Source organism: Anopheles funestus, chromosome 2RL (genome assembly GCF_943734845.2).
Source record: "Anopheles funestus chromosome 2RL, idAnoFuneDA-416_04, whole genome shotgun sequence".
NCBI classification, from domain to species: domain Eukaryota; kingdom Metazoa; phylum Arthropoda; class Insecta; order Diptera; family Culicidae; genus Anopheles; species Anopheles funestus.
Window position 1 is genome coordinate 81,642,587 of NC_064598.1, and position 487,587 is coordinate 82,130,173.

Consider the following 487,587-nt stretch of genomic DNA (forward strand, 5'->3'; position numbering starts at 1 on the left):
ATTTTTGGTGAAAATGAATACCATTTCGGCTACGGGAAAGCTGGTGGTTACTTGCGTTCACCGCAGCACACTTCCTTTTTTTTGGTTGTTTTTCTTTGCTTCTTTGCTTCGTGCTGAAGCGTGCGTTTGAAGGCGCGCCAGGCTGGTAAGGTGGAAAATTAGGTCTCCCTCGATCGTTAACACCGGTTTTGGCGGTCTACCACAGAGCGTAACCCAACGTTTCATCCGGCTTTTGTCGAGGAACCAAAAAAAAAAGGAAACTCCGTCCCCGTGGTGGGTGATGGCAGATTTTGAGAGTTGCAAAGTTTTTCGGGAAGATGTGTTCGCGACAAAACGGGTACTTGGGGACGGATGCACCCGGGTGCGTATCCGGTGCGGTTGACGGGATCAGTAGGGAAGCTCGAGTGGGGAGTAAGTTCCGACCGTTCTGATTAGTTGCTGATGCGCGTGAATGGCTCAAGTTTGCCACCGCATACCATCGTTTGCCGGAGACAGTTTTGTGGGGCGCGTCTTTTAATGAAGAAAAACGATGGCACAACCCGGCGGCCAATCGATGGGCACGAGATGAAAGTGGTTGCGAATGAACGTGTGATGTTGTTTATGGGTTTTTGGTCGTTGAGTGGAAAAAATTACCTGGATATTAGTTCTGCAAAGTACCAGCTTCGAGGCTGCGCGAGAAAGTAAATGATGTGAGCCTATTTGGCTGTGTTTCAGGTGGCAAGTTAATTAAAATGCTATCTGAACTATTTGTAAATAAGAAAATTACTTACTTCGCTTAATGTCACAAATATTTGCCATTTAATTAAATTAAAAGATTATCAAAATACGTGTAATAAGTTTCCCACTACTATTGAATTTTCAGTATAAATAAATTACAAAGTCAACAATTTTCGAGACAACAGAGTATCTCAAGAATTTTTAAAGGATACTCAGATATTTTTGAATTTGTCCCCAGGTTTCAAATGATTTGGAAAAGTTTTTCGATATTCGTCAAAAAACTTTTTTCGTAAGGAATTTTCTACCAACGTTTTTTTATGAAACGGATCATCTCTGATTGTTTCTGTATAATTATCATGTTCGGTTTGGTTTCATAGACCGATAAAGTAAGTTTTAAGACGAATTTAACGAATTGGGGATGACGTCTTTCTGTATTACAAATTACAAAGATCGCTTCTTCCAGACTATTCACCATTTAAATGTTCCTTTCGTAACTCACTCTACGCTTTATTAGTCAAATTGCGTAGGAGTCTTAATTTCAACTCGAAACAAATTCATAAGAAATCTAAATATGGCACAATAAAATTCTGTTTCATGCGAATTATTAAGTTTTCGCTTTTCCGGCTGGCGACCAAATTTCTGGAGGTTTCTCGGCCCACTTCACTCCCCCTTACTCACTGAATACCTGCCCATAAATGGGGATTCCTTATTTCTCAAACATCACCAGCTCGAAACACACATCTACGTACAAAAGCACGCGGCGAACGAATTTTCCTCACTATACTTCTCGATCACGGGCGTGTTTTGTTTTCGGTTGTCGGTTTTTAGGAAAAACTCACCATAACAGCCAGTTTTATGATGATTATCGATTTACGGAAGATTTTCTAATTAAATCCCCTTCCCCCGAGACACCCGTGGACGGTCAATAAAATTTTTATTTCTAATTAAGAAAACCTCTCCCACGCGCTGCAGCATCCACGCTGGTGCACCCGATCGGAAAGTATGGTGGCACACTGGATACTGGGTTTTTGCAGGGGGCCAGTTTGTATGACGCTCAACCGCCCGATACGCCACTCGTGCCGGTAAGGATGAAGTTTTCCTGAGCACCGAAACAAATGACAGTTTGCTAATAAAATTATAAATGAGTCCAAATTAGCTCGACCATAAAATCGCCCAATTCGGTGGGGGACGGCGTGGGGGGGAGGGAGGAGGACTTCCGTCACCATTTTCGGGTTGGAAAATCGGGAAAGCACCCAACGCCCAACAAACGTAAGCTTTGTGCCTTGACGTTTGCAAAACGGTGGCGGTGTGGCTAAACTAATCAAAGCAAAAACCATTCCGTACCGGCCATGTTTTGACGGTCGGGCGTGAAAATGTCGCCTAAAATTATGTGCCTTTTGCTTTGATTTTTCGTGCCGTTAAATTTAGCACAGCCAGAGACACGTGAGATGTGGTTTCCTTTTTTTCCGTTTGTTTCGGAAGGAAATTGAAAAAAAAACGTCTCTTCATACGGTGACAGCTACATATGAAACGTTTCGAAATTATTTCTAGAATTTTTGAGAAGAAAATCCCATTTATATATGGGAAAGTGACACACGCAACCCACACACGCTTTCGTGGATGGGTTCGCATCCCATGGCCACTTGCAAGGATCAGTTCCGAGAAATGGTTATCGTTTACGTTGCCCTTCTACTTAGCTTGTACTCAGCTTATAGGACGACCTACTAAAAAAATATCCCTAAACGTAAAAAGAGGGAGTTTTTTTTTATCCTCCATTATCCTCCAGCTGCTTCTCTACTATGCTCGAGCCTATCTACTCGGCGTGGTTCAATAGGGTGCTCGTTGTTACTCCGGCATTTTTCACACGTCGTTGCGCCCGAGAAACAGCAAAAATCGCTTAAAAATTTAACAGCTTGACTCCCGGGTGCGGGTGAAGCGAAAACCGTCCGGACCAAACCCAACCGTGACCCGGGCAGCTTTCCTTTATTTCTCCAATTTTTCCCTTTCTCTTTCTCACTCTTTCTCTCTTCGCTGAAAACTCGCTTGGGTTATGCTTTCCTGGTACACTTTTCTAATTCGTCGGTAGCTTCAAAGCAGCAGCTCCCAGTGTGTGTGTGTGTTCGAGCCATATCAAGAAGCGGGGGAAAAAGGTAGAATTGCTTCCGTTTTGCTTTGCGCCCTAGCATCAGGATTGATGTGTGGTTACCGAGCTGAAAATGTTGAACCATATGGTAAAAGACACTGCACTAGAAAAGGCAAAACGGGGTTTTCTACCTATTTGCTGATAAGTAGTGTTTTTAAAAAAATAGTTTAAACATTATAACACGTGCGTTTGGTTTGGGAATTTTCCCCCGACAGGGGAAATTTCACTCAACGAACGAACAGTTTTTGGTCGGATACGAGATTCGTTTTCCACATCACCTGCTTACGGAAGTGGAAATTAATTAAAATAAATAATAGATGCCTGTTTAGGATATCGAGCCATCGGTTTCTGGAGATCTTCACATCAGGCTTTTCCGAGTTCCCGGAAAGCACACCCGGTTGCTCGTTCAGGAATGAGCGAACATAAAAAAAACAACAACCAAAAAAAGCGTTGGAAGAAACCATCGTTTGACCCAAAATGGCTTAAACGATCGGAATTTCGCGGTAGCTTCTTTATTGCTTCTACAAGATTTTATTCATCTCAATCATCAACCCTGCGTACCCGTTTAAACTGTTGCTGGATGATTGATGCTGCTGCTCTTGGCGGACATTGTGTGCTTGATGGTTTAGCTTCATTTTGATGCCTTACCGCTGTACTTACTGTACGCCTCATAAAGGCTCCATTTTCATTTATGAAGCACGAACACGCCTTGTTGGGTATTTTGTCTGTTTTTTCGCCCCTGCTACTTATCGCAATACAAAATCGATTGCTTAAGTCTCCAGCAGCAAAGCAAATATAAAAAAGCTCGTATAAAAAAGAAACCCACCTCCGAGCGACAATCACTTGCAATCCCGGGGCTAACTGGTCCCCGGGAATGTTTCCTGATCCTCGTGCCGGCTAACCGCGTAGGCTTTGAGAAACCATCGGTAATCAATCTTCGTGTAATTGGACGCTACGGTCGATGTCGCGGGCGGTGGAAATAGCGAGCTGCATCCTTCGGGTGACGGGATTTATGTTGCCGCTCCGAAGCTTGATGCTTGTGTGGCCCGATTCGTGAGAGCGAGTGGCCTACATAACGCCTTCAGTAAGGAGAGTTCCCCCCACATTGGATGGGGATCGAACAGGACCATGAGCCTGTGAGTATGGATATTCGACTAATTGGAAAGATAATTAATTAACAGCGAAGAAGCGTGAACACCGGAATCGAGTTCCAGTGGCCTCTTGCAGTTGGGTAAAGCGGAAGCAAAAGCCTCCGCCTTCCCAACTTTGCGTGGAAAAAGCGGGGTAGAATTCGTCGGGCAGGCTATTTACCATCCAGCACGGGTGTTAATTGTTGTTGTGCTGACTGCAATTATTGCTCAAGATGGTTCGGGTGATCGCGCTTTCGCATGGTATGCAGTTTTTGCACACGCGCGCTCTTGAGGTCTTTTTGTTTTGTTCTATTTCTACTGGTAACCTACTTTCTGCCTAAGATATAGAAGAAGGACTTCATTTTTTCCTTTTTTTTGTTGAGTAGATTAGCTCCGATCGTACACAAGCTGTCGTGGGTGTCGCATGGGTATTCCATACTAATTGGAGCTTATTCGCTTGGTTGGGTTTTGGGGTTGGAAGCAGGCAGCAAATCGGAAAAAGTACTCTAATCACCTTTGAATAACAAAGCGTGTCAATGGATCGAAAGGTAAGCGCTGATAAAGCATAAGCCATTAAAGATCACCTATTGAGTATTTGATATGTGCTGATAGTGAAGCGATTGCTTACGATTAATAATAGTTGTTAAAATTATTTCAATAAAAATATATTAAGAAAGAAGATGAAAGTGTTTTTAAAAATGGTATATATTTGTTGATATTATTGAGCAATATTAAAAAAATGTTTTTTTCATTTATATCTTTAAACAACTTATATGAATAGATAATCAAATAAATTAATTATATAAAAAAAATTAGTAATGTTATGTTTTAACAAACAGTTATTAATAGAATCTTTAATAATAATCACCTTAAATATTTGAGTAAATTAAAATAATAGAAATTCTGTGCAAAGTTTTGCAAAATATTTTCAAACATTATATAATTTTTTTAACATTTTCCAAACCCATTTCCAAATCGCAGTGATTGTGGAGATTAAAACGGTCTAAACAACCGCATGCTTAAAACTTCCATCGTCAGCCCTTATCTGTCGGTTGCCAAACGATTATATAATACACCTTCGCCGTGTTACGCATAATCTGCCCACCACGGTGGGCCACGGGTATTTCAATCAATTTTCTCCCCAAAGCCAGCACCAGTAGCGGCGGCTTCGGACTTATAATCACCTTTTTTTTTTGGTCACCACTGGTCGGTAGGATGTGTGTGGTCAGCGTGTGTGTGGGGGTTTGCCATCCGATCGCACAGGAACACAGGCGTTCGCGAGTGTTATGGTGGCGTGTCCACTCTCGGGCTAAAAGTTTGTCTCTTGTTGAAGCAATACGAATACACGCGGTACATGTGTGTGGCGACTCTCTAATACTCGAAATCACTTGCACTAACTCACACCAATCACACACACTTACACACTCCGGGAGCAGCAAGGATGACTAACGTTTTGACATTTCATGGTAGGAATGGAATAAAAAAACACCTTTTCTTTTGCTTTTATCTGGAAAGTCTTCTCCACCGAATGATTTAGCTGGTTAGAAACGGGGAAAACCCCTTTTTGGGAGATGTGGATCCTAAGTGGCTTTGTAGTTGTGTGCAAGGATGAGAGTGTTTAAAGCAATTGACACGCGGTTTGGGAGCAAAGTTAACCTTATGATACCTTTCCTTGGTGTAAAAAAAGAAACTCATTATAAAGAGATTTCTCAAGCGGAGAACAATCTCATTTAGCTGCGTGTAAGCTCTGCTGCTCTTCGATATTGTTCTCAATTTTAATCGAAAATGTTAACGTAATCTTTCACAACACAATAGCACTAGCTACCAGCTGTCAGTGTTAATTATTTCTTCTTAACAAAATTCCTCATATACATTTAAGAAAATCTAACCTTATCGCTTATGCTGCTATAACAACTTCTTTTTGGATTTCGGAAAAATATTTAACTCGCTAAAAAACAACACCAAAAATTTTCCGGAACCATTATCCTTCTCTAACATCCGCTTAAAGTTCCCACTAATCTCAAACACTAGCATCGTTGCACGCTTCTAAGCATCTGATAAAAAAGTCATCTAATTCCTCTCATTGCTGCATCACACAACCTGATTGCACTGTTGCACCACTCAAATGCACCGGTCGCATCATTAATTGTTCTGTCCAGTGTTGCATGCGATGCACGCACGCAATTGTTACGCATGATGATGCAGTTAATGCACGAACGCATACGATGCACTTTCCGATGCACTAAGCTGCAGCTGCAATTGCAGTAAATGTTTCTAACTAAGCACACACACACGCACACGCACTTACACAGCCTCACATACGCACGTACCCAAAAAGGTACGCCGTGAAAGCGATGCTCCCTGAACTTCAAAAACATACAATACGGACACAAGCGGACGCTTGGAATGCTTTCGAACGAACGTCACACGGACGACTTTCGCAGGAAAGATTTTTTCCGGCGCTTTTATACCCCGGGACCCCCTCCTTCGTGTCGGTCGCTGGAAACCGTCTGGTCGGTCCTTTCGCTCGGACGTACATCCAGCATCCGAGTCACCATTTCCATTTCAACTTTTGCCTAACCCCACTGTACGTTTGTGCCGCCAAGCCCAAGAAATCGGTTCTTCTCCAGCGGACGGTTATCCTTTCCGGCGATGCGCGATGTGTTTCTTTTGTCTGTGTGTGCGATGCTGGGAGAGTGAGATGGTTGTGTTGGTATTTGCCGGGAGAGAATCATCCAAACCCCACCGTTTGTGGATGTGTTTGTTCGAGATTTTCCTTCTGCGAGATGCTGCAGGTTGTGCTTTTCTAAAGGGAAACATTTTCCCCTGCAAATGGAGAAAACTTATATTCTTCTCATGAGGTAAAGTAAGTACACTGTGTGTCTTAAAAGTAAAAATTTATCAATTTTATTTTTACCCAATTAGAAATTTTCTTTCGACATAATATGCAACTTTCATCTTTACAAAACAATATGAAGAAGTGAGTAATGGAAATGTAATATTTCATAAAAATAAAAAAAGAATAAGAGGAATGTCCCATGAACTTATGCTCAGGATTTCTCAAAAATTCCTGAAATTCGATACACATTATTATCATTATTAATTAACAAATTAACTGGGGTCAAAAACTAGCTAGATAGTAAAAAAGAAATTGTGATGCATTAGTTCACAGGCATGCTTTTGAAGTTCGTTAAGTCTAAAACATCAAGATGAGCTAGAACACACATGCAAAAAATAGATATATAAATAACTATACAATAAAATTATATGGGTAAAGACATCCCTGTACATGAAAAAACATTGAAAACAAAAACCAAAAACAATAAAATAAATAAAATAAAAATAAAACATAAATAATGAACAAGTAATAAGACTTTTTAATTCAAATTACGAATGACAAATTGAAATAAAAACATATGAAACTAATAAAAAAAGCAAAAGAAGAAAAGAAAACATGAGAAGCGACATAAAATTTGCTGAGAATATATAAAATAAGTAAAAAATACAAATTTACTTTTCCATTTCTTAAATATAAACAAAAAAGAAAGTTTAAAGTAAATTATTTTCTTTATCACAGTTTTAAACAAAATAACTATTAAATAGCAAATATGCAGGAACGTTAATGAGCACCCTGTACAAAATCTTTCTCACACAGCCCTTGTGCCCTTCTGTACACATGTGTTCACCCATTCCAAGAAGGCCCCATTTTCATTGCATCAGTTTTCTGCGCAGCATCATAAGCGTAAATTTCCCCTTCGAACGAAATCAGTTCGGATGTACGATTTTCCGAAGGACGATTCAAAATTGGTCGTTTTCCTTCGGCAAAAAATTATCCGACCCGACGGGCTCGTGGTTCGTCTCGCGAAACGAAGTCTCGTGTAAGGCCAAATCCGAAGTCTCGCGATGATGCGCAACAACTTGGCGCAAACGGTAACGCATGCACGAACCTATTTCACATCATCAGCCCACGGTCATATAAAAGTTCCACCTCGTGCAGATTGTTAGTAGGCGAGTGAGTCTTCCGGTGGTTGTAACAAACCAAACCGTGAGTAGCCAATTTCTATGCCGACCAGCGCTCTGTGATGATGGTCGAAAAGGATGAGCCTCGCATCATCAAACGGCAATTACTTTTGCCTCCTGTTCCGTTCCTTCGCATGCCATCGCTAGCGCAAAAAAAGACCAGTGAATGTTGATGACTTTTTGCAAGCTAAACACCGTACACCTGCATGTCCACACTGGCCATGTGGATGGGCCGATATGGCCGTAGATTGTTGCACTTTATGAGCTGCGGTGTGTGAACATAACATCCGTACACTTCAGAACCTGCAAACAAACCAAGAACAAAAAAAAACACGTAAGAAAACGTGAGACCACGAGTAGGGATTCTCTCGTTGTTGAACGTGATCTTTGGGATGACTTCACACTTTCGCGGGGGCAAGACGAAAAAAAGAGCCGCAACATCCGTCGGAAGTGTGGCTCGTTTCGGTGAAGAAAAGGCAACTCACAAAAACGGTAAACTTACTCCACCACAACGAGAAGATATGGATACGGTACCTGCACAACCACTAAAGGATAACAACTGGGGGGGCAAAAGTGCCGGTGGATGGGTGAGAAGGGGGAATGGGTTTACCACCTTCCTTTGAAGCGTTCACGCGTTAAGCTCCCCAACACAAGAGAAGCACTATTGAAGTGGGCAAAGTTCATTTTTCAGCTAGATTATGATTATTGCCTTATTTTCAATCCCTAATCTACCTTTAACAAGAGTGAAGAACTAGAGTGAGGAAAATTATCAACGGGTGGGACGGGTTGGTAAGAAGAAAGGAAAGTTGTGAATAACCTTTCCATTTACGTTTCTCCTCAGAACCTCAGAGCAGCCTTTTTCGTAACGTTTTATAGAGGTTAGAAAAAAAAGGTATATTTGTTCCTGTTACTGGCTAGTTTGTGTATCCCGGGAAGTATCGGGAAGAGTCTTTAAAAAATCGTCAATTTTAAAGTGCGTCGATGATGTGAAGTGCTTTTTGATTGAGATGGACGATGAATTTGAAGGCGTAAAATTAAACGAATGATACAAACTTACGTCGTTCGTGCTGGACGCGAGGGTGTATCGAGGGTGAAATGTTTTCTAAACTATCATAACGATTGCGATAGTAGAGTAAACGTGATCATTTCTTAGCACGAAGTTATGTTTTTCCTTCAATGTCCAAAATACGCACAAAGTATCGTGTCATAATAATTAACAATTTTATGAGCTATTTTGATTAACGATGTGTAAACCAATTTTCAATATTAGCTTCCAATTATGTGTCCAAAGTTATGTGCTTTATGAAAATTAAACCTATCAAAATAATTCAACCTTTCCTACGAATGTCCCTGATCTTACGGCTCTGTCGTTTAACATCTCTCTTACGGAATATTCCACCTATTACATCAACCCTGGTCCCCTGTTCCAGCAGTTTATCGAGTGGGAAAGTTTTATGTGACTCCTCGGTTGTTAAGTAGATTGTAAAGTCTACAAAATTACAAAACATCCACATCATCTCGCATAAAATGGGATGGCTTCGTAAAATACACAGGGATAAACAGGGACTCGTACCACGAACAGGCTCTTCCGACTGTCTTCAATCCATTGTTTTTCTACACTTCTTTCACTCAAGACACGTGAACTCGTCTCGTACACCGGGAAAACATAAGAATCCTTGTATTTGCATCATCGGGAACAACAGAAGCAACATCAACAGGCGGCTGTAAAGCCTTACACAATCGCAGCGGACGGTCGGGGCAAAAACTTTTGCACAGTAATAAATCCAACAAGCATCGAAATGAAACGAACAGACGGCACGGCACCCCTCTATCGAAAGGGGTGGAAATCAGTACTTGAGTATAGATTTTCTATCGTCCCTTTTTTGGGCCGTTATTGGTAAGAGAAGGGAAGCACCTCGCTGGCTGGTTGGACGGTCACACTGTCATAGGAAATCCTTTGCTTCATTTATGGCAAGACATAAACGAAGACATCTTATGCCTCTGATGTGTGTATGTTTTAAGGGATTTGTTGGAAAAACAGACGTGGAAGAAATGCAATTTGTTTGGGATTGTAAAGTCTTGCAAACAATGCAAAAATAAAATTTAAGTACTAGTTCATGACTATTTACAATGCAATTCAAAATAATAAAAAAATGTATTACAATACGCGAATTCACCGTTTGGTACAGTACATTCAGCCGTTAAATGATTTTCTTTAATTCGACTATTTACTCATCTAAAATCTTTCATTAAAATATCAAAGTTGTAGTATTTATTTATTATTAGTTAAACTTCTTTATAATATCGATTTAATAGAGTAAATAACAGGCAAAAAAGAGTTGATACTGAAATCTGTAAAGTAGTCAAAGGGCCGTTGCTTAAAAGGCCAAAGATCACAGAACAGGTTGAAAACAGAAATTATAATACAATGAAGAGTTGTATATCTCGCGAGTATTGGTGTCAAGAATTGGTTGTTGGAACCAAAACAGGAGACAAGCACACAAAATAATATATGAACCAATAGTCAAGAGTCAATGTATATTAGTTGTTTGTATACTGTCCCCAACAGTATATTAGCTGTTGCAAATACGATCGTATGATCGGTTGTCGACTGAAGACAGATCTTTCAAACGTATGTCCTAGCACCTATTGATGGTAATGCACAGGGCTACCATGGTTGCGAATGGGGAATCAGCGATCAATTATGGAGAGGGAGCTTGAAAAATGGCTCCCAAAAAAGGAACCAGGCAAGATTCTGGTACTTCTGGAGATGGAAGAATGTAACGTTTGGAAGCATCGTTTAAGCAATAAGAAAAACCCACAGAAGTTTTGAACGGAATAATAATATTAGTATGAGCACGGCCTCTCCTTATCAAGATGCAAGAAACGATGGATGATTGATTCAACATGGCGACTAAGGAACAAGAAAATATACTTAAATTTTGTGGAAAGTGTTAGAAATATTTTATTTAATGTTTTTGATTCCCAAAGCACAAAATCCTATCGGATGTAAAATCAGTTGTAGTGTAAGCATAAGTAATTACAGATTTAATAATCTTTTCTCCATCAGCGTCAAATATTTTCCAATTTCCTGAGTTGTATGTACGAAGTTGTTCGTCTAACATTAGTGACATCGCGAATACCTTGGCGGACTATACACGATCAAATTATTAAAGCATTCTACGATACTCTAGGATAAGTTAATGATTATTATTTCTGAATTTTAATTTTTGAATACGTCATCGTTTACAAACAGAATTAAATAGCTATGTTAGCTCTTCAGGCCTTCACCCGAAACGACACTATGAAAACGGATTATATCATATAATAGGCTTCACGGCACAACATCATACAAACGACACTCACCAAAAACCGGTCAACTATGGATCTCTATTGCGAAAGGTAGTGTACACTGTAGTCTCTACTTCATACATCTGCTGCATTCCGAGTGCTTGCTTTAATCCCACAAACTCAACCAAAAAAAAAGGTACTTCTAGCGGCTCAAAAACAATGTTACTCCGAAAAACAAGAGTACCAAAACCTAAACGAAAATAAAAAAAAAGCAACATACACCCATTCATCCGTTTCGCACCGTACTGCGAAGGTATACTAAGAGCCACCCCTAAGTCTTAGCCGAAAGTCGCAAAAGGACGCCACGCCAGGATGGGTGACAAAACCGCGCCATAACTCACGCTCGGGGCGCGCAACAAGAGGATAAACATAAAACCCTAAGCCCTGACCACAATCTCCGGCCACGCTCGCTGGTTTTCCCTACCAATCCTCCCGCCACCGGTATGGCTCGCGTCAAAGACAAGGCGCCTCCATCGTGGAACAGCAGAGTCAACCCAGCGAACACGACGGTTCCCAGCGAAGGCCCCACGAGAAGGATAAATAAGAGTTAGTAGGCATCTTGAGCATCGTTTATGTATTTCTCCGTTTGTGTGTATGTGTACGTGTTTGTGAAAATCTTGGCGTGCGTTCCACACACCCCGGAAGATAGTCAAGTTGGGTTTTGATGTTGTTTTTTTTTTGTTCTGCGTATCCTCCCATCCGTTACCATGTGCGCTCTTTTATTTTACCTTTCCTAGGAACATTCCACCGGTTATTCTACCCCTAGCTAGGTGCGATCATTTTCGGCGTAGGGATAAGTTTTGTAATCTCCGAATTAGAAGGGTATTTTGCCTCTGTACCAACTTGCCGGCCAAGATATAATACCAAACCAAACGTACAAAAGACGGATAAAGGTACGCCGTTTGTCATGCCGCTGGCTTTGTTACGGGGCAGGGACTATTCGTTTTGCTGCCCCCCCAAAAATGGACCCCAACCGGTGAGAATCAGTCAAACGTGATTATAAACTTTTAAATCTATTATTCTCACCCATTTCAAATCTTGTCTGCTGCTGGGTGGATTTGGTATAAGCAAACAAGGGTTAAGAAGGAAGGGAAAAGATCATAGCAAAAGCGCAGAAGGGAGGGAATAAAACAAATTCCATCACCTGTTTTTTTTTTTGGTCTTGCACGTTTCTCTGTGCCTAGAAACGGAATTCCCTAACCCTCAATGGAGTCACATTATTTTATTGCGCGGTGTACTTTATGTCTTATTGATAAGTTCCGAACGGAGGGGAGGAAAAAAAAACTACACGACCATCGGTAGTGAAATCGAATGACATATTTGATTGGACTGGTTGGTGATGGGATCATCATATGCGTGACGCACGTTCACCGCATCAAGAACTAGCTGATGCTCTATCTAGTGAAGAAAGCTATCCATCTTTTTATTCTATCACCAAAATGGATACAGTCGCAAACAAGAAAAAAACTGGATAGCACACGAAACGACCAAAAAGCAATCTGTGTGAGACAAATAAGAACGAAAAAAGCGGAAACCTTACCGAACAAAATTTTCCAAACGATGAGTTATGGTTCTTTTCCTCCATTTTGTTTTTTGTTTGGCGCGAACTTGCTGCTACAGAACGAAAACTTTTTTGTTTCTCAATAAAAAATTGCCATATAATCGGCATTAAATCGATCCCCACTTAGCTGCCGACGATCGCATTGTCAAACGCAAGCAGTTTGCTTTGCTTTGGCAGCAACAAGTTTTTCTTTCACTACCCCCAAAAAACTTATTGTTTCCATTCGATTGGTTCGATTATTTAGTGAAATGTTTGAAACCGGTTGGCTGGTGCGCTAGCCAAAATGAAGTTGCAACAATGACTGGACTTTTGGCTGTTGGAAAGTGCAACACGTTCGAGATTTGATTTGAACAACAGCAACATTCCTTTTTCCTTTCTCCAGATCTGAAACTATTTGGAAATTTTGATTTGCTTCAGCTATTTCGCCTCCTTTCCCTTCGAATCTTTAACCTCCCAATGTCTAAGCTTACTGTAGCGGACTATAACCGGTCCCATGTGCAGGTGAAAATATTTGTGCTATTTCATGTTTCAATTAGAATTCCCGATCAGAATTCGCGCGCTAATGGATAATCGTATTGCTTCCGATTGCCCATTGCCCGATACAAGCAATTGCAGCGAAGAATGCGCACCCAGGACGCCCCAGATCGATCGGAACGGAATGAGTAAAGCTTGTTCGCGCCTTTCGAGTGCGTACGCGTGGTTTTTCACATCCCTTTCGGTTCGCCAACACATCTTAATTCACGGAACACGGAACACCTAAGGCACGCAAGTTGTAGTTGATGCGTTTTACACTTATCGGTGCTAAAACCACCATCCCCCGGGTGGTAGATGATCGTCAGTATCGGGCTAGTCTGCTGTCGATGCGTTTGGGTCGTGCGCTCCAACATTCATTTAAAACAATTCGCCGTTTCATGCGCATTTATGTCACATCTTTCCACCCACCTTCTTCATTCGTCATTCTCTTGCCGTGGAATGTGGAGTTGTGCCCGCATCCAGCAAAAGACGGATGTACAACGCGTAGCAATGTATATGGTCAGTGGCGCGATCATCACATCCGAAGCTTCGTTCGTGTTTTTCTAGCGTTGTTGCGAACTGTCGCTTCACTCTGACAACCATGCAGCCCTTCCACGGTACCAGTTGAAACAGTTACATCGCTCCAGTGTGTTTGGTCTGCTTGATGGCATCACCATCAGCGTCACCGTACACCATAATGTACACGTGTGTCTCTGTGTTTGTCCTGTCTGTGGAATGGGGGGGTTTTTTGAATGAAATCATATCAGTTCTACTGATTGTTCGGCTACCAAACAACCGCTCTCCCTATCCCTGTGTTGTGTTGTGCACTTATGCACTATTTACATACACTTCCGCTTCTCGTCAACCACCATCCGCTTACGGCGGTACACTTGCCATTCCCTTCTAACCCTTTCGGTTGTCTCCCTGGCTTTCGGCATCATCCTTCCCCATTATCGTCATGTGCTGTTGCTTCTTCATCATCATGTGGCAGCTTCTGCTACCATGCGTCTACCGCTTCCACCATGAATCTGCTTCCGGTTAATATCCCGGCACATTAATTGAACGCAGAAGCTTGATGTGTAATTAATATTTTCAGTGCTACAGTGCCACGGGGCCATTTTTTCTCTTTATCATTCTCTCTCTCTTTCTCTCTTCCTGCACGATCTTCTATTCGTGTTTTAGTATGTTTTTAATTTTTGCATCCCATAATCATGGCATCGTGGCTGTTTGCCTACGGGAGCAGAAAACTAATTCCACCTAAGCGTTGCAAGGACGACCGATGTTAGAGACATGATGAGAGACATGAGTGATATATTAGGGAAGCAAAAAAAAAATACGAGGCTGGTGTGTGAGAAAAAAAATTAAAAATAATTTTGCATGCTTTTAAACGCAATTTCCAGACACAAAGAACTTTTATTAGAATCTTTTCTAGCATTAGAAAACTTATGAATAAACAATTGATTTAATTTTTGTTCTGCGTTTCAAACTAAAAGTAAATTATTAGTTCAAATTTTAATAATCAAACAAAAAATCCTAAATCTTTTTACATTATGGATAGATTTTTCCACTTGTAATCCAAGTTTCTGGATGAAATCTTCAACTCTAATTGACTTTATTTTTTATCTTCTTTCATGTTTTGTTCGTAAATTATTTAACTAATGGTAATATTTTAATTTGAATTGAATTTGAAAATGATTCTTTGTCATAATATCTTCATTGTTATCATTTTATCGTTTGGAAATTTGTTCTATATATATTTATTTTGTTTTTCTAAGTTTTAGATCTAGTACTTTAATGATGTTTGATATCTTAATTATTTTAATCTTTTTATAATTGTTTGATAAAAAAGCCTTGTTTTATGGTAGTTGAAATTTATACATCCCAAAAGCATTACACACCAGTCACTTGCATTTGAAAGAGACTCTGTTCCACACCAGAGGCATCTGTTCTAGGCAATAGGAATGGAGTTTCCGTTCCGGCTATTCCTCGCAATCCTCTCACTTCCACTACCCCTGCATACAACCATTCTTAAATACCACTCGAGAGTAGTGCCGTAGGCTGGCATTTCATTTTCCATACACAGCCAGTTCCCGCTGTAGGCACACTGTTTCACCCAAAACCTCCCACAGTTCCCTCCGTTTTCGGTGGATTTGCAGCGTTGCAACGTGCTGACGAAGGTATGCAAAGAAACCTGGTCCGGGTTCGGGCAATGCTACACAATGCGCCACTACTTGACGGCTCGTGTGAAAGCGCCTCGGTGCTGATAATATAAATGCCAAAATGTTTCCTGGACATGATATTTCCGATCTTTGCGCGCTGAATGCTGGCGGACCCTTATTCTCACCTACTCCCGCCCCATACGTACATACGTGTGTTACGGATCACGGTGGGTTTGGTGTCGCTTTTGGGAGGAAACGAAAATGTCTCGCTATTGCTGCAATGAAAAGGTGTGTTCACATTTTACACCAATGAATAGAAGAAGGGAATTTTTATGTTTTATTTCCAACGCGCTTCAGTCGCGTTTTTAAATGCAAAATAGCACCTAAAGTAACGGGTGTCAAAAATTGTAATGTTCGTTTGTTTGGAATCGAGCGAATGAAAGAAAAAGGACAACCTATTAATGATTGATTCAGATTCGTATTTATTAAATCTTAACATTCAACTGCAAAAACGCACTCCGGGTTCGCATCGACAATCGAAACGTGACGACTCAGCCAAATAATGACATCAAGTGCCACCGGTTCGGGTTTGCTGGTGCGGCGGGAGCACGTAAAAGGAAAAAGTAATAATCTTTGCCCTTTCGTAACGAGAACTATTTAAGGGCTGACGGTTGCAAAACCGGTGCAGTTTTGTTTGTAATGCTCGGTTCGGTTTTATATCCTTCAGCCTTGAGGTTATCCTCGCCCCCTCCATTTATATTTCCACCCGAGCACTTACCGTTGTGCGGTTCGCTTAAATGCACGATGCACGGAGGCTTTTACTCGTCGGCGGTTTTTATTGAATTTTTTCTGCTACAATCAGCAAAAGACAATCCCAATCAGGCGGAGGCAAGATAGGCGCCACAGTAGAATGGCTGCCTTTTTATCAAGCGAATACAACCGAGATACAACCAGTTGCGGGTGGAAAATCGTGAAAACGCCGATACAAGAACAGCCGTTACCAACTGTTGGCCAGTACAGCAATAAGGGAAAAAACGGATAAAACTGCCAACACAAATCGTCGCCAGCGTAGAACCGTTTTCGTCATCGTTTGTGTTTGCTGAGCGCGAGTAATCCATCGTTAATTATTTGTGTTTTTCACCGTAGTGCTTATCTCTTTTTTTTCAATCTCGGTGTTACGATACAGGGTTTTCGAGTCATCTGGTAAAATTGCAGTCATTTTAGGATTTTGTTGAAGATCACCTAGAATTTATCAAATTAGATCTGAAGATCAAGTGTGAAGGATCACTTGCTGATTCTGTTTAAACCTGACTCATTTTAAACGAAAGCTTTCAGTGTTTCAATCTAGAGAGCTTTAAACAGACTCGACAAATAAATAATCTTAAGGATTTTTATAAACTTTTTTTGCAAAAAAACAGTCGTTTAAAATGCTTTTGTTGAGCAGCTAGATTCAATAAAGTAAAATTAAAATCACTGACTTAATAATACAGTTTGTATGGAAACGCTAGCAGCGTTTAAGTCTCCAAACGTCAAACGGCAACTTAATAATCTACTTGAAAGTGTCATAGACCTTTTTGCCAGGTGAACTTGAAAACCCTGTAATCATCGTTTCCGGTTGCGGTGTTCGCTGTTACACGCTTGTGATGAAATTTAAAACATCCATCCCATTTTCTGCCAGCTTCCGAGAGAAATTTGCTTGGACGCGGTTATGATGGCGGTGGAAAATCTATCACATTCAATCGGAAAGTCATGAGTAAACTGTCATGTTTACATTTCCCGTGTCGTACCGTGGAAACAAGGGAAGGTGTGGAAAAATCCTTCCACTTCGCAAACAAGTAAACTCTCAACACACACACACACACACACGGGCACAGGAACTGCAGTTTTGTGTGGGCTGAAGGAAGAAAAAAAAACCGACTCGTGCATCATGGAGCGTGCAATAGCACGAGCGACACGGTACGTGAGGAGAATTTGTGAGAAAAAAATGAGCCTCCAGCTCACGTTCTTTTCGCTTCGAATGAAAGAAATATTCTTTAACCGTGAGGACACCTGCAGAGAGAGAAAAAAAGAAGAAAATTTGGCAAGATACAAAAAGCACACGAATATTTTCCACCCCTTGAATGCCTTCCGATGGTGAATTGAACCGCATCGCAGCCGTCACGAGAAGCCGCTAGATTTACGATGAATATTAATGAAATAATCACACGGTGTTACATTACCGAAGTGGAAAATAGGCACTATATGGCACGATTCCAATCACATTACCGTACATCAGACGAATCGGTTGCCAAACACGGTGTAACCACCGGTAACGCAGTCCAACCCGTGAAAGCTTCCACCCCGTGTAGAGCGTATGAAGGAAATATATTTTATTCGGTGGCATTTTCAACTACTTTTTTCTCGCCTCCTCAATTGGCCCGGTACCGTCATGTACCGTGTGCGTGGTACACACGGGAAGCCGGAAATGGATGTAACGGAAATCGTATCACACGGTACGATCGCACGAGGAAACGCGACTCATTCACTTGTGTTCCCGAAAAGCCCGGAAGCGAAATTGGCAGCTTACCCCCGGACACCGCAAGCGTTTTGGGATGATCGGGGCCCGAGTTTGGAGAATGGTAGAATCGATGGTTGGCCGGAACCGGAAACCTTACGAGATGTCCGTGTGCTGGCGAGATGAGTGGCTGCGGTTATCACATCATCGGCTTGGTTGGCAAAGTTGAAAACTCTCCACCGGAACACGCGTGCTTTGCATACACACACACACACACACACTCTGGTGGAACTCGCGTGAATTTGGTTCACACTCTCACACCGGGATAAACCCGTGATGTAGATTAGACGAAATTGATTTTTCATGTAAACGCGAGAAGGCCGATTTGCATTTTTACACACCCCAATGTGTTGATGTGGTGCTATGTTTTGGGGCCGGGGAAGGAAGGGAAGTTGAGGGAAAGGAAATGGATGTTTAAGTGATGCTATTTTAGATGCTAGATGCTCCGATTAGATCACAATAAACGGTTCCCAGAGTGTTGTTAGGTGATTTTGTCTTTGTGGAGTAAGCATTTTTTAGGATGAGGTTTTGTTTTGTTACGAGAAATTGTTCGGACAAAAACAGGAACCTTTAAGAGTCGTAAGTTGAGAGTGGAATTTCTATTTAGCATAAAGAGGTGTCCTCTTTAACGGAACAAGTAAAACAATAGTTTGATAATGTTACTTTAAAGTTGTTATCGTTGACAATCCTTTGGCTTTGGAATTAGGATCTTTGTTTGAGTGGAATGAGTAAAAGGTTACTATAAGTTAACAAGAGTTACTATTTAAACGTTACTATCTCTGATTCTTCTCGAACAACAGTTTGGCCAAGAATCGGTGAATAGCAAAAATGCAGTGCTTCAAATTTAATGTCTATTTAAAATTCCAAATAAAAGCCAGTGTTACGACTATTGACTGGTGAACATATATAGAAAGCCCACTTTTATATCATCTTTATTTAGTATCATTTTTAATATCATCATAATAATATCACAAACTAGTTCTGTTTTCGATTAATAGTCTTTAAGAATAGAAATTGGAACAAGAATAGCTAAAAGGTTTCAAATAGGCCAATTTAGATTGAGGATCAATTCGACGAAGACAACGCTTGCCGGATGCTTTGACTGTGACATAGTCAACCAGGGAAGCAAAGTATCGTTTTATTTCGACGAACTCGAAGTAGCTTAGACGTAGTCGCATATTACGAGCTCCATAAACTTGCAAGATTTAGATGACTTCTTCAAGAAACAAAATAAATGTATAAATGCTCTGAGTCTTGGACAATAATGGCGAAGAACGCCAAAACTTTCATCATTTTCGAGCGACGATACTTCCTTTGGCGGTCGTTGACAACATGAAGTGGAGATCCAGACCTATAAGAGATCGGATATAGTCGTGGGCAGAAACGACTATCCTTAAATCAAGTTTCCAGGAAACAAATGGATGATATAGCCATCAAGAAGAAGAATTGATTAGAATAAGATTCAAAACGGAGATCCTCATCTACAAATAATAAATATATCTAAACCAGTAGAGCTAAGTAGAATATTGATCTAAAATAATTGTAAACTTTTAACACAATCTAAGACCATATTACGAAAATCCATAATTATGGTATCCTTTACTGAAGTATTCTATTCAAAATACTTGAAGTTCATGAAGGCTTGATGTTCTAAATTTTACATCTTTTAAAATGGCTAATGAGTAGTGCACAAACTGCTCGGTAGTAGAAAGAGAATAAAGTCCCCAAAATTTGTGCTAAATTTTCAGTCTGAGTCCCATCAATAAACAATTAAAACACACTCGCTACAAAAGAAGTAATTAATTGTGCATTATATTTTTCCACCAATTATAAGCTGCTTTTTATCGAGTGTCAAACAGTGGCAAAAACTTGGCAAATCGTACCATAAAACACATTATTTATCATTTCGATGCGTTTTTTTCCTTCGTAGTAGGAAACCACCCTTGGGTGTAACTTTGCTCAGCATACCTTCTACTTGCTTTCTTAATTTAGCGTGGCAGCGTTAGGTGTACGAGGAGGTTTGGCTCTTAGTTTTGCTTCCTCGTTTGACTTATGGTCGGAAAGGGAAAATCCGAAAGTGAGATCGATACATCGTTACACAAGCAAAGCGAAAGAAAATACCTTTCTTCCTTTTATATTGTAACCTTTCACAGTGCTGCTACTTCGCTACTTGGAACCTTTTTTGCCAATGACGATCGGTGTGTATGTAGGGTGTTACCTTTAGCACCATGCTTCACTCATCTCCGTTAAGAACTTTGTGTCGGGGTAGCTCCATCATAAGTGAATCGAAGTGATGACGGGGCCACGAAGGGGTACATATAAATAATAATCCCGAAATAAAATATTTTATAAAATTTTATTTCCTTTCCGCAAAATTTATGGTGTATAAACATTTTTACACCCGTGCCAATACACAGACATACCGAGACCGAGGGACTATAGTCGATCGCTTGGCTACCGAGCGGAACGTGTCCCATCCGGTGCTGTAAGCGGCCGACGGTGTGTGTTGTTTTGTGGGGGAAGGTTTGTGGAGGACATGGCAACTGGGTAGAGGAAACAACCGCATACATCCGGAACGGAAGCACATTTTTTAACACCGCGCTGCCATTTTGCTTCTCTCGTTGTCCGTGCCTCGTTGACGGTGGTCGATTTATTCACTCTCTATATCTTTCTCTCCTTTTCCCTCCCTCTCTCTATCTCTCTGTCTTTATCCATCACCACCCTGATGGCACTGCAGTCATCAATGGGGAAATGAGCGGAAAGGGTACAACAACACATATCATTCACTTATTGAAGTGCCGTCCCGGCTGTGTGGCCGAGGTGCGGAATCCATTCGAAGGATGTGGAGCATTGAAATGGGCGGAAGACGGGAATGCTTATACTGGTTGTTCGTGATGCTGGTTGATGTTGTTGGGTGTTGTACATCAAGATTATTGCCACTTCGGTGTGCCTCCTCACCTTTTTTCTCCACATTACTCTCCCCCCCCCCCCCCCCCCCCTGCCTGCCGCCACCCTTTTCACCGGTGTTCCCGCTTATCGTTCGAATCGTTTAGGGATGTATCCATCGCTATCTGGTCGTTTAGGTGCCTTGCACGAAGAGATAGGAGGAATAATGCTGGGTGGTTGGCCTGATCGGGGTCAGCTCGATGAGGGTTCATCTCGTTTGACGCATTCCAATGGAAGCACGGTTGAGCCGTTGTTGATTAGATGAAAAAAGTGGCCCCCAAACCGATGGTGGTGAATGAGGGAGTGACCTAGAGACCATTACTGTACGGCGGTGAAGAATTGTAGCATATTTCGATTGGGTTTTCGCTGTTTTTGCATAGATGCCGCTCACGTGCGTGGTCTGTAGGATGGTGAAATGAACGCCATCATCGCACACGCACACACTAAGGATTATGAAAATATTTCTTTCAAAAGATTTATTTTTCTTGAAAAATCGCTTTTAAAATAATACAGTTTCCTTTTTTTAATCAACCGGGTGTTTCTTGTTTTGTTTTGTCATGTTTCATGCAGAACACTAATTCCATTTCACGTATATCACGTGACTTTTGGGTGATATCTAAGTGATTTTTTTTGACACACGTTCGTGTGCGTAAAACGCGAAAGTATGCAAAAAAAGCTTACTTCTATGCCCAACGTGTCAGTGCTCATATGGTCACGGATACATATTTCGCGGATGAAAGTGCTCCGGTTTCGGGCATCACCGATCGATGGGTGTCAAGGTGCATGGTGCTCTTCTCCCGCCTGATGCATCCTTTTCCTTCGTCCGTTTCCCAAAACGATATGCACAGAACATATTTTTTTTTGTTTGGTTCTGTGTTTAAGTCGGCTTAAGCACGATGTCAAACGGTGTGTAGTACAACAACCGCGCGTATGTGGTTTCGTGTCGTTGTGCAATCATTTGAAGTGTCGCAATAAAAAGGCAATTTAATTTTTATCCCTCCCCAAGTGTCGCGGCTACTTTTGCCGCGTGATGGTTATGATGATGGTTGATGGTTAGGGATGACATTTTTTTTTTGTTGAAGATTTTATTGTTGCTTGTTTCTTTCTAAGAAATAGAAGAATTTAGGAAGCAGGCATGAGAGAAGAGAGTGAGGTTAGTATTTAATTTTTATGAACGTTTTTTAGTGTCCGGTATGGTGGATTAAAAGATTACTATATAAGCAATGTTTGCTTCGTACAAGTTAATGTCGGAATGTTTTAGTTTAGTATTATTTCTGTACTAGCAGAAGGAATTACATGTATAGAAAACAACTCATTTTGTCGAAAAATTTATATAAAATACAGCTGACACAAAAGAAAGAATATTTTTTCAACAATTTGTTCCAAGTAGTTCTGTTGTTCAAGAAGTAATATGTTAAGCACGTCATAAGAAAGAGAAATTTTTTTCATTAAATACTAATAAAGAAAAATTGAAGTAGAGCTTAATAAATTAACAACAATTAGTGACAAATATAGCAAGGACTGACTATCCGGCTACGTGGTAAAATAAGTGTAGTAAACCAGAAATGGCCGGCGTGACATGTAAGGTCGTAAAAAGCCAAGAAGAGAGAGAGTGACAAAAATATGAAAATGAAAGAAAAAAAAATTCGACTAAAAAAATGAAAAAAAAAATGCTACAAAAATGGCAAAAAATTAAAAAAAATATTTGTTTAGTTATCCCTTTTGTTTGACGTTTGTAAAATTGATAAAGCATTTGGGCATCCGTTTTTTTTTTTATAAAAATGTTTATTAAAAAAGAAAAGAAAGAGAAAATTTAACTTATGTACTAGCTTACAATAGAAATAGGTGGAACAAAAAAGAAGGGGAAAAAAACAAAAACACAGGTTACAATGAACATTTAAGGACTTCTTCATCTATCACAGCATTATTGTTTCCAATAATGTGGATGATGTAGTTTGCAAACAAACTTAGGATTTGGATCCGCTTACTTTTACTAATATTCGTTAGTACAGGGAAGCGGAGGGACAGGAATGTAGGAGTAAGGGCGGGATCGACGTGTTGGATTGCTTGCAGCAGAGTATTCCAGGCCGATGACACTCTGGAACACAACGTGAATTTGTGTTCCAGTGTATCCACCTGGGAACACTCTGTGCAAGTTGATGAACCTCGGTTCATCCTCGCCATGAGCTCTCCATGAGCTATCTTGTTGTGGACCAACAGGTACAAAACGGATCTCTGTGCCGATCCGTTTGACTTCAACCACTACGTATTGAAGAATAAGTTTTTTTTAGAGGAAATGTGTTTTTTTTTACAAAAAAATTACAGGTGAAGGCAGCCATAAAAGGCTCAAAACCGCTATAATTTCAATAAAAAAATAAAAAAAAATCACAAAAAAATTAGTAATTGTGTTGATCATGTTATTCTTCCAAGTGTTTTATATTATTGTTGTTCTACTCGGTTTCTTCACGCATTTTTGCTATGCCAATGAATCATTTTGATATCATGTAGTTATAATTGAGTATTTATTAACGTGCCCTACATCATAAAATTTAAATCAAACAACATCAAAACTTTTAGCACTTGGTTAAACGTCCTGTTTTTTCTCGTTATTTTCATTTCTCATATGCCTTCCACCAGATTGACAAAATATTTTCCTTCTACACATGAGCCGTAAGTACATGAACCACCGAAACTACCAAACCGATTGACATTCACGTCAAACGCAGCCCTTCCACAATCAACAACCGTACCAACAGCAGCACAAAACACATCATTCCATCCCCCCCGTTTTTGCTGCGCTGTTGAGCCAGTCTGCAGCCCGCAAAACGAAATCTTACCACCGTTTGGCGGCGCAGCATCGAACAAATAATGCAAGGGCGAATCAATTGAACCTGACCGAACGTTGCCAATGACCGAACGGAACCATTTTACGACCAGCGTCGTCCGGTGCAGAGTCAGTAATTCATCAATTTTGTGCCTCATTGCGTTGGTTTTTGATTATAAACGGTAGACAGAGTGGTGTGGAACGTGGAGAGAGCGGAAAAGCGGGCGGAAAATGTAAGGATGTCCGATCGGATAGACGCCACGTTACGGTTGGTGAAGGAACCATTCCTTGTAGGAATATTTGCCTTAGGAATGTTCCTCAGGGATGTGAAGCGTGTGAAGCAACAGTATGCATATAACGGAGTAATTTTCATTAGCATTCTTAATCGAAACGATCCAAAGTGTAAAATGTAAATGTGTAGAAGCAGTTAAAGAATTTTGATTGTATTGGCACTAATCGATTGAGACACCATCGGCCACAACAAGACGGTATGCAGGCCGTCTTTAGCATGGGTAAGAAATATAATCTCAACTCTGGTTTTCCGTCCCACTCACTACCACAGCATCCTTCCACCGGCAACCGAAGGAAACCCTTGACCGGTACTATTGAACCACGGCAAATGATGGAATTGATCCGTACGTACGCATTCACGTAAGGAAAATGGATCGTCCGGTACAGCAGAAGGATATGATTTATCGCTCGCACTGTTCCTGACATCCGCAAACAATCGTACTACCACCCACACCCTTGCAATACGAAGTATTCCTTCTAAGTGGAATTTTTCAAACCAATGGCACATTGTGGCTCCAACGACCGATGCGGCAGGATAAGGTTTTATCGGTTCACATCAGGATGCTGTTGTTTTTTTTTCGTTCCGTTCCGTTCCGTTCCTGTTTTCATACATTCACTTTCTTGCAAGGTACAATTTTATTTTCTCTAAGTTTGCGTTTGCGATTCCGATCAAATGGTCGGTTGATTTCCCTTCATACGGTTTTTGGGTTTTCCGAGTTGAGTTTTTTTCTATTCTATGTTTTTTTGGATTGTTATGCCTGCAATGAAATTCAATTTTGGAAAACAGAAAACGTTTATCCGTACCTTCAAATACTGTTATGGTGGAGGATTCATATTTTAGGGAGTTAACGATTTTCGATTTCAAAATAATAACACCTTTTTTTGTTCTTTTTTATACCTGCTTGTGTTTTAGTTTATAGCAGATATATTTTTTTTATTGAAGCAGATTTCCAAAAAAAAGTATGCGACTATTGAATTTCATAATGTAAAAGCTTAAAATCGTATGTTAAATTTGTTGAACCCTCTAACGCAAATGTAATTTTGTTGTTAAACATTAAGACCTTCGTCAGCAATACGCTCAGGCCGTTCTATATGAATAAAAAAATTAAACCTTCATCGATAAAAATTATCCCTAAGTATAGGTGAATTAAATCATCTACTTTTCTAACACACGAAACACGTGTTACGTAGAATCCATATCCTTCTATAATAGCGTAATTCCGCGGTGCTAGTAGTTTAGATTAGACTTAGTTTCACTTGAAGGTATGCAATCAATTGTGTTTTTATCAATTTTCAGTAGTTTAAGCCATCCAATGTAGAAAAGGAAATAATAACTCACTAAGGTCTAACTAATATTAATGCAGGATGCATACTAATGCAAAAAGTCATAATTTATTTGTAAATCATCAGCAAGAAACGTGAATATTGGATATTACTTTTTGATCATGATAGAAATTATTCTTTCTTAAGTGATATAACTATGAGTGATTTATGAGTGAATCATTAGTAGCTTCAACAATTCATAACTAAAGTGTGAAATGATCCAATTAAAAGTTATTTATTTCAAGAGTATATAACTCTTTCATAAGTGTTACGTTTATTGTTCAACAGGTGTTTTGAGTGTGAGCGGGGTGATGCGAACACTAAAACTCGTCCTGTCTCCTCGGTGGTTGGATGGAAAAGAGGCCGATCGCTTGACGCAGCGCACGCACATTTCATTAACCGGATGCGTGTCCTGACGTTTTATCATCCAACGCACGTTTACAGGCGTAGGTGCAAGCGTTAGCGCCAACAATAAGTGAGCCACGAAGAGTCAAGGCTCTTTCAAGAATGAGATAACTCTTTCATACGTAATTTAGAGTTTTCATTATTTCAATATCTGCGAATGAGTTCCATCGCCAAGAATTATAATATACCTTTGCAGATATACAAATTGACTCACTCTTAACATAAGCTTTATCGCTCAGTTGTCTGGATGAAATAGTCACCTTTCTTAGTAAGGTCAGACTGTCCAACGACGTGCTAAAACCAAGTTTTGTAAGCCATTTTGTAGCAGGAAAATTATCTCAGCAGGTTTTTGAATAAAATATTAAAACAAAGTTACAACGTTAGGATGACTGCTTCTGCAAACATAAGAGTCGTATTCATAAAAATTCCTAAAGCTATTTTTTTTAATTTGTAAATATTTTGACCACGATTCAAAACTTGGAACAATCTAGTGTTAAATTTTCAGTTGTCCTCTATTGTTTCTCTTAAGGCAACATCACCTTTACGATTCCACAGTTAAATTGCTGCTAAAGTACGCCTTAGATTAACTATGATCAATTGAATACTTTGCATTCCCAGCGGCACACCACTCACATAAAGACGGTGACCGAGTCCGGGAATAAATCAATAGGCAATACAAAATCAATCCGCTTGGTTTCGAAACTGGATGCTCGAAACAACCCGCGCCACGCTTACCCACGCATTCCCGGAAAGGTAAAGCGTACGAACGAATCCATGTCATACCCTTAGGAGTTAACCTTAATTCGATTGCCCGCTACCGGTCGGTTCTCCACGGTTTGTTCCTCCCGAGACCGTCACCGGACCAGAAACTCCCGGAGGGCCGGCAAGATCATTAATCTTTCGGGCTAAGCTACGTCAGGGTTGTAGCAGTAGCAAGCATCTCTCCGTCGTACTTCCGGGTAGCCCGGCTATGGACGTGAACGTATTTGCCTCTATTTGCACACCTACAGAGAAGCGGATGGTTGTTCCGCCTGCTCAGTAGATAGTCATTTTCATCAACTAATTGATGGATGGTACCTTAACGAATGGTTCCTCGTATCTGCATGAGTGGGGTGCAACGATACTGACCATAGACCCGCAGCAAAAAAAAAAAACCTACATTCCTGAAGGAACCGTTTTTCACGTATGCTTTATGCATCGTTTTTTTCTCTCCTCACAAATCACTCCTCAATATCACAGATCATTTCTTAAAAGCCATATAGCTGCCTTCGGCCACAACATTTGGTGAAGAATGAAGTGAGAAAAGGTAGAAAAAAAGAACAAAAAAAACTCCGAAGAAAATACGCCGACAGGTAAACGGTTGACTTATTAAATTTGTCACCGAATCCGGTCAGTACCGTTGCACACCGGCGCTAATTGAAGCCGAGGGGCCGATACCGGCAGTCGCTCCTAGATCGGTCAGAGTTCGTTAGGGTGAGATTGAGATCGGGATCGATTAATTTTATTTGATCCCGCTCCAGCCAGCTTCATGGAAAGTCGTGTGACACCCGCAGCACGGGTATCGGTCGATTCTCGTGGGTGCTCGTAAAGTGAATTTTAGGACGGGTGATAAGTGAATTTGATGAATGGTTTAAGAATTTGTTGTTACCTTTCGGTACGTGTGTATGTGTGTGGAGGCCAGCAAAATTAAATCACCTTCCATATCGATTGGGTGCACAGAAAGAATTTAATATTTCTTTTACTTTGGTGAAAAAGTCTAATTTTCCTGTGAAACAAATCTCCCTTTATACTGTCTGAAAGAAACAGGACAAAAAGGCAAAATAAAAATGACCTAACTGACAAAAAAGGACAAATATTGCTGTCGACAAAGTGTTTCAAAACATTTGCTTATCATCAATAAGGGTTGCTTTAAGATGTCCCAACGCCCTCCCCCTTCACGGATTTCATGGAAGGTTTTCCCAACTGCTTGTCAGGAATCAAATTAGAAGCTCATCCTTTACCTCCAAACAAAAAACACAACACAATGGCCGAATGGTTCTCTGCCGGCATACACCTGCAGTCCCATTATCAGATCATTGCCGTTCGGAGTTGTCTGCAATTTTCTTATCAGCATCACCGTCATCACAGTGCTTATTGTTTGGGTCCTATCCTGTTCTTCTACTTCCGTTCCACTCACGCTAGAAGAACTCTTGCCAAAATTATACGATGCCTGAATGAAGTTGCTACTACCTACTGGTAAGATGTGCAGTAATTTTCCTCCGAGAGAGAGATATCGCCCAACTCTGGCCATTGTTATGGGATTCCAGCGCCGAAGGAGACGTCCGGTTCTGTTGCAATTTAGTGCTCCCCGTTGGCAGTCAGGTATGGGTTGAGAGTAAATGAACAAAAAAAAAATCCCTTCAAGCCACAGTGGCTCAGCTCGGTAAGCTCAGCCTTGATGTCTAACAACTCGGTTCCTTTTCTATTCAATTTTACAGATTTACCTCTGCCATTGAGACTCCTATTTGAATGTTGTTTTATTTTTTTAGTTATTTTCTGCTCCGTTTGCTGTAATCAGCAAGAACTTGACTTTTTATTTTACTTGCGTTCGAGTTCAATTGAATATATTTTTGTTGGTAGTTGGGAGTTGTAGAGGTTTCAAAGTTCAATTATTGCTGTATTTTAGTCCATTATTTCTGTATAAAATTCTTTATAAGGTCTCTTTGAAATTGTTTCAGAGCGAATATAATTACCTTAGAGGTATCATCTATTCTCTACCGCAGGAGGGCAAAAGCCCGTCAAGACAAATAATTTGACTGTAATACAACTACAGTTAGACTCTATTGCTCTTGATGTAACCAATTTCAAAGAATATTAATTAGTAAAATTGTGTTAAAACCCTGTAAAGCGCAATATTTAAAATTTTACCAATAAATACTAGAACTAGAATCGTGATTAATCGCATTGGTGATTAATTTGTAAATAATTTCGAAAAGCTGGATAATAACAACATGTTTTTCTCAGTTCATTCTATATAATAAATATGTTAAAAGTAATGCAAAAACTGTCTTAGAAATATTTAACCCGAAAAACTAATTTAATAAAACTGAAGCGTTCCAGTCAAAATGACTGGTTCAGTTGCTCTGGTGTTGAAATTATTTTTTTTAAAGTCTTCGTAAAATACGTTAACTTCAACATATGAAAACTTAAATCTTCTCCCAAAAAAAAAGCTTCACCAGTTATTAAATTGTTCACTATTTTTGTACAATATTATATTCGCCAATCTCATTACGGCAGCATCCACATAATTTGTGTGCCATTCCTTCAGCGTCTTAATTTGAAACTAATGCTTCATAACTCGTTGCTCGCCGTTTCACATTAAGTCTGAAGACTTCCTCTTAAAGTACTTGCAGCAGAGCGACGGGTTTTCTGCTCTTCCCAAGCGCTATGGAAAAATCATCAAATATTCACCGTTTTTAATGCAGCCCCAAAATGTAATCTATACTTACGTTCCTACCAACGCCGAACGTTTAAAACCACTGTACACAGTGTCTAGCCTAAAAAAAAGAAAGAAGAAGACAGCAAAATCCCTCCAACCAGGCATACCAGGCCCTCACAAAAACCTTCATCACGTTGTGCAAAAGTGCAAAGTGTATCCGAGATGAGTGCGAAAATGACACTTCCTATTAAACCTGGTAGCATGCAAGAAGCATCTGCACAAAACTTTCGTTCGAGCCAAATTCCATTCCCCCGACTGTGTGTGTGTGTGTATTGAGGTGAGAAACGGCTTTGAAAGATGCTTTTCTTTTAAGAGCTGCTGTCCACCAGAATTGCAGTGCCAGTACCGTGCGGAAACGCGCATATGTGTGCAGCCTTTGGGGGTGTGAAAGTAAGTGCATTATGTGAAGTAATAACACAACGGTTTTTTTGATACGGTGGCATGACAGTAATGCGAGCAACATAGCAGACCAGCAGGCATGAAAGTAATTCTAATTAGAAGTTTGTTGAAGGCATGTTTTAAGTTCGATTTAAATATTTTCTTTTTTACGAATTTTTAAGTTTTACGAAGGACATTATATATTCTTTCCATCAACATCATACACTAAAATCATATGTTAACTATTTGAATTTCTTGAACAAAATTATATTGATATGGGAATATTCAACTTTGCACATGCTTCAATATTTAAAAAATATATTACAATCCATCCTTTATCTATCGTGTGATGTATTTTTATTGTAAATAATCCTTTATTTCATATATAAACAAACGGTATCCTTTTTAAAACGGTTCTTCACCCACTAAACCAACCCACAGTAATTATCTTCATAATTTCCACCCATTATCCATTCCTCCAAGTAGCGCACCAAAACGACCACATTAAGCCTGACTTCGAATGCCAAACCTACCAAAAACAAGTCATGGCAAATGGGTCTTTTTGTCCGCTTTTGCAATAGGATATGAGCTGCATCCCGATGCAATGAAATATGATAAATATCCTCATTTAAGTGTGTGTCTCATCGGGACTGCTGGCGGGAAAATTGTAAAAGCAACATCGCTTCTGCACCTGGTAAAAGGTGCACGGGTTGCACCTTCGGGGATCTTGGGTCCGTTCTTTTTTGTTTGGTAAGAATAAAATTCTTCACAATCCACCTAGCGGGAAAAGGTTGGTTTGATTGTTTGTTAACAAACCATTGCCTTATAGAAAGCATTTCTTCTTTCATAATATTTTGGTAAATATTTTTTTAAAGAAAAGAAAAGGATTTCACAACACAAATATAATTGAATCAAGATGGGAATGTTGGTGTATGGTGTGGGAAAAATTTTTGGAGTAAAACTAGAAAAGTTTTCCTACTTATTCGGATCGCGGTCGCATCAGTAAATGAAGTCTTTCCCAGCCGAACGAAGCAGGGCTCATTTGAAACGCGAGCATCAGGTGGCCAAAACAGAAACATTTATACACTTTCCCAAAGCTGGATATCAATTTCTCCGTTTTCTTTTCCGGTGTAGTGGAAAACCGTTTTCCTTGCACGTTGGCTCCGTGGCTGGTGGCTGGCCCTGGGAAAGGTGAAGCGCGATGCGAGCACGGGGAGGGCAATTTCGCGGCCAGGCAGCCGCCTGTTTAAGTGGGATACGAATCGAAGCGGCAAGCGGCCCGGGACGTGCAAAGAGGGACCAACGATCGTCCCGCTGGGAATTGACATTTTCCCATCGCCTTAAAGCGTAAAAGTGGCAGCCCTTAGGTAGGTAGGTAGGTGTTTGCTGGCCGAAAGACGTGTTCGCGCCGTTAAAACTCTGCGTATTTGAAGAAAATAATAAAAATAATGTAATATGTTGTCGTTATTAATTTTACATTCTTTCGGGTCGGTTCGTATCGACCGACCGCACGGGAAGCGTATGGATAAGCGTGCCCGTGCTGAGGCGAAAGAGATATCATTTTTTATTATAATTCTTTAGCGATTAAGTTTTTTTCCCCAAAAAACACAAACGAATTTTCTTTCCTCACACAGTGGGCACGTTCCGTGGTTTTGCCCCTGTGAACTGTGTGTATTTTCGTGTTCACTTCCGGTGCGCCGTCGGCACGCTGCATTGACAGCAGATTTCCTTTTTTCCTTCCAATGCAGAACCATGCAGTAGTAACAGGGGCAGGGGAGGGATTGGAGTTTGTAAATCGTGGTTGTAAAAGTTGAAAGCCCATACCATCAGGGAGAATTGGGATGGAGTAAATTAAATTAGATTTACTTCCACTTTCACTACCCGTGGTTCGCGGCACAATGATTGGCTGAAATGGACGATCGTTTGTATAACCTTCCGCTTAAAAATGCCCCCCAGAGAGTTCATTATTTTGTGTTTGTTTTTTTTTTATGTCCGTGTTTTGTGTTGCTTTGTTTGTGGCACACGAAGCCACAGAGAATCACAGTTGTTATCATGCGGGCGGCCCTCTGTGCAGTGAGTACATTCTGAGACAACAGAACAGTAGTGACGGCAACTTGAACGAGAAAAGTGAAAACAGCATTTAATTATAAGATTAACGTAATACGCCAATAACGCGACACGGTTACGTGGCGTTGGCGTTGACTAAATACAGTGTGGGGAAATGTGAGAAACTGCAATGGAAAAGCATGGATATTCTACTATTCCACTTTTCCTTTGCGTCGGTAACGAGAATCTGGTGGTTGGTGAGAGCTTTATAGTAAGATGAATTTTTGGTACGTCTGAAGAGAAATCTTCTCATTCTCCCGGTGAACGTGAATTTGCACCGCAGCAGGTGAACGTTACGAATGCACGTCCCGAACGTCCAATGCATACTCGTTGCATGGCGATGGTGTGATGGGTGAAATTGATAAAAATTGGTGCATTTTGTCGCTGAGCAGGATTTACGAAGATCTTTGAATTATTACCCAGCCGGGAGACATTGTTTCTTGCATTGAAAAGGTTTGCCACACGCTGCAAGGTACAAAGTGCAAGAGACTTGGATCAACAACGAATTTTCACCAAAAAAGTCTGTGATTTTCGAGATGGAAATTCAAATTTAAAAACTAGAAAATTCAAGTTTTGATCAAAATGGTTATGCTTTGAAGATGCTTAAAATGAAAGGCTTATGATGTTAAAATTGGCTGGTTCTTATCGCTAAAGAGTTCTCTACTATTTGTAATAGATCGATCCTGGTCGCGGCACCAAATGTTTTTTTCGCGCGCTCTTTTGGAACGATGGAAAAGCTCCTGGTTACAGGTATAATTAGTTCATAATATACATTTAATATAATATTATTATAATAAATTTCTCTTTCTTAAATGATAACATTAAAACCCATTTAGATATTCTTGAATCTTTGTCTTCTTTTGGTTACCATTTCTGTTTACCATTTCTGGCATTCCTTGATGATATTTACCAGTAGTTGGAATATTACTTCCTATGACCTACCTTTTGACCTGTGGAAGATTCAATTCTTCAACTCCAGTAAATATTAAAAAAAAACCCAGCTTTTCATCTATCAACTTCACATTTTTGTGGAAAATCTCAAGTAGAGTCCTGAATATTTTTTGGGTAATTTATACTTATATTTATTCTATTTCAGTTCTTACAAATAAAGAGTTCGATTCAGCTTCAATTCCAACTCAACCCTTTTGTGGTATATTACACTAAACTAACAGCAATAATGAACAACTACTGCTTCCAGATTAATATTAACGGCTGGAGTGGTAATCTTCGCTGAATACAAGTGAACCTTTTAAATTACACTTTAATCTTTTCACGGCATTCAAGCCTCTCTTTAATGCTGTTATTTGTGAAAAAGCCTATCGTTACCATTAGACGGGTCTTATTTTGCTCTCCAAACAATGCCCACCTCGAACCCATCCCCCTTTTACCAGCCCAGGCCGGGGCAATCGAAATCTTGCCCGAAAATTGCCAAACAAAAAGCCATGAATGAAATTACGATTGGTCTACACGCAACCAAAACAAAGCAATACAATACCGGAGGGCCCATTTTACCCCCCCTACGCGGATATACGCAGACGTAATTGAAATTAAGCATAACGGCGTGTTAAACTTGCCTTTTGAAATCCTAAAATAACACATTTTTTCAAATTACTCCTTAGTGCAAGCTTAAGCATAGAAATGTACGTAAACCTTCTCTTTGTGCTACAAAAGGGGTTGAATAAAAGTAAAAACAAAAAAAGAGTGTATCTTTTCCTTTTCACGCCTGTTTTCCTTTTTCCACTGTACTTTCTTCGCAGGGAAGTTATGCTTTAATTTCGTGCTGTTTTTCATCGGTATCTTCGTTGAACGGTGTTCAAATTATCATTTTTTTTTCCTGCCATATTATCTTGTACAAGATGCTGAAGCTCTGGTTGTTGCTTTTTTGCTGGTTAGCTTTGGTGTATCGTTTGGCTGGGAAATAGTACGCCGGCCCGAACGGCACGCATACCACGTGTCCTTCTGGGACATGTGAAAGACCATCGAAAAATACTCCCCCAACAACGGATGAACTTGCCGAGCCGAATCGAAACGGCCCCAAAAGATACGATTACGATCTGATTTTTATTCAATTTGCTTCGTGTTGCTTTGGGTACGGTCTGTGGCGGATATTACCACTGGCTCCATGTAAGGACTGCACATGGCAAGATCATAATGCTCATAGTTCTCCCTTCCACAGGCTTACTACACCAGTCCGTGGTAACAAAACTTTGGTTCTTTCACCGCTTCACCATATGCGGAAAGCGAAGAAATGCAATGGAAGGTTTGGTACGAAAAATTTGTGACCAGGATTACAATTGGCCGAGATTTGCTTTCCTCATTTGCCGTTTGGGTTGTAATTTTGGCACTACTTGAGCCTAGTGGCTATCTTCATCTTTTCTTTTCCTTGCCCTTGTGGTATGACCGGAGGTAACACACAACACGGCACATCCGGGAGTGTCTTCGATTTGCCATTATCATATCATAGTTATCCTTGTTATTATACCACATTATCATCTTGTTACTACTGGCACGCCTTCGTGAGCATCGTCTCAACCAGACCGGAAGGGAAAATTACCTGGATTTGACTGTTTTTCCATTTGCTGCAGCCGGTAAAAGATACGTACCCTTTCGTACGAGCGCAACAACAACTCGTTGTCCGTTTTCGCTAGCGCTCCGGCTGCCAGGGTTTGTGTGATTGGGAAGGATTCGTTATCGGTTTTCAATTTATGTTAATAATAGATCTTTTTATGACCAGCTACTTGGTTGTGGTGGTCCTGTTTTGGGGTGGAAGGCTGCTTATAAAACTCTAGAGGATTGTTATTTGTATGGTTGAATCGGATGGAACAATAGCGTAGTTCAAGTTTCTTATATTTGTTGGAGAATTCATGTTTTCGTTTAATGTTTTCATTCACTTCACAAATTTACAGATCATACTCATATTTGTTTTTAGTTAACTTTGTTTTTTTTAAATATCTAAAGACTCATTTGTTAAATTTTTCAAATTATAATTTGGTTTGTTTTAGCTTTTTTAATTGCATTTTAATTGTAATTTAAATTTATAATTTTAATTAATTTGATTTATTGTTATAATTGTTATCGCTAACAAAAACAATATGCCATACCTAACGTAAATTTTCCTTTTTCATTATTTTTAAAAATGCATTAATAGCAATAACATTATTATGAAATATTCTCGTATGAAGGAAAAATATTGTCTGTATTTGTTGTGTCGAAATATGTTCTGAAGATGGTAAGGTATTTTATGTCGTTGTTTCTAATCCAAATTTATTTTATTTATTATGATATTAAATTTATTATACTTAAAGTATGTATCTATTTCAAAAAATATTCATAACACCTTGTACAAGTTGCTTAATTGGTAAAATTAGAATATAAATAAAATATTCAATAAATTAACAAAACGCCAATAAATAAAAAAACTAAAGAAAGAGTTCTCCTTCGAAATTATTCAAACTTCCCACACCCAATCAATGATTCGTCTCATTAAAAAAATCCCACTTCCTCAATTAGGATAACAACCAATTACCTGAGCCTTGCGTTTTCCCACAAGTACCGTCATACAGTTACCATTGAGTGCAGGTTTAATTTTCCGGCCATAATCATGCAGCCGCCATATTGCATCGCAATCCCTCCACCCGGGATGAATTGATTTTCGCCAATAATCTTCAGGCGACAGACCAAATGCCTCGTTACAAATGAAGGGTGACTTTAGCTTAGTGTTATTATTTTTTACCACGCTTTACGCTCGCAAACACGCTATTCATCCTTAACGATGCAGCTAACGGTTTTGCCCGAAACTCATTTTTCCTTCCTTAACAAATGAGCGCTGCACTCGATACCAGTTCCGGCACCAGTGCACAATTGGTGGAAGTTTTGCATCTGCAATTCACCCCGCGACGGCTAAAGACGAATGGTGAATTGACTCATTTAAGCTAACGGCGCCTCAAAAGGGTGTGGGGCGTCCCCCATTTAGTGGAGTTTGTTTATTTCGAGCGCAACCTTCGAACGAAATCGGCAAGTGATTATTCTCTATTTTCCGAACGTCCGTTCGTTCCACCCTTATTAACTGTGAGTACGATTTTTCAATAATCCCACTAATGGAACAATGATTGATGGTGATTGTGTCTGCGGGTCTTGCGTCACGTTGGGGAGGTGTAGAAGAACAACTTTGGCTCGGCGACTAAATCGCTATTACGCCACACCATTTTGCTGCCCAGAGAAAGGAAAGAAAATCAGCCACAACCACCAACAAGCGGCTCGTGAGATGAGGTACAGAGACGGTCGACAGGAACCGGAATTGCAAGCGATGCGCAAAATGGAAAGATAAATATTCTCCGTTACTCAATTATCAATCTTAGAGACTTCCGTCTTTCCCGCCAAAAAAGCGAAAAAAGCTGCTGGTTTTGGTTTCCCAACTGAAGAAGTTTTTTTTTCTTATTGTTGTTTGTATTGAAATGGAAGACGGAATGGGGAGCTGTATTGGAATCATATTCAAAGCAGGCTTCTGCGTTCCTTGACCACTTTTGTTGTTCAACTAACATAAAGCTAGGCGGTGGTGGCACCATTTCCACCCCAACACTTGCGTAGGCTTACCGTGATCGAAATCGATCCGATTTGGAAACCTTTTTACGGTGACATCGTTGATCATTGCTCTGGTAAACATAAAAATATTACTTCCTGTCATGTAAACAAGTGGAAAAATCTACCGCGAAGACAAATGTTTACCATATTGTGTTTAACGAAACGAACGAACAACAACATCAAAGCCATCACGGGCGAGGTAAGAAAATGTTCATGTTGGATTGATTTGTTTTTCCTTTATCGAACGTGTCATGCGAGGGTGAATGATTCGGCGGTGAAACAAACAAAGTGAAATATGCTACAGATGCACCGAATGGTAAGTGGTAATCGAATCATGTTCAATTGAGCCCGAGGCTTTTCGGTAGCTTATTGGAAGCAATAATGCAACAAAGGGGAGTAAAGTGAATTTACTTGCACATATTTCATTGAGAAACTTTTCTTTTTCATATATGTATACCTAAAAAAGTGCAAGCTAAATTTAGTTACTTTAAATTAGTATTGAAAAAAATATTTAAAATAATATTCACATATTTAAAACACTGACTTAGAGTTTAAGAAAATATTGTTTTTTTTTTTAATAAATTAAATAATAATTTAAAATAAATAAAAATATAAATTCATGCTAGCTTAAATGGTTAGATTATGAAGCAGTATCCTGATATCCTTTAGCAAATTTAGATAATAGTCAATAATTAAGATGTTGATTAGAAGGTGATAAAATCAAGTACTATTCCAAACTTTATTTTTTTATTTTTTTATATTTTTTTAAATTTATTTATTCGATCGCTATGAGATCGGACGGTAGTGTGGCCTGAACTAAAGCCTGTCGTAAAAACTAATTGGAACCTAAAGTTGCAGTAACTCTTTTTCAAAATGATGCATGAGCTGAAGTTTTTTTTTATTTCCATTAGGACATGATTGGGCCGAAGATAAAATATTCAAGGAGTTGTTGAATTCTCCCTTCATTACTTACAAAGTTTCTTACGTACTTATGGTTATATTATCGCCTCGATAGTTTGTCGATTTGTAATAATTCTTTCAGAAGCAAAACTATTTAATCTGAACAGCAAATTAGGGACGACAATTTCTCGAGTTAAAACTTTTCCTATGAATACACATTGTAGTTTTTCACATTTCAGCCTTTTTTTCAATTGTTAACGTACCAAGAAAATACCGAAATGTATCAAATATTGTTTGAACAATTTCAACATGAATGGATTTATATAACATATAAAAAAACTAATATCAACTAAAGGAACCAAAAATAAGTTTAAAACAATCATTTGTTTCTATTTGGACAGGTAAAAAGTCCTTTACTCGCCTCATATATACACCAAACATTGACATGGGAGGAAAAAACGAAGAAAAATTAACGATCACAAAGAATCCTTCCCCCGCGCACAAGGACACGATGATGGACAGCAGTGCTAGGGCGACTGAAAAGCCGGACGGATGATGGCAGAGAGCTATCGTTAATGAAAGAGTTGTTTTTAGAAGTGGACGAAGCCTGTTGTCTCCTGTTGCTTCAACACAACAATCCGTACCGCCCTCGTAGCCTGTCGTTTCGTTTCGTCCCTTCCTAGTAGTTGATTGTCATCCATCCAACATACCACTCGTCGCGCCCCATACCCTGAACATGCCTTCCCCTGCCAGTCTATACGGATCCCTCGGAGGGAAATAGAACAACAACAAAAAATAAACATTCAGCCCTGCTCTTTTCATATTCGGAACCCCTTGTTTTCCCGCTCGGGATCCGGAAAGCCACCGGAAATGCGTTTGGTTTCGTGCAGAATGTGAGTGAATATTTGTACGCCCATTCTCTCGCACCGTTTTCCTTTTTTTTCTCCATAGCCTAAGGCGTTTTGTATGCTTTTTTTTCGTTCCATTGTTTTCGGTGTTGTCCGTTGTTTAGTATTACTGTACCGCTTAATAGCACCACAGTGACAGTTTTTTGAGTGATTAAATGCTCCAGCTGAGGGAAAGTGCAGCGTCCGCGTTTTGTACTCTCTTGTACACACTCTTAGTTTTACCCTGTCCAGGGTATCATCCAGTTGCGGGGGTTGTAGTTGATGAGTCGTTGATGGCCGGAAGGATAGTTAACAGACCAGTACCAGGGATCCCCGAAGATCAGAGAAGAGAAAGGCACACAGCAAGGTGACACTGAATGGAAAGAAGTGGGAAAAAAAGTTTTCTTTTTACATCTTGTTAGGTAGAGTAAGGTTTCAAAGTTAAAAAAAAATTTAAAGTAGCCTCATCGTGACAAAACTTTCCCCCCTGTTTTGGCATGGTTGAAAGCGTCTCATGGTCAGATGGAAATTTTTCCTCGTCCAGAACTCACCAAAACCCTTTCACCCTCACGGTACCCCACCCTACTCATCGGGCGAATGGTCGAATGGTTTTTTTTGTTATGGCCTTCTTCTACGGATCAGCTTTGTGCGCATTGTGTGCCTTTGTTGTGATTACCTGCAAGGAAGGGTGCACCTTGCCGGAAGTTATGCTTTTAAGATGATTGATATAAAAATACACAGTGCTCATTGTACCGGGCCTACCCAATGCCTGCCCACAGCGAGTGCAGCGCCACAACAAAAAGAAACTGTGGAAATCTTGTTTCGCAGAAAAATCAAAAGCTTGTCACATTTTAAACCTGGTTTCAGTCCGTCAGGTACGGTCTGTTTCGGTGGTTGTTCTATTATTTTCGACCCACCGGTACCTCAAAATGAGGAGATCATTGCTATATCTCCACCGCCCTTTCTTTGGGGCTGAGTTTCATTTGTCACGGATAATAGCGGGAAAACATATTTATCCTCGTCGAGCTTGAGTTCACCAACTGGAATAGATTGTTTCTTGGTTGGATGGTTTCTCGAATCTCAAATAACAATCCCAATATGCCGTAGTTTTGTCGCGTATTGCAAGCTTTTGGAATCGAAAGCAGCGCCCACAAATTTACCTACCCTTTGGTTTGTTCGCGTTTATGATGCTTTAAGGTTACCCTTGGTGGTGCTGTAGTACGATGAGCTCTTGTTGATGTGTTCCTCAGAAATCATGAATTGTTATTGATCTGCTACCAAAAAACGCAAAACGGAACGTTGCAGGACGAACACAATCAGTTGGTGGAATTGAGATTCAAAATGTTTTTGGGGGCTTCCCTTTCCCATGTGGCTTACCTTACCGTTCAGTTTGGTTATGATTTACTGCGACAAACAGCAAAACCACCCTACGATTTACTTCTTTTATTTTGCTTCTAGTTCATTTCCTAATCTCGTACTCCTTTTGCATTTTCCCTTGCAAAATATGGTTTGAAATAAAATCAAGGGTAAAATGAACTCGTGTATCGAGAGCACCATCAGCGTGGTACGACAGGAGCTGGATCGTTATTATTGTTAGTATTATTGTTAATACAATGATACGCTTCTTACTTACCTTCACGATGAGCAGGACCCACTCCCATTCCTCGGTGCACCTGCTCAGCCCGTTCAGCACATAACGAGCAGCCCGTACAGCATTCAGCTTCGATTCAGCACTTCCCCCTTTTGCATAAACCATTCCAAAAGAGGTAAAAAAAATGGGTAAAGCAAGACAAAACTGCACAAGCTGGGATAGTATCAGCAGCAGCAGAAGACGAACCATCTCGCGTGAGCAAACAGAGCGAAAGAAAATAATGCACCCGAGTGCATCGTAGTGCAGCAGGATTATGATGATCATGCTGGAGGCTCAATGATAACTCTCCGATCCGGAAGAGAAGAAAAAAACAAGAAAGGACATAAAGCGAAAGTTTTTCTTTTTTTTTCATGTTGTTGCTACAGGAGAAAAATACACAAGGAAATGTCGTTGGCGATGGTTGTTCCTGATGGGTGGAATTTTTTTTTGCTCACTCTCCTTTATATTGTTTGATGGAAAACTGTCGCAATTCAAACAACGCAAAACGTTAGAAATTCGTTCGTACAAAGAATGCCACCTGGCACAACTTTAGTAGTTACTGGCTTTTGATTTTCTTCTTGTGAGCAGCAAATGATATACGTACCGCTTAGTTATTTTTTTTAATTGTTGTTTATTTTATTTTTTTTATAATTATTTGTTTTTAAACCTCCTTTTGCTTTACAATTTGTTCTTTTGTTATTTTTTCTTGCCTCTTTCTTGAAGCAGGACGATCCAGGTGAGTTTTCATCTCACTTGGATTAACTGGTTTGTTGTCTGATTTTTCCATGAAATGTATTTATTAGAAATTTTATATCAAAAATATCAACCAAGAGTGGGGAAACGAATAAAAATTCTTGATGTTAAAAAAGTAATGTTATAATATATCAAAAATGTGTCTTTAAATGTGTCTCTTCTTTATCAAAAATTAAACGAATAAACCAGGAGTAAGCATTAAAACAAAAACATTATTCGTGTAAACTTCATTCAAATTTCTTATCATTTTTCTTTTCTATACAAAATCTTTTAAATTGTCAACTATTCAATAAATTTTTTTCTAAACAACATTTACATTTACAGTTTTTTCTTCTGAATGTACCATGAGATGTGAATTGAACCTAAAATTTTACCTCATACGATCAAATTAAAAAAAAAACATCAACAACAGCTACAAACTAAAATCCGTACCTCAGTGATGATTATTCCACTGTCCAATTTGTTGTTTGGCTTAGCCTTTTATTTAGCTCCTGTTTTTTTGCAGTATGATGATATGGCAAAATAAAACCAACACACTGCCATAGCGGAAGCAACGAACCGTACGGCAAGCAGTAATCAAATGTTTTGTTACAAAAGCTCAACATAAGTAAAACCATAACCATACATGTAGGTAGCAAAACTGGTCAGCTTATCTCGGTTTCACTTTCCTGTGAAGGGCCTGGGTCGGGAAATATGTGGAATGGTGGATTTTAATAATACGCCAAACGTAACACTGCGAAACAATGTGTTGATGGGATGAAAGGAGTTTTGTTTTATGTTTAGTTCCACACAAACACACACCGGACACAGGGAACTGAATGCGATGAGATCTGAAATAAAAATATTAACCATGACCATACGGTAGGTGGTTTTCTTTAAAGAACACATTTCCTTCGAAGGTGGGTAAAATTGAGAGGGTGGTTTGCTGTCTGTAGGGATGGATTGTGAACCAGAAAGGGCTAACAAAAACAAGGATGAATTTTCCATTGCACAAACTATGAATCAAACGAAGCCGTATGAGAAATATGGGGTGGAATACGCCTCAGGTGAGACAGCCGGGATGTGTCACCGGGCTGATTCGGGTTCATCTATCAAATCGCCTTTACAACGATCACAGGTAAATGATTTTCCTGCCAGATGTGTTTCTTGTTGCAAATGTTTTATTACTTTCCAACCAATCAGACTTATGCTTAAGCTCAAAAACCAAACTGAGTCGAATGTCAAACCACATCCAGCACAGACATTTCCCATTCCCTGCATGTGAACTGGACATTTTTGGACGATGAAAAGCAAGCTTTACGGAATTGATTACACGTTTCTGATATCCTGTTTCTCTTTTACTTCACTTTTCTTCTTCTTTTATTTCATTTCATTTGTGGTACCTAATAAAAATGTAACCTTAAAATTTAATCATGCAGTAAATATGCTTCTTCAAGTTGCGGGAACAATACACACAACAATACATTGGCCGTGAGACAAACCAATGGCTCAAACCAGTAGAGATGGATCTTTACGAATTCTATTTCATATCAATGGAACTGTAGAATTCGTCGAAGGATCACTACAGCTACGATACGACTGTTGTCGGCAAAAGGTGGATATAAAAATTTCAGAATCTCATCAGTGAAAGACTTGAAGCATTGCCGTGAGAGGTGAACAAACGTGTTAATCAAATCCACCTAAAAGATGTTCGTTCGGCAAGCTTTTTATGAAAAACAATCTGAGAAATATAATAATAAATAATGTCATAGATAAATTAATTTATTCAAATGAATAAACATATAACATAAACATTAAAGTATTAATAAATAAGTATTAATATAAGAGAAAAAGTAAAGTAAAACATTATTAAACATTATTTAAACATTATTAAAAACATTATTTAAAAAAAAAACAATTGAATAAAATTTATAAGTAAATAAGTTCATTTATAAAGGGTTAAGTAAAATATTGGATAAAATTGAAAAGAAGCAAAAACAAATGAGCAAAGAAGGAAAACATGAAAGCACAAAGAAAAACATAAAACTTCAAACCAAAACTAACAGAAAAAATTAGAATTACAAAAAAAACATTTGAATATTTAACAGGCCAAAAAACAACAAAATCCCTAAAAAGGGTATTTAATCTCAAAATCCCAAAAATCCCAAATTAAAAAGGGTAATAAAAATAGAAAAATAAAAAAAAAATTAAGTGTACCACAGACGTAATAATTTATTTGAAAATAATATTCGTTAAGTGGAGAAAAGTTAACATTAACATCTACAAACAGCTCTAAGTTTGTTCGCAGTGATGAAAACAATCTCATCCTTGCTCATTGCTGAAATTTGCCGAAAAATAATCAACAAAGATTTTTCAATACTCGTGAACGAACATCCCGTGGTCATTGGAGGCGAAAATAAAAACCCATCCTTCCTCTTTCGTCCAATACCACCCTCAAGTTTTTAGTGTCTCCATTCTGTCACAAGACACAAAACATGAGCACATAAAAAAACAACGAACAAAAACCCCAAACAAACAAAACAAACTATTGGCAAGTAAGTAAGGCAGGCTAGCAGCATGAAACAAAATTGGAAGCGAAGCATAACACGCCAAAAACGGAGCTGCATTTTATAGCGAGCGCAGCATCGGAAAGCACCAACAATAACCCAACATTCAAGGACGAAGTGTTGTGGATGGTGGTTGGGTGCCGTTTGCCCGGTTGCGCCGGTTGCTTACATCGAATCCATCCCTAGATTGCACAAAACCCGGGGCTTGTTTACCGGACAACGCTAACAAGCCACCCGAATCCGGACGGAATTCACCTTCGGATACCGGTGAGAAGGTGCAAGGATTTTCATACAAACACACCCACACAAGACTTCCTTCAACTGGGGGGGAAGGGGGAGGGGGGATGGTAAGTGTGGTGTGGTGCCTGGATCTCGATTCTATCTGCACCAACCACCACAAATGGGCATTTACTAGCTTCATCTATAAACAGCACGCTATCTCACCGGCGGGAGGTTATGGTTTTGTTTGTATGGAGGAATTGGAAAAAGCAGCAAAAAAAAACACCCACCCCAAAAACCAACCCCCTGAAAACAATCTCCAGTGGTAAAGCAGGGTTTCGTTTTCGATTTGTCTTACCCGGTGGATGTGTGGATGCTGACAAATAAAACACTCCTCCACCCTGCTCCAACACAGAATTTCAAGATGGCCAAAGAATGCAACGAAAATGCAGCGTCTTCCAATACCTCCTCCATCGCTGGCCGCTAACAGGTGCGCTCACAAAGTGAGAAGTCAAAAGGTATCCGCAAAATAAACATAAAACAACTACCGTGTACCGACATCGAACCGGATTGTACACGAGTAAATTTGTTTCCTTCCGGTCCTTTCCTTCCATCCCTTCCCTTTCAACGTAAAAACCCTGTACCAATCCCTGTACCAATACCCTGAAGCGCATCCCAGTACGGTGCATCCATAAAATGGAATAAAAAATAACCGTTGAATATTTAAAAATATTTTTAAATTCAACACGATACGGAACACCTTTGCGCGGATGCACGAGATCTTTCAAGATCCTTCTTCGGATCCTTCTTAAGATGTGTATGGCCGCGATACAAACTACAGCACTACAGGACACACCGTTTAACGCTGTCTGCAATGGCACGAAACACAACGAACGAAGGGCAAGAGTTTAATGGACCCTCGTGTGGTGGTACAAACGTACATATGCCCGGTGGATGGCGTACCCCCGGCCCCATACAACCATTGGATGCAACCGTTACGATCAATTCGAACGAATGGCTTTCCGTTGGTGAGTTTTATCGTGAGTCGGGTGGAATTATTTTACCGCCATCGAATGACCTTCTGATGGTCGGTGCCGTAAAACACATGTTAATTCATACCCATTTGTTTGTCGTATGGACGATTAGGTTAAGTTTACGATCGTGCAGCAGCGGACGGTTAGGAGGAATGCTTTAAAATAGAAATTAAATTAAACTATTATCTAGTTTTATAAGTGACTTCAAGTTAGGAAAAAAGTACTGCTAACAGTAACTAAAACACATTTCAAGGAAAATTTTATCTGAGGTCATTTTACGTTTCGTTTTTAATTTATTTCAACAAAATAAACAAGAACAAGAAGTGGAAAATCATGATTTCTAATCTTATAAGTTAAATAAAATTAATTAAAGATAATTAAAATTTATTTATTTATTTATAATTAATTATTACGGCTTCGGCCGTAATTAAAATTTATTATCAGTTAAGTTAATTAGATACATATTTGTGTTTAATATTTTTTTACATTTACTTGAAATGATTTTTTACTTTCGAACGCTTTTTTTCGCAACTTGTTTTTACTTTAATTTTCTTTTTTGGTTTGTCTTGATTTAAATGATTTCTGGCTTCACTTTCAATTTTTTTAACTTCTTCATTATTTAAAATATTTTAATAAATCATTCGTATTTTTTTTCTCTACCCTAAGCTGTTTTACTTATTATTTTATCACTTTTGTTACTAATTTGTTACAAACAAATTAAACAATTAAAATACCAGCAAAGCCAGAAGTCCAGCAGCACCTTTGGGTTGTGATTTCACGAAAGAGTTATAGAATTTATACATGGTATTTATTACTTAGAAATCAATTTATTAATGTTCTTTTCATTCTACCATTAAACATAAACTTCAATATCAATCGATCAATCAATACATTTCAAAATTAAATCTAAATTAAGCCCTTTCTGCATCAGTAAAAACTTTTGGTTTTCTATGCAAAATCTGGTACGATTCAACCAAACGGTTTCAATAGAAACTTTTTTTTAACAAAATAAAAAAAACCTTCTACGGAATGCCGTCGTCGAGCAGCAGCACAAAAAATGCAATAGGATGAAACCAGCAAAGTGCAAAACAGTTCGTACATAAATAATGGGCCCAAAATGTTTAAACCCATAACTTTCAACCGGTTCAGTATTTCTTCTCACGTCTCGTACCAAAAACCATTCTAAACGTCTGGACCATTTTGGCTAGGATGCATTAGACGTGTTTCGTGAAGATGTAAAACTTAATACAGAAGTACTATAATGCTGTTAAACTTAAAGAACATTCTTACAAAATTACCTTAAGAGAGGAAAATATTTTCTAACAAAATAGTTTTTTGACCACTTGTACTAGAGAAAGTTATGCGATTGTTTTTTTTAATATTTAAAAGCAGCATCACAAACTTCTTTCACGAAAAACAAACATCAACACACACACAGATCACCCTGCAACAGACAACTCGGAAGCACCGTTTAGGGGTGGAAATGAAAGAACACGTAAATTTCAAATAAAAATGTTTATGATCACCGTCGTCCACCAAGCACCAACGGTCTGTTCATCTCTGTGGGGTGGAGTGTGCATTTGTCCCGGCGAACCATAATGTACTCCCATTCGTGCGATGCGACTACAAGTGATTATGCTGCCACCCATTAGAAAGGACCATTTTCTCACAAGCCGAACCGAGGGACAAATGCCACACTGTGAACGGATGTGTGTGACTTCTCTTGAGGCGACTCTATTAAATCTGCCAACAAGAAGAAAAAAAAAAGAAGTGCACGACAACGAAAAAAAAAACCGTCCCACCAGAATGAGGCAGCTTCGTGATTAAAAGTCATCCAAGGTTTTTCTTGGCAACGCGAGTAGCAATCGCTTCGTGCTCGGAATTGGAACCGCGTGAAAATTTAAACGCAATGGGCACATATGCCTCTTGTGAGGAAGGAAAAAACATGTTTCACCAAAACAAACAAAAAAAACCAAAAAGCATACCAGGCTAGTTTTCTTCTAAAACAATTATTTCCACCACTCACGGTAGGCAAGCGAAGATGAAGCTTTTATGCAGTGCACATTACACACCCAACCCGTCCCGTCCAACCAACGAGAGGAGGCAACAAATATTTGATAGACGTACAGCACAGCAAAAAAAAAGCTAGAACAACTATAAACAACCAAACACAAACTTGCATTCTACCGGTGGCTGCAGATGGCACCAGTGTGACTGCTTACGTGACGCGCCATTGCAAAGAAAGCTATTAGATGACAAGGAACGGAAAATTGCGGAAGCAAAGTGAAAACCAACATCGTTTTGCCGCCGTTTTTTTCAGAAGCATAGCTGGAGTGCAATTTGAATAATTTTTCTTGTGAGATCGCTTTTTTTTCGCCCTGTACTTTTTTCGAAAGCATTTCATACATTTCTTATCGCATGCATGAGTTTAATGAGGAAGTTTTTTGTCTTGTCGGTGCAATGGAATGTGGAGTGCAGGCGAATGGCGCTCTGGGTTGCTCACGTACCGCTTAAACATGTGTATTGTTTTATTTTTTTTCGTTTATTTCTTTTATTGTGAAGATGAGAATATTTCTTATTTAAAGTTCGTTTCAACTATTAAATTTTTTTTTTGCTTCGATTTGAATTGATTAGGCCAGTCAGTCACATGGGGAAGAGGGGAGGTTCAACTTAAAAAACTCAAACCTTAAATTAATGTCCTTTAAATCGTTTTCATTTATAATTCATGCGTGAATAAATACAATTTATTTGTATCGACAATTACGAAGAGCGTCCGACAAGGGCTCCTACTTTTACCTCGATCTTTCAGTAATGTCGAAGAAAAGACATCGTAATGCACTTATATCCCTTATATATAGCTGATTTTGCATTTTGCTAAATTACTCCAGGCTATTTCATATTTATAGATTCCTTTAAATTTGTGTATTATTATTTATTCTTCGTTTTATTTAAAGCATTATTTGAGTGAACTTATTTCAACAGATTCACATTAAAATACATCAACTTATAAAATTTTGCTAAATTATAGTCAGTTTCTATAGCCTTAGTTTATAGCAATAGGAAATTTTCAGGTTTTTAGAATTTTTTTATTATTTTTTATTCTTTTTTTTAAATTAAAGCATTATTTGAGTGAAAAGAAACTTATTGCAACAAATCCGCATTAAAAGATAACACATTAAAAAATTTTGCTGAATTGCTCAAAAATGAGGAAAATTTTACATTTTCTCGAACAGGGTATGGAACTTGGTTCCTCGAATAACTTCTGGCACAGACATCTGAGGGCATGGCCGTCCAAGAAGAAAATGTAGCCATTAGTGCCATCTATCGACCACAGGTTAAAGATTGGCGATCCGTTGGATACCGACCAAGTTATAGGCAAAACTTGGTGCAAAAATGAGGAAAATTTTACATTTTCTCAAACAGGGTAAGGAACTTGATTCCTCGCATAACTTCTGGCATAGACATCTGAGGGCATGGCCGTCCAAGAAGAAAATGTAGCCATTGGTGCCATCTATCGACCACAGGTTAAAGATTGGCGATCCGTTGGATACCGACCGAGTTATAGGCAAAACTTGGCGCAAAAATGAGCCTTATGAAATTTTCTAATTTTTATATTTTTTTAATTTTTTTATAATTTTTTATTCTTTTTTTTCGTTTAAAGCATTATTTGAGTGAAAAGAAACTTATTGCAACCAATTGGCATTAAAATAAATCAATTTTATTTTTTTTGCAAAATTTCTCAAAAAAAACGTAAGGGGTACCCCTTATGAAATTTTCGAGTGGAAAATTTTTTTTATATTTTTTTCTGATTTTTTATTCTTTTTTTAATTTAAAGCATTATTTGAGTGAAAAGAAACTTATTGCAACAAATCCGCATTAAAATATATCACATTTAAAAATTTTGCTGAATTGCTCAAAAATGAGGAAAATTTTACATTTTCTCGAACAGGGTATGGCACTTGGTTCCTCGAATAACTTCTGGCACAGACATCTGAGGGCATGGCCGTCCAAGAAGAAAATGTAGCCATAGGTGCCATCTATCGACCACAGGTTAAAGATTGGAGATCCGTTGGATACCGACCGAGTTATAGGCAAAACTTGGTGCAAAAATGAGCCTTATGAAATTTTCTAATTTTTATATTTTTTTAATTTTTTATAATTTTTTATTCTTTTTTTTCGTTTAAAGCATTATTTGAGTGAAAAAAAACTTATTGCAACCAATTGGCATTAAAATAAATCAATTTTATTTTTTTTGCAAAATTTCCCCAAAAAAACGTAAGGGGTACCCCTTATGAAATTATCGAGTGGAAATTTTTTTTATATTTTTTTCTGATTTTTTATTCTTTTTTTAATTTAAAGCATTATTTGAGTGAAAAGAAACTTATTGCAACAAATCCGCATTAAAATATATCACATTTAAAAATTTTGCTGAATTGCTCAAAAATGAGGAAAATTTTACATTTTCTCAAACAGGGTAAGGAACTTGATTCCTCGCATAACTTCTGGCACAGACATCTGAGGGCATGGCCGTCGAAGAAGAAAATGTAGCCATTGGTGCCATCTATCGACCACAGGTTAAAGATTGGCGATCCGTTGGATACCGACCAAGTTATAGGCAAAAATTGGTGCAAAAATGAGGAAAATTTTACATTTTCTCAAACAGGGTAAGGAACTTGATTCCTCGCATAACTTCTGGCACAGACATCTGAGGGCATGGCCGTCCAAGAAGAAAATGTAGCCATTGGTGCCATCTATCGACCACAGGTTAAATATTGGCGATCCGTCGGATACCGACCGAGTTATAGGCAAAACTTGGTGCAAAAATGAGCCTTATGAAATTTTCTAATTTTTATATTTTTTTAATTTTTTTATAATTTTTTATTCTTTTTTTTCGTTTAAAGCATTATTTGAGTGAAAAGAAACTTATTGCAACCAATTGGCATTAAAATAAATCAAATTAATTTTTTTTGCAAAATTTCCCCAAAAAAACGTAAGGGGTACCCCTTATGAAATTTTCGAGTGGAAAATTTTTTTTATATTTTTTTCTGATTTTTTATTCTTTTTTTAATTTAAAGCATTATTTGAGTGAAAAGAAACTTATTGCAACAAATTCGCATTAAAATATAACACATTAAAAAATTTTGCTGAATTGCTCAAAAATGAGGAAAATTTTACATTTTCTCGAACAGGGTATGGAACTTGGTTCCTCGAATAACTTCTGACACAGACATCTGAGGGCATGGCCGTCCAAGAAGAAAATGTAGCCATTGGTGTCATCTATCGACCGCAGGTTAAAGATTGGCGATCCGTTGGATACCGACCGAGTTATAGGCAAAACTTGGTGCAAAAATGAGCCTTATGAAATTTTCTAATTTTTATATTTTTTTAATGTTTTTATAATTTTTTATTCTATTTTTTCGTTTAAAACATTATTTGAGTGAAAAGAAAGCTATTGCAACCAATTGGCATTAAAATACATCAATTTAAATTTTTTTGTTAAATTACTTAATTAAAGCTAAGGCTAAAAAAGCTCATATTTAAAGAAATATTTTTTTTTTTTTGTTTAGAGTATTATTTGATTGAAAAGAAACTTATTTAAAACAAATTCGCATAAAATTTTTGTAAACTACTCAAAAAAAGCTTTGGCTATAGCCTTACGAGCAGTGGCGGTTCAAGCTTCGCGGAGACCCATTTATTTTGCATTGATCCACTATTTAAAAATTTTGACCACGTGGTTGGGGGGGGGGGGGGGGGGGGGGAGTCATTTTTGGAGGCCCTAACTGAGAATCTCCGAAATGAGTCGTTAAACGAGCAGATTCCTAATAAGGACTCATTCACTCTGAGTTCACTCACTAAAAAGAGTTGCTATTCTCATCTCTAGTAAGAAGAGCGGTAGAGTTTAAGCTATCATAGAAAATAGTCTAATCAGCAATATGCACCTCTGCTAATTCATACGTGGCAGATCTTATACCACACCTCAACATTTCTTCAATTACTCTCAAGCACTCAGGTTCACGGCAAAAACTGTGTGGTTCGTAAAACAAGTTCCTCAACGAACTCTACTCACTTCTTCCGCCTGACCTTTCGACTATGGAATTGAGAAATACAACCCTTACGTCTATTCCCCGTTCCATCCGCACGTTTGCTGATGTTCTCCGCCAGTGGTTCTTAAATTCCATGTTTATTGTCTACTTTACAACATCGCCCACAGCGACCAGCGAAATGACGGGGAGGCTTTCTTCAAATGACTGTCCTCCCCGGCAAGCAAACATTAAACCTCGTGAGACCACTTCCGAAAGTGACACCAGCAGTCGGTAACTTCCAGCAGCAAAACGGGCAGACGGGCAACCGAATCCTAATAGCATTGATGATGAAAATTATTTACACCTCACCCGTTCGGGCTGCAATCATCAACGCATCCCATCCCCCCCACCGGTGCCTGGTTCATCGAGTGCGGAAATATACGATCGTGTATGACACCGATGTCGTCGTCGTCGATGATGATGATGAGAGTATCTAGAAAGATATTGCTTCACTTTGACCCCCGGTACCGCTGAAGATAAACATTGTGGACGGGGAAAAAGCTTACGATAAAAACAATGAAATTTTGCTCCCCCTCTCTCTCTCTCTCTCTCTCTCACACCCCCAAAAAGGCCCCAGGATCGAATCCCGACAACCCGAATGGACACACAAAGAACGTTTCCATTCGGTCCATCGGGAAGGAGTGCTAAATTTTGTGCTGGGAACTAAAATCGGAAAATTGCATCTTTCACTGTGATCAGCGTGTATGTGGTGGAAGTGGTAACTAGCCCATCCGTAACTGAACCCGTGTTTTCCCGGGAGTTTTCACACGTCACGAAACGGACAACGAACGACAGATGCATTCGAAAATCGGAAACGAAGTAACCGTGGTATGGGACGGTTCCAGCAAGGGAGTTGAAGAAAATAAAGAGATGGAAAGGAATAAGGGCAAAGGGAGAGATCGGAAGGGAAATATTTTTACGGTCAAGTTTTACTCGTCAGGTAGCCATAAAGTAACGAAATTTACGAGCATGAGCATCAGTTTCTTCTGTTTTCTAGTCATTTGTGGTGTTGCGGGTTTTCTTTTCGGCCCCACTGTGGTTGTTTCGATGGCGAAGAAAACTGGAGAGAAAACTGGTATGGGAAAACAGTTGTCATCGATATTGATTTCGTTGTGTAATGGTACAAAAGAAGACGAGCGAGTGTAAGATAACGTGCACTGCAAGTATAATTACGAATTCGACGGTTTCTTGACATTTGTGATACCGTTGTTATATCAATATAAATAATCTATGAAATTAATATTTAATTTTGAATAATTGATGTCTCACGAGATCAGGAACATGAGGAAAATAATTGTATAGAAATACTAACGATCGTCAAGATTGATCGCGCTTTGATGGAGTCCAGTCAAGAGGAAGTCTTTCTGCTGTGATTGTATACTTTTAGGCGTTACATATCCAAACATATTTCGTAAGTTTGAGAACACTATTTTAGAGCATGGAACGTCAAAGTGATTATACATTTTTTGATTAAAGTTCCTTTAAAATACACGTTTCTTAGTATAGAGTGGTTAAACTATAATTTTACTGAGTCAGGATATTGCTACGTCAATTCTTTTTCTTTTCATGTAGCACTACAACCTCAATGGGGGATATTAGCCTGTTTTCCTAGACTTCATTCGGGCTTTCCTTGACTTCATTAGCCCGTAGCAGGATAGTCAGTCCACTTAGACATATTTTGATATTTAGTCTTTTCGTTAATTCTGCGTCTCATGAGAGTAGTATAATTAGTAATACGGCCGTCCTAATGGAAAATAATGTTTTAAAACAGTCTCTAATTGAACATTCTTTAACCAACGATTGCTTAGTATGGAGTATGAAATCTATCGTGGTAGGATTTCCGACTGAGAAAAAGTAAAATGGTCTGATTTTTAATTTCCTGTTAATATTTTACGCCAAAAAAAATATTATTAGTAAACCACTTATCATTATTCCTACCATTCAAAAGTGTTGTAAAATCTCAAATCCAATATTTCATAAATTAAATAACAATCTGGAGCATAAAATTAACTCCTCATCTATGCTTGCTAGCATTAGCCCGATTCCGCTCGACTATATTACAGCTTCCCATTAAATGCGCACTTAATTAAATTACCTGTATTGTTTCACTCATTACAGCAATGGCACCTCGGGGCCGCCTCGGCTCTAATTGCCAGCATCATTCAAATGCGATTTGTACTAATCCCAACCTGCGCTACCAACCACACCAAACCACCCACCCCACCGTGCAAGAAACATTCCCGCTTTCATTGATTTTCTCCAAGTTCCTGTCGCGCCACAAACTTTGCGGGCGTACATTTGCACACTGCTTCACGCGCGTAAAAACACGCGCACTCGCGACGGAACCAGCAATGCTTCACGCGGGATGAATGATGGATAAATTAATAATAACAATAAAAGCTAAACTACTCACGGCCGCAATAATACACAGCGACACAATTTTCTCCTTTCCTGCCGCTTTCCCCACCCGGGGGTAACTGGCAGAAGCTAGAAGCGGACTTGTGAAACCCGTCTTCTTGCGTACCGTAAACTGCCAACGTTTCCAACGCCCTACCCAAAAACACACCGTCACGATCGACGACGATGCCTGCCTGATGCTACGTGTCGGGACACAGGTGAGAAAATTTATACCCTCCCGTGCACTGATTTATTCCGATATAAAAATAAATCACTCCGGAAAGTGGAAAAGTAGGAACGACTTTCTTCGTGACTGCGTTCTTCATCCAGCCCCTTCTTCATCCCCGCCGGTTCGGTGTAAAGGACGATTGGAGAAAGTTTGTCCTATGTCCCGCAGGGTATGCAGGATTTGTACGCTTCATGGGCAGGGGGGGAAACCAGAGCCGCCAGAAAGGTGGAGTGGAGACGTTTCATATTTTCCTTGCGGGTCACCACAGTTGGCGCGTTTGACAATGTGGCGCGTGCGGTATTGAATGAAATGGACGCTTTAATTAAAAAGCCATGACTTAAGGGCTGTATCAGAGGTTTTGAACCAAAGTTATGGTGCGTATCGCTTGCGTGAGTGGTGGTTGTGTTGAGTTGGAATCGGTATGAAATGGTTGTGGTTTCGGTAGGCAATCATGAAGCACAACCTGTTGAAACATTTTCATTCGATTAAAATATTTATTATGTAAATAGGAAAGAGTACTTTTAAACATCTCCTTTTTGTTCAAAAATAGCATTTCAATAAATGTGATACAGTTTTTTTTTAATATTTGACATTCTTCCAAAATTCTAAAAATTGTAAACAAAAATTAAGTTAAGTTACTATAAAAGAAAACAAAAAAATGAATCATTTAAAATATTGTTCAAATATTCTTACCAAACTTAAACAAATTGCTAGAATATTTATTTCCTATCCTTCTTTCCTAACACAATGCTTAACACCACACATACCTACTTGGAAAATTTTCATTAAGCAATCGGCTGCAAGACTGTTGCATTACTGCTCAAGAAAACAAAAACCCGATCCCGGCAGCTGCTTTTCTATAGCATTAAAAAGAGCAACAGTCTTAATTTCCTGTGGCTTTTCAATTGTATCGGAAACTTAATTTCCATCGCTCAACTTCTGATCGTAACCAATGAACTGTACGGGTTCCTCGCTTGGTCGCATTCGTCAGACAATCGAGCAGCAACACGGCGTACGGTGCGGTACGTGTAAGTAAGCGATAGGCTTATCTCAGCTCCCTTGCTATAATAGTTTTTCGCCCTCGAAATGGGCGCGTTAATTTAAGCACCTCTCAACAAGGGCTGACGAACAAGGATCGGGTACGTTTGCCACTTTATGGGAGATTATGAATGGCTGCTCGTAAACGATGACTGCCAGAACGTCGTCAGAGTTGTGTCGCTTTTGACTCCGCTTTTGACAATATAATGCACCTGGGAAAGTGTCGTACCACACCCGGTAACTAGCTGCCTCATTGGATAGAAATACACATTGTACTGCGTTTGGGCATTGTGTTTTAATCATTGGCAAGAAAGTGAACAGACATTAAGCATAGTGGTACGTACTGGTTTTGCTTCTGCCTACCCAGTCTCTAGACTGGTCCTATCGCTCTTCTTTGAAAACCGAATCACTGCTAGAAGTTTCACTAAATCGCAACAAAACACACGATGCTACCCAGAAGCAGAAAAAAAAGTCGTCGGAAGTCGTGTCGGAATAGAGTCACAAGTTAGGTTCTGGGACGGAGAGAGGGCGAAAAAAAGGCGAAAAGTTGTTCGTCGCTTGTTCAAGATTTTAACACCACTTTTTATACCAAAGATAGAGACGACAGCTTAGACAACCATGGGAGACCCCAATTGGGGAGGGAGGTATGGATGGATGTTTAAGTGAAGATGAAGTTGGAAGAAAGTAGTATCATGTAGTGTGTCGTTCGTGTAGCAAGCGCGGATAACACGGCGAGAACACAACTACCCCGAAAGTTCGTCGAAAGTTATTCAAATGAAAAACAAATTGATTATTGTGTTCGGCCCTGGTACCGGGGGGTTTGGTCTGTGCTCGCTTACCAGCTGATCTTGGGCACTTCCTCTATCTAGCTATTCCGAAACCATTGTTTATCTCAGTTTATGGGTTTATGCGGGTGACGACGAACAGCGCCAACCAGCAACAGTGTTATCCACTCCGACTACTATTTCTGACTCACATACAAATGGAAGGATGTTTTCTTTTTCTTGGCGTACCAACCGACACACGTGAGAAAGAGAAGAAGTTTCAAATACGAGTATTAATGTGAATATTATGGAAGTATTGAAATAGTCTTGTTATAGATGTTTAAACCATTTGTTTATGTACGTTACATGACGTACTATATACACTGAGCTGAGTGTATAGTATTCTAAAATAAACACAATAGTGATCAAGTCTGTATCTTGACAACTTTCAAAACTTTAACTATAAAAAATAACAAAAATTCGAATAGTTGATTCAGTTTTATAAAAATTCCCCAATTCTAAATAGCATAACTTTAACGAACGCGTGTTCTAAAAAGAATAAGTTTAAAGTTAATATTATATAAAAAATCATGTTAAAAACAATTACACCAGCGTTCATTTTTCATTAATTTTTATGAAAAACTTCAATACAAAAAATTTAATGTCTAAAGCACTCCATATACACATAATATATGTGAAAGACAGTGGTTCTTAAATATAAATTTATATCAAAATAATCAACCTTTTATGACAGATACTAATGTTCAAAAGTTTAAATATGATGAAATTTGATAAATAATAATTAAACTGCTATGTTAATACAAATAATCAGTTGATTAAAAAGATTGTTAGAAAATAAAAACAAATAAAATAATTGAAATATTTCTTGATATCTTGATATCTTGATAAATAGTGAAACATAAGTAACCTGACATCGGTTGTTGAACTTTAAGAGAAAAATAAGTTTACTTTAATGAACAACTATCAATTACAGAAAATTCATATTGATAATGTACTTAATGATAAAAATGTAAAAAATCCTATGATATGTGTAGAAAGCCGATCACTTAGTTTAATAGCTAATGATGCAAAACAACTTCATAATTATCATCACCTCTTTCCACATAATTCAACCTGTTAATTTCTCTGATATAAGACCACGATTCCACAATCGTACCGCAAAACATAACGATTACCAGATTGTGATCAATAGTTTACAAAAGCATCCTTAAAATACCATTCACCATTACCAAGCACCAATTGATTATCACAACAAAACTCCATAAACTTCCGTACTCCACTCAACAAAGCTAACAAACGGAAGTTGAAAACGTATTCAGCGTCTCATATCGTCCTGCCAGCATGAATTCCGCGACTGGACACGTTTCGTTCTAGAAGTTGCTTCCGCTGGGGGAATGTGTTGCTGCATGCTGAAAATCCCGAAATCCCCTAGCCTTCTCCCTACGCACGCCCTGTAGCACACCGAACGCCGGAACGGATTCGGCACCAAGTACTAAATCACAGCGGAAAATTGTTCCGGAGCTAAACTCCATCGAGAGATGAAACGATCCTCACCATCTCGAAGGAGTACCAGAAGTGGGAAGAAGATTTCATAAGGCGGATGAGTTGGAGTAGGTACTAAAGCTGACCAGTTCGCAATGGTTCGCCGACGAAGGACGAATGTGAAATTAAGCTTCGTTTTGGAAAGTGCAACCACTAGCGCGTGCTGCCCCCATTGTATGGTGTTGCGGGGTTAAGGAAGCTAGCAGATGCCACCAAGGAAAAACCCAAACCCACCTGCTTCCATGTGAGTGTTTTGTTACCGGTGTGCTGGTGAAATCCGGAGTTCCCTGCCACAGCACGATACAAAGCACAAGTTGTGTGGTTTCGCAAGACAACCCTCCCCCTTTCCTGCCCAATTTCGACAATCGGATGGTATTGTTTGGCAGTGGAAGAAATTGGAGGAAAACCCGTTGGAAAAGGAACAGATTGTAAATTATTTCATTACTTCAACACCTGTTGCAGTTTGGGAAATATATTTTCGCCTCCGTTCTGGTCGGTGGAGTCTCGCTAGAGAATTTGAGCACATAGGAGAAATGAATCTTTCATCCGCTTTCTATTTCGATTGGTCTGGAATAGGGATGTAAACAGTGATGGAAAGAGCTAGTCGGGTGGGAAAATCAATTACGCGTATGGTTTTCATCATAAAGTAATAGTGGAGCGATATAAAATGGCTTTAAACATGAAAAGAAAAGAAAAAGAAAAGAAAAGAAAAGAAAAAAAAAGAAAAGAAAGAAAATAAAAGAAATTAATATTCATTATCTAATTAAGGCTCAACGATGTAAAAAAAAGACTAGTGAAAATTATGTTTAACTCAACTACGAAAAAAACATATTAATTTAAAATATTTTGATTAAATTTTAAAAAATGAGTGTTTTTATTGTCAATTTAAAAAAACTAGTAAATAAAATGATTTCAATTAAGTTTGTGTATGAATAATCTTAATTTTGTTGGTAAATTTCTTTACGTCTTCATAAACATTCGATGCAAGGTACATACTAGCGTTCCCGGTCTCTAAAGCAAACTGCACACTCACTAACCTTCATAGTATTTTACTTCTTTTTTAATGCAGTTTCTCTTGCTTAAAGTTCATTGAACTGTACCTTACCTACAGTACTATCTCACACACACAAACCAATCTGAAATCTTCTTCCACTTAAGCAATCGTTCCACAGTCCAGTACAACATGAATGAAACGTGTCGGTACGCATCAGTTAGCTGGTACGTTGGCGTTGGTTTGGAGTTTGAGAGGTTTTTGGTGAAACGGCTTATGCCCCCCTCGGGAGGAATATTGGCGCCATCGGTTACGAGACCATCGATACACCAATGCAAATAGTGCTCTTCACTGTCAAGCTCGACAGCCACTAATCGATCTCAAGTGTGATGAATTGCGTTGACGAATGCACTCCAAACTTCGTTACGCTGCCGGAGTTCCGTTGCTCCGTGTTGTGTGCTTTATAAGGATTTTTTTTGGTTTTATATTTCAATTTCTTTTCCAATATAATTGTTTTCTTATATCGGAAACCCTCAAACACGCCGCAAAAATTACTTACAAATTCTAGAAAAATCCACCCACGATCGGTTACACCGGCGATCGACACTGAAAAGTTGTTACATAACGACACATTCATTTGAACCACTCTCACCTTCCATTGTGTCACACGTCGGTTCATTCTGTTTCGTTTATTTTTTATCGCCATTATTTACTCTTGCCACACCTCCAACAACCACTAAAAACCGATCAACCCTTCCCAGCGTCTCTTACTTCCGTAACAACACCCTCACCAAAAAAAACGGTTAAGTAAAGTGACACATTCACGATGATGTCAACATTATGGACTTTTTTTTTGTTTCTATTTGCCGTGCTGTTTGCGCGTGCAGAATTGCAAGAAAGTACCATGGAACGGAACGGAATATTGCGGTTGCTGCACGATTGCAAAAAGTGTGGGAAATTTTGCTGCCTAAATATCCTTGAAGTTGTTTACCGCTGTTGTAGCTTTCGGTGTGTTTTATTCATCAATCCGTCAGAAGGGGAGGGTGAAAAAAATGTGCTGTAGCTAGCATTAAGCCTATTTACTTGGCTTTTTTTTACCTCAAAATTACATTGATTGTATATTGCTTATTCTTAGCTTATACTTTTGCTGCTTATCTTATGATATTCCACCCATATGATCGATGACGTCAATGTGCAAAATACCCACCCTTTTTGGCAAACGATCCACACCGGTTAATCCCACCTCGGTACGCGTAATGGTTTATTCATATCGATTGGAATTCGCACCGTAAGTGAACACTCGATCGATCCCATGTTGGCAACGTGACGTCGTGTTAAAGGGGCGAACACACCACGGCCTCGTTTGTGACCAGCATTAGGAAACAGTTACTCAATATGTTTACCCTGCCCGGGAGTAGTAGTGATCCGGTCTTGTTTGTTGTTGTTGTTTTTGTTTTCCTTGCTCACTTTATCCTAGTGTTCGGTTGTTTGTTTGCCGCTGTTGGCACGTATCCATGGTCACCAGTGTGGATGGCCATAGGCGACGTTTAAACTGTGCCATAACCCATTGACAGACGACGTCAGTAGTACAGTGTGATGGATTTCCCAAAAAAAAAAAAAAACAACAACGGAACCAAACGATTCGATCACTGATCGCTGTGTGTATTGGGAGAGAAAATTCCGGCGCTTTCTATTTTCCACATTTCCGCAAAACATTTTGCAAACGTGACCATTCGCACGGTTGGTCAGCTTCACCGACAGCAAAAGCTGCCAACCACAAATCGATACACTGATGCTGAAGCAATCACCTTACGCCGCAGCACCGCTTTCGTTTGAATGTCAACATTTACAGCAAACAACATAAAATGCTCCCCGAAAAACCGAAAGCGCATAAAATGATTCACTTCACGCTTACCGGCGTGGCGTGTTTCTAGACCCCCGGTCAACGGCCGGTGACCGTGCAGCATATCATGTCAGCATACTTACCTTTCCTTGCAACCTCCCCCAAAACAAATGCCAAACAAAGTCCTCGCGCCCTGCTCACCATTCGTTTGCTTCTGCGCCCGTGCACGGCGTTCGTCGCTTGATGCAACGTTGCGATCGTGCGTTGCAGTCACGCTAATCCGCTCTACCGGTCGAGGTTTATACCGGTTTTTCATAGTGTGCGTTGTTGTTCACTGTCGTCATCAAATGTTGCTTTTTTTCTTCCTCCGATGTTTTGTCGTACCCCGTTATACACCGCCTCAGCATCCGTGACGTGACGCGACTGAATGGACGCGATCGAAAACAAATATAAGATCGCACGACGAAAAGACGCGAAGTCAGTTGCAAATGTGAATTGTACCTGAGTGGATCGAAGTGAAGAACAAAGAGAATAAGTGTTTGTTTTTGGTTGAAAAAAAGTTGCTAATTAATTACGAGTGTGTCCATTGAATAAGTGTTGTATTTGAGAGTATTTTGTCGTGAACATTATTTCAACAACAAATAACAAAGAAATGTTTTATCGAAAAAGAAACAGTAACCAAACCGTATCATTCACAATGGTCAGCATTCTGCTTGTGGGAAGTGTAGTGCTCGTCTCCCTGCTGTCGACACCGGTTTCCGCCCAGCCGATCGATATGCTCGATCAAATCGGCACGGAAAGTAGACGAATGTTCTACAAAATGCTCGAATATCTTGGCGACTACGACGAGCTGGAGGATGAAGGTCCGCACGAGCGCGAGGAAAAGGTTGGCTCGCTGCCGCTGCAGACGAGCAATCGGGTCGAGGTGGCCGGCCGTGATGAACAGTGCAAGTTGCCCCCGAGACGTGGTGTGTGCCGTGCGCTACTTCCCCGTTACAGGTAAGGATCGCGCAAGTACTTCCCTACGTTTTCCTTTGCAAACGGTGTTGCTTTCTCTGCGTGTGTAGTTTTCAAACACGCATCAAGACAAACAGTTATAGAGGCCCCCCTTAGCAGGGTTGTAGATGATCAGGCGCCAAACGGTGGCACCGATGGGGAAATGAACGCCAGTGAAAGTTGTGCTTGAATTGTCCGTTGTCCACCACTGTCGCCTTTTTCCACCACTTTTGGTACCAATTACACCACCGTCGAAACGGCTCCCTCTCTCGGTCGGTCCCCGAACCATGTGTTACGTGGTTGCCGTTGATTGGAGCTAATTGATTGGATTTGTTTACCCGATCGATCATCACATCCGATCAATCGATCGGTGATAAAATGAGATAAACGTCGCGGGTGAAAGATGTTATCACGCTTTTGCACCGGAGAGATTTATTATTTAATCGTTTTCAAACTCTATCGTAATATGATTACGATACATTAAGAATTAAGAGCGCGATGGCTGTTCGCTACATTTTTTTGTAAAGAAAAAACAGTTTGATTAATAATTTTTTTTTTGTTTTTATTTTCACCCCAAAAAACAGATACGACCCGGCTCAGAAGGAATGCATCGAGTTTAAGTTCGGTGGCTGCGACGGAAATGCGAACAACTTCATGTCCTACAAACAGTGCATGGAAGCCTGTAAAGGTGTCTAAACGACCATCAATTAGACGTCGTTTTTTCCCAATCGTCCACCACCCCCCACCAAGTGATATGTAGTGTGTTAAGAACCAGCTGAACCGGGCTAAATCTCCCAAAAACGCTTCCCAAACGGAGGGAAAGAACGTAGTAGAGCGATATGCTTCACTCAGCACAATCTTCCTATTGTTAGTATTTATTCAGTTCAACCTGTTCGAACCGTTACATTGTGGTAATAAATGTCGAACGTGGGTTCTTTTTTTTTACATGAATGTTTTATTTTGCACTGTTTGCAACAAAGTTACCCCCGTCATCATGTTTAGTCGATAGAAAGAAAACCGAAATCATAAAACACACCGCTAGTAGGTACCGCAAAGCTTATTCGCTTTGCGCATTTTGTGGTTAATAGTTTATCATTTGTGGTTTGTAAATTTATAACGTTTAACTTTCATGTTGCATCATCATCGTCAAACCGTTTTTTAGCGTTTTTCTTAGGTACGGGGACCTCGCATACCGCATGATTCCGCATTGTTCATTCCAATAGAAACACTTCCCAAACAATCAAGCTGCTGTTTGAATGTGTTTTTTTGCTAGCTTTCCCTCTTTTTTATGCCTTTTTAGTATATTGTTTCATCCTGCTAATACGACCTAATTCATCCTTCATTCATACGGTTCGTACGAATGGAATAAAATCAATAATCTACACTAGAGCAATTGTTTGCCATTGTATAACTTCCCTAATGGTATTCGTTCCCGTCCGCAACCGAAATCAAATGGTCAACGGCCTCCCCGTATCACGCACAGTATGTATCATTATTCACATCCTTCTTTAGATATAGAGCCGGCGTTGAATGCGCTACATATTTTAGAACCATTTGTGTGGCTATATGTGTGTGTCTGTGTATTTTTTTGTTTCAATACACTCACTTACTGTTATTATTGCCTGTTTTTCGTAGCTAATCGCTTTTAAGTCTTCCACCAATATCATTCTGCAAATTTATAATTGATAAATGAAGCTTGCTACTATCAAACTGATTGCTTGCGAAACCAAAAACCGTTTGTGAAAACTAAAAGCGAAAAGCGTAAGTAAATACGAATTTTTCAAAACAAAAACTACAACATAGAAAAATATAGCATCATTCAATCGGAATGCATTCTTCGAAAAATATTACAAAACAGATATAGTTTCACAGTATACTACCAACTGAAACTGATTTAACATACAATAAAAATGTTCAGTAAAGCGTTCCATAAATTAAGTAAATAAAAACTATTATAGCAACATATAATGCTCCCCCGCTCTCATATTGTCCCTTGTTAAACTGCTAATAATTTTGTGCCGCGAAGAGGTTAAGCCACGAAGGAAGAAGCGATCGTGTTTGCTGTTGCAACTACCGGAAAACGATTGACAGGGTTGGGAACAACAAACGGTAATGTTAACAAACGATCTCAGCACTAACGCCCTTTATCGTTTCGGAACTAAAATGTACACAGCCAGCCTTGCATACGAGCGTCCACACGTAAGGGATGAAGAATTCTTCCGGTGCATCCTCCTCGACGTATTTGAATTTAAGGTCGGGAAATTTCTGGTAAAAGAAGAATATGATTTAGTCGATTACTTTCTATTCAAAGCATGTGATTAACGTACCCGCAAACGATCACTTGACCATTGGCTAGCACCTTTCGAAATCACTTCCAGCACTTCAGTAACTCCAAGCTCTCCGCGCTGCTCTTGGACTCGTTGCAGTCGGGAGGAAAAGAATCCCACCACCTAAAGATATTATAATGATTAATATTTTTCGCTCTGTTACACACTGAAACATTCCATCCTTACCATGTCTATATTCTGTATGATATCCTGAAATGCCGAATGACTTCGGAAGGCCTCGAAGACGTTGCGTTTGTACAGCAAAGTGTAAACCAGATTAGGACAGTACACTAATTGATGCGACAAACAGGAATTTAGAATTTCCAGCACCATACGCAGCACCTCCTCTAACACGGACAAGTCCTGCAGCTATAACAGGGAAGAGCATTACTTATTACAACATCAATATTTAATCGACTCATACCAGTCCCCCTTACCATGTCTTCGGACGTTAATCCTCCACCGATTGGTATGGACACATCCGGCTCACCGTTTGGATCATTCGGCTGTTTCAGCTGCTGGTCTAGTCGTGCATGCTTCTTTGCTAAGGTTTCGAACAGGCTCACCAATCGCTGAGCTACGTACGGATGGAGCGATTGAAACTGGCCGGACATATTGGCCAACGCTGCGAGACAGTTTGTGTGCAAGTATTTATCCCTCATCTTTAACATGTTATACTGAATCGTTCTGATGACGACCAGTATCAGTAAACCACCGAGAGAGATCTCGCTAATTGAACGCTCCGTGTACCAGGTAATGTTTTTTAACATCTACAAAAAAATGTTAATATCATTCGAAACACATATTGATAAAAGATACTGATTTTGGCACTTACAATCTGATGTACGCTCTTGTTAAAGTTGTCATCTTCGCTAAGAATTAGCAAAACTATTAGAGACATGTAAATGTGATGTGAAGTACTATCGGGTGCGTTGTAAAGGGTTTGCAGGATAGGAATTACCTAAAATCAATGAAACATGAAACAAATATTTGCGTTGAAAAAGGAACTAACTTAACAACCAACATTGTATCACTTACAAGCTGCTGAAGGTTCTGTTGTGCCATCACATACTTTTGGAATCTTTGGTTTCGGTAGAGCAGCAGATAGAGCAGCAAGGTTGCCTGATCGATAGTCACTATTCGGCACAGGGTGTTGTACAGGGAGGAAAAGTCTATCTTGAATGTAGCCGGATCCTCTTTGGGAGAATCTAAATAGAACGGAAAGCAAAAACATTAGCGATTGACCGCACATAAATGAATTGTTCATACGTTTTACCTTGCGAATCGGAACATCCAAACAAACTAATCCGATACGGATTATCCTTTGTTGCGTGATGGTTGGTAAGGATTAGAATCAGCAACAAGCTTTGATTTGCCAGCGGGTAATGCTCCCGGAAAGCCGTCGGAAGATCGTGTGCAGTCAGTATGTCCGGTTGTTTGCGGGCGAAAGTTAATATTGACCAAAGCGATTCGGCGATACCGAACACAAACGAACCGCCCGTACCAAAACCAAACATTGTCTGGGGCGCTTGGCTCATGCGGCTAAGAAAATGCAACAGCGCACTCATAAGAGTGTTTCCATGCTGGCAACGGTAGATCGTTCGGTAGATGGTTGATTTCTCCATCGTTTGCTGCGAAAATAGGCTCACCGAGAGCAAAATAATCATGCAGTTTACCGCCTCCAGATGAAGGTGATATGTGAATTCTCTGAAAACAGACAAGCAGTGTAAGAATTGGTTCGTACGGAATCGCAAAGCCAGTGTGGAATAACATACTTCACCGGTATCACGACAATGATGTTAACCAGTGCCTCAAGAAACGTTTCAAATTTCGTGCCATCGACCAGCTTTGCAACGGCTGCTTTCGTTTCCTCTACTGCACTAACATCTATCGGAATGGCCGTACTCGTGCCAGCGGAATCTGTTTCGTTCGATGTTGAATCAATGTCTGCCGCTTGGACCGGCAATGCTTCAAAGTGCTGCAATAGCTGATACTCCGATCCCGTTTCGATCATGTACTTGACCAAGCATCGAATGATGAACAGCGCGTTAAAGGCGTGCCATATGTGAACGTTACTAAAAGATTAGCAGAATGAATTTACTGTTCGCACACCCAAAGCAAAAGTTGCATCGCTGTATTTACTCACCTTTCAGTATCGGAAAGTGTAAGCAGCTCAGACACCTTTAGCAGAAACACATTTATCAACGAACCAAAGTTGCCGGTGTGTAGATTGTGGCTGATAAAGCTTTGACAAAGCGATTCCAGCCGTGAATCGAGGCTTAACTGCTCCTGGCTGAAAATCACAATATAACGATGACATGCAGGCATATTTGAAGGTTCACAAATGATATATTTACCTGTTTGTAGGTAGATTGATGTGATATTGAAGAAAGTTGTTCCAAAAATCGTCATCGTATGCTGGAACGTGCGTTTTGCCGACGAACCGCTGCAGATACTCGTTCTCTGTTAGGTCCACCTGGCGACTCACGTTCATGCCCATCCTGCTGTACGTGCAAATTTGTTCCGGCTAGCACGTTTCACTCTTCCCAATGCAATTAAACACTGCACAGTCGTATGATGCTACTTTTACAAGCAGAAAAAACCCTTATTTCGTCTACAAGCACATCGAAAAGTGCCACCGAAGAAAGTTGCTAGTAAATAAGTTGTCTATTTATTGCATCCACAAAAGTGACACGACGAAGATTTTCATCTGACAGCTGTTAACGTCAACAATGCCGAATGACAGTACAGCATCAAGAACACATTGGAAAGGTTAGCTCATTGTGTCGAACGTTGCGCGTTGATGAAATTTTATTGCTAAATTCTGTACCAAGTTCATCCCAAATTTTATTACAAAAAACTGTTAAAACAATGGCATCCAAGCTTCCGAACCGTAGAAAAACAAAGAACATGTCTAGAAACAAAATTAAAAGCAATCGAAAGCAAAATCGTGCCCAGTACATGAATCTTTGGAAAAATATGAGCCGAGCAGAGAAGAAACTATTCCTTACCAGCTGGAAACAACCGTACGGAAAGCCACTGAACAAGGAATCTCGAGACCGAATGCTTATGTTTATCTGGGCTCTTCATGCGCATATTGCATGCTGAATTAAAATAAAAGACCGTTGAAAAAAATATGTTGCAATTTTGACACATGCCGTTCGTTCATAACATAAACAAACCCTTCGGTGTCCAAGTTTGTCACATTGTTTACCGGTAAACAGCTGTTCGCGTATAGGAAAACTTATGCGATAGTTCCGCAAACTAAATGGCCGGAAAAACTCGTGAAGTGTGTCGTCTGTGCCTCAGCGGATCCTCGTTGTTAGACGTATTTTGTGAAACCGATCTAAATTGCTTAATATCAACATTGCTTTCAATCACGGTATGTTTTACTCTTCCTCCTAAACAACCGATCAAATTGTTACTGATATTATTTTTGCAGATAGCAAAATCCGATCACCACTCAACAAAAGTATGTCAAGAATGCTATACAACGCTGTGTGATTTCAGCAGCTTTCGAGAACGATGCCTGGAAGTATAGCATTTTTTCAACAACCTATCCCAAGATCCATTGCAGGATGTATCCACAGTGGAGGCAGCTTGTCCGCCAAACTCGCAACAGAGTACTGTGGAAGACTCTTCAGCTCTTACAGCAGCAAAAGAAGATTCCAATCATGTGCCAATCGGCTCATCGAAAAGATTTCAAGCAATTGTAACATCCGCCAAGGGTAAAAAACGATACATTTACGACTGTAAGCAAACGTATCAGAAACAGCTTGTCGAATGCGATATTTGTCACAAAAGCTTACCCAAAACGCGCCTGGAAGGCCACCGAAATGTTCACCTTGGACTAAGGCCTCTGAAATGTGAACGTGGATGTGACCAGAGTTTTCACTGCAAGCAGCTTCTGTTGCACCATTATCGAAATGTGCACAATGGTGAAACACACTGTTGCGATGAATGTGGAAAGGTGTTTCGCTCGAAACGCAGCCTCGGATACCATAAGAAGGACAGCCATGGCGAGAAGAAGCATCCCTGCAGTTTTTGCGACCAGTTGTTTGTTTCCAAGTAAGTGGGGAGAACATTCTATTTTTACCTGTGCTAATCTGGTTGATTGTTTCTTCTTAGTTCTCGTCTGAATCAACATCTAAAGTATCATCGAGGGGAGCGCAAATTTCCTTGCAAGCTATGCGAATATTCGTTCTATTCGAGCAATGATCTGAAAAAGCACTTAACTACACATCGCTCACGCTTGTAGTTTAGGGGAAAACTCGTGCACAAGGTAAATTATTCGATCCTTGCAGGTTTGTGATGATTAGAGAGAAAAAACGTCACTCATATTCTTATTCGTCTTGATAGGAGAAGCGTTATGAACATAATTTCTAAACAAACCTTCCCTTCTCCTTGCCTCCTCGTGCAGAGAATTTTGCACTGTGGACAGTAAAAGCAACACCGTAAGTAGCAGTTTTAGAAACATTATCGATTGCATCAACCACAACTGGCGACAACCATACTCACTGGTGCTCTAATCACAGGAACATATTCATCTTCGAACCGATTAGAGCGTCGTTAGTCATTTTGTTGACCTATATAAACAAATACCGGTCGTAGGTCGTGTGATAAGCATAGCCCTTAGAAACCCTGACCGAACATAAAGCACTCGAAACACTATCGATGTTGAATGCCATTGAATTTTTTCGGTACTAAACCGTTCCTGTCGAATTCCGAACATCCTGGTGACAGCAATTGTTATTTGTACGTTAATTCTGTTCACTTGATTGCTATTATGACGCCATTGCTTGTGGGTATCGCGCTCAATCTTGTGTGTTTTATTGTTTCCTTTCTACTGGAAGCGGAAATAGACACGGAATCGTTATCACCAGCATTGCTTATCCCTAGCTCTTTGCAATTGTTACGTTCTTTTTGCCAAAAAAAAGAAAGATCACATTAATCATCGTGATTATAACGGAAATAATGTTCATAACCGATTAATTTGATGATCATAAGGTTGAAGTTTAAATTTATGTGCACTGCCACCAGCCTGAGGTTTGGGTTATAATTTTATACCTATGTTAATTTTATCCTTACACAGAATTACTTAATATTTATATTATAACTATGTTCTGCTTACCGTGTATCAATCACAATGTTTCGATCACCCGAACACTACTGATCCTCAACTCTTGGAACGCGAACAAAGATTACTCAATTTAGCTCAACATAGCCTTTCCGTCATGGCCAGAAACCCTATCGTTCGAATAAAAAAAGCAATTAAGATTACAGGAAAAAACAAGGGTTGAGGGCATGTCTCGTTGCGCTCATCGACAATTTCGTAATCCCCAAAAACCGACCGATAACCAATCTGGTGACGGTTGACTAAACATTGGTCAAATGGTCAAGTGGGATGCTGTTTTTTGTGGTTGTTGCTTCGTTTACACTATTTTTCTCCCGAGCAAAGATTGATTTTGTTCGTTTTCTGTCCGAATGCTGATTAGCATTCTTTCGGGGCGAAATTTCCCCACTGCCCAGAAGCTTCCCGTCGATGCTAAATTGTCGCGTACGAAGTTGCGTTTTAAGTAATTGATCGCCAAGACTGCTCAGTAACGAATTAGAGGTCGTAGCACGATCACACATTCTTCTGAACTCGAGGCAAGTGGTTTGGTTTTGTTCTGGCGGGTGCACTATTCCGTTAGTGAGATTCTGGAAATGGGGCAACTTTCGAATGCCTTTTCCAGGCGACTGCCTTTGTCGGTGATTTTGTGTTCTTGGTGTCTGGTTTTGTTGGGGTTTGGGTTGATAGTTCCATCAGTAGTCGCCGTTGAAAAGTTGTGCTATGAAGAGGAAAAGTATGTGATTGGATCGATTTGTTCGTAAACGTGTTCTGTGTTTTTACGGTTTGTTTCATTTGCCTGTTCCAGAGTGCCTAAGCTGATGGAAAATAAAAGTCAAATCATTGAGTACGGTCAAGGAACGTACTACTGCATGTTTAGCGAGCACACTATGCGCATTCCGATCATGGTGGATGCTTTGAGTTGTTCGGTGAGTTCGAATGTTGTCGAATGCCAGGGAAAAGCGTTCTCATTGAACAAATTCCGTCTCCTTGCAGATAGATTACGATGTACGCCAAAAACGAGCTTGTTGCGAAGGTTACCATGCAGTCGGGGACGAGTGTTTGCCATCCTGTCGATTGAAGTGCATCTTTGGAGAGTGTGTTGCACCGGATAGGTGTGATTGCTACAGTGGCTATAAGAAGGTGAACGATCAACGGTAATGTGAACATCATTAAAGCGTACTCATAACTCCGATTATAACGCATTTGTCTATTGCTTTCTAATTGATTTACAGCTGTGAACCAGTGTGTGAAGTAGGGTGTGAAAACGGTCAATGTGTTGCCCCGAACGTGTGCCTTTGCGATGTGGGTTTCGAGCGAGATGCATCGAGTGGATCCTGTCAACGAAAGTGCGATCGTACGTGTCGATTTGGACGATGTATTGATGATGTTTGCCAGTGTGACGAAGGTTATCGGCCTGATCCGAATGATGGAAATGGTTGTGTTGCACACTGTACCGAAGTGTGCCAGCATGGCGTTTGCGTACTGCCCAACATATGTCAGTGTGAGGCAGGTTAGTGTTGCTGGGAAGATCGCCAAGGAAATCACACTACGCCTAACGATCACTTCACGTTTTCTTTTCCAGGATATACACTTTCAACGCATTCAAATTTCACTTGTGAACCGGTTTGTCCGGAAGGATGTGCCAATGGAAACTGTATTGGACCTCACCAGTGTGCCTGCCATGAAGGATACGAACTAGACGATAGCAATCACTGTGTTCCGGTTTGTTTAAAACCCTGCCAGGGTGGTCAATGTGTAGCTCCGGGTAAATGTAGCTGTGGCGAAGGATACAGCCCTACTGACCACGATGAATCGGTGTGCATGCCAAGCTGTTCCGACCCGTGCGTCAATGGAGACTGTGTGGCACCAAACACTTGTCTATGCCATAGGAACTTTCGTCCTCGGGACGACCAAACGCCTAACGTTTGTGTTCCCGAATGTCGCAACGGATGTGTGAACGGCGTCTGTATCGGGGCTGGAGTTTGTCAATGTGCCGAAGGGTTCCTGTACAATGAAACGATAGGTTTTTGTGAACCGTTTTGCAATCAGCCCTGCGAGAATGGTGTCTGCATTGGTGGGAATCAATGTCAATGTCGGGAAGGTTATCAGCTGGATCAAAAGTCGGGCAGAAATTGTGTACCACACTGTTCGAAGCCATGTGTGCATGGAATGTGCGTTGCCCCGGATGTTTGTGATTGTAAGAAAGGTACGTAACAGTTAAGATTAAAATTCATTTAATTTAGAAATTTATATTTGTACCATTTTTCTAAATACTACATTCTCCAGGCTACGTAAAGAGTGAGAATAGTAGGAATGTCTGTGAACCTAAATGTTCGAAGGGCTGCTCGAATGGACGTTGCGTTGCTCCAGATCACTGTGAATGTCTGAAAGGTTATATTGCAACTACAAGCTGTAAGTAGCTCGATGGTTATCATGTCCAGCGCGTATGTCCTTTCAAGATATTAATATCGATAATTCTATTTACCCTACAGCAATAACTTCCAAATCTTCCATCTGTACACCGTACTGCAAGAACAAATGTGTTAACGCTTACTGCATCCGGCCGAACGTGTGCCAATGTCTGGCTGGGCATCGTTTTGTAGAGAACAGTACGAGTGTATGCGAACCGATCTGCGAGGAGAGTTTGGTGGACTGCTCTAATGGTCGCTGTACGCAGCCCAACGTTTGTGAGTGTAACGAGGGTTACACGCTTGCCATCCGTAACGATCGTATGTTGTGTGAACCGGTTACCTGTCGGGAACATTGCGTCAATGGTTACTGTGTGGAGGAGGGTCGTTGCGAATGCCATCCGGGCTATCGTCCCTCGCAACAACTGCATTCGATCTGTGAACCTACGTGTGACGGTGGTTGTGAGAATGGTGCCTGCATAGCACCGAACACCTGCGTGTGTAATGCGGGATTCGTACGACTTCCCGGCAGTGATCGATGTGAGGCAAACTGCGATCTGAATGTGGTTGATTGCTATAATGGAGTTTGTCTGGGTTCGAATCAATGCCAATGCCTGGAGGGATATTATTTGCGTGTTCCCATGAACGGTAGAGCAGCGGAATGTGTTCCGGTGTGTAGTAATGGATGTTCTAATGGTCGGTGCCTAGCACCGAATGAATGTCTCTGCAACGATGGTTACGAGTATCGGGTGGAGTCGGATCAATGTGAGCCGGTGTGTGTGCCTGGTTGTGTGAATGGCTTATGTATTGCACCGAACGTGTGCCAATGTTTCGAAGGATATGCCCCATTGGAGGACCCTGCATCACTGGAGGAGTCACGTTTCGAGTGTGCCCCATACTGTGATCCCATCGTAGTGAATTGCACATTCGGGATTTGTGGTGGTCCTAATGTTTGTCGATGCTTTGATGATTTTTACTCCACCACTGATGGACTCGGCAGACAGACGTGCGAACTTATCCCAGAACCGATCGAGTGTGGGAAGGATGTCATTATTTATGAGGTGGAAAATGTTTCGAATGGATGTGTTTGCGAGGAGCCAAAAGATTGTCCTGCTTTGAGATGTCCTGAGATTGTTGAATCTCCTGTTTGCAATGTCACATGTCCTACGGCTCCACCAACTCCAACTCCATGCCCAAAGGTGGTATGTCCAACGGTTCCGCCAACTAAACCAACGACCAAAGCACCAGCAATCCTTCCGGCAACTTGTCCACCGGTACAGTCTTGTCCAGATGTAAATTGTCCAACTGTAACCCCTCCAGAGTGTCCCACAACTCCAGCTACAGAGCCAATCTGTGACGAACTGTACGTCCAATGTGGGCACGGTGATTGTATTGAGAACAATGTTTGCTCTTGCCACAAGGGCTACCAGTTGGCGGTTGGTCCCGAATCGATAGTGTTCTGTAAGCCTGTCTGTAGTGGCGATTGTACCAACGGAATCTGCACCGAACCGGATGTATGCGTCTGTCTACCAGGATACGTCGAAACGCTCGAAGGCCAGTGTGAACCGTACTGTGAGGAATCGTGTGGGCAGGGATCGTACTGTGCACAGCCCAACGTTTGCGCATGCCAGCAAGGATTAATTCCCGATGACCATGGCAACTGTGAGCATCCGTGCAAGCCTGGGTGTGTGAATGGAGAGTGTATTGATGGACGTTGCTTCTGCGATGTGGGAGCCATTCTTCGAAATGGACACATCTGCGTTGAGGCACAGGCAGATATGGAGGATCTTTTCATTCAAAGCCGCTTTGATGACGAAGATGATGAGGACGAAGAAGACGATGACGAACGGGACGAGCTTACAGAAGAACCTTTAAACTGTCCAGACGGATTCCGATCGGTACCGGCAACGGGTGAATGTATCTGCGATTCTGGAACTATTGATGCGGATGGAACTTGTATCAATTTGAATGCGGTTAACGAAGTAAAGCTGCTTGATCTGGCCATGGAGCGTATGGTAGTGGAGCGGGAACAGTTGACCGAGCTTAGCACTGAAAACACCACACAACCAGAATCGATTCAACCGTCCGAGTCCAGCCTGTTATCAGCAATTGATCGTGATCAATGGATCATCATAGCAGCAGTTATCGGTGTAACAATTCTGATCGTCACAGCATCTGTTTTGCTATGTAAATGCATTGGAAAGAGGAACTCAATAGAAACAGACATACATTAGCAGCTGACCGGTGTTACGATCAGGTACGAAAGGAAACATTAGAGAACAATCGTTTCGATTAATCAATTTCATTTATTTGCAGTATTCATCCCATCATCACTCGCCATTGGATCGCTGTATAGTGTGCAAATCTAGGATTATTTATTAAAGTTGCTACAAAAAAGCAGAATAAAAGCAGTTTTGTTCGTGTTTTTTATGAATTTTTTTTATGAAATTCTTATTATTTGAAGCGAATTTATTATCGAATATCATGAAATTGAGAAAAACGTCCACAATCTAGAAGAAAATGTCAAAGTATGTACGGGACAAATTTCAATTTAATCAATCAAATTTTTATTTACGTAATTAAATCGAAATCTTTTGCTAAATTTCTACTAACTAACAAACTAAACTACGAGGTTGTAGTCACTTCCTAAGAAGCAACATTGGTACACATATTTACAGAGGCAAAAATGGAAAACCGATGCGTGTCTCGCCTATCCAAGGTAGGAGGTTCCCTCCTTCACTGTAGGAGCGTGTGCGAATTTCGTGCAAGCTAACCGTACGTTGGTTCGCTTGTATTTTTTTTTTTTCAAGATCCCCAAGCCGGTGTTTCAGATGGTTTCAATTTCGAGATTCAATTTTGTAAGCTCGTTCGTCTTGGAGTCCGGTTTCGGCATGAAGTAGACACAGTTTTCCTTGCTCTCTGTAGGGAAGAGAACGACCAGATTGTAATCATTATAATCGGTGGTACGGTTGGCAGTGTCACGCTTGCTGGCCCTGCTACTCGATGACTTTCGACGCCGAGCTTGTACATTACCGAGCTTGCCGACGTGATAGTCCTTCTGGCGGTTCCGCACGATCATCTTCACAACTAGGACGGCTACGATCAGTGCTACGGCTGCGATCACCGGGATGAAATAATGTATGTAGGACATCTTGTAATAATCGCTTCCGGAGTTACTGTGGAATAGAGGATGCATTTGGTTTGGCTCATGAGTATGAGTAGCGGTAGAACTCGCAAGATTGCATACCTTTGTTCATGCATCTGTTGAATAACGCTTAGCTCGCGGTGACACAGTAGAGGATCGTCCTGATCCTGATAATACCCATCCAGGCAGCTACATTCGTTTGGTCCTACACAAACACCATTAGTGCAGCCGTCCTCACCACACACCGGTTCGCACACATTGCTCGATCCGTTCACCATTTCGTAACCATCGTGACAGCGACAGAGATCTGGCGCTGCACAGTATCCTCGAACACAATCCTCGCTACAGATGGGACCACATACGAACGGTTCGACGAGTTCGTGTCGTACGAGACATTCGCAGGTATCGTTACCGATACAGCGTCCCATTTCGCACGGTCGCTCACAGTATGGTTCGCACCGGAACGTGTTATCGTTTTCGTGATAGAAACCTTCCACACAACGACACTCGCCCTGTTCACACCAACCATTCGAGCATTCCCGTTCGCATGCTAGCTGACGTAGACGAGCTGATCGTTCCTCTGGAGTTTCCTCCTTTACACAGATGCTGTTACTATCCTCGGCCAGAATATATCCTGCACGGCATGCACACAGTTCCGGACCGATGCAATCCCCATTGATACAAGCAGCCGCACAGATCGGGTTACAACTATGATTATCCTCGGAATTCATTTCATAACCCTCCCAACAGTGACACCGATCGTTTCCGGCGCACGTTCCATTAATGCAGGGTCGCTCACAAACTGGCTGACAATCGTACGGATCGAGATCGGTTGCCTTATACCCTAGCATGCAGAAACACTGTTCACCATGGCAATCGCCATTCCGACACCGACCTGTACACCGTTCGTACGCTTCTCGCAATAGTTCTTCCTCCGATCGACAGTGGCTTTGGCTACCTTCAACAAACACAAACCCGGACTTACATTCACACTGATCTGGCCGAACACAGGTTCCGTTACGGCACGGTTCCATACACACCGGTTTGCAGTTGAGCGTGTTCCCTTCCGGATGGCCATATCCTTCATTACACCGACACTCACCCGCCCGACACTTTCCATGCCGACAGCTTCGACGACACTCGGCCATCCGTTCCTGCGCTAAACGTTGGCGTGTGAGTTCTTCCACCGATTCGCACCGTGTCTGGTTGGTATCCACAAACTCATAGCCTTCATCACACTGGCACACATTCGGCCGAATGCACCGTCCATTAATGCAACCAACACTGCTGTAATCGTAATCCTCACCACAGATTGGTTCACACACGGACACATTGTCCAGCGATAGACGATAACCATCGTGGCAGAAACATTCGCCACCGCTGCAATCTCCGTACGTGCAACCGTTGGGGCAAGTTTTCTCACAATGGCCATCGGTAGGATGCTTAATGTAGCCCTCATCACAGATACATTCGGCGCCGTGGCATTGCCCATTGGTACACTTCATGCGGCACAAATCATCCGGATGGATGCACGTATTTTCCTCATCCGTTACGTATCCTGGGGAAGAGGAAGAAAATTTGACAAAAATTAAAGTTTATCGCACTTCAAAGAAATTTAATTTAAATTATAACCAAGTACTCTTCTTCACAAATTCCCTCAGGTAGAGAGAAAGCCTGACATCCTCTAGAGTTAACATAACTAGAAAATCAATTCTGTAAAGGACGGAAAATACAGCTCCGGATGGGATTTTGAACCGATCCGGCTATGTCAAAGCCAGCGCCACTACCAACTAAACCACCAAGTCACTCTTTAAGATGGAAGTTAACTTTCAATATAAATAACACATTTACGCAACTCACTAACTTACTCAGCATATTTACACTGATCATGCAACTAATTCACAGCAAGTCATGCATTAATGACCATCTTTAAGAAAATATCAATCAATACCATCATCCACATTAACTCACCTTCATTGCATTCACACTTTTCCGGTTCCACACAGCGCCCATTGATGCATTCCATCTCACAAACCGGCAAACAATCGAAGAGTGCATTAATATCGGTATAATTGTACCCCGGCAGACAGGTGCAAGCGTTCGGTCCGGTACAGATCGCATTAATACATTCCGTCTCGCAGATCGGTTCACAATCACCATCAATCAGCCGGTAGCCACGGTCGCACACGCACACATTCGGTTGTACACAGTGTCCCAGGGTGCATCGTTCACACAGCGGTATACACTCATCCCCGATCTTCCCATACTGGGCGTGACAGATACAGACACCCGGCGCTATGCAATCCCCATTGGCACAACTTCCATTACACACCGGTTCACATACGAATGGGGAGCTGGAGTTATCGTTCGAATAGCCCGGAAAACATTCACACTGGTCCGGTCCAACGCAGGTTCCATTTTGGCACGGTTCGGAACATACCGGACGACACCCGTCGATATCCTCAACATATCCTTCCGGACAGCGAGGTGCAGGTGTGGTCGGAAGAACACACGCTCCGTACGGTGAAAGGGTAAAGCCAACCCCACACAAACACTCATCCGGAGCGACACATTGCCCATTCAGACAGCCTCCTTCACAGAGTGGCCTACAAGAACGTTGCCCATTGAGTTCCTGCAGTTCGTAACCATCGTAACATTGGCAGGCATCTGGTAGCGTACAGTACCCATTCGCACAGTTGTTACATTCGGCCACACACGTCCCATTGTCGGCTCGGGTATACCCGGTATGACACTGGCAATAGCCAGGCCTTGTGCAGATCCCATTATCACAATCGCTGCAGTGCGGAATGCATCTGTTGGTGTAGTGAAGCAGAGAGTGCGAACTGACGATAAGAAATTATGCATACAGCAAAGGAAGCAAGTGCAAAATGTCTCAACACCACTTCCGTCACTTCCGCTTCCAGTTGGATGATCGATGCGTCTGTTACTTACCGATGGTTGGACAGCTTCTCGTAACCATCGTTGCAGGTGCAGACATCCGGTGCTGTACATTTAGCATTCTCGCACGGTAGAGAACAGATCGGCAGACAGCGTAACTTTACCCGCTTGTATCCCTTGCAGCACGGTTGATCGATCACCGTCACCCGTTTTCCATTCTTAATCTCCGTCCTCGTTTTCCTGTGGGTGGCATCAGAGAGTGAGCTGTTACTTATCACACTTGATGTGTGGTTTGGAGCGTTACTCCACAGACACTTACACGTTCGTTTTGGAGCATGCGGCATTAACGGTTGCGGTGGATAGGATTGCCAGGAGCAGTACAGCACCCGTCACAATGATCTTCAGATAAAGCATCGTTACTATGCGGTTCGATGTCTTGCGTACACTTTAAATCACACAAACACTCTTGAGAATCTCTTAAACCCGTAAGAGAGACAGAGGTTTAAGAATGAAGAAGCCACTGAAGAATGCGTCCTGTGCGGTTCCTGCTCGTCAACTGACTGAGGATCTCGACGATCGGTATCGTACCCGGTACGGTGGTCTCGGTTTTTGGAACCGTTTCCTTCACCCTCCGGGATGTTTGTCCACCACTCCTGTCGCCTTTCTCCCGCACGTTTCAATCGATGGATGGCACTCGATCGAAGTCGTCGAAATTTGTCACCCAATGTCCGAAATGATTTATTCCGTTGCGCGCGGCCTACCGACGGGCAATGCAACGAGAACCCTTTTGCTACCGGACGTCACCGAAATGGCGAAGGGAACAGTGTGTGAATGGACAAGAAACTTATCAGAATGCTGAAGTCGTTTGCCGCCTTCCGATGCCGTAGTTTGCGCCGTTTCTTCTTCCGCACAGGGCACAGAATAATGAACACACAGGCATACGAGCGAGAGAAGAGCAGAAACTAAAAATATAATCTTTCTCGAACGCGGTTTGTTCGTTTTGTTCGTTCCTTCTCGTACGGGATCGCAAGACCGATCGTTGCGCATATGGAGAAAGATCTTGCCGTGGCTGGAGTGCGTTTCTGCGTACCGCGTGCCCGCGCGGAGAGAAACAAAACAAATATGTTGCCCCGGCTGATCCGTTCCATTCTGCTGCCTCTATTCCTTCCGCAAACACACCGCCGCACGCAAGTGCGGATTGCAATTGTAAATGCAACGCACGCACTGTGCAATGCGGACCGAGCTGGGTGCGATCGTTTCCCGTGATGGAGAGTGTCACTGGCAGCGCCATTACCATCAAAGGAACAATCGAACCGTTCTGGCAAATGCGGGAACTGGCAATTGTACTTAATGGTTGTTCTAATGGCTGTTTTTGGGCGAATTGTGGCTGTGGAGGGTGGATGAAAAGGGGAGAGAAAAAGGAAAGTTCAACACTCAAAAGGGTGTCCCCACCAAAAAAAAAATGGGGAGATGCAAAGGGTAAGGGTGCTATTGTGTGCGTAATGTTATGTATGTTGTGCATTAGAGAGAGAGTATTTGTATGTAAATATTGCGAGAAAGACCCGAAACGCAATGTGGTTCTGTGGTGAGATTCAGGCATGTTAATCCGAATCTCCCCTCGGTGTAATGGATGTTTGAAGGGAACACCATTTTAACCGCATCAACCCGCATGTGGTCGTTTCTTACACCATTCCGATAAGAAATCTCACACTTCTGGAAAGCTGTGGCTCTAACACTTTGCGTTATGAATCATTAGCTCGTATGTTCAATATGAGCTGGTTGAGTGTTGATGTTTATAAATTGTGGATTTATGTTGGAGTTGAAGATGAGGCAAACAACAGTGAATATGAAGATCGTTCCAGTATCGGCAGGCTCGAGTGGAGAAGCCATCTGGTAAGCGCAATGGAATTTAAATCCATTAGACGAATCGTTTGTCTCGTAATATGTGCATTTTGGAGAACATTTTAATTGCTTTAGTAAGTAGTTTTAAGATTTAAAAAACAAAAAAATATTTAAGTTGACAAGACATCCAAAATTAATAAAATTACGCAAAGTTTTCAACATCAGATAAATTTATCTAATTCAAACTCATTACTTCTCCCAGCATTTAAGTTCTTTCTTGTTTACACACAATCGTTATAAATAATGATTAAAAACGCATAACAATTCAATTCAATTGCCTTTCATTAATTAAGCATACATTTACTTTTCATCGTTACATACAATCATGTTTATGGTTTGTTTGTTTTTTGCATTTTTACACTACTAACTGTTTTGCGATAAGCGCTATCAAATAATGGCGCAGTGCAGCGCAAAATCGTCGACTCCGGGTTGAGGAATTCCGTTTGCAAACGAACCTATATATGGCGTACGTTATCTGTATTCGCGGTACTGTTTTGTTCAGCATGTTTTTCTTATGATTTGACTCCATCGAAGCGTTTGATGCATGCTTGGTTTCCCTTCAGCGAACGATCCTTAACGTATCCTGCATTGCAGAGGCACATGTTCGGTCCGGAGCAGACACCATTTGGGCAACCGTTCGGGCAGTGAGGAATGCAACTAGAAGGAGTATAGGAGAGAGAAAGAGTCGATAAGAGATTGCACAATGTGTAGTAGAATTTCTTACAACTCGAAAAACTCACTGGAATGGGTTGGCCAAATCGAGGATAAAACCTTGTTTACAGCTGCACACATTCGGCCCAGTACATTCCCCATTGAGACAGGGATGATCGCAGGTAGCGGTGCACTGATCGCCAACCTTCTGATATCCTGGCTTGCAGGAGCACGTATTCGGTGCGGTACAAACACCGTGGAAGCAACCACTAGATAAAATTATGCAGTAATAAATACACTTCAATCTTCCTTTTTTCCTGCAAATCGCTACTCACTTGGTGCAAACTGGTTCACAGCCAGTTTCCGACATCTCATAACCCGCTTCACATTGGCATACACCTGGTGCAACGCATCGCCCATTCTGACAACCTCCGTCACAGTGTGGAGCACATTTGAGCTTCGGATCGAACGAATATCCCTCGCTGCACACGCAACGCTCCACGTCCACACAGCGTCCCTCATCACCACAGCCTCCGGTACATTTGGGGACACAGGTCTTACCGCTGGTGCGATCCAACTCGTAACCCTCGTGGCAGCGACATTCACCCGTCCCGACCACACAGTCTCCATGATCACATCCGATCGGACACGTCGGAACGCAACGTCCCTGACCATTCCGTACAAAGTCTGGATAGCATTCGCAAGTGTTCGGACCGATGCAAAGCCCATTTAGACATGGTTCCTCGCATACGGGTTCACATTTCCAGAAGTTGTGAACATTACGCTCATATCCGGGACAGCAAACCCGGATGCGGCTTAGAGAAGGATTTGACTAGAAAAAATAAATACAGAGAGAAATACAAATCACCAAAAAATAAACTCTAATGTCGTCAAAAAGTCAACTTACCCCATTGCCTTGCGGTACATCTCCCCGGTGGTTGTACTTCAACAGCGACACTGTGGGTACCTCCTCAAAACACACACCAGCTGGAATTTGTCCCATGGTTTTGTTCATGAACCGATCGAATGCGCTAACTGACTCGTTCGATCGGTGCAGATTCATTATGGTTGCGTTCGGACGGGAAGGTTCCATCTGGATGAAACTCTCGTTCACGAACGTAGGATAGTGGGAAGCAACCTGTACGTCACCACCTTTGCGCCATGTTTTCACACCTTCCTGACCGGGAGCGAGCCCAAACTGGCATATCAAAGCCAAACCGACCAGCAGGCACCACTTCGCAGCTTCCATGGTTGTTACGTTACCACACAGCAAACACTCTTTAGAATCTGTCCAGAGCACCAACTCAACTCTTACCGCACGGAAGGTTCCGGGAGGATTAAAGCGACTGGCGAGAATTCAGCGATTTCTAATGACGCTATTACGCGAGATGATATCGTCCCGGAGGCATTGTTGAGTGTGGGCGACATTGTGGATGATGTGATTGGCTGCGCGATTCTAAGGTCCGATCTTCGTGGAATTTCAAGTGGTCGTGCGAGTCTAAGCTGCACATATACACTCTTTCAGACGAGTTTGACGCATTTGTGACATGATGACACGTTTAATGCAAGAGGTGAAGCAATTCCATATGGGACGTGTGAAGCGGTACAGTAAAAAGGGTTGATTAATGGATCGTATAGAAATTCATATTTCATATGCCTATTGAAGCAATTCTAAAGAATACATCAGTAGCGGTAAACGTGCTCATGAAGATGTCGCGCGCAACAAGCAAGTAGCATCTCATAAAGAAATGAGTCAAGCGTTACAAAGTCAAAACAAAGTTTATTACTTTAATAAAATAACCCAAACTAAATGCTAAAGCTACGTGAGAACTACTGGTTTCGAATAGCTGCCATCCTTCTCATCCAGCTGAACCGTCGGCTTATCTGGCTGGGTCGTTCCATTCGCCACTTCCGCTAACGGTGGATACTGAATTTCGTCATAGATATGCTCGAGGCTATACTTTCTGGGTGGTTGCTTTTGATTGATGGAAAAGTTGTAATTGTATGGTGAAGGTTTAGCCCGATGAATGAAGCTGTTGTTCGCCGGTACGTCGTAGTGTTCTGTAAAGAATTAAATGTGTGACTCTTGATGATGTTCGCATCCAGCCAGCTGTAACTCACCAATATCTCCATTTCTTTGTAATTTTGGCTTCACTCTTGTGTACGTTACATGTGGAAGATCTGGTAACGGATCAGACGAACGATTCGATTCGCACCCCGTTTGAACACTCTCGTCCACAATCTTTACTGGCGCTGGAGTGCTGGGTGCAGGTTTGACAAGAGTCTTCCTATTCAAACGCTTCATATAGAAAACCACCGACAGGAGCAGTGCTAGTGTGATCAGCAAACAGGAGATCGTCACGAACGCCTGTCGATCATTGGCTTCACTTTGTGCCGCACCTTCCCCGGAGATGTCCACCAGTACGGGATGGTTTTCCGATTCCAAGTATACGAGCTGTGTGTCCGTTTCGTTCATGGTGTCGTTCGCGGTGGAAGGTAATTCATCTTCCTCTTGCGATGTATTGTTGATCGTGGAGCGATCTTCAATTTTCTTCACCGCCGTATCGATGAAGGTGATCTCGACGCGTGAAGTGGTCGTAACTAGCTCGTACATAGTTTCGTTGCTGGCCGTGCGCGAGTGACCTTTTGTGAGGACCATGCTCATTTCGGTGTTGTTCGGCAGGTACTCGTGGTAAGATTCGGCGTAGGTCGCATTCGGTAGCATCTGTCCAGCAGCTTCCGTTGTGGATGAGGTGGGTAGTTCCGATGAAGTGCTAGAAGTGCTAGAAGTAGTATTGGCAATGTCGTCGATACCGATGGTAGTAGTGTGGGTCGTCGAATGTGTTACATTATCGACTTTGATCCACTGCTCAGCCGATATTCGCTCAGTACTTTCGGAGGAAAAGCTGTTCTCTATCGCTCGTGTAATGTTATCAAACATTACTATCTCATCATCTGGCATACAAATTCCTGTCTGGGGATGACAGAAGCGTGTGCTGCAATTACACTTACTGACGCACATCGTTCCAAAGAACCCTGGCGGACAAGGAGTTTCACAGCTGAAAAGGATACAATTAAAATTTCAGAATATATTGTATTTTGCTTCTATTGGTCCAATACTCAACTATTTCCCCATCCATCCCTCATTGCATCGACAGTGTCCAGTTTTGGTGTCGCAATGTGCATAATTCTGACAGTGGCATCGATTCCGACAATTTACACCCCACGTTCCGTTGCGGCATCCTGAAAATAGTCACTCAAACCGCTTCATTAACTACCGCAACACGGCAGACGAATGATCAACTTCAAAAAAGGAACCTACTCTGCAGACAATATTTGCCCCCGAATCCAGCCTCACAAGTGCACACGTTCGGCGCTATACACTCGCCATGGATGCATCCACCGCGGCATATTGGACGACACTCGCCGCTGGTTCCATTTCCGGTGCGCCGTTCCTGATACCCTTCGCAGCAGAACTCCACCCGTCGCGTCTTGGTGACGTTCTGGAAGGTTATTTTAAGCGATCGAAGTTCATAAAAGTGTCCTACCGTTATTGCCAACTTCTGCGCACAATCGTAAGGTGAATGTTAATACCCTGTACTTCTACACCGCGCCATGATCATATGACATGTGCGTAAGTTAATGGTTCATAGTGACAGTAAGGGAATGGTTTTATTGAAATTCAGAACCACCACGACGTGATGATGTTTACGATGACCGGAAACCAAGTTCCGAACATGGTGTGACGCAATAAATATGATCAATGTGTGTATGATACGGTGGTTTGGATTTATGATGCTAAAATGGCGAAAGTGTACTAAACAGAGGTTAGGTGTGATGATGAAACAATACATTAAAAATCCATGTTTTATGAATCAATTGAAGGCGAAGGCATTCCAAGGAATTCTTCAACATGTAATTTCTATTTATGTAAAAGGAAAACCCTATTCATAACATGTCCATTCCAAAGCGTTTTCGGAAACGTTTTAGAACATTTAAATTACCCGTTTGTTTAATAATAAGCTTCCACCTTCATTCATTTACAGTCGGAAGTTGAAATAGTATCTCCGTGAAGGTGTTTCTGTCTCTCCTGCTGCTTCTTCTTATGAGCACATCCCTGCAGCATTAGCATTTTCATTTCCCAGGCTCGCCATAATACACATGCTCATGTTCGGCTGGCCGATCAGTACAAGTCCCGGATCACCACTTCAAACCCATTAAAACACATCTCCAAACCCGGGCACGATCGGATCGGCTGGCTGATTAAATTAAAGCCCACCAGTCCGCGTTCTGCACCTCCCCTCCCCACCCGGGGGGGGGGGGGGGGGGGGGGGGGGGGGGGTGAAAAACAAAAGGCGGACGTAGCCCCGAAACTTACCGCAACTCCGAAACCGAATACTAACTAAGCAGTGAAGAGGATTCTCTCACAAAGGGAAAGATAGCAACCGGCAGATAGCTTGTCTTGCACGATGATGGGCTTTTGTTTTCTCGCTCGTTTACTTTCAATCGGGCGCGGCATTCTGACAGATAGTGAGAATGTTCAAGTCGTCCGCTTCCTGTTCTTGAAGCAAGGGTGCGGGTTCTGTCTTCGCCTGGTACGTTTATCGGCCTTCCACCTCGCGTGCAATCTGCGTTCGCGGCGGGAGTTTTGATACCCGGTAGAAGATGAGTAGAAGACAAAGAAACGCCCGAAGCGTACTGAAACTCTGGTGCACTTGCCTGGGGCGGAAGTGACAATATGAAATAATGGATGAGACATTTTATGTTCGGGCTGAAGGGGAGCTTGTCCGGCCACCCTTATCGTCCCGTAGCTCCCGTGGCTGCTAAATCTAATAGCGGTAATTGATGTTTACGATCTGTTATGGGCGCCCGACTCCTTTTTCGGGGTGGCGCGATCATTTTGGGTTGTGTATGTTTTTTGGCGCGCAAAAGCAGCATAATTTGGTGTTTGAATGGCAATTCATGGCGGCACATTTGCCTGTTGTAGCAAACGTCATTTTTATGGCATCTTGATGGGTCAGTTAAGGCTGGGAAGGTAACGGGCTATTAGCTTAGATTGTAGAATGATGACTCAGATTAGTCTGCTGAAGGAGGAACACTGGGTGTCACAAGCTGGGAGTTGGTTTTCGTGATTTAAATGAGATATAAAACATGTGCTTACTAATGAGAGTGTACTAATTATTCTTACCTGTTTAACAAACACTTCCTTAATTTCTGTTCGATACGAGGTGCATCTTGGCGGGATCTCCAGACACCACTGTCTCGTTAGCACCTGCACTGTTTGATTGCGTGGTATGGTTTCCGTTTCGGTATAGCTGCAATGTTGAAAACATGCGTAAAAAAACACTTAAAAATATCATTAGCCTAATAGCAACTCTTTGCCCTTTTTAACAGTCTATTAGCGTTGTGCCAATTAATTTGAAAATTGTTTCTTGCACATGCTCACCACCAACAACACTTATTTCAACTTTAACCCGATTCCATTAAAAAAAACAAAATCATAGAAAGTCATTACAATACAAAGCCTCTTCATACAGTGGAGAGCGATATTTTTTTTCTTCACATCAATTTTATTCAAATGCCATAACGAGATCGGTCCCAAGTTTGCCAGACCAGAACAAAGTCCCGATCGCTTCCCGTGTAGTGCCACTGTACCACACGCCATCGCCACTCGATTGCATCACTCACGATGTTCACATTTAGTTGCTCTCCCACCCGATACGTTCGTCAGCCCCGTTGGCCCACATTCGGTGGATTTGGTGAATTTGCTTTTGCTCTGCCTTTTAATTGCCCGTCAGCATCGCCAGCACCCTGGGCCAACGTTGGGAGATAAAAATGCGTTCGTGTTAAGATTTTTAGCTGGCAGTTTCACTAAACAGCCTCACTTTATGTATATTGCGCACACTGACTGATTGGACAAGTATGGGTTTTTTTGGGGGGGAGGTTGTTTAAAGTGTGCTGGGAAACATTTTTCGTTGCCCATTTCGCATGCGATCATACGAACGGGAGATTCGTGAAGAGGCATAGCGTGCACGGTGTTACGATAACAAAAAAAGTTCTGAGTGAAATTTGACAGTGAATGCAAGTGATTAACACATCTCTTGATGTTCAGTTTACATTGTCATAATTTCTTTATATTTTGCAAATTATTAGCTCATATTATCATGACTAATTTCTTGAGATATAATGGCAAATTGATATAACAGAAAAGTAAAATTCGCAATTAAGCTTGTCAGTCTATTTTAATTTGTATATTGTTTGATTCTGGTAATAAGACGTAGAAAATTAATTTTATAATACCATAACAATATCATTCACTTCTGTCACCTCTCATGACATCTTCCATATGACAATAATTGGGGGGGTAATAGAGCATTTTATAGTGTGTTTTACTTTTTTAATAAAAAATTGATGATTCAAGAACTACATAGCTTTAACCTAGTTGCGTTACATGGAAGATATCGTGGAAAGAAATTGCATTCTAAAAACACGTTTTTGTTGATTTAATTTTTGACCAAATATGTAGGAGCGTTCCATTAATTAAACAGACCAGAAAATACTACCAATAATCTCATTACCTTCATATACATTTTTATTCTGAATTTTCCTAGTACAGATGAATTCAGTGTAAAAATTAAATAACAAAAATAATGAACGATACTAAAGTATGAAAATTTTATTCTCGTTTATTTTAATTTATCTTTAGAGCTCTTTCATTGATATAGTTGTTTATTTTAACAGAGTTAAAAAACTAAAAAACAAATAAAATAAAACTGTCAGCAAAGTATTAGCAATATATTAATTATCTTAATCATCCTCGTCTGAATCACTGCTCACAACAATGTCTAATGAATTACCAAGGTAATTGAATTTCGGTTGGCTTAAGTACAAATAATCTGCGCAACTGCCACAATGAAACTGTTTGTCATTGGCGCAATTGAGGCTGATTTATGTCCCCGCGTGCAACAGCCGCTTAATCACATTCACGTTATGCAAGTGCTCACTAACTCCACTACTCCTTAACCACGCTAGGTGGCTGATCCGAAAACTGTAACACGCATCATCTCGTCCGATGTAGTGTAGTCAACCTTCCTCTGTACACTCTTCTGGACCGGCATCAAAATTTGTGACCGATTTTCGACACCATTTAGCAGCGAAACCCATTCAACCTCATCGATATAACGTGCGTCCTTTCTACGCTCGTTAGTGTCCGTCACCGTGCGTGGTTCCCGTTTGGATGCGTTCCACTGTGTTCTCATCAATCATAGTGATTGGAAAAATGACACTCACCTTCGACAGGTGACTGTGAGAAAAGTGAGATGAAAAGCAGCTCAGCTCAAGCTGTTATGCAACGAACAGCGACAAGCGAAAGCACAGGCGGGAAAATCCGCATCTACTTTCGTGCCAAAGAACGGTAAAAATGCGGAAGCATCCCATCGGGAGCACACCCCAGGTTTTTGGAAGCGACTAGCAACGAACTTAGCTGCTATTATCGTTGCTTCGTTACTTAAGGGCTTGACTATTAGTGAAAAAGAGGCAGCAGAAAAAAAAGCACAACCGTACCTACAACAGCCTCCAGAGTTTGGCGTTGATTACGGGGATGTAGAAAAAAAATCGACTGCCTCCTTCCCGACGGGAGCGTCGTAACGGACAGTAACACAGCTGACGGTCAGTGATGTTGTAGTTATTTTGTAGCAAAGCACAACAAACTACTGCCTCGCCTGTTTCTTTCCTTCCACCTCCGTAGCCTAAACGAACCAATTGTTCGACTTAGGGAGGTCGGCAGAGAAAATGCAACGCCGTACTGCAGCGTGTCAACTACAGCCGGGCGAAGGTCCAACAACACAAGACCAAAATCGTTACGTTTTGCCCAAGGCAAAAGGTGTTATTTTATTGCCATTCCTTCGAGGGTAGGTGGTATACTTTTTCCACGCCCCGCCACGTGGGGCACGTGGAGAGGACTAAGTGTAGTTCTCACAGCGAATTACGATCCATTACATTATCCAATTAATAAGGCGGCTATTGACACCTGGCAGGGAAATTGACAGTGAACCTTTGGTGTCGCGGGGCGTCCGGTGCTTTTGTTCATCGGAAAAGACATAATAGCGTCGTTTAATGAATTCTCGATTAAAGATTATGAACCACTTTGGTGTGCACTTAATAATAGTCCATATCGCATGTTCCTAGTATCTTCACAAAACCTTGGAAGAGGAGGTAATAAGTGTAACACTTGCGATTAGATTACCTCTCATATCGATAGCACACATTGTCACCTTGCAAAGAACACACTTGGGATGTGATCAGTAGCACCAAGAATACTGAAACGGCTCCAAACTGCACTGGACTGTAATTCTGGAGGTAATTCTTCATGATTTCTTCTTCACGTCCACGTCTAAATCAACACAATTAAGCACCAAACACCATTACGGAACGTTATTTCAGAGTCCGTTTTAACTCAACTGATGTGTTTGCAATTTTCCAACAAAAAAGTTCACTAATATTTTCCTTTCACTTCCCGTATAACAAGAGCACACTAAAGACGACCCGTTCTTAGCCCGTTTCGCATCGGTCAGAAGTCAACGGAACACTGATAGCATTGCGGACAGATCCGGCCGATGATTCCGATTGCTCACCGCTTCCTCGAATCGTCAACAATCTCGAGGATCATCAACATCTTGCCTCGGAAATGTAACGAGATGAAGCACGATCAAATTCAATTTAGCGCTCCCTGCTCGGTGTACGGCCGGCCCTTCGAACCCATGCGTCTCGGACGCATTTGGGTTTGCATTTGTCACACATAAGGCGCGCGAGCGCGAGCATATGCACTTGATCTTGGCCGCTGTCCGTTGCACTGACCGTTAAAGGGATGTTGCTCCAGTGCTGGGTCGATGTCACGCACGCAGGTCAGCATGCGTGTGTGTGTTAGCATTTGCCGTCCAAAGTGGGCAAGAGAAGTCCGTGTAGTGGCCTTTGGAAGTCTATATTTATCAAAGCGGACGAGTTTGGAGTAAAGTACTTGTATCTGTGATAGGTATTTGATTTTAATTAGAAGATACAGTTTTTTTTTTAAATTTTGAAATAAAAGTAGTTGAAATTATATTTATGTTCTATCTGAGTTAGTCGTCTTAGAAGTAACATGTGATGTGAGTGCACCAAAAATATTCCCTCTTTAGCATTCGTTTAAAGTGGTCGAAATGAATTAATGTCTCGTAGAAATCCGACTGTCATGCTTCTTCTGCCGATGCTCACTCTTTCTCTCTCCCAGCAGCATACATCACACTTAAGGAAACCACCGCAAGCAACACATCGACCGAAAACAAAACATAAAACTCAGCTCAATTGAGGCAAATTGTTTTTTCCCCTTTCGCCAACCGGCACACCGCCCCATTCCAAAGTTGACTGGCCCTGTAAGTTCCGATTTCCTGGATGCAGCGACCGTACGACAATGAACTTGACGAGTCATTTTGGATCGAGTTTTATGCAGGAAAGCAGGATGTTTTATTATTTCACTAACTTACGTCTAACACTAACACGCCTCCAACATCTTGACGTATTGCGCCAAACACTAGAATCGTCCCACGGACTGTTTCCTCATCGGGTGCATAAGGTGTAACTGGTGTCACCCGTTATTGTACCGCCTGACAGTCTATCGTAACTGATGATGGTGCACTAGCGCACCGATCAGGCAGGAAATCGTAAGCACCAGCCAGCTGGTTAGCTGCAGCTCGACCGCAACATTGTAGAACCCTCCGAACACTTGCAGATTGGCCGTCTCGATACTGTGCTTGCAGTAGTCACCATCGTAGATCCAACCGACGTACTCGTTGTTGCGCAGATTTTCATTCCGCAGCCATTCCTCGAGCGGTCGGAAAAATTCACGCAACGCTGAACCATCCAGCCGTCCTTCACCGATTACCTCCTGCAGGATCTGCTGCCACGGTTGTGAAGCACCACGTTCCATCAGCTTTCTGTATTTTGTTGTGCCGAGGTGAATGGAGAGCAAAAGCGAGAAACGAAAAAAGAACCGATCAACGATCGTTAAATAGTGGCTGAGATTCATTGGATGATAGTGTGGTGAGTGTGGACCTGCAAATTAAATTTGCAACGTTGCGTGTACGTTGCGGCCAACTGGACAAAAGGGCCTCTATCTAAAAGCCACTCACTAATGCAAGGATAAAAGCTGTCGAAAATGGTGTTCATTAAGATGAAGCGTGTAAATAGACGCCGTTCTGTACGATCTGTACCCACTATTTCGCCCAGCCACCACTACTTACGATCATTCTACGTGCCGCTCAATATCTTATCCCATCTCCCCCTTTTTTTGCAACACGAACACCTGCAGCGATGCACATGCATCGTACGGTGTGGTGAGTTAAGTGACCAGAAGCAGACGTACGGCAGTGGCTTGCATCTTTGGTCTGGTGACGGTACGCATTACGCAACCGGCGCACAACGGTTTGCTGGCTGGTTGGCTGATGCTTAGGTCCCTGCGTTCCCAGCGGGCTGCAAACGCCAAACGTCAGCAAAACCACGCAATTACCCCGCAATACCCGATGGATCATCGGCGAGACTGCTTTCGCTTTCTATGTCAAGTGTTTCACTTGACACGAAGAATTATAGGCCAATTCTTGAGTGAATAGCCTTCATAGTTAAAAGGCCCTAGCTAGTGGGTGGCTTAAGAGATTCTTGAGAAGTTGCGTTTTTTTTGTTGAAATTTAAATAAAATATTTAAAACAAATAAATAAAACTGCTATGAAACATAATGCTTCGTGGAGTACATAATGCTTCGAAACCCGCCTCGCGTTTATATCGTTGCCTAATCAATATCTTATCTTCATACAACTTAAGCACACGGCAAATGCCACTTGCCCAACCGGGATTAACGCTTACTTCCCGGTTAGCTTGACCTTATTATCGTTGAGCCGATTCGACTTACCAAAAAAAAAAAGAAAACTAGACCGATTGCTCGAATGTCGCATGACAACATGACGGGCGAATGGATAGTAGGCTAACACATGTCCCTCGTCAAACGCCTCTAACCAGCTTCTTTTTTTTTCGGCCAGTTGATGTAACGATCAGATGCATGGAACTTTCGATGATATTTAGTTTACTCCATGCGTAGAAGAAAGATTGATGTAATAAGTGAACCAAAACATTAGCGCGATCTTTAACGAGGCCAGCAGGAACTAGTTTCAAATTCTTCAAACCTCAGCCTGTGTAATCAGTGACATTTCCACCAAAAACCCCTAACGTTATGATTACGTTTTTATTTTTGGAAGAAAAGTTGTCCATTTAATGTTAATCCCTTCTATCGATGTCCAGAAGCGCCAGTGCGGATGAGGGAAAGTGATGAATTAGTGCAACTCACTTGAGAATGTTACCGGCCGCCGGTTGGCGATAGATGTCACACTTATGCAACGGTTTGGTGGGATCCTGCGGTACGTACTGACCCGAGGCGGTGCACAGGGCACGATAGATTTGGAACTGCAGCACGTTGGAGAAGAAATATCTGGAAGTGGGAAAAAGCAAACGGAGGGAATAATAATTAGTCATATTACATGGAACCCAAATCACCCCGTATGACATGAGACCACGCGTAGATTGCATTCATGTTGGTGATCTTGGCCGATGATAAGTAGCTACAGTGTAACAGTTTCACTGTTGTCGACTGTGTTTTTTTCTCCCTTTAAACGTGTTTCTTTTTTCGTGCACGTTACACACATTGTGTGTTACAATGGCCGACCGAAAACTCGATACCACGAATCGATCCTTCATGATTGGGCCTGGATGAATAGTGGCGCAAAAAGGCAAACAAGATAAAATAAAGCTACAGCCACAACCCATCAGACACATAAGGCAAATAATGTTTCGTCCCAAATAAAAAAGCACTACGAACATACAAAAAAATATGGTGCACATTCACTGGACTGGTGAAGTTCGGAGCATTGCACAATGCTGCATGCTATGCTGGAGTGCATCGAAAGGTGCCGTGTAGGCCGCTTATTGTATACGGTGGATTGTTTCGAGGGTTTTTAAGATCTTCAACATGTTTTTTTCTGTACACGGATACCTAAAACAGCACGCGTACGACTGGAGCTCACATTCCTGCAGTACCGAACCGGGAAAAGGGGTGAACGAAAAAACACTTTTCAATGGCCTACATTAGGTACAGGTTGAAATTGAACCGCTTGTTGAAATCGGTCCCAAGTGTCGACAACAAAAAGAGTCAATAATTTAATTACTATGCGAATAAAGTGATAATGTTGCTTATTAGCTTGCTCCAGCATTTAAACCCATAGTTATGGAACCCTTTATTCGTCGCGTAATTATTAATTAATTCTTTCGGAAGGTTCGTTGCTTTGCGATCGTTCAACTCTTTCGATCGGTTGCTTCATTTACTATTGACTAATCTGTCGCACGTTTTGATCGATTAGTGATGATTGATTGCGGTTCACCACACATTCTTTCGATGCCTTGAACTGTGACTTAATGCACCAGTTGACCCTTCTGCCCCGATTCCCTGACGTGCTGATGCTAATGGGCACTCGTACGGGTGTTAAGATCCTTTCATCGACCACCGAACGAGTGAGGCTTTTGCTGATTAATAATTCTGATCAATCAATTCCATGCTGCTGAATCAGTGTATGATAGCCTTGATTGATAGATGCCGGTAGAGTTGCAGCAAAAGCCCGGTAGCACCAGCACTATGGTCGGTTACGGTTTCAATCTGAAACAGTAATAGGCCGGCTTTTCTCGCCCCGTCCATCACGCTTGCCGCTTTTCACCGAGTGCTGATTTTTGTGTAGGATTATTTTCTCATTCAGATTAAGCACCAGAGATTGGGATTGGAAAAATAAGGAATACCTTGCATAGACGATAGAATGCGGCAAAATAATAACAGACATCGTGGATAGTTCACTTTTACATAATAAATGCTTGCCACTGCTCGCTGTCTGCTATCGTTCCCGGGGTTCGCTGTCCTGGCGATAGAAATCACTGGATCATGCTGATCATGAGCATAACGTTATTGCAGGAGAAAGAAGTATCAGTGGCACAGTTTATTATACCGTATCGTATAAAGACTTAAAACCGAACCATTAAATCACACCCCCGTTTAAGGGGTGTACTTATCTTGACGGGCAGCAAATGAGGTACTGGCCCTTTTCTTTACATTGCTGGTGAAAATAAAATGGCCCTATCGTTTGAATAAAGGTTGAATAATATCGCGTTGTTTTTGCGCATATCGAAACATATTCTCTTTTTTGGTAGCATTTATTTTATTCCAAATCCTACCTGATCCGATTGGTAAAAAAGGGTATACCAGTAAAAGAGGTCAACTAACGATCAAAAGCCTTAAAAGCGGCACGACGGGCGGTTTAACCGGGCTCGTCCATCTGGCTGGTGAGCATCGTGCATCCCGGGTAACCTTGAGTTCGATTCGCAAATGTGATGAAAAGAAATGTCATAAGCGGGCACGATGCATCTCCACTGTTCGTGATTTGCTATTCATTGGATTATGGATTGTGACGATCATCAATTGTGCTGTGTCAACACCGTTGATTGGCTTTTGTTTTTTTTTTTATTTGCTTTTTGTATTTTTTTTTAATGTAAATACCCAAACAAAATATTAAAAAAATAACCTAAAAAACAGAAAAATTAAATTAAATTAATTTTTATTTGCCTTAAGATGCACATCACAACAGGTTCACGAGTCGGCAAAACTATAAATATCAAGGCCGTGAATGACGAATATATTCACATTCACTCCAACCCACATTATTCTTAAAAAAAATATCAAATTAGTTCATCTCTTCAAAAACCTTAGCTTCAAAATGTCGAACTGAACAAACTCAAAGCAATTATGCGAATTGTACTTCTCAATTGTAATGCTGAACGATGAAGTTTGTGAAGATGTCTGTTACACTCATCCAGAGAGTGGATTGGCAAACCTTTTGTTACTCTTTGTGGGCAAGAAATCAAATCTAGGGAAAGGAAAAAAAACGCGTACAAATCAACTCGATGGTGTATAGAAAAGTTTGATTTGACAGTGACATTTTGCGGTAATTGCTTCGGTTGCGCCAAGTATATGTGCATCGCGCAGACACACGTGCTCCTTAGAACTGTCATCGTCAAGACATGTGGGCAATGCTGAACGATACGCCGTAACGCGTGCCCGGCTGCATTAAAAAGCCTTTCGCTATGCGCCTTTCTGCCCGCGGTTGATTGACAATTTGTCATGAAGAATTTTGTCGTAATGCGTGCAACCGTATGCATCGGTCATGCGTCAATGAGGCGAGTGCTTGGACGGGGAGGTTTTTTTTTTGCTGTGCAAATGACGACACGATATGTCCTCCGTTCCGTTCAATAGTAACATCATCATCATCATCATCATCATCGTGATGGTTTGATGCTTAATTAGCCGGTGCGCTAAACTATGGTCCGAATTTACGTAATTTTCTTTGTCCCGTTCGAATGCGGCTACGATTGAATTCGTCCCTTTGCCAACTTTTGTGGTTGTTTCGATTTGTCATCGCTTCTGGGTTGACCCACATTACCATGCTCATCGCTTTTGTCCGTCCGCATCAGTAGGGTCCGCCGGCCGAGTGCCCTTCATTTATGCACTGCACACCTGAGGATTGCCGAACTTGTAACGTGGCGTGTGATGTGTCACGTACCGTAACGATCAATACGCATTTTTTAAGGTTTTCAAAAGACCTTCCTTTTTTGTGCAATCTTCATATCGGAATGGTTGTGCTTAATAAAAAAAAATGGGAAAACCGAATAAATGGAAGGAGCATAACAACAGTTCAAGGCCGTGTCCCTGTTTTAACTGTTTCCCTATTAACCGGTGGCCTGATTTTCGGTTCCCTCCAACAGTCTTACATTTTGTCTTGGTATTATGCTTTGGCCGTCTTTCAACAGCCAAGGGCTTTCACTTCGTACCGGGTGAATCGTGCTTTTCCGCTCACCGGACGGTGTTGGAATTATATGTCCGGTACGGAGATCGGACACGAATAGCCGGTTCCATCGATTACTTCATCGAGTTTCGTACTCGATCGATCCAATCGATCGATTGTTGTCTTAGCAACGATCACAAGCGGGAGCTCTATTTGTGGTCCAGAGTCTGCTTTTAGTATGCTCGAACAATTGATGGTCCGTATAGGGCACGAGAAGTTTCAAAATTCTTCAAGAACAGTGGATCACCACTGTACTCCTTGAAAATGTACGATAATAATCATCTGATCATAAATTCTCCACAGTTTTTCATGCCTTTCTGAGCGATGGTTGCCGTATAATTTCATGGTCAACGCTGATCCGTTGCTGATACAATCTATCCGATTTGACAGACGAGAAGTGTGAGATTCCATACTTGCGCTTTGAGAATAGACATCAGCAGAGATTACAAATAAACGTGAAAAAAAAACGATTAGAATAATGTAATTTAGATTACTTAAACTTTAAAATACGCCAACTAACTGAAATCTATTCGAAAGGAAAGAAAAAAAAAACACTGATTCAAACGAAGAATACTTTCACACTCACTTTCGAAAGAGCGTCGTGAGGATGCACTTAGACATCTGCAGACCTTGAATTAATGTAGAAATGCACTTGTGCTACAAACCATTCCAGATTGACCAACGAAGGCATGGTTTGGTTCGGGTTCGTTTTTCCTTTCCTTGTTCGATTAGCTTACTGGTGAGTGGCTTACGGCTTGATGACATGTTAAGAAGTGAGTGAGGACCTTCAAGCTAAGCATTGTTGCAGCAATAATTTGAACGCAGTCGCATTTAAAATTTTATATTTATAGGTTTCGAGTCACTTTCCTATAAACACAAGTAGTTCCATTTATGTAACAAAGTAAATGAAATTTTTGTTTAGAAAAAATGCATCCTTTATAAATCTTAAACTCAATCGACCTCGTCCGTACTGGCCTACAAATCTCTTTCGCCTCAATTCATTCACTCGGCGGTTGATGAAATCGTCTAATGTACGGTTTCATGCCAACCACGATTTATGCCCGTTAATAAACAAGCGATCCTTAATCATATCACACCTCTGGCGGAGCAGAGTAGCCGATGCTACTAGCCTCCCCCAGCCCTGTAACGATTGCTCTCGGCGAGATCGGCGGTGCGGGATTGAATATTGGTGATCAATTTATTACACCTGGCGCCACCACCCATGGCACCGATTATCGGGTCTCTCTGCACTGGAACAACCATAGCAATCGCATAATTGTTGCATCGTGCCGAAAGCGAGAGCTCTTTACAGCGGTCCCGCATGAACGGCGGGTTCGTCGCTTATTGGTACGAGGTATTTCTTTAACGAAATCGTTTGATTTATTGTTTATTTGCTTGGTGCCTTTCAGCAAGGTGCCCGATCGAAACGCGGGTGATCAATGGGTATTATAACGTCCGCACACTTAGGATGCTCCCCGTTCGGGGAGTTGAACATTGAACAAGTGATTATAAAAGAGTAAGGTAGCAAAAAAACAACGAGCGGGAAATCGGGACACAAAGACTTATGAGAAGCTTTCGTAAAGGCATCTACATGAAATTCAGTGAAGGTAGTCGCTGTAGTTTTACAAACGATTGCGAAAATATTTGCCAAAAACCATTGCAGCTCACTCAAATAACGATCTTTAGGCTTTTGCTGCTGAGCCACTAGGATGGTGGATGCTGAGGAGCAGCTCACCAACAGTACACCCAAGTACGCGGTCTTCATTTCGCTCCATGTCATTAGTGCGGTAAACTTGAGCGCTTCAAAATGAGCGGATTTTAAATGACCGGATGGTTGGATCGTTCGCTCAAGGAAATGACCCTACGGCGTGCGTGTGACTGAGTAGTAGCGTAGAACGTGCGAGTAAGGAAGCAAAAGTAAAAATGTGTACTTCACACACAAACTCATGAAAGAACGCGGGCAGCCTCGGTTGGCATGTCGTGTGTCCTAAATGGATTCTGTCAGCTCGTGTGTGTGTGCTGAAAAAAATGGCTCCTCATACACGCGCCTTGATCAGGTAGGACAAGCAAGAGCGCTACGAGGTAATTAAATCTCTCAACGCGCGATCGACGCACGATCCGTGGGGAGGAGGTACAGATCACGGAGGGTCCGTTATATGTGTGTATCTTTTTTTTCTTTCTCTCCACACGGTCAGCTAGGTTGCATTCGGGTTGAAAAATGGTGCGCTTTTTCCATCGCCAACCCTCAGCAATAAAACTTCACTGCGCGTAGGACATGGAAAAGTCGGTTGACAATGTCGTTAAATTTCTTTACCTTCGCGAACCTCTTGAGACTGGCAAAGTGCTAAGAATGTTGGCCCGTTTAGGTTCAAGTACGTTCGATGGTCGACATATGGTTTTGCACTAGTAGCGGGGGAAGATTGTGGAGATGTAAAAAAAAAACATCCGCGTTAGCAAATATTTGCCAACAGCAGAGTAATGCCGCGAGACACTATAGTCTCGAACCAGCGGCATGCGTAAGACGTTTAGAAATGAAGCAAGAAGAGATGCCGATTTTCAATTGCAAAGAACACAGAACCGTTGTGCGGGGTCTTTGGTTGCGATGACAGGCCCTAACTTAACCAATCGATCAGACGCGTTTTCTGTTTGCTGCGGGTGACAAACACTCGCTGAACATGGCATTTAAGTGTGCGCAGCTATGCACGACGACCGCCGCGTCTTATTTGGTATCAATCATATTTTATGTGCTCTGTTAAAGCCTGGTAATTATAAGGAATGGTAAACAAACGGTCGCTCGATCGTTGCACGCCGGAGGTTGTGTAATTGAAATTAGTTCTTACGAATTGCTCGTCGATCATTTCTTACCGGTAAATAGTGATGGTTAGCGTTTTGCGGAAAGAATCTTGCAAGATTTAACATTAGGTTGATGGTGCCGTTTATTATTACCCACAGACTACGGTTTTAGTGTATGATGTTGTAGCTTGTTTTGGAACTAAACACATAATTCCTTTCTCCTGCATTGGTAGTTGCTCCACAATAATTAGGTAATGTATGTTCCCTGTTATTTTTTTTTCCTTGTACGTTGCGTCATAAAACATGACATTAGCGTTACGCTTCAACTAACTGCACTAAATACCTTTCAGTTAGTAGTGTATTTGTGGGTTGAAAAAAAAGTTAAAGTGCAAAAGAGCGTTTGAGAGTAAGACTGTTTCCGAAACAATAAACAACTAGCAAAAAAAACAGCATCTTTTCATCAAATAAAATGCAAATCCTCGGCTGTGATCGTCTGACCATTGCTAAAATGTTGTGCCCAAGGCTACCACGAAGCTCACGAAAAACTGAAAAACGTATCGTACTCACAATACTGAAGCTAGAGCCCACTACTTCCTACTAGCGCACTGGATGCAATGCTTCTCTTTGTACAATATTTCGTAAAACATTTTCATCATATATTGAGCCCTCTAGCTACAATCCGGTAGCCGGTGTAGCGGTGCACCCGGACGATATTGATGCCGAAATAACTGTAGCCTCTGCTACAGGAAAAACAAGTACAGCCCGGTAGCATCATCTTGTGATGTGATGTTGTTGCCTCTTTTTTAATATTTCGCTTCACTTCTATCGCCATCGTGACTGACCGTGATCCTATCGTGGTGAAGTGTGTTTCGACGTTTTTTTTTACGTTCGCGAATAAACTTGTAAAACTCGTGGTCAATCGAAGTCTCTCTTGGGATAGAAACGATGCTCCTAGCTCTAGCCATTGCCGGTGCTTTAGCATGATTTTCCCAGCACCTACTGGTTTTGCCCACTCCTTGACTCCTTGCGCTACTTGCGCCTGATGCTGGTACCATGATCCGCGTAACAACGCGTAAGCCATCATAACCTATTTTTTGCTTTCTATCACCACCCCAAAGCAGGTCCGTTGGTGGTTCCCGAAGATTTTGCTTTGAAAACTTCCAGCTAGAGCCGAGTTCCAGGTGGAGCTCATTACGTAATACATACTCCCTTTTACGACCAGTCTGTACCGGGTTCAATGTATGTTCATTATTAAAACAAACGCCCTACCTTCCAGTATGCATATCTGACCGTTTGATGTTGGATAGCTTACGTTGGATTATTGCCCGCTGCACAAGAGAATGAAAAATTCGATCGTTTTGTACCTTTGAGCTGATTGAATTACTGCAGTTTCATTACAATCCACAGTCATCTGTTTCACAAGGGGGACTGTTTTGGGAGAAAAAAAAGGTTGAATCTAAAACCACAAGGCACCCATTTGCCAATAAGGTCTCCCCCCGGACGAATGCGAAACAAACAATTGATTGTTTGTCCTTTCGAACCTTTTTCATAATCCATTTTGCTGGCTGTGCGAAGGGAAAACTATTTAGCAATGTCGGATTGCCCCTATCACGATCATTATCTGTAATGTACGATCAGTGTTGCGCTTTGTGACAACTGTAAGGTTCCCTTTTTTGCCAGATGAAAGAGCAAAACAAAAGTGTCTCGAGATGTATGATTTGTGGTGCCGAGCAAAATAGACAAAATGGTTGTGATTTCAGTCCACCCGCATGCACACCTGATCGGTTCGGGCGCAGGATCTGAACGGACAATTGCCAACGTTGTCCTTTTTGGGGGGGTATTTTTTTCCAAACCCCATTTTTATTGGACATTCCCTACCCAATATCAAGCATACAAAAAAAAGGCGAGTGTATAAATAATTCGCGTGCAAATTCACCCACAAGAAATATATACCCATCCATCGTTGATCGTTGAACGGTGAAGAAAACTGTGTCATTTCTGTTATGCAATCTGCGCGTGGTGCTTGTTGACCACGCGGTGAAACATGTGGTGGAACATGTGTGTGAGAGTTTACCGACAAGCCTTGCCCACGTTCGTAAATTGATATTGTGTGAGATTTATTGCACTTCCGTGGATGTTTTTATCGCTTTGGTGTACCTGACTGCAAAATAGCTGACCACGGCGGAGTATACGATGGATTGCCGTTTATTGATTTTTTTTTACCTTCTTACAATTAATTCTATTTTTGGTGAATAAATAATACGTTTTGGCATCAAAAGAATATATTCGGAAAAGGAAAAGGGTATTGCTTTATGGAAACTATTTTGTTTAAAGTATGTCAGCACCGGTGATAACTGTGATAAAGCTATCTTACAGCGTTTTTTTCTGTTATTACTCCGGTCACTTCCAAGTGGGAAGGCTACACCGACCGGAGATGCATAAATAATCAATCATGTACATTGCCTGGATGGAATATTAAAATGTGTATGCATATATATGAATCTGCCCGCTTTCATCCACTAGTGGTGAGTGGATTTATTTTTTCGTTTCCTCCACATCTGACCCAGTGAGCGCCGGGAATGAATTCGGCAAACCGGCACGAATCGAAAGGAAGTTGACATTCTCGGAAGGCGTTGAAGACATTCCATTCGATAGTACTGGTGCGGTGCAGCGATACCTCACGAATGTGACAAGCGCAACAACAAAAAAACCCCCCCGCGAGGGTTCGTCGCTTGCCGGTGGTGAAATCTTTCGGTTGAAACTTGATTATAATTTACTTACCGCGAAACCGTACCGATTCCGTACTGGCGGGAACCGAACAGTTGGCAGATGATGCAATGTGCATCGGTACGATGACAGTGCCAGTTGCCAGTAGTATTATATTATGGTACCCTCTGTACAAGGCATGTATGGTGGCACAGTCGTACACACGCTTGTGTGTTTGGCTTGTAGAAGCGAAATGAGATGGAATGGTTTGTGGCGGGTTTAGTTTCGACCCAAAGTTCGATTGAATGCATCGGATAAATGTAGAGTGTGGTGCAGTAAAAGAATGCAATTTATTTCACCAACAACTTCTCGCGACGATCGCAACAATTCCATCGGCGACTGGTTGGAAGCTCCCGACCTCGCTTTGAGGAACAAACCGTTTTGTATCATCATTATTCAAACAAGTAAAACTAACGACAACGATAAAATTTACCCAAAAAACAAAACGTCTCCAAAAAGGCCGACAAAAAAACCGGTCTCGTTACACAAACGCTTTGCACCCGACCCACTTTAATCGCGACTTCACCCGAGTGACCTATGATGGGTTAAATGAAGCAACAAATAATTAGCAACAAACTAAGCGGCAAGACTTCTATTCCACTGGGTGAAATCTCACATTTGCATTTTCATCTGCATTATTTTGTCTTCCCTGTCACAATCCACCGAAAGCATATTATTATGTACAAAGCGTTTGGATGAACCGATCGGTTCGGTGGTAAACGGCAGCATAGGTCGATGAAACAAATAAATCGGTATGCCTGTAAATACGTACATTCGCACGAAAGCCCGGCGTTGTTCGGTGGTAAAGAAATGGCTTCGAAACGTACATCGTACTACCAATCAATTCGGTTCGTTTCACGCCCGTGAGATTCTACGTCGGTTTTGCAAAACCGTTCGTTTGTTCATTCATACATGTGTGCGAGGGTTGAGAACACGCGCGAAGATGTTTGCGAAGCTGAAATGCAGATTAAATCATCTTTAGCTTATGGTTCGTGCTGTGATGCCTTCTTACCGGGTTTTGCATCGTTCCATGCGAGTACATCGTAAATCATTGACGTGAATCTCGCCCCAAACGCTCATTATCTCGTCCCCAAAAAGGTAGATGATGGATGAACTTATCATTGGTAGTAAATTGTAGCAAAATGACGGTTGAGGAGATGAGATGTTTTATGTTGTATAGTTTGATTCGATGATAAGTGTGAAGATGTTTTTTTTTTGTTAAACGTGTTTTAAACATTTTTTTTTTATTTTTAAGGTAAACTTTAAAAAACTAAATACTTCTTTCAAATAATTATTTTGTAATGGAAGTCGGAAAAATCGAATATACAGCCCCATTTTAATGAGCATTTTTATCTTGGTTTTTCCCAAAAGAGCTAACATTGTAGGCAAATTAAATCCACTCCAGTCCAAGTCAAACTTCGAGTTACATCGAGGCTCGTGTATCATTTCTTGCGTGCTCCAGCTCACCTACACACATCTTGGCGGCTCGTTTCGTTTGTAGATTTTATGTTTTTTTTTGCGAAAAACGCATCCAAACTCGCTCAACGGCTCAAGTCACGCCGCTCGATGCCGCGATGTGCGTGAGCCGAATGGATGAGAAAAGCACACTGTTGTGTGCCACCGGTGACGCATAATATCGTTCGCATAAGCACTGCATCTGCCAGTCGGAAGGATGGCAAAAGCATGGCGCACCAAAAAGCGGGGTGATGTGCATCGATCGGAAAAAAGTGAGTGCTGTCATTTTCGATTATGCTTTCGTCGACCACCAGGCGGCCAGTGACGGATGACCGTTGTTTTCTTGGTTGCTTGAATTGGTGGAAGTCATCCCGGAAGGGGGAATCCCGGAAAAGGGGAGAGCGGTGACACACACCGGTGACATCATCGGGTTGAGGCGGTTTTGAGCAATGCCTCAATTGTGGGCCACTTGTGACATGCGAATCGTCTGTGCTGATAATGTGGCAAAACGATGCGTGGTCGTGATGAGGTCTTCTTGAGACAAGTTGTCCAGACGGGGACGGACTGGTTCAGTAATCAAGTCGTAAATTTCAGAATATCAATTCATCCATGAGATGGACGGATGAGCATTAGGAATTAAGAAATAGGGTGACTATAACGAGGAGTTTGTATAGTTTTATTTAAATATTTTCGCCTTCAATAAAATTGAAATTAAAATTAAAGAAGTTTTAATAATTGCATGTAATTAAAATTAACATTTAATGTCAATCAATCAACCGATCAATCATGATAGCAAGTAACCTTTCCGAAATCATGTACTAATTTGTAGCAGGAAAAGCAAACATGCAAATACAAACAAGTACCGACCAAAAAAACCACACCTTCTCGTGTAAGATCTCTCCATACAGCACGGCCATACATTAACGACTCCGCACGTTTAACCAGGGGTTTCTTGTTTTGTTTGCCAATTCTCCTTCTTATGCTTCTGTTTACATACGACACCACCGTTGTGAGTCATGAGCCAACAAAAGACAATTATCTCACCATTTAATTTATACCAAACAACACCTTGTTTTTTTTTCTTTTTCGCCATTCCTCGACCCGGTACTGGAGGTGTATGCATTTATCGTTGCTAAAATGGAGCGCACCGGTAAAACCATGATCTGATTCCGGAGCAGAGATAACATTGAGACCTCCGGGGACAACACTGCCAAGGTACCACCGTGCACCATTTAATGCATGCTTACTGTAGCACGAAGAACTTCGCAGCATGTGCCACGATCGGTAGCGATCACCGGTCATGAAAAGCATGATGAAGAATGCGAAAGGGTTTCCGTGGTTCTTCTCGGGGGGTCACACCAATGGTCACAGATCATGTGAAACATATGCCTTTTTTGCCGAGTCGTATTATCAACTCCACATAGTATGGAAACGCACGAGAAGGTTCTCTGATGTATGCTGCTGTACGTTCATTTTATGTTGAGCAACGATCGTCCCCAGCGTTCTTTTTGCGGGGGGGAAGGCGAACACTTTGCCAAATCCGCTTCTGACCTAAGACCTGCCGGGATAGGCCCGCATGATTTTCAATATTGTTTTGCTATTAGCCTGCAAAAGGTCGCACACGGTGACCGACTTCTCAGCGTAAACAGGCAACCGATCTCCGTGGTTATGTTGCGCTGAATTTATTCCACTGTAAGGAGAAGCCACTGTTAAGCCCAACACACGCATTTGTTCCACAAACAAATATTGCACACCACGCACCAAGCAAGTGGTGCGGAATTACGCGATCGCACGGAACAGTTCGCCGCGGCTGGCACGTGGGTTAATTAATTTATGAATGGTCATTGCGGTCCAGTGTTTAAGATTATGCTTCGAGCGATGGAGGCAGCAAACCAGCCAGCGGGCCCGGGGACCATCAAATCATATCGCAATCGTGCTCTTAATCTTTGAAGCTAATTATGTATCGCCACAGTGTGGGTGCATCACATTGTCACGATGCTGCTCGTGAGGCGATCACAGTTCAAGGCTGAGAAATTGGACGAATGGGTCGGTCTTTTCACGCTCGCACGATGCTTGATTTATGCTGTGCAGTTGGGATCATTTCACGCCTGTCATCGTTTGGAGCTTTTGGTTGAGATTGTTTTAACGCGCGTTATGTTTTGCTACACGGTTTGATGCACTGAAGCATGCAAGAGATGACATCAAGGGCACATTTAAGCTCCCGCTAACCTTGAGAGACCTTGCTGCTGTATGGGAAAATTTGTAGTGATGAACAAACTAAAAGCTTATTGAATGTTGATTTGTTGAACTTTAAAAAAATAGAAGAAACTTCTTACCAAACGTCACGAAATCATTTATAGTAGGAAAATTTATGAGTCCAATGCACTAATCAAGCAAACGGGGCAATCTATCTGCAACTCTTCCCATATAATTCGTCGTAGAAAAATGGCCCGATTACCTATTGTTTTGTAACGAGTTTCAAGATGTGTTTATGAAGGCTATCGTTGAGCATTGAAGAGTTTTGCTGAAGGTATGTCACATTGTAGATGATTTCTTACGGATGACACTGACACTGATGTGTTTTGAATGAAGACCCTCGCTACTTAAGGTCAGCCCACTTTGAGCCTCAATCAATCTGTACCAATTAATGAGCTATGTTCGGAATTTGCTTAGCCTGAAAGGTGTTGCAGTTCACACAACGGCAAGGACAAGTCCTTCCGAAAAACTACACCATTACTAAGTGTCACCTGTCAACGGAACTAATTGCGAAAAATCAAAGCGAAAAAAAATCTGCAACATCCTTCACCATTTAGGTGGAAGCAATTTGCTTGACGAGCATACAATTAAGCTGTTTTTTTTGTGTGTTAAAGTGTATGTTTGGTAAAACTGGGTCGTCGGAAAGCGTTGCTACTGAACGCACTAGTTTGTGGAGAAGTTGAAGTTTTGCAAAACTAAGTTTTCTGAGCTCTGACTTCTGAGAACAAATACGATCACTCACACGCCGGATGAATGATCGTAAACAAAACACTTACGGACGCAATAACACAAGTATCACATTCACCAAACAGAACTGCAACTTTAGCGGAAGTATACTTCCTCAACCGACGGCCATTGACTAGACGAATTCCATCTTGCAACACCAATTCGATCCCACGTACAGCTGCGATCGAAACTGTCAGGACTAGTTCCGCACGCAAGAGCGCTCAATTAACTAAACCAACATGGCTGCAAGCGACGCGTTTCGCACTATTGTGTGCACTATTGGTTCAAGGTTTGCTCTCATGCAAAATTCCACCAGCAACAATCGCCCAGAAACGGGGCGGTGTCCATGTTATGGAGCGAATTATTAAAAGTACCATGGAAAGCAGAAAAATCGTCAAGGGTGTGTTTGGAAAATGATCACTGCTATGGCTACTTCCTGTAAATTGTGGAGAAGGAGCAAAAAAAAGCCGCCTGCAGAATGAAAAGAATTAAGTCATCAGTGTGCAGATATCTGCTCCACTACCGCCTTAAGATTGTTCCAGTTTCCGTTGCAATTGCTCCGGAACAAGACAATGTCGCGCGCCCCCCGGTAGATATTGGGTGGGGTTATGTGGAACACACTGGTTACGGTGGAACCGGGTCAATTTTCCATCTCTCTTCAGGGAAAAAAACCACACTCAGTCTTGTAAGGAGTGTGGGGTTTTGAGCATATTTTCGTTCGATCCCCTACGAACTAAGTCATATGCACGTAGACATGAGTTCCATGATCCATTCATTCGTGTCTGCCAGAGTAACTCATTTAGGTATGAAGTCGCTCACAAGTCTTCACGGGTTGGGGGTGACCTACCCCAAGCGGTTCGGAACACTAAGCGTCACTCGTTCGTGAGAGTCACCAAGCTATATTCACGCACGCGTGAGTGGTGCAAGCGAATTTTCTCAGACGACGAACCGGAGCTTTCGGTTTCGTTTGGCGGGGACGCGACACCCGTTGGCGGGGAGTACGACCAAGGCACAGAATCGGATGAAAGTGAATTTCGTAGTTTTAAGTAGTATAAAAGCGGCGACTTAGCACAAATCAGCATCCAGTTCAGTGTCTGGAACCGCACGGTTGCGCATCGTGGTTTCGCTAACCAGTCCGTCGCTGAGTCGCAATGAAGTTTTTTGTGAGTACAGACGGCGACAAGTGTTACAGTTTTTGTTGCTTGGAACACGGAAATATATAGCATTGAAGCGTTCGGTGAATGTTCTTCAAGTGAAAAGTTCTAGTTGCATTGGTTATCGTTTTGAAGTTTCTTGTGGTGGAAAAACAAATCGTTTCGTGAATAGGAACTGAACAACATGTTGTACGGTGTATTACAATTAAAACATTAACAGTTTGTCAGAAACAAATTATAAAAAAATGATGAAAATTTTGGTTTTTTAATTAAAGTGATTTGTTATAATATAGTTCTAAAATTGTTCTCTAAATTTAGTAACCAAACATCTGAACCTTCACGTCATTCACTCAGTGCGCTCAGTGTATCATCCCTTTTTAAAGATTCTACCCCAGTAGATCAGGATCGTCCATACTTACTGAACGTTTTTTTTTCTTTTGTTCGGCTCTTTTATTTCCGTCCTAAACAGATCTGTTTGTCGGCGCTTTTGTTGGTTTCGGCAAATGCCGAATCAGAGCAGAAGAAGTCCGCTGCCGATAGTAAGGCCGCCGTCCCGCTCGAGAAGAAGTTGGACAAACGGGGCCTGCTAAGTCTCGGTTACGGTTACGGCATTAACGGGCTTGATGTGGGTTACATCGGTGGTGGCCATCTTGGTGGCGCGTATCATGAGGGACACGATCACCATTACGGGCACGGTGTGTACCTGGGCGGACACACGGACGTCACCAAGACGGTAACGCTGGTCAAGGGTGTCCCGGTACCGTACACGGTCGAGAAGCATGTACCGTACACGGTGGAGAAGCATGTGCCGTACCCGGTCAAGGTACCGGTCCCGCAGCCCTACGAAGTAGTTAAGCATGTCCCCGTACACGTCAAGGAGTACGTTAAGGTGCCAGTTCATGTTCCGCAACCGTACCCGGTAGAGAAGAAGGTACCGTATCCGGTGCATGTCCCGGTCGATCGTCCTTATCCCGTGAAGGTGTTTGTACCGCAGCCATATGAGGTGACGAAGCATGTTCCGTACCCGGTTAAGGTGCCAGTTCCGCAACCCTACGAAGTTACCAAGCACGTACCGGTACCGGTGAAGGTAGAAGTCCCCGTTCCGGTGCCGTACACCGTTGAGAAGAAGGTCCCAGTTCCCGTGAAGGTCCCCGTCGATCGTCCTTACCCTGTCCATGTGCCAGCTCCATACCCGGTTGAGGTGGAGAAACCTGTCCCGTACACGGTGGAGAAGCCTGTCCCGTATGAGGTGAAGGTTCCCGTCGATCGTCCCTATCCAGTGCCAGTGGAGAAGCCTGTCCCGTACCCGGTTAAGGTGCCCGTCCCGAAACCGTACTACGTCGAGAAGCACATTCCGTACACGGTCGAACGGCCCGTTCCAGTCCCGGTTAAGGTACCGATCGATCGTCCGTATCCCGTCACGGTTGAGAAGCACATCCCCGTAGAGAAACCGGTACCGGTTCCGGTGAAGGTACCAGTTGCTGTCCCTGTTCCAGTACATCACGATCATCACCATCATCATCTGGAGCATTTGCATGAACCACATCATCATCATCATCATGATGTGAGCTATACGAGCTTCAGCGGCTACGGACATGACTACAGCTACCACCATTAAAGCATACAATCGACGACATTAACGGTGGAAGGAGTTTGTAACATAAAGTAGATGGACACGGGTACGATACCCACGTTCTAATTGCACTTCCGTACAGAACGTTATGGAGCACCAACCAACTCTCGGAACAAAACCCCTCCCAAAACGCTTGGGTCTGTTTCGCCTTAATAGCTATTATCACCATCGAAAGTCACGTATCTTATCACACGAACGCATCAATCACACGATCACTCTTTCCTAACAAATATTCTTAATTTTTATACTCAAATGATCTTATCTTCACACGACAAACAAAACCAAACACATTCGATCCCAATTTCGGACGGATCGAACGTTGTGCACCGTGATGTGATAATTGTAAACGTACATGCACTGCCCTCTTTATTTCTTTTTCGTTTTGCTGTTCCTTGGCGAAACGGAACAGTTGCGACGCACTGTAACAAAAAAAACGGGGCACCACAGCCCGTTCAGCCTTTTGTCAAATGCACACTTGTATGGGCTGTCGGCTTCACCAATACCGCACGATGGAGGCGCCTAATTGCTGCAGGAAAATGTGCTGCTGTAGCGTGAGATCGCTCACTAGAGATCGTTTGGATGGGCTTCTCGAACCAAAATTAGCTTAATTTTGGCTCGCCTTATCTTCCCACGACCGATGGTGAAGAAACCTTGAAAACAACGCTTTTTTGACATTTTTGTGAGAAAAAATAGCCAAAAAAACATGATTTTAGAAAAAAGTATAATAACCTAAACACGGTCCTCCAACGATCAGCACGGCCAGTGTTTGATGTGCGGATACAAGTGTGCATTTGCACGACGCTGACACCGTGCACCGGGCACGGATGTACTTTTTTTATATTATATTTTATTGTAAATAAGACGAAAAATAAAACGAAACAAAGATTGTTGTACAAAAAAAAATCTCAACTCTCTCACCAGCTCTTGCTTTTCCTTCCGGATTCTTGTTTGTGTTCTTTATGGCAGGTTTTGGTTCGCGGAAAAAAGCGAGTTTCATTTTCAATGGCCGAGAATCGTGTTTTTGTTTTCGTTCACACAGTTCAAGGATTTTCCCATCGCAAAACTCACACACACACCGATTGTATGAAAACCGTCAACCAACCGGCACCGTCGCAAGATGACCACTCAAGGGCTCAGAATGACAGATTAAATGGTCGTAAAGCTTCGTACATCATTCTTCTCCGCTTGGGGCATGAGAGAAAAAAACAACAGAACATAAAGCAGGTATAAAAATATGGGCCCGTCCGAGACATTCGTTATGGAAGCATCGACGGTTTTCGATGGCAGAGGTTTGTCGCTTGCTGTACGGTTGATGTCTTTTCTCAGTGACATACATGATTTTGTTCTTAAAACGTTACAGCGCGTTGTGTGGGTGTTTGGAGGCCGGGAAAGGTGTGTTTTGTGGCTTCCCCCGTTGCTAGATGACGTCCGTAAAGCATTCGCGGCTGGCTTGCATAACCAATTGTGCATCGTGCACACATGCATAATACTGCGCGACCAGAGCTCGCGGTAAAAATTGCGCGCCTGTTGGTTAGCTGTTTTAGCGTGCTCTTGTGAACAATCCACCAGCTGGTGGAATGTGTAGCTCACGCGCCAGAACAGAGCGCATCTTCCCATCGCATCGGTACCGCAGAACGGGGTTTGAAGATGCTGCACAACCGATCGTTACCAGCGCACCGAACAAGGCACACCAAGGCATGGCATGCGTTTCAGTCGTAAGCTTCTTAAACCGCAGCGGTACGTATTTGGCCACGTCTGGTATTTGTTTTTGTACCATCGCACCTCAAAACCGATTGAACATTTGTTCCACAGAAAGAGGTCTTAGAAAATAGGGGGGAAGAAAAAGAGATCCCACCGATCGTAACCGTCTGTAACTGTAGTTGAGAAAGGTACGCTACGGCAACTGCGATGGGTGCCACGTGCGATGCGGTAATGAGGATCGATCTTGCCAGTTTTTACCAGCGATCGTACACCGTACCGATGGCGTTAATGTTTTGCCCGGTACAAAATGCCGACAAAGGTCAAGTGATAGTTTTTGTTTTTTTTTCGGGGGTGAGGTGTGCTACAATGCTTGGCACCGAAACAAAGAGCAGGGAAACAGGGGTGTTATTTGGGTTTCGATTTTTCCGGCTCTTTTCCTTTTCGCCCGTTCCCATCGGGTACATGTTTCATTGTTGTTTGGCGAGCGAAATGAGCTGGTTTCTCAATTGTAAATTGTATGGCATAATCATTTATTGGCCACGATGAAGCGTGGGGACGGGGTGGGTGGCGGTTTTTTCTTCTATTTCTTTTGTCAGGTGGTTCATACCGTAGCACCATAACGCAAAAGTGTGTTTGGGACCGCGTAAAAGGTGAGGCATATTGATCTTTACCCGAACGATAAGGAAGTGTAGTTTACCGTCACAAAATGTGACGGTGACGTATAATTTTGCCCATCAAATGGAGCTAATCATTTGATTTGAATGGAAATTTATCAATTACGGTGTATTGATGGCAAACCGTTTCAAAAGTTGCATAAATGATTGGTGTGAAGTTTCATTTTGTTTCTTGATCTTTTCATAGTTTAATTTAATGATAGATGATTGAACAAAAATGTTAAATTAAATATGTGTTTAAAATTTTATTTTCCACCATAAAATCATCCCAGCATGAAATCGTCCACATTACGAAGCTCAATCAGATAATCCATCATCACCAAACGACAATGTTTCACTAACCCACCGAATAGATGTTTCGCACCTGAAACGTCACCATCGCTAAACCGATCGTTATATCCATTGGCCATTGTTTTTTCTTTATTGTGTCTCATTAATATTAATGTCCAATACCCAGTACCCACCCACCCGTTGTGGGGGGGTTCCATCTAACCCGCCCACCCAAGTCCTGTTACACAAACGAGAAAAGACTAAAACAGCCCAGCGTTTGTACCAGGAAAACGTTGTTGCTGGTCAACTTTTACTTTCATCTATCCGGGTGTAGCGTGCACCAATGGTAAATGGTGCCACACAGCCCCGACTTGGGACGGTTAAGTTTGCTCACGATCAACCATCGAGAGGACCTTGCACGCCATATACTCATCTAAGAACGTATCTCGTACCTGTTAACCATCCACCAACCGTCGCATGGCCTGTCGCATCCAGTCAGCGGGTTAGAATCCTGTTTTAATTGCCGCCACCATCGTACGTACGGATCCGCATTGCGATCAATTATTACATATATCTAGGGCATCTAGGGTCTCGGTATGGATGCTTTGTTGCCTCGGTCGGCCAAACACCACTTAACAGATCGTGCTGCGGTACGATTGCGATTAAGAATATGCATTTGCTGCCTTGGTCAAGGTCGCATCCAGGTCGCACGTTTGGCGCGGGCGCCATACCGAACGGTTGGAAGGATGCCGTAACACCAGAACAGGTAACGAGCCGGTGTCGTGGTTCCGTTTGAGAAAATAATCCATACCGGACGGATATAATTGGAAGGCCAAATAATCATGTTTGGCCGCTTCCCATTCTTCCCTCATCCATTCGCCCATCGACCAATTTAAACTACCGAGGGAAATTAGCTCCATTTAGGTGCATTTTCATGCTTCCGTCTTTACGTTTACGTTCAGTCACACAGTTTTCTTCATCGCCACCACATCAGCATTACGTGACGTGACCTTCCGCGTACGCGTTTTATGATTCGCGCTTGGCACTTGAGCACTTGGCTTTAACAGCAAACAACACACCGCGAAGGCTTGACTTTGACCCACGAAGTACCGGAATCGTACCAGAAACGGCGCACTACAGTTGGAGTCTGCATCGATCGTATACGGTCCGGTACGAAAGTGGCCTTGAAGTGAATTGGAAAACACCAAACAACCTTTCTTTTTTTTAATTTCGGCCTGTATTTGCCTTTATTTCGGTGTAAAGTATTCATTTCAATGCGCACCTGTCGGGAATGGGCGACGTGCATTCGGGCACCCAATTACGTTACGTCACAATGATCGTACTTTTTTTTGTGCGTGTTACGATCGAACCCATTCACAAAATTGGGCACTAAGTGACCTTGGCCAGCATGGAAAGCATCACATTTGTTCAGGCACACAATTATTACCCTCACGCCCTTAACGTCTTAATTAATCTAACCGATTTTGTCGTTTGTCAACGAAATGAAATTAGTGCCGTTGTTTTGTTGTGCCGTTTCCACTCAACGGAATAAAATAGTGCCACAAATGCCACACATTGATTGCTTTCCGTTCCATTTTTGTTTCGCAGATTCATGCTTCCTCACTCACTCTCGGTTTTTTTTGGGCTGTTCTTTGCACGATTGCTTTATTAGTTACTGATTATTAGTGCTGCGCGCTACCTCGTTTCAAATGCCCTCCGGGGCCAGCTGTCATTGGTAGCGCCGGTAGATAATCAACTTTGATTGCCCGACCGCACACTGCAATCGGTAGTAATAATTTTACACACATTTGCAAACTAGACTCCGATCTCGGGCAGGATGATCAGAATTGGTGACAGCGATCGTTGATTAGATATATTTATGGATCTGTTTTTTCTTCTTCTGTATTTGTCTCTGGAAACCGGAATGCGTTACGGCATGTGTAACGTGTTGCGTTAGATGTCGTTACCTATTTTCAGCCTAAAAAATACAATTATGTGACAAAGGTGACACTCTCAATTTTTTTACTAATTAGTGAACGTCTCGTTGATGAAATTAGATTGTCCATGAAAAATTATTAATCATTAAAAAATGAGCAAAACGACGAACGCAAAACTTAATTTAACAGAAAAGGTAAACAAAACGCCATCGATACAGCCCTAAAATATCTTCTATCGGATGCTTAAAAAGGCAAATGATTAGCCATGTTCAATGTGTCAATCAAACAAAAGCCTGTCACCATTTCTTCCCCATTAACAAATCACCGGTTTATTGAAACTAACCATTATTTGACCTGTTCGATTGAGATCAATCTGGTGAACAAAATGGGTGTAGAAAAAAAAAAACACACAGCTAAACGTAATGAGCTCCCATTTCGTCCAAACCCTGATCCATAACACCCGAACGGTTTTGTTTTCTCGCACCGAAACAAGCAAATGAAACAGAAGACTTGCGCGAGCTATCAGCACACGAACCCGTTATTAGGTCGATCGGGTTGTTGGCTTCTGCACGAGCACGGGACGGGCTGAGCGTCGCTTTTTTCTTTTGCGATTACATAAATTCTTTACAAACAGTTTCACTTCCAGCCCGGGATCGGTGCAATTCACGTCACGTTCCTTTGCATCCCCAGGTCTTACGGGAGGGATGGGCCGAACCAACCTGATTTGAATACAGTGGAGTGGTCAATAAAATGTGCGAAAAAAAAACCCACGTCATGCGTCAAATACGCGCCATTGCATTCGATGAATTGACGTTTTGCACGTTTACGGCTTAATCCTCTAACAGCTGACACAAGCCGAAGAATCGAATGGCGCATGATCCCTGAGGCGCGAGCTAGGAACGGTTTACCGGTCATAGAAGTAACGTACGCGAAATTATCTAATACATATTTCCAACAGAACAAGTTTAGTTGCTTGAGCGCGGTACTACCCAGTTTAGTGCAGTTTACCCAGATTGCATGATTATGTTTTACCGGCCGGCATCGGTCTGCTGCTGCTCGTGCGAAATGCCGCTCGTGGTCCATTTCGTACGCTAGCGCTCGTTAATTTTCCAAACCTTCCAAGCACATTTTGAAACTCCCGGAGCCACAGAACTGGGAAGCGGGCCGTATGAAGCACATTTATTTAAACGAGTACAGCTGTAATGCTTCCTTGTTTTGCGTTCGGTTGCTCCCTGCTGGTTGGTTGTCTGCCGATAAATACCCGGTTCGGTGGATAACAAAAAATCAAGCACACAGAAGCAGGATAAGAAAGCATTTTGTGCAAGCTGGGACATACTGATACGTGTGGGGGAAAGGTGTGTTTTGCTTTTCCCCAGTTTGTTGTTCAAATTTTCTCCCTTCTGTTACACAAGCAACACATGTGCGTAATGGAGGTGCTCTGGTAAAGTAAATCAGTTCACCAGGAATAGTGTAAGTGACGGTGCGTATGTCGCTTTAAATCTGGATAAACTAACCGTTCGTTGCGTAACTCGTGGGAAAAAGGACGTGAGTAAACAATTGTCCATTGACGCGAGAGATTGTCTTTAATGACAGTAAGGCACTAGTTTTGTTTGGAGGAAAGAAATTATGTTGCAAATTTACAACAGCAAGGAAGCACTCCTTTTCCACATATTAAAATATGAAGTAATTATTTTCATATGCACCAAGCTGTCAGCTTTTACAATGAAGTCATCACAAATACACACGCACCCATTTATAAATGCATAACAGCAAATGGTTTTTAATCATTCTGTCCACCACCAGTTCCCTTTTCGGCTAGACCAACAAATAATTTGTTTTCTTCGGCATTATCGCATACCTCTTTGCCACCGTAATAAGCGGCACGACCCGTGGCGATAAAGATGCAAGTTACATAAAACATACTCACACACACACACACACACACAAAGTGCTGATCTGAAAGATCAAACCAATTATCGGTTGATTGAGGAGGCTTCAGTCCATTCACTGAAGCGTACGCTCAAGGAAGGAATTCGCAATTCGCAAACACCATCTGATTGTGAGTGTTTTTTTTTTGTGCTGTTCAAGTGAAACAAAAAATGAATGAGATAAGATACAAAGTGTGTAAGCATTAATGTACACGTTATGTTTGATTTATGAGGTGTTTTGGAGGAAAAAAAAATCAATAACCAGAGACCAATTAACGATGAAGTGTTTTTAATTATTCTTACAGATTTTAGTTTAATTTATCTTGAAAAAATTTTTGTTTATTTTTTTTCAATATTCCTTCTAAAGAAAAATTAACTACAACTGTTATGCAAAAGTAAATCGAAGTAAAGTATGTAATGACCCAACCAGTTATACCGCAAACGGTATAACTAAAATGGTTAAAAGCGCAATCATTTCCTCTCCTGCGTGCCTACGGTCTAGTGTTTTGCTAATTAACATTTTCAAATAAACTTCATCCGTCGCTCAAAACCAAGCAAAAGCGTTCATCAAACCGAACGCACGATGGAACGCAGTTTGTGCCCACCAGAAGGAAAGAAGGGCAAAAAAAACGCCACATACATTTTCACTGCTACGCGACACACGATGCGGAATTATGTATGTTGGCAAACGGGTAATTACTGAGATTGATTTCGTTTGAAACGTTCTGCCATCAGCCCTTGCTGATGCTCGCTACTGCCACCATATGTGTGTGTGTGTGGGAAGGGGAGGGATATATATCCAACCGGGTGCCTTCATTTGGTAGCTGAAGGTCTCCGTAAGGTGGCACAATACTACAGCGATCGAGCAATGTGCGGTGCTTGTGAATGAGCGCACGATGCAATCTTCTACCATTCGACCCGACGATCTTCGGGACGGGGTTCGTTAATCATAACTCGGTCGCGCCGGCCACGGTCGGAATGGGCATAAGACATTATGTATAATAACAGTCACATTAAACGAAAGCAAATTAATTTATTGCAACATACGGGGTCGATCGGGTTGCCCGGGTCCGGGGTGACAGATCGTGCCAGAGTGACAGCAGAGTGAGCGATTCGGTAGCAGACTGACTGACAAACGGACTTACTGGCTTACTTACTAACTTGTCTGTCGACATGAAACATGCAGTCATTTATGGAAAATGAAGAAATGAATTAAAAAGCTACTGCCTTTGCATATTGAACAGTTTGTATGGAAACAGGACTAAGATCTATAATTATTTTGCAAAAAACTGATACAAAGTTGCAACTGCTCACGGTTAGCTTTCGAAAAAAAAAACCAATAGAAACGCGTTTGTTTGAAACATTTCAATGCGTACCGCTCATTGTTTGAAACATTTCAAACGCCATCGTTGTAACATTGCCTACCTGCAAGGGCAAACTTTCAATCGTTGTTGGCGAAAAATCACCACTCAGACTTTAGGTCGATCAAAATAGCAAAACACAATCCCAACATCGCTTATCACAAAGCTTCACTCACTCTCACACAGCTCTCTCTCTCTCTCTCGTTTTGCCCCACCCGAAATCGATGCCTCGTTGGAGATTTTCCACGAGTGACCAACACCTTCCAACCAAGCACTCTTTTCCATGTTGAGTGTTCTCACAATGGATTTTTGCCAAACCCCTTTCTACGTGAAGCCCCGATCAACAGCCATTGTGTGCAGTACGGTACCGATCAGCTGCTCGTGAAGGAGCTGGTCTTGCTAAGTACCAAGCTGCGGTCAAATCACATCCATCGATCATCGGGGACTCGTGTGGGCTTACATAAGCCAAGTACGGTCAGCAACACTACTAACATAGTTATTTTCCCTTTTTTTCCACGTTCTTTTCATTCTCGTTACGCCGTTATACACTCCGGGCTCGCTGGGGTCTGACAGGTTCGTTCACTTTCCTTGGCCGAGTGTGTACAGAAAGCTCGTTTTCCCGCCTGCGCAGAAGTTGTGGCAGTAAACGAGTTTTACGCTTTGTTCTTCCCGTTCCCCGTGTGCCCGAGCATTTAAATCACCAAACGGCCCATCATCGGCAGCGTCGAGTAAAAGGATTCAGATGTCCGCTAGTGTGTCTCGAGTTGGTGGATCTTTTCCTTTAAGTTGTTTGCCCTTTTACAACACCTTTCCAAGTGCGGTTTATTGGATCATTTCTACCAGGGCAAATTGTTATTACGTCCCGAGGATGTGTTTTTTTTTGTTGCTGTTTTGCTAGCTACTCTTGGCAGCAAATCACGTATTTTTATTCGTCTTCGTGTGAAGCCGGTTTTTGTTGTGGCCGCCGTTGCAATTGATTATTTATTGAACTCACGCGTAACGGTTTGATGTTTTTTTGGGGTGGGTACAGTAGTACTGCTGATAGCAGTTAGTTCGCTAAGGCTTTTCCTGACAAAACTAGTTCGTCGTTCGTACCCCAAGGCCATCGTGAACGCCTGTCAGACGCGGACAGTGAAAGCAACAAAAACCTTCCTGCATGTTTTCGGCGTTGAACTTTGCGGTTGTTCATGGTGATCCTTTTAGAAAGGGTGGATTTATATTTAGTTTTGTTGACATTTTGTCGCATTATCTGCATCCACTTATCACGAAAATATTCGTTCATACCATTTTATTTTATTTTTGTTTATTTATTTTGCAGAAAGAAGTAAATCAATAAACAACAAAAATAAAATAATATAAATAAACAATTAAAAAATATGAAACAAAATATTTTTTTTGTATAATACATGGTAGTGTTTAAAAAAAGCAATGTTTTGCATAAGAAAGTTACAGCTTCTGGTATTGAAACTTCGTCCATACTCCGAAACACTCTATGTTTCGACTTTTTAGAGTAATTAACTGTCTTCAATATATTCAAAGTCTGACAGTTTTTGGTATCTGGTATTTTCACTTTATTTAAAAAATAATTACACTGGTTGTGTTCGACATTAAAATTCTTGAATTTCCTTGTTTTTAATTTTTTTTTATTTTGCTGTTGGCCTTATTGATGTAGTCCTCTGTAAAAAGCCTATTTTTTACGATATTTTCAGTTTTTTTGTTGTTTAAAGTCTTAAATTTCTGCTTTCTTATACTCACATATCATTGGTTTTTGTTTTTTTTTTATTAATATTTTTCTAATGTTATCATCTGATCAGCTCAAGCAATACGGCCAGGCCGTTCTTTATGAATAATAAAAAAAAATCTAATCAGCTCTGTTCAGATTTAAGATTTATATGGGGAGTGGGTAAAAAAATTCTTATGCCTACAGTGTACAAGTAGCTAATAAGAATAAATTTTAGACCAAACACATAATTAACCGTTGCCATACAAGTTCCTTATTATTTGTACACCTCTATTATTTGTACACCTCCAATCGTAACACCCAACACGCACCCACGCTTCGTGTTGAGATGGCTGCCGTACTGTAACGTCATGTGCTATTAACTACCCACCTGCACAAATGCCAAATACAAAGGAACCCGCGTTTGAGACACATTTTGCAAACGAAACGAAAACACCCATAAACCTCCGTGGATTGCGAATTTATTACAAAAAGTGAAAAAAGGCTCCGGAAGAAGACAACAACAAAAGTTCCACCCCCAATCGTGATGCGTACATATGTGTGCGTTTGTATGAATGCACAGGAGGGAGTAATAAAATGCCAATAAATTAATTTAACCACTGCCGCGGTCAAAGTAGTTTCCGTCGCGACGGAAAAAGATGATCGACGAACTATGGTCCACAGTGGTGGAATGGTTGTGCGATCGTATGGGATGGCGATCGCATATACAATGTTTGTCTCATTAGCTAACAAGTTGTGCGTCAAGGGTGTTGTGCGAATAATATTTCGTCGAACCGTGTGGCTCTATTAGCTTTTCAATTTTTCACATCTGATCCGTGAAGGCAGAACGGACCACTTTCCATGTGGCGCTCTTTTTCCTTTCGCTATATCCGATGGACTGCCTCGAGACGGTTTTTTGAAAACACCGGACGTATTGCCATTACAATGCTTCCGTTTTCCGGCATGGCATCGTAGCCTTCGTACGGTGGAAGAGAAAAGATCGCATCCTTCTGTTTGGAGTGGCCTCCAGTGGATTTGGGGAGAAAAAAAACATTTCTCACCCATCGGTCAATAGGAAAAATATAAATAAATAAAAAATTATATCAGATCGACACACTGCGGATGATCGTCGTGAACAAACACTTGAAATTATCGAGGGATGATGAGCCAACAGTGAGGAGAGAGAAAAAAACAACTCACAAAATAACAACCTTTAATTGGATTAATAGACATTATGTGTAAAATGTGCATGAAATTAGCTCACGCGGACCGATCTCCGATGGCACAATATAATACAAACGGCACGAGTCAGTGAATCACATAAACTAATGACTAACGAACTCAAACACACGGTGGCAACAAACAAAAAAAAACCTGTGGCAATCGGCCCAGTGCAGCCACAAACGGGCCGCATTTATGTGGTGGCACCAAAACCACCTCAAAACAGATGCCGAATGCTCCCATTTTATGTTGGCAAAGTACCGTCCATATGCATATGTGTACATCTGCTTTGTCGGTTACCCGAGGACAGGTTGGGAGTAGGGTGGAGAAAGGGAGTGGGGGCGGGGGGGTTTCGCATAAAATCTGCCTGCACACCTGTAAGGTCGCCACAATGTACTTTTCCCTTGTACGGAAAAGGTTTTCACCCGTCTCACATCTGGAGCGTTTACTAAGCGATTGAAGCGATTGTTTGTGTGCGTTCGTTTTTCTTTTTCACCTACGCACACGCTCTGCATTCCGATCGATGCAACCGATGCAGACGAAACCCAGCAAAAGATCGAATGTAACTGCAGCAACCTAGAGTGGGGTTTGCTCTTGCGAAGGGAACGATTGAATACTCGCATCTGGTAACATGGACACACTTACGAGATGTTACGATTTTGTAGCACTGATGCTGCTACTATGTGCCGTTCTGCACAACAAAACAAACAACAAAAAACGCAGCTGCATAGAAAGGAATGTACGGGGGGGAAAAGCGGGGCAAAAGAAAAAAAAAATATAACTTAAAAAGCAACTGACTTCAAAACAAAAGTGAAGTAATAGGAGCACCCGACCGGCAATGGGATTGGCTCCCGCAGGGTACGCACGCACGGGTGGACACGCACGCGGTTTGGGGGGTTGGGTCTCGCAAAGCGAGAGCGAAAGTTATGTTGCGTCGTTACCCGATGCAGCGTACCGCGTGTCGCGTACGTGCAACGACGTACCGTCAACGTCATCGAACGGTTGGCGGTTGCCTAATGGAAGAGGCCGAGAGACGCCAAGGTTAGCGGACGCGGCTTTGGTCGGATGGATCCAATTGGGCGCAACTAATATGTCGCGTTGCTGATCGAATGTCAGGTGCTTTCGCTTAGATGGTATGCTGTTTGACCGATCGATCGTTTCTTTGTCTTCGTTCTGTTGTTGTTTTTTTATTGGGGTTTACAAACATGGTTTGTTTTTAATTTTGACCTATATTCTTAAGAGTAAAACATTTGTACAATGAGTCCTAAAAGTAAATATTTTATAAATTAGTAAAATTTTAATAATCGTGATTTTTTTATCTAGTCCAATTATCCGTCTAAACACGTGTAAAATGTGAGAAATTATTATAATTGAATTTATAAATTGTTTGAATTTTAATGCCTTTTAGCACCCCATTAATCATTAAGGATATTCCTTCACTCATCGAAAGAGAATATTTAATATCGAAGCGATTATGCATTTAATACTTTCAAAATTATTTCTTCCTATAAATAAATGGAAAATGTTGTTAGATGTTAAATCTCAACTTCCATCTTTTCCTGGGTTCTGAAGTGAAGAAGATTAGTTCAAGAAAGATTTTAATAGAATTAAATGCGTTTAGAGCAAGATCTGGAAAGTGCGAAATATTACACATACAACGAAAATGGGAAAATTATTCCACATATGGTGTGGTCTGGCGGTGTATGTTAAAAACGGTGCTGGTTCCACACTACAGGACCCGATATCAAATCCCTTCCGTACCGCCCAAGGACTGACTATCCGTCTACGTGCTAAAAGTATGTCTAGTTTGCCAGAAATGGCCGACATGACCTTAAAGGTCGTTAAGCCAAGAAGGGAGAGAGAGAGAGATACCTCAACGCATTCTATTTCAACAAGAAAAGAATCTAAAAATGGTTCCATCCATTACATTCGAAATCGAAAACGCTGTATTGGCACTTTGCAGATAAATAATCAAACTGTGTTACGGGAATTGATCCAGCTGAGCATAAATTTACGATCTTTTGTGTGTTATAGTGAACCAGGATGTAATAGCTCAGATGATATAAATTTTATCCTTTTTATTTTGCTTTTTAAATCTTATAAAATGTTTTTCACGAAAGCTTAAACACAATAACAGGACACAGATGTATGTTTTGTCATCAAATATATTACTTTTTAGGAACAAAAAAAACTTTTCAAAATCTTACGTACAATGAAGCCTTATACAAAACCAATTGTCAAAGCACGCGAATCAGATCTTGTCTGACCACGAGGAATCATTACCTTAATTGGTAGGTGTAAAAACATAATTCTCAAAACCCCAAACTACCCTGCCTGAAACACCATTCCAAGTTGTCGATTATTGTCGCGCACGCATTTCCTCACCAAAAAAAACAAACAACCTTACCGTCGTCAGTCAAGTGCATTGCAGCAATTAAACTTAAAATCGTTTCTTCATTTAAACGATGTCGCGTCGACCTCATCGAAAAACCGCGTCAACCCGCACACTATCCTTTCGCTTGTAATCGAGTTGTAACCCCGTTCCCGTTCATCCCAAACCGCGACAGCAAAACACCCTCCCGACCTAAGGTATGTTAGGTAATTGAAAATGCAGATTTTATGCGCTCGCGCGAGTCCTTGAGCTGCATCGCAAAAAGAGAGGACAGTGAGCGAGCAGGCAAAAAAAAGAAAAGAAAAATAGAGTAATGCGGCTTTCATCTTACGATTCACAACCGGACACGAACACAAGATGGCGCGGTAAGCGTAAATAAGCGATCCCCCCCAGCATATAGTGATTGAATTAGACGACAGAAAACGTTACGAAAGTTCGCATCTTGGCTTGTTCTGGATTTGATTAAAACCAGAAAATGACCCATTCATTCGCACACTTCACGATTTGTGAACTAGGACTAGGTGCAGATGCAAGAAAGGTCAACGATGCAGTTTGTTTTCCTCTTGACAAACGCTTCCATTCATCGTAGAAAAGTGATGCTGTTGTGTGCTGGAGTCGTGCCAATGGAAAGAGAATGCGATTCGTTTTATGTAATGAAAAACCCTCTTGTCAAGTCCGCCCTGATGTGTATCGCATTGTCCAGCGACGATCGTTTGGTACCACTTTTCTCGACCTCCTAGCGATCGGATGACGACGACGACGATGGTTAAGGGGTAGGTTATGCCCAGGTCCTAATAAATATGTTTTACAGATCAACATTAGGTGGGAAACAAATGTTAAATAAGCTATAAAGCGAATCGTTTTAAGCGGTGTACTATAATTAAGTCACCGGCGATAGTGAAGAAAGGCAGGCTAACCTGGATGCTATCTGGTAATGGGTTTACTTCTTTAACACGCAGTTGAAAGATGATAGTTTTGGTGTGAGAAATATACCGGCATAATATTCAATAAGTCGTTTAAACTAATTTCCGACATTAAAAATGCACTTCCTGCCGTTCATAATAGCAAAGAGAGCAAAAATCCGTTCGATCGATTGATGCAAAAGCTGCCAACTAAAGACAATGACTCTATCCGCCCAAAACAGTTAAACATGTTTAATGCAAGTATTGAATGTAAAATTCATAGAGCGTAGAACAAGCGTTCAACGGTGTTACTTCACCAGTAGCCTTAAAGCCGAAAATTAAATCAACATGTAACAGAAAACGACTTCCTTATGTCAGCGCAGGGACGTTTCATTTACTTTTGTTTCTTCTGCTAACGGATGTGGTTGATGGATGGTACACCGAGATTAGGCATACTTTAGGGTAGGGTTTTTTTTTACGATTCCAAGACAAGACGATGGCCATGAAAACGTTCTCAGCGAACCATGAACGAAATTCCAACCGGTAACCATGTCTTCCTATTTGCTTTGTTTTGCTGCAAAGTTCTATGAGTCTTTGAGAGTGAGTAAATATTAAATTACAATAAGCTATTAACAAACTGTATGAAGAGTTTTTTTTCCGGACGTGAAGCTTTAATTCTTCCAATTTCTTGTTTAAACAAATTAAATTCCACCACCATGGTTAGTAAATAAATCATTTTCATCGAACATCCCTCTTTCACAAAGTAATCGTTCAATACTGCTCAACCGTGTCCATTAGATGATGAACACCAACGGCTCAATTAGTAATCATGACACAATTTTCACTCACATCGTTTGTTTCATTGTTGTTGTTTTTTTTTCTTCGTCAATGGATCCCTATGTCCTCCCTTGCCCTTCCGTCACCGTTTGAGGAAATCTGGGCCGATGTGAAAGGAAAAGTAAGCCGCCAATGCGCTTTGGATTAATTTAATCCGCCACCGTTGAAGGCTTCCCTTAAGGAGCCGTACCTTTATTTTTTGCAAAACGGAATGCAACGCGATGCAACGATGCAAATGTACCCGCCACTCGCTTCGCATTGCACACATTCGTCAGCAGTAGGGAGTCCCTCTTTCGGGTAATTAGTTCGACTTTACCGTGACCGTCATCGTGCAGGAAGGTGCACGGAATGGTTGATCATGAGGAAAAATATTGCACCTGCCGATGCACGGATACGACCACGGTCCGAGTGGACGCAAAAGCTACGATTATGTCATCCCGCGCACCGGTACCGCTTCAATCCGACGAAACTGGTTGGCCATATGTGCGAGCAGGACAGACCGATAGCACCCTTTGATTAGCTGACGATCAGTAAAGACGATCAGAGACGAGGGTGTGTTTGTGTGCGGTGAGAGTGAAATGGTTGGAAAAATGGTTGGAAAATCAATGAAATTAACACTGTTCAACTTGGAATGGTTCGTAAAACTGAGGCAACGAAATACAGGAAAAAAAAACAAACGCAAAAAAGCCATGCGCCGATGGTGCTGATGGCGATGACGATATGCAGGATGATTGATGGGGCGCGCACTCGGCAAGTTTATTTATTTATTTCGTTTTTCCTTCATTTTTCCTCCTGCCATCCCATATTTTCCCGCTCCCCGCTACCTTTCTACGTCCATTTATGCGGTGGACTTTTCATTCGTCATCGGAACGTGCCAACGATTGCGCATTGGTCAGGTTGAGTTTGAACAAAAAAACACACAACATTTCCAGTGGAAATTAAACCACTCGGTGCGAGAAATCAATTTGAAGATGTTTGCCTAATTTATGCAACACGGCTAGAGTGGATTTTTAGTTTTGTTGCTTTTCGACTGATCAACTATTGAGACACGCATTCGGAAAAAATACTATTTTTACGTTGAGATCGATAATAAAAAAACACACACTTTTAGCTACTAAAGATGTAATAAGCATCTGAAATATGGATAAAAAGTCCTTGCAACCAATATTACCGACCATCGTTATAATATCGACATGCTTGCCACCTTGACACATGCCATTTTTTAGCCCAGTAACTATCTTAACTGTGCTGACCCACTTTGAGCCAGGCTTGAGTTCGTGCTTGTGCGATCGATTGAATCTTCCATCACCATCATCCAAAAAGCATCCGTGATGCGATCGTCACGATCGCATTTGTGTGGCAAATGGAGCAGCGGCACAGAACAAAACAAGACCCTTCCGCTCAGGTCCATGACGATCGCAAAACTACGAGTGACAATTTCCCAAGCCATTTAGGATGAAACACGGCTAGTGTGGTTGTGTGCACTTATGCAGACGGGTTCAATTCGTCGGTGACAGTAAGCGAAAGTGCGAGCCATAAAGTGTGCTACAACAAGTGCCAGTTGCAAGAGCAAGTCTCTGATGTGTACCCGCGGCCTTGGTGAATCATTTACAAGCCTCCCTCCCCCAGACGGACGGCTTTTAGGGTTGAAATTTATTTTCTTTACTTATATTACGCACCTTACCGTTCGGTACCTTTATCGGTAGTTGATAATTGAATTGAATTTTATTGAAATCCACTATACTGTTTACTGTAGAAAGCGGTTGGCTGCGGCAGCTCGCCGGCCCACTCGTGGTGACCAATCGTAAAAGTGGGCACGACCGTACCGTAGGATACTTTCTTATCGTTTTCGGTGGTACTTGGTAAAGCAAAACAACAAAAAAAAGCTCCCTCATTTACGCGAAGTCGGAAGAAAATTGGCTCCGATTACCCGATCCGTCGACGCTGGGGCAAGGTTCGTCGCTTCTGCAACTTCGCCCAAGTCTAGTGATACACACTCTCGGCAGCGGTTCCTATCCGTTGGGTTCGAATGCGAGCGACGCTGTTGAGGAAATTGTACGCACCGTACGCGTAACGAGTGACCAATGCCGGTATGTGTGAAACGTACCGGGTGTGTTGTTGTTTTTCCTCGCACGGTTTGTTTTTCTACCACTACCGTCAAAAGTGCTCTGGATGGTTATGTGGCATTTTGGGTAGCACCATATGGCACTTTGCACGCGATGTTCCACTACTGGCCGGTAGTGGTGGTGGAATTTTTTACGCGCTTTTCGTGACGGGCCGTTTTTCCTTGGTGAGAAAATTTTCCCACCCAAAAACCCGAGTACGTCACCCATTCGTGGGGGTTTTGGTGTGGTATAGCAGTGGTCACGATACCATTCCGGGTTGGTGATCGTTGGTCATCCGCTAGCGTAACCCGGTTATTACAAATGACCGTACGTACAATGTGCCGCGACGTAAATTTACCAATTATGAGGTACTTTGGAGGCTTTTTTACCGTTTCTTTCGGATGGGCATGCTTTCCGGCTGAATTGCTACAAACAAGAAGGATAAAGCAATCCACGCTCTGAAGCTTTACATAAATTCAGAACATTAAATAAACAGCTTTAAAATTGTGAACGACAGAATAGTGATTTTTAGAACAAATTCAAATTACAGAAGTGGCTTTATCCACCGTTCTATTACGACCCCGAAACAGGTTCTCAGGTTTACTTCCTCTTCCGCTTGCTGAAACAATAGTGAGCAGAGATTAAAGCCACCGGTGGGTGGAATTAATTTACCCGCTTTATGTCTAACCTGCAGCGTCTTGAGGCGATACATTTTAAACGAACCCAAATTGAGCTAAGACAACAAAAACAGAGAGCCCCAAAACTGGAATTCTGGAATTTATTCCTTTTTTTTTGTTTAATTCAACCATTTTTCACACACTAAAATTTTGTTTGGTGTGATCTTAAGGTTTTGATACATTTTAACAGCGCATTGTTGGTGCCTAAACACGACAGATGGGATGATGCAATCGATCATTGCGGTTGAAGCTTTAGAAAAAAATATTGAAGCAAAGCTTAAAGTAACTATGCGCCTTGGACGACACCTGATCCCATCCTGATGTCACTTTCATATGAAATACGGTAATCGAAGCTCCCTTAAAAATTGAGTTTTAATTTTTACATTTACGATGGGATGATTATTGTGCATCGAAATGTTTTGCGCAATATATAAGAAATTTAATAGAGACGACGTGTTAACTCAATTGCTAGACCGATTAAATCACACCTAAACAATTATTAACCACAGCTCGAACCAACATTCAGCGAGTCAGGTCTCGCAAATGCAAATGGTAAAGTAAGCCAAACATTTTATTTTCTATTTTCGAAGTCGTTTCGGATGATGACCAAAGCTAAAGCTTCTCCTTGTAACTCACATCCAAACGGCCGAAGGTCATTATGCGTTTTCTTCTTGGTTGCCTTCATGGTTGCCCAAAAACCCTCTATTCCGAGGTGAGCATTAGTGTGCAAACCGACAAACAGGGATATGTCGCAACTACCATCTCGTTTCTAACCACTGTTTTGACCATTCCCGTTTGGCTAGACTTTTTTTTCGTTGTGTTTTTGTGTCCACACGCGTCTAGAGCATTATTCGTGCTACCGTGTCGAGTGTACCTTCTGCGTCCTCCATCTGCGTTACGCTCCATCCTCCACGCAGGATTATGCTTCTCCGTCCCTCCTAAACCTCCTTCCCGAGGGGGGCGGCATACAAAATACGTGCAGCGAAGGAAAATCGAGAGCTAACGGATGGCGCCTTGTGACCTTGTGCTGGGTGGTGGATCAGATGTTTTTTTCGGTAGCACGATCACGATGGTGACGCGCATTGATGGCGCTTTTCCTACCGCACACACGGACGCACAACGCTAGCTGGAAGTACGGCCGAAGTGACATGAAAACACGATGCTTTGGAGGAGGACGTGATTTCTAATTTTCCAACACCTCCAATCGTATTCCGTACGTATGACGACCGGCAATAATGCAAGCGCGCTAGAGAGTGTAAAAAAAAAACACTTTTGATGGAAATGTGAACCGAAAGTCATGCCTCATGTCGGCGAGCGTCCAACTGAGCGAAATTGGCAACGCACTATCTTAAAAAAACACGGCCAAACATCTGCGGTTAGCTAATGAGTGCCAGATTATCGGCACTGCGTAACATTAACAGCGAATGTGTCGTGCACTTGTACGACATGTCAGTGTCGGGAATCGTCACAGCGGTTACGCTCATGGCTACGTGATGGTCGTTTATCAGGCCGTACCGATTGCAGCATGGCGATACCAGCTGAGGCCAGGCGGGTAACGTTTGTCAAGGATTTTTAATTAGCCTTTTTGAGACGGTTCACGATGTAACAATTTCAATGAGGAGTTGGGAATAAACCAGGGAAGCATTAAAGTGCATTTGATCCTTAGACAACTGAAACAACTGCAATAGCCTGGAGACAATTTAGCTTTAATATTTTTTTTTCGGTTGTTTTTCTAGCATTTCCAATATTGGGAAATGTTTTTAAGTTTTCTTACTGAAGAAACAATATTTTAAAATGTTGAACAAGCAACTTGATTTGTAAACAACGAATTCTTGCGAGGTTTCAAATTCATTCATCTTTTTACACGATACGCGGACCATGAAGCAGTCTTCCGCTATTTGTAAGCTTCCGCCCCAAGAAACCTCATCGTGCAATAAAGAAATTAGCAATAACAAAACCAAGTTTGCATGGAAACAAATTTTGCAACATGAGAACTAAGAACGACACAGGCTGCCTCACATAATTTTTCCAACCTTGGAATGATTTCCGAAAAATCACATCGCCCTAGCAAACGGTTCAACGAACGTTCACAAAGACAAGGGAAGTACACTGAAGCGTACCGGGGCATTCTAACTCTTGGTGGATATACCGATCTGAAAGCTCATCGTGCGTATGTTTTTGGGGTGACTATGGCTTCCAAAACATGACTACTATTTACCACTCACACCACTCACAAAATGCCCTACCACAATTGGGCTGAGTAACCGGTGCACTAGGGCATATGAAAAAGCGTTGAGGTCTCTCGCAACTTACCACTCGCAACACTTTAGCACATCGTGCGGAGTTACCCTCTGAAAGGGGTGGGATAGACCGGGGCCCGGTCGAGCGAATCGCAATGAATGAGGTTGCTGGAGGGGACCGAAGAGACAGCGCGTGTGAGAGAGAGTGAAAAGTGTATCATAAAGTGGGCTTTTGTATAAAAGACGTTTGCGACCCGCCAACATCATCCAGTATCTCTTTGGACTCTGGTATTCCAGTATCCACCGTACAGTGAAGTACAGTTTGTAAGCGTATCACAATGAAGTCTCTGGTACGTGAAGATGAATTGGTTTGGGTTAATGGTAACAGTGGTTTCATCCTTGCAGAGACAATCAAACATAGCAAAAAACCAAAAATAGTGTGCATTGTGATCGTGCCCAGTTTGGTGATCAGGACATTGGAAAACGAACATTCAGTGAAGCTCGAACGATCGATCGAAACGACGGATGTGTTTGAAGTTTATTATCCGTAACTACCGTGTGGTTCGTGCACCAGAAACTTCGCCCACAAATTGTGCGTTGGAAGTTTATGCGTTCATTTGCATGCAAAACTGCATAACTGGACGAGTTGGCACGGGTTCCGCGACAGGGCTTGGTGAAACGTGTTTTTTTGTCTCCTACCAGGACAGGTGCAACATCTCCTGCGCCTATTGCTTACGTTAGACGATCATCACTTTCGCACCATTCCAGTGGTGTGGTCCATTTTTTGTTGTTGCTGTTGTTGTGCGAATTGCATCGTGACAAGTGAAAACGAGTCCACGCCAGGGAAAACATGAGACAGGTGGTTTGATCACTTCCGTCTTCGTTAATCGATGGGAAGTTAATGGAAATGATAACGGTCAGATGGAAATTAATACATCGTTCCGATCCGATCCCTGCAGAACCGTTGGGGCTACCACGTGGGGAAACCACTTTCGATGAAACTGCTATTCCCTGACATGAAGCGTTCCGTCAAAGACGTAATATGTAATGTATGAGTTTTCGTTTCCCTTCCAGGTGTTGTTGGGTTTGACCACCCTACTGGTCTTGAGTTCAGCGGCCGAACAGAAGCAGCAGGCAGCGGCCGAAGAAGCGAAACCAGCGGAGCAAGGTGAAAAGCGCCATGATAAGCGTGGTCTGTTCGAGCATGACTTTGGCGGACATGACTTTGGTGGACATCATTTCGAGTCGTACGACCATGGACACCATCATGTGGATCTGCATCCACACCACGAGAAGACGCTGACCGTCATCAAGAAGGTCCCCGTCCCGTACCCAGTGGAGAAGCACATCCCGGTGCCAGTGGAGAAACACATCCCAGTCCCGGTGAAGGTTGGAGTGCCAAAGCCCTACCCAGTCTACAAGACCGTCCACTACCCAGTCAAGGAGATCGTCAAGGTGCCAGTGCACGTCCCGGCTCCGTACCCAGTGGAGAAGAAGGTCCCATACCCAGTCCATGTGCCGTACGATCGTCCCGTCCCGGTGAAGGTGTACGTGCCCGCTCCTTACCCAGTCGAGAAGAAGGTCCCAGTCCCGGTGAAGGTCCATGTTCCGGCTCCTTACCCAGTGGAGAAGAAGATCCATGTCCCGGTGAAGGTTCCGGTCCATGTTGAGAAGCCATACCCGGTTGAGAAGGTCGTCCACTACCCAGTCCATGTTCCAGTCGATCGTCCAGTGCCGGTCCATGTCGAGAAGCCAGTGCCAGTCCCAGTGGAGAAGCCAGTGCCGTACGAGGTCATCAAGAAGGTCCCATACCCAGTGCATGTCCCGTACGATCGTCCAGTGCCGGTGCATGTCGAGAAGCCAGTGCCAGTCCCGGTGAAGGTCCCAGTCCCACAGCCCTACCCCGTGTACAAGCACATCCCGTACCCGGTCGAGAAACACGTCCCATACCCCGTGAAGGTCCCGGTCGAACGTCCCGTTCCATACACCGTGGAGAAGCACGTCCCTTATGAGGTCGAGAAACCAGTGCCGTACCCGGTCAAGGTTCCGGTCCATGTCCCAGTGCACCATCATCACGAAGAGTACCACCACGATCATGTTGAGCTTGACCTGCACCACCACCATCACTAGAGATAAACGTATTAGCATTGTGATAACCATAGGAATACCCTATACCCTTCCTTCCTTACGACATGAAATCTTCTCCCTAACCCCCACAAAAACGACTCCCATTACCTCCGGTAATAATGCCCGTTATGTAATAGCTAAGTGAATCATCGGAATCTACACAAGTACCAACGCCACATTGACACCACACCGTAACACAAAACGCGCACACAGACACGGTAGGTGCATAACGACATAAACCGAACAATAATTTAACTCACTCGATGAGTGGTATCGATCGTCGATTTCAGCTCGATTGATAAGCATAATGTTTAGTGGTATAGCAAAACGCAACAATCGCATGCGCCAAACGCAAACAGCATGCGGCAAAGATAAGCCGGCCAGGAGAGAAAGCTTGATGGAAACATTTCATAATTTCTTCCCCATCACATAAAACTTTAGCTGCGAAACTGCAAAACCAGAGCAAAAACGCGGTCAAAACGAAACGAACCAACAATCGAAACCACGACCGCTTGCTTTTGCTCCCAAAAAATTGTTAGGATTATTGCCGGTTGAAGAGCGAAGAGAGTGTTGAACTATGGTCGAAAAGACTTAACTAATATGAAACTTACGATGAAAGCGGAAGAAACACAAAAGAAAAGTTGAACAACAACAAAAAAACAAGAAAATAAAATCATTGTTGAAACCAAATAATCGTTCACGTTTTGTTTTGTGATTTTAATATTTTTGACCGAAAATTATGCTAATGTTTGAAATAGGGTAATGTGTGTCTCTTTCTTTATGATTGGTGTTATGTGACATGGTATTGTGAGATAACATTTTGAATATTTCATATATCATGTTATTGCATATATAATTCAGGCATAGCGAGCTACAATTGATCCATTAGGCAAGAATGTTATAAACACTTAAAATCGTCCAACACACGGTCTCCTACCCAATACCGATCGAGAGGACTTCCCCCGGAGACTTGATCCTTACACTCGCAATTGTTTCACCATTTAGCTCCACTTAAAAGTATGATCGACCGATTGCATGCATGATCCAGTGGTAGAAGAAAATGTTGAGCAATCCTAACCCACAGACCTTGCACCATTCGACCGCAAAGCGACGGAACGAGATCACCCCCCCAACAGCCGCATGCAGAAAAACATACGTTCTACGTACGGTTTTTCGATCCAGTTTCCTTCGATCTCCACCAACGATCGCAATTAAGCGTCTGCTAGCCTGGTTGCGCTAGCATTTCCTTTCCGTTCGCCATATGCAACCGCGGTTGCTAGAACCATGCTCGATCAGCACACGAGTGTGTCGTAAGACATTCCCTACACAACCTCCGGTTCGCTGCGGTAAGGGCCAGGTGCCATTTCAGGTCCGGCTGGCTTCGGCCCAACATATGTACTTTGTCTCACGATTCTGGGGTACTGTTGAAATATGGCTTCCTGGCGATCGAAGTTACCTGCACGGTATGCTCACCGCACGATTCACATCGCTCGACCAAAGCAGCATGACACATCACAGAACACCAGCAAGCCTTCAAAACTAGCTCCCGCGTGCTTCCCACAACCCTGGAGTGGACGACGATCGATTCCTTTCGATTTCATCCGAAAGGGAAAACAATGTCTATTCTTAGCAGTGTACTCTTGGAGGTACATCGAACAGCTTTGGTGCTCCAGTTTGAGACGGCCACGTTCGAGAGGCAAATATTAGAATGTGACTCTATCGCTGCTGGACGATCTTTCAATGAAGCGATGGAAGAAGCAGAAGAAAACACGAATATAAAGTGAAGTAGCAATGTTGCCTTGATGAGAAACTGGTTCATCTTGTTCTGTCTGACTACCGCCACACATTACATACACGGTGAAGATTAATTAATGCTTCAAAGACGTAGTGCTGCTAGAAGCTTAGCATTAGTTTAATTTATATGTAACCGTTTTCAAAGCGATATAAATTAAAAATCCATGATAGCGATTGCGATATTCGCTTATTGTACATACAACCCCTCCTAACAGCCTAAAATATATTAAATTCCTTTATCATTTTTCCAAATTAGAAATATCATTTTTCTAACATACTTCTTCATGCCAATTTCTTTCTCAACATCATCGTTTGATCTACCTTAAATTCAGATGTCTTTAACTGGTCTCGATCTCCACGTGTTCGTATTTAAACTCTGCAAACTTGTTGAAATATTTCAAAAGAATCAATTTGGAATGTTTCAAATTCTGAACCTCATTTTGCATACTTTCAGGCTGAATAACGAAACACGTGTTTAGTACACTGAACAGTGCCGTGCATATGTTTAGTACCGCTTTTTGAGTTCATGTGTTTGAGTAGTTAATATTTAGTTATTATTAAATTTAGTTATAAACTAAAACAAAAAAAATATTAATAGTAAGCAAAAAATTAGTTTATAACAAAGTTCTTCTCTTCATGGTTTTACGACCTCTAAGGTCACGCCGACCATTTCTGGCTTACTCTGGATTACCACGTAATCGGATAGTCAGTCCTTCCTACTGGGGAATTTTTATTAAATTTTTAATTTTTTTTTAAATATTAAACGATATTTTCATTTGACATTCATTAAAATATTTTCACGTTAATCTTCATTTTCTCATGCAAGATATTTACAGTGTTTTTTAAGATAGCTAACAGTTCTTATTAAAAAAGAATATGATCAATGGTGCTTAGTTGTTCTTTAAGCTTAAATGTTATTTGATTGTAAATAAAACATTAAATTATAACAAAATTTTGCCTGCCATACTTATGCCTAATTCCTCTATTTATACACCGTTTTGCCCACATTAAAAAGTAGAGAGCAATGCTGCCGTGCGAACAGGCAGGAAGCAAAGAAGGAGACATGCATATCAATGTTGAAGAAAATTCCCAATCTCACGCTCCCCGTCACAACACCGTGCAGTTCCAGTGCAGCATGCGATCATATTTACTTATGATCGCTCGATGGTAATTGCATAATTTATGAACACAGCCGCAAGATTGTATGCGCTGGCGCGCCATCTGTGTGCTAGATGACTCGATGCGGAATGGGGGCGATTGATTGATGCGAGTTATTTAGAGGATCGGTGTCATTATTACGGATACCACATTACCTTGAAGCCGACGGGAAGCGTACGGTTTGGAGGGAAAAGCGTTTTTCTTAAGGGCCCTGTTTGATCGATTGCTCTCAATCGATCGGATCTGCATGTGAATAAGGGTTTACGCGGGATTGTAGCACTTGTCTGTGTACAAGGGAGTGTGTTTTTATCTGTGCTACTGTCTCACCGTTTCATACTCGCGATGAAAAATAATATCGTAGATTCGAGGGAAAAACTTAACTGGAACCGCAAACGGGATGAAAGTGAATGAACGGGAGAAAGATCCCCATGCCGAGCATTACCTCGCACACATGCAACCGGTGCAGTGGGGCGCAGAGCGTTTTGTTGGTGGTTGTAATAGTAGTTGCATTCGCACATAAAACAAAAAAACCCAGAGCGCCATCAACCCCGACATTCTACTTCACCCTTGATCACCACCCCCGACCGAAACGATCGACCAATGCGCATAGGAGCGGTTTGGCGGATGATATAATCGAACATTTAGAAGAGCGCACATAATTGTCTATATCTCGCAGCCAGTTTGCCAGCCCGAAGCTTCGCAGATTGGGCGTCACTAATCGATACGAGCCGGTGCGCTGTGTTTGCACCCAGAAAAGGATTACGAACTGTGCCGCATACGCCAAACGGGAGCCTGGTCGGGCCAAAAACGGTCTATGCTACCAGTTCACATTTTCACCTCATTTTTGTTTTTGTTTCACGCCAATCGTTCTGTGCGAATCGAGGTCGATCTGTGCGGTTAAGATTCCCGGCGAGAAGTAATCGATGGTATGGCGCTGCCTTTCCCGGTGCATTGTGTACTGCATGTGTCGCAATGTGGGACCGCCTTGTGCAGCGAAGAAAGCAAATGGAACGAACCGAGAACGGTTACGGTTGTAAAAATTTCCTTTTGCCATTAAGAATCTTGTTTGTGCGATTACACTCTCGCTTGCTCCCATGCTGCAGTAAACGGCGTCCGACGTCACTGGACGGGTTCAATCGGGTGGGCTTTATGGGTTAAATTTGTGCAGCAGCACAAGAAATGGCCACCCGGGACGGGTTCGCAGTTCGCGAATCGTTAGATAATTTTGTGTATGATCTCCGGGCTGCCGGTGTTCGTCTTATGTAACGTTGCTCCTGCACGAGTGCACAAGTACAGGCCCGATGTGTATGCATGTACCCGCCGTTTGATGCACACTCGAGCGTAAATGACGTGCGGTAAAGTGGTTTGAGAAGAAAAAATAAAGGACACAACATGGATGCGTGAGAAAACGGTATACAATGTCATTCGAGACGATGGCGGGGACAAGGATTGTGAAACATTCGTGAACTCGTTCATTAATTGGATGGTGAAAAACAAATAGCTCTGTCAACAGGTTTTAACCAGATCTTTCATGGATTGTATTCCTGTTGCTTAGAAAAGACCAAAACATAAATAAAAAAACACATTTAAGAATACAGTTCAAAACATAAACGTAAGACTGTTTTTTTAAAATAAAATTAATAAAATTATAGAAATAAATAAGAAATGAAATATCAGGACAAAAATTACTCCGTGCAACGTTTCTATAAAGCTAATTATAAAATGTTGTTTTCGTTTAAAAAAAATTTAAAATACGTTTAATAGTAAAAGCTGTTTCATTATACAACTAATTCTTTCGATACATCGTATATTAAAATAATTTTGTTTTTTTTTATGATTTTTTTACAGTTGGAGGCTTCTACCAACTCACCTTTTTCCACATTTTTTCTATATTTTGTGTTTTTTTTTCGTTTTATTCCCAAATCATAACTAGCTTTATAGTTATGTTAGCGACTGTAGAACGTGTCCATACAAATTTATAAATTTCGAAACTGCAACGCAACTGTTCAACAAAACTGCAAATTTATTATGCAATCATCGTTCTTTTTTTTTACATATGTGCCACATAATGTTTGATAAGCAACACAGATCCACAGCAGGAAATTTGAAAATGTGCGAAAAGCCCCACCCATTCATCATTACGTGCACTGCAGGCTGCGCGCCATTCGCATTTCGTTCGATCGTGCATCGTGGCCTCATTTCGACCATCAACGGGCGCTGCGTTCGATTGAAAGCCAATACATTTTCCTGTCGGCTGCCGGTTATACTAACGATCGAAATGCCACCTGACGTCGTATTATTTTCCCTAACACATTCACCTACTGCTGATTGATGTGACCGACGGTTTTCCTTAGTTTGAAAAATGTTTCTACCTTACTAAAAAGTTTTCCCGAACCGTTTTGCCCATAAAGCGGGTAATGAATTCGATCAGCGAGCGGTGAATTTCACCAAAAGTTTCATTGCAAGAGAGAAATAAAACCACCAATAGACATCGATTTCCTGTCAGTTTTGCACCATCCTCGTTACGCACAAGCGGCCCGAAATAATATTGCATCGTTTGGAATGTTTCGATGTTTCGTACGCTTTTCTTTCGGTTTCGAGCGTTTGGTTAAATTTATAACACCCTTGAAGCACCCCCTGCGATTAAAAGAAAAAATGGGTGGTCGATACAATGCTCATTTTTCCTATCATAAAGTCAGCCACTAAAGCGAAAATCGGTCTTAGTACTAGGCCCCGCAAAGTGATGATGTTCATCCGGCGAACCATCTTCTTCGGTTTATCCGTTCGAATGGGGTACAGGAAAAAAAAACAATAAAAAGTTACACCGTCACCGGTGGAGAAGGCCCCAGAAGAAGGCAAACTAATAAATTTAATTGACTTACGTTGCGTGGCAAGGTGCTTACATCGGTACGAAAAGTGCTTCGACAATTTGTGCGATACAATCACAGTGTCGATGCCGGAGGTGATATCAAATAAGCAAAAGAAAGACTAGGGAAAAATACATTAAAATCGAGAAAATGCACACAACGGGGTAGGCAGGGAAGCAAAATGGGTTTCTTTTTGGTCCGTATGGCAAGGGATGTCCATGCACAAGCCAAAAGGCCGTACGCGAGAAGAGTCACTAATTTATGCGGACAATCAATGCAATGTCCGTGGTGTACCGATGAATCTTGAAGCATCTAACAGCGCAGCCAGCAGCAAAATCGCTCAACCGTAGCAAGTGAAATTTTCGAATGACCTCGCACAAGGAGAGACTTTTGATTGACCTATAATCTACCGGTTAGTTTTTCGAGGATATACGATTTTTTTCTTTCTCACTTTACCATCGATTAGTAACCAATAATAGCTACACGTATTTTTCGCAACACTTCAATAAAAATAGGCAAACAAAAATGATTGAAATAAAACTCTTCTAGAGCCCTGTATTGCGAAGGTTTAAAAATTATACTTCCATACCTTAATGGTATGAAGATCAGTTTGTATTTTGCTGCGATGCCGCCACCATCTCAGCTGTGACTGAAGGGGAGGTTTTTTTTTACCACCCTCCCCCGGGTCATTGTTTTATGTAATGATAGAGGTAGAAATTCGGTCGCTCTATGCCGGTATAGATGGAAAATGAAACTGAGCGGAAACCACATTACCCAATCATACAGCACTGCGCACGTGTGGTGCGATTTGAAATGTATGAAATGCATCCGCCAAACAAGGGACAGTGGGCTTGAAAAACAGAAGTGCTACATTTCACTCATCGATCAGATGTCCGCTCAAGGCCTTTTGCTTCGAAACAAAGCAAAACAAATCGACATCTCCTAAGATGGGGTTTTTTTTGGCGTACAAACAAAAGCCTGTCGATGAGCTGCTGCGAAGGAATTAAATGCTAAGCGGACATTCAAACCGCTAAGCCGGCTGCACATTCTATGCTGGTTTAGTTGCAAAACTGTTTACGTCCCAAAAAAAAACACACACAAAAACGCTGTCAATCATCGACGCCACGCCACGATGCTACAACCTTTAATCCCGTTTGTTTACGTAAGCCCTAATAATAGTAAACATTGGCCAGCCCGTTCCAACGATCGAAAGACTTCAATGAACGCGGCTGCAACACATCCTAAAGCGACGAACCCCGCCCCGAATACATCCACCGTGTGCCAAACGAAATGGTTCCATTTCATGCCATTGCTCCAAATACCGATCGACCTAGTTTTTCTTTTCTATCTCATCAGCAAGCCCTCTAAATGTCTCTCCCATTCCACCGGAGGGGGTAAGGGAGCCTAGGAGGAGTTTTATACAGAGACAAGGTGCCGAACTTTGCAAACCCCTTCCCAGGCTCTTGGCGACGTTTGTTATGGCGGTTGTTTTTAATGTTGCAGACTAGCCCACTAGCTCCTAACGCCATGACTCTGCTGACCGTTTCAAATCTGCCTCCCAAGGTGGGGTGGGGCGGCAGGGGCTGCCTAAAGGCTTAGCAGCATCTCCCACAGTTTAAACGATGCCTGTGAAACATGGGTTCAGTTTCATCGGGCTTGGAAAGGTGGGCGATCAGTTGCGTCCCGGTCCCTTCCGGTCCCTACATCGTGTGACATGATTCGAACTTCAGGTTGATGGGCTTTAGGGACTGCAAAGCCAAAGGGCAAATGGGAAAAACACGATAAAAAAAATCTTCAACAGTAGAACTAATAAATTTATTTACGTCTAAACATTTGAAAACATAAAGCGAGGGTCTCCTTTTTGCTCCATGGTTTATATGCGTAATTTTTACTTTTTTTTCCTGGCCTACCATGAAAAGTGAAAGCATAGCAGGTCAACGCCATTTGGCCAAGTTACCTAGTGTCCGGCACGGTAGTACGCGTGCCCTGCCACTTTGGCGCATGTTCATTATGACTTCATGGTGCGACTCGTCGCGTTTCTGCACGAGCGTTAGTACCCTACCCGTCAGTTGACCTACGGCCACGGCGGTAGCATAATGTGTGCCATCGTGTTTAATTTTTTTTTGCATTATTTTCTCCTCCATATTGGTCCATCAACCTCGCGCAAAACAGAAATGATCTTCATGATACGACTTTGGGTGGGCTCGAAAGGGGAAGAGGAGCGTTGAAGAGAGCAGCAGCAGTACAAAATAACAAAATAATGCAAGAAGTAACCACACGCCACTACGACGATTGCGGCCTATTGGCTACATGCTGCGTGCCCTCCAGGATGGATGGGAAAGGTAAAACCCATTAGGCACAGCTAGTGTTTGGCTGCGTGGGCAAAGCAGCCCGTTTGAAAGAAGAGGAAAAGTGTAGAAGCAAAAACGCAATAATGGCAAACCAACCAACAAAAAAAACCGATGCAGCAGCGCTGAAGAGAAAGAAAAATGAAAAGGAAAAACGCTTCGGCGCATTGTTGCGTAATAAAAATCTATCATCAAGACCGTATAACCTATATCTTGCTAATTAATCGTACAGGGAGACGAGTACTGTCTGTGTGAGTGTGCCCATAGGAGTAGATGCATAAGATAAAGCCAAAGTCGAAACAAAAATTGGCTGTCCAATGTGTATGTGTGCGCAAGTAATCATGGTAAATTGGTAAATTTTTGTAGCTACACAAATAAGCAAACGGACGCAGCGAACACTCCGTACTTCATTAGACCGATCGCAGAGCGCATCTTTCCGTAACCAAAAAAAAAAAAATAGCACCAATTTTATCTCCCCATTAGGTCGGCTTTACACCTTCAATTGTTGGCGATGATATGGGAATGGTTTATTCGTGCAGCTATTGTTCTGCAATGCAATCGGCTGTGCATCGGGGAGGTTTTTAATTCCTCACTTTAGCTGTCATCATATGCAACTAATTGGGGGAAGATTTCGACGCCGATTTGACAACTCATCGTACGATGTTGCATTAGGGTGTGTACCCTAAACTCACAAAACCATGCAAACCACCCTGGTTACGCCTGTTCGTGTTCTGCTTGCTGTAATTTTCGATGAGTACATGGACGAAAAATAGTAATTACACTAGTGAAGCAATTTTTAGGTACAATGAAAAGTTACTGCAATACGACGAGATATACGATAATAAAATTGAAAAAAAAAACATGAAAAAGAAAAAAATAAATAAACTTTTAAAAATTTTCAAAAAAAAGTTTTTTTTTGTTTCATAACAAGAATCAGGAGAATATGACTCGTCATATGACAATATGACATATATTTTTTAAATAATTTATTCTGGTCCTGTGACAGGATTTTTAAATAAATCGTCCAAACATTTTACCTTGCTTCTGAAAATAACCTACAAGTATCTTCATTTTCTATAATAATTTAAAAAAAATAAATTGAATAAAAAAATTAAAAGGTTCATTGCTCGGACATTGATTTAGTCATTAAAATAAAAAATTACTCTTTAATAAACGTTCACTATTTTATAGCTTTCAATGAAAAAACTAGTCCAAAAACCCACAAATGTTCTTAAAAACCTAACACAAGAGCAGAAAAAAACTACCAACTCAGTACCAACCATTTCTCGAATATTGCATTCATTTGTGTTCAGTCATGTTAAATCTGACCATAATCTACCCTACGTGAAGGCCTTTCACGGCAGCGGTGGAATTTTCCTTCACGCGCCTACCAACCACGAGCCAGCAGCGAAACACAATAGTAATTATGATGATTTATGTGACACCTCTGATGGGCAGCTGAAGTAGTGTGCCGTGTCATGTTTGGTACGGTTTCGTGCACTTATGTGCTTGGTGCAGCAAACCAAACATGAATGTGTCTCCGCACCGGGAGCATCGGTGAGGTAATCGAATCAATTAAACATTTCCTCCTACTCGGCATCTCGGTTTGTAGATGCAAAAACTTACCGAACTGTAACACCGAAAAAAAAATTAATTTTAAGCAAAGCTTAAATATTATGAGGTTTAAAGATATCAATCGACACCCACAAAATCCTGCTTCCTTACGGATTTTGGTCTGCATTCGGTTGAACGTGAGTTGTATCACCTCGATGGTTAACATCGTGTTGCGCGATAATGTTACCAACCGATTTGGATCGGTGAATTACGTGACGATGCTTATGGTAAATCGCACATCAACCTCAACAGCCAGTATTACCGGGTCAGCACATAAAACGTGTGCTCACTCAAAAATTGCACACCTTCCAGCCCAGGAATCAATCAACACCCTTTTTGGTGCTTCATACACTTAGCAATAATGCACGTTCGCGAACTAGATCATTACTAAACTTCCGCGACGATTTAGCCATCCCGTGTACTAGCAACGCGGGTTCGGTTCGTTGACATGGGGCCAGGGGGAGGAAAAAAAATAAATCCACCCCACGCCAACAAACGCAGCAAAGCTACGCATACACACAACGGTGGCGGAAAAATTGTTGGCAGTTTGCCAATTTTTAGTATTTTTTTTTTGGTGTGTTCGCCATCTTCCTTTTCATACAGTGAATTTACCACCACTACCTTTGAGCTGTTTCCTATTTACTAGCCTTTTTTGGTTGTTTTGTTTCGGTTTGCTTCATAAGACGTTTGCCTCAACCAAGCTTATGTACCGAAAGGCTCGATCGACAAATCGATTGCATATACAGACAGGCTGCTTTCGGTCGCATCAGTACCGCGTGCGGTACGAGCATTTGTGCTTTTCTTTTCATTGTTGTACCCTTTTGCTGGACCTCCATCGTAGAGAGAGACAGAGAAAGAGCTAAACAGAAATTACGTTTACTTCGCCCTTACTTCATTGTCCAGCAACAACGATAGATTTCCAACTATCTGCCCCTTGTGTTTTTTTCATCACTCCCGTCACATCGTACAATTGATTCTTCTTTATTTATTTTGCAAAACCCCACCTGGGGGGGGGTGGGCTAAATTTTTCCCCATTAATTTATATTTTTTAACAACGGCCACTACATTTCCATTTGCTTCGTTCTTTTCCGGTGTTCTTTTTCACGGATTTCCCAACGTCTAATTACCGGTTCGGTTTGGTAAGCACATAAGTCACCATGCCGTATCGCCGTCGTTTCGTTTTGCTGGCAAAACTCCCGAAATGTGTTCGTTTTTTTTCGAGCCCAAAAACTGCGTTTCCCCCGTGCCGAGACGATCTTGATCGAAAGCTCCGATTGCATTAAACGCACTGCTACACTTTTCACGTGGTCGCGTTGATGGTTGGGGTAAGGGCTTGTGTTTTTTTTTCTTTTCTTTCTCAACCAGCTCGAATCGGTTTCGGAAGGCCGTTGGCTTAACTTTGCAATCTCATCACTTAGGAAAGCAATAGAATCCATAATCCGGATGCGCTCGTCCGAGGCAAACGAAAGAAGACCGAATGGAGAGAAAATAAAAAGAGGATCAGAGAAAGAAAACTGCTTGACGCAACCATTAATGCTTAAATGTGATCAATGTCCGGGAGGGGTGGAAAAAGAAGATTTTCTACCCCTTCAAAAAAGAAAATGGTTTGATTAAAAACCAACCAAAATGAAATGCACTGCAAACTGCTTTTAATTGACTAAACATCGTTTCATACAATTTTATTGCGCATTTCTCATCGTAACTTCTGGTTAATGTTTTTTTTTTATAGCAAAATGATTAATTGTGGTTTGCCCGGAAAAAATAAAATAATCACAAAATGCTGTTTATCTACATTTGTTTTTTGCTATTAATCTTTTCCAGCTTATTTTAGCGCAATGGAAATAAATATTGAAAATTTGAGAATTTTTTTTATCTGCTCCATCTATTAGACAATTATAATTGTGGATCGAATTAACTGCAACCAAATCATTGGCAATTAATTATACCGGTAGATTGCAAGGGGAATTTTTCCCTGCAGGAAGACAACTTGCCTAGGCTCAATTCACCCATAGAGTGCAAAAATCACTACACTCAACCATTACCATTACCTTGCAAACTGTTACACCTGTAAAAATGCACAGTGCCGTCACAATGGTCCGGCACGAGCCTTACGCGACCGCTCTATTGGATCGGAAAACTTTATGCATCACAGCTGGTTACGACTGGTGCTGCATTTGTGGGTAGTTACGACGGTACGTTGTTCAGTTTTACGTATATGTTTTGGTTTTTTTCTCTCTCTCGGCAAGCTTTCATAGGTACAGGCCGTAGTGGTCAGCTACGGATCATATGTTTCTGTCTTCTTTCTCGAAGGCTCCAAGGCTTTTTTGCTTTCCTGCACCCGTTCCACTCGACACTTTGTTCCATGCACCTTCCCCCATCAATACCGAATAGACCGACCCGGGTGGTTGAGATCATCAAATTTTACACCCCATGACCGATCACACGGGGGAGGTGAACGGGGGTGATTCTCTAGTGGAACCTACCTTCCAACGTGGTGCGTTAGTATTGCTGCCGTAGAATCAGCACACTGCCCCAAACTGAAAAGTACAACCTGTCCTGTCCCTTCGTTTCAGTGTTGCTCTCAGCCCACCATAGCTCACCAACCTAGAGGCTTCACGGGTAGAAGGAAAAGCGAAACCGAAGCGAACGAGATGGCCAAACGAAAAGAAACAACATCGAAAAAAAAATCACTCACTCACACAGCCAACGATTTGCCCGAGGAAAAGAAGTCGTCACCAGGTGCCGGTGCGCTTTTGGGGTGCGCTTACTGCTGCTGAACGGTAAGGCGGGCAAAGAAAATGGCCATGGGTAATGGGCTGGAAATGGCCGCTACGGAAAGGGGGCCAACTCGTATGGGGACGAGTGAAAGAGAGCGTGAGCGAGAGGACGACACGAGGGTGGCGTGAAAATGGCGCTATTCACTCTCTTTCTATCGGCGTCCGGATCGAAGTGTATAATCCACCCCTCCCCGTTTTTCCTCCCCTCCCCTTCACCCCCGCGGCCTGGCTCGGGAAGCGTAACGCTGGCCGGGTCCTCCCTCCACCCGCCGCGGCGAAGGCTCGATCCGAACGATCGGCACCAAAGCGTACCGAAACCGGGAGAAACGAGACGGGGGCGGGTGATGGTGATGCGTCCGGGATTGGAGTGATGCCGGAGGAGAAACCTGTCTGTATAAAAACCATCGGCAGCGCCAAACTCACCATCAGTTGTCTACTTGCTTGTTTTACAGAACACATTTCGCTCGGATTAAATATGAAATTGTTGGTAAGCAAACAATCGGTTTGGTGTTTGTTGTTTTGGAGGTGCAGTTTCGTGAATCCATACAGTTCACTGAGTGTGACGGCAAGGACTTGTGATAGGTTGCCATTGTGCAATGATTGTGATCCAAAGAATAAGAACGAATATAAGCATGAGTATTATCGTGACATTACATGGTGATCCAAGTGTTTCAAGTCACAGTGAAGTTACAAGAGTGCCCATGAATATCCCGACTTGGAAGTGCGAATCTCCAACTGCTCGTTCTGCTCGAGCGATGATCGTTCCTTAGCTCTTGGTTAATTTTCCCCCAAAAAAACGATGGAAATCATTTGACACGCCCGAGTAGCTTTTAAAGTACAAGATTAAATCTCCAACTAAAACCAAAGCAACTGATCTTCTTCTACCTCACCGGGCTTGCCGGGCTGTTTGCAGTGTGTTTTTGCTTCCAAAACTTTCGAAACGAAATGCACGAGAGCTCCAAAATTGGCGCCCGTTTCCCTTTCACGCTTCCGCGCTTCGTTCGGTTTGCAAACCAAATCAACTTTCGTTTCATTTGGAACGGAAACATTCCTTTCCATTTAATTAACTGGTTATTCTCGCTCTCTTGCTGTACCTTTTTTTCTGCTCCGTTTGGTACTTGTGTTCATCTTCTTTGAGTACGCACAATACAATTCCCCTTGGGTGAATGTAATTACGGTACGATCGTTGTAAACATTACCCATCCCGACAAGGTCGTTGAGCTTCCGGGAGCTTTGGAAGACGAATGAATCCATTCGTGGAGCTAAATTTAATACAATGTATAGCCTCAGATCTGGCCCCAGGTCTTAAGGCATCGAATGTCTTGGGGTGATCATTAGTAGCAACGTTCGGATCGTTCGGGAAACACGCATTCCAGAAATCATTCACATGTCCCGTGAAACAACCATCTTCAATTTCCCATTCTTTCTCTTTCTAACCCCGTTTTGCTACAGGGCGTTGTCTGCCTACTTGCCCTGGTGCTTTTCGCATCGGCCGAAGATGAAAAGAAACCAGTGGCGGAGGCCAAAGTAGATGACAGCAAGGCAGCCGAAACTCAGGCGCTCGATGACAAGAAACAGGACAAGCGTGGACTGCACGGCTGGACCGGTAGCTTCGGTGGATACGAGGAACATCATGAGGTGCCACACTTCGAGACACACGAGGAAAAGACGCTGACCGTCGTCAAGAAGGTCCCCGTCCCGTACCCAGTGGAGAAGCACATCCCAGTGCCAGTGGAGAAGCACGTACCCGTCCCGGTGAAGGTTGGAGTGCCAAAGCCCTACCCAGTCTACAAGACCGTCCACTACCCAGTCAAGGAGATCGTCAAGGTGCCAGTGCACGTCCCGGCTCCGTACCCAGTGGAGAAGAAGGTCCCATACCCAGTCCATGTGCCGTACGATCGTCCCGTCCCGGTGAAGGTGTACGTGCCCGCTCCTTACCCAGTCGAGAAGAAGGTCCCAGTCCCGGTGAAGGTCCATGTTCCGGCTCCTTACCCAGTGGAGAAGAAGATCCATGTCCCGGTTAAGGTTCCGGTCCATGTTGAGAAGCCATACCCGGTTGAGAAGGTCGTCCACTACCCAGTCCATGTTCCAGTCGATCGTCCAGTGCCGGTCCATGTCGAGAAGCCAGTGCCAGTCCCAGTGGAGAAGCCAGTGCCGTACGAGGTCATCAAGAAGGTCCCATACCCAGTGCATGTCCCGTACGATCGTCCAGTGCCGGTGCATGTCGAGAAGCCAGTGCCAGTCCCGGTGAAGGTCCCAGTCCCACAGCCCTACCCGGTTGAGAAGCACATCCCGTACCCGGTCGAGAAGCACGTCCCATACCCCGTGAAGGTCCCGGTCGAGCGTCCAGTCCCAGTGGAAATTGAGAAGCACGTCCCTTATGAGGTCGAGAAACCAGTGCCGTACCCGGTCAAGGTTCCGGTCCATGTCCCGGTGCACCATCACGAGGAGGAACACCACCACGAGGAGGTCCACTCCGAGGGTCTGAGCGAACATCACGACTTCGGTTCTCATCACTAAGCCAAGAAGAGCTCCCATCATTTCATTATTTATATCGCAAAACTTGTGATCTTAGTTGCTAGCATACCCAAACAGCGCTCCACCATCCACAAACACCCACGTTCATCTGCCGTCATCTGCCGTAAGATCGATACAACTGACAACTAGCTCAAGATTCATTCCAGTACTCGCTCGGTAAAAAAAAACATAAGAACGAAGAAAAAGCAAGCCAACGCTCTGTAAAGTAATGTCGAAAAACTGATCAAACCGACCATCTACGAACAAAAACACCGGATGAACGTGTCTGGGCGAGGCATGGCGAAAGCAGGAAAGCTCAATTCTCTGGAGCGTTTCAGCGCAATCGGGGTCAGCTTGTCACCTCGATTTGGCGGGAAACGAGCGTCACACCGGTCGCTGTCGTCCGGTTGACCCACCAGAGTACTCACCCGTTTGCCACGCTTTTAGCCACGTCAACCTTCGGCAGCCTCCAGCCTATCGGAGCGTTCTATCCTACGAAGCGAGAGAAACAGGCACAGGGCTTTAGTCTGGTCCCAAAATGGCCTACACCCCTAGGAAACCCACCGCCGGAAAGCGACCGCCCAAGCCAGTGTGTCCCAAAAATCACGTTCCTACCATCTGCTGCGGTTGGGACCGCAAACATAGGGTGGCCGGTTTCCGGTGGGTGGGTTCCCATCATTTGGACAGAGAAAGCCCCATGTCTCGTCCCAAATTTCCTGGCTACTTCCAGGTAAGCGAATCTCTCTCTCTTACACTAGACGAATGTTGCGGAAGCGGAAAACAAGCAGCAATATAATATCAGCAACTTCTCATTGCATAGATGCACACAACTTCATCTCGTCCATCTTCATGCGTTCTTGGCGCGTGTGTGAGGTTCGAGGAGGAGGAAGAAAAAAAAACATCATTGTTTTCTTGTTATATAGATTTTTAAAAATGCCGCGCAGTCAAAAGCCCCCCAGAAAAAAAACAACAGCAGAAATCCGGCTAAGCAAAAGAATACTACCAAAATGCAAATGTAGGTATTAGTGCGCAAAACGGAAGGGAAAACAACGAGTGATAAATGGGGAGGGGGTGTGTGTCTTGGGATGAGGAAAGTTGTGCGCCCGGTGCGCTAATAGTTCCTGTCCCAATCCTCCTCTTCCCAAATTCCCTTTTCTGGGTGCCACCACCAACGTTTTGTTGTTTTCTCCCGCACAGGGGTGGCAGAAGAAGTGCTGTAAATATCGAAGTGCCGAACATTTCAAGATTTTTTTGTTTTTATTCTCGCTCCCGGTTATAAGAAGCCAAGTTGAAAAAGAAAATCATACCAAAACGCCGCTTTAGCTACAGCAGACAGCTGCGACGGAAAAGCAGTAAAAGTTATAGAAAAACGCATTCCAAAAAAAAACCCTCCCAGAGGCCAGCTCAATTGTAACTGAACATGGTTTTTCTTAGCTTTGCGCTCGTTCTCATATGCATTGATTGTTGTTTATTTTTTGTTTTTTTAAATGTTTTTCTTTGCTCTGTTTACGATGTAAAAAAGAAAGGAAAAAATGAAATAAAAAAAATGTGATTGTAAAAAAAAACCATCCCCACACGTGCAGCACTCTTTCAAGCGTTACCCTCAAAACCGTGATGTCATTGGGATCCGAACATACTAGAAATAATAAAACACGCGGTTGCTCATGCCTTGGCCAGCTTCCGTATGCACAAAAGGAAAACAGTGGCGCAGCATATTAGCTTTAAAAAACAAAATAAATAAAAGCGAATGTATGCCTTCGAGAGCACCCGCATCTGATTGCGCAAGGTCGCTTGTCCGTACCGTTCGCGAAGAAGCATCCAAGAGTAACGAAACCGACACGAAATTATGCGCATTATGATTACACCACACCTCGGTGTGGTTTTCTTTTCTACACTTATCTCTGTTCGATGCTTCATTTTTAATCCGGAACGGCTTCATCAGCCTAAAAACAAATCCAAAATTGCAGCCACTTCAGACCAGACGGTGAAGTAATCGAAACCGGCGCACCAGGCCAGGCAACTTCCTATCAATTTTAACCCTCCCAGCTAGGATTACGATTTACCGCGCACCGGTCAGCCTGGGCGAAATGTTGAAATTTTTGGCCAACCATCCACACACGCACACCGATCAGCCCTCGATCACCTTAACACCGGTAAGCCTTTTGCGCAAGATAATGAGCAATGTGTCAGTTGGCGGTGGTTGCGCGAATTCGAGATGCCCGGTAGCGATCGGGGTTTTGTAACGCCTTGTATGATGAGAAAGTGCATATGCAACGCAACGGTCCGGACTGTTGCAACCAAGTTCGCAACCAGACGTTCCAGACACGAGCGAACCGATGCGCATCGTACACGGTAATAACCCGTTTAGCCAGACAGTAATGGGAAATCCTTTCGGTGGCTGCCCCCCCCCCCCCCCCTTTGCGTGGAAAAGCTTTCGCAAAGAGCCGCCTGCCAGTCGCTAAACGGCGGAGCATTTCATGATCGTCTCATATGCCTGCCAATCGGAGGCAAAATGATCTTTTTTGACAAGCGGTTCGTTTGTGCTGCTTCGATGACGATGTTGAATCGTTTCGAAATGAGATCGAGTTTCACTGCGGATTAAGCTAGTGTCTGCCATTACAAAACAATTTTCCTTTCGTGCGTTGTGTATGTATACGGGCGTTCGTTTGGTTTGTAATGTATCGAAGAATTTTCACGCTAATTTTTACAGCCAAGGGCTTATCTCAGGCTTTCTGTCTGGGAACATAAAATTTGAAACAACCTGAGTGAGAGTTCTAAACGTCTATCGAAACGACCTTTAAATGACCTTCAAGATATTAAAGAGTTAAAGATGACTGAATGACAATGCTCAGGAGGACCTTGAGAAATTCAACTTAACGGAACTCAAGAGCACACACCAATTCCCAACACAATTCAATAAAGTGGAGAAGAAATACAGACAACACGCGATCTATTTTTAAATCTTCGTCATCAATACATGAAACTAACCGTCAAGTTCGTTCTCAAGTATTTTTTAAATTGCTATATACGAAAAGGTAACATAAACCACAAGCATTTAATATAAAATCAAATTAAAGTCACAAAAACATGCATGTACTCACTTGATGTAAGGGATGTTCGCTGCCACGTGGTACTTTGCACCAGGGTCAAAGTCAAGTTCGGACCGAAGCACCGGTGGTTTAACACCGCCATACTCCTCCCTGCACATGGAGATGATTGGAGAAGAAAATAGAGAGCAACTATAGCCATGACTTTGCTACCGGAAAAAAAAGGTCGCCACTTCCACCACAATTTCCTGCAATGGTGCTGGTTTTCCAATCTACAAATAGCCGACATACCAACTAATTCCACCCATACCTTACCTTAACAACCACCAGTGGCAGTTGTACTGCTCCTTACGGACGCGCTTGCTGAAGACGTCATACCGCCAGGCTTCAAGGGCGAGGGCAAATGGTAGAAAAACTACCTTTTCCATCGCCAGTGAAAACAGGAAATTAATGTCGTGCGCCGTATCATCGACGGACTTCTGGACCAGGCCCAGATTTTGCAGATGCTTGGGCGAAGCGACGGAAAGCGAGATTGCATCACCGATCGCTTCATGGAAACCTGCACAAACAGGTGGAACGGAAATGTTAAAAGAAAGTTAATTGAACTGACTGACGTCGTTGGAAGGAAGAGTGCATATATGTACTCCGTTCCCCATACCCGGATTTGCTCCATCTCGGAACACTTTCGGATTGTTGCGATAGTTCAGGAAGTACTGTATGTGCGCCAGCTCGTGATGCACGGTAATGAAATCCTTGTGCGTAACTTGCGTACACATCTTGACGCGATAATCCTTCCCGGTACAGAAGTCCCAGGAAGATGGTTGACAGAGGATCGGTCTATTTGGTGGTTGCGTTAGTATTGACGAGGCCCAGAAGTCGGGCGGCATGGCAGACATGTTCATGGAGACGAAAAATTCTTCCGCAATCTGGAACATTACCAGTGGATTATATCCCTGCTTCTGCATTTCCGGCGTAACCTCCAGGAAGCTACGGCCCGGGTACGGGATGACGATGTCCAGTATGTTCTGCCAGCTCTGCCCGTACATGTCACCGAGTATGTGATCCGGAAGGGGTGCATTTTTGTTGATCTTATCCGGACCATAGAATTCGCGCAACTTGCGACGCACGTACGCATGAATCATCTCGTAGAGGGGCAGTATTTCACGCCACACTTGTTCCATTTCTTCGCGGAAATTGCGCGACTCGTACGGAAATGTCCAATAGGCAGCAGCGTCCGTAAAGTCTGCGAATCAAACCAAAACCAACACATGATCTACATTGTAAAGTATTCTTATTGAAGGCTAAATTTAAGCGTGATACGTACTATTAACACGCCCTGCATCGTTTGTAAGATCAACCAACTGTTCGAACAGATCTCGCATATTTCGACCAGATTTACGACGCCACTCGAGCCAAGTATACTGCAGCTCGTTCCAATCTCGACTCTTCGCCATTATCTACGTGAGGCGGTAAAAAAAAACAGAATGGTAAACATTCCAATTCTCACCAAAAACCATCCGATCAAAACGCTTTGTTTCACTTACATCTTTCAGGTGGGGTTGCAGCCGTAAACCGCACTCGAACGGTTGCTCGTACGCACAGATGGCGGCACCGTTAAAGATGGCCAACATATCATTTACGATTCTATTGTACTGTGTGTGTTTGTGGGAATAGATTGTTAGCACGCGAAAATAGATGGACAAATTAAGTAGCTTCTTACCCTGTCGAGTTGATCTGGTGGCAGTGCACTTGGGCCGATTATTGACATGAGCCGCACCTGGCGATAAAGTTTGTCGTCGAATATTTTCGTCTGGTCAATGCGACGCATTTGATCCCACAACAAGCGCTGGAAATCGTTGTACCTTTGTTGAGCGGCAAGCTACGAACAGAATGATCATAAAGAAACCACAAACCAAATTAATTATAATTAAATCAATGCAAACTTGAATGCTTCCTGTGATTTTGTTTTTTTTCCATTAAAATTAATTTTTCGACAAGCTTTTTGCTGCGTTTTTTAATTATGATTCTGTTTCTGTAATTGACTGATATATCTTTCACGAAGCCTCATAAAAAATAAAGCTGCAGAATGGTTTTAAAAACAAACATTTATCTTTCCTTCCTACTAATGAATGCAAAAATTCCTATTTTTGCTAAAGGTGACTCCGGACAAACGAATTTACATTGCCGTTCAAGCTCAACTTCTTGCGTTGCTTTTGTCGGAGTACATTCCAACACTGTCCAAACCCTCAATGCACACTAGGGAAAAAAACAATGCTAACTTCTGCATCTCAAAATTTCTCAGCCTTTCTGGTTAATGCATAAATTAACCGCAAGCCAGTTCACCACTTGTTGGTTCGGTGAACTACCTCCCTAGATGTCACTAATCTGTGCTCTATGTCAATGTCAAATCCCGTGCGGCACTATTTTCCCACTAGCTAATTTCGCATTTTCCACCGTAGCGAATGGAACTGTATTTGTTTTTTTTTTGCAGCACGATCATTACCAACTCATAAACAGCTATCTTTCCGTGAAACATGTAGGCGCAACCATTTAAAAGGTACCGTTCGTTGGGTTATGTGTGACCTTAGAACTTTTTTCTCTTAGCACCAAGCTATTATGGCTTACCGCTTCGACCTGCGTTGCATCGTTGATGTTTGTCTCAAAGTTCCACTGTGCCGCCACATTCAGCGAACACTCGAGCGAGCTTTTCCGATCGATCTCGGAAAGGAACGAGCGCAACTTTTCCGTTTCCGCCCGAAACCGACGCTCGTTCTCGATGCGGAACCGTTCCTCTTCCGGGCTGCGATAAGGGTCACGATAGTTAGGATCGTCTGAAAACCGGTTACGATCGCGATAGGCTGGATCATCGTTCGGGAAACGTTGATTTGGATCCCGAAAGCCTTGATCGCGATAGTTGGGATCCTGGCGAAAACCTGGTTCACGGTTGTTGGGGTCGGAAGTGCGTCCTCCGAAACCAGGATCGTTGGGATTGTATGGGCGTGCGTTGGGATTGTACCGATTACGATCGTTTTCATCATCACGGTTCGGATTGTACGGTGTACGATCGCGATAGAGTAGTGGATTTTCTACATCCGACACGTAGCTGTTCCGATTGCGATCACCACCATCCCGATACAGCAATGGATTGTCTACATCGGACACGGCTGGATTAGGGCTCCGATCGCCCGGATACCTTTCTCGGTTGAAATTACGCGATGGGTCAAAGTCACGTCCACCGCCGTACCTGTTGCGATCATTATAGGAATAGGGCTAACGGCAAAAGATCAGTAAAAGAAACAAACACTCCATGATCATCATCAGTCATCGTTTATTAGCACGTTTTTCTTTTCAATATCCGATCACTTACCGAATCTGGTCCGGTTCTTCTATCGTAGTCACTATTCGCACGACCTTGCTGTTGGGCCGGATAGTTCGGTCGTTCGTCCTCCTCCTCATCGTCACCATCGTAAGGTGGACCGAACCGTTCGCTTCTACTACGATCGTACACACTACTTCCATCGCCACTCACCACACCATTGACACCCAGGGGGACACGCGTTGGAGATCCATCCCCGTTCGGAAACGTCACTGGACGACGCCCTTCAAGGCCCGGCGGTGCCAAAGGTGGCAGATTAAGCTGTGGATCTGCCTCACAATGAATCGATTGTAGCACGAACACTGCACCGATGGTGCACTTTATCAGCAGCTCTAGCATTGCGCAACGTTGTTATCGTACATGTGCTGGAGTAATTTTGACAAAAGTTTTATTTTTTCGACGGATTATGCTAATCGTATGTGGGTATTTGTTTAGGCTTTAGGGTATTGTTACGTATTCACTTTCACTTAGTTTAAATGTATTCCACTGCTCGCATGAACTGTAACACTGTGAACACACATCCCAAACAATGTATAGGTCGTATTCCGTAAGCAAATGCAAATAAATATTTTATTGTACATTTGTTTTAGTTTGTCACTTTCGTTAAACTTCGCATATCCACAATACTTGCTGCAGTATTTTGCTTAGGCTTTTTCTATTTATTTAACTGTTAGAAACTTTACCTTTTCGAATTTTTTCTCCAATTTTTGAGATATTTCAAAAATACCTAAGGAAATGAGGATTTTAATTAAGTACTAAATTTTTTCAATAGAATCACTTCAGAATTATTCTTGGATTTTTTTTTATATCAGAATTTCCACAATACTATTATACTAAAGTAAGCATAAGAACACCATATAGAACCAATTGCACACCTTATCAGGTTGATCGATACTGGTTTGTCACCTCATCTGTTCACCAACGACACCTAAACTTCCGTCACCGAAAGGGATTCTTACGAAATTGTCCATCCGCGACGAGCAACCGAACGAAACTGAAAGCTCCCGGTGCGCAATCCTATCGGTCCCGTCAAACCGTGCGGGCTTCAGCTAACTACACCTGGCCCCAGTCGGAAGTCAGCAGGTCCCGCAGCAATCAAACCAATTGTGTGTGCTGCATACTGTTTACAGCGGGAAATTTTGTTTTCCATTCCTCACAAAACCCTTTACCTTCCTCGACGGGGAGGACCTTCGGTTTTCTTCCTACTGCTTAGCAACGTTCCTCTAATGGTATTCAAATTAAGTGTCAAAGTGAAACGGCATTAGGTACTGGCCGACTACCTACCTCCACGGTCATTTGGTGTTTTCTCACTTGCGCAGGGAAAACAATTACTCTGCCAACCGTACATTCAGCACACTGATAGACACTGATACGACACGGGAGATGGCAACTTCTAGCCGTCATTCTTACGGCCCATGTGTGAGTAGTTGTGCACCGTCAGAAGCACACGGGTGACTCAGTTGTCGAGTGCGCCCTGGCCCGGGAAGGCGCACACTTACGCACCGTCGGTTACTAGCAGCGTGTACCCAACATTTAGTCTTCGTCCCCTTCCAATTCTCCATAGATGAGATAAGAATAGAAGCATTCACATATGGAGAGCGCATGTTAATGAAAATTAAACCTAACTGCTCCGCGCATGACTCCAAAAAAAAGGGGGAGCAAAATGGCAGCCCCAATACAAGCAGCCCCAACAATGCAACCCCAGACTATACCCTATCAGGCCGTAGATACAGGTCATGTACGCTCGAGGGTACGGTACGGGGGCTCACGTCGTGGGAAAACCCTTTGGGAACCCGGCCGGTGTGCGATACGTGATAGCAAACAACCTGCCGCCTGGTGCCTGGTGGAACAATAAGATTCTTTCTATCGTTACGACCGCAACCGCAAGCATCATGCGCCCAGGTGAGGTCTCGCGTGAGCCACAACAAAAACTGTCAACCAATTTTTATGACCCCGGTGGCATGTTTCGTATGTGCAGGCGGTGACCACAGGAACATTCTTCCGAATGACCGTGAAACGAGTCACACTGACCACCGCGCGTGCCACGGGCACAAGGGGAAATAGGGTTGCAAACGTAATTTACAGCATTACCGGTGGCCTGACACATCTACGAAATGTGTTTTATGCAAAGTTGAAACGAGATGCCGATCGTGCAAAGTTGAAGCTGTCAATGATTCACGCTATTTATAGGTTAGGTAAATATTAAATGGCATGAAAGGATCGTTTATTTCCACACATTCGATGAGCTGTTTTTTTTGGCGCACCATTGTTGTCGAGGCAGGTGAGTTGCATCGCAAATAATGGACATAGTTGCCATCCTAAGGTATGATACTAAAACAGAGCGATGTAACAGAGGCTTCCGAGAGGCATATAAACCAACATGGAAACCCTTGGATAATGTCACGTCAAAGTTTAGCTAACATGAACAAAGCATCTCGCGTAAGGCTTCTGTTCCTTTTCCTACCGTATGGACTAACGGCGGGCAACCTACTCAACTCCTGCTGTTACGCAATCGTCAACAACAAAACGCATGAATTTCTAGTGCCGAGCGACATCGTCGATCAGGGCGAAAACGACAGCCAGTATGCGGTGGCATCGAAGAGTAGTGGTTTTGCAAGCACCTGGAGGCTTTCACAGCGCCAGGTGAACGGAGAACTGCTGGTCACTTTTCAGAACCTTCAAAGCAAACAGTTCCTGTTCACCGGGGCACACAACCTTCTCTACACCAGCGATGTACCCAACGGTGTTAGCTCGTACTACTTGCTTCCGAAAGGTGTAACGGGGGGTTTGATTTGCCAGCGTAATAGCTACGGTGGTTATTATGAGTATATCCGTACGGAAAAGTATCCCGGTTACAGTCATGGGTTTGTGAAACATGGAAAGCTGATTGAAAGAAGCCATTGGACGTTTGTTCATAGACCGTGTATTTGTTAGTTTTTGATGGCTTGGTTTACATTTGATGATCTACAATCTTCTTCTAAGTTCGTCTAAACGATTAAAGAAAGGTTTATGTTGAACATTGAGACATCAGTTATTCTGCGATGAGACACACTCTGAAATAAAAAAAAGTTTAGCAATAATTAACACAACATTCCCAGAAACTGTGTCCGCTGTATGACTTACTTTTAGTTTCTTCCCATCCGACATGTGCTCCAATGCGTTCGTTTTCTACCACCAACCAATCGTACAGCGGTTGGAAATACTCAAGCAGAGCATCAGCACTCATACGCCGTACTCCAGTGAGAACCTCCATTGCATCTGGCCACGGTTTCGATGATCCCAGCTCCAACATTGCCTTGAGAGCATTACCCGCCTCAGCACTCTCGTAGATGTCACAATCGTTCAGTGTCTTCACCGGATCACCCTTTACATATTCTCCAGCCTTTTCACAAGCAGACCGGTGGAACTGGAACTGAATAATGAACGAAACGAAGTATCGCAGATACTCAACATCGGCTGACACGTGGTATTTAGCTGGTGCATCCAAATCATCTTCCGAACGAACTACCGGAGGCTCTACACCGGAGTACTTCGAGCGCATTTCCCAGAATTTGCAGTTGTATTCTTCAGGCTTAATTTCCCCGCGGAATATGCCCCAACGGTATTTATCCAGCGTGTAGGCAAAGGGTAGAAATACCAACTTGTTCAACGCAGATCCATAGAATTGGTTGAGCTTAGATTCCTCGTCCAGCACAAAGTCCTTCAGCAGGCCAATCTTCTCCAAATGCTTCGGAGTGGAAACCGACAAGGAAAGAACATCACCGACTGCCTCATGGAATCCAGGATTCGCTCCATCACGATACATGCTTGGTAGATGCTGATACTGCAAGAAGTACTGCACATGGCCCAGCTCGTGATGAGCCGTAAAGAATTGATCCATCGTCACTCGGGTACATTGCTTAATGCGCACGTCATCAGTTTTAGAGAACTCCCAAGCACTGGCATGACAAACCAATTCTCTACCATCGTCCGGTTTCTCGAGGATACTCTTCTCCCAGAAGGAACTGTAAAATTCGTGAATAATTTAGGAAACAACCTACATCCAATCCGGCGATCAATACTTACGCCGGTACCTTGGTCATGTTCAGCGATTGGAAGAACTCATCGCCCATCTCGAACATCTGTATCGGCGTGTATCCTTGACGGCCCATCTCTTCGGTTACATCCAGCAGCTGACGGTCAGGGTACGGACTGGTAATGTCGGCCACACCAGCCCAATCCTGTGCCCACATGTTGCCGAGTAAATGCATCGGAATTGGTCCCTTCTCCGATACCACTTCGTTACCGTAATACTTCCGCAGCTGATGTCGCACATTAGCATGAATCTGCTCGTAAAGTGGACGCAGCTCCTCAATAACGGCATCCACCTGTTCCTCGAACGTGTCGTCCTCGTACGCACTCAACCAATATTCCGCACCAGACGCATAATCTGCAATTTCATTTTAACGCAAACAGATTAGCTCCCTGCTACCATGGATGACATGATGACATAACGGTCAGTATTAACTCAACTGTTCATCCTTGCCGCTTCTCCGTTAAGGTCAACGTATTTTTGGAAATCTTCTCTCGTTGGTGCACCAGCAGCATCATACCACTGCTTCCAGTAGTACTTCAGCTCCTCAGGGTCACGGCTGTTAGCAATGATCTCCGTCAGCTCCGGTTCCAATGCCAAATCACATTTGCTACCATTGCGGTAATCACACACCTTTACCTTAGCGTAGTTGTCCTGCATTCGATTGATAGCATCCAGCATTTCGGCAAATGTGTCCTCCGGCAGTACGGAGTATCCTAGCTTGGTAAGTTTTCGGATTTTACGTTTCAGATCCTCATCGCTGAAGTTTTCGTAGTCGTACTTTTTCAGTGTATTCGCTACTTCCTATAAACGGTAACGAACGTATCGTTATCAGTTACGCAACACTCTCTCATTATGGTCACGCGTATCACTTACTTTCATAAAAACAGCATTCGCTGCCGCAATGTCATTTTTTACCAACAAATTGTCCTCGTTGATGTTAGACTCGTAAGCCCATTCGGCTTCTGTGCCGACATTCCGACGGGATAAAATTTCTTCATCGATCTGCTCTACGTATTGCCGAGCCTCGAGCTCCTTCTCGCTGGCAGACCGTGACGTCTGGAGTTTAGCACCGAAAACAGCACACACTAGACCAAAAACTAGCAACACCACCGGAATGATCCTCATCTTGGTGAGGCTTGTTTAGTACGAAGATCGACACTGATCCAAGAGCAGCGTTTTGCATCCGCTTTTATAGGCTCCATGTTATCGTATCTCGTTGATGGTCAAAGTTGTTCTTTACGACAATGGACTTGTTGTAGATGGTTGGAACGTATGAAACGTTGGTTTCGAAATATAATCTCATGTTATCGAGCATTGGTGGAGAAGAGTGATTGACATCCAAAGATTTCATTTCATACATAAATGAATGAACGACAGCTTATTATCTCGCAAAAAAATACTCTCGAGGTGGTAATCAAAAGATAGCCGAACAGAATGTCAAAGAGGAGAAAGAAATTTTTATTTTTATACACCGAACATTGTACCACGTAAGGTAACTCCACAGATACATTATCTATTAGCTCAATCTATAATTTCTTTTTACAAACTGCAGACAGAAAGTTAATCGTCCGTATAATGTAGTATGCGAATCTTTCATTCCATGTCCTTCTTAATTTCCGGTTTCCTAACTGTTCTCGATAGCTTAAAGTAAACCAGTTGTCTTATAATCTGTGTCAAACTGGATCCAATGAAGTGTTATCATGTTCTCTCGGCGGACTGAAGAAAGATCATAGGATCAAAAGTATTAACTTGTATTTGGTTTCGTTTTGCAGATTATTTCTCTTTACATTCTTTTATATTCTAGGTTTTCTGGAATAAAGAACACCAACCAATAGAAGTGCTTATATTTAAATTCAAATTTATTGCATGAAAAAAACATCAACTCTATCGTTTAATTCGACACACACTCTGAAAGTAGAGAGTCAGAGAAAGATATTAGCGTAATTGACAGGGCAAAATTCAAGTTTAAACTTACTGTCAGTTTCTTCCCATCCGACAAATGCTCCAATACGTTCGTTTTCTACCACCAACCAATCGTACAGCGGTTGGAAATACTCAATCAAAGCATCAGCACTCATACGCCGTACTCCAGTGAGAACCTCCATTGCTTCTGGCCACGGTTTCGATGACCCCAGCTCCAACATTGCCTTAATAGCATTACCCGCCTCAGCACTCTCGTAGATGTCACAATCGTTCAGTGTCTTCACCGGATCACCCTTTACATATTCTCCAGCCTTTTCACAAGCAGATCGATGGAACTGGAACTGAATAATGTACGACACAAAATAGCGCAGATATTCAACATCGGCTGACACGTGGTACTTAGCAGGAGCATCGAAATCAGCTTCCGAACGAACTACCGGAGGCTCTACACCGGAGTACTTCGAGCGCATTTCCCAGAACTTGCAGTTGTACTCCTCAGGCTTAATATCACCACGGAAGATGCCCCATCGGTACTTGTCGATGGTGTAAGCGAACGGCAAAAATGCTAGCTTTGTCAACGCAGAGCGGTAGAATTGATTGAGCTTAGATTCCTCGTCCAGCACAAAGTCCTTCAGCAGACCAATCTTCTCGAGATGTTTTGGAGTGGAAACGGACAAGGAAAGAACATCACCAACGGCTTCATGGAAGCCCGGATTAGCTCCCGAGCGGTAGACACTGGGCAAGTGTTGATATTGCAAATAATACTGAATATGGCCCAGCTCGTGATGAACCGTGAAGAACTGCTCCATCGTCACTCGGGTACACTGCTTAATGCGCACGTCATCCGGTTTCGAGAAATCCCATGCACTGGCATGACAAATTAGATCCCGTCCATCGTCCGGTTTCTCGAGGATACTTTTCTCCCAGAAAGTTCTGTAAAGTAAATGTAATTTAATTTCATCTGCTCTCAATCTGTAGTGTAACCGATTCATTCTTACTGAGGCAGTTTAGTCATGTTCAGTGACTGGAAAAAGAGATCGCCCATCTCGAACATCTGGATAGGGTTGTATCCCTGGCGCACCATCTCTTCTGTTACGTCGAGCAACTGACGGTCACCAAATGGACTAGTGATATCGGCAATGTTTCCCCATCCTTGAGCCCACATATTACCGAGCAAATGCATCGGAATCGGTCCCTTCTCCGACACCACATCTTCGCCATAGTACTCTCGCAGCTTGTACCGAACGTATCCATGGATCTGCTCATAGAATGGTCTCAGTTCCTCAATCACCGCATCGACTTGTTGCTCGAACGTATCGTCCTCGTAAGCGCTCAGCCAAGATTCAGCTCCAGATTCATAGTCTGTTCATTAAATAATGAAACCTCTCAAAACTAACGCAAACAAATAGCATGATATTGACTCAACTGTTCAGCAAGGCCGCTTCTCCATTGAGATCAACGTATGTTTGGAAGTCTTCTCTCGTTGGTGCCCCAGCAGCATCGTACCATTGCTGCCAGTAATATTTTAGTTCCTCCGAATCCCGGCTGTTAGCCATGATTTCCGTCAGCTCCGGTTCCAATGCCAAATCACATTTGCTACGATCGTGATAGTCACACACCTTAATTTTAGCATAATTTTCCTTCATGTTGTTAATTGCATCCAGCATCGTGGTGAACTTTTGCTCCGGCAGCGCCGAATAGCCCAAACCGACCAGTTTCTTCACTCGACGCTTCAAATTCTCATCCTCAAAGCTCTCGTAATCGAACTGGGCGAGGTATTCCGAAATTTTCTAAACAAGTATCCGAGAAAAAATATTCTCCTTATAGAATGCACCTTTTGAATATCACGCTTCGCTTCTTACCTTGAAGAAGGCGGCATTTTCAGTTGCAACTTCATTTTTAACATCCAAGTTGTCGTCCGTAATGTTCGAATCGTACGCCCAGTTGGCCTCACTGGCTGCGTTACGCCGGGCTAAAATTTCGGCCTCAATATCCTCCAAGTACTGCAACACTTCCTGCTCTTGGAACTGCGAAACCAGACGAGGGATTCGGCTGGCACTCACGTGACACACGAGGCCAATGGCCAACGAAAATAACAAAACGTACTTCATCTTGGATCACCAATCGTTCGAAAAGTGATACTGTGTCGTCTTACTCCATTTGCATACGTATTTATTTACGTTGCTTATCATCCACCGCTGGACAGGTGAGCTGATAAGCAGGAGCACTTAATTATTTGTGTTCAATTTGTTATGCAAGCTGATTTAGCTGAAAGCTACACCGATAACAGTTGACAATAAACAATCAATGATATCGATAGTACTCCCCGGCGATAAGATGAACTTGAGTTATAAGTTGGTAGCTTGGGAAACATAAACGATTCTTCTCATTTTAGCTCAATAAAAAAAAGTAAACAACAATTAATGTGTGTCTTGCTTTATTAAGAAGTTCAACGATAACGTTCTACTCCAGAAGATTAGCAATATCATGGCATCGATATGTGTCAATGTCTTATAATGGTCTGGAGATCATAAACGAGTGATGCGTTATTGTAGGTAAAATACTCCCAATGTTTTACGATGATTTACATTCTATAGAAAAGAAAATCAAACACATTAGCGAACGGAATATCATACAGCCTAAAACGGATCATTGATACTCACTTGACTTTTCCTCCCATCCAACAAATGCGCCAAGAGCCTTATTCTCCTTTACCAACCAATCGTACAGCGGTTGGAAGTATTCGATCAACGCATCAGCACTCATCTTACGCTGCCCGGTCAGCACCTCCATTGCATCTGGCCACGGTTTCGATGATCCCATTGCCAACATAGCTTTCAGTGCATTACCAGCCTCAGCACTCTGGTAGATATCGCAGTTGTTAAGCGTCTTCTCCGGATCACCCTTCACGTACTGGCCCGCCTTTTCGCAAGCAGATCGATGGAACTGGAACTGTACAATGTACGAGACAAAGTAGCGCAGATACTCAACATCCGCCGACACGTGGTATTTAGCTGGGGCATCAAAATCACTCTCACTCCTCTCTACTGGTGGCTCCACACCGGAGTACTTCGAGCGCATCTCCCAGAACTTGCAGTTGTAATGTTCCGGCTTAACATCACCACGGAATATTTCCCACCGATACTTGTCCAGCGTGTAAGCGAACGGCAAAAACACCAGCTTCGACAGACTCGCCTGATAGAACTGGTTTAGTTTTGATTCCTCGTCCAGCACAAAGTTCTTCAGCAAGCCAATCTTCTCCAAATGCTTCGGAGTGGAAACGGACAAGGAAAGGACATCACCAACTGCCTCATGGAAGCCAGGGTTGGCTCCCTCGCGATACACGCTTGGCAGGTGCTGATACTGAAGATAATACTGGATGTGTCCCAGCTCATGGTGTACCGTGAAGAAGTCCTCCATATTAATGCGCGTGCACTGCTTAATGCGTACGTCATCCTTCTTGTAGAAATCCCAAGCACTGGCATGACACACCAGCTCACGACCATCATTCGGTTTTTCCAAAATACTCTTCTCCCAGAATGTGCTGAAAAAGAAAAAATCCTATCAGTGCTGTTTGGTTTCTTCTCGTGAGTTTTTCACTTACGGTGGCAGCTTGGTCATGTTCAGTGACTGGAAGAACTCATCCCCCATCTGGAACATCTTTATTGCAGTGTAACCCTGGCGCACCATCTCTTCGGTTACATCAAGCAGCTTCTTGTTCGGAAATGGAGTCGTAATATCGGCAATGTTATCCCACGTCTGTCCCCACATGTTGCCCAACAGATGAATCGGTATCGGACCCTTCTCAGATACAATCTCATTGCCGTAGTGCTTCCTTAGCTTGTACCGAACGTAACCATGGATTTGTTCGTATAGCGGACGGATCTGCTCGATCGCTGCGTCAACCTGCTGCTCGAACGTATCATCCTCGTAAGCATCCAACCAATACTCAGCTCCGGAGGTGAAATCTACAAATGAGAACGTCGTCATATTAGGCTGCATAACTTCATCAAAAACCATATCTTCATAAACAGTTTACTCACTGTTAAGTTGAGCTGCCTCTCGGTTCAACGTCACATACTCGTCAAAGTCCTTTCGTACTGGCTTACCAGCGACCGCGTGCCACTGCAACCAATAGTACTTAAGCTCCTCAGGATCGCGGCTCTTCGCCAGCGTTTCCGTCAGCTCCGGTTCCAGCCCGTAGTTACAGTTCGATTCGTTCCGATACTGACAAACCTTCGCGGTAGCATAGTTCTCCTGCATGCGCGAAATGGCATCAATGAGCTGAGAGAACTTAGTTTCATCAAGTGCCGCATATCCCAGATCGGTAAGCTTCTTGATACGACGCTTCAGATCGGCATCCTTAAAGCTGTTAAAATCGTACAGCCGTAGCTCACGGGCCACTTCCTGCAAAAAAAAAGAATAAATAGAATAAGGTGATTATTTGCATTTGTTGCTCAAACACTGTTTGAACCACTTTATGCCACACAATTGCAACTCTTCCCATCATTTAGCACCAATGTTTAGCACCTTCCAAAATGCCGCATTGTCCAGTGCCACCTTCATCGAAATTTCTGCCGTATAATCGGTAATGTTCGATTCGTAATCCCACGAGGCAATGGTTTCATCGTACGTGTGTTGCAAAACTGTCGATTCTATCGAACCCAGATATGTCCAAACCGATCGCTCGTCGCTTTGTACACGATTTCGGCAAACAACCACACTTCCGTTCACCAGCAACGCTAGACAGCACCAGAAAATCTGCCTCATCATAATGGGCCCGGACTTTTGATGACAAATACCAGCGAGAAGCAAGGTTCGTGCTCCACTCTCATCGTACACCGCACGATGAATGAATTGTGTTCAAGCGCTCGACCATAACTGTCCGATCAAAATCATTCTGAACGATCACGTGCGTTACGAAAATGGGATGAAGATGGTTGAACACAGTAAGCGAAAAAAAACGCTATGAAAAATATACTCCCTTCCTCAGTGTTATTTCGAACGACCTTGGTGAACTGCTCGCACTGAATGCTTTATCGCTGGGAAACAAAGTAGTTACTAGATTTGTTTTTTAAGCCCTCCTAAAGCTGTACTTGACCGTGTGGAAGAGTCCATGCCAGGAATAGCGCACGAAAGTATTCAAGTTGATAGACGTCGAAAGGAAGTCATTAGACTTTGTTGGCGCCGGTCGTTTTTTGTTGTTGCGTTTTCTCTCGCGCAGTGACTAATATGCTCATGTATCGGATGTCAATGATCACAGATGACACGATCTTCCGTTTGATGATCATCGTTTTGAGCAAGTTATGCGGTGATTGTTATCACAAACGCACACGGGATGGAAGCTATAAATATCCGACAGTTCCCGCCGATTCAACCGGTTCGTAGTGGTTGATGCCGGTCGAGATGAGATTTAAAAGTGACCAAAAATAGCCATCTTTAGCTGATAATGGTCGTAAGCACCCTTACAGTAGCAAACCGCGCGTGTTGGAATTTAAGTAGAGAGACTTTAAGAGATCCACTCTACAACCATCGATAAATGGCGTTGAAGGTCTTCAGGGAAGACCTTGCCGATGCTATCAAACGCACTGATGATACGAGGATGACCCGAGGAACACTCTTCCTCTCGATTCTTTCCCCCGCCCGTCACACTGAGCGGTGTTCATACACTGAGGCAAAACTTGCGAACTCGCTAATGACATGCATACAAACTAAGCACCGTTTACGAGACACAATTTGTGGCGTTCCGCCCACACACCAGTTCTGAGCGGCCCCATCTCAGAACGGCCCTGCATGCGCACCTTGAAAAAGTTCGCATTTCGCGATGCGGCCTCATTGCGCTGCTTCAATGCCTCCTCGGTGATGTTTGATTCGTAGGCCCACGAAAGCTCGGTCGCGTTGTTGTTGCGCGCCAGTATCTCCACCTCCAGGTCGGTAACATAGCGCTGGGCGGCCAGCTCACTGCGTTCTAACTCTGGATCCGTCGCACCGACCGATGCCCCGAAGGCAATCAACAGTAACAGTGGGTTCGTTCTGGCGATTAGTCGGACCATTGGTTTCACGTAACCAACCCTGCTGGCGGTCGGGTGACAACTGAACTAATCGTACCGCGGCGAAAGCTCTCTTATAGGTCCCGCAACGTTACACGCCCGCTTTAATTCAGCTCGCGTGCATCAAAACAATAGAAGAAGAACGGGTTCGTCAAGAAGGAGAACCGGCACCGGTGCTGAGCGATCCGGCCACTCTCGATGGCAAACTGGATTGGAACGATTTGTGTATACAATTATGTTGAATTAAAAAGGGCATTGCTCCTATATTATCCCGTCCGATATGTATTGGGTGTTGGTTGCCTGTTGTGTTGTTAGCCGATGAATTGGAGCGTTGCAATTTCGACCATCAGGAACTACCCACATCGTCCAATCATTATCAATTCTTGGTCAAAACACCATGGAGTTGCAAAATTTGGTACAGGCTTGTGTTCAAAAAATGGATCCACTTTCTTTTGGATGCTTCCTTCAATCCAGCACTGGAAAAGACTTAAAAGCTTAAAACCCATAATCGTTAAGAAACTAAAAAAAAGTTCTCCAGTGCAATGAAATATCCGGTTTTAAGACCCGACAGCTGACGGCGATCTTCGGTGCACGACCAGCAAATGGAAACATTAGCCCGGCTAAAGTACTTTATTCCGAAACTTGTTTTCCACACGAAGAAGATCAAGATCAGAGAGGACACAACACGAAAGCCCCAAAACGAGTCTAACCAGTTCAACGAAAGTGATGCAAAATGTGGACCACACCATCGTCCACCAAGCATGCCCCGCAATTCGAAGGATAGTCGTCGCGTTCGAGTGAGGTGACAAATTAGAAAAAGCCTATATTCTATCTGATTCGATCAATCCTAGAACTGGTCGTTTGTTTTGGAACCTTACGTTAATCCGCACTCCCGTTAGTTCTAGACACATTATGATGTAACCGTCGATGTGATTCTAATGCTATTCTACCTTTAGGAACCGCGACTGATCGTCAACGGCGTCGTTACGCATATCGAGCGTATCGTCGGTAATATTCGTTTCGTAGTTCCAGGACTGTAGCGTTGTATTGTAGTTGATCTCCAAAATATCGTCCTCCAGCTCGTTAAGAAAGCTGCGTGCCATCGATTCACTCACTTCCACCTCACTTAAACCATTCGCCGCCAGTGTTAGTACGCTCGACCTCATATCAATTAACACCAGCACCACGATCACTTCCTTCACCCCGAACATTGCCATGGTACCGCGTATGGAACGTTCCCTTCCACGGGTTGATCGTTTCCAAATGATCCGTTGGTTCACCAGATATGTACGTATTCTTCACCGAATTCCGAGTTACTCTGACAAGGATTGTGTCGTCGTTACCGTTTTTATAGCGCTCGTATTTACGTTGATCGATTGTTGAGTGATGGTGACGTATGTTAGAGGAAAAAAAAACAGATGACAATCTAGATGATATTTATCACATCACGAGATGTTTATCTGCTTCCACGTACTGTGTTCGCATCAGTGATATATGTCCGATCGAATGCTTTGTCTCCCCTTTAATGTGTATCGATAATCGTTTCGCAGCACTGCGAAGAGATTTCAACGATACATTCTGCTACAAACGTTTATACCATAAAAATTTGTTTTTCTTTAAATTGTGCATAAAATTAAATATTCTCTTTTCGTATACAACAGCGCTAATATTTGTACCCAAAATCACAACAAAACAAAAAGAAAAAAAATCATTCGCACGTTATCGCTTACTTCGTATTATTTTCACATATTGTCCTACCGGCCATTAAACGGAATGACGCAAGTAAAGAAGAGTTTCGTGCGAACATTGAGAATTTAGAAACACGAGCGGTAACCGGTTCCTATCAATGGTCAATAGAGGTTTGGTTTGCTTTTCTGGAGTCTACTCAATGTGGACTACAGAATTCCTGGGGCTGTAATAAATGAATATAAGTTTCATTTTTGTTGAAAATATTGTCTCTCGTTATTAAGGTGCAACTAGATGAGCGCTGCGACATGTCGCAATTGCGACTTAACTGTTAATCGATTGTCAAATAGAAAATTTGAACTGTCAAAAAAGTCGCAAGTGGTTTTGTCGCGCTGTTTTGCTCGAGTGGAGCAAAACAGCGCGACTTTTCATTTGCGACAATTTTGTTTACATTTTGAGTGTTACCGCTTTTTTAAGAGGACGCTATCTTCCAATTGTTCTAGCAGAAAGGTGCTGGTAAGTGTATGTTGCAGAAATAAACAGTGTTGTGAATGATTACAGCCACAGAGAGATCATAAAATGTAGGTCTGTTTTCTAGCTATTTATTGTCGGTGTAGTTAGAAAAGGGAAGATCACAAATTAGTTTCGTTCTCTACTGTCGCGCTTAAAAGAGGCCGAAGGCGCGTCCTTCGGCCCTATTTATCGGGTTTTCCTTCGTCGCCATCCTAACTGCTGCTATAATGATGGTGGGCACTGTCCCACCATCGCCCCCATCGCGAAACCCTACAACGATATCGCTGTTGTAAGGCCCTGCTGCTATACTACAACGTAAACAAACGAGTTGCGATATACGCTTCGCAACATTCTCCCCACCAGTGTAACGCTCCGGGCGTTACACTCAACTAACGTTTGTTTCTCCTATCGATCTGTCAAAACCCACGCGGTACACTTAACTGCTCCCTACAATATCTAGCACCGCTAATTTCGTTGCCGGTCTTTCTAAAATCCCGCTTGCCGTTCGCACTTTCGCTCGCCTAACCTGGCCGTCCTTCGCACGGGTCACTTCTAATACACGTCCCATCGGCCAAGTGTTCCGAGGCAGGTTCCCATCCACGACCACCACCACGTCTCCCTCTTTAATCGGTGGCACCGGGTGGAACCATTTCGTCCTGCGGGTGAGCGTTGGTAGGTAGTCTGCAATCCACCGCTTCCAGAATATATCCGCGTTCACTTGCAGGGCACCCCACGACGTCCGTATCGCTGTTGGTGAGTCGTCCAAACAAACGGCTTGTTTGCTCCCGTCAGGGCTTCTTAGTAGCAGGTGGTTCGGCGTTATTGGACAGCCCCAATGGATTCCGGATCTCCACAGGTCCTGCAAGAGTATCTTAAGGAACATTAAGAAATGGCCAATAAATCCTAGAGGGTCGTAAATCATCATCAGGATGCTCAACACTTCGCGTCTTGTCGGGAGTCTACCACCCGTTAGCAGCTTCTCATTGATGCGCGGATTTATACGGAAGGTAAACACATCACTCTCGGTATTCCACCACATACCCAGAACCTTCTCGGTACCTTGTCCTGCACTCATGTCCACACACATTTTGTTGTTAGCTCCCCACCGGAGCTTATGCACGACCTCCTTGGCATTAGAGAGCCAGTTCCGGATCTCGAACCCGCCCTGCGAATGGACGTATCGTACGTCTTCCGCCAGGGTAACTGCCTCCTCCACGGTTTCGACGCTGGCCAGCATATCGTCCACATAATGCTCGAATTTGATGCATTCCGCTGCTCGTGGAAAACGGTCAGCGAACCTCTCCGCATTCAGGTTCTTAACGAAGTGTGCCCCAGCAGGCGAGCAAGCTGCACCAAAGGTCATCACAGAAACGGCGTACACGCTAGGTTCACCATTCCGCTTGCTGCCATCATCCCAGAACACCAGTTGACTTCGTTGGTCCGCGGGGTTCATTCTTACCTGGAAGAACATTTCGCGGATGTCTCCCGTTACGGCGATTCGATTCTCCCGGAACTTATATAACACCTGTACCAGCCCCACTAGTTGGTCCGGACCGGCTAGTAGGAACGTATTCAGGCTCACCCCGTGTACCTGTGCAGCAGCGTCAAACACCATACGCAGCTTTCCGGGCTTGTTCGGGTTGTAAACTGGGAAAATTGGTAAATACCAGTCCCTTTCCTTCCTTTCTACGATCTCCTCTTCCGGTACACGTCGAATGTACCCCTTGTTTGCGTACTCACGCATCTTTTCGCTAATTGCCTTAGCTAATCCCGGGTCCTTATCGCATTTCCTTTTCAGGCACATGTGACGTTTGAGTGCCATCTCGCGGTTGCATGGAAGACGCACATCGTCATACTTCCACAGCAAACAGGTCTCGTACCGATCTCCCAGTAGGCGCGTTCCGGTTTTCAACATTGTGTTCGCTCGTTCTTCCTCTTTCGGCATAAGTTTACGCGGAGCGCTGACCCCGATGGACTCCAAAGAGAAGTATTCCGTAAGCGCCATGTTTAGGTTCTGATCACTTTTATCATTACAGACACATAGGTGAAAGTTATGATATGTCGTGGCGCTCGAGGATGTCGGTATGCGGCATGGACCAAACACTGTCCATCCCAGTCTGGTCTTGGCGGCGATTGGTTCGTTGAAATTACCTTCCACACATCGTAACGGCTTACCCAGGTGAATATTGTTGATGCCGATCAGAACACGCGGTACCACATTAGTATAGGATGTAATGGGGAGTCCTTTTAGGTACGGATAAAGCTCCACCAACTTCGCGATCGGTAGCGTCTGCGCCGGTAACGTCAGGTCCTGCAAGGTGTGCGCCTTTCGTATGTTAAACACCACTGCTCCCTGATGCGCGCCTGATATCCGCAGCTGGACCTCTCTTGAATCGGACTCGTTCCGTACGGTATCGTCCGTCCACTTCAAACATAAGGGGTTTGACTTGCTTTCAATGCCCAATTCCTCAATCAGTCTACAATCAATGAAGGTGGCCGAGGATCCCTCATCTATAAACGCGAACGTCTTTATGTCGGTTTTCTCGCCGTGCAGTACAACTGGAACGTATCGAAAAAGTGTGTTATTATCGTTACCAATGTGAGAGTTCAGTGAGTGCGTGTTCCTGTGTGGTTTTTGTTCCGTGTTGTGCAACAATCTGTGATGCGTCTCCCGGCAACCGTCAGTCCCACAGCGCGTTCTGACGAAACAAGTGCCCCTATGTGCTCCTAAACACGTATCGCATAGTCTACGCCCCTGAATGTGCGATCGCCTCTCCGGCACCGACAGCTCCATAAAACGTGCGCAATCAGCCAACGTGCGGCAGAAGTCGTGGCACAAGGCACAGGGCGTTCTTTTCGTAGTGCTGTGAACGTTTACGTGCGCGGGAGCCTTCCTCACTCCATTCACAAACGGTAGTGATCGGGACACGTCGGGTCGTGTCGGTCGCTCAATGGTTTTCGAGGCGGCACTCGCAGCCACCGCAATCTCATAAAACCATTTGTCGAATTCCTTAATTGTTTCCCGCGACAATTTGATCTTATAACGAGCCCATTCCAAACTCCGTTCAGCAGGAAGCTTCGCTACCAACTCTCTTAGTAGCGTCACGTTGCAGTCGTAATCATGCAACCCGGAAGCCTCTATCGTCGCACACATTTTTCGCACCATTTTGCCAAACGTGGCAAGCGTCTCCAAACGATCGTTACGAACCGGTGGTAGCCTCCTAATTTTCTCCACTAAACTATCCACTATGAGATCCGGCCGACCATATTCTGTTCGCAGAATCTCGATCACACCGGCCAAACCATCCGGTAACAGCATGAGATGGTCCACCGATTCTAACGCTGGTCCCCGAAGCGCCCGTTGAAGACGTATGAGGTTCTCATCGTCACTAAACCCACACAGGATCGTAGATCGCTCGTACGTCGCGATAAACAACGGCCACTGCTCAACGTTTCCGGAAAACACCGGAAGCTCCTTCGGGATAGCCTTGCGCGCTGCTTCTTGACTTGGTGTCAACGGCATCACGCGGCCCTTCATTACTGGTTTCGACTCCATTGTCGAATTGGCAGCCGTCTTCTCTTCAAGCTTGTAAAGCTGCCCAAGCTTGTTTTCACGGTGGACCCTTATGGAATCCTCCACCGCACGCCTCCACTCAGCATACTCACGTTCTTGTGCGGCTGCTTGGTCCGCAGCCCACGTACGATCGTACTCCGGTGGAAAGCGGGTTGTTGCAGGGGTCAAGGGTTGATGACCTTTAGCGTCTTCCGCCATCCTGCCATCGTACCGCAGCGGCGCTGGGGCAATGCGTGATGCCCACGCACCCGCGGTCGCGGTTGGGGTCGAAGGTGGGTGACCCGCACCGCCATTTCGATGATTGTCGCCATGGTAACGAGCCGGTGGCGTCGTTCCGAAGCGACTCGTATCTCGCAACCAAGCTTCGGATTTTGCTACGTAAGCACTCACCTGGCTGCTTGCGTCGGAAATATCTTCTTCGAGCTCGATCTCACGCAGCTCGATCTCCAGCTCCTTCCGAGCCCTTTCAAGCTCATACTCCTTCCGAGAGTTTTCCAGCTTGAGCTCCTTCTTTTGAAGCTCGATACGCTTCCTTCTTACCTCCAGGTAGGAAGGCAACCTCCGAGGCAATACCGGTGACACTTCCCCGTCCTTTGGTGGTTCTTCCACGACGCTCACGCGCCTTTCAGGGAATGCGCCCGACGTTGTCGCTTGCTGCTCCTGCAGCTCTGCAACTTCCTCGCAACTATTGTCCAATGCTCTTTCCATCTCACAACTAACACTTTTCTTCACTCGCGAATTAACACTACTCCCTGGTGGCGAGATTTACATGCGGAATATCGCGCGCGTTTCGTTGCCCGTACCGTTTTACTGGCTACACGTACTACTCGCGTTTAGATTTACGTACGCGTTTACGAACTAACGAACGTTGTGAAGTGATAACTAATTTGTGAAATGTTGTGAATGATTACAGCCACAGAGAGATCATAAAATGTAGGTCTGTTTTCTAGCTATTTATTGTCGGTGTAGTTAGAAAAGGGAAGATCACAAATTAGTTTCGTTCTCTACTGTCGCGCTTAAAAGAGGCCGAAGGCGCGTCCTTCGGCCCTATTTATCGGGTTTTCCTTCGTCGCCATCCTAACTGCTGCTATAATGATGGTGGGCACTGTCCCACCATCGCCCCCATCGCGAAACCCTACAACGATATCGCTGTTGTAAGGCCCTGCTGCTATACTACAACGTAAACAAACGAGTTGCGATATACGCTTCGCAACAAACAGTGTTTTATGAAATATTCTACAATTTAATTCCTGCGAAATTTAACGTGAAATTACACGACAATTTCCAAATTTGACAGTTTCGACAATTGGAATTTGCGACAAATCGCAATTGCGACATGTCGCAGCGCTCATCTAGTTGCACCTTTAGACTGTTTTTTAAATTAAAAATACAAACATTATTTATTTGCCCTACACAGTCAGTATATTTTTTTTTTATTCAATGTCCATGTATAAAATCAAGTTAAAATTGTATTATTATTTAGTAGTGCTCGGTTTCGTTCAAGGCAACCCCGATCAAGACTCCAAGAAATCAATCGGTTTAGTAGTGGTGGTAGGAGTAGTAGTAGAGACGCATTCTGTAACAAAAAAACAGAATTTTGTTTATAAAATCGAATAGAAAAACAATAAAACAGACACCTACTGTGGGAGTCGGTCCAGCCAACGTGCGCTCCGACACGAGCATTCTCCTCCAGCAACCACCGGTACAGTGGATCAAAGTATTCCAAAATAGCATCGGCACTCATCTTACGCTCACCGGTCAGCACCTCCATCGCATCTGGCCATGGTTTCGATGAACCGAGTGCAAGCATTTCCCTGCAAATATCACCAACATTTAGCACACTCCCTTCTCATGCCATCTTCCTATACGATTTAGCTACTTACTTCAGCTTATTACCAGCAACCGTGCTTTGATAAATGTCACAATTGTTGAGCGTTTTCTCCGGATCACCCTTCACGTACTCACCGGCCAGTGCACATGCTGCCCGGTGAAACTGGAACTGTATGACGTACGATACGAAGTATCGCAAATATTCCACATCGGCCGACACATGATATTTGGCCGGCGGATCAAAGTCCTGCTCCGTGCGTACTACCGGTGGTTCAACGCCCGAATAGCGCGATCGCATCTCCCAGAACTTGCAGTTGTAATCCTTGGGCTTGATCTCGCCCCGGAACACTCCCCAACGGTATTTGTCCAGCGTGTAAGCGAACGGTAGAAATACAAGCTTCGTCACACCGGCACGGTAAAACTGGTTAATCTTAACCTGTTCGTCCTCTACGTAATCCTTCAGCAAGCCCACCTTCTTCAGATGCTTCGGAGTGGAAACGGACAAGGAAAGCACATCACCGACGGCTTCATGGAATCCGGGATTTGCTCCACCACGAAACTCCACAGGTTGATGCTGATACTGCAGATAGTACTGGATGTGTCCTAGCTCATGATGTACCACGAAAAACTCGCGCATATTCACACGCGTGCACTGTTTGATCCGCACATCGTTAATCGAGAAAAAGTCCCAAGCACTGGCGTGACATACTAGTTCGCGCCCGTCGGCCGGTTTCTCAAGAATGCTCTTTTCCCAAAACGATCTGTTTGTGGGTTGCAAAACCAAAAAAAAAAACGTTAGCAAAAGTGTTAATAATTACCAGTTCTCTAGCTCTTTTACGCACTGAGGAAGCTTTGTCATGTTGAGCGAGGTAAAGAAATCGTCCCCCATCTGGAACATCCTGATCGGCGTATATCCCTGGCGGATCATTTCATCCGTAACGTCCAGCAGCTTTTTCTCCGGGAACGGTGTGGTAAAGTCGGCGATCTTAAAATAAATTCATGTACGATCGATCCGTTACGTATGATAGGGACTTTCAAGAAAGGATACCTACATTATCCCACGTCTGTGCCCACAGGTTACCGAGAAGATGCATCGGGATGGGACCCGTTGGGGACACCAGCTTATCGCCATACTTCTGTCGCAGCTTGTACCGCACGTAAGCGTGCAGCTGTTCGTACAGAGGTCGTATTTGCTCGATCACGTCATCGACCTGCTGCTCGAACGTGCTATCATCGTACTCGCTTAACCAAACTTCCGCACCAGAGCTGAAATCTGGAGGACACATAAATTTGTGGTGACTTCTATTAAAAACCACCAGCAAAAGCGTTTCCGTGCCTACTTACTATTCCGAAGGGCCGCTTGTCTGTTCAGCTCAACGTACTGCTGGAAGGACTCACGGACCGGTGCACCGGTTGCATTGTACCACTGTACCCAGTAGTACTTGAGTTCCTCCGAATCGCGATGGTTGGCAAAAATTTCTGTCAGCTCCGGATCGAGCGATAGGTCACACTTGGTCTCATCCCCGTAAGCACAAAACTTTGCCTTTGCATAGTTCGATTCCATGTTGGCGATCGCACCAAGCAGCTCGGTAAACTGATCCGCGGGCAGTACGGCATACTTTAGTTTGGAAAGTTTATTAATACGACGCCTCAGATTATCATCCGTCAGCTGATCGGTCGGTAATTGGCGAAGCTCTTGAGCGATTTCCTGTCGAGGGGGAAATTAATTCACATATCGTTCAATACAACTCACAATCGAAAATGGCCGTACCACCATTTTATAGTTCACCTACCTTTGCCACTTCAGCAAACTCGGCAGCAGCTTTCGTCTTCTTTGACAGGTTAATCTGTGTTAAGTTTGACCCGTAACCCCATGCCGCTAGCGTTTGTAGTGCTTTCGCTTGCTGATAACGTTGCTCGATCGTTTCCAGCGTTTGGCGAACTTCGGTCTCGGAGAGCGTATTTTCATTGCCAGAAGATTGAAGCGGTACGGGACCAGAAGCGATGGCGGCCACTAACAGTAGCACCAGCCATACGGTAGACCATCTGGCGCTGTGCGTCATGTTGAACCTTGCACGGCAAAAGCACGTAATGAAATTATTGAAAGAGTCACATACAAAACGCAAAGTAATTACTTTTTATACTGCGTATATGAAACCACTTAGAAACCATCCAATGCCATTTAATTGTCTTCGTTGAACCGTAATCAGTACTATCGGCAGGAACACTTGTAGAACGATGCTGCTGACGCTATCACCGCCACTCACATACTGATCCGAATGCAGGGAGTGATGAACCTAGCGTTGATTTCAATTGGATTGAATCTTTTGACCTAGTCGGATGAGATTAGAGGATGCTGGAGCCTTGTGCATCGTTTAGTAGTTTTAGTTATGAGTAGTTTATGATTTACTTGATTTGTCGATAAATTTCTTTCCTTGGTGATTTTTTTTTTGAAAATATTTTAAAAAGCAGTACATATAGTTAAATATTTTTTTTAACAAATAAAAAACTACACAAAATATTTTAAACAAAATATTAACAAAATATTTCACTTCAATCACAACTAATAATATTTTTAAGTTTGTCAAATGTTTTTTTTTATTGGTGATTTTTTGTTTATTTTAAGGACGGGAAATAAGTTTACTTGATCCGAATTCTTCGAGCTGGACATATTGATTTTTTTTGCGTATTATCTGTGTGTACGTACGACTCAATACTTAAGTATCACCACTACTACCGGCACGGATTTGCCGTGAGATCAAAACGTTTTCGATTGATTAGAGATTAACGTGGCCTTCAAATACCTGCGTTGCGGTTGATTTGTGTACTCTCATTTGCGTATGCCATTTAAAAAATCTAGACAACAAAATTGTACTACCGATAAAAGTATTAGTAAAACTGCTAATAGTGTTAATCCCTTAACTGCACGTCCCGCTCCTATGACGGGTTTGAATCGGCTTGAAATATATTCACCTGTTTCTGCTTGCTAACCAATCCATTTCCATTCCTTCTTAAAGTTATTAGCTCCTGGGAGATCATCCCAGGGGTTTTGTTTCTTCTTCGATTCCTGATTTGGTTCGTGTTCAGCTTTTCCTTAAAGTTTAGCAACGAATTGCAGCTAGCGCACTGGCAATAAGAATAGTCTTCTGCGTTACAGCTGTGGCCCTGTGTGTGGTTGAGGTTCCTCCGCCCGAAGGAACCATGAAAGTGTGCAAAGTAGCATTTGCCAATCCGATGATAATGAAACGAATGTGTCCTAAAATATCTTCCAACCATTTACCATATTAGCACGTAAGTCTTTTGGTTGTCAAAGTAGTATCTTTATAAACTTCATACTTGGGGCTAAATGCCGCTAATGCTTTCTACCTCGTAAGATCAATTTGAAACAACACAAAAAAACGCAAGCCACCGCTTTTTCTATTACACTAACACCACTGATTGCATTAAATTTCTACCTACATCGTGCACCTGGAGTATTTGATTGAAAAAACTGGGAAAAATCGGCATTCGGAACGAAGCACCGACATCACTGAGTTGGAGCTCGTCGACGGGTATTTCCAAGACATCCGGCCCGGCTAAGTAGATGCCGCTTCCAGCCACCGTCCAGTGGAAGTAGCACATCATCGTGACACAGTGGACATCGGGCTGCCCCTGTCGTAAGCTCTGGAATGATAAATATCAAATCAAAGATTATTTCTTCCTTCTTCTGTGCGAATAAGCTTTTTCGAAACTCACCTCTGCAAAAGTCCTCCATTAGGTGGTACTCGTAGAGATCCTTGTGGACCGATTCCGTGCACCGTTCACAGGACAAATAGCTGGTTTTGGCCTCACATTCATCTGCAAGTACAGTTCGTTTCCATAAGAAAAAAAAACTTCTCAAGCTTATGAAGCTCACGATCTCAAAGCTTACGAATCAAGTGTCCGGAGAGTGCGGCCACTTCAAGAATTTGGCTACACTGTGGACATTTAGTCAGCACCGGACACGCCTTCCAGTAGTGCTTATCCAGCTGGGTGGGATCTCCATGGCAAATCCAATCACAGAACGGACATCGGCTAGAAGGACACCCGAAACTTCAACACAACATCCAGAACATTAAAAACCGCTTCCATTACTCACATTTCATTCTCAATACCATCGAACGAGTCTGAATTGGAACTCTTGCGTGATCCGCTTCCATTCTCAGGCCCTGTCGTACCAGGCAGAAATCCGATCGTACTATCGTACATGGCCGTCTTGTGTTGGGACAGTTTCGGACGATCCTTTCCATTGCAGTGACCACCGACCGGATCCAGTTTGTCGTAGTACGCACCACCATTACTGTCCCGAGCGCTCTCCAGGTCTACGGTCGCACTCGTAATCGGTGCGTCCGCCATTGTCCATGGGGTGTGATGTCCGATAGCGTGTCCACTTTTGCTCTTGATAATGCCAGCCGTTGTCGCATCCAGCCGCCGTACCGGGCTCGAGTGGGTATCCTGCAATTTCATGGAACTGAAACTAGACTGCCAACTACCGGTCTGTGTGTCGGAGAAACTGACGATTGTGCGGCCATCGTAGCGATTCTTGTTGCGGATCTCCACCGGTGGGGAACTCTTCGAGCTGCTAGACATCGGTGGCGAACAGATACCGGCGAACGAAACTGGCCCACAGAACTGTTTGTTTTCCAGCATTTCCTTCTTGCGCTGTCGCGTTGGATGAGATCATAAACCATCAATTATTTAATGTGCTTTGAATGTACGCCCTAGCCATGGCGACAATTCTTACACCAAGTACCTACCTGCAGATCGATCTTATCGAACTCAGCGAACAGCTGCCGGTAGAGCAGATTCCGTCGCGTGATGTCATCATCCGGTGGAAGCTGTTTGCGCACCAACCGCGGGTTCACCTTGTACACCAGCAGCAGCACCCGTTCGGCGACCTTTCGCACCGACTCGGCCGGATGGTGGATGCCGGAGCAGCCGGCCTCCGAGAGCGTTCGACAGGCGAGCCCACTCTGTTTGTCGTTCGAGATACCCTGGCTCAGCACGAGCTGCTCCAGCATCTGCATGCGACTCAGCGCCAGGCGGGGATGTGTCCCGTTGCCTACCGGGCGTGATAGGGCCGGTGCGATGAGGTGTTGCTCGCGCACCTCCGGACAAGCCGCGATGCTAAGGATCGTGTGCTGTGCAAGTGTGTGAACGCGCGCGGACGGATCGCCACTCTTCGACAGCAGCTCCGGCAACAGTCGATCAACTGATCGTGCTACCTCACTCGGTGATACACTGGGGAGAAGATTGTATTGAGTATATTGTATTTGTGTGTGTGATTAATTTCCACTTCACACTTACCGATTGGGAACGAACTCCATAAATAAACTTCGCACCGTTTCGGTCGCTTGACTAAACACAGAAAACACCGCATCACGGACACCGCGGTGTAACAGTAGTGTCGCTCCACGACATATCTTGTTCGGTCCAGCCTGAGCCGCTTGAATCTGTGGTTCTGGTTCGATTTCTTGCTTCAGAATACCTCTCAATCTTATCAATCCTTCCTCACGGTCAGTATACTGGCGCGAGTAAATCAACTCAACTAGCTCCATTCCGAAGATCATTATCGGTAGCGCCGCTTGGCGACGTTCACGATCGTTTAGCTTGCAGCGAATCTTCCCACCTTCCTGTTCGATCATGGCCGTATTTTGACACTCGCGCAAGAAATCATTCGTGTGCGTACTGTAAAAGAGATTCTACCATTAGCATTCGCACCCCACTCACCCGAGACATCATCAGTACACTTTACCTGAGTGTGGGAATTGCCCGTTCGTCGTAATCCTCGTAACTGTTACGTGGTGCACTCTTGTTCCGACGGCGCAACGAACCGGTATTTGTTGGTGACCGCATTGGACTGCGTCCTTTGTGACTTAGCAGAGGTGAGCTCTGAGCTAACTCCTCCGGGCGGGTAAGACTTTGCTGAGATATTCGTCCGTCCGCCTTCACCGTGGTGCTGCCAGCACTCGACGCGGACGCAGTAGTAGTAGTTGTGGAGTTACTGGTGGTAGAGTCCGTCGCATCACCCGTCGGTAGTTTCGTACCGTCTTGACCAACCTGTGTGTGTAGGTGATGGGCATGGGGTAGCGTCGAGTCGCCCGATAACGCACTGGCCACATCCTGCAAGCTGGGCGGTGAAGGCAACGTTGGCTTAGAAGCGTACAGCTCCGAACAGGAATCGTTACTCGTGACGCTCTTGTCACTCCGTAGCAGTAACTCCACCCGCAACTGATCAAACACAGCCTTCCGGTACATCTCGATCTGTTCCTTGCGTAACCGCGCGGTGGTAAAATCCTCTGCCTGTACAGCCTGTCGCTTGGCCAGCGCGTACCGTCCCAGCCGTTCACCGGCCGTACGAAGGGCGCCCATACACAGCTTCAGCTTTCGTGCATACTCGAAACGTTCGTCTACAAAACATAGAAGAAAAGTTTAAAAAGAATCTGTGCTGCAATTTTAAAGGACTTACCTTGGACAGCTTGCACCTTCAGAAGCTCCATCTTGCGCACAACCTCACAGATACTCTCCTCCACATACATGGAGTAGGACAGATCGTCACAAGCCGACGCTAGCGAACTGTTCAGTGTGTCGATGTTCGCTGGTACCGCATTCAGAAGCGCGGTTACATTACCCTGCGAGGCAGCCAGCTCTTCGGCCGTTAGTTCCTCGCCCAGTATGTTGATTGCAAGCAGCGCCACCTGATTATCCTTGTTGAATTGGTTCGGATGTGCTGGACCGAGGCGTAGCTTCAGATGGGATCCAACCTTTGGTGCGACGGACACACTTTGTAGCTCTCGCGAGGTATAGTTGGTGCTGGCATTGTCCGACAATGCCACAAAGCCCATGTACTCGAAGCTTTGGCTGGAGGGCGTACTGGGAGCACTTTTGCTCGAGTAATGTATCCATAGTTCGATGCGTTCAGCTAAAATCGAAATAAAACGTTACAAATGGGGCGAATAGTTTAGTGTTTGATCAATCACAATGAATTGTTGAGTCTTATAGCTAGGAATAGTGGTTTGAGAATAATCAATAAAATTTGGAATTTTTATTCTTCTTCTTCTTGGCTTAACGACCTTACAGGTCACGCCGGCCATTTCTGGCTTACTAGACTCATTTTACCACGTAGCCGGATAGTCGGTCCTTGCTACGGGGGAACGGTCCGGATGGGATTTGAACCCGGTCCGGCCGTGTGGACTGGCGCCGTTTATCACATGCACCACCGGACCGCCTGGAATTTTTATTATTGAGGTCAAATTCTGATCCCCTTCATCGTTCGGCTATTAGCCAAACCATTAAATTTTCCACACCATTTATCACTTAATCCCTGTTTATCAAAAATGTCTTTAGCTAGCCATCGACAAACGGCGAAAAACCCGGAAACGGCCGGCAGTCACAAACACTCTCACGTGCGCCGGACATAAACAGCAATAAAATCTACGCCACGTGTTTACCACGGCGAGCGAGAGACAGGGGAGTGAATGTTTTACTATACGCGAGCGAACACAAGTTCATTGGGGAAAACAACAACATTTCGCGCGTGTTCATCGCGATGAACATCGCATGAACATTCGATGGCTCCCGTTTTGCTTCACAACTTCCCCCCCGCCCCCGCATTTCCGGTGCTGCGTAGTCCTTGCCTATTTCCGGGCACTGAAGATGATACTTACGGATGTAATACTGGTGTGCCAGCACCTGTATCCGTACGATGCGAGCTGGATGGAAGAACCGCAGTACGATTTCTTTCGGACTGACGGAACTGTCGGCATTAGAGCGCCAACCGTGCACGGTTGGGCTGTGACTGTTTAGCTCGCTTGCCGGATAGTCGGAATCTTCGTCTGAAAAAGGAAAAACGAACGAAACTTAATCGCTAACACTGGTCCGGTCATGTACCCCTCGTTGTAAGGGGGGTGCTTTTGATACAATTTTAATGCCACCATACCTGAAGCAAACACTACTTTGAACGGAATTTTGCGAGCCATGGTCGGCACTGGATCATCAATCGCGGGGCGGTATTATTGGGAGGGCGCAGGAAACTTTAACCGTTGCTTTGCATATTAAGCGAGCACGAGAAGAATTAGTTTTTGCAACTTTAATTAAACAACGTTATATAATATTCTTCCACTGTTTCGGGCTGGAGGACGATGGGTCTGCAGTTACTGGACGCGAGCAGACGGGTCGTACGGTCGTAATACCTCCCTGAGGGAAGTCGCTATTGCAGGGTATCCTCACATACTTGTTGGTGGTGATTTGTAGCTCCTTAAATTACGTATGCACCAGTTCGCCTGTCCATTATCGATTCAGAGTTGGTCGAAGAGTGTAGCAATTTACATACTGATCGATAGAAATGCAACGATTCACCACCGCCGACATCGTCATAATTGACCGATTAGGTTAGACACTGTGTTTTTTTTATTGCTGAATACCCCCTAAGCAAATGCTGCACATCCTTTTCATGTGCAAAAGAAAAAAAGGTGCTCAATAAAGCAAACGCAAGGTAGCACGTACGCACGCACGGGAAAACTTTTGTAGAAGGCAACTGTAGGAATAAGGAGCAGTTGGGAAGCAACTTTTGTAGCTCCGTCTCTAACCGATTGTCCGATGGGATAGAATTGGCCACTTGGAAGGCGACGGAATGTCGCCTATGCGACTTGGAGTAAAAATTTTCACTTCTACTCCTCGTTGAACCGTGTCTGGGTAAGATCTAAGCTATGGATGGAAAATGGTGGAAATGAACTGCGAAGGAAAACTGTTTCCCGTGTCATGCGCACATGGTACGGGTTTTTTGGTGCGTGCAGTTTGATTGTCAATTGTTCGAAAGGATTCATCCCTGGCAGCACGTTGATGATAAGCTGTTGAAACAGTTTCACCAGGTAAACATCTGGGTAAAGGCAATGAAACGCTTTATCGCTGAGGTAAGCCAAAACTTGTAATGCATGTGGTACTTATTTAAAAGGAAGTAGCATAAACGTTTTTGTAGTGATGATTTCATTTTCTTTCAATTCGGTTATATATCATTTTCATAAGGTAATTTTTTCAAAAATCCTTTTTTTTTATTTTATATACTCTATTCTTTCCAACATCGCTCCATGGAATCCAACCATGTGATAAACATTTTCAACTATTTGTTGTGGGAAATTGACTCAAAAACATCACTTTTCACTCATGGAAAATGTTTTTGTTGTATAAAATAGTTAACATTAAATAAATTTTAAAATATATATTTAAAAAATTCAAATTGCTTTTTTTAATTTAAAAAACCATATCGCTTTTGTACGTTCGTTATCCATAGTGCACAATCAAGCAAAAAAAGCAAGGTAAAACAATTTCAAGCAACTAAGAAACTCAGCCATTTGACAGCATTTTCCCAACGAACTGTTGAATTGCAGGTTCTTGAAATAAAAATAAACGTAAGGAAAATTGATTATCAGACAAATTTATTTAACTGAATAACACATTAAAACTTAAATACTTTATCAAAAAAGTGCGATGAAAGAAATACATAATTTAACCACAAACATTTCTCAGTTGTACATCGATAAAATGACAGCATTTGCGACGTTGCGCATCAATGCGCAACCACTGCAGAAGCTGTCAGAAAAAAATTGCTACTTGGGTAACATAGCGTTTGTTTTGTTTTGAAATTGGCGATCAAATCGATGAAGTGTTTTTTCTGCTGTCAAAGTGTTCGATTTTTTTCTTTCTCTCTTCGCCACAAATCTGTCCCCACGACTCTCCCGTGCAGTGGTAGGGCTGTGTGAATTGTGAACGTGCAAAAAAAGCGTGTTTATTCGTGTGATTTGTGTGAAAACGTGACATATTCGTGTGCCAGAGCAAGTGTCGTGTAGCAGGCGCTTTCAGCTTATGTCGACAATAGCCCAAACGTACGCTTCCTCATCGTCAGGTAAGTCAAGGTGGCATAAACCACCTTACGAAGTCGTGCGTATTCCATCCAGCCCCCATTGTAAGCCTGCCGCGTACGTTTCATTTCGGTTCGGTTGAGATTCCATGTGTATGGTGTGAAATGTGAATGGTGTGTAGTAGAGAATTAAATCTTGGTGCGATTGTAAAGGATTCATCTAAAAACGGTGTGCAATATGTGTTTCGAAATAAACTTTACAGTGGACAGTGATTTGTTGTGCCGCTAAAAATCGGTGTGGACGTCTCTGTGTGGTATTTTGGTGCATGCGTACAACCCCACACGAAACCATCCTCGAAGTAATCGCGGTTACTGTTTTTTTTCCCTTCATCTAATCTGGAAGCAATAGAGCAAAAAGGACGAACCCGGAAGGATTCTTTTTCCGTAAGTGCGTTCTGTCCGTTTAGTGAGAAAAAGGCAAGATAAAGAAGGTCGGGCGTGTGCGTGTGCGTTCTTTTGTTATGTAAACAAGCGTGAGCTTATGGCATCGTGAAGCATAATTATGTATCTCCGGGGTTGACACTGTATGCGTAGCTCTCGTTGCGCGCGCGTGTGTGTGCGTGCTCATGTGTGAAGGAGAGTATGGTCCACAAGACAACAAAACGCACGCAGTACTGCATCTTTCCCTGCGGAAAGGAAATGAATGCAACGCTTTAAAGCATCGCACTGTCACATGCATCGTGTGCATGCTATCGTTCGCTTTTGTTTTGCTCGTGGAGTTCTCTCGGCTTTTTTTTTAATAAGCAACCACCACGATTGTCAAGTTCAATTGTAATCAGCAGCCTACTCTAATTGTCGTCACCATCATCATACTGAGTGTTGTTTTCACATTTGCAGCATTAGCAGCCAGCGCTCTTAGTAGGCTGTTGTTGCGATCACCAGCACGATCGAAGAGGAAAGAGCATGGAAGATCATTACGAACGGATCGTAGGAATGGGTTTTCTGGCCGAGCGAACCAAAGCTATGTTTAGATACTCCACTAACTGTTTGGAGTGGGAGTAAACATAAGCGCTGACCCGGTTTACGTGTTCCTCTCGATGGACGACTTTGTAGCACCTTTGGCTAGCTGTGGTCGCGATCGCGAAGAGGTCACTCGCTCGCGGATTATGGAAACTCTCGAGTTAAACGCTCTGGCTCTATTGAGAAGGCCGTTTTGCAGCAGTACTATAGCGAGCAGTCGAAGGGAATCTGGCTGGCTATCGATGAAGAAGGCGCGGAATGTCTTCCCCGGGAATGTCGACCCCTTTTTGCTTGTGTGTGCGAGCGCGCACCCTCTGTTGTCCACGTAGCCGGGGTCTACAACAAAACCAGACATTGCCAGGTTCCCTTGGTCCCGGGTTCGTCCATCCAACACGTCCAGCCAGGCCAACAAGCAGGAGTAGGACAGCGGCGAACAAAAAGTAGAAATGACAGAGAGGGAACAGCACAGAATCAAGTCACGATTTTTCCGTGGCCCCAGCGGATACCCTTCGCCGTGTTTTGGGGAGCGGTTTGGCGCTAAGCGCAGGCTATGCTTTCGATGCTCCGAGGGCGCGATCAACATTGCACGAGATGATGATCCTCAAAAGGGGGAGGCGATAGGGTGGACGGGTCGCTCAGGGAAGGGGCAGCAGCATATAGCATACTGGCTGAAGCATAAAGCAGAAACCGAGCCTGGCTGGCCTATACCACTCTCAGGGTATATGGTCACGATGGAAGATGCAGACAGTTTCATCACCTTTTCGGGGCACAAGAGCAAAAAGTAAAGTATGAGAAAACAAACCTCCAGTACCCACACTAACGAAACAACAAGGCACCCAACGAGCACAATCGGTTCGGATCACTTCGCCTTCGGGAAGCTGGCAAAGCATAATTTCCTTACCTACCATACCGAGCATAATTCGAACAAGGGGTTGAACAAAAGCGAATGAAATGGAATTTTCATTTGCTCTTTTTCAAACCGAATCACCTTTCCCGACAATGGTGCCTTATGTTTGTATGAGCGTTTTTTTGTGTATGGGTGGTGTGGTAAAAAAGGTAAAATTTGGCGCCACGCCACGTTATGTCAGTGACCCTGATAAACTGCTTGGACGCTAATCTATAACCGCCGCGATTCGGTCGTTTTGATCATGGCCATGGGTACGTCAATACATTCGTTTCGGTTTTTGTCACCAGCTTGGGAACTGGGTTTGGTTGCTTACGACGACGAGTTTATTAAAACGCTAAATGTCGAAAGGCTTCTTGTTGCCATCTTAGTACAGTTTGTGCTATCGTTTGCAAGCTGATCGTACAATGATAATTTCGACAACGTTTTCAGTGGAATTGAAGGGGAGTCTAAAGCATCGTCGGCCTTTATCACTGTGCGTGAAGCATTGATAATCCGATAGGTTTTTTTTTATTTATTTGCCGCCTTTTTAAAGGAAATATTTAAACACGTTGTTTACGAATTCTGTTGTGAAGATCACTGTCATAATTTTCATAGGAAATTTAAGTAATAAATAATTATTATTTTCAGCAATAAATACTGAAGAGATAATCTGCAATAAGCTATAATATATTCTATTGCAAAATGATCCTATTTTCAAACATGTTTTTCATGTAATTTGTTACTAGTGCTAAAATTGGTGAAAAATGGATGAGAAAACCAATTGTTCTCGTTCTCGAAACACATTTGGTTTGCTTTGAAAGTTTAAATGAGACGCTAAACTTTATTTGTTTTCCTTTTAGACTCAGTTAGCCGATTGAAATTCAGCTTAAGGTAATGGAATAACCGCTTCATACGATACTTTATTGGCCAATCAGTTATCCCTCAAATGTATTTTTTTAAAAAGATTATTGTTTTACTCGAAATTCAAAAAAGAGGACTAAAATTATTGTACTTTTTCGTTTATTTAGAATTTTTTAATACTTAATGGATATTTTCAAGACATTTTTTATAAATATTGTTTGTATAAATTATCGGCACGAGGTTCAATTCTAAGCTAGATCGTATTTTAATCAGTCCCAATAACGATTATATTTATGTTCAACGGTCCAGTGCTCATTAGAGGTTAATTCCTTGGAAAGTTTTAAGATAACATGCAGAATTATGAAACAATTGGTTTAGTAGATCTTCTTGAAATTTCAAAACACAAAGAATTTGAAATTTGCTTTGAATAATCTTAAAAAAAGTAGCTCTTCCATGTAAATCTAATCTGTCCAGAGATTATTCTACTGCGTAATTTACAAATGTTTTAAATTATTTAAACGATTTTTGAAAAAAAAAAAAACATTATAAACTAACCTGTCTAATCCAGTACACATTACGCTCATCATCAGCAGCATCAGCTGACGAGAAGATCAGCTCCTCATCATCGTCATTTGCACAATGACAAAGTAGCAATGCAATTACACCCTTTGCTGCCATTTCAACTATCGATGGACGGTCACTACATAACGCAAACAACGCTTTGCAACCTATTTTTAGCGACACAATTTAAAATCATCCCTCAGCTCTCTAGCCCTCGAAGGGAAACATCTTCATAATGTGTTTTGTTTTTCTGTGGATAATTTTAGTCGCCATACACCTGGGCACAACTTGCTAAGTTTCGATGCCCGGTAGAAAGACGGAGAGTACTGTTTTTTTACGATCATTGGCTTAGAATAATACATCGGGTGCGAGGAAAACAACGCTGTCAATAGCTATTGGGCTTATTATATTTATGATTTACGCTTCATTAAAATGGTGCTGCTGCTTAACCTCTAGGCGTGCGGGGATAGAAATGAGTAAATCAAGCAGCAAAATTCTAATTGTTTTGGGATGGGCTGGCAGTGTGGTAGCGTACGTTTGAAAATGAAAATATCTCGTGCCTGGTGGAAAACGGGGAACAGCTTTAATCAAATTATTTTCCTTTGCTAATGTGCACTGGTTGTAGATAAGGTGCTACGTTGAAACTACCTTTCACATGCGTCTATCTGTACACTAGTGCGAACATTTGCGACAGAAGGCACATAAATAAAATGTTTTATTCACACTTTCATTGAGATGGGCTTTCGCTGATGATGAACGAAGCGGCGTTCCCTTTAGTCGAGAGGGGTATGGTAATGAAGCATGATAAGGACCGTATAACCACCACACGCCGGTGAGCATTAAATGTCACCGGGACAAAAGCTTTCCACACACTGGAAGAAATGGTACGGTTCGTTCCCTATCTCTTAGATCCATCTGTCCGACCGGAGTGGCCCCGAAAACATTGCGATAATTCAAGATTTACTATTGCCATAACTATTTCCAAAACGCAAACGCGCTCGCTCGTGACATCGGTGAGTTTGGACACTTTAGAAATTAAAAAACACAAAAACCGTATTCATATATTGCCGCGGGTTTTTTTTTTTATGAAGCGAATCCTCTTCGTTGGTTTTTGGTTTGGACTTTCCGAAAGGACATTCTACGTGTGTTTTTTTTTAGTTGGCAAACAAACACCGTCTGCTTACATTACATGTTCCCCATAGGTGAATGTATAAGTTTTTTTTATTCTCTCTCTCTCTCTCTCTCTCTCTCTCATGGAAACCGTATTTTGACAAACTAATTCATTTCTTACCTAATTTATTAGCATATATGCACCCTTCGGACGGTTGGAAGCACGGCGAATGGAACGCGCACCGTTCGGTCGCGCCGCTTCGGTTGACTTCAATTTTGTTAATTAATCCTAATTTTATGAACTTTTATTATTCCTCAACCATGTTTTTTTTCTGTCTCTCTCTCATTCTCTCTATCCCCCCTTCCGTTTGGTGGCATCTCAATCTGTGGTTGGATGGATGGTTTTTTGCCGGTTGGTGGTTAGTGGGTCTTCATTTTATCGCTTCGTTCTGTTTGTTTGCGCATATGTCATTTTTTTTTGTTTGGTTCTTTTTATGATTATCATGTGTGCATTTTTTGCTGGAAATTTTTATGTCACGTGTTGTGTTTGGTTTGGTAACACCTTTCCGCCGGGGGTAAGCGAAATGGAAGGCACGTGAATGATTTCTTTAAGAACTATTTTATTACGGTTGTATACTTTACTATTTATTAGTATTTATTAGAATTACCCAATATGTTGTGCGGTACGTTCAAAAGCTCAAAACAAGGTTTTTTTAAATAACAATAGTTTAAAAGAAGATAATGAAATCTAATGAAGTTATCTTACTTATCATCTTATCATCGTTGGATGACAAATACTCATTATTTTACCTTAAAAATTAAGCGAAAACAATTAACAAATAAAAGCTCACTCTCTCCCTTCTTGGCGTAAGGACCTCTAATTAATAATTTGTTATGAGCTTTAATGCTATAAAATATATATGTCAAAATTATGCTTCAACTAGGGTACATTTATTAAGTTCTATAAAAATAGTATGATCGGAAGAAACAGAAACAGTCAAAATGGTTGTTGTAGAAGTTCTAGTGTTAGTAGTTTTGTATTTATAAATTCTTGTGGGTTTTTTCTTTTAAAATGCTTTTAAGTTATTTGTAATGTAAATTCAATTTCATAATTATTATGACTTTCAAAGTTTATATTATTTACCAAAATACAGCAAAACCTTTCAAATAGTCAACCTGTCGAGAAGTGTACTACGTTTATACCCAAATGTTGGACTTGCCATTCCAATGTTTTTGCTTTCTCGTCTTCATCCTTTTTTAAGGGGTCTCTTTGACCCGATAAACAAGGGCAGTAATAAATTAAAAGTGTCAGTTTCGGCTCGCTATCGAAATAATTGATCTCCAAAAACCGAGGACTGCTACACGTCCACCACACCATTTCTTCCCTTCTATTGGTGGAACAAGTCTTGGAATAGTTTTCGCATCGCCACAAACGTACGTACCTCAACACTCCCGGGAACGGAGTTCTTATCCGGGGTGTTTTCGATCGATTTGGAAGTAATATCGTACGGTATCACCTGCTCCGGGGTCTGCAGACGAAAAAGTGTCGCATTGAGTGGTTCTGTTGCAGTTGCCGAACAGAGGTCGTCCAATAGTTGGAAGGAAGGTAGTCATGATCTTACGGTGGAGAAGGGTGATTATGATAAGTCGTGTTTCTCGGGGCTTCTTGGGTCCGTTTCCCTTTTTTGCAGGTTTAATACGGCAGGGCAAAATGGGGGGCAATCGTGACGCATGCAGTTGAAACTTCATCCAACCAAGCAGACAGTAGGTTCCCTTTTATTATTTCATTTTAATTTCCGAAGTGGAAATTCATTTTTTATTATTTATGAGACATATGATACACACCGAGTATTGCCGAATGAAGGAAGGTGTCGGAAGGTTGCAGTGTTTTTTTGCTGCTGCTTTCATTGTGGAATTCAATTTATCTGTCCCCTCTTAATCGCGGAACTCCGCACCGAAAGAGCATCGGGCCAGACCCGATGGTCTGTTGATGATCGGACTTCCTACGGTGTGCGGCATAATCGGTTGTCGATGAGAACAAAACCCATTGCCACGTGTCTACCACCAGGAGGTTGGTCTCTAGTGGGTTGGAATGAAAGGTATTAAAACTGAAAATGAAGGAGGCAAAAAAAGTCCATATACAAGAATTAATTTTTTTTGTTGCGCAGGAAGATTATTTGCTAGAATGCCTTTTTAACGTATTTATGAGCTTGTTAAACACGGGTATATTATTAGTAGAGTTGTATTTCTTTTTTTCCTTCCCTTTACAATTCTGCATCAATAAAAAGGACTCGTTTTGTGAGGTGATAATGGCCGGTTAGTGCAAAAGCATTCCCCACACATTTCCAGATGCTTTTTTTTCATCTGCTGTCTTGTTTTTTGTTACAGGTCTCAGTGTTCCACATTTTATTGAATATTCATTCGCAAACGAATGTGTTGGGTTTTTACAATTTCATTTTTTTTAATTTTGTGCGCAGATCACTCTATTGGCGGTTCCATTACCATTCGCAGCGGATCGCGATCGGTTGCGATCTTTAATTAAGATATTAAATGTTATATCATTCCTAGCACGGGAAATGCCAAGTGCGATCGTTTGAAATGTAGAAAATAAATTAAAAAATGAAGTACAGTTTTTTTCTGTTCCATTCGTCCAACGTTTCATGGACTCCTTTCGTGTGGGCTATTGATAGAGCAAAAAAAAAACAGCAAAATAACGAGTGTATAATCCGAATTGCGGGATATACTGATAAATAATGAAGCAGTTAGCAAGTCCAAAGTACCACCGATCCATCGTCTCATGTAAGAAAGGGCGATTGTGGTCGGGGCCGTTTTTTTTATTCCCCATTTTACTTACCCTTTTCGCAGGCACTGCGCAAGGCATTCCCTATCGAGGTGTCCGACTCTTCGGGCGAATGTATTAAATAATAATTATAAATTATGGAACAGCGAATAAAAAATGAGCCACATAAAAACCGACAACTCTCACTCGATTCCGACTCGATGCCGGAGTCAGGAAATATTTTTTAAAACCGTTTCGAACCGGCTACTGGCCGCAGAGTTGGAAGACGTCCACCGGCCGGCTACGGAAAGAAAGTGAATCGATGCGCAGCGAGAGGATGAAAAATTCGCTAAACGTTTCATTACGCACATTCTTTTCATATTTCATCGCTACCCACTCTGGCGGCGCTTGTTGTTTGCTTGGGCTTGGATGGAAGATAAAATGATAAGAATGAGAAGGGGGATAAGGAACAAAAAGGTACTTGTGTACACACACATACACCTTACTGGTCGACATTCTTGGCGGATGCGAATTGATGTGCGTCGTCGGAGGAAAGCGGAGAATGCAAAATTGGTATGTTCGTGTTAATGTGCCAGCGAACGGGCGGACATCGACGGAAGGTGACGATGATGAAATATGTTTCCGATCTCTTCGGCTATCGAATATCGTCAATTGTTGGAGAGGCTGTGTATGTGTGTGTGGGGCGTGGTAGTGAGACAGGATAATTCGTACCAATGATCGTACGATTATCCATCCACGTGGTAGCAGCTTGTGACCGCTGGTATGGTTGCAATCGATTAAATGCTCGCTGGTGTGCATGTGGATTAACCGGTGTTGGTACGCTTTATTTAAATTGGTTTCGGGTTTTTTTTGCAAATTATTTATGACACAGCTGCAAGTATACATACATTTTTATGTGCAGCTCTTTTGTCTTCTGAACATATTTAGCATATAATTTTTAATTAATAGTGTCGAAGTTATGCAAAATGTGTTAAAGTTAGGCAACCTTTCTTAACAGTTATAATCGCATTCGAATGTTTTGTTTCAGATCTCAAAATAATCTCCTTAACTATTCCCCTTTATAGTTAAAATTTAAAATTAGCCTAAAACTAAGATATTTGTCGAGAGTGATATTTGGACGAGAAGATGGAGTTTACTGAGATTTCTTATGTTTGAGGAGGACCTATCACGCGTATCCTGATGATGTAAATGATCGTTATCATTTAGTTAAAATCGGAGATTACTCCGGAGTTAACATTGGATGCAGCGCCGTTGTTAACTCCGGAGTAATCTGGAGTCATCTCCGTAGTAATCTTCGGTGTTACTCCGGTGTAATTGCTCAGGAGTTACTCCGGATTAGACCGGAGTAATCACTTCGGAGTATACTCCAGTTTTTATACATCGGAGTCGGAGTAAATTCATGAATCCACTCCGTAGTTCCCACCACTATCCTGTATTTCTTCTTCTTGGCTTAACGACAAGGAGAAAAAGGTACCAACTCAAAGTTAGTCATTTTAGCGGGTTCTTGATAGATTTTTAAGTCCTATGAACTGCCTACATTCAAGCTCCCTCATCTACCAGTAACTCATCAATGCAAGACTTCACATCAATTAAGATCTACCTAAATTAGCCTTCTCTGTTCATTGGGACGGGCTGAAAACCTTTTACAAGTTGAGTTGTAGCGTATCATTTCGAAGATATTAAGTGACATTTTGATTATGAAAACTGGTAAAGATATGGATAACCTGGTTAATTCAGGCAGAACAGGTAGATTCAGTAGAGTGCAACCACATACGGCAAAGACTTCAAAAATCCTTCTCCAATTTTTCCTCTCGATTGCGGCATCTCATACGAACTATTTCCTTTCTAATATCCTTTGAGAATCCGTTATACAGAAGCATGCGATCTACTGCTTTTTTCGTCTTGTTCTTGGCTACAAGTACTGCAACTACAAGCTCTGGAAATCTTGATCAATTCCGTTTTCTGAAAGCGACTCTATGAATAAAAACTGTGGTAATGACATATTATCCACATTATAACATACACAAACACGACTGTGCTGGAAAATTTATAAAAAGTACAAATATCTGAAGATAGTTTTGAGCAATCTATACAAAATCCATCAAGCGGATACCCTGAATATTCCGTTTTTAATCGTTCATCGCACGACCGTGTCTTTGTGTCTTTTGCACATAGCGGTTTTCTATGTTCCATTTCATCGCGCTTGAAGTAGGTTGAAATCTAAGTCCTACACCACTTAAAAGTCCCGAACGAACCACCATCCCCCGCTCCGTGCATGAATAAAGATTGGCATGCACTTTCGCTTTCAAACATTGGCAACACGTCATCGATTGAGTCCGTGCGGGTAGCGTGTGTTTTTGCACCAGGTCAACATACCGTTTGCCAGGTTCTCACCGATATTGACATATCTTTTTTTTTTTCGTTGTTGGTCGTATTCGTATTTCTCCAATGACCCACTGTAACAATCTGGTGAAGCGTGAGCTGAAAAATCTCACCCGGAAGAGAGAAGCACCGGGCAACGTGTCCAATGACACACGGGATGGGATCACCCGCGCCGCCTTCTACCGCATGCCGTGCGCGGCTAATGACGGGCACAATGGTGACACGAATGTCACACGAATGTCTCGGATGTGTATTTTGTCGACCTTTTCGTGGTTCGTGTTCCGTCGTTCTCGGTGGGGTGTAGGAAAACATGTGCGACGAGAAAGGAAGGTATGGATGAAACCTGCTTGTGGCCACAAAAATTGTGAATGAACCGTCACGAACCGGGGTGGTTCGTCCGTGTTTTCCGTCTTTTAATCCCAGTCTACCGAACCGCCAATTGAATGAGCCACTGTGGTGCTAGCCGGACCCCCCTCCCGGCGGGGGGAAGGGCTGTGTGGGGGATAGACACGTAGTAGTTGTTCGTAGTATACGGTGTGATGAAAAGATCCGACCTTGAACCATATTTCGTTTCATCGACTGGGTGCGAAGGGTGTGTGAGAGGGACAGAGATTTTGCAGGGAGTCTGTCTGGAGGCGAGGGTGATCCCGGTATGGTGCAAGGGTATGATTGGCCGTTTTCGTGCCGAACGTGCGCCATCGCGGTTTTGCTCGTGTTGAGTGTGTCCTGGTGGAACCACCAGCACCAGCCATCACCCAAAACGTTCGACACCTCAACGACACAACTTTCATCCGTAATGGGGTAGGATGGCATGTCCAGACGGAAGGTACTTTTTAGCTGCGGGGGGGGGGGGAGGGGGGGGGGGGTGATGCATGCGGAAGTGATGCCGTACGTGAACGTGCTGGAAAGCTGGGCGGAAGAGAACACGAGAGAAAACAGCAATGGAAAACGGGCAATGTTCCGTTTTTGCGTTCCTGTTCAGAAATTTAATGAAATCGATGATTCGCCACCCGGAGCGGCCATCCGGAGCGGTTTGAGATAATGTCCGGTAAACGAACAGGGACGAACAGGGGGACGAACACATCCACCAAACGGAGATAGCATCCATGGATCGTGCCTACCGTTGTTTCTTATTGTGGTTTGATCCGTGTTCTGCATATAACATATGTGTGTGGACCCAGGCAGACAGGAACGCTCGAAGTCCTTTTCGTTGGATTGCTGGGTGCGTGAACTGGTTCGACAAACCGGTGGGAGACATATTTCAAGGACACACGCAGTTCTGGTTTGTTGAAAAAAAAAACACACACACACACACAGCGAAGGTTGACCCACCGTTACCTGACGAGTAAACGCTCCGTATCCTTGACCGTACATTCCCGTTCGCTGTGCTGGCGGGGAGAGGGCACGAAAAGTATAATGCATGCTGCCGCACATATTAACTAAGAAAAGCTAAGAAACACCACCACACCACCATGCCTGCTGTCTCCCACACTATCCCCCACGAATGGATGGAGGCGCGTGTTCCGTGATTTGGGTTGCGTTACGTTTCTTCAGTTTTTTTTTCAATCGTTGTTACCATTCCCATTCCGTATAGTATTTTTTGCACCATGTTGGCCGTGGTCGTGGCCAGTTGTCAGTTGTTGCCCCCCATACCCACCAGCCACACGTTTGCTACGGGCAACAAAACGGTTTTTGGGACGTGAAAGACATTCATTCGCCTGACGCCCCGTGATGATGTCCTGTCTGGGGGTTTTTGTGTGTGTGTGTGTGTGCAAGGGGTATACGCTCGCAAGGGTTGGTTGGGTATGGTGCTCTGTCGATATGACGGCATGACGGTTGCATCCTAATTTTTGTTATAATTCCAATCATGCGCCACGGGTCGCGTGAGCCACACGCTCCACGATCACGTTTGCTGGCGGAAGTAGAACGTGCCGTGTGTATGTGAATCTGTGTGTATGTTTGGATGGACTTGGGGTATTTTTTTTGGGTGTGGAACAGGTTCCTTTCCGAGCATTCGAGTAGCTCCTCCAATGCAGCTGAAGATGGGAGCAAGGGCCTTGAAATGATGGGTGTACGTGTAATTATTGGGCGATCGGTCTGTGCACGTGCACGGACATGTTTCGGTATTTTCTCGAGCGAAGACCTGACTTAGACGTAGCATCAGGAAGGGATGACTAACTTTCAGTTGAGATATATGGTGAAAACCACGTGATCAGCTGAGTTCCAATAGAAATAATACCTCAAAATAATAAATCTTATTCTCATTTTAGGATTAATTAAAATACAACATAGTACACGAGAAATAAGCTCCATGAAGGTATATTTTTCTGCTCTACAACATCTGCAAAAGTGTGCAATTAAATGCACAGTGTTTGTTGTACATGACATCTACAGTGCTGAAAATAGAGAAAAACAAGAAAACTCAAAAGAGACCTACCTTAAAGGACTATCAACTGCATTCGGCAACACACAGTGCTCATCTTCGACCGTACTAAAGGTTGTTACACCATCCGCTTCTGCACTGTGTTCCCGTATACTGCTCAAAACCCCATCCCCGTCCATATCCGAGCGGGGAGCATCCCGTATTCTTCAAAGTAAAGGGCATCAGTTTTAGTATGGTTGCGACAGGAAGTTTTACGTCCCCGTGACCGGGTAGAACACGTGAGACACGGGTATATACTGTGCATATCGTGGTTTGCATACTAATGGACCTAATCTAATCAAGCTGCGCTTCACCACAGCTCACTCTGCCCCTCTCCCCGACAACTCTCCGTCCCCACTGTTGGGTATGTTGGAAGATTGGCAAAATACGATTGGGGTGTCAAAAGCGGTACTCACCGTGCAGCATGCTAGCATACCTGACGGGGGCCAGGTAAAGTTGAGATATCCTTCGCCCATCCCCTTACCCGTGCCGGTTTGGAACATCATCCTTACGATGCCGTTTGAATGACTCCCGGCATTGCTTGCCTTGGTTTGCGTTGTTATCACGAAACGGTACAGGTCATGCGCATTTCCCGAGAACCGATAAATGGACAGCAGCGTGTGCTCGGTAGGTTGAATGGTGCCCACACACACCGGTTCTATGCTGCTGTGTGGAACACTCTTTTAGGTTCTCCTTGTTTTTTTTTCTTTCTCGATGGGTGAAGCATTAAGGGGTGAGCCATTTGCACACCGTTGCATTTTCCACAAAAACTAAGTGAGTGTCTTAGTTCGTCTTGTCCCTTAGAAAGGGGAAAAAGTGTTGCTTTCGGAGAGAGCGAGCATCTTCCTAGCTACGGACCAGAGATGATACTGCTCTGGGAGCGAAACTTTGGGAAAGAAGTTTTTTTTCTTCCTTGTTATCAACGTCCGATTCGGTTGTGTGTGTGTGTGTGTGACTATGCAGGACGTATCGTAGTCGTTTTTCCTGCATTCTTCGTCAGCTTACTCAAACTCATCATACTCTAGCGTCCTTTTACGCTGAACGGGAAACGCTTTGTGATTGTGTCTTGCAAGCAAAACAAAAGTGCGCTCGTCTAGTCTCGGTGTACGTAGTGGTGGCGTGTGGCTGTTGATTGGCGATATCGATGGTTGGATTTTAATTAGCCCAGAAGTGCTGTTGCGGGTTACCTTAAACCGACCGTGCGATTGAGTACTGTACGCGCGATCTAAGCAATTAAGGGATTTCGTTTTGTGGCTATTCTTGAAAATTCTTCTCCGCCAAGATAGGAAGTTGTAATACAGCAATAGACAGGACAATTGTTTTCGCTTGTTACACACAGGACAGGTGGTTGCAAAACGAGTGAAAATAATTGAAAGAAAAAAAGTCAAATTGGCAGAATTTTCGCACTCCCTCAAAGCCATTCCAATCGCACCATTCATTCGCTGTCAGTTTGGCGCTAACCGATTTAGTGGATAGTTGTTTCTCCTCTTCGCAAACGGACAACATAACCGCACGATGTGGGGCTACGGAGTTTATGGCTTTGATATGGCATATGCCGGCACCACCGGTAAGTGTGTGTCTGTACCGAACGGTTGTCCATTGAAAATGAGCATCCAGAAAGTGTGCCGGTCTCGGGTGCTTTTGATGTGACAGTTGTTTCGTGGCGTGTGAAAATGATTTCGATTTGTTTACCTATCAAGAAGGATTCGATTGGTGTTCGGAAACAAGGCGGGGGGTGGTTGTTACTGATTTGCATGTTCTCAAGTGGGTTTTTAATTTTCGTCTATTTATTTTGCCCTTTCTTTCCTTCTTTTCTTTTCCAGTAGCAGACCCCAATCAAGTGGTCGCGCAGCAGAAGCGTCGAGTCGAAGGGACTAGCGCGGGGTAAGTGAATAACATTCGATTGGCTTATCATTATTCACAACATTAAATAGACGTTATGAAAAAAAAAATCGGAAAGTATTAATCCCAAGAGAATATTTAAAAACATGTTAAAATAGGCCATTAAAAGAGCATTCAATAGGAATGCGGTCCTTTAGTTTTGAATCAACAGGAAGATCAATTTCATTGAAATTTGTATTAGAAATTCAAAAAAAAAAATGTTCAGATGTCTTTTTGAACGTCACCGCATTATCCCGTCGAGGGGTTGTGATAATCGTTCCCCGAGTTCACATCTGCTGACCCCGGATTACAGCACAGCCGACAATTTGGAGGCATCCGATGTGTAAATAAAATCAATAAAAATTTAAATAGAATTCAATAGCATCCACTCCTCACTGTGTCCACTGTTCGATTGAACCAAGGGAAGACATTCATGCATTCTCCCGAGGGATCGTAAACCGGCAGTCGAACAACACACACACACACACAGGCTAGACACCTTGGTGGAAATCGTACCGAAAAGTGTGTGTGAGGCAGCATTGGTGATTTCCATTTTCTTGCATATTTTCCCAACCCTGGTATGGGGGTTTTTCGAATTGCTTACCTTTGGAATTTATCCGCAACGTTTGGTAACCGTGCCGGTTCGGTGTGGCTTTCCTGGTCCGGTGTGTGAAACGATATTTCTTCTTGGTTCTTTTCGACTATTCGCTATGTTGCGGTACACATAAAAATGTTCCGTCATGGTGGGTGTAATTTTATTTCTCATAATAATAGTGAAATGTTTGATTTTTTTGTTGCTTAAATTGAATTCTTAATATTCTAATGCTATAAAAATAATGTACGATATTTTGTACGATAAATTTGTCTTAAAGGGATCTAGTTTAATGATTTAAGTTAATAATATTTTTTTACCCAAAAATAATGATTACTTAAAAAAGTTAGAATTAGACCAGGCGTCTCCATATGTATTGAAGTTTGTAGCTTTTTATTTCTGTACGCCCTCACAATCACCCAGAACTGCACACTGACTTGCCGAATGCCCTTTGGGTGTCACATCTTGCAGCAGTGGATCGAACCCCCCGGATCGATTCAATCCCGATTTCATTCCCTGTTTCTTTTTTTTACGATCAACGTATTGCCTGAAGGAACCATTTCCGAGTGTATCTCACCGGTTCCACATTCCCACATTACCTTCATTTCATAAGTGCTTACTTGTGCAGTTCCAGCTGGTTCGGGATGTGTGTGTGCACTTTGGTGGTTGCACTTCGAAGAATTCGATTACGGGTGTCTTCTACCCATTTCGACTGTAGTGTTACTTTTTTTTTGTCGATTTTATTTTTCATGCCCACAACCTGTGAAGCAACCGAAGCATAAAGTACATGGTGGAAAAATTAGAAAACTTTCAACACCTGCACCAAAATAGTGCTTTTCCAGTGGTTTGATATTCGATGCAACATATCGTTCTATCGTTAAAGTGGTTTGAGTAGTTTCATGAACGAACCTAAAATTGGACGCCTCAGCTGACCTCGGCAGGGGTGGGTTTGATTTTGAAGCTGCCGTGAAGCAAACTGTGCTACTGAAATCGTAAACCAGAGTATCCTAAACGGTTGTCTCAAGGCAAAGCGAGAACAGTAAGTTACAGTCAACGCCGCAATCCACCATGATGTGGAATTAAATCGAATTGAACTGGAGTTCTTGGGGGGTTTTTTTGTTGTGTACTTTTCTTGTTATTATGGAATGGCTTCTCTCGGAAGTGAAAATAGCAAGGTAGCAATCTCGATTTGGCGGGGGAAGGAAAAGAAGCAAGAGACAATATCCTGCTGCTAGCACAATACATAGTTTTGGACCATTTTCCTTGGATGTTTCCCATCAACAGGCGGCGGCCCCCAGCAAAATCGGCCCCCGATGGTAGTAACGACTATTGCCACATCTTGATCTGTGTTTTCCATTCCTTGTCATTTCCAATCCAAGTCACTGTTGGCGAGTTCCGACCATCCGCTCCAATCCGCTCATCGTGGGTGATAATACCATAGTTTACCGCTTGCTCTGCCAGCAAGCTCGTCGGCCAAAAAGCTGTGTTGAGTCCGCTAGCTGGTGGTAACGGGTGTACCGAACAGTATGGAAACGGTATATACGTCCTTGGCGTTCGGCATTTGGTGTGTTTGAGCTATTACTTCAAACCCCAACAGCACTGTGTCGTTGGCACCATTACCGTTCTGTTTTGTCGTTGTTTTTATTTCGGGCAATAACGATTCTTTGTCTTTATGTGCATTTTTTTTTCTTCCTCCGTTCGTTTTGCTTGTGCTCCGTATCATCATTCCGTTGTACCCATCCGGAGCACTCGCCTTTTTGGACATCTCAGTAGAAAAAAACAGAATGGTTAAGTGCACCGACACCCATGCTGTCATATCGCACTTTTACCGAACCGGTTTGATGAGAAAGGGCGTCGGGAAATTATGGGGAAAGGACATCTAGTTGGGATCTCTGGTTGTATTTTTTTCACCTCCACTCCGTTCCTCACTCAACTCCACCAATTCTGGAGAAGATATTGGAGAAGGGAATCCTTGTGGAGGAGGTTTGCGTCGACGATGATGATGATGATGGTGACGATAACTGTTTCTGCGTATTTGTTCAAGATTCCGTACTCTGGCCGTTTGTATGGCTTTTTCAAGTATTTCACCTTGCGTCTTGGGCGTTTTGTTTTGTTTGCCAAGCAAACAACTCCCGAGTAGGAAGAATATACGAAAGCGGATGTAAGTATGATGTCCGGGTGGATGTTTTCATGTGTCCAGATCTTCAGGATATATAGCTTTGAAGTATTTTTAAAAGTGAGAGGAATGTATTACGAATTGCTTTTTGGATCTTTTTCAAAGATCTTTATTGACTTTAATATTGCTAGCAATTGTTAATGTCAAATTCATTATGATCGTGTTAAAGCATCCAGGAGAATCATTATCTTCCAAGTGTCCAAGTTAGGTGCTGCATCTGTGGTACACAAAGTTCTCCGAAATTACCCATTCGGTGTGTGGTACCTGTACTGTTGTTTTTCCTGTCTTATTTTCCCTTGTTTCCCCACCAAGGTTGCTCACTTTGCACCAACTGGTAGCTACCAACAAGTCCCTCCAGTGGAACAAACAAACGGGGCTTAAACCTGGGGAGGGAGGGGAGCCCTTGTGGCGCTTAACGTTTAGATGGTGACGCTGTAAAGCGAGGTTTTCAGGGAAGGCTAAAAAATTTCCATAACACCATGCCACATGTTACGGACATCGTCCTTTACGGTACTGGGGTACTGCGCATGTTCCCGAGAGTCCGATGTGGAAACCGTATGCTCTCCGTCACTGAGCAGCAGTTCATTCTCACCTTTTTTTTGGCCCGGTTTTTCATCGACAATTTTCTTTTCACCTTTCTCCAATTTGCTACCGTTGGCATTAGGACAAAGAAAAGGATGAGAGGAACGTGAAATAGCAAGATAACAGAGTGTGTTTGAGTGACAGAGAGAGATAGGAAGAGAGAGAGATGGACCTCTTTTTTGGGTGGAAAATTCGTGAGAGTGAAAATGTGTAACTCACCCGAAGGGGAACATCGTCAGCGTGTATTATTATTATTGGAATTGCAAACAAAAAATACATATTTTCCAACTCGTCACTATCGCCCCTTTTCGATCTGTACGATCCTTGCCTTGCCGTGGTTTTGTGATGAAGGGATGAGAGGTCGTCACCGGAAGAAGGGTAAGTCGCAGTAGACAATCGTACACACCCACACCCGTACGAACAGTTTTACACCCAGGACCTAGTTCGGATGGATGCTTAAGGGTGAGTTTACTAACATCAGCCACTAGCGGATGGTACATCACACGACGCGGGGGGTTTCTGTTTGGTGTTTGTGCAGTGGATGCAGTGAGACTTGCAGGGATGACTTGTAGAAGAGAGAGAGAGAGAGAGAGAGAGAGAGAGAAAAGTGTAGATGCAGCTGAAGAAGAAAAGTAAAACAAGGATAATGTGTTTGGGAAGGGTATGATAGTATAAGCTTTACCTTAACCAGATGCTTTAACTCCCTGTTACCGTAAGGATGCGTTCATCAGCATGTGTGGAGGGTGTCTGTATGCCTGTCTGAATAAATGCATACGGTTGAAGACCCCTTTTTTCAACGCCAGCTAATGGTTCATCCTTTATCCTGCTTGTTATGTTTCAAAAATTAAAAAAAAGGCAAAATAATAAGCACATTTTAGTAACAATTACAATATTTTTATTTAAATTTAATTCGAAAGCAATAAATATGGTCATTAGAGTCAATAGAGTCTGAATTTGTTACAAATGTTTATTATATTTTAAAAACTCAACCCAATTAATGGTTGTATTTTTGAGATATTAAATTACTTATTTTTATTTATGTTTACAATATGCTTCTAAGAAAGCTATAAACAATCGAGACAATTATATCGCTACTGATAAACATAATATGATAAGAATTTATTCAAACAGAGGATTACAGATTTGTGTACAGATAGTGAAGGACATTGTAACACTGCAGGAAGTAGGTCGCTGAGCCCGCTCGAACTGTACGGCATTCAGCATCCCGTAAACATGCATGCCACCATGCTAACATTCTTACAACAGCGTGAGGCCAATTATGGACGGCTGCTTTCCCCGAGTTTTGTTTTCCACACTTCTCCCGGAAACCTGAGTGACACGTGGTTCGTTTCGCTGCATAACGGCGCCTAGACATCAATCCCACCCGACCCCGGTGTCGCGTTAGTACACGCGCCTGTGGGCCTGGGGCGTCAATGCGAGATGCGGTCTTTCAACGCACTAAAGATGGGAAGGATCGATAGGTATTTCACATTCATACCATGCAAAGCATCGTAAACTGTCATCCGCTTTTGCGAGATTGAGTTGATCTTCCCGGCACATTAAATCTACACACCAGCCACATACACACACACACACACACACGCTAATACTTGCAAAAATGCTGCATAAAACTGGAATGTTTTTAGATTTGTTCGGATCCTTTCGTTTGCGTTCACTCTTTCGTCAATGTGTGTAGGGTTCACATTTTCTTGGTTGGCGCGTGGAAATTTCCAGCGTTTTGGCTGATTAGTATAATTTTCTGCCAACGAGTTTTACTCGAGGAAGACAAAGAGAATCGAAAGAAACACATGCGAGTGAGCTTCGTGATGGAAATTTATTGTACCAAGTGTGTTGAATATGCAAAAGTTCCGTACAGACACACACAGCGCAGTATATTGGTTGGTGCCAGTTGGTACACTCTATTCTAGTGGTTTTTACATCCGTTTTAATCCGTACTTTTCACTTGCTGGCGTATGATTTTACAGCGTTTGTTTTTTTTTTGTAGTGTTTTTTGGTGATTTTATTTGCACTTGACATTCATGTTCTTCCGTTTGCAGCCAGATACTTGAAAAGTGGTTTTATTTTCTGACGCATTTTTCGCGTAGAACTAAATAATTTCTTTGCGTAGACTTAAAGACGCCTGGTTTGGGGGGAAAAAAAGAAATCTTCACTGCGGTAGTAATAAAAACAAAGAAATGTATAACATGAAATGAAAATGCAGAACGAGATGAGATTTTATTGAGATGAAGTGAGCTTTAATATGGGTGTGAGTGTATTGAAATTGAATTTACCAATTAGGAACGATATAATGGATCTTTCTTCGAACACAATTTGTACGCATGTATCATGCGTTTAATGCTGCCATAGGGAAGTAAATATGTGGCCCGCTTTGTGACCATTAATTATGTTCTTGATTGAAGGCGCTTACGTTAGGGGTGGAATGAATTCTCGTCAAGTTTAGTGCCGGCTTCGGTGATATGTTACAAACACTATGGTGCTGTCTGGCCAAGAGTTCCAAACAAACTGGATCATCCATTCTGTGTGTGTGTGTTTTTTTTTCAAACCTCCCCAAACAAATCAATCATCACGGCTGTCAGTGGCGTTGCGTTTGGCTTCGCACGGGCGTCTGTGATACGTTACGTTGAGCTTTATAATCATTCCGTTCATCCATCAATATTCGAACGAATGCGCTCGGGGTAGATAGGTTATACCTGGCATATACACGGTTACCATATGTGTAGAGCGTGGTGCCTCCGATAGTTCCATTGTTAACCTCCTGCCACAGCACTTGGTTGTTGGTGTCACTGAGACGGCTTGTGCGAAGGTATCGTCAACATAATGGTGCCGGTTGTAAGCATTTAGCTGTAATCTTAACAAGCAATCAAGCGCCATGTTACATGGGTTTTGAGGGCATGCACACATTCGCTAACAGGGGGGGGTACACATTGGAAGCTAATTGCCGAGAGAAACGAATAAACCGTGTGGTTCTTTGTCGGTGGGTAATGAGAGTACTCGGGGTATTATAGATATTGGGATCTGAATGGGTATTGGGTTTTCCATTCTTTTTTCCAATTCTAGATCCTTCCCCTATGCCGAGACCTCTGGGTAATGAAGACCTCTCGGGCAGTAAGAGTTCGACAGGCCGGAATGAAACGTACACAAAGTACTGTTTACGTCCGCTCACAACACGTATCCCCAACGACATGGTCCCGGAACCATGTTCGATAGGTTAGTTATGAGTAGAGGCCTAGAATTTTGAAGAGAGACAGAGCGGATACCAATCAATTAATCATTTTCTTTACCCAAAAAAAAAACAATCTCCTCGAATGTAATGAAAACGGATCGGGAAGTGTGTGTAGTGCCATTCCATTCCAAACGGTACATTGTCGCGAGTTCTCCCCCAAAAAGCGCTAGAATACACCCACCCCTTGGAAGGATACACCTCCGCACATTCGAAAGCATTAAACGGTGTAATCGATTGTTATTAATGAACCATAACAATCCGAAGCGTCCGAAACGGGACTAGGGAACTCTTGGGAATTTCTTGGGGAGTTTGATTGGTTCGTTTCGGTTAGTGTTGACTGTTTTGTTTTTTAGTTTACAGCTACAGAGGCCTGTTTGTCTAGATGGAATTCCTCCTCCATCAAAGGATCGTGTCCATTTTTCTAGCACAAATGAATAGCTGGATGCTTTTGGGCGAACATTGCTGTGTGAGGAGGCTCAATGTTTGAGACTTGTTTTTATTTTTGGTCTCCTCATTTTTCGATGCCATTTGCCTCGATGGTCCTTCCGATGATTGATAGAGTTCTGGATGGGTTCGTTCGAGGTATGGTACCATTGGTACCAGAAGTCTCCAGAAGGAAGGCACCCTTTGTGTGTTCGATCGCATTTTCTTTCCCTCCACCCCCACCCGAGGTCTGGTTGAGAAGCTCGTCCTAGAAGAAAAAGGAAGCTAGTTTTCTTGCGCGGGTTTTTTTAACGAAAAAGGCAATAGAGGATCTGTGTGTTTGTGTGTGTGTGTGTAGATTGCGAGAAACGGGAGGGTTTTCTTTCCACTTCTGCCAAGGGCCAGACGATTTATGCGTACAACAATGCCGCTCCGTTTCACATCGTGCGGAAGTTCTCATCGTTCCGGTGTGGCAAAAAGGAACAGGTCTTCAATTCACAGTGCCCCAAGAATTGCGTATGGTGTCAAAATGGCTGAAAATAGCTGCATAATTAAGTTGCGTATAAATTGCGTATACGGGCAACGTTTTGTTACGGCTCGATGCTTTCGACGTGGTGCGTAAGCGCTTCCCCATCCCGATACGTACGGTACTAAAGGAGGTCATGTGGGTACCAACTGGCGCTGGCGTACGGATGTGTATTTAGTAGGTTTTGGGTTTGGGTGTGTGTGTATGTGTGTATATGTATTGCTAAGCAAATGATTGAACGATAACCGTTTGCCGATTGTGGAACGGAAACTTGTTAGAAACCTTCGATGAGTAGTGCGTTCCAAGATTTCCAAAAACCACCGGAATCCTTATCCAAAACGGATTTTCTACACAACACCCCGGGGGGTTATCTCTGTACGCGATCCCCAGCCCAGACGAGACGGGCCTAAACCGTAATCGAACAGCAAGTGTGCAGTTGATAGGTTTGAGTGATTGATAATTTCTTGCTCGTTTCGGTAGCTGTTGTCTAATCCGCAATCCCTTCGTCTAATTGATTGGTGTCCGGTATGCCGATCCCGGGAGTCAATCATTGCTAAGCTATCGAAAGAAAAATCCCTGCGTTTGACGACTGTTGACCAATAAATTATACTCAGCACCATATGGTGTTTGCGTACTCTACGTTATGTATGGGCCCTGTATCCTTTCGGAAATTACTCGGAAATGAAAAATTCTTTTATTCACACCGATATATTAGATTCTTTTTCTCCATTTTATCCCACGCTATTTATTCCCCTGTGTGCATCGAACGGATGTAGTGAAGCTGCGTAATTAGCTGGCAATTGGGAAACAACTTCACTTCGTGGGAAGAATTTCCTTCTTTTGGTTCTTGTTTCCTCTGAAATGACATTTTCAGGCTGCTGCAAATTATTATCCTGTGATTGAAGCAAGAATTGATTAAACTTACCGTAAAAAAAGTAAAAAAGCAAAATTTATACTCGAGAGATAAATTACAACCGGCGTTATCTGTAATATGATCCTTCCATGCATGTGGAACTCGGATACGGGTTGACACGTTTAAGACCGCGCCAGCCTATCGGATACATACGCACACATTAAAGATCCGGCATAATTACGATCTATGTGTGAGGATTTTTGTCCTTTTTTTTGTTGGTTCATACTCGTTTTTGTCGCTTTTTTTCGCACCCAATTTACATCTCATCACATCGACGCTGCCTATGCTTCATGGAGGTAAAAGTTCTGTTCCAATTACAACGCTTCTGTTTCGTGGAACGCCACGAGATGGGGGAAAAAATATGCGTTCCTATCGACTACGGGCACCCGTTCAAACCGGAGACGGAACGCTTCCCTCCACAGGATGTTGTGGAAAAGTAAACAATCGACCAATAATCACTTCCCACACCGGATCAGCGGAATGATCGAAGGTGAGCGGCACGACAAAAAAAAATTGGAAATATCACCATATATGTGTTGCCAGAACGGCGACCCAAATGAATATCCGCTCGGATATATGGTTCCTCCGATTTTGCAGGATCCTGGTCCAGGTCTGCCACTGATGTGTCTGGGTGTGGGTTTACGTTCCGAGAACTGTTGATTGTTCCAATTCGGATTTAGGCTCTGTTCCACTTCCCAGCGGGTTTTATGGCGGGGAGATGATACGCAATTTATGGATGATTTTTTTTGTGTGTGCCATCCTCGGGTTAAAACCTCAACCCAACAAGTGTCCAGAGGGTGACACTGTGCTTATTTTGTGCTACAGCACAGCTTCCGTTGTGCTCTCGCTAGGCTTTTCCGGTTCCGGTGTGCGAGTGGCGTATGGGAAAATGATTTGCGATGCTGTGTCGATGTGAAACGGTGGAACTTTTGAATCGATGTGTTTCACACGCCACTGTTTCGGATGTTGTCCTTTTGTTTTGTTTGTTCTTGTTGTGGCAAATCCTTTCCCACCCTGTGGGGGGGCGTTGAGAGATATGGTGTTGTATTGGCCGGTATAGGAAGGAAACAGGAAATTGAGTTTTGCATGAGAGAAACAATAGTGGGTTTAATTTTTGGAAACAGAACTTCCCGGGGGGGTATGTAAGGTGGCAAAGAAATTGTCTCCAAACCCTGTACGTCCAAAGAGCGTACATTGCGAACATGAAATGTACCTTCTAACTGAAGCGAACGGACGATTTTACGACGACACATGGCTAAAAACTACTCTCCCGATCAAAAGAACGTTAGTTGTTGATGTTTTGTTTCCTCTTTTTTCTTCCTCGATAGTACGATTTTACTGGAAGAAGACGCATCGGAGTTTTGTTGGGTGATATGCCAGTGAGTGGCAAAGGGGCAGCAGCACCCAACGGAGGTGACACACACACTGCAGAGTACTGTCGGTCCCCGGTCGGTAGGGAAAATGGGCCGAAAAATGGTTTACGATGTGCGTGTTAGTGGTTTTATATTTTTGGGGTTTTTATTTTACTTTATTTTATGACATTTTACTCGAATGAAGAAATTTTGCTCTGGTGCGCACATTTGTAGTTTTTTGGTTTTGTTTTTGGTGAAAGTTAACTTTTACTTGCCGTTTTTGGTAGGTTTTTATATTCTTCCCGTTCTGTAGAACACTATTTTCCCTGGTTCATCTTTCGGCTTCGTATAGCAAATGGGGTTTCATACACATACTCTTCTTCATTTAACCGTGCAAAGGAAATGCTCTAAAGCTAGGGAAGTACGTCAGGTCTGTTTCACCGACAGTGTTCTCGGAGAAAGTGCTCTGGGCCCGGTATGGGGGTAAGAAACTAAACACGAACTGTTTCCCCAAAAAACAACGACGAGGACGACGATGGTGAAAGTAAGTAATCCGTCGTCCTTAACGTCGTCCCAGCAGTCAGAATGTGACTGTTCGCCTGATGCTTCCCTGCCCTGAAAGAAGGACAAATATTTACTCAACGTACGGCCTCATTGCCGTGGATCGGATAAGGTGGCAAATGGAGGCTTTGGAGCAGAGCGAACTTCTGCCAACTCCCCGGAGACACATGGTACAACTGGGGCCACCATACTGCCATGCTGCTTCTCGTATTTGTGGGGACAGGTTTTGTCTCGCTGTTTCTGTTTTCTGGTTTGAAGTTGAGCGGCGAAAACTACTACCACCCCTCATCCCCCGGATGGGTGGACACGCGTACGAGGTGAATTTGATCAAAATGTTTCGCTTAAATATTTACGCAATAAACATTTCAGATGGATGTCCTTAGATAAAGGTTCGGCGAGGTACTTTCGACCTCGGACCGTTGTCCTTTTCTTTTTCGTGGAGAGGCTTGTTTTTGGTGGCTTCCTCCTGTTTTTTTTTTGCTGCTCTCCAAGGTTTGCTCCACTCAGCGACCAAATGTGGAGTTTTTGCTTGATGGTTGAGATATTTAGGGTGAAACGAAGTTTGAGTTACTTGGAGCAATTGTAGAACAAAAGTTGGCATCTCCATCGAGAATAAAATGGCATACTAAGTAGAAACGGACTCATGTAGTGCTCAGAATATTGCAGAATTTAATTGTTGATTTATTCCGCAACATTGTTAATATAATTCTTCCATTCTAAATTGGTCTCTTTTTCACTCTCAGAAAGTATTAATTCACATGTCAAATCCCATCGCGGTTCACAAGCGCTCCGTGGTTGCATCTTTATTTTGAGGTTAGTTCCTTCTTTATTCTGCTATTCCGCTCCAAAAGGGGGAAGTTTGTTGTAAAAGTCAATTATTTTTTCCTTGACAGATTTGCTCTTTCCTTTAAGTAAATTCACAACTTCGGAAAGTCGGCAAATGATCACTTCGCGAGAAACCTCCGCACGGCTCGATTTCTTGCCGTGTCTTCTTCCTTTGCTCAGGACACATTTTGCTCGAACCGTTCGTACGAAGATGTAAAAGCCCCAGCCGCCCTTTCCCGTGTCTGGTGCTGCTGGGTTAAACTTTACCAAACAAACTTGATCCCCAGGAGAACGCACTAACTGACTCCGAGTTCGTTTTGTTTTTTTTGCTTCCGCTTCCCACTGTGTGTGAGGGTGGCCGTTTCGCGCTGGTCTCCAGTGGCACCGCAGATTGAAAGTTAGCTAGGCCCGCGCCAGATACACAACAGGTGCGGTGATGGAACGTTCTTCAATTTCGTCCCGTGAAGGATGTGGGCCACAAATGGAACCGGCATGAAATTTAAATTCAAAACAAATAATGCATTATGCTACGCTTTCCGTCCTGTTGTCGGTTTGATGCGACCCGCGGTTGGCTTGTTGTGTTCGCGCAAATTCTACCGCCGCGGCCGGTTCGATCTCGGCTGTGAGCCGCAAACATGTTTCTGGTTCGGCTGCCCTTGGTGACACGCGCCCACTTTCTGATTGAAATTTGTGCAGAAATTTGTTCTGTCGATTCCATTTTCCCCTTTCGTCGTGGCAAGAGGATGGTGTGGAAAGTGTAATGGAAATGTGGAATCGAGTTTTTCAATCAGTTGCTGTCGGTTTTCTGAAAGGAATCCATTGTAAACATGTGATGCAGTTTATGCAATGTAACAACTTTTCGAAGAATGGAATTTATTTTTATTTTTTACAGTAGAGCCTTCGTTTTCTTGGGGTACGAAATTTAGGAAGATTCGTTTCCTATCGTTTATGAAACAAGACATTTGGAAAGGATAGAATATAATATTTATATCCACGAATTTTATATCTCTTTCAACCAATAACCTTTTTGATTAAATACACATATTCTTTGACATCGCGAATTTTTCTCTTATTTTGTGTTATCTCGGACATATTTGTTGAATCATATTACTTTTGTAGAATCTCTGAATCTATGTTCTTACCTTGTTTTATAGTACAACACCTTATCATGTATATATCGCGAATCTTTAATGTCAAAAAATCAATCTTTTTCCACAATTTGTACTGAAATGCCGTTTGACTTATCGAAAATTAAGCCTTATTTATAATATTTTTTTTATTTATTGACTCTTTATTAAATTTTTCCACTTTTTCACAAAAAAACTATTCAAAGCATTCCACGCATTTACAGCCTATTTCTCAGCAATGGTAACTATTCTCAGTTTCATACCGCTAGAACACATGTTTTCTGTCGCGTATCGCATGTCAAAAGTTATAAAAACGGTCAATAATAATTAACAGTAAAGCAATGTGTTTACGAACCTTTGCAATCTCTCTAGCCGGCTTTACCCAGCAAGATGTATTCCACCATTGACTAATCTCGATTTCGTAGCGGCGTTGCTGTGGAGGTGATTTATGAAATGAGTTCCGGTCTTTAGTCGAAGCTGAAATTGAATTCCTCTTCGTAACCGGCCGAAGCCTTAAATAGGGAGAAAGAAATTTCATGCTCTGACCCTTAAAAAGTGGTGAAAATGTGTGTAGCGAGATTGAACTTTCCTTCGGCGATTTCTCGATGTCGTCGACAAAAAGGGTTAATGTGTGTGGTCGAATCGACCGAGCGTTTGAATGGGATTTGGAAATAGTCAATAAAATGTTCTCCTCCTCTACTCCGTCCTTTTCTGTCGTCTGTGCTGAATTAATCAGCTTCGCCCGTGGAACGCGGCAACACTATAAAAGAAACCATATTTTAGTGAGAATTGAACGTAACGCGCCATAATTTTGCCATTCATTTATGATCAGTAGCGCGCAATGGAAGGAGATGAATATTCTTACACACATTTGTGTATACCGGCAGGAGCAGCTAGACCGTATTCATCGATTCCATGACCGGGTGTCGGAATGGGCACTAGAAAACATTATTTATCACTCGCAGAATGGGCACAGAAATCACCACCACGACAAGATGGGGAGGGGGAGTTCGCAGTCTCAAGCCACCCTTTTTGGGTAACAAACTTTTCGATGAATATTTATCATTTTCTCAAATTCTGTTCTCTAAACGAAAGTGTTTTTGAAGGCATGAAATATTGGTGGCTAGTGCGTGGAGAAAGCATAAGCAGCATTTGTTATGTTAGGTGTGTATCAACAACATCCTCACGCATTTGTCTTAAACTTCCCCGCCTGCGTACGAAACGCGTGTAGTAAATAGTTGATTTGTGTGCCTAATACAAACATTTGTAGCGTATCAAACGATGCGATTTGCGAATGAATACTGGAGTCGCCGTACAAATGGCGATCGCCATGCGACCGTAGGCCAAACCATGACAGACTGTTGTACATTTGTGTACATCGATTTATTTGTATGATTCCATTTTCTTACACATCATTCAACCGCCCGAACATTCAGGTTGAGGTACCTGAGAACTGAGCGTGTGTTACAACTAAGGTGTTTTTTCTTGTTTTATTTTGTAATGAAAAAATAGTATTGCTTGTTTCGACTTAAATCCGCACCCCGTTGTGATCTGGTCGTGTGTATGCACCTGTCCAATAGATAAATGTTGGACGAATACTTCCTTTGCGTAAAATTGCCATTTGTCGAGGCGTCTGTAATGTTCGGAACAAAAATGCGTTCTGCTCGTTTCAGTCTGGGGGTTTACTCCTTTTTTCTACTTTTGTTATTGTGGACTTGATATCTACTAAAAGGTAAAAGGTACTTTCACTTTCCGCACCTTACAACAGCAGATTATTCATGTTTGTAAGGGAAGCTTTTCGTCTAAGGTATTAGCGGAGGTAAGCAACCGAGGGCGTTGGGGAATCGTATACATTTCAGATAGAACTGTTTCATATTTTAGTATCATTTGCTTCACATCGTTTGGAGCGTTCCCTGTGCCACAACAGAACTCCTCTTCCCACTAGGAATAGACAATGTTTCGCCCGTCGACTTGAATGTTTCGCGTTGCCCAAAAGAAAGATTCCCCTCAAAAGCGGGCAAGCTGATGTTTTTTTTTGTTGGTTCACCATAACGATTGCTCGATTTTAGTTTTATGTTGTTCAGACGTAGGTTTGGCTTCACTCTTTTCTCGTCAAGGAGAACCCTAAACTTCACCACAAAAGCCCCCCCCATGTACACTGGAAGCTCGTTGATCTCTTACTCCTTCTCACTTTTTTTTGTTTATTTCATTCCGCGTTACTCTCTATCGCCAAATCCAAAACATTTTCCACCAAAAAGAAGGAAAAAACACCAACTGGAACAAGCGATATCGCGCAAAGGTAAAGGTACCCCTTTTTGGATGGTGAGGGAAGTATCAACATTGAGGAGAAAGTGAAGCACAAGCGGACCGAATGAAAATAGTTCAACTAGGAAAGTAAGGTCCCTTGGCGCGCCGCGTAGAACCAAAAGTCATAGAATAATAAATTAGCGAAACTGATGATGCACGACGATGGATGGATAGTACTTTTTTCGTTGGTGCTGGTGCTTTTACCTTCTGGGCCCCCCTTTGTCCTCTTGCCACTGGGCTGTATGTGTGTGTGTGTTATTTTGGAGGGTGTGCAACCAAACGGACGACACCATTTTCCCTTTTCGTCTAATCTTCCGACGACCATGGCCATCGTATCGAAGGTTAACTGAGGTGGAAAATTCACCTCGAATATCTGAGTCCGCGGATTTTTACGACCGGCGGGTGCTTGCTTCCCTTTGTGTGTGTTTTTGTGTAGCCATTCTTGGTGCTGCATGGATTGTGTTCCACCACTCCCCATGCCCGTAAATGCCAACAAGCAATGGGAGTTGTAGAAATCGATTACGTGTCCGCTTTATGTCCCTGGCTGTCGCCATGAAGTTGCGCCTCCAGCTTAACGTGCGCACTTTTCCGAATGGTGTGCAAGTTCTGTACAGATCAAAAGCAACATTCCCTTCCCTGGTGTTTTGTTTGCATGGTTTCACTGAAGGGGAAAACCGATGCTTCTTCACTGACACACAGGCGGGGTAATAAAACGTCCGTATTAATGACCTGCAATGAGCACTAAAGTGTATGTACGCTGGTGAGTGCGGTACCCCGTTGTGGGGTCGGGTGTGAAAATCCGATCTATGATAGTGGAATATATGATTGTGTTTTTCGGGGTTTTAATCGTAATCGGAATTTGAAATGTAGCTTTATTTTATAGTTCATTAACTAATAATGTTTTCTCTTTCTTTCTTTCTTTCTTTCCAGGTGAGTAATCATACTATTGCTTAAGGATACTCTTGCAGTGATCGGGTAAGGTATTTATTCGAATGCTTAACTACTTTAATAGAGCTAATCAGCCCATTTACTCGACACCAATCAATAACTCGCTGTCAAAACATTTGAACAAGAACCATGTTTCACGTGTTTCCCAACTTGAATGTTATTTCTCGATGTTTTTTTTCTTCGGTCAAGAATTCGGTTTTTTTCTTCATCTTCGTGGTTCGCTCACAAAACCAACCACACACACCGCTGTGCGTACTGCGTAAAAATTACACACCAAAGCATCAAAGTCCCGCAATACAATCGAACTATATCAACGACTACCACATCGATGACGTGTTCGTTTCAATTTGGGTCGAACGGTGGCTGGGAAAGTCCTTTGGGAATCATTAAAACATCAAGCTCGCTTCCGCACCATTTTCCTTTCCACCAAAAACGTTGCTCTCTTGGCACGAAGGAAAGCCTTCTTTTCACATCTTCAACTTTCTTAATTCAGTGCGCTAGTCTTTTCGGGTTAGTTTCAGTTTCCTTCTGACCAGAATGGTCAGCTTTCCACAAACCGTGTCCAGTCGCTATCCAACCTCCGCTGCGTGCAGACGTTAATCGAGGCTACGAAAGTGCTAAACACAGACAAATAAAAAAGTGATTGCAAATAATAACGAGCGTACCCACGATGGGTCATAGCTCCCAAAAAAACAAAAAGCGGCCGATCCCCATGGGAACTGCTACCAGGCCGAAACGCAGAATACTGCCAAACATAGCACAACAGTGTGCAGCTAATCCATACGCACCTCTACTATCGCTAGAGGACAACGAGATCGAGATCACGCACACAACTCCTAAACCATCTGGCAACGTCAAGCCAGAGCACGCACCACCACCAATAACGGTCGCCAGTTCTAATGTTCTGGACATCCATAAGAAGGTCATGGCATCTGGTGTCATGCGCTATACGACAGCGACTACCTACAAAGGTATTATAGTCCGCACCACAACTACAGCAGATTTTAAGGCCGTTTGTCAAATGCTGAAATCGACAAACACGGAGTTCCACTCTTACCAACTACACGAGGACAAAACGACCAAAATCGTCTTAAACGGCCTAATCGACATGCCAACTGAAGAGCTTAAAGAACTTTTACAACAGGAAAAAATCAACCCGGTAGCTATAAAAAAACTACCCATCAGGCAGCAGCGCTTTGACCAGCAGGCATTGTACTTGTTGCACTTCACCAAAGGCACAGTAGACATGAGTATATTAAAAACAATCAAAGCTCTAAACCACCAAATGGTCACTTGGCGTTATTTCTCCGGGCAACCTGGCCCTATGCAATGCAAAAATTGCCAAAGATTCGGACATGGTGCTGAAAACTGCTACAGAGCGCCGTTGTGCATTAAATGTTCCTTGGGGCACAAATCTTCCACGTGTCCATTATCTGCAGAAGCTGGCGAAGACAAGATCCCGACGCACAAACTAAAATGTGCAAACTGCGATGGAAACCATACGGCCAATTATAGCGGTTGTCCTAAACGGCTAACAAAAACAAAACCCAAAACTCAAAACGGAACAATGTTCGCAACTACGCAAAGGCAGGTAAATTTATCTAGCAGTGATTTCCCTCAACTTCCCTCCCGTAGTCAAAACCCATTCCCTACTACGCACACTAATCCATCCCGAGTAAATGGTCAGTCACCTCTCTCATATGCCGACGCAACTAACAGCACTGACCTTTTCAATTCAGAAGAACTAGTGCAAATCATCTCCGACACATTTCATAGTCTGCGTGGATGTAAAAGCAAAGAGGACCAAATCAAGGTAATCTTTACAATCGTTCAAAGATATTGCTATCGATAAATGGAGCAGTTTACAAACATTAAAGTCGCCTACTGGAATGCAAATAGCATAACCAACAAAAAAATAGATTTCACAAGATTTCTTAACCACCATGGTATTGACGTAGTCGCAGTGACGGAAACTTTTCTTAAACCTGACTTAGCCTTCAATGTTGCTAATTATTACACTTACCGTCTCGATAGAACATCTGGCCCTAAGGGTGGGATTTTAATTCTAATTAAAAAAACCCTTAAACATTCGTTATTGCCATCTTTCAATCTGAAAATCATTGAAGCCATTGGCATTAATATACACACTAGTCGATCTCAAATTTCATTTGTTGCAGCATATCACCCCGGCGGTAATGGCAATATGAACAAATTCAAACACGATATTAAGCAATTAACCAGCCTTAGGAACAAGTTTTTCATCTGTGGGGACTTCAATGCCCGTCACAATTTGTGGAACTGTGCCTCTAACAATCAAGCAGGAAAAACCTTATTTGACAAACTACAAATAGGACAATTTTCCATCAACCATCCCAACTCCCCTACCTACATTCCTTCTAATCCTAAAAACAATCCCTCCACGTTAGACTTAGTTTTAACAAACCACCAAGATCTCTCGGAACCAATAACGATGCATGATCTAACTTCAGACCATCTGCCAGTGGTATTCGAATTTAAAGATGTCCAATTAATCAAAATTTCGAAAAAACAATTATTCGATTATAAAAATGCCAACTGGCCTCTTTTTAAATCTGAATTAAAAAGTCATATTAATCCTAATGAAACCGACCTTAGCCAAATCGAACAGCCATCGCAAATAGATAATATGATCCAAAAACTATCATACCACGTTTACCAATCACACAATCGAGCCGTTCCGCTCTCCACCCCGGGAGATTTCAACATTTTCATTCCTCAATCAATTATCTCCTTGATAAAATTAAGAAATGTATATAGGAAAAAATGGCAAAGACACAGACTAAATCTCTATTACAAAGACACCTACCTATCCTTAAAACAAGAAATCGAAGCCAAGCTATGCCTACTACGAAATTCGGCATGGTCTAAGAATTTAGAATCATTTAACCCACAACATAACAATAATAGCAAACTTTGGAAATTCGTAAAAATAATTAAAAAACAGCCCAAAAGCATTCCAGCATTAAAAGATAACAACAAAACACTTTTAACTCCTATAGAAAAATGTGAAGCAATAAAAACGCATTTTCAAAAAGCCCACAGTACCACCTTTCACGATAAGAGCCCTTTAAATATCAAAGTAAAGGCAGCAGTACACAGATTTTTCCGTTTAAACCCAACTCCCGAAATTATACCAGCCGATTTGATCAAACCTAAGGAAATACTTCAAATTATAAAATTAACAAAGACAAAATCTTCTTCAGGACTCGATTGCATAAATTATCGAACTATAAAACAACTTCCTAAAAATGTTATTGTATATATTACCTTAATCTTTAATGGCTGCTTAAAACTAGGATACTTTCCTAACAGTTGGAAACAAGCTAAGATTGTTCCAATCCCAAAAATCGGTAAAGATTTGAATCAAGCTTGCAACTACAGACCAATTAGTCTATTAAACTGTTTCAGCAAAATTTTTGAAAAAATTATCGCAGTAAGATTAAGAACATACTCTGAAATGTGTAATATCATACCTAACTCTCAGTTTGGTTTTCAACCCGGCCTTTCCACGACACATCAGTTACATAGGCTCAAAAGCGATATAATCTTTAATCGACGCAATAACAAGTCCACCAGCCTAGTACTATTGGACATGGAAAAAGCGTTTGATACCATTTGGCATGATGGTCTGACTTACAAATTAATCAAATATGGGTACTCAAATTATATAATCCATCTGATCAAGAGTTTCCTATCCGATAGATCTAATGCTGTTTATATCAACAATACGCAATCCAATAACTACACCCCCCCTGCGGGTGTGCCACAAGGGAGTGTACTCTCACCAATACTTTTCAATATCTTTACGGCTGACATACCTAAAATGACAAACTGTACCCAATATCAGTACGCCGACGATCTGGCCATTGGCACTTGCAGTAGATTATCGAAAACCGCAATTAAAACACTAAACAAATCTTTACTCATTTACCACAAATACTGCAACAGATGGAAATTGAAGATCAACCCTAACAAGTCAGAAGCAATTTTTTTCACCCGTTTCACTAGCCAACGTAAAATTCCTAATACCAACCTAAAATTGAATGGAGTAAATATACCATGGTGTACCAAAGTCAAGTATCTAGGTATCATTTTAGATAAATCCCTGACCTTCAAACAACATACTGAAAACCTTACTATCAAATGTGAAAAAATACTCAGAAGCCTGTATTGTTTCTGGAACAGATCATCAAAATTAAGTCTGAAAAACAAAATCCTCATGTACACCTCCCTGATAAGGCCTATAATAACCTACGCATCCCCAGTCTGGCACTCCTGCGCTAAAACACACAAATTAAAAATGCAAAGAATTCAAAATAGATTTTTGAAAACTTTCTTGAATGTTCCTTTTTGGTATAGAACTAATTACATCCACAGAACTTGCAATATTGAACCCCTTGAAATATTCATATCAAAACTTAACTCCAATTACTTATCACGAACAAATAATAACCTAAACCCCACACTAGTGGAATCACTCTCCCGATCATAACTATAATTGTATTCCAATCCCAACTCCTTTCCTTCCTATCCTCTACCTCTCCAACGACATTCACTGTTAGATAATTAAGATTAGGTTTAGCTTTTCTCTTCTCTCGTAACCTGGCGTCATTCTTTATACATAAAAAAATCAAAATTCTTTTTTTTTTCTTGTCCTGTGGTGGGTTTTGTTAATTTTCCCACTCCATTTTCCAAACGCCTAAAGGCAATGCTAACTAGCAACATAGAATACAAACAGCAAAGCTATATAAAAATTCACTTATATTGAGGAAAGCACCAAAGCGAACCCACTGTGTAAACATCTGAAAATGTACTTGTATACTTATTATCACGAACAATAAAATAAAAACTACTACTACTACCACAAACCGTGTCCGCTGTTACACACGCCCCACTGCTGCCACACAAGCGTTCCACAATTTTCATGGACAACTAGGCACTCTCCAAGGCATCTGGCTCGTGGTGCTCCCTCACCGAGTTTTCCTTTCTTGTGCCAGGAAACGCTTTCGACAGCTCTACTTCATCCGACGGAAATGGATTCGGTGAGAGGGTTTGTCGAGATGACGATGTGATGCGTCGTCCATGGGCGTCTCATGTCCAAGGGGTGTGAGTAAAATGGACCGGGCAAACTTAAACACTACCACTCTCGATAAGAATGGTGAAGTGGGCTCCATTTAGCGTCGCCTTCGTTTATTGGGCAAACTCTCTACGCAGCTACTGGCAGCACCTATCGACGCGGCAGGGTTCCTTGTATACTACTCCCTGCGGCTGTTGTGTGAGGTATTGCCAAGTAAATGCGAGTAATTTCAAACGGACCACTGCAGTGGGGACTCTAGCTGCAGTGTAGTAACTGTGCTCGGGTTGGGGTTTTTGTTTTCCTTTTAAAAGTATTGCAATAAGGAGTTCTGTCGATTAGGTTTCTTCAAAAAACATCAAGGATTTTCCCATATTCGTCTATAAAGTAAGAATTCGTTATATGATATCGATATAACATTATATCGCTTCAATAGTTCTCCTTTTAATTCGGACATAGACGATTCACTGCCATGTGAAGCACACACAAACACCCATCAGGCTGGTCGTCTTTCACATATGACTGGTGTGAATCGAAATTCTTGAACTTGTAAAGACACCTAGGAAAAAGGACGAAGTCAAACTAGGTTAAGCATGACGCATGGGATCAGAAGTAAAACTTCTTGGACGACGAAGGAGAGTAGCAGGACGCGGCTTGCTACCGAATCGAGGCAAGAACGGACGGACGCAAACACTAAGGAAGTTTACCCTGTCTTCAACTACAACCCCAAAAAGCCCCAACGAACGAACGAGCGAGAGAAATGAAATAAAGTCCTTGCAAGGAAACCAACGTCCCAAACGTTGTCCGCTTGATACCGTGTCGGTAGAGTTGTTGTGTGTGGCTGTGTGTGGCACCGCACCACCATGTGCGTTCACCAGTGTATGGTACGAAAGGCAAATGAAAAAACAATTTTCTTCCATTAGAGAAAATAGATGAAATTTGCACACATTAAATGAAACACAGCAAAGCGGTGCGGACATGGCAGCAGGAGTTAGAGCAGACCAGAGAGCGAAAGGATATGCCGTCGTTTCCGATGGATAGAAGGGAAAGAATGCTCCAAGTGCTGGGAAAGAACCTGAACAGTTTCTTACGGCATTTTACCACCCTTCCTGTGTGATATGGCGATGGTTCTGATAGTCCCGTTTCGTCCTTTTTTTTCATTCCCACCCAAATGGTTTCAACAGCAGCAGCAGCAGCAGTGTCGTCTGGTGTGCGCTGGTGGAAAAACTTTGACTTATTAGTTTTGGTCCTTGCTTGGAATTGCTTCCGGCTATGACTACTAGTGTTCCCCTTTTCCCTGGGATTTGTACGGGAACAGGCGGACAGGAAGGTGGTCACCGTCGGACCCGTGGGGGAGGAACCGAATGCCGAATGGGCAGAAGTGAAAGCGAGACCGATAAAAGTTTACGCTTTGTGCAGAACTATTATCGGATCGGGGCAACCTTACTCGAATGCCATCGGTAGCCCTGCAGGTTTGGTACCGAACTGGGCCTGGGATGAAGTGTCCTAAGAATGCCGCAAGATGTTTTGAGCGCGTGGAATGTCGAGCACAGTCGTCTGTTTTTTTAAAGCTGACAGAATAAATATCTGCTGAAAGAAAGGTTTTCAAGGGCTATTTCTTGTAAGTGTCCCTTTAGTGGAAAAAGTGCGTCAGTACTGAGTCAATTTTAGATGATTTCGAGCATCTTGATGTGTTAAAAAGTTCATTTTAGTAAAAGTTTTTTAGTAAGATTTTATCCAGCATTGCTAAATTAAACTCATTAGCATACCTTTCATCAATATATTCGGCGAATATCTTTATCGAAGGCTTCTCCACACGCGTCTTTCCCTGCAAAATGCATAACTCAAACTGAAAACTATCGACGACGTCACTGTGTCCTTGTGTGTGAACTTCTCCTTTCGTTATCGCTTGATCCCTCCCTAGCCTTCCTCGATGGGTCGACAAACTCGTGCGCGGTACGCTTGTCGAAAAGAGTGTGGGCAAAGTGCGGAAAAGCAGAGGTTGTGGGTCACTATGAGACGGAAGCAAAGGACTAGAGGCTCCGGACGGTTCCTGCTACCGACTAGCGGCTCCAGACGATTCCGATGACTCCATCGGCTCCGACTGTCGACTAGTGGCTCCGAACGGCTCCGATGGCTCTGACGGTTCCAGCTACCGACTGGCGGTTCCGGACGTCTCTGGACGGTTCCGACGGCTCCTGCTACCGACTAGCGGCTCCAGACGGGTCCGAGGGATCCGGCTAGCGGCTCCGGATGGCCCCAGGCGGAATCGTGGAACCTGGCAGGAATCGGAGCCGGTTCGGAGCCGTGGGTGCGATTCCGAGAACCCATCACTGGAGCTAAGCGAACCCTACTTAACGGCCCAAACCGGACCTGGGCCACGAAAAAAAAAATCCAATTTGCGCTCATAAGCTGTTCTTGTGTTCGACACCCTTGCTCTTGGTTGCTCTCTTTCGACAAATTTTTCCTTTTTCCTCTCTCTCTTTGTCAATCTCTCTCGTTCTATCAGCTTTTTCTCGTTTTATCTCCAACAACACAAAGGGGTTGCGTTTTTCCCCTCTTTCTCGTGAGCTGTGTGAGTGCGATGAAACAAAAAACAAAGAAACAACCCTCGCTGCACACGATGAGCGTGCGAGAACCAAACGCGCGCGCTCTCTCTCCCTCGCGTTCGTGAGCGAGGCGAAATAAGGGCGAAATCAGCGTTTTGGTAGCCGTTCGGTTCGCCGTTTCCGAAGGGTGCCCGCAGTTGCAGCATATTCCAGACTGGCAGGGTCGAGCGGTGTGAATTTTCGAATTTTACGTGCGTAATCGGAAAGCTTTCGTCGAGTTCGGACGTGTGTGGAGTGAACGCCGCGTGCGTACGGGTTTTTCCTTTCCATTCTCGGTTGTTGTGTACGTGTTTCGTGCGTCGAGTGGTGCAGCAGCAAAGATATTTGGCGTGCGTCTCGCCTCCCATGTTGCCGGGTATCGAATCGCACAAACCCAACACGGTAGTTTTGTGAAAAGTGTTTTTTTTTGCATTGCACGGCTAGTGTCTTTAGTTTGGACAATACTGATTTTCACGCTGGAAAGCTGCTGCACGGGGTGTGGAATTATTGTTTCCCGAGCCATGCGTTTCGGTGCAAGTGCAGTGATTTTGGTTTTTGGTGCAAATGCTGCTATCTACACTTGATCATTCACCTGCAAAACTAGTTCCATTTATAGATACAGTATTGGACGATTTTCGCACCTCATTCATTTGTGTGTGTGTTTGTTTCTCCGGGACAAAAAAGCAGGAAGGAGCCAATTTTCACATTTTCAATATGTCATTTTTTCGCAACTTTTCACTTGAAACCATCGCCAAGGAAAAGGCATCTTATACCGAGCAGGAAACAATTCGCTTCAAATTGCTTCTGTGGAGTTTATTGAAATTGTGTGCCGTTTTTTAAAGAAAGTGTACATTTCCCCCTTGATAAGCGTTTTACGTGTTTCTTGCGCCATTCCGTTTTCCAAAACTTAAAGTGAATGCTTCAGTGCGAACAGCAATCGAATTTAAAGCAGGAAATATATCCGAAAAAACCACCAAACCTGACGTCAAACACCTGAAACCACTATTTCTCATGACGAAAATAGACGTAGTGTACGGGGTGGAGGGTGTGGAATTGACCGGAAAATTCCAGCTCATCATCATCAGCACCATTCTGCTGGTTTGGTAGTGCTGCTACTGCTGCTATTGTGCCAACGTTTTGTTTTGGGTGGGTGAAATGAAAAGTAAAGCACAGAACCAGCAAACGTGAAAAATCCATGTAGAAAAATTGAGTGATGAAGAAAAAAGGGAGGAAAAACAACCCCTCCTCCGTTATCCCCGAAAAAACCTACAACCCGGTCAGGTCTCCGGTTGACTTTGTGTGGAGGTGTCGTGTCCTGCACAATACACCGATTTGGTGAACGTCTGTGTATGTGTGTGTGAAAATGTGTGTGGCGCGGAAAAATGGAAAATTCCACCCATTCGAATGGGCTCTCTACCTTCTGCACTTTACAGTTAAACTCGGCACAGATCCCGAAATCGAAAGAAACCCCCCCGGGAAAAGGAAAATGTGGCCGTGTTGTGAGTGTTTGTGTTTTTTTTTTGGCTTTCCATCCTTTAAGGAAAATCGTACCACACGGACGTGAAGGTGTTTTGTCTGCCTGCTAGTGTTTGTTTGGTCGCTTGTGTGCGCTTGTGGTTTTTTGGTTCAGCTCTGTGCTTCCGTTTGTGTGCCGTTTCGGAGCGGGTTCACACACAAAACTGGGAGTTTTTTTTGTAGGTGACAGTGAAAACAGGTGGAAATTTTCAGATGGAAAATCGGTGCTCGATCGGTAGATGGTTTTTTTTTTTTACTCGATTGCCGCCTTCCGGTTATTGGAGCATTTGCTATAAAGAAAGAAAGAAGGAAGAAAAAATGTTTTCTTTCGATTTTTACTTGCCCAAAAGCGTGCGTTTCTCAAGCTCTCATGAGTTTGGTTGTGATTAGTTTCACTTGCGTCCAGGAGTCTGAATTTAAAATCCCAATTCTTTAAACAGTGTTTGTAAGGATAATGGATAAAATCCATTAAACGTTAAGAGTTGTAAGGCAAATCATTAAGCATTAATTGATTGTTTCGAATATTTTTATCTACTTATTGTAGAGCAAAAAAAAAACGCATCTAGCACATTATTTTCCATCGAAATCCCAAACAGGAAGGAAAATAAATAAAAACAGCACCCGAGTGCAAGAACATAAACCTCCATCCCGGGGTAGAAGAAAAAAATACTAACTCATTTTCTCAGCAATCATTTCCGTTTTTCTTTCGAATACTGCAAAGCAGCGAGAACAACCCCAACTCCCCCTTTTTGGCTCGGTAAAAAAAAGGAGTCTTTTTTTTAAAGCAACGAACTATGCATGTATATTATCCTTTGGATGGTTTTTTGTTTTCCTTTTTTTGTGACTGAAGAAAGTTTTTTTTCCCCCCTTCTTGCACCAACTCCCATTTTGACCCGCGCATTCCGACAATCTGCCGCCGGTATCGGGGTGCGCCGGGGGTGCGGGATTTGCAGCAAACGGTGCCCGAAATGCACCATTTTTGCTGGTGCTAGTTTTCTTATTTACTCAACCACACCACAGATCCGTTTTTCTTTCCGTCCTGAAGGATTTTTGTTTGGTTGCCTTTTGCAGCTAGGAGTAATGCTAACCTTTTCACTCTCTCTCTCTATTTCGCATTCCTTAGCCGGCCAGAATGGTGATGATGATGATGGTGATGGCTGTAGGTTAATTTTGTGCTTCATTTTTTTGGTTGTTGTTTTGTACTTTCTTTCCACCGCCAAGGTGCGGAATGGGAAAATTTAAATTAAAAAGGAAATAAATTTCATTTCCCGTGTGTCTTCCCCATCGCGCCAAACATTCCTTGCGTCACGGGGGCGAGTACCTGATGATAGGGAACGGAAGGATGCTTGGGCCGTGTTTTATGGCAAGCAAGAATTAAATTTTGTGTGTTTCTTTTTTTTTATTATTATTTTCAAGCGACACAACAGTATAGTGCGCGGTATGCAAAGAAAAAAAAAGGATAACTCGGTGTGTCTGTTCGTTAACTCCTTGTGGAGTAATGTGGAATGTGCAAAAGACGCGGATTCGTTCTCAGACATTCGTAATGATGTTTTTGGTGCGTTTCTTGGTCAGTTATTCAGCCTATATTTATTAAGCATGAAGATTTGTGACGAAACACTGTGAAGATTTGTTTTAAAAGCTTCAAAATCCTGAAACCAAACTTCGAGAATGGAAAAATGAGTAATGACAAGTAAACAAAGTGTGTCCTTCCGTTGTCTCCGGTTTCATATCGCGCCTGCTGGCTGCCGTCGTGTTGCTACTCCGTACGGCGATGTGTAATGCACTTTTTTGTTGCACAAGCACTCGCCAACAAAATCCCATATTGCGCTGCCACCACCACTGGATGGGCTCGTGCGCGCATTCAGTGCGCTTCATATAATTAACATTGTAGCATCTTGGGGGTAGATTTTTTTTTTTCGCTTTTAAATACTTTTCCCTCCCATTGTTCCCGAGAAATGGGCCCCGAGCGCGAACATGAGTAAGGGAATGAAATTCTAGAACTAACTCTGGTGTACCCCCCTTTTCGTTCGTTCTACCTACCGGTTCGGCAGCTGCCGCTACAAGTACGGCAAAACATACAACACCGCGTTGTGCAGTTACAAACACAGTGCAGTTAAAAGTGCAGCAGTTTTGTGCGACTTACGTCGAAACTGGGGCAAGAATAAAAATGTGGCAATAAAGAGAAAAAAACCCCTTGGCTTGTGCTCCGGCTGTTCTGTTGACTGCGGACTGGGGAGTGATAGGAAAGTGGACACGAAAGTAGTTGGTGGAAGTGTGGCAGAGATACACGAGGTCGTTTCTGTTCCGTCGGATCTTTTGCCCGGTTTTGCCACCGGGAGACTGGGGAGAACACACATTAAAATGGCGAGCTTTTAAACTAAAGCAGCAAACTAGCTTCAGCTACTAGACAAAATGGAATCGCGGAAAAAAGGGAAACTCACCTTACTAGAAGCCACTACAATTTAGAGAAGAAAAAGACAACTTTACAAGTATACAACCCAGTAAGAATAAGAACAAAAAGGGGAGCATAAAAAAAAGGTTAAAAACTACCTTTTGTTGGACAAATGGTGGAAGAAGAAGAAAAAAAAAGGTAGTAACAAGCGCTACAAATATGCCGCCAGAACGTCTCTTCAAAATGGATGCAAAAGGGCACCCGGGGAACGTTTTTTGGGGAGGAAAAATTGGCGCAAGAAAGGAAAAACTGAGCCACCTAAGCAGCTAGGAAAAAAAGCGAATTTCCAAGGGTGTGTGTGTGTGTGTGTGTGTGTGTCTGTGCCCCATAACCCTTTTACCCGCTGCCAAGCCTTCCTTTTCCGATGGTGGCTGTTTTGTTGTGAACCTCTGCCCTGCTACTTACTGTTTGATGTTTTGCCTTTTGTGAAGGCTGCAAGTTACAACACAAAATGTTTCTGTCTCTCTCTCTCTTTGACTTGCCTTCAATTCTGGGATTCCTACACCGGTTCCATGTGCCACCCCAGGGAAAGGGGGAGGCGAAGGGGGGAAAAGAGCGCGTCCCGTCGCGGAGGAAAACTTTTCATTTCTACGTCTGTGGAAAAATCATCCACGAGACTCGTACGATGGGTGTACGGGAGAAAAGGGGAGTCCAACCCCCCGGGTGGGGAGGAGCGGGGTGTACATTTTGTTTTTGTTCAAGTTATTTTTTTTTCTTCTACCATTATTTTGAGTATGTTTTTAGTTACTTTGTTATCATTTTTAAAGCACACAGATAGATGAAGTGTAGAGGTGGCTTGGTCGGAGAGTTGGTTTTGCCGGGGCGAGGCCGTCCCGATGCCTCTGGGCATGGGCTACCTTAGCTGGCAGCACAATTCTTGTGCACCCGGCGCATTAAGGGTTTTTGAGTGTGTGTGAAAAGTGATGATGTCGACGAAAAGAAGTAACCGGAAAGGTGGTGTAGACTGACTGTGGTTTGAAAAATACTACTTACTATTGTGCCGCTCCACATGGCTCTAGCTGCTGGATTCTTGTGCCGGTGAAGCTAGTTCAGCAGTTGTGCTAGTCTTGTTTGTTCTCCGGGGAGCACACCCGAAGTATGATTGTGCAGCTCATCATCATCATCAACGTTGCCGTCTTCGCCCCGTGGTCTCGTCCCCATCGTCGCCAGTGTCCTCCCCACATGCTAAGACACCTTTGATGCCCATTGTTTCGTAACTCCTTCTACTAGAACAGAGGAAAATTAACCTTCTCGAAGCCACAGGAAAGGAAAAGGAAGAGTACACACTTGAGAAAAAAATAGACCACGTTCGCAACTATGTTGTGTGTCAGAAAAAAATGTGTTTTTTTTTTAAATGGAACAAAAGTAACGTAACGTTAAAAGCCGCACACCCGTGTGTGAGTGTTAGAATATACACTGTCGAAAAGGGCAAACCCGCGCAAAACTTCCCATCGGACGTTGGGTGTTTGTGTGTGTGTTGTGTGTATTTATCGTCCATAAACAATCCGGAATCTCCCACACCGCATCCAAAGTTTCCCGGCATTCTGTCGCATGTGGTCGTGCACAAGAGTTTACGAATGTTTGTGACAGCTGTCGGCCGAGACCTTTCGAACGCACACCGACGCCGGACCGATTGCCTTTCGGGGTCGGGGCGAGAGGATGTCCTTCCGCGCCGGTGTTTAGTGTGGAGATATGACTTTGACTGACTGACTGGCTTGACTGACGGCTCGGATAGATGTACGGACGGGCGGACGGATAGGATGGGATGGACTAAACCAACAGACCGACAAAATAAATGAATGAGCAGCGAAATAGTCTGCCCGCGGTGTGTCTGCTGCGGACCGAGAAGGATTGGGATGGTCGAACGGTCTTGACAGCCGGGAGGATGTCGGTATATGGTGGAGAGTAAGCGCAACTAAAAGAAAAAAACCCGGGCTAATTTTCCATTAGTAGTAGCCCGTTTCAGCTTGGTTGGCAGTAGCTTCGGTACAATTACTACTCCTCTCCAGCAGCACTCGTTTCGGGGGAGACCACTGCAGCATATTGCGCCACACTTTCGACTGGTCGAAATCGCTAAAGTCTGGATTGGTTTTAATTTTCTTTACCCAATTTCTTTCCCCCTCGTCGGTTGTGTCCTAGCAGCACGCGGCTTCAAAGTTGTACAAACTACCGTTCCATATGCCATTTCCTTTCGTACAAGTGGTCTCCTTCCATATCTCCCCGCCGACTATACCTCCATGGCCCAGAGACATAGAGAGTCGGCCTGGAACATTACTGTTCTCCCGGTTTTCGGTTTGTTTAAGGTTCAGTGGATTTTAGACATCACATCATATCTGGCAGAAACAGCCACAGAGAGAGAGAGAGAGAGGGAGACAGATAGAGATAGAGAGAGAGAGAGAGAGAAAGGGAGACATAGGAGAGTCTTAATTAGCTTCAAAGTCAGTCGGGCGAGGATAAGTTTCCATCGTAGGTCCGGCGCCACCCAATATTGGATGGACATTGGATGCGTTCCGTAAAAAAGGACTCTATTCCGCTCTGGAGTCATCGCTTTTCGGTGGTGTTAATCATGGTTCCGCCAGCTTTCCATAGACCACCGCTGGAGAACTTTGGTTTTTCGAAACGGCATCATCCATTGGGAGGTCCAGGTTGTGTCTGGACTACGTGCGATCGTATGATCTCACCTTACTTTACAAACCTTAACAAAAAACAGGGCGTCGCAATCATTTCTCCTGCGAGGTCAAACAAATACGGTTCCCTACACACAGGGTTAATTAACTATCACTTACGGCAGGATATGTCTTCAAAAAAGCGACGATGCGTGAAGTGACCGTCGGCGCGCCAGTTAAAGGGAAGCGAAAGGGAGGCAGTCTATCCCAAAAACAAGTATTCTAAAAGGTATAAAAACCTTAGGGTGTCTCGCAGTGCAGCTGATCCAACGTGTGTTTGTGTCTGTGTAGGTCGTCAGGCACGGTTGGAGACGTCGTGTCCTTTTTTTCCCCAGTTTTTGAAACTTCCTATCCTCGTCTGTATCACGGTCGGAACACAAGCGAAAAACTACACATCACACAATGTTGCGCTATGCGCTCAAAATGAATGTGGGGTTCCCCCCACCGCAAGTCTGCATGTTGAAGTTACGTGGCGTTTTCGTTTTCGCCTGTAAGTGCTTGATCCTTAAGCCGAATTTTACGAGGTATCAAAACAGACGGCCGATACTGTATCGCGCATTTGGATCCAAATGGAGAACGGTAACTTAAATATTCGATCGAACCATGAAAGTCTTCCGTTCCTTTGTCGTTACCGTTTTTTTTTTGTTGGAGAGTCTCCTAGACGAGAGTCCTTGGTCAATAGTCGCAGTTATTAAAACAAACCACTAGTGGCCGCTGGTGTGGGAGTAAACGAAGCGTTATAAACGCAGGACGAAGGATATACACGTAAAACACACGCTCACGTGCGTACATAAATACACACGGCCTGACGAGGAGGAGGGTGGTGATATCAGTTTTTCGAAATCAATTCTTCGTTTCCGGCTGTTTTTTTTTGCTATGTGTGTATGCTTGGTGAACAGTGTGCGCTCCAGAACTCCGGAACACCCCCAACGAGTCGTTTGAGGCACACGCGGTATGACACAGAGAGGGAGTTCAACGTTCGTCCTTTTTTTTTTTGAAATGTGGAGTGTGTATGGCAGGCTCGCTTACTGCGAGCGAATGTCCAGATGGGAGGATAAAGTTTAATTGGTTTCGAAGCAGCCCAATACAGCACACACACACACACAAACACAAGTGAGCATATTATGTAGCTGTTGCTGGGCCAGTAAGTTATGGTGGGGAAATCGGAATCGGTGGAATGGCGCATACCCCATTTCTGATAGATTTTCTCATTTCATTATTTTTCCACCGCGCGTTCCTTTGTTGTGTGTTGCTGTGGTTGGGTTTTCGATGACTGACTGCATGTCCGCCACCGGGTATATCCCGTACACTATTGGATCAAGACTGCTCCGGTGACACATACACACAATGGCCGTTTCAGATGGCCGATCGGTTTATGCTGTCAGTCTCCGGGGTCTGTGGGGTTCGGTTTTGTTTTTTTGGTTTTATTTTCCCGCGAACGTTCTTTTAGTTTTTCGGAAAGCCAATTAAAACAATTTGAAAACGGGGCCCCTTGTCGTTTGCTTCCAGTGTGTGTGTGTGTGCCCCCGAGGGAAAATTGAGGCCAATTTGAATTGTGTTATTAGAAGCGTTTAACGTGTCCACCGTGTTGTGCTGGTATGTGTGTGTCTGTCACTGTCTGCTGCCAGTTGATTGATATTTTGATATGTCCGATGATAACCTTGCCGAAAATGAACCGAACCGAAAAGTCCACCACAGACGCAGAACCACTAGCCTTGTGATGGGGGGATGATGTATCCCTTTTACTGGATCTACAGCCACAGTAGTAATGCCCACTGTGCCTCTTCCATCGATCGTGTTGGGAAGAGGTGGTTTGTCTCAGTAGTTATGACATAGAAATAGCATGTTCATCTATTGCTTCAAGCTGCTACCATTGCCCACTACCCATCAATGGGCTACATATGTTCGCATTATTTCATAATGTGTACCCTATTCCTCCCGTTTCATCATTCGCCTCTTCCCCGTTAGTTTCTTTCGCTTACCTGAGAATCGTTGTGTTGTTTGCAATTTAATATTAATTTGGTTATTATTTTAGATGACCCTTAAGCACGGTCGTACGTATCAACCCTCGCCTGTAACGAGCGTTAATAGATGATCGATTACAAAACAAAAAACCGCGCCACCGTCTAGATTGATGTACTGCTGCTGGGCCCGTTTGTTGAGTAGTAATTTATTACCACACCATAAATACGTTCCCAGCTAGTATGTACGCAGCATTTACCCGCTGCGTATATGCTGCGTACGCTAAATGCTGCTCATTTATTTTTACTGTCTAGTCTCCATTAAAGAATCAATCCCACACCGCCCGTTTTTTTTTTTTTTGCATGATCCTAGGGAGGGAAATTTGCACGGACGTTGTACCATTTTTTTTATGAGCCTCCGGACACTCCGAAGTGTACCACCAGATAATGTCCATTTGTACTGTGCTCTTCATTCCGACTGGTAAAATAAACGAAAATTAATGCTCCCATTCGTCTCATTAAAAGTGTAGTTCCGTTTTTTTTCGCTTTCCCCTGGTAGGGAAAGGGGTGGGTTAGGGGAAAGCTAGTGGCAACTTTGCATTTAGCACACATTTATTGCATTATTAACGAGAGACGCGCAGCGTAAATGCTGTCTGTATTTGCGTTAGCGGGAACGCGAAAGAGCGCGCGCGCGCCCCATTATGCTGTTACGCCAATGTTTACGATCGGTGCGAAACGGGTGCTAATCGACAGTCAAACCCCATTACTTTGCACTCCACGTTCTCTGCACCAAGGTGTGTGTAGATTCTCGAAACTTTTCTCGGTGCCGTACTCTGCCTGGTCAGGTATCACTTATCTATAGCCGGGTTGCGGCGCCTACTGCGTCCGTTCGAGTGTGACAAAGCTTATCCGGTGCAGTTGTGAGTGAGGCTGGAAGAAAAATCCAGCATTCGCCGTTTTTTTTTAGTACGAAAGACAAAGAAGTTGCACACGGAAAATGTAATTGCAACGCTGGCCAGCAATATGCACCTTGCCACACGGGTATGACTGATGCGCAAGGAATGTGTACATGCCGATTGTATGCTAGTGTGTTTTTCTCCCCGTTCTCCAGTGTTTAATTCTTCTCCATTATCTTCTTGGTGCATTTCTAGATGGATTTTCATACACTTTTTTATTTATTATTTTTTTCATTCTCCTATTTCCGGCTGATGAACACGACGCATAATTACTTACGCATGGACAGTAAACCCATCATCCTCGTATCTTCCCTTTTTCCCTTTGCACCTAGGAAGCCTGGAAAGGGGAAAAGGGCGGTAAAAATGTAAATGTGCTAACAATTCGTTATTTTTATGTTTGGCTTCTCGCCACTGGTGGCAGTAAAACCAAAACGGTGCTAACTAACCTTGTACTGATTCTACGTAGTAAAGGGCTTGTATGTATGAATTATACGCTGGTAGCGATTTAGATATCATCAAGTTTTTTTTCCCGAACGGCCTAGCTCTAAGATTCATTCATAAACATCGTAAGAACAAAAAAACAAAGATTAGTTGTAAGATTTTATCATGCCGGACATGTGTTCACCGCGGAGGCTTCACTACTCACCTGGTGGTTTCCAGAAGATTTACGCACTCCCGTCCTAGGTGTCCTTCCAGGAAAACTAACCAACCTTCATATACCTGGTTGACCGACGGGAGGTCCTCCAAAGAAAACGGGAGAAACATTAAGAAAGCTCTAAGGTGTGAAAATAATTAAAAACATATCATCCTGAAAGTCAATAACATGGAAATACGGGAAAAGCACAAAAAGAATGGAGGCACAGGTAAAAGGAAACTACCGGGGTCTCGGCGCGTTACCTGTTGGGTTGTTTGTTTTCTTTCCCCTGATACGTATCGTTACGATGGACCTTACCTTTAGGGATTTTTTTTTCTCTCGGCCCTGGGATACCTGTCCGGATCTGGCTTCTTCAGGTGGTCGGTATCCCTTGGAAAGAATCTACAGGAAGCACCGATAATATATTCCTTTTCCCTTAACGGAGGCTAGATAGATTGATTGGTGTAAGAAGCGTAAAAAGAAACATCGTCACATCGGGACTGTGATAAATCACACACCTACCGGAAATGGAAGTGACTTGACCCCCGGGGAGGCTTGGGAATGCTATGTGCCGCTGCATAAATGCACACGTAAATTAATTCCATCAAGGACAGCACCAGCAAGTGACAGCAAGCTTTTCTTTAAATCTGAAATTAGCAATAAGCGAGGAAAAATCATTCAAGCTTTTGTGCTCTGTGCTGTGTGGAATGAACACATTAACGGAGGAGTTATATCCATATGGTCTAGGGCACGATAAAAATGGGAAGAAATGCATATTTCTACTGCAGCTGAGTACATAAATCTCGTTTGCAAGTGAGGCGTAAACTCGGGGACGGATGTATCCGATATGTCGACTTCCGATAGAACACACCAATATGCCGGGCTACGCTCAGGTTCAAGTTTCAAAACCATTCGCTGGGCCTGTCAGCGCTACAGGATAGCGGTTGTCGTCCCCGGCGAACATAAATAAAGGACTTTACAGCTTTGAACCTTCTTCGTCAGCTGTGGAATGTTGGCAGGTTTCACTTTCTTGCTTATGTGTAGGTAGGGATCGCATTCTTTTTTCTTCGCTTTTGCATAGAGACTAATCGATTATAATTGCTGGTTTTACCCAAGGTTCTTTTGTACTTTGTTCCTATGGTGAAATTAGGGAAATATTTTTATATCTGGGAAAATCCTACAAATATCCAAGATCACATCTTTTACAGCCGTGTTCGGTGCAGGTCATATACGGTACGATTGCACACGATGCTAAGAAACGAAGTTTGCAGTACTGTGTTGGGTGGACTACACCATCTACCACCACTTTACTGCTGTTTTCCTAACGGCCAGTAGAGACCGACCGACCGGTGGTGCGACATTGTAAGGTGGGGGCCGAGCAGAAAGAAAACAATGCAAGCACAAAAATGTGCCTGCAGTGGAAAAGGAAAAACATACAGTCATAGACATTTGGTGGCCTCTCTGTGATGGGGTTCGGGGACCAGAAGCAGGAGGAAGGAGGATGGATGGTGATCTCTCAAGGGAGACCCATAGTGACTCGAAAAATGCTGTGTTCCGCCAGAATTGCTTGCGCTTTTGCTGGTACGGTTTTACTGCTTGCTACCCACCCAACACAAACCCCATGTTTTACCGGCGAGGTCAAGTGTTGCAGAAATGTTTACCAATATATCTACCACCAACCACCACAGAAAGAGCACCCCTATCACCGTCCCTGTTGAATTCTCGACGGGTACTGCCCCCGTCGAGTGTTTCTGTGTTGCTGTGCGATGGAAATCGGTTTGAGTTTCGTTGTTTGGAATTGGTATTGGCAGGGAAAAAACAATAAAAATGCAATCTTTTGAGTGGAAAAATATGTGTTGGTTTTGCATAGGTTTGAGTTCTAAGAATTAATTTCTTGTTATCAGTTAAAACTTTGTTTTAAAATATTAAACTACGCACATACAACTCAACAAAAAATGGCACATAAATTGCCAATGTTTTAACTTCCTTTTTAAAACCAAAAAACTACGAATGTGGTAGTGTGGTGCAACTTCTCTTAACCATCCCACTTGTACCATACCACCCCTCCTGATAGTGATCAAATTAGATCACTCGGAACCGCTTATTAACCTCGCGCGTTTACATACCGAGAATTCGAGAGCGTGCTCGAAAAGGTCAACATATCGTACGGAGCATGTAGCCAGTGTTGAAGGGGTTGGCACATTTTCACCATACCGTCTCGTCGTCTCCACCTTCCCCCGTATCCACGAGCTTTATGCATTTATGGACGTTGTGTACTGTTTTTCGAAGGCGCGGATAAACCAAACGATAAATGACAGGAAGCGTGAAGCGATCTCGCACTAGTGTAATGAGGCAACAGTATGAAATGTTTGGTGTGATTTTTGCAGCATTTCCCTTGCTTCATAGTTTGCAACAAAAAAAAACCCCCCCGCCGCGGTGCAATGATCAAGTGTGAAAAGTGGCAGCAGCAACTGTTTTCATTTTAATCGTATCAATTTGCACTCCCCCACCAAATGTGCTCATTTATTGTTTTAATCCAATTCAGATTGACGCACAGTTCGTTTAATAATAGTATAATATAATAGTACCGACCGGGATGGTGGAGTGGAAAAAAGTGTGTAAACGAGTGTGAAAAGTGGAATTCAACAAAAGAAGAAAAAGAGAATATACCTACAGTGTGGCAAAGTGGCAAATCCTCAAAGCATATATCGCTGGCAATATTGGAAAATTCCCGTCGGCCAACAAATGTGTGCCGATTGTTTGTCGTCACTGCAGTGTGCAACCCTTTAGTGCATTTTGGAGTGCATCGCGGAAGTGAGGGTGCTAAAAAAAAGAGTAATAATAAAGAGAGTCAAATTCGGTGCGTGTGACAGTGTTGTTTGTTTTGGTTTGTTTGTTGAGTAAATGAAGTGTATGAAATAATAAAAGGAAAAAAATGAAATGATGTACGTCGTATCGGCTTTCACACAGTGACGGATGAAAATGTACCGAGTGCGTTAGAGGTGCAGTTGTATGTTTTTTTTCTCCCCACCCGCAACCCTCTATTTCTGGGTTTCAATCTACCCTTCCTTTTCGTCCACCTCCAAAAACCTCACCTCCCCTCTACCGTGTGCCACTGAATGCAGTCGCTGCAAATTGCATCCTCGTGCGTGGTGGCGAGGTGCGGAATTGTGTGTGCCCAGGAAGGGGTGTTATATGTTAAGCAGTGCTAAATTGTAGCCCTATTTTTCGGATGGATAGCAACATGTGGATGTGAAGATGAAAGATTAATGAAAAAAATAAGCACCGGCACTGTGCACTAACGAGCGTGTGCGCGCGCGCGTCGAAACACAGGAGGTTAAGCAGATCAATTATCGGCGGATGTATCGGATTGGAGCTGTGTAAGCGAGAGAGAAAGAGAAAGAAAGGGCAGTGGCAGAAAGGGGTCCGAGATTATTGTGCATTTACATAAAGCTTCACATGCATGCGCACAGAGACCTCCGGATGGTGGCCGGAAGTGCATCTAGTTTCCCGATGCTGTAGAACCAAATTGCAGCTTGCGGCGTGATAAACCCTTACATGTGTGATCGAGAGAAATAAAGAGAGAGCGATAGTTGGGGTTGGGATTTATATCACAAAGCGGAAACTGTTCTTTCGGTTCCCGTTTTTTTACCTTCCCACTCGTCATCTTCATCCGGATAATTTTAACTACCGTTTGTAGATTGAAATAGAAGAAAAAAAACACCCACGCGAACAACAACACACACGGAGGGTCGGTCGAACTTTGAGGACGTAACCTAGACCCAAAACGTTTTGCAAACTGGAACCATATGACGTAAGCACGATGTACGCGTACGCGCAGGGTGGATCGCAAGGTCCGCCACATTACGCGACACCGGGCAACGCGTACCTGGCCGGACCGCACCATCACCATCCGTACCCGGCCTACCACCACGGTGGTTCACCGACGCCGCCTTCAACCATCACCTCGTTCAACAATGTACCTGGCCCCTCGACGCTGCTCGGCCACCATTACGCCTCGCCACACCATATGCCACCGCCGCCGCCTCCGCCCTTACCGAGTGCCGCCAGTGCGGCTGCCGGTGTGGCCGCGGTCACCCACAACCATCAGGCGGTCGCGGCTGCAGCGGCGGCGGCAGCGGCAGCCGTCGCGGCAGGCGTATCGCCCATGCAAACCGACCCGCAGCTAACGGAACTGGCGCCCTCGCTCGGCGGTATCACCAAACGAAGAAGGTAAATTTTTGGACAAAAGTGTGTCCAGAAGAAATATTTAAAAGATTTAAAATAAATATATTCTGCAGCTAATCGGGATACTCGAACAAATGTATTGAGAGTCAATGTATGTCTTATCGTATTTATGGGTGTAATCTCTTCCTAAAGTAGCCGAGTAGCATGACAGCTGCTTAATTCTGTGGAGTCTAGAGTAGACTAACCCAAAGCCTTATAATTAATAAAACATCTAAATGTTCTGGAACAAGTTCAAAGTGTTCAGTAATTGTTCGACAATGCCTCAAAAATAATGGTTTTTCCATTTTTGGATGAAATATTTGCTTAAAAATTAAAATTTAAATTAAAACTAATTTAAATTTTAAGTCGAACAGTAAAATTGACATCAGTGAATTGTAACAATTGTATCATCTTGATGAATTAATTTTGCTTTTCCTTCAATCTTTGGTTTTCTGAATGTAAAATGGCTGTACAAGAGAAATTCCTTGAAAAACTTCCAATTTGAAATTACGAGATGAAACTATGTTTAATACCCTTCCCATAAATCTCGATTAACAATCAATTTGGATCAGATTGTGAATACTTCGAGGAGCTAAACATCTATCGAATGTTGGGTTCTGAGAGCAGAAGAAAAACCTTCAATTTGTAAGCTATTTTGCCCTGCCAGCTTGTTTGAAAACCCACTACACTTAACCTCTAAACATTAAGGCATTAATGACGCCACAAACAATTTATAACTTACAACAGTTGCAGTTACTTATAATTTTTGAAGATATTTCCAGAAAGTCTTACAAGAACTACCTGGAGATTCAGCTTTTTTTTCTAAAAAAGCAATCTTTTTCGTCCTTTTTAATATCTTCAAGCTTTTTTTCTGGTTCCTCCACCGCAAACCACTGGTCCAAGAACTTTTGTATGTTTTGTATGTAATTTAATTCGGATATTAATTAACGAACATATAGGAGGTCGTGTTTCAACACCTCTTTAAAAACCATACATCAAGAAGCATATATTTCTTCTTATTTTTAATGATGTGTAAACGATAACATGATATTCTTAAGAGTTTATGAAGCTTTACAATCATCGATTACGATTCATGCAATATATCTCACATACAAGGTGTCACATATAAAATGTTTCTATTATCTTGCCCATCGATATCCATCCCCAGGAATGAATGAGGCTCTCAGAAATCTAACATAAAACGCAAGCATTTTGCTGCATAACAGCATAAACCCTCGGTGTGGGGAAAAGTGCAAATAAAACTAAGCATTAAGAATACATCTACAGAAGAGAAAAAAACACAATCTCTGCATTCCGTAGCGTTGTTGTTCGGTGGTGGTAAAGAATACTACTGGCTACCGGAATTTATTATCCTATATTAACATAAAAACGTTGCTCGCACCACCGTTAGCTTCTTCTAAAACAACACCCCGCGTGGAATCAGGCAAGGCGAAAAAAAACCCGAAGTCGAGTGTCATGTTGCGGACTCTGCGGTGGCAGATAAAATTTGTACGATAAAATGTGCAAAAAGACTCCGTTTTGTGCCTTTTCTGATTTGGTTTCTTGTGCGTGGTTTTTTTTTGTTGTTGCTGTTTCTCTCAAACTTATGCTGCTTTTTTAAGTCATCAATGTTCGCGAATTGCTGGACAAAATAGCGAAGAGAGGGGGTAGGAAAAATCGATGCAAAAACATAACCTACACTTCATAAAAATATTCCAAAAGACACAGCAACTCCCTAAGCGCATTGAACAAGTATTAATTTACTTGCTGGGTAGCGTTTGCAATGTCTCGCTTAAGGAAAGGTTTGCTTCGGTACGACCCGTCCAAAAGGGAGGAACTCCGGGTGCTTTGGTACATTTGGTCCGGTTAGAACCGCGCAGGTCACAGCAAGCGAGAAGCGAAGCGCTGCGTCTGGAGTTTGTACAGACAAAGCTTTTGCAATAAACAGCAGGACAGCAGCTGGCAGAGAAGCGCATGAAGCAATGTGAAGGAACAAAACAAAAAATAAACACACAGGCACCGAACAAATCTTTTCGCAATTTACACTTTCCGCAACGTCATAAATTGTGCGCGCCTTCGAAAAAGGAATCTCCGCCGCCGATTGCTGTATTCACGGCACACTGCACTTCACCTTTTGCCACTGGACACCAACGTCCGCAAGTCAACAAAGACAGAGCGAGAGAGAGTTGGAAGTAGTAAACCCTTCGTCAGTTTCACCGTCTCTGTGGGCCCATCCTTCCTTGGGTCATATTTACAAAAATATTATGATAGCAATAAAATTTTATGTACTCCCGGTGCTTCTGGATGCTCGGACCCGGAAAGGGGTGTAGAAGCTAAGTGAGTGGTGACGGCAAGCAAAAAAAAAGGACGACGAGGTCTTAAATATGGCTCATCGTTAGCGGAAAAGTGGACGCTTTGTGAACCTAGGCCCAGTGGATGGGGACATGCGAAAGGGGATACACAAATGCAAACATTCAACCAAAAACTGCCAATACGCGTCAAAGTATCGATTACTGATCGCGAACTCCAGCCCGGGTTATTAGGTGGTGCAGTTGCAGTTGCAGTTACGCCTGTTTCTTTTACACCCCCGGAGCTGACTCGTCTTTCTTCCTTTAAAATGGTTAGAACCAAAGAGGCACACAAGGATTGATTTACGCATACACCAGCTGCGTTCCTTCAGCTAGGTTCAACCGGTCCACTTCCAAGTTCGAGCGCCGGGAAATTGTTATTATTTATATCTTCTACTTTCTCGCCCGATAATTGAACTCCCTGTCGGCGAGGGTTCGTTACGCCTCGAACTCCTCGAGAAACTCCTTTATGTTGACTTTTGAGTCAGAATGGTTCGAATGTTTATATTTCCTCACCCATCCTCCATCGGTTCCGGTTTTTTTCCCCGTGGACGTCGTGGAGGCCTTGTCCTCAAGGAATCTTTTCTACACCGTGCTTTCATGGTGAAAGCAAGAAATCTAATCGATCCTTTCACACCGAACACTGTGTTTCTCAAAAACCGAAAACCCGAGAAAGTTGGGGAGTGAATAATTTATTTATTTTCGCCACGGTTGCATTCATCATTCAGCATTTAATGCATTAATAGATCATCCCCCCGGGTGCGTACGATCGTGTCGAGTGAAAAAAAGGGCAAGTTTATCGCGTTCTAGCGTTATTTATGGAGTGGACAGGCCGCGCGTGTGTGTGTGTTGCATCTTCATCATGGCCGCCGTGAACGTTGGCTAAAAGCGGCCAAGTTTTCGCATTGTCCTGCTGTGTTCGCGCTCGTCTCTCGTCGGGTTCTTAAAGCTGTAATAAATTAAATTTAATGTTATGTTATCTTTCCGTTTCCTTCAATCCCGCTTTTCTTCCTACGGCTTCCATTTGGCTTAATCTTTCTCACTCTCGCGGTAAGTCGCTTAAACTCTTACATTCAGTACTGCCGTACGGTGTCTCCCAAATTAGGGATTTGCATGAAAACGGGCCGGTGCAACTGCTTCCACCATACCCGGTAGGGGTTGCGATCGGGTGGAATGCAGTAAACTGCGGGCAAAGGATTACAAAGAATGGGCCTGGTGAAACATGCGCGAGTGATTTCACTATCAACCAAAAACCCCCAACTGAGGTAGAGGAAAACTTACTCTCGCCAAGATCGTGATTCTTTGAAGCCGCTTGGCATGCATATGTCTTGACGAAAAAGCAGAAGGTAGGGAATGAATCAAGAACTGGTGTGACGCACCAGTTAGTGGAAAGATTGCACGCGTGCAATAGTTTTTTTTGTGTGCTTTTGTTCTTGCGCATCTTCCTGCAGTGATGCCGATCAAACTCGAGAAAAGGGCGATCGTTTTATGCTCTTACACCTTTCCTTACAACCATTCATCTCTTATTGATATCGAAGCAAACCCTTCAATTGATTCATTTTGTTTGGTTCCGGGTGTGTGTGCGTCGAAAAAAACCCCTGCAAGAATCAAGGGATTGAAGATGACTACAGAAGAAACGATACTAACCTTGGTGAATCCTTTTTTTTAATAAAAATACAAAAAAGAAACAGCATAAAGTTAACGTGCCCTTCACGATTCGCATCTCCACGCGTCGCTGCCAGACTGTGGGAAGATAAATGTGAAGCGCATTCCCGCTATACTCCTTTCGGGGTTTTGTGCAATTTTAATAATTTTTGCAATATATCAAAATTTAATTTACGAAATGACAATTTCACGACATGGTGCAACTGTCGGTGGACCGGCACCACCAGAACAATTGCCCTGTCCGTCGTGGTTTCGGGGTCAGTCATGCTTTTAACAGTTGACCTCTGCTTTATTGTGGCCATTCCGCTTAATCTCGGCTTGTTCCGGGCTTGATCAAGAATTGTTTTATTCGTTCGACATTGAAAAGACATTTCCATGACCATTTTGCTAACTCGCTGGTCGGTTTGGTTGTCTTTAAAGGGTGTACCGCGTGGAAATAGAGGGACGATAATCATAATTGGGTTGAGTACAGTGGATGGAAAGGTAGACACATTATTTCATTTATCCATTGCGTGAGGTTTCATTTTTTTGCCGCTTCACGAACGAAATATTGACGCGAAGACAGAACGTTGGAAGATTCTGAATGTTATGTATTTTAGTATTGCAAAAGGACTTTATTTACCTACATTATTTTTACTTAGATGACATCGTTTCTGTCAAAATTGTTCTCCTGTCAGGGAAAAAATTACTAGGTAAAGAGGAGCAATCAATTAAAGTCTTGAAAACTAAATCAGTTAAATAATACTTAATAAAGGAAGTAGTGATATAATTTGTATTCAAATTGGAAACTTACCAGTCTTATATATTAAGCACTTTTGAATAAAATAATTTCACCATAAATCATGATAATACCCGATAACAATCATCGCCTTCCCTAGGCGTGCAAATAAAGATTCTACAATTACTGTAAACCAAAATAAAATCCACAATTTATTCTCGATCGTTGGAACGGGGCGTGCCCATTGTGCGCCAAACAACAACAACAACAACAAAATTGGAGAGGGAGAGAAAGAAAATTTTGTACTCCCATGTTGCATTTAGCCCCGCCTACCGGTTCGCGCTCAACACAGGCGCGCAAAACATTTTTGCATTTTGCTCCGCGATTTACGCGCCAAAAACTTCGCAATGTGATTGCGTGTGCGTCTGTGTATGTGTGTAAGTGGGGGAGCTTGTTTATCCCGGTGGTTTCAACCCTTATTCCCACTCCCCCCCGCATTTGTTACCCTTAAGCCACCCTATATATCAGACGTTATCATTTTAAACCTGCCTATCCGACGGGAAAATCGCAACTGCGAAGATGTAAACGTTGAAATGTTTATATTTAAAGCTATCTAATTATATTTAAGGTTAAATGCTTGTTGTCGTATTTTTTTTCCTATTGTAATATTATGATATTGGTATCATTAGTGAAATGATAAGTTCTAGACCGTGAATTTTTTTCTGGTGTTTTATTAATGGTTCCTTCACACTAGAACTGTCAAGAATTTTAAGCCTTTTTTGTTGTTGTTTACTATACAAACAATTTCGCTAAGGTTTATAAGGTTGGAAATAGACGAAGCGAGATTTACGCGGATCGAGTAATACGCGGCTAGTTTATACCAGATTTAACCCAGTTCAGGTGTCAAATTTGCCGCGCCTGCTATCGCGCCCGCGTTTCCGCAGAGTTGTTGAAGTGCAGCAACTCTGCGTTTACTCGGTAGCGAGATCGATGACATAAAGAGTTGTTTACAATTTTGTTGATGATTTTCTGGTTAAGAAGAACCAAAACATAAAGATTTCGCTACAAGGACTAAAAACTACAACAAAAAGAGTAGGTTTATAGCTGCAGTAAATAGATTTTCTTAAGCTATTGGCACTACGTACGCGGTTTGGTCCATACACGAGGCGCGGTTTACTCGCCTGTTTGACCGACGTTATACCAAAATTGACACCCGCGTATTACTCGATCCGCGTAAATCTCGCTTCGTCTATGTCCAACCTAACATTTTATGAAGTTTGAAATATAGGTTAGGTATGTAAAAGTTATGCATTGCTTTTTTCATTTGTCTTTTAATCCAAAAATGAATGTGATGAAAACGAAGCGTTCTAGTCAAAATGTATAATCCGGTAGTTCTAGTAATGATTTCGAGAATTATGTTTTAATGTTAGAGTTCTATGTACTTAAATGAAGTTCATACTATTCATTAATAAGGATATAATCGTTTAAACTTCAAAAATGAATATCATTGTAAAGGATCTTACCATTCAAATTTAGAAGTCCTATTGTTAATTTGATCATAATTCTGCAGGCAATTGATTTCTGAAATGTGTGACTCAAGTTCTCTACTGATGCAAACCATTGCTACTGTCACTAGCGTATCTGATCGCATTTTATGCTGGCATGTAAGCGTCGATCGAACGCTGATAAATCAGTGATTCCCATCTGTTCGGGTGTGCACAACTGTAGCTGCCTGCTCTTTGAATAGATATCCCATCTTGCACCGCATAATACGCCTGCTGCAATCCTATGCCCAGTGCCTATCCTCATTAATGCGCAGTCACACACGGAATGACACGCTCACATGTTGGAGAAGAGAATTTTAAAACACACAGACACATTTAACTGCTTTTTTCATACGAAACATTTCAATAGACGGTAGGAAAACAAAACAACTCTAAGGCAACGAGGGTGACGACTTCAAACGAAATGCATGCATTTAAATCCTTTTTCGGAGTTTCTCCTCTGGATGCGGTTCCCTGTTGCACGATAGGCCAGCTCGGCAACCGGCTGAACTGATTCGATCTTTCCAACAAACGTCCAGGTTCTCCGTTTACCTCTGTTTCTCCCCGCGATGGCTGTTGCCAGTCCTAAAACTGTCGACTGACCGGCTGGCTTGTGAGTACATAAATTACGGAACTAAGCATTTGCATATCAATTGACGCTAGTCAGGCACCACACAAACACACTGCCCATACCGAGGTTGTGTCAAGGATTGAGGGTTTCGTTGCTGGTCGTTCATTTAAGCTACCAGTAGATGTAGCTGCGGTAGGCGCGTACCAAGAACTCCCGAAACAACAGCATGCCCGTAAGGCCTAGTATTCCATTTTCGCGTGGAAACTGCTCATGTCAAAAGGTCCTTCGTATACGCACCCACCTGAGCTGTTTTTGGACATCGGTAGGGTGTGGTTGTTTCTTCGAAAACCGTTTACATGTATGCCATGGGTGGGGAAGAACTCCATCCATTGCGCCTCGTTCATTGAGGGAGCATAGTCAAACGTTTGCTTACAACAAGTGGTCAATTATTACACGCGGAAGCGTAACATTCCTTGCGGAGTATGCTTCTTTAGCAGCTTGCGTGTCCCGTGTGGGAGGAAAGCCTGTTTCCTTATGCATGGTACTTTATCCCGCAAAAGGAAAGCGAGTTCTCGGTGCTCACAAAGGAAGTTTACGTCCTGAAGCTGTGATGGCTGGTCGTACATATTGGAATGAGAGCTTACTCCCCGATGCTTACTTAAGGAACTTAAAATGCTGAAGATGTGATAGCTGGCAATTGTTTCTTTATAAGATTTTGAAGAAAACAAAACAGAATTCTTGTTTAATTTCCATTACCATATCAATTCGCATTGCTTAATAACTCACAAATATTTGTTTCCTTTTTTTCGTTTACAGGTACGTTTAGGCACATTTATCCCAAGGCTTGAATTAAAACAAAAACACGGAGCAACAATGTGGTATGTTTTTTTCTTTATGATTTATTATCCTGGTTTGCTGTAGTGTGCAGTGTAGTTTATATATAGACATAACTTTCCTGAAACTTAGAAGTTGATGGATGCAGTCTTAAAATAACCTTATGCGTCTTCTACGGAATCATATGTCTTACCTGTATGTATATTTATATAAATACTTATCTATTCTCAGTACTTTTCTTGTGTTGTTTCTAATAATAATACACCCCAAAAATACGTACCAAATGGTAATAGTTGAATAAATAATGTGATGGAAAAAGTTCTATTTTACCGTTTACGGAAAGGCGTTCGTTGATTGGCGACATAATTTTCGGACAAAGCGATCCCATTGAATCCCAAAAATAACTTCCATTGCTAGTTTGTGTCTGCAGGTGAATAGTTCACGATGTAGTGAAGCCTAACAGAACGGTCTCGGTTTCGGTACGGGTAAGATAAAATTATCTTAGCAACAATGTTGCCAAACACACCGTCTCTCGTCCGTTAGACACACGTTGAAGCAGAACTAACGATTGCTTTGCCAGTCGATTAACTGCCATTTTAGTGACCCATGTGACTGTACTTAGTTCCGTGTCCGTAAGCGATACCACCCGGAGGTATATTATCGTTTCGTTTCCAGCAACTGGCAGTGTTAAAAATGAACATTGAATAAATAAACGTCACTTGCAGCAGCTGCTTTTGTCTCTCTGCCGTAAGCTTATCATCTCGGGGGCCTGTCCCGAGGTGGCTAATTTTATAACCAGCTTTTAGTGTGCACATTCTTTATACCTTCGGGTAGGTTACATTCCATAATTTTGTCACCAGTTCGAGAACTTGAGAGCTAGACGTAACTGGAAGTAGTGCGAAACTCTTATAGAGAGATAGCGGTGCAAGATCACGCTAGAGGGTATTATTTATTTTACTAACTGAATCAATAATTATTATTGCCCCCAAAAAGGTGTATTTGGTCTTCTTGGGATGAAGACCTGAACACGATTGTTCTTGTAAGAATTTATTCCATTGCTTAATGAAACTACTCAAACCCATTTTTCGAGCTGTTCTTGGTCGTGTCCTGTGTGCGGTGCTTAGAGAAAATGATATCTTGTTACATGTGTGGATAAGAGAAAAAGGGTGCATAAGGTAGGAGGATGTATTTAGTGGCAGCTGTGAGGAAATTTGTTGGTTCATTTGCGCAGCATAAAATGCCATCGCCAGTAAATGTAGCCGTATGTATGTATGGTGTCGGTGTGTTCAGTGTGTTTCAGTGATAGTAGGGTGGATGTTGTGCCGTTCCGTCTCTGACAGAAGGCATCCTGGTTTTAGCCGGTTCTTCGAACCTCTGTCCCCCCCACTGGAAGGGGAAGCAATGAAGAGTAATTATGTATGCATATGAGCCAAATTTGGCGAGAGGTTCGCAAATGAAGCCATTTAATATTCAAAATGTTCACGGACGGAGAAATAGTGCACGACGCTTTAGCGTACGTCTTCGGTGTTCTTCCTTCGTCGACGAAGACAATAACGCGATGCAGAGGAAGTGTGAGAATTTTCTTGATGTATGGTGATGATTTCGTTCCGGAAAGGGAAATGAAACTTCGTTTACCGAGCAAATGCAAAGGGTAGGAAATGTTCCTTATTATAGCTTGATTTTAAATTGAAAGGATAAATATTCACAGTACCGCAATTCGGCAGCACCACGGCGAGCGAGGAAGCTCGCTTATGCGTATGTAGTCAAATAATTAATCCTGCTCATTATCGTGGGAATTGTACGACATTCTTTGGTGTTTGGGTTTTTGGGATAGAGGTGAAAGACAAGTTTTAAACACGTTGATGTTTTTCAGTACAATATCTCATTTAGCTTTACTGAAGATGACAAACGATACTTACCTTTGGAGTTCTTTTGTTTCCATTTCATGTTTTTCTAAGGTGATTTATTGTATTATTTTGAATACTATCTTTTCTTATTCTGATAGGTTGTTTTTAAAAAAGAAACTTGTTTTCACAAATTTGGTTTTCTCTCACAAAAGTGTATCTCTAAAATTTGTGGAAGGAAAATAACTTCAAATATAGAATTGAAAATGGTTTTCTTAAGAAAGTATACACTTTTCAAAGTATGTGAAACAAATATTGGAATATGCTACTATTTTATGTCTAGAAAACCTCTCGTCCAGTACTACCGAATTGTATGAAGAATAGCTGTTGGGAATTATAAGACAATACTAATAAGCAAAACTTGTTATTCTTTCGAGTACTTATTTGAACTTTGTCAACAGTTTTATCCATTAGAATGGGGTTTTGGGATATAACTTCGTTATATCTTCTTATTGGTTGCGATTAAAAAATTGCCAGGTGTTCCTAAGACCTTCAAGAATACCAAGAAGCTTCAAGAACATATCTTCCTTCAAGTTATGATCTTTTTTAACCATAGCTAGTTTAGACGTTGGTTATAGTTGGCTTCATTTCCTCACAGTCAATTATATAATAAGAACAAATATTAACAATAAATTAAATTACTGCCGATTCATCAAGCTCAAATGTTTGTCCACATATTCTTGATGCGATTCAATTCACAATCACTTCGTCTCATTTTACACATTTGCACAAAAATGCGGAATATTGTGTACGGCTTCACTCTTCACCAATTTTGCTGGTCCGCACTCGAAGCATAAATTTTAACATAATTTGAATAATTTACATTCAACGCCTTCTCCAATATGAACCAATCCTTTACAGTAGCATTCTTCAACAACACTGAATATGCGCCAGACGCCACAGTACAGGAGCCTGCCGTGTAGTCAGATTACTTCGACGAATCGATTAACAACGTATCACATTCCAATCGAGAATTGAAGTTGGAAAGCGAAATGCGAATTAAACGAATGGCGCCAAACGCTACTTTTACATACATCCCTTCCCTTTACATTGCTTGTAAAGTTCTAATGTTTTGTTTTTCTTATAAATTTTTGTGTTAATAATAATAAAACACAACGTTTCAAAAAGACAACTCATATGCGGTTGGGATTTGTGGCGTTATCGAATTGAGTCACCATTCGCCTCGGTGACTACATGTTAGTATGTTGTTTTCCCTTTGCCTTTTGAAATTTGCACACCACGGAATGCTTGTTCCGTCGATAAGAGTGGGGAGCCGTTTGTTACTGGTAGCGGAATGCATGTCGATCGGTACAGATGATCCACCCAAAAACCTTGCTCACACAGCAAGAGCCGAACATCATCGTGTGCATTGTTTTTTTTCAGTATTTCGCTTTTTGGTGTTGTTTTTTTCTGGTACCCGTTGACCAAGGGAGCTGTTTTTTTTATTGAGAAACGCTAAGTGGATGGTTCCGTACGATTCGAGGATAGTTTATAGCGCTCGGCACGAAGCGACTAATCGCCGGTGAGTTTTCGATGCATGTTCCCGCTGTGCCAGTCATCCGTGTTTATGTACGTCAAATCTTGGTGCATTCATGCAGTTTCGCCTTCTGGCTTGCAATATGTGTGACCTTGTGCAATGTAATCACGATGGTTTCGTTCGTATACTTTAGCAATCTTTGGGACATTCGTGGGAGTCCATGGGAAGCAAGCATATATTTTTAATGTTTTTTAAGCTGTTGAAGTTTAATTATTTATCTCCAAAATGATACATACATTGGATTGATATTAACCAAAAATCTCGGTACCTGTCTGTGAACTTCCACCGAATGGCGGCACCCACTGAAAAAGATGGAAAAGAGCAGCAGCAATCGTAACTTTTGTCCAAACTTGAAGTTCGGCTTTCAGCGGAAACGACTGCACGCACGTGTGTTTGTGCAATCCCTTCTTCTCCCACGAAACAACATCCCTCCTAACTTCCCTTTCATAAATGGCGGCGATTCGAATGACACACAACAATGCATCCAGGGCGGCATGAATTGCAGCCGGTGGCCGGCCAACGTCATTCGGCTGCACAATACGGTGCAACGATTGCACGCAGGCATGCGAATGCAAATGCATATAGGTGAGTGTGTGCTTTATGGGAGTTCGACGCATGTACCACTATCAAGCGAGCGGAATAAGGAACAACAGTTCCACAGTTCCCATCCACGCACGTCCACACGCCTGCCATGATGTGCAATGCGCAAACAATGCAACGAAATTTATGGCCTCCCCCAAAAATTAAACCTTTTGCGATGGAAAGCGCGAACACAACTGTGCGAAAATGCAACATCGAAACGCACAGGAAACCAATTTGCTACAGGGCCCCCAAAAACATCCACGTACGGTTGCCGTACGCTGATGAAGACGAGAATTTAATTTACCCAATCACAAGTTATTGTAATTTTAATGCAAGTGATTCCGGGCACAGAAACTGGGCGTGCTTTTTCGGGTGCCATTGGGTTTTTTGGACGTAATGAGAGAAGGATGAGGAAGGGTGGCGAGAATTCGCATTTAATGTCCTTTTTTTTGGGAAAATAGCAAAATAGCGTTCCTCCCATGTGATACCTAATGTGGATTGTTGCAAGCATGTACTGTATGTGGATGCATTTTGGAAAACTAACTCCCGGAACTACCCCTCCCTTTTAGAGCACTTTCAACCTCTCATCAAACACTGGCCGAGAATTGAAACATCATGTCATTATTGGGATGTAAAATGGTGACCAATTTTGGGAAAGGCAATGAGTGTACGTCATCGCTGCAGGTTGCTGCACTTTGCGTGGTGGGTTGGCTGTCAGGACGCGGCAAGGTTTTGCCGTGCGCGTGCGACATACAACACCAATACCGCCGTTCGCAATTCGCCGGCGCCAGACCATACACACCCCGGGAAATGGAACGGTATTTATGCAGTAGCAGCAGCAGCAGCTCCCGATGGATTGTTATGCAAGTGCCTAAAATAATAAGGGATGATTATGTTGATTACTATTGTATGTAAAACCATTGGCTCCAATATGTACATATGTGGCGAGTGGGATTGGACACAACCAGGGGGCAGGGGGATCCCGTGGAAACGAGTGACGGTGTACACGAGCTCAACCGTTGTCCGGCACAAGATTGATGTCACGTAACGGGAACGACACCCCGTATTTGTGGTGCATGTAAACGTATGCTTGCACACCACTTGTCCGCAATTAGTTTTATGGGTTCGCTTCCTTATCGCTGCCATACTACTGCTGTATATCGGCCGCACAGTGAAGTGCAGTGAAATATTGGAAGATTCTTTTTTTAACTTCTCTTCGAAATAGATTTGTTTATTCTGGAATGTATTTCATTTTTGAAAACTTAAAACTTTCATGGAAACTTAAATAAATAAAATTTTGCATTTTTTAATTTTTTTTACATCTCGAACTAATTTTTGCAACACACTGTACACTCATTGGAAAGTAATGCCGATGGTGCAAAAGCAACAATAAACCTTTAATAATAATAATGAGGTACGCAAATCGGGTGACTTCAACGATCACTCTCACTTGATGATCGTCTGAACGTCGCCATTATCATTGCTCTTTTTCCCTTTTCAAGAAGAAAGGGAAAGATTAATAATAAGTTTCCCCACAAAGTCCTTGCTAGAGTCGGTTGGACCAGATACCGTTAAAATAATACACAGAAGAGAAGATAAACATATTTTGCAAAGTTTTTAGGGTTAGTAAAAATAAATGAAGTGGAAAATTTGGGACTGATTAATGTTTCCCCGCAAAAACGGGGATGATCGTGTACTAATAACAAACAGAGCAACAAGAGCACACACATTTCAACGATATGTATGTGATATTGTATGTGTTACTTCCGGCAAGGATATGAAATGGCACTGCGTGAAAAGGATAATGTTTAACGGGGTGGGAAGTATTTGCAAAACCACCGTTACCTGCAGTGAATGCAAATGTCTATTTATTCGGGGTGCAGTTCCGCTGAACAGCGATACTGTACGATGCAGTTACGCTACATTGTGGCTGTGTGGTTTCGTTGTTTTGTATGTGTTTAATAACACATAGACGCGCGCCGCACACACACAACACATCTATACTGCGTGCACCGAGGAGTTGAATATGTAAATGAGTGGGATATTCAATTATTGGATTTCTATGTAAATATTTCAATTTGGAATAATTATTATATGCAAATTAGGCAGGACATACATAGGCTGCTGTTGCGACGCGTATGCTCTGGTGTATTTAACATGCCCCTTCCGCAAAAACCTCCTGGTACCGATCTTTCGTCAAACAAAACATCCCCCAGCGGCCGATAGTCGGCATTGAGAAGGATTGTGGAGCGAAAAAAAAAAAAGATTATAAATTCCCCTCCACAGGAGAGTGAAGCTGCCGTTTTGTATCGCTTTTTTTCTTGCAATTGGCGATTTAGTTTTTCACTAAAGTCCCTACAGGGAAAAGGGTTTTTGAAATTTTCATAAAAAATACAGTCAGGTGACATATGGCCCCAACCTAACCATTAGTGGTTGCGGGCGCAATCGCGATATCAAAATTGCATTACACCTATGTACATACATCACCTACGGTACTCTTGGATATGCGTTCAGAAATTGTGCGATGAAGTAGAACTGGACGCAGGTTTGCATGAAATGGCAAGTTGGAAAGGGGAAACAGTGTCAGGTGAATTCTAAATTTGATGAGCCACAACAATAACATGCAAATCAAATTATCGACCGCAATCAACTGCGCTGTTACAGCTAGCAATAAACCTCGTTTATCTGAGCACTATTGCTGACGACCTGCTCCTCCGGCAAATGTGTGTCCCCTACATTTATGTGTTAGGTCGGATAGACACATGTGAGTGGATTTGAAATTTTTATTACCTTCTCACTTCTCAAATCGGTAGGTACACACAACACGGGTTAGGTTTTGGGCGGAGTAGTTAGTTGACATTTTAGTGCGAGAAATATGAAAGTTACTTCGCTTAGACATTGGGAGAAAATCCTTTCCCAAGTTTGGGACATTAGTGGAAAAAAGTAAGGAGTGTGTACGAAGTAATATGGATATGTTTTGGAGTTCTTCTTTTTATTACTCACGAATTATTTTTAGACTAAAATTCTTTCCTTTATGTCCACACAGTTTTCGGGGACGGGTTCCAAACGAAAATCGAAACATGGGAAAGTACTGGTTTTTAATGACACTACACCGCGTATGGTTTGGACCAACAACAGCAACAACAAAAAATCAAATCATCCCATACAGACGAATATCCCACGCCCCGCAAACAGTACTAGCGGAGGATTCGGTTTCGGTTTCGGGGATTGCTATGAAAATTAACAGTCGTGACTAATCATCGACGCATTTTTATTGACGTTTGCTGGTGTGCTGGTGCGCTTGCTGTGCCATTGACGAGGGCGGATGTGGTGGGTAATGCCGGTCGCACATTTAGCGGCACTGTGTGGACCCGGGCATTGGATCCGTGTTTGGTACGGCGGTGTATGAACTTCACTTCAATATGTTGCTCGATGGTTACTCGACTGCTCCCGCTCATGTACACTCAGTGTGTCCTCCTTTCTGGAAGTCCCCCCAATTTCTTTGGTAGGGAAATTACGCGACGCTCTGTGTGTGTGTGTGTATACCATCCAAAACCATCAATGCTCGGAAACTCATGAATAACCATGATTCATCCAAATGGGCACCCGAAAGCTCGTACCGAGTCGGAATACTAATTCCTACCGTTGAAGGTAACGTCAAGTAACGCTTCACGATCCTGATTTTGGACGCGCCGCGGTAAGGTCCTAACGTGGCGCACCCGTCTTCTTAACCCTCACGGTTAAAAAAAAATCAGTTCCACTACATATTCTCCATTTTGTGGTCTAACTGTGGAAGGGCATGTAAAAACCTGTACGGTACTGCTTCACAGTGTCATCTCTGGATACACTCGGAAATATACAGAGTTTGTCAAAAAAGTGGAAATAGAAAAGTAGAAAGATGATATTTTTTAGAATTGTAAAATTTAAATCTGTAAATACAAGTTGAAGAATATGTTTGATATATTAGTTCGATATGAAAAGTAACAGAGCTGTAAAGCTGCAAGGAATTTGTTCATCCACCAAAAATAATGTACGAACCGGAAGCACTGGACAAACCGGAACATCAATTATTTCATCAATTGGTGAGCGAAATTGGGTGAACGTGTTTGTAAATAAATCGATCCTTCCTTCAGTAGAGTACGAATGTAACGTACGATGGCCGCAGGTCTGCAGGTTTGTCCAGAAGAAAGGATGTCCCAATAAAATTGGCCGGTCATCTGCGTGTGTCTGTTTTTTTCACAATAGACAACATTAGCTTGACTTGTGCTCCCGATCGTGGACACATTTGCACAGAACTTTGCTGCAACGTGTTTGGGACTCCTACCAGGAATTGTACTTCTCGCGTTCGAACTGAAATGGGACCAGGTACCTGTGTCAAAACTCCATTTAAGGACCAAATGTCACTAATCGGTAGGGTAGTGGAAGCCACTCCTGTCTACCGCCACCACCTGTCGGTGAGTTCTCATCAGAGATACTGGTACGCAGGCAGCACCATCACACCGTGCCCTCCAAAAAGGGCAACCGTTTTCTAGCTTTATTTCTCGAATCATTTGAATTTCAAATACCAAATTGTAAAATGCCTTCACAGCAAACGCAACCAGAGGGTGTAGTGCGTGATTTAAGCGAAAGAAGCGTCTCCGGGTGGTTGAGGTTTGCACTTCTCCTCGCAACCCACCTTTGGATGGATAGAGAAATCCCGGGATGAGTAGCAGCAACAAATGGAAATAAAAAAGTATAGGAGGAAAAAAATACAAAAAAACGAGAGACAGAGACAGACAAAAAAAAATGTTGGGTTTTTTTTATTGCCAATATGTGACATGCATAAGCAAGTGCACTTTTTGCCGGCTTAAAAGTGGCTACATTTTCATTACGCTTTTTAGTAAAACGGCGCGCCGGACCGTTTTTGGGGTTGCTGCTGGAACCGCCCCCGGTGAAGGCGCTTTTTGATGTATGTGTGCCGGACGAAAGAATGCTGTGCAAGGGGAAGTGATTTTTACGTATGTTTGATGTGCTGAAGTGGTTGAAATGTTTTTGCTGGGGCACCATTTTTTTGTTTTTAATGCTGTTCGAATTTTCAATGACCAGAAAGAAATTTAGGACAGTAAATATGGTGCGTTGATTGAAACTGCTCTTTGATTGCCTTCTTCCTAGTTCGATGTTTTGTTTTATAAGGAAATATTTTCCAATCTCCGCGGAAACTTTTTTTTATTTTTGATTTTGAAGATACGCCATCACTTTTAACACCAGAACTATCAAGCGTTTCAAGCGTTTTTCGTTCTTGGTTAATTTTTAAACAATTTCGAAGAGTTGGAGTATATTTGATTGTTTATTGGAGATCATACGGTCGAATATATATGTAAAATTCATGTTCTTATCACTTTATGATCGTTTAACTCCAAAAAACAATGTGTTAAAAATGAAGCGTTCCGTTGAAGCGAATGTAAAATATGAAAAAAATGCCATAAAAGGACAAACAATTTAAAATTGATTGGAATATAATGAGATATGTTTTCCATTGTTCGTATCTGGTCAATAAAATAATCAACCAAAGCGCGTATTACATGTGGACGACAAGATGTTAAGATGTGAGTACACACAAAGGCTTTAATTTCACTGAACGAATCAGACAACAAAAACTAAATCCATAATAACACTTGTCGTTCAGCTGTTGGTTAGCCGAAACATTTTACGATGTTGATTTACGAGCTCGAAGCAGCTCCGGAGTCCGGAGTGCCAGGTCGTACGGGAAGCCAATGTTAAAGATATCTAAAAATCCAAAACCCGCACAACAAACTGTTACTAGTTATACTTAAGCTTATGAATGAGTATCCAGCGTTAACCTTTTTTTTCCCCCTCTCATTTACACGCACCAACGCGCGGAACCAACGATCGAAGTGGCGCGAACCCATAAACGGAAACCCTGGGCTTCCCTATCGCGCGTAGGCGGACATTAAATGTTGTGTTGGTTTATTTTAGCTTGTTTCAGGCGTTTTTTTTTTGGTCTCTCTGTTCGCATTTTCCAAACTCACTTCCAGCGCGAACGAAACCCTTCTCCTGCCGGGGGGGGGGGCTGGAGATTCGGTCGGAATCTGGTACACTCTTATCCGAGCATGAAGTGTTTGTGGTGTTTTATGGGCTCTTTGTTTTATTTTTCGGTATGCAACCGATTTGTTTGCGGCGTGCAAGATGTCAATGGGGGGATTTTTTTTCGTTTTTCGGGACGCTTTCTTTGTTTTATTTTCGTTTCATTTCAATTGTGACCTCACTGTTTCTTTTCGGGACATTTTTTGGAATGGATACGGGGTAGTTTTTGGAGTGTTAATCCCCCTACCTTTTTCTCAACCCGTCGACTACCGTTTTTTTTGTGTGCCATGATGATCATCATGATGAGTGTATCGATTTAAGTATTCTGTCAACGTTCGCCACTGTATACGCGTCGCGCAACGGCGGCCGTATCATTGGACGGTGATCTTTATGCTCCCGTCCAGGCTTTCTCCGCGTTATTTGGGCATTTACCTACTTGTGGTACGATTGATCAGATCATTAAAGTACAGCCACAGTCATTCGTCGATCGTCGGTGTGTTGTTGACTGCGCAAGTGAAGTCTACCTTGATCTATTCAAATTCTTCCTACTATCCTATTCCATCAAATGGTTAGTGAGAAGCTTTAACTTCGAATGGAGCAAGAATTTTAATGAGCTTAGTGTCTATTTCAGATGCCTAAAGCCAAAGGGAATATAGTGCGTATGGAATGTTGTTTTCTTGCTATCGTCTATCTTCAAAGTCAACATCATATTTGGTATTTAAATCAAGAATCCAAAAAGGAAAAAGAATTCCGTCAGGAAATCGTTCCCTTTAAGACAAATTCTAATTTCTTAAATTCCATATCTTCATAAAACTATTCACGGTAGCAACCAATTATCCATGGGTGATAATATTCTATCCTTGTCATTAAATTAAATCTTGCATATCAAATTCCTACGGGTGCAATTTACTGCTTGTCCTCATACCTTACTACGGTACCACGGTACAGATCCACTTCTAATGAAACAATCAACTAATTTCACATTCATTAGCTTGCCTTTCAACACTGCACGAGCTAAGCAACTATTGCTATTTCGGCTTTTTCATCGTCGTCCTTTCAATGTCGCAATAGCAAACCCGCCGCTTCCTTTCCCGGGCAGCAGGGATATGTATTTAGCATAACTTTCTCCTTCGTCCTTTATTTCGTCCGCAAATAACCCCCTTCTGTTGGAAGGAGTTCCCTCTATGCTAAGGGATGCTTTTCCCACAATCGTTTCTTAATCTTGCCCACTGTACAGTGAGCCTCGAATGTGGGCGCAAAACCGAGTGACGCAGCCACCCTCATTGCTGAAATCATCTGGTAAACGTAAAGTTTATCGTAATAGGAAATATATTCAATTACAAATTGAAGCTAATTTCATTTAGCCATTTCAAAGGACCTCATACACACCATCCCTCCCGTTCTTTGGTAAGCATAACTTCTCCCCAGTGCACAGCGTTTTGGAGCGAATAGAATAATTTGGTTTGCCACAGAATTTGGTTTGACGAGACTCTTTGGTTCCCGGTGTTTGTTGTGGCGGTCCATTTTTCGGGTCGGGTCGGCCCGTAATCGGATCGGAAATTTAAAACCTTATCCAAATTTGGGCTACCTCGTTGTTGCACCGCGTATTGCCGGTGTTTGTGTGTGTTCGGCCCTTCGGGTGTGGAAAGGGGAAATTAACATCCAGTGTGTACCGCAACTATCGTTGGGGTGTCGTTTGCGATAAAATTCAAATCGAGTGGCTGGAAATATTTGCCTTTCCACCCTTTTTTATTGGACGTCAGAAACAATTCCTGGCCAGCACCAATGTTTCTTGTGGTATTTGTGCCTGGGAGGGTAAATTCAGTGATTGTTGCGAGGGTGAAATAGTTCTTTGCAAAACTGGACCTGTACTGGACCAATGGGACGGTATTCGATTCCTGTTTTGATATGACCATATCCAATTTTGTCACTTTATTCGATAAGAAAACGAACAAGCATTTTATATCGTTTTTGTGCAATTGGATTTGGTGATACTTTTACTGATCACTAAAATTGAAACATCACCCGGTGGAATACATACAATGGTATGATAGTTTGATCCCTTAAATCTAGTGTAGATTTATATCGACTTTCTCCAAAAAGTTCACATTCGTATCTATGGACGCATTCGTTTGCTTCTCCTTTTAATCTACATAATAACGTCATTGGATACCGTCAATGCTTGAAAATCATTGGATATCGTCAATTCTTATGAAAGAGATGTGTCCTAATGAAGATCTGTTGCAATTACAGGTCTCGTAGAAGAAATAATACTGAAAAAATTATTATTGCTTAAGTGTCCATTGTCCAGTGTCCAATATTCTCATATCATTTCTTTGAAAAGGACGTCTAATTGTCATAAAGGTATCCAAGATGTATATGTCACAATTGATTATTAAGAGATCTCATTACCAAGCAGACCTAGATCTTGAAAGTAGTGTCTAGAGAGCTCAGGTATTGAAGATATAGACGTAATCTGAGGTATTTTCCAAGATGTCTTCAGTTTGTCTTAATTCCCTCACAGAGTTGTCTGGGAGTAAACCCTTTTTCCATAAACGAAAGCGTTACAGAAATAAAGAAGAAATAACCGATGTAAAACAACCAATTGCAGAGAACCTCCAAGTACCAAAGTACCATTTTTCATGGTTAATTAAACGTGTTGAGTTTGCTGGATCGAAATGAATATTAACCTGTTCAAATGAAAGATTACAACGTAAGAACGTTTGTTAAGCACAATTGTATACGATTTCCGGCACAACGAGTTAGTTACGCATATTTTTTTTTATAAGCCAAGGTACATTTTCATCCCCCTCCCCAAGGTTCAGTTCCGTGAGTCCAAGTGGCGTTGGCTTTTCCGAATCGAACTAATTTAATACCTTCGACGCGCCAATACACCTTGAAAAGGAAATCTCGCAACGCACAATCGGTTGGTGTCGCATATCAATTAAGCAATCTCAAGCCGGACTTTGGGTTAATAAAACGGAACAATCACGACCGAGTGTGGGATTCGTTTGTTTGTTTCGTTGAAATAAACTGGTGTACTTTATTGGTTTCGCTGTTATCGCGACATTTTTTCTCTGGTAAACTATTTCAGCTTGTTGCTTCGCCGGTACTTCGACAAAGGTTGAAGCTCATGAATATGGATATGCAGCAGCTAGGCAATGGTGGTCAACCGAAAAAAAAAAAACAAAAATTACCCGGTTTCCCCATGAAACGCGAAAGAGTTGGTAGATTTTGATTAATAAATATTGTTTTGTAATAATTAATTAACCTGACAGTAACAGTGGTTCATTGAGCTTTGATGCATATTTAATTGTTTTTATTGTAATAAAAAAAAACACGAAAACCAAACGTCAAAGCTCCCTTTTATTTACGTTATGGATCATATCCGGTATAGTGTGTGGTGTGATGATTAAAATTAGCGCAACTTTTTAGCGCAAAGGTTACGCTACTTTCACTGTAAATTCACCCCCATCATCATCATCATTATCATCGTGATCGTCACCGTGATTATTCGCTTAAATCGAATCACCCTTTTCGCAACAACATGACACTATGTTATGAAACAGGGCAAAAAAAAAGACACAGAGACAGCTTTCAAAAGTGATGCATTGTAAAATAAAATAAAAAAAAACACACACGATTAAATGGTGACCATTTTAATTGCAATGCAAAAGGGAAATCTACATTAAATTATGGTTCCCTTCTGTAAGCAAAACATAAAGGTAAACACAAAACAGAACACTAGACTAGGTAAAGGTGAGTAATCGCTAGCAGAAAATATTTCTGTGACTTCTTTTGTTTTTTTTATCGTTGTTTTGTTTCCCTCCAACATATTGCATATGCAAAAAGAAAATAAAAAAATAAACAGCAACATAAAAGTGAGTGGAACCGGCTTCGTAAGCCATCAGTCACCGGTACTACTACTGGTCGGATGCTCAAACGAAATGGGGGGAACGAATTTAATCATTCTTTTTGCGCCGGCTAAAGTTAAACGTTTGTTTACCCTTCGCGAAGAAACCGCCGCATCACCCGTGTCTCTATGCGTCCGTCATAATGCAGATCGTAATGGAGAAGTAACCCCTTTTTTGTTCTCTGGGGCTGCTCCGTATCCAACCGGGTGTTCATACCAAAGCCGGAAGGGGGCACCCTTTTAGAATCATCATTGTGCGTATCTCACACCTCGTTCCGTTCGGTGACTTTTACTTTTACGTCCGCCAGTGGGGAAAGAACGGATCCATTTCTGGAAGGAAATGAAGAAAAAAAAGCATGTTTATATTTTTTTTTGCATATACACATCATTATAAACATTGCTGGTTGCGAAGCCTACCCAAATGCTTACACCAACACCCCTACCTCGGTTTCTTGCACATCTCGCCTCTAGGCCCTAGGTTGATCATTAATTTCTGTGTCTGTGCGTACGGTGAAAGCACAGTCCAGGGGCCCAGGTGGAAGTAGTAATTATAACCAATTAAACTCTTGTTTGCAATTTTGTGTATCAATGTAGGAAGAAAAAACACACATACAGAAGTGGCACAATACAACAGATAAATAATAGTTGAGGTGAATAAGCTTTTTTTAAGGTGTTGCAAGTTTGTGTTCTTGGGGCCTTTTTGGGAGGACAATCTGTGTTAGAATTGTTATGATTTCTTTTCGAAAACTTCACAAAGGTTAGAATGTGTCAAAAATGTTGATATCATTGTCCTTCAAAAGAACCCAAAATGTGGCGCTAAACAATGAAACACAAAACTTGGGATGGTTTTGTGACGTATTGCAATTCTTCATTTGCACAAATAAAACACCCGTTTCTCGCTATTCACAATAATGAACACTTTTGTTTTCCCCTCATTGTTTTTTTTTCTTCTTTGGCTGCCTTACATTTTATGCTCAATGTTGCCGGAGGCGTCCGTTACATTTTTTGTGGACTTGTTTTAACTTTATTTTTGGGGTATTCGCGGGTTTTCGAGTTGCTGTCGCTTTGGGCAAACTTTGGATGAAACAGCACAAGACCAGAAGTCATCCTCTTTATGAACCTCCTCTTTATGAAAGGGTTTTCTTTGCCAGCAGCGTGGAATGCTACAATTTGGAGGATTTTCTATTCCCTACCGAGTTCGTTCACTAATGAGTGGAAAAAATGGGGGAAAATTCCGTCCATCACAACAGGAACATTCCACTATTGTTACATTGTTGTACGGATCGGCATCCTTTCGCATCATCACCAGTAATCGGTAGTAATTAATTTTATTTCCTTTGCCCTCTGTGCGCTGTAACGCAAACGCAGTGACAAGTGCAATGCGCCCAATGTGACAATTATATTACGGTTAATTGAAACTCTTATGGAGAACAGAATTATCACAATGGCAGTGAGAGTTTTGGAATAAAATTTATTTCAAAAATGTTCGTTCCAAGTTATCCCCTTTAGCACCTTTTGCAAGATTTTATGCTTAATGGAAGAGATCGGTCAAAACAGACAGTTTGCACCCTTGTAGCAGAGCGTTGTCATATGGCGGGTGACGTGATGGATGAGGTACGACTTAAACGGAAAATATGAAATGCAACATAAAAAACGGAACACGGAGGAAAACATTTCCCTTCCCAGTGTTCGGTTGTGCCGCGTTTCCATCGGGAAACGGCAACATAATGAGGATAATGATAATGAGTCGCGCGTAACCACACGCCGCGCCCCACATGTGGATATATTCTCGTGCCAAACAAACCCTACAAACTGGTGTAAGACGAAGCTGTTACACCAACCCCGTGGCAGGCTCATGGTGAAGGAATGCATTACGTGCATGCGTCAAGTTTTCAAGGTGTTGCAAGCTTATGATACATTGTAATGGACGGTTTTTTTTACGGTTCCCTTCTTAACAGTTTTTTTTGTGCGAGTTGTAACGCACATTTCTTGCCGATTTGCCGGCGGCTAAATGAAACATAATTCTAGTGAAAGCATCTCACACTCATGTAGGAAGAGTGCGAGAAACCAAGCAAAAAAAAACAACACTAATCACACTAGACTCCAATAGCCGCCGAGTTTGATTGCTTTGCGCAATTAACTGCAAAGTAAACAGCCATTTTCCTGTTTCACCCTCGCGCATTCCTGCTTACCTTTCTGTCACCCGTGGCGTTGATAAATGGTTCAATAATTAATTTTTATTTAAATACAACCAGCAGCCCCACTACCTTCCATGCCTCTTTCGCGCTCTGTACCACCATTTTTTTTTTGGCAGCTCATAATCGGCTGACATCGGGTGTAAGGCAATTGAGACCATGATTAATGAAGAAGGTGATGCCTGCTATAAAGATGCTGCTTTGTATGCGTTGCGATAGGGAGGATTCTCCTTCCTTTTTTTTTGTTGCTCGTTTTGTTCAATCGATCAAAAATTACTTCCGGAAGTCGGAAACGCGAGAAGAAGAGGTTGCCTTGACACAGAAAGGAATTGCAACTCATTCTCCCTGGTGGCTATTTTGACAGTTCATTATCGTAGTGAAGAGCGAAGGCAATGAAGGTGGAGCACAAGGGGTTTTCTTCTTGGTTGCCACCCTTGTTCTGGAAGGCTTTTGTTTTTCATGCACTGGGAAAATCTTAGCACAGCAGGGCTTGAGTTTTCTTCCTCAAGCGAAGGCTCGACGGATGCTTGCTTGTGGAACGGCCGTAATTAACCCAAAAGCCCCATAGCACTGTGTTCTGTCCAGTGGCAGTTCATTTGCAATACGCGCATTTCGTACGGGGTAGATGGTGTGTTAGTGCTGGTAATTATAATATACTGCAATAAAATAAACTCCATTCTACGGGGCCACACAAATACTACACTTTTGCGATTGGTTTTGTGCTGGTAGTTGTGCACATACCGGCCCACAACAATGCCACCGACGGCGTGTGCGCAAGATAGAGCTGTTGATTGAAGTGATATAACTAGCAAAAAACCCCCATCTACCTCCCACCGCCTCTCGACTATGTTGTACGCCGCGTGGTAATAGCTGCTTTGGTGATGGCAATGTTTTTCGCCCACCGAAACAGGGAAACTCTGGTGGATGTTGAGTGGGAAGCAGGAAATTCGTCTCTCCACCATTTAAAACCCCTTGACGCGCGCCGCGATCTAATGAGCCTCGCGTCTCGGTGGCGGCTCGGTTCGGGTTCGGATCAGCTTATTAAGATTCATTAGCACTTGGTAAACAGTGTATTGGATCCGGTGGCAGTGGAAGCGATGATGTGTGGAGCACAGTGCGAAGGAAACAACATTTTGCAGGGGCTATTGGTGGGAAGAAACTGTCGCGTTTGTCGATTCGTCTCATGTGGTGTTTGTTCTGTTGTTGCTGTTTTTTTCCCCCTTTCAGATTTTGCATTCTACTCCGATGCAAATCAATGCAGTGGATAAAAAGATATTGATTAGCAAACTCTGGTGAACAATGTTCGTTAATAGCCTTTCTGTTTCGTTGTGCCATGAGAAGAGATATTCGTAATTATTGTAATCGAGTTGCACTTTCCATACGACGCAAAATGATGGTTAATTATAAACTTAGTTAAAACTAGAGAAGGCCAAGGAGGGTTTTAATTGTTATAGCTTAAAACATACTGTATTAAATTCAAACATATGTACATGTTGACCTCGTCTGCTGAACCTCCTTTCCAATTTTATATCTGATGTCAATCTTTTATTAGAATGCGCACCAGTTTTACTATACATTTTCTCAGAATTACATACAATAATTCACTCCCGGTCGAGTTTATAACAATAACACGTAAAAAGCAAACATCTCTTACACTCCAATAATTATGGTCTCCGATCTGATGGTGACTGTGTCATTTAAATTTTACTACCGAGCAGAGTTCAAGTTATTGCGCACCCTGTAAATAATCCATGACCCAATCTAATGCTTTACACAAATGCATGCAACTCCCTCCCCCCAGAAAAACCGGTGCGATGGGCTGATGTCTTGTAGAGGTGTTAAAATATTTAACGTGTCAATACACGTCATAATACTCACCCACGGCCGTAATCAACGCTGCCAAATTGCAGGGGCATCCAATTTAATGCGGGAATCTATTTTCTTTAACCAACCCTCTTTGAGAATGGCGCGTTGCTGTGCGCGTTTGGTAATGGAGCTCCGGTCATGATGGAATCCATTTAGTGTCACCGTAAATGTTGACGAGGACGAGATTATCAGAGCAAGTGTGTGTGTGCGAAAATGGTAGTCCATCGCTGTTTGGTCCTGAACTACCCCCCCCCATCCTGAAGGCTAAAGAGCAAAACCATTTAACATCAATCCGACTGCAGGGCCATGTTAACGCGAAAAGGCGTTTGATGGGCGTGATGTGGTACCGATGTGATAGCCACGATTTATGTTATCGCTCATTCGGACAGCATAACCACATCACCACGGTGCCGTCTTTAGAATGCTGAGAACTCGAGAAACGTACGACAGTGCGGGATGTAAAATGTACAATCGTCATAAGGGACATGGGTTTTTGGACTTTAAGGACCAAGAAGATGACAAGACGAGAGTGTGTGATAAAATGTCCTTTTTTTTGGGGCAAGTGCACCCTTCATCCCGAGGATCTCCCCCATCCCAGATGGGTGTATCCTGCCCAAAACGAGACGATGGAAGCTATTAAGATGATGCTTTCTTTTCACTGCGTTGGATACTGCGTTGAAACAATAAAAGATTTATATGACTTCATTGAGGTTCGGGCAGCATAAACAAAAAACTCTAGAAAAAGAAACCGACAAAAAAAGGCACAGCAGTAAGATCATCAAACGCTACCGAAAAGTGGGCTATCGACAGTAATGCTTGTACGCTGCCAAATCCACCAAATAGGCATATGGGAGAGTGATTTTGACGGCTTTTTGTTGTTTTATGTTTTTTGTTTTTTTGTTTTATTTATTCTTTCTCTACTGAAAGAGGAGTAGCTTGTTGGGGAATTATCGATGGTGGTAGGCATCGGTGGAAAACCTATTTTGTTGATATAGTCCCTTCCTCCTGTTTCGTGCCAGCTTCAGTTTTTTTTGGCTATATTCGTGTACAAAAAGACATCCTTTTGAGATGATTCTTTGCCTCCGCACGTCCACACGGCAAATCCAATCTTTGCTAGACAGAAACTGCCCCGCCGTCCGGAACGAGGGAATGTCATAAATTGTGGAAAAGATCGCGAGTTGCTCGAAATTCGCTCCGACGCTTCCTTTTTTTAAGGAGTGGAGTCCCTTCCCCAAACAAGAAGGGAAGATTTGGGCCGTTGGCACGAGGTGCTCTATCACACTGATGAGAAAAAGTTTATTGAATTGTGTGATATATTGAGCGGGCACCATCCCTTCCGTGCCCTGTGTTCGGTTCCATCGTTTTAAGATCGTTTCACTTTAATGTGGCTGCCTCAGTAGTTTGACCCCAGCGTCGATAGATTCAGAATGGTGAAACGGTTGCTACTACCCTTCATACGGTTGTGCTGCCATTCATCACCGAGGATCCCGAGCGAATGGAGCAAACAGGGCACAAGGAATGGTTTCGATTGTTTTGTGCGTGCGGACGTGCGCACGTGCTCCACGTGTATGTAGCCCTGGGTATCCCGCTACTTGATGTCTAGTACGGTGGGCACTACAGCTTCATGATGCCGCTTCGAGAGTGTGGGGACAGATAGACAGATGGTAGCTCCCCAGCGTGTCCCGTGCCGGAAATCTTTCGGGAACAAATGTTCTGGCTAGCGGGACATAAACGCTTGGATTAAAATATTAAAACGGCTCATGTGGGCTTTGCCATCTATCTTGTTTAAGGTTCGCACTTCCTCCATCCTTTGGGGATGCGATTGTCTAGTGAGCTCCGGGGGTTTTCGCTTCTCCTGTTCCAGTTATGTTAGCAGTCAGTTTGTCTTGTCAGTTGATAACTGATGGCTACGGGGCAGAATTCGATGTGGTTAATTGAGGTCGAAAGCATATTGATTTGATTTATTTCCTATTTGTTGGTATTTTGTATCGTGTTGTGTTTTTACACAAGTTCTATCTATATGAGATCGCTTATGGTGAAAAGTAGCTTTATGAGTCTTTTGAGAAGAAATTCTGAAGAAATTGATGAATATCTGAAGATCTTTTATCTGAGAATCTTTTCAAATTCTTGATGCTTCTGAAGTGTCCGAATTCGTAAATAGACTCTAAAGAAATTGATGAATATCTGAAGATCCTTCATCAGAGAATCTTTAGAAATTCTTGAATCTTTTGAAGTGTCTAAATTCGTAAGTAGACTCTGTAGAAATTGATGAATATCTGAAGATCTTTCATCTGAGAATCTTTTCAAATTCTTGATGCTTCTGAAGTGTCCGAATTCGTAAGTGAACTCCGAAGAAATTTATGAATTTCTGAAGATCCTTCATCAGAGAATCTTTAGAAATTCTTGAATCTTTTGAAGTGTCTAAATTCGTAAGTAGACTCTGAAGAAATTGATCAATATCTGAAGATCCTTCATCAGAGAATCTTTAGAAATTCTTGAAGTTCTAGAGTTCTATAAATCTGTGGACACACTAGTAAAAAAAAATAGTATAACACTGCTGGAGCATTCTTCAACAATTCTTATCCTGTAAATTCTTAATAGAGACTTCATCTGTAAGTATAATCTCTATTCCAACAAATGTTTACTAACCTACCGAAGTTCCTATATTACCCCCACAGCTGTTACACCCTGTCTTAGCAAACGTAGCCAACCTACTGCACCGTTGACAAACAACATTTATGTGAACTATGGCAGGTTGTTTCGTTCTTGCTTTCCCTGCTGAACCAAACACACTCCGCAAAGAACCAATATAGCCCAACAGTGACCCCGAGTGTCAAGACAACCGGCACTAGTTACCCCTGTCAAACAACAACAACAAGCAGGGAACGCGTTTGATGTGGGCCACCCCGGGAGCGAGTAATAAACACACGTTTTAGGAGAATATTGAGGGGGTTTTCTTTTTTCGTATTCCTTCGAATCACACTTTGACACCACTCGAAGGATTCTCACACAAGTATTGCGTCTTGCAATGGTGGTTTTTTTTCTCGCTTTGTTTGTTTGGTTCTTTTTATGATTCATCTTTCTCGCCTAGTGGAGGATCTCGTTGTTTTGCTATGTTTTATGCAATCCTCCCGCGAGACGTCAAACTGGTGGTGTTACTGGTTTGACCAAAAGAGGATGGAGAGAAAAAAACGCACAAATGATATACATTATGAGCGAAGCATATATATCTACAATAAAAAGGCATAAATCAAACCACCGTTGTTGCGCGGAACCGTATGCACGGAAGGTTTCGTACGAAAGCGAGAGGTGTTTGGGTGTTAGAATCTTTTACCCTAGGAACATTTTTCATACGCTTCCAAAAACTGCTGTGTGGTAGAGGATCATCAGCAGAAAGGTGGTGTCTCGAGAGAAACACGATGGTTTGGGATTTCGTGCAAATTCTGACAGGCTCTGAGCTGTGTATGTGCGAAGCAACTCTCTTGTGCGCAGACAGTGTTGGGAAGTTTTTTTTTGCGTTCTCCAGTTCTTTTGAATCTCGCATGGAGCTTGCAAAAATGAAGATCCTTCAAATGGGATACACACGCGAAAAAAGACACACCCACCTACCCCAGCATTAGAAGCATTTTTTTTTTGGGGGGGATGATAGTGATGGCTACTCGTGCGCTTTCCTTTCGGACAGAAACCATATCCTAGACCAGAGCACGGTGTGCCAGCACCGTCTGGTGCTGGCATTTTCGCTACTGTGGCACGTGTGTGTTAGGTGGTACATGTGTTAAAATATATTGCAAAACGAACGAGAACAGCAGCTCGACTCCCGGCCAAAAACCCGGGTTTCTTCCTGCGGACCAAATGGGAGTAGTAGCGTTCACACATGCAACAGTATAAATTATCTCATAATTTTCCAACGAACACATTCCCGCCACCAAACGAAGAAGCATTCCCCTCCGTTCTTACGGAACGAACACGGTGTTAAGTGTAGCCGGGCAGCAGGAAAAGAAGTTTGAAGATTCACTAGAGAATAGTCTCGGATCTGTGTGCCGGAGCCATTGAGCATCAGGAGCAGCCCGGCAGTCCGTGTGTGTGGTACTGCTGGTATGTTCGTGCATATTTTCGGTCGTGTTTCGTTCACTTTCATTTCAAAAGTCCGTGCTGTGGCTACAGGTTGTGCGCACTGTAGGGAACATAATGTATGAGCATGTTGGCTATGCTTTGTTTTGTGGCTTTTTCTTATTTAAATTATTCTTAAGGGGATTTTTTTTATTTTATTTTTATTTTATTTAAAACATTTGCTAAGGGAAATTTGATCTTTAAAAATATTTAAAACGCTTTGTTTCAACCATAAAAACTAAGGATTTAATTCTTGTTAGTATACCTAAACCAACATTTTGTTATGAAATTCACTTGAACTCCGCAAAAAAAAATCCCAAAAACAAGTCTTTCGATTGGGTGCCAACGTTTTCTCCCAATTGCAATGTCGGTTATTACAGTCTCTTATCGAACGGTGCCATACACGACACATCGAACGTCTTCAATACTCCCCCGGGAAAAGGCAAGAAACGATTCCCGGCAGAACGAAATACCGTCGCCGGATGGACAGACTATCCTGTAGCTTGTTTCGAATTTCCAAGCTTCATCTTCGCTTGTTGTCCTGGCGTGGCGAAATAGTCTCCGGGCGCGCGCGCGCACCCCCGACCGCACCCGGTTACACCATCCAGGCGAGCTGTCGCGAGCATATTCCCTCTATTAAGACCGACCGGCTGTTCATCATCGATTTTGACAATCATTATTTGTTTTCCCGTCTCTCGCTTCCTTTCGCGTGCGCCACCCTTTTGTTTCGGGGGGGTTTTGGTAACGACCCCCGGGTTCCCGTGCCTTGCGAGATGGCTAGCATAAATTGGCCGCTTCGATACATGGTTGGGAGCATGCGAAGTATGGCAGTGTATGGTTTTCGAGCTGTCTTTTCATGTGAATCGTTGAACGAGAGCCTTCGAAACAAGAAGCTTGTGGTGAAGAAGCGATGTGTCGTGTGTGTGCGGCGGTTAGACAATTTTTGGAGGGCGAAACGTTGTAAGATCTAGCATGAAGAAAGGCAGAAAAACTTCACGGTGTAAGCACCGTGTGTGAGAGTAAAGCAGGCGGGTGTTGAACACATTCGCGAACAGATTCGTGCACGGGATGTTTTGCTACGGATGAGGAAAGTATCGTGGTGCACCAGGGAACCGAGAGCCAGAAGTGGGAAAAGCTTAACAAATATTATTTTTATGATAATGAAACATTTGTCATAAATATGTTTCGCCTCACTGTAAACAGGGTCCTGGGCGCAGGGTTGATAAAGGGTCGCCCCTTCCCCCATGAAAAGCGTCCTCTCGAAGCGGTGGTTAGCAGATCAGCACAATAGTGGCAGTTTCATCTGTGTGGCCAAAGGGGAAAATAGACGGACGCTTTGTGTTACATGTGACGCTATTGCCGGGAGAAGAAAAGATATGTTGCTTTGTGTCTTGTGCCCGCTTTTCCCTGTGCCTCGGCGACCTCCAGAGCGACCTCACACGCCTTGGTACGCAACGCGTATCCAATGCACGTGGTGCTTCTTCAATTCTCCTTTGTTGATAAAGATGTGTGTCCCGTGTATGGAGCGTGTTTTCTTTCTTCCATTCTTGCCACTCTGCACGAGATTGTTTAGGCTGACGCTCCAGTAGTTGTAGCGCCTCCGAGAGGCGCTTCTTCCGTTTCATACCAGCAAAACTCGTTGGGAAATTTGCTCTCCCGCGCAGGGCGTTTTGAATGAGCTCCGGAGGACGGTGTAAGGAGGCAACCAGAAATGACAGCCTATGGATCATTTGTCCGAATTAAGGCTTTCCTTCACCATTATGGCGCACGGGTAAAGGAAGCATTTTCCTCCCGCGTTAGCAATTTGTCAGTGGTTTGATAGAAAATGGGATGGAAACAAATCTTGCTGTGCTTTTTGCGCCTTAGAAGGTGCGAATCTGTTTTTGCAATGTGAAACCTTCTTTTACTGTACTAAAATATCTCAATTTGTTAAATCGCGCTGCTCTGCTGGGTGACATGAAAAATGGTAATGATAAATTTGTTAGCTTTCTAGTTTATTTTGTTGCGCCAGTAAAAGCCTAAACAACAGTGCGTGCAACATAATCCCGGGTGAAAGCATTTATCGTTCAATCATGTCTAATAATTCTCCTTGCGGGAAGGCGTTTAATTTAATAATAAAGAAATAAAATTTAGATTCAAATTTATATATTTCTTTCTCCCGATTTTGTCATCGACAGGCTGTGCTTTGTTAAGTTTATTAAAACATATAAATTTATTCAACTGTGAAGTGTTTTGTTTGCTCTTTCACTGGTTCTGTCTTATCCGTCACTCCGTGTAGCTCTCTTCTGCTTTATAACGCTAATATCATTGTGCTGTGCTCTCTTTGTGGCAGTGTGTTCGAGGCACGGGAAACATCGGGAAACAAGCAATCGACAGCAAACCTTTTCAAACAGCAATTGTCAAAATCAATATTTAATCAAACGTTGAACGACGCGTTTGCTGTGTCCTCTTTTTGTCCCATCTCCACTTATACACATTCTTCATCACCCTATATTGCCTCCCCCGATTTCCAACCCGGCCACTCCATATCTCGTGGTTGACAGATATTTACGTGTGTACACAAATCTACGTCAGAATTGTGATATTTTTATTGCGTCCCCTTACTCTCTCCCATTTTATTTTGTCTTCCTTCCCGGCAATACGTTCTGGCGATCCTTTTGTGTCCTCTCTCGGTACTTTAGTGAGTCTTCGTTCTTTTTTTTTTGTTATTTCGAGTGGGTTGCACGCACGAAATCAGTTGAACCCGGAATCGGAATGGGAACGACCCGCCTGGATGAAGTTCTCTCAAGTGATTTTATTTAGTTTACGCTTCCCGAACGCGCATTGTCGCGTATGAATGAACCGTTGGCAGGACAGGGTAAAAGCATCGTTTAGCTGCTGAACTGAAAAGGGGTGGAAAAGCAAAAAAAAAAGGAGGCGAGGCGCGTGGAGCAACAATGAGCAGAGTGAGCAGCCAAAATAAACAATAATATTTACTCAGCATTAATCTTTTTCGCGCGTATTTTCACTAGCGGGTATTTCTTTTACTGTCTGTGCGTATATTAATGGTGGGTGAGCAACGAAACAAAAAATAATTGTCTCCTCTCCTGTTTTTCTCGTGTTAAGGGTTTTGATTGGCTGTATTGATGCATCATTGTTCGGTTTTTTTTCATGATCGCTGTAGTTCATCCATTGCTCAATTAGCTCTCTTTACAAATTGTAGTGAAATTGTTTCAAATACACTATTTGTTCATTTTTATGAAAATAATGTAGTAATAATGTGATTTTTTCTTCATTTCTTTTATTTATAGGTAAGACTGAATTGCTTGTGCTGAATAAAGAGCAAACGCAGCGCTTACAGCGATATTACAACAAGAATGGAGTAAGAAATTAAATGTCGCTAAACTTTATTTATAGACTAACATTACTTTAACATTATTAATTCAAATGATACAAGTTTTTGAAGAAAAAAATAATAGCAGAAAATAACTAAAAGAAGAAAATGGAAAAGAAAAGAAAAGATACAAAAATGTCGTTATTGTTTCACCTAGGTAAACTGTTTTTTTTGCGCTGTTCTCTACACGTAATAAGATTATCCCAAATAATCCAAACACCTACAGAAAATGGATCCTCCTCCACTGACATCTTCGAGCAAGGATCTTGCTCGTGTGAGTGAACTATTGGTTTTTATCATTCGCTACTTACCGCACTGTGGCAAATTTACTAAACTCCGTCCTTTCGTCCTGACGAACCTGGTGTCCTATGTGGGTGTGTCTGTGTGTATTTTTTTGCGTCATGTTTTGCCATGCCATTCTCCTTATTTTGGCCACCATTCGACACTCTGGGGACTCCTTTTCACTTACTTTTACGATATGCGTTACGGGTGGTTTGCTTGTTTTAGCAGCCGCCAAACCATTTTTGCACTCACGCTCCCCCTGTTCTCCTCGTCCTAATTTTCACTGATGCTCTTTTACTTGAGCATCGTTAGGGAAACGAGCATGTGTGTTGGTGTGCGTATTCATGTGGATGTGGTTCGGGTGGTTAGGTTGGACGTCGCAGGACGAAGATTGTACCACATCCACTCAAAGGGCGCAGGCAATACCGCATGGCATCCCCTGACAGGGATGATGGGCATACATACAAAATGTATGCGCAGCACTTCATATCATTCCCCTTTATATCCTTTGTGTTTTTTTTGGTTCCTCTTACTCGTCAATTCACTGTCGGTTTACTGTTGTTTCCTCTTCCGTTGGCTAACTCGCACGGGGTAGGAACACATACCAGGGAACAGAGGTGAAAAAGGGCAGACGAGGCCACACGCGCGAGGGTACCAGCGGTGATGGATAAAACAACAACTAGCAAGACGTCGGCTGCGATGATGATGATGATGAGGCCAATCAAGTCAAAAAAAAAATTCGAGCCACCCTCCTAGCTAGGGTATAGCGAAAGACTAAAGGGCGCTAGCGCAGATCGACGCTGCCTGGTGGATCTGTCTGGTACCGCACGGAACTAGCAACTCCTTGGATGTTCGGTTGCACTTCAGCTAGCTTCAAACAATCCACCCCCTGCTCTAGAGTATGACGGGGACAAAACCATCAAACCATCTCAACACTCGGCCCAAAACCGACCCTAAACCGGACCGCTGTCCTGAGACATGTGGATGATGAGGCGGCTGACGGCGGTTGGTTTGACGTGTCGAGAAAACTGGGGAAAACATTCTAGCCGTCTTGCTTCCATGTGGCCGCCATTTTCCGAATGCTTCTTGATATGCGATGTAAGGCGCTACACCCTGCTGTTGATGATGATGTTTTCATGTGTGTGTGTGTGTATCATTCGATGCTGTCTACACTCTTGTCTTTTATTCACCCCCACCGACGATAATACCGACCGAAGAAATGGTATGTACAGTGGGAGGACGAGAGTGGTGATAAAGGTGACGGATGTCGAAGCATCGAATACTGCTGACCGTGGCAGGAAGGAAATGCTTCTTACAAGTGCTTTCCACTAGTGAGCACCGAGGTGCCCTGGATACGTTCAATTTACTGACGCGTTGGTTAGCAGCAAAGGACGAGGTATGTGTCATCTTATGACAAGCATCGTCCCTGTTACACGTTTGATGAATAATGTTATACCCGTGTCTGGTAGGAAGTTGCTTGGCTGAAACATCACTGTTAACAGGACACAAAGAAAGCCAAAACCTAGGCCGAGAAAAACACTTCAAAGAAGGTGCATTTTTGTAGGAGTCATTGCATATGAAAATGAGTTTACATTTTCGTCCGTACACAGTGAGTGAAAAAGTTGGTTGTGAAATGGGGGAAAAAAAGAAGGTAAAAACGAAAAAACATTAATACAAAATAAAACATGTTGAGAAACAGTTTCCGTGTTTCGTATCATTTATGTAAAGCATGATTTACATAACAAACATTTGCAACCGCATAGACCTTTTCGGTCGCAACTCTGCTGCACCATAGTTTTGTGATGGTCCTGCAGTGGATTGCACTTTTGCCAAAGCAAATAACATCACGGTGTAACTAATTTGCATGTGTAGCTTGGGATCCCTGGTGTAGAGATACCGGCCACGGTACATGTCAGTGACAGTGTCCTATTCTTCGTCTGAGACAATTAATAGCATGTCATAAATCTTGAAAAAATGCATCAAATGCAAGTGCAGCAAGGGGTTTTTTCCTACCTTTCTGCTTAGGGTACATGTTTCTGTACCTGTTTTATTTTATGCTTGGAATGCTAATAGTAAATGTCCTGTATATGTTGTTCTTCATATTTTATTGGGATGTACAGTGATATTTATTTATATGTGTTTAAGAGTTTGAGAAAAAACAATCTTAACTACATATTGGAATGTTTTTGATACCTTTATTGGGAGCATATCAAAGAATTCCTGAGGAAAATTGAATGTTTCAGATGAATGTCTAATGTCTAATGAAAAAATCTGTGAAATTTTGGCAACCATAACATAGAACATCTTCGTTTTTGGATGAGGACGAGTGTCCTCATTGAGCATCAACGTCATTTTTTATCTGTATATTGATGTGGTTGTTATTAGATATTCCCGAAACTCGTGAGTTCTCGTGAGCTTCGAAGTAATCCTGAAAAAATTCGGACTATGATTTACGAACTGAAGATGAATGAATTATTTGTTGCATCATTTACATTCTCCATACTTTTATTAGGAGATGATAAGGCAACCGTTTGGTCATATTTAGTGTCCACCGGTCTGGCCGTATTTACCGCCGTTATAGGTCGCCATTTCTTACTGCGTTTAATTTAACGCATCTGCACGCATCATTCGCTGCAGCGTGGGAGCCAACGTCTCGCTCATTTAAATCGTAAAACAAATCATACGGCGAGCGAAATAAAGCAATCTCAATAAGTTGCACCGCTGCATGCGACTTTGGCCTCGCGCAGCATGTGCCAATGCGAAACGAGACGATGACGACGCACCCCTACACACCCGGTGTGCAGGCGGGCGGTCGCTCTGTTGCATTTGAATCCTAAAAATCTTTCTCCCCTTGCTCGCTGCGCAACGGTCATGTTAAAGCGGGAATTTCAAAATAAAAAAAAATACGATAACAAGGATAAAGTGAACAAACGCACACTAACAACAGGAAACAGAAGGGAAACAAAATTTGAAAACAAAACGCATTCCATTCCAAAATGGCCACCACCACACCGAGGGGTGGTGTGATGCACATTCGAGGTCGCATTGTCGAAAGGGCCCCCCGCGAAGGGGTACACGTCATGTGCGCGTGTGTGTAGTATGTGCACTGCGCCAACAGCTCTCCCCATGCAGCATTGCGTTTTTGTTCGTTTGCTTCTTTTTTTTTGTTTTTGTTTTGTTAAACCATCTCACTTCTTCCATTGATCATTTACACTTTGTTTCATCCCGCCTTCGGATGGGATAATTAGTGCCAATGGTAGACAATAAAGCATTTTTCTCCTCTACTGAGCGTTGAAGATGCACACTGTGAGCGCCTTCGTTTGGGCCGCGTGTTCGCAGCCTCGCACTGCCCTGCGGCCAACATTCGCCAATTTAGTCTTTCGGTGTTTTTTTTTTCTCTCTTCTGGAGGACATGCCATTTGCACTACTGCAGGACGAGACGTGTGTATGATGAGGGTGAGTATTTTAGCCAAAAACAAAAAAAATACTTTACCGTCCGCAGTTCTGCCTAGAATCGCCTTCGTTTCGCTCGCACGCCCGCGACGGTACGTAAAGATTTATTAACTTAAATGGATCGTATAAATATTCGAACTACATCCATAGTCAGGCAGACGAACGCACACGGAAAGAAATGGTCTGTTCCACCAATATTTATGGAACTCTAGAACCTGTCATGTCGAGTACGTTTGTGCACATATCCGCAATCGATCCGCACCGAGCGGGAAGCAAACTCACAGAACCGGTAGACCGGTTCACAAATTCCTCATGCGTGTTATCCTATAGTCTTGCTAATGAAGAGTGGAACATATTTGCAGGGATTGTACACACATTCCTTTTGATCGAAGAATAGTCGCGTTTCCGCGCCGCGACGGTCGTGTCCTCGGCTACACAAACGACGGCAACCGTCGAAAGGCAACGTCGAGCGGTAGAAGACGCAAGAGTCTGCTCCAGAACGCACGGCTGCGTGCCAAGCAGCACAATAAGCCCCTAATGGAATAATAACTTCATGAAGTGTCTCAACGAGCGCGCGCGCTCGCTCGTCTCTGCTCGGTATCTCTCTAGAGAGGAGGGGTACCGGGTTGTATGCAAATTGCGACTGCATCCTCGCCATTATTGCAGCTGTTTCAGATTTGACACCGACGTCCACCCGCTGACGTCCTTCGCGTCATACCGTCGCACTTTCTGCCACTTACATACCACGCATTGGATTCAATTTCAAACAACACCGGGCGGAAGAAATGCCCCCAAGTGTTGACACATTGCGCACGGTTTGTGGTGGCACGCGAATCGACCACCGTCTACTTCACCGTACCGGGGACCGGGTGTGTTCACCCGAAAGTTCCGCGCTCAGTATCGAGGACATAGACCGGCTGAAGCACTCCTCTGTTTCCTATATCTCATTCACTCTGGTTTTTGCCGCCTTTTTGCCGTTCCTCTTGATCCGTTGTGGTAGATTGCGTGAAGTGACCGGCACGGCACGAATTCTATGTCAACACGTACGACATAATAGTACGACCATGCGGCCGACTCCCTCCGATTGGCGGCTCCCGGAGAATCATCCGCTCGTTTACCGCTTTTGCCCCAAAGGGTGGCAGTACCTGCTTCCCACGCACGCACAAAACAGTTCGCAGACAAACTGCCTGTACCTCCCGGTTCGATTCCGTGTGAAGCGGTTCCAAACCTACCCAAACCCCAGTTTCGGTTTGGGGCGATCTAGGATAGGAAAGTATGTTTACGATGTCCAAAGTTGTCATCGCCCGAACCAATGCCGCCCCGGACTCCCGGGCGAATCGGTTGGCGTGAATGCGAAAGTGCCTGTCTGTCCACCAAACACTAGGCCCGGGGAGTCACAAATCGTTCACTCTGAGGATGGCGTGCCAGTACAGCCAGTGAAGTACCGAAACCATGGTGAAGTACAGTTAATTTAGTATGTGCGCACGGTACTGCTACTTTTCACAACTATGGCATCCGCCGACCATGCCAGAATATTAACGAGACACACCGCGAATGGGCGGCACACAGGTTTCCAATGGGTGTATAACGTGTGTTAGTTTCTTTTGGAGAAAGTGGGTGCCCTTCGGTGTGCTGTGAGTGGCAGACGTACCGATTGGTTTACCGTCAGCAGCGTGAGCATTCTGACGGATCATTGACTTTGCTGTAAGATGTATAATTGACGACCGGAGGGAGACTTGTCCGAAATACTGAAAGACCTCAGTAGCTAAAGATATTGTATCTGTTGACTCTTTTCAACACAATTTTGGTGTTCCTTTATTGGAGATATGGAGATGTCTGTTGGTGGCAACAATCATAATATCCTTTCTCAATCAATCTTCACACACTATCTTGTGATCTCTTGTAGTATATCTTGAGGCTCTTTAGGAATCATTATATCTTAAGAACTTAAGTTCCTCTGGCCTAAAGCAAGTCTCTATTTCTTCTGACCATAACGATCTTTTAGGTTTTAAGGACTTACTTGAACCAAAACGAAGAGTTAAGGTACGATATATTAGACCGAAGACTGAGGTTCAAGAACATGAGATCGCTTTGAAAATTAATACTCTATTCCAAGTGAAAAGTGGAATATTTTTGTTAAGTAAGTGAATGTTATAGGTAACGAAGAAGGAACGGATCTCATCAGGATCCATTATTTCAATAAAATCCAACTTTGAATTAGGTGGTTTATATGTTATTCTTCTGAAGAAAAAACTTTTCGGTTGCATTTGCCTTTTATTTACCTTTTTTTTTAGTCTCTCGCACAACTCAGTGGTTCCTCAGTTGTTCTTGAACGCCGCCAGACAGTCTACCCTAAAACTGGTGACTACTATTCTGTGCCGGGGCCACAAACACCGACAGCGCTTCAGACGCAGGAATGATATCAAAGGAAAGCACTGCTGCGAAAGTGGTTGGAAAATAAAATCCAATAAAAATTAGCATAATTTTTCCAAATCCTTTTGTGTTTTGCCAGACGATAAGGCAAAAAAAAAGAGGAGAAAATAATGCCCGGCCGTATGGCATACCTCTTGGGACGAGGGATTAGGAATTGCGGCAAAAAGGCAGGAAGAAATAAAAAATTGATCCTATCGCCGTTCGTTTTACCTCTCGCACACGGGTTTTATTCTTTCGGTGCTTTATGACACTGTCGGGCGCTCTCGTAAGCATAAAATTCTTGCCGCACACACCAATCCTCGGTAGGTGCATCTTTCCTATCCTACGGGCGCATCGATCTGAAAGCATACACTCCGTAAACCTTTTCCCAAAGCACCTGGTTTCCCTGTTCCGGCGTTTCATAGCCCCGTCGGGTTCATTTAATTGTGGAGATTTCCAGCGGCAAATATGATTTATGATAACCCCTGACGGATGGATGGATGCCAGTTCCTCAAGATTTTTGGGTGGAGTTCGTTCATACCTGTGTGCACGAGTCGACCAGGGCTGCAGTTCGTTTTTAACCGTCTCGAGACACACCTTCTTTTCGCACCTTTGTCTCCGGGTCTGGTTGTAGCTGCTGCCGTTCGTCCGGACCGTGTCTGGAGCGGGTGTTTTCGATGTAGCTTTTGATTGCTATATGTCAACCCCCGGGTTGCTAGTGGCGGCAGGATGGCTACAAGAGCGTTATGGGGAATGTTGAGAAAACCCGTAAAAAAGGGGAAGTATGACAAAAAAAAAGCAGACCGACAAACTCGTAGCGGAACTTGTGGAACCTGGTGGTTGAGAAGATGACATCGTAGCATAAATCGCCCCGCAGTCTTACGATAGATGTGTGGAGGCAACTTATAGCCGTAGATGTTCAATGTGTGTGTCTCCTCTTTAGGATGCTTTGCAAGGTGATGGAAAATAAAGCGAAAGATAAAAAATGTACTAACACCCTTTCCTGGGTCCTGGGTGACGTTGTTCCAGGTGGAGATTTATTATATGGTGCTTTAAATTGTGCGATACACATAATTCTCCTGGCTGGGGTCTGCTACCCTGCATGTTAGCCTCTGTCTTTCGTTAGCGTTTTCGTTGTTTTCTTGTGTTTTTTTTTACCACTATGTTGTTTCGCGTGCTCAGCATCCTTACCATTGCCATAGACAATTGTTCCACTAGAGTGTTGTACTAGATAGCTTGAACACGCTATTTTTTCGCTTCCTCATGCTATTCAGCATCCTTCAGTGTGGAATACGAAAACGTTTGTGGAAAATGTTCATTACCTTATTGGTAAGCGAACATGCTACGCGGCTTTTGGTGCTGTACGTTATTCGAAAAAAAAGGAAAAGCATTTTCCATACTGAAGTATGAACCATCTGATAGTGATTTGGAGACTTCTTTCACACCCGCGAGGTTTGAAGACAAAAGTGTCAAAGCTTAGACTACGCTAACGTATTTATGGTTTTACATACCCCACACTGTTTGCGTGTGGTGTTATGCTATCTTTTGCGGGAAATGAGGGAAGGTGCATTTATAACACCGAGACACAAATGCTGTGTTTTAGCAGTGTTCGGGTGCATCTTAAACGGCGTGGCTGGGATTTTACTTGATATTATTCATCGTGTTTGGGAGAGTTTTTTGTTGTTGTTGTACTATACTCCCAACCAAAACCCCGTTACATCCGAAGGTGTGGGTATCGACATGGACGAAAGCTCCCCAGATACCCTCAATAGCACTTGAGAAGCAAAAGGACTCTGCACATGTATCTAGACAACGAGTGTGCAACGAGAAAGATGCACAAGAAACGTACATGCAGCATTTTTCTCGGTCGTTTCTGTGTTTGCAAGGTTTTTTTTGTCGATTTTTTTACCCCGTGTTTTCTTTTTGCCCTCTCCAGTAGCCAAACCGGGAGCTGCTTTAGATTTGTCGAGGCCCTCACATACGCGTACGATACTGGATATGTGGAAAAAATGGCGTTTTTTTTCCTCCTATTCGCTTCGTTACCAGCGTTCTTGTGTTTTTTGCTTCGTTCGAACAAAACCAAAAACAAAAAAATGTATGCATACACGTAACCGTAAAGCAGCTACATCAGCATCGACACAAGAACGATCATCGGAATCATCATCATCCATACACAGCACAGTGATGGTTATGTTTTGTTGCACTACATGATTATCTCATACCTTTAGGGATTCTGCAGAAATGGTTAAAGGTGAAGGATTATGGGAACCAAAGCTAGGGACGGGGTGCAAATGTTCATCGCTGTATCAACACAGTTCTCGCACATTGCCCAGCACAAAAGCCTGGAAGCCTGGACCGGCCGAACAGGGAACAGCATATGTAAATTAGCATTATTATTTCTGGCTTCGGTTGCTCCGGCATCAATTTATATTGTTATGTTTTTTTCCTACTATCGTGTGATCTTCATCGAGCCATTTGTACTTGTTGTACACGTATAAGGAAGCGCTACCTTTTCTTTCGCTTTTCGATAGTGGCTTTGTGAAGAATGGGTATAAAATTTCTAATTCTACCATTGAAATATAATTTATTTGTGTGCTGATAGCTTCATCTTACGGAATACTGATGAACTGGAATGGGGGGGGGAGGTTAACAAAACGTGGAGACCGAATTTTCTTTGATCGTTACATTGTTCATGCAATTCGTCTCAATTTGTGCAAATTTGTGTGTGACGTAGTAAAAATAACAAACGTCCATTGTCTGCGATACATAAATAAATATTGATTACCATGTTGTACGACAAACATTTATGGTGTGTCTCGTTCTATATTTACAGACAGATACAATTTTATGTAGAAATATTGCTGTAAAAGGTTGTTTAGTATCCTACAAAAAGAGATTTACAAAATGATTTATTCGAAAAAAAATTCTTTGAAGAAAAATGTATTATTTTTGATATAGTTTGTGATAAAGAGTCATGTAAATTAAATAAAGCCCCATTTATTTCAAATTTACTTAATTATCAAAATGTGCAAAAACAAGTTAATCGTCTCATGGAATGGAAAATTATTTATGCAAAAAGGAAATTAGCCGTAAAAAGTTCCTCCGGTTTCAAATTCCAACGCTCCAGTGTTTCACTTGTTGTTGACATTACCATTTAGTAGCGTTTGCAAACTGTTCGATCATGTCACACCAAATACCGGACGGCGCGATACGGGTCTGTATTATCCGGCGCGAACTAGTATATCCTGTGTGTATTATTAATGAGTCCTCAATCGAAGCTATTATCACGTCCATCGGATTTAGCCGTGCGGTCGATTGGAACTCCGGGTCCCGTGTGCCCAAGCTACCCAGATATTGAACCATGTGCGTTCCGAAGGGGGAAGACCAACCCTTCACACAGTACGGAAAATACGGCCGGTCTGTTTGTACAGCGAGAAACGATGGGTCCCGAAGAAGCGAAACGCATTTTCCGCCTAGCGATGGCCGCTAAACGTTAAAACCTTTTGTGCAGACATTTTTCACCTCGTCCACGTTGGACATTTCTTCATTTCGTCACAACGAACATGAAAGGTCGGTCACGATGTGTCTCGAACGTTTTGATACCGATTGGGGGTAGAGAAAGTAAATTTTGCCCATCTCCTCCGTCCCCGTGTCCGTTCTAGTCTCTGTCTGAGCTGTCCGTCCGGAACGGTGTGACGGTGGTACCGTCCATCTAGGTGTGTGTCATAACTAATAAATAAATCATTGCACATGCACCAGAATGACAATCCCACCCCTTTTATTACCGTTGTGCAGCAGCAGGTTAACTCGGTCACGAGCAGCACCGGGGATTCGTTTGCAAGAAAATGCAACAACACCCACCTTGGGGGCCATCGAAGCGTATCATACATGCCCGCCCGGGCATCGGGTGTTTTGAGTCCGGGAAAGAGTGCGTTCTGCAATGGTACCCATTTGACCGGTATCGAGTCAGTCATCGGGTCTCGTCGAATGTGTGTATGCCTCCATTAGATCATGTGTCATCGGTTGTTCTACCTTTGTTGACCGGCCTAGCAGCACGACCGTGTCAGTGTCGACAGTCGACCGTCAACATTGCTTTTGGGGGCGATGAAAATACCGTCCACTGTGCAGTTCTACCGGAAAAACGGGGTGAAACCCGGCGGAAAAACAACATGCAGGGATGGGGATGTATTATTGTCCAATGCTAACACTTCAACTCCGTACTCCGGAGTCTTTCCCCCGGGTGAGTAAAGCTCAGCTCATATAATAATCATAATAAACAAGATATGCAAACAATTACTGTGTTCGTTGCTTCGTTGCACAAGAAGGGACAGCAGCCAGCATGTTACCCCTCTTTAGTACGATGGACGCCAATGAAGGTGTCTGTTGAAAGTGATCAACTATTTAGGGCTCTCACTTCCACTCGTAAAGCGGTTCCCGGGACATGCACGTGTTTCATTGTGTCTACCTATATCGGGAAAGCGATAAAATGTTTGTTTTAGACTTTAGAACACCTCATCGATGTTGGAGAAATCGGTCCCGGAATGGGATTTTAGGTGTGGACTCATTATTTGTAATATGGATTGGATTTCATTTGGATTGTCGCTCTGATGTCTCGATTATTGCTCGATGATACTGTCACGAATTCAAACTCGAACTCTCATAGTGATGCTATTTTTGTTATGAAAATATATTTTCTTAACGCTTTATCCACTCATACCTGTAGACACATTAGGAAGATCTTAACGATTTTTGCATCTTTGTTCAAATGTACCCAGAGCTTCAGTGACGACGGCAAAACGTTGCACGATAATTGTTTTCCCGTCCGGAGAGACCACAGACGCTCACCATGCCTGTGAGGTTTTTCTGTCTGTTTCTCTTATTTCGATTTCCGTCGATTCGTTACGCCCGGTAATGATTCCATAAGGTTCCCCGGTTTTTTTTGCCATTTGTTCCGACGGTGCCTTTTCCCACCATTCCACCATGTACTAACGACTCATCGGCACTGTTTTTGGTATTATTATTTTTGTTTTTCACCAAATGCCGCGTTTTTTTTTCTCATCATCATTTTGACCTTTTCCTTTTGTGCCCACGGATAGCAAATTTTTGTGCGCGAGAAAAATGTCCGTCTGCATCGAAGGAAACGCTCTCATTAAAGCCCTTTATAAATGCTGACGAAAAAAAATACATTTCGCGCCATTATGAAGCTAATTTTGTTGAATTTCCAGTGTATGTGGATTTTTTTTTTATGATTTACAAACTTAATAAAGTGATTGCAAAATCTGTAAACAGTTTAATTTGATGAGTCACTATCGATAGATTTTGTTTTGAAAATAAGTAATTACAATATAAATGTTTCTTTTTTTATTAATTCTTGTCGATATTCAACTCTAGCCGCGCATACCTCGCCGCTATTAGACATCAGGAAGGTAGAATAAAGCTCTCACAGCGTCAAACCGCTCGTGCTGATTACATGTATGCAATATTAATAATAATTATTACGATGAAATTATTCCGCACCATTATTTTGCCATCAGTTGTGCTCGTGGTTCGCGACGATGGCGGGAAAAAATCATGATCGTCAATGGGTGTCGATTTCGATTGTATTTTTTCGCCCTCCCCACGTTCCGATATTTGCCACTTTTCCTGCCCAACATTGCCGCTGTGTTGTTTTGATGTTTCGATTTGCGAAATGAACAGAAACACACACAAAACGTACGAGCAGAAACAGAAGAGCGAAGGTCATTCATATCATAAATGAACATTATGATCTTGGAGCTCTCGGGACGTTGGTGAATCATTATCGACAGGGGCACCTAGCGTTACCACATCTTTCCGGCACAAGGCTGAAGTGTTCAGGTTTGCGGAGTGTCTTGATAAAGGAAATAAAACGCAAGCACAATACGAAAAAAACGGTACACAGCTATTGCCGATTTCTTCCCTATCGCCGTGTTCGCATTGGAATTAGGCTCATGATGATGATGATTGTCATTCCAATTCCCAGCCACCACCGTCCGCAGATGATCGTTTTCGCGCACAGTTCCACCACCGAGCAGATTGCATCGATTATGCATTTACAAAAATTGCACAAAATTACAAATTACGAACGATGCAGCATGGTTGCGGCTGGGGGTTGAGAAGCAGCGCATCGAGGGAAGCTGCCTGGATGTCCAAACTGGATGGACGGAAAATACGAAGCGGAAAACAAAACCCTTCAAGAATCGAGCCTCGGCAATGACAGAGTCTACACATGGTGCGCGGTTTCGCGGTCAGCGATAGGCTTCAACTGCACTGGCCAGCGTTTTTGCATCAATCTGGGCAAAGTGGTCTTACAGTGTGGTGTACCATGGTCCCGTTGTACGGGGTGCGGACTCGGCCAAACCGCAACATGGCGTAATGATAATAAATTTCTACCAAATGCGAATAATAAACCAATTTGTGATTTGTTAACGGTAATTTCATTACAAATGAAACTGACGCATTTACTGTAATTTTTTTTCCATTGCACCGGGTATACGTGTTTAAGCTGACAATCTTGCATTTGAGGAAAGCTTGTGTAATTTATATTTGACTCAGTTTAAACTTAATTTGTTTTATGTAGCATTTGAAATAAATTATTTTTTAAAATATAGCAAAAATGGAAGCATCTTTTTTTCTTTCGACGAAACAACAAGTTTTTCCCAAAGTTTTTGGCAAAAAAAGATATCCATCAGATCTTGGTAACTATCTTCTTCTAACCCCGATACATTTGCTACACGCGAACTTTGTACCCAAAAGTGCCTGTGTTTGAAGCACTCAATCGGAACATCAGTGTATTGGACACTTTGGACACATTTAAGACCCAGGGTATTAGACAGTTCGCGAATTTACCGAAGTGTTTACGATCGAAACGGATAAAAACTTGCAAGCTTGTAAATGTATAAGGGGCCCGAAGATATTTCCGAACCACTCGGAACGATATTTTGGGTCCGACGGGGTCTTCTCGAATGGAACGCACTCGGCCAGAACGTGTTTGACCTCATTGTTTCGGATGACAAATGAGAACGTGCCTGTCATCGGCAGTTGTTTTGGGTTGAGATTTTTTTGTTGTTTGTTGGAATTGTTTGTAGCAACAAAAAATTGCTCTCTAAATCTTGACCACTTCCCCAGTTGTGGATATCGTCGTTACGAAATGGAGTGTGTTTTTTTTCTTCTTTTTTTTGGTTTTGTTTGACAACTTTGTGGAGATCTCTGCTTTTGTATATGATTGAAGAGACGGCGACGGAATGCATTGTTATACTTAGATAGTATAAATAACAACATTCAATCACTATTCCTGCTGTCAGATGGATTTGATGCAGTTTGAAGAATCATCATTCATCCAGGACGACACGCTCGATTAACTCTCAAATTTCTTCAATAGTTAGCAATAGCAATATCTCAATGAAATCCAGAACTGCAACCCGTGCAGGTATAATGATCTATTAATACTGATCGTCTATTGATTTCAATACAATTCGAATAACTCCTAAAATAAGTCATCCAGGATCACGGAAGTAAAGATCCACCATTGTACATATTCTTCCACATCTGATGGTTGACTAATTCTCCATTCACCTGCGAATGGCAACATGGTCCAATCGGACCATAGTACAAATATTTCTCGAAAGCGCGTAATTCACAACCTTCGCCGGGAGTGAACATTTGGCCTCTGTTGGGAAATTGCTGCCGTAAAAGCAATGACCAGCCAATACCAACTTGAGGCGTTCCGTGGTTACGGTGTGATGTGTGGCGGAGACTCATTGCGAATTCAGGACTCGATCTCTGATGCTGATGCCACACTACCATCAAACACCGGAAAGATGCATCGTACTGGGGTGAGCGATCGTTGGTCGGCAAATCGTCCTTTGAATTACCGGCTGCAACAAAATGTTTCACCATTGTGAGTGGAGTGAAGAATGAAATAAAAAACAATACAACAACGAGCCACAGCAGGGTAAAGAAAAAACCTCAGATAGGTGGCATTCGGTGATTCGATAATAAAACATCGACACACATAGATATGCAATTTTAAATCGGGGTTGCAATGTGAGTGCGTTCAAGATGCACCATCCAACATGAAAAGTGACCGAGACGGAGGACGGTGAAATATTAAACACGAAACATAATTACCACCACGCCTCAAAAATCTCCTTTTCATTTATCCCTGTCGACCTCCGGGACCAGTTGTCATTTGGCCTGGTGGAATGTGAAAGTATCATTCCGGCATCCACGTTAATGGATGACCTCCCGATGTTGTGTGTGCGTGATCGATTTTTGCTGCTGGCTGGAGTCCCCCCCGGACCCGGTACGCTACTCGGCAGCATGCTTCGGGCGGTGCTTTATGCGTCCCGTTGCCCAAAAACCGTGTGGCGTTCTGCTGCCTGGACGATCGTGTTCCGACTGTTCGATGGGTTGTAATTGCGTAATCGTCGTGCCCATCATCATCAAACCGTGTTTGCGGCGTTTTTAAAAAACAACGGCGGTACGGTGAAAATTTGGAATGTTTCATACACCGATTGCAACCGGGCAGAGATCGAGAAACGTAAAGCAATGTCAATTAGGTAAAGTGGTGTGTTTAATTTTACAATGTTTGTGGAAGAATTTGTTCCACGGTAGAATATTAACTCGGTGCGCAGGCGAGCTGAAATCTATACCGTTTTTTCCGTTAAGTATACCAGAATCCCAGAAACCGTAGAATTGAAGAAGCAAAACATTTTCCTTCATAACTAATATGTAATATTGCACAATAAAAGGCGAAATTTACCATTCCGTCATCAACCACCAATTAGCGCTATTTGACGTCATATTCTTGACGTATTATCGATAAAAACCCATGATGGCATCGTTGTCGTGTTCTCGATTCGATGCCAATTCTACAAATCAGTAATCCGTAAAGCTCACTTTCAAACGATCATCATGCACAGAACGATTTAATTGATCGTAATTAATTCGTGCGTCACTCATTGTATCGCTTTCGTCAACGAGATAGATACGCCATCATTTGACGATTCCCTTTTTCGTCATTGAACTTCATTTGAGTGGATGAATACGATCCGACGCCAAGTTGTAGTTTTGTGACTGTTTCTACACTCACTAGCGATACAAGTACTGAATTATATCTCACACAACCAATACGATAAAAAGATGCACCATTTGCCTCCAACGGCCGTTTTTGCTGCGAAGAAAAGGGCGTACAGGTTACTGTAATTGAATAATTTAAATTAAATAATGAACGGTGTCTCGGTTGCGGTTTTCACTTCGTTCTGGGCCAACGGTTGTCGTCTTTACACACACCAAAAAAAACGAGAGAGACACCACTTCGTTTCAATTGTGTTTGGGTTCAATTGCAAAATTCAAGTACCGCGACTAATACAATGGTGTGGTCGCGTCACCCTATTTTTTCATGAACCAGAAACCTTTTCGTTCGTTGGCGCACAAACACCTCGGCGGTACTGCCGCCGTCAGCAATTAATTGGTTAATTGCAAGGAAAACCGTAACGCCGGTAGAAAAAAACGGAAAAACCAAATTTAACCTTGAAGCAGCTTTTTCCGGTCACCATTTTATTCGGGGTGAAAACGGTTCCGAGAAGTCTCGAAAGCACCCAAAAAACAAAAAGGGAAAAGCTTCTCACCCAAGAGAAGGTTTGCCATTTCAGGGCCAACGCTCAATCACTCGAGTTGCTGCCCCCCCCTTGCTGAAGGTGAACGGTTTTGTACGGGAGAGTGAAATTTTTGGACATTTTAATTAACGGTCTTATTGAAATTACACTCCAATAGTGCGAAAGAGGTTCAAGGTTTGAAGAGACCTATTGATCAGTGATAAGAAAAAAGGGGAACTTGTGGTAGTCATCTACCATGTACCGACCCAAGGGGTTAAAAGCCTGAAACCTGGCAGAGCAGCAGTCGTATTGCTTAGGGCCAAACATTAATTAGTAGAACCCCATTCGCACTCGAGTGCGCTCGGCACACGGCACTTACCTTCCTTGTGTTTTTTTTGGGCAACTCTGTTCATTCATCATCGATTCAATTACTCGCAAATTGCCCGCGAACCCTTCTGGGACCCCTGCTCCCAGGGCGAGTGCCTCGCACGTTCTATTATGGTAACCGCGTACATTAGTTCCATCGATTAGTTTTTTGCTGTCCGAGAAGTCTTTGCCTTCGGAAGTGAATCGGAATCATCGAGTTGGAACGTTGTTCTGCTTCATTTAACCTGTCAATAGAATTTTTGAAATATTTCTTTCGATGATTTTACTTTTTCTTTGTTGGTATTTAAGTCTTTGAGTCATGATAAACATGAAAAAGGGATTTACGCTTGACAGAAAGTGAAATTTAATAACCTCTTAAGTAAGTGCTTGTATTACCTCAGGAATTTTAAAGCTTAATAAAAGAAAGAGTTCTCCTCAATATAACGTATCTTAACACCGAGCTAACAGATGGATCGTTTTACTGTTCTTCTTCAAAAACCAAGCACAATAATGATCTAAAATTGACCCACCGTAGAACCTGTCCCAGACTAGGAACGGCCCATCTTCAAGACCAGCTGTAATTAATTGAAATTGCGCCTCTGCCACAGCATGTCTGACGCACGTCGTCGTACGGCATAACACTCAGCTGTCGCACGCGTGTATTGTGTCTCAGATCCCCTCACGCTTAGAGCATTGGACGAAGGACCCGAGAAATGACGTTGGGTACTGTCCATTTGGGTCAAGAGCTAAACATAATCGATGCAATTTGCTATGCTTTTTACGCACGCCTGTTTTTTTTTCTTTCTTCAGGAAACGTTCATATTGCATGTCCTCTTCCATATGGTCATCGTTGCAAACCGTAACCCAAACCGAACCAGAAAAGGTAGAACGAATCAGTTTGTCGTTTTATGTCGAAATTGAAATGTAAGCTCCACCAGTGTACCGTATCAACCAAATGTCCTCTCGCTTTCTGGTACATTCCTGATACTGGAATATATTTCTTTTATCGCATCTATGGCACATCATAATTTATCTACCCCTATCCAAGTTTGTTGTGGAGCACAATGCTTTAACTCACTGCTCACTGTCCGTTTCAGCAAAAAAAAAAAAACAAAAAAAGCAAACTCCTGTCTCGTAAAAGTTAAACGCGGTCATAATGTCAGAATATCCTTAAAAGTCCATAAAAAAACGGCACGCTTGTCCTAAAACCCAAAAATGTGACGCACCACGCCGTGTAAAGAAATTGGCGACTCCTTAGGAGAAATGATTAATTGCTTCTTGCGCTAGCGTACTGTCATCATTAATTCAGTTTGTTTTGTGTTTATGTTTGCGGCTGTTCGTTTTTTTTTGCTGTTGTTTTGTTTTCTACTATCTCCCTTACTCCTTTTCCTTTTAGTTTATCGGGAAAATTTGTTCATTATGCGCTTCTCACCGTTCCGGTCTGTAAGCATCCAAAAGAAGGGTTTTTTTGCGCTTGGTGCTATTACTTTTTCTTTTCCCACCAGCGTTCCCTGCGGCATCCGTCTACCCTGTCCGAGGATACGCGACACGTTTCCTTTCGTTTCGAGCAGGAACTGGTTGCGACCGATGGTTGCTTGGTTGTATTTTTTTCCGACTTCCCAGTGGCGCATTTTTGCTCATTAAATTAGCACATTTATTTCTTTCGTCTCGCCGCAAAGCGCATAACTGCTGACGCTAAACCACACCGCGAGTCCGCGGGCGAAAGGATCTGGCCGGCGTGGTGGTCACCCCTTTGGTCGGCCGGTAGTGTGATGTCGCTTTGCGTAAAGTTTCCCGTCCCGTACGCGTATCCGTTACGCCAAGGATGCAATCGGCCTGGTTTGTCGAGTCGTTGCCACCTTTTTAAAAATTGAGCGAAGGCTGCTGCTTGCCTCGGTTTCGCTTTATACCGTACCATCTCTGTACGGGATGGGGATCGCGAATTTTCATAATTAATACAATGTGCCCCGTACGATGTGCCCTAATAAGCACTGTCGTCTTGGTATCCGGCGTACTTGCATTGCGTCGGCACAAAACGAAACACACGGTGGAAGTGGCGGATGGAGGGATACTGGCAGCAGCGACCACCATATCCGGAAGATTCCCTTTTTTGGGAACTGCAACAAGCGGGACTCAGGGGTTTTTGGCGCCGGGTCCGGACGCACAGATTTACCAGCACAGGCGGCGTCGGAAGCTTCTGTAAGATGTTACCATTCCATCTCGTTGTCTGGCTTTAATTGTCTAGTCTCACTGTAATGTATTCTAATGCAAGTTTAATTTATCGTGAAAATTCTAACATCATGCTGTAGACGATGTGATGCGCAGGAAAGCATAATCCTTTTGTGCATGGTTCAAGCAATAATACATCTTCTGAAGCCAACAGCGTCCATGCATCCAATTCACCTGCTTAACTAGTCAATCATCATTGCGACACATAGCTTGGGTGCTCCACACGGGTAATTGTGTGTGACCGTGACCGTCAGGAAATCGGCAGTCCTACAAGTGTACGCTTGTTGGCATGTCTAGACCAATCGTCGTCCATCGCCATCATCGGTTGGGGCAAACCTTGGTGTGCTTTCAGTTGTATGCTTTCTGCTCGCACCGGGGTACACTTGTCTACGCTTCGTTGACGGCTACCGATCGCTACAACAAGGGATACAACAAGGGATACAACAAGCTAAAGCAAAAAAAATGGCCAGAGGCATCATAATTTCTAGTGTCGCGTGCCGTCATCAGTTTCAGCCACCCTTTGGGTAAAGTCCTTATGAAATGGTACACGTGCTTCTTGTATTTACTGCCTTCTAGGCATATTTTGATGCTCGTTGGAGTAAAAGGCTGAAGTAATGATCTAAAGCTCTTTCCATGTTGGTGTAGTATTCTTGATTTGGGACTCCTTTATTGGAAAGTATCCTCCGAATATCTTGAATATCTTCTCCGATTATCCTCCGAATATCGTCAATATCTTCTCCGAATATCCTCCGAATATCTTCAATATGTTCTCCGAATATCGTCAAAAAATTCTCCGAATATCCTCCGAATGTCTTTAATAACTACAATATTAATCAATAATTTTTAATAGTGAAATATCTTCTCAATTCTTCAATTATGTTTTAACAGCTTTTTTAAATGTTTCTTTCCTTTTCTTTTTCAGGTCTGATGAGGATACATCCAGTGGTAACAAATACAACAGAATGGACGAAGACAACGTGCAGGACAAGGAGCGCTTCGCCAGGTTCGTGGATAATAATTTCCCTTAATATTTGTCAATTTATCTGCAACAAATCTTTATCGTCTCAAATGAAATCCACATTTTCCATATCCAATATTCAACAAAAATCACCAATAATGTCCTGTCCTGTAAACGAGCAACGGTTGCAACAAATTGCATGTATCGAGAGTAGAGAGACAGCAATTCGCCAATTTCCCATCTGTACGTTGGCATATTTTCACTGCCGAAATTCTCTATCCAAGCGGAACGATGCAATGATCGTACCGGTGTAGTTAAATCTTTTGCGAGTTTGTTTTTCCATTGCTGAAAAGCATTGACTTACCCGCCCGGTACCCACCTCCCCGCTAACGGGAACACAACAAATCGGTGCTCGGAACGTCGTAAAACCGGTCATTAAAATCACCTTTTTGTGCATCAGGATTTCGTGTGGCGGTATGTTTTTTTTCTTCTCCTCTCTCCCCGTGTTTGACTTCCATTTATTTTCTTTTTACGCTCTACCAATCCATTTATTTACCCCCGTGTTCACCTTTTTCATACGTTGTATCAATGTTTTTTCTTTCTTTCTTTTTGCGAAGATCATTAAATTTCCAATAAATCGCACATAATAATACCCAATCATTTCGCTGCCATCCATTGGTACGTTCCACGGGCGACTTCTTCACCAGAATGCACTTTTCCGATGCTTTCGGGGTCGAAATATCCAAACGGATGGGACACAAACCGTTGGAATGTTTTTTTTTTCCACCACCATCTACCGTGTTCGTGGTTACCCCACCGGTTTTGTCGCGCGATTCCACTAATGATTATAACGACCTTTGTGTGCGATCATTATGTGTGCTTACCAATGTGCACCCTCACACTATACCAAACCGCCGGACTACGGTGACGGAACCCATCTCGTCCTGTGCTACCGTCCCGAACAGTTGGTGTGCCGTTGACATTACCGACGGAATGCACTTTATGGTTTGCGCGTTTGTCTTTTCGCGCGCTCATCAAGCAGAGATGGAACACCGGGATGGAAAACAGGGACGGTAGAGAAGAGAAGACGAAGGAGAAAAAATCTGTCAAAAAATAAACACGTTGACCCATAAGTAACATGACAGGGAACCGCAAAATTACATCGAATAGAATGAAGCAAAACATAACACACGATCCACCAAATGCTCTTTCTTTCCCCATCCGCCAAAGAGTTATGCGATGCAGAAAATTGCAGTTATCTCAAAGAAACACAACTTCGCAAAAAAGGGTTAGCAAAGGGCCTGTTGGCATCTGGAGGAAAATTAAAACCGATCAAAAAGCATCCGATGTGACGGATACCGACGGTGGAGACATCATTGCCCATTGCCTGGCTTAAGCAAAATCGTACCAATAGTCATCGAAAGGGCAACGTTGGGGCTGAAGAAAATGAGAAAAAGTGACACCGCAAAAAACCCGATCGGTGACCGGCGTTTGCAATAAGTGTCCGTGTCCGTTTTGATTTTATTTCTCAATAATGTTTACATTTGTTCTTATGTTGGGGTCGATTTTTTTTTTGGTTGTGTGAGCAAGTGAGTTCTCCGCAACTTTCCCTGCACATCAAGTTGCCATCGGTGGGTTCGCTTTAAAACGTACCACAGAACAACCCCGTCGGGAATTGCGACGGAGCATCATCTCCTCACAAAACATAATGTCAATCTCGCAGTTGTTTTTTTTGTTTTATTTGAGATGGTTCGCTCTTCTGCCATTTCTTCTGCCACTGTAGTTGGTATTGATTGGAATCGGTTAAGAAATTGATAGCGAACAAAGAACAAGACAGAAAACGAACGAAACAGAACGCATCGGAAAATGGCATTTAATTTAAAATCAATCAATAAACGATAAACGGCAAGCATTAACTACATGTTGTGCTGTCCAACAGTTGCAGTTGTAGTATTGCCGTAAACGAAGCATAGAGTAAAAAGGAAATGATTGCAGGTACCAATAATAAAAAATCAAATTCACGTTTGAATGACAAACAACATACCAACGGTGTCGAAATGATTTGCTATCGATAGTTTACACATTTCACCACAATAAACGTGTCTTGGTATTTGATAAAGTTTCCTGTTTTGTTTTGTTTTTTCTTTAACTGAATTGTAAATATTAGAGTTAGAAAACAATGGCATCTCTGCTGGTCACGAATAATCTTCGGCACAACCAGGACCGATGTTCGAAACGTTGCTCATTAAATGCTCGGTACGTATCGGTTCAAACCGCGTGTCAGCGGCACGTTCTGTTTGTCGGTCACGAGTGGTTTTTCATTCATTTGCAATTTTCATTCATCGACCAGAGGAGCCAAAAACGCTGCAGCTCCAAACGGCTTTTAAAAGGCAAGAAACGGAATATCGAACACGGTGTTGTGTGTTCACATCTTAATTTCAATTTCCTTCGTCACGTGAGAGTGTGAGGTAAAAATTACCGATTTTTAGAGTAAAGTGAGGAACACAGTTCAACAAAAAAAAAAAAAAAAACACGCCAATACTCATCCACAAACCATCACCTTCCACAACAAACGAAATCTTTGATGTGTATGGGCGCCAGAAACTTCCTTCTCCTGACGATGACGACGAACGCCGCCAATTCATTGATCGTCTGGAAAGACCACTTACCCACCATGTCCCCCAAAACCCCATCAGTGGTCACGTGCGGATGGTCGATTTATTTGAATTCACGATCGGTTCACCGGCGAACCTCTTAGAAGGAGTTTTTTTTTGGGTCCAGTTCACCTCCTTCGGATTTTTGGAAAGGAAAAACGGAAAAAGAAAAGCACCCCACGATTGCAACGGGGTACGCGTGCCGCGTCGGTCAGGAATCAATTGCAATCACATCATCATCTTTGCCATCCGTACCCGGGAAGGTTCGTCGTCTTTTACGGTGCGCTGGTCAGGATACGAGAGGAGTAGGTTTCCGTGGAAATAACATGGGAAGGCACCCAACCAAAGGATAGTTGCCCCACATTACGTGGGACAGTGGCGCACAGGGGTCGGTCCGCATCGTGCGTGCCATACCTTTTGCGTGACTCTAGCAGGTTACGCGCTTTAACTTTACAAAATCACGAACCAACCAGCACACGCTCACGCGCACCCGGGATGAATTGCTGCTGTACCCAGCAGCTACCGTTGCCGTCACCGACCTGGGCAATTGTAACTGTTGCGGTTTTGCTGGTGGGGTGTGAACATTTAACTGCCGCCTAAAACTGTCATGCGAACGGAACTTTTTCACGCTCTTGAATATCCCCACAACTGCCCGATCGGAACGCGTCCGTCGTCTGGTGTGGATTGTTCTTCGAGTGTGCAAATCCTTCTGGTGTCGCTCGTGTGGCACGCGTTTTTGTACGATGCGTGAGCTTACGGTGACAAAAATCATAACATTTTGCTTTTGTGTAGGGACAGAGCAGAGCGAGAAAAAAATAACATTATCAAGAAGCAGCCCTTTTGCGTGTGTTTGTAGTGGAGATTGTTGGGGTTTCTTGTGCATCGCGCATTGAAATCACTTGATCACTATCGCTGCAAATTATATTATTTTGATCGCTGTTCATTTTTTTTCGTTTGATGTGATTATTTTAAAAGGTATTACTTAAAAATTATGAAATAATGTTTAAAAAATGACAAAGGTACAAAAAAAAACTTTGAACATTTTTAATCGTAGCAAAAAGGAATTAGTTTTAAATGTTTTAATTCTCTTCAACCTTAACGCAAATAAACATGCAAGGTCAAACGTAATATGTATTATGATAGTATTATTCTGGGAAAGTTGCGCTTTTAAATTACACCCCTTCAATATATACAACCACGATGTTAACCGAAATGAATTAACATCGCCTATGTGCATGTACCTGACTGTGAGATGATTGAAAATTTGTTTATTTTTGCATACAAAACAACATAAGTACAATCGGAACACACTCGTACAACGGTAAAACTTCCCTAGCTTCATACGATCACGATAAACGGGGTGCAATGAGCTTTAAAATCAACAAATTATTCAACCCCCTTGCCAAATGGTATCAGTTTTGAGTGAGGCAGAAAATTAAAGTAAATTATGGTACAAAGTTGTAACATTCGCAATCAGTTGCGACCAACCTGAGCCGTGCGCGGGAAAGGATGTACCAGAAAGGAATAACGGAGTTTGTTGTTTGCTTCTTTTATTTTTTTGGTTGCCGCACACACCACCGTACAGCCTGGCTGAATGGCTGATAACTTGCCTGACCCGTACAGTGACGGATCGCACACGGTGCAAAAGCGTCGTATATCGACCGGAAAGATAGTATGTCGATACCTATAACATAAGAAATTACCTCAACCTACTAATTAGTTTGGCCAGGGCGAACCAGCGAGACTGCTTAAGGTCGGTCTCGTCTCGATCGGACCGGACGCGTCTCCCTGTTACCGGGAGCACATCAGGATTGATGTAGATTGGTGCAAAAGGCGAGTAAGAAATACGGTGTGTGGTAAAACATATAACGGATCGCCCAAGGCTACACGCGGTATTGGAACGCGAAACATTGGAATCTCTTCTATCGGTTGTTTTTTTCTGTTATATTTTACATTTTTTTCTGTACCAAACTTTTTGTTCCTTTACTGTTTCTTACGTAAAAAATATTATCCCCCACAAAATGGACATGAAGAAAATCGAAGAGCTGACGGGAGTCTTAAAATGAGTGTGAACTTATAAAGAAAAACACTACCAGTAGAGTATGGGGAATATATTTCAACTATCTTTAGACGTGGCAATGTATCGACAAGCTATCAATCGTTCGATGATCGATCACTTCGAATGGTTCATTGGTGACCGAAAACGAAGACTTCCTTCATTCTGTATACCATTCGCTTAAATATATCAATTTTCGACACCTTATGCTTTTGGTGTCCAACTTTTTCTCTTCTTTTTTCTTAATTTCATCCCCTACTACCTTTGGGGGATATTTATTAGGGATCGATAAAAATGGAGCATAAAAGTGTTATCGATTAGCATAATTACTATCATTCCCACGTGGGTCACAATGCTACCGTGTTTGTTGGGCATTGAAGGTAAAGTTGTGGTGCAACGATGTTTTCCTTTTTTTGCGACGCATTTCCTTCCTTTCTTAAAATATATTTTGCATGAAAATGAAGCTGTTGACGCGAATACGTGCCTGACCGCGCTATGAAACGCTCAGTTTCGCATGGAGATTTAATAATAATAATAAAATTTATGTTGTTATTGATTGATTGCGGTATCGCTGCCCGATTAGTAGCTGAATCGCGCTACTCGATTCCCGTACTCGAGACTGTAGGCACATGTTTTGCAAGGGTTGAAATTGTGTCCAGTACGATGTGCGTTTCTTACCCGACACCGAACAACAGTTATTACATGCAAACATTATAGACCAACTAATGTCTGTTGATTTATGGCTTGAATGTATAATTTTTAGCACTTTTAAGGCGCAAAAACAAGAACCAGCTTCTCTTTTTTTGGAATGGGAGTGAAAAATAATTCAGTTATTAAACGCGTCACACTAAGTCGTACGAAATATCTCGAATATAGTTTTAAATTAGTTGTACGACTAAAAAATGTTTCTCTGCACAAATTTTTCAACGTTCAATCTCCGTCAATTGTTGTAAGAAATTATCGTTTTCTGGAGCACATTATTGCATTTAAAGCAAATAGTTTGCATTAGCATCTGATTGGTGACGTTGATGGGTAATTTTATATTTTTTTTGCTGTGAAAATAATTGCCTTCAGGATTAAGGATGCGCCGGAGACACGATTTAACCCTCGCCCTCGGATTTCATTTATCCGACACGAACTTTGAATTTCCACGTCTAATTATGACAGCCGTTTGATTGTAATCCACAATCGACCCAGTTGATTGGTCGTTGTATGGTAATTCGCTTAAAGAAAAAAAGGAGTATAATATCCAAAATTCTTCCTTTGTATCTGGTGGTGAAACTTCACCCTAGATTGAGCCAATCCAATTCGTTGACTTTTTTTGGTGTACGAAAAAATAAATCAACTTTTTGATTATAATTTGATGAAGTGTCAGCGAGCATGAAATTGTAACTAATCTTCCGGCCGAACCCGAATAGTGTTGGGGTTTCCTTCACTTACTTACTTACTTTGCGAAAAGTAATGAAAAAAAGTGGAGAAGAAAATAAAAAACCAACCATGCAATGATTGGGGCTACAAAACATTCATCGTAATCAACGCAATCATCATCGGTGTATTCTTTATGTGGCCAAATTTACAACTACTGCAAGGAAGCTATGTCGATATCCCACCCATGCAAGGGCGTACATTCGTTTTTATCACACTGGTAAATTATACAAATTCAATTATGAATCCCTTAATTTGCACCCATACCGATTGGTGTATTGGGCATCCGACTGATTGGCGTGAGTATGCGTGAGATGGCCACGATGCAATTGCAGTCATCCGTAGGTACGCAATAACGGAGTTTACCGAAAGGACACTTGTCTGTTGCGCAAATAATTGCCGATGATAATGCAATCGAGCGATTGGTTAATAAACAACAAAAAACAACTCCCTTTTCCCATTTCCACCGAGCTATCAACCGGAATCGAATCAAAGAAATCGCACGATTTAAAAACCTTGAACAAATATCGCGCCCGCTAACCAAAAAAAACGGTTAAATAAGGCACCGGGTAGCGTCTTGTGCCGGACACAGGTCGGCGATTCGTTCGATAACAGTTTTCGTAATTAATTGATAATGGTATGATATGTTTATAAAAGCCCTTTGATAATGGTAATGCTAATTAGCATGTTGGTACTACACGCTTACACATTTTGCCGCACATCAGTGCGCTGTTAATATCCTCATTTTTTGTGTCGTTCTTATGCTGCAGCAATCATTCTTCGCTTTTCAATGTGCAATTGCAGTACGTTTTGACTCCATCCGTTTGTAGTATCATGGGCCCCAATCGGGCAGGACATTTCGCAACAAAAAAAAGTGATGCCAAAGACTGGTAGCCAAAGGCAGCTTCCTTTTACCGCGGTGCTATCCGAAGCTTCTCTTCCTTCCCTTGTCTCAGCATCTCCACCGGTGTTTCGAACGAACGGCAAAGAACTCTTTACCCCCTTGGGGCACTTCATTCGCTAATTGCTACCTTAAATCCCAACTGGATGAAATGAAATGTTGAAATCAGTGTACAATGCAAAAACCTTCCCTTTCGCAATCGTAACCCTCTGCCCGTTGCCCACGGAATCGGGTTTTAGAGGTTGTTCTGGAAACCCTTTGGAAATGTGTTTTTATGAACCGTGTTTTTTTTTGTTTGCGCCACTCATTTCCTTGAGGTACGCGCGTGGTGTAAAGACTTGCTTCACAGTGATAATCGTAAAGAAGCAACCCGGCAACGTGTTTTTCATCCCTTTGCGGTGGTTCTTGATTTCCTCGGCAAAACCGAGGCAAAAAAACGGGCTTCTCCTCAAGAAAAGAACGAACGCGTCATGTTGCTTTTTGGTAACTGAAATCAACAGGAATTTTTTCGACCGACTGGAGCAACTGGTCAGCTTTCATCTTTCTTCCATGATACTACCGAATTTAGCTCCGAATTTAGCTCCGAAGCTCCGATTTTTTTTCTAAAGGGATTTTTTTTCCAAAAAAAACAGAAAAGTCTTCCCCAAAAACCCTCAACAATACAGAGATGGAAATCAGGCGCAGTTGTAAGCGAGTTGGAGTGCACAAAACGCCAAAGGTGAGCGAAACGTGGCGGAAAGTAAAGCCGAAAGAGACGAAACCTTTTTTTCGATCATTTTCGAATTACCCCCGCAGCGAAACCGATTCCGTCCGGGGCCACTGCTTGTGTAATGATAGCGGGTAATTACGGTATGATCCGGTAGGGCTGGGGATCGGAGCGAAAAAGAGAGATAAAGACAGGGTGAGAGGGAGTGTGTATGTGTATAATTAGCATGAAATAAGAATTTCCTACGCTTCGCTCACTATAACCTATGCTGGAACGGAATTGAACTCCACGGCACACACCAGTGCTGACAATCGGGACGTCCGACCCAACCCTTCCAATATCCTCTGTGCCGGTCGGGTCCGGCTATGTGTGGAACAAACTCAATTTTCTGGCTGTTATTGAACAACATTCAATTTTAATGTTCACTCGAAGAGTTACATCAGGTCGAAGCATCAACCCCATCGAACGTCATCAGTGTTGCGATTGAAAAGAAAATCGACACCCGTTCTTCATTTGCTGAGGGTTGCTTCTTCCAGCATGTTCGACAAATTCTCGATAAGTGGCCGCAAAACAAATCAATCAATCAACTAACTACACCGACATTAGCTGATATCAGGGGGTCTTTCGTTCGATCAAATTAACTATCGAAACCAGCAGCAGTACGGAACCGTACACACGTATGCATGAGGCTGCCCGGGCTATTCAGATTGTGGCACGAGATGGACAGTTTGATATCGTACGGAAATTTTGGAAGCCTTTAAGCAAAATTATATGACGCTTAGAGAGCTTTTCTGTCTGTATTCGAGAGCTTTGATATTTAAACATCCGAAACTGCACAAAAAGGATCAGTTTCGATAGAGTGCTGTTTTTTTTTATTCAGAACTCATCAAATCCGGTGCATTTTAGGGCGCATAGGCACAGATCGCTCGAAGGTCGATCAGTTCAAACACCGTTCCCACCAGTGTGCGACTCATCAAAACGTCAGGTTTGCAAGCGGACGCTTGCTGTTTCAACTCCCGGAAACGATATCGATGTATTAGAAGTTTGGGAAAAATTAACAAGAAACCAACGGCCATTCCTTCACGGGGAACGTTGCTAACTGCCAACAAAATTAAACCCCAAAAAGCCATAGCCAAAAGAAATCAAAGCAGCAGCCCGCACCACTCAACTCAACCAAACGCACCAAAACAGGGCCGCGAAAGGTTTCACAACCGACCAGTGCTACAACAATGAAGAAAAAAAACCGGAGGGAACGTAGCAAATATAATAAGATAATAATCGACTTCGAACAGAAAATTATTGACAGATTTTTGAAGAACACACCTATATTTAGGGGGAAATTTCCATTCCTTAGTTTTTCCTGTCCGCTCTTGCACTGATCGGGCCGGAGAAGGTAGCGCCCAAGGTAAACGCTTGCTGGAGACGGTTTGGTCGGATGAGAAATCGGGGGAGGAAAAGAAGTCAATTCAATCGTCAAAATTTCGACAGCCAAAACATAGACTCGGTCCTGGGGTTTTCTGTGCCTGGGCGGTGGTTTTTGTTCTTCAAGGTAAGTGTTTCGTTTTTTTTATAATATGCCAAGATGCCATGCGATTGTTTTAAAAAAAAAGCAATGTTTCCAACTCGATTACTCGAGCGCGACGTGTAAAAGAGGTTTAAAAGATCACCCTAAACATAAGAAAATATAAGTGTTTGTATCAATTTTCGTTTACCTAATTTGCACCGAAACAGTATTTCCATTCATAATCGCGCTATCATTAACGCTCTAATATTCCATCAATTAAATCTTCTTCTTTTTTCCCGGTTTTTTTTTCTCCTGCTCGATTCTCATTCATGATCGAATTTGTTCAAACATCGACAAATTGTCGAATTCCTAACCGAAAACAGAACCTTTCTTAATCGTGGCGAGCGGGACAAACAACAAAAAAAAACGGAACACTGTAGCAACTTTCTGCTACAGTTTCACAGCGCCCGAAACAAAGAGCATCGAATTTGACATGAATCCAATTTTTCAGACATCAATCCCAATTATACTTGAGTAGTTTTTTTTTCTTCTTTCTTTACTCAGTTACCTTATTTCCTAACCCTATCTTCATCCGAGCGTATAGTTGGGACCGAAAAAATCGAAAAGCACCACGCAAATCGCGTGTGGATCGAGTTGTGCTGCCGACCGAAGCTTTGTCCCTAGTTACGGGAAACCTCCGGTTTTACGGTTCGAAAAAAGCAGCAGACTTTTCACCCTGCTCCACCGCATTAGAACCGCACCCGCCGGATGAGCAACCGAATGCGCGATCGTACCGGATCGGCATATACAAGGACGGACGGTATCTGAGGTACAACGTGCGGTGAAGCGAAAACAAAAACACAAAAATAAGCATAACAGCTCATAATAATAACGATAATCACAGCAAATTGTCAGGGATTAGAAACCTTTTAAAAGACCGGTGCCCGTACCTCTCGCTATCCGCATCGTTGTTTTTCGGCTACCAGCAACAATCCTGCACCGCCGCGCGGTACCCACTAACTAACCATTATTATATGATCCCAGTCCCTTCAGGCCGGGATGGTTGAAGCCACACACACAAAATCGATCCTATTCCCATCCGATTGAAACACAAAAGGCCGGCGAGGCAAGCAAAGATTGACAACGGCACACTACAGAACGATCTGCTCCGGTCGGGAAAAAGTTGTGGTGGCAACAAGCGACGAACCTCTTGTTGATTTTTTTTCGTGGGATTCAAACATGAGTTCGCTGTAAAAAGGGGCGATGTGTGATGTGTTGCTTTTATTTTGTTATTTTAATAAACACAGAACCCGCCCGACTATTTTCAATGGTTTTCGGTTTGTAGCTACCGGGCTAGCATTGAATTTAGTTGTAGATTTGGTAACATTTTTACCCAGCGAGTGATCTAGCCTCGAGTTAGCGGTTAGTACAGATAGATGCAGCGTTGGCATTTGTCTAAACCGAACCGAACGGAAAACTAAAAACCGCAAAACCGATAATCAAATCCAGGGAAGGTCGTTTCTGGGACATTCAAAATTACTAAATTATAGATAAATGTCCGATGCGGACGAATCTAAATACGGTGGAAAAATTGTGTATGCGTGGTTCGCGTTCCGCGCAATTCCTTTGTTTGTATGATGGTGGATTTTACTTTTTTATTTTACTTCATTGTTACATTCAAACGTTTAGTTGTATGTTTTAAACACTACGCTATGACTTGCAACACTTGTGATTTGTGCTTTAACCTCTTTTTTTGGATTTCATTCTTATGACAAGAATACGAAAAACAAATGTTTCTTCCATGCAAAAACACACACAAGGAAACGGTTAATTATGATATCAAAACTAAAACCAAGTATTCTAATGACCGATGGCAGTGTGTTTCATTAGCCTGACAAGCTTTGAATGAGATGATAAGAAACGAAACACAAATTCGTTAATGATACTAACAAAACAAAAGAAAACTTATAAGACACACCGGAGACAGTTGAGGCAGACAAGGCGAAGGTACTTTTAAAAGCCAGAATGAACCGACCAGCAACATTGGAAGAAAATGAGGACTAACCGAAAAGAAAAAAATAAAGAAAATGAGCAGGGGTGTGCACAAGCTAATAGCAAGGCAATATAATGAACCAAACAGCCATCCAAAGCCCTGCCTAAAAACCGCCAGCAAACAAGTTACCTAACAAATCGGACTAAGTATATCTGAAATAAAACTAATCATCATAATACTGGGAAACGAAATGGGAAGTTAAAGTTGTGTGTTGTCTTTTTTTTTTGTTTAGGTTTTCTTCTGGGTGCCAATTATAATAATTCATACGAAAGGAAACCTCGAAACAAGTCTGTTCACCTTTGGGCTTTGGTTTTGTTTTTTTGTTTTTGAATAAAGAAAACCTCGACAATCGGAAATGAAACCCGCTCCGGCTGTAGTTGGAGTACGTTCCTTGAGAACACCGTTGCTTTAGTTTTTTCTGCTGTCTTTCCTTATGCAAGTGTGTGTGTTATTTTCTTGCGCTTCTGGTATTTTGTTTTTCATCTAATCCTCCAAAACTAAGCCATTTTGAATCGGGTTTACCGCATGCCGCAGTCTCTGATAAAGGCGTGTGATCGCTTCTGCCTTTGTTGCGTTGTGGTGGCCGACAAACTTCAACTAGCCCGTTTATCTGTCTGTGCAGGCTCGTTTTGAAGTTTGTTTGGCGCCCTACTGACGTCCGTTCGGGACCTCCTACCAACGGGGATCGGATAAATGATGCCAGAACGCCCAAAAACGGCTACCGTTTTTGGATTGGGATTAAACACCCAGCCGTCTTAGCCGACGGTTTATTTCGTTTTCGTTTGTTAATTTTCCTTCACTACACGGGTTCCTCATCTTTTCGACCGTGTGTGAATTACGGTTCAGTCGTAAACTTTGGTAGATAGTGATGAATGTTTTTTTTAAATCATTAACACCATCTTCAGTTGATTGTAATGAAGATTGACATGAGAAACTGTGATGTTTTGCAATAATATTCCTTACGGGAAGTTAGACGATAATTATTATTTTGACATCCAAGCAACTTAATTCTTTAGGTTATATAATTTTACGATAGTTAATACAAAGCTTTAAAATATGTTGTACACTTCAATTAAACATTAATATTTAATCGAGCTCTTCAAGATTATTCTTTAATATATCAATAACCATTAAAGCAATAAAAAAGCAATCTCGCGAGTACTAATGTTAGAACCTTTCAAAGAACCTCTACCCTATACTCCATTACAAAAGATAATGTTGTCCTTCCTTTTTTATTTTTTCCCTCCCTTGCTTTTAAGCACCATATTTTCACAAGTCTAGCATCTGTTCCAGTTCAGAAACTATAGTTGAAATTTTTATTCCAACCGATACACTACAACCGGCGCGTCAAGTCGATTTATTCTCGCACAACTCATACGCGGGTTCGCGGGTCCAAATCCTGGACGCTGTAATAATAATAACGGCAACTTCTCACAGGTGATTTATGATTACCTTTTCTTTCGACCACCCGACCGACCCGAATGGTAACGACCGGCGGTAGGGATTTCAGGGACGAAAAAGATTTTCCAAAGGTTTATACGAAATTGGTTCGCTGCTTAGCCAAACCAACCCAGCGCGCTTTATACCGTGATGTGATACCACAATCGGGCCACGATTACAACGACCGTAGCGGTAAATAAGAAAAGCAAAATTTTGAAATAGAATCTTTCTTACCACCCCCCACCACGGACACGCCACTGCTGTATGCCCTATCGAAAGGGGTGGCTCATACACAAACACCACGTGAACGATGGGAAAAGTACAGCACTCGACTCATACCGACCGAGTCAAACAAACGACGTCTGGCAGAGGACGAGCAGCGAAGGACTTTCGCCTTTGCATCGTTTCCTAACCCCAACCTCCACCTTCACCCCAAAAAGTGGGAAAGCAGAAGAATGAAACCGATTTCACATGGCAACATTCGCTACAATTCCCAAGCTCTCCTTTTCGCTCCTCCCTTTACCAGTACACGACGATGTTATGCGTTTCGTTATTCTTTTATACGCTTTTCTTTCCTCCTTTCGTACGGGTTTGCAATCTTTCGATTTTTCCAAACGCCTGTCCTCTTGTGCACCGCCGAAAAGGCAACTCCGGTGGAAAGAAATCCGAGCGATCGCGCACGGAAAAGCGAACAAGATGTGCGGTTGAAAAATATGGGAAACTTTCCTAGTCGGTGAAAATTTATGTTACTCTAAAAGTAAATTGCACTCACTGGTTTTATATCGTTCTGTGTGTGTTGCCTGTGCCACAAACTCTACCACCGCTGCTGCTGCTGCTGGTGTGCCGGATGGGTAGAACATTCGGATTCCCGGTCCCAGGTCAGTTTGTGGATTGCATTCGGAGGTAGAAGTAGCAGCTCCTTTCTACAACTCTTCACCAACCGGTTGACGGTGCACACAAATCGTTCACAATAGGAACGCCGGTGGTGTGCGCTTGCAGTTTCGCTGCGTTTCCTTCAAAGCACTGGAAAGCGAATATAAGAAAAAATGCACCAACCAAAGAAAAAAAACAACACATTGGGTACTCTAGAAGGTAATCGGAATACCAACGGAACAATGCTTTTATTATAGCACAAGCAAAAAAAAACGATAATAATAAAACTGTAAAGATGGTTACGAGACAGAGAAACGAAATCAATGTCCTCTAGTGGTGGAACCAACAGTGCGGTTCATTCTTTTCGCGAAACATACTTCCCAAAAACTGGTCCCACATAAAAATGGCTTGTAAATCAAAACCGTACCCGTTACGAGAAATAAAACGATTTTGAAATGCTACACTGCGCTAAATCTTCTTTTGCGATAGAAAACGGAACATTATTCGCGGATGGGGTTCGATCGATGCATGCAATTTTCTGTTCGTTTGCATTTGAGTATCGTTGTGCAGTTCTAGCGCAATATCTTTATTTCTAGTCTGATAGTAGCATCAAAAACCCACCTCAAAATGTATGAATGTTAATAATTAAACGTATAAAACGAAGCGAAATCATTGAATGAGACAAGCGCGGACGACTTGCCGCACGTCCTACCGTCGCGTTCGCTGATGAAACGCACGAAATACGCAGATTATTCCATTTCGGACCACTTTTTCCCATGGAATGAATCACTGGTATCGGCACCATTCCATGGTGGAAGTTTTGTTTTGCTTTTGGTATTATTTTGCTTTCGTTCGACAAGCTTATCTCGGGGTGGAGAAACGGTCTCGATCCCCAGTCCATAGCGTTCCGTACCGGGGTTCTTTCACCTCCCCCCAATTGCCTACACCAAGGTATCGAAGTCCCGGCCCCAGACTCTGGTCCAGACAGGCGGCAAAGTGGTTCACAACTGAACCAGTTTAGTTCGCACTCTTCGCTCCGGTCAACCTTCATTGCTCGGCTCTTCCCTCTCGAACTCTGCTGTCCCTGTGCTTGAGGATATCATCATTTGGGTGCAATTGTTATGGGACTCCAATGAGTAGCGAGACGCGGCCGAGACGCACGGAAGTCTCTCCCGATCGGTGCGGAGTGGCTCAGAAATGGTGGTCAGTTACAGCTCAGTCGTGACTAAAGTTTAAGTAGAGAATAAGATAACTCCCAGGGCGTAAGGCTCAACCGTACGGGAACTGACCTGATGGTGGATGCAGAACGGACGCTGAGAAAGGGATTTTGTTTTGCTTTCTCGGCTACATCTTGCATCTTTTCGATTTCCCACCGGACGGTGCCGGAGCAGAAAATCAGCGTGGTTCGTGGGGCCATTCCTATGGTGAAGACGAAAGCTGGCGCGCGCGCGCTCGCGCGTAAACCTTCAGTGGTCGAAACTGTGGTCAGCTAAACAACCGGCAAATGAACAGATAAAAAATTACCTACACAAGCCACAAAGGTGTACGCCAAGGGTTCAATAAAGGGACGCGGACACTCACAGATCGGGACCAGATATGATTTGCCGCGTACAAGAAACAAACTCGAATGTTGTGAAACGGGAAGCGTTCATGTTGGTTTTTTTTATGATGCACCGCAAGCAAATACAAGTGGAACATCTTGGTGGACACATTACATTAGGCTTGCGGTAAAGAAAGCTCCTACCATTTTCCATGGCTAGGGTGGTCTAGGGGTCTGCAAAGTTTAACAAACTTTTATATCACGCACACGCTCTTTGGGAAATTCAATATCTATTGTATTGATGGAATGAACTGTTTGTTAAGTTTAAATTTAACTTGAAGTATCTAAAGCTTTGTCCTGTGCTTTGAATAGTTGTTGCCCTCCATCGCTTTCATGTTTGTTTCGTTTGGTAATTGTCGTGCCAATGACGTTAGCAGAATATGGCCGAAAAGGGGAGTAAACCGTTCAATTCCATTTGCTGCCCTGCACGGTTGGACATTCCTTTCCTTCCTTTTTTAACTGCTTCTCATAAACTTTGTCAAGGTCTCAAAAGTTTCCAATTCCGTGGGAATGTATGTATATAATGTCTCTTCTGCCGAGGTATTTTTGTCGCCATGTTTTGTAGTACAAATTTGAAAGCCAATATCCATATTGTTCTCGCAGTATAACTCATCCCTCCAGAAGTCTGCAAGAATTGAATTCTTGAAGTAACAGGTAACGCACTCTCCAGAACTCTGCAAGAATTGTATTTTGTCAGTACTAAGGAATAAATTTAAAGAAGTTCCGAACAGTTCAGCTCTTAAGCATTTCTATAATTATTACAGTTTCGATCATGTACATTCTCATGTACATACATTTTCTGAGCTTTGGAATAGAGATCAAGCAGCTAATGGAAGCTTACTACCTGAAACAGAAACGCGATCCTGATGTGAACGAATCACTAGAGCATGTTTACTTAAATGCTTTGCGATCACATTTCTGGGGGATGGCTTCGTTTAAATGTGCTCAGAGTTGCCCTCAAAAAAATGAGCTTAAGAAACACTTTTCTTTTCACCAACATGAGCCTGCTCTCCGGAACATGCCCCACAGAGTGTCGTGTCGAACTCTCACCGCACGGCTTAACCGCCATACGTCATGCGGACAGGAAGCTTTGCTTTCTCATCGATCAACAAACAAAGTGATCTACATTTCTCCCACACTCGGTAACGAAGCAAAATGCTTAATCACTGTGAGAGACACCCCGACGTGGTACTCGTGTTTTGAAAAATGATCGTCTGTTGTTTGCTTGAAACCTAAGTGTAATCCCTGTGCGATTTTAGTCCAGCTGCTTGGGGGTGTGCCTAAGATTAATCGAATCGTTATTAATTAAATGATTGGTGATTTAAAAAATCGTGCCTAAAGAGTGTGGAGAGTGGAAAGTACTTTTACTTTCTTTACTTAGCGATGTTTGCCCCTAAGTACCTGCAAGAAAAAATGAACGAATATGAATAAATAAAGATTTTATATTTTTAAAGCGTTTTTTGTATTATTCTCCAATATTTTATTTTGTAAAATTTTTAATTTGCTCAACCAAGCTAGAAAGTCCTACCGGAGATTATGCATCTACAGTGACTGTACACGTGTCCATACAAACAGCAAAGCATGAAACGACAATGTTGTTCTGTAATGCCGATTTGCTACAGTGGTTGCATGACGCGACAAAGACGCGTAATTAACCGGAACATTGCCGTACATCTTGCAGCTACTGTAAAGGACACTGTTCACCGTTCCAGCATTAGCCTCGCTACGCCAAAAAGAGGTAATTTTCATCCGTCCCAACCTCATTGGCACTTGCAAACGAGACTGTGCACCGATTTCGCCGTGCAGGAATCGTCCCAATTACAAAGATATTTCTGGATTGTCAATTAGAGTATCACTTTTCAATCTTGTGTACGCCGAACGGTTAGCTTCCGCGGTTTTCGCAAGACCCGCACTTAGCGTATAAGCGCCTTCCACCCGCGTAAAAGACACGCCTGTGCAGAAAAGGGATTTTGCAATACTGGACATACCAGGAACCTTCCGTTTCCCGAGAAATCGGTTCAATCTGTAGCGACGAAAGACGAATTTTCTGCTCTTTATGTGAACCAAGCAAGAGGTCGCGCGCGTCCCCATATACGCAGAAACACGGGGTACCTGTAGAGACACCAACATTGTAAACATGCTGTCAGTGATGTACGTACGAAAGTACCGTGTATAGCCCGAAGGTTCAGTGTCCATGGAGCAGAGCATATGTTAGGGTGGTGTCGCCCAAAGGTCGTCGATAATATGGCGATCGGACTACGTTTGGTTCCCGAGACCTGTAGCTATGGAAGATTTGTTCGAGATTTTTGTTGTTGTTAGCGTCTGGATTTACAACTACAAAAAAGAAGCAGAAAAAAGCAGATGGTCTCAAACCGAGCTGTGGTCTCAGTGTGCGAAAGTGTTACAATTTATGCATACCATAGCTAGGTGGAATAAATTTTTCGCCACAACCTTTGCCAGCGTAAGTCGCGTTTCGCCGTCCACCGTATGCAAACTTGCAGTGTTGCTGTTTTATGTTCTCTTTCGCTTAGCCTGCAACAAGCAACCGTTTCGTCGTCGCAAGACACGCGCACAAAATTTCTCACACAAATATACGTCCCTACCAGCGGGTGTAAGCCTTTAGCCCCACGATCTAGCAGTCCGTTGGCTGGGTGTTGATCGTTCGGGTCAGGCAAAGTGGTTCATTCACCGGAACATTGTGCTCCGAGTGTGAAGTTTCGAGTATCTTTACCCAAACACTAGGTGCGTTACAATACCCCTTTGGGAAGCAGCAACTATAGCTAGCAAACATCGAGAATCGAAACACTGAGCTCATGCCTTGGAGGGAACTTAAGTGTCTATTGGTTAAGGGAATAAAAATGCTGTTCTTGTATGCTAAATGTAAATAAAAGCAGCCACACAACATCGAGTAGGAAGGTGCAAAATTTACTGATAAAAATGCAGCCACAGCAATATGCGCACAATTGTCAGGGTCGGAAGGTGTTGCCTGTGGGTCTGGAGAAATTACGAGGATATAACTTCCGATGTTGACGGTTACGAGCCTGGGATAAACCATGCAAGTAAAGGGATTTATTATTGGTCTTTCTTTTACGGAGATTTATTTATTTTTAAATACTTTTTCTTCGGAAATTTTAATATTTAAAAATAATTGGATCGGAAAGAAATTTTTACAGAATATTTTAAATTTATCATAAGCTACATCTTCATTTACCGGACTTCTTACAAAGTATTGGTTTTAAGCGACTTTTCCCAGCCTTGTTTTATCTCGTAAGGGCAAAGGTATGGTTTACACGAATATTGTCACCCGCTGTGTACCTTGGGTAATATATTTTATATTCCTACAGTATCGGTAGGTTTCCCGCGGCAAAGTCCTTTATTACCTACTCACAAACGAGCCATAATTTTTGCGTCTTGTCGCTAGCGCTTATCAATGCATTATAACTGGCAGGAGGGAGCATATTTGATGGTCCGGTTTGTCGTGTGCCGGCGTGACCGGAAAAAGGGTGTTGCAACAATAAACACTGGCTAATGTGCCCGCTGCTAACGAGCACACTGGTTATAGCAGCAACGACAGCAACATTAGCAGCAGGTCTGTACCACCCGATGTCGTCGTCTCCTGCACTAGCTGTGGCCGTTGCTCGCAGAAAAACCCATACTCCAAGTATAAACCACATTTTCCGCCCATACATGTACACAGGGTAGCGTTTTATCATCATCATGATATGCTCCTGCTGGCCGCCCGTTCGATGGTGCTGGAACGCCGTCCTTGGGACGCTTGGGACGTCAACATCTCTTCCTTGCACACACCAGGCGGTGGATCCACACCAACCGAGGGACGGCAGTCATCAACAGCTAAAGGGTGTGGGTACACCCTCGCCCAACCCATCATCAGGCGCCCATCCGTCATCGCGCAAAAACCATTCTAATTAAAGTTTATGCTACCTTCAGACTTTGCTTTTAATTACTCTTTGATTACTTCGGACTGGCTTTTTCCCATCGGGTGCGTTTTGCGTTCGAGTTTTCTCCCGGTTCCAGCTCGATCCATCGTTGGTTTTCTTCTTGAAAAATCTGATCGAACAACCGGTTGGTGTTTTGGTGTAGGAAAATGTAGCATAGAGTCTTTCCTTCTCGTATCCACTGCCACTAACAACCGCGCAACATACTGTCGGAATAGTTTTCAATATGCTAGTAATCAAAACAACTCAAAACTCTCCACAAGGAACAAGCTTGTGGCGCCTCGGTACTAGCCTTCTTCTGTAAGCATACCTCTTCCACGGACCTTGTGCGGCGTGTGCGTATTTTATTTAATATTAAAAACTCATTATTTTTTAAAAGCCCCAAAACAGTGTATCGCTCACCGTAATGGCAATAATCATGCGTTTCATTTGGTTTTATGAGACCATCTCCAAGAAAGAACGCCCAGGTGAACCTTTCCACATGAGGTAAGCATACTGCGGATAAGTGAGTCTCCACTTTCTGCTTTCTGCGTTATGCTATTAACGGTTTATAGGCACTCCATTCGTTGTTCAATCAACGGCTAAAGTCTAAACAATAATAACGTGCACTCCTGAAGTGAAGCTCTTCTCATATTACTGACGTCCTTACCGAGCTGAGCGCGCACGTTCGCGGCCGTGTAATAAGCAACTAATTAATGTTGTAGTTCGAGAAACCATGCAACCAATGTTTGGGTCCCTCGTGTGTTACCGCAAACATTTATCGTCATCCTTTCGTTTTGCTCACGACTTTTTGAAGTTTCGACGATGAAAAGGGGCGCAACCGCTTGATAACAATCCCACGGTGAGTCGATTTTAAATGGTACCGGAATGGAACACCAGAACTGAACTGATTTCTGCATGCGTCTGCATTGCACAAGTGTAAATTGTTACATCAAAATGTGCTTAACCGCCGGTGTGCAACATAATTCAGCTGTCCGGACGCAGGATGGCAAATTGGGTTTGACCTGTCGGTCAAGCGCAGGGGCTGCATATGTTTCACAAATTAACCTTTGCCGACGTGTGCGCTAACGAGGGAATATACCGTCTGACAAGGAATGAACGATGCGCATACGATAATCAGACCAGGAAATGAGGTGTCAAAATAAAAATCCTCCTCAGCTCAAAATCTCACGTCCGCGTGCGGTAGAGGAGCAGAGTGGTGTTGCTAATACGTGCACTCAATTCGGACATGCGAATGGAAATGAAGTAAATTGGCTTTTTCTGTCAAGTTATGCCATTTTGTCAGTTGATGGCTATACTTGCAAATTACGTCGAGCACCAAGAAATATTCAGATGATGTGCTCTAAGCAACTCTAAGAAATTGACGATGCCTCAGGTAACAAGAACTGTTCAATTAGCATCAGTGACCGGTGTAAGGGGTTGCTGCTGAAGACTTCCAGAACCTTTCAGTTAAAAGGTTTCCTTCAAAATTACTTGAAGGATATTCATATGTTCTCTGCTTTTCGCATCTCCGGTTTGATGTGTGTTTCTTTAAAATAACCTTTCAACCGTATCACGCCAAAAAACCGGAAATGACTCCCAATAGAACACCTAACGTTCGTACGTGAACTCGTCTGTAAATGAAGTGTGAGTAACGCCTTCCAAGGAATTCTGGACAAAGATGTAGTTCTGAAGATGCTCTCGTCCATACCACCAACAAGACTCATTGGTAAACTATCCTCAGAAACATTTGGAGATTTTGGGCAAAATAATTTAATTGCCACTTTAATGCAAATGACTCTCTGCCCTCACGCACGGCCTCGACTTTGTGCAAATGGTGTTGATTCATCAGGAACCTCCCAGAGCTCAAATATCCATCCCATTTACCTTTTGTGAACGTGAAAATTTTAGCCGCCAGTGCCGCTGGGCTATCAACGCACACAATTATTAATCTTCCCCCGACGCATCATCCACGAACGGTACAAGGATTCGTGTCGGTTCCATTAGCAAAGACGCAGTCGTTTGTCTGGTTTGGTGGAAAATGAAGAGCCCCAATCTTATGATAGGGTAAATAAAGCGAATACGGCAACGTAACGCATGTTTATTAAATGGCATCATTTAGTCGACGTGTGTTTTAAGGGAACGCGCGCTCAGTGTTTTTAATGTGACAAGACATGATATGATGGTTTTTGCTACCGTTTCAACCTCGGCCAGAACTCCAGTTCTACGTGCATATTCTGGTGGATTAATGTCGCTATAAAGAATCTATTATCACATGCACACGAACTCTATTCCACTCATTTCACGTACGACTATTTAAATGAACCATCCACCACAAGAGATGGTTACGTTCCAATAATGCAATGAGTGCTATCAGTAAGCAAACTTTTGCGTTAAATTATATTTGTTACTTAAGCAAATTTAAATGATATTTTTCCTGTACTACTCTTTCCATTTTTGGTGACAGAGGAATTTTTGCTTTGGGGTTTCCGCTCATAGTACATTTTAATAGGAGTGCATGGACCACTTTTATCTTCCCATACCGACTCACCGATCTCACTTTTGTCGCGCTTGACAAACTTTGTCGTTTGCGGATTAATTGTAAGCCGTATGAAATGAAGAAATTAGTATGCATTACTGCTCCTTGCAGTCGAATACCACCAGACAGGCAGATAGGGTAGAATACCCCATACTCACTCACATCACCGGAAACATAACCAAAGGGCATATTGGTTTGGCGGTAGAGATGTCTTGATGGGATGAAACTGTTCCAATTTCGCGAAGCAGCTTATTAGGGAGTGAGGGAGATTTATGCTAGCTGTGGTGTGGTAGAGCACTCACAGTAGTCCAGAAAGGATTTTTTCCGTTTTTTTTATACAATCAATCCCTTTGGACCAACCCTATCAGTCGATGTGTTTGAAAAAGTGAGAGGATGCATTCAATATGTCAACTGTGGCTGTGACTGTATCATTAATTTATTGCTTCCACCGGTAGTGTTCTGGATAGTACAGGGTGTGTGTTTGTGTGTTTTTTTGTTGTTGCCTTCCTTTCTTTGTTGGGTTACATTTACACGCCATCAAAAACCCCTTCGAAGAGGAGAGTAAAACAGGTAATCCTTTGCAAGTTCGTGTTGCTCGTACAGAGAACTGATTGGTGTTGATCCATTGCCGTATGCCACTTGGGTCTTGATGAATAACCCAAAGCGAACGTGTGTGTGTGTGGGTCTTGGGGTGTTGTTGTCCAGTGCGCAACAAGGTATGTGACCGATTGGGGATTGCATCGTGTTTTCCGTAGGCAAATCAATTACAACCCCCATTCCCTCCGAGAAAAGGGATGGTGAACGGTTTTTCCAAGACAAAGTACAGCATGGGAGGGAGCTCCTCATCCTCAACCAGCGTTCTTTCCGTGGGTGCTCCTGGTTCTTGTGGTCAGTTTGCGCTTCCATGACCGGTTCTGCAAGCAGGAAAGTTATACCAGTGATTATGGTAATCACTTATGCATTGGTTGTTTTGTTGCCGTTGTTATACCACTACTGCCCGTACTAAGGGCAAAGTGCAGTGCTGTCGCTGTGTAGGGTGCTGTGGGTGAGTTGTGTGTAATACCGCAGAAAAATGCAACCGCTCCCCCAAAACGCTCTATTGGAGGCGCTTTTCCCCACACACGACACAGTGAACATCCACCAGTACTCCCATGCAAAACAGTGCATGTGACGGGAAAAATCGCATGCAAAAGTGTTTATTTCTCGCACCTGTCGACCGCACCCCACCACGTTACCGCTCCCGTCTGTCTCACCGCTGCTACCGAGCGTACGGAAGCTTCCGATTAAAGCTAAGGCATGTGCCCCCGGTTTGGCAGCTGTGGTTTTGTTGCGGGTCGGTTACATCGTTCCTGCTAGTTAGGGTCATCAAATGTGAATGAAGTGAGCATTACTTTAGCACACACATACGCGCGTGGCTGATTGTAGCTTTTCCCCATTTCCTTCCAAAATGGCAGGAGGGGTGTGTGTGGGTAGTCCGGCAACACGCACATATGTGTGTATAGTTTATTCACGCTATGGTGTGTAAAGTTGGCCCCCAATGAAGGTGAGGAAACAGGAAAAGGATGTTTGCTCACTTTGTTGTAGCGTGATACTGTTCAAAGCGCTGGGAAAGGATATGTGAGAAGGATCCCTCCCCCAGGTTGCACAGGTATAAGTGCACTATAGAGCTACACCTTGGTTGCAACAGGGACTTTGTTCTTTCACGGGACGTTTTGTATGCACCAGAACGCAGATTTGTTGCTGCGGTTATTGGTTAGCGTTAGAACTTACCGGCCAATTGAAGCAGTGGACGCACATCGTACCTCGTTGGCACTGTTCGTATCCAATGGTCGTACTGTTTGCGTGTGCTCAACCGTATGCTTGAACTGCTCATAATCACCATCCCTTAAAATTTTAGCAAATCATCAACACAGCTACAGGTGGTGCGGGAAAAGCCCATTTGCTCTTGTTTCGTTCGGCTTTTGAGAAGTTTCCATCCCAATTCCCCCTCCTCTCATATGCGTCCGTGTGCGTCCGGCAATGTATTCCAAATTCACCACCAAACCCCCCCCCCCCCCCCCCCCCCCCCCTTCAAAACTACCAACTTCCCCCCCCCAAAATGTGTATGGTTGGTTCCCGTTTGTATTTTTCGCCGCGTTTTTGAGTAATGGACATTTCATGTTGCCTTATGCAAATCATACATATTAGCCTCGAAAGATTATGCGGACATAAATCTAAATGGCAGGTCGGTTCGCGCGCTCGCGCGCATTTTCCACCGCCTTCACCCGTCGGTTTTACCCTCGTAACAATCCGGAGGTTTTCGGGTTGTGTGTGTGTGTGTCTGCATGTGGTGAAAGCGAAATTTTATGGAAACAATTCAACTCTACCAATGATGGGTGTGAAACATGTACGGTTGTCGAGGTGAAGGGTTCATATAGGACCAACTACACAAAGAGGGCAATATGTATGTATGTTGTGCTGTCCATTTTGAAGCCGGATTTACCCCTTTGTCCTTGCTTTGAATAGGAATTCACTCTCCAGGACAACACATCCTTGCAGTTGCAGTTCTTGTGTATTGTGTTTTTTTGTTCTGCGCCGGTGTATAATTGTTGCATATCCTCAATAATGTGACGGTTAAGCAAGAGTCCGACGAGGCGGAAAATTGAAAAAAATGGAGCGACTCCTAAAATGACAGCTAATCGGTTTGCTGCGAATTGATTAGTGTGATTAGTGTTCATTTATTTAATAGATTTAAACGATTCTTTTTAAAAAAAATCTTTTAGATTAAATATCTAAAAAAATATTTTTAGTTTTTTATTATTTATTATTAATATATATTTTTATAGAGAACATTGATGAATAGATATTTTATGATTTTTTTTTAGCACTATGATGGCTTCTATTGTTTTGTTAAAAAAATGCTTTATGTTAGTAAATAATTTAATCTGATTGTATTTTTATGGATCGACTCGTCACCGCAGTCATTTCAAAATTAATGTACTTTCCGATAAACGCCACAATTTTTACGATCGACCAAATCAACCAATCCCAATTCCCACCGTTTGGTACTTGATCGGTCTAGTTACTAGCGCCGGTACCACTCTTTATACTACGCTTCTGCTGCACAATTACTATCGTAGTAATTTAATCACCTGCTTCCATTGCACACACAAAAAAAAGAATCACTCGCAGTGAACCGTACCAGGGTACCTTCACCCTTAGCGCATAATCGCGTTCCGCAGAAAGAAATTGTTATTATTTTACGACCTTTTTGTCTCCCATAAAAAGCAAAAGCGAAGCGCGGGGGAAAAACCAGGCAAAGCAGCAAAAGCCGACCCATCACTTAAGTAAACTTTGAACACCTCCGCCCGAAGCCCGTAGTCGATCAGCCGTCTATCTTACCGGAGAGGAACATAAGGTTTATGTTCATTGTTGGGTTTGGATAACCATCATCGCCCGGCTAGCGAGACCACATCTTGCGTTTAGCTTGTTGTAGCCCTGCCTCTGTCGTTCAATTATGCGCAGCCTACGGGGGTAGCAATATGCAATAGGAGAATCCACCGAGAAGACGCACCCAGAATGGGCACCCCGAATCGCCTCCGAACACTGATCCCAAAGTGAAAGATGTAGCAATGGATATGGTGGTACTTCTCTTTTATTTGCATCGAATTTCTTTCACTGATTTTTTTGTTCCGAATGGTGGAAATATCGCCTTGGATGCATCCAGAACCGAAGCTACAAAATGATAACTGCCGGAAGATAAGAACGCGCGGCGCGGCGTTAGCTGTAATTTGCTGCGATCGCTTCGCTCTAGCATAAACCAACAAAAACCAAAACTGAGGAGACGTTGTCCGTTGATCCGACGATCTCTTCTCGTGGAGCTGGGAGCACGTTGTATACGCGGCCCAACATGACGTTACTACCAATCCTGAATTATTACCTCTAGCCGCGAGAAAACGCAAGAAAATCTTACTTCGGGATGGAAAGATGGTGTACAGAAAATCACACGCGCGTTGGGAATGAAAAAGTAAATGAACCAAGTTTACGATTAATCAGTGCAAAACCACATTAGTGCTGTATAGTCGATGTAAATAGCTTTTAAACCAAGTGAAAATTAAGGTTTTTTTGTTTGGGCATATTAACCATAACTATTATTTTTTTAATACAACAATAAATATTTATAAGAAACTTTCCTCCTAATAAAGTATCAAATTTCCACTCAAAATCAAGTGAAGAAACCTAGCGTAAAATGGGAAATGTATCGATGATTTAACTGCAAAGTGAATTAAATTTAAGCCATTATGAATCGTTCAGTAAATGTTGCATTTACATTTCATTGTCAGTCTGGTGAGCTGTTTTTGCTAAATTGATTTATTGTGTCAGCGTTTTGATGAATATCATTAACACACTTCGGTGCAAATGACGTTCGAATGGATTGCAATAATAAATAATTCATTGTTCATGATAAGTGCAATTGTTTTACTTTTGTTTTGTTTTGAAATTAATATGTTCATCGCCTTCAAAACAGTTAAATTATTTCATAGATTTTTATTTATTTTTTAATCAACATAATTTTATGAAATTTTGCTATAACTATCATACCTGAGACATTTTTTTATGAGAGTTTTCTATGTTTTCTGATTTGGTAAAAAGGTGTGAATTTCATTTTCTAAGAAGAAAACACTTTATCCAAAAAAAAATCGACAACGAACTTTTTGTGGAGTAAGTTCAACATCCGTCGTTCCATTTTTTTTGTCACTAGCTGTATTGCACCTTCATTCGTTTCGTTCGTAGAGAAATGAATGGCGTCATCAATCTATAGCAGACTTTTTTTTCAACAACTGAAACCAAGCAAAAACAATAGAACTGACCGATGGCGACTGCTTACTCTTTCAGCGCCAGTTAGGATGGAGAATGAGTCAATCGGTGGATGGTGATGTATATTGTGTGCCAAAAATTGATTATGTGAAAGTTAGCAAGTGTATGCTAATGAACAATTCAAAGCTACACGAAGTTGACATTGAAGCATTCAACATTGCATGACGCGGGCAGGAGAATCGCGGACTCCGTTTTCACTCAACCACATTTGGGGTTTTTGCGATTACTTTCGAACTAAATGCATGTTGTGAATCAAACAATTATGCCATGGTTTGGTATGTAAAGTCTACAGCAGACAGATAGGCGTTTACTTTCCAAACATTAATGTTTGTATGGTTGATGTAAATAACTCGTCTAGATTCATCCAAATAATTTCATAATAAATCAATCAAAAAGGATTTACCAACAGAACCGTCTATCATTCAATTGTGTTTTAATTATGCGCATCCTTCAACAACAGCCTTGCATGTGCCAAACATTAATATAATCCAAGTGCTCCCAGAGGCACGGCATGATGTCAATAATTCATCCAAAAGCGTTCGCCAACTTTCGAAATCAATGCATCATCACTCAAATAGACCGTATCGGCACACAGTCCTCTCTATTAGCAACTTGGATCGTGCCACCGTTAGACCGGCCCCGTCATCGAATCCCTATTTTTCTAATGAAAATCAATTAGCACACTTAAGTTAAAACAATCATCAAAAATTCTGTTGCATGTGCTGGCTCAATCTAAACCCTCATCGCGACTGGCAGGCGAGGTTATTTACTCGAGGGCCGGTGCATGATAATGCTCAAGCAATGGTGGACTTTATAGCAAACCGGGATTTATTACAAACCCCCCCGGGGGGGCCCGGGTAAGGAAAAATGCCTTCTAGTGCGAAAGGGGCCATTGGAAATTTTGCAAAATATGCTATCGTGTGTGTGCGCGCTGTACAAAGGTTTCGTTACACCGCGTGGTACACGAACATTTAATGCGATATGATGCATATTAATACTTGACGCGAATCGATAAAGAAGCACAATTCCGGTGGCCTTTTGCCACAGTTTACAAAATAAAAAAAAAAAGATGCGACCATCGATTTGTTTGAGTTTTGGGCGAGTGGAAAACCAAAACAGCCCTAAACTCCATTAGACTAATGGTTGCAAAATAAAATGCCGCTTTCGTGTAATGCTGCACCGCGCACACACACAGATGAGTGGGGATGTTGGGTTTTTTTTGGTTGGGCAAATACATATAATAAGTGCTCTTGTCCTCGTTCTCCGGCGGTGAAAGAGATTTTTTTCCGCGTTCGATCCGATGTGTATCAACGATGTAACATAAACCATTAGGCACACATAACCATTACCATACGCGAGTCAATAAAATCATATGACGTTGGGGGAAAAAAGCCTGCCAGAATGCATCTTTAAGGAAGCGAAAATATTTGTACTTTTTAAGATGGAATTTTCAAAACTTTAAATAACAAAACAAAACGACAACTACTGCACTATTCCCAATGATTTCGCTCCTGAAAGTATGCAATTTAAGCGTTTTAGCTCCAGCTCCAGTTGAACCCTTTGCAATGAACGATTACTATAAACCATTCCGGAGACATTGACTTACCCACATACATACTGTGCCACTACATTCGGCAAATGGCAACCAAAACCCCCCATATCGTTCGTACGCCCCCTGTTTTGCACACCACCGTCGAACATATTTTTCTGCTCATTTTCAATAACTCCAGCAATATCGCGTAACCCATAAAGAAAAGATAAAGTAAAATAACAATAATAATAATTGTTACGATTATTACGATACATTGCGGTCTTTTTGATATCGATTTTCTTCGTATCCTTTTCGTCCGCTGCACACGAGGGTTTTCACCCTGTCTTCAGACCGCCTGCTTTTTGGCATATTCATAACCTGCGCCGTTTTCATCATCGCATCATCAATGGCATACCAGTTTACTCCCCGTATTTTTTTTCGTTCACTTCTTTGCCACCGAAAGACAGCTGCAGGATTTTTGAATCCTTTTGCCTGTGTTCCGGTAACAGTAAAAACCATAGCAAGGAGGGTTGTCTGATTCCGTTCGTCTTTTCACCAATGAAATTTCGGTTTCGGTGGAAGTTTTTTCGGCGATACGAGGCAAACTTAAACTCACCGAAGAGCGTAAAAATTTGAACCTTTTTACTCGCTCAGCCCGAACCACAAAACATGTGGGGTGTTTCCGATCCATTCGTGTAGCTATTACTTCATAATAATTCAGCATTTTATGAGCAGGAATGATAATACTGCCGCGCCCATCATTTCTGGATTTCGGGTACGAATATGAAAGTGTTTCAGTTAGGATTTCTTGGGAGTATAGTTTTCCACCGTAACGTCTGGTTCGTTTAAAGCACCGTAAGACGTTTGAAACAGTTGGTTTTTTTATGGAGCATCAACCATTCTAAAAGATCGAGAAACTTGCATGTAAAATGTTTACTTCCAACCGAAAGGGATCTGTAGAATTGGTAATCTGATTAAGATTATCTTAAACGCTTCTGCACTTTTATGCCCTTGGGGTACAAGTTAAGACAGCCAACCCTTGCATGGATATTTTAAATGCATTTTCACTTACAATCTGAATAGCTCTTGGGTACGTTCTCCACAACTACTGAAACTACCGGAATTAAGTGTTGCTTGTGGCGATGTACCATTAGCATGTAATTTGTATATGCATATATACAGGTAATCCCCAAGAAATATATGACGAACCTGACATAAAGGGAATCCGTGATACACGTCTTTCAACAGTTAATTGCCCGGTAAGGTTCTTTGAATTCTGTAAAATATTTTAAAGAAAAGGTTAAGAGCTTTGGTTAGTGAAGTTTTTGTTAAGGTTCTATTGTAAAATATCGCTCAAAATGTTAGTGGAATTACGAGCAAAGGAAGTCGATCCTATAATATTCAAGTCTAAACGACATTGCTCTATGATTCCTGGACATTTTTGGAAATTCGAGGTACTCAAATCTCCATCGCATGCTTTAGTATTTAGTCTCGAGTAATACATGTTTTTTCAATTTTTGCTCATCGAATATTCACAAATTTTGCTGCATAAGATGCATTTTCTTACCCCGCTAATTAAATACCTCATCACCAACATCCTCTCCTCTTCTCCAATACGATAACACCGCACGTCTCAGCTTGCCATCATTTTGATTAACACAGCCATATATTTTATTATCACCCTTTGCAGTAGGGAAAACCATTGCGAGATCGAGCGGCGGAGGCGAAACAAAATGACTGCCTACATTACGGAGCTGTCGGACATGGTGCCGACCTGCAGTGCCCTGGCGCGGAAACCGGACAAGCTGACGATCCTGCGGATGGCCGTCGCGCACATGAAGGCATTAAGAGGTAAGTTTTGATGAGCTCTCACCTTATTTTTGTACTGTTTTTGTTTTGTTTCTTGTGCTTTTTTTTTGTTCATTCCCTCCGAAATAAGAAAGCCGTTTACTTTTTCATCAAAAGTTTGAAAGTAATTTCCATTGCAAGGTCGTAAAATTTTTATTTCTCATACCAATGATTTCATGCAGCAGAAAAGCATTTTCCCATTTCGTGGCCATAAAACCTTGGTACGGTTTGAATTAGTTATGCTGTCTATTTTGTTTTGTTTTTTTTTTCGTTTTTGCTTAGAAAGAAAAGCAAATTACATGATTGGAATAGTTATGATTCCTAGACGGATGGTTTTGACTGTCAGGAGCCTTTTATTACCTTGCTTGTATTTTAAACGAATTTCTAAACTTTGATGCAGACAGTTTTCTTGCATTATGTACTTTCCATTTATTTTACCATAAAACACTTAATTTTTTTTTATTTATAAAATTCAATTGATAAACAAATGTTAAGCAGAATGAAAGAAATAATTTAATTTAAATATTTTCATTCTTATTTTATTTAAATTTTTAATGGATTTTACCTACAAACTCACAACTATTTCATTTTCACCGGTTGTGTCTGGTAGAGTTTAATTACGAAAAATAAGAACCAATTGGAGCAAATGGAAAAAACAGCAATGACATTCTTTCCTGGATCGTTCCTTAGTTTTCCTTTAGAACGCGAGTGCAAGAAGGCCGCAAAGAAAAAAAAACAGTCGACAACGCTGACCTCGTAAAAAGCATCCTCGCAGCTATAGCACTAAAGAACGGATAATTTATTCAAATAATTAGCCAAGAATTTATAACTAGGAGAACAGAGCTTACAACTTTCCAAATGACTCATGCGTCTTTTTTTTGTAAGAAAGATGAACCCCTTTTTGTGTCCTCTTGTTCTTTTTATACTACATTAGTCTTACAATGTGAAGACGAATGAAAACTAGAACCAGCCAGCGAGCGGGAAAAGGCAAACTCGGTGAACTCTTTTCTAATTATTATCGTTATCTCTATACCAGTTAAAATAATGACTTCTGGATCATTTTCAAAGTCAACAAAAGACCAGCCACACTGGCGTACCGACGGAGGGGGGAAAGAAATGGGACATTAAAATGTCTGACCGGGCGAAAGGCACAACTTTTCCTTCGATCATAATAATTCAATCAATTGACAAGGTGCGCTCGAACGAACTTGTACCGGTTGGACGATAATTAAAGAAAAGGGACACCCCGGTCAGAGTTTAACTTACATCCATAAATACGCTTTAGATAACGAGCTATCGGAATACTTTTCGTATAAAGATGTAGCGATAATTTTTAATCGACTAACTAGAAATAAACCAGCACTTGACCGATTGTGTTACCGTTCATGCCGGAGACGTCTTACTCCGGGGGAGTGATAAAGAAGGTTAAAGGTGTCGGTTTTTTGCCAAGCGCTGCACGGGACGAAGCGTAACAATCCTGCGTTTTGCCCGTCGGCAAAAGAGATTAATTGCTCGATGTAAATCATTATGAAAAATGTCCGATTCTTATCGCCTTTTTTGCCATCACAAGACAGAAAAATAAAAGTAACACAAACGGAATAGCAAAAAGTGGGGTTTTTTATGGACATTAAAAGGTTTAAGCATAGAAAAAAGCAATCTGAAGAAGCAAAAACTTCTTCCAAACTAAGTGAAATGCTAGGCCAATTATATTTTTTTTATTATTGGTTAGGATTGAATTTATGATAGGTTTTATTAAATATAGAGGAAAATCGCGAAAAAATATATAGTGAGAAGCGCCTTAAAAAACTATGAAATTTTCAAATATTTTTTATTTATCCGTGCTCTTCCTTCCTAAATAAAGGAACCTAGCAGATATACCTTCTTTTTTGTTGGTAAATATTCTTGAACCTATTTAGGGCACAGATCTATTCGATTTGAGTTGTTTTTGGTTTATTGTTGCAAAAGAAATTTTAAATTTTTCGTTAGAGCCTGAGTATATTTTTTCTTTGACCATTGGAGCCTTTTTTGCCTTTACTTAATAGATTTTGAAGTTTATAAATCGTGTATGAAGCTGTCATTTTCAAGCAGCACGGATAATCCGACCCACGATTGCAAGACACCCGAAAAAAGCGTTTAAACTTTAAACTTTGATACTTTGATGTAAATTGTCCATATACAAATATTCAATTGGAGTATTTAAAAATGTATTTAATGGACAGTTAGTCACGTTCTTTTGTGCGCTTGTATACCACCTCCCGGACACACGAATACGTATCAAACTGAAACCCTTCCCAGGGCCCAGATCAGAGTGTGTACATCCTAGAAAAGTCATTTGGCAAGCAATAAAATGTCTTCTACCCGCAGCCGACAGGATCGTTCATTTCCTTTTACGAAGCAAAGGAGTTTCCGTGTATTATCCCACTCCCACCGCTCCCTCTCAGCCACATGATCTGGTTTGTTCCCAACTCCCATCCTGCATCTTTTCGGGCACGCACAACTGTAGGACGAGGTCGAATTCGGTCGGGGGAAATGGCATCGTTGCCACCGATGCTGACCAGAACGGGTCAGAAATAATGTCACTCGGACGTCCATATATTTGAATCTAATTCGATTAGTTAATCCCCTGCGGAACAATATCCCAGTGCGGGCCACTAGGACGGGCGTGCGGTGAATAAACCCCTTGCGAACACAACCCCGTACAACCATCGGTGGTCATCGGACGCCAAAATGGGAGAGGTTAAATCAACTTTCGCCCAAAATGACCATGGTTTGTTTTTTTTTTCTCCCTCTCTTCACCTTTTGTGCCTTATCCACCGTGTCTCCATGGAATGTTAGAATTTTGTTGAAGTGAAAGTGAAAAAGAATGAAAAAGGACAGCTCGAGCAAAAACTCCGTAAACGCTGTGAAGAGCCGCACCGGAAGAAACTCGGACGAGAAACACTGTCCCGCACACGGGCGAAATGTGCGCTCATTGACGTCGAAAGTTGTGTCCCGTGTTCTGGTAATTCTTTCCTACTTTAATGATTAAACTCTACCAACCGTCGCTCGAAAACCTCCTCATTTTCTCCTGGGGCGCGAACCAGCAGATAGTAGTGTCTCGACGACAAACGCATCGCATTTTCCTTGGGAAAATTCGTCCCCTCTATTTATTTCGTTGGGTGAAACACGCGGAAATAAAACTTCCATTTCCGTTGGTTACGTTTCCGCGTCATATTGAAAGTAAAGACACAACCCATCAGAGCCACAATGATACTGTTTTTATTTTTACTTTTCTTTCTTTTCTTTTTGGTTTTATATCTTGTGTGTGTGTGTTTCGACCGCTTCCTTACATTCTAGTACTTTTCCGTAAAGCTTCCGTTTGCTGTGTTCTAGCATTAGCCTTTGCCGTTACGCGAATTCTCCAACGCGAGAAAGTCATCCTTTCTCGTACGTACCAAAACAAAAAAAAACGAAAATGGTGCTCCTTGCTCAAGGGAAAATCATTAAACCAGTTAATTGCTTTCGGACCAACGTTTATTTATGGTGTTATCCCGAATTCAATTTCCTGCCTCCAGTGGTGGGTAGCCCAAAAACCCCCGAAACAAGATGGCTGTGTGGCTGTCGGGACGAGTTGCAAACGGGTCGGTGAGTCCTTTTTTTGTTTATTTTAGTTATTGTGGGAATGGGGTAAAAGCACTCGAAAAAAAAGGATAGTCAACACACGACCACTAACAGTGGTGCTAAATTATGTGTGTATGTGGTAGCCAAAAATTCGGCGTACAAATAAAGTAGAGCAAACAATTCATCAATCTTAACACAGATGACCGGAACAAACCCCACGTGGTCGTGGCGTTGGTTTGCGGGTGCTAAAAGAATAAAAGACCTACGATCGCAAATCATTACAAAGATTCGTCGGTGGAAAACGTTCCTGCTGACAGGAAGGGATGGGCCAAAGTTATCTTATGCTCCACTGCACGTTACGGGAAATGAAAAATTCAGTAACCTCCCCACCTTCAGAATTGTTTCCACCTTCATTAATGTTTCCACAAGAAGATCCATTACATTGATTGTGTTTTTTTTTTGGTGGGCGATTTGTTGGGTGACATGGTGGACCAAAAATGGAAATGTCATGCATGCAAAGTTTTCGCCAGTGTCAGATATATTTACCGGTTATTCAATCTGTCCGTTTTGCTAATGTTTTTGCCCTCCGAATGTGTGTGTGTGTGTTTGTTGGGAGTTCAATTCTGAGGGAAAATCAGATGATCATTTTCTTAAGGTTAGCCAGCGTAAAAGAGCAAACCATGGCAATATACATTCGTTTTGGAGCATTCTTTCCTCATGGAAAACCATAACACTAACGAGCTAAGCAGCATGAAACCTACCTTACCTTTATGGAGTTCGTACATCCCAAAAACTCCGAAACACAAGTCGAAAGCATTACTGTACGACAAACGCGGGGAGGAAACAAAAAAAAAACAACGACCAACACAAAATAAACGGTATCATTTAGATGTGTACCATTAAAGCGAGGTGGCTTCATTTATCATAATTTTATTTCTATCTTCGACCACCCCTGAAACCTCGGTTGTCCTCTCTGCACTGCTACACCGGTTTGTTCTGTTTCATTTTGTTCGTACAGTTTATTTAATGAAAGTCTCTGTGACAAGAAATAAAAAAAATACCAAAACTCATTCAACTGGCAAAGTTTGGCGTCTAAGATATTGAATTGTTCAAGCTTATTGATTTGATAGATATGGTCAATTTTTCTTCCTTTCTATATTCGAAACGAAACGCCCTCTGGGAGGATTTAACTTAAGAGCATGAAAAGAAAATATTCTTACCCAGCTGGTTCACCTTTGTCGCATAAAATGAACCATTTTCCGGGGTTTTCATTTCGCAACAAACGTACAGTTGTGTCGCTGGATGAAGGTTCTAACGACGGGGGCATCGTGCAAAAAGGGTATTTTATTCCATCCAGAACAGTGAAAATGAATCGTTAGGACATCGTATGGTGTGCCTAGCCATCTTCTCACCAATGCTCATAGTTTAGTGCGCCAAATGGTGCCATTTTTCGCCCGTTAGATGACAATCCTTGCTGGCGGACCAAAAATACTTGGCCGAATGAAAAATGCCCGAATGGAAAACCCCGGCGAAAGCGAATGTAGGAAAATGGTAGAAGAAAAAAATAATAAAAATATCTTTCCCTTCCACGGGCATGATTTATGACGGTTTTTGGCCGAAGGGCCCCCAAAACGCGGTAGAGGGCAGAATTAAAGTGGAAGTCCACAACACCATCCTGGGAAAGATAAAACCCGGAAAACACAGTACGGAAAAATGATAGAAGTATAGTCTGTTTGTGTGTGTCTCTCTCTCTGTTGGCAAGGTGCGAAATAGACTATCCAAATGTTCTGCGTTTTTGGGAAAGCAAAAACAGCCAAACTATTTGCCAGGTCATAGGGCAAAGGTAGCCGAAATATGCAACCTAAAGCAGAAATACCTTCATGTTCAAGAATTTAAGCTAATTTTGGAATGAATGCAACATGAAGTTTAATATAAATTACACTCTCTTTGGATACTTTTCCTTCTTATTTTTCTTTTTTATATCGTTTGGTTAAATCAGGTCGTTATGCGAAGTAGATTAATTTATATAAATATATTTTCGTTAAAGATTATAGATTATATTATTCGTTAAATAATAAGTATTATTTTATTTTATATTACAATAAACACACTAAATGTTTTATAAATACGCAGCATGTTTAGTAAAGATGATTGTGCAAAGATTTTATCATCCAAACGATTATCCGCCCGGGGAACGAAAGGCCACCCAAAATCGTTACGACCAGACGCATCTAAACGAATGAGATGTTATCGTTCCGGTCATCGATCCCCGATAAAAGGATGCGTAGTGGTGGTAGCAAACCGCACATTACGGTAACCATTACACTGACCATTTAAACCATCTGGGGCAGGTGATGGTAAACCAAATATGGCTGTAGGAATGCTAGTGATGGTGGGCTAGCCTTGTACGGGGTAGATCCTTTTTTTCCTTTTGAAGTTCATTCAAAGAACGCCATGTTTACCCACAATCATAAGCTGCGGGGCCACGACAGTTGAGGATTCCCTCAGAACTCAAAACCTCAGGAACTCATGAGTGATTTTGAGGGATTTGCGTTTTGAGGAAAACCTGGCCGATCTACAAAAACCTCAAAAACTGTTTGAGACTTTTTTTGAGGAATCGTTTTGACAGTTCCGATGCCACAGCTGTTCAGAATGTAAACAAAACATTTTTTTGTTTGCGGTTTTTTTCAATGAAAGTACACTTTTTGTGTGCCATTGTTAATGCAAATACCCACTGAAGAACTAAAATTAACATTAATTATAATTTAAAACCGTATTTGTGTGTTTATTTTTTTTGTTTTTTTGCGACGGTAAATTGTTCATTTGTTGCACAGTGTGTGACACAATTTATGTATACGTTTTAATTTAAAAACTAAACTTTTTATGTGAAAGACTATCCATGAATCTCGTTCTTCTGATTGATAAAATGTTAAAATACTTTCTTTTCTTTAAAACAACTTTTTATTGACCATATTTTCCATCGAATTGATCAAAAAACACCTTCGAACAAAGATTACAATTACATGAAATACGTAGCATTTGTCAAACACTGTTTGTTGTCGCTGACGAAAAGAGAGGCAGCATGAGTGATTGTGTGTGTGACCAAATTTGAGGAAAACCTCAAATGGCCACGGGAACATTGGTTTTGAGACGCTTTTGAGGGAATTGAGTGACTGAGGAAGTTTGAGGGAAAGTCTCAACTGTCGTGGCCCCGCAGCTATACACAGGAAATTATGAGGCTATTTTTTCCGTAAATGGAGTTAAATATGTTGCTTTTTTGCTTTTTTTTTTTTGAACATTTTTAGTACACTTAAATAAGATATGAAAAAAAAAGTTTTAGCAATTTTTGGTAAGAATAATTAGAAGATTTAGAATTTCTTAGTTAAGCCCAATGTTGAAATATTAATTTCTTCAAATATGCATTTTAAATTCTTTTCACTGTTATCTCATAACTTTTTTTTCTTCTATACAATTCTTCTTTAAACACTAAACCAGACGAGCACGATTGAAAAGCTTAACTTTTCATGCACATTTATGAAAACACGTCCCAAACCCGTACTTGCGTCGCGTGGAATGGGTCGAAAATTGATCCTCTGTCTGCTAGTACTCGTACATTTCCACCCTATAAATGGGAAACAAAAAAACGTCATGATGAAATCCTTTAGTTTACAACACTCTTTTGATGAAATTTTTTCTCTTCATGTTTTTTATGGAAAAGTACCTACCCACAAGAATGGCCGTGGACAGAGCAGGAGCATCAAAGCATACCAAAGTGCATTAGCTTACCGTTATACACACACACACACACTGCCAGACAGTGATGCAAAAGCAACAATGGTCATAAGGTTCCTATTTTTAACAAACGATTCACCCGAATGAAAAGCATATCGAGGCAATAACATGGCAAAAAAAAAATTCGTTACTCTGGTCCCGCGCAACTCTTTTTCGAGCGAGTATAAGAAACTTTCAACGTTCTATTTGGTTCTGCGAACGTTTGTAAGAGTTTCGCTACAACTGTCTACCCTTTCACGAGCTTGCACGATGAGAAAAGTGGAGATAAAAAGAAGAAAAAACGAAAGGAGATGAACTCCAACAAAGAACTACTGTGTGTGTATTACCCTTTTGTGTTGATAGCAACATAAATTTTTCTGTCTGGCTTTAGAATTCCGACACCCGAAAACAACGTGAATAAAGTGAAGCTAAACCAAATTTTCCTTCTTTTTTACGATGGAGGTTTTGAAGTGGCAAAAAAAATTGGGAAATTATTGTACTTCTTCAATGGTACTGTTTTACAATGCTATCCACCTTATCCGTTGGTATGCAAGATTTAAATACGACCCAATGGGTTATGTTTTGTTGTTAAGAGTTTGCAATTAAAGTATGAAGCGATCTTTTTTAGGGGTTAAACCTGTGTTAAGCAGATCAAATAATTTCAAAGGATTTGTAACACATATTTTATCTCAGTACTAAAGATACTATTTAGTATTGATGCTCAGTACTAAAACACCAAACTATTAGAACAAATCAAAATAGTCCTCAAATCTCTTAGGGTGTTAATTCAATATTTCTGTTTCAAGAAATGCAGTTTATTTTAATTTTAATTACGAAAAAGTCTTTCCGTAAAGTGAAAAACTTTCAAAACTGGTCCAACTATGTTTCGTCGGAGAACTCTCCAGTAAAATTTCCACCTGTTTGTAGCGGCCACTTTCGGCATTGGCTTTTCCGTTATCGCGCAACTTGTGCAATTGCATTTGGTATGCATTTTGTGTGCAAAAAAAGCCCACCTTCACCAACACCAATGGGTGCCCAATCGATTCCCCGTTTCCAATTCCGCCCATTTGCAAATGGTGGCGATACCGTCGGGACGCAATCCACAAAACCCCCTTGCCCCGATGCGCGGCTGGCGGTATCGAATGAAATGATTAAAGAAATGCAGCTGCAGCGGACAAGGCGGGCAACTAAGGCAGGCGTGTGCGCGAGCCGCTGTCTAATTAAAAACAATGGGCATTATAATTTCTTTTTTTTCCATTCCATGCGCAACGGTGTGTTGTTTCGTTCTGACCATTTTTTCGAGATGGAAACGGGTTACATTTCCCACTTCGTGACAGATACGGTTTTTATCAGAAATCAAATCGCCATAGCGGTTGATCGTAGCTCACTCTCTGATGGCTTAAAAACAAGTGCGGCAAGGAAAACTCAAATGGGTGGACTCAAAGTGAATGGGTAGAATTGTGTTTGGCCCAGTACTAAAAAAGAGAAAACAAGCTTGCTAATAATAATAAAAATAATAATAATGATAAAAACCGTATCGTGGACGGAGTTTACCTCAAGTGCGCAAACCACTACCGGATAGGTGCCAAGAATCAGCATTCGATTAAAAAAGGGGCTTTGCTCATATTTTAGTGGCGGTCAACTGGGCCGCAAAGCCGGGGTGGTTGTTTTTGCAAACCACCCTTATGGAAAGGTGAGAAGGGAGAGAGAGAAAGGGCTGGAAAAAAATGATATCAAACGATATGCCCCTTTCCGTACACGCAAACTCGCGAGCACACTGCACACTCTGCACCAGAAAATGCATCAAAACGAAGGCCCACGGTCGGGCTAGTTAATTTATTCTTTAATCCATAATTTATTTACCACACTCGAGTGGACGAAACGAGTGTGACCGGGGGTAGCCACCATCACCACCACCACCATCACCATCATCGCACCATCCTCTAGTGGGAAAGTGGTGGATCACTCGAATTGCAAACGGATCATGCAGCCGTTTTTTTAGTACAAAATGAAAAATAATATTGAAGAAAAATACAGCCAAAACGAGCGACGATTGATGTGTTTTTATATGTTTGCAATGTGCTGCATATGCTTTTCAGTTTGAATGAATAGTTTAATTCGTTTTATGGCCAATGAGCTAAACAAAACAAAAAAAGGGCTTTTTACTGTTTCAGCAGCAAAACAACGACATAAACACGTTGACAATCACGCACAAGCTGATAAGTGGAATAGTAAAAACATGGACACTGTAAACTGCCGGCAACTGAAGGATGCATAACAACTTAATCTTGTGCCTTAAACAGGGGTGGAAATCGCAACAATTTTCCCACTATTAGTCCAGACCTGGAAAGCGTAAATCCATAAAAGGCTTCTGTTGTTTAATTGCCGAATGCAAGTCGTAGTAGTGGAAACTAATCATGCTCCTGGGTCATTTTGAGACCGCTTTCGTTAAGAAATAATCGAAAGAAAGTGGAAGTTTCAAAGTGATTGTAAACTGGGCCGGCTAATAAGCGCAGTAAAGCACAATGCTGATGGAATGGTTATTTAGTAATGTTATTAGTCTGCAATTCCATGGGCACGGGGAGGTTCCTAAGGTTTCCAAGAACCAGAATTGCTCGTAAAACAGCACACCCGGAGGTAGGCACAAGAAAAAATGGAAATGTTTAAATGGCAGAAGTGGGAAAAGTTCGAGGTTCACAATAACAAAGAACATTTGAAGAACGGCTTGCACTATGGCATCTTTTGCTTCAATCAGAAAATGGTCAATTCCACACATTTAGTTGCTGTGCATGTGCGCTTATGCAAATCTAAAGTCACCCAGTCCTTAAAACCAAATAGCGTGAGGGGGTGCTAAGCAAGGGTTGAACTGTTTTATTGCCACTGCTCGCTACGAACACTGTGAAGCGTGTATTTGCAACTACTTCTTTAGAGCATTTGCCATTGTGCAGTTTTATGCCCATGCAGCAGAACTTCCCAGAACACTAACACATACTGTAGTTGTACTAATGTGCAAAAAAAAAAAATGAAACAAATCAACAGCTCCCAACCACCCCCATGTATGAAGTGCTCCCTGTTCCGGTACTTCGAAGCGTAACTGGTTCACTGCATTTATGGCTTCTTCCGCTCACCGGACACCGAATGACAAATGCTGGTTAGCTATTAGAAGCAACAAACAGTACCATATATACACCAACAAGGAACAGTAAAAACCTCCGAAGAACTTCCGCACCATTTCTAACGCTCCATGAGAAGAGTGTGCCATAAGTGGCGATGTGGTTTTTGGCTTTGTAAAAAAGTAAAAACCACCTCATGGGGTGGGGGGGAAGGAAAATTTTTAGAACGATGCAAACGGGGTTGACAAATGGGGACATTCAATGGTTAAATGTGACACACAAAGTAAAGCCCCGTGGTCCGTTGCAACTGGCGACCGTCGTGTTGCTAACAGGAAACACCAAGAATGAGTTAGTTGCGGCACGGGTACGATACCGCATTACGTTTGCGATTAGGGACAGTTTGTCACTCGTTTTGATTTGTATAGTTTCGTAATGGAATGAATGTGAATATTTGATTTGAAAGTTAAATTAATTTTGATTTCGTTTTTTCGATTTTTGCCATATTTATTTTCCTTAAAATAGGTTTACTTTAAGCTAATACGTTTAACACTACAATTACCAAGCGTTTTAAACGTTTTTCGTTCGTGTTTAATTTTTAAACAATTTCGAAGAGTTGGAGTATATTTTATTTTTTATTGGAGATCTTACTATAGCATATGTATGTATTCATGTTTCAAGTACCATAGGATTGTTTAACCGCAAAAAATAATGTGATGGAAATGAAGCGTTCCAGTCAAAATGACTGATCCGGTAGTTCTAGTGTTAAATATTATCTTGAAGGTGTCAATCACTACAACTGTAACAATATGAGCACATGCGTTAAATTTGACTGCAGCAAACAACACCATTACAATGTGGCCACTTTCTGCATCACCTTCTCCCTGCTGGAATTAGGTTTTCGTAATGTAAGCCGCGGAAAACAACGGCTAATGAAAACAACGATATGCGATCGTTTGCTCTCGAGTGGATCGAGACGGAGGGAAGACATGAAGCGAGTTTGTTGTTGCTGGTGGCACAACAAAATATATCTTAACTAAAACAACGCAGCAGCTGCTGGTCACTGCTTTGCACCATTTCGGACAGTAGTAAAAATGGCAGTCGTCTACCAGCGACCACCGCTAGTAGAACCGTCAACCAAGAGGCGAGAAGCGGGCAAGCTGTAAACAGGCTTTATGACACTTCATTTCGGAATCGATTTAAATGTGCGCATTTCAAGCTGCTTTACCAACGGGAGTATTGCTTTTCTTGGCTGGGAAGGAACTAAAGATGTCGTTGCGTGAAGTTCCGTTTTTGAGACTTTTTGTGTGCGCTTTTTTTTTTGCTGTTGGTCTCTCTCTCTCTCCACTGGCAACTCGTTTATCGCCATTGTTTTTATTATGGGTTTCCTTTAACACACCAGCAACACTCTTTTCCCAGCTCTTGATCATCTTTGTATCACGCATTACATTGGAAAAAAAATCTTCATCCCCTAACGAATACCCCATGGGTATACACTCGCCCGACCATTATTCCCAGGTTTCGGAAGAAGCGGAAACGAAGCCTAAGTGGAAGTGCGCAAATTTCGGTAGCAAAGAAAATTTGCATAATAGTTTTAATGGTCTCGGTAATTTATCAGACCGGCGGTTCGATGGTGTTGCAAGGGCGGAACAACCAGTAGATTGGAGGGTGGGTTTTAGTGTTGATGTCGCATTCTTCGCGGGAAACATACATTTGCCCAACCCACAAAAAAAAATGCTCGAGAATTGGTCGCCACTCGCTACTGGAAGAGATTAAGGCCTATGGGTTATATTTTCGTATTCTTGCTTCACTGAACTTTTTTTTTTGGTACGTTCGCCACCAACGTATTCGTTAGTGCGCTTACTTTTGCACCGTTTTCGCGGTCCCCCGAAGTCCACTTTCCTGCTGAGTTTTGAAATCAACGAATGACCAACCATCAATCAACGTCTGGTTTTTTGAAGTTGTACCAAGAATGAGCATAGTTTACACGGGAGGGAAGAGGTGGGGGGGGAATTCCCCCTTGTGCGAGGAAAGGAAGGGTGGGAAAGATTAGCCTGCCGGGAGCATGTCGTTTGTAGTTTTTGGACACTGTTAGGAGACGTTTGTTAATTAGGTGGTTTTAAGTAAGCAGTTTTTAATGGGTTTTTGGGTTTTTGGGTGGTTGTTGGAGAGCTGCCCACGTTTTTGGAGTTTTTGGGGTGAAAAAGTCCGCATTGTTTAATTTCTTTTAAGAACGAGAAAAATGATAAATTATAATGGAGCGGAAAAGAAAGTTGATTAAATACAATAAGTATGGTTCGAATATATCTATGTAAGTGATTTGTGTTACAATTTATGTAGTTTATCGCATTGGTGCATTAAACAATTTTAATCTCCTTTCAAAACGCTTGATTAAATGTAACTAATATACTATATTTCTCTTGTTCTAGGTATGTTCCATTAAAAATCACTCCAATTACTCACTCCAATTTCTTCAACAATTGGTAAGCAAAATATTTCAACCATTTTTTTTTTTCTTTGGTCAAATCAACGCTATAAAACAAATATTCAGATTTGCCTACCCATTTGCGTAGCAGCTGATGCGTGTTTGGCAATTGTAGAATTTTCATTTTCACGCATATTTGCAATATCTAAAAAGCATCTCACCATAAACCGTTGGCGAAAACCGTAAAGCTGAAGATTAAGTGCTAAAGATACATTTGCCATAAAGTGTGGGCTTTTTTTTGCTTCTTCTAAACAACTACTTACAATATGAGGGTCACCAATCGGCATTAAGTCGATTGTTTCGTTCACGAGACGACTCACGATGGTACGCATATTCATCCTTGTTGCAGGCATAACTTGGAAGACGGATGAATGACGTTGGGTTTTTTTTTATTTCTCACCAAACACTAACACGGTAGAGTTTGTTCTTTGGTGGTCAAGCGAATAAGCTAAAATTGTGCCAAATTTGCCTATGACCTCATTTCTTTCCAACACTCAAAAACCAAAGAAACAATAATCTCTTAGAATGCTCAACATTTACTCAATATGGGGTGAGTCTTTCCCTTTCCTCAGGACGCAGGTTCTGTTCGAGTGATTGTGTATGATTGCGCATGGTATTACGGATGTATACATTCTAAAGATTTTTTTTCTCGTCTTTCTCCCAATGAGTTACTACATACACAACCGCACACACTCTCGCCCCCTTCCGAGCTCCATCCCCTTAACGTTCGCCGTACATGTGCGACATTTTTAGTTCGACTTCCCGAAACCAAAGACTTCAAATTTATCCCCGAACAATCCTGCGCTGGAAGTGTTACGCTGTCGCCACGACTCGCTCGCTGCATCATTTTCGCAGGGAGGATATAATTGAATTTGATTATTTGCATAAATCTGAATTTCTAATTTCCACACTGCCGCAGCAGCATTCCGGGTTGACGGTATTTGAAGTGGCATTCGCACAAGCAACAGCAAACCGCCGTCATAATCAGTACGCTGCTCGGTGCTCGTTACGTAAATAATCCTAAAGAAAACTAAATCAGTTCTTTGCTTTTGGGGGCCTGGTGCACACAGTGGTAAGGTGGTTGTGTATGGATGTGGTTATATGAAGAAAAATAAGGAGGGGAAAAAGAACCACCAGGAAGGGCATGGGGAGGAACCCCTCTACCAGACAAGTCACTAGCAGCTGAAGTAGCAATACTTGAGATGAGTCGACTAGGGTTGTTGTGTCTTTTTTTTCTCCTTGCATACATCCAACATTCCTGCCTCAGTTCTCCTCTTGTGTGTGTGTGTTTTTTTTTTTTTGTTTTTCTGCCCCCGGTATCCCACAAAGTTTGTCGCCAATTTTACAAATTAAATAGAACATCACAATATTGGTGTGCATCAACATGAAACTGGGCAGTCATATTTTTTAGGGCCGCCCCAGAAACAAAAAAACAAAACCGTTAAACCGTACCAGAGCAGAATATTTGATCCCAAGCCCAAAAAACGTCAACTGCTCATTGCTTATGCTAAGAGACTTGCAAAAGATACTCGCTGACAGCTAAAAATTGGTCCTGTCCTGTCAATAAAATCTTGGCAAACAGACGTTCCACTCCGTCTGTGTGTGCATTTGTTTTATTTGCGCCCGTCCCGGGCATCCCGTCGTTGCGTTCTTGCTGCGGAAGAAAGATTAGCCCCGTCTGCTCCTTCCCACGAACCGACGAGCGAACGAACCGAACCGAAATCACAGCAGCATGATGATTGTTTATGATCTGATCATTTGTTTTGTGACGAGATAAAATTGGATTAAATTTGCATAACTCATTTGCCGTTCGGGATTTTTCCGTTCTTCGGCGTTGTCCTTCCGCCCGGCAGCTCTCGGCTATTTGCCTGCCATCAGTGAGATGCGGTGTGCTTCTTGTGAGCCCGTTGATGAGGATAAGGTTTTGCTGATGCTGATGAGAGATGAACCTGAGCTCCTCCTGCCTCGGGTTGAGCTGCACGCCGAATCGTCGCACATTCGCTGCCTTGTCGACAGCACAAAGGATCGGAAGCTGACGTTTAATAAAAGAACGCATACACCAAAGGGGGGTGTATCTCGTCCTGTTTTGGGTTTCGCCGGCAGTAGCACACCAACTGATAGCAAGCTCGTGAGGATGTCGTGGCGTGAATGTACAGCCGGAGATGGGGACGGATTGGAAAATGACTCAATTGTTATCATTCCGACCGATTTTAAGTGATTCCTGGCAGTTCCTCGGTTGTGGTGTGATTCGTTCTCCTGCACGAAGGACTGGGCTAGTTTCCCTTTTGCAAACGATGCACACTGTTCTGATTCGGGGTCGATTTTAGTTTTCTATCTACTTTACATTCCACTTTGGCCCCTTATCGCCGAAGAGTCAAAACCATGCGTGCATGCACAATTGATGAAATGAGATTGAATATTTAAACGTTTGTTCCACTTTAGTAGCTCCGAAACGATGAAGCGACGATCGTCGGTAGGGAAATGTTTCAATCAACCTACAATGTGGACAGTAGTACATCATGCCTCTTAAGGAGGCATTCTTTTTGGGGTAATATATTTTTTGTAGTACTACTTTCTTTGTACTTTTCAGAGGAGTTTTAATGTTGTTTTACAAGACATGAATGGAAACTTTTGAAACAAACAAAAAACATGCATTTTCCATTTAAAACTGTAATGAAAAATCTTGTCCTGGAATGTCAAGTACAAAGCTGTTTTTTCCTGTAGAAGGAAAAAAAACATTTAAGGAGTTCATAGCAAAAGCTGTCATCCAGTCATTTCCATTCCATTGCATTGCAGCGTTTTTCTCCTACCTTCTCCATTTTGACAAACCCCAAACATTACCGTCCGATGCACCGGGACGTGCCAGGAGCACTAGTGTTCCCTATTGAATGGCTCACGTTCTTGCAGACAGGCTCCGCTTCTCGGTAAGCTATTTTCTTATCCCGTTTTCCATTTTCCGTTTGCTCGTTCGCCCGCACCCCCCTGGATCCCGACGGTAAATGCGATCCTCTTGTGATTTGTTATACCCTGCTCCATGAGAGCATAAATTATATGGCAGAAGTCATCGAATCTTTCATTCCCTGTACAACCAACTCCCTACACCACCGTTCAAAGCGTACCGAGAGAATCATTGAATGCTCCATTTCTTTCTTTCTTTCTTTTTAATAAGAAAAACCCATCCACCGTACGAATGCGAGTGCTTTCGGTCCATTTATCAAGAAGTGATAGGAATGTTCTTGCATTTCCCCACTTCCCTATTTTCCGGGACTTTTCCATTGGAAACTGTTCGCCACCGGGAGAATTCTTTTCAATTTCCTTCCATCGTAACAGCGATCCTTTCGTTGTGCCGATTGCCAACACGGGAGCAAAATTCGACGTTCGTCCTAAAAGACGAGACGTTTCCATTTCCGACCATTTCACCGACCCACCCTCCCACCATTGCCCATGCGCCCCAAACGGAGTGTGAAATTGTTTAAATATTTACCATACTCTGGCGGAGAAAGTCGAAATGATTTGCCATTTTTCCGTTTAAAGTGCCAAAGCGTACCTGACGGTTAAAGGAGTCGCATTGATATATATGGTACAGCTTTTAGATCTAAGAAGATGCCTACGTAAAATACCTTTCGTTCGATTGATTCGCTCCACCTGCTAGGTGGGACGAATATAAACTGAAGAACCGACCAAAATGGGAGCATTTTTAAATTGAAGCTTAGATTTATAGACGTCATCCGCATTGAGCAATTGCTGGCCGTGTCTTAACGCTAGGGATATGGGTTTTTGTACTGTAATAAATATCGTACCTTAATGTGTAAACAAAATTGTTTATTCTGACCTGTAAAAGGTAAAATGGCTGTTAAAAGCAATTTAAAAAAACGAACAATTTTTGAAACACTTTCTTCACTGTTATTAAAACGAGAAGCGATTTGGGAATTGCAAGACGTTAGAAATAACACTTAAAATATTTGTAACGTCTTAAACGTCTTATTTATTTTATTTTATTTTATTTATATTTCATGATTTTTCATGAAAGGGCTGAAGTGAGTACAATTTTCACAAGGCATGTCCTTCTTGTCCTTTGCCCTAACCCCGGCATACTCGATTGTAGATGTCTTATCTACATTTTATTTTAAACGTATTATCAAAGAAAATAGTTATGCCATAATTTTTCAGTTTTATAGCATCTTGGAAGTGATCGTCATCTGGTCACTACTTACATATCGCATTGCATAACAGTAACTTTTACATTTCTTAAATTAAAAGAATCAAACAAAAAATGAAATACTCATTTCCTATATTGAAAGCAACTTCACCATTTGTCACATTCAAGATATATGTTGCCAGCAAATAACGCATGAAAAACAGACGCTATTTTCCGGTCCCGATTGATCGCATGATTGCTGAATGAAAATGATGATGATGGTGGTGTGAAGCAATCGACCGCACACATAAATCATGCCACGTTTCCCATACTTTATCTGCGCCAAGTACTTCCTGCAGCAGGTGATCTAAAGATCACCAACTACCTCCATGACTCGCGCTCGGATATGCCGCTGGCACATTGATGTTTATTTCTCTCGTGTGTTTGTGCGTTTTTTTTCCTCACATCGCTTTGCTTCGCGCGTCGATGCCCATTCATTCCGCATCATTACGTCTTCATTATTTCATAATTTTCACGCGTTTTTCCACGCGGCAGCAACCCATCGCGGCAGAAATTAACACATTAGCGACTAATTGAGCATCTTGCACGCGCACCAGCACTACGCAAACAGTATGCTACCGTTTTTTTTTGTTTTGTTTTCGGACCGATACTACTCCCGTCCGTTCTTCCGTTCCATTATCGTTATTGCGGGCAAATAAGCATATGACCAAGTGAAAAGCACCCGTGGTAGTGGCAGCACTTATACGATCGCACATTAGTGCATTAAAATCTCCCTAAAAAAAAAGCTCCAAGAGCTCAAAAACACAAGAAACAGTCCAATGGTAAAAGGAGTAAGGTACACAAAGTTCCATCAGTAGCAGTTATAATCGCAGCTAGCAGGCAAACTGCTAATAAAATATAAAAACAAACCCCTTTGCCCACCGCACGTACCTATGGCGCGAGCTCTTTTCCATGCCCCCTATCGGTCGCCGACGGTATGAACGCAAAAACCGATTAATTTTAACGCTGATTGTATACGCTTGTCGGCTGCGTTTAATGCTCGTGTTCGAATATTTTCGGTTCCAATTTTCGGGCTACCCGTTTATTTTACGCCAAAAAAAAACTCGCGGTGGTGCTGCTCAATATTTATTTTCGGTAAGTGAGCTGCTAAATGGGCTCACAACAAAATACAAAAACACATTGGAGACATCGATTCAGCAGCGCTCCTTTGGTGTGGCGCTTTGCATTGGTATTGAGGGGTAGGTTGAAATGTCTTTGATTTGATGGAAATTATAATATCTTTCGGCTGTAGAAATAGTGCCGTCCGTTTCCGTCCTCCCCGCAGTCTGTCGTTCAGGTTGCTCCCGAAATGTCAAACATGTTCGAGGTCGGGTTTTGAGTCGGTTTTGAGTGTGATAAGGAGAATGTGTCTCGTGCTAGAAACTGAAACACCCAGAAGCCGTTTCGTTTCATGTCAGGTTCCAATTGTTTGTTAACCATCAAATTGTTTTGTGCCGTTTTTTTGCTGCTAGAATACAAAATTAAACTTTCGTTTTGTTGCTTTTATTTTTGTCTTCATTTTTTGGACTAATTTTAAAGGAATTTTCAACGTCTAGCAACTACTACAGACACAGTGAATATTGAAATAACCGACAACCGACACCAATTTTGGTTCAATTAATTAAAGCCTTTCTCTAATTACGGCCGCTCAATCACTGGGCAATTAAATGGGGAAAAGCTGCGTCAGAGGATATAGTACGCCCCCTGTTTTGTACCATTTGTGTGGGGATATACCTTTCCTTCCTCATTACCCTTAGGATAAACAGAGAGAGAGAGCAATCAATTTTTAAAACTCCAGTAATTCCCACACAAAAAGTGTATCATCGTTCTTGCTAACGAATTAAATTAAATTACCTATTAATGAGTAACATTTTGAACGGTTTAGGGATTGTGGATAGGATACTCCATTGTGGATGTTTTTCAAACCAAGTTTTCCAGGAGTGGTGTCGCTTTTAATATTCAATTGGATTGGCAGCTTGAATTGAATAAAATCGGATCCTGAAATGATTCAATTTCAAAGGTGGAAAATGTGTTGTTGTAGGCTTTGAGTTTTGAGATGTCACTTCAAGTTGTTAAGCTGAATTGATATTCTATATAAAAATTGGAAATTATGATAAGATTCTTGTGTGATTTCAAGCTACATGAACATCTTGCAATGGATAGTAAAACTTAGAACATAAATTAACATCATCAATCCTTCAAGTAAACCATTAATTAAAACCTTTTTCTACATCACCTTCAAAAGAAATGGCGGTTCGTTGGTTTAGTCTCTGTTGTGTGTATAGAACACTGCAACGAATGGGTGGAAATAAAAACACCAAACTCTCTCGGTAAAATGCGCCAAAGGTTTACATTGGCCAGTCGGGTGGATGGCATTATTTCAATAAATCATAAATTTAGCATTTAATGATCGTAAGCGATACACTGACGTCTCCACCCCGTTTTATGTATGTGTACGATGTTGCGATGCTCAGCTGGGATTATTTTACTACACCACCTCTGTCCTACCCGGCACACGGCAAGCAAACGCTCGCGTCTAAATCATCCACACGCCGGATTGTACGTCGGCGCCGTTCAGTGCAAAAGGTGTACATGCGGACATCTTCTCCTCCCGGCCAGATGATGAAGTGATGGGGAAGCGAACGTTAAAGGTGCATACATTGGTCACTTCTTGTGCTGCAGAATGGTTTTTAAGTACCCACTGCTTGGCACGCAAACGATTTATATCCTCACTTGCCTGCTGTTGGGCATACACAGCACAACACTGTGTGCATCGAATACATGTGCATAGTACGTACGTTCCACCTTTACCACTCAGCACCCAAAATCCGTTCGTTACGAAACGTTATTTTCTTCAGTCTCATTATTTTACATCTTTATTTTCCAACTTTTTACCTCTTTTTAAGTGGCATTTTTAATTTATTTGTCCAGCGTTTTACTACTATCCCCCACCCGTTCGTCCTTCTTTTGTGGCTTAAGGTTCGAATTTTCGAAACCATCCTCCACCGGCTTATCTTTGGTTTGGGAAGAATTTTATTCCAATTGGTACTGTGTGTTTGCGTTTTTTTTTCGCAAGTTCTTTATTACCCTGTACTGTGACTAATTCGTTGACGAGTGCAGTGTGTGTACTCTTCTTTTACGACCAAAACGTAATTCTCTCAATGCCTCTATTTCGTTGCCATTTCAACAGTGAAAAGGGTTTGTGTATTTATTTTTATCTGATACTTTCCTCCACTATTGGTAGCTTAAAAAATCATTCACACGAAATAGGGCAAATGCAAAACAAATGCATTAACGCATCTATGCAGGCAGTGGTGTGAATAAACTTGATCGTTTCGTACGCAAGATTTATTAATTCCACACAAAAAATGAGCACTATAATTAATGACAAGAGAGTCTTCTGAGCTTATCTTAGTTTTGTTATGGTTCGATGCCGTTTGAAGATAATGGTTTAAAGTTTTATTACGGAACAGAATAATCATGATCATAATTTATGCTTATCGACATAAACGATAAGTTTGCTTGATAAAATCTTCTTCTTTTTTAGTTTAATAAAAAGCTTTTTTATTCTATGAATTGTATTTCTAATTAAAAGGGCATTGAATAGTACATGAAAGTGATGAACAATTTTGAACTTCAAATTTAATCTTGATTGCATTTAACACTTTAACTACCAGAACAATCCTTTTTGATTGGATCTGGATCCTTTCAAATTATATTAAATTTAAATTAATATTTGAAACAATTTTTTTCCTATTCTATAGTACTAATTCAAGACAAATGAAAACATAAGCCAACTCTTCGGAATTGTTTGTTAAATAAACTTCCAATAAAAATACGATAAAACCGTACTGGTTCTTGTGTTAAAGAGATTTTATTCTCATACGTAGTAATGCATAATTTCCAGCTGTGTCAAAACAAACGAGTCCTTTCATCCTTTTCCCACCGATCATTTCGGTACATCATTTGCTTTTAGCACCAAAGCACCTAACGGTGGCAAAGTACACATTAGTGAGCAAAATGCAAACTGACGCCGTATGTATATATACACACACACACATACCGGCAATATGGACGGTGCACACCGATACTGTTCAAACATATTTATACACCGATTACCGGGGGCTTATTTTCCATACTATTACCATAATTATGCTGTCAGTGGTGGTAATAAATACACACCCGTGCTACATACCGACCAATACCGGGCAACCCCGAAATATTCTCCCCACCCTAGGAGGATGTGATGGTGTTACTGTTTTTTTTGGGATATTTTTCCAACCGTTCGTCCCGACGTGTGTCGCCTAAGACGACGATCTCTCTAAACACACGCCGATGATGGTGGTCACTGTAATGTGTTTTGGTCACCGGTCACCTCATCGTACACTGTCATCATACGGTTACACACACTACTCACCGCTTCAATCCAGCCCTACATCCCTCCGTTAACCAATACCGGCTTGGTTTTATGTTCCAAATCCAGGGAGCAAATCAGAACGTCAGGACAAAAACTAAACGTTCCTTCGGGTTTCTAAACGATCGCCCCCAAACACCAGTGCCATGGTGTGCACATACATGCATTTCACATACCCACCCCCTTTCTAGGGAGGATGGGTAGAGCAATATGTGCTTCCATCGGTACCGAAACGACCGAAACTGACCATCATTTATATTATTCATTTTGCCACCAGCCAGGTGGTGGTAGTGCCACCAGAAGAAAGTGTACGGTACCCGTCCTTAATATAGCAAAGGCAACTACTGGGGGACCATTTTTTTTTTGCTTTGGTCGTTGTGTCGTAAGACCACTATAATACTGCCAGCACACGACGTAGATTGAGCGCTTCGTTCAATGTGGTTTTTCATTTTTCCACCTTCCTCACCCAACACTTCGATCCCTTTTTCGTCCTTCTCGTTCGCCTGTACCAGAGAAAGCGTTTTGTGTAAAATGCAAGGATTTGAGTAGAAGCAACATGGGAGCAAAAAAAAGAAGGGAATTTTCCCATACGTCGCCCAGTTTTTCCACCCACCTGGCGCGCTACTTGCCATCAACCGGAAAAGAGTTGACAGACATATGTGTGTTTGTACACATGCAAGCCACCCAATAGGAACCCCTGGGGGGAAAGCGAATCCCTCCCTGGCCCGCATGACACCAATCGTCGTCTCCAGCAACTAGTTGCGCCAGTGAGCGCACGCTGCTACACGCGGCCAGGACAAACATTCAGGTTTGCTTTCCGTGCGAAACCGACCACGAAAGATTGTGTTTAAAAGCGCGTACTTGCAACGACGCGCATACAGGGGGGGAAGTTTTTCCGGGAAAATGAATAGTGTACCAGCGCGTTTGTTGGTCGAGGCGGGGACATTCCAAGGCTGGGGTTTCCTTTTTTCCCCCCAGCTGGTTGCATTTTTGCAGGATGGAAAAAACGCATTTAATCAACTGCTGCTGCTACCGAAAAAGCACACAGGAACTCACTTGTATCCGGAACGGACTAGTAGCTTTTCCTCTCGTTTTTTTTATTGGACATATTCGATTTTTCTCATGCGGAGGGTTTGTGTGAAAAATTGCTTTTTTGCTCTTGTTTCTAGAGTTAAATATTCATAGCATAATGAAGCAAAGGATTGATGCTTTCCGCGACTGGGAAGATGATGCCAGTAACGTTCCGTATCAAATCACTCGATCCCTTATTAACACCAGGGTGCCGGAACACAAAGTGGCAATAAAAAATAGTACTAACGGAGCAAAAAAACGAGAACATGGAACTTATTATTGGAAAGAAGCATTGAAAAAGCCAAAAAGGAAGGGCATAATTAAAGTACACTTACTTCACTTGATTAAACGATCGATAGTTCTCTACTCGTTTTTTTCCATTTTTGGTGCAATTTGATTACTTCGCGACTTGTTTTAACCATGTCACAGAAGAGGTAGGGTAGCGTGCGAGTAATTCTCTTAAAACCGCCTGGGAATTTTCACCATAACCCAATCCAAACACCATGCATGAACTTCGAAAGGAGTAAATTTTTGTGTTTACTTTTCGCCTCGTTTCTCTTTCGCCAGTTGCGTCGACTTGTTTCGTTCTTTTTTTTTTGTTTGTTTGCCGTTGCTTCATTTCGCACACTTCGCACAGTTCGCGTGGCCATGCGTAATTGTAACGATAGGTAGAGATATCACAACCTGCATTAATAGGTTATCTACCTGGTGCCGTTCTGGTCACCGCCTTCTGCTTCATGTCTTTCAATTTTATGACTTTCTCTCCTGCGGAAATGGATAAGTGTACAGGGGAAGGGGACGGGGCGGTTTTATGAAGTTAATCATAATTTAATTAGATTCAGTTGCATTCTCTCAAGTATGTGCTTACTTTTTCGAAACACGTTTAAAGCTGCACACATTAAGTTAATGTGTGTCTGTGGGCTGCTGGCTTGCACGTTCTGGGGCTGCCTGGCTGCTTGATTAAGATGCATTGAATGGGTAAATAAGAAAAAAAAAACGCTGTTTGCTGGTGTTTTGCAGAAAAAGCAGATGTGTTGATATTTTACTACTTTTTTGCTCTTGAAAGAGAATGAGAAAAAATGGTTGGTTATTTAATTAAGCAAAAAAAGAAATATATTTTTTTAAACAACATTTACTTCTCTTGTATAATTAAACAATTTTGATTGATTGTTCCGATTTTTGCGTTTATCAAAAACAAAACGCTCACTAAAACCCATTAGCAACATGAAATCTAAATATGGGGGCGCCTGGTGTATTTCACCGTACTGATTTTCCTATTCCAATTTTTTTAATATATTTTTTGTTCTTATGCTAATTCAATCAAAATGTGCAGAAAACTTCTAACCATTACGTATTTGCACTCTCACTTGAATTAATTAAAATCAAAATGAAACTTTGTGTGCCAATTGCTTCCTGTGCGTTCACCGGCGGGATAACCTTTTGCTTCTGTTTTGCATAATGCATGCTCAATGATTTGTACGAATTTTTGACTGATTTAATTAAAATCGTACTGCACAGTATTCCCTTAAACCAAAAAAAAAAAACAAAATCGAAACACCCAAAAAGTAACACTATACGGGACACACCGTTGAGAGAAACGCAACGCGAATACTTTTCTCAAGGCTCATAGACTTTGCATAAAACCCTCATCAATCAATCGTCAGCTTCTGATTTACCATGCCAACCTGTCGGAAGGATATTTTCACCTTCGACCGGGTGCCACCTAATCCCACCGTGCATAGCTTACGCTTCGGTATCTTCCTCTTTGTTTCTAGCGCAAAAAGAGAGAGAAAGAAAAAAAACCATTACCGTTGTTGTGCGAACCAGCTTCAAGATGGCGAGCTAGAGAGCTCGATTACGAAGCTACTGCTTGTTTAGCGTGCTTAAGGTGAATAAAGCAGCTTTTTTTTTCTTGGAACTCTTTTCGCCCTTTTAAACTTAAGGCATTTTTTATGATCAAAGAAGTGAAGCGTTTCATTTTCTTTTTTTCTTCCTTTTATTTCCTTTATGTACCTAGATCTTTTGGGAAATTTAAATTCCTATTTGTCCCCTTTCTAAGCTCCGTTGGAACGCTTTTTTGTGATTGTTCCGTGTAGAAAATACGCCATACGCTGATGAAAATAAATAGTTTATGTTCATCACTCCCCCAAAAAAACCCCCATAATCTAAAACTGCTGATCTATATGTCGGTACCGGAGGGAGGATGTACCAAAATGTCCGGATGCGCTTACGTATGCGAATAACACGGCAAATGTTTATATCCCGCTAAAACAATCATTCCTCGCCAAAAAACAGTTCCTCACACACACACCGACCGGTTAGTGGCGTTTCCGTTGCCAATAAACGACAGCATTATCACCTTTACTTGAGTGCCTAATAAACACACGGTTATGTGTTATCCTTATCGCTTTCCGCGGTGTTTCACCGAGACAGAGGTCACCACCGTCCCGACCGTCACATTCGGTGTTTTCTGTTTGCTTTAGTATATTGGGGTTTTTTTGCTTACTACTGTTTGGTCCCCAAAAAAAAAAACTCGCTGTCTTCTGCCTTCTAAAACGCGTGCTGTATCGGTATCGGATGACGGTGACGGATGGATTCGTTCCTGGGGAAGGGGTTCGGAGTTGGGAAGAAGTCGAACCCAATCGGCGGGTTCGCAAGTGTGGGAGACGCAATGATAAATGCTTCCGATGATATCGAACATAAAACGGATTAAGATTAAACATATTGACTGTTTTCCTGTCCCCACCAATTGCGGAAGCTTGGTTGTGTGCCGATCCTTAGCCCAAGGATTTATGGAAGCGGTAAAAGGGGACCCAGGAGCGCAAGGTAATCGTTTTTCTCCGCGATAAGCTCCAGCTAATGGGGAAGAAGAGTCGGTTGATTCCTTCGGAGGTGTTTTTTCTTTCTTTGGTGTTGTCGTAAGAATCGGGAGCAGTTTATTGATTCAGTTTTATGGAACGAGTTTTCACCTTACGGGGTGTAATACACCTAAAAAAGAGTCCTTTGGGTCCACATATAAGTGCCTAAAGTGTTCGGATACGGTTACCAGGTATTTCGGTACGGAGTTGGTAAGGATATTTTATTTTCCATTTTTACACAACCCGAAGGGAAGGAGTGAGGTCGTGGATGTATGTCGTACTTCGATTTATGGACAGAAATCAATGATCTCGTGTACTGTTTATGGAGCAAATGGGAAACCATTTGCGCGAGGCGAAAGAGATACTAACCCGACCCCGAGTGCTGTTTAAGTCATTCTCGTGGGATTTATTATCCTAAAGCGAATCGATACCATATATTGCTACGAGCTGATTATTCTTCACAGTAAATCTTTATGCCTTTTTATATGTTTTCGGTTTCGAGCGACAAAATGGTTGGTGTGTTTGGAAAGAAAAAAAAAGATTAAATTGTTTAATTATCCACTAGATAGGCGTAAATTTAATTCGTATTTGATATGATTTTTTAAAGAATAATTTTAAAGAAAAAATTAAATATTGTAAATATTTGTAAACACACCTTTACTGTTAGTACCGTAATTATCAAGCGGATACCTTTGGTGTAGACACCTTGAAAATGAATATAAGTTTTATTTTTTATATTTGATTACCGAATAGCACAAGGATATTCATCACTCGTCTTTGTGTTTGTACTTTGCGAGATTTCAAATTTTGAATATATGTACAATATCTTATCTAACCAGTTGTTTTGAATAAAGGGATAAACATTATTTATGATTCTTTTTGTACTGATCTTTCCTTTTAATCTCCTACTCCCATCCCAAATTCGCAAGTTCACACTGGGCATAATATACGAAATTCTTCTACGTTCCCTACAGAGACCATTCACCACCAATTTAATAACCATGCTTTATGTGACCACCGGCACGATAAACTTGCCAAGGCAAACGCGGACAGCGGACCAGCGGAAAAGATGGCGCGCGCGAAATGCAAATGCTCGTTCGCCCTTTAGAACGCGTTTCCCAGTTTGTCCTTCGTTTAACGGCTTTTAATGCACTTAGAGTCTTATGCACTTGCCAGCGGATTACTTGCACTTACTAAACCCACGCCCCACTGGATTAGCATTCGGCTACGGAGCTCGTCGCGTAGTCCTTGGCAAAAAAGGGTTTTGTGCGCTAAAACTACAAACAGAAAAAAGCACACACACAAAACCCTTGTTATGTAAAGCCCTAACATTCTTCGCAACGCGCGTCGTAAACTATCGCCAGCTCATTTACTGCTTCGCACACAGCGTCGCACACCAGCAGTTAGTTGTGGAAAATGCATTTCTGCGGTTCACGACCAGCGGTTGTCCTCCGCAATAAGTGTCCCAGCACCCAGGCAGCAGCCACACCGAAAAGGGATGAAAATCTTAACCTTCGTCCGAGCGTACGGACGAAAGCAGAACAACTGTGGGCGCACCAGCCGGGTGACGGAGCGGTGACACGACAAACGGAGAGGAACTATTATTTATCTGCCTTTCTCGGGGCGAATGTGCTTGGCATTTGTAATGTGTGCCCCTTTCGGAGGGAGTCATCTACTTTTGCAGCCAGCCACACAAACACCAGGACGGCAACGTGCAAGTGGAGCAAATGCACGAAAAGCAAAAGATTTATGTTGTCTTAAGATTACAATATTTTTAGTATAAATAATTTCGGTAAAATTATTTCACTATAATTGGATTTTTATCCTGCAATGGTGTTTGCTTGTTGCTTCTGCAGAGTGGATGAGACCGATTGTCCCGCTTGCCGTTAAACGAACCGCGGCAACAGCAACAATCTTCTCGCCAATGCAAAACTTTCCCATCGCCATTGGAAAAAAAACACACACACCATCGCACGGGTTGGAACTTCATTACTTTTTCGCTTCGTAAATGATGACGGCCATAATGGTTGGAAAATTTAAATTAAACTATTCTATTATGAATAACAATAAATTAAGAGCGCCGGCGCTAACAATGCTAGCTCCGCGCAGCTTTTTTCACCCCGTTTTTTGATGCTGCCCGCATCTTGGCCGCATACGCCTCGGCAGCAGGTGCAATTTGTATGCCGTCTCGTACCGGCCATTGTTGGAAAACGCACGGAGTGGCGGCTTCTATGGCGTTGCATTTTTCTCACTTCAACCTGCATGCTGTCGGGCTTTTCATGGGGTTTAAATTTTTGAACCCCGTGTTTTAACAGTGACTTTAGCAACAAAAATGCAACCCTTTCATTAGGTGCCGGGGCTTTATTTTTTAAACGGCATCCAACGGCTCTGGATATGTGCATAACAGAGAGCACGAGAATAAAAGATTGAAAAGGGAGGTTAAACCCTTATTTGTGGAGCTTATCGGAGGTTGCACAAAAAAAAACTGCGTTCGAAAAGAGGGAGTAACTTAAGCTGGCAAAAATTAGCACCGCCCATTAAGCCCATTACCGTACGGGAGGCTCCATAAAATGCTAATACACCTTGTTTGTACGATAGGAGAAGGGTTTTTAAAAATGGAACGAACAGAAACTTCATGGAAATTGCAGAAAATTGGAGCACAAGAAGCACTTAGAAATTTGTGATTTATATAAGAATTTATTTAACAATTCAATTAATTATAGATGTACTTTTACAAAAACTGCATCAACGACCAGCAATTCTTCAACAATTGACCACTCCGATTGCATTGTAATGCGTTCGTACCTGCTCCCAATAGTGAACACTTCAACGCACTGCAAACGGAACGACCGGTGTTGTATACTTAAATAAATAACACAAGTGGCACATAAGTGAATGATTAATATCCTAATTAGCATAATGAGAATATAATAAGTCATTTGAAGTCCACCAACTTGATTTCATTTGCGAATGACCGGCCATTCCCGTGGCCAACACACGTGGAGAAAGTGGGATGGATATCATCGTCCGCCACCTCACCCCCGATTTGGAAACCTTGGGCAAGCTAAGTTTGTTGCTACCATTTATTTCCGACTCCGACGGAAGGAGTTTTTAAATTTATGCACACACTGAACAATTGCATTGTTTTGCTTCGGTCACTCGGCCGATCGTTACGGGAACCCTTTGGTTTGGTCCTTGGAGCATTATGCACCCCCCCCCCCCCCCCCCCCCCCCGCTGTTTTTAGAGGTGTTGATGAGTGTGCGTGGCGAATTTTTATTGCAAAATTTTTTTCTTGTCCTAACTTTCTGTCCATTTAAAGATGCGAAAACTGATTACTTGCACCGGTGAGATCGTACGTCCATTTGGCAATAATTGGACAGCGGGTTGGCACCCCCACATTCTTCACGCTCTCCATCACAAAACACCCCTTGCCCTGACGATTCCCTAGCGATAAAACATGTGTGTGTGTGACTGTATGTATATGCATCAGAAATTAATGATTATTTGATTATAATGTTTGCGGTAGTCGGTAGGCGAACGTTTTGTGGAATCCCTTTTTTTGTGTTTTGTACTCGGGTTCGCTGTTAATGCGTTTTTGATATCAAAATCATACCCACACGTACATGCGACGCCACCAGAGCGTTCCCTTTTTTTGTTTGATAATAGTGCACGGGGGAACAGTGTGTGGTGGCAGCAGTCGAATGGATTACATTTTGCGGTTGCTTAAAGTTTCCCAAAAACCCCAAAACGAGCGTCGAAAGGAAAGGAAAAAGGGGGGACCGATTGCAACAGTCTCCCCATACGTTGGGGCTATAAATGCAATCAGTCGATGGGAGCAGCAATGTGTGTTGGCAAGATTCATTTGCTGTCGAATTGAAACGAGAATCCGACTTTGTTCTTAGAAAGTCGAACTAATTGTACAGGTGTCTACTATTATCGACAGACTGCGGGTATGCCAGACATGGCGCGATTCCCACGATTTATGCTGTTTCTTGGAATTGAGCTTTTCAATTCTATCACTGATACGCCATTTACATGGACGGCTAAAGATGAAGGGTAAAATATTAAGAGATAATTAAGGTGCCGTTAGAATGCAGCACAGCATGAATACCAATATAGTCAAACATTTGAAGTCACCCGACCCGATGCCGTTATGTAGGGTGTCAAAATTTAACCATTCGCAAAATGCGTGAATTAATGCATCGATGCATCCCTGCGCATCCTAATAATTTCCTGGCCATTTCATCATGCATCAAACGGGCCGTTTTCGGCAGTCCGTTTTCAGTCGCCTACCGGGGCGGTAATTGGGTTGAGCGCTAATATGCAAGCTATGGTTCACCGGGGTACCGATAGAACCGATACTTAGCCCATAAAAGGAACCTCTTACAGGCGAACGAATCGATCAACCACAATGCGTACACGATTCAATGCAGTGCGCACCATGAATGTCAACATCGCTTAACAACATCAATCGAAAAGAACCGTTTGACGAAGTTAACAAAAAAAAAACCGGTCAAAAAAGAGTTGAAGAAAGAAATAGTAAACACTAATAAAAAAAAAAGTAAAACAATCACAGTTTATTTAACTGCCTGCTTTGCTATGGCCTTACAGTTTTTTTTTCTGAAAAGCAAACAGTGTAAACTTTTAAAAGTAAAAAAAAGAGTATAAAAAATCTGACGAAAAAACAGCATAAGTGACAGTGGATTGAATACTGGCGCTCCAACGAAAGAGTGAGAGAAAGAACATAAAAACAGCCCAACTCGCATGAACAAGAACAATCGGTTGACAGCAAAGGGCACAAAACATGCAACCGACGGCAAAAGACGGCAGGGACGGATTGAAATAATAAAAATAAATATAAATGTTATTTACCGGATGCCACCAAATGTGCACCTGAGCGGAATAGTTAATGCGTTTGCCTCCGGCCTTCGTTGCCGCTGGTCCGACGTCAGTTTCCGACGAAGGAAGATAGCGCACCGGCAGTTGGCGTCGCAGAATTTAAACATTTGACCGCGTCAACTGGCTTGCATCTTCGCTCACTCCACCGAAAAGGTGACGCGGTGAACCGCGTAAACTGTGACGAAGGAATTTCCATTCCGTCGGCTGCCGATTCTCTTTGGAGCGAGTCTTCAAATGTACAGAACGCATCATTCGTTCTGCCGCCGGAAAGCGTCAAGTGTAATGCAGGAATTTGGGGAACGTGTGAAGGTAACAAGTGTTCTATAACAGGGCCGATTTTTTTTTGCAAGATTCCCGCCAAAAAGATCAGGATGAGAGTTTGAGGAGGAAAAGCAAAACCAATGCAGTTCTAGCTGCGAACGGTGCGTTTATTTCAAATAAGGAAAGTTACCTCCTGCTTCTTGAAGCTTAAAGCATTATGGTGTAAAGTTTTTATGTTTAAGTACCCTTTCATCGTTACAAACCGGGTCCCAGTATTCGTTCGTTGGTATTCCACCGGGTAATGATCATGTAATTAGCATCAACGAATAAATCTCCCTGTAATTCGGTTCCTGTGCGCAACTGTGTGTAATTTAATGTCTCTGTTGTCTGTTGTTCCGGGAGCCTTAAAATCGGATAGCTAGGTGGATTTCAAATTTTATGACACTGTGTACCCGTTAAATCCTCCTTCTCCTTCTCAAAAAAAAATTGGGCATTCGGTTTCTCACGGGAACACTGTCATCTTTCCCGGTGACAAGGGATGAATAATTAAGTTGCTGCCACGATGAAACTCTCCAAACATGGCCTGCCTTATCCAACCCACACCCGAAAAAATACGCAGATGAAGGAAAAAGTTCTAAGGGAAAAATTCATCTCTGCCAAATATATATGGGCAAAAGGGCTCAAAAGGTATCAGGATGATAGGAGTTCCTGGATGATAATGATGGAGGGATAGAGATTGAGGGTGAATGGGCGAAAACTGAACAGAAACGCAGCATCCTTGCTTGTCGCGTTTTGGGCTATGTGTAGGTGGGCCACTTGAGCCACACAAACACGACAAAAAAAGGGCGAATAAGCCATAGAAAAGCACAACAAACACCCCCTGGTGTGCCACTTGTTTAAACTTGTATTTCGTGCAGTAGCATAACGGATAGATCATCATCGTTTGCTGCCTGTATGTGTTCTTACCTGTTCTGGGCGAAGTTTATGCAAATTTTAGCAAAAACCAGCTTTTCTTTAGCATGGTTGTAACATCAGCCCACGAGTTCGTTGTACGCCCTTGTTATCGATATTACACGAGCGAAACATTGGCTACGGGAAGAGTTATGATGTTGTGGAATTACTATCATAAATAGTAAGTGAGTAATTTTGTACAAATTTTTATGAAGATTTCAGTATAATTTTTTTTTTATTAGAATTAACATTCTTTAAACTTTAAACTAACTTCCTTAAACACTCTGTTCCGTGATTATCGCTCTGACACGTACATAAAGCATACCCGGTAAATGTGTTGCACTTTGCCTTTGCACCTGGAAAGCACCCTTCTTCAGATTCATCCTTCGAAAAGTTGTCGCACCGTGTGCGTTAAAACTTTGCACGATTATTCTTCCACGCTTTATCTCTCAACCTTAAACCGAATGGAGGCGCACGAGACGTAGGGTTTTTTTGTGATAAAAATAATCGTTAAAGGTAGCTGAGGCTTAAATCGCTCTGGGACGTATTATGAAGTGAAAACCAACACACCGGCAACTCCTGTTCGGAAAACTCACCGCCAAAGCGAGTTCGTCTAACTTTTTCTTGAAAGATATAAGATGCAAACAGAGAACCATCTCAACCATCTCCACCGATGTCCCCAAACTGGGTGGAGAGTTTGTAAAGGAACGAATGGTGGAAAAGTTTATCGAAGATTTTCGTCATTATACAACGGATGGAACACCGTTTTACACTGTTATTTTCATCGCAAGCAACACCGTTCTTTGCCCGTATAGTGAACAAAACCGCACCCCGTACCGAAGTACCTTCCTCCAAAAAGCCATAGACGTCGCGCAAATACTCATAAGTAAATTTTCGCCTCGTACGTGTTCGATATCGTTAGGGAAGTATTTTAAGCTTGTCCCAATATATCTCGGCAGCAGTAAGGGGAGAAAACCGGGCGATCATCATCGTCTCACCACGGTAAATGGGGCTTTTCACGTGGAAAACCAACACTAGAACTGAGTCAACCCCACACAAAAGATGCAATCGAGAGTACACACATACGTGGCCGCGGGAAGTGAGGAGACGCTTTGGGGAATTGAAGGCAAACGAAGATCTTATAACAGCATTGACAGCGATGGTAGGAAAGCAATGGAGCGGAACGATGTTTAGGATCTCTGCCCGAAACAAAACGGATAACGACACCGTCGGACCATGTTTTTTTGGGGCGATGATGGTGGTGTTCGTCGTTGTCCTCTTTGTGGAAGCGAAGGTACCATTTTGCTCAACCAGTGATCCTATATCTCGGTACATGACTTTCGTGGTATCTTTACCCGTAAGAACGTAAGTCATGAGCATAAGATTTGTCTTGAGAACCGTCATCCGGTTGCCCGTTGCTTTCCGTTCGTTACGTTCTTGCGCTTCTGGATGCATAATGCCGATGTCGTCCGGGTGCCAGGAACTGTGCGTCCCAGGGCGCAGTTTAGGAACGTAATTTGCACGTTGTTTTATCGAAACGAAACACCGCCCCAAGGTGATGATGGTCCCAGCCGAGGGTGGGAAAGGCATCCACAAAAAATGAAACGACCATACAAGTAGCGCAGAGTAGTATATGCATCATATCTTACGAATTTTTCCATTTCCTCCAAATGTTAAAATACCTGTGGGGAGTGTTTCTTTTTTTTTCCCCCGTTCGTGTATGGAACTTTTAACCTTTCTAGAGCCTGGCTTCGGGAAGGATTATTATTGCCACTCACAGCTTTCCTTTCCTGCCAAGCATTTACCTGGGTTAAGGCATTAAGGGTGTAAAAGTACACTGGTATTTCACAATGTCAGGTGGAGACCGTGCCGCCCGTTATCGTAATGGGGATCACTTTTGGGATGAATGGCACGTGGGCCACGCGGGCATCGAAGGTGTTGTGAGATTTTAAACTTTTCACAAAATAGCAGACAAATATCTCCCCATCATCATCATTACGATTATTGCAGAAAACGTTGGTTTGAAGAAGAAAGTTCTCGCTTCTTCGTGGCGATTCATAAGAAAACTTCAATTCTCTACCATGTGTATAGTTATGTGAGTGTGTGCGTATATTATTCGACTCCAACCATCTCTAATTCAACGGATAAGCATAAGTAATGGCATTACTCGGGTATGCTTCTTTCATTGGATAGAGCACAGGAATTATTGCCATCCCATCGTTGTGTCCCCATTCAAATGGCGAACTTTTGCCCAGCTAATTAAGATAGCTGGCTGGCGGTAGCGGCTGCTTTCGGTTCGGGCTACATTTCTTATCCCTACGTGTGCATAAGATGCTATTCTCGAAATTAAGCTAGGAGGTGGGGCGGATCTCCATAAAAATAGTACAGCAAATGGTGGTAATATGACTTTTCATGCTCCAAAATGCGTTAAATCGTACCGCTTATTATGCCCCCCCAAAAAAACTTCTGCTCTAGACGAGAATGAGAAAGGTCTGCTCCCCATATCTTCATGCCACGCGTAATGGAAAGAAATGAACGAAAAATAATGTCTCGCCTTTCTTTAAGATTCATTGAACTTTATGAACTTTTACTCGTCTTGTGGTTCTTCATCGTTCTGAATTGAAGATAATGGAAGAACTCAATTTGGTATTCGATGGTACTGTTTTTTGATGAGAATTTCTAAGAGTGGAGTGAAACATTTTGTGTAGCTATATTTTGTTAGGCATGTGAATTAGGAGCAACTTTTTATTATTGGTGACTATTCTTGTACATATTGATGCAAAAAAGAAATGGTTTGTCACTGTTTGACGTTACATTTAAATGGGTTAACATCTTTGCGTCATTGCGGGACCACAGTCGGCCAAGAATCAAGATTGGACCCGTTCGGCTTAGTTTATGATTCTGCTCAAGTCTGGTGTTGGATTTACGGTTAAAATGCTGTCCATGTCGTCTACTCGCCAGAGATCTGATTATCAGCTTCGAGCACTCATACCCGATATACTGCATCGGACGCACAAGGGGACGTGCAACCGGAAACAAAACGATCTATCACAAGGCATCAGCCGAAAAGACGCACAAAAGAATCGTATTAAACTTTCCATTAACCAACCGATTCCATATCGTTACTTTCATCACACGGAGCAACAACAACAAAAACGGGAAGGAAAATTGAACACACTTGACGAAGGAGCAGAAAGAAGGCTTTTGCTTCCCTCCCTTGGGCCTGTAGAAGCAGAATATCTACGGGTTACGAGTGACAGATATTTTTTTTGTTACTGTCTGTTGTCTTATTCCACACTTCACTATCCGTTGATCCTGGCAAGCCTACGGCCCACAACACGACTGACCATCAATGAGACACGGGGTAAACCATAAAACACCCAGACATAAACCGTATCGAAGAATTGCTGAGAAATAATTAAAATAAATCATGCCGTGAATAGCAAATGAGTCCGAGTCTGATTGTTTCCCCTTTGGGGGGATGGTTTTTTCTCTTCTTTTGTTATCTTATCCTTCACTCAAGTGAAAACTGACACTGAACTGGACACATCTCACATAGATATACACCGTGCAAACCGCACACTCTCTTTCCTATCGGTTGGCATTGTGTTGGCTTTCAATTTTCACCCTAACATTGTTGTCACTGGCCACGGGGAAGCGATAAACAAATGAAATGCATAAATGTTTTCTTAACCGGTTTGTTGTCTCGCCACCAAATGCAAAATAAATTGCGTTAAAAAGGCTCATAATTTATGCACACGCACATCACATCGGGGTGGATGTCTTTAGCTGTCAATCGGTTATTTGAATTGCTTCATTTTTACAACCTTTTGGTGTTTTCATACTTTTACCTTAATATTTCTATTTTCTTTCTTTTTATTGGTCAATGTCGTATTTGGGGTATTAAAAGTCTTCTGTCTTCTACAAAGGTCCAAACAATACTATCATTGCTACGAAGAAAAGGCCATTCTAGATGAGATTTGAACCATTACCGTTGATGCACTAGTCCGAAAGCCAAACCAATAGGCCACAGAGGCACTGTGACAATTAAGTAATTTTAGCTATATACATACTATGTAACAAGCACAGTTGAATAAAGAAAAGTTGGGTTTTTTATCTCGTGCACTACTTAATTCTTAAGCTTTTTTAAATTCAAAAGAAATAATTAGATATGATTTCTTTTTTCCATCAGCAAACTAAATCTATTTCAACTCACCGTAGAAATAACCACTTGCCAACCCATTTCCCTCATCACCTACGCCATAAATTACAAAACTACCCGTCAGACTGGCTAATGGTAGACCTTACCGTTCCACCAAATCAATTCCACCGTCTTGAAGGGAAAATTGGAGAGCGATGAAGGGATGGGGTATTTGCAGAATTTATGACTCCATAATTGGTTGCGCACCTATGAGTATCTCCTAGGCTGCCTGCTGCCAATGGAGCCGAAAATCCCTCGAACTGAAAGACGTTTGTTGCAGTTATAATTGTTTCCGCCGTACAATACGTTTGTTGCATCGTGCATCCAATCTGTCTGTGTGTGTGTGTGTGTTTCTTCATCTTCCAAACATAGTGGCGGGTTTTTAGTACAAGCCTACCCACCCTACGGCTAAGGCCTCATGTTTCGTTTGGTTTGACGTTTATGGACTCTTTGCAAAACCGACCGAAGGATGAAAACTGGAATGCACCTCTACCACCCTCCTTACCCACCATACGGTTGTTTCGCTGATTGTTGTTTATTTTAAAATTTCACGCTGAATTAGGCCAATAAAATAATAGACAATTACTTTATTTCCTTTCTCGAGTGAACGATCCCACCGTTTTTTTATGTGCATTATATTTCACGCATTTTACGATGTGTGCAAACTCTCGACGCATTTTTCATCGTTTTTTTTTCTTTCTTTTTTTTCATTCCATTTCACTCAGGTAAGCAATTGTCGTTGGTGGTGGAAGTCGTTGGATGATCATCTGTCGGGGAAGGGTTGCTTTTAAAAGCCGCTGGAACGTTGCGCAACATTTTGCATCTTTATTGGCTGCAATTCATAACTCCGGCTTTGCGGGTAAGGTAAGCGCGTGGAATGGTTGAGTAGATGATGATCGGGCACACGGGGTGTCTGTTCGCCGGAAGGTGTGCGATCTTGTGGTTTGAAAAAAAAACCCCGCATCAACACATACAATGCCTGAGAACTTATCAATATAACACCCAGTTAACCAATCGCTTCGGCAGAGTACGTTATCGTGCTGTTCGTGACACGGAGAGGAAACGGCAATACGGTGGCGTGTAGCAAACGGCAACCCAGCTGATTCCCGGCATCGTGAGTGCATAATGAATTTTAAATTTCGGTACCTTCATATTAGATGCGAATCGATGTTTTTGTTTGCTGGCTGCAACCCGCAAGATACCTCCCCAAAAACACTACCACTGCACGGCATGCATCCATCCATATGCAATTGCAAAGTGGCTCCGGTGCATAATGCGAATGGCCTGAGCAAATTCATTCAGTTTTGGAAGCAGCTGCAATTTTTCAGTACTTTTCACGAGCTTCTTGACTGTTTGCTTGCCTGGAAGTTTGCTTGTTTACCACCGTTTTACCTTCCCTGTAATTGGCATTAATGATCAAATGCTGCGAACACACATCGCTCGCTTGGTTTTTGGGGGGGGTTTTGTGGACAGTATCTAAAAATGTTGACCTTCACACGGTACGGCCATGGTAATGGCCGGTTTTGGTGGTTAGCTTTTAAATTGCATCGTCTTTTTGTTTTTGTTTCAAACTGGGCAAAACGGTTACCCATACGCTGTGTTGCGAAAGGTGAATAAACATTAGGACACCGTTATGGTAATCGGGAAGCGATGCGGATGATGCGCGCATTACGCTGCCGTGCGGAAATGCACAAAAATAATAAATTGAATAATGTAATTAAAGTGTTATGAAGCCATAAAATTGAACACTCGATAAGTTTGATTAGCATATAAATTATCCACTCAGGTACGGAACTGCTGCTGCTGCTGCGTGTTGTGAGCAAGCTTCTCATGGCGTTATGAAGGATGGCCCAGAAGAAACAGCTGAGAAACAGCTGGGATATGTATTTATTCATTTGAAAAATTGTTCTTAATTTTATCGGCTTTTATTCAGCCCGTCCATCTTTGCGGAATACTGGAATTTAATTTAAAAGTTGAATGAAGAACGCATCTTCAGAATGAAGAATACATCTTGCAAGAACTATTTGCGAGATGGATTACTATTATTTTTTTTTTTTTTATTTATAATTTTATATTTATTTTTATTTATATATTTTATAATTATATTTTTTTTTTGCTCGGTTAGAACGGCCTGGCCGTATCAAGACTTATTTTACCACGTAGCAGGATAGTCAGTCCATTATAATTATATATTTATTATAAAATGTTTTTTGTCTACTAATTTCTTTTTTGGATAGAAAAAGTTTTTGCTCATGTTGATTTTCTATGTTTTCTTAGTTGGAAAGACAACTTAAACTTTTTAGCAACATAGACAGTGTGCTCTATGTAACAATTTCGACATAGTCGACTTAAAGTCGACATAAAGGCCGTTATGACTTACAAAAGTTCGAATATGGCCTCATCTTCATTAATCTCACGACAATAAAAACTAATGTGTAGTTCATATGTTTCTTTTATCGCGATGTAGCTACAAAAACGTTAAGCCTTTTTCTTTCTCCAATAATATGGGTCACATGGTTTAAACCGTAAGCCAATAAATTCCACGAAGCACAATAAATTTCTTTTGTTAAAACTATACCATGACAGACTGTCCTATATGCGCATCTCATCCCCGATTTGTCACATTCGTTTGTACCAGTGTGACGGGGTTTGATTTTTGCGCTTCCATCACTCCCCCTCGCTTTTGGAGGTTAAATAAAAGCCCATCAACAACAAAGCCTGTCCCATCCATTGGTAAACGCTACAAACACTTTTTCGACGATTCAATTACTATGTACCGCTGCTACAGGCAGCCAACATAACTTGCTCCGCTGTGCTCGTTTATCGCCACACACCAAACGGGATGATGATGACAGCTCAAACAATGGTCAATTGAAGTGATGTCATCGTCGTTTCCTTGCTGTGCACGGCCAAAGAAAATGGCAAACGCAACATTATATTTATGCGCCTGTCCCCCTTTTTTGTGTGTCGGAACCCCGTGAAGAAAGAAGGTAAAGTTTATTTATGCAAAATTTTGCGAATTTCGCGCGCGCAAAAAGAATACATCGTGCGGTGTCGTGTGTATACGCTGTGGATAGCATAATATGATGGGTAGCATACGAATGGGATAGAGAAATCCCGGGAACAAATCATCGCTTTTACGTACAGGTCGTAGAACACGCACCCCTTGCTTACCCGGAACATTCGGTGTGCAATATGTTCAATTTTTTTATATTTATTTTACTTTGTATCCCCTACCGAAAGACGATCATTGTCGGGAACCGGGCATTATGAAGTCGATGTCAAGTATTTTGATTTTATTCTCTCGTTATTTTGTCCCCAAATATATTCACCCCGCCTCCTGGCGGCGCAGTACCGAAGAAGGCTAATCAAAATTTCGCTCTCGCTTTATTTATCTTCCCGCATCCCAATCATAACTCTATCAATCTTCTGTCAAGCGGAGGAACTTTTCCGCAGCGAGGGTAACAGTAACCGCGAAGCTGGTTACGCCACCAACAGGCAGCAATCAGAGAAGGGAAGCGAAAGAGGGAGTTTGGAGATGGTGGTGTCCCGGCATTTGTTTGACGTGTCTTTTGCCTGCGCTTCTGGTCTAACCATTTATGCTCAATTTATGCTTCGTGTCTTTTGAAGGGTGCGCAATGTTGCGGTTTTTTTTTGTTGCTGTTGTTAGTTTGCTTGGTCTTTTGTGGTTTCCTTACCTCCATTTTTGCTGGTTTAGGAACTGCCAACCAAAAAAAAAAACTTTGGTACACACATACACATTTTGCTTTTGTTCACAATTCTATCAGCAACGGTATGCTGTTTCAAGCGAACTTGTCGTCACACGATTGACAGAAGAACAGCAGGGTTCATCATCATCATCAGTGTACTCCGATCGATTGACAAATCCCGTTTCCGTCCCGTACCCGAACCGCCATGTTTGTCTTGCCACCGTTCATCATTATCAACACCATCAGTGTCACTTCTGAGGCAGAATAAAGATGTTCGTTCGTTCGCGTTTTTGCATTCCCCGGCTGGCTGGCATAAGCAAGGCGGCCGGCACGACGCGGTTTTGCACGGTACGCCCAAAACGCTGAAGATCTGATTTGTTCTTACCGCGTTTGCCTTGATCCACCATTTGTCAACCAGCGTCGTTTGTCTAACCGGTAGATTGACACGATGTCATCACTTTTCGGTTGATTTTTGTCACTCGTCTCCTTTATCACCCGGAGGCTGTATGTGTTTGTCGCAAATGCCGGTTAGGTTGCGTCTCTGTCATCAATCTTATCAGGCGTACTGGCTCTAATCCTAACTTCCTGGGTAAAGTCTTCTGCGAGATTGTCGAAGGATTTTGTTCTCGCTTTATGGAGTTCTTTTGCTGTGGAAATAAAGATGTTGAAAAAATTTAAACATGACAGAAACACTCTCCTACTACAGGTGTACGTTATGGGATTACTCTACGATCTAAAATTTTACAAAGAAAAACTTTTTCTTCAGAGCTTTTTGTTTTAACTTTTATTTAATTTTTTTTTTGTTTCTTAAGAACACCCAGACCGTTCAAGAGGTTTTAACATTTAAAATAGGAAACAAGCAAGAAAACCACAATTTTCAATTCTATCTCAACCGTTGCACAACTTCACAGAAATCCGCTACACGAAGTTCTTATCCGGCCAGTTTTGACTCATTCAGACATTCCATTAAAAGCATGCAAACACGTCATCATTGGCGGCGCTTCATTCAAATCGGAGTGGCATATGGGACACTACACCATGTTCGGTTTTAGCAACAAAAAAAAGCCCACCACTATTCCGCGTACGTACGGTCGCGATATCACATTTCCCGTGAAATCGACGACAATTCCACAGCAAGGGAAGAATCGCCCTCCTACTAACCCTTCTTCATTGTCTTCCATTATCTCACTGTTGTGTGCCGTCTGTAACACAACGAAGAAGCATATGTTGAATGCACGACCATAGTCCACATAGTTCCCGAGCGCCGCGTCTGACTTCGGCCGCGAATGGGGTACGATGGGCAGAAGATTGTGCAAACACACACAATACAAGCATAAATAAAGATGTCAGCGTTCTGTAATTAACAATATAATAGAGATTTCGATACATGACATGAATTTCTGTGCGCCCGAACACAATAATCACCCAACGATCCGAGTCCCCCGCCGGTGCAAATGTGGCGGCGATTCTAGTAGCTCTCCAATTCCTGGAAATATCTTTCGCTCCTGGTCACGGCACCAGCACTATTTGCTACGGTACCATGTCCGTGCGGGAGAGAGAGACAGAGACAGAGACGCTGTGCGACAAATAAATAATTTTAATAAACCGACAACGACCGTTGTCAACTGGTCGTTTTGGCATTGGTGAGGATGTGAGCACATGCCCACCCTTTTAGCGATGGAGACGCGCAACGTCGTAACGGACACGCGGTAAGGTGTGTGGATATAACTAGTTTTGCTACGAGAGCGAACCTAAGCAAATGGCGGCTGTCGGGTACCGAACGGCGACACGAACCATTTGCGTTCCGTTTTGCTAACCCGCATTGGGTCGCAGTTGGGAGGAAGGAGAAAACCTACTGTACCGGCGCACGGTGGCAATCACAGTAACAGAAATAATCCATAAATAATCAATGTATCAATATGTATATTAGCAAAGCGAATGGAGCATTGTTTCAACCTCACCCGTTTGGTGGAGATGGTGGTGGCCTCGTTGGATCAGAGGTCTATCGATACGTTGAAATCTTTCGCACGGATTTGCGGGGAAGGCTTACCAGTGCTGTGTATTCCACCCTATGAGAAAGCCGTTGGGACTAATTGCACGGTTGCTCTAGCACGACAGGACGACAGGAATGGACGGAGGTTTATACGTCAATAGAGCCACAAAGGAACACCTCATATTCGGTCGTGTTATGTGTTTGTCGCGTTGTACTGCGTACATAATCTCTACTTGACCAAACGATTCCCAAGTGTCTTGGACATGGTTTCTAAAAATAAAAACAGCAAAGCAAAGATACCTATCTTGATAGCACGAGACTCGTCTGCTTGCTAGTGAATCATGTATTCTTCTCATGAAAAAGCTTTCATTTCGACTTCGGCACACTTTTGCCGCCATGGTATGGTTTTTCGAAGGGCGTGAGATATTGGATTCTTGGTCTGCTGGAAATCGTTCGCCAAAGACAAAAGCTTAACGGTATACGCGGTAGCCAAAAAACCCGTTGTTCAGGTCTTTCTTTTTTCTCTCTTGCGCATCTCATACATTTCATGTCTTTAATTTTTTTCAATTTATAACAACCATGATTGTGGTATTGCACGATATCACCGAGAATTAATGCTTTCCCAAACGGTGATCAATTAATATCAACGAGATAGCAATTTTTCATCCACCTCAGATCGATCATCTTTCTTCGCCACGACTAGTGGGAAGAGTAATTGAAAAGTGCTCTCATAACTAATCATAATCTGTTGCTATATTTAATGCTTTTTTTTGTTGTGCTTCACACAAAATGGTTCCGTTCCGTTTCGAAAAGTAGCAACCCGGTGGGGACCAACGTCAATCACACAGGCCGAAAGGCCAATTATGTGAGAACAATGGTGTAATGTGAAGCTTCACAAAATGATTTTCGCGATTCTCGCGAAGTCGGTGTCGGTTTCCCCTTTATGGGTGGTACCACTGCACCATATACAGGTTGTACGGCGAGATCTGATGGCCGGTTCCCGGTCCACCCCGCTTTGGATGCGGATAACAAGAAGCCATGAAAGCGCTTTCTGCGGCAGCTTTGATCACACTGTCTTGAGCCGGTAGCTGTTGCAGATTATGACGCCGATTATTGTCAGCGACCATTTGTAGGAAGAGGGCTACATAAGAATGGTAGTCTTCGCCCATAAATCGGAATGGCTACACAAACCGGACCGGAGTGCCAGTTAGCTCACTACTGGCGCTGCAATTCGTTTATCAACGATACCAGATCTCCTTGTCCGCCCAACCGGGCACAGCGCGAAAATGATCTGACACATAATTTTCATTAAAAAACAATATACCATTCAACAGAACAGCGCACATCATATATTGTCTCGCAAAATCCGCACTTTCTGTTTTGTGTTTGTTCTTTGATTCATTCAAGAAGATTAATTTCTTGTTCGGTGGAGTGCATTTGTCATATTTGTGTTTCATAAAAGGGTTTGTTTTTTTTTCTGACAAAACATTTAAAATGGAAACAACCTGATCAAAACCCCTTTTGCTTACCGATAAAACCACAATCTCTGAACATGGTGGAGATGACTCACTTTTGGTTTATCGTTAATCAGATGCTCTCTTTGCTGTTTGGGGTTTCCTTCATCCCCTTTTAAATCCCTTTTTCATTTTTCTGGTAACTTAAAGAACTTCCTCCTAACAGAAAGGAAAGCTTTATCTGCTTAAAACAGATTAGTCGACACACCGGCTTGCATTTAAATTAAGCAAAGGTGTTAAATGAAGCCAACATTCCAGCCTTTCGATTGTTCATGAGCTTTCATCTCGTGCCCATTTTGCTGGACAGTTCGAAGGTAAAAGAAAAAAACGAAACCAAGCAAAGCGAAGATAAAAATATATATCTAATCAACCGAAAAAATACCTCGAAAAAACAGTAGCACTGGAAGTACATTAATTTGATGAAAAACGAGTGAAAAACGAAATAGCAGCAGCAGAAGTGTTCCTGCGAACGAAAAGGAATTAAAATGTCGATGCCATGTAAATCGAAAACCATTTTAACGAGCGCAAAGATAAGCTCAGATTTTGCTTTTTTTCTGGTGTTTTAGTTTTTAATTTGCCATTCTCCACTCAGCGTAAATCGATCTATATATACCAAAAACAGAAAGCCCGAGCATCAAATTATTCAAATGTTGGCAAAACGGTGTCAATTAATTCGTTTTGCCCCGACGGTCAATTGTGGAGTGTTGGGCAAAATTTGCACACCACTGATATTGCTGTATTCTTGTTCACCTTTCTTGTTTTTTTTTGTTAAGTTTTATCAACCATTCTACATACAAACCGTTCGTACAGGATTCCCGATGATTCTGCATCCAAATCAGAAAAATAAAACGGAAGCCCACGGGAACAGTTCGCTCTCTCGGTGTGTGTGTGTGTGTATTTAATTATTTCTTTCCGCCTGACAGAGCTGTTGAACATTTTAACAACCTGTAAACAACGTTATTTAACCCTCCGCAATCAATTTAATCTTCCACCGGCACATTCGCTTTACCGCTCGATCTTTGACTTCTGGTCGCCGTCTAAGCGTTCGGGCGTTGATCATCCCTCCCCACCCAAAAAGCCTTCCAGTGTTACGGAATGGTTTGGTTTTACCAACGCTTCAGGGTCCATGCTGATGCAGACACCATTTATCAACCGTGCTGGATCTTGCCGCACCGCCGTCTTCAGGCCGAAACAGATTTGAATTATTGGACGCAGTTGCAGTGAATTTTAAAAAAGGATACAAACGCTCTCCGGAAGACGGCTTGGGGGTTTGGGGCGTAAAATAAGTAATAAAAAAAAAGAACCGGAAAGATACGAATGCATACAGACACACAGAGGGTCGCCCTACGCATAGTCGATCTTGTAGCCACGATCGTTACGTTCTCGGTAGAAGCGCAGACAAGAAAGACACAGAACTAAATCAACTAGCGTAAGAAGTGTCAGCGGAGTCAGCGAATATCCAACCCAGCGATCCTTATTCCCGGACCGCCTACCGGTGTTGAATACCGGCGGATGTACAGCGGAAGGCGTAAAACAAAGGTGAAAAGTTGTTAAACCTTTACGGTTTCCCGGTTTGGTTAAGGGTATCATCTCGGCCGGTGGTGAAGATTCATTTAGCGATTTGGTCACGTCCCCAAGCGACGAACCCCTGCCAGACGGTAAGACGATAATCACCCAGACGCACCCACACACAGGTTAACGACAAAAAGGAAGGTGCGACCATTTTTGTTGTGTTCGGGATCTTTAAAGAAATCTACTTTTACTACTAAAATTTGTAACAAAAAAAAATTAACTACTTTTGTGAAGAAAATTCTATTCTATTGAATGACTATGCTGACAAGCAACTAAAACAATAAATTCAAATTTATTTGTTCTCCTTAGTCAAAACTGTCTCTCCATCCCATCTCAAGTGATAAAGTGTTGCCAACTACAATGGTGCACAGGGATGATGCGTCTGTTTTTTTTTGGGTTATTATTTATGATAATATGAAAATTATTCAAAATTATTACAAACCCAGTTAAAAGGTGTGCAAGTGAAACAGACCCATCTGACCCGAGCACTTTTTTTTGCTTAATCCCAAAGAAACCCTAAAGAACTGCTCTTAAAGTAGAGACAGGCAGTGTTACAAAGTTAACCACACCACCAAAAAGGTACAGAAACAAGGAGAATGGTGATGATCGTCCCTGATTTCTTACATCTTCCCCTTTCGGTTACGGTTTGTTTTTAAAGTGTGTACATTATTTCTTCTTGTCAGTTCTCTCCGTCCATATGCTTTTTTCAACCGTCCTTTCGGTATCAGTAGCCGCGCGAAACCCTTCAGCAGTAGCCGCGGTCGGTCGCGATATCAGATTTGATTAATATTTAAATCATTCCTGCATACACAAACACACACACCCACACACACAACGGGTTATGGCCCTTCCGTGGAGTTTGATCTGGCGGGTATCATATCGCTACCATTCCCTGTTTTGGTTTCCACACTTTTATCCTTTCCTCCTTGTAGACGCATTTGTCTTCAGCTGCTTCTTCGGTGAAGCTTTTAAACCTTCCAGCTACAAAGCAAAACCGTACGTTCTTCACTGCAATGGCGTTCCTTTTTTTTCCTTGGTAGATTCGTTTTCGGTTCGGTTCTTGGGCCTCTACGTCGGGCCAATGACAAAACTGTCCCAAACGCCTCGTAACGTCCCGGCCTGCGGTAACAATGATTCATTGACACGGGGCACTTTTGGGCTTCGAGGTTTTTTTTTCTTTGCTCCGCCGTACACGGATGTCATCGGGCTGGGATGGCTTTTTATTTCTATCCAGTGAATGAATGGATGAATGAATGCATTATTCATTCAAATCCGTTTTGGGTGTGATTTTTATCCAACCAACTCTTCCCGCTCGTTTTCCCCCCGGCATGTCATCGTTGTCGCCAACTGGTTGGGTTCGGTACTTTTGTTGCCTTTTTGAGCCCTATCATTACACCGGGCGACCTTAGAAATTACTCATTTCCATCACACGGATATCGCTACTTCCTTCTTCTTGGGTTGATTGGGTGGGTCGTACAGCAACGAATCAACCACAAAGCCGAACCATTGGCACGAAAGGTTGTACACCTGTAAGTACACGCCGCTCTTCGACGTGCAACGGCCTTCCTTGTGGGGATACTAACACCACCAACCCATACCACCATATTGCGCTTCCTGACGTCAAAAGAAACATTGATGACGCGGGATAAACCCTAGAAAATAGTCAGATGTGGTAACAATTGTGTGGAATTGTGTTTGACAGCACCAGAGTGCCAGTTATAACTATAGCTCCACCGTCATCGCTCCATCAGCACCACGAGGGAACACCGCTTATCGGTGAGCTACGATCGATAATTTCTATTTCACGTATGAAATCACCACCGGTCAGCGAAAACATCACCCTGCGGGGGGAACGAGAAAAATGAAGCCAGACGGAAGGGAGGCAAAAAAAAAGAAACAATTTAGATTCGATAGGATTTTCCAAGAATTGTTGGCTAGGAAGGTGTCCAAGAGGAGTACGCCACGTCTATGGGGAGAGAGCACGAGTGGTGGCATAAAAAGGAACCTCAAAAGAGATCAGTATAATGGATTTCCTTTCCTGTTACACATTTTCATTCTACCCTCACTTCTGGTCCGATTTGGTGGTTTCCGTTCCATCATCAACGGGCAAAGGATGCCAGTCAGCACTAGAAGTAGTAGGGTTTTGCTACACTACCCTTACTACGAACCGTTCGTAAGGAAAGGCCAAAAGACGAAACCCCGAAAACGGAACTCTTCACCCAACGATAAAAGAAAAAAAAAACGTAAGAAAATCAAAGCGGGAGCCCCCAGTATCCGTATCCGGTTCGGATGCGGAAACCATCCTTCCTTGTCGTCGGGTATCTTCGCATCATCATAGTCCGTTCTTTCTCTTTCTAGTTGGAATGGGGTTTTTTTTCTCTTCCTTTTGCTCCTAAATTATACGATCTCTTGGATGTTGTGTGTAGCACCACCGGGGACACCCCCCCCCCCCCCCCCCCCCCCCGTCCGTCATGTAAGCCACTCCGGTCCGGAGAAAGATTATTGATTGAGATGAGGGAAAAAGTTTTGAAATGTAATTACCACCGGTGGTAGTTTCCGCAAAGTCTCCAACGGTTTCGGGGATTTTTTTTTGCTTCATCTCTTCGACTTTTTTCTATTTACCCATGCTAGATTTTCCACCTTTTCCTAGTGCTCAATTTTGCTCAACCTCCAAAAATCGGGGGGGAGTGAGTGAAGTTTTTTTCCCTTCTTTCGTTGCTGATTCTCTCCCTCTCTCGTGTTGCATGGTTTTTTTTTGGTATCTTCATCAGCTTCAAAGTTCGGGTTTTTCCTCACCATGAGAATGGGTGTTCGACGATCGGATCGAATCGGAAGATGATGATGATGATGATGATGCTGAGCAAAGTTGGACACAATCCAATGATTATTCCCGTGCCACATTGATGAAGTTCCTTTAAGGAGTTTTTTTTTTTGTTATTGTGTATACTTCGTCCTGTCTATGATGTTGCTTATTAGTTGCTCCGTTTGTTTTTCACACTCAACTATGAAACACTCTCAATAGGCTAAAGAAAGCAAACAATATTACAATGCTAAAGTTTTTCTTTTCTTTTTTCCTATACACCATAATGGTTTTTAAACATATTAGTTTTTTCCCGTTTTTTTTTTCTTTACAAGAAAAAAATCCATTAAAGAGATGCAATTACATTCGCCCACCCCGCCGGATTATTTATCGAAAATTGAAGAAAACACTGCCTAATTATGGTTTTGCAGGTCCGCTTCGCGTCAGACCAGATAACTGCCAGATATGACCATTATTACAAGCTTCGATCATCATTTTCCGCTTCAGTCACGCAACACACATTCGAAAGCTTTCAAAACCACCGGTGTACCGGTGTGGTTTGGGGCCTGTAAAACATTTCCCTTAAACTGATTGCACCTAACTGCAATCGATCTGGCTACGATTAGATAGCACCTGTATGCACATATGGACAGGGCTGGCTGGCTCGGGCAACAACGCCAGAATACAGGCCAGAGTGTGTTATCCTAGTTGATTGCTCCATTCGAATCCTTCAGCTCCCGTCGTCCGGGTTATTTCCTCCTCCATAACAAGTCATCCGGAGACCCGTCACAACAAACTAAAGCTTTGACCACACAATTGGCCCGCGTGTTGGAGCCTGGTTGGATAAATAAAGTGAGATTTTATCAGCGGAACACTTCGTGTGGTGACAGCAAATGACTGTCATCATTGAAAAATGTTTCTTCCATTTCAACCCCATCGCTGGTTTGGAGCTTGAACACAACGGGGTTTGCCCTTTTTTTTTGGTTTTTTTTTTGCTACTTGCCCACTGCTGTCACCGGAGAAGCACTATCAATTTTCCAAACTGCAACACCCACGGAGCAGAAGCGGGGAAAAAACCCCAAACACACATGCCAGAACCATTTACTCGATAGGAGAACTTGCAATGGTGTCGTGTACATGCACACTACCACAGATAAGTGCCGTACAGAAGGAAACGGCATGATTTAACCTGACAGCGCCTCCGGGGAGGGTGGTTTTTGGGGCGAAGAGTGGGTGGCCACAAGTGAACATAACATTTCATACTGATACCGGCAAATGACCGAATACGTTCAACAAAAAAAAAACAAACAATACACGCCATCGCCATTCCAAACTAAAAGAAGAGAGTGAGTGTAGTGAACCGCACTTAGTGGACACAGTGACAACCAAATACACTTATTTTTGTTCTGCTGTACCTTCTCTGCGCACAGGTTTTATGTTTTGTTTTCTTTTTCAGAATTTCTTTATGCAAACATTTTTTTCTTCGTGTTTTTTTTGTTTTGTTTTGTTTTTTTTTTTTTGGTCAGTAGTGTCCAACGGATGTGGAGACTATAATTATGCAGATAAACCCTCTCTCTCTACTTAGACACGAAAAAAAAAATACAACCAAACCACAACTGACCTTCCAAACTCCTAGCACACAGTGTCTCCTAGTGAAAGGGAATAAAAAGAACTAATGTTTTGTTTGTTCATTCCGCGCAATGGAGAGACTGGTGGGGAGCATAGTTTGCATAGAGGAAAGAGCCATACCCGGTGGTATACTACAACCGGCGGGAGTTGTGTGTGGATGTAATGCGCCATTCAAACAGGGTCAACAGAGTGGTGGCGTTGGATATAGAAGAGAGAGAAAAAAAGCATGCCTCATAACGTTAAAATGATATTAAAACTATGTAAACAGTCGCTCGGTCCCGCTGTATAGCGGCTCAATTCTCTAAGGATAGTGTAATGGGAAAACAAAACAGAAAAATAACGATCCTATTTCCCGCGAGGAAAAACAACGCCAATGTAAATGCTTTTGTGGTTCTTTTTTTTTCAAAGTTATATGTAATCATTCATCGTAGTTTTTTTTTTGTTTTGTTTGAGTGTTTTTGCTAGTAGATGCAATGCAGGAGAATTACATGACTGGTGCAATGAGTTCCTTACTCAATATTATTCCTTCTTTTTTGCCATTCTAAGCGTTTTCTTTATTTTTTGTTGTTGTTATTTTGTTAAAATTTCTAATGGTGCAATTGTAAATATTGCAACTCCAAATGCAGACATTTAACTGTGTGGTACTGCACCCAGAGAATTGTTTGTTAGGCGAGGTGAAAAGATCATGGGCAGCAACAATTGACTGACTGCGACATTTATAAATACCAAAGTAACAACAGGGCAGAGATATTTGATGTACGTCCGTAAATGCTTCTGGTAATGTATGCCTTGAGATAAATGGATAAACTTCCAATAGGGATGTAGAAAAAATTAAACAAGATAATTGAATAGCACCAATCCTATCTGTCTATCTATCTTAGACCAGTTGACAGGAACCTTACTATAGGTTAATGAAAAAGTAAATGTGTATGGTCTAGGTTATCGACTGCCCTTTCCATTTGGCCTCAAAATTATTGGAGACGACCCCTAGATTTATTTATAAAAGTCCAAGTACATTGGGATACTTCTCGGGAATCTTGAATAATCCAGCTACGCTAGTGATCTGTTTTCAAGTTCAGGTTGGATCTTGTTTTAAGTGATAATTTTTGGAAATTATTTTTCGACTAAACTTCAAATCTCCGTAAGTTCTGCGGAAATGTCCATAAGTCCTTTTCCATATGTCCATAAGGACATAAAGCACTGGATGTTCATATTAATCGTTGTCATTTTACTGTCAAATAGATCAGGTTAAATCACGTCATCCGCCAAAATTGTTGGCGATGAAGTTCTTCACCAAAAACTTCAAGCGCATTTTTTCACTTCACAATGTTTTCTCGGTGACTCCGAACTACCGCGGAAACGCTGAGGTTATTTTGCACAGGATCTGTAAATGTAATCTCTGCAATACTTAAAGATCATGGCTGTTGTCTTGGAATCCTGAAATTTGGCTTCTGTTCGATACTCTTTTCTTCACACGTGATGATTTTAGTGCCTTTAGTGACAAGGAACTCCTATGAACTCGAATCGCCAAAATCAATCAAATTTGAGAAAAAAATACATATGTTGAAACAATTCCTTATCTTGTCTTGTCGTCACGAAATATATGGAAAAGAAACATAAAATATCTATAACCATTTTTTCGCTTTTCATCCTAATTCAATCAATTTTACTGCCGATAATTTAGCCTCTTTTGCACACATGTCTTGACGATTATTCACTTTCCTTCCTACCATTCTATGTAAGTACATAGAGTACTAAGTACACCTAGACCTTTAATGAAACGTATTTCCGCTTGGAGCGATGATCTGTAATTTCATTTTTATAAGCTTTTCCAAACCTATTTCTGCCTTCCTCATTCTCAAACATGCATAAAATGATACTTTACCGAAGGAAAAAAAGACCTCGTTTAAAAATCAATTCCATACTCCAAGTGTCATTTCATCAACATACATCGCACATCTCTTGCGCCAAAGAGAGATGGTACACAAATAAAAGCAAACGTATATCGGTATCGGTAATGTGCGTTTAAAGATTGTATGATTCCTTCACACGGGATGCAGCTCAATCACCATCTAGAATGAGCAGCAGCACCAGCACCAGCGGCAGCCGTAGCCTTCGGGGACACATTGTCGCTTTAAAATGCTCCAATAATGCTTCGTTCAGGGAAAGGCAAAACAACACTGATCGTTAGACGACATTCGATCGATTTTCTTTTGCGTGGACAGCAACGAAGTGCGCCAAGTGCGAATGATAGCGTGTAATTCTAGCAAACGCGATTCATTTATAGTCTACCACCCGCTGGTATGTAGGAACGATGGCGACCAAAAAGAAAAATCGGTTTTTCTGCTCCTTTTATCCACTCCTCCGTTACTACCCTAGTCGAAGGGAGGGAATGTCATTGTGTACTGTGCCATTTTACATTTTCTACGACCCTTGTAAAGACCGCTAAAGAAAATCATCTCCAATTATCACACCCACACCCACACACACCCTCTTCCTCTCTTACGTCATATGATTTGGTCGTTCTGAAATTGTGTCCCCATACTTTGCCTTGTAACAGAAAGGCAAATTCTCTTCCCCTTAACGGTAGTCCTTAAGAGATAGTCCAAGACGTTTGCCTCAGTGTATGTGTGTATTTCATTCCCATTCGCCGGCGCTTGAAACAGTCGTATTTATTTTTTATTGTTATTTTTATACTGTTATGCAAATTAAAATTGAAGAAAATGCTAAACGTCATTTACTTTTACAACTTGTTGTATCTTCACTTCTACACCCGTTGCTCCATTTACTTTTTTTTATATTTTGTGCGCTCCTTGCGACAGAAATTCTTCTTTAATTTTTAAACACTTTCTGCTGGGTGGGGGGAGGCGCGGTATAGAAAAAAAAACAAGCAAATAAAATGTTTAACCCTTTTGTCTTCTTCTCACCATCTCCTTTTTGGGTGAAAATTTGGGACAACTGTCTGTAGGGAAATGAAAAAAAAATCCTCCTTTTTTGTTCTTCATTACGATAGTTACTTGTTACGCATTGTTTACTTTTGGGGAGGTTTTTCTACTTTGTTTTCTTTTTATTTGCTTTCCGGTTTAGCTTATCCGGATCCTGTTTTTTTGGCTTGGCGTGGGTTCCATCCCATTTAGCTAACATCTTCTTCGCGGACCATAATACGCCGAGCCACTGATGGGCAGTTTGAACTGTTTTGATTAGCTTAAAATTTGTAACGATTATTACAATGCCATATACGAAGCCAAAATAAAAAGGCTTACCGGAACCCTTTCCGGTTCCGGTTCCGATGAGCCGAAACGATACTTCTATACGTACACAATTAAGGCGCATTTTTGCATATAAAATGGCGGTCGGTTATTTCGCTATAATCTATATTTTAAAGTGCTGTATCTTTAATGGAGAAGAAAAATGAATAAATAAAATAAAATAAAGCTAGAATGATGTTGCTAATGTATATTTTTATCTTGTGTTTATTCTTTTTACTTTTAGGAACCGGCAATACCAACACGGATGGGTCGTACAAACCATCCTTTCTTACCGATCAGGAGCTGAAGCACCTGATACTGGAAGCCGCAGATGGATTTCTGTTTGTGGTAAGTATTTCTATTCTATATTCTAGCCAAAAGCAAACGGTTTCATAGACACAATATAGTTTCACGTTCAGTTCAAAGCATTAATTAAATACGACTTTTTAAAAGGAGAAAAAAAACCGATTCTTTTATTTTTATTCTGCTACAGCGGTTAAAGGGTAACAAAAAGGAAAATTATTACATTAAGCTAATTAGTGCCTTTGGCATTCGGTTAAGCCCCGGCACAACAATAGACGACTCCTTTTATTTAAATGAAGAAAATAGCTTTAACTCTAAACCCACCAGAGATGCCAATCGAAACCGAAAGCTTTTTAAGAGCACAGGAGTCTGGCAAGTGTCTTTTTTACTGACGAGTGGCTACAACATTAAATGCAGTTTGCAATTGGTAAAGAATAGAACAAGCCCGTAAGCGTCGGATAGAAATGGACAGATGAATTGTCTTGCTAGAGAGCAGTAGTATCTGTGTATCTTTTTGTATGTTGACCGTGCGAATTGCATACTAATTACAGTTTGCCGTCCATTTGCAACCTCCAGTACGTACTCCGGCTTTGATGCCGAGAGTCCGTTCGTCTAGCATTTTCCTCTGTCTAAACCCTATTGCGACAGAATTTTATTTCTTTCGTAAAGGATGGTGTTTGTAAAGCTGTTCTTGTGTTGGACACATACCCGGTTAGAGTTTAAATGGAATGTTAAGAGATAGGGCAGACAAAAGAAATGGTAGAAAAATATATTCAAATTCCAGTGCATTCCGAAAAAAAACAACTAATCCCCGACAAAAGATGTCTGGTGTTAAAACCTCTTTTATTACGTTAATTTCAAGTAATAATCATAGTTGTGTTGTAGTCTACATTATTTTAAAATAGTTGTAACTATCTCCAAAACATCCAAAGTGTAAGCTTGGCACTCATTATATCATCTCACACGCGGGGGAAAACTTCAATCCTCCCTTCACCAAATGATGGATAATAACGAAGCTTGTTTGGATGTTGTAAAATTATTCAAAATTTCTCATTAAAATTCGCTCCCCGGATTGGGTGAATAAATATTGGAAAATTAAAATTCATCCAAAACTTATCCAATGACTTCCTCAGGACCGTTTCCTGAGCTTCCTGAGCAAAGCAAGTTTCCCGGTTTGTGGTACCTAATCCGGAATGGGACAAGCAAGGGAATGGGAGCAGAAAGAAGGAGTGCAACACAGGATGCTAATGCTAAGAATTTTCATCCCAAAAATGCGTCACCTCTCAAAGCGTAGAATGAGGAAGAACCGACAAGAAATGCAAGAAACCCTCGGAATACCCAACGGTAGCAAGAACTAGGATTCTTGTGCCGAGGTGTGCCAAGCAGGAATGCAAATTTACGTTCAATACATATCAGTAGGATAATTTATTTATTTCAATCTCCCTGCCTGCCCCTTCGGGTTGTGCAAAAAAAGCACATTCCCGAGAGTTGTCTTGTTTTTTTTTCTTTCTTTGCTCTTGCACACCATTTTTCTCCTGCTTTAAAACTCCGGATAACACAACTTTGTGTCCGAGGTGGCGATAATTCCATTCCAACGATTGGCGAACACTTGGTCAGTGCTGGTGGTACACTTTAACTTCCTTCATATCTCAAACTGCAACTGAAGACATTCCAGCAGTTCGCCCAAAAGTTTGCCCCTAACGGCAACGGAAAGAAAGAAGCAGAAGCCGGCAGAAGGCATTTTCGCATTATTTATCGTCAATTAGAATGCAGCTGAGCAGCGCACACGGTACAAAATTACTCATTAGGCATTTTTCAGTCCCCCATTCCCCCCATTGGTAGAACTTCACTGGCTGGCCGGCATGCAAGAAGCTGCCTGAAGACTGAAAAAATGCAAAATATCCCAAACCGATGGCGCGTTCCACTGGCTATTCCATTTTTGCCCTTTGCCCCTCTCGCTTCACTCTTCTCATAATCATTCATTTGTCTCCGTGGGCGTAAAATCGGTGGCTGGAATTGATAATTTCGCCACGCACGCACTACATTGATTAATGTATTATTTATTCGCGAACGATCCTTTTGTGAAACGAGCCGCAGGGTGGGTGTTAGGGAAAAGCGGAAAGGAAAGTTGGAAAGCAACGAATCAATGAAGCTGTTTCGAGACGGAGAAAAACAGAACGGAAAGCGCCCGTTGATTCTTGTGTGCCGCAACAACAACAAATAAAACTCGGTTTATAGAGTTTTAAAGACTTAATTAATGCGCCTTGGCTAGAAAGGCGCTTTACTGCCGTACGGTCCAATTTGTTTGCAGCCGGCTTTATAAATTACACCCAAACTAAAAACGTGTACTTTTTAATGAAATTATTTTTATTGTACCGCTACCAAGTTTCTTAGTAACAAAAAAACTGAACTAAATGTGAATGTTTTTTATGCTCCTCGTTTTTTTTTGTAGGCGGGCTGTGATACAGGACGCATCATTTACGTGTCCGATTCGGTAACGCCGGTGTTGAACTACTCCCAGAACGAATGGTACAGCGGGAGCCTTTTCGACCATATCCATCCGGACGATATTGAGAAGGTGCGTGAACAGCTCTCGACACAGGAACCGGTCAACAGTGGACGGATATTGGACCTCAAAACCGGCACAGTCAAAAAGGAAGGCCATCAATGTATGTAAACCTCAACAAATAGCTCCACAAACTTCAGAACTGTAGCAATATCTAATCGCGCTTGCATCTCTCTCTCTCTCTTTTTCTTTCTCTCTCCATCAACAGCATCGATGAGATTATGTATGGGTTCGAGACGGGGGTTTATCTGTCGGATGCGAATCGGACCACTAACGCCGGAATCGATGGCACTCGGGCATCTGAACCGGCTACGAAGGAAAAACTCACTCGGTCCGTCCGTTGACGGTCACAACTACGCGGTAATGCACTGCACAGGGTATATAAAGAACTGGCCACCGACGGGTAAGTAGAAAACGGCAAACGTTTAATGCGGGGAGCTGGGGAGAGCCAATTCAAATGTTTCTCAGTTTTGCTAACGAGCTTGTGGACAAACAAGGGGGATGTCTTTCTGTCCCCTCCATCCAACAACACTTGGTTGTCAAAACATTTCGATTCACACACACCAAATCACAAAAAAAGAAGGACACACTTAAAATTGGAACGCTCCCGGAGACTGTTAATTATGATCCGCCGCAATTCAGATATGTTTCCAGGTGTAACGATCGATCGGGGGCAGGACGATGAGCTGCACAACACGCACTGCTGTCTGGTGGCGATCGCACGGCTACAGATCACCTCCTCCACCACGGCGAACGATCTGAACTCGAACAATCCGAACGAGTTTATCTCGCGCCACGCCATGTGCGGCAAGTTCACGTTCGTTGACCAGCGAGTGATCGGTGTGCTTGGGTATCAGCCGGTCGATCTGCTCAACAAAAGTTGCTACGATTTCTTCCACCCGGATGATATTGCTCATATGAAGGAAAACTTTGATCAAGGTAAGTTTGTCTTTCGTCTTCTATTTTGCTGATTTGCCGTTTGTTTTACTAATGTAACTGTTATTTGTTTTATTATTGTAGTGCTAAAGCAAAAGGGCCAAATGTTCTCCGTCATGTACCGGTTCCGGGCGAAGAACAAGGAGTGGGTTTGGATGAGAACGCAGGCGTACGCCTTCCTCAATCCGTACACGGACGATATCGAGTATGTGGTGTGTACGAACAGCTCTGCAAAGTAAGTGTATTCCCAATCATACGATAGGAATCCATCTTTGAATGTCCTCAAAGCATAAAATAATGATTTTTTTCTTATTCCTCAAAGGGCGCTCCATTCGTCCCACGATACGGTAACGGCACCGGAGCAAACAGAAACACCGGTCGCATCCTATCCGGCACCCGGCTTAGATTATACACTTCCCGGCCGAAGGGACACGACACCGTCGAGCAATATCTACAATCCTCACAATCTGATTTCACACTTGCCATCGCAGCCGCAGACAGCAGCGCAGGCGGCCGCCGCTAGCAGTATTCAACGACCGGAAAGCGCACACAATGCGGTGCAGTACAGCTACAATCCGACCCCATCGCCAATACAGTGAGTAAAAGCGTTAAAGCAAGCAAACGTTGTAAAGAAGCGCCCTAATTTTTGTTCTGCTTCTTCTTCCAGGTACGGTTCACCGGGAACGCCTAGTGGTGGTGCGACGGGTACGTTGGGGCATATTCCCAAAACTAACAATACCTCGCCAACGCCGGCAGCCACTGCGTGGACGCTGCGACAGGTAAGCATCGGGGACTTACTCCATCTCAATTTGGATCGATCAAGCCTTCCCTATCCACGTTCACAAGACTTTACGATTTGGATCGTCTGGTATCATTTTGATGACATGCAGATCCAGGTGAATGTAATTCCTTGGACGATAGTGAGCACAACTCATAAAGCTTGTTATTGTAGCAGTTTCTTCAATGGCCTTTCTGACATATGAAGCCAAAAATCTTTCTGAGTATTTTCCTCTCAAATGCTGAAAATTTAATAGAGTCCATTTCTCATTGGCATATGCGATTACTACGAGGAAGACATATAGGGTTTTCAAGTTCATGTGTTAAAGTTGTACCCAATTTTTGGATTCTTTTCCATTTGAAGTGGAATGTGTTGTATTAGATCTATGTCAACGTAAAAAGCATCCAGCAATGCTTCAAACTTTATCATTTAATCTCAAAATGCCTTAAAAAATATATAGTCTAGCCTTCGAGCTTTTGAGCCTTTAATCGTCAGAGGTTTAAAGTAGAGAAGCGCCCTCAAGCTGAAGAATGATCGTTTAGCAATCAGGATCCTAGCAAGAACCTTCAAACGAATGTAGTTGTTGGTGATGACTGTTGATCCAAGGAAGGCGATATTTAGGACGGGGTCAGATAGGTGTCCAGATTTACTTAGCTGGACATCACCCCAAATAAGTTCGGCAATTGTTAGCGTGCGGGATCGTTGATGATGGAGCCATCATTTTAATTCTTATCTTCAATCTAAGGTTTCAAGTCTACTACTCAGTCCTAGGTCGATGATAAAGTCTTTGGACATAGTTTATTTTTTAATCCTTGCTCCACTTCCAAACATTTTTTAACAATATAACATCGTGTATCCGTTCGTCTTTATACAGCCACAACCCGTCACCGAAGGTTACCAGTACAGTGAACTAAGTCCGAACCGGTCACCGACCGGACCAACCTACACCCAGCTTAACGCATCTCGTCAAACGTCCACCTTCACACCGTCGTCGCAAGCCGGACCGGGTAGGTTTTAAACTTGCATAAGCCTTTCCCAACAACTCCCCAACTAAACCGTTCTTGTCCTTCCCGCCCCATGCTCGCGTTGCAGGTATCTGGAGCGGATGGCAATCGCACCACCACGGAACCGGACCGGAACCGATGCAAACGGGTGGATCCGGTGGTACGACAAATGGTCCCGGTTCATCGCACACCTCCGTTGGGCTTGCGCAAGAAATGGCCACTGATAACGCCCAGCAGCACATGCAACAGCAGCAACAACATCCAGCCCTCCACGGTACCGGGGGTGGTGGCGGAGGTGGAGGCGCTGGAACCGGTGGCGGTGGTGGTGGCGCACCACATCATGTGCCACCCCATCCACAACATCCGCACGCCCATCATCCGGTGCAGCATCCGCACCATCCGCACCATCATCATCATCACCATCCAGGGCAGATCCATCCCGGCCATCATCCGGTCGTGGGGCAACATCCCGGCCAGGGCCACGAACTAACCGATATGCTACAGATGCTCGATCAGAGCGGGACCACCTCGTTCGAGGACCTTAACATCCACATGTTCAACACACCGTTCGAATGAAACCTGCTCTACTACGGTGGCTACAACAGCTACAACAACAGCAACAACAACAACAATAACAACTCCACTCCCGGAGTTGAGTCCGCTACACACGGCAACTACTCCATCGGTACGTCCGCTTCCGCCTATTCGTCCACCATCTGCGCTTCCACCGCTTCCAACAACAGCAGCAACTCCGCCACAACAACCGCCTCCGTAATGGCGGTGGCTGCAGCAGCTGCCGCAGCCGCAGCGGCCATATCATCAACCGCACCTTCCTCCTTCCCGATGCTGCCGACAGCGGCAGTGGTCGGTGCCGGACGTGGCGAACCGATGGCACTAGGTGAACCGGTCGGTAGCTTCAATGCGCTCGGGTACGGCATGATGGTCCATGAACATATGTAAATAGGGAGAAAAACCGCTAGCGAAGGGTCGTGAGACAGAGAGAGAGAGAGAGAGAGAGAGAGAGAGAAAGAGAAGCTAACCAACCACACCACCAAAAAAAACAAAAATAGCCAGAAAAGAATGTTAGAAAAATCGTATGAAGCGATGGTGTAACAACACCCCTCGAGTGAACGAGATCGTTTTGTAACGTGTCTTCTTAGTTCTCTGCCTTTTTTATAGAACAATTGTGACCAACAATTTGAGTTGGTGCTTGCGGCGTTTGTATTAGGCAGATTTTAGTTGTTTTTTTTTTATTTGTTTAGAAATAATTTTGTCTCAGCTTAAATTAAAACAAATTTAAAAGCTTTGTTTGTGGTTCGTTTTAAAACAAAGCGATTATTTGCTCTGTAGTACGCAGTTTTGTGGCACTGTACTTTAGTTCCAAGCAATCTTAACTTATTTACCAACCGCGATCGCATATCAATGCGTGACCTAGCAGTGGAATTTGAGCTGCAACAGAAAGGTGTTAAAATGTATCTTTTAATTTTCCACACACCACCCCCAAAAACCATCCCTTATAGGTTAGTGAGATTTTTTTACCACGACACACAAACCACTCGCTGGATGGAAATGATGGTGCAATTGGCTTATTGGTTGGTTCGCGGAATGTACCCTAACCACTTCCGTTCCGCTGGTGGGTTGCTTTGTAAGTAACAAAATCATCAAACCACGTCAAAAGAACCTAGGAAAAATCGTCCGAAATATGCAGCGTGTACAGTGTAGTTTGTTTTCCTTTTAACGTCTTAACAGTAATGGATATAGATATAGATATATATATGTATAAATTGCACACTAGAGCAAAACAAGAACGAATAAGAAAGTAGTAAAAAGGATAATGCAAAGTGTGAAACGAACGAAAAATCAGCTTGTTTCATCTACATCCTGCTGCATTAATTAAAGCTTACACAGGATAAACTTTCTTTATTCACCACATAAACAAAAGCGTGCGCACGAAAAGAAAAGAAAGGTTTAAAACAAAATTTGCAGCACGTTGCGGCGTAAGCATTTGTGTATACACAGCCAATTGTAGCAACAACAAAAAAAGGCAGAACCGCAACCGATATAAGTGTGATGCGATTATACGCATCAGCATGAGAATAACATGCATGTGTTACGTATGCAAGCTAGGAGGGGCGAAAAAAAAACTGCTCTAAAAATAATTTAAATAACCTTTTTGAACGCTAATTTAAAGTAGATAAGTAAGTAAATCTCTATATGGTGCGAACGAAATGGATTTTGAAAAAAAACAGAAGAAGTGAAAAGCGTGCAAAAGAAAACCCGACGGATGCTTCATTGCCAAATGAACAGAAATGCGCACCCATGCGGATGGTTGTATGCAATAATAATGTACATGTTTTAATTTAATTTTCCTCGTTAATGCAACCGTTAGCGGGTGGCATCAAATTGTATAAGTTAGTTAATTTGTTTACCCACCATTTGCCAACCAGGGTGGCAAAACCGAGTGGTGGGGTTTAGGTGGTTAGGGGGTGCGATTTCTTCCGTATGAACTTTCTTCGGTTCATTTGTGCATGTCCCACACTACGTGAGAGACAAGCGTGTGAGCGGAAGTGTGCAACAAAGAAAAGAAAAAAAAACAATCGGATACAGAGACAGCACACATATTCATAGTAGCAAAAGCTCTTCATTGTATTATAGTAAGCATCACAAGGAAGCTTTTCTTTAACTACGCGCGAGGGCAGAGGAAACTTGACCCCAAACCGGTTTATTTAACTATCCTTCCCTGCACCGCAAAAGATATGTGAAAACTTGTCTTCGTGTCGGACTAAGTTCGCATTTTTGTTTTTAGATTCCTCACGTGTATAGATCGTTTGTTTTCCGTGTACCGTACACTGAAACTTCCAACATCATAAGGATTCCATTTTTTATTTCACCCTTTTTGGCCTTCCGCACGAAGAAAAGCGATTGCAACAAAAAAAACACCCGAGAGTGTGCTAAAAAAAACCGGTTACGTCCAGCTTAAAAAATATCATTTTATTGGAACACGATTGGCACCACCACGTGCGCGAAGACAAAAGTGAAAGAGGCAAAGAAAAACATGTTAAAATATAATGAGAAAAGTTATTAGCTTGTTTCGTTTTCTTTCTGTATAAAGCTGGAATTATTTAGCGATAGGATTTACCACACAAAAAAAACAGTTGCAAGAAAGGGAAAAAAAGAAAACTCAAAGAAAAACAGCACACAAACAAAAATCTTCGTACACTAAAAGAAAATCTGGAAAAATGGAAACATGAAAGTGTAAGTGTGTACGCGGAAAGTATAGAGGGAAATACACACAAGAAAGGAAAACAGCATTACTAATTAGAGGAAGAAAAACTGTAAAACAAAAAAGGAATGCATAGGTTAATACAAAAGTAAATAGGCAAAAGGAAGCCAAGAGAATATCGTTTGTGTACGGGACGAATGAATGAATGAATATGCACATATTATGGCAGATGCTAAAGCGTGAATATATATATATATAAATATATAAATGCATATAAATATAGTTATAACGAGAAGAACGGAGCAAGAAAAACCAAGAGCGAATGTGTACTCCTTTTTTAAGTAAAACAATGTGAATGATATGAGGATGAAGAGCAATTTGCAAATAAGAGAAGTAAAAAATCCCCCCCATACACACATAAATACATGGCCGGGGGGGTTGGAGAACGAGAGAAATGGAAGGATAGAAGAGAAAATTTTCATTCAAAAACACACAAGCAAATGGAAATCATTTGAATACAAAACAACAAAAAAAACGACAAAAAAGCATGCAGGATGGGTAAAATGCTGTGGGTGAAATAGGCGATATAAATTACTAATTCAAGGAAGAAAATCAAGTTTAATATAATAAAAGAAAATATAAAAAATAATTTATGTTGTGTTTCTGTTTTTGTTGTTAAACCGCCCAGGATAAAAAAGGACTCTTAACACGTTTGGATAATATCACAATGATTTGTTGAAAATTACTCACATATTTTGCTTTATTTTGATGTGTCTATAATAGTTTGAAAATAAAAATTTAAAAAAAGTTTGGTACATTTCCTAAATATAGAAATAATGCCCTTTCCGTGGTCAGTTCTGCTAGAAACATACTTTGCTTTGACGCAACCAGTTTCATCATTCTTATCAACAAGAGAGCATCCCATAGAAGAGGTAACATTCAACTCCTTCCGTCATTTTTACGCGGTCGTGATCGTTCGGTCCAAAATCAAAAACGATTTTTCAACACGAAGAGAGCATCCAACGTAGGAGGTAACATCATTGCTCTCCTCTAGCCGTCATTCTAGCATATCGTATAGTTGTTCTTTTCCCGCATGTTATCATCGATCATGACTCGAGATAATCTAGTATTGGCTATTCGATAGTGTGAGTATATCGGATGAAGGGGAACAATCCTTCAGCTGTTTCTATCCATTTGTCCATTTCATTCCACATGCAGAAAAGTGACCAATATATGAAGCGCTACTCTGACGAACGGCAGATGATGCTACCTCTTTTGTTGGATGCTCTCTTCTTAGTTCAAATACTAAAACCGGTCGTTTTCTGCGACAAAAATCCTCAGAAAGTGACCAATTTTTGGATTCGAAACAACAAGAGAGCATCCTTTACAGGAGTTAACACTCACCGGCCGATTTCGGAGCGAGCGACCGATGAGCAAGCGAAATACAAACAAGCAAAAACCAAAACGATTTTATATGTAACAACAAGAGAGCATCCAACGGAGGAGGTTACACTCTCTTCTATTCATCCGTCATGCTAGTGTATCGTATGGCTGCAGTATTTTCACTGGGGCGCAACATTTCAAACGAGCAAACAGTGAAAATGACAGCACACGAAAATTGCCGAAGCATGATGATTTTTCCGGATTTTGACAATTCCATCTTCCTACAAATCGGGAATTGTGATAAGAAAAAATAAAAAATTACAGAAAAAAACGCATTTTCACTTCGCGCTATACACGATAAAAACCATTTGCATATATAGTTTGTGCAGCTGTTTCGTCCGATTTACTGTTTTACGTTTATTCTTATTGTCGCACAAAGAGGACACGGAGGAAAGGAAATAACATTTTGCTCAACCGCTTCGACGCTTTGATAGTGTTGTTTACAACAACGTGTGATACAACTGCGAGTTTTGTTTTCTCTGTTGTTTGTTGTAATGTAACAGGCTATCCCGACCACACTGCCGTCTTGTAATCAGCGTCCCAATCGCGTCACAGTCCCATTTAATCGCTGAAGTACACTTTTATCAAACCACCTGCCCACACGACGCGTTAGTTTCGCCGGATATTGCGTGTGGGTTTTTTGTACACATCATCAATCTCCTCCTCCATCACTGTTGGACGCCATTAATCGATGATTGCCGATTGGTGCACATGAGGTAAAGCAGGTGACGGATGTAGATGTAGAAGAACCACGATTCTTCCACGTGCAAAGAATATTCTTCATATCAGGCAGAAGTGCCCCGAAAGTAAGTGTCCCTGTCCCGGCACCAGCTAACCATGTTCCAGAAGCGGCAGCTGCGCATCATCTACCTGGTGATTTTGATCATCATGATAGTGTTGATCTACAAAAGCTTCACCCAGCACAAGCCAACCGATGACGAAGTGGAACAAACGTCCGGTGGTGAAGCTATGCTAAAACCAAGCGCGCCAGTTTACGTGGTCGTGTACTACGAGGCATTATGTCCGGACTCGAAAAACTTTGTCCTCCATCAGCTAGTGCCGGCTTACGAGCGAGCACCGGAACTCGTCGATATAGAGTTCGTCCCATTCGGTAAAGCTTCGGTAAGGAAATGTTATGAAGCATCCATTTAAAATTGTGCCTAAACCAGGTTGTTAACCCTAACCTTATTCTCTTCAATCGGAACAGTGGACGACAAGGTCAGACGGATCGCTGGAGTTCGAATGCCAGCATGGACCGATAGAGTGTGAAGCCAACATGATCCATGCGTGCGTTGTTGAGGCCGTGCGGGAACCCCGAACGCGACTCGACATGGTGGCCTGCATGATCAAGAACAACATCATCCCCCGGGACGCATTTTTCCGCTGCGCCAAGGAGCACGGTGTGGAGATCGAATCGATCAAAAAGTGTTACGACAGCCCGCACGGTGCCGAACTGCTGAAGGTGCACGGTGAAGCAACGAATGCACTACGACCGGCCGTTACGTTCATCCCGACCGTAACGCTCGATGGTGCGCAGTACGTCCAGAAGTCGATCCTGAAGGATCTGTTCGGTAACGTGTGTCAGGTGGTGTCGGGCCGTGGACCGAAACCGGATGTGTGTAAATGATAGCAGCTAGTGTTGCACTTCCTTGCCCGCTACCTGCAATCGGAGGTACTGGACGAAGTCCGGCAGCTTCCCGGGCAGCTGCGGCGAGGATTGTTTTGGTTGCTTAACTAACTTCTACAACTGGAGAACGACGGAGATAGAGAGAGAGAGAGAGAGAATCCTTGTATCAAGTCCATCCAAAGTCATCGACAAAGATGCCGTTCTGTCGAACAGTCCTTAAAACCGGTGCACAACTCCAGTTAGATGAGTGTGCAATCTGCACAGTTGTACTACTGTGCTTTCGATCTTCTATTGTAATTTATTTCTTCCTTTCTTTTACGGGTGCTTCGGTCCAGATCGCAACCCACTCAACATACGCTCCTTCAGTTACTCAATTTAAGCCAAACCGGAAAAAAGGCGCGGCAACAACTAGATGGCTCATGGTAGATTAAAGGTAAAATAAAACTAGAACAAATATAATAGTGCAATGTAGTGTGTGAGGCTTCGAACGTTGGACACGTCGAGCGGACGACGTCCAGTGCCCCTTTAGTCGATATTCCAAGCGAAGTAGTCAAACAGCTGCAATGCGGGCTGAGATATTTAGTCATGTTCAATTCCCCTTATAGAAACATACGATACGGCTTCCGCCTATCGGAACCGGGACCGGGAAGGTCGGAATACACCGTAAAGAAGCAATGTGTGAAACAAACAAGAACACAGGGTTTTTTCCGTAAAGTGTAGAAAAGAAGGAGCGTATAGATGTTTAAGATGGTACTTCCATTTTCATTTGTTTAGTTTGCGTGCTTGGGACTGGAACAGAAACACAGCTCTAGGGGTGACTGTTTTCTACGAAAGAGACTGAGCATTTATACCACACACACACACGTACGTATCGAATTTATGTCCAGCGAACGCATTGCAATACAAAAGTAAGATAAGGATCGTATTAGTAGCGATCGGTACATTCTATGAGTTGTGTTCCGTTGAATGTAGGTTTCGTTTTTGGGTGATATTTACAAATAGTTTTTGGTGCAGATTGTTACGGTTAAGGCAGTATAGTGGGGATCAGTTAAATTATTAATAAAAATTGTTTACCGCTCCATCGAATTATTCGGCGCTTTTTTCCCGGTCAATCACAAAATGAATGAAGAGCTCCTGAATTCCTTGGTTTGTGGAAGCTGTGTAGAGCTAAAATTTATTCTTCAAGCACTGCAAACGTTTTGTGGAATATGTAAAGAGGGAAATTCAACCTCCCTTTCGCTTCATCTTCAACACACTTTGGACCATCCTTAGTTGCTCTCCACTTCCATCGCTTGTGACTGCCGCTGCTCATCGGACGCCGTTTTCGGCAGGCTGTCGTCGTAGAACAGATACTCATCTTGATATTCTTGCATTATTTTGCTCGACCGCTTCTCGTCCAAAAACAGCGAAAACACCTTCCGAACGTCTTCGATCGTAATTTCAGCCGCCTTACGACGTTTGCTCACCAGGCTTGCCGTCGTGATCGATTGAATCGCGTAACGCAAGCTCGTTTCTGTCGCAATACGTCCCAACACCAGCAATGCATCGTTGCTTATCTGACAATCTTCCTCTTCGCAGCGTATCTTCAGAATTTCCTTAATCTCCTTCTCCGTGTACGGAACTGTGCGAATGATAATCATACGATCGAGCAAATCGATCGGAATGCCATGCGGACTGCGGTATTGTGTGCCACGAATTTTTGTGATGCCTCGATTCGTGGCCATTACCACCACCGGTGCCATATCGCTTTCGAGCGCACGGTTCAGGAAGGAGAAACATTCAATGTCCAGCATGTGACACTCATCGATGAACAACACGCCGGGATTGATTTCCGCTTTGCCCTCTTCACGCCATTCGATCACCTTGCTGTTAATCTGATCACGTACCTCCTGCTTGATTTCGCCCGTGTCTCCGGAAAACAATGCCAAAAAGCCATGTGTCCGGCTGTTAATAACATCGATCTCGTGCAACGACACCGTGTGTACCACTTCCTTGCGCTTCTGCAGCTCCCCTTCCGGACACTGGACGAAACGAGTCTGCGTTCCGGTTGCGTCATAGTCACGGGCTCGCGTGAAACTTCGTCCCAGCTTCGATACCTTGCCGGACGCTTTGTCGATAGTGATAATATCGCCTGCTTGGATTTTCTCTTTTATGAAACATTCGATAATCTTGTTGCCAAGATCGTAATTTGTCTCCATGTCGGTCGTTTTCATCGTCACTTTGCCCACCTTTTGACCTGTGCCCGTTGCTGGCCGATCGATCTGAATCTCCACCACCTCACCTTCGATGATTTCCGTTTCCTCCTTAATCCGCAAACCGATACTTTTGCGCAACGCCTGTGACAGTGATTCGGTTTTGTTCATCTCCAGCGAATAGATCTCCGAACCGGACATACTGGTAAAGGGTGTCTCGTTACCGAGAGCCTGTGCCATGCCGACAGCAATCGCCGTCTTACCCGTGCTAGGTTCACCCGCCAGCAAAATACATCGGCCGGCGATTTTTCCTTCACGTACCATCTGCACCACAATACCAGCGGCCCGGCGAGCTTCCTTCTGCCCTACCATGCCCTGGGAAACGGTGCGTGCTTCAAGCACATCGTCAAGCCCAAGGCCACGGATGTGCGAATGTGCCCCTATACGTTCGATACGGGTAACGTCCCGGATTTCAATCTTCTCTAGATCCGCCATCGTTAGTTGTTACTTCGTGACTACGTTGATTAGCAAAGGGATTTTCGTTTCTGCAGCAACTACTCGCGTTTCGTAACCGTAGCAACAAAACAAGCGACGGTTCTAGAAGGAAAGAAAAACATTTACGTCCATAAATTGTTAATTAAACATGCATTTTCAGAAAATAATGCTGATGTTATATTTGTTTTCCTCTACAATATGCTATGAACACGAATTTATAAGTTTGTTTTGTTTTTGTAAACCGCGTGCTTGAAGAAACACACGCCGGGGGATGCTTTTGTTCGGCTAGCATTTTCACTTGTTTTTTGCACACTAATTGCATAACTAACAATTACTTTCAATAACGTACCACTTCAGAACACTAAACTATAGATTGAGGAAGGTCAAACGTAGATATTTATCTAAAATTTTCGCTTTTTCGAGATGAAATCCGTGCTGTTGAAGAAGACGCTTTTTCTATATTCGTTCACTGGGCGAAGAAATGAATCCGTTTGTAAACGCACACGAACGGCGCCGAAATGCTGAAAATGTACATTGCAGGGTTAGACCATTTTATCGATTGACAAAACGTGTAGTTTTGAAGTTTCAGTTCCGAAAGAAAATTACAAAAAAATTATTGGAATAATTGGTTAGTTTGATGGAAAGTTTTTTCTGTTTTATTAGCGCAATGCAAACCATACAGCGTCTTGAAAAAGATAGCTTAAGAAAAAGAATAGCTTCATTATGTAGACAGAGATAGGTATTAGTTTACATTTTATATTCGTTTTTCATCGAATTTATCTTCAATTTGCTCAACCTGTAGCAAACAACAATCTTAAAACAATTCAAATATAAACTAACAATACTCGCACATGCGAGCAACTTGCCGTGCAATTCAAAATAAAACAAAACCAAATCGTGTTTTGTGCGCCAGTTTGACAACCCTGATTGCTAAACGATGACGTCACGCACCCATCCCTATATCAGCCGCCCGCACAATAATCGGGCAACACGCGCGGTTTGCCATGATGACCGCGTTGGGGGGTTTGATGACGACATACCAGCTCGAAACCGGTCGCTACGATATTCTACTGGCTGTTCACGACCGGGTCTGGCCAACACAGAGCAACAGTTTCTTTGAACGCTTTCGCCGTGACGGTTGATATCGCGGCTGTCGTTGTGCGCTACGCTCGTCTCCAGTGCGTACGGAATTACGCGACCGATTCGATTTGAAACGTAATCGATTGCAATTGCCAGGGACATAACGCACCAATCCTTTGTATCGTAACCTGGTTCGACCGTGCGTGTGAGTGAATGTTTTTTTTTTCACCTCCAAGGAATCAGTGTCACCAGCACGGCGTTTTGTGTTGACCGTGACCCAGCTAATGCCATGTGTCCCACCGTGGCTTCGGCTACAGAATAACGGTGCGCAAGAGCCGCGCGGGTCGAGTGCACGTAAATGTAATTAGTTAACCGCGTTAGACAGTGTGAAAGAACAAAGTTAGGATAAATTAAATCATAAACCTGTGCGGAGTGTGTTTTTCTCGTTTTAATTTGACCTAGAATATAAATGTTTATGTATGTTAAGTCTGCAAAACAACACCCTCGATAGCACTTGGGAAAAGTTCGCGTGCCTACAACAGTTATCCTTCCGGTTGGTCCGTTCGTGTTTTCCTTGGTGTCATTCGTGTCCGTGCGCGCAGACAGTGCGAAGAAGTACAGGGCAAACCCGGCAAAGTGATAGCAAACGACTCGAGGCAGTTGTTCTACCCGTTTAGTAATTTCTTTCTACCAAGAAAAGATAATTTCCCCCCCTTTTTCGGTAGACGCTTGGCTGGAAAAAAGCGCCCGGATCATTGGTCTTTTGCCCTGCCGGATTGTATTACTGCTACCGCTACTAATCGGTTATCGATTTAACACCCAACAACCAACAGCGACGGTATTTGTCCAACAAGACGAACGAACCCTCTGCCCTAGAGTATGGATCCATTAAGGTAAGCGCTAATCGCATTGCCCTGTGGCGGTGTACTTCGAGGATATTTTCTATTGCGCAAACCACGTTGTGGCATAGTTCTTTTGATAACAGCCCTTAACTAACAGAAAAGTGTTTATTTAAAACTATACGGCTACGTTGTAAAATAAGTTTAGTAAACCAGAAAGGGCCGCCATTATCTATAAGGACGTTAAGCCAAGCAAAGATGTGAGAGAGTAATTGTTCTAAAATTCTGCAGTTTTTAGTACTAATGGAAGTTTGCTTTAAGAATTTCCAAAATTAACAAAAAAAATATTTAAAATAATGTTCAATAAAACAATTTCTCATTTCACAATTTTTTTTCTGCATTTGATGCTTTTTTCTTCCTTCATAAAATAAACTAAGATTATTGGTATAAAAAAGAACTTATCATAAAAAATAAGTTTTCTTGGTTAAATAATTTCCTGCATAAAAGCATTAATTTTGATGGTATTTAACTATTATTTTTCCTCACTACGTCACGTGGGATGTCTGACTGATCACTTATCTAATAATTCAAAGTCACGTGTGTGTTTAGTATTGTTTTGTTTCCAAACCACTTATACCGTACGTGTTTTTTGGCTTGAAAATATCATACAAAATACAACAATCACGTTGAATGGTTCTAATGCAATTGTGTAACTATTTACCAATACATCCCTCTCGAGTCTAATGGTACATAATATTAACAACGGGCAAAGTTTTTGTCATACTTATTCAAACAACAGCATGATTCATAACCAAAAACTAAACCGTATTAGTTCCAAACGAATGATTGCGGGAAGAAACATCGCCCGGTGACTGTAATGATACGCTTCAGTTGCAACGGGTTGTTACACTGACCAACCCGACTTGCCTTAGTGTGTAGCATTGTTAGTAAAGCCATTTACATTTTTTAACGTCCAGGTTCTGCTCTCTAGCTATGGAAATGATGGACCTCGTAATGACTTCCGATCGTCACTATTTCCGGTTTGAATTTACTTTTGTTTTTTTTTTACTTCGCACATTCCATATGTGACTAAGGAGAATTCATTTTTAATGACATTTTGTTTAATAGCAAAATGCAATAAAATAGCTAATCGCTACTAATCGCAGGGATGCGAATAAATACCGCACGTCTAATAAGCATCCAAACGAGCTCGGAGACCTTTCTCAGAATTCTCACAAAGAATTCGTAACATCGCATCGCTGAATACCAATTTCGGGCGCCACAAATCAAACCGATCTTTGCTCTCATCCCAAAACCGAGGACGAGATCATTCCGAGAGTACAATTTGTTCGCTCAAGAAAAAAATTCCCAGTACTGAAGATACGAGGAACTGACCTCGCCTGAAGCTATAGAAACCGAAAAGCACAACATTAGTAATTAGGTGCGGTATCATAATGAGAAGCTTAAAGGTTGGTCCTTTTCTTGGTCTGAATTTGTTTTCGTCCAACCGGAAAACCGATTAGATCACGAAAGTGACATGCGATCAGGTTTTGGGTTAACAAATAAGGAGACGATCCAATAATCGCTCAAAAATAGAGACCTTCAAACATCTTGGATTACTTGCGTGGAACTCGTGGAAAAGAAATACATTGAAAGTGAGAAAAGCGTTCTAAAGACAAATTAAACTCCCAACTCCACTCTCAGCTCCACTGGAGAAGAGAAGTTAAGAAAGCCTCATCAGCTAATTACACAAACACAGCAGCTATTTAATTATGCCCCATCACTATCACTTATCAAACTTTTGCGGCAAGATAGTCACGTATTTCATCATACTTGACAAAATGGAGTCCCATTGCGCAAGAACTTTTTGTGTAAAATTTTGCGGAGGAAAAAAACAGTTTGCATCGTAGCTTCCCGGCATCTGGGAAATAATGTGTAAACAATCGTGATGGAATAGATGGAACCACTGTAGCGGTGGGTGTAAATGCTGAATGTGAAAACTTGTCCAAGCTATCCCAAGGTTGACATTGCCGCAAGGCCAGTAGTGTCATCGGGACCGGGAGTTGCTCAACACGAGAAATATTGAGCGTATGAAGACCGAACGAATTCCATCATCGTAAAAGTAATCCTATTGCTACCATTTAGTTGAGACCTCAGTTTGTTAGTGTTGGCTAGTTGATGATCCGTTTACACCACTATTAATCGCATTTTTTTTCTCTTTATTTACAGTATCGGATCCAGCGTCCTTAGCTTACACCAACGGTAAGTAACAAGCGGCAGTAGCTTCTATTTATCCATCGTCAGAGAATGTGGCAAAGAATCGCTAGTCCACTTCCGGCCCTGGTTTGGTTCGGTCGGTGCTTGTTGTTTACGCCGGGGGTTGCATTTACTTTTAATTTTCCACCCGCGTCATAAACCCGGCGACCCACTTCGAGTGCTCTCGGTGTGCTGCACAAGGGTAAAGAATGCATTTTCGTTTGCTTTGTGGCAAAAAAGGTTTTCCCGCTTTTGTGCAGCGTGTGTGGACGATGAAGACGAAACTGCGGACGGATGGGTCTAATCTTTTTAAAATGGCGGTCGGAAGATTGCTGAAGAGAGTGTAGAGCAGAAATCGGAAAAAAAGATTGATCAACTGTGTACAACAAACAGCAAACCGTTTGTCTGAGCAAATAATGCAACGGCACACGCACACGCAGACAGTGGCCGGTTCTTTTGTGAAGTGCAACATGCGAATGCACTTACGCGTGTGGTTGCTCACCCGCAGATTATGGTGGCACAGTGTGCGACTGGGGGATCATTTGTTCCGAGTGTGGAACACTGTTTCGTTCCCATGTGGCGCTAGGGAGGGCAGAAAACTAATTTCAAACATATGGTTAATACGGAGTATATTTGTATTTGTATAAATGTTTGGCCAACAAAGCGACCTTATCACTAGGCTTAAAAATTAATCTGGGGGAGCTTAATAAAGCAATTAAATCCCATAAATATTAAGGTTCATTGGATAAGTTCAACATTTTAAGTACCAATCGAAGTCATATGTTTGATTCAATTTAAAACCCATTGGATCGTTAACACTATAAGGACGTCTAGTTTGTGTTTTTGGTGTATAAAAATGTCGTTAGCGTATTATACAAATTACATCATTATTTATTTAAAATATGTATCATCTAAACATCTTTGACGTGCTTGTGAAAAATCTAATTCAGATACATAAATCTGAATGATCATTAAATGCTCGGCAAGTTAAAAGCTTTTGGCAAGTTTTTGGCTTAAAAAATTTGTTGAAGTGTTTATAATAAATAATACTCAAATGAATCGGTGGAGATGGTAACGGCGCCAGTCTACGGGTAAATCAAGTCAAGGAAAGCCAGAAATTGGCAGATCTCAAGACCTGAAGTTTTAGTGTCACTTAAGAAGGAGATACTACAATTTTATGAGACATTCCATTCCAAAGTTACACGTCGGAAAGTGACACAACGCTTCAAGCTGTGAATTGGAAACTGTAATCGCATTTATTTCGGAATTTCATATTTCAAAGTTCATGGACAGCATAATTTTAAAATGTGTTTATTGTTAATATTTGAATGTGGGTTATTTTTTTAAATTTTATATAATATTCTCTAACATCGTACACAGCCACTTTACAGTTCATTAAAAAAAGTTCTTAAAGTAAAAAAAAGGTTCATAAACAAGAAATCGTACTAACGATGTCAGGAAATTTATTGGAGATTAAGAAAATAACATAAATATCGCTCTGCATAGCTGGAAAGATGCGACCTCTATGATGTGTGCCGTTTTAATGGTAAAGATTCAATACATTCTTTTATTTTTTTTTCCTCAGTGTCCGTAAAGTATCAGAACTCCGAAAGAATCATTGAAGCTTCATAATCTTTAAGGAAATAATTTATTATGTGAAAGTTTTATGTTTTGCAACACAATCTAAAGACAATTTTTGTTTCTGAGTCTATAAACAGTCAACTCAACATGATTCGAGTGACTCCTCTCAATCCTCCAAAAGTTTATTAAATACGCTTATTAAATTAGATCGGTTGAGTGTCTTTAAATATTGTAAAGTTAAAAAAATCGAGTGCCTTTTTATTTTTTAAAGTACGTACGCGTTGTATATAAATATTGTGAATGTAAATACTATTTTTAAAACAGAAGAATGGCTGTTAATTCGAAAAAAAATCTCTTCTCGTGGATGCCATGCCATGCCCTCAGATGTCTCTGCCAGAAGTTATTCGAGGAACCAAGTTCCATACCCTGTTCGAGAAAATGTAAAATTTTCCTTATTTTTGCGCCAAGTTTTAGCTATAACTCGGTCGGTATCCAACGGATCGCCAAACTTTAACCTGTGGTCGATAGATGGCATCAATGGCTACATTTTCTTCTTGGATGGCCATGCCCTCAGATGTCTGTGCCAGAAGTTATTCGAGGAAACAAATTCCTTACCCTGTTCGAGAAAATGTAAAATTTTCCTCATTTTTGAGCAATTCAGCAAAATTTTTAAATGTGATATATTTTAATGCGAATTGGTTGCAATAAGTTTGTTTTCACTCAAATAATGCTTTAAATTAAAAAAAGATTAAAAAATCAGAAAAAAAATTTTTAAAAAAATTCAACTCGAAAATTTCATAAGGCTTACCCCTTACGTTTTTTTTGAGCAATTTAGCAAAAAAATTAAAATTGATTTATTTTAATGCCAATTGGTTGCAATAAGTTTCTTTTCACTCAAATAATGTTTTAAATTAAAAAAGAATAAAAGTTTAGAAAAAATTAAACAATAATATCAATTTGAATATTTCATAAGGCTCATTTTTGCACCAAGTTTTGCCTATAACTCGGTCGGTATCCAACGAATCGCCAATCTTTAACCTGTGGTCGCTAGATGGCACCAATGGCTACATTTTCTTCGTGGACGGTCATGCCCTCAGATGTCCGTGCCAGAAGTTATGCGAGGAACCAAGTTCCTTACCCTGTTTGATAAAATGTAAAATTTTCTTCATTTTTGCACCAAGTTTTTCCTGTAACTCGGTCGGTATCCAACGGATTTCCAATCTTTAATCTGTGGTCGATAGATGGCACCAATGGCTACATTTTCTTCTAGGACGGCCATGCCCTCAGATGTCTGTGTCAGAAGTTATTCGAGGAACCAAGTTCCATACCCTGTTCGAGAAAATGTAAAATTTTCCTCATTTTTGCACCAAGTTTTGCCTATAACTCGGTCGGTATCCAACGGATCGCCAATCTTTAACCTGTGGTCGATAGATGGCACCAATGGCTACATTTTCTTCTAGGACGGCCATGCCCTCAGATGTCTGTGTCAGAAGTTATTCGAGGAACCAAGTTCCATACCCTGTTCGAGAAAATGTAAAATTTTCCTCATTTTTGCACCAAGTTTTGCCTATAACTCGGTCGGTATCCAACGGATCGCCAATCTTTAACCTGTGGTCGATAGATGGCATCAATGGCTACATTTTCTTCTTGGATGGCCATGCCCTCAGATGTCTGTGCCAGAAGTTATTCGAGGAAACAAATTCCTTACCCTGTTCGAGAAAATGTAAAATTTTCCTCATTTTTGAGCAATTCAGCAAAATTTTAAAATGTGATATATTTTAATGCGAATTGGTTGCAATAAGTTTGTTTTCACTCAAATAATGCTTTAAATTAAGAAAAGATTAAAAAATCAGAAAAAAATTTCAAAAAAATTTTCTACTCGAAAATTTCATAAGGGGTACCCCTTACGTTTTTTTTTGGGAAATTTTGCAAAAAAATTAAATTGATTTATTTTAATGCCAATTGGTTGCAATAAGTTTCTTTTGACTCAAATGATGTTTTAAACAAAAAAAAAAAAATTAATAAAAAAATTTAAAAAAAATGTATAAAAAATCTAAAAACTTGAAAATTTTCTTTTTAGCTTTTTATGGGAAATTTAGCAAAATTTATAAATTGATGTATTTTAATACAAATTTGTTGAAATAAGCTTCTTTTCATGCAAATAATGCTGAAAATAAATAAAAGAATAATAAACGCGACGATTGCTAAGCATGTAGTGACAGGGTTAGTTTTGGTTTTTAAATTACAGCAGAAACTGGTAGCAAACCATCATAACGCGATGCGTCTTCCAATACGTCTGTATACATTCGCGTATCAATGACGTCACGCTTCCGGAGCGAAGGGTGTAGTACTCGAGAGATAAAAAAAAACCACGACACACATTCAACACCAAGCCATCGACTGCTAGCCATCGATTATCAGTAGTTTGTACCCTTCGGTACGATTGTCAATGTACGGCTCAAATTACGCCAAGCCACAGAACACCAAGATCGTTTTTAGAAGTGTTTGTAATCTGACTAAACTGCACGATGTGCCGTTCAGGAATTTGAAATACCTTGCAATTTTACAGACGCTTTTCGTCATCACCTTCAACCACTCTTCAACTGGTGAACGGTTTATATTACGCTGTTTTCGGCTAAACTGCTGACTAAGTTGTGAACGGCATCAACGCCATCGGGGGCTGTAGTTTCATTTATCGTGACCGACCAACCGATCGTGAGGGACAGTTTACGAAGCATGCTGTCAGCATGATGTTTACAGTTTACTGTATTCCCCCGCCCTGTTCCCTGTTGGCCGTCAGCTTAAACTAGGCTGAAATGGTTCTTATTCTCCATTCGCTTTATTTCTCGCCAACCAAACCGAACGGTTCTCCATAGAGAGGTTCCCATTCTGATGATAACAGTTTCACCATCTGTAGCAAAAATGAGTCACGATCGGAAATGGAAGAAAGTGTACACTGTAAGGCAGACAAATTTAGTCAGCAGAAAAATCAATAAGAATTAGTACGGATTATTGTAGCACGATGCTTATCGAAACACCATCGCTGTAATGAAATAGATAAAGCGAATTAGTACAAAACGATCGTCGCTTATCTCGCGTTGTTTATTTAGTTCAAAGGCACGTTTCGACGTTCGTATGGCATCGTAAATCAACCATCAACAATAATTAGATGACGAAAATTAAAAAAATAAAACATAAGTTTGTATATGACAAAAAAAAGATTGTAACAAGAACATCCACATTAACAACTGACCTCGGACATACGTTTTCCGAGAAGAGATTTATCGTCCGATACATGTGATGCTATGCAAATCATTAACCCCCGTGAACCACATGAGGGTGGTAGAAAGAATAGAGAGAAAAAACCGGCCATCTGATCAGCCGGGGTTTTAATTTTAACCCACGCACAAACCGGCATCTGGCCGAAGGACGCTCTTTGACGGATTGTTGCGAGTGGATGAAATGCGACAATTAAGTAAACAGCGTGGTGAAAGTGAACACGGATGAACATCGTTAGAGTGTGGGGTTCCCGTTACCGGCTGCCGATAATTGGGGTTCCCTGTAAGGGTGTGGCCAATGTCCAACCGGTAATGTGAACCGCGTTACAGGTGTAACGATGATTTTTATCTACGAAGCCTGAGACACTCGGGTAAGCTTGTTAGCTGGGAAATTAATACGGATTGCAAAGAACGGGGGAAAAAAACGAGCTTGCCATAACAATTAAATGTGACCACCTAATACTGTTGACAGTTGGGCTTATGTTTGGCTACCAGTTTTAATTCTTACTGAGACCTTTATCTGCACAAAACATCACTTTTGATGTGTTTGTGTCCGCTTTTGTTCTTGCTACGTATTATTAATGACCACCTACACTGTAGATAGAATCATCATTCCTACGGACAAATTACACATTAGCGTTCAGAGCAATGTAAACAGACGGCCATGCAAAACATATTGGATCTCTGCAGCATTAGACCCACCCCCCGCAAAAAATCCCAACATAAACTTTTCGATTCACGCCAAAAACGGCCGTTCACATAAATCATAAACACGAGCAACAAACAAACAACCACCAACCGTACAGCCTAACTACGGGGTGTGCAAAATACCGATCGGCAAAAATTTCGTGGAAAAAGGAATTTTCCTTGTGAGATGAAAGTTTCATAATTTAATGATTTCCTGATGTGGGTCTATTCTCTTCCTCTCCATTCGCCTTCCGTAACATTGATGAACTTCCGTGCGGTTTTGTGTTTGTTTTGAGCTAGAAAGGAAAATAGTTTTTTTCGCACAAGTTCAAAGATCATTTTATATGGCACCCGTTACACCACCCCACCCCGGGGGGAGCAATTATAGCTTTGTTGGACTGTAAGTAAACAGTTCGGAAGAAAAGAGATCAAAACTATCCGCACGAAAAAGTCAATAAATCGATCGAAGTTGTTGATAGACGCTAGGTGGTGTTTTTGGATAACTTTGCCTTCTGTTTTTATTCTCAAGATCATCTTGATCTTATACGTATCCGAGATAGAGCGGGAGAGAGTCTGTCAGCAACTAAAAGTATCGATAAAAAACGATAAGTTTCACACGGTTTGTGTCTTCGCTAGGTACTATTGATCGTACGATTGGTTTTGATGCACGCTTACTTTCGCCAAATGATGGTTCAACGTTTGTTTGAGTGTTTGAGCGTACGTTACCGTTCATCACCACCATCCCAACCAACCAACCAACCCCGCTAAGTATCCAAATTTGGCATTGAACTTTCACTCACAAACCGCCGCTAGTCCGTTCTAGCACCGTCACTGGGCACAGTCACAGGCATTTTGGGGGCGAAAGCGGTACGCTCAGATTCGAAGGGTGGAGGGTAATTTATTTTTGCCTGCCAGAAAGAAAAACACCACCACTGGCACAGTCGCCATCCATCCGAAATGGTGTTTTTGGGTGTGTGTGCGGTTGGCGCGTTGCTTTTCCCAACGGATTTTCCCGACGCCGTTCGGTTCTAACCGGGTTGGCAGTGTCGGTACCGCATGCCAGCTGATTGCCAGTCGTTCGGTCACGGTCGTCCTGACCTAAAGCACACATTTGTGGGTCCTTTCCGGTCGATGGTCTCGGTAGTGTAACGAGTGACAGTAAGCGTGCAGGTGCCGGTCACTAGTCGCGTGCTGGGAAAGGAAACAAAGAAACCGTAGTTGCATTAAATTTTCGTTCGTCCTTTTATGTGAAAATTGTGGAAAAATAATTACAATCGGAAGAAATGTATGTTTCCTTTAAACACAATGCAAAAGAAAGTACGCGTTACGTGAGTGCCACCGCAAGAAAGGGTGAGAAAACCTTCAATTGACCGTCCCCATCGATCCAATATTCATGAGCGTAAACTTGTTCGTCAGTGACGGTTTCTTACTTATTTGGTGCAATATACTGTATAGTCTATCAAATCAATTCCCTATCGATAAATGGCCACTGTTGATTCGGTGGATATCGTCGCAAATTGAGCATTCCAGCCGAAGCAGTTGACATTGGTGGCGTGTTGGAGGAACTGCACCGTCAAAAAAATCCGTTCCGTTTTGCTGCATTGTGTAATCGATAACCGTACGGACAAACAAACAGTATCCTTCAGCTGGCGGATTACTAATCGGGTTTTGTGATACTATATACTAGTGGTTGGCCGATGGAACACAGATTAAGCGCCAGCAGTACGTCTGGGAAATGGTGCAAAAAGTGAAACAATATCCCTTACGGAACAAAGAGGGAAAATCGGATATCGTCCTTGGGTGGATAGTGGAACGGGTTGGACACAATTAAAAGTGTACTTGGTACTTGGTGATGTGAAAATGGTGCCGTGTAAGTACGGCACACAGTGATAGAAATTATGGTACATCCCGATACGTTGATCGTACAATTACAACCGACCATAATAGTATAACTTATATTGGAAAAGGTCATATCCAATAACACGAACATTGTCGTAGGTCCTGGACTGGCTGGATTGTCATAACGCTCATCATCTTCCACCCGTTCGTCGGGTGATTCGTGTACGACACGGTGCAACAATATCGGAACCGGAAAATTCCCAAACCTTCATTGAATGGAAATAAGGTATTGAGTGTATGGGAGTGGGGATGGGAATAAGGATACGCATTCAACCAACATTAAACATGGCTCATGAACTCTGTGATGGTTATGTTTGCCTTTTTTTTCTCTAACGACCAAGCTGAAATCGAACACACATTCCACTCAGTGAGTGACAAATACGCAAACTCACTGTGCGGCGTTCAATGCGTAGGAATGCCAATAGCAAACACTTTGCAGGGTCAATGTCATTGTCCTATTGGAGAGGGAATGCTTGGGTGTTTTGTAGGTTTTCCTTTTATAAATTTAAATCTAAACTTTTTTTCCACCTTACAATACCGGTGTCTACTGGTTACACAGGTGACACTGAAAACTGAAACCCCGTCGAATGGATTGTTTCGATCAAACAGTACGGTGCAGCGGTTCATACTGAACTGTGTTCGTCGACGATACCTTGAACCGTTGCCAGGTTTGTTGTACTGCTGCCCAGCTGTTTCCGAACCCGAGACGTGTACACCTGTCCCGGTGAACGAGTTAAAGCATGTCATTCACGTTTAGATGATTAGATCGCCGTATGTACGGTTGGAACTAGGGATCTGGGGTACCTAATGAGTTGCATTCCTTCACCGCATATGGAGGCGTTATGTGCACTTGGCACAAAATCGGAAGTTTGAGGTACCGTCTACCGAGCAGGAACTTATCTTTGCATCTCAAAACACTAAACGATCTACAGTAGCATCGTTTGTTTTTCGATTTATATTGCTACGGAATTGAGGTTAGAAAACGTTATTGAAACAACCAATAAAACTGCTATTTTGCAATGTTTGCCGTACCACTGTACGATTATCATGCAGTACGCATTATAGAATTGAATAAATTTTCGATTCGCGTAATGACTGTTTGACTCATTTTCTCAAGATAGCACAGAGGACAGCTAATGTCTTCCCGTACCGGATACTTCTCAACCAACCCCGATTGCCTAACCCCTGCCAGACACACACACATCTCAGCCATTTCCGTCACACAATCGGCATCATCATCAAAGTCCGTACGCGATCGGCATGGTTGATCAAGGGCCCCCATAACCATCTTACCACATCTATCGCCATTCTTAGCGTATTGGATATTTGTTGAAGTTGGTACCGTTCCAGACAGACAGCAATCTTTGCCACTGTTTCAAAGTGGCGTCGGTATTTCTAACCGTGGCGTAATGAAGCGTTACTATAAAAACGATCAATCGATCGCACTGATCGTGGCTGATCGGCTAATTCCTTGAACCTTTCGTCCAAAAATAGCTTCCGTGGTTAAGAAAAGCGGATATCTAATTTAAAGGTGCAGTTGTGAATCTTGAGTTGAGATCACCTCAATCTCTACACGAAAGCGTGTATAAGTGTGTGTGTGTGGGGGGAGGTTTTTGTAATGTAATTAATTATGAATATTTACAGCACCCGTACCTGGAGATATTTTTCATTGCGCTAATTATCGCAATACAATTCGTTCTTAACTTAGCCACTCCATTTCCCAACAGTGCTCCCAAACATTGTCCAGAAGGATAGTCTTCTCCTGCTGAAGAAGTGTGGAAAATCGCTTCCACTTTTGCTACTCATCACACGCTACAATTGCTGTACATCTTTGGTTCGTTTGTACGGCTTGCGCGTTTTGCAAACAGAAACGTTGGAAAGTTTTGCAGTAATTACCGTTACCGTCGACCGGATGGCTGAAGAAAACCGGTTCTTGCTGCGGCCGTGGATCTTAAGCAAGAAGCATCGGCATCGTTTTAGGTTCCCGCGGGCGATCTATTCACATTGCATTGTGTTGTGTGTTCGCTTCACAATGATTGTCTACCATTATGCCAGCTGATGAGTTTGTTGCCAGCTGACGCTGTGGTTCAGCCGGTTCGAAAACGTGATTCAGCATAACGAAAGCGCGTACATGAGCCAGAAGGCTTTGATGAGGCGTGTACAAACTGTGGCTTAACTTATCCGGTCAATGTTGATCGCTATTCCAAGCAGATTGCAAAACTTACGAAGGGAAAGATTTAATTTTTATTTTGAAAATGTTTGAAATATTTATGTTGGTCCTATATTCTTCTTTTTTCAGCAGAATTTATTGAAAATGTCAGAGAATTGAGACTTGTCGATACAGACTTATAGAACTAAAATATACAATATTTGCTTTATTGTCCCAAAACAAATGAATTCCTGTAAAGGAAATCAAAATGAAGAAGTCTTACTAAAACCTAAAAAGCTTCGATCAACGATCTTCGGCATTTCAGCTTAAACGCTGAGGCACGATCCTATGTTGTTCGGCGATGTTGTTATGTATCCAGATATATATTTAGGATATAGTTGAGCTATGTCTGGGGATATTTTTATTATATATTGGATATGGATATTTTTGAGATAATTTTACGAGCTTTTGTCTTTGTTTGTTTCACATGGTCTTACTGTCTAAACCATGGCGTGCATTCCACTTTTTATTGATCTATACACGACTAAATATTTGAGGACTTCCCTTCCAATGACGAAATTATTGCCCTGCAACGTATGTGAAGTTAATCTGATTGTTACGAGATATAAAAAAACGTAAAACACAACAATTGTTTAGTATATAGAGTTACAAAACAAGTATTTACAAATAGCAAAGACAAAGGAGACAAATGCATTAAGTGTTTGACGGTGATCGGTTTTGGTTGGTGTCGATTGCAGAAAACCTTGGTTTGCTAGCGACTAGCGTCTGTCCACTTCAACCGTATCAAACAGACAGCATTGATTTACGATTCAACGCAAGAAGAGAGTGCTAATTGTGGCCTGAATTATACGGCGATTACACTCATCATAAATTCCTAGAAGCTGATAAACATTTATCTTTAGATGATGTTTGTAAATGTGAATGTTGTGCGTTTAATTGTACTGAGCACACGAGAGGCTTGAGAATCAATGAGTAGATCGATCATTTTCACATGCTTATCAAAAACGGCTCTTTTCGAAAGAGACCACTTCACGTGACGAACCGATACACGTCTTACTTTTTCGCGAAACAAATGTATCATTCATCCGTGTAACTACCGATTGATAGTAAGAGATAATAAATTACGCTTCTTCGTAGCAACCAGCAGCCATATGATGGAGGAGAAGATTTAAATACCGGATGTCTGGGGGTAGCGAAATGGCAGTGGAGACGGTTATGCTTCACGCATCAAAATCGCCAACTGTCAACTTAATGATGGTTCGATTACCTGATAATAAGTCGTCAAGGTCAAAGCTGAAGGCAAAATTTCTTCATGCTTCCTGGCTTTATCTCTTCTCAAGATAGGAATGGAAAACAACATCGTCACAGCGGGTATTTTGCCTTGGACTTTACGAATCACCCATCCATATCCGAAACAACAGAAAAAGCGTTGCTTCGGGGCAAGAATGCATGCATGCCTTTTTCTGCTTTTAATCTTTAAAGCACGTGCTGCTAACTGGTGATAAATTCATATGGGAATGTGTTTTTTTGGTGGCCATCGTCGTGGTGTGAATTAATTTACACATTTTGGAATCATTTTTTTCTTATCGCTATTTTCGATCCGAACACTCGACATGTTGGCGCGGGCTTTGGAATGAGCTTTTTTTATTCGCCGATTGTGCATTTTTGTTTTTTGGGGAGTATTTTTTGATGCTGCATTAAACCGGTTCCCGAACTTGTGTTACGATGCGTCGGAATATCGACCGACAAACATTTAAACCATTTCGCAGACACCGCGACGCCGTTCGGTTGAAGGTCAATGTGGCGCTCCGTTTGGTGCGGTACACCTTCCAAGGGCATTTCGTCCGTGTCCTGGCCAACTATGCTAACAGTAGCAGGGTGTACTGTAATTCCTCCCACTGTACATGGTTTGATGGGCCGGCTTTTTGCTTTGTGTGCAAATATTTCGAGCTGGCAGAGAAAGCATAAGACGAATAATAAATGAACATGATGGAGAATCTTTACGGAAAGCATTTTTTTGCCACGGTATTGATATGGGAATTCCCCCCTGCAGGGCGAGGACATTGACATTGACTTGGCTTGATGTTTCAAGAGCCTTAGGATCGATGGTAGTAGTAAAACCAGTGAAAAGCATCAGTGTCTTCCAATAAAGCTATGAGTTTCTCAAATAATAGCTCCCGATCGTGAAATAAATAAGCGATTATTACTAATACTTTGGGAATTTCATTAACGGAAAATTGGGTGTCCCAAGGACTTTAAGACCAGTTGAAAATTCGGTTATATTTCATGATAACCTCCAGGAATTGGTTTATATTTTATTATAGTTTAGATCTTTATAAATAACCATTTTACTAGATAAATCGTCTTTATTATTAGATCGAAAAATGGTGTAGGTTTCAGATCCTCAAAATAACTATGAATGATATATTTTAACCTCGAATGAGCTATGAATAAACGTACTACAATTAATGAAGAGTGAGCTGTTTTAACCTGGACCGTATTCTAATTAAAAGTTTAATCAACACTTGTCCAGCAAGATGCATTGCACTCATCAAATATGATAAATTTGCATGACAAACCAATGAAGATGATTTCTTGGTTTTCTCGCACTCTTGTTGCGCTCCAGTTAGTGCATTGCGTACCGTCACGTCTAATCGCGGAAGTTACCAGAAACCCATTGCTCCATTGACCAACATGCAGGTTCTCCGTATGTGGTGGTTCACGATCATTTAGCAGCACACAGCATTCAAGCCTTGACCTCGTTTTGTGTGACCAGCACCAAGCAAACCAACCAGCGGATCAATTGAGCACAATTTTACCGCAGTTGCCCTGCCAGCTGCACCAAGTGACACGCGTGCTATCCGAGAATCTGTGTATATTAATCGGTTTTGATTGTGTTTTTTTTTTGTCTTCATTTACAATTTCTTTCCGCACAGAGAAAACAGTGAGCAGCACAAAGACGATGCCTTCCGCGAGATCATTGCTAGCTGCCGGTCGCTGAGCAAGTATGAGACGAACCTCAAGTCCGCACTGCCCCAGATCCTGTCGGCGATTGTGGCCGCCTCGTTTCACATTGTCATTGGCATTTCGCTGGCATACTCGGCCATCCTGATCCCGCAGCTGGAACAGCCCGGCAGTGACATACCGATCACGAAAGGACAATCGTCATGGATTGCGTCGATTATCGTGATCATGGTACCGATCGGATCGTTGGTGGCGGGCGTTATGATGGAGTTTCTCGGCCGGCTCAACACGATCAAGCTGGCGGCGGTACCGTGTGTGGCGGGTTGGGTTGCGATTGCCCTAGCGAACAACTTCACCTGGATCATGGTTGGGCGTGTGCTGACCGGTTTTGCCTGTGCACTTGGCACCAGTCCGGCGATCGTGTACATTACGGAGGTGGCCCGGCCCGATATGCGCGGATCGTTGATCTCTTCCGGTCCTACGCTTGCATCGTTGGGTAAGGAAATTTGTACCGTCGAGTGGAAGCAATAGTCTAACAGGTGGTTTGTCTTCTTTTAGGAATGGTTATCGCCTATGCGAAGGGTGCCTTCATGGATTGGCGACTTGTGTCGTGGATTTGCATCATCTACACCATCGTGCCGGTGCTTCTAATTCAACTGTTCGTTCCCGAATCACCTGTCTGGCTGGTGTCGAAAGGGCGGATCGAAGATGCGGCACGTTCATTGCGATTCCTTTACAAAAAGTATCCTCAACCAGAGCATACGGTATGACACATTTCGTTATAGAGCAACAGATATCAATATCCAATTAAGGTTTATTACTTGAAGTAATAACTTCTCGTTCGATCCGGATGTGTGTATTACACTGGAAACTCATTAACAATTGAACGACCAATAATGTTTTGTATCGTAAAAGTGTCTTCATTTGTGCCCTTTTAATGTCTCACGCCAGAAGCTTTTCATTACAAATTTTAGACATCAAACTCTCCAATGGATTAAGCATTTAATTTCTTCTATTCGCTCAGGATCAACCACTCTCCGAGATGCATCTGAATGCGCTGCTGAAGGAGCGTGAAACTAAACTGGCGGAAGCACAAAAAAATGTTAACCGCCACGGTGTGCAGCAGTCGAAACTTCGCGGGTTCCTAAAACCAACCGGCTACAAACCGATGATTATCCTGTTTTGGTTCTTCCTGATACAGCAGTTCAGCGGTATCTACATAACGCTCTTCTTCGCGGTAACCTTCATCCAAGACGTCGGCACCGAGGTGAACGCCTTTACGGCCTCCATCTTTGTCGGGTTGACGCGGTTCACGATGTCGCTGCTGAACGCGTGGCTGCTGAAGCGATTCCCCCGGCGCCAGCTGGTCATGGTCTCGACGACCGGTATGGCCATCTGCATGTTCGTTTCGGGGTTATTCACGCTGTGGATTAAGGAGGGTACCACCACGCTGACGTGGATACCGGTCGTTGGTTTGCTGCTGTACGTGTGTTCCTCCATGATCGGGCTGCTTACCATACCCTGGACGATGACGGCGGAACTGTTCCCGACGGAAATTCGCGGTATCGCACACTCGATATCATACTCGATGGCAAACCTGTTGATGTTTTTTGCCGTCCAAAGCTACAGGTAACATCTTCGGCTCTTTTTTTGGTACCTTTTATACCTAAACCCTTTTTTTTTGTCTTTTAGAACCATAACCGATCTGCTCGGTGGAGCGTACGCTGTACAGTGGATGTTTGCCGTCGTATCGGTGATCGGATTTTTCTTTGCCCTATTCTTCCTGCCAGAAACGCAGGGCAAAAGTTTGGCAGAGATAGAGGCATACTTCGCGGGCAAAACGCAACCAAACCGTGTACCGACTGAACCAGCGGCCAAACCGTCCGTGACGGAGCATCTGATACGCAGCCCGAGCCGAGAGGCCAAGCTGAAAGAGGTGGAACTGATGCTGAAAAACAAAAATGGAGCTTAGAATCGATGATGATAATAGTGAACCTGTGCATACGATATACGACAAAGAAAGGGGGCAGGAACTGACTGTTTTGCAAACGTATTTCTGAATGCTGTGGATCAGCAGTTGTACTTAATGCAGCACGCTAAAAGCAAGCACAACGAATTAAGAATCGAGAAACTGCCCAGTTTAGGAGTGTTTGTGTGTGTGTCCTACGCCAACAAGATACAAATGATTCAAAGAGAGTAATCTTTAACAAAACATACACACACAAGAAACATATTTATTTTTAGTATTTTTGAAATTCCGCAACAAAAACCCTCTCGTCGTGTTATGGAAATGGGCAGATGAAAGTATAATCACTTAACCTTCCTATCGATAATGGTTAGCCGAATAGGTGTACCGAACGTTGGTAGTTGTGTTTTCGATTGATTGATTACTTTCGGTTTGTGCGATGCGCGGAACAGTGCGAAATGTTTCGGCAGACTGAGCTTGATGAAGCCATACGCATTGGCGACAAAAACCCAGCACCAGCATACACACACCCTGGTGAAGCCATTTAATGCAATCCAAGTTCAAAACACAGTGTATTAATCGTATTCGAAGTATTTTGCAAAGTGCGTAGATTTAGTTCTAAATAAACTGTTGAATGAAAGTGCGACCGAAATGTGTGGGCTGTTTAATTTCCGTTAAAATGTTTTCCACCGCCCAGGTAAGGTATCGGGTTACATACATTTTGTTAATTAGATTGTTTGGTTTCCTGTCCCATTCAGAGTGGCCAACAAATTTGACCTTGACTTTTAAGTGCTTAATTAATATTAAAAGCTCAAAGTGAAGCTTGTGTACGATTTATGATCTTTCTAAGTCATTATTCTAATTTGTAAAGCTGTTTTAAATTATTTAATTTTTACAACTTTTTTGATATTGTTCAACATTTAAAAAATTCAAACCGAAAACTTGCAAAAGCTTTTTTGCTCGAAAATGAAAGCTTTCATCAACTGCTCGAATTTACAAAATGGAGTATGGTTTTAGAGTTGTATTTTATTTTTAAATAATGTCTTTTTATTTACTTACTTGTAGACAACGGAATTAATAAATTAGCTAAATACATTTTCATACGACAATCTCTTCTGTCTATCAACTGCCTGATGGATAAATGGCGCAGTCATGCACTTGTTACTTGGGAATCAATCATTTCATGCGGAAAATCCCTCGGAAGAACTGTTGCAAGACTTCAAAAAACTGTTAAAACGTAACTTCCTTCCTCGAGCTGAATCAGGTTATAAATACAATATTCTGCGAAAAATTCATCACTGAAAAATCCACTTTTATTGTGTAAAATATTTTCCACTCCAGTCGCGTTAAAGCTTTTCCAGTTGTTTTTTTATTCGCTAAAGCTTTTTTGTACGTATCCCTTTTCTTTCTCTATCTCTCCGTGATGCTCTCAACGGTTAACGCGCTTTAGTGGCGCGTTCTGTTTACGTGTTTTCCGCATCCTGCCACAGCGGGGTGATTGTTTTCCAACGCATACATGCGCAGACACATCGTAAACACTCCCCAAAAAAAAAGCGGCATTAAGGGTAGTTTTGTTTTGGGAAACTTTGCCGGAAAAGCTCCATGGAAAGTAGCGAAATAGAGCGACATAAATTATGCTTTCGGGTTTTTTGTGGTGAGAGTGAGAAAATGAGAGAGAGAATGAAAAATAAAGACGCCTGCTATGTCGTTTTTTTTGTTTGTGAAGCTTACTATGCGTACTCGGCGTTTAGTGTTGTGTTGTTTATATTAAAACGCCTCTCTACTCTACAGACTCTCGCTGATACGAAGCTTGAGTTTCCGAACTCGGTACGAATATCCTAGTACTCGGGTACTAAGGAATCTCTCCGCGAGAGGAGCAAAACTTTTCCAGCCAAAAACTGGAAAAAACTGCAGCATATTTCGCTCTCACACAATCAGTCGTCTTGCAACGGTGCCAGGAGCTAGTAACGGAAAACCCGACGTTAGTCGATGTGGATGCGGTTAGTGAGAAGTCTTATTTGTGGCCAATAGTATCTATAAAAAGCGCAACTGAAAAAAAGTGCATCAACTCGTGTAGGTGAAAATAGGATGAGCTAAAGCTAAAATGATATACGGAAAATAGAAAAGCTTCACCTCGAAAAAAAGGAAGTTTTGTTACTGCGTAAATAGTAGCAAGCTATCTAGTAGAGAGAGAAAAATCAACCACCCAATAACACTAGTTAACAAAACGATACTGCGTTTTGTGTGCTGTTCGATGTGACATTCAAATTCAAAGGCCTGTGAAGGGCATAACAGTGAGTGTGTGAGTGTGTGTGTGTGTGCGTTGGGGGAAAATCTTTCCATTTTGGTAAGCCTCCCTCTTCTGCTGAACGTACGGAAGTTCTGCACGTACGCAGTCTACCATGGGCGACGGCATCGTTTGGTGCGCCGGTCTTCTAAGTGCCCAGAGAGAAACCCCCAACGGTGACGAAAATTTTCGATAGGAGCAAAATTGGGTACGCCAAGAAAATAAAGGCATTAAAGCGCAAGAAGCGCACAACATTGTGCGTGTGCCAGCGTGCAGCAGTTTCCAGTTAAGGTTTAACTAAAGCACTAAACGAAGAGGACTAACACTCTAAAGGCGCTACCGGTTCGGTTCGGAAGAAGGTGGTTAGTTTTTGGGGAGACTTTTATGTTTGCCTTCACTAAAGGGGGGAAAAAAACATCTTCAAGCACACTTCAAAGCCAAATCGAAAACCCATTCGTCAGAAGGGAGTTTTACGTTGCTTTTTTTACGACATCCAGTGTGGTGAGACTGTAATGAAGAAATATTTCATCATCCATTGTGCCATCGTGCTTGTTTGATGGTTGATTGTGTTTAAAAAAGAGGAAAATAGATTGTTAACGAGCCAATATAAAAACTGTGCGTGTGTGGGTGTTGTTAAGAATTAAAATTATAGTAAAAGAAAATAATCAACCTAACTGCCATATCACGTGCGAAGAAGCTTAGTGCAGTTACATTACTGCACACGAGTTTTGCACAAAGAAAGGATTGGCGGTCTGGTGTCGGTGTAACTGTGTGTGTGTGTGTAGGTGCATTTGTGTCTGTGTTTGTGAGTGAATGTGCCACACAAGTTCTTTCTTTGCAATCACCAACTCGCGCTAGAGTGCAGTCAGGGCACGGTGCATCCGAACGGTACACACTATACAAAGTACTGCAGAAGTAGAAAGCTTATTTTGGACGAACCATTCTAGGCGCTTTCGGGAGAAAAAGGACAAACATTCAACAAGGTAAGTTTCAATTTCCAAATGTGAGGAAATTCATTATCCTCTTTAGCGCAGAACTTTTATCCATCGCCCAAGCGAAAACACGGGCTTCGAAATCGAACAGCGGTGGCAGGAAAATGTAGGTCAATAAACTTGCCATTTAGCTCACCGTAAATACGTTTAGTGTTACAACAACAAGAAAAAAACTACGCTAAAGCATCCCGATGAAAAGGATGGTGAAAGAGCAAAGCATCATAACGATATGGAAAGCGCGTAAAGGAGAAAGAGCCTGCCGGCCGGGAAATTGGAGAAATCGGAAAAACAACTGAGCGAATGTAGGGAGAGAAAGTGAGAGAGAGAAAGAATTTTCCTCTCTCGAGAGTAAATTTCTCTCGTACGTGGTTTCTTTCGTTTTCCCTCCTTCGGTCCCTTCGTGTCCTTAATATCCTGACAATGGGAAAAGCTTGAACTGGAAAATTGAGGAGACGTCAAGGCATCGGGATAGCTTCGTTCTCCATTCCTCAAAACCAAAAAAAAACATAAACGATCCACGTTGGGAGTTTCGATACAAAGACAAGGTTTGTCTTTCGTACCACTGCATGGTGTCCTTTTGTCCTGGTTTTTCCACATTTCTGCTGCATTGTTGTCTAAACTTTTGTCCAATTTGAACACACTACCAGCAGAAAAGTGGAGGAAAACAACCACAACCATTTCGCTGACTTTTGTGAACCATTTACCGGGAACCGTATAATATCTCCATATGGTAATTAATACGCCAAAGAGATGGAGAATGTTTGCGCTAAACAGTGATGACAAGGGCGCACCAAAAATTTGAGTAAACATTATTAAACGAGGCGTCTTTATTTTCTGCCGCCCCTATTTTTGGGGGTGTGATAATCATTTCCAGGAAAAAGAAAAGCTTCCCATACTAGCTAACACGGCGGATTAATGCTTGTTAAACATCATCAAACAAACAGCTCACGTCTCAATGGCCTTTTTTTTGCGGGGGGTGCGCGATCGTATAAGTGTTTGTGTGGTTAATATTGAGCACGTGCGGCGGAACGGAAGCTTTCCGTGTTGATGTGTTGACTTTTTGGTTCATTGTCGAGTAGGAATGGTGCAATGGTTTCGCAATTATAACGCCACTAGTGATTGTTGGAGCACATTAACAGAGTTTTAGTGGCAGCCACTACCAGAAGCTAGTAGATAAGGAGGGAGGGGAGGGGTTGGCCCAGTTGAGACAGGGACTGCAAACACAATCCTAACATAACACAGTACTTTTCGTTATTAAAAATACAGTTTCATGTTCTCCGGATAGCCTGAAGCCTGAAGGTTTCAGCAGAAAAGATGTTTAGCGCACGAGGAAAACTGGCAAAAGGCAATGAGCAACTGAGCAATGTTGTATCTGTACAGTCAGGATTTTTAGCACAACCCCGTGGACTAACTCTTCCTTTTTCTCCAGCACCTTTTCCGCAACGAATCAAAAGTTGTTGCTGGTGTACAGATTTCATCAGGATAAGTATTACGAAATAAAACCGGATAAGACAATGAGCCGAAACTTTCCACCGATTGGGCAAAAGTTTCTGTCTGATGGAACTTTTGTTTTTTTCTTCTTTCTTTTTATCTGTTTTTATCGCCTTTTCTTCACCGTTAAGGATGCGCCGGATATTGAGGATCGGCATGCTGGAAAAGTAATAACGGCATGCTATTTGGAAAATATTGTACACACAGGCGTGAAAAAAGTTGGTGCGCATTACTATTATTTTGATTTATGTTAGAATGCGAGTAGCCTAAAGTATTTATTTAGACTCTGGAAACAGATTTCCTAATTTAATTTCAAACCATAAAGTTTTTTTTTTGTTCCTAAAAGTTAAGATTCAACTTTTAGAAAGAAATGGAAACAGCTTTAATTTTTTTTCTCCAAACGAGATCAAATTTAAACTTCCGCTGTTTGCTAAGGGCGATCCGTACTTTCGTCCTTTGACCTTAAATTTGAAGCATCCTACAACGCGGTTCATAAATAAATGTGGCTGTACACTGCGAAACAACCACTCTGCTGCGGTCCGTATCCAATTAAAATGATTAAAGCAAGCATTTTGCCACATTCTGAAACGTGGCCCTGTTTCTGGCGAAAGCTTTCTGTGGATATGAATACTAATCATGCTTGCTATACCTGACCGTTAGCAGTTCTGGTAACGAGCTGCCCTTAGACCTTTTCAAACGACTTTAAGCTTTACGGAGTGTAGCAAATGAAGATATAAGGTTGATGTTGGGTAATGATTGGCGTTAAGAATAATCTGATTTTTTTATACATCCAAATATATGGCGGTTTTATGTAGAAAAAAAATTCTTTGGGGGAAAAATGATCAGACGATAGGCAATCTTTGTTGTCGAATGGATCTGATATGCCGGGTAATTTTAATTCCGCAGGCAGGATATGCATCGGAAGATACCTGAAATAGAAGACTAATAATTGAAATTTATTCATGATTGCTTTCGGTAAATAAAGTACAGAACATTTTATTTCTTTTTAAAATTACGAAATCAATTTTCTTACATTTTCCAAATCGTAGTTATTACTGCCAGTAACGCTGTCGTAAACTCTAAAGTGTATTTTTAAAGCTTAAATTTTTAATGATAGCTCCAGGAGGTTCAAACTTGAACTCCTTAAATATTTTATAAAGTTAAATATTTCTTTATGCTGCAAAAATATCGGCTTTTCGCGGCTCACAGGAAACAATTTATATTTTCAAACTAAATACAAAAAAACAAACATATTTTTTTACCTTTCATGTTCCATATGAAAACATGTATCGGTTCCGTAAAGGTTCCGTAAGGAAAAGGTTTCTGGATTTGAAAATTAACTAAAGTAAAGTTTTGAGTTTGACAAGTTTAATGAGAAGCAAATTTTAGGAAACTCAATGCAACTTTCACCACATACACAGGTGGTTGATCGAAATTGATGTAAATTCAAGTTAATTTAATCAGTATCATCGTTCGCTTCATAAAATCGGATTTACCATTTTGTTTGAAAATGGAGCCCAAATTGCTCTCACATCCTCGTTCACAACTTTGCTCTCTCTATATCGAAAGCGTTCCCGGTCTCTGCATCAGTTCACACGAAAATGTCATGCACTAATGAACAGGTGTGTAGGGATGTAGAAAAAAAGGGCAACAAAAAACAGGGTGTTGGGAATGTTGTTGCTGCTTAAATGGTAAGCAAGGAAACGTCTCGAAGGGTGCATCATGCAAATCATGGCAGTGCTTAAGTGCACACCGTATCATAATGCGGTTGCACAAACAGGTGAATAGAGCTTTGCCGTATGCACGTGTGCTTGGTTCGTTGGTTTCGTGAGATTCATGGTTAGAATTTGTAATGTACTGCTGTGCTGTATGAACCATTAAAACGAGCTAGGGTGAAAGCTGTAAATGTACTGAATGCAATTAAGTTTTATTTGAAAAAGTGTACAGTTGTTTTATTGCTTTTAAAAATTAGTATAAAAAGCTACAGAAAAGAGCTAACAAGATATGCATCAAATGGTACGAAAACAATCCGAGATGTATTGGTTTTCATTAAAAGCATCCTATCCTGATTCTATTACTACAAATCTCCTTCATAACGACCAATCCACTCAGCCTTTTAGTTGCCATTTTTTGCGGTTAAATTAAACCATGCCACACAACCAAGATACCGCCATTGCGTTGTCGGAAATGGAATCCGCCAGTATGACACACCACTAAAACGAAAGGGCAAAAGCTTCGTTTGCCATGTTCATTGTTGGTGTCCGTTGGGAGTATAGAAGCGTATGGGTTGGACGGTCGGTAAAGGGACCCATTCAATATCGTACCAACACACTAATTGAGGCACACTAACTCCAAGGGCACAATTACTCTTTCGCGGCAAAGCGAAACCATTGTGCAATGAAGCCTCCTCTTAGCTCCTGCGCTTATCGATGCCGATTGTGCCGAATTCATAACTTTTAGGCGGAAAATAATAAATTTCCCAACTGTGTGATATCGCTTTATGCTAGGACGGGAACATGACGGGAAAAATATAGGACAGCTTATCTATGCGTAATTGTTTCGCATGCTATGGGGCTTATGAAATTATTGGCATCGATTTCGATGGCTTTGGTATGTGGAAATACAAATCGTTCAGTATTTATGGTACATTATTATTGTTCTCCCTAACTTAAAGCAGCTTTCTAAATTGGTTATGATGATTTAATAATAATCATTAAAACTAGTGAAACAAATTTTATTTAAATCAAACACTATATGGCACTATTGGTGTGGCCCCTATTTTTGATGCTAAAAATATGTTACAAATGTTTGTCCCACACGCACCACCAGTTAGTTTTTTTGTTTCGTCACCAAGTGCCTTTTATTAGCCCCATTTCCACAGCTCTACACCTCATCACATCACAGCGTTAGTGTCGATCGATTATGCTTGCTGTGGCTGACGAGCATTTTTAATTATATCCCTTCTGTTGCGAGTGCGAATTAGAAAACAAGACCTGTTTGCACTGAAATCCATCCAAGCGTACGATACTCGCTGGGTTCGGTTGTGTAGTGTAATACCGCTGAGGGTCGTGCCAAGCCCACACACCCAAACTGAACAGAACGAACTCAACCATAAAATGGCGAACAAACTGAAAGCAAGTCATTAACTTTTTTCCCAAGTGGGATAAAACTGGAAGGTTGGAAAATATAGTGCAGAGGGATGAACAAAAAAACTAAACAAGTACATTTGTACACACCATTCGCCAACCACGGCGTAGTGGTTCTATCATTCTAAAAAACTGACGCCATTCTGTGGCATCTGTGGAGTTCATGTCGGCTTTGTTTCCTATTGTTGCAAAAGTTGTATCCTCGCTGCTTGTGCTGCAAACCAGTTTTCGATCAAATTAACCTTAACCTAAGCTGCTCTTTACTTTAGAATTAAGAGCACGCTACGAGGCGCAGACAATGTTGAGAAATTAAACCCTTATGTATATCCGTACTGGTGAATCTGTGGAACGAATCACTTTCACAAAGCATCTCGTTAACTTTGGCCAAACAACAACAAACAAAAAAAACTTTTCCCTGCTTTCTGCTAACAATTCTTGCGTAATGCTCCTGACTCCTTGTTTAACACACACCAGTTTTTTTTCGCGGAAAGCGAATATTGAAGGCATGATTTTTTGAACCCAAAAAAAAAAGAGCCGCAAAAGGCAACCACTTTGCCAGTCAGCACATTTTACCTACGTAAAGTGTGTGTAAAAATGGTTGCATGTGCGTTTTTTTTTCTCCTCTTGTTTGCTTTGTTAGCAGACAATAACGATCCGGTAACTCCGGTGTCCAAAACTATCCAAAACTAGACAAAACGCCTCCAGGCAGTATCTGTAATCAGACCGACCATTACCGGGGCGGTGTCTGACAGCTTTGCGAGACTTGGTAAACTATTTTGGCAAACGGCGCGAATAAAAGAAGAGGGGAAGCAGATTATTTGTAACAGGTGTGCCAAGGCTAGACATCAGTATGAGTCCCAATGGACAGTCGGGCAATATATGGTATTGCAACTGTTTACTGAGGGAAATGTGTGTGAAGGAAAATTTCCGACGGAAAAAGGATAAGACATGATTCAGGACAATAATAATAACCGCCATCAGTGTAACCCATTACTGGCATATTCTTCTCCATCTTTCGTCAGTTCTAATAGTAACAATGATTAAAGCTATCGCCTAAGTCATCATGACATCCGGCAAATTGTTACTATCAAAAAGTGAGATCCTATAATTCAAGGAAAAATATTATTACAAAAGCTCGAAAATAAACTTTTTTGTGGTGATTGTATTTCAAGTGATGCCCCACAATGAGTTTTGTCCCACAAATGTGCTAACAAAATCTAATATCTTCACTTAAGAATCAGTAGCACTTTACACATGGTTGTGCTGTTGCTGGACACTTGTAACATGTGGAAGGAGGAAAATGGAACGAATGGCAAAAGGAGGGGAACGAAAAAAGCTCAAGTCGTCGGTGTGGTAAGAAATAATAGACGAGCGAAAGTCAAGTAGACGAGAAGAGATGAGCGAGTGCTACGTAATCTGTCAAGATTCCGACAAGAGGCACAAGGTTTCCCCGGGTAGTGTCAGTCATCGTCCATTGTACTCTACCTGGAGCTTCGGCAACGTGCCGGAAGAGGCGCAGGAGGGTCACCGGTTCAAGCATGAATTGTTCGCACCGTACTGGAAAGTGCAAACGCAATTCAGCAAGCAACGTAATCCGAGATTAAATGAGGGTTGTCTCGGTTTGGAAGTGGGAGAAAAATGTGTCACCGCTGACCCCAAGTTGTCCTTCTGTCTTGCTGAAACCAAAAACAAAAATGGCGATGGGTTTGGCTCCCACTTTGGTCACCATTCCCAACAAAAGGGACATCAGCAGGACGTCATAACTATTTTGTGGGCTATCTGCAAATTCGTGTCAATTTGGGTGAGTTCCAATGAATTGACATACTTTTTCGTTTGCCATTTTCCTTGGATCGTGTTGTTGTGTACACAACATAAGTGGAGGAAATTTCAGATTTCCCTCGAGATCGTGCTGCGGGACACGGCGTAACAGTAATGACAAGGTTAAAGCGTACCATTTTGCCTACCCTGCTCTGCTTAGAAATGAAAGCGACATACATCCTTATGCTTTCGATAGCAACACTGGATGCTCCATTAGGACCAAGATGCGAGGTGCCTTCCAGTTCCCCAGCGCGCACTTTTGCAGCCAAACTTTTACCGTACGCAGGACGTTGATTGCACGCTCTGTGCGTCCTGCCTGGATGGTGATAATTTATGATATTCTGCTACTGGGAGGAGCCCATGCCACATTCATTAGTTCACATCACTCCCCGGAGACATATGCAAATTTATGCGTCGGATTTTGTTTACCAAAATCTACTCTCCGGCCGGGGGTATCGGGACATCGAGGAGTGTTATGCTTCTTTGATGGGTTTGTTAGCTTGGATGTTGTGTTTTTGTTATTTTTACGACTTGTTTTGCTCCTCCTTACTCCACCCCACAAAAAAAGAGCGTCCCTGATTGACGGGTTGATTGACAATAGGCCGTCCGATGCAGTAAGCGAATCCATAAATTTTCGGTTGCAAATGAAAAATAATGAAAATGCTCCAACCGGACAGCTTTCGCCGGTGAAACGTATGACGCAACAGGCTCCCTTTGGTGCCTGGCCAGCTGTTTCCGTTGCAACGTGACAGTACACGGCCGTATAAAAACGTGCTTCGACGTTGGTGGAAAATAACTTCTTTCTCTGCTCTGCTGTGGAAAATCCTATCGAGAAATTCAGTTTCGTGGTTTTTTTTTATCACTCGCTTTCCCAAAACTCTTCCATCGTTCCGATAGTAGCTGTTTGGAGCAGCAGAAGCGAATGAAGAGAATTGAAATAAATCCACCAAACGGGTGCTATTGACAGCTGTTGCGGAGGATCTTCTTTGCAAAGGGAAGTCTTCAATTTTCTCCGTACGCTTCAACTGCGGCGTAAAGCTCTGCAACACAAATGCTATTGACATTTTAGCTTTAGGGTGCAATAGGCCAAGTAGGTTTTTGCTCGCATCTATCCTGGTTGCCAGTATTTGCCACAAGTGCATTGAGAATGCGCTTTTCCCCCGATGCAGCTGTGCTGCCGTGGTTCTGCATGACAATGACGAGCTCGACGGCTAAAGACACAATGGCGGATGGCAATAGGTTGACTGTACGAATCATCTTTCCGGTATGCTTGAATGTCGTGCTAGAAAGCAACATGTCCCCACAACCGGACGTTGTTTGTTTTCGGAATGCCGTCACGACATGACAAGCCGGCGCACGGCATTGTCCTTTTGCCGATGGGGTGAATGTTTTAGGGGTTTTGTTTGGAAGAGAAGGAGGTATGTTTATTACATCAATAACACGTTCATGAGCCCATCCTCTTCCGCTGCTTGATAATTGAGGATGTACACAACGTCAAAGATCATTCGGAGATTCGCCAGAGGCGAATAAACATACCCAATGCTTGTTTACAGCACTTCTAAGTTGATTTATTTATTGAAAATTCAATTTTCCAGTACATCTCTAACTAGGCTTTCGATTTAAAAGTAAAATCGGATGCCCTTTTCAAAACTCTCCAGACAAAGGTTTACAATGCGAAACACGTCCAGTACCTTTTGCTTTACATCACTAGCTCCTCATGGTTATGATGGTAGTTTGTTAGAGATTTCCTCTTTGTTGAGGGCAGGTTGTAACAAATCCTACACACAATAACAATCGAATTAAACATTTATAGCCATAAGCTTGGTCGTGTGGTTAGCTCTTGAAAGATCAAGGTTACGAAGGTTATCTGTCTATGTCTAAGAAATCGAAAAAGGACAGCTATGGGATGGGGGTATATCGAACGAATGAGATGTACCGTGATGGATATGGAACCACTAGAGCCAGTATCTTTTCAAGCACCTGTTGAAAAAAAGGGTCAATGTTGCGTGTTTCAAGACTGTGTGAAGTAATTACGTCGTTTTATCTTATGTGTGAAAGGATTTTGGGTTGAATTGTGGTTGGAGATAAATTTGATTTGGTTAAATAAGTGTCGAAATTATTTTATTTAAGCATTTAGGAATATTTCCCTACCTTGAATTATTTCTTTTTGGTTGCCAGATCTAATACTGTTCAGCAAAAATCGGGTTTCAAATACAAGAGGATTGTATAGGAATATTGCATCTTCCTTTCGGAAGAGTAAATTATCTATTTTTAAATTACTACTTAATTTACTTATCTTCATCTATAATAGTATTTCATACAGCTTAAAACATTCTAGTTGGGTTGTGATCTGGTCTATATCACGCTTAAATTGATTTATTCATCTCGGATCTCTCAACGATCCGATGGTTCTGTGCTTAGTCGCGTGGTCCCATACACCGAAGGCCTTGGTTCAAATCTCAACCGGTACCCCCAATCTCGCGAGGAGGCAACGCGAGGACTTGATTGATTTATTCGGTTATGTGTTAGGAATAACTCAGCTGTATCTTATGGTAATACTATGATGGATATATGAACCAGAAGATCGTTAAATCAAGAAAAAAAAAGTTTCACATTCACGCAGGACCTTCCCCCTCCTCTCACATATATTCCCTGTTTTGGTTTGTTTCTTTTCACTCGTCTACCTAAAAGTCAATTCCACGTACAAGGATTGAGATTTATTCAATCCGTTGTCAGTAGCTCCAATTACCTTATTTATTGTGTGCGTGATACAAAGCTCTTTACGCTCAGTTCCTGACACACATGCAAACACCAACAAAAGACATGGAAACACCGGAAACAAAACCAAAAAACGCAGGGATAAAACAATTGTCCCGAACACGCTAAAGTGTCCGAATCGATCGAAACCTGATAAATGACCGTTCGCTCACACATTAACAATCGGAACGGCACATGGTGGTGATGTCGGACGTGATTTCCGGCCGTTGAATTGTAAATGCCGTGACTAAGAGATTTCGTCCGATCTTCCACCCGGGGGCTGGTTGCTCCCTGTTTCCTAACATTTAGCTCCATTTCCTATCCTCGTACACGTGGGATAGCGTGGATGCTTCAATACCGAAACGCGTCATAAATTGTTTCGCGCTGTGTTTGACAGAGTGTAATGTATTGTGTAGAGCGATACGTTTATCTTCATCATGTTTTCCCTTTTTTGCGCGGGTGTTTATAATACTATACTTTAACACGTGGAAAAACGTGGCATTGAAATTCCCAACCCTGTTAACACTGTCCTGTCATCGCAAACACCGCACGGAAATACACCATTAATGTGCAAATCACACTTTTTTTCCTCCCGTTCAATTTATTTGGCTGGTACTTTGTACACGATAAAGCATGATCGATTCGATTTCAAAGCAAATATTTTGTTATCCCCTCAGCAATTCCAGGCTGAGTTTTCTGTTTTTTTTGAAGGGCAGATAACAAGGGAAGAGTTGCGTGACAACGTGCAAAGGAACACTTTTAGGCGCCACCGAAATCACAAGCCAAGACTGGGCTTACACTCTTTGTGGCTGTTAGCAGGTTTATTTTGTTCGCAAGAAAATACAACCAAAAACACGCGAAGCGAAGGAAGTTTGCTAATGTTAAACCATTTTTCAGAATTTGCTTGAAAAAGAGCCTTTTTTCCACCATTCACGTTCTTTGGTTTTGGTTCGACTCTCATGCCAGAAACGGCCGGTATTTACCCAGGGCTCTAGGTTAGCAAATCCTTACCAATTTACTGTTATCAGCAAATGCCGGGTTGCTGCTCGGGTTTCATGATGTCACCAAAGTCCTCGGGATAGCAATAATCAGCATCTGCGTTGAAAATCGGCTTTTTCGGCGGTCCCCTTAGCAAAGAATCTATCGAGAAACGGAAAAGCAAACGATGAAGAAACCGATCGTCAGAAAAGGGAAAGAAAAGCCCAAAAAATGAAGCATAAGCATCCTCGCTCCATTACAACCATACACACAAAGGGACTAATTTTCCACACGCTATTGGGAAAAAAAGCTTTTGCAAAGGAAAAGAAAAAAGTAACTCTTCCCGTGGAAAAAAGGGACGTTGAAATGGATACGCATGAGATGTTGTTCCATGGGTGTACGGGTTTCCTTTAATCTTTCTGCTTGCTCCCGGTGGAAGCTTTAAGCCATTACTCTTGGTTTGACGCTTGTCTGCTTATTTAGCTCACATTAAAAACCTGCAAGGAATTCAATACCATCCTTACAGCAGATCCTTTTTTTCATATGCGTTCTGCGCTTCATTTGTGGGTTGGTATGGTTTATCGAAAGTGGCAAATTGATTGTAAAATCAATAGCAAACCTACCGTCAACGGGACTTGTGTATGTGAGTGAGACTTACAGTAGAAAACAAAAACCAAAATTACCACACTCACAGCAGCTTCTACGCTCGGAATAGCCACAGACATTAATGTAAATAAGGTACTCGTCCAAAATCCCTTTTCCCATTCGCCACCGTTTGCCAACTCTACGCTCGGCACGACTGACAAACGACAATCGGTGGCAATTCATCCAAAACACGCCACACTGACATAGCCCGTCCTGTTTGGTCGAGCCACCAAACCAACACTGCCGTAGCGGAAAATACTCCTCCTTCCAGCGGTTGGACGGTTGTGGTTGTAGAGCTGTCAGGAATTATGACCTCAGTGGTTTTTGAGTGAGCTCTGGAGCCAGTGCTCGGCTCGAATGATTAAACAACTAGAGCCTGATGGCGCTAGAAGCTACTCACTGTAGAACTTTAAATTGTTTAGCAATGTTTCGTTGCTGGGCGATAAAAGCTATTGTCGGTTTCCAGTAGAATTTAATGGCGTATTAACGGAGGACAGACATTGAAAATTAAATTTATTATTTAATTTTCAAAAAGATTTTTTTTCTTGCTAATTTTAATTACTTTATCATATTGTTTTTTTGAGGAATGACGACGTATGTTGCCTTATCATGGGCATACTTTTATTAATTCAGTCATTAAATCATTTCTGCGTCAGCCGCACTAATCAAACTTCCAATCATAAAGTGCCATAAAAAACCCCAAGTTTTCTAAGGATATATGACAGATTCAGCCATATGTGCTGAGAAAAACCAATCGGTTTTTTATCATGCAAAATCGTTTCGTAAAGTTTCTGCTAACTTCTGCACAAGCTTGTAATTGACAGTCAAAACAGCCGCATCGTCAGATTCAGTAGACATGCGCGAATCCGTACACGTGCCGGCAGGCAACAAATAGAGAAAAAAAGGTCCTTCCACTGAGGGACTGTTTTTATGTGGGGAGGCCTGAAAAGAGTGGACACAGTAATAGCCTCCCAAAAACGTAATATTATATTGAGTCCTACGCTCTTTTCTTCGTTGTGTTCTAGCTCGATTTGCCGGCTCCATCTGGGTGGGAATTTTTTCCCCCTTTCCTTATCGCTATGAGTCGATGTGTGTTCGTGAATGGTTGTGTGAGCACGAGTGGGAAACAATTGCTAACTAAAACTCTCCACCATGACTCATTACATATCTGCATGTGGTCGCTTGATGAAAGTCCTTGAAACCTTTTTTTTGTACCGGCTTTCTACCCGGTTTGACCGATAAACCTTTATCCGGGCCAGTAAATGGTTTGTTTTGGAATATTTACCGAAATGTCAGCTGCTAACCGCTGCTGCCTGGTTATTGTGACATCATTACAAAAATGGTCAGGCGGGTACGATGCGTTGGTTTGATTGCTTCAAACGTTTTATTTGGTTTTATTTTTTTCTCGCTAACGAATAATCATGCAGGTACTGGGAAGAAGGAAAAAAAAAGATTGAACCACGGTCCACGAAATTGAATTTCGCACAAAGTTTGACGGAGACACCCCCTAGCGTGAGCGTACTAACCCGTCACAAGTTAGGTCCAATCAGCCAACAGTTCCATACGGTACGGGTTCGGCATGGATTTGAGCACCGTCAGGACACATTCGCAATACGCAGAACATAATTCAATTCCCAGCGCTTACGCTGTCCGCTGTGAAACGAAACATTAGGATGCCGGTGGTTGTTTGTGTAGGCAAAACCCATCCCCATCCCATGTGTGTGTGTGTGTGGGGATGTTTTATTGATTTTCATTTGTGAATTCGTTTGGTGTATTTGGTACTGCTAAAAAGCAAAACAGTTCAGCTCGAAATACACGTAGAAAAAAGAGCTTATAAATTGTAAAAAAAAATGTCATATTACTTTGTATGGTACAAAATGAAAAACACATTTTGATTTGATTAAAACCAGACATGGTCGTTCCGTTGAGAGTAAACTTTCCGACGCCTTCATTCATACTCGAAAGCCCTTCTGGAAGGTGGAACATATTACAGCAATCGGTTGCAATTTACATTTAGGTCAATTTATTGCAGAAAAAGCTCCCAAAAAGGCCCATCCCCCTTCGGCTAATTGGTTCAGCTTAAGTAAATCGAATTAATTTCGTTGATCAATGTATCTTTGGTCATCGCTAACGAACGGATGAACGTTACAGGAAAAAAAGAGAGACCATTTACTAACTAATTGGATCGAATGCGTTCTACTCGGGATGGTTCGATCGATCGATTGATGGACGGCTAGCTAATTACGATTGCTTTTTGCTGGATTTGTCTTGTCGTTTTGATTAGGTTAACCATTGAACGTTGATCGTGTCGTGTTATCGATTGATTGTGTTGCATGCAAGAATTGTTTAGCAGTCTTTTTGCTGTGTTAATGGTGGAATGGTTTTTTTTTTAATGAGATGATGCAAAGCCGTAACATTATTGCAGTGTCAGCACTTTATTTATACCTCTATTCGTCCGGATAACTAGATGTTTTATGTTTGAAAGAAGGATGGTGTTATGCAGTTTGTACGAAGAAATTTGAACCACGTCCTGGATCAAACGTCAAGGACAGTATTGAACCTCTGTACTCCATAATGAGCTAACAAATTGTTTCAAATGTCAAGTATCTATTCAAGCCATTCGTGCTAATTAAAAATACTCTTTGTATATCCTTCAACGTATCTTCAAGAATATGATAATCTAGAAGAGTAAAGAAGTATTTCTTAATCTGTCCTGACGTCTTCAATATTATCTATATGAAGACGTTATCCCCAAGAATAGTTCTTGCTGGAGAAGAAGTGAACTTTAAAAGAGGTTCAAGCTGTAAGATGTCTCAGAAAAATATGCCAATGTATCGTGGAAAATTGGTATATTTACATACTACATAAAGAATATAACGATAAAACCATCGTACGAATTAAATTCCATAGAATGAACCTAATAGCTAATTCAAGTATTACCATTCAACTGATAACGTCAACCTGCAATTAAAATTTTTATGTAAATGTCCCTGAGCAATATCTAATATAAGACGCAATAACACATCTAGTCTGTGTTCAAATTCGGAATGGACGGTATCTTCGAAATTCCAGATAACTAGCCTTTCAGACAAGTTAACAGTAGTATAGTTAAGTATGAAGGAGCTCAGAACAACATCTATTGATTTTCAACGTCCATGTACATGTTAGCTCAAACAAGTCATAAACAAGACTATCATCAACACAAATGAAACGAGCTCATTACACATCAAAATCGACCGAATTCAATGCGAAAGAGCTATAAACTCTGTTATCTCCCAAGATGCCATACACACTGTCATGGGTTCTGAAATGGGAAATATTTCATGAAACACTCAACAGCTCTCGAGAATGCTTTACGACGTATGGCCATTTGACAGGTCGCGTGAAAATGATGGCATTCATTCATCTGGTGACCAACCATAGTTGGTCGTCAGGCTGGAGTCAGGCTGTCGGCTGCACGATATCATTCATTATCGTAAACCATTATCGGATTATGGCCACATCTTTCCCTTACTACCGATGCCAAAATTCCTAAGCTCCACGCCGGGTTATTATAATGGATGAGTTCACTTCACACTCAGATGCTGTGACTTATCAAATGCATCGATTGTCCCTACAAAAACCCCATACACTCATACCATCTTTACTTTGGTCTTCTCTCACCAGGACGCCAGCGCATCATCAGTAGCGAGGGTATAAACGACCGCACAAGATGCATTCGGTGGGCATCCATTCGGCGCTTGCCATCAAGCGGCAGCGCAAGAGACGCGACAATCAGCGCAAGGCCCGGGAACGCCGCTACAGCATACAGAGCTCGGAAAGTGGTGACACCCATTCGCCGCACGGTTCAACACGTCGAAAATTTCACCCCCAGAAAGTGCACATCACCGATAATAATAATTTAGATACGAAAGTAAGTAAGGGCATACCTTCTTGACTGGTATTTGGTCGATTGAGAAGAATCCTTGGCGAAAGGTGACAGACAACAAGATTCTAGTGCTGTTGGAATCCACCCAAAATCGGACACTTAGCTTTTGGGACAGGAAATTAGATTGGACCACATCACGCAACGGAACGGAAATTTATCGTCTCCCTTTTCCCACCGTCCCACCGTCCATCACTCACCCGATTCTTATCCACTCTCACACCATATTCTATCCTCCGTAGGTAGTCACCAGTATTGGTATGCTGCACATAGGAGTCGTGTTCGTAGTTTTCGGAATCTTTTTACTAGGCGCTGGATTTTTTCCAGATAATCTATCCAATCAACCGCAACAATCGTGGCACCTGCTAGGTAAGTGACTTACTGTCAAACGCACGCCAGTCGCCTCTCAATATATTACTTAATCTCTTAATCATATTTTCCTCCTCAATCATCAGGCAAAGGCTCCTGGTGGAATGAACTGATATGCACGGGACTGTTTGCCGTCGGTCTGGGCATATTTCTAATCATTCTGAACTGTGTGATAAGTAATCGAGAGGAGCAAGATCTCGAGAGCTACGTCCAGCGACAGCTGACACGTTCCCGATCCGGTAAGTATTCGGGCAGTAGGCAGCATTCGCCCACAACTCCCTCCAGTGTGGAGTTAGGGAACCACTTAGGGAAATCATGACGAGTTAAATGCCACATCCGATTAGTTGACACCATCGTCACAGTGTGGTGCATTGCCACAGTTCGATCGGTTCGGTTCCAGGATAAATAAATGATTAGTTGTGGGATTTCTTTCCGTACTCGTACCATAAAAGCATCAATTCAAGTATGGCTTTTTTGTTTTTGGCCTTTACCGGGAAAGCAGGAAAAGAACAATAACGCACGTGACACTTCACTTTCGATTGACCTCCGCCCGTTCGTGAACGCCAATCGGCGGTTGCGTCTTGTGTATAATTTAACCAAACTCAGCTGGGTCCGTCTAGTCGTTGCTCGTCAATTCTGCACCACAACATCGACTAGGTCATCGTTCGTTTGTATGTGAGCTTGTGTACAGCACCCAAAAGCAAAAGGAAGTTGGCAAATAGCTGGCGATATATATTATTCATCGTATCAAAATGCCACCGTTTTATGTTTTCATGGTCAGCATTTTCTTTTGTACAATCGTTACACGCTAAATTGATTACAGCCAAGAAGCCAAGGTCTGGTATTGTGCAGCTGTTAGAATCGTTTTGCCAAGGTCTTTAGTTTATAGGGGAGGGAAGAAAGATTCTTCATTGCTGGTGTATTCTTTCAGGAAGGAGAAACTTATTTGCCAGAATAAAAGAGACCTTTTGGCCTTTTTTTCGAGTATTTTTCTAAGTCAATATATTAATAAATTTATTTTAAATATTTTTTTTAAGCCCATATTTCACTTTTTTAATACATTTTAAATCTTGGATTTTATTGTTGCGACACCAAAAAAAAAATAGAAGATAAATATCAAACAACGACCTCTTTTATGTGGGAAATATGACCTTTCATAAAAGGCATTTCAGCAGCAATTTATTTTCCAAATCGACTAACTTTTGTGCGAGAAAGAATGTGAACCTGCTCGCATCGATATTAACACCGGTGAAAGTCCCAAACACCTTGACAGGAAGCAGCAGCTGCTACATTTCTTACTTCTCACGTTCCTTACACTGACTCACGGTCACTAGGGAAGCATGAAACGTTTTCCACTTGGCTAACGAAAAAAAGGTTTGCCTCATTTTATTGATACCAAACGGAACCAAAATCCAAAAAACTAAACTACAAAAATAAAATACCTGAAACGTTGGTTGAGTTGTAAAGTGCCGCATCATCCGGAAGCTTTTACTTGTGTCCTTTATCAAGGGGGGAAAGGTAAAAGCGAAATGGGGAAAAATACATCAATTTTTGCACCCATTCAGAGAAAGCTTTTGATATCGTAGAATACGTAGAAATCGATTAACGATATGCTGTCAATGCTAGCTGGAATGCTGGAAGCTGGAGGGCAATAGGAACCGACCACGGTTACATTCTTCTCAAGCGCATTCCTTTTTTTTCGACATGGAATTTCCCAATGGCCATTTGCAGAAAACCGGACGTGCTTGTGATATCGGTCAACCCATGGTAACGTCATAACCCATGGGCTGGGTAGAATTTTTGGTCAGGGCTTTAGGTCGATTGATCGGTTCCATTATCGATTTGGTCACTAGCTTGGTTCTGCTTTGTCACTGTGGCTTTACCGTACCGTACTTTATCCTTTCCATTTTCGTACAGGTCATCGACTGGAACGTGACGTGGAAACTGGCGGTCTGACCACACGCCATCACCGCAAAGCCATGCAGATACAGAAGGGTGCCGCCGAACGGGGTCTGGACGATCTTTCCAACTCGAATGTGCTGCTGACGCCGACCAGTAGCGAAGTGGTCACTCCGACAACACCGTCCGGAGGTAAGACGAGCAACTTTATGGCTCCCGCCCCTCGCAACCAAGGGCATGAATGACCTTCTGTCGTTGCTTAGCGAACCACCACCACCACCACCACCACCACTACCACCATCACTAGCACCAATCACCATTCCATCACCGCATCCTTGCTTCGGTTCAAGTTCATTAGTACATTTTATATTCCGCGACTAGCACTAGCACCATTATAATAGCACTTCCATCACATTATTAGCTGCGAATATCATCTTCCACACACACACACACATACACACAGAAACGGTTACTGTTTTCTTCTTTTATGAACCACTCTACTAGCCCTTTCATACACATACAGCGCTAGCACCTCATAAATTGCATCTCTATCGTATCCAGGGAAAGCACATTAATCTTGTTTTATTTCTCAAACTCGGTCATTTTTCGTTAAATTTCTTTTTTTCTTCCATTTTTCCATCTCATCCCGTTTCACTTACTCGACATTTTGGCTTCTTATGCTTCCGATTTTCTTTCTTCGATATTACGGTATTTTAAGTTTGTTTAATTTGATAACATCACAACTATTCCTCCATTTTTGTGCCTCGAACATTTTGTTCACAGGGTGTCGTTTTTTTTTTTGTTGGGTGTCTTCCGTACAAAGACTAGACCGCGAAAAGTGGTTTGGTGTGTGATGCACTCCAGCATCTGAGTAACTGTGTACACCATCGTACGGATGGTGCAATTCTCGATCGATAACGACCGGTTCGGTATGGATTCAGCTGCTGCTGCTCGCCAACCGACATTTTATCCAGATACCATCAGGCGACGCTCAAGCTCGTTTATTCTGTGCCGCTTGTGTTTCTTTCTTGCTTTCTTTCTTTCGTGTTCATAGTTTTATATGCTCCTCTTCTGAACAACTCACATTCCAATGAGATGTTCAAGGTCTCCGTTATGCCGGCGGCATATTTCACCCTCCGTTGGGTAGATTAAAAAGAAATTAGTTTTAATCGTGCTTTCGTCCCATCCGGGAGGATGATGAAAAATGCAAACACATCTTGAGGGGAAGCATACATTGTTAGCTTGTTGTTTTGCTGTGGGGCACATTTTTTTTCTGTCCCGCAGGTTAATTATTATAAAATTATGTTTTGTATCTTTCTTTTCAAAACAAATTGCATTATCTGAAAAAAAATATTGATAAAAGGTTTTAGGGTCCAGAATTAAACGTGAGATAATTTGATGCTATTATTGTGAAGCATATTTAAAGGAAATTTAAATTCCTTTTAAAGGCATAAATATTGTTATTGTCGTCTTTAACGTTGTTTGTAGAGTGAAATGAGCACAGCGAAAAGAAAAACCTAATCCCCCGTCAATTAACCTCATGGATCTAATGAACCGTAAACAACACACGACAAATCTGTCTCCCCATCTTCCTCGGCTCATGTTTTGTTTCGTACCGATAACACATTCTACTGTTTTATTTATTTTCTTCTCCATTTTCCATCTGCCCACCCCGTCACTCATTATCCAACGGGTTTTCGAAAACGTTTCCACTACCCGATGGAGGCGCCCAGTCGGTTTCAGTGAAACACCAGGCGCCTCCATATGCGGGGCGTAATTTGCATCGGTCGTTCGTAATAACCAGACGCGACAGTGATACAGGCGCGTGATGGTAATGAATATTCATAGCAAGCGAACGGATGAACCCGTTCCAAGTGCGGACAAGGCGGGCTCGAAATCGAACAAACATTCACTCGTAGCAGCAGCTTGCATTAGATTAATTTTGACTAATGTCTAACTGACAGTGGGAAAGTGGCGCTGCCTGTTCACTTTAAACCGTTCTCGCCACCAAATACCCTTTCTGCATATTGGTACAAAATGGGGGTGCAACAATTGCAAACCATGATGTTCCAATTTTGTACGCTGCCAAATTAATGTCTGGCACTGTTATTGAATCATTGTTGAGGTTGAGGAGTTTCGTTGCTTTTTTCATGTGTACTAACAAGGCGTACAATACTATTAGAAAATACAAAAAAAAAAATAACTAGGCCATGTGTGTCTTCACGCAATTGTATTCGCAAGCTCCCAACACCTGCGTTCGTGTTTTGAAAATAAACTTCCATTTTTTGTTCTTCAAACGGAAACGGAAATTGCACATCAAAAAACGCTTCATATGAAAAGCGCTCTGATCGGTTGGCAAATGTTCCGTTACCATCAACCGTGCGAGGTGTAGCTTTTCATTTTCTTTAACATTTTTCATAATTTAAAAACGAAAGCCTCAACTAAGAAGTGTTCAAACACCAGCACTGTGATACTAACAACTTCTATTTCACCAAATTCATGTTTCACGCTCATGATCTGCTATCCTCATCAACACAGCATAAACTTAAATTTTAACTATTTTCCACCTGTTTTTCTTCTCTCTCATTTCCATTTTTCTGTACGAATGCATTTTTTATCGCGCCTCTCTCTCTCTCTCCTCCACCTTTGTACACCTTAATCGCCTATTGGGTGCATAACGGCTGCTTCACAATAAAAAAAAAATGCATTTATGTTCGTTTTTCACGGCAAATTGAACTAAATAACCATACCGTACCGCCATTTCGAATCTAATGTCACGCTTTGCGTTCATTCAATATTTGTCATAACGTCATACGGCAAAACGGTAAAACACAATTGTTGAACATTAAACCAAACACATGGCAATGGCACTCAAAAAAACCAAAAAAAAACAAAAATAAAGGCTATGCTTTGTAAGAATGTCATCGCTCGAGATACATCCCGGTGGCCCAAATTGCAACGGGGAGGCAAGGCACGCGCAAGGCAAGTTGAGCAAATAATTCCTTGAAGCATCACTTCTTCGTTTTGTTCCCTGAACGTTTGATGTGTCGTGTGTCGTGTGTTAGATTTCCGTTTTTCTGTTTTCTCCGTTCTCCTTCTCCTTCCATTTTTCGGCTTTCGTTTTCTGTGCTGTCGCCTGTGTGCAATGCAATGCGGCCTCTGTTCATCCACTTTTGCAACGTTCGATATCCAGTTTTTTCCTTGCTGAGTTGTTGTTGCTTCAAATGGCCTTAACTTTGTGTTTCTCCTTTCTTCTTTTTTTTCAAATCCACCCTTGACCGTACATGTGCAACCGACATACATCCTATTCATCGTGTATCATTATTTATCAATGCTGGATTAAAAACTGCTTGCATTATGTGTTGGTCTTTGTCATCTTTGTGCCTTCCGGGCACATCGTTTACCATCGCGCTTTTGCTCGTTTCAAATGTTTTATTACTTCTATCGAATGCAACCCTTCGTACGTCTATGGCAGCCATTTTGCTGTTTGAAATTGTGCAATCTATTGTGTGCAAAAGATCGAACCGATATCATTGATACACTGTGGAGGGCTATTGAAAATGGTCTTGTGTTTGATGAATCTTTTAAGAAGAGTCGTTCATATGAAACTTCAGTGAAGAGTAATTTAAATAGTGATTCGTTTCTTCCATGAATCATGAATCGCTACAAATTGATTGTTGTAGGTCTTATTAAGAGTAAGACTTTTTAATAGTTTTTTCGCATCATGGCACCATTGTAAATTCTTAAAATAATAACTTTAAATGAAAAGCATAAATCTCCCATTTGTTTCCCTTTTCCCCCCCATTCATTTCCATCTTCACACTTTGCGTTTGTGTTTCGCGCAAATAGTGCGCAAATTGAATCAGTATTCGTGGGCGAACTTTGTTAAACTTACTTTCGTTGCTCTCGTTGCTCATTATCATTGGTTTTCATCGCGAAAATTAGACCGTCGGCGGCACAATCGTTGGAAACCCCCCGAGCAGCAGGAAACCGAGCCCAAAATTTGTGAGTTCGTAATTGGAACTGCAGTTGAAACACTCATACCGCGTAAAATACACTACACTGTGTCATGTTTCGGTTTTAAATGCAGAACGTTGAAATTCGGCTTCAATGAGCCCGGTATCGATTTAGGCAACGCGCCAGCACTAGATTCAATGAAGTTTGGCCCTAACAACAAAAAAAGGAAAAATAAATAAATAAACAGATTTTCCGGTTCCGCTCGGTTTTCTTTTTTCAAATTTGGTTTCTTCAAATATGTAGTTTTATTTGCGAATGACACAAAACTGGTGGTTGCTCGGTATGTTGCCTTCATTGTTTTTTTTCTATACACACACACACACGCTCATATCTAATTGAATTTTCCTCATACTATAATACTTCTCTTTCTCTTTTTCCTCTTTCCGGAACCTTCTGGGATCTTCCTGCTTTTTTATTTTGTTTTTATTCTTATTGATTTATGTTTTTCATTTGTGTTTTTTTTTATTTTTAAATTAATATAAAATCTAGTTGCACTAATAATGCCAGCTAACTATAAACCACACGTTGAGATATTAATGTGATACTGCCATCATTACGTCCGTTGCATTGCAAGCCTCACGAAGCTATTATCTTAACTCAGCCACCGATAATTGTTTAATGTATGAAATAAAGTAGAAGAGGAGAGAGGAAAAAAATCAAATAAATACGTGTAAGATCTCATCGCCCAAATAAGAAAGCAATAACAATAAGCGTAATGATTGTAACAAAGAAAACCAAAGTTATAAAGCGATTTAAAACAAAAGCTACATATTAAACGAAAAACTAAACCAAACACGAAAGCAATCACCACCGCAAAGTACAAACTAAATATTCAAACGAACAAAAAAAATAATTTAAAAAACTATTTAATATTCGCACCGTGTCACTGTAATACAATGTGTAAATGTCGTTAAACACTCGCTATTTGGGACTTAACAAAAAAAACTCTTGTTGGTACATTAATAAAAAAAAAAGTTCAATAAGCTCCGTCGTATACTAAAGCAATGCCAATGAATAATCATAAAATATCAATAGTCTTATTCCGCACAGACAGAAGGTGAATGGTAAAACGATAGAAAACTTTAATCGATTTTAATTAAATTTCCATCCTTTTTCTTTGTGTTTGAATTATATTTTTTTATGATTATATTATTAATTATTTGTTTCGTAAACCTTTTGTGGTCTTCTCCTTCCACCTGCTTTTTTCTGGTTGTTTAGCAGTATGAACGAAACCCCTTAAAACGTGTATTGGCCTCAACAGCACTCACATACACACCACAACTTCGAGGCAACTTCGTTTCCGTTATTAAAGGGTGAAACATCAGGTAGAGATGGATTGTTCTGCAAATTACGTTGCCAGTCCGATTTCCGACATATAACAACAACAGTACAAACAAAAACCGGAACTGAAATTTGAGGAAAATTTTACATAAAATTTGTTTTTTTTATGTGTTAATATTTAGTTCACGCGTTTCTTGCTTGTGTTGCATTAGCATTTGCACTTCGAACCATTTTGATTTTTGGTCGTTTTGAATGAAAAGCTGCGAGCTTCGGCAATTAAGCTCCGACATCACTAAAAAAAAACAAACGCAATTTGTAAGACATTTTTCATGTCCATTAATATATTTTTTCTTGTATTGTTTTGTTTTTTTCTATAACTGTCTACAACTTTCTCTCCACACTGCTCCCTTTAAAAAGCTTTCGTGATTATTGTTTTTGCCGTAGCTGTTCATGGTGTTTGCATCAAGCGAAAAAAAAATCCAATTTATCCTGCGCTGTATCTACTCCATTTTGCATATCATTTCATCTTGTTCCTAAAATCATTTCGATGAAGAAAAAGATAAAACGAAGTCTAAATCCTTCATTCACAGACCTTAATTTCCTGTAGCAAAACAAATCGACACTTAGATCATGCCTTTTCCGCTTCATTTTGATATATCAACCTAAGATAAGAAAGCTTACACTTTTTCTACTTCCTATTCCGCTATCATGTGCTTTGAATGCGCCATTTTATAAATGATTTTTTTTTCTCTGTTTTGATGAAAGCAAGGAAAATTGTGGCAGACGATTGGAAGAATTTTCTGCGTATATGTGTGTGTGTGTTTTTTGTTTTTTTTCGCTGGTAATAAATTGTTGATTGTTTTTAAAATTCTAACATCCTGTCCAAAACTATCGGCTTGTTTTATTTTTCACTCTCTCTCCTTCTCTCGTTGAATGTTTTTACTGCCAATAATTGTAAGCGTTACTCTGTGTATAGTGTGTGTGTTGATGTGTATATATTCCCTTTTTTTGTTTTGTTTAGCAAACATATTAAAATACCACATAACTTAACGTTACGTTTCTTTGTTTTTGTTTTGCTCTCAATCGCTCTGTTTCTTCACATACAAATATTACCCATTTACCCACAAAGCAGTTCTGGGTGCTTCGGGTGAAATTTTGTTGGAGAAAATTTTGGAAGAGGACAGCAGCTACGGTGATGCGGACTACTACTCCCGGAACGTGGGCCAATCGCCACCCGGTGCGGATAACGATAAGCGGTTGCTGCTCGGCAACGGCCATACCGGTGCCATACACATGACCGACATCTAAGAGGATCCCCCACGGCGTGGAATGTGGGGGGAGGGGATGGGACGATCCAGTGAAATCCAGTGCGGGTGCTGTTTGCGTATCGGTAGGCTGACGCGTGATTGTGATGACGATTTTTGTAGTTTTGGGTAGAGCTTTTTTGCTGCTGGAGATGCCGGAAGGGGGGGAAGAAGGTGAGGAGGAGGACGGGGGGAAGAATGGGACATTGTAACATGGGTCATAATTAGTATATTGAACAACAAACAAAAAGGAAGTTTTTCGTACTGACTTCAACTCAAACTTGTAGCACCTTGTACATCTTGATGTCACACCGTAGTGTCCGATTTTGTAACACGTTATCCAACATATGATCGGGGCAGAAGGAAGTAACGAACATGTGAAACGATTTTGTTTTCCCCATCTGCTGAATATTATTGCTAAAATTAGTTTTGATCGTGCAGAGTACCAATCCATTACTAAACATTTCTCATAATAAGAAAGCGAAATCTCACATCCTTGATTTTTTCCAAAACAAAAAAAACATCACAAGGGATAGTATTAGTTACACAGTGCAACAGAAAAAAAGAATCTCGAATATTATGTTAACGGTGGGATACAGTGGAAGATAAATCTCTGCTGCCCACCATCCCCCGGAGATGCCCGCTGTGCGATATAAAACAAACATAAAGCAAAAATCGATGATAAAGTGTGCGTGTGTGGGGGCGAATCAGTAGCATAAAGGAAAAGTCAACCGGTTGATTGATTGACATCCGCACGAATCAAATTAAATTCCCACTGAGATTAATCACTGCGCGTAATCATCCTGATCGGTGCGGGGCGGAAGTCTAAAAAAAAAGTCAACATGCACTATTAAACCCCACCAAACCGAACGAAGGGTGGGTGAGGAATAGGGCAACATGGAGCCCCATCAGCGCAATCATTACCAGAACTCAATCCGATTAACAACGATACGCCGCTTCCTGGGGTTGTTCGTCGCAAAGCTCACGTTAATAAGCGCTTCGCGCCAAAGTTATGGTCCGTTTGTTGCTTAAGGGAATCTGCTTTCCAAATGTTAGCATAATTACTGATTACCAAAAAACAAAAAAAATCCGCTTCTACCAGATGCATCTATTTTAAACGCAAGATCCGAGAAGTGAACTATTTATGAACGAAATTCATCTGCTGACCGTTACCAAACGAATGAAATCGATTGCGGCTTCCACTATTTAGCCATCGTAACTAGTAGCAGTCGCCAAAAAAAAGGGTGAAAATACATGTGTGTAATCGAAAGGCTAGATAGGCTGTAGGCATTTAATACTGATCCGGTGCGCATTTAATACTGATCAACGATCAGCAACGAGCGTGGCTGCACATTGGCATGCACATCAACTATGTCTCCATTAATCGTATATACATGTATGTGAGTGACGTTTATTAAACTTTTGGATGTTATGTATGTTTTACTTTATTCCATACTCACACACATACACACACATAATCACGGAATCGGCACGTGACACGCAGATGGATAATAGAGAGGAAAAAAACGATCAAACCGTGTCTGTTAACAAGGGTTAATCACGATCAGGTGTTAATTGAAGGTTTTAGGAAAATGCAAAAAAGAACGATCAATAATGAAAGAAATGAAGCGGATTGTAATTAAATATGACATAACATATAAACGCCACTGCTATACTTGCTATACGCAATAGGATGTAAGCTACTGTAACATCTTCAGAAAGTAAAACAAAAACAAAACTAGCTAATTTCACTTAAAACTTTTTTACACAAATTGTGCTTTTTATTATTTTTTCATTTTTATTTTACTTACAAACGTGTCAGTTTAATAATTTCAATGGGTGAATGTGAATTCCAAAATCTACCATTTTGCCTTACATAACAGGCCCATGTCTGCTAGTTTGCAAAAATCGACAGAATCAGTACCACACCAGCACATTTACATTCGTACTTAAGTGACAACACACTTGTGTGTTTAAACACTTAGCTAAGGCAAATAAAATATGCAACATTATATGCCGAACATAAATCGATAAAAACAAAAACAGCAAAAAAGAAAAAACAAACATTTGTTTAAAGTAAACAACAATATACAAAATAGAAAAAAAACCACTACACCAAAGATATTATCATTCACCGTTTCATGGCGCAAAACGCACACGCAATCAGTCGCGGATAGATAGTAAAGAAAATGGAAAGGAAATAACAAACAAACAAATTGTACCATGCTCGATGTACTTCGGTGTTTTCGGTTGGTTTGCTTCTGTTAAGCTATTTCTTACTGCCAAGTAAGTACAGCGTGCGACAGCTGTTTCTCTTCTGCATTGCTGTTAAAAGAATGATGCCTACATTAATCGTTTGTCGGCCAACAAAATGAAGTGATGGAAAAGCGGTAGTAAAACGGTTCGAAAGTGTGTCCTTAAACAGCTTACAAGAAACATTTGTGGCAAAAGAGAAGAAATTTAATGAGCAGATTTTGTTTATAATTTGTTAACCAAGCTTAGTTTGGGAACGGTTTTCTCCTAAACAAACAAAACAGGCATTTAGCATGCTTATTCTGAAAATAAGCTAAAATTCATCTTCCGAAAAGATCCCTTCCCATCGTCGTCTGTACAGCCATCTGGAATTAATTGGAATCGGTTGCTCCCGAAACGATCACATCACATGTTAATCGACCTTAGCCCGTTCCTCGATAACGTACGATTCAGCAGCTTCTAGCTTGTGTGTTGTCCTTTAACACAGTGTACAAAACAACAACCCTAACCTTGAGGCGTGTCTGAGCTACAAAGTTAGACTGCGTTAAGGCTGCTAATAGGCAGCCTCCCATCAGCTGTCGCAAGGGTTTTTGGTGTAAATGTTTGTACGCGTCCCACGATAGGGACCGAACGTTTTCCCTTCCACAAAACCATCGCATCGTTCTAGCTATGCTCATACACTGTTGCGTTACAGCTTTTGAAGAGTGATAATTATACGGAGATTCTTAACAAACTTCTATTCTTCTTCATCATCCTTTTGGAAGGATGCGTGAAGAAGTTCCACCCCATTCAGTGGATCATCCTCTCTTTGCATGCATTGCTGCCTGGAACGGTGGAACATAAAATGTATGTTTTACGAATAAGTTTACCGAGCTCATGAATGTGTGTTTATGTCGAGTTTTTGCTGTTCCGTGGCTGTTTGCAATTTTACTTGTGGCATTGGCTTTTAAAGAATGCCTGTAAATGTTTATAGTTACCGGAAAGATTTATTTTCCAACTCGGTAACGCTTTACAACACCGACAGTATGTGGGAGCAATAAATTGCAAATGTCGTAACATGGTGACATGCAGGATATTTCAAATCAATGTAAAATTGTTATATATTCTCACATTTTATAACTTGAATTGAGTTTTTTTATGAGTTAAGATTTATTTATTGTTTATTTATTGAATGAAACAATCATTATAAAATATTGAACAATGTAAAAGAAAAAAGAAATGAAATTATTCTACCCTTCGATCATACAAATCTGTGTGAACACACAACAGCATCAACAAAACAGTGGCAATGGCAGAAAAAATGGTGTCTTGTGTACGTGTGTTTGTGTAATATTTTGACTTAACATGAATGTCGTTATATTATATGAAACGAAGCGTATCATACATAAATGGAAACGCAACAAATGAAGTTGATTGTGGTAGCAAGAAAGAATCTCAAGAAACCATTCCATATCCGAGACCTGCACAAAAATAATGACCTGAACAGAGTAGTAAACCTTGTGGTTCTGGTATTTTCACGTACACTATCACGTGGTTTTTGAAAAGCAGAGCAAAGGTTCACGAAAGACGAAACGAATATTACTTTAAATCTGTTGTCATATAGAGATCTGGTTTGTTTATCGTTTTGTTTTCGGTTTGAATCACTGTTGAGTAATTACAATGTTGGATGTTTTTAGCGTCGTTAGTAAAAAGGCAGAGCTATTTTTTATGAAAGGTAAAACAAATGCAGCTGTGGGCAGAAACGGATCCGTTAACAGTATCGTAGAAAAACACAAATAAAAAACACATTCCATTCGCATAATGAAAACTGTTCCATTGGTGTACAGGTGCGAGACTGCGTTAGTTACGAAGCTGCAGAACTAATTAAAAGAAAAATAATAAAAGTATGTAACTACATCTTAAACACATTGAAGAAAAAAAAACATGATATACTCCGACCAATTTATAGCTAAGATCTATTTTCAAACTTTTTCTATAAGCATGTTTAAGCGACGAGTCGCTTTGTACACGATCGTTTCATGCAACAAATGCATGCCATTTGCTGCAAACCATATTGCAGTGAATGGGTTAGCAGTAATAAAGGAAAACGTAGAACGTTTGCTCCCTCGTCTCAGTAAATCTCTCAAAAGTACAGCGCACATACACACCCATGTAATGGCACATCGAACGGTCACACAAATACGAATTAATTTTCCGGAAAGTGTGTGTGTTTTTTTTCCTACAATAATGAACAAGAAAAACTACGAACAAAATAGTAATGTTTGAAATCTTCACCATTTCAGCACAAATAAACCTAGGGCCACAGATCACTTGTGAAATATTATAGTAAAATGCGTGTGACACTTCACAAGAGGGACCCCCCAACCAAATCATGCAAAGATGCAAAGGAAATGGATCCGGCAGGAAGTGAATAAATAATTCGAATGGAATTGCACATGTAACTGGGAAACTGCAGTATGTTAGCGAATAAGGCTAGGCTAATAGATCATCTTCCAAATTAAATGTTCTTTTTACGAATTTGTCATAATATTAACGGCGCACGATAGTAATAAACGGAAGTGCTCCAAGATCAACTATGTACAAGCGTTTGATGTTACAGCAAAACATTTATACATCAGTTTACTGTTTTGTTTGTTTAGTTGTATATTTGGATCACTCTTTTTCATAAATTTATCTAAAAACATTAGGTTTCGAGGGAGCTGAAGAGAGAGAGAGAGAGAAAGATCTTTGCTACATAATCTCAACCATATAAACTGCAAAATATCATGAAGTAATGATAGTCGATCGTTACACAGGAAGTTATACGTTCTAATTACATGCCAATACACCAATCTGTATTGCCTTTTCTGTGGACGATTTTGTGGACGAAGAAAAAAGAACAAGATGTCCACAACCTGATAGACAAGTATGATGAAAATGCATACAAATAAAGTTTTCAATACACCGTATATTCCCCTCCGTTAATCAACCGTAAACTATCGAATTTATGTTGCCAACTTTTTCTTATGAAACTTATTTCATCGTACACCGTTTTTGAACATGCAATTTTGCTTCGATAAGATGCCAAAAAAAACAACAAGGAAATAACCATGTGTGTATCACGTTATAGTGTCATGCAGTCCAGTTTCAGTCACCGGCGCGTCATTGCTCTGTAGAGGTCCGCAACAGCTCATACCAATAGCATTGTTTATAACACCGTTTAACCAACATTTGTATGATGTATAACGTTAACTATTATCGACATTTTCACCGACTGAACATTTCGCTAGCTTAATATGACTGCATCAGAAAAAAAATGTGATTACGAACAAAAAGAAGCGATTGATAACATTATTTCAAACGAACTAATCACGGTTTGCAAAGAATGAATAACAAATAACGCATAATTAACCCAACTCATGCACACCCACAGCTCGGTACATTCGGTTTTTGGCTATCCTTTTGCTGTAAAAATAAAAGAACAAATATACCTATATATCGGCACCTCGTATAAACCTGACAGAAGCTGTAAGGGGACTCGAACTACCACTGATGATATATGAATGGAATACAATCTGATTTCGAACTAATAAAAGCACGTGTTTACACCTGCCACCAGCTGCGATGTAATTGAATCTCTTCCACAAACACCCGGACAGAAAGCGACACAATAAAGCGCACCATTACAAATCGACCGAAGTTAGATAAGTGATTAAAAAATTACCGTAACTATGTGGCACTTCTAGTAAAAGTGGTAAATAGGATAAGTCTTTAAGGTACAGAACAAAAAAAAAACAAACCACAACTAATAAAACATCAACTTTCTCCATTGCTATGCTTTATTTAAGGAAACTTTAAACTATAAGATGCAAAAGATGGATAAGCGAATAGAAAGCAGAACATGAAACAGCTTGAGTAACAAAAGCAAAAGATAATGCGATAATGCGTCAAACAGCGCAATCGGATATGGTGATGTGTTAAAATAACAAAGCTATCGAACAAGCAAACAAAAGAAAAAAACATTTAGTCAATACGAACAGAACAGAACAAAACACAACCTATACATTGAACTAAGTGAAGTGAGAAATAAATCGAATATTCTGAAAATCTTATACCTTTTGCAAGCGGGTTGAATTAAATAACAGTTTTGATGACTTGTTTTATTCGCTTGTAACAAACTTTTTAGGATCGAGCGTAACCAGTAAACCAGCTCATCGTAATCATCGCGTTGGTGAACACGTTTTACTTCCGGTGCCATTTTTTACCGACTCTAGGCGCATCTTTTTGTTCCCTCGTTTTATCGCTTTCTGTTCCATTTCTTCAAAATGGCTAATAAACATCGCTTTCAGCGCAGGATAAAACTTACACAGTGTGGGCAAATCGTCCAGCGTTACCTCCATGTTGTCAAACGCTATTCCCAAATCGGTACCGAGCCCCGACTGCTGCTGTTCCGGCAGGAGACGAGGAATTTTAGCGTACCGCTGGCTAAAGTGTGTGAGCAGCGTGTAACGAGCATTCATCTTCCTTCCCTGATCGATCGCCTGCGACAGGGTGCTGTGCATTTTGATCCGTGCCTCTGCTGCCAATTCATCCTCCATGGTTGCTTCGTGTATGAGAATGGTCGAACCTTGACCCAGCGCGATAAGACTCTCACAAGGCATAGTGTCACCGCTGTATGTAATTTTTACATCTCCCTCGATATTGGTCTCGGGATGAGTTCCAACGGTTGCCACTTTTAAGGCAACTCCGAACGAGTGCGGACAGTGTCGTACACGACAGGTACTGATCTCCTTGATGCCCATCTCAAGCAATTTTTCATCGTTGAAAGGATTTTCTAGCTATAAAACAAAGCTTAATAAAAGATTTGCTTCTTTTTTAACATAAATTTCATGAATTCACATACCAGATCCGGATTTTTCACAAGCCTATAGTCTTTGTGGATGGGTTCGAAGCGACAATCGTACAGCCGAAGCCAGAAGGAAATTTGCTCCGGCGCCAGCAATGTTAAACGTTCACAACTATCGCCGAACAGTTGCTTACGCGCTTGTAGTAAACCAATCAATCCTGAAATTGATGAACGAATTGATTAATGATTCTTTTTTCCAGTGTGCGGAAAATATATCTACCCAGATGATGATCTGCATGCAGATGCGAAATGTAGACTGCCTTTATCGATCGCAAGACAGCTTCTGCGCGGGTTTTACCAAAAAATCGCCATATCTGACCAACAGTTCCTTCACCACAGTCCAACAGAATTGAGGATTGTTTACTGAAATGGATAAAAATGTGTTATGTCCAGCAAACACCATTTGAACCATATCCTACCTTGTCAAAATCAAAATTGCACTAACGTTACGAGTTTTGTTTGGTATGGATGAACCGGTGCCGAGGAAAATCAAGCGTGGAAACTGTTCCGCCCTTACGGACACGGAGCGTCGCTCGTTATGTTGTACCAACTGTTGCTTTAATTCCCCAAGAGCTTCTTTAAAGTCCGGTAGCAATTCTAGTTCGCTTAGATACTCGGCTGGATTTATCGATGCCTCTTGTACTCTAAAATGTAATAATATTTCAATTTCATTATTAACTTATTGATTAATGGCTTTTGAGATAAATTTTAGGCTCTTTATCGATTTACCTGTCGATCCCTTTCGGTGGTCGAATGTGCATGTAACTAAGAGATGACGATCGCACAAGATCACGATCAGTCGCTGGAGGTTCTTTATACTCATTGTTTTCTTCTCTGCGGTGGAACATGAATGAGTGAAATAGTGTATGTCGAATTTGTCTATCGTAACTTACCGTAACAGTGGGAAGATCTGCTCATCTAGCTGATTCAAATGGTATTGAATCCTGTGCGCTGCAATGTAGCCGGAAAAACTGTTCACCTCGTTCAATGCAATGTGTCTGGTGCTGGCAGAGAACCGTTCCATAAACTGCCGGTATTCTTCACGGTGCATCACATGCAAAGGAGTAAAATGTATAACGAAAATAGCCCGATCCGCTTCCTCCGTGGCTTGTTGCTGATATTTCGCAAACAATTCGGCTTTTGCCATGAAATCTTTCAAATACTCTCGACTGGGAATGTCAATGAACATAAATACAGGGCCAGGATCGTCCGGTGCCCGAACATCGGCGGATTTTACAACACGTCCATTAGGTAACGTAACATCGTTGCCATTCTTCAGCTGCCCAAGCAATGGACCTGGAGGAACGCCCTGATCAACACATTTTTCTAAAGATAGTTGCCCATGTCGCGGTTTAAGCTTGCAAATGTATGCCATTACGGAATTTTCCTCTCGCTTTGTCCAATCCGTAGTACGAACAGTTTTAGCGCTTTCCTGTTGTGTTTGCTGGGGCATTTCCTTCTTTCTTTCGTACGCATAATAATCCGTATCGTCAACAGAGGCTTCCTCTTGGCTTAGCTCTTCATCAGATCCGGTCCCTGTTGATTCACTCTTTTCCCGATTGATCACAATGTATTGTAGAGTCATAACGTGGTCTTCATATACGTCCCCGGTAGCATACTCGGACGCTTCCACTTTCATATCCTTTAGTATAACGAACCGACGCATCGCTTTGAACAGCTCATCTAAACCGGGTGGTCCATGCAGCGATACAGCCGGCACACCGACATCTTGCATTGTCAAACAGATCCCGGGCAGTCCGCCGATTCGCTCCCAGTTAGTACGGGTCATGAAGATGTTCTCCAAACAGGACAGCTTCGTTTTGTGCTCGTACGCTAACCTTTGCGTACCCTCACCACAGTTAAACAGGTAGCGAGTTTGATCCGTGAACAGGTATACCGAGGCCGGGGTCCCCGGTGCGCCACATCCTAGCACCTGGAGGTTTACAATGCCGGGCGATACTTTCGATACTTTTTGCTTCAACTTTAATCGCTGCTTCTGGGCTTCGGCAATGTGCTTTGGATCCAGTGGCATTTTGCTTAGCACTTTGTGTAATTTCTTATTGGTAGAATTCCAACGCTTAGGCACTATCGTTCTAATTACATTTAAGTCTACCAATACGTTAAATTTATACATATATAGAGCGCCCTTTCGAATCGATCACACTACAGAAACAAAATGTTACAACGTGTTTAACGAAATCAGATGTTTTTTTGCATCACTTTTTCTGTCCATAGTTGACAGGTGTTTGTTTACAAAAAAGCCGGTATAAATATTAACACATGTTCAATCGTTTATAAATGACTTAGCTTTGAATATATGATAAAGAAACGAATTTTTAAAACAAATATAATATCAATTTTCGGCATGAAAAAGAAAATCTCTTTTAATTGTTTATTTTTATGTAGGAAAACGGTTGACAAATTTTTGTATGCGACTGTTCGTGACTCGTCATTGATATCGTTGTTTGAAGAAGAAATAACCTAAGATTATTTTCTTGCAGCGAAACTGTTTGCACCGTGGTCATCCATAAACATTTTATCGACCATTTTACCCTTGTTCTTTTCTACATTATTTCAAGAGTTTATAAATATCTTTCAGCAATCGTAAATCAAATCTAATTTTTATCTTCGTAAACCAATTCATACAAGCCTAATGTTTCTTTATTTAATAACAAAATATTAATATTTTCGTGTTTTTACCTGTGTTTTTGTATATTTGTCATTATGAGATGTCCATTTGGGGACACCCATTGTGCTATACCGCTAAAACTGGGTAGCCATTTTGTACTGAAGGTAGCCATTTTTCCTCGATCTATTCCGCGTCGGAAAAGAGTGTGGTTCGTGGTATTAACGCGTCCATTGACTCGCAGTGTGTTATTTTCTAAAATATTAAACAAAGTGCACGGAGGTATTGAGCATAGTTATTCGCGTTAGTGGAAAACTAGAGTATCGTTCGAGATGAGTGGGTACGCACGTCCACCTCCAAGAATAGATGGAATGATTTCATTGAAAGTAAGTTCGACATCTCACCCGAAGTATTGCCGTGGACGATGAATCCAATCATTTCTCTTTCCCTCTGAATTTAATTCATTTAAAGCAACATCTGAGCTAGTTACTTGTTGCTTATCTTTAGCCTAATTTCGGAAAGCATTATCAAAAGCCACGTCTTCGATGGCGAGATAATGCGTAGTTAGAAGAGAAAGTTAGCCATACCATATCGGGAACGATAGTCCTCCATATTGTAACGCTTGGCTGTGTGCTGGAAACTGTAACTAATGTTCCCGTATCTTTCAGGTTGACAATTTAACTTACCGCACCACACCAGATGACTTGAGACGCGTATTTGAACGTTGCGGTGAGGTGGGCGATATTTACATTCCCCGTGACAGACATACGCGTGAAAGCCGCGGTTTTGCTTTTGTCAGGTAAGGTTTTGAAGTGGTATGATAAGGTTTCAAGGTTCTACCTTTCGTATATTGTCCGTGTCACTAGATTCTATGACAAACGCGATGCCGAAGACGCACTAGATGCTATGGATGGACGCATGTTGGATGGTAGGGAGCTTCGCGTTCAGATGGCACGTTACGGACGGCCAACATCACCACAACGGCGCGGAAACCGCTACAATGGACGTGAAAGGGGACGCTCCCGTGAACGGTATCGTCGCCGTTCTCGGTCTCGTAGCCCCGAACATCGGCGTCGATCGTACTCGCGCTCCAAATCACGCACGCCACGCTCCCGTTCCGGAAGTAAATCGTCTCGAGGCAAGGATTCCCGCTCTCGTAGCCCCGGCGAACGCGGACATTATTAGTGCGAGCGTGTGTAAATTCATTTAAGGTATTTCATTAATCTATCTCCTGATGCGTTGGATTGGAAAATAACTCGGTGCGCCTTTTCCATATATTTGCAGATCACCCATCTACAAACTATGTCAGATGAGATAGTTTTGTTTCAACCTGACGACACACGGTCCCGCACACACAAGAAGGTAACATTAAAAGCACAATATACCCTCGTTTTTTTCCCTAACCTTTTTGGCGCGAAATCAGTATTTTTGTCTCCGTTTTATATCGGTTTACTTGTTCAAAAGTTTAAAGTTTACACACGAGCATTTTTTGTAAAAGTATGGCTTCGTGTAATTTGAAAACCTCACTGAGAATTTCTCGATATTTCCCCACAACAATTTTCTTAACAAATGTTATTAGTCCGCTACAAAACTGTATGGTGCCGTGCGCGCGCGCCAGTCCCACACATTTCGGCACAAACACGAATCGGTAAAAATGAACACATCTCAGTGCGGTGTAATGTAGCGTAGGACACACATCGGTGGAATAGGAAAGTTTCCCGAGAGTCGTGCATCATGTAAAACAGTCCGGAAAATCGGTATGCTACCATAAACCGTAGCATCCGGTTCCGATGCGAAATGTGTTTTGTAATGAATAGTTTGGTGCGATTGCGGGAAAATTTCCTTGTGCGCTTTAAAATTTTCACTAATAGACACTTTTCCGTTTTTATTTTGCTTTTATGTTGAATATGTTTTTCTCAATTTCGTTTCCGTGTGAGTCCAACGATGAAAATAATTCGTTTATGGTATGCTAACACACTTGTGTGTGTGTGTGTTTTGCTATCTTTTTTTATTTGTTGGTTTGTTTGATTATCTGACCCTTTATCGTTATCATTATGAAGAAATGCACACGATTGTAAGAGCCGCGTTACAACTCTCCATCTAACAGTGGTCACACAGCTGTTAGCGAACCCCGCTCTGTTCTGTCTGTACTAAATGAATACCTGTCTCACCATATAGGGCAACTTGCGGTTTTTGCAGCTGCTGCCCGTGCAGATTTGCCCATCCGGTCACTACTTTCCTTCCCGTGTCTTCTTCTAAGCGCTGTCCAATTTTGCATCGAGTTCGATGAGAGAAAGAGATAGAGAGCGATGTGTGGAGAAGAGACGAACCAGAGCGTTGCGGGATCCGTCTGCGATCGTCGTCCAGCCGCTGATCCCGCGTCCGTATTCTTTCGGGCCTGGATGTAACATGCGTCCTTGTGCAGGTATTGCGGCCGTATATTGAATCCTTCGTGCTGCAATCTCCGCGAAAACCGGATGCGCTTGCCTTTGCCCGTGTGTGGTGTTTAATGTTGAATGAACGCGTGAACATGGGGTTATTCCGGCCAACGTCGCAGGAATGTTGGAGCAGAAGGCGCGAGGCGAGATGTGGTGCGATGCTGGAGATGTGGCGCTGTTTGCCAAGATGGTGGATCGTCCGCTTCCTCGCTGTGTTGGGGGTCCTCCGCTACAGTAGAGGAGAAAAAGAGAGCGGGCGCGTACGAAGTAGAAGAGGGAGAGAAGAGAGTGTGTCAGAGGGAGCCATTCATTCATCCGCTTCACAACAGAGCAGGTAGATGAGATTTTGTGTGTGTGTGTTTTTTTTTGTTTCGAGAGCGTAAGTGGATGGAGTCCCATTTTGCAGGCTGGCGGTTTCCCGGTTTATCCTGTCCGGTGCTGCCGAGCAGTCAGTAACGCTCACGCCATACACGAACGAAGCGTCTATAAGGATGAAAATATTCTCCCGGCTGCCAGTTTCCGGTTTCGCGGCGGCTTGGCTGCGAATGCAAATCTGGAGGTTCAGCTGCAGCAGCTGTTTTGTTCCCGGTACTAGATTTCCTAGCTGCTGCTACTGCGCGCTGCGTGCTGATCCGGAACTTAGGCGCGCGAGAAGGCTGTGAATCGTCCAAAAAACCAAACCCTGTTTCGTCCTGTGCCGACGTGAACGCTTCGTGTTTTCTGCGTGTTTTCTGCGTGTTTTTCTTCTCTTCTTCTTTTCTTCCAGCTGAAGTAGTGTGTGTTTATATCCTTTTTCCCCGCTTTCCAACACCATTCCTCACTACTGCTCTCTCTGCCTACTACTCTTGTGTAGATGCTCTTTATTTGTGTTCTCTTTTTTTTATCCGTAACCGATTATCTTTGTATGTTTTCCGGTACGCAAACTTTGCACATTTACTCTACTCGCCAAACATGAAACAAAACATTGGTTCATCCCCCTTGCATCCAGACGGGTGGGGGGGGATGGACCATTAAGACAAACTGACAACACGCGCATGCACATAAACACATGAAACACTTGCTCACCACACGTGCGCTAGAGAATTAATCACAGTGTTATTTACATGTCTGTCTCCGATCGGGCGTCTTCGTGGAGGAGGAGAAAAGGAGGAGGTTCGGAAGCGGAAAGGAAAATTTCCATTATAGAGGGTTCATTATCATGGTTTGGATGATGAAGCACCTTGGAATACAGATGGCAGAGTGGCGGGAAGCGTGAAATGTAGCCGTAGCAAGTGTTTAGGTGCCATTTGCTGATTTGTTTGTTTGAGCATACAACGGCAGCACGGACGCGCGGAACACGACACTTCTTCGGCGGTTTTGGAGCTCACACTTCTGCTGGTTGTGCGCGAGCTGTGTGTATCTGTGGCGGACGAAGGAGAGCGGCCATATGGGGGATTTGGAATGAAATGCAGAGAACGCAACAAGACAACGCGATGCTAGCAGTTCTAGCAGCAGCCCGATAATGTTTTTACATTAGCATCGTGCAGCTGTACCGCGCGCCGCCTATTGTGTGGGTGCAGATAAAAACGACACCGACACGATCTTTTGTAGCACGTGCGCCCCAAAGGTTCGAATCTGCAGTTTCGGAGCAACAGTTCTTCGGTTCGGAACGGAAGCACCATTGCATGTGTTTTGCGGGATATATGCTGCTCTGCTTACTTCTTCGGTTCTCGTGCCACACGGATCTCGCGTTTGGCAGCTACTGATTGCGTATGGGTGAAATTACAGGAGGGTGAATTGTTCTTACATTTCAACGCCGCCGTGGAAAAGCAGCCACAACCTGGGAATTGGCAGTTTCCAGCTTAACTTACGTAAACAAATTTCCGCTCCATTAAGGAATCCGTTTCTTCTTGTCCCTTTTGACTGTGTTTCCTGCACGAGAAAGCGCACAGTTAATTTGAGTGTACGCGCGCGCCGATGATCGAACGAACGAGCAACGTTGAACAGTAGAACCATTCCAAACGGTATGCAGTTTTATGTTTTTCCAGATTTCTCTATTGAAAACAACGTTCACAAAATATGACAACCGCGCAACAATCAACACAACAACGTGCACGCAAGTATCGTTGTATCCTGTGACCCTTGCCCCCAGCTGAGGAGCCCTCCCTATGATCTACGGAAGCAGCGTTATTGTTTTTTTTTTATTCACTGGAAGATGGACCATTTCACACCAGGAGGAATTTGACCAGCAAAAAAAAAAACAAAACGATTCTATTACACCTCACACGCAAGTAAGTTGATAAGTGAATTAATTACAAGAAGATAAACGCACGCGGCACCGTAGTAGTAGGGGAATCAAGAGAGAAATGTTTAGAGAGTTTATAGAACAAGCGCTTCAGAATGGGAAATACATACATATATATTTCCCAAATAATTATTTGCAAAAGTACTCTCTCGTTCTCGCGGTGAGGGAAATTTTGATTCAAATTTATATTAACAAACAATTTGTACAATTAAGGATAGGGAGAGAAAGTGAAAATCTTGACAGAAGATACACAAATCGTAAAAGCGCGCGCGCTAGTGTAGTAGTTAATTCCACCGCATTTTCTACATTTCGTTCCCTTTTCTGGGCGGCCATGGCTCTGATGGTTAGTTGAATCTGCTTTTATCGCAACGTGTACGTTCATTATCAGAAATAATTAGCAGCTTTTCGGTGAAGCAGTTCAGATGTTACACAACTGGGAAGAAGGACTGGTAAGTTGACCTTGTTTTGGGTCTACTGCCGCCCGGGAAACGGAACCGACGTTTTACATATTCTTTTTCTTCTATAAACTTCCATCATCGATGCGTCATAATCATACTTACAAGTAGGGAGCAGAGAAGAGCATATTTAACGTTGAATTTAAATGTTTGTTTATCTACAACGCGACTGCTGTACATTTTTAATTCTGCCTTTCCAACACACACAGTTTCTACGAAAAATATAAAACAATTGCAATTGTAATTGAAAACCATGATCCACGTGGCTAATGGTTTAAAGGTGGTAAACGGTTAGATTTTGGGTTTCAGTTCTACATTATTAGGGTTAGTATTTTTTCTTTTTGTAAAAGTTGAAGCTCTCGCGCATTATGATTTAGAGGCGAGCTGGTGTTAGAAGAGTTTCAATCCAATAAACACGCTTTCGTTTTTCTACCTGTTTATTATCTGTACTAGCTTCTAGTAACATATAGTCCACATGGTGTATTGTCGTGCACGCCCCTCCAATGTCGACAATGTACGTGGAGCCGTAAAAAGATCAAATAAAAAGCTAAACAACTACTAAACAATATCCACTATCTGTCTGTGACGTGTTTTATTTACCGAAACGTTAGGGTGTTAATTTAATAATTGAAGAAATTTCCATCACCCGACTGGCGGGAATAGCCCGGATTCGTTAGCGGTGTGTGTGGTCCAGTATTCATCAGCTTCACACTGTTCGGTGATGATTTTTCCCGCAATCCACCAATGAGCAGCGGATGCTTTAGTGGGATGATCTTCTCCGGACTCAAATCGCGTGTATTCCGCAACCGCCGGAAAGTACTGCGGCCCAACGTTTCCTCCTGCAGCACGACGTCGTTTTTGCCAAGAAACAAATCATCCGAATGGTTGTACTGGGCGGCAAGCGTTATGTCTAACGAATCTAGGGGGATTTTACTAAAAGAAAGGAAAATAGAGCTCGGTAGCGATTAATTTGCTTTAGATTATTGAGTAAGGTCTTGAATTTTACCCATGATTAACAAAATGCGCTGCGCGCCGTGCCGAACTCAGCGTTTGATGGTAGAAAACACGTTCATTGGGTGGCAACGAGTCGGACCAGCGTTTCGAGGCATGGGTTTGCGGTGGTACAGGCAACGTTTTACGATAGATTCCTTCTCCATCGATGCAGGGAATGTGTTCCTCGTTTCGTTCACGTTTAATCGGAGTTTCTGGTTGCTTCTGTACCATTTTTTGCTAAATACCAACGCACACCAACCACACAAAAAGCAACAAAAAAGGGCTTCAGTTTCAAATTGTAAACAGCTCTCGCAAGATTTATTATTTTCCAAAATTGAATTTCACTTTTCCGCTCGTGGTAAGCTACTGGCGCCCAAAGCCTTCTACATTCTGGGCAAACTTCACATCGCTCAGTTAAAACATCGCCTACTACGATAACAACAGCAGAAAACTAACGTGAAATATGTGTACAGGCATGTGGGAAGGTTATGTTTAATCGATTTTCCTTCCCTTTCCAGCGACTCAACGCGGTACATAACATTACCATACCGACGCATGCAATTTCCGGGCTCGGGTCGACATTCCCATAGTAACTACAAACCGCTATTCCTATTTCAGCAGTCCGTAGTAATCGTTTTCGGTACTTTCCTGTCCGGCGATTCACTGCCGGCCTTGACATCATTATCCTGCACCTTCGTCTCACTTTTTGGTGCTCGTTTTTGCTTCCGTTTGTTCTGGTTCTGCGCACTTTTGAGCATTTTATTATCGCTGACCCTAAAAAACAGGGAAGAAATGGAACCAATTAATACAACAGACCTTTTTTTGGGTGATGGATTTGGATTGTTAGCGTACATTTGTGTTGCCCGCGTTCCAGGACCCCAGTGGGCGGTTGGATTTTCCGGAAAACGGCTAAGCGATTCCTTGCGACTCGGTGGATTCGCGTCCGGATGTATGTCTTCGATGTTGTACTCCTGCGTTGGTTGCTTTCGTAAAATTGCCGTCAGTGGGACACCGTCCAGGAATCGCTCCGGCTTTACCGGATGTAACCTATGCCAACAACGAAGAATATCCCAAAGCACACTGATTGGAGCGTCCGTTTTGATCGAGGTGCGGCTGGCATGGGAATAGGACACTCGATAGCCCGCGTGTAACAGTGCGGACCGCAGGGTTTGCATTCCGATCGATTCCAGCTTCAGTATGCCACACATACGGTCCAGCGCGTAGTAAAGTGGAATATCGTGCAGTTCCTCTCGAATGACCGCCAACGTACCGTAGATCCGTCTGATCGTTGTCAATCGCTTCGTGTCCTCCTGTTCTACTGTGTCAAGCAATTCGTCTAGGAAATCTTCATCGTGCAACGGAGCGGACCATATCGGACCTCCCATGTGATGCTGATGATTGCAATGCTCACAGCGGCCACCTACAAACGGTCCCGTTGGGATACCAAATTTAATTTGCTGCGGGTTTGCTTCGGTGGGGTTCGGTTTCAGTACGCCCAAGGGTTGGAGAGTTAGCGCTTCACAGCCAGTACACTGAAACACCATCGATTGCTTGCTGCTACTCTTCTTGCACGCGTATTTCCCGGTGTATATGCGCACAAATACGCGTATGTAAAAATCGGCCGATATGCTTAGCAGCGGCTTCATGTACCGCCCATACCGGGTGGCCGTTGTTTCGATGCATCGAAGCAGAATGCGCAAAGCCATCTCGTGACAGGACTTTGTTTTGAGCGGAACTGATCCATACTTGACGTAGCACGATTCCGGTGAATTACCGGCCAAAACAGCCATATCGGTAGCAGTGATAAGGAGTAACCCACCGTCTTCAATGCTTTGAACGGCTCCGTCGAGGAAACGTGTCGGATGGCCGTAAGGATCGAGATCGATCGCCGTAAAGTGTTGCTCCGGTTTTGTCGACATGTACATGAGCGTCCTGGAAGAAAAGAGATTATTTAAACATAAGGAAACTTTCCAAATAGCAAGATGAGAAAACTTACATTGCGTCGTTAAAGCTCGGCTTGATCAGATGATCTATTTGATTGTGCTTCACATTCTGCTCGATCGATTCCACCGCTGATTTGGATAGGTCGTTTGCAATAATTTCCTTCACACCGGGAATTTCCTTCGCGTACCGTATGCTTCGCAATCCGGTCGCAGACAGCGCTTCTAAGATCCGTAATCCATTCTATAATCAAAAGAGCCGGTCAAAAAGTGTTGTTATCTGATTTTATTAAATATTTACCTCATGTTTAACTCCGGCTTCCAGCGTAGTTGTTTCATTACACGCTTCGTTTGAAGGATTTTTTCGCTGGTTTTGTTCAATTTTCTCCCGCTGATATATTCTCGAGAAGGCGGTCAGAACGCATATGCTCAGATCACGATTAAATTCCTGCACCGGGTTGTAGAATACGTGGTCAGCAACCAGTATTTCTGCACTGCCTTCCCGTATTGTTTTTAACGAGCCGGTTGTCGTATTTCCTTCGGCCATAGTGCTATACGTACGGGCACGTATCTGTACTCCTTGGAATGCAGAGATTTTGCAGATTGATCGGTTTTTAGCGAGACTTTTTGTCGAATTGCAAGTAAACAAAATCACACGTGCCATTAACCGAATGACAGCTGTAGAAATCCAAACACGCTTTTCAGCCCGCCACTAAACGCTCAGCAATTGTCGCGCTAGCGAACGCGAAAATCGCTGTTCGAAGCGCGACTTGGTGCCTTTGGAGCCGAGTGCGTTTTTATTTTTTAAAGTACGTACGCGTTGTATATATTTATTGCGAATGCAAATACTATTTTTAAAACAGAAGAATGGCTGTTAATTCGAAAAAAAAATCATCTCGTCGACATTTCCTAAAATTTTTTATATATTTGCCAATCTCCTACAAGCTACAGCCTTAGCGAATTTGTTACAATAAGCTTCTTTTCACACAAGTAATGTTTTAAATAAAAAAATAAAAAATAACGAAAAACAAACAATAAATTTGAAAATTTCTTAAGGCCTTACCTTTTTTTGGGAAATTTGGCAAAATTTTAAAAATTTATTTATTTTAATGCGAATTGGTTGAAATAAGTTTCTTTTCACTCAAATAATGCTTTAAATAAAAAAAGAATGAAAACTAATAAAAAAATTTAAAAATTCAAAAACATGAAAATTTACTAAGGCTCATTTTTGCACCAAGTTTTGCTTATAACTCGGTCGGTATCCAACGGATCTCCAATCTTTAATCTGTGGTCGATAGATGGCACCAATGGCTAAATTTTCTTCTTGGACAGCATTGCTCTCAGGTTTCCGTGCCGGAAGTTATTCGAGGAACCAAGTTCCTTACCCTGTTTGAGAAAATGTAAAATTTTCCTCATTTTTGCACCAAGTTTTGCTTATAACTCGGTCGGTATCCAACGGATCGCCAGTCTTTAACCTGTGGTCGATAGATGGCACCAATGGGTATATTATATTCTTGGACGACCATGCCCTCAGATGTCTGTGCCAGAAGTTATTCGAGGAACCAAGTTCCTTACCCTGTTTGAGAGAATGTAAAATTTTCCTCATTTTTCTGCAATTCAGCAAAATTTGTAAATGTGATATATTTTAATGCGAATTTGTTGCAATGTGTTTTTTTTCACTCAAATAATGCTTTAAACTAAAGAAAGAATAAAAAATCAGAAAAAAATTTCAAAAAAATTTTCCACTCGAAAATTTCATAAGGGGTACCCCTTACGTTTTTTTTTGAGAAATTTTGCAAAAAAAATAAAATTGATTTTTTTAAATGCCAATTGGTTGCAATAAGTTTCTTTTCACTCAAATAATGCTTTAAATAAAAAACAGAATAAAAAATTATAAAAAAATAAAAAAATTAGAAAAATTAGAAAATTTCATAAAGCTCATTTTTGCGCCAATTTTTAGCTATAACTCGGTCAGTATCCAACGGATCGCCAATCTTTAACTTGTGGTCGATAGATGGCACCAATGGCTACATTATCTTCTTGGACGACCATGCCCTCAGATGTCTGTGCCAGAAGTTATTCGAGGAACCAAGTTCCTTACCCTGTTTGAGAGAATGTAAAATTTTCCTCATTTTTCTGCAATTCAGCAAAATTTGTAAATGTGATATATTTTAATGCGAATTTGTTGCAATAAGTTTCTTTTCACTCAAATAATGCTTTAAACTAAAGAAAGAATAAAAAATCAGAAAAAAATTTCAAAAAAATTTTCCACTCGAAAATTTCATAAGGGGTACCCCTTACGTTTTTTTTGAGAAATTTTGCAAAACAAATAAAATTGATTTTTTTTAATGCCAATTGGTTGCAATAAGTTTCTTTTCACTCAAATAATGCTTTAAATAAAAAACAGAAAAAAAAATTATAAAAAAATAAAAAAATTAGAAAAATTAGAAAATTTCATAAAGCTCATTTTTGCGCCAAGTTTTAGCTATAACTCGGTCGGTATCCAACGGATCTCCAATCTTTAACCTGTGGTCGATAGATGGCACCAATGGCTACATTATCTTCTTGGACGGCCATGCCCTCAGATGTCTGTCCCAGAAGTTATTCGAGGAACCAAGTTCCTTACCCTGTTTGAGAAAATGTAAAATTTTCCTCATTTTTGCACCAAGTTTTGCTTATAACTCGGTCGGTATCCAACGGATCGCCAATCTTTAACTTGTGGTCGATAGATGGGACCAATGGCTACATTATCTTCTTGGACGACCATGCCCTCAGATGTCTGTGCCAGAAGTTATTCGAGGAACCAAGTTCCTTACCCTGTTTGAGAAAATGTAAAATTTTCCTCATTTTTCTGCAATTCAGCAAAATTTGTAAATGTGATATATTTTAATGCGAATTTGTTGCAATGTGTTTTTTTTCACTCAAATAATGCTTTAAATTAGAAAAATTATAAAAAATCAGAAAAAAATTTTAAAAAAATTTTCCACTCGAAAATTTCATAAGGGGTACCCCTTACGTTTTTTTTGAGAAATTTTGCAAAAAAAATAAAATTGATTTTTTTTAATGCCAATTGGTTGCAATAAGTTTCTTTTCACTCAAATAATGCTTTAAATAAAAAACAGAATAAAAAATTATAAAAAAATAAAAAAATTAGAAAAATTAGAAAATTTCATAAAGCTCATTTTTGCGCCAAGTTTTAGCTATAACTCGGTCGGTATCCAACGGATCTCCAATCTTTAACCTGTGGTCGATAGATGGCACCAATGGCTACATTATCTTCTTGGACGGCCATGCCCTCAGATGTCTGTCCCAGAAGTTATTCGAGGAACCAAGTTCCTTACCCTGTTTGAGAAAATGTAAAATTTTCCTCATTTTTGCACCAAGTTTTGCTTATAACTCGGTCGGTATCCAACGGATCGCCAATCTTTAACTTGTGGTCGATAGATGGCACCAATGGCTACATTATCTTCTTGGACGACCATGCCCTCAGATGTCTGTGCCAGAAGTTATTCGAGGAACCAAGTTCCTTACCCTGTTCGAGAAAACGTAAAATTTTCCTCATTTTTCTGCAATTCAGCAAAATTTGTAAATGTGATATATTTTAATGCGAATTTGTTGCAATGTGTTTTTTTTCACTCAAATAATGCTTTAAATTAGAAAAATTATAAAAAATCAGAAAAAAATTTTAAAAAAATTTTCCACTCGAAAATTTCATAAGGGGTACCCCTTACGTTTTTTTTGAGAAATTTTGCAAAAAAAATAAAATTGATTTTTTTAATGCCAATTGGTTGCAATAAGTTTCTTTTCACTCAAATAATGCTTTAAATAAAAAACAGAATAAAAAATTATAAAAAAATAAAAAAATTAGAAAAATTAGAAAATTTCATAAAGCTCATTTTTGCGCCAAGTTTTAGCTATAACTCGGTCGGTATCCAACGGATCTCCAATCTTTAACCTGTGGTCGATAGATGGCACCAATGGCTACATTATCTTCTTGGACGGCCATGTCCTCAGATGTCTGTCCCAGAAGTTATTCGAGGAACCAAGTTCCTTACCCTGTTTGAGAAAATGTAAAATTTTCCTCATTTTTGCACCAAGTTTTGCTTATAACTCGATCGGTATCCAACGGATCGCCAATCTTTAACTTGTGGTCGATAGATGGCACCAATGGCTACATTATCTTCTTGGACGACCATGCCCTCAGATGTCTGTGCCAGAAGTTATTCGAGGAACCAAGTTCCTTACCCTGTTTGAGAAAATGTAAAATTTTCCTCATTTTTCTGCAATTCAGCAAAATTTGTAAATGTGATATATTTTAATGCGAATTTGTTGCAATAAGTTTCTTTTCACTCAAATAATGCTTTAAACTAAAGAAAGAATAAAAAATCAGAAAAAAATTTTAAAAAAATTTTCCACTCGAAAATTTCATAAGGGGTACCCCTTACGTTTTTTTTGAGAAATTTTGCAAAAAAAATAAAATTGATTTTTTTTAATGCCAATTGGTTGCAATAAGTTTCTTTTCACTCAAATAATGTTTTAAATAAAAAACAGAATAAAAAATTATAAAAAAATAAAAAAAATTAGAAAAATTAGAAAATTTCATAAAGCTCATTTTTGCGCCAAGTTTTAGCTATAACTCGGTCGGTATCCAACGGATCTCCAATCTTTAACCTGTGGTCGATAGATGGCACCAATGGCTACATTATCTTCTTGGACGGCCATGCCCTCAGATGTCTGTGCCAGAAGTTATTCGAGGAACCAAGTTCCTTACCCTGTTTGAGAAAATGTAAAATTTTCCTCATTTTTGCACCAAGTTTTGCTTATAACTCGGTCGGTATCCAACGGATCGCCAATCTTTAACCTGTGGTCGATAGATGGCACCAATGGCTACATTATCTTCTTGGACGACCATGCCCTCAGATGTCTGTGCCAGAAGTTATTCGAGGAACCAAGTTCCTTACCCTGTTTGAGAAAATGTAAAATTTTCCTCATTTTTCTGCAATTCAGCAAAATTTGTAAATGTGATATATTTTAATGCGAATTTGTTGCAATAAGTTTCTTTTCACTCAAATAATGCTTTAAACTAAAGAAAGAATAAAAAATCAGAAAAAAATTTTAAAAAAATTTTCCACTCGAAAATTTCATAAGGGGTACCCCTTACGTTTTTTTTGAGAAATTTTGCAAAAAAAAAATAAAATTGATTTTTTTTAATGCCAATTGGTTGCAATAAGTTTCTTTTCACTCAAATAATGCTTTAAATAAAAAACAGAATAAAAAATTATAAAAAAATAAAAAAATTAGAAAAATTAGAAAATTTCATAAAGCTCATTTTTGCGCCAAGTTTTAGCTATAACTCGGTCGGTATCCAACGGATCTCCAATCTTTAACCTGTGGTCGATAGATGGCACCAATGGCTACATTATCTTCTTGGACGGCCATGCCCTCAGATGTCTGTCCCAGAAGTTATTCGAGGAACCAAGTTCCTTACCCTGTTTGAGAAAATGTAAAATTTTCCTCATTTTTGCACCAAGTTTTGCTTATAACTCGGTCGGTATCCAACGGATCGCCAGTCTTTAACTTGTGGTCGATAGATGGCACCTATGGCTAAATTTTCTTCTTGAACGGCCATGCCCTCAGATGTCTGTGCCAGAAGTTATTCGAGGAACCAAGTTCCTTACCCTGTTTGAGAAAATGTAAAATTTTCCTCATTTTTGCACCAAGTTTTGCTTATAACTCGGTCGGTATCCAACGGATCGCCAATCTTCTTGGACGACCATGCCCTCAGATGTCTGTGCCAGAAGTTATTCGAGGAACCAAGTTCCTTACCCTGTTTGAGAAAATGTAAAATTTTCCTCATTTTTCTGCAATTCAGCAAAATTTGTAAATGTGATATATTTTAATGCGAATTTGTTGCAATGTGTTTTTTTTCACTCAAATAATGCTTTAAACTAAAGAAAGAATGAAAAATCAGAAAAAAATTTCAAAAAAATTTTCCACTCGAAAATTTCATAAGGGGTACCCCTTACGTTTTTTTTTGAGAAATTTTGCAAAAAAAATAAAATTGATTTTTTTTAATGCCAATTGGTTGCAATAAGTTTCTTTTCACTCAAATAATGCTTTAAATAAAAAACAGAATAAAAAATTATAAAAAAATAAAAAAATTAGAAAAATTAGAAAATTTCATAAAGCTCATTTTTGCGCCAAGTTTTAGCTATAACTCGGTCGGTATCCAACGGATCTCCAATCTTTAACCTGTGGTCGATAGATGGCACCAATGGCTACATTATCTTCTTGGACGGCCATGCCCTCAGATGTCTGTCCCAGAAGTTATTCGAGGAACCAAGTTCCTTACCCTGTTTGAGAAAATGTAAAATTTTCCTCATTTTTGCACCAAGTTTTGCTTATAACTCGGTCGGTATCCAACGGATCGCCAATCTTTAACCTGTGGTCGATAGATGGCACCTATGGCTACATTTTCTTCTTGGACGGCCATGCCCTCAGATGTCTGTGCCAGAAGTTATTCGAGGAACCAAGTTCCTTACCCTGTTTGAGAAAACGTAAAATTTTCCTCATTTTTCTGCAATTCAGCAAAATTTGTAAATGTGATATATTTTAATGCGAATTTGTTGCAATGTGTTTTTTTTCACTCAAATAATGCTTTAAACTAAAGAAAGAATAAAAAATCAGAAAAAAATTTTAAAAAAATTTCCCACTCGAAAATTTCATAAGGGGTACCCCTTACGTTTTTTTTGAGAAATTTTGCAAAAAAAATAAAATTGATTTTTTTTAATGCCAATTGGTTGCAATAAGTTTCTTTTCACTCAAAAAATGCTTTAAATAAAAAACAGAATAAAAAATTATAAAAAAAAAAAATTAGAAAAATTAGAAAATTTCATAAAGCTCATTTTTGCGCCAAGTCTTAGCTATAACTCGGTCGGTATCCAACGGATCTCCAATCTTTAACCTGTGGTCGATAGATGGCACCTATGGCTACATTATCTTCTTGGACGGCCATGCCCTCAGATGTCTGTCCCAGAAGTTATTCGAGGAACCAAGTTCCTTACCCTGTTTGAGAAAATGTAAAATTTTCCTCATTTTTGCACCAAGCTTTGCTTATAACTCGGTCGGTATCCAACGGATCGCCAATCTTTAACCTGTGGTCGATAGATGGCACCTATGGCTACATTTTCTTCTTGGACGGCCATGCCCTCAGATGTCTGTGCCAGAAGTTATTCGAGGAACCAAGTTCCTTACCCTGTTTGAGAAAACGTAAAATTTTCCTCATTTTTGCACCAAGTTTTGCTTATAACTCGGTCAGTATCCAACGGATCGCCAATCTTTAACCTGTGGTCGATAGATGGCACCTATGGCTACATTTTCTTCTTGGACGGCCATGCCCTCAGATGTCTGTGCCAGAAGTTATTCGAGGAACCAAGTTCCTTACCCTGTTTGAGAAAACGTAAAATTTTCCTCATTTTTCTGCAATTCAGCAAAAATTTTAAATGTGATATATTTTAATGCGAATTTGTTGCAATGTGTTTTTTTTCACTCAAATAATGCTTTAAATTAGAAAAATTATAAAAAATCAGAAAAAAATTTTAAAAAAATTTTCCACTCGAAAATTTCATAAGAGGTACCCCTTACGTTTTTTTTGAGAAATTTTGCAAAAAAAATAAAATTGATTTTTTTTAATGCCAATTGGTTGCAATAAGTTTCTTTTCACTCAAATAATGCTTTAAATAAAAAACAGAATAAAAAATTATAAAAAAATAAAAAAAATAGAAAAATTAGAAAATTTCATAAAGCTCATTTTTGCGCCAAGTTTTAGCTATAACTCGGTCGGTATCCAACGGATCTCCAATCTTTAACCTGTGGTCGATAGATGGCACCAATGGCTACATTATCTTCTTGGACGGCCATGCCCTCAGATGTCTGTCCCAGAAGTTATTCGAGGAACCAAGTTCCTTACCCTGTTTGAGAAAATGTAAAATTTTCCTCATTTTTGCACCAAGTTTTGCTTATAACTCGGTCGGTATCCAACGGATCGCCAATCTTTAACCTGTGGTCGATAGATGGCACCTATGGCTACATTTTCTTCTTGGATGGCCATGCCCTCAGATGTCTGTGCCAGAAGTTATTCGAGGAACCAAGTTCCTTACCCTGTTTGAGAAAACGTAAAATTTTCCTCATTTTTCTGCAATTCAGCAAAATTTTTAAATGTGATATATTTTAATGCGAATTTGTTGCAATGTGTTTTTTTTCACTCAAATAATGCTTTAAATGAGAAAAATTATAAAAAATCAGAAAAAAATTTTAAAAAAATTTTCCACTCGAAAATTTCATAAGGGGTACCCCTTACGTTTCTTTTGAGAAATTTTGCAAAAAAAATAAAATTGATTTTTTTTAATGCCAATTGGTTGCAATAAGTTTCTTTTCACTCAAATAATGCTTTAAATAAAAAACAGAATAAAAACTAATAAAAAAATAAAAAAATTAGAAAAATTAGAAAATTTCATAAAGCTCATTTTTGCGCCAAGTTTTAGCTATAACTCGGTCGGTATCCAACGGATCTCCAATCTTTAACCTGTGGTCGATAGATGGCACCAATGGCTACATTATCTTCTTGGACGGCCATGCCCTCAGATGTCTGTCCCAGAAGTTATTCGAGGAACCAAGTTCCTTACCCTGTTTGAGAAAATGTAAAATTTTCCTCATTTTTGCACCAAGTTTTGCTTATAACTCGGTCGGTATCCAACGGATCGCCAGTCTTTAACTTGTGGTCGATAGATGGCACCTATGGCTAAATTTTCTTCTTGAACGGCCATGCCCTCAGATGTCTGTGCCAGAAGTTATTCGAGGAACCAAGTTCCTTACCCTGTTTGAGAAAATGTAAAATTTTCCTCATTTTTGCACCAAGTTTTGCTTATAACTCGGTCGGTATCCAACGGATCGCCAATCTTCTTGGACGACCATGCCCTCAGATGTCTGTGCCAGAAGTTATTCGAGGAACCAAGTTCCTTACCCTGTTTGAGAAAATGTAAAATTTTCCTCATTTTTCTGCAATTCAGCAAAATTTGTAAATGTGATATATTTTAATGCGAATTTGTTGCAATGTGTTTTTTTTCACTCAAATAATGCTTTAAACTAAAGAAAGAATGAAAAATCAGAAAAAAATTTCAAAAAAATTTTCCACTCGAAAATTTCATAAGGGGTACCCCTTACGTTTTTTTTTGAGAAATTTTGCAAAAAAAATAAAATTGATTTTTTTTAATGCCAATTGGTTGCAATAAGTTTCTTTTCTCTCAAATAATGCTTTAAATAAAACACAGAATAAAAAATTATAAAAAATTAAAAAAAATAGAAAAATTAGAAAATTTCATAAAGCTCATTTTTGCGCCAAGTTTTAGCTATAACTCGGTCGGTATCCAACGGATCTCCAATCTTTAACCTGTGGTCGATAGATGGCACCAATGGCTACAGTATCTTCTTGGACGGCCATGCCCTCAGATGTCTGTGCCAGAAGTTATTCGAGGAACCAAGTTCCTTACCCTGTTTGAGAAAATGTAAAATTTTCCTCATTTTTCTGCAATTCAGCAAAATTTGTAAATGTGATATATTTTAATGCGAATTTGTTGCAATAAGTTTCTTTTCACTTAAATAATGCTTTAAACTAAAGAAAGAATAAAAAATCAGAAAAAAATTTCAAAAAAATTTCCACTCGAAAATTTCATAAGGGGTACCCCTTACGTTTCTTTTGAGAAATTTTGCAAAAAAAATAAAATTGATTTTTTTTAATGCCAATTGGTTGCAATAAGTTTCTTTTCACTCAAATAATGCTTTAAATAAAAAACAGAATAAAAACTAATAAAAAAATAAAAAAATTAGAAAAATTAGAAAATTTCATAAAGCTCATTTTTGCGCCAAGTTTTAGCTATAACTCGGTCGGTATCCAACGGATCTCCAATCTTTAACCTGTGGTCGATAGATGGCACCAATGGCTACATTATCTTCTTGGACGGCCTTGCCCTCAGATGTCTGTCCCAGAAGTTATTCGAGGAACCAAGTTCCTTACCCTGTTTGAGAAAATGTAAAATTTTCCTCATTTTTGCACCAAGTTTTGCTTATAACTCGGTCGGTATCCAACGGATCGCCAGTCTTTAACTTGTGGTCGATAGATGGCACCTATGGCTAAATTTTCTTCTTGAACGGCCATGCCCTCAGATGTCTGTGCCAGAAGTTATTCGAGGAACCAAGTTCCTTACGCTGTTTGAGAAAATGTAAAATTTTCCTCATTTTTGCACCAAGTTTTGCTTATAACTCGGTCGGTATCCAACGGATCGCCAATCTTTAACCTGTGGTCGATAGATGGCACCTATGGCTACATTTTCTTCTTGGATGGCCATGCCCTCAGATGTCTGTGCCAGAAGTTATTCGAGGAACCAAGTTCCTTACCCTGTTTGAGAAAACGTAAAATTTTCCTCATTTTTCTGCAATTCAGCAAAATTTTTAAATGTGATATATTTTAATGCGAATTTGTTGCAATGTGTTTTTTTTCACTCAAATAATGCTTTAAATTAGAAAAATTATAAAAAATCAGAAAAAAATTTTAAAAAAATTTTCCACTCGAAAATTTCATAAGGGGTACCCCTTACGTTTTTTTTGAGAAATTTTGCAAAAAAAATAAAATTGATTTTTTTAATGCCAATTGGTTGCAATAAGTTTCTTTTCACTAAAATAATGCTTTAAATAAAAAACAGAATAAAAACTAATAAAAAAATAAAAAAATTAGAAAAATTAAAAAATTTCATAAAGCTCATTTTTGCGCCAAGTTTTAGCTATAACTCGGTCGGTATCCAACGGATCTCCAATCTTTAACCTGTGGTCGATAGATGGCACCTATGGCTACATTATCTTCTTGGACGGCCATGCCCTCAGATGTCTGTCCCAGAAGTTATTCGAGGAACCAAGTTCCTTACCCTGTTTGAGAAAATGTAAAATTTTCCTCATTTTTGCACCAAGTTTTGCTTATAACTCGGTCGGTATCCAACGGATCGCCAATCTTTAACCTGTGGTCGATAGATGGCACCTATGGCTACATTTTCTTCTTGGATGGCCATGCCCTCAGATGTCTGTGCCAGAAGTTATTCGAGGAACCAAGTTCCTTACCCTGTTTGAGAAAACGTAAAATTTTCCTCATTTTTCTGCAATTCAGCAAAATTTTTAAATGTGATATATTTTAATGCGAATTTGTTGCAATGTGTTTTTTTTCACTCAAATAATGCTTTAAATTAGAAAAATTATAAAAAATCAGAAAAAAATTTTAAAAAAATTTTCCACTCGAAAATTTCATAAGGGGTACCCCTTACGTTTTTTTTGAGAAATTTTGCAAAAAAAATAAAATTGATTTTTTTAATGCGAATTGGTTGCAATAAGTTTTTTTTCACTCAAATAATGCTTTAAATAAAAAACAGAATAAAAACTAATAAAAAAATAAAAAAATTAGAAAAATTAGAAAATTTCATAAAGCTCATTTTTGCGCCAAGTTTTAGCTATAACTCGGTCGGTATCCAACGGATCTCCAATCTTTAACCTGTGGTCGATAGATGGCACCAATGGCTACAGTATCTTCTTGGACGGCCATGCCCTCAGATGTCTGTCCCAGAAGTTATTCGAGGAACCAAGTTCCTTACACAGTTTGAGAAAATGTAAAATTTTCCTCATTTTTGCACCAAGTTTTGCTTATAACTCGGTCGGTATCCAACGGATCGCCAATCTTTAACCTGTGGTCGATAGATGGCACCTATGGCTACATTTTCTTCTTGGATGGCCATGCCCTCAGATGTCTGTGCCAGAAGTTATTCGAGGAACCAAGTTCCTTACCCTGTTTGAGAAAACGTAAAATTTTCCTCATTTTTCTGCAATTCAGCAAAATTTTTAAATGTGATATATTTTAATGCGAATTTGTTGCAATGTGTTTTTTTTCACTCAAATAATGCTTTAAATTAGAAAAATTATAAAAAATCAGAAAAAAATTTTAAAAAAATTTTCCACTCGAAAATTTCATAAGGGGTACCCCTTACGTTTTTTTTGAGAAATTTTGCAAAAAAAATAAAATTGATTTTTTTAATGCCAATTGGTTGCAATAAGTTTCTTTTCACTAAAATAATGCTTTAAATAAAAAACAGAATAAAAACTAATAAAAAAATAAAAAAATTAGAAAAATTAAAAAATTTCATAAAGCTCATTTTTGCGCCAAGTTTTAGCTATAACTCGGTCGGTATCCAACGGATCTCCAATCTTTAACCTGTGGTCGATAGATGGCACCTATGGCTACATTATCTTCTTGGACGGCCATGCCCTCAGATGTCTGTCCCAGAAGTTATTCGAGGAACCAAGTTCCTTACCCTGTTTGAGAAAATGTAAAATTTTCCTCATTTTTGCACCAAGTTTTGCTTATAACTCGGTCAGTATCCAACGGATCGCCAATCTTTAACCTGTGGTCGATAGATGGCACCTATGGCTACATTTTCTTCTTGGACGGCCATGCCCTCAGATGTCTGTGCCAGAAGTTATTCGAGGAACCAAGTTCCTTACCCTGTTTGAGAAAACGTAAAATTTTCCTCATTTTTCTGCAATTCAGCAAAAATTTTAAATGTGATATATTTTAATGCGAATTTGTTGCAATGTGTTTTTTTTCACTCAAATAATGCTTTAAATTAGAAAAATTATAAAAAATCAGAAAAAAAATTTAAAAAAATTTTCCACTCGAAAATTTCATAAGGGGTACCCCTTACGTTTTTTTTGAGAAATTTTGCAAAAAAAATAAAATTGATTTTTTTTAATGCCAATTGGTTGCAATAAGTTTCTTTTCACTCAAATAATGCTTTAAATAAAAAACAGAATAAAAAATTATAAAAAAATAAAAAAAATAGAAAAATTAGAAAATTTCATAAAGCTCATTTTTGCGCCAAGTTTTAGCTATAACTCGGTCGGTATCCAACGGATCTCCAATCTTTAACCTGTGGTCGATAGATGGCACCAATGGCTACATTATCTTCTTGGACGGCCATGCCCTCAGATGTCTGTCCCAGAAGTTATTCGAGGAACCAAGTTCCTTACCCTGTTTGAGAAAATGTAAAATTTTCCTCATTTTTGCACCAAGTTTTGCTTATAACTCGGTCGGTATCCAACGGATCGCCAATCTTTAACCTGTGGTCGATAGATGGCACCTATGGCTACATTTTCTTCTTGGATGGCCATGCCCTCAGATGTCTGTGCCAGAAGTTATTCGAGGAACCAAGTTCCTTACCCTGTTTGAGAAAACGTAAAATTTTCCTCATTTTTCTGCAATTCAGCAAAATTTTTAAATGTGATATATTTTAATGCGAATTTGTTGCAATGTGTTTTTTTTCACTCAAATAATGCTTTAAATTAGAAAAATTATAAAAAATCAGAAAAAAATTTTAAAAAAATTTTCCACTCGAAAATTTCATAAGGGGTACCCCTTACGTTTTTTTTGAGAAATTTTGCAAAAAAAATAAAATTGATTTTTTTAATGCGAATTGGTTGCAATAAGTTTTTTTTCACTCAAATAATGCTTTAAATAAAAAACAGAATAAAAACTAATAAAAAAATAAAAAAATTAGAAAAATTAGAAAATTTCATAAAGCTCATTTTTGCGCCAAGTTTTAGCTATAACTCGGTCGGTATCCAACGGATCTCCAATCTTTAACCTGTGGTCGATAGATGGCACCAATGGCTACAGTATCTTCTTGGACGGCCATGCCCTCAGATGTCTGTCCCAGAAGTTATTCGAGGAACCAAGTTCCTTACACAGTTTGAGAAAATGTAAAATTTTCCTCATTTTTGCACCAAGTTTTGCTTATAACTCGGTCGGTATCCAACGGATCGCCAATCTTTAACTTGTGGTCGATAGATGGCACCTATGGCTACATTATCTTCTTGGACGACCATGCCCTCAGATGTCTGTCCCAGAAGTTATTCGAGGAACCAAGTTCCTTACCCTGTTTGAGAAAATGTAAAATTTTCCTCATTTTTGCACCAAGTTTTGCTTATAACTCGGTCGGTATCCAACGGATCGCCAATCTTTAACTTGTGGTCGATAGATGGCACCAATGGCTACATTATCTTCTTGGACGACCATGCCCTCAGATGTCTGTGCCAGAAGTTATTCGAGGAACCAAGTTCCTTACCCTGTTTGAGAAAATGTAAAATTTTCCTCATTTTTCTGCAATTCAGCAAAATTTGTAAATGTGATATATTTTAATGCGAATTTGTTGCAATAAGTTTCTTTTTACTCAAATAATGCTTTAAACTAAAGAAAGAATGAAAAATCAGAAAAAAATTTCAAAAAAATTTTCCACTCGAAAATTTCATAAGGGGTACCCCTTACGTTTTTTTTGAGAAATTTTGCAAAAAAAATAAAATTGATTTTTTTAATGCCAATTGGTTGCAATAAGTTTCTTTTCACTCAAATAATGCTTTAAATAAAAAACAGAATAAAAAATTATAAAAAAATAAAACAAAATAGAAAAATTAGAAAATTTCATAAAGCTCATTTTTGCGCCAAGTTTTAGCTGTAACTCGGTCGGTATCCAACGGATCTCCAATCTTTAACCTGTGGTCGATAGATGGCACCAATGGCTACAGTATCTTCTTGGACGGCCATGCCCTCAGATGTCTGTGCCAGAAGTTATTCGAGGAACCAAGTTCCTTACCCTGTTTGAGAAAATGTAAAATTTTCCTCATTTTTGCACCAAGTTTTGCTTATAACTCGGTCGGTATCCAACGGATCGCCAATCTTTAACTCGTGGTCGATAGATGGCACCAATGGCTACATTATCTTCTTGGACGACCATGCCCTCAGATGTCTGTCCCAGAAGTTATTCGAGGAACCAAGTTCCTTACCCTGTTTGAGAAAATGTAAAATTTTCCTCATTTTTCTGCAATTCAGCAAAATTTGTAAATGTGATATATTTTAATGCGAATTTGTTGCAATAAGTTTCTTTTCACTTAAATAATGCTTTAAACTAAAGAAAGAATAAAAAATCAGAAAAAAATTTCAAAAAAATTTCCACTCGAAAATTTCATAAGGGGTACCCCTTACGTTTCTTTTGAGAAATTTTGCAAAAAAAATAAAATGGATTTTTTTTAATGCCAATTGGTTGCAATAAGTTTCTTTTCACTCAAATAATGCTTTAAATAAAAAACAGAATGAAAATTTATAAAAAATTAAAAATTTAGAAAAATTAGAAAATTTCATAAAGCTCATTTTTGCGCCAAGTTTTGCTTATAACTCGGTCGGTATCCAACGGATCGCCAGTCTTTAACCTGTGGTCGATAGATGGCACCAATGGCTAAATTTTCTTCTTGAACGGCCATGCCCTCAGATGTCTGTGCCAGAAGTTATTCGAGGAACCAAGTTCCTTACCCTGTTTGAGAAAATGTAAAATTTTCCTCATTTTTCTGCAATTCAGCAAAATTTATAAATGTGATGTATTTTAATGCAAATTTGTTGCAATGTGTTTCTTTTCACTCAAGTAATGCTTTGAATAAAAAAAAGAATCAAAACTAATAAAAATAATTAATAAAGTCTAAAAATGCGGGGCGGCCCGATGGTACATGTGATAAACGGCGCCAGTCCACACGGACGGACCGGGTTCAAATCCCATCCGGACCGTCCCCCCGTAGCAAGGACTGACTATCCGGCTACGTGGTAAAAATAAGTCTAGTAAGCCAGAAATGGCCGGCGTGACCTGTAAGGTCGTTAAAAGCCAAGAAGAGAGAGAGAGAAAGTTTAAAAATACTAAAATTTGCTTAAATCATGCTTAAAATAAATTAATAATAAAAAACAATAAAAAAAATTAAAAAGTATAAATTTGAAAATTTCCTAAGGCTATATATAGCTTTAGCTTGCGTTTGCGTTCACAAACGCGACAATTGCTAAGCGTGTAGTGACGGAGTCATTTGGATCACCCTGCTTTGTTTATGTATTGCGATGTCATATGTGTAAACCTTGGTCGTGACACTGCCAGCTGTCATTCGACGATTATGGTAACTTTTGCTCGCACAATCAACAAAAGATAAATTTTTAGCATATTTGTTGTGTTATCATCATCAGCTGGTGGAGTGAATCATGGCAGATGCGGCTATTATTGGGGAACAAATCGAGGACGATGAGGTGCAGGAGATACTGAAAACGGGCACGGATTTGCGCCAATATTCGGCGCAAATCGAGAAAGAATTCAAGGAGGTGGAAAACCGATCCATCGATGATTACATCAAGGAGAGCCAAAACATTGCCAACCTGCACAACCAGATTGGCAACACGTCGAACATACTGGAGCGCATGGAATCGATGCTGATGGACATCCAGGATGCACTGAATAACATCAGCACCGAGATAACGTCGCTGCAGAAAAAGTCCGTCTCGATGTCGGTGCAGCTTACCAACCGACAGTCGATACGGGCACAGATCTCGCAGTTTATTGAGGATATGGCAGTGCCGGAGGAAATGGTTGCCTGCATTATGGATAGTCCCGTGACGGAGAAGGATTTTATGGGACACTTGAACGAGCTTAACCACAAACTGAATCTCATGAAGGAGCTTAACTTTAAGGAAAGCAAATCCTCGCAGGACGTGAGCGATGTGCTGCAGAAGCTTAAAATCAAAGCCATGAGCAAGTTGCGCCTTTACCTGATGGAGCAGATTTACAAGTTTCGTAAACCGATGGCCAACTATCAGATACCGCAGAATGCGATGCTAAAGTACAAGTTCTTCTTTGAGTTTATACTGTCGAACGAGCGAACGGTCGCGCAAGAGATCTGCAACGAGTACGTCGATACGATGAGCAAGATTTACTACAGCTACTTCAAGAGCTACTCGACCCGGCTCGGTTCGCTTAAGTTCGAGGAAGCGGTCTCGAAGGACGATCTGATGGGGCTGGACGATTCGGTACCGAGGAGTATCTTCTCGAAAACGAGCTCGCTCAAGAACAAAAGCACCGTGTTCTCTATTGGCGATCGTGGCGAAGTACTTAACCAACAGCTGGAAGCACCGATCATTGTGCCGCACGCGCAGCAAAAGTTTCGTTACGCTTACGAAGCGTTGTTTCGCTCGGAACAGTACGCGCTGGTCGATAATGCCTGCCGGGAGTATCTGTTCGTGACGGACTTTTTCATCGTGCGAGGTCCACAGGCGCAGGAACTGTTTAATCAAATTATGGGCAAAACGACAACACTTTTGATTGTAAGATCGGCGAACTACGCTTCGTTTAATTTACAGCTGATAACAGATTTTTATTTAAATATTTGTAGAAAAATCTGGAAACATACGTTCAGGACTGTTTCGACACGATAGCACTGTTCCTGTGCATTCAGCTCTGTTTCCGATACCAACTAATGTGCCACAAACGATGTGTGCCCGCCTTGGATAAGTATGTGGTTTGGGGTTTTTTTTGGTTAGAAAGGGCCATTTAATGTACACGTTCTTCCCTTGAAGGTATTGGGATAACTTGCATGCGGTTATTTGGCCCCGTTTTGAGCAAGTGTTTCGTATGAACATACAAAGTATTCAGGACTGTGATCCAACCAAATTCCCCAAAGAAACGGGACCACATTATGTAAGTCGAATCGATTCCAGCAGGAACTAAGCTCGAGTAATGACGATGTCCTTTTTTTCCCCCCCCTTTCAGATTACTCGCCGTTATGCCGAATTTTCGGCTGCGATCGTTGGCATAACGGAGAACTTCCCGAACGAGCTGGTCAGCCACATGCTGTTGGAGCTCCAGGAGGAGGTGAAATGTTTTATGCTTCGAATGGCCGCCATTTTTACCACCAGAAAAGAGCAGTTGATCTATCTGATCAACAACTACGATCTGGTGCTGGGTGTACTGATGGAGCGCACGCGTGACAACTCGAAGGAGGCGGAAGCGTTCCGCGAGTTGCTGAGCACCCGGAGTGCGGAATACGTGGAGGAGATACTTGCACCACACCTTGGCGGTATTATACAGTTCGTGAAGGACTGTGAGCAGATGCGGGACAAGGAGCAGTCCGAAGAGTTGAAGCGCCAGGAGCGCCGATCTTTGCAGCTGGTAACTAACTTTAGTGCCAACTGGAAGAAATCGTTGGAAGATCTTAACCGCGAGGTGTTCCTGTCGTTCCCCTCGCTGCTAACGGGATCCCAGCTGCTGCAGCTTGCGCTAGCACAGCTTGTCCAGTACTATCACAAGTTCTACAAGCTGCTAACGCCAAACGCTCGTGCACAGCTGGTAAACATTCATGTGATAATGATCGAGGTAAAGAAGTACAAGAGCAACTTCTAGGACACTACTGGCATGGGCAGGTTAAAACCTTAGGATTGTCTGTTTTTTTTCGGAACTGATTGCTTCACAAACATTACCATAGCATACGATGACTTACGTACTTCATTTAGTTATTTATTGGTTGAATGGAAATGAATATAAGGACAACAACAACGTATTGTATCAAAATAGTATCGAAATTGTAAAGGCGCTTCTTCCGTTGCGGACGGTTGGCGCTAAAAATGAATAGAAATAAAATCCATAGATTCAGCCCCAAAGCCAGGAGGCGGTGGCGGTTTAATCCTCATCTTGGAACAACATTTCGACCAAATCGGTGTTGGCACACTGCGAACCATCCAAGCGCTGGGGCGATCGCCATCGTAGAAGAGTGGGAAGAAACACTAGATGTGTGCGTGGATCCTTCCGGTACGGACAGTTCAGATCTTTCCAGCTAAAACGTTATCAGAGCGGATGAGGGGTGAGCAATTAAAAAAGGGCAACGTCATGCCGATGATATCACTGTCGAGCTAGAGCAGTATGTGTTGATCATCCCATTTCCCTTCTACTTACAATGGACGTTCGATTTCAACCGTGATGAAATGGCTCTTCTCCGGCGCAGTGTCTAAGGCTTTGGTGACGACGGGTGCGGCTATTGAATATTGTAAAAGATACATAATTGATAAGAGAGGGGTGGATCATTAGCATCAGCACATCAAGTGTGTAGTGAGTACCGGTTCCTCTGGGAGACATTCATCAATCTTATCAATAGGCGAATGATGGCTTGCTTCCCCTGCACCCATGTTCTACACTTACCCTTCACACAGTACGGACACCAGCTTTCACCGTTCTCATCCTTACTACCGGTGAACAGGATGTGGACCGGTTCGCCACTGCTTTCCAAACTTTCCGCTAGCTTTGTAAACTCCTCGTACCCGGTAACCTTATGTTTAACAACCATTTTTGCAAAACGCACTAAACTTGTACGCATTCACTGCGAAGAATGAAATGGAATCAAACAAATTAAACACTTTGCTGTTATCCAAACAAAGGATACACAGGACTCCGTTGGTTCGTTGTGCAATAGTGCGCTACGATGGGAAACCACTTGCTCTGTGTTGTTTTTATGTTGGACCAACAGTAGACCGGCCATGCGCAGATTAGGTAATTGTGGATTTTTTGACCAGCGAACTTGACATTTCAGTTGGCAGGATTTGAAACAAATGGGATGTTTTACAATCTATAGCTTTTATGAAATAGTTTTACGTTTTGTTTTAATGATTTGTTTTTTAAGAACATCTTGGAAAACAAAAAAAAAAACAAAAATAAATCGGTAGAACTTAATTAATAAAAAATTCAAAAACACTTGTTTACATAAATCTTGAGCTAGCGGTGCACCCTGTGTTTTTGGCAATTGAATTGACGTTTCTCGCATGCGGTTTGTTGTTTTGTCTTGCCGTTTTTGCGAGTAGTGCCGGTGTTGTCCCAAATTGCGTAAAACGATTTCGATAGTTTTTCCCCGTTACCGAAATCGTCTCCAGCCTGCAAGATGACGATCAGCAATTTGATACGATCGCGCTGTACACTAGCTGCCGCGAAATCATTCCTAGAGGTAACAATTTCCACCCCCCTACAGGGTGGAGTTCCGTTAGTAAAGATTATATAATTTACCATGTTTCCATTTCACCGTGCGGTCACCGGAATTAGAACGTAAAATCGTTCTCCAGTCATGCAACGGTCGCGGAACACATACAGCTGGAAAGGATTCGCAATATTGGCATCTCGGCACATATTGACAGTGGCAAAACGACACTAACCGAGCGCATCCTGTTCTACACCGGACGCATTAAGGAAATGCATGAGGTGAAGGGCAAGGATAATGTTGGCGCAACGATGGACTCGATGGAGCTGGAACGGCAGCGCGGCATTACGATTCAATCGGCCGCTACGTACACGCTCTGGAAGGAGCACAATATCAACATTATCGATACGCCCGGCCATGTCGATTTTACCGTGGAGGTAGAACGTGCGCTGCGTGTTCTGGACGGGGCTGTGCTGGTGCTGTGCAGTGTGGGTGGTGTCCAGAGTCAAACGCTCACGGTAAACCGACAGATGAAGCGTTATAATGTGCCGTGTCTTGCGTTCATCAACAAGCTCGATCGATCAGGTGCTAATCCGTACCGTGTGCTTGGACAGATGCGCTCCAAGCTGAACCACAACGCTGCGTTCGTACAGCTACCGATTGGGGTGGAAAGCAACTGCAAGGGTGTGATCGATTTGGTCAAGCAGCGGGCACTTTACTTCGAGGAACCGTTTGGGTTGAAAATACGCGAAGATGAAATACCGGCCGATATGCGTACGGAGTGTACCGAACGGCGACAGGAGCTGATCGAGCATCTGTCCAATGTGGACGAAAAGATCGGGGAACTGTTCCTGGAGGAGCGTGAAGCGACGGTAGAGGACATAATGGGTGCGATACGTCGATCCACGTTGAAGCGTGCCTTCACACCGGTGCTTGTTGGTACGGCACTCAAGAACAAAGGTGTCCAACCGCTGCTGGATGCCGTGCTGAATTATCTGCCCCATCCGGGCGAGGTGGAAAATGTGGCACTGATCGAGAAGAAAGATGAAGAGCCACAGAAGGTGCTGCTAAATCCGGCCCGCGATGGAAAGGATCCGTTCGTAGGGCTAGCTTTCAAGCTGGAAGCGGGCCGCTTCGGCCAGCTGACGTATCTGCGCTGCTATCAGGGCGTGCTGCGTAAAGGTGATAACATCTTCAACACCCGATCGGGCAAGAAGATACGGTTGGCACGCTTAGTCCGACTACACTCCAACCAAATGGAGGACGTAAACGAAGTGTACGCGGGAGACATTTTTGCCCTGTTCGGGGTCGATTGTGCATCGGGCGATACGTTCGTAACGAACCAGAAGCTGGAACTGTCGATGGAATCGATCTTCGTGCCCGATCCCGTCGTATCGATGGCGATCAAACCGAACAACTCGAAGGATCGTGACAATTTTGCGAAAGCGATCGCACGCTTCACGAAGGAAGATCCCACGTTCCACTTCGAGTACGATGCGGACGTGAAGGAAACGCTCGTGTCGGGTATGGGCGAGTTGCATCTCGAGATTTACGCCCAGCGTATGGAACGCGAGTACAACTGTCCCGTAACGCTCGGCAAACCAAAGGTAGCGTTCCGCGAGACGCTTATCGGACCGTGCGAGTTTGACTATCTGCACAAGAAGCAATCCGGTGGTCAAGGACAATATGCACGGGTGTCGGGAATTTTGGAACCGTTGCCACCCCACCAGAACACCGTGATCGAGTTTGTGGACGAAACGATGGGTACGAATGTACCGAAACAGTTCATCCCAGGCATTGAGAAAGGTTTCCGCCAGATGGCTGAAAAGGGTTTGCTCTCCGGACACAAGCTGTCCGGTATCAAGTTCCGGCTGCAGGACGGTGCACATCATATCGTCGATTCGAGCGAGCTGGCATTCATGTTAGCAGCCCAGGGTGCGATCAAGAGTGTGTTCGAAAATGGCAGCTGGCAGATACTGGAACCGATCATGATGGTAGAGGTAACGGCACCGGAAGAGTTCCAGGGTACGGTGATTGGGCAGCTGAACAAACGCCACGGTATCATTACGGGTACGGAAGGTGCCGAAGGATGGTTTACGGTGTACGCTGAAGTGCCCCTGAACGATATGTTCGGATATGCTGGAGAGTTACGCTCAAGCACACAGGGCAAGGGAGAGTTTAGTATGGAGTACAGCCGCTATTCACCTTGCATGCCGGAAGCGCAGGAAAAGCTGGTCCACGAGTACCAAGTGGCGCAAGGCTTGGTGCTCGACAAGAAGCAGAAGAAAAAGAACTAACTTCATACAGAGAGAGAATGGGGCGATAATTAATTTGTAAATAATTCGATTAAATTAAGTTTAATTCCTTAATTAGGTCTATTATTCGGTACACGTTACGACACGGGCGCATGAAGAGGGGAAAATAAATCCTTTTTGCCAAAAAGGAAGGAAAAGCTCTAATAACCTTAATAGAAATGTTGCGATTTATTATCAGTGTAATATATTGTTTAATCCAGTGGAATTATTTTTTACGTAGTTTGTAATTTGTCCTACAACGTGGGGGGAGTTAAAAAAGCGGGTGTGTTGCCGTGAGAAAAAAAAGGTTCCAACATGTCCAACATTTTCTCGCAACAGATTCTTATGTACTAGAAAAAAATGCTAATCCATTCACAATGCGGATTGATTGACTGCTTTTCGGTTCTCTCGCTCTCTGTCTCTCCCTCTCTTATTTCTCTCTAGTCTTTTTTTTTGGGGTATAAATGTTTTGTTCAAAAAGTTCATCCTTCCAATAAGGGGGGTATATTTTGGGTAAATTCACCTAGTCGACATTATCCTATGAAAGGGAGCTGATTCTGTGGCAGGAACAATCGATACACTCTCTCTTTCTCTCCCTCTCTCTCTCTCTACAGACTTCACACATTCCTGATTCAAATATTCTACTCGATCTGTAAAGGATCGCTGGGCCACCACGTTACACCACGTTACCGTAACGCTTCCATTGCACTAAGTTCGCTCCTACCAAACACAACTACTGTACTAAACCGTGATAAAACGTCCATCCTGTGTTTACACCTGCGTTTCGGAAGCGCTGTTGCTTCCGCGGCTCATCGCAGGACTGTCGGTGCCAACGATTTTGCTTCCGGCACTGCTGCTATTGCTATTGGCACGACCGTTACTGCTGCCGGTGCGGGAATTCATCCAAAACTCTCGCTTCATTTTCTGCAATAATTGATCGGATCGATTGGTTTGGCTAACTTTAGTACACGTGCCGCATTTTAAACATAACGCACGTAACGAGGCTCTAGGCGTAACGAGCAACTATTGAGTGATTGTATGAATGATTTCATAAAGACGCCACAGTAACGAATGCGGGGGGGGGGGGGGGGGGGGGCACATATTCGAACTTCTATAAGCATATTTTATTAAGTTGAATGAAGAATCTACCATAAAGCTAGCACGGAAAATGTTGCTATTTTAAGTGTTATTTTCTATTTCAAATTCATTTAACATTTTTTAGGCAAAAAAGCACATACGAACGGTTTCAACTACGGTGGGATATTGCAAAATTGTTTTATAACGATAAGAACGCGCACGAAAACAAAAAAACACACACTAAAAAGTATATGCGATCTCTAGTATGGGCATGCCTTAATGTGATCGTATAAAAAAGGTGCATAACATATTTCTATACTAAGCTGGTAAAGCTATCGTTCAAATTAATCTAGCCATTCAATTTAATATTGTATTTTTTAATAAGTAATTCAATCTATTTGTTTAGAACACCGTTCCACTGTAATTACCTAGAGAGAACAGAAATGCATTCGAAAGCTTGGCACAAATTAGCCTTGGCGATGTTAAAAATGCAACATTCCTATGCAAGTCAAACCAAACATTCACTAAACCATCCACAGGATGCATTTACACAAAAGACGTACATTGCCGCACAATGAGGAAAGCCCCGATATCGTGGACACGATTTTACGAGGAAGAAATCCCATGCCACTACATCATGGCAGATTTCTGCGTGTGTGTATGCGTGCGTGTATAAGTGAAATTGTGACGGATCTGTAGTATATGGATTAGTATCTTATGGGGTTATATAGTAGCTTTCACTCATGATACTTATGGGCGGTAATGGAAAAGGTTGGAAAAATGGTGTAATGATGATCGTTTCTTTTTTGTTTGTTTAAACATTAGTACCGAACGCACACGCACAACATAACAGAGAGAGTGAGAGACGCACATACACGCACACACATATATAATTATATATGTACACATAAGAGTCAGCAAAACGTGCGTGGAGTGTGGAAAATTTTAGACCTGTGTCTTCTTCTGCTGACTTAATTGACGACCTGTCTCATCAGCAACCTCGTCTTCCTCACGCATGGTGGACAGTCTTTTCTCCGTTTCACTCGATTTTGATCTGCAAGTCCAGAGAGGAAATAATTAGAACAAGCTTAAAATGTTCGCTTTATCTGTAGTGTAAGCTTTTAGTACTTACAGCTGTTGCAAATGTTTCTGTGTCGCCGCCGGTGTTTGTTTTTTCGTGAAGAGCACATTACAATTGTTCACCTGCTTCCAGATGGTGGTACGATTTACTTCCTCCGATATGTTTATCTTGCCCTTCTCGTTCACGGTACCATTCTCCAGCGGCAGCTGCAGATTGTCGGCCGAATGCTGTCCAGAGTCCTAAGATTTCAACGAAACGATGTTCAGTTCGGTATCGATACGGGTGTTGCCTCGGATGTAGGATGTGTGCTTTAAGTGTTTGTATTAGACTTAAGGGAGAAGGTTTGAGCGTTGCCCTTTTTGGCACACGGGAGTTTGTTAAACTTGGCTCCCAAATTAGGTGACGGTCAGTGTAAAGATTTCGTCACGTTGATACAATCCCATGCAAAAGGAGTAGCTTTCGTCAAAGCTTTTGGCAGAAAAAGAAATGAAATATTTCGTGTTAGGGAAGGCAGTACACTAATCCGCATGCAAAATGGAGTAAGTAATTGTACATAAAAGCGGACATTTTTGTTTTGTCATGTTTAGTGGTTAGTAACGATGATCTGTGTTCGCTGTGCAGTTAGTAGAGTACGGTTTTCCTGTCGGAAGGAGAAGAAATAAACGATGTGAATATAAAGCAAAAATTAAACGCAAAAACACGGTAGAACTTAGTGTTTAGTACTGTACTTGTGAGTGTGTTTGTGTATGGGGTAAAACGCTGTGTAAATAAAACATCTACCATGTTCTCACACACACAGTCTCAACACAACGGGATCACCTGTTTCGAACTTAGCTTTTGATGCTACTAAACATCGAAAGCGTATCGGTATTGTCTTATTAGTACTTTCGGATTTGTTGAGATTTAGGTGGTGAACGGATCAGCAGCTAAAATAATAGATAGTACACACGAATATGAGGTTCATCGAAACATTACTCACAGATGTGTCTTAGTATCCACACAAATATGTACTATTAGTACTTATTACCGATTAGACTCCGCGGTATGATCAACTTTACGACCATAAACGGTCAAAATGGAATTAAATAACCGTTAAATAATTCTCTAGATGTACTAAGCTTTAGTCTTCGTTTTTAGTACAACTATTAGTACAAAAACCATTGCTGTTATAATTCGCTCCACCGGTTGGAACTGGTACACTTAAACGCCATTAGTTTGTTGTTTGTGACATGATTTATAATGAAAATTAATTTAACCAGCTTTAGATAAGTACTTAGTAAATTGAGAAAATGTAAAACAAATTTACAAAAACAATCAGCGATATTATTTTAAAGCCTGTAACCATTTAGACATGAAATGGAATTTATGCATCCTGAGACACGATAACCAAAGTTCAATCGTTGACCGTGACTGTTCTTAAGATCTGATTTTCTTGGGATGACATCCCATACACTAATCAACGGTAATCAAAAAAAGGGACATTACACTTACATATCAATCATTTTTAAACCGAATTTTCACATTCGTGTGTACCATTTATCGCTTAAACAACTGTATGTGTGATGATAAAGTTTGTAAAACATAATTTACAGAAGGGATGTGTTATACTAAATGATGAAAATGTAACATTTTGTGGGCGGGAATTTTATTAATCTTTTGTCCATTTATACTACTTTACATTACAACGGAAACGAAAGCAAAAATTAACACTAAAAACTATACGATTCGAAGGGTTTCGAATAGGCTTACAATTGTGAACTAGCTAGCTGCAGTAACGACTTAAATCAAAACCATTAAAGGTGCATTAGCTAAGGATCCTATCTGTGTGTACGTTTGTGGTTGGTTGGTGTACTGTTTTGTCTGTTACTGTTTGTAAATGTTTAGAACAAAAGTTTAACGTATTGTGAAGTATCCATTATACGTTATGTAGATCGTAAATAATGGTAGTAATACGCATAAAGCATAAGCACTCGTGCAAAACAATTGAATAGATTCGTCACGGTAACGTAACAGGCAGAACGACAAAACCAATCTTAACTTTACTGGTGCATCGAACAATCGAATGGGTAAAAGGTGCAAAAGTACTATAAATACTAAATATAAACAGGTAATAAAATAAGCTAATGGAATGTAACTTTCTACAGTGCCGCAGAAACAGCACAAACAGAAATTGCACAAAAGAGGAGATAAAATACTAGCAGTAGCGATAACAGTTACGGCGATAACAGGCGTTACAGTTTGCTAGCGAAAGGGCTTATCTAAATTGGGGACATTTGACGGAACTTTACATGGAATCGAGCAAAATAATGGGACCATTTCAAGTTAACAAAAGGGACACAAGCTCATTAGCTGAGGGCGTTAGTGCTGTTGGATTTGTTTGTCTGTTCGGTCACTTTGGTAACGCTGATCGTGGTAACGGGTTGCTGTAACGGCTTTTTACCGACGCAACACCCGATCAGCCGTTTGTAAATTCCCACCTCGCCGTCCTCGAGCTGATGAAGATCGTCCGCCCGGGCACGTTTCGTCATCTCCGGCATAATGTCATCCAGGATCTTCAGTTCGCGCTTGGTAAAGAAGTAGTCCAGCGATTTCCGCACCCCGATCATTACCACCAACATCAGTGGGAAGAGAATGGAAGTGATGGAGAACGATTTAATTAACCACAGCACGGCAAAGCAGGCCAGCTGTATGATGGTGAACAGATGGACGCGCCGAATGGGAACCTGAAGAAATAACGAAACAAGAACAGAAATAAAACCTCGTTCGTAAGATCATCTCATCAGTACGTGATGCAAGCGGAAGTCGTTGAACGATAGTGAACCTGTCGCAAGAACATATAGTCCGGTTGATACTTGGCAGGCATCAGCATGATCAGCAAGCGATCGAAGAACTGCAGTCCCTTGAGGGCGGAAACACCCATGTACAGAAATACGCCGTACAGTACCGGCATCGGAATGTGAGATAGTAACGGTGTCAACAGCACGGAACACCCGATCATCAGAAAGATCAGTATGTGGGTAACGCGCTGCTCACGTACACCGATAAACTGTGGCTTCTCGCCCGGAGCAGCCGTTTCGGATTCTTTCTTCAGGGAATTGACATGATTAATACTGAGCACGGTGGCAGCAACGAACCTGTTGTTGGGGACGTAAGAAGGAAATAGAAGTGCACAAATGTTAAATGTTGCTTACGAACGATCTTTCAACAGCGCACTAACCAAGGTAGACCCATGATGGTGCAGATCTGTATCAAGCAGGACAGCACGAACAGATCCAGGTGGTAGCCACAACCCTTGGTAAGTTTGTGTTCCTTCCTATTGATTATCACAGCCGTTATTTGTTGATCCATGAATATCAGTATGGTACCGAGCAGGGCGGGCAGGATCGCGAGTGCCGCCGACCAGCCCGGATTGTTCTCGTGGAATGGCATAATGATCCAGCCCCGGTCCGGGATCGTGCGCTTAAACTCGCTCGGCACATCCAGCTTCGGTGTCGCGATGTGGGTGAAGAAATCGAGCAGCGTCATCGAGAAGATTGCAATCGTGACCGAGAAATCGCTAATGAATTGACGCACGACCGACGGGAAGAACAGAGCATTCTTGAAGTCCTTCAGGATCACCGATATGATGTACGTGCCGAGAAATAGTACGATCGACATAAGGAAGACATCCGACACAAACTCGGGTTTGTTACAGTCGGTTCCGGTTAGCGTTCCGTTGAAGCTCTGGAAGGATTTAATGTTTGGTCAAAAAGTTTAGAACTCCATTTTCCCCACAGGTCTTCAGACGCATTTACCTTGCACGTGCGTAGATCATACTGTGACCACTGATGGATTGTGTCCGCAGTGAGCTCCTGTCCTACCGGTGGTAGACACGAGCAATCAAACTTCGCACCAGCCGTATTGATTGGATACTCCTGCCCAATGTGGAACACATTCTCGATCGCCTTGTAGATGAAGATGACGGCGATCAGGCAGGCAAAGTTTTCCTCGGTAAATCGCGTAATGTAGCAAACGAGTGCACTCGCATCGACCGCCACCAGCAGGAAGAGAATGATCGTGATCCAGGTACCGATCCAGAAGCGGAACGTTAGATAATCCCAGCCCACCTTCATGCAGAACTCGTACACGATCGTTTCAAACACCAGCACCGGTCCGGTCGAACCGAGTATGGTGAGCGGTTGGCCGGAAAAGAACCCATACCCGATGCCGCACACAAAACCCGATACGAGCGATTCCATCGCAGCGATATTATTACCGGTGGCCGTCCCCAACAAACCACCGAACGTGATGATCGGCGAGAGACAAGCGAAGTAGAGGAAAATCCACGACGCTACACACTGCATCGATAGCCCGTCCTTAAAGTCGGACAGATAGAACGGTGCCTTCCGCTTCAGATCGTTGATAAGCCCACCAAATAGACGGCCCGTACGGGAGAGACCCGCTTCTTCGCGCTGTCGCTGCTCCTCGAGCTCCTCGTCGATTTCTTCCTTGGGGTTCTTCTCCGGCGGTCGTTTGCGGACTTCCTGCGAAGGTATCGCCGCCGGTGGTTCTATCCGAATGGATGGATCCCATTCCCCCGGTGGCAACACGGTAACTGCGTCCAGAAATTCGTCAATACCGGCAAGCAGATGTTCGCGCTTTTTCGCACGGTAGGCAACTTCGTGGAAAATCTCGTCCGACATTAGCGTTGCCATTGCGCGCCCAATCTCGTGGAAACTTCCATGGCTACCCGGTGGTCCGAGCAGGATAAAGATGAACCTGTGTTGTATTGAGCGTTATAATTAAAGACGTAAGACCCGTGTCGATGAGTGTCTTCGAGCGATTATTACCTGGTCGGTACCGGTACCTCCGTCAGATCGCCCATTACCGAGGCGCTGTTAAGCCGCAGAAAGGCCGATAGCGTCTTGTCCAGGAAGTCAACCTCTCCGACAAGAATATTGCTTGCCTCGGCACCGGGTGGTATTTTGCGCATGAAGTGTGTGTTCGTTTTATGCTCGCCGTTCTGCAACTCGCCCGAGCTGGTATTGCGCGGCATCGATACATTGCTCGGGCTTTGCGTCATATGTTCTCCTGCGATTATTGTGTAGGAAGAGCAAAAGCGTTAGGAATTTCTGTTTGTGTCTTGTTGCGCAAAACGAGTGACAGACGAGTCCTCGACGTGTGCTGTGTACGTAACAGGTGTCATTGTTCCTGCTGTTTGTGAAAGCATATTTTGATGTTCTGTTTGTTGTAGAATTAAAGAGACTACATAATGGATAGTTACTACGGAAAGGAAACATTGGAGAAACATTACACAAAAATACACTAAAGGTGGGAGTTTCCAGTTAAGAAGGATGTTAAAGTTAAAAATGTTACATGCAGCATATACAGAGTTAGTGGATAAAATTAGATTTCTACAGCTTACTGATAAGGTTAGCAAACTCTAATTTACTAAAGCAATTCTACTGCTCTTTAAACTTTTTTAGTTGATACTGGTTGCCAGCTTTAAAGTTTCCAGCATTCCTTGAGCAGAATTCAAAGTCAACGCACGTACCATGTGCTATTTAGTTTGAACAACGATCGTTGAAATTTACTTAGCTGGAGTTGAAAAATTAAGACCGTTTACATCGGTAAAGTAGATCTCCCTAACCTACAGAAACCTGTAAGGATTTTACAGTAATTCCAGACAACACATTTTGTTCCGCTGGGAATCTCTACCAACTGACGATGCAAGAATTGGCCGGGCAAACCGGGAATGGGAAAATCTAGGTCAGAACAATTTAGTGCTAGAAATTGGAGAGTATTCCAATCGGATAGCTTTTGCAATGTATTTTCGTACCTCGAAGGTATTTGTATTGATTTGAGTTACCTATTGTGTTGGATGGTTTTTAACGCCGCTGGAGTGTTGTTGGATGGGGTAAAGACTTGGGAAAAAATGCAATATTTGCCACGTTTCGCAGCTGTTTGAGGATAGTGGTGTTATTTGTTATGTTTCTAGCAAATGAACGGTGGGAAACAGTGATAAAGGTGGATAACAAATTACTTTTCTCTATATAAACTTCGGTCAGGCATGTGTACATATGGCTCATGAAAAATTAAAAACTGACATAAAAAAAAATCTAAATTTCCTGCCAAAATTGTACTCCAGGAAAGGAACCAATTTGGGGCAGATGGTCGTGTTGAGCATACAGGAGCAATGGAGTCTAACAAACGGCTACGATCTATAACACTAAATGTGCACAAAGTGTGTTGCAATGTGTGGCTCGAATGTGCGTGTTTTTTTACGTGTGTTTGTGTGAATTTGTACTCTACAAAAACGTGCAACTTCTCTCCGCCGTCTACCAGTGGATAACATCCAATTTGGTTTGGAGAAGTTTGGAAAGACGGGGTACTACAGTGGGTGGGGGTGAGTAAGAGGGATTCATTTACCGGCGGCTTTTCCGGGTACGGTTAAGTGTTTGCCGCTGCCACTGTTGCCGTTGGTCGGTTTGCTGGATGCATTCAGGTTACTGCCATTGCTAGTAGCACTATTCGGTGGACTGTTAGTATTCGTTTGGTCTTCAACTGGAAGAAGGACGGGAGGGATATGGTGGTTTTGTTTTGTTTTGTTGGTTTTCGTTTCTCGTTTACATTCGGCGCAATAGTGTCGAGTACGTTTATGGTGCGCATTTAAGTTACCGGTGAGCATACATTGTAAAATGATACTAGTGGGAGCTGTGCTAATATGTACCAAACATCCAAAACGATGTGATGAGAAATGGATTTTGATGCATGTCAGTTTTGAGGGTTGATTTTTTTTTCTTTGTTTGAAGAAAATTGACAAAACCCATTTGTTGCAATGTTCCTCTCGATGAAAGTAAATATTGTCCAATTTTCTAGCAAAAAGCTTTCCTTTAAGCATGATTGAATTTTAGCTTTTTTTCCTCCCTCTCGAGAGGATTGACGGTGTTTGTGTGTGTCTGTGACTTGTGATTGATATTTATTTAGGTTAACATCTAAGTACCAATAAAATTCCGAGTAGGACGAATGGGCAAGCAATGAGGTCTTTATTGTTTACAAGCGTAGAAGAAAACTTTCCCATCATTAGTTTTTTTGTCTTCTTTTCTTTATGTGTCTGGCACTGAATGATAGCGAAATTGCGATTGTATGAAGGGTGATTTCAAGTGATCTAACATTACGAAATGAACACACACATACACACGCAAATACAGAGTATAATGCACAAGGTTTACACAGTTAGTGAATGTGAGACTTAAAATGAGAAGACTTAAGGCAACTGACAAAGCTCCTTATGGTCAAGTGAACGAATGCGAATGAAAAGCGTTATGAATGTGAATGTTGTTTGCAAAGTATGGTTGATAGTTGGGGAATGAACACATCGAGGTGAGGTGAAAATGAAACGCTGTGAACAAGGTACACAATAACGTTCCAACAGTCTAAAGTAACGCAATAGACGATCGATAATTTTGAAGCAGTGTCAGAACGGCTTTAACGCTAATAGTGTTTGCCGTACACAAGAAAGTAGCTGTGAAAATGCACACTCACACAACACACAGAGTGAGAGAGAGAGAGAAAGTCAAGATATGTGACAATCAATGAAATGAATGTAACGAAATGTTGCTAAAGTCCAATGCTAGAAGACAGGATGAGCTAGAGAATGTGAAACACCAATGTAAAGATAATTGGAGAGTGTTTCGAGTGTGAAAGAACGGAAACAAAAATAGATAAAGCACTAGAAAATGCTTTCAAGAACGTCAGGATACACGCAGAAATGGAGAGAATGGAACAAGAGAGAAGAAGAAAGAAAAAAACAACCAAATGGAGAAAAAAAAACACAGGAATAGAAAGCTATTTTTGAAAACAAAACCTCTTCCAGCGGTCGTTGAAGCGGCGGAACATGAAGCACCGGCATGGAACCAGGTAGTTACTCCAACGGTAGATCCAGCGTTGCTTCCACCACCTGATGGACCACTGCCACTTGCACCGCCACCACCACCACAGTGGGAAGCCGTCGGCGAAATGTCGTCTACAGCGAGGTATTGCGTTGCGAGGTATCGGAAAGCGAAGGGTAAAAAGGGATGGCAATATTTATTTACTATGACCTCCCGAAAACGGGCATCCAACGGTGAACTGTTGCAATATTTACGGAAATAAGACACGACTCTTGTGTACACGCCATGAACACAAAAAAAAAATGAAAGAGTAAGCAACACAAAAAAAAACATCATGAAAGGTATCATCCATAAGCACGAGCCGTAGCCAGTAGATTTTGCATGGCACAGTATCAGGTGTCGTGAGATGTTCCCTTTTATTCACTAATCATCACTACCCATGCTAGTGAGTTGGCGTAAAGTGTGAGAGTCTCGACCCGAACGTCTCGAGACACGGTGCTCATTAAAATGGTGTCAAATTCATCACGCAAACATTAAGAGAAAAAAATATGCGAGACTAGCAACCACCCTGGTCAATAGGGTTTCGTGAACTAGCCTGCTTTAAACTGTACCTTTAACGGTGCACGTGTGACCTTTTTCCCCTCAAATGGAGACGCACGGTGTTTTGTAAGGAAGCGGTGTACCGCTGTAAACAAATTCGACGATAAAACATTTTCGCGTTAATATAACCTTTCAACGTGCAAATTAATGATCAATTTGTAGCAAAAACAAAATGTGTGAAGTAATCAATTTACCTCTGAAGATAATTAACATCTTAATGCGAACGTGTTATCATGAACTTGACACTTTTTTGGGCAAAAGATCACACGCACCGCTGTACGAAAATTGTTCAAAGCGGATGCTTTTTTCTTGCTGTAATACGATCTTCACCTCAAATTAAAGATCAATTTGCAACAACGTGCTGTATTAATTTACATCTGAAGCTAATTAACGTCTTAATTTGAACGTGTTAGTATTAAAACGTTATCTTCGGACACATGTTGAATATTGAAGCGTATCACATTGAAGCAGATCATTCGATGAGTATTTCCATCACCGTCAACAATACACTAATATTACATTATAACGAGCTGTTTACATGGTTACATTTGAGCATTTACAGGCAATTAATGTCGGGATACTTATCCTTTACATATATTTATACACAATCACAACTGTACAAACGTCTAGCAAAAACTCTGGTCAAAGAATCACCAGAGTACGCGAGCCTTTTTGGAGAGGAAGTTCTCATCTAGCCATCACCATCGTCACTACCATCACCAGGATAATGAGGGAAGTAGGAAAAACAGAACTCGATGCTTTGTTTTTTTTTGGTTACCGGACGAACCGGGTACGGGTCATACATACGGGTCAGATTAATCGTGAATGGTGTGAAGTTTGGTTTTTTGTTTGTTTTTTGGGTACCTGTTGGCAGTGCTAGATAGTGACCCCGTTGGTCTTTGCTGCCGTACAGCAGGGCCGTTTGGGGCGATACCGATGCCAGGGCGGATTCGCCATCTTCGTGCATGCCCGTGGGTGCCGACGAAACGACGTGCATTGGGATTGAGTTGGCCGAGGAGCTGGTGGATGAGCGTGGCATATCTAGAAAGGTGATTCGATCGAAGTGGTTGGTGTGTGAACGTTGATGCTCTGTGATTGATCTGTGATTGTTCCCTTCGGACGTGCACTACCAGGCTTCTTTCGCGAAACGTGTTAGCTCACGCTAAAACATTCCATTCTTTTCTTGTAAACCCGCTATGAATGATAATCCCAGCAAAAAAAAACGATCCCCCAAAGAAAAGCGACCCCCAGAAAAACACACACACTCTTAGGAAAAACCATACCCCGGTCGGGGTATCATCACTTTCCGTATGACACTTCTGAAAATCAGCTGCAAATCGTAAAGCATACTTACTCTTCGAAGACGAATGATTCTTGCCAATGTCGGCCAGTGAACGGATCAGCGGCAGTCGGCTTTTCTTGTTGCCGAACTCATGCTGATGCTTGTGCCGTTTGAGCAGTGCATCGATCACCTTGTCCCGTGCCTCAACCGGCAGTGTGCCCGAGTTGACCATGTTCTCGCACACCAGTTCCGCGATCTGTTCCAGGCTGATGGCTTCCATGTCCAGCATGACGGTACCGTTCAGCAGCAGACTGCGCAGTTCGAACAGCGAATGAAGCGAAAGGGTGGCCACGTGCGGTTTGGACCACCGGTTACCACCCTCCTCGACGTCCTCCTCGAACTTGACCCAGCGTGCCGTTTCCTTCCAGGCCATCTCGTCACCCTCCTTGACCAGCTCCTCCATTTCGGAGAACAGTGGATGTGACTCATGTTGGGCACCGTCACCTTCACCGCCGACTTCACCGCCCAAGATGAACTGTACTCTTTGTGCAGGTGGCGTAACTATTGGACCGTAGTGAAGGAACGCAAAAAAAAAACAACAAATCAATTAGACCGTTCGGTGGCAGATGTAACGTGATAGTAAAGCATGCGTCCCCAAGCCTAACACCCAAAACCGGAAAACACACAAACAAAAAAAGAAAACGGAAATTCGTCTAGACATGGTTTATATCATATTGCGTTATCATAGTGTAGCATTTGATGGAAGTGATTCAAACGATAGCGCATAGCGGATGTAACGAGGGCTCGTTTGGTTTCGCACTAGGCTTTGTTGCATTGCGTGCCGGCATAATGAATGTCAAGCTGGCTAAATAAATTATGCTCTGCTTGTGGCTGACTCCCGGTGGGGGATCGATCGGACGGTTTGGGCTGCTGTATTAGGCCTAGTGATTGTCGGTGTAATCTTTTCAATTAGTTTGTGCGTTTATATCATTGAGTGTATAATCATATGAAGCGATAACTATAAGCAAGGCATGGGAATTAAATGAAGAACTGAGCATTATTGAAAGGTGCGCATTGAAGATCAGAATGAGTGTGTTTTTGTGATAAATAAATTAACAATCAAGGCATTGAAATATTTTTCCTCTTAGTAACTCTAACTATTTTGTCATTCTGAGAGACATTTTTGTAACGAAGCATGTTTGAAGTACTGACGGGATCGAATCCCCTTGTGGAGTTTTGAGAGCTCCGATACATGAATGCACAGATTTTAATCTTTTTATATCTTTAGTTTTTACAATTTTGACTGTGGTTGAAATCCTGTGTTTGTGGGTAGTTATTATAGTAAACTATGGCAGAACAACTCTTGGAAATGAGAAATTGAGAGAATAGCAAAATATTGAAGATATTTTTGGAAATGAATGATCATCGCAAAATAGGAGCATTCGGAATGTTAGGAGTTACAGGTCAATTCGGAAAAGTTCGGAACAACGGGACAATTCCGATTCTACGGAGTCTGGATGATCCTCTTTTTAGTGACAAAGTTGAAATGGAGATATCAATCGAATCCTCATCACTAGTTTAAACATACAAATGAAAAGGTTTAAATGATTTTTCGTAAGCAAATAATTGCAAAATTAAACTTAAGTTTTAAAATGATTTAGCATTCTTACTGGATAACTATATTTTAAACAAACACTCTTTGATATAAGCATGCATAATTAAAAAATATAAACAGTACAAAACAAATGCCATTTATGTATCTATCTTACAAGATTCGCCATCATCAACGATGCTGATTCTTCGTTGTGTGACGATGTGAGGTTTCGCAACGACTAAACAGAGCAGTAAACAGATAGTCGACGAGAAGGCACAACGGTACACGAAAGGAAAGAGTACAGGTTAAAGATTAAAGGATGAACTGCATTACGCATTTGAAAAAACATTTTCTACACGTTGAAGCCTTTTGCTACCTTCAAATCGTACAATTTTTTAGCAATATACACATGTCCAATTATGATTTTATTTTTAACCAATGTTTAGTAAATTGAAGAAAGAAAAATGCGAAAAATAAGTGGTTGTAAATTGTTTCTTACCAGGCCGTTCTGCTTCCGATCCGGCACCGCCTTTGTCACCATTTTCCCGGCTCGTCGGATGATGCTTGTGTCGACGGCGCTGGGAATGCCGACGGGATGAGCCCGGAATGTGGACGCCAACGAAAACGGTGTGCGCTCGGTGACCTGAAAAAAGGTAAGCAATCGACGAAGCGTTAATTTCGAGCAGCTTCCACTCTACACATGTCGTGTAGGAAGGCTGAGCAAGTCAGCACTTTCCCCTCCCCGCGGGTACCACGACAGCTGAGGATGTCGATCAATTAACAAAGCTTCAGGCTTTATTTGCATTAAGCGCTCAATACGTAGCTGCAAGGAAAGCTAGTCTGGCAAGCCAAAACGGCCATAAATGTAAAACAGATTTGCATTAGACAAGTGTCCGTGGATTAAATGAAACAATTTCCAACTACCCGCACGTGCATGGTGTCGTATCAGCGACGTTGTTGACAAAGCTCGTTCACTGCACGTTATCAACGCTGTCACAACGCATCAGAAGCTTTCGATGAATTTAATATTAACAATTTACACCGCACTTATGATAGGAACGGGAAACGCAACAGCTGTGTTTAGGCCACTGGTTGTTTGGTAATCGATTTGCCTCTTGGGATAGTAGAGAGTACAGGCAGCAAAAATAAACACACGCGTAATGTACCAACAAAGTGCAAGGGACGTATCGATCAACAGGACCACCCGCAACTCGAGTGTTATTATTGTAGTAAAAACAATAAATTAATGCAACACATGTTTTTTGCTGTTGTTGATTATTCATCCACGAGTTGGAATTTCCCGGTACATGAAGCAATTTGCGAAATAAAAAAACCTTATTTTTATAATAGACTAGCTTACCCGGCAAACCTAGTTTTGCCCTTAAACATGCGTTTTGTAATTAAAGCAAACATTTTGAGCGTTCAATCTTGATTCGTGTGGTATTATTAGAGTGGCGATTAGAGAATATCGTTGATCAATTGAAAATTCTTAAATTATTGCCATTCTTAATCCAAATGATATTCCCGATCAAAGCAATTTTTCTTCTTTTGTGGCTCTTCTTCTTCTTTTATGCTACTTCAGAAGGCATTTCAGGCTTTCTTTGCCGATTGGGATTTAACATAATACCATGTCCTTCCGTGTAAGGCGCCGGTTCCAAATGTACCACAGAGCCGCAAATCACTAAACAGCATTTTTTAATTATTCACACACTTGCTTTTTACTTATTTATCACTCACTTTATGCTTTAATGAATAAAATTGCACAAATAAATCGTCATGTATACCTATGTACTTTGATTGATTTATTCGTTAGAACTTTCAGTAGTTTTCAACATTATTCGTGTTGGAAAAGTGGCTATGCCTACTTGATAACTCCCGTAGGAAAAACAGAAAAGAACTCATAATATTGGCCAGAGGCCACCTAGCGAAACGAACTATAGCGCTAAACCTATTCTCATACCTAACGAACGTTCAGCGAAAATTTCATACAAATCGGTTCAGCCGTTTAAGAGGAGTTTGCACACTAACACCGCGACACGAGAATTTTATATATATAGATTATTATTGTTAACTGTTTGATTATTTTTTAATAGGATTTTTGTGCTTTGAAAAATTCACACCTACCTTCAAAGTCCTGATCGGCGGTAAAAGTCCGATTTTTTAACCTCGGATCTATTGGAGCTTCCTCGTCTACTACTGCGTGATCCATCATCCAGGGTCTGCAAAAATAAAAAAGGGGAGAGAAAAACAACACATTGAAACCGTTGAACTTTTGGGTGCAAAACACGTCCACTTGAAGGTGAAAAAAATCAGTTCGCAAAACATTGTATTAATCGGCAGGAAACATTAAAACACTATTAGATCATTTACTCCACGGCGTTGTGGAGGATAAAGCAACGAGCGCATCAACTCCAGCGGTGGAGGTCAATAGAACAATACGGAACGGCATAGTCACGGCTTATTTGGCACTAATTTCGTATCGTTAGGAACCTAGTTGGAACTATTATTAACGATAGACATACACTGCTTATTCACCAACAATTTTCTGGCACGTTTAACGAGGAGTCGTCCAACACCATGAAGTATAAAGCGAGCACTGTTTTGTTATTTTCATTTTCCGACTCGATTCTCAATCATGTTTGGATGACAAAAAAGTGGTGGGAAAAATGCAAAAAAAATAACTTGAACCGAAGTGTCTTTGATTTTCCCTACAGCATGTGTCAAAGGGGCACCATCCGGTATATGGGTGTCGCGATCTATCGGTATCGGTAAGCGTGGACAATCTGATAAGAACTGTTACTTCCGGTCATTGTGCCACCACCACTATCAGTTCGATGCGGTCATCTTTTACCGCCAAGTGGTAACATCCTCCTGGGCAGTTTAATGAAAGTGCAAAAACACCTCCCCATCACATATGCGGCACAGCATCCAGTGGCAAAACATATGTGGCAAAGTTTACTTTAAACACAGCCCCATTATAATGAAGTTGCCCGGAATGGAGAATGGAGAAATTCCATTAACTGCATAATTATATACAGCTTGTCTGTGAATGTGGTGCGTGTGTTTTTCCTACATATTGGACGTATCCTGTCATTAACACAATTATGCACCGGCCAGTGCGGTGTCTAACATTTCTAATTGAAGTCATTAGGCGGCTACTCAGCCGCTAACTGAGGTGAAAGTGTTATAACCCGAGGAGGAAAAAACTAGTTTTTAATGGTATTTTTTTTTCTCTACTTTAATCAGTAACGTGAAATACACACATAGGATAGAAATCTTAATGGACACTTTCAGGAAACGCTGCAACACGTGTCCCGGGTGCGACATGTAGTTAGCTCCGTATGCAAAGTAGCCAGCTTCACCTTGCTATTCGTGTGACACAACGGATACGGATAACGATCACGTGTGGTGGGAAAACACGAACACCTTCGCAACGAAAAGTTACCTGTTGGGACAATCATTTTCCATGACCTTCGCGATGAGATGAACACGCTGGCGCTGGGCTATGGGAAAATGTGAATCTGCTGATCGGAAGTATATCGTAAGGTCTCTACCGTTTCGCAACACGCTAAGGCTAGACGAAATTAGTTATTGATTTACATCGCACCAACAATAAATCAATGTGTGCGAAGTTGAGCTGAAGGGTAAGATTGATAGAATGCGAATTCCATATGAAACCGGAATTTGTCATGTATCAATTATTAAAATTCCACACTCCCTTTATCGGAGCTCATGAATATCGGTGAGAGCTTAAAATTTGTTTTCCATCTCAGATGTAAATGCGATTGTGGCCAGATCCATTGTTAAGTGGCTTTATTGCGTTGTAATGTCAGTAGTGCTTTATGGGTTTGTTTATTGAGAGCTATTTTAAAGCTCACTTATCCGATAAAATATAAATCATACACCAATGTACTGCATCAGATAGTTTCTGGGGGAATAATCTTACATCAGCAAGTCCACGGAGACACTCCGACAAACTATATTTGCTATTGCTCAAGTGCAGTAGTTCCGTATGTCTAGATCACTAAGACACTAAGCCACCGTAGGGCCACGCGTTCTGTGTTGCAGTGGTCAACCGTGCACCAGATAAAGTGCAACGATTCGCAGTTTGCAAAACGGTGTCAGAACGGGTCGTCAACTCGTCAGCTGCCCGCGAGTTAGCCTAGCTAATAGAGCCGGTAGATGCAATAAAGTTGTTTCTGAGTAAATGTTTATCCAGAGCAATTGTGAAGCAGCAGGAACGTTTACACTGGCCAACGATAAAAAGTCCGGGAGTTGTAAATCGGGCAAATAAACAAGGACTGTTGCGGGTGCTACACCTGGTGCTACCAAGTGGTCGCATTCACACCTAATCACAGTATGTTTTCGAGATTTCCCAGCAATTAAACAGGTGGTGTTGGGTGGGGGAAATAGTAAGTGATAAAAAATTAAATACATCCCAAACATTCGGTTCGGCTTCTGAGTGTTCAATAATAGTATGAGTACGTGGTTTTCTATTGCACGATTTACAACTGCCAATCAGTGGGCGGTCAGATTGGAGCTTTAAGATTAAAATTAAAGCGCCACCGTTGGGTTTACGCGCATCGAACTCTGTTTCCGAGCGTTGGAATGTGATCGATTAGAGTGTGCTGATAACGATCGTATCTGCTCCATCACAAAGGCATTAACGGGGCCGGTCTCTTTATGACGGGTCAATATAATCTCGCCTTAATCTGGACACGAGATTAATACGAGAAACGAGAATTCACGTATATGGTTCACGATTATAGGTTAGCTACCTTTCTTTAAGCTCCATAGAATCCATCTTCCTGTTTGGGAAAGGATGCTGGTAAGGATGCTAAAACCGCTACAACACACATCAACACACACAGGTAAACGCCGGAAGAGTTCCGGAGCTGTTAGCACTGCACCAGTTTGCTGAGGTGGCACTATGAGGGTACGATGATGTTACACGCAGCTCACTATCGAAGGAACTACCGTCACGGCAAGACTGACACAACTATGTGAACCCTCGAGAACGACCTGCACTCGCCGGTTCCCCGGACCCGGTTCGTTAAGCTTAAGTTGCTTTGGCAAGTGGCTACTGTCACACAACCATCCCACCCACCGTGGAGGGTTTGGGGAAATAGCACGCTAAACCTAGAGACAAAGACTGTAGTGGAACGAAGATCGCCGCCGGCGCGGGCAGTGATATTATATATCGCTTAAACACCATTTACATCACTATTGTGACGTTCTGCAAATGCCACGAGTATTCACACCACAACCACAGCTCTTATCACTGCAAAGCCATCGGTAACAGCGATCAACCACACCGTTCCGTTGGTGTGTTTGCGTTGTTCCGTTCCAGTGAAAGAAAGAATCGTAACTCACAGCGTCCCTTCACACAACGACACGGTACGGTGTAAGAAAGCGTACCGTCCCTGCCGCGTTCTGGCTGAGAACTACGGAGACTCCGACGAGTGGTGAGCAGGTCCAGAACGCGCAGCGTAAAGTCCGATGTGTGTGTCATCGGGTAGGGCATTGCGTGCGGCAGTTATCAGCAGTGCGGATGAGGAATCGCAATCCAACGATTAGGTGGTTTGGATGGTGTGTTTGATTAGAGAAGATGGGTCTAGTGGAGTGGTTAAGAATGTTTCTTCCGTATTAGCTACCCGCGATCGTCAGTGTGGTACGATTGAAGCATGCTGGAGAATGGTACCATTCGCTAGGTAAATATTGGAACAGACCTCCTAACACACCACAGATAGTGGGATAACGCAACAACAAAGCCTCACTACTGTACTCAGTGATGTACTTGAAACATAGCAACAAAAAGAGGCATTTGTGCGATTGTTCTCTTTGGGAATAGCCATCATTTGCTAGCACCGCTAATGATCGATCATTACCCACACACGTATTGTACCTTGTACCTCATCTGTGTATGCGTGTGGCGTTTATTGGAGTTGATCGTCCGCGAATTAAAAAATCTCACCAAGGTCTGGTGTGAGCCTCAAAATTCCAGTTCCAACAAGATTCATCCGGCGCAAGAAGGGGTTTCCCGCCTTTTGGAAGTTGTTTTCGTGTTTTGTATTAAACAAAAAAACAGGTTCCACCTTAATAGTTGAAATTATTTTACATCCACGATTTTGCAGACCCGATTCATTTCGGGTTGGAATTTACGTCAATCGATCGCGTATAGGTGATCGCGTTTGTGCATGGTAGCTTCGGCGCATAGTGGCGGACACCGAAAAGGTATGCCCATTTGTAAAACCAGTTATACCAAAGGTTTCCACCCTGTGGCAATATGTAAGTCAATGCCAATTTCTGGCGCCATGGTTTTGCTGTTGTCGTCGTGTATCGTAACGCTGGGTTTAAGATTTCATGCCGCAGAGTTCGATCAAACTGCTGTACAAAGACCGACTGTTGTTGTTGTACTACCTGAGATCTCCGGGATGTCAGACGAGGTACCAAGAAGTGTCCAGAAGTCGCTACTTCCGGTAGGCCTTGCTCTAGTTTAGCAACCGATTGCATCGGATGCCGGCTGGTTGAAAGTGGGTCACAGAAAAAAGCACTACTTTCATATGCACACCCGGCCTGAAAGGGAAGGGCTCTTGTTTGTGGATGCAGTCACACGTCTCGAGGGTGGTAAAATGTGAATGGGTATTACTTGAACCCGTAACCCAAAGCCGGATCTTGTCTCAGTGCGCATCGATCACAAATGATCATACCAACACAACACATCAGTACAATTCACGTACAGTACGCACTAAGAAATCTTTCCCAATGAGCAACTGTTGAAGCAGATTGTTTACACTTTGCCTCGATTATCTCGTCTTCCCCACGGATCGGACAATGAATCGAAGGGAAGAATGAAGCAAGTTTGGCGTAGTAGCGGTGGTGCATAATTTGTTGCTGTCAACGCGCGGCACCATCGTATTTGCATCTCTGCTTTAAATGAAATAGAGACGGAAGCGAAAGGAAATGAAATGCAAGAAGCACAAACATACGCGGGCGCCAGTGTGACTCTACTGATGTTGGGAAGGGAAAACGTATCGCGTCGCACATTTACGATGTTAGTGCACTTTTTGGTTTCTTGTTTTATTTCCGTCACTGGTGGCCATTTCTGTAGACGACGTGAGGTTCTAAGCGGTATGTTTTTTATTGGTTCACTGACCTACACATTCGTGCTGTTGAACTCTTGGTTCTTGGCACGAGGTTTCCGTTCGCATGAGTTCCAGACATTTTGCTTCAGTTCAGTGAAGATTCCATTTAAATGGAAAACATTTCCACCAGTGCATTGGTTTTGCAAATTGTTTTGCAAAAGCATTTGAAGCACTTTGGAAGATAGCCAAGCCAAAGTTTGGATATCAACAGGTTCTTCTCTACCTTCAGCATATGCTCTCTTGCGCCAATCTCTAGTGCGAATGCAACAATTTCCGTTCCATTTTGAGCGCACTTCACTGCTTGCGTGAACCGGACCAAGCAAAAACCAAAGCCACACTGTACGACTAATACTATTAGGACTAAGCTCACCCAAAGCCGAAAGGGGTCTGACTGGAATGCTAATCACAGCGAAGCTGTACTATCGCCGTTTGCAAAAGCCTGGATGTGTATTGGTACCGTTCGGACACCACCACCCGTACATACGCTGGACGCACTCGAATATTCCCGGGCACGTTTGTGTGAAGACTTTGTGGCGATTGATTCATCGCCCATGACACAGGGGCTTCTCAATGGGTTGCTCGGAAGCAAAAATTGAAAAAGCACGCAACGCCGTCACCCACAGATGTAGATAAGCAGCA

At 42.1% G+C, this 487,587-nt stretch overlaps 23 protein-coding genes and 1 long non-coding RNA gene across 61 annotated transcripts; 12 read left to right on the plus strand and 12 right to left on the minus strand.

Annotated features, from left to right (window-relative positions):
- Positions 1 to 59,710: 59,710 nt before the first annotated feature.
- Positions 59,711 to 61,298, plus strand: LOC125761369 (tissue factor pathway inhibitor-like). Its single transcript, XM_049422428.1, has 2 exons — positions 59,711 to 60,356; positions 60,938 to 61,298. Exons 1-2 carry the CDS (start codon positions 60,010 to 60,012, stop codon positions 61,047 to 61,049), a joined length of 459 nt encoding a protein of 152 aa, XP_049278385.1. The 5' UTR covers positions 59,711 to 60,009; the 3' UTR covers positions 61,050 to 61,298.
- A 94-nt stretch (positions 61,299 to 61,392) lies between these two features.
- LOC125761355 (dymeclin) lies at positions 61,393 to 65,357 on the minus strand. Its single transcript, XM_049422402.1, has 10 exons — positions 65,038 to 65,357; positions 64,827 to 64,973; positions 64,456 to 64,755; positions 63,957 to 64,387; positions 63,719 to 63,888; positions 63,516 to 63,641; positions 63,118 to 63,450; positions 62,867 to 63,049; positions 62,681 to 62,803; positions 61,393 to 62,618 (listed from the first exon to the last, which is right to left on the minus strand). The coding sequence occupies exons 1-10, from the start codon at positions 65,178 to 65,180 to the stop codon at positions 62,469 to 62,471; spliced, it is 2,106 nt and encodes a 701-aa protein (XP_049278359.1). The 5' UTR covers positions 65,181 to 65,357; the 3' UTR covers positions 61,393 to 62,468.
- A 1,592-nt stretch (positions 65,358 to 66,949) lies between these two features.
- Positions 66,950 to 72,635, plus strand: LOC125761352 (fibrillin-1-like). 2 transcript variants are annotated; one of them, XM_049422397.1, is made up of 8 exons: positions 66,950 to 68,526; positions 68,599 to 68,719; positions 68,787 to 68,947; positions 69,026 to 69,303; positions 69,376 to 69,999; positions 70,080 to 70,205; positions 70,286 to 72,458; positions 72,518 to 72,635. In XM_049422397.1, the coding sequence occupies exons 1-7, from the start codon at positions 68,387 to 68,389 to the stop codon at positions 72,433 to 72,435; spliced, it is 3,600 nt and encodes a 1,199-aa protein (XP_049278354.1). In that variant the 5' UTR covers positions 66,950 to 68,386; the 3' UTR covers positions 72,436 to 72,458; positions 72,518 to 72,635. The 2 variants fall into 2 exon arrangements, with proteins under 2 accessions (XP_049278354.1, XP_049278355.1); XM_049422398.1 differs by having other exon boundaries at positions 66,951 to 67,134.
- Positions 72,636 to 72,745: 110 nt separating this feature from the next.
- LOC125761353 (fibrillin-2-like) lies at positions 72,746 to 78,181 on the minus strand. Of its 2 annotated transcripts, XM_049422400.1 has the most exons (6): positions 76,564 to 78,181; positions 76,299 to 76,484; positions 75,318 to 76,159; positions 73,449 to 74,904; positions 73,235 to 73,377; positions 72,746 to 73,120 (listed from the first exon to the last, which is right to left on the minus strand). In XM_049422400.1, exons 1-6 carry the CDS (start codon positions 76,656 to 76,658, stop codon positions 73,029 to 73,031), a joined length of 2,814 nt encoding a protein of 937 aa, XP_049278357.1. In that variant the 5' UTR covers positions 76,659 to 78,181; the 3' UTR covers positions 72,746 to 73,028. The 2 variants fall into 2 exon arrangements, with proteins under 2 accessions (XP_049278357.1, XP_049278356.1); XM_049422399.1 differs by having other exon boundaries at positions 72,746 to 73,377.
- Positions 78,182 to 78,424: 243 nt separating this feature from the next.
- LOC125774976 (uncharacterized) lies at positions 78,425 to 87,389 on the minus strand. The gene is made up of 10 exons (XM_049445354.1): positions 87,043 to 87,389; positions 83,986 to 84,112; positions 82,120 to 82,300; positions 81,923 to 82,040; positions 80,919 to 81,856; positions 80,621 to 80,858; positions 79,705 to 80,155; positions 79,133 to 79,629; positions 78,887 to 79,066; positions 78,425 to 78,803 (listed from the first exon to the last, which is right to left on the minus strand). Exons 1-10 carry the CDS (start codon positions 87,165 to 87,167, stop codon positions 78,659 to 78,661), a joined length of 3,000 nt encoding a protein of 999 aa, XP_049301311.1. The 5' UTR covers positions 87,168 to 87,389; the 3' UTR covers positions 78,425 to 78,658.
- A 17,409-nt stretch (positions 87,390 to 104,798) lies between these two features.
- LOC125761363 (uncharacterized) lies at positions 104,799 to 107,446 on the plus strand. Its single transcript, XM_049422421.1, has 2 exons — positions 104,799 to 104,913; positions 105,374 to 107,446. Exons 1-2 carry the CDS (start codon positions 104,902 to 104,904, stop codon positions 106,520 to 106,522), a joined length of 1,161 nt encoding a protein of 386 aa, XP_049278378.1. The 5' UTR covers positions 104,799 to 104,901; the 3' UTR covers positions 106,523 to 107,446.
- A 19,301-nt stretch (positions 107,447 to 126,747) lies between these two features.
- On the plus strand, positions 126,748 to 129,322 carry LOC125761365 (skin secretory protein xP2-like). Its single transcript, XM_049422424.1, has 2 exons — positions 126,748 to 126,852; positions 127,577 to 129,322. Exons 1-2 carry the CDS (start codon positions 126,841 to 126,843, stop codon positions 128,630 to 128,632), a joined length of 1,068 nt encoding a protein of 355 aa, XP_049278381.1. The 5' UTR covers positions 126,748 to 126,840; the 3' UTR covers positions 128,633 to 129,322.
- Positions 129,323 to 141,617: 12,295 nt separating this feature from the next.
- LOC125761364 (skin secretory protein xP2) lies at positions 141,618 to 143,900 on the plus strand. Its single transcript, XM_049422422.1, has 2 exons — positions 141,618 to 141,674; positions 142,640 to 143,900. Exons 1-2 carry the CDS (start codon positions 141,663 to 141,665, stop codon positions 143,705 to 143,707), a joined length of 1,080 nt encoding a protein of 359 aa, XP_049278379.1. The 5' UTR covers positions 141,618 to 141,662; the 3' UTR covers positions 143,708 to 143,900.
- A 2,901-nt stretch (positions 143,901 to 146,801) lies between these two features.
- Positions 146,802 to 158,454, minus strand: LOC125761370 (uncharacterized). The gene is given in 16 exon segments (XM_049422429.1): positions 146,802 to 146,904; positions 147,067 to 147,310; positions 147,410 to 147,994; positions 148,076 to 148,208; positions 148,296 to 148,403; positions 148,472 to 148,630; positions 149,377 to 150,021; positions 150,119 to 150,492; positions 153,251 to 154,131; positions 154,193 to 154,556; positions 154,640 to 155,003; positions 155,076 to 155,322; positions 156,618 to 157,058; positions 157,124 to 157,487; positions 157,552 to 157,915; positions 157,988 to 158,454. Coding segments are annotated over 16 exon segments (5,625 nt in total). The 5' UTR covers positions 158,237 to 158,454.
- A 13,896-nt stretch (positions 158,455 to 172,350) lies between these two features.
- On the minus strand, positions 172,351 to 178,734 carry LOC125766457 (centrosomal protein of 104 kDa). 2 transcript variants are annotated; one of them, XM_049432432.1, is made up of 11 exons: positions 177,736 to 178,734; positions 177,464 to 177,631; positions 176,266 to 176,718; positions 175,552 to 176,206; positions 175,104 to 175,484; positions 174,554 to 175,037; positions 174,315 to 174,458; positions 173,896 to 174,251; positions 173,689 to 173,831; positions 173,514 to 173,615; positions 172,351 to 173,441 (listed from the first exon to the last, which is right to left on the minus strand). In XM_049432432.1, the coding sequence occupies exons 1-11, from the start codon at positions 177,773 to 177,775 to the stop codon at positions 173,305 to 173,307; spliced, it is 3,063 nt and encodes a 1,020-aa protein (XP_049288389.1). In that variant the 5' UTR covers positions 177,776 to 178,734; the 3' UTR covers positions 172,351 to 173,304. The 2 variants fall into 2 exon arrangements, with proteins under 2 accessions (XP_049288389.1, XP_049288387.1); XM_049432430.1 differs by having other exon boundaries at positions 173,896 to 174,458.
- A 715-nt stretch (positions 178,735 to 179,449) lies between these two features.
- Positions 179,450 to 375,491, plus strand: LOC125762841 (aryl hydrocarbon receptor nuclear translocator homolog). 19 transcript variants are annotated; one of them, XM_049425386.1, is made up of 15 exons: positions 179,706 to 180,096; positions 193,518 to 193,578; positions 238,926 to 238,987; positions 264,425 to 264,495; positions 283,789 to 283,869; positions 313,589 to 313,749; positions 366,277 to 366,380; positions 368,788 to 369,004; positions 369,110 to 369,304; positions 369,544 to 369,840; positions 369,922 to 370,072; positions 370,160 to 370,432; positions 370,505 to 370,616; positions 371,490 to 371,622; positions 371,708 to 375,491. In XM_049425386.1, exons 4-15 carry the CDS (start codon positions 264,491 to 264,493, stop codon positions 372,193 to 372,195), a joined length of 2,217 nt encoding a protein of 738 aa, XP_049281343.1. In that variant the 5' UTR covers positions 179,706 to 180,096; positions 193,518 to 193,578; positions 238,926 to 238,987; positions 264,425 to 264,490; the 3' UTR covers positions 372,196 to 375,491. The 19 variants fall into 19 exon arrangements, with proteins under 19 accessions (XP_049281335.1, XP_049281336.1, XP_049281338.1 ...); XM_049425381.1 differs by lacking the exons at positions 179,706 to 180,096; positions 264,425 to 264,495 and adding an exon at positions 179,650 to 179,697; XM_049425382.1 differs by lacking the exons at positions 179,706 to 180,096; positions 264,425 to 264,495 and adding an exon at positions 179,652 to 179,697 and having other exon boundaries at positions 193,521 to 193,578.
- Positions 375,492 to 376,473: 982 nt separating this feature from the next.
- On the plus strand, positions 376,474 to 378,998 carry LOC125762848 (GILT-like protein 1). Its single transcript, XM_049425400.1, has 2 exons — positions 376,474 to 377,407; positions 377,493 to 378,998. The coding sequence occupies exons 1-2, from the start codon at positions 377,123 to 377,125 to the stop codon at positions 377,910 to 377,912; spliced, it is 705 nt and encodes a 234-aa protein (XP_049281357.1). The 5' UTR covers positions 376,474 to 377,122; the 3' UTR covers positions 377,913 to 378,998.
- A 53-nt stretch (positions 378,999 to 379,051) lies between these two features.
- Positions 379,052 to 381,094, minus strand: LOC125762846 (ruvB-like helicase 2). The gene is made up of 2 exons (XM_049425393.1): positions 380,949 to 381,094; positions 379,052 to 380,701 (listed from the first exon to the last, which is right to left on the minus strand). The coding sequence occupies exon 2, from the start codon at positions 380,597 to 380,599 to the stop codon at positions 379,181 to 379,183; it is 1,419 nt and encodes a 472-aa protein (XP_049281350.1). The 5' UTR covers positions 380,600 to 380,701; positions 380,949 to 381,094; the 3' UTR covers positions 379,052 to 379,180.
- Positions 381,095 to 381,687: 593 nt separating this feature from the next.
- LOC125762845 (facilitated trehalose transporter Tret1-2 homolog) lies at positions 381,688 to 399,965 on the plus strand. Of its 2 annotated transcripts, XM_049425391.1 has the most exons (6): positions 381,688 to 382,572; positions 384,748 to 384,780; positions 397,326 to 397,849; positions 397,912 to 398,117; positions 398,378 to 398,982; positions 399,046 to 399,965. In XM_049425391.1, the coding sequence occupies exons 1-6, from the start codon at positions 382,559 to 382,561 to the stop codon at positions 399,323 to 399,325; spliced, it is 1,662 nt and encodes a 553-aa protein (XP_049281348.1). In that variant the 5' UTR covers positions 381,688 to 382,558; the 3' UTR covers positions 399,326 to 399,965. The 2 variants fall into 2 exon arrangements, with proteins under 2 accessions (XP_049281348.1, XP_049281349.1); XM_049425392.1 differs by lacking the exons at positions 381,688 to 382,572; positions 384,748 to 384,780 and adding an exon at positions 391,361 to 392,445.
- Positions 387,180 to 459,214, minus strand: LOC125762852 (uncharacterized). 4 transcript variants are annotated; one of them, XR_007418266.1, is made up of 6 exons: positions 458,216 to 459,214; positions 448,964 to 449,490; positions 448,248 to 448,773; positions 447,534 to 448,057; positions 446,104 to 447,343; positions 387,180 to 387,963 (listed from the first exon to the last, which is right to left on the minus strand). It is a non-coding gene; the product is annotated as an uncharacterized LOC125762852 (long non-coding RNA). The 4 variants fall into 4 exon arrangements; XR_007418264.1 differs by having other exon boundaries at positions 446,104 to 448,057; XR_007418265.1 differs by lacking the exons at positions 448,248 to 448,773; positions 448,964 to 449,490 and having other exon boundaries at positions 446,104 to 448,057.
- On the plus strand, positions 400,249 to 430,509 carry LOC125762847 (uncharacterized). 4 transcript variants are annotated; one of them, XM_049425395.1, is made up of 6 exons: positions 400,249 to 402,589; positions 417,100 to 417,346; positions 417,601 to 417,727; positions 417,814 to 417,966; positions 419,645 to 419,818; positions 426,054 to 430,509. In XM_049425395.1, exons 2-6 carry the CDS (start codon positions 417,146 to 417,148, stop codon positions 426,230 to 426,232), a joined length of 834 nt encoding a protein of 277 aa, XP_049281352.1. In that variant the 5' UTR covers positions 400,249 to 402,589; positions 417,100 to 417,145; the 3' UTR covers positions 426,233 to 430,509. The 4 variants fall into 4 exon arrangements, with proteins under 4 accessions (XP_049281352.1, XP_049281353.1, XP_049281354.1 ...); XM_049425396.1 differs by having other exon boundaries at positions 400,422 to 402,589; positions 426,057 to 430,509; XM_049425397.1 differs by lacking the exon at positions 426,054 to 430,509 and adding an exon at positions 424,133 to 426,037 and having other exon boundaries at positions 400,424 to 402,589.
- LOC125762843 (ribonuclease Z, mitochondrial) lies at positions 431,797 to 435,622 on the minus strand. The gene is made up of 6 exons (XM_049425389.1): positions 434,260 to 435,622; positions 434,096 to 434,200; positions 433,786 to 434,010; positions 433,587 to 433,729; positions 433,364 to 433,524; positions 431,797 to 433,298 (listed from the first exon to the last, which is right to left on the minus strand). The coding sequence occupies exons 1-6, from the start codon at positions 435,498 to 435,500 to the stop codon at positions 432,681 to 432,683; spliced, it is 2,493 nt and encodes an 830-aa protein (XP_049281346.1). The 5' UTR covers positions 435,501 to 435,622; the 3' UTR covers positions 431,797 to 432,680.
- On the plus strand, positions 436,121 to 440,648 carry LOC125762850 (serine/arginine-rich splicing factor 2). 3 transcript variants are annotated; one of them, XM_049425402.1, is made up of 5 exons: positions 436,121 to 436,378; positions 436,661 to 436,791; positions 436,859 to 437,203; positions 437,277 to 437,354; positions 438,171 to 440,648. In XM_049425402.1, the coding sequence occupies exons 1-3, from the start codon at positions 436,325 to 436,327 to the stop codon at positions 437,175 to 437,177; spliced, it is 504 nt and encodes a 167-aa protein (XP_049281359.1). In that variant the 5' UTR covers positions 436,121 to 436,324; the 3' UTR covers positions 437,178 to 437,203; positions 437,277 to 437,354; positions 438,171 to 440,648. The 3 variants fall into 3 exon arrangements, with proteins under 3 accessions (XP_049281359.1, XP_049281361.1, XP_049281360.1); XM_049425404.1 differs by having other exon boundaries at positions 440,442 to 440,648; XM_049425403.1 differs by having other exon boundaries at positions 440,458 to 440,648.
- On the minus strand, positions 441,371 to 442,393 carry LOC125762849 (protein CFAP276). The gene is made up of 2 exons (XM_049425401.1): positions 442,176 to 442,393; positions 441,371 to 442,102 (listed from the first exon to the last, which is right to left on the minus strand). Exons 1-2 carry the CDS (start codon positions 442,391 to 442,393, stop codon positions 441,790 to 441,792), a joined length of 531 nt encoding a protein of 176 aa, XP_049281358.1. The 3' UTR covers positions 441,371 to 441,789.
- Positions 442,447 to 444,796, minus strand: LOC125762844 (probable tRNA (guanine(26)-N(2))-dimethyltransferase). The gene is made up of 4 exons (XM_049425390.1): positions 444,404 to 444,796; positions 444,159 to 444,346; positions 443,015 to 444,094; positions 442,447 to 442,936 (listed from the first exon to the last, which is right to left on the minus strand). Exons 1-4 carry the CDS (start codon positions 444,764 to 444,766, stop codon positions 442,777 to 442,779), a joined length of 1,791 nt encoding a protein of 596 aa, XP_049281347.1. The 5' UTR covers positions 444,767 to 444,796; the 3' UTR covers positions 442,447 to 442,776.
- Positions 459,215 to 460,122: 908 nt separating the features above from the next.
- LOC125775031 (vacuolar protein sorting-associated protein 52 homolog) lies at positions 460,123 to 462,743 on the plus strand. The gene is made up of 4 exons (XM_049445453.1): positions 460,123 to 461,371; positions 461,440 to 461,558; positions 461,624 to 461,744; positions 461,817 to 462,743. Exons 1-4 carry the CDS (start codon positions 460,259 to 460,261, stop codon positions 462,444 to 462,446), a joined length of 1,983 nt encoding a protein of 660 aa, XP_049301410.1. The 5' UTR covers positions 460,123 to 460,258; the 3' UTR covers positions 462,447 to 462,743.
- On the minus strand, positions 462,540 to 463,597 carry LOC125775041 (thioredoxin domain-containing protein 17). The gene is made up of 3 exons (XM_049445477.1): positions 463,239 to 463,597; positions 462,996 to 463,074; positions 462,540 to 462,876 (listed from the first exon to the last, which is right to left on the minus strand). The coding sequence occupies exons 1-3, from the start codon at positions 463,411 to 463,413 to the stop codon at positions 462,723 to 462,725; spliced, it is 408 nt and encodes a 135-aa protein (XP_049301434.1). The 5' UTR covers positions 463,414 to 463,597; the 3' UTR covers positions 462,540 to 462,722.
- A 262-nt stretch (positions 463,598 to 463,859) lies between these two features.
- LOC125775030 (elongation factor G, mitochondrial) lies at positions 463,860 to 466,524 on the plus strand. Its single transcript, XM_049445451.1, has 2 exons — positions 463,860 to 464,034; positions 464,130 to 466,524. The coding sequence occupies exons 1-2, from the start codon at positions 463,972 to 463,974 to the stop codon at positions 466,299 to 466,301; spliced, it is 2,235 nt and encodes a 744-aa protein (XP_049301408.1). The 5' UTR covers positions 463,860 to 463,971; the 3' UTR covers positions 466,302 to 466,524.
- On the minus strand, positions 466,464 to 487,122 carry LOC125775028 (electrogenic sodium bicarbonate cotransporter 1). Of its 8 annotated transcripts, none has more exons than XM_049445440.1 (15): positions 486,960 to 487,119; positions 481,928 to 482,022; positions 480,303 to 480,446; positions 479,979 to 480,041; positions 478,282 to 478,770; positions 477,792 to 477,968; positions 474,865 to 474,999; positions 473,286 to 473,526; positions 472,251 to 473,214; positions 471,674 to 472,179; positions 471,278 to 471,590; positions 470,934 to 471,179; positions 468,508 to 468,695; positions 468,327 to 468,429; positions 466,464 to 467,222 (listed from the first exon to the last, which is right to left on the minus strand). In XM_049445440.1, exons 1-15 carry the CDS (start codon positions 487,025 to 487,027, stop codon positions 467,070 to 467,072), a joined length of 3,885 nt encoding a protein of 1,294 aa, XP_049301397.1. In that variant the 5' UTR covers positions 487,028 to 487,119; the 3' UTR covers positions 466,464 to 467,069. The 8 variants fall into 8 exon arrangements, with proteins under 8 accessions (XP_049301397.1, XP_049301398.1, XP_049301401.1 ...); XM_049445443.1 differs by having other exon boundaries at positions 467,145 to 467,222; positions 468,281 to 468,429; positions 486,960 to 487,120; XM_049445441.1 differs by lacking the exon at positions 479,979 to 480,041 and having other exon boundaries at positions 486,960 to 487,118.
- Between the last annotated feature and the right edge of the window lie 465 nt (positions 487,123 to 487,587).

Excerpts from the sequence above, each read along its gene's own strand:
- LOC125761369 (XM_049422428.1), top strand. The coding sequence starts at position 60,010 with ATGTTTTATCGAAAAAGAAACAGTAACCAAACCGTATCATTCACAATG. Across the intron at positions 60,357-60,937 it reads GCGCTACTTCCCCGTTACAG|ATACGACCCGGCTCAGAAGG; the intron begins GTAAGGATCGCG and ends CCCAAAAAACAG.
- LOC125761355 (XM_049422402.1), bottom strand. The coding sequence starts at position 65,180 with ATGGGCATGAACGTGAGTCGCCAGGTGGACCTAACAGAGAACGAGTAT. Across the intron at positions 64,974-65,037 it reads ATCAATCTACCTACAAACAG|CCAGGAGCAGTTAAGCCTCG; the intron begins GTAAATATATCA and ends TGTGATTTTCAG. Across the intron at positions 62,619-62,680 it reads GGTCAAGTGATCGTTTGCGG|AAATTTCCCGACCTTAAATT; the intron begins GTACGTTAATCA and ends TTCTTTTACCAG.
- LOC125761352 (XM_049422397.1), top strand. The coding sequence starts at position 68,387 with ATGGGGCAACTTTCGAATGCCTTTTCCAGGCGACTGCCTTTGTCGGTG. Across the intron at positions 68,720-68,786 it reads TGGATGCTTTGAGTTGTTCG|ATAGATTACGATGTACGCCA; the intron begins GTGAGTTCGAAT and ends GTCTCCTTGCAG. Across the intron at positions 70,000-70,079 it reads TGTTTGTGATTGTAAGAAAG|GCTACGTAAAGAGTGAGAAT; the intron begins GTACGTAACAGT and ends TACATTCTCCAG.
- LOC125761353 (XM_049422399.1), bottom strand. The coding sequence starts at position 76,658 with ATGCTTTATCTGAAGATCATTGTGACGGGTGCTGTACTGCTCCTGGCA. Across the intron at positions 76,160-76,298 it reads GAGAAGCTGTCCAACCATCG|ATGCATTCCGCACTGCAGCG; the intron begins GTAAGTAACAGA and ends CTACACCAACAG. Across the intron at positions 74,905-75,317 it reads AAAGTGTGAATGCAATGAAG|GATACGTAACGGATGAGGAA; the intron begins GTGAGTTAATGT and ends CCTCTTCCCCAG.
- LOC125774976 (XM_049445354.1), bottom strand. The coding sequence starts at position 87,167 with ATGAAGAATTACCTCCAGAATTACAGTCCAGTGCAGTTTGGAGCCGTT. Across the intron at positions 79,630-79,704 it reads ATGTACCGCAAGGCAATGGG|TCAAATCCTTCTCTAAGCCG; the intron begins GTAAGTTGACTT and ends TATTTTTTCTAG. Across the intron at positions 78,804-78,886 it reads GATTTGGCCAACCCATTCCA|TTGCATTCCTCACTGCCCGA; the intron begins GTGAGTTTTTCG and ends TACTCCTTCTAG.
- LOC125766457 (XM_049432430.1), bottom strand. The coding sequence starts at position 177,775 with ATGGCTCGCAAAATTCCGTTCAAAGTAGTGTTTGCTTCAG. Across the intron at positions 176,207-176,265 it reads GAAGGTGCAAGCTGTCCAAG|ACGAACGTTTCGAGTATGCA; the intron begins GTAAGTCCTTTA and ends TATGTTTTGTAG. Across the intron at positions 173,442-173,513 it reads AATGGAGGACTTTTGCAGAG|AGCTTACGACAGGGGCAGCC; the intron begins GTGAGTTTCGAA and ends TTATCATTCCAG.
- LOC125762841 (XM_049425368.1), top strand. The coding sequence starts at position 230,860 with ATGTACGCGTACGCGCAGGGTGGATCGCAAGGTCCGCCACATTACGCG. Across the intron at positions 369,005-369,109 it reads CAAAAAGGAAGGCCATCAAT|CATCGATGAGATTATGTATG; the intron begins GTATGTAAACCT and ends CTCCATCAACAG. Across the intron at positions 369,841-369,921 it reads GAAGGAAAACTTTGATCAAG|TGCTAAAGCAAAAGGGCCAA; the intron begins GTAAGTTTGTCT and ends TTATTATTGTAG.
- LOC125762848 (XM_049425400.1), top strand. The coding sequence starts at position 377,123 with ATGTTCCAGAAGCGGCAGCTGCGCATCATCTACCTGGTGATTTTGATC. Across the intron at positions 377,408-377,492 it reads TCCCATTCGGTAAAGCTTCG|TGGACGACAAGGTCAGACGG; the intron begins GTAAGGAAATGT and ends CAATCGGAACAG.
- LOC125762846 (XM_049425393.1), bottom strand. The coding sequence starts at position 380,599 with ATGGCGGATCTAGAGAAGATTGAAATCCGGGACGTTACCCGTATCGAA.
- LOC125762845 (XM_049425391.1), top strand. Across the intron at positions 384,781-397,325 it reads GTCCTTAGCTTACACCAACG|AGAAAACAGTGAGCAGCACA; the intron begins GTAAGTAACAAG and ends CTTTCCGCACAG. Across the intron at positions 398,983-399,045 it reads TTTGCCGTCCAAAGCTACAG|AACCATAACCGATCTGCTCG; the intron begins GTAACATCTTCG and ends TTTGTCTTTTAG.
- LOC125762847 (XM_049425395.1), top strand. The coding sequence starts at position 417,146 with ATGCATTCGGTGGGCATCCATTCGGCGCTTGCCATCAAGCGGCAGCGC. Across the intron at positions 417,347-417,600 it reads ATAATAATTTAGATACGAAA|GTAGTCACCAGTATTGGTAT; the intron begins GTAAGTAAGGGC and ends TATCCTCCGTAG. Across the intron at positions 419,819-426,053 it reads TCCGACAACACCGTCCGGAG|CAGTTCTGGGTGCTTCGGGT; the intron begins GTAAGACGAGCA and ends TTACCCACAAAG.
- LOC125762843 (XM_049425389.1), bottom strand. The coding sequence starts at position 435,500 with ATGTATAAATTTAACGTATTGGTAGACTTAAATGTAATTAGAACGATA. Across the intron at positions 434,011-434,095 it reads CCACCGAAAGGGATCGACAG|AGTACAAGAGGCATCGATAA; the intron begins GTAAATCGATAA and ends ATTACATTTTAG. Across the intron at positions 433,730-433,785 it reads GCAATTTTGATTTTGACAAG|TAAACAATCCTCAATTCTGT; the intron begins GTAGGATATGGT and ends TATCCATTTCAG.
- LOC125762850 (XM_049425402.1), top strand. The coding sequence starts at position 436,325 with ATGAGTGGGTACGCACGTCCACCTCCAAGAATAGATGGAATGATTTCA. Across the intron at positions 436,379-436,660 it reads ATGGAATGATTTCATTGAAA|GTTGACAATTTAACTTACCG; the intron begins GTAAGTTCGACA and ends CGTATCTTTCAG. Across the intron at positions 436,792-436,858 it reads CGCGGTTTTGCTTTTGTCAG|ATTCTATGACAAACGCGATG; the intron begins GTAAGGTTTTGA and ends CCGTGTCACTAG.
- LOC125762849 (XM_049425401.1), bottom strand. The coding sequence starts at position 442,393 with ATGGTACAGAAGCAACCAGAAACTCCGATTAAACGTGAACGAAACGAG. Across the intron at positions 442,103-442,175 it reads GCGCATTTTGTTAATCATGG|TAAAATCCCCCTAGATTCGT; the intron begins GTAAAATTCAAG and ends CCTTTCTTTTAG.
- LOC125762844 (XM_049425390.1), bottom strand. The coding sequence starts at position 444,766 with ATGGCACGTGTGATTTTGTTTACTTGCAATTCGACAAAAAGTCTCGCT. Across the intron at positions 444,095-444,158 it reads CCGAGCTTTAACGACGCAAT|GACGCTCATGTACATGTCGA; the intron begins GTAAGTTTTCTC and ends CTTTTCTTCCAG. Across the intron at positions 442,937-443,014 it reads GGAACGCGGGCAACACAAAT|GGTCAGCGATAATAAAATGC; the intron begins GTACGCTAACAA and ends CCTGTTTTTTAG.
- LOC125775031 (XM_049445453.1), top strand. The coding sequence starts at position 460,259 with ATGGCAGATGCGGCTATTATTGGGGAACAAATCGAGGACGATGAGGTG. Across the intron at positions 461,372-461,439 it reads AAACGACAACACTTTTGATT|AAAAATCTGGAAACATACGT; the intron begins GTAAGATCGGCG and ends AAATATTTGTAG. Across the intron at positions 461,559-461,623 it reads TGTGTGCCCGCCTTGGATAA|GTATTGGGATAACTTGCATG; the intron begins GTATGTGGTTTG and ends CTTCCCTTGAAG.
- LOC125775041 (XM_049445477.1), bottom strand. The coding sequence starts at position 463,413 with ATGCGTACAAGTTTAGTGCGTTTTGCAAAAATGGTTGTTAAACATAAG. Across the intron at positions 463,075-463,238 it reads GTGTCCGTACTGTGTGAAGG|CCGCACCCGTCGTCACCAAA; the intron begins GTAAGTGTAGAA and ends AATATTCAATAG. Across the intron at positions 462,877-462,995 it reads GTTGAAATCGAACGTCCATT|CTGGAAAGATCTGAACTGTC; the intron begins GTAAGTAGAAGG and ends ATAACGTTTTAG.
- LOC125775030 (XM_049445451.1), top strand. The coding sequence starts at position 463,972 with ATGACGATCAGCAATTTGATACGATCGCGCTGTACACTAGCTGCCGCG. Across the intron at positions 464,035-464,129 it reads CCGCGAAATCATTCCTAGAG|AACGTAAAATCGTTCTCCAG; the intron begins GTAACAATTTCC and ends CACCGGAATTAG.
- LOC125775028 (XM_049445440.1), bottom strand. The coding sequence starts at position 487,027 with ATGTCTGGAACTCATGCGAACGGAAACCTCGTGCCAAGAACCAAGAGT. Across the intron at positions 473,215-473,285 it reads GAGGTACCGGTACCGACCAG|GTTCATCTTTATCCTGCTCG; the intron begins GTAATAATCGCT and ends AATACAACACAG. Across the intron at positions 471,180-471,277 it reads ACTATATGTTCTTGCGACAG|GTTCCCATTCGGCGCGTCCA; the intron begins GTTCACTATCGT and ends TTATTTCTTCAG.